The sequence below is a fragment of the Agelaius tricolor genome, unplaced genomic scaffold (assembly GCF_023055355.1).
Source record: "Agelaius tricolor isolate 1412-34295 unplaced genomic scaffold, bAgeTri1.0.p SCAF_1, whole genome shotgun sequence".
Classification (NCBI taxonomy): Eukaryota; Metazoa; Chordata; class Aves; order Passeriformes; family Icteridae; genus Agelaius; species Agelaius tricolor.
This window is the reverse complement of record NW_027269261.1, coordinates 30345996-30922711: the sequence shown is the minus strand read 5'-3', so window position 1 is coordinate 30922711 and position 576716 is coordinate 30345996. Positions and strand designations below refer to the sequence as shown.

Below are 576716 nucleotides of genomic sequence, written 5' to 3'. Positions count from 1 at the left end.
GGCCTCATTTCTAATTTATAATGTGCTTTGGGATTAAAGGTGTCCTATGAATGTAAGATAATTATTAGTAACAGTATCTCTGCAAGTCCCAAAACAGTCAGCTAGGAACAGATACAGGGTGTTCTGCATGTTTGTCAAACCAGACAGTACCACTACAGGGGAGTATTTCTTGTCTTTTATTAGAATGAAGCAGAAAAACAGTATGAACAAATATAATTAAAAATACCTTCTGGATTACATGTACCCTGATTGCTCTTGCAAGCCAGATATCAAATTTTGCACTATTTTCTAGGGGTTGATTTTCACTCTAAAGTTTTCATCTGATTTTACAGTCAGCATTACTTCAAGCTTATTACATTTGTAACACAATACAAAATACAACACCATTAATTTAATTTTATTTACGTTCCAGAGTTATTCAGCTGGAATAAATTGAACACAATTTGATTGAAATTGTCCTGCAGGACTGACTTTAGGCACATTTAGCAAGAGTGCTTTATAAATAATGACAGCATTTAGTACACAAAAGACACCCTCTTGAACTGGAGGATTTGCAGGAGTTGTTATCCAATGAGGGAAAAGCAACAATGCCAAGCATTGGGCTAAGCTGAACACTTCTTCTTTGGAGCCCACTTATAATTGCATGTGCCTTCAGAAGAGACTTTGGCTGGAGAGCATGATGACCACACACATAGAGCTCCTACAGAAAGCAGTTCCTAACTTGAGTGTTTCACTGGAACAAAAGCATCAGCGCTCTGTTAAACTCTTCAAGTGATGGAAAAGGAATGAGGAAGGATCAATATTTTGTAGTGGCCCTCAGAAGTCCCAGTCGGTGATGGGTAAGCTGTTGTGAAGACACTTTGCAGAACCAAACAGACCATCCCTACCTTCCAGGTGTATGGAAAGGGCAGCAGGTGCATCTGGGCACACAGGGCAGAGGGTTGTTTGTTTGGGTCCTGTTTGTCAGTGTAAAAGAGAGTGGCCACATGGTTGGCAAGCTTTTCATAGGCAACACAGTACAGCAGTGTTTTCAACAGAGATTTGGAAAGATAATGAGGGTATTTTGCTGCTCTTTACCAAGATTCTTCTCAATAGCAGGAAGGAAAAAAGTCCAGAAGTTGTTTCTATAAAAATGTTAACAAGTGAGAAATAGAGACTGACAAAATGATGAGAAGAAGATGACATTGTCATAGCAAAGGAGAGCTCTTTGGCAGGGTGGGAAGGGGCTTGACAGGAAAGACAAATAGCTTGTGTTTGATGGAGTAAAGAAGAGGAATGTAGTAGAAAGGAGCAAAGAATGTGTAAAATCCTCAAACTGATGGATTAGGAGGATGATCTTTATAGCAGTATTTTGCAGGGATGTGCACAGACTGAAAATACACTTGGCAAGACCAAAGAGAAGGATGTTCCAGTAATCAAAATGCAAGACATTTGGATTTTAGCCAGGTTAGATAACGCCATCTGATGCTTTTTAATAGGAAGACTAGACTATTAGCAGCAACTTTCTTATCTTGCCTGGAAGTGAAAGGAAGAACTTTGAATTAGTTTTTCCTTCTGATTATCCCTGGGTTTTGTTCCAAATTCTGACAGCCTGCAGCATCCATGAGACACTCCCATTCACATCTGTGGGAGGACATAGAATCATAGAATTGTTCAGATTGGAAAATACCTTCAAGATCATCCATCAAGTCCAACCATTAACCCAACACTGTGAAGTCCAACAGTAAAGCATGTCCTTAAGTGCCACATCTACACATCTTTCAAATAAGTATAGGGATGATGACTCCATCACTTCCTTGGGCAGCCTGTTCCAATGCTTGACAACCCACTCATGAAGGTTGAGGGATCTTTGGTGTCTTGCCACCTCTCTAACTGAGCTTGTGTAAGTCCTGAATGAGAGTTGGAAGATATTACTGTTAGGACAGGTAAGTAAGATTTGTTGGTGCTGATTTGGTGGTGGCTAATGGGTGGGCACTCAAGGTCAATCCTCTTCTGGAACTAGCAGAAGAAAAAGGGAATTTTGTTTCAGACCACTGAGATATTTGTGATCCTTCAGTGAGATATTTGATTATGAAGGAACAGAATTGCTATGCTATACCAAACAAATGGACCATATAGTTTAATAATCCTGCTGTGACAGGGCCTGTAGAAACAATTCAGATTAAGTACAAGGAACCTAGCAGAAGACAAGTAGGGAATAACTTGCCAAAGGGGAAGTTTCTTTTTCATTCTTATCAGTTAGCAACTTGCTTAGGCCCCGAAGCAAGAGGGCTTCCATAACAAAAGAAAATATGTATTGTATTTAATAAGAACATCCCCAATTACATTATCCATATAAATGTCTAATCCTTTTATTTAAATCCTACTAATCTCTTAGGCTTAATGTTATCTTATGGGAATGAGCTAATTAGGTATTGTATAAAATGTATTTCCTTTTAACAGTTTTATATTTGCTGCCTTTTATTTCCATTGAATGTTCCCTTGTCCTTGTATTCTGGGAGCATGAATACTATTTCTCCCTATTTCTCCTTCTTTCTACTACCCACATTTTTCACATCTCTCTCTGATGTACAACTTCCAGTGTTCCCAGATGTTCCCCAGTCAAATACCACATTCAGATCACTTTGCAATTTCTGCCTCTTGTATCTGAGAGCCTTATTCATCTTTGCCAAACAGAAACCAGAGCAGGGAAAAAGGATTGTGCAATTGACCCAACCAAAGGCATTATCACGATTCCAGGCTGGTTTGGTCAATACTCTGAGCAGACTGGCATTATCTGCAAATTTGAGCACCCCATTATGCCTTGAGCAGAAAAATCCCCTGCACTCTCACAGTTCCTTTCCTGAGGCATTACAGTTCCTGGAAAACCCTGCAAGTGCCTGGGTGCTCTCCACCACCGCTTCCAGAGGCACTGTCCTATGCCTGCTCATGCAGGATGCCTCTGCCATTGCTCCTAACAGTTAAATAGTAGCCATGGCAGGGATTAAGGAGGTGTCTTGCTGCCAATTTTCACCAACTTTAAAATTGAATGCCTATTCCTATGCTTTGTTTCCAGTTCTTTTGCCCAGGTGTTTGATGCTTCTTCCTCTCACCTTCTATCAACCTTGCATTTTTAACAGTAACTTTGTGTGGGAGGGTTGATACATGTTTTTAAATGACCAAATAATATCTGACAATTTGTTCACATCCTGTACAACCCTGCAGTGGTACTGAAGTCATGATAGTAAAGCTTAGTTCTTACTAGATGCATGGAGCAAAATATAGAAATTGTGAGCGATTTCTGTATTCTGGATTCAGTACAATATTTCTTCTGGCACTCACCCAAGGTTCTCCACATTGATTTTTTTTTTTTCTCAGAGCTTATACAGGAAGCCAAAAAACCTTTACATTGAACCCAGAAGTAAACTGATCACAAGCCAAAGATAAGTCCTCTCTCTGCAGCTATCTGAACCATTATAGCAGCATTTATTGAGTGCCTTTATTTTTCTGGTTTTAATCTGCACAGTGCTGACAGCTCCAGAAAGATCTTTCTTAATGGACTTCAATAGTGATGCAGAGCTAAACTTATATATAGCACCTGCCACACCAAGGCATCCCAGTAGACTTCCCAAATAATAGAGTTTAAAGCTTCTGCTTTCATAAGCCAAAGGCAAGGCTCAAGAGAACAAAATTAGGTTTAGCTTTTAAAATATTGACAAACTTGACATTATTAATTTCAAGAAGTGAATTCATCACTGCTGGAATCGATTGCAAGGGAGAAACCAGGGAAGGATCAGCAGAGACAGGTCACAGCCATACACCTGCATGGGAACCCAGGTATGAAAACCTTAGTTCAATGTGCAGCAATTGCATGTTTACAGCTGTTTAACCCACTGCAATTAAAATCAGTCCAGAAAAGCAACAAGAAGTCTGAAGTCAGACTTGCTGTATGTCATTTTGAGCTTTCGTGCAGTACCATCTATACTATTAGTCTCAAAGCATTCTACAACTTTTGAGAGGTTACATCTCCCTGAGACCAAAAGCATTAAAGGCATTGCAAACCAAGACACATAAAGATCAAGTGATCTGTGGCAATTAATTCATAGTAGTACAAATAGCAGAAACTCAGGAACTCAGATTCTTGGATTCCCCATCTATCACTTAGTCAACAAAGCTCCCTGAAACTCCGAAAGACCAATGTGTTCCATGAATTTCTCTTTCACTTTGGTCCTAATCCTAAGAATGGATGTATACGTGTTATTAAGGCTAAGATATCATTAATAACTGAAGCTTTTAACTGGTATAAAGCAGGTGTCATTTCCTTTCATCAGTAGGATTTCAAGCTTTGAAAGACAAGAAAGCAGAAGAAGAACCAGATCTTGTGTTTTCTGAGCAGACCAGTCTTTCAGGAATAAATTAAACATGTCAGAAACAATTGGCAGACCACCTGAAGATAGAATACAAGGAGATTACGAAATGTTTAGAACATTTATAAACACATTTAAACAGATCCTAGTAAAAGATTTTACCTCATTTCAACAGAATAGAAACCTATTTCCTAGCTGTCTGCATGAGCCGATGGAAACTGCTTCTGAATGGTGACTACAAAGTTCAAAACAGGTCACACTTTCCAGCAGGAAACAGGGCACATGCTTACTCAGTGTTACAACTAATATATACTTATTTTTGGTTCCATATCTTTCAAAGTTAAATGCGTCTTCAATTATTTACAGCTATTTTCTTATTCTCAAGTTACTTATCACATGTCTAATAAATCTATGAGCACCAATCAGTGCATCAAGCTACAAGCTCCCATTTGAAACTCCTGAAATATTTTTTTTATAATGGCAATAAATGTTGTTGATTCAGACAGCATAAGTAACTGCATCTTACTGATATTATGCAGAACTGAGCTTGGAATAAGGCATTTTTATTTCTCTGCTGTAAGATTGTCCTCCATGATTTTCAAACCATTCTCAGAATTTTGCTGGCAGGCAAAAGGTGACATGTAAAATCAGCTACTGGAAGGAAATGGTATGACTGGGCAAAAAGTATGCACAAAAAAAAGGCAACAAGAGCTCTTCTCTGAAAGAGAAAGTTTATAACCAAACTCAATGGAAAAAATAGTCTGGGGATTCAAACTATTCTTATCATCCCAAATGGGAGCTCCATCCTTCCCCAAGGTCATTCTCACTTTCTGCTTCCTATGAAGTCCATTTACAATCTTCTCCTTAATGTTTATTGAAGGTGTGAAGAGGGAAATATCTCTGACTGAGCTATGTCTAGCTAGGAACCAATTTGCACCTTTCACCTTATCCACAAATTTGCAGCATCACTTCTTTACACATATGGGCAGAGCATTTGCCTGTGAAAACCAAAATGCTAACTTGGTGCCCTTAGACTGTCCTACTTTTTTTTTTGCTGTCAGGACAATACAGCTGGGTAAGCCAGATAACAAATATCAAAGGCCCAGTTCTGTCACTTTATGAAAATATGGGAGTACTGTCAGTACTATCCAATGAAGAAGGTACATCTTTGGATTAAACAGATCCAAAATATGAAATATTAGTGGATTTGGATGAGAAAGTGATGAAGAGATATGTCATCCCAAATGCCTAAGCCTCACAAAGATACAGCATAAAACACGAGGCACAGTCAAGCTCCCCTTGGTTCATGCATCAGCCTGCATGAGCTGGGAAAGAGGCAGTATAAGAAAAGAAAGTGTATGCTACCTTTCATATCCAAAGCTGGGGCAAATAGTCATTAAGAAGCTGTTGATGCTGGTACTGATAAAAGAGGAGACCAATCCAGGCTGGGTCATGGAACAAAGGATCAGACAGCAAAGAGGACAAAGAATACTCAGTAGTATTATATAGGGGTGACAATGTCTAATAGAGTGGCACTTCCTGAGCGCCCCCCAGGCAGAGAGTTTGGTGGGGGACTGAGAAGCAGCTTTAGCAGCTTGCAGGAAGGAGAATGAATGATCACAGCTTTTTGCTAGGTTTTGTCCAGGGTTGGCATGGCATGGGACAGCAAGAGAGGGGGAAGTTTAATAAATGGGTACTTTAGCCTGGGGCTTTTAGTGGTTTTGTACGTGTAGAGGATTTGATATGTTTCATTCAGGAGCCCAGTAATTCTGGGCACTGTCACAACATAACCTACATAGGCAGTTCTGCCTTGATAAAGTTACCAGTCAGGAGCAGGGAGCCAGAAGAGATCAATATATAATGTGGGAGTCATCGGCAAACCACCTGCTTAGCCAACGTCTAGCAGCCTGTCGCCTGAAATAGAATACAGGAGACTAACATGGGTGCAAGAGATTCTGCAGTAAATAATTATGGATTAAGCTACAGCTAACTACTGGTAGTTTGTCTCTCATCCATTTTTGTACTGCCTTACCTGTGGCTGCTGTCCTCATGCATTTTACTTCAACCTCCAGAAAAAGAGAAAGCTAGACATAGACCTTTTGCAGGGGTATAAATTAGAGCCTAGGTTTCAGTGTAAGCTGAACCCAAACTCGACACAGTTGAAACCTAGACAGCAGAGTTTAATTTTAGTAATCCTTCAATGCCATCACATCTCCTAAGCCTGTATTTTCCAGACTCTATTGCCCCTCCTTTTCCTCCAGCTTACTAGAAGCCACCTGCTTGTTTCTAGCAAAGCTGAAACCCAAAATATCACCCATTGCTTCACTGCTCAGAACTCTTCAACAGCCTGAAAAGACACTACCTGAATGGACTACTTGCTGGGCTGTGTGCTCAGTCCTGGGTGCTCACTTGTGAGAGAAGTGGGTAAGCACACTGGCACCTGCATGGGTGTCATGACACAGATGAAAACAGACATGGGAAGATGGCAAAGAAAAGGCTTGTGAAGATGTATGTCCTGCTTTGGGGCAGGTTAAACAGAATTATACCACCTCACTATCTGCTTTACAAGGCAATGTACCACCACAGCAAGAGCTGCCATTAAGCTGTCCCAGAGCAAGGTGACTGACAAGGCACATCGACAAGTGTTGATACAGGATCAAAGCAGAGAGAGCAGAGTCCTTGTGAGAGCCCTTGGCAACAGGGGGACGAAGAAAACAAGAATAGACCTTGGGACAGATTGTGTGATTAAGTGGAGCTGGAGATAATTGTGTTTTAAAGATCTCCTGGGGAATGGGCTCACAATAAATGCAGCAGCAGAGCTGGATCTGTAGCTGTGTATAAAGCAACTGATGCATTTTTCAGCATAAGACAGGAAATGGAGAACCATGGTCTACATGAGTTTATTTCTGTTGAGCAGGTCAGTGTGCTGTTAACCAGATGTGCTGATACCAGTGATGCAACATTGTCCCACCCAGGCCATTACAGGTCCCGGGGCCATACTGAATGAAAACATTGACAGCAATACTAGTCTCCAAAGGTTATTGTTCACAGTCTGCTATTTGGAAATAATGCAGAAAGCTGGAGAAGAAATAATTTTTAACCATCTTCTGGTTCCTGGTTTCAACACTACCTAGATGTTCACCCTCTTTATTTCTTATTCCTGACTGGGTGCCTCCTTTTTTTTTTTTTTTTTTTTTTTTTAACCAGAGGACAGACTTGTGACAAGCTCTGATATTCACAAGCAGGATGAATGTCCAACAGCTGCCAGCTAGCTCTCCCTATTCATTTATGTGATGATTAGTCAACAGGTGCTGAAATCTGTTGCCCATGCATGTGTACAAACTAGCAAAGCTTTGAACTCCTTACTGGAGACGTCTCGTGATCTTCTCATAGATGTTATGCAGATGCACTCTGTTCCAGTAAAGATGAGCTGCTTCCAATGGGCTTTGCTAGCAGCATGGCCATGCCTTCAGTGCACCAGTTGTGTGCACTAGCAGCAGCTCAAAATACAAAAAAACACTGGCTCCCAGGTACTTAGATTTCAGCATTTAACTTCTGGGACCAGAGCAATGCAGTCTGCTTTTCTTTAAAAAGAGATACCCAGCTTTCAGTTTCAGCAGTACAGCCTCCCTTGCCTGGTTGCTGGAGCCCTTTTACCCAGTGCAGCGAAGGGCCAGGTGAACCACCTCGAGTGTGAGAGCAGCTATTGCACCCTCTGCAGTAAATCAGCATTGCCAGAAAGTGCAGGAGTAGAAGTGAGAGAGTCACAGTTTGTGGCCTTCTGGAAGCAGGTGATGGGCCCATCCCAGAAATGCAGAGAGGCACATCTGAGAGTGAGTAGTGGCTATCAACACCTACTCCCAGTCATGCTCCTGAAGGACTTGTGACACCTTCTGATCCCAGAAGTGAATGAACTTACTTGGTAATCAAAGTCGGTAACAACAGTACTTCACTAATAAGCACATGCAGCTCACACCTCAGAGCTGTTGTCTATAAATTGCCTTCAAAAGGTAGTAGAAATTCCTGAATAGGGTTTTTCAAGATTTTCTTTGATCAGGACAGCAGAAAGCTTTCTTCCTTAGTGAAATGATTAGGCCTGCACTGACACAGTCTTAATCCAGCCTTGACTATGGATAACAGAATTGGAAAACAAAGCAGTTTGTCCCAGATCCCATTTTGAGGTGTTGAACTGTCACATTTTTTCAGCAATAGAAGTCATTACAGACAATGCCACTCTGACACTTTTCCCTTGGTCTTCTTAAACCTCTCATGTTAACCACTGCTGGGGGGGTTAATAAAGAAATTAATAAACTCAGCAGGTAACACAAGTGACAGTCCCAGCAACACAGACAAGCTTCAGGAGCTAATTGTGACAAGTAAGGGCTGGAGGATCCCTGCTCAGAAGTCTCTCTGTGTTTGTATTGCTTGCTAAGACCTCACTTCTTTCCTATCCTCCTGTTACTCCTTTCTCCATTGCTATGGTTTCTCCCTGTGGTATTTCACTGAACTGCTTTCAGATTGTTAAACGTTGACCTGCCACATGTTCTACCTCTTCCCATCAGCAGCCTTATAGATGTACCCTGTAAGCTGTTCTTCTGTTGAAAAGTTGTCTGTAAAATGCAATAATCTTCCTGAAATCGATATGCAAACCCCAACAGGGATTTATTCTTTCTCTCCTGCATGCATGGTTTAGACATACAGGATCACCCAGTGTTTCATTCCTGTGCTAGCACTTGGCTCCACACCTGACTGTAGGCATTTGCACTGGTCTTCTAGCCAGACTCTTACTCCACTCACACCCTCAATTTATCCTACAAATCCACCCATTTGGAGCCCATACAGGCCAGACTCACTGCTGAAGTCGAAGATGCATTTCAGTTGCTGGAATGGTAAGCTGACCTTCAGAAAGTGAAGAAGCTGCAGTGAGCCCGTTTCCATCTCCTCTCCCCACTCTGAGACCTCTACCTCCCTCACCCATACACAAACACTGACAGCCACTTTCCCTCCCACCTGCTCTTAAGAAATCCTCCCTCTCACAGCAGCTGTGTGATTCTGGGGCCACCAATGTACTTGGTGTGTTACAGACTATGAAACCTGGGATGGAGAGTCCCAAAGACTTTGGGACAAGGCTTGCTGTGCCTGCTGCTCTGGGTAGGAAAAGGATGGCTGCTCCTTGCACTATGGGGAGATAGCATCTCCCTGCCTACACCCAGCAGTGCCCCCACACCATGCAGACCATTCCTCTTTCTGCACTGCTGGTACCATCAACGGAGTTGTGCAGGAGCAAAGTAAGGATCAGCAGCTGAAGTTTCCCAGCTGCTCCCACTGGAGCTTGTGGTCATGAAGTTCAGGTGCTGCAGCCTGTCTCTCATCCAGTCTGCTCTCCACTTTCTGTCCCAACTACAATGTTGTTGTGCAAACCAATTTCTTTCTCTTGCAGGTGGGCCAAGGTTTGTCACCATGGCTGGTATCTTGTCAGAAGCATCTCCCTAACTACTGCTTCCAGATTCTGAGTTCTAACTCCCCCAGTTCCCTGGAAACCATCCTCTCATGTCTTGCTGCTTGGATTTCTTATCTGTTGCTTTGCTGTCTAGGTTCTCCTCAAATTTCTCGACTGACTGAAACAAAATGTAGCATCCTGGCTTTAGCAGTAGCCTGCTAGAGTGAAATGCTTTGCAGTTTGACAGAGGGGGTACAGAAATCCCCTGCTGAGTTTCTAAGGAAAATTCAAAGCCTCAGCATTCTCCTTACCTTCAATGAGCACCATTGCCTCACTCTCTGGCAAATACTCCACTTCCTGCAAACTGGAGTAGCAGTTCTGCCCTTTGGGTGAAGACTCCTTCAGATCTCAGTGTTTTCAGCCCAGGGAGAGGACAGTAGAGCACACTGCCCCAGGTATGTTACTGCAAGATGCAGGACAGGATTCTCCAGCAGCCCCTCGCCAATTCACCTCCTCCTCAGTACCTGTTTAAGACCCATGGCTGCTGTTCTGGCCTGGGGAGCACTAAGCTGGTCAGTGCCACCACCTCCTCCAGCCTTTCCTGCTTGTATTTTGCCATCACCTTGATGTGACAGGCAGAGTGTGAAACACTTGGGGCTCTCTGGAGGTGTGACTCCCCATCTGGAGTCAGAAGGTCACACACATTTAAGAGGATGGGCAGAAGGTTTGAGGACTACCACAAGCACTGGTCAGCCCAGCAGAGGCTGCTGTATGGTGTGATAGCTGTGGTTGGCTGCACAGTGTTCCTCCAAGTCCAGAAGTCTGCCCAGTCATTTCCAGCCCACAGCTGGAGAAATACATCTCAGAGGAACAGCAAGGGAACTGAGCACAAATGTGGTAGCTCAGTTACATTGCATAAAGGAAAGCTGTCAGTGTGCACACAGCAGGGGAAACTGTGCCATGGGTACAACTGTTAACACTTTAAACTTGTTTTATAACAGCATCAGACAAATTTGAAACAGCTGCTCTGTATGCTCTTCATTTCCAGTTGCAATGTATTTTTTTTCTTGCTGTAAAAGAAATTGGTGCTGCTGCTGTTTACTAAATTACCCGAGTGGCACTTATGACTTCTAACTTCTGATCTTGCTGTGATCACATGGATACCATCAACAGCAGGATCAGGGTTTGCTCTGCTAACATTGGTGCCACAGCCCTGAAAAAGCTAAATGCTGGATACATTATGGAGGGGAGCAGGCAGGGGCAGCAAGGAGAACTGTCAGCTCTCATTTCACATTCTCTAAGACCTTTTGTCATTGAACTACCAAACACTTTCTTATGACGCCAAGCAATTAAGCCTCCCTGACACTGGAGTGTTTATGAGGGAATTACTGCCCATCTCAGCTGCGCTCAAAAACACCAGGTCAGAAGTCAGAAAATTAATAAACCTGTTGAGGTGCCAAGAAATATGTTCAGTTGCTGCATCCCTAGGGCTGACATCTTCAGAGCAGTGGAAGAAAGAGCAGAATAGTTATATTCAAATAGATTACCAGGGGCAGGCACCTTCCAATCTAATGAAGGTGAACTTTTTCATATTTATACAAGATGAGTTTTTTATAATGCTTCTGTATCTGTGTTGCAGTAGGACCCAGAAGACACAGGTGCAGATAAGATCCCTTTACTCAAGGCATTATGAAAATCCTGAAGACAGGTAAAGAAAACAGAAGAAATATATAAATATTATAATATTCTACCTTTCCATTTAACCATATTCTTTCAGCCTAAGCTGCTTTTTCAAATGGAAGGACATGTATAGTGCTTTATTCATTTTTATCCCTGCAATTTATAAATCAAGCAGCTGCAGCAATGACTTGAGATACTGCTGTTAAGCAAACCTGGACACTGTGGCAGAGGAAGTAGGTCCTGGGAGGTGCTTATTGGAGCACCCAAGGCATGAGTTCTGCAAGAGAGACTGCATCGGTTGCTATACTGGGAGTTGAGCAATGTGAATGCTATTACTAGATCTGCAGGTGCCTTCTTGTGTGACCCGAGGCAGCTTGTTTCACTTTCCAAAGCTGCTTTCCTCCCGGTAAAATTGCTGTCACAATGCTTACCTTTTTTTTTTTTTTTTCTTTTAAGAAGTACTGGAGATCATTTGCTAAAAAGAACATTCAAAGGCTAAGATTGGTCTTTGCTGAGTCTGCCATGCAGTACCAGGAAATGCCTAGCACAAATTCAGCATCATTACAGATTCATAAGTCTCCTGGTTTCTAATAATAATAATGAAAGTCTCACTTATATAGAACATAGAACCATTGCATCATTTAGGTTGGAAAAGACCTTTAAGATCATTGTGTTCAACTGTCAACCCAGCACTGCTGCTAAGCCATGTCCCAAAGTACCACATCTACACATCTTTTAGCATCTGCAGGTTTATTTTTGTGTGAGTGATTTCAGTATTAGTTGCTGTCACCATACTGTGTGAGGTCACTACTCAATTTTGTTTTCTAGGCATCCTCACTCCTTCTACTAAATCATGTCTAAGATTCTGATTTTTTATTTGAAATACATTATCTGGCATTTTTAGACTAGCCTAGAATGTTTGTTTAATTGCACTCCAATTTTTCCATCTGTGCTTTTTTTCCAAGTGCCCTTGATTACATAAGGGGCAGGAAGGGGAAGAAATACATGTCTGAAAAAATAGAAGTATTATTAATTGCCTCTGGGTTAGTCATAATAATGCAAATTGCAACTGGTTAAGAATTTTCTCTTTAACCTTGGACCTTCCATCCAGCCATTAACTGCAAAGAAATAGCACTCTCTTACTCACAGTAATAGCAACAGCAGCAGTTTTTAATTTCTAAAACCACCATCCACTAAAGACTCCTTTACCAGAGTGCCCATGAGATTATTGTTTCCAGTTGAGAAAACGAAACTGAGGCACAGAAACTTAAAATAACCAGAAGAATGTCAAAGTCCCAACTCCAAATTCTGTATTGTAACTATTTAAACTTGTCCTTTAGTTTTCAAGCTTATGTTTTATGTTTTAAAAAGACACAGCTACAAAACCTCCTAATCTGCATGACTCATAAATTGATAATTCATGGCTGATATTTTGATGATTTTTTTTTTTGCTTTGTCAACACAAGCAATGTTGAGTGCCAAGATGAGCTCAGCTTGCTTTCTTTAATCTGGAGACTTCCTTGGAACAGCAAAGAAAACTGAGTTGGATTCATTGAGGCCAAGCCAGAGGCTAAGGTGTGGGCACCTCTCTGTTCAGACAGCTTGCACTGACACCTACCTTAAACTAAATGAGTAAGCAAAGGCTGAGGCATTCAGCTGGATCACAACCTGCCAGGCCAGGTGCATACAAAACCCAAGGTATGCGTTTCAAATGCAGAAAATGAGGTGAGCTATGCAGCAAAGAGCAGGCACTTGCAAGCCTGGCAGCCTCAGTCCCCATTCAGGCAGCCTTTGGCACGGATCAGTCACTTTTTCCAAGGTCAGATCTATGTTGCTGACTTGCTGCAGGTTAATGCCTTCATGGTCTGCAGTCCGTGCCCTGGGCTCTTGTGAATCATCATAATTGTTCACTTTTATTGTTTGCTATGGCTAGAGCTCAGACATGTCCTCTCCACTGCCCTTTCCCACATGCTCATTTTATTTCGCAGCCTCAGTACAGGTTTTAACAAGAATGATCTTCCAAAAGAAAAGACTTCACTAAGAATATCTGCCTACTGAAGAGGAATTAAAAAGTGGTGATTATTTCAATCAGTTCAAGAGTCTCTCAAACAGACTGGCATCACGAGTCACTTTTATCATTTCATGGTAATTTAGATCTCAAGATGAGAAGGAAGATGTACAATACTTGTGACATTCTCCACCTGCTCCACTTTATGGTTGTGCACATGTATTTCAGTCAGGCAATCATGTTTATACTAAAATAAACCACCCCAAAATGTTCTGATTCTCTACAGGTACAACCTTTTCTAGCATAGTGAGAAAAAAAAAAAGGGAGCTCTTGAGAAACAATGGTATTTAATTGATGCTTCTAAATTTGGTGGAGTTGTGCCTCCTGATTCTATTACCTCATCTAATCCTACAATGGGGTCCTGCTGAGAATGAGCTAGAAATGAACCTCAGTGAGAGGTTAAAATCAGACTTTACCATGAGAACACTTTCTGCATATGTCCTAGGTATTTATCTCCTTAGAGAAATGTTTCTATTTTTTACTAAATTCTGTGTGTCCTGCTAGCAAATACCTTCTATTTTTGGTGACAATTTTAAGTAAGAATGTATGATTATAATCTCTCCCCAAATGGCCAGACAGTAAACATGAGATTTTTCAAGTATTTCAGCATCTGCAGCCTGTATTTTGGCTGCTTTTCTCTGTATTCTCTGAATTGTCTGCAAAAATATGCCTGGAGAATAGCTGCAGGGCCACTCATTAGAAAGGATTAGCCCCTTCCCCATGTCTTTCATGCATTCAGATACACAGAACTAAAATTGCATGAGCTGTTTCTCTTGTTACGTACTTAAACTGTTGCTCACTATTCCAGGCACCACTCTTCTCCGAATTACCTTCCCATCACTCAGGAGGTTTTTCCCCCACCTAATGCATGTTTATAATGCATATTTGCTTCCAAAGGCTGAAACATGCTTTGCTGCATCTGGATCATTTGATAACTTTCTGCATCTGAGTATTCCCAGCCCTGGAACCAACTAATATGCTACCTATCCCTCTATGTATCCCCTAAGTGCTGTTCATCCATTTGTCTGTGGATGCTTGTACATTATTGAGAAAGTATCCAGGGCCTGGACTCTGGATCAAAAAAAGCCAGAGAAAATGTCAGCACTGAAACTCCTCAGGGGCCAGAGGCCTGTCTTAGGAAGAGATCTGTTGGAGGTTGGATCTGAATGGAGGTTGCAATGCCCTGTTCATGACAGCATTAATTTTAGATCAGCTGAACCAGTTTTCTCCTTGCCAGCCTCTAAAGAAGCGTCGCTCAGCTGTACTTCCCCTTGCTGCCACATTTCAACACAAAAACACTTTCTGGTGGTTGTAAATGGATGGATGTGATTAGCAGACACATGACACAAATCAAAACATTAAAAGGTTTAGAAAAGCAGGTACAGATTAACATACTGAATTTTCAGGAGACAATGCTGAACTGATACATTGGTAATTTTCTGTTGTCTAGGCAAAGTGGGAAATATCACAAATATACAAAAACAGTGTTGCAAAGGTCATAGTTTAAAATAAAAAAGGCTAAATACATTATTAAAACATGACATGAAATCAAAGCACATGCTCCCCTCTTCTGGATCCCATAGTATTTAGCTGCACTGTAATCCTGAAGCCTATCATGTGTGTGTCCCTGAGATTATTCTTCCTTAGGGCATTAGTAGCAGCTAGTCAGTTGTTTGTGTATCTTCACTGGCAGCTTGCTTAGTAAGTGTTTGCTTTGTGTAACAGCACTGTCCCTACATTCATGCTTGTGTTTAACTTTGGAGTGAAGTACCACACCCTTGCAGGGTTTTTTAAAATCTGAACTGCTTGAAAAACTGGAATTTTGACATAATCCCAGCATCATTTTACAAAATTATAGAATGGCCTGGGTTGGAAGGGACTTAAAGAGAGATCATCTAATTCCAACCTCCCTGCCACAGGCAGGGACACATTCCACTAGACCAAGCTGCTCAGACCCCCATCCAAGCTGTTCTCAAACACTCTCAGGGATGGAGCAAGCACAGTTTCTCTAGGCAACCTGTTCCAGTGCCACACCACTCTCACAGTTAAATATTCTTTTCCTACTATCTAATCTAAATCTACTGTCAGTTTAAAGCCATTCCCCCTTGTCCTTGTCCCTACATGCCCATGTAAACAGACTCCATCTTTCTTCTAGGCTCTCTCCAGGTGATGAAAGCCAAGGTTTATTTGAGGTGACACAGAAGTACTGAGCAGAGAGACTGCTTCTGCACAAGATTCATAATAGTTGAAAGCTAACTCAGTATGAGCTTACCTTAATAGCAATTACAGACATAAAGCCTATTAGATCATCTTTAAGAAGCCACTCCTTATCTGAGGGGAGTTTACAGCTTCTGGTAGTAGTGCAGGTAACCAGCACAAAAGAGACCATTTCAGTTTCCAGCTGACTTACTGGCTTAAAGGGCTGAGTTAACAAGGCCAAGGCTACTTTTTTTCACGTACTCCCTTCTCTTGGTACCCTCAGCAGCTCAGCTTTGTCCTCAGAGAGCTTTGCCCAGGGACAGCTTTGCCTGGTGCTGGTCAGTGCACAGGGTGGTTTGCAGCCACAGACACTTCAAAGAGGGCAGAGAGTTGCATCAGCTGGAGTCAGACTAGAATGGTTTGAAAAAATCACCACCATTAGTAAACTGTCATGAACCAGCTTTTTCACAAGAAGTCTTGTTTACATGATTTCAATTAAGTTTTTTTATTAAAAAGTTTTAAGCATGTGTGTATATGTACTTCGTTATTGCTTTTTTTCTGTCATTAATTAATTTGATAGAAGATGCTTTAGGAAGCTTAATACCAAAGCCATAATATCTTTGTCAGAATTAATTGCTGTTCACAAAAATTCACATACTCTGAACTTTGTTAAGAATGTTTATTATTTTCAAAGTTTAATAACCTTGGTTTTAAGTGCAAAGCAAAAATCAAAGTATAAGACAGGCAACAGCAGCCAGGAATAGATCAGATTTCCCCCTCCATTAATGCCACACCAGTATTTTTCCACACATTTCCCACTCAGATCTGAAATTTCTGGCAGGGAGGGGTGGGGGTGGTCAGCACCATTTCCATTTCACAGACAAAACCAAGGTACAGAGAGTGCAAGGCTGTATCTTGCTCAATACTATTGGCTAAACCAGTACCAGAAGTACAATCCCCATTACTCAGCCCTCAAGTCCAGGTGCTGGAAATTCCCCTCTCCTTTCCTGTCCGTCAAAGGAGCCGCCAGTAATGACCGTGCCAGCCGTGCTCTTCCCTCCCTGCATCCCTTACCTCTTGCAGGTCCCAGAGCACGGAGCGGGCCGGCGCGGCCTGCCTTGTCCCGGCTGTAGCCAGCCCACAGCTCCGTCTCCTCATGGTGCTCACCACAGGCCAGGAGAACCCTGAGTACGTCAAACACCTACACGGCTTTAGTTCGGACTGAGGCAACCGAGGACGAACAGCTACAGGATAAGAAGGCAAACAGAAGGGCAAGCGTCGCCCTCGGGGCCCTCCAGACCTCTCACCAAGCGGAGGCCCAAGGGAACAAGTCCCTGTCCTCACCCCGCATCGCACCGCACCGGAGCCCCCCAGAGCCGCCCAGCCTCCAGGGAGAGCTCCTGAGCGCGCACAGCCGGCCCGGCCCCGGCACACTGCGCTGGCAGCGACCAGGACAAGTGAAAGATATTGAACAGCGTCCCTCGGCGAAGCAGGTCCCAGCACAGCGGGAACGGCAGCCCGCGACGGGCCCGGCCCGGCCCGGCCCCCCGGGACCCGCTCCCTCCGACAGACTTCCGCGTCAGGGGCCCGTCTGCGCATGTGCGAGCGGCACCAGCACCCCGCCACCCGTTCCTGGCTGTACCACTGTGTGCCCAACGTATGGGTAGAGGCAAAAGAGGGCAGCGGCTCTAGGCGGTTCTGCGGGCCTCAGTCCCGCCTGGGACTCGTGATTGAGAATCCTGTTCTCTTCTCGAGCCTATGGGTGCCCTCCAGACTCGCTCCTCACGCAGTTCCCGCACACGATCCGCCCCACCTTCCCCCGGGGATGTGCTGTGGTACATGCCGCTCCCAGCTGATTCGGTGGCTTGACTAAACCATCGCGCTCAGGACGGGGGGAGCCACGGTGCCTGAGGGGGGCACGCATTGTTGCGCGAGGGGCCGAGCGGCGCTCCGGGGAGGGCGGGCGCGCGCCGCTGTGGCACCGGGGCGGTCACCGGCACCGGTGGGCGGGTGGCGCCGTCGCACGGAGCTCCGCGTCCCCGTGCCGCCGCGTCTCCGCTCCCCTGCCCGCCCCATCGGCAGGGTGCGGCCGGGCCCCCCCGCGCCCTCCCCCTCCGCCGCCTCCCCAGTGGTGCCGCCCGGCTCCAGCTGACCGGCCTGGAATCCCGGCCGGGAGCCGCGCGCCCCCCGCCCGCCGCCGCCCCGCGCCCCGGTCCCACCATGGGAGACGCCGGCAGCGAGCGCAGCAAGGCGCCCAGCCTGCCCCCGCGCTGCCCCTGCGGCTTCTGGGGGTGAGCCGGGCCCGGGGCTGGGCTGGGGCGGGGAGGGACGGAGGGGGGCGGGCGGCCAGGCGAAGGGCGAGGCGGCGGGGGGCCTCGGCCGGGCGGGGGGTGGAACGGGCCAGGTCGTAACCCCCGGCACCGGCGGTCGCGGGGCCCGAGCCCGCAGCTCGCCGCGGGGAGGGGGCGGCCCCGGGCCCCTGCCGGGCGGGCCGCGGGGGTTCCCCCCCTTCGGAAAAGGGATGTCTCCGTGCCTGTGGGTGCCAGGTCCCGGGGGGCCCGGACCGCGGTGTCGAAAAGGCAGCGGGTGCCCCGGGGGGAGGCGGCCGCGCTGCCCCCGGGCGCAGAGGGGGAGGGGGTGCCGGAGCCGCCCGCGGCCCCCCCGCCGCCCGGACACCGCGGCCTTCCCGGCAGCCCGGCGGGGGAGGCCTGACCGCTTCCCAGGCACGCAGGTTTCCTGGAGAGGCCGCCCCTCCTCTGGGGCTGCGGGCTGCGCTCCGGGGCCTGCCTTCAGCTCCTCAAAGGCGCAGCTGAGTAATGCGGGCCCCTGGGTGCCCTGACGGGTGTCCCTGACGCATCCCTGCCCTGTGCCCGGCAACCGGGAGCTGTCGCTGCGATTCACGCAGGGCAGCATAACTAATGAGGGAAAAAGGGTAAGGACAAAAACATACTTCGTTCTCCACCTTATGAAAGCGAAGGGGTTCATAATAGATAAGGCCCGTGTTAGCTGGTTGCTGATACCCTTTTAGGAAGAAGGAAGTAGGGGTCATTCCTGTTTGCCAAAGGTGAAAAAAAAAAGTAAATCTGTTCCTTACTAAACTACCACCTCTAGGGTCGTGTCTGTTGAAGATATTTCCATTACTGATTTTTTAAAAAAAAATCACTTGTACCATGGGAGATGGTATTCTAGCAGATACACATCGTCGTAAAATGTCTTTAGTGTCTATCACAGCAACATTAGTCCCTAACGTTCTTATTTATGGAAAATTCATAGGGTATGTGACTAAATAGACTTTTGAGGGCCCACCTGAGATTTACACTTGTCTGTGATTGTACCTTCTTGGGATTTATGTCATGCAATTTAAGGTACTCTGGGGAAGTGGAGGCTGAGAGAAAAAAGATGCAATAAGAGTGATTTAGTGATGTCACTGCAGGTTTGGTTGGTTCATTGAAGTGGCAGGATTTTAAACAAAATCCCATTTTTTAGTATTGACAGAAGCCTGAATTGCAACAAATGCCATGGCCCTGTTGGGAGTGATCTTACAAGACAGATTATAAAGACATAGTAAATAATTTTGTTTATGTTTGTTTTGCTAAGCTCCCATATTTGGGTCTGATTTTTTTTGTAAAGTAGTGGAGAACAAGTTTTTGCTATCTCTAATGCAGTGCACTGACTTCTGTAACGTGATACTTATGGGAGAATTGTAGAAAGTTGAAAGTGAACTTTTTCTTTGGGCTCGACTTCTTGGCTAGTTCAGCATGTTTTGATAATGAGAAGAAATCTGGTGCTTTGTGTTCAAGGATCTGCTTAATGGTTACAGGAGGCTCTCAAGAAAACTCATTGCCTTTAAAGCTGATTTTTTTTAAACATGCTTCCCTTGCACAAGCAGATATCAGCTGGTATTTTTTTCGCCCTCCCATTTTTGTTTTCCTTCAGAGTGCCATCCATGTACTGGATGTTTTGTATGATAATTTTGTATGATAATTTTGAAAGACAGCAGTGTGGAACAAACCCTTCACTTTTTCCTCTAATACAGTGAATGAATTAGCCTGTTTTTCAGTCTCTTTAAGTGTCTGCCAGGTGCATTTCAATACACAGTGACAAAATAAGTATCTATTTTTCCACTTTAAAAAATGGTCCTGTCAGTTTCCAGAGTTGATTGCTGTCCTTTTCAGTCCTGAAAAAGCTTAAGTCACTACATGACCTTATTTACCCAGGCCTTGCTAGTGCTAGAACGGATTGTGTGGTAAATCAGTGCAGATGTGCCTTTCTAGTGAAGTTGCATTGTCAGGAGTTCTTAAGGGGTTACAGTTTTATGCCAGCTTTCTGAAGAAAGTAAGTAGTGATAGCAGAAAGATTTAGATTTGTGTAAAGTTGAAATTCTGCTGCTCTAGATTTCAGGTAGGGTTCCTAGAGCAACCCTTGCTCTACCTAGGGTTATGACATGTTTTAAGACAGCATCTTACCGGTGACTTTCATATCATCTCAATGTCTGTCAAGTCATGTTTTGGAACAACAGGGCCAGTACATTTAAAGCTATGAAAAGTTATGAAACTTGTAATTTGATGTAGTAGTTTCCATCGAATTTGTAAATAAGGTAGTGTAGAGGTATTGCTTTATGTTTTTGGGTCAGTACTGTGGTTGAGAGCCCTTTCACAGTTCTTCTTGAGTCAGCCCAAGCCAGGTAAGCAGCAGAACAATTTTGTGTCTGGGGGTCAAACAATAAGGTCTATATTTTACCAAGTATAAAAGATGATGCCTTTTTTTTTTGAAATTGATTTTATATAATGCCTATAGGACTCTTTGTAATAAGATGCATGTATTCTGCAGTAAGCCACAAAGACAGAAACTATTAAGGAAAAGACTGAAAGCATTATTAAAATTAAAGTAAGCTATGGGTTACTGTGCTAAAGCTTGCCCATTGGTTGAACAGGGATAGAAGCAGCTCCAGAGACACGTGTTGATAGTGATGGCATGCAAAGAGATTACAGGAGCAGACTAAAATGTGCTATTGCATTGAAGTTGGAGGGGTTCTTCTTTTAGAAGACTTGGGTTTATATTAGAAATTCAGATCCTCTAGGTTTCAAGAATCTCTAGAGACTGGAAAACTACTAAACTCTTGATGTTTCAAGATCTGAGAGACTGAAAAATGAACAGCTGAAAGAAGATACTTTTGAGTGAGGCTGTTAAGAACTTCTGAAACATCTGCTTAAGGTCAACAACTAATGTTTGCTTGCCTTTTGTTGAAGATCATGGAATCCATCCTTAAATCTGCAGACTCGCCCTTCTTTTTAGACTCTCCAGTCAGTAATTTCTGCTCGAGTAAAGTTTAAATGGAGCACTGAGATGATCTTGATATTTTACAGAGTCATTTCACTTACCCATATAATCTCAGTTGAAAAAACCTCATCTGTATTCATGTTATTTATGAAAAATTCATACAACTTAGTGTTTGGAAATATTTTGCTCCCTTTTCTCCCTATTTTTATATCTTCAGCTTCAGTCATTAGGAACTATCTCACTATTTATTGGAATAGTCTTAGTATACAAATATTGGAAAGGGTTCAGTATGCAAGTTATCTTAGATTTCTTAATCTAAAATATGCTGTATTTAACTTCTGGTTCTTATGACCTGGAAAAATGCTTTCTTACTTTCCTGGTTAACAGACTACAGAATTACAGAATTGTGTAATGTTTATGTTTTCTTAGACTACTGGATTTCAGAAGCCTTTCCCTTACGATGTATATGAGCTCAAGGTTGAAGATTTCATAAATACATGAAAATATTACTGGATGTATTATATTCCAGTTAAGCATTTTTGCTTATTAGAGATGAGGCTGATTCTTTAATGACCTACATGCTGGCAATTTCTCTTTGACTTCTAAAGATCTCCATGAAGGTTTCTGTAGTGAGTGAAACCATCAGAGGGCTGGGGATACTACTGTTAAATGGTTATATGCATAGAAGGGACTTGTAAGCTGGTGGTAGCCTATACTGTGAAAAGAGTATGTCACTAGAGTACATTTGTACTGTACTGACTGCTGCTTATCATTTTTATTGTCCAGACTGATACCATACCACTGCATTTAGTGCCTTAGAACCAGAAAAGAGGGAAATATGTTAATAGACATAAAACAAATGAATTCCATTCTTGAAATGGTGGCAGCCAGCAGGAAGTTGATTGAAAACACAGTATGATTAGTTTCATTTCATCTTAGTTCTGGCAACTATAAGGTTCTGTAGTCAGCTAAAACTGATAGCAATATTATTTGAGAACATGCCAGCAGGGCTTTTGCAGGATGTTGCCATTTGGTCTGCCTTTTTCTGACACTGCATGCATCGTATGTGTGATGAGACACTGTGCCCCAAGCATTCTGTGCAGGCCCAATTCAGAGTTTATTTCTGAGTCTGGATTTTCCAGTCACTTATGGATCATCAGATCCTTGTCATGCCAATCTGGCTCTTTCCTCAATTTTGTTTGCTAAAATTAAACATTTGATCAAACGGTGAATCATTTAACTTAAGCATGATAAGTTTGTGAGTGTATATCACCAAAGCTTGCTTTTAGATTCTAAACAAACAATGGTTATATATAATGTGCCATTTAGAAGCCTCTTTTCTGACTAGTCTTTTCTTTACTTTTTTTGGTGATTACCGCTATTCAATCCATAGGAACTCTAAGTGTTCCTTTTTAATAAACACTGTCTCATCTCACAGGCAGTGTAGGTCATTGTGAATGCATAATGCCTCCCTAGACCTAATTTTGCTTTAATTGTTGTTGCAACTTCATGTAGATGTTCCTAAATGAAGCTTGAGTACACTGTTGAAATATGTATCTTTCCCTCTGAGAATCTGTTTTCACTGGGCTTGGATCATGCAGTTCCTTAGCCAGGCTTTCCCTGGCTGGCACTTTGGATCAGATGCTGGAGTAAGCAGTGAATTTGTCACTTTATGTGAGACAGTGTACTCTATTTTGCTCTTAGGTTAAGGCTAAAAATACCTTAATATTCTAATTTTTTAATATTATGCATGAACTTATATAATACTCTGTTAAATTATTGGATAAAAGAACTTGAAGCAGTTTATATTTAAATCCAGCACTAACTGCTGTAATAATATATCTATTGGTCTGTTGCAGAAATAGAAGTGACAGATTATTTAACTGAGAAACAAAGACTGATGAGAAATTGATTTATTTACAACTTTCTTACAAAGTGCTACAGTGTATGATAAGGGATGTTGGAGAGGCACTGAAATTATTTGCTTAGATCCTGATTTTAGACGATACTGAGAATTATGAGATAGAGAAGCTTCTGTCTGAGGAGGGAGTGGTGGTGAGGAATTGAGCTTTGTCATGTTCCCTGTTTGAATAAAAATATGCAGGGTAAAGAATGATAAATTGTGATTTCCCTCAGTCATAATGCAACTAGAAGGACATATCAAATAAAGTCAAAAGTATAAATTTTATCCATTTTTTGTACAGTGAGCTCTTGCTTCTTGCAACTGAAGTTGCAAGGTATCACATTTTTGCTGTTTTCCATTTGCTGTAGAAACATACCTTGTGAAATGGGGCTTATTTGCACTTGAAGTAAAAGCAGATGAACTGGATTTAATACTTTAACTGTAATAAGCTCTTTTCTAGGAATGTGAAAACAATGCTTTCTTTTGCAGTACTTAATAGAATAGACAAAACAGAAAGGAGATTTTGTTACTTAATGAAAACCAGCTGTTCTGGATCAGACCAAGGATACATCCAGCCCTATTTCTGATTTGGGTGATAAGTGATGAAGAGGGAATAAGCATAAGGACAGAGCAAGCATTCAGTGATGCTTATCTTGGTATATCTCCTTTGCTTCTGGCAGTCTGACATAAGGTTGTCCTCTGTTTTATAGATTTACAGCTTAGTAGGTCTTACCTATTTTTCAATAAATTTGCATAATGAATTGGTGAGGCCATATGTACTCTTGACCCTTACAAAATCCTGCAGGAAGCCATTCCATAATTTAACCATTCTCTCTGTGGGAAAAAAAGTAATTGATTCTGTTTCTTTTAAACTTGCTGTGTGATAATTCTAAGGAGTGAATAAATTCAAACAGCTGGTGTATGAGGGCGTTTTATTTAAGAAGATCCAAAAATAGGCCTGCTTGATTAAAAATGTCTGTTAACATAGTGCAGCCAGAATTTGAGGAAAAAGCCCTCTTGCCTAAACCATGAATTTATTCAAAATCTGTGTATAAAATGTTTTGTAAATATTTTCTGATTTTAAATGGGTGCTGTGTTAATTATAGACAGGCATATCCAGCACCTTTTAATCTAATTGTAACTTCCTCATCAGTCAGAACGAAATTCACTATCGTAGGTGCTATTCTTACAAGTGGAACAAACAAGGAAGAAGTAGATTGTCCTCCTTTTTGAACTTGGAGGAGTTAAAAGTTACTGTGTCTAGGTCACCTTCCCAGTTTCTGTCTTGCTGTGTGACAGAACCTTATCGTGTCTTCTGTAAACTGTGATTAGTCAAAGCTATTACTGTTTGGGCAGTGCTGGCAATTATTCCACAGTGTGTGCTAGGAAATATCTGTCTTAATGCTAATTATTAAAATGTTCAAATGTTGTATGGTACCATAGATGTGGGTTGTGTAAGGCTTCATTTTGCTGGAGATGCTTTCTGTTATCAATGGTTTCTGATGATAAGCCCAGTCAGTCAGAGGGTTATAATATAGGTATCAGTTTTGGGGAAATACTGCTGCTGATTTTAATTTCATAAATTTCAAACAATTTACCACTTCTGTTGAAATTTGATGTTAATATTGTTGCTGCATGTTGGACAGCTGTTGAAGTCTCACACTGGTGGAAGCCTCACGACTCAGTATTTCTTTTAAAGTGTTGAAATCGGTGATGCAAAACATTAACTAGAGAGAATGATCCTTGATTGATGTATTTATTGGAGATGTCTGGTTTTGACTTGAATGTTTTCACTAACATGCTATGCCATTCCTGGATTTTAATTTCTTTTTAAATTTGAAGCTAGTGAATATAAATAGGCACAGGCTTTCTTTACAGCCAGTGGGTAAAAATTATGAACGTGATATACTTTCTCAGTCAATTACTGCTTATATTCTTTGAAGTTAAAAATTTTGTTCATGTGTCTCCTCAAATATGCAACCCTGACTGATGTAATTATTATTGTACTTCAAAAGTTAAGACAAATGTCTTGTGAGTGTTGGATAGTATTTGATCTTGATTATGTTGAAACCCTTATTTGGGTTAAGATAAACTTCATACTCACTTTAGGCTAGTAAATTCCATTTATATTTTCTCCCACTTTTTATCTCCTTTTTAAACTGAAGTGTCAGAAATATTTCCTGTCTATTTTGACCAGGCAGGGCTCACTAGGATGGAGTCCCTTCTTTGCTTTTGGAAGAAGAATTGAAAATCAAGCAGTAGCTGTAGCATGAATCAACTTCTTTCGATGACAGATCTGTGAAGAAACTTAGGTCAGAGTAACTGCAGATATTAAAATGGCATCTCCTCAGGACACTAAGAGGGCCACATAAAATATTGTTGAGGATACCATATGCATTGAATAATAAATGGTTCTGACAAATGAAACATTTATGTAAATGACCACAATGGTTTCAGGCTATGGAGATGACATTAATGTACAGAAGTAGTGGGTTGGCATTTTTAGGTTCTGCAAAAATGCCCAATCATTACCTTCTAATTTAAGATTTTGATGTAAAGCTATTTTTGTAATAGAGAGTTGGGTCTTTTGTTTGAAATGGTGGAAAGTTTATATACTTAAAGAGTGTGGGGTCAGATTTCTATATTTTTTTGACACTTTTTTGAAATCTTAAATGTCAAACAATGTATTGTAATGCATAGCTCCATTAACTCCAAGTTATTCCTTACCTGTACTCAGGAAAATAGAGTATTTGAAGAGTTGCAGTATTCCAGGAGGAGAAGGAAGATGTTCACAGTTGTGTGTTCAGTTTCTGTGTATAGCATTTGACTAGTAGCACTGTGCTAAGTGCAGTACCTGCCTGTACAGAGAAATTGTATTAGAAAATTGTTGATGGATTTTTACACTTAGTGTGTCATCTGGCATCTTCCCTGCAGCAGAGAATGCTGCTCCATGCTCTGTATGAAAGACTTTTACGTATCCTGTTTGATTCCATCTGTTTAATCTGGCCACCATTTGCATGCTCTGAACTTGAACAATATAAGTCAATGCAAGGAAGATAAATTTCTGTTTGTAAATATTGCAGTATTTTTATTAGTGTGTTAAGGAAGTTTATTTCTAATATTACTTTAATCAGTGTTATGTCCTTTAATAAATGTACTTTGGCTAGTGTTGGACTTCCAATAATTGTGTGGTGTAAATTAGAGACTAACTGAAAGTAACGAAAAATTTTGAATGGAGATAAAAACCGGTTTTTCTAAAATAATTTTAATAAGCAGTCAGACAAACAGAGAAAAAGAGTTTGGTTGATGATTACTGTCTTAGTTTTTGGCTCTTTAGATTATATAGTGTCTAATGTTGGATGAGTTGTTTATTTGAAGGCCTGTCTTAGTAATGTATATATTTAACTTCTGCTTGGTTGAATGTGCTATTTAAGTTGAAAGTCCTGTTTAAATACTAAGCATCTGTGGAAGGGGGAGGAGAAAGGAGCACAATACTGGATTTGAAGCAGTGTTTAAAAGAACGAAAAGCAGGCTGGTTTCACGATAACCACCTAGTTGTGCCCTTGGAAAAGCAGAATCCAAAGTCATGTCCTCATTGACTTAATTGCTAAAACACAACCATCCTTCACAATATGACTGTTACTGACATCAGCTCTGTCGCCATAACTGCAGCATTTTTATCTCTAATTATTATATTCAGAGGTGTCTCAGAGGAAGCTGCATATATAAAGTATGCAAAATGCTGTCATTTAGCGAGAGTCCCTCAGTATTGGAAATTGTATTGTCCTCTAGCTATTGATTAGGTGCTATTTTGGTCCAAGATAATGTCAATATTAAGGAGCCTGGCTTTTTGATAAATCAATTAAGTGTGTCTGAAATTTTTCTTTAACAATTATCCACTATTACCTAGTGAAATGCATTTTTTTACCTGAAGCAAGAAGAGTTCTTGGTTGGGTATCGCTGACATCAGTTTGCAGGACGAGGCGTTAGTAATGCTTGTTCATTGCTCAATGCCCTACTGTTACCTTTTCCTTAGTGATCTCCTTCGGTGAGCTAATGGACACTGATGGTTTCCAAAATTGTCTGGGTGTTAACAAATGCTTGCTTATTCGTGAAGATAGGTTTCAAATGTTCCCCTGAATTGTTAACATGTTTATCAATTTAAAATCTATTAATCTCTATTTTTGAATAAACTTTTGACTGTTTACTTCCATGAAGGAATTAAAGCAATTATCATATAGTGGGTTTCCATAATGAAGATTCTCTCCAATTTTAATTAGCAAGCGTGTTAGTATAATTACTCCATTTTAATAGGAAAAAAGCATCGTAATTTAAATTTTTAAAACGCTCAGAATTTTACAAAATTTAAAATACATTTTAAATTCTTTGAAGAAGATGAAAGATTTTTTTTTTTAATTTTTGTACATAGATGTGTGGGTGAATGATCATTTTTGCTACAACTTAAAAAGAGCTTTTAGGATTAGTCCATATATACTCAGTATCTTCCCTAGGTGATGACTCATTTTTGAACTTTAGAAAGAAAGCAATTAACAATAATATTTACACACTTCAAATATATTTTTCTTGGCATTGAGACTTTGTGATTAGTATGTCTTGACAAAATAACTGAAATTAAACTTGCCTTGGAAATAATAATTAAGATGAAGCAGGTTGATTTCTTTTATTTAGGAAAGTGGACTAACTCTGCTGCTTGTTAAATCCTGATGTTGTCAAATACATGGAGTAAGTCCTAGCATATTTATTTTGGAGTATAATTCCTTTCCAGAATCTAACATCAAGTTAGATGTTAGAATGCCTCTGCATATAGTGTTGAATATCACTATATATTTTTCTCTTATTTTGACTGTAGTTTATTAGCAGTTGTTTTATTTAGGATACTGGATGTGTTCCTGTTTAACATTCTCTGGGGTACTGCTTTAGACATTGTGCTTTAATGCTGATTTTTTTTGAGATATCTGTTTATTACAAGACTTTAGAGACTGTAAACCTATAAAGATATGGGTAGTAGGATGTTCCTTTTTTAATAAAAGTCCCATTCTTACATTTAAGTTTGGAAAGGATTTATTACCATTTCTGCTGCTGATACACTGGGTGACAGTCAGTCCATGCTTTTCTCTGCATGGACTCTCTCTGTTTTCATTTGTGAATCATATATCCCTCTTCATTCAATTCCACAGTGCTTTACGAGCCTTGAATGAGAGATTTTGGAGTAAGGCATATTTAGGAGCAAGGAGTATTTTCATTTAGAAACAGGTGTTTGTTTTAAATCAGAACTTGCTGTGGGACAATATTGACCTATTGACATGTTGTTTCCCAGGTGGTTCATCTAGAAGGAAGTGTTTGTGGTGGGTGGAGGAAATCTCTTTCAATCAGGAGAGTTGCTATGCAATTAGAGGAGCAAGAACTGCCTGCATTACACATCTGTGAGTCTCAGGTGGTTTTGCAGCACTCTCTTGATGAAGATAGGACCCCATTATTATCCATTATTCTGTGATGCAGTCTCTCCTTTGACTATTAAAGTTCTTGTGTGACTAATTCAGGAAAGACCAGAAATCTTTCTGGTGAATAATTAACACTTCCTGTTCTGCTCAAGCGACTTGCAAAGAGAGATTCAAAAGGTAAAAACAAAACCACAGTGATGTGTATTACAGTGATGTATATTATTATATAGCAAATTGATGCATTATATTATACTGAAAATGCCATCACTCAGTGGTATAACAAGAACTCCAGCATTACAATTTAAAATTCAGTTGCCTGAGCTGAAGTGCAGCTGAAATTCAGATTACAGAAAGTACTGGTTGGTGTTGAAACTGCTGTAATTGGAATTGGAAAGTAAACAGAACTAGACCAGTGCTTTGAGAAACTTAAGTCTGCAGCTTTCAGAGATTGTTATAATTTTTTTTTTTGGTTGCTTTCTGTGTTTCCCCTCCCCCCTCCTTTTAGATCAAGTTTTCATCACACTCCTCGATGCCATTGAGACAGTGATTTAGCTGCTTTCTTATTAGCATTCTTTTTGACCTTATTTCAGTTTGCTGATTTAGAGTGGCTTCCTGACTTCTGCTAGCAAGGTGTTTTTTGCAAACTTGTATAAAGAAGAGACTTAAAAAAATATTATTTTTGAGGACTATTATTATTTTTTTTAAATTATTATTTTTAAAGACTGTTTAAGGCCACTAGACAACCAGTGAGTATTTAAATCAGTTTATGGTCCAAATAGATTTATACTTCTTTTAAAGTTACCTAGTAAATTCTGACACAAATAGAGGCTTCAAGGACTTGTGTTCTTTGGGTGTCCATGAAGGCAGTTACAGAAGAGTGTATGGGAAATGGTGAGCATGAGCCTCATTTAGGGATTATTAGCTGGTTAATCAGTGGTGCTTAACTTTCTTTGGCTTAGTTTTCCTGTCCCTCATCATTCTGCAGGACAAATTCTGAAGGTAAGTGTTACATTTTTAGTAGCACAGCAGACTACTTAATTTGGAAAAAGTAGACCAGCTTTTGGAGGCACAGGCATTTGTTCAGTGTATGGGAAAGTTAATGTGCTTTTTCTAAGTATATACCTTGATATTACCTCTGTCCTCAAAATCAGTCTTGCCCATACCCTTAGGTCATCATGGTTGCAGCAGTGACATGAAAGGCAAGTGTGTTCTATCTGCCAGGACAGGTGGCCTGATTTAATGTTTCCGTATTTTTTCAGCTGTTTTTGTGTGTATGTTGTTCAGAAAACCCCTGTTTCTGGCATGATACGTAGCAAATACTAAATGTGGTATTCTCCTTACCACAGAAGATTAAACTGTTCAATTTGTACCATCTAGAAAAAAACTAGAGATGTGTTGAAATTGCTTTGAGTCTAGTTGAATTAGGCAAGTGTAAACGTTTTCTTTGTGTGGTTATAGGTAGTATTTTTCTTCCCAAAACAGAGCAAAATCATCTACATGAATTGACTGAAGAAAATTGATGTTTAACTGAAAATCCAAAATTGTTATCTGCCAGTCCCCAGTTTGCACAGGATTAGATGTTGGGTAAAAGTTTTGGGAAGTAAGAGGACAAGAAAACAATGCACGTGAAATTAGTAATTTACATATTTGCTGTTCATTAGTTTAATAGCTAATAGTGAAGACACTTTTTTTTTTAGTTCTGTTACATGTCACTAAATTTCCTAGACTTCTGTCATGCATTAGTGTAAATGGAGAGTGACAAAAGATTCTGTGGGGCTTCTTTCATAAGGGGCTTTCCATGTGGGAAAGATACAGCTGAAGAAGGTGCACAGTTTTATGATTATAAGCCTAAAGTCAGACAGAATCATGGAAATACCAGATTTTCTTTTTTATTTTACTTGAAGACTAGAGATGATTGAAGAGTTATGGGCTGATAGTGCTGCTTGCTTAAATTTTAAAGCTTATTTTAACTCCTGCTTGTGTTTAGGATTCAGCATTAATTTGACATAGTTATTGAAGCAGTAGAGTTGCAGTTTGCAGCTGCAGCCTGGCCCAGTGGTTGGGTGGTTAAAACTTGCTTGTTCTTCTTGTGTACTGAGAAGGTTACACATAGCTTGGATGAGAGTTCAGGATGAGGTAAGGTTTCGGGGCTCATTTGTGTTACTTGCTGTTAATGATCACTCTGCTTGCTTACTGTGCCTTTGCCTGAGATTGCCTTCAGAGATGCATAAAAAGCTGCTCTAACGAAAGAGCCTTTGCTGTTTGCATGCATGACAATAAAATATTTGACTTGGCCCTGATTTCCCACTGTCGGAATTGGATGAAATGAATGTAGTGATTGTGATTTATTCCCTCAGTCTCCATTATTAGAGGAAAATAAGTTGAGGCTTGTTCCCACAATTTCTCCACGTTATTCTAAAATAGGAAAATGATGTGACTAATAGTAGTTTCTCTGAGTGCTGTGATGCCCTTGTTTTTGTTCATGTAAATAATTCTAGGCTGTCTACTTCGAACACTTAGAAAATAGTAGAAGCTACCATGTGAAAATGACAGCTATGAAGATTACAGTTTACATTAGTGTGGATCACTGAAGATGGAAAAGCCAAAATATCACCCTGTGTGAAGGTTTCCTTCTCCTGTCATGGGATGAAGGATGTAGGATGAAGGATTTTTTTTTCTACTAGATGTTTAAAACCCTTGAACTTTAAAGCAAAATGTGCATTCTGAATTCTTTTTACCCTGGTAATTGAAATGCAGTTGTCTGAGACCTGGGAAGTGTGCTGTGTGAAATAGGAGACAGGCACAATGCATTACATAGGGGGTCTCATCCCATCTTCACATCTGACTGACTCCCTTTTTAGAAAGTGCTGTTCCCTGACCTGTCAGCCACTGAAGGACACGTGCAGCAGCTCATTTCCTCCACTTTCCATCAGAGATGACCAGTGCAAACATAGTGGAGAAGAGTGAGCTGCCCCTAGAGCTGGTCCACACTGCTTTCTGTAGTAGCTGTGGTCTTGCTTAAGGGGCTTTCACCTGATCAGCAGTGGAATAAGAGCTCCTGACTCAGCTTCCAAGGCACCATGTGAGAAAGACTGTCTGCAAACATCTACATTCAAGAATAAATTTAGGCTGGCAAAACTTTAAAGGAGATAGGAAGGGGGAGGGTAAAGCATGTTCATATTTTGGTCATTCCTTTAGTTCCCTTATTGCCTTTTCTTCTAAGTTCTCCAAGTACAAAAGAAAAACCTAGGTATTTTTATTTTTGTCAACGAAAGAATATAATAGGTTTGGGTGACCTTGTTATGTCTGCCCTCCAGTCATTAAATTTTAGTTTTGCTGCACTTGCATAAAGGCTTTAGTTATAAATTTATAAGGAAAATGTCAAGTGGCTAGTCACAAAGTGCAGTCTATCTTATTATGTAGACACTGCAAACTTCTCCACATACGACTTAAAACTCTTTAGGAAAAAACCTCACTGCTTATGTGCAATTGAATTATTACAGCAAGAAACACATTACAGAATGGTAAGCACCAATGCTTTTTACAATTTTGTTTTAAGTCTTGATGGAGTCAGTAGGACATAGGAGGATAAGGTTTAAGATGTTTGAGAGATTCTGATTATTTACTTAAAAGAGGCTGCTGATGGGTTTTATGTAGTTTTGATGTACTTCTCTTCAATTAATAGTATGAATTAACAGAACTTGCATGTTTAAAATGCTAAAGTGGGCTGATGTAGATTGGTCTGTTTAAATTTGGGAGTTTAGTTTTGTGGATCACTGATTAGCTGAACAGATTTGGTTATGTCAAAGTTGTTTCCAAACAAGACCTACTGCTGTTGATAGCACATTTGGTGATTGACCTAAACACTTAACTAACCCCCCTGTCGTTTAGCATGCCTAGTGTTTACTTAGTTGCATTTCTCATTAGTTAGATGCTGAGAGGAAATGAGATTAGCAGGTTTTGTTTATGTTTTGCTAGATTCTTGAATAACACTTTCATATATTGCTGCATTACTTAGATGATAAGTAGGAAATGCTGGGTTTTTCAAAAAAGAACAGCTTCTGCTTGTTTCTTTGAGCTTCATGTGATTTGTTACAATTTGCAAGTAATAGCCATGTACGTTCTGCTTTTCAGAGCTGCCACAGAGAGACCGAAATGTAAGATAAATAATTTTTTCATTAATACTTCCACTCTACTAAACTTAAACTTGGAACACCAATCACATGAAAATATTTATTTCTACTATAGAGACACAAAAAGTTCCCTAAACTGGAAAAAACAATCTGTCAAGTAGACATTATGCAGAATTATCAACTCTTAATAAATCAGTGTGTTTTGCACTAGAGTAGTTTAAAATCCTAAAATGGAATTGGTTTTCCAAGCACGTAAAAGAAGTGTGATACAACAAAGACCAGGAAATACCTGGGTCTAGTAGAGATAGAAATGAGTTCAGCTACAAAAGTATAAAGCTGGGAAAAATGCAGAGGAGATTGAAAATCAAAATATTTGTTATCCTATTGCAAACATATGGAGATTTATGAATGGAAGGTTTGTTTGAAGAATGGTGAATGATCTCCGCTGGATATATAATTTGCTACTTACAGGAGCAGAATTTGTATGGTGACTTGCTACTTAGAGTAGCAAAATTTGCATAGGTAAGAGCAGAAGGCAGGGTTGCTTGCACACTGTACAACCTGTGAGGAATCATTTGAGCTCAATTTTAGAGGAAGCACAGAATAATTTTTGTTGCAGGGGATGGATATTATCAAACTCCATCTTCGGGAGACAAACAGTAAGAAAGAGCTCAAGCTTTGTTTTCCCTCCCTTATGTCATTAAGAGGAGTGAGGATGAAGCTGAAAGGCATAAGGTTGAAAGAGATTTTTGAGAAAAAAGCCAGAAGTTCTCACTACACCTTGGAGCATGAAAATGGAAAAATATTACTTTACATTGATAGAAATCATGAATCAATGGGTATTTTCATTCTAGAGAGTATTACAGTCTTGTCTTCTATGTTTCTATTGCTGAGGTTGTTTTTGTACACTTTGAAATATTGAAAAGCTTAAGACTGATAGAAACACAACTGAATTCTGATATAGAATCATAGAGTCTGTTGTATTTCTTTTTCCTTGTGCAACTTGAATTTTTCGAGTGATTTCCTGGGAGGGACTTTTATCTAGTTAGAGATGCCCTGAAAATAACGTGATTGGTTTAAAACCAAAAAAACTTACTATCTTTCATGAGTAACAAAGCAAACATAGTTCTTGTAACTGAGTGTCCTTCACTGAAAATCTAAATGTAAGAAATTATTTCAAAGCATTTAAATGACTTGTGTATTAAACCCCCTTGACACTTGGGAGCCTTTGAAAATGTAACATTACGGTCCATACTTGCGTAATGTGATCAAACAGTGATTGTAGGTTTGTAGGACTGAATCCAGAGCCAGAACTGTGGTGAATATCTTAGTGGGGTGATTTACTTCAGTGGCAGAGTCAGCGCTGGATAGGCTTATGTATGATTTGACCTAAGTGCTTTTAAAATGTTGTTGTGTCGTCCATTTCTTTTAGAAAACATGGATATGTTTAATATTGAACCAGCTTTAAACAACTCTGAAAAGAGTTAGATGTAGGAATAAATGATGCAGTTTTACATTTTAATCTTTTCCCTAGTTGGCAATAAAAACTGTTGTATATGCAATCTGTAGTTCACATTCAGTCTTGTGTTAAAAGTTCAGAACATTTTAAAGGAATGCCATGAAATAACTAACTATGGTTCTGTCCATGGTTTGCACATCTGAAAATAAGTAATAAATACATAGTGACATTAATATTTCTTAATATCCATATGAAATGTTTTTCTATGACTGTGGACAGGAGTGCAGTTGTTTTTATTGTAGTTTCATGATACTTATTTAATAATTTCCTAAGGCAGGCTTTGGTTTTTTTACTTCTTACTAGTTACTCTTTTATGTGTTTAATTACTGGCAGAGATCATTTTGTGTGTGTACTAAAATATAAATGTTTTCCCCCTTGGTAAGATGCATCATGCCACAGTAACCTGCTATTGTTTCTGATTGTAAACTGTTTTGGAAGAAATACTTCATCAGCATTATGTTCACATTCTATTATGACTATTTTTTGACAGACCCCATAGCAGTATACCAAATTTTTGCATCATTTGACTTATTTTCAGTTTTGAGCTAGAAATGCCTTCAAGTATTTGTTGTGCTTCAAAAAGATACAGTAATTTTTCTTTTGTGGATTTTTGCATGAGTATGTTTACAGCCTGCAAAATAATCTACAAGTTTGAGGGAAGAATTTGGAAATTCTAAATGTAGCGGGTCCATTCTGTTGCATTTTAACTCTTATGTGAGTTTCTCTGCAGCCTCTTTGTGTGATATGTTTGAGTATCTCATGGAATCTGGCAGCACTGGTAGCATTAGGATTTTTCCTGATCAGAGTGATCAAATAAATTGTTTGAAGTAGGGGACAAGACAGGATTACTGAACACATTGACTGGTGTGAGGGGAATAATTTAGATGATGGTAACAGAAAAAAAAAGGTGTTTAAAATATGCTTAAGTTTGAGTATCCTGAATCAGCAGGTTTTCAATTTCCCATACTTCCTTGTTAAATTCAGAGGAGAAGTGGCAGGGCAAAGGGGCAGGGACAATAGCTGTCATTAGTATATGTTTGACATTTGATCCTGTGAGTTTGAAAGGTCTTTGGAATATTTTTGTGTTTGCCATAATCAATGCACCCAAAAAAGCCCCTCTAGTGTCAGTGAGATGTGGATAAGAAACTGGGTAAGAAATAGTCCGTGAGTCCAGACAAGCTGTAAGCTCTGACATTGCAGGGTGTGATGTTTGATTCAGTACAGTTTCAAAAGCCTCAGTAACTTGGAAGATGAGTCAGTAGTGCAAAAACCCACATTACTCCATCCACATAAATTCTGCTTTTAATTACATGTGGTATCAACAGAATGTAAAGCTTTCATACAAAACAGTTTTTATGGAGAAGGCTAATGTTTTTGGAGGTGTTTTGCCTTCCCCTAAGCAGCCTTTGAATTATTTGAGACACTTCTATAAAATCATACTTTCTTTTCTTATTATGCTATAAATGCCAGAAGTACAGCTGCAGTCACTGACCTTCAGCTGTATAATAGTAAGATAAAAATTTTCAAAACCTTTGGGCCTGATGTATAAGTGCATTGCTTTGTACATCAGTGTACATCAGGGAACTTCGCTGAAGAATGAAGACCAGAGTATTCAGCTGAGTATTCCAATTCAGAGGATTTTTTTTTTTTTTTAAACCATAGATGTAATGCTTCTATTCCAGCTGAAAGTGATGATTCAAAATAAGACACCTTTAGGGAGCACAAAGCAGAACATGGAGAGACAGATATGACAGTCTGTCCCATTGGCAGCTCAGAGGTAAGAAGCAGGTAGTTCAAAAACTTTCTTCTTTTTCCTTTGGACCATTTTGTCACTATTATTGAGGAGGCTTCTGGACACTGTGCTCTGGGATGAAATGTTCACACTGTATTACAGGAACAAACCTTGCCCACACTGTGTGACCAGTTTTAGTATAGGTGTTACAAAGGAAAAATGAAACCTGCAGTGTAGTTATGGTTTTCTTGCACTGTAGCAAAAATACAAAACTGAATATAACTTTTATTTCTCTGAAACTGCTTACAGTGATGGTTGCTGTAGCTGATGGGTAAACTATGACAGGTGATGCAGTCAAATGCAAGCTATAATTCTATTTACATCTTGAAGATTTAGGAAAGTATTGGTTGCTGGTTCACAAATAGTAAGAAAATAAGCTTTCATAGCAAAAATAGCATAAGATAGCTGGGGAAATAAGAGGATTTTTGGATTTTTGAGCTTTTTTGGGTGGCTTTTTGTTGGGTTTTTTCCCCTAGAGTAAGTATTGTAACAGGGAAGAACATATTTCATAATTTTAAGGCATTTTATTTCATGTGCGAAGGTTTAATGTGTGTTTAGAAAGTTGTCTAGAGAAAATGACTTTTAAGCAATATATCTTTATATTACTTTGTACTCTTACATTACAAAGGCCATGAGCTGACTGCTTGAATATATGATTTCTAGTCAATTTCAGGTTTCCAGAGAACACATTTCACAAGCCACAAACTGACAACGTTAACAGTATACTAAGACAAATATACATATATACATATAAATATATATTTTATTTGTCTATCTATCTAGAGATGTATATTTCTATCTTGGTTGGAGCATGGTGGTAATAATGCCAGGATTATGAGTTCAATCCCTGTAGGGGCCAGTCACTTTAGGAGTTGGACTTGTGGTTCCCTTCCAACTCAGACTATTCTGTGACATACGTATATATATTTCTCTCTACATAATCTCATTGAAGCCATGGACCTTAGTGTTTTCTTACTAAATTGAACATTTAATCTGTCGTAGCTGACTTCAGCAAAGAAGCTGTGTTACATTTTTTAAACTTTTAAGATACAGGGAAACAAAATTCTTTATGTGATGCATAGAAAAGCAAAAGCTTTATCTATGATTACAGTTACATATTTTACAATATTTGTTTTACAATTTTACAATAATTAGAGTTCTCAGATGACCTGCAAATGAAATTTGGAGGAGAATAAAATTCTGGAATCTGAAGCCCCAGCCATTTGAAAATACTAAGCCACTTACTGTTTTAAAAAGGGATTACTGAAAGTGTCTCACTTGCTTTTATTCTGTTGTTGTTTTAACATTTATAGAGACACTTAAAGACTGAAATTTTTCAGTAGATCTGGTGGGCCTACTTCTTTGCTTCTGCTGAAGTTAGTAAAGTCTCAAGAGCAGAAGTGGGAGTTCCTGCAAACCATTACTGAGGGAGCAGGAAGAGTAAAAAGTATGATTTTATTCACTTCGGCATTTCTCAAGCATTTTGTGAATGATTCACATTCTATTTAAATATAGTAAGTATTCATATTTGTTTTTATAGAATCTTTGCTTGGGAATAACACCTTCCAATGTGTTCATTCTCTCACCTTCTGATTTGCTAGTTTTATTGTGCCAAAAAGAAAAGCAGAAAAAAGTAGACCAGGATTCTTGTAATACAGTGTAAAAAGGAGGCAAACAGATACATGCTTCTGTAATTGCTCATATTTTATTTTCTATACTGGCTAAGTTTTCTGGGTTGTTTTACTTACATGATACTGAATCTTGTAATATGCTAAGTTGTAATATTGATCCAGTTTCATTTAATACAGTATTCAGCATTTCCCCTTCTAATAACACAAAAAACTACCACATCAATAAATGTATTTGATTACTGAATGCTAATTTTGGTGAATGGTATTTCTTCCCTAGAGATTTATTTGCAGACATGGGCATTTGCAGTCAAAATTATCATCTGGTAGTGCCCACTGCAGATGGCATTCACTGGAACCTTGCAATGCAAGTGTAAGCAGGTTATGTATCTAACTTGGGTTTTGTAGAGCTGAGGGAAGGACTTCAGAACTTGCTCTAAGTCCTGTTGTGACTCACCCATTGGTACTGGAGTGTGGTAGCCTGCTTCTGTAATGCATTTCCTTTATACATTAAATTCTTTTCAGTGTTTCTAGTAGTTCAGCTGATTCTGTGTTTACACCAGCAGAACCCCATGTGTGCTGATAGTTTGAGTTGTAAAATGTTTCACAGATGTTAGAGTACCTAGAGAATTATAAATGTTCAGTGCAAACTAGCAGAGACCCAGAGTACAGATTTTGTTAATGCAGCAGATAGGCATTATGTTAACTCCTACCTCTGTGGGTACTTTTCTGTGATGCCACATCATTTTAAGGGTGCTGGGTACAATCCATGGATTTTAGACCAATTGTATTTGGTAAGTATACTGAGTCATTAACATTTTTTTATTGAACAAACTGTAAATTTAATTTTCTGACCTTGGTTAAGTGTGAAGGCTAAGGGGAAGTGAGCACAATCTAATAAAAGATGAGCAGTCTCTCCCCAACTTCCTTTGCTGCTTTTTTATTGCCATATCTGATATTTTTTTGATATCTGAAATTTTTTTTAAAGTTCTCGAGACTTTAAAAATAACTGAACTCTTGCCAAGAACTAAACTGAGATTTGGAGTCTGGTCCATTTTCTCTTAGTAGGTCAATTAGATACACTGGAACAATTTGCCCATTCTTCATAGGATGTGCTCAAAAGAGCCAGGTAGAATATTTACTGATAGGTCACCTCCTGTATTAGTGAACACTGTGGGACCCAGCTGGTCTCTCTTAGAAATGCTTTTGATTTAACACATGCCGAGCTCGTAAACGTCTCTCAGGAAAATAAGTGATTTTAGGAATTATATGTGCGAGATACTTTTGAAGTTGGCTGTAGTTGCATACATATCATAACACCTGCATTATTTCTTTTGCACCCAATTCACCATAATACCTTTAAGAAAATAAAGATCAAACTTCTGATTAGAGAGTATGTTTGTTGTAGATCTGACTGTCTTCTCAGGTAGTAATTGATTAAATAACAGAGTTTGATGTTCATGCCATTGGTTCCGATTTAACAAATGCCCAGGTATGATGGGGGGTAGCTGGAAGTTAGCCCATGCGAAAGTGATTAGAATATGCTTGTAGTAGATTGTTGGATGGTGAGCAGTGCTGATTGACAGCACAAGGAATAATTTGTTCTGTGTCAGGGATAACAGCAGCTGCATTTACAGTGGTGAGTGTTAGTTAAAATTTCAAACAGTGAGTCCTTTAAGCCTGAGATGACAGACTGTATGGAGAAAGATTCTTAAAATGTATCTGTGAATCTGTTCTTTTCACCGATCCTTTCTCTACTTCAGTGGGTACAGATGCTCATAGTGGAATATAAGGGATTGATTTTCAGGCATGCTGCAGTTGAACATGCACAGAGAACAGTTTTTGGTCACAGTCAGAAACAAAGCAATTTAGGATTCTGACAAGATCCCCAGCACTTGGATATTTTAATTAACAGTGTTTTGCTGGGATAGCTATGTTAACTACCAAATCTGAGTATGTGGAAAAAAAATGCTGTTGCTTCCTTTTAGAATTTTGAGAAATGTAATTTTATGTAATATTTTGAAAAGGTATAGAAAGTTGAAAGATGCAAAAATAAGAAACTCAGAATAGTTTAGCATAAAAATGGCAGTGTTCCATTATGACATTGTGACACTTGTCTGATAGATTCAGTTCAGCACTGATTCTGTCTGGGTTGTTTTTTGTGTATTGTGCTCATTCTGTTTCAGTTCTTATGGAAGATACTACATGCTGTTGACTCCCTGATCAATGCCATGATAGTAGTAGTGACCATACTACCGCAAAACAGAATAGAAAGGTGTTGATTTAAAAGAAGAAACGCATCTCTATAATTATTAACATTTACATATTAAGACTCAAAATACTTTTATTTAATTGTTTCCTTTTGTTGCATTATTTACAGAGAAAGTTAAACATGGAAAGGTTTATGCTGTAAGCTTTCCAATAACAGAGAGTTGTTCTTTTTTTGGGTGTTTGTTTGAAGAGTTTCAGTTTTTGTCTGTAAGAAATGAATAAACATAGACTAGTGGTATGTCAGTTTTATTCAGTGAGTCAGGTGCATGTTAACTTGAATTAACATGTGATAAAAGAAAATAGCAAAGACTGGAAAACTGTCTACTAAAAGAGTGCATAGAATACGCTTAATCTGTGTTTTGAAAAAGCTTTACTACAGTAACTTAATAAACTTAATTTTTCTATAGTAGAATCAAATTGTATGGCTACAATTACAGAAAGACCAGCAGCCAGACCTATAACCTAACTGTAGCTAATGAGAAGATTTAATAATATTTTAGTATTTCATATTATATCAGTGATAGGCAGGTTTAAAATCTGCATTTAATGAATAACCTTTTTTCTCTTTCTAGAATTGTAGTGGGGTATTTAAGATGCTTTTTTTTTCTGAAAAAACGTGGAGTACTATTCCTATTGTAATTGCTCTTGGTGATCATGCATTTGCATTCGGAATGCTGGAAAATGCAGCACATAGACATTGTGGTGCATTACATTATTTTAAAGTTGTTTCCTATTTTTCAACCACAAATTCTGGACATTTTGGCTTGTGTCATATGCTCAGGATGTTTATTACAATCTATTTTTTAATGTGTAGTTCTTTAGCCCAGTTAAATTTATTTTCAGCATTTTTCTATTCAAAGTAAAATTGAGAAGAATTTTCAGATAACATAGCTGGATAAAGTAGAGTTAAAGGCAGTTGTTCCTCCTGGGCACATGAATCATAGGATTTGAGCAAAAGAGCACATTTACTTGCAGTTCAGTTACTGAACTCTACAACATTGTTAACGCAGTAACTTTCCAAAATCCCTTACTTGAAAAAAAGAATGGCATTGAGCAGCATTCCCTGGGTCAAGGTCAGGTCTTGGAAATTGTGTTGAGGATGCAGGGAGGAGATGAGATTTTCAGATTTTTAAAATATCTTTCATATTTAATATTTTAATCACAGCTTCAGAAAACCTCAAAACCAACCAAACAAAAAAACCAAAATAATGTTCCCCTTCCCCCTAAAAAAAACTACTCAAGTCTCTCAAGCACTTCCATTTCATTTTGGATTTCTTAATTGTGCAGATTTCCTACACCCCCCACTTTTGGAAATGTTTTTGAATGGACAGATTTGGAATATTTCATAGAGCAAACCCCTTCAGCAAGTGAAGGATCTGGAGGCTGAAGACACTTTCCATGGCCAGTATCCACTGTGTCTTAGAAGCTCCTGAGAAAGCAACTTTGTACTGAACACTGCTGAAAAGAGGGTGCTGCTTTATATGAGCTGTCAATGGACCTCTGGGTTCCAGCCTATCAAATGTCTTGCTTTGTGTAAGTCTTTGTTATTATCAGCCAAATTCTTGTTTATAGTGTTTTGGGGTTTTTTTGAGGGTTTGTTTGCTTTTTGAAGTGGTGTTACCAAACATGTTTATGTTGGCTTGTTCCTTAACTCTTTGTTGTCCTATATTTTACCTGTTTTATTTAGTCTTTTTCAGATGCTTTAGAAGTTGAATGTTTAACACAGAAACATTGTGAAAGAATTATTTATAAGCAGTTTTATGCTGGTTAGAAATGCTGTATTGGTTGGAATGATGCTGAACTGTTAGAAAACCTCAAAGTACTTATGAGAGGATATCTCTTCTCAAGGTTAAACATTCCAAAGTGTCATTCTGAGCCAAGACTTTGTGTAATGTGTTGGTGAAAACATTAATTCATAAGATTTCTGCAGTATACAAGAGAGTTACACTCTGTTTCTTTACTCTGGGATGGTTCTTTTGAGGGTGGGAGCCTCTCATACCTGACAGACAGAAAATCAGGGACAGACGTCCACCTGAGAGCTATTTGGAAGTTGGCCAAAATTCTGGGATGACCAAGATGAACATGTAAACCTGCTTTTGCTAAGAGTAAGATAGTCTTGAGTGGTTCATTCCAATTTTAAAAGTGACTTTTAATGTGGTTTTTTTTCCTACTTTCTTTGTCTTATTTTTCTGCTATTGTAACAGCAGGGTGGAATTGTTATCTGACAGTGTAGGTAGATCTGCTTCTAGGAATGTTTTGTTTAGTTAACTGGCAGATTGCTCCTAATGTAGGCATTAGGATCTTAATACAATTCAGATTCCTGAGAAGGAGCTGAAGTACTCTTGTTTTCTAAAATAGGATCATCAGACATAGCTGCATTTTCACACCTGAGAGCTGAAAATGTCTGTGTGTAGTCAGTCAGGTGTAGAGGCAGCAGTGACCAGAGTAAGAGTCCTATTGCTTCTTGACTGTACAATTGGGTATAAGGCAGGCTAGGATCAAAGAAAGTGAATTTCCCATGGTGAACATCCAGGTAAACTTTTGGGGACTACTGAAACCTGTTTTAAATGGGGAGGAGGAAAAATGTCTGCTAACTTGCTAACTTCCATACTGGAACCTTCTTTCAGATGTGTTTATGAATAATGTAGTAAGATAGGATTGCAGGCATGTTGTCCAAATTCTTCAGCTGCTTTTTGAGAAGTGCCACAATTCTATAATGGTGTGCAGTTCCAGAAGGATTCAGTAACCAAGGAGTACAGAGAACCATAAAAGGGAGTTTGTCTCTCATTAACAAAATATCTCTCATTGCTGCTTTTTGGTGTTGTCTAGGCAGGTGAGAGATCCTGCTGGACAGCCTTGTCCAAATAGATCACAGCTCTTTACCCATCTCAGAATAGTAATGCTTTCTTGCTTTGTCCAAGGAATACTCTGTCCTCTTGGTTTTGGCTGCTTTATTTCTGAACCTAGCTTCCTGTGTTTTTAACTCATAGAAATGAATAGTCAAAATAATGGTTGGGATTCTAACTCATCCTGTCAGATCTTTTGCATATAGTGCACCTTCATGTGCCTTCTCTCTCCATGTTTAGGATGGTCAACACTTGCAACTTCTTTTTGCTTGATTAATGTTTGACTTGTTAGACACGAAATGTAGAGCTCTGCAACAAAGTACTTTGTTTTATAATTTTGGTGTTCTGCTAGCTTTTGAGAGAATACACATGGCACAATATTTATACCAGAATTTATTGGCGTGATTTGTTAATACTAAAGCAACCACAGCATTTTAAAACCAGTTTACATACCTTGTCCTTTTAAATGTTACTTGACATAAAGCCTGCAGTCTTGGAAATACTTTGCAAAGTTATTCCCCTTTCCCCCCACACCAAGAATTCAAACTTTCTAACCATTCTAAGCCATCATAATGGCAGGCATTCCTAAGTGTACTTGTGCCATAGAAAAAGAACTTTGATTAAAAAAATGTAATGCTTTGCTATCCATTTGTGTACAGAAGAGACACGCTGGGCTTAAAATCAGTGAGAATCAAACATTTTCCTACTTTCTATGCTATATCTGGCAGTTCAGGTCAGGAAGTATTTTAGGAGGGTTTCCTGGCAAAGTTTGATATGTATTTACCCATACCTTTAAGTCCAGGGACAAAACAGTTTCTTTCTTGAGGTTTCTTCCAACTGCTTTTTTTTTCCTAAGAATGTTTTACTATTTAGTGTCTATTTACTGCTCCTGTGGTAAAAGGAATAACAGAAATGGAATAGATTTTTGAGTGGTGCTTATCAGCAGAGCATTTATTGTAGTGTCTGATCTGAAGGAAAAGATAGAGTTAATATCTCATATTGTAAATCTCAGGAGGATGATTGTGTTGTCATAGGGCAATGTTAGTTATTACCTGCAATATACAGCAAAATAATATCCTTGAGGAATTGGTGGAAGGTGTGTAGCTCACAACTTTCAAGTTTTATTCCTACTTCATTAAAGGCTTCAACTCTTAGAATTCTAAATGCTTAATTGTCCTTTAAATAGTAGGCTACACATCTTGAAAAAGATTTTTGAAGAGTTATCAGAGCAATGTTTGGTATATGATTTTGCTGCTGAGATTGTTTTTTTAAAAGCATAGAGTTGTGTATTCATGGGAATATGAACCATTTAGCTTTGACTGGAGGGCAACAACGTTGTAAGCTCAGCTAGAAACCCAGATGAATCAGATTGAAGTTCTTACAATCTGTCTTGGCTTGTTTAAATGTACTGGATTCTTTTGCAGTTTATTTTAAGAATTGTTGGAGAAGGCTTTAGTGAAAACTCTTATCAGTGTTTCTGTGTGTTTTGTAAGGTACTGCACTATTTTCCACATTCTCCCATCTTACCACTTGTGTGTTTGTGCTCTTTTCTGGACTAATTTCCAGCTGAGCACTTCAGTGTCTTTATGTATTTAAAGCATAAAAAGTCTTTCAGTCATGGAGTTTAAAAAGGATGCTTTAGTGTAACCATTGGAAAAAATAATAAACTAGGATCCAGCTACTTCATTGGGATATCAGCACACCAACATATCTTTTGAGTGTGGAAAGCTGCCAGAAGGACATTCCACTAGTACACTGTAAAGTTCATAAAGTTTGCCCTCCATTTCAGTTCAAATTGAGGTAAGAACATGTGGCTCACTGACTGAAGCATCATTTTCAGCAGCTTAATAAAAATCTTCAGATAAGCAACATCCAAATTGTTTGTAGTGAAAATAAGTCCAACACCAGAATACTGATGTTTTTAAAGCACAACCCCCTGTAGTAGCTGTAATCATAAAAAATGTTACTGATAACACTTTTCTAATTGAAGTTCTTAACCCTGAGCATATAGGTATAGAACAGATGATGAAGTAGATTTTGAGTGCGTTGATGGGATATTTAATTTCAGATCTTAGTTCACTTAAAAATCTGTTTCTGAATGCATGTGACTTTCTCATTGCTGAGTTCTCTGTACCTCTGTACCACCTGTGTTTGCCACGCTCCACTTCTGCTCTTTAATTTGAAAGGAATTTGGCATGCATCATTTATGAAGAATGGTTGAATTATCTCAGTTTAAAAATATTAATAATTGTTTAAGCTGCCCCAAAAAACTTGCCCATATTCCCTTAACAAGCTTATAAATTACAAAGGACTTATAAATATCAAATATAAAACATATATGAAATCAGTGAGGTGACTTCTGATTTACAAAAGTAAAATGGCTTTTTTCAGAAGGTAATGTACAGGATATATAGAACTTTCAAAGAACAATGGAGGATCTTATTAACACAGCCTAATTAACCTCCCTCCTGTACAAGGTGAAGCATTAGATGCTCTGAATGAATGATGAAAAGTGTCAGGGAAATACAGAATTGGATCGATTTTCTTTTAATAATAAATAATCCTTCTAATTTATTTGGATGAAAGTAAATGTGTCTGCTCTGGTTTTGCTTTTGCCCTGTGCCAGGATTCAGCTCACAGTGAATTCTTAGTAGAGGTCTAAGGCTTTGAAAATTGCTTTCTAATGGAAATGGTGACAGATCATTAACTACAGTAGTATAAATGCATTGATTTAACATGAGTATAGTCGTCCTAAGTTGCAAAATGCATGATACAGTATGTGCTGAGCATAGAGGGAGTATCTTTGTAGTTTTAACTAATTAATTACATGATTCATACTGTGTTAATCTTTCTCAAACATAGGGCCCCTGACAATGTTGGACAGGTATCATTCAGGGGCTGATACACATTTGTGGTGTAGTGGCGCTGTGATCCCGCTGTAATTGCTGTGCTGGAAGGGGACCAAGAAGCATTTAACATGCTGCATTTAATCACCAGTGCAATTACAGGGACACTGAAGTAGATATGTTTTCCTGCTACCAAGTCATAGCAACTTCTGAATTGTAACAAACCACTACTAGATGTGCTGGAAGGCTTTTTTCCAATAAAAATGCAGAACCTGGGATTTTATAGTCATACTTAATTAGCATCTGTGGTTTTTAATGTCTTTAAAACTAAATGTCTAATGCACATATGCTGCATGAAAGCATTTTTTTTCCAAAATCCTTATTCTTCCATCATCAAAAGACACATGAACAAAAATTAGTTTAAAGAATTATAATTATTCTAGTGTTGTTTTTCAAGCATTGACAATACATACCTGTATGTAGTAGTAGGATTTTTACTCTGAGGCAGCTGCACAATTCTTGTCATTGGTGAACATCTGCACTAATAATACTAGTTCACCATTACCTTAAAAAGTCTAGGTGGTGTGCTAATACAGGTGAAACTGAGCATTTTGTACTGCCCTTTGGCGCTTGTGTAGAGTAAAGCTAGTATTAGATTTAATGTTTCTGGTCTCCTTTTGTTTTTGTCCTAAAGATGGGATGGGGAAGTTATGAAGCACCTGACCATCTGCTGGAAAATGGAGGATTCTGTTACCAAACCTTTGCTTCATTATTTATTAGGTGTGCCTGTCTAAGTTTCTTGGCAGAAGTTTGTTTTTGGAGACTGAGTATCTTGAGATCAGTCAAGTTTTGGTATACTTCTTTTTAACTCTCTTTGACTGCACAAAATTTCCACATGTGACTTGTTCTTGAATCTTCAGAGTGAGATTGTCTTTTGATTATGTTTATTCTGATTGAGCTGCTGTGCATCAAACAGTTGTTTCTTTGAGATTTAGGGCTAGAATTCACTTGCATTCTCTGAATGTGGTTTTGTATTGGTAGTCATTTATTGGAAGAGGAGGGAGAAGGAAAACCAAACTTCCAGTGAAGACAGAGTAGAATATGCATTGATTTGGATGGTACCTTGCAGTGATATACTGTAAAATGGCAGGAAATAAAAGGAACAATTGATAGGATAGAGCATAAAATTGAGTTTATAGGATCAAGTGCTCTTCTTGGAGCAGATAAAGCCACTTCACACCTTTATAAGAATGTAAGGGAAGTACCATATGAAAATGGAATCAGGCAAGCGATCTCTTTAGTTTTCTCAATTAGTTATATATCAATGGTAGTACACAATATGAGCACATATAGGATTTGAAGTATGTGATTTTTGCTATTTAACACCCATTGCTGGCTCTCAGTTTGCATTATGCACCTTTAAGTGGAGATGCAGATGTGCATCTCTCTGAGGTTGAGACCTTACAGTGGTCTGTGTGCATGTCTGTCTGAATGCTCAAATAGTTCCCTTTGCTGTGGCAAGTTGTAGGCACAACAGCACAAGTAAGGGATGATGGTTTCGAGAGTCTCAAATACACATTTTATTTTTACCCTTACATGCAATTTATTTCCTGCTTAAAGTATAAACATGGTAGAACTTCCAGGATTTCCCATTTCTGTAAATTTCTTCTCTTTCAAAGTGTGTCATTGCTACTGCTTTCATGGCCACGTTGTTAAGGGAGTGGGTTTCTTCCTTTGGCAGCAGAGGCAATTTTAATACCCTCACTGTTTTCAGACCAAACCCTGCAGAACTGTTGCATGCAATCATTCTGTAGCCTCTGGGCTTGAAGTATCCTCACTTAGTCTGCCACTTGACCTTCTGAGCTTGCTTCACCTTGCGGTTTCCAATCTACATAATGATTTTGTGTTACACTTTTGTTAAATGATTTCTTTTTGACAAATGGAAGTACCTCCAAAGAGGGTTTAACTATATATTCTGCCTCAGCGATAATGCCACTCTATTTGACTTGATTTATCTATAAATATGAATGTCTTTCTGAATGCCAGCTTAAATTATGTACAAGTAGAGATTATAAATTATCTGTATAAAAATGACTTTCTAGGGATATTGTACATATAAAATGTATACTCTGAGCAATGCTGGATGAGGTGCTATTCAGCATGGAGCTGACTTTTCATGAGGGAAATCTAGGAATTACTATAATATGTGCAGTTAAAAACTGTGGTGATATCTGATTCAGAAGCACATCCCAAGCCAGCTGTGTCAGAAGGGTGTAGAAGTGCTGGGTGTCAGCCTAAAGACTTGCAGTCTAAACCACACAATTCTCATTGCCAGGGCTAGCTTAGAATTCTAGCTTTGCTGTGCCTTATACACCACTACAGTCATGATATTGTTATGTGTTCCTAGAAACAGGAATTGTATTGCCTTCCCTAAAAGTCATCCATGATCCTCTTTTTCCTATGAAGTGGAAACAGAAGGCTGTGTCGTGATTAAGACTTTGATATTCCAGAACCTTTAGTGTTTCAAATAAAATTGTCCCTAGAAATAACAGATATTGCAGATGTATGGTATATTTGAGAAGGTTGTTGGGAACAAAGAAATTTTACATTTTTGTGTTCCTCCCTGGCACTGTGAGCTTCTGGTGAATTCTGTAGTCACTGAGAAATAATTAAACCAGTGATGTGGTTAACATGTGCTCTATGAGAGAACAGCAATATGCTGGTTTGCTCAGTTTTAAGTCTGGTGAGTGAACCCTTGCCTGCTGAATAGAAGAGATCCTAGCAGTGGGAGGAGGGATTTGTAGTATAGCAAAAGGCTGTCAAACATTTTACTTGGCATACACTGACCTACAAAATTTGATGTACATAAACTGTGTAATGCATTTTCTTTATAAAACTTTTGCTCTAAATAAATATTGCATTTTCATAAAGAAGCTGATTGTTGATCAATGCTGTTACTCTGTCTTTGCTTTTTTCTTAGTTCTAGTGTAGTGCTGCTATGTGTACCTGCTGTCACATAAGTGGCTATGTAAAAGAAACTAATAAAAAAACCACTCAAGGTTTGGGTTCTCATCCTAGTAGCAGCCTCAGACTGCCTTGGATGCCTTGAAAAGGTGTATACAAGGATCTAAGGGAAAGTGATCCTTGAAACTGTAACAGTGTTATTTGGCTTACAAGGTCACTTGCCCAATAGTGCTGTCCTTACAGAACATTTCATGGAGTTTTGTGTGTTAGATGTACGTGGCAGCCTTTTTGACTCTTTTTCACAGAGCTCTGTGTTGTGTTTGTGTCTGTGTTTTCCATTGTTTGTGTGCTGATAAGTAAATATTATATGAGGCTTTGGATTGATATTTAACAGCTGAGATGGTTGATTATACCACTGAAAACATTTGTCATTGCCCATTCCAATGTCATCAGTATGAACCAGCTGAACTCTGCCTTTCTTTTTCTTTGCTGCCCCTGGGGTTTAATGGCTTTGCAGAGAAGGTCCTGCCTGGCATATTGAGCTGCTCCAGAAGGTCTAACCCATAAGCAGTGAGTACTGAACTGCAGCACACTGATGCTGGAGGTGTTGACTCACCATGCTGCTTTTAATTGCAGTTCTCTTGAAGGTAGATAATCTGTGTAGACTGCCAACACATTGAATCTTTGGGTATCTACCAATCTGAAGATATATTTCTATGGCTACAAATGCTGTTTTGCTTTTCTTTTCTTGGGAATTAACTTTTCTCCTGTGCACATACTGTTTGCATTTAAAACTAGCTTTCATGTGTCTATGGCTCTTGCTATAGCTGGCAAATGGTTGTCTCAAATCTCCAGTGATATGTGTTCTTATAGAATTTTTGAGCCTGATGTAAACCAGCTTTCAGATGTGCATGAATTGAAAAGCATCTGTAATGTTTGGTGTGACTGATATCAAGATATGATTGACCAGGTCTGGGTTTACTTTGTTACTAGAAAGTAATTTAAAATAACCATCTGCAAATTCAGGCAGGGAGAATCTATAATTCTGATATGTGTTCATTTATGATACAATTGCTTTGAAAAAGTTGTCAAATTTTTTTGTCTCTAGGTAACAAGCAGTTTTTTATGATTGATGTGTTGTTATGACTCAGATCTCTCAAAATTCCTTTCCTGTTTGGTTGGAGGTAGAAAACAACTGTTCTGGGTAGTCTCGGTTGTTTCTTTGTATGTATTTTTCTAGAGAGAAATGTGCAACTAATTTGGCTAAATTGTATGTTCCAGCTGGAGGCTGCTCTGAGGAGGAAAAAAGGTCTTATGGGCATGGACAGTTTTGGTGCAACCTCGCCTGTTAATAGGTGCTTTCAGACTTGCCCAGCATGGCGTTAATGCCTGTAGATAATGGCAGAGTTGATTCAGGAATGCTGAACAAATCAAGTATTGGGCAGTGTGCACAGAAACCAGTTCATTCTTACCTAAAGATAATCCAACACAGAGAACTTCAGAGAATATTCTCCAGGTCACTGTGTAAAGGAGATGGGATGTTAGAAGAGAACTTTTTGTAAACTGGGAGTAACATAGTGTATTGCTTTGGGTATTTTCATTGGAGCCTTAGAGAGGTCTTATAACCTTAAATTTTAATTTTTTTTTTTGGTAAGGCTACTGACTTTCTGAGGTTTGAACACCTGTGGCATAATTGCATATGCACTTTGTAGACATCTGGGAGGCTTAAGATATTGCTGCTGTTCTCCTGCAGTTTTTCTCTCAGCTGAAGGTTGCTGCCCTCAGAGCTGAGCCACCCTTGTGGATCATATGAACTATCCTAGTCCATGTCGGTGCAAAGTCAGCCAGGTTATTTTAAATTGCTGCTGAATACAGCTGAGGGTAGTAATGAAAAGCTTGATGTAATAACTAGTTAAACCATTCCATCTAGACTTCCAAGAGCACATCTGTCTGTGTCCTTATAAGTACAATACTTTAATCTTTCCATTGCTGTATTGTATTCAGGATTTGTCAGGACTGCAGAGCTGTTGCCAAGGGGAGTCTGCTATTCAAATGGAATGTATTGGTGCTTCCTATCTATCATTATTGTCACATTGCAATACAAAGATTTGAATGATGAATGTGTAACATATATATTGAATGGTAAAGTAAGTTTATTTTAATATATGAGATAAATGTATAGAAGACATATTTTGGAAACTCTTGGAAAGAGGTTACCATACAAAGTCTTTTTCTATATTCTTGTTTCTAGTTCAGCCACTTCTAGCCACTTACCTTTGATTCCTAGCCATTTAAGTTCTTACCTTCTCTGTACCCTTGCTTCATTGCCCCCAAAACTTCCCTGTATTGATTAGAAATATAATGAATTTTTTAGCTCTATTTTTTTTATTTTTTGCCCCAGGTCCAGCAAGACTATGAATCTCTGTTCCAAATGCTTTGCTGGTAAGTGCAGTAAAAGGTTTTGTGTTTCTCTTAGATTATTGAAACCACATTGTTGGCATCTCCCTTAGGATTTGTGCATGGGTTTCTTTTCCTTCAGTGTGTATATGTAATCAGATTTTCCTCCCTTTAGTGCTTCCTTTATTTGCTAATCAAGAACCTCTTGTGTAAATGTACCCATCAAAATTAATTCTTGAAGTTCAGGGAATTTAGGTACATCCTTGTACTACAGAGCCCCATTGCCAGCACAACTCCTGTATGGATGATGTGGTTTCCACAGCACATAAGTCTGAATTGTAATTTGGAATTTTGTAGGATTTATTTTGTAATAACTTCTGATATATAGAATGGATTAAAAAATTAAAATAAAAAGTTGGTATAGAACACCTCATTTCATTTCCTCTAACTTGCAGCCCTTGAACATTAAATCATCAGTAAGTCATTGGTAGGCTGTTCTAATTACTTCATATTATTTTCCTATTGTAAGGTCATTGCTATTGTGTAAAATCTTAGGAATTGTTTTTGACCTTTTCCTGTTAGCAGCTTCTAACTTTGCTCTTCTGAATTAATTTTTTTGTATTACTTAGTATTGTAAGCTTACTTTTAATTGTAATTAAGGTCCTGTCATAGCTCATGGTTTTTAACTGCCTTGGGGCAACAGATAAAATTTTAAAAGATCTGGAATTTGTTTTTTTTAACTTTAAACACCTGAGAAATAAAGATTGCTAAAAGGTTGTTTAGCAAAATGTATTTCTCTGGCTGTTTTCCAAAGGCATGGATCTCTGGAAATGGTATATTGAAGAAAGTATAAGTCATTTCTTGTACTCTTTCCCTACTGTCCACATTCACAAACAAGTCTTTGATTTGACTCAGTAGGACTGTTATATTCATACTAGCACTGTAAGTAGCTTGTGTTTGTGTACTCAGCAGTGCAGGTGTTCTGATTCTGTGACATCAAAACAGCCCATCCCTCATTTGCTGAGTTTAGCAGAGTACCCAACACTTCACAGCCAGCAGACCAGGCATTAGACAGAGCATCTTTTCTTTTGGTTTTTACTGGTTTGGATTTTTTTTGTTTGTTTGTAATTTTGTTTCTTTTTAAAGAAAAGAAAAGTTCCTGGCTTCTATTCTGCAATTTTTCCAAAATGCCATTAGCTCTGATAAAGTTAATTTTTCTCTGCTGTAAAATTTTAAGATGAGACCTTATGTGATTGGCGGGGTGGAGGTGGGAGAGCTTATGTTTTTAATTTTTCAAGATGTTCCTTAGAGCCTGTTTATTTTAATGACATAAGTCTTTGTAAGTGTTTTAGTAACCTTAAGAGCTGCTAGTGGTTGGAATAAAGGTATTGTAGAAAGTGCTGTGGAAAAAGACAAGTTTATCTTATTTAGATCTTAACTATGGTTCCTTCAACAAGTAGTATTAAAACTACTCCAACTCTGTTGGAGTCATAACTCAAAACCTCTCAGTGTCATCATTCCAACATAAAAGCAGTTTTCTATTTTTTATTTTTTTCCCCTGATGTTACTGAAATAGCTTTAGCATATTTTTCTATACTGGGTTTCTAGCTACATACTGATATAGAAAGATATGTACTCCTGTTTCTGTAAATTGAACCACCACAGGTAGCAAGATTTTAGGCAAGTAAGGTGTTGAAAGATGTTTTTCACTGTTTCAGGCACTCCAGAGAAGGGGTGTGAAAACTAGTTCCTCTTTTTTCTCTTTTAAAATGGCAGGTTATTTATTCAAATGTGTTGAAGCAGAGGGAAAATTTCAAAAGACTATTTCTCTTGACCATCATTTCCTTTTTCTTTTATTTCAGAAAAAAGAAATCCACACAATGAAAAAGGTTAGTAACTCTTTAAATTACTTTTTTTGATCATTTTTTTCTAGATGGAAGAATCCAGTCTTCCTTTTAAAAAAAAATAATTTGAGACACACACTGCAGGAAAGACCCTTACATTTGTGTAAGCATTCCTTTCTTACATATATTAGGGGAGAAGGGCAACAAGTCCTGAAGGGATGAAATGTTCTGTTTACAGTACAGTATGATTTATTCACAGAACCTCCCTATCTTAGCAGGTTTTTCAGACTTTCTGAACTATCAACAAGTTTGTAAATATATGATCATGAAGCCTTCTTTTCTGCATTTCCTGGCTTCCCCATAGTTCTGGTTCTGCCAGGACAGGGTTACTTTGTGCAGGTTACATGAGGTTATTCTGTACCATCTCACCTCATAGCCAGGGCTGGGGAAACGGGACACTCCTCCAGGGAGAAGGGGTTGTCTTCATCAAGAAAGTCTGGCAGAGGGAGTGGTTGGGTAATGCCAGTTCTGAGCATTTTGCATGTGAACCACTTTCCTCTCTCTGGTACATTTTTGTTACTAATATTGTCACTGTTAATGTTCCTTTTCTTATCTCATTGCTGTTTCCAGTAAATTGTTGTTATCTCAGCCTGGGATCTTTACCTTTGTGCCCCCACTTCTCCTCTCCAGCCTGCCACTAGGGGAAGGGAAGAGAGGGAGCAGCTTATGGTTTGGAGTTTCAGTGGGACACTAAATTTGGGAATTCCATTCCTAAACAATGACACCCATCCCTTGGGGGAAAAATGATCAAGTTTGACATAAATCAGATTAATTAGCCCAGAATTGGAGCAGAGGGTAATGTCAATTTGCCTTATTGTTTTACCAAGTGCTTCTGTTTTCTAAATTTATTATCAAAATAAATTCACTGAGTTTTCACCCACGTTTGTGCAAGATGAAACAAACTGCAAAAGCAACCAGATAATATGGCAGGGAGATTAACATTCCTTATTTTGGCTATCTTTTGTACTTTTTTTGTACATTAAACATGGGAACAGTGCTCACGAGATATTACTGAGATAAGTTGTTGGCAAGAAATGATAAGTGCATGGCAAGAGTGAGCTGCATACTGCACAGATACATGCAGCCCTTTGTCTGTAACTGCCCAGTGTGTTCATGTAGATCCAGAAAGTTCACTAAGCTCTTCTGTACAACCACAAAATTGCTGTTCTTTTGCTACAGACTAGTTCTTAGCTTGCAGATAAGGGTTGATAAATATTGCAGAAGAGCTTGAAGTTAGCTACCCTCTTCAGCTGTCTTTGCTTCCTCTTCACACCATCTACTTGTTCCAATAAGGAATACCTGACTTTACTTAAACCCTGGAGAAGCAACAGACTCTAAAATGTTCAAGAGCTTCTCTGAAATAATTTCAAGTTAATTGTACTTCTGCAAAGTACTTCACAACATTCTGTCTCCAATTCAGTGCTGACCATGTGTTATCAATGTCTCAGAGTCTCCAGATACAGAACAAATGTAACCCTACATATTGAAGTGCTTCAAATAAATATGCTCTTTAGATGGTGAAGACATAGTTGCTTCAGACTTCCCATGCATCTAGAATACAAATGCAGTAAAGTGGTGTGGGTTTGGGAGGCTTTTTGATGTTTATTCTTTTGGTCAGAATATAGGCTGGTAAGTAAAATTGTAAATTATGGCCAGAGTATCTCCCTTAATGACACCACATCTTTCAAGAATGCTGCAACATTTTTTTTTCAATACACTAAACTGTGAATTTTGAGTGATTAAACACAGTACAGTGATAAGTTAAAATTTTCAAAAGTACTCTTTATTAACTTATCTTTGCTCCCATTAGGTTTATGGAAGTTCTAGTATCAACTTCAGGTAGGGACATTGTTTGAGTACCTTTTGAAATGCCACTAGATAAAGTAGAATCTTTCAGGCAGGAATTCTGCATTCATCGAAACAGTACCTGGTACCTCAAGAATTCAATTTTAATTGGAACCTCTGGGAACAGTCACAGAATGAACTATTACAGAGTAAGAACAAAAATTTAAATAGAGAAAATGATAAGACTACACTTTCTACTTACATCACCCCCCAAAAATGCAGTCTGTCTTTAATCCATTTGATTGTGAGCCTGGAAGGCTTAATTTGTGCTATGTTCTATCAGCAATGGAAAGAGAGGTACAGGAAATGGATTTCAGCTTTTTCAGTAGTGTGTGAAGCTAAAGGTAAGTGCAGCACTGGATGGTTTGGTGGAGAGATGCAATTGCAAAACTGGAAGAACTTAAAATATGGTTAGAGTTTTCATGGATTTGTGAATCAAAATCATAGGCATTCTATCTGAACATGTAATTGGAACTTCTAGAGGTGGGTATCTATCCCTTAATCCAGCTGTGCAATATTTATTTTCATGTTGTGCAAAGTACTAGATCAGCATTACTGAAACTGAAAAGATAACTCAGCCAAATAACCCAAGAATTGTCTGAGTTTTAGAGGCTTCCACTCATAGTTTGGTCTTATTTTTAGGTTGAAGTAAAACATCTTTTTTTAATTAATGGATTCTCGATGAGTAAAAAATTAGAAATTTTTAATCTTCATTATAGTAGCAGAAAGTCAGGATTGCTAGAACCACATTTGTATTTTCAATACATATGCTTAACTCTGTGCTAGGCTGTTATGAAATTTTGATAGTATTTTTTATGTTCCTGCATTGAAAAGATCTAATAAGGAGTGAAAAAGAAACATAGTACATATTAATGTCTATTTATCATCGGAATCTAGAAGTGTCAGATTATTCACCTATTGCCTGAACTCAGGTATCTGACTGTAGAGTTACTTAATATTTTTGCATATCTTAACCTTCCTCCTTTGTTGAGCAGATCTTTATTTTGTCATGCTTAAATCACACGCAGTTTTTGGAGCTTACAAAATTGGCAGGTTTTTGTGTCTCAGACTTATTGAATAGTACAATTTCCTTTTCTCTCAGTTTTTGTAAATCTTGGGAGCTCTTTACAACTTGTCTGTTATTGCTGCCACGTCTGGCAGTAATGACTGCTATTGTAAGCATGAGCTGACAAAAATCAGCGCTCCTGCCTAAATAGATTTTGCTGTTAATTAACTGCTGGTTTGATTCTTAGTCAAGCTTTCAGCTTGCTTACTGGAAATCTTTTCAGCAGGTGCATCTTGCATGTTGCTAGTTCAATTTATGCTTTTTTTGCTGTACCCTATTGTATGGTAATTACTAAATTATGCTTGATTAGGCATTGTGTTCATAAAGTTTTCAGTCCTAAATGAATGATACAAATCTGTTATGTTTGTATTTTTCATACACTTGTAATTTCTGATGTGTATCTACAAGTTTTAGTACTTTGTTAGAAAAGCAGCAAGAAGTGTTTCCAGAAATTCGAAAACATGACTAAGAACTAGTTTTCTTTACCACTACACAAGACATTTCTTTTTTCAATATGGTATTCCCTTTGTTGGCCCCTAATAGAAGCCAGTGCCTCAATCTGTTGCTTCCATTAGGTTAGAATTTGCTGCTGTATTCACATCTTTGTGCTTTGAAGTACATGGACTGCTTGCTACAAAAAATGGCCCTCACTGACTAGAGTTTGAAAGTAGTCAAGTTTCATCTTTAACTTCTATTACACAGTCAAGCTTGCAGCTAAATATTTCTTTGGAAAATTGTATAGCTGTTACAGTGGCAGCAAAAATGCTTCATATTTCTAGAGCACCTTCTAGTAAAGAATGTAACATTTCAGATATAACCATAGATATTGTTTGGCATACACTCAATTTCTTTTACTCTTTTACTCTGTACCCAAAGAATTTCTAAATGGGTAAACCTGGTAGGAAAAAGATGTCTTAGCATAATTAGTAAGCTTGAAATGTGAGATATGTGCTAAGCTTGAAAAAGAGAGTCACCATGAAATGGAATTAAGAAAAAATTGGATAAACTGCTTCAGTTATTTATACGCTTGATTTGTACTGCTGACCCCAATCATTTCTTTTACTCTGTTAGTATGCATTATTCTTTGACTTTAAAAAAAATTAAAAATCGAGTAGTAGCTCTGTTTGGATTGTTAAAGCAGGGCAATATTTTGTGGAAAGATTGGGATAGGATTTTTAGTTGACTCCTTTTAACCCTAACCTGTCTTAAAGGTTTAGAGGGGAAATACAAATCAGGAGAAAATGAATTTATTTAAATACAGTTGTATGATCTAAGCTTAGGACTAATCATTTTACATTTGTCAAAAGTAAACATCAACCAAATCATCTAGCATATTTATACAGTGCCTTCCTAGGTCTCAGTATATACAGGAGAATTGGAAATTTGGGACAGACGGATACCTGAAGCTTTCTAGCCTTGCTGGGGTAAAATACAGATCACATGTTGAGTGAAGTTAGTAAAACATGACTTGAGGTGTCCATATCTACATTGTCATGGCATGGAAGCTGCAGAGTACAGTGCTCCTGTGTTGCTTTGTGTCAATACTGATAGGATTTGGCTGTGCATTGTATAAAAAGGTGTGGAAGATGCTGAGTAGAAGGCACAACCCTCACCTTCCTGGGACCTGGCTGTGTGAAGGCGTTGTGTACACAGCAGTGCAATGAAGGGTGTCAACAGGGCCAATGGCTCAGCTGCTGGTTTGGTGTGCTCAATTATTTTGTCCCTTTTCATCCTCCTTTAAGTTCCCCTGGATGGAATAGTGGGAAGGGGCAAGCACTGATGGGGGACAGACCCGTGAAGTTTCTGTGCAATTGTTAGTGGAAGAAAGAATTTCTTTCACAGCTGCCACTCAAATGTTGTGTATTGAGGTAGAACAGGTTCTTCTTTTTCTCTTCTTTATGGCTTCTTTAAGTTAGTGGAGCATTATCCTGTCACATAAGGGTCTTTTCACCAACACAGTCTAGTAAAATTGAATGCCTTTTAATTAATAACTATTATCATTTTACAGTCAATCAATCCTATCAGCAAACTACCCTGTAGGACAATAGTGGCTGTTGGATTGCATCTTGCAAAATTCAATCTAGTAGACTGGGGCTTATTTGTTAAAAATATAAATTACGCTCACACAAAAATATGATCTTTTCTCAGTACTGGCTGCTTGAATAGACTACGAAAGTGTCTTAATTTAACTTTTGCTCTGTCTTAACAAGACATCACTGACGTTTTCCATGTATTTTCTTTTTCTTATCTCAGGGGATTGCCAGTCCCATTGTACAGATTGATCTGCAAGCAAAGAAAAGTGCTCAAGCCCTTTTTTTCCTCAGACTTACATTATTTTTAATTTTTCATAGCTTTGTTTTCTAGTATGTTTTTTTTTCTTTATGGTAAAGCCAGTTTCTTTCTCTTTTCTTAATATCTTGTTCCCCTTCTAACTCATAACCTTTCCAAATGACTCATTGAAGCACCGGCTGTAATTTAGTCTCTTGTGTATAGGTTCTGTGTTGATGTAAAAAAAATGTTTAGAAATACGACTTAATTGCCATGATGTTTGCACTTTGCAAGCATGAAAGTGGAGTTACCTATTGAGGATGTGCAACCCACAGGTTTAATTTATTTAACTTTTTTATGACTCTGTTTCCCTATAAATGTGTGCATAAGATAGAAGAGGAAATGTTATTCTTTTTTTTCTAATTTAGCAATTTGCTTGATTTATGGAAAAGCCTGTGTTCTGTTTTGTGTATTTGCTCATTTGGAACCCTTCTATAGTTTATAGAGACACTAGTGATTTGTTCCTTAGCCTCCCTGTGGAGTTTGTTTCATATTACAATCTAATTCCATGTCCGTGTCGTGCACTCCTGAGCTGTTAATTTGTACATTTCGATGCAGTTTGTTTCATCGTGTTTTTGTAATCCAAACTGAATCTAACGAGCTATGTGCTTTGGGGACCCTGCCTTGCCTTGCCAATTAGAACAAGTGGTTACTGAGAGAGAGCATGTTTTAAATAAAACATGGCACCTCTGCGTGGGACCAGCAGCCTTTGGGGAATAAAAAGAGAGGATATTTAACTCTTTCTGCCTGGGAAGAGAGGGCAATATCAGAGTACGCCTTCTAGAATCATTCAACTAATTCCTTTAAAAAGTATGATGCAGGTTCATGGTTTGCCTTTTAAATAAAATGTAGTTTGCCATTGGAGATGTTAGGCACTACTGCCTGAGGAGTATTTAGAAATTCATAAGGATATCTGTCGAGCTGACTGCATGTTTTCTAGGATTCTGATTGTTAATGTCACGTCAAAATTGTACAGGATTAGCAGCTACCTTTTTCTTTTCCCTTGCACTGCCACACAAGAGGCTGAGAGAAAGCAGGAGGAATGCCAGATGGTGAAAGAGCTGTTTTCAGAAGGTATTTTACAAGGGAAGGAGTCTAGAAACAGTATTTATTCTTTTAGAGTGCTAAGGTTATGTGCTAGGTGGCCAAGAGGAAGTTATGTTTTGAGGCAGCTGGGAAGATGTGTGTTTAGGATCAATATTTGTGATCATCAAAGAAATTTTCCAGCTTCTACTGATGTTGAAATTAACTAAACCTCCTGGTGAATTCAAGCAAGACACAACAGTGATTTAGGAAATTAACTCTACTTTGCAATTCTTTCTTGGATTCCACCCCCAGCATTTCCTTTCCTCTGTCATTACTATTAACTTGTACATCTACACGCTTGAGCATCTCCAAATGGAAGTAGTTACTGTCCAACAGCAGCTCTTAGCTAAGGACAGTGGGAAAGAATTTAGGTGAACAGTCATGGCAGCTAACTCAGGCAACATTTCAACAGTCCTTGCATACATAAGCAGGGCAAGACCAAGAAGGAGCTCCCTTGTGAAGACCTTTTTAATTGAGCAGCTAGTTGTAAGGGAAGTACAGCTGTTTGCTAAGGTGATTTAAGCTGTTAGGGAAAGCAGGTGTGTGGGACAAATGTGATTGGATAATAGAACGAAATGTAACTGATGACTTTTCAGTTCTTTAGCCATTTCATATGAAAGAAATGTGATCTAGCAGCTAGACAGCTAGCTAGAATCCTGACTTGATTTCCTTTTCATAGTCAATGAGGATTTCTTTGTGATACTAGACAAGTTGGGTTTTTTTTGTCTTGCACTTCTTTTCCTCATCAGTTACTGAGAGATGATACTATTTTTCTAGTGATTTTGGGACAACCTGATTTTGGACTTGCCTTTCATGCTCTTGAGAAATGTATGTAGATAGGAACCTTTTGTTCCTTTATTTTGTCTTAGCCTTCAGAAGTCTTAGACAAAATTGTGGAATTTCAGTTCTTTTCTGTATGTGTCTTTTCTGCAGTTGAATTTCTGTTCTTCATCTTCTTGACACTTTTACCTTCAGTCCAGTTTGTTTCTCTCTTAATTTAAAGGAAATCATACTGCACTGGTACAATCAATGCATACCATTTCTTTTAATACTTTTAATGATTTTTCTTATGGAGCCTGCAAACATGCCAGTTGTTGTTTATTCATACCAGTCTTCTTATATGTATTGCAAAACGTTCTCACAAAGTTAGTCACCAGAGGGCAAACTGCTCATGCAGATTTAGTCAATACAACTGTAATTTCCTGCCTTTTTAAAAAAAGCCCAACAGTCTCTGAGTGAGTTTCCATGCAGTATTAATTAAATGAGAAGTTTAATGACTGTTGTCTTCAGAGATAAAGAAGTTAAAATTTTACACTGAATGAGATGGAATTTTAAAAAAAGTAAAATATAAACTTTTGAACTAATTTGCAAGCATTGGGGGAAATATACCCCTTTAGATAATGCTTTTCCTTGTTACCACATTAAATATCCCTAAATATCACTAAATAAGTGACTAAATATCACTTAACTATTAGTCAGGGAGAAAAAAGTAGCTTAAAACAGTTTTCAGCAGGAATATCTTTATCCTTAATTTTAAGTAGATGACTCTCTATTATGGGGGCAGGTGTGTGTGTGTGTGTAATCCTATGCTGAAGATACAGATAAGGCCTTTCTTGAAAAGTCACCTGAAATAACTGCATCTCTGGTAGTTCAGCCTGTAAAATGTTGTTCCTTTCCTTTGCAGAAAGCATAGGCTGTTGACTGAATCTGATACTGAAGATTTAGGAAATGACTAGACAAGTTATAGTGCTGTAATAATTAAGCCAATCTGTGTGTATGCATTGTAACTGTCTTTTAATTATGATAAAAGCATCAGAGTACAGGAAAGCACAAGATTGCTGGCCTAATCTCCTGGTTTAAATCACAAATAATTAAATATCATCTAGGTAAGCTCTGTTTGCTGAAAATTTCCCCCTTAAACAGCTACTCTGCCTTGATGTGAGGATGCCTGGGGCTCTGAATGCACCATGGTCAGTAGTATTTCTAATGAATAGGCCCCCTTACTATTAGGTAATATTAAGGTATGCCTTCTTAATTGCAACGTTGTAGGGATGACATTTGCACATTGAGCTGAATAGAGAATAATTCTTTTCTTTAGAGAATTTCTTTAAAGAACTCATTAGCCCCCTAGTGCTTCAAGAAAACAAGTAATTTACCATCTTGACATTTGTGTGAGTCAGAGGTGGTGATATTCTTGTTCACTGTACATAGATAAGAATCTAAAGGACGAATGCTAAACATCCAAAGATATTGGGTATCAACTTTGAGAAGGCTTCTAACTGCAGTCCTTTCTTTATCTCCCTCCCCCAGGATATAAAATTTTTGATGCTTTAAGTGTTAAAAATACACATCTCCATAACTCTATGGAACTGCAAAGGTATTTAATGCTTCTCTTGGTGAACCTAAGAATAACTTTGAACATCCTGAAAATAAATACAGTAAATACATTATAAAAGTCTTCTAAATTCTGTAGCAGAGAAAGTAGGTAGAATTTAATTATCTTTGATTTTTCTTTGGAATGGTGCTTGGGGTTAAAACAAAGTCGAGAGCAGAAAGGAGCTTAGCTTTGCTTTGCTTGCTGTAAAATTCCAATTGCACATTTTGAATGTCTTTCATTCTACCCAGCAAGGAAGTTAAGGGTCCTCTAAAAGAGAGGCTCTGTGACTTGCATGCATTATGAAAGTAATTTAAAATTAAATAAAGAGGTCAGATCACAAGTGTAAAAAAATTGATTAGATCAGGCACTTCTTTATTTCAGACTGCTTGACTTTTCAAACTCAGTGTAGGATTTTGCTATCCTGTGATGTCACCCCTAATCTTCTGGTGTAAATAAATGCAGTCATGTGAAACTATTAACTATTACTGGGCCAAAGAATTTGGAAACCATGAATCAGGAGTGTTGATTCTGATCTGTTGGGTTGCAGTCAGGCTGGACACAAATGCTCTGCCATGGTTGATCAGAAGTGCTGAAGCTGAAAAAGCAACCTGATTGGGGTCTTCTGTAGAGTCCATCTTCTGAGATTGCTCTTTTCTTGCTTCAACAAAAGCACCTCTAGTAATAGTCCTCAGACAATAATGCAAGATTTTTTTTTTCTTTCCTATGCATTAAGGCTTCTGATCAGACAAATGTTGAAGGAGGCTCTGGTTTGTATATTTTTAACTACTAGTGTTACCCACATCCTAGCTGTTCATTACTTGAACAAGTGAGCAGATGAATTTCATGATGTGCAAGGTTAATGATCCAGTGCATAAGGAAGAACCTTGGAGCTTTGTAAACATTTATTTTGTATTTATGTGCATTTATCTACATTAATAGTTTAGCAACATTGGTAGCATTTTTATTGGGTTTTAGCTTCTAATAACTGGAGCTTTTATATTTTGGGACTGGGGCATTTCTGTCCAGGTCTGTGGAAAAGGTTCCATATAAGTGGAAAGCAAATTATGAGCAGACAGTAGATGTCTTGGGAGGTTAGCAAGCATTAGAAATGACCAAAAGTACACTTCTACATTTCAAATGATGGCTCAAAGTTGATCCAGTAGTCACTGGAAGTTGTTTGTGGTGAGCTCAATCAGCAATAAAAGACTAATTTCTTTTTTGGTAATTCTGTAAGTTACAGGCTTGACTCTTTTAACAAAAGACGCCGGAGTTTTGTCTTCTGTCTCCTGTTTTGCTTCAGAATAGGAAAAAAACCCTAAAACTTTAAACACTTTAGAGCGTGTTTGTGGAGGTAAATACCAGTCTGGCTCATTTCCAGGCTGAGAAGGAAATACACTGTGCTATTTACCTTTGTGTTCTCGCAATGTTTAGTATGGCATCACTGGTCTTCATGGACAAGCTTTCATTCTCCTCTGTTGACATGCCTCGCCCTGCAATATGTGAAGAAATAGAAGGCTGATCCCAGTGTAGGTGAATGCAGTCTTTCACCATGACATTTTCTGTGCCTCAGCAAAGTCAGTGCTTAGCTTCAAGTACACTTTGAGTAGCAATTTGAAAGCTAGAGTTTGACAATGCTGGCTTCTTTTTTTTCCTAGAGACTCAGTAATATCTAGAGAAAATTTTGATAGGCATAAATAATCCCAAAAATACAAATGCATATAATGAGTGCTGACATCTACTCAACTGACACAGAAAAGTTAATGTTTAGAAATTGTTAAAACATTTTTCTTCATTCTGCACTGCTCCTGTTAGTGTCCATAATTATTATTTGAAAAGAGTTAAAATTATTGTATAACTGGAAACTTTTAACTGTAAAGTTTTAATGTAAGATAGACATAGCAGTGACTTGTTTTGATAATCAGCACATGAAAATCATAGTTGATATGTGGCTGCAGCTAGTGTTCCTGTACAAATATTTTCTTTTTTTTCTAAATGAGCTCTTAAATCTGTGCACAACTGAATTGTAAAAAAGAGTATGTCTGAGTCCAAATTCAAGAGGGCTGGTAATGTTCTCCAAATCAATGTATCTGTTAGCTGTGGGTAGCAGTAGGTCTCCAGAGCATTTCAGTCCTTTTTTTTTCTTTCCTTTTTTTTCCCCTTTTTTTTTTCTTTTTTTTCTTCTTCTTTGACAGGGTCCTGGTATGCTCTAGCTGAGGAAGAATATATAGGAATATTCATCTAATAGATTTAGAAATGCAGAGTGCTGAAAGCTTTCATAACAGAACCAGTTTTTCTTGATAGTAACTAAATGAGCTTTTCTTTATGTAAAGGTCAGATTTCATGTATTTGTTCCCACTTGAGGTTTTTTTTTGACAAAAAGAAAGCTATTTTGCACTTGATTTATAAGATATTTATTGTGAGTTAGTACTGCATAAACATCTGATATTCTGAGCAGCGCTGTGTACTGCTGACCATGCCTTGGTGAAAGGAATTTTAAGATGCTTATTGTGGTCTTTTCTGCAGGTACTGCAACAAAGTAGAGAATGTCCATTTACAGGAGAGCAGGAGTAATTATTTTAACTTGAAACTGTTTTCTCTGTCATACAGCAAGCTGCAGTAACTCCCTGCAGACAGAATGGTCACTTGTGACTCCATCCACACACCTGGGCCTGAGAAATTAATTGTGCCCTAACTTACAAGGAGGGGAAACTCATGGCTTATTCACTTCAGACTTCTGAAGATGATATTGTCAGTAGGACTTGAGAGTGTATGTTCATTTAGGACACTTCAGAAAATAATTCAAGAAGTAAATCTTGTATTCTCTTGTGGCAGCTTGTTCTTTAGTTAGATTTAGCAAGGTGTTCAAATAAGAGTCTAGCTACTTTCTATTAAAAAAGCTAGGCAGGTAATTGTGTTGATGTGAAGACACATAATTTATAAAAATTCAAGTTGAAGACGATTTCTGTGAAATTTTTACTAACATTTTGTTATCATAAAAGCAGTCATTTTTACGAACAGTAGCAGTGCCTCTAAATAAATACAAAGCATTTGAGGTAACTTCTTATTCAACTAAGTAATCAATTTTAAGTTCTGTATTTGTGAACCTTCTATGAAATTCCAGTTTGCTGTATTCCTAAACCATGAATAGATAAATGAACTAGAAAACAGTAAGTGTCCAACAAACAGGACAAATACTAAGCTTATTTATTTTGTTAGTGTGTGTAGGTAGCCCTTAGTTTTTTTAGTTAACAAAAAGAAGTTCTAAATTTCATTATTAAATATTAACAGTGACTAAGAATCAGTCTTTAAACATGTTCACCAAATAATAAAATATTTTAGTTAAAAAGCATCCTCATGAACCAGGATTAGAATAACATTTTTAAGTTTAAAATCTGAAAACTCTTTCTAGAGCTGCCAGGTTTAACCTGTTTATTCCATTTCGCTTTTCTTAGTGAAACTCAAAGGAATTCAGGCCCTGAAATTTGAGGAAAATCTTTTTACTGTGCGATTGTATTCTTGAGCAGGTGGAGAAGTCCCATGTTCCGTTGTGTGTTCTCCATCAGGTTTGAGGCTGAGAGGCTGTAGAACCTGTGTTAGCAGCTAACTGCAAGGGTTGAGTTGTTTTCTACCCAGCCTTCCTTTTTGCTTAGCCAAAAGGAGCTTTGGGTTCTAGACTCTCAGTGGAAACCCTTTAGCTTAGTATATGTCTGGGCCGGTTCCCTGTTCTCTGAAAGACTCAGGGTTGAGTGGGTGGAGAATTTAAAGTGACATGGCATTTACTGTGTCCAAAACTGACTTTTATTTTTCTCCCCTCCCTTGTGTTAGAAAACTCTTCTTTCATTTTATGTTGTACCTTATGTTGCATTCAGCAAGGTACCATACTCTAGTAAGGACATGAGCACCTTTACAAAAACACTTATCAGTAACTGGGTTATTGAAGAGAAAGTTTCCTGAGTTTTGAGTGTGCTTACAGGATCCATTTGGTTGGATGAAACGAGTAGCAAATTATTCTTGTTGCTTTTCTGTGCTGTTCTGGCTCTCTAGGTGCGCAGCTTTCTTCACCAGAACATGCCTATAGTAGTATTTAGTATCACTTATTAAATAGAATATGGAGTTGCATTTCATGGTTAACTGCAACTCATTTTCTGCCCTTTGCTCAAGGGAAAGCAAGTAGGAGGCTTCCTGCCTCTTTTCCCAGTTTTACTGCTGATCAGGGAAACAGAGACTATAAAAGTTAGTTTCTCTTTCCACTATGTAAGTTTGTTCAGCAAGGTATTAACAATTTTTTGGTTGTGCCCTGGCCTATTAGCAGGAATATACAGTGGTACAAGAATGAATTTGTTGAAAATTTTATGCATCCATGACCTATTGAAGAATGGTATCCTTCTGCCGTGTTATTAAGTAATTTTTCTTCTCCTCTTAAATTAATGTTGACGTTCTGTTACTGGATTTGTTCTTGTCTTCAGATTGGAACATAATGGAAAAAAATTGCATTGCTGGTACAGTAAAATTAATTGTTTAAATACTTTCCTTGAAGTAGAATTCAACTAGAAAGATTATAATGTAAAATCAATGTATGATTTAGTTTTGCTTTCATGTATGAAAAAGTGCTTGTGGAGCATTCAAAGCAGCAGGGGAATGCAGAAGAGAAGGATGAGTGAAAATCAGAGTGACAAAAGGGCAAATTCCTGAGGAAGAGGAGATACTCTTGTCCATCTGTGTCAGTATTCCAAGGAAAAGCAACTCTTCAGAGTTCTGCCTTGAGCGAGCATGATAATGCCTTTTCAATAACTGCCTTGTGACACTGGTGATGCAAATTTTGTGCAATGTATGGAGACATGGGAAAGCTGTTTGATATTAAATGTCAATCCTGGTGGTTGGGTTTGGTTTTGTTTGCTTTGAACAGAGCCTTTTTACAAAACTGGGTGCAGGTTTGGAGCTGGCATTTTGCAAATGCTTTCACTATAGATTTTTGCTCTGATTCAGCTCAGGTCAGCCTTAACTAGAAGTTATTGATAAGGGATTTCTGTTTGCCTATGGAAGATAAACAGGCTTTATAATTCTGTTTCTATTGAGTACTTTGTAAAAATTTCAGAATACTCAAGATGAAGCATTTGCTTTTAACTTTAGCAAAGAGATAGATCCATATAGATGGAGCTGGAGTGCTCAGCATAACCAGTTAGAGGTTTGTGATTTGGAAAGAAATTATTTGTTTTGCTTATAAGATAATTTAATCATCCTCCTTGAAGGTTTACAGCCCTGAGATGAAGCTTAGGTATAAATGTAGGTGAGTTGGTATTTGACAAGGGATGGAGCCACAGACTTCTGCTAAGGGGGGATGGTGTGTACAAGAAAACTGCTCAACAGTTTTACAGCAACAGAAAAGGTGAATGGAAAATAATTCATCAATTACCAGCCCTAGACAGAAGCACTCAGTTTTTTGATAGTTTTTAAGTTGGGCTTGTCAGAATGTTCTGTATTCCTTAGGCAAGTGGGGATTTACTCTTACTGTTTTGTATTTGTTGTGGTTTCTTTGTCCTAGTGGGATGGCCAGCACACAGCAGCTGAGGAAAAAGAAAATAATCTTCAGTTTGTTCTATGGGATAATTGTGGTTTTCCAAGATTTTTTCTAGTGTCCTGTCATCTGCTTGCTCTCTTGTAGAGTAACAGGAGAACCATATAAGGTGTATTCTTTTAATGCATTTGGTTAAAGTAAATATCTTCAAATTATATTCAACTGGCTGAGTTATAAAATGAAATTTGGGTTCCATTGGTTTTAATAGTGTTGTGCCTGAGCCTTTTATAACTGGTGCAAACTACTGGTTTTAACCGGGAATTAAAAGTGGAGTCATGCACTGGATGGAGTGATAGGTTGAGATGGGAAAGTTAGGATTAGAGTTAGTTCCTTTATCTGGCTGATACTGCTCAAATTTAGATCACAAAAGCAGTAGTTGGAAACTTTCCTACTGAAAATCCAAGTTGTGTGCTCATATGGTGGGACTGACTCTTGCTATTATGACACTTATGAAGAGAGCTTCTACAGAAGCCATAACCTAGTGTAGTAAAGACATTTTGATTGCCTAGTCCATCTGCAGATGATATGGGATTTCTCATACTCTTTTTTGGCATCTGGTGTGAGCTACAGAAATTGTTTTGAGGATTAAAGGCAAATAAATTCAAGGAATTGCTTCATGTTTTCAAAGAACAAAGGGAAAACTCTCATTTCACTGATGTCTACCAAATGAGATACCAAAAGGAGCTGAAATACATATACTTAAAACCTGGCAATTGCACTGCAAATACAAAAAAAAAAAAATCATGTTGTCAAACACTCTGTTTTTGCTCTTGAGCTAGATTTGCTCCTAGAGGATTTTGAAGAGGTTTTTAAATAATAACATAATGTTTATCAATGTATTAGCTTACCAGTAAAGCACAAAACATAAGTGTGAGTTTTCTAGGGTTAAAATAAGTTATAGGTAATGCTGACTGTAATTTTTTATATTTTTCCTTTTAATTATTCTCCTTCCTTCTGAGAAGTGAGACCTTCACAGAATGTCAGGTGTAGCTTGGTCCCCAATAGGCATGAACAATCTGAGGCATGTACCTTACCTTGGACTTGTCGTCTTTCAAGCATTCTTGTAATGCTGTCAGTCTAACTTAGCTTTTTCTAACTTGGCCTCATAGGCTACTTCTAACGCTCCTGCCTTACACAGGAGAAAATGGGGAATCTGTTTGAATAGAAAAGCCTTCATCTAATGAGGAACTGAGCTTGGGATGTCTGTGTTCCAGATGGCAGTAGTTTGTGCTGCCATGTCTGCAGGTGTCTGCTGGAAACAGTTCCCTTATACTAGACGGTTCTTTGTAATGCCCCTGCCCTCTACCTTTTTTGTTTCCTGGTTTAGTTCAGAAGATGACACATCTGTCAGTGTGGAAATACCTTACAGAGTACAGTACAAAGTGGTTGAAGGAAAGCACCTGTATCTCTGATAGCTTTCTGAGAAGCAGTTTTAATCCCTCAGATACAATACATTGCCTGTCTTGTATGATCAGTGGAAAGTGTTCCTTTCAAATCAGGTGTTCTCTGGTAACCTTTTTAAATTCTTGAAATCGAACCCACAGTGTTCAAGAATTGTAAAGCCAATATTATGAAGATTCTCTGAGAGGCAGATGTGCATTAGCATGTTGAGCAGTGTGCTCCTACTGTTTTTCACGGAGAGAAAATAAGTGAAACCTTAAAAATTTTTATACTTTGTTAATCTCGTAAGTCATTTCCCGTCACCTTTTCCCATGTAGATATAAATGGTAAATGTGAACTGCATTTTTGAAGGATTTTTCTGCATCTGTGCTGTCTGGTGTTTAAATTGATTGGGCCTTTTCTTTAACTCTTATAATGAGATTTCAAAACTGTTTTCATTTCTGACTGAAGGTTTCAGATATGTTCACACTTGAAATGTACTGGGCTATGCATAGAGTAAGTGGGTTTTTTTCTGTGTGTATGCTTATTACTTTTCCAAAGAAACTGAAAATTAATCTTAACTCTAACCTGGCAATAGTGTGTCTGTGTGTGATATGGGACTGCTCCATGATTAAAAATTTAGGGTAAGGTTAATTTACTAGGTACTGACAGACAAATTGTGGAAGGTATAGGAGCTAACTGGAAGAGAGTCTGTAGAGAAACTGTGCTCCCTTTTGAAAGTTGTTAAAATTTAATTTTAATTTTAGTTCAGTAGCTTTTATCTGTCTCCCCTGGATATTCTGGGAGAATTGCATCTGTAACTTGTCTTCTGCCAGTAGCCAGTGAAGTGAATATTCAGAGCTCTATCCACAGGGCTAAAGAGATGAGAGAATTGTGTAAAATAAAAATAAAAGTTTGCGAATTTATATTGAATCTTAGGATTCAATTTAAACATAATTGTTAGCATTCAAAAACACATAATCACATAAGCGATTATATGCGGTGCTTTTTATTTAAGAGCTCTGGGAATCGGGGTAGTTTCCACCCAAATCTGATTCCGACCATACATTCGAGGTGAACGTGTTTTATACTCTATCGTTATATAACTTTCATGTTAATTATCAAACTTATATTGTTCTATTGTATACACAGATTTCAGCTAAACATAGCCCCCTTTAAATTTCCAACATAGTTTCTCACGATTCTTCTTATGGTTATATAATAATTATATTTAATTACTAAACAATCACCACATCTAACAATTATGTCTTTTATCATACTGCTTACACAGGTGCAGTGATCTGAGAAAACACAAACCATAATATTTTCAAAGACTATTTTTAACATTTTCCAGGGCTCCACTATCATAATGACAAAAATTTGCATTGCTGTTTATATTCAATGGGCCGGTATTTCACACCATGCCTGTCAAATTTCTCAAAAGCATTAAAGTGTGGTACTGTATTTACTTATGTAGGGTTCGCATATAGGTTGGAAAATCACACTACTCTCTTGGAGCACAGCAAAGCTATTCAGTAATTAGTAAATTTAAAAACAATTGAGTCTCCATAATTTGGTGGTACCATGTGATACCACTGGTGATGAAAAGTTATTATGAAGCCTGAAAAAAATTCTTTACTCCCTTGTGCTTTAGTCACAATAATGAATCTTCTAGGTCATCTTATTAAAACTGAAAAAAAAGTGGATGCTAATTTCAGTTTCGTTTTACCATGGTAGTAGTGTCTATGGAATTTCATTGTGTGGATTTTCCACTCTTTAGGCAGCAGGCATTGTAATTTCTGTATGCTTCAGTCAAAGCTGTGTCCTGTATAAATAAAAGCGAGGCGCAGAGTAAACTTTCTTAACATTGAAAGGTGGAGAGGGGACTGGTGCTTCATCCAGCTCAGGCTAAGGAGTCACCCTGCTTACACACTGCTCCTTTATTGGCATAGTTCAATGAACATTAATCTTCTCTGAGATTGTGATCCTGAGCAAGTAGCTTGGCAACAGGAAGTACATAGCTGAATAGATTGTATGGAAAAAGGTGAAGGTTGCTTTTTGAAAGGATGAGTTTTGGTTCCTCTTCTCAATGTGGAGTTCATGTGGGCTTTTAAGGGGAGTTCCTTGCATGGTGCAGGAGAGTGAGACATGTTTTGATGACAAATGTATGTCTGGTTTGAAATACTGCCTTACAGATAACTGCCTCTTTATACCTGAATGTAGAATTTTCTCTCTTCCTTTTTAACTTCTGGTGTCATAGAGGGGAAGAATTTATGAAAAAATGTCAGTGCAGGTTAAAGCAGGGTGGACAGAACTCACTGAAGTTTCTGTATGGATAGAAGCTTTTTACTCACAAGGTAAAACCTGGAATTTTGTGAGCAAAAGTGTTCATTTAATGCTCCTGAAGTATGTAAGCATGTGCACATCAGGGTATTTTTCTTTTTCTTGATCAGATGGCCCCCATGTATAGTATATTTTTGATTTGTTGAGACTAAGTTGCTTTAAAAAGAACGGTTCCTGTATTTTCTTTCTGAACAGAAGCTCCTCTAGTAAGTGTTCAGATTTTCTTGCATTCATCAAAGCAAGGTAAGGAACTACCAGAGAGCAGAAAGTGCAGAACTCAGACTAGGTGACAGTGGGGGAAGGGTTTTCTGCCTGAGGCTGTAAAAGGCATGCTTGTCCTGTAAAACCATGTAGAATGTAGTACCTTCTGGAAATATTGATGGTGGGAAACCATTGAAACTGTTGCTTGTTTTTTTTTCTCAGGGCAAAATATATTGGTTTTTAACTCTGAGAGCAGATTCTTTCCAAAGACTTTTCATTTGTCATAATTTGATGGAATAGATTTTTTTTCTGGTTTCCAAGTTATGTTATATGGTTGTGGCTGTCTTAGGAGAGAGAGGAAGAGTGTGTGCATGTGTGCACAGCCATCCATTTATATTGGTTTCCCTTCTAGTTATGTAAGTTTCTCAGATGCTGACGCCCTCCTGTTTTGGCTGTTTCCATAGAAGTAAGTGACCCCTATCCCAATCTCAGTAGAAGGAGGATGTATTCCTCATTTCAAGTTTTATTCATTGATTGAAGACACGCTCCTTTCTAGGAGTAACTACTGGAGCATTTTGTTCTTGTTACCTGTCATTGTAGGTAATGAGAATGTTTAATCAGTATTTTACTGACTAAACATCTACATTTTCATCTGCTTTCTAACAACACATATGAAACACTTGACAGAGCAACAAAATGTTGCACCTCTTACTGGAGTTCTGGATGAGTCCTTGCAAGAGGACATTCTCTACTTTATGCATATTCTGTGCATAATTTATTTTCTTTCCGTGGTGAAAGGCTCAATAAACATGTAAGGACATCATGCATCTGTTTAAAAACAGAGGGGAGATGTCTTCACCATGGCCTGAAGTATGCCCTCTACTACCTCAACAGTTCTAAGTAGAAAATTTCTCCATTGCTAATAGTGAGATAAGAATTGATCAGCTGCATTGCTTGACAGTGAATGAATGGAAGATTGAGAGGTGAAAACAGAAAAGGGAAGGTGGCAGCACCATAATACTGGAGACATTACTAAAATAATATTAGTTCTGTTGATATACTGTCCTGTGTAAGGGCCATAGTGGAATCTATTGACTCTTGCAGAGATTCCATTAACCACATTTTTCTCAATTTAGGAGGCTTCTTAGTAGAAATTTAGTTTGTTAATGTGACACGGACCTTTTCCTTTGCCTCTATTGCATTGGTGTAGAAAAATTAATTTGTGTCAGATGCTTTATTCTGAGTTTTAGTTTGAGTTCCTAGAAATAGGTCTCTCTTTCCATAGTTTTAGGCAAATCAAACTAGAAATTTCCTCACTGAGTTCTGTTTGGTGCTGTTTCTAGCATGCAGTTATTTTACTGTGTGTGAATTTACATCTGAGCTGCCAACAGGTTTTCTCTTTTGGAAGGTGCAATTCAGATGTGGATGTAATGTACATTACAAAAGTGTTTAGTTAAACAGTAAAGGGAAGAAAAAATCAATTCCCATTGGTATAAGAACATCACCATACAGTATGAAGTTGGACTTTCATTCTCTCTAAGAAAATCTCCTATCTGAAGACATAAAAAGGCATTGTTTAAAGCAGGTTTTCCACTGATAACAAAAGTATAAGTAAAACTGTACATTTTACTATTTGGTTTTGAGCAGCAGATTACAATACATCTTGCACTACTTTGATAGCTTTCAAACTAATTTCACAGTATTTAAATATTTTCATATACATGGTTTCCATGTGGATTTTGCATTCTGCTGTGAATTTCTCATTTAAATTATCTTTATTTTTTTTTCTTCATTTCATATATGTTACTTGTCTTTGTTGTGTTGATCACACAATAAAAAAAATTTAGCAGATAATAATTGCTTTAAGAAGAATTACCAGAACTGTTTGGTTATAAAATTCTGTTTCAAAAGTAAAATTTTGCAACAAATCTCAAAGCAAGATGGTAGCTCTGGAGAATAATAATGGAGCTATGCCTTACATTTATTAAACTAAACAAAATTAATTAATGGTTAATACTGATTATATCTATGCAATATTGTCTATGTGAGAAGAAAACAAATGTTTTATAAATACATTTCCTTTAATTTATCAGTTGCCATACCCTAGTTTTGAGTGTAGAATATGGGCTAGAATACATTTTGTCCCAGAGTGTAAATGTGCACAAATCTTTGCATTGGAGAAAGGCTTCAAAGGCTACTTGGACAGTACACTTACACTCCATATACTTCTATTGCTTGTCATTATTACAAATAAAAAATGAGAGTTAGTTTACAGTGTAATGGATGTGAAAGAAAAATCTCCATAAAATTAGTTTTAAAAGGAGAATGTTTTTAAACAAAATGGGAACATCTTGAAATTCATGAGAGAAATTAAATAATATTGCATGGTGTCTTTAAGAAAAATCCAGAGATATTCTCTGTTAATACTAAAGTCATCTTTGTTGTGGAATGTTGTAAGGATTGCAAAAACTTATGCCCAGTGTGTTTAAAGTGTGTCTATTTGTATTTAAATATTACAGAAGACTGCTTCCAAGCTGTTGGCAGCCCTTCATGGTAAATGTTATACTCAGCAAGTTCTCAGGCATTCTCTCAATTCTCCATGGCATTATGTGATCTTCTAGTGGGATTGTGTTCTAGTCTAGCTGCTTGTCTGCCCTAAATACACAATGTCCTTGAATGCTGCTTGTATTGGCTCAATTGTGACATTTCCAATGAATTTACCTTCTTAGTGTGGGTTATTGTTTCATATATAGTTCTCCTTATTGTAATACCTGAAATTATTAAGTAAGCAATCTGATTAGCATCTGCTATGGATGGTTTGTTTTTTCCACAAGGTAAGTCCTGTAGGGTTGTTGCTAAATACACTCCTTTATTCTGTGTTCTATATTTGTTAGTGAAAGCTACATCACCAGAGTATACCTTGCCCTTAGAGAAGATGCTGATAATATTTGCAGTTAGTTTCTGTAGGAATCCATCACAGAGACTTGAATTGACTGTGGGGAAATCTGTGCTATGCAGGTGAGCTTTACCCTTGCTTTAGGCAATTTGTGGTGTGTTCTGCATGGTTCTCTTCAGATGCTTTCTAGTACCGTGTTGGCAGGTAACACTTATCACAAAGATTAGATCTGACATCTCACCCGAATTTCCTCTCTGAGAAGCCAGGATAAAGGTTTGGATGGGTTCCATGTGCTACTGGCAGTATGGTGATGACGGCTATATTCAGCTCTAGCTGTAGTTCCCTGAGGGTTTGGGCTATCAGCATAGCTGTAGAGCATCCTGAGTGTGATGAAGTTGAATGTAGTTCAGGCCAGATCATCACCATCAGCTGGGCTGCAACTTCCCTTACAGCAGCCATTTCTTGGAAATCATATTTACCTGTAGATTGTGGGTATTTATAGGTTGTTGTCACCTGTGATTTTCACAATGATTTGATGTTCCATATGCTGTCCAAATCTTTTGTTTGTTCCTGTTCTCAAACAGTAGCATAGGAATACAGTCTTAGTGTAGTGCAGGTAACTCTATCTGCAATTTATGAGACCTGCTTTATGTTGTGAGGGATTCTTGTCATTAGTCAGACTGCTGCATATTTCACAGAATCACAGACTGCTTGAGGTCAGAAGGGACCTTTTGGAGGTCATCTCATCCAAACCCCCTTCTTAGGCAGGGCCACCTACAGCTGATTGCTTAGGGCCGTGTTCAGATGGTTTTGAATAGATCCAAGCATGGGGGCTGCAACCTGCCTGGGCAACCTGTGCCAGTGCTCAGTCACTGTCATAGTGAAAAGTGTTCTCAGGATCACAGAATATATGGATTTGGAAGAGACCTACAAGGATCATTGAGTCCAAGGGTCATCCTCCTGGCCCTGCACAATCACCTGTGCCCAAGAGCATTGTCCAAACACTTCTTTGAACTCTGTCACGCTGCTGCTGTGACCGCTTCCCTGGGGAGCCTGTTCCAGTTCCCAAGCACCCTCTGAACCTCTTCCTAATATCCAACTTAACACTCCCCTGACACAACCTCAGGCTGCTCCCTTGGCTCCTGTGTTTCTTCATATTTGGATGGAGGCTCACATGTTTCAGTTTGCCCATTGCCCATGTTTGAAGGAATGTGATTGTCAGGGAAGGAGCAGGATGAGCAAGTAGTCTAAGTACATACTCTTGCCATTCCAAAGTAAACATTTGTGAAGAAGGAAAGAAAATATAATTAGGTTTTTAATAGTTCAGATTGCTTCAAGGAATATCCATTGTTTCCCTGGGCTGTTGTGTGTAGAAGTCATTACATGGAAAGAATATTGTTTCAAAGTTCTGTTTGCTTTGACACGGTCCTATGTCTAAATGCATAATGGTATTACTAGTTAAATATATCTTTGAATTTCCATTCTGTGCTACATAGGAGTATTCCATTTCGCTTAACTTTTGTGTCTTGGAGCTCAATCAAGCACAAGTGTACTTCCTGAAAATCATGAAATGTTTGTTGTTTCTTTACAGTCCAGGTGTTAAAGGTCACATGACAGGAAGCAACTGGAGAATTTTTGCTTCATGCCTCCCAAAATTTGAAGCAGGAGTAGATTTATTTGAGGTTTTAATGATACCAAACCTCTATTCATCCTCTATGCTGTTTACAAGGATTGTAATGCATTAAATAATTAGGTTAGCTGTAATGATGGATTTCAGAAATCATCCTAATTTGCATACAGTTATTGTGCTACACAAAGTAAAGTCTTTGTAGCTTGTCATATGGTAAACAGTTACCTTGGGTAAAATCAATATTTGGCCAAGTTCTGACTCTCTTAGTTTTTCCAGGCAGAGAATTAAAAGCAGTGTCTCAGTGTTATGGCTTGTAATTTCCAGAGCTATTGAAGCAATTTTATAATTATAGGTAAAAGTTGTTATATAATTTGCATACAATGGGCGCAGAGACACCAGTCATGTGAAAGTGTACTTATGTCTATTTGTCTCCCTCAAGGGCTGACCAGGATTCTCAATCCTGGGTTTTTATGACTGTGTAATAGAACTTTAATCTGTCAATGTGCTTTTGTGGGTTTTTTTTGTTTGGTTTCATTTGGTGTTTTCTTTTTGTTTTTTGTTTGTTTGGTTGGTTTTTTGTTGGTGTTTTCTTGTTTGGTTTTTTTGGATTCTTTTGGGTTTTTTGGTTTGGTTTTTTTTTGTTTTGGGGGCTTTTTTGTGTTTTTTTTGGGGGGGGGTTATTGTTTTTTGGTGGTTCTTGGGGTTTTGTTGTTTGTTTGTTTTGTTTTTCCCTAGCATCCAATAACTTCATGGTGTTTCTCATAAAGGAACAGTAAGGTAGATGGCTGACACTCTCTGAGTCACTTACAAAAGATGTACCTCTAAAATGTGACGCTAGAAGAACAGCTAAAATAATTTTAGGTTTGTATTTGAGTGACTTTGAGCAAGAATATATCATGCCCTAGAGAAAGGTCAGGTTAATCCTTAGCATTATGGATACAAAGTACTTTATACCATGTTTCCAGTAGAAAAGAGTTTAATGAACGTTCAGGTAGTATTTAATAACTGAGAATGTAAGTTAAATTGGCCAGCTGTTACACATCTTTGCATTTGCTGCAGTGGCATGTGGGATGCAGGAGAAATTTCACACTCATTTTGTTTCAGATTGTTCTAATTGTTTCTTTTTCATGCAAAGCGTGAAAAGGCTCTCACAATTAAGAGAACGCTCTCTTTAAATTAAATGTAAACCCAGAGGTTTAATCAAACTAAGTCCCAAAATACATTCACTTGTCTTCATGGTGGTGCCTTGAAGGGTTAGTATATTACTTCATAACTGAGTTGAAATAGGACTTCATTGCAAATGATGCCTGAGGTGCCTATGGAGTTGCCTTTGTCTCATTCCTTGACTGATTTGCATTTGTTAGAAGATTGCAGATTGTTACAAGATTTGTCCTGGGTTGCCTGTCTTGGGGTAGTTGAATAAAAAGCTGCACAGTTCTTAAGAATCCTGGTGATCTGCCTTTACATGTGTTTTCTGGAGGTGTTTGAGGTCACAGGCTAACTAGAGATTGTCAGGAAGAAATTACCAGCATATGGTATTCAGAAGAATTTTGTCCATATACAAGATATGGGGATGAAGGTGTTAATTTGAGAGGCTCTAAATAATTATGAAGTGGTACCATCCCTTGGCAACTCTTATGTTCTTCGATAGACAGCAGAAAGGCTGCACCATATGCTAATGGAATAAATAGCACTTCCTCATTATGAGGAGCTGTAGCATCTTGGTGTCAGCTAAATTGAAAAATGTCCAGAATGAAGTCATGCACCATAAATGAGAGCCCCCATGAGAAGATGATTGCTAACTGTTATACAAAAACACTTTCTAAAATCAAAGTTGCTTCAGGGATCGGTGTGTTAGTTGAAAAGTGCCCTCAAGCTGGCATATATTGAAGGAAAAAAATCAATGTTTTAGCTACAAAATCTCTTCAGAAGTGTTATAATGAAAACAGTGTTCACTTCTTCCCTGTACCTAGAATTAAGTGAAAACCTATCCATATGGGGAGGGGGGGGGAAGGGGATTGTGTGTGTGTATATATGTGTATGTGTATAGATACATATATAGAGTGAGAGAGATGCTATGAGCAGAGTTTATCTTATCCCATATTGAACCTGAGCTATTAATCATGCAAATGCATGCAAGTGAACTATATAAGAGACTGATATATATAAAATCTAGCCTTGGCATAAATTTGAATTTAATTTTTAGTAGTTTTTGTTTTAATGGTCTGTACAGTTTTACATGCTTTGTAATTGTGAAAATTATGTCATTATAATGAACTAAGCATTTATTTTCTGTTTTTCTGTATCAAGTAATTAACACTGGGTAAAATAGCAGTAAAAACACAGCCAGTATTCTTGGTAAAGTATTAAGTAATCCTTGGAAACTGTTTTAAACTAGTGATTTTGGTCAGATAATTGGCTGTATGAGATAGTAAACTAATCCTAAATTAATGAAATGTTGCCTCTATTTGTTCAGAAGCACTGAAGTTGCTACATGGAAAAGTGTGTTACTGGTTTTGGGTGAAAAAAATAACATCTTCCATTTAAGGATGTTAATTACTCCATGTGTTTGCCTAAACATATTTCTATTGCTGTAGTCTCTTCCCTGACCTCCACAACAATATCCACATGATCCACAAGTGACTTGATACATGGCATTAGGAATACTAAATTCTGGCCACTGTGCATTACATGTGGGAATGTACTCCAAGCAGTGCAGGGTAGCTGTGCCACTTGGCAATCACTGATCGTAGGTGGTGTGAAGTGTTACCCTTGTCTGATTCTAAAGGAGAGCTGACAGGGCCTTGGCCCTTTTCCAGGTGAGCTGATGATTGTATTAGGCATTAAAAAAATATCTCCTTCCTGAAGGAGGAATAGGAAGTGCTTCTGTGGCTTCAAAGTATGTGCAAGTTCTGCAATTGGGGAAGATGATACTGCATTTCTTAAGCTGGATCCTGATGGTGTAATTATTAAGTTATCTATTTTATCTTCTCACTGGACAGAATTTTAGTGCAAAAATATATTGGATTTATTTGGCTTAAAATATTTAAAGAATAAAACTACTTATCAAGAACCTCAGGTAATGTCTGCCAGTCCTTTATTTTGAATTTTCTTTTTGTAGAAAATGATAGGAACAAATTCTCAGGTATGTCTTCATTTTTTTATTCCCTAATAGAAGACATTTAAGTGCTTCAAGTCTGCTTTTTAGGTGTTTCTGTAACAATGAAGCATTGCTTATACTGCTTGTCAACTCATTAAGGTAAATTGCTATTGATTGTTTCTCACTTGTTATTCAGTTTCCTTTACTGTACATTACTGTCATAGTAGTAGAAATGAGTGGGGAAGCAGCTGCACAGCTGCACCGTGTGCCTTCCAACACAATGAACAAACATCGTTCTCATTTAATGTCTTTTTTGTCATACAATGGGGAAAGTATTTACTTATGTCCAGTGTGCTTATGTCCACAGAAGCAGTGTCCTATATAATCACTCTTGCACACACTAGTATATATTAGTTATTGATGATATTTCAGTTTGTCTCTGTGGCATGGTATCTCTTCCAAAACACAGCCATGTATTGGCTGAGGACAGGACGTGTCTCCCAGCTCACCAAAGGTAGTGGAGATAACAGGTGAAACAACTTAACACTGCTATCAGTAATAATAGGTGCAACAATTTAACATTTTTAAATCTCTCTTTTACTTCTGTTGGTTTTGTAGCAGCCTGCCAAAGCAAGTTTCTGTGCTTTGAGACCTGTGTTGTGGGCTTGTAAGTTCTTTATTCCATGTAGGAAATGACAGCTTCCTCATCTGTCCCCAGGCTTCCTATTACTAATGTGATAAATACTTGGATGATAAACAAGAGTTTGTACTGCTTTGCTTACTTGAATTTTTAATTTTGCATGATGCTGGTTCCCAGTAAATTTCACCAACCATGAAGAATAACAACTTCTAAAATTTCTGTCACTGTTAAAGAGAACTTTTATACCAAAGTTTTTTCCCAGGAGACAGAATTCCTAACTTGAGTGGCATCCAACACTGGACCTAGTGCTAGTATGGTAATGAATATGCATATGTTCAAGAGATTATTCTGTTTTCACTACTGAGTGCTAATTCTCTTGCTTTCCATGTGTCTCCCATAGCTTGGACAGTACAGGAGATTCTTGAGAGCAGGAATGAGTTTACAGTTAAGGAACTGAAATACTCATCTTGAGTTCTGCTGTAAACTTCACAGTGTTGCATCTCTAAATTTACATCTGTTAATGGTTTAAAAATAATTTCTGTTGACTGTTTCTGTTCGTCTTTGCATTGATAGTTGGGACACATATTTTAGATCTTTACATTCTGACTTCTATTAGCTACCATAGGAACATATGTTGGTCTCAGATAAGTAAAATAGTTGAAGAACTGAAGTACTGCGCCATACCCAATGAGAACATGCTTGGGTATCCCAGGCTGACAATTAAATGGGGATATATGTGATTTAAAACTCCTCTAGACATAGAAAAAATAATAGGGAAGTCACTCTCACTGTTCTGGATAAAAGAAGAGTAAAAAGCAAGTGTTTGCTACAGTGCACCTGAACCCAAGAAATGTTTTATCTAGATTCAGAATAGTTAAGTAATTGTGACTTTATTTTCTCAACAGTGACACTTCCTAAATCAATCAAAACAACAGGGTACTTCTCAGAAATAAAACCCAAGCTGCAAGTCTTGTACACAAAATAGTTCTGAAGTTCCACTCACACAAATTTGTGTATATTAGTTTTCAATATGTAAAATAAATACAGGGCTAATAGTGAAGACTACTATTATGGGTTCTGTGGACAAGCAGGTAGGAGTAATGGAAAAATAAGCTGTTTTTCCTGCTGGGCTTTTATTTAGTTAGGCTGTCTTTTTGTTATAGAGCACCTTCAGCTGGTGTTTGAAGTTGTTTATTAGTGTACCCAGCCAGCCATGTATTCAGTGCTTTAAAAATACAGTCTGAGAGCTTGATCTGATTAGACCCCCTATATCAATGTTCCTGCTTTTGAAAACACTTTACTGCCTCTTTTCACTTTATGCCTACAGGGATTCAAGATAAATTCTAAAATGTATATTTCTTAAAGCTTTTTCTACTGTCTCCTGACAATGCAGAAGCAATAGGAGAAATGCAAAATTCCACACCTTTGTAAGAATTGCCTAACCTGAAAGCAAGAGCAGAAAATCACATAACCTCTCAAAAGCTGTGGAGCTCACTGCAGAAATGTCTCCTGATGTTCTTGGGGTTGAACAGATGACAGGATACAGGTTTCTCAGCAGACAGTGAAGTGACACTATTTATTCAATTTTTTTATATCAAAGATCAAACTGTTCTCTAGAGACATAATGTCATGTTGCAGGTTACTACTTTTTCTGTAAATCCCTTTTAGAAGACTTGTACTGTCTATTGATTTAATAGCTGCTTTTATCTAGTATCTTTTGTACTCTAAAGTGACTTTTTTCAGATTTTGTTTTGGACATCATCTTAAAGGTCATATAGAATTAGACACATGGTGGTATAGATTGCTTTATTACACTTTAGGTATTTCTTTCCCCATTCTTGCCTGTCAAACAGTAACCATGCCTCAAAGTGCTTCAGTTACTGAAGATTTCTCAGCTGTGTTTTTATTTTATTAAGTTTGTCTATATTTGGACCGGTGTTACACCGCTCTCAGTGGCTGGTTCCTGCCTCAGTGTTTGGAAGTTTCATCTGAAGCTGTAGGTGATCAAGCTTTCTATGTTTAGATGATTGAAGTCAAGTTAGCTCAAATGTAATTCACTATTGATGTTTTATGATGTTTGTACTATCAATATGGACTGGTTTAGGTAAAGTGAGTTAGAAAGCCTCATTTGATATTTCCCTCTGTGGGTGTGGTGATTTTGGCCACACAGCAGACTAGGGCCAAGATATCCCATCAAAATGCAAACACCTGGATGAGTTCTGTATTTCAGTGTATTTCATCACCTCACAAATAATTTTGTGACCACAAGGAAGGGAGCAATTATACGTGGGTTAACATAGATAGGTACAAGAAATTAATAAACTCATTTCAAACTAAGGATATGTTCTTTAAACTGTCTAACAATCAATTTAGGAATAAATAGAGATGTCTTTATTTTTGTTATCTGCATCTTAGAATAAAGGAATCAGTACTAATGTCATGTGCTTACATATTTTTGACAGGGCAAAGCCTAGAGGTGCCTCCCAACCAGAGGAATACAGTAGTGAAAGCTGAAAGATAAGAATAAATTTATGAATTCCCTTCATTATTGCCAAGAGAAGTTCAGAATATCATGGAAATGACACTTGAGTTGCATTGTATTTAAAATCTTCTCTGGAGTGGGAGGTATCCAGGACTTTTACTAAGAAAAGTAGCAAAAAAATTATCTAGAACACAAAATGCACAACTGTCTAGTAACTGATAGCAGAGGGAGACTTACTTTTGACCCTTCTTGGCAACTGATTTGCTTCAAGCAGGAGGATTTAATTTATAATTTATTTATTCTTTCAGATAAAATCATTGTGTATGTTCCCTCTTCTAAATCTAAAACGTTGGCTCCCATGATACGTCTAGTAAATACATGTCTGGCTACAAAGAAAATAATTCTGTTCTTCAGCTAAAAAAAATGGAAGGGAAAGTTGTGGAAGATGTGTGGTTGCATTTAGTATGTTTGCTATAAATACTTGACTCTGTCAAACAGACAGTAGTACTTGCTTATAGTTTAGAGAGTTACTGCTAAAGGAAAATATATTGAAAATCTTAGTTGAGATTGTCATACCAAAAGATAAAAGGTGTTTTAAAGTTTTGCTGTTAGAAAGTTGATGGAGCTGCATGGAGGGGAGAGAGAAAGGTCTAGGATGCTGACATACTATCTCCAAGTGTGGAACCATTTATTGATACTAAAATATATATGCCTCTCTAGGTAGAGGGTATAATTTAAGAAATTTTTCACAAAGCTGCTGAAGCAAAGGTAACTATGTTAGTTGATTTTGCAGCCAGTTTTCAGATACTGAAAACACAACTGCTCTGAAAATTTATCACTTCTTACAGATATATGAAACTGAAGTCAGAGTTTAAAGTACATTTCTTCTGCGATTGATACAGTTTCAAGGACTCCCTGTTGTTTGTTTCCTTCTCACCCACCTCCAGTTCTTTTGTGTAACCTGGGCTGAGAAGTAAGTGATGTTGACCAGAATAAAAAAAAAAATTGACAACAAAAATGTGCAGCTCTTTAGGATGAGAGGAGATGCTGTATTTTTTCTGCATTCAGGGTTCTGGTGTGGTTCATCGCACTGGGGTAGGACAGTTGCCTGAGGAACACGCAGGGAAAGCTGCTTAAACTGGCACAGTTGTTGGAAGAAATGCTTTCTGAACCTTGGCATGTTTATCGCTTCGAGACGAAATTTTTTTATGATGTGGTCATCTTGTTTTGGATACTATTTGGATGGAAAGTACTTTGGTTATTTTTGCATTGGACAGAATTTCAGACTTCTGGCTCATGCAGATAATACGGTGGGATAGGTTTAGGATTTTTTTTTTCCTCTTTGAGGAATAAAATCATCCTCAACTAGAGACTGGATTAACTGTATTAAAAAAATTACTTTTAAAAAATGAATGAAATTCTACTTTTGCTAAGGAAAAAACTTTTTTTGTTATTGTAGTGTTACATACGTGTCTTTTTTTTTTTTTTAATTTTACATAAGAAGGGAGGATGGCAAGGCTTACCATTAGCTGCATAATTCTAAAACCTAAGGGAATGCTGTCTAATTATCCTGCTGTAATATTTGGGAATTTGTAGACTTTGTTCTAGCTTTTGTTGTACAGATGGCTCAAAGAGAAGGTTTGGAGGAAGAGAGTAGTGGGCTTACAGGTCACTTCAGGTTTGTGTTGGGAAACATCACGTCCCAGAAAAGAGAGCCTGATATTTTCCTAATTTTTTGCTATTGCAAGGGTTTAATGCACTTGAAATTTCTTATTGCTCTGCAATAAGAACTGCCACCGGAAGTTACTTAAAAATACTAGTGAAGGGGATGGTTGCCCTTTATACTAGATCATAAAATAGTTTTGTGTGATTGTCTAGTCACCACAAAGACAGAATCCCACAGAAATGCTACCGAAGACTGATTTTGTGATTTCATTATGTTATTTGAAGTTCTGTGTAATATTGCAGATACATTTCTCTGCAGTCTTGCCTTTGCATGTTTTCTTTTGTTTACAGCTCACCTTGTATGGTAGAACAGCAGCCCTGACTTGTTTGGGCAGCTGGTTACTACTGCAGTATGGATAGGTAAAGAATTGGGGTTTTTTTCTTATTTAACCATGTAGAAAGGTTTTGCAGTATGGATAGGTAAAGAATTGGGGTTTTTTCTTTTGTGTTTTGAGATTTTTATAATCATTGTTTGTAGGTTTCTCTATTTCCCAATGCCAGTACTTGGTATAATTCAATATACTGATTTGCTTTTCTGTCAGTAACTGCAAAAGGTCTGACAGTGGCTGAGGTTTGCTTTTTGAAATGGTCACAATGAGAGAGAGAGGCTATGATTTCTATTACAGCCACGTTCTGAAGTGTCTGAAGAAAACATGATATAGTGGCAGTGTTATTAACACGAAAATCTCCTTTTAACTCAAGCAGTTCTGTGACGTGCTCTGTCCAGGGGACTTAAAGATTGTACAAAAGCATTTGCTTTGTAAAGCAGAGGCAGTGGTTTCTGCACTGAAGCGACAAAGCTAAATAAAATGACTTGTGAAATTAAAGACTGCCATCTCCTTGAAGAAATGCACCTTGTTTTCCTTCTTCCAACCTTTACACAGCCTCATATTGTCCAGATTGCTTTGGGTCTCTTTGTTAAATGTGCTTTGCATCTCTCAGTTAATTTTGTGCCAGTATCACTTTAGGCTGATGGCTGTGGGTGTTTGTGTATTCATTAAGCACACTGCCAGGACATGTCCACCACTTGCCACCTCTCCCATTAAATGGCTGTCAGCAGGTTTACAGAGCTGCTTTCTTGCTTTGCATTAATTTCTGCAACTCAGTAGATGCACTGAAAAGCACCTATAAACAGCACAGTTTGTCTTGAAATTTCTAAAGGTAAATAGAAATGCCATGAGCAGTTAAGTCGTATTTCATATATAGTCATATCAATATGATTAGTAGGAAAGAAGTGTCACTTCTTTTTAAATTTTCTTTTTTCAACTAACCTTTCTCCTTGAGCTCTGACCTCCAAAAGGAAAATACTGCAAATCTAAACAAGTGTATGGCAGCAGATTCTTGCATGTTACTGTCTTGTTGAAGTTGTATATAATCCCATGCTGAGATTTACAATTGGTTCCAAAATGAAAATCTGTTAGGATTAGATCAAACATTATCCTACCTGAGATAAGCAGTGTGGGGAATTTTAGTGATTTGTCCATGAAAGTTGGTATATAGATGGGTTATTAGTATAAGGCTTCAAGGAATGTACTAAAATGCAGGTGTGCTAGCTTAATTTGATGGGCTGCAGCTAGTTTGCTGCATATTAATGTGGTGTATTTTTTTAGACTAGGAAATTCTGATTCTGGTTCTTAAGACCAAGAATCTTTTTTTGGGTGAAAATCCCTTTGTACTAATTGAAGCAGTAAAAAGCAATAGTAAATAATGAGAGGAGCAGTAATTTTGTACATCCAAGCTCTTATTAAAATATTACTTTGGAAATCTACTGCTGAATGTGAGTGGGAGGCCAGTGCTAGATAAAGGGAAACTAGAGTGTATTGACTGGAGGTGTGAAGTTTAATCTTAGGCTTATCTTGGAGAAATTTATGTGAGACTTTACTATACTTAGCCCTATGCTCAAAGACTTCAGACTTTAATTCATTTTAATTTGACATTCTGGAGCATCCTTTGTAGATGAATTTTGAGAACAAATTATTGTGTTGTTGAAAGCTAATTTGACATGACCAGTATATAGAAAAAGCTGGAAGAAATTAGTGAGTTGTGCAACATCACCCAGAACACAAGTGTTGGAGAGCTGAATAGCTCCCAAGTGCTTTGACACAAATAAGTATCCTCTATGCTGGGTGGCCTACTCTTCTAAAAATTACCAAAAGTTCTATTCATTCAGCTCTCAGTGTCTTCTTACACTGTGCCGGACTGTGAATTTTTCACCCAGTGATGTTCTCTTCAAAATCTTTTTGTTTTATACACTTGGCTGAATATTTTGAGTTGGTCTTTTTGAGGGCTGTTCAGTGCTGCTTTTCAGGCAGCCAGTGGTTGATCCTACTTATCTCTCTTACCAAACCTGCTGGCGGTAAGTTGCCCACTTCCACTGGTCACAGTGTGTTGGTGAAGTAAACATTTGTTAACAATGATCAGGATCTTCACTACCTTCTCTCACAGAAATTTGTGTTCTCTGTTTTATCCCTATGCAGTATTTCTTTTTACCCAACATCTCTTCTCTGTACAAACAGAGTTAGATAAACCTATTCCTGATACAGGAATAAAATTAACTTTATCACCAGATATGTTCTATTCCAAGTAGTTTCTAGGCCACTTGAAGGTAGTACTATAAAGTAAGGTCAACATCTGACTTAAATACTTTGAGTTCCTTTCTACTCTTTAGTAATCATTGTGTTGTTGCTAATAAAATGTTGATGGTTATGAAAATGTGAAAAACAAACCAACATCCAAAACAAAATTAAAAAAACCCTTCTAGAAATGCTTATGTTCAACTTTTGTGCTTCAAATTTTCTTGCAAACGATGAACTTCTTTGTGGTTTTTTACTGCCCTTCAAAATCTTTGGAGTGCCTACTTCTCCATCTTGCCCAGCATTAGTTAAAATCAAATCAGCTCTAAGGCACATCTTTTTAATATTTTATGCAGGATTCTTTACTGTGTGTCACTGTATGTTTTGATCATTCCCTGACAGTGCTGAAGAAGTATGATATTTTCATGCTGACAGTTCCCTTGTTCTTTTGCCAGGGGTAAGATCCTGTGCTGGCTATGTAAGTGTTTTTTTTGTTAGAAAGGTTTTGGGGAAGGGATGGGACTGGGCAGGTAGATATGTGTATAAGTATGTTACGTGTTAGGATGAATATATATAAAAAACATACTTTGCATATGTAGACAAATGAATTGAGCAGTGTGTGGCTCATTGTCCTGAGGGAGCTCATTGCAGGTTTTGGTGAACAGTTTGCCTCCTCCATTTTACCTATCTGACTTTTATAGTTAAAAAAATATTCTTTTACTCCAGAGATCTGTCAGCCACTATGTCAGTGCCATCTCCAGCAGGACACCTTTAAAACTGGCCTTTTTGAATATGATTCCAACAGTTTTGATAGCCATATCAAAAATAAAGATCTGTTCAATCCCATAACACTCTCTGCCACTGAGATGGGAAAAATTCCTTTAGCCAGGAGAAAATAACAGCAGTAACTATTGTTTCCCATCAATGGAGTCCATTGGAGGTGAAAGCAGAGCTCCTTTAAGAGCAATCAGATTGTCCATTAGGAACCAAAAAATCACAATTTCAGAAGTGACTTTTAGCATCTTTACAGGGAAGATGGTAGAAGTGTGAGGGCTATTAGGCCTGCAGTCATTTTAGGGTCTTGCATTTTTTATTTGCTTATAATGTGGTGATACATAGATATATATATACAGGTCTGTGCATCCACTAATTATCTACAAAACTAAGTCTATAAAGTGATGTTAAAAAATAAGGACATGAAAACAGGAAAATAAAAGGATCTGAAGATGTAGGATAAATTTGGAATTTCCCACAAATTACTTCACTATCCTAAACAAAACTAATTAATTTTTCTATGATGCCTGGTTTGTCAAATGTGTATTTAGGAGGAATCAATAGCATTTAAATATCTGAGATGAAAATTCAGGTCAGAGTATTGTGTAAACAAAAATAGTGGTTCTTGCAATAAATAATAAATCATCTCAACAAGCAGGAAAAAAGATAGTTTTAATATTTTCCTATATTCCAGACTTTTACCCCTGACCCTGTAAACTGAGCCCTGATATGTATTTGGGACTATGTGGTGGTTACATTATAAGTTCAGAATTTCACTGGGGTTTTAAGGACATTTTGAACTATGGAAGATTTGAGCAAGAGAAATTTAGGCTTCAACACTTCACATAGAAATAGCAAACCATAAAATCACATGTATGTTAATCAAAGATCTTTGAGGCTCTAGCACTGGGAAGCAAACTACTTTACAAGTACAAGGATTTGTTCCATATTGGAAAGGAACTAATTCAGGTTAAGCCTTTCTTTGCTTAGATACTTGTAACTGAAATCTGAGGCATGTTTAACTAATGTCTGACACAGATCCATTTGTTTACTGCTTATATCTTGAAAATTGATGGTCAAATCTTAAAGTATTAACATCAAATGTCAGACACGTTCAGTAACGTGTTTGCACGAAGAATTTTATCAGTAGAATCAAAATCTTGTGTGTTTTCCAAACTGCTTTCCTTCCCCTTTCCTTCTTTTTAATCAGAAAATAACTCAGCAAGTGCTGTGAGCATGTTATGACTGTGTTAAATGTAAATGTCAAAAGATGTTCTGAAGAGTTACATTGCTCTCAAATTCCAGAAATCTACAGGTGAATTGTGTAAGTCACAAAACAGTGAATGGCAACTGGAAAGTTACTTCATTCTTTTGAGTCTGGTGCAATTAAGAGAACAGGAATAAAATGCACTTTGGAGGCTTTGTTTTTCCTCAACATCATCAAGTTTATTGCAGAGTTCTTTCCCACACAATCTCCTAAAACATACTTTCTGTATATAAAACACTTTGAAAGTATATATTTTTAAAATCCCTTTTAACCAAATACATAAAATATTAATGAACATACAAAGAATTAAAATCCTGGTGGAATTCTGTAGCTAAAGCAATTTATGTAATAATAGGTGAAGTCACAGAAAATCAATATGAAGTTGTGAAGAATAAATTTTTTCACAGCTGTCTGCCTTTGTAATATTTATATGAAAGACTGTTGTTAGCAGAGACCGTGCAACCAATAATAGATACTGAAGGGGAAGGTTTCTTAATCACTAAAAAGATGTCATGAAGTCAGCAAAAATAATTAAAGTAGTAGAGATTTTTGAAGCCTAATGCAAGTTGCCTCTCTTGCACTTCTTCTTTGCTCTTCTTTTCACTTCTGAGAAAATTCAAGTTTTGCATTTGAGTATAGATTTGTATTTTAAAAAGGGCAGAGTAGCATGTCTTGTAATTCTAGCTCATGTATTTACTAAGAATGTGATTTGACAGTATACTGTGTATCAGAGTCTCTGATAATAACTGCCTGTCATGGTACATGATTAAAATAACTTGATGTTTTTTGGTTTTCAGAATTTTTTTTGTCATTTTCTTTGTCTTGTCTTTTTTCAACATGTTGATTAGAAGAAGCAATGTTATGCTGGCTAGAGAACACAGTAATTGCTACCTTCTTGCTCAGTAAAGTCCTAATTAGTGTGAATGAGCATGAAAAATAGATACTAAAATACAGTAGATAAAGGTAATACTGTGCCACAAGAGAAAAGCTTTCTTCATTGTGACCAAATTCTGGCATATTTAAAGTATTAAGAGGATTAAATGGGTGAATTAAATAGCTGTGCTCTCACACACCATTTGCATTTGAAAAGAGGGACTATGTGGTAGAGTTTAGAGGAGGAAATGGGTCCCAGCCTGCTGTCTCTGCAGGGACAACAGAAATGATAATGGACCTACTGGGTTTCCTCACAAAAGTTTTTCTTACTGAATCATTTTTAGGAGAGCAGCAGAAATGCATAAATACCATTAGATTTAAGACAGATTTACCTTAGATGTATTTTGTTTGTAGATGTGCTTTTGTTACATATTTTTGTTACTAAATTACTTTTTAAAATAGTTTAGTGAGTGCTTGGTGTTTATACATATATATATAAAAATATATATTTTTTTTCCTCTAATAATTTTGAATCTTGATTAACCTAGGACTATTGAGTGCTTTCTTAAAGATGAAAATTATTTTTAAAAAAAGCAGTATGTAAATTGCATGCTGTTATTGCAATATCTCTTTTTGATTTTTATTTTCTGATAAAATTACTGTCAGGTTCATGATACCAACGAGCATCTTTTCTCTTATGGTGTAGCTAATCACTCTGTTTATTCTCTTTTCTCTCATTATATTTACTTGCTGAATAGAATATCAAATAAATATATTTTGGTTGCACTTACAGTTTAGTTGGATAAAATATGTGAAGTTGTTGCCATCTTGGCTGCTTTTTTATTTGCATCTACAGATTTCTAATCACTTCATAATTCAATTATTCATTAGTCTGGTGTGTTTTTAAACAAGCCATATAAGTTGTTGTTATATACTCTGAACATTTGCAAGAAATAGCAACTCTTCCTAATTGGATACATATATATTCTAGTGTTCTTTACTTTTCTGATGCAAATTCTAGTTCTTTAGCTCAGATAGTATTTCCAGAAATACATTGTTGGCAGCTGAATACAGACTAGATGTTGAGTTTTGCCTAAACAAATCATGTAACCTCTTGCTTAAAACTTTCAGAAATTCATAGTTGTGGACTTTCTACATCTGACTCCTTCTGAAAAACTGAGCAAGTTCCCAAGGAACTTCTAGGCATCAATGATAGATCCATGACATAACACAGTATAGAGAGTTCATCTCCTCTTCTTGTGAAAAATGTAAAACTTTGCAAGCAAGACAAAAGTCTGCAGAGTAGTTTTAGCTTGGCACTTCTGGATCACTTTCATTTGAACTTCAATTAGACAGCAATTTTGTATTAACGTAGAGAGGCTGTGCTATCAACCTCTATTTTTAAAAGCAGATGTCTTTGAAGATATTTTAGTACTAATCAGGCATCCAGGTGGAAAGCTTTCTGTTCTTCACCACATGAGATTTGATGAAAGCCTTTCATTCTGCTGTCATTGAACAGGTAAAGAGAATAGACACTCTCCTTTCTCAGCATCAGAATAGCAGGCTGAGATTTGTTTCCCTAAAGAAACTGAGAACGAGTAGAGAATAGCAGAAGAATAGCTCTGTACCTTTACTGAACTTTCAGTAAAAAGTAAAAATCAGTAAAAAAAAAAACTTCTTAAATGTGATAATTCTTGCATGCTTGCTTTGATGAGATTCAGCTGCATTGGGACTGCTTTGCATTTGCCTGGTGTTAATGTGTTTGCTTTCTCAGCAGGCAGGTTAAGAATAAAGTTGCTCTAATTTGCTTCTAGCCATGGGCTTTTTTTCCACTTGTGCTTGATAACAGAAGTAAGAGAATGACCTAAAGAAAAAGAAAGTAGAATTATGCTTACGTGAGAAGACAATGCAAATACAACCTACAGTAGTCTTAACTTTCCTTTTGTATAATGTCTTTAAGATATCATTTGACTGGGGATATTATCAAAAAGGAGGGGAAAGAAAATGCATGAATTGTCCATCAGTGTAACATCTGATACTGCTCCCTAAAACTAAGTGTTGAAAGGAAGACGTGTATCACTGCGATAAAAATACCTTCTACTTTTTCTTTCTGAAAGAAACCTAGAATGCAGCTAATGCAGAAAATCACAAGCACAAGTCTTGGATTTAGAGGCTGCTGGCAATGTCATTTCTGGGCATGTACAATTATTACTCCTCAGTGACCAATGTCTGCCTCAGTCTTTAGCATGAATTAAACAAAAAGCTTGAGAATCCAGCATTTTACAGACAAGCCTAGTCCTAGCTGTCTTTGTGACTGTAATGCTTTTTAAAAAGTCACTACTTTTCTGCCACCTAATTTTGATATGAAAACTAGTCTGGAAATACTTCAGGTGAGTGCCATGTCTTCAACATGAAGGGCTGCTGCAGATTTTCAGGCTGATGCAGTTTTTCTCCTGGCATTGCAAATCAATACAACTGTGTAGTTTTCTTGTAAAGCAAGTTTGATGGGAAATACTGACTGTGTAAATCATCTTTAAATTGACCAGGGAGCATAAGATTCACATTTCTAAAACTACTTTTTTGAGGGAGTGTGGAGAAGGAAAGAGATTTCAGGTTTGATAAAGCAAGAATAAGAGAAAGTAGCTCAAGAATCAGACAGTGGTAATTTTTCCATACATTATAATGAGCTACCTCAGGGTTCTCTGGAAAAGGAGAGCAAAAGTCAGGAACTGAAAAGCTCTACATGTCAGCTGTGGCATTACTTCATTTAAAGTTATGCTAGTCACTTTGCTGTTAGCAAAATAACAAACTACTTGAGTATTGTGTAATGTTTATAAAGATGTTACAAGTGCTGTTTCTTTTCAGAAGGGCTGGCTGATCTCCTTTTCAAAAATATTTTTTAAAAACAGGTTTGTTTGTCTAGAAGGATTAAAATAATTAAGCAAGATAAAAACAACAAGCCTTAAAAGTCACAAGCACAATGGCTGTTTTCCGAATTTTTGTATTAATTGATTTGTGACATTGAGTTCTTCACACAGTATACAGTGAGGAAATATATTATTTCTTTTCTGTCGTTCTTTCCTCAGCTCCATTTTTTGCTGCAACATTGCTTGCTCTCTTCAAACTGTTTCCTGTGCACAAGTGAGCAATTCCTAAATAATTCATTAATTTGAATAAAATAATGTTTGTACAGGGCAAGCCAAAGCTATGACTAATCAGCACCCTCTCACCAGTTGTGACCAAGGTGCCAGACTAAGCAAATAGGGCAAGCTGTTCTCAAACTTTCTAAAAATACTCAACAAAGAAACCCTTCCTAAATTTGAAATGAATGTTGGTTTCCCGAGTTTGTCATGCATCTCCAGCATGAAATTGGGCTAGTAGCTTAATTTTCCTTATGCATAGCTATTTGCTATCGCTAAAGACAGTTGGATACCCTTAAAAAATGGTTATAAAAATATAACTAACAGTACTGAAAGTGTATTTGATAATGCTGAAAAGATCACTCAACAGTAAACACTAATTTAACCTTCAGTCATATAACATGTGTGACATTTTCCACTCTAAATGGTGTGCAGTTCAATGTAAAGCAGCTTGAAATAATCCAGTTGAACATACTAGAGAAGCTTGGATTTCATCTGCCACCTCTGCCACCATGGTCCCTTCTGGGCTACTAATTTATTTGTCTCTGTTTTAAAAAAAATCTTTTAAATGTGCAAATTTGAATCTGCTAATTAAAGTAGCATCACAACCAGAACTTTGTTGGTAATTTAATAGAGCAGAATTCAACTTGGGACGGACCAGGCAAAGCAGAAGCAGCACAGCTGTTACTGTAAATGTCTGCAAAACATAAAAATGAGTGTTCTTGCTTAAATTAAATATGAGGTCTTGAAATCTTGTAATTGAAAGTTCAGCTTCTGTAATCATACTGTTTATCTCAGATGTAGGCTGACACATTCTAGTATAGCCTGGGGAGCTTAGAAATGAAGGAAGCAGGAAGCCAGACCAGTGTTGCAGTCAAGATTGAGTTATGTTCTGAACTGGAGACTGGAGGAGATTATAGATTGAAGTCCCAGAGTGCATTGTAGAGGTCACAAATTAATTAGCAAGGGAGTATGTTGATGGAATTGAATATATGGGTTTCATATCAGAGGTTTTGTAGTGCTAATATGTTCTTAGTCATTGCTGAATTTGGCAGGAGGAAGATGGGGCATAACCAGCAACTCTCTTGAGTCTGTGAAATCGAGTGCAGGAGATTTGCAGATGAATTGCCTTTATGAAACAAGATTTAAGATTCAGAATTTGAGTTCCTATGGAATATATCAGTATAGTTAGCATGCAGGTCTACAAATAAATTTCTTGATTAAAAGTCTTGGAGAAAACATGCATTAGCTTAGAATTTAGTTCTAGGAAAAGAAAAATGCAAATATTGGGCTGTGGATTGATTTAATTACCTGAAATCCCTTCATTTTACTTCTGCTTTCAGTTGAGCTGCCATTTTTATTTGCTGTGAATGTTAATGTACTAATGTTTACAGAAACCTTAGACAACTAATAGAAAAGCAGATGTTTCCTGGTGTTGTCTTCCAGAATATCTAGTGCAGCCTATTTTTTATTTGAATAAATATATAAAACATCTTCTTGTGTGTTTAACCTGTGTTTCTAGAGATAACCCAAGCCCATACTATGAATAAAATTAATGGTTCAATTGCTCCTGTTCCATGTAGAAAAAAAAATCTCATTTTTACCTGTGCTAAATATATATTTTTGTTGAAGTTTATTTTATATTTAGGCATTAAAATGTATCTGGTTTTTTATATATGTCACTATGGTCCTAGTATATGATTATGACAATAAAATCTATACTTCAGAACTGAAATTTCTGAAGTTGTTTGCCTCCAATATTTTAATGCACAGACAATTAGGCAGGATTGAAATGTTACCTTACAGCATTTTAGATGAGGACAAACACTGGAACGTCAGTCACAGAGCATTACAAGTTAGATTTGCTGTCACTGTTTCCAAGCCAAATCTATTGAATGGGTAAATGCTTTGCTCCCCTTTTTTGTGTAGATACATTTCTGTTTCTCCAGCAAGATTAGATTTAACATTGGAGATTGTCCTCATAATAGTTGTCATCTAGTGTTCATATATTGAAGAACTTGCAGACTTTAATTAGAAATAGTCAATGCAGTGGATGACAGATTTCTACTCCTGAAGACTGGTATTTGGTGTACCCTGTATTTGAAGTGATACAGGAAATCCTTGTTTTCTGTTTTTCATCTGCATTTCTATTTGCTGGTTCTGTTTGAGTGTTGCATGTATTCCCTGTTCAGTTCTGTTGGAAACATACAACCTTTGTCTTTTTTTTTTTTTTTTTCCCCCAGACAGGGAGTTTGTTTTTATTACTTAGGCAGAACAGGGGAAATTGTAAAGCAAGATGGCAGGGTTGTGAGATTAATTTTGTTTTTCCATGCATAGTTGAGTTGCTCACTGTAGTCAGTAGAAGTGGGTATTTCAAGAGAGCCATTTAGGCACTGTATATTGTAGTCGGTTTTTTGCTAGTGTTGGCACTCTGAATGTTTTTTGTTTTTCCAGAGGTCTCTGCCTTAGTCGTCTCAAACTTCTATCAAAATTAAAATCTTGCAGTTAGACGTTGTTGGTACCACTCCTTTGTCTCTTAGAAAACTACATTACTAGTTGTTCCCACAGATTTTTACAGCAGAATTTACCAAAGATGAAATGACATAAGTCTTACTTCTGCAACTATATCTCTTTTTCTCCTATTTAATTTAAAATTTATCATTCAAGTTTGATAATGTGCTGCACAGCAAAGTGGTGCAACTTTGGGGTTTTTTTCCCCTTTTTCTTCTTTTTTATCCCCCTCCCTTCTCACTGAAGAAAGTAGATGTAGTTTGTGTTTTGGAAAAAAAAATCTGTAATGGTCCCCAGTCATATGGAAGATGAGCGTTTCTGCTTTGTTTTATGTGTCAGAAAGAGGATCAAGGGCATTGTTTTTGTTGATTGTTTGAGATGAAAAGGATGGATTTAGTTACCAAGTTGCTTCTGTTAAATAATCAAATTTGCCATAGCAGTGCTTATTCTAAAATTGATATACATAAAAAGAGACTCTTCAAAAGTGTTTTTACAGAAATAAGGAAGCTTTTTTTTTTCTGCTGAAGATGATTAGAATAGCAATCAATGCAGGGAAGGAAGGTTTTGGAAAATGCAGCCTAATAGAACACCTCCCTCTGGTGGTAGATATTACAGTTCAGTCTGCTTGGTCACACCGAGACTGGAACCTTCATGGCGGGAATGCCACTGCTACTGAAGAGCTAGGAGAACTTCTTAACAAGATAATGGAATTGCATATATAGTCTCCTCCCCCCTGGGTATGATGGGGGAGGTTTAGGCTGCTTGACCCTCTTCACTCTGAATTTGTCAGGTAATCCATACTTTCTTCTCCTCCCATCTTGCTGCTAGGATTTGTTGCATTTTGCCATCTTTGCTGGGCTGTAGGAATAGGCTCTGTGGATGTTGGTGCTTTAAGCAGGTAATGAGAACAGTATGCACGAAACAGCTTATAGCTTCTAGCAATCATTTGGCTTGTTCTGAAAATTTAATTAATCTCTTAGTTCATGCATATTTAGCTGCTTGGTTTGAATTTCATGTGCCAGTATTCAGTTAGTTTCCAAAGTAATATCTATAATTACTTGTACTTGAAACACAATTAGCCACCTTAACTGGAGGAGAAAGGTTGCTGTTAACAGTTTATCTTGTAGGGTATTAATGCCAAGAAACATATTACTTCAAAGATTATTTTTTTTTGTCAGCTGAACAGGGATGGGTTCAATCCATCAATCAGGCATGTGAGCTCCCAAAAAGGCTGTAGAATTGTTATTTCTAGCTCTGTTTAGGCATAAGAAGAATGCTTTAAAATGCTTCTTGAAGGCATATTATAGTTCCTTGCTTTTCATGCCCATTACGCTTCAGAAAGTATAGCAAACAAGCAGAATGTGTGAGGATAACATTTTTGATCCTTGTTTTCCTTTCTGTTTAGTAAGCATTTTATGGTGATTTTTCCTGTTGTTATTTCACAGCATAGTGAAACCTGCTCCTATTCCCCCCATCCAGGCTGAACATTCAAAACGCTTTTAGCTTTGTTTTGTATGTCATTAATAGAAGAACCTGGGAAACCTTGTAAATCTTCTCCAAGGCTCCAGTTCAAAAGCAAAAAATCTGGGACATTTTCATGAGTAGGAGTCCTAATTCCATGACTGTGACACTGGTAAACTCAGAGAAACAAAACTTTAGACATGGAGGACTGGCTACAGAAGCCCATTTTTATGTGCAGGATCCCAGTGTTACCAGCATTTAATTAATGCATTGTTCAAGGTCAGCACATCACTGCTCTGATTTGCTTTAGTGCTATTTAGACTCCCCTTTAAGGGATTTCACACCTATTGAGCCATCTTGCAACCCTTTGCAAGCCAGAGCTCTGGAAACACCACTGGGGAAAGGTTATTTTTCTATATCTGCATTAACTTGGAAGTGATAGCACAGGAAGTCAGATCACATCAGATGACAAATCACGGGTATGAGAAGCAAAAGGATTGTTTTCTTCTTACACCTCTTTTATTGCACTTTGTCTTAATATGGAGATACAGACGTAGACAAGAGTGGGTGTTTTAGGCAATTTCAGCAATGATTCTCCAGCACTGACAAGCAGAAGGATCATTTCATCATCATAAGAGATGCTTTAAGTTCTCATGTCTTTGTTACTTAAAAATAAGGTGAATTGAGCAGAAGTGTATTTATCTGTGTTTTCCACCGAAGGGACAGGAATGCAACATTCTGAGGAGAGCAGTTTTTCTATTCCTTTTCCTTTCTGACACTTCTCTGGTTTTTTTTGCATTAAAAGAAGCATCAATATCAAAATAGTTAGCATTTGTAAGGAACTTAAAAATCCATGAACTTCAGATACTAACTCGATGTATTACTTATTTGTAATAAATTTTGTACCAATTTCAAATGTTGAGATGTGTTCCAGCTTTTTTCTTTGGGACCAATTTGCTAATAATGAAAATGATTGTTGTCTTTGACTTATATTCAACACTTCTAATGCCTTCTTCTAAAAGACAATTTTAATAAGAGATAAAGAAACTTTTATTAATTCAAAACTTCATCATGTTTTGTTGCTCACAGAGGGGCCCAAGCAATGTTTATTTTATGTAGGCATTCGATTTCTGTGTCTGATACTTTTGTTCCTAAAGGACTGGAAAATAAATATTTGTATTTTAACTTCACTGAGAATAAGCATGGTATGCTTAAGTACGGGCTTGGTTTCTGAGCCATGGTGTTCCATAGTCAAAATTTAATGTAGCATGGTGGTTTGTGGCAACCACAACTAAGGAGACTTCTCAGTGTTTGAGCTTTGGGATTTGTAAACCTAAGCCAGCTTTTCTTTTCTTTGTCCTTGAGCTCTTGCCTTTTTTTTGTTGGATGGTTGGTTGTTTTTTGGTTTGGTTTTTTGTTGTTGTTGCTGGCAGGTTGAATGCTACTCTCCAGCATTTCTATTATAGAATGTGGTGGAGGGGCTGGTAAGTGGGAGACTACAGCCACTCCCTTAAACTTCTGGACTCCTTGCATAGTTAATAAGCTCTGGAACTTGGAGCTAAGGCAGCAAGGCGTCAGATGAGATTTCAGTGGGTGTTCTCACTTGTATGATTAAAACATTACTTGAGTTTTCTTCATGTTATTGTAGATTATTGAAGTTACAGCTTGCTCATATTAACTCATATAAACCATTGCAAAGTTGCTGCCCCAACAACTGAGGACTATCAGACTGGGAGTTTCCTCTCCACATTTTCCTGTAGCTAGTTTGTATGAAAGGCAGATGTGTATTACAAGAAGAAGCATCAGGTTGCAGTAAGATTGAGAAGAGTAGGAAGATTATCCCTTATACTTCATTATTGATTGCTTTGGTGGTAAAACCTAAATAGTAAGAAAATACTAAATCTTCCTTACAGACACACATTTCAAAGTGTTTGGTTGGCTCTGGGAAAATGAGGCCAGGAAATGGGAGTGCCTGCTCTCCCTTTTCTTCCAGAACAGCCTCTGAGCTGTTCAAAGGAAAAGAATCTGATAAATAAGTGGTTCTGGGAGATGTTTTGAGAGTATTGGTAGTTACTAAGGTGCCCTAACTGAAGATAAGGGCGAGGGAACTGATGAGTGGTTTACTGCTAAGCAAGGTTTAATCTGCTGCATAGGCCTTTGGTCCCTTGTGAAAATCCTGTCAATTTATGACATAGTCGAACATTTGGGAATGCTTGAACCATAAATGTGACTATTATTGACAGAAAATGAGGCAAATGTACACGTTAATTGGAATCACATAAATTGGACTGGAGGAATTAATTAAAAAATAATAGACGTGTCTTGAAATTGGAAGGTTCTCTCTAGATATTGGAAAGGGCATGGTAAAGGTGACTTGAAAGTTAGCTGCAGTATAAGAAAAGCTAATTGAAACATTTCTTTTATTAAAATAATAGTTCTTATGTGTCCAGAATAAATATGAGTTGTAATTAAATTCTGTCAGTTAACAATCCCATTTTCAAGATCTCTCATTTATTATAAACGCACCTTGAAAAGTTCACTTCATTAGTTTGTTTCATAGGACTCACTGCTTTTGCAAAGTGCTTGCTTTATGGGTTCATGGGTCAGTTTCCTCCACCAGAACAAATGTTTCTCCCCCTTTAGGTGCGTAAGTTTTGATGTCTCATTACTCTGAATTTAGTTCAAACTTGTGCTTTTACTAGTCTGTTTGGTTTCATGAAGGGACAGCAATAGTGAAAGAATTCTAGTGATAAACATACCAAAATATAGGGGAATAACAGGTGCAGTTTTTATGGGTGTTGCTCTTAGTCTTTTATGCTTGCTTTTTTGAGCATTTTCTAGAATGCCTCATCTGTTGTAAAATACCCATGTCACACGGTTTCCAAGTTGTCTTTGAGAGCAAATTCTATGGATCACAGCTGCTTAGATGTTTTCCCCAGGTACTTTTTAAAAATTTTCCCATGTTTAATTCTGTTGTATCTCTGCTGTATTACCCTCAGATCATGTTAAATGTTTGTTCTTTTTAAGTGCCAGATGGGTCTTCAAATGGCTGCAGGATTTTACTTTTCCTGGCTGTTAAGTAGTGGAGCTCCTTGTCTTGTTTCTTGGAGTTGGTAAAATTGTTGAGATTGCCATCTTTAGCAGAGGAGCATTGTAAGAGTCCTTGGCAAGCTGCCCACTCAGTTGGTGTCTTACTAGTCCACTCTAGTATATGCTTTTCCTAATGAATACCCGCTCCGTGTATCATTGAAAAATAAAATACTTCTTGCAGTCATGATGGAGTGGTTTCTTTGTCTTCCTCAGTTAAATTTCATGCTTTACCCTTGCACTGGTCTATTACCAATATCCTTTGATACAGATTCAAGAATCTGTAGAATGTCAATTAGTTGGGTATTAAATTGTCTTCATGCCCTAGTTTACCAGATGCAGGTGCTGTATAAGCTAAGCCCCTCACTGGTTTTAGGTTTTGCAATGTAACAGTACCTTCAAGTAGAGCTTTTTCATTGTATGTTCTCTATAATAAATTTAAGTATGAATGCTAACTGTGGATCTTAGGGATTCTCTAACAGGAAATTTAAAGTGGATTGTTAAAATAGGAGTTTACTCTTCATGGCTTCAGCAGTTTGGATCCTGTAAAAGTCAATAATATTTATTCTTTTTATGTTGGTGAGTTTTTTCAAGTAATGATATTTTAGTTGGAATAATGTAAGCCTGCTACTTTACGTAAGAATGGGAAATGTGACACCAGGCCACAGAAGTTTTCAGTGACCTTGTTCTTGTACTGAAATAGCTACAGTAAGCAAATTGTCATTATCAGGCAGAGCAAGGAGTATTTGTTCTGTGGAGTAGCCATTCTCAGGGGATACTTTGTTGATGATAATGAAATTCCTATTTCATCAATTTAGGATTTCACAACTGCTTTGAAAATGATGGGATCATATGCTGTAAAAATGACAATTTTTTTCATGTCTGTTGTGCAGTGTGTTATAAGCCTGGTTAATACAGTTACTGCAGATTCTTTTGTACAAAACTGCATTTTCCTTCCTTAAAAACATGTCTGCATATATAATAATGACCTGGATCTTAAGTTGAAGGTCATCTCTAACAATGTTATGCTTGTTGTCTCAATAGTCTTTGCTTATTAGCTATTCATGAATTTTCTTGCTAAATAATAGGCAAAATCTGGTAGTCAAATCTAGAGGTTCCTGTGTAACTTTGGGGAAGAATCATTTTATTGAGCCAAGGGAAATAAGGTTTATTCTGGAGTGTCGTCTTTAAGAAATTAGTGTCTTTTTGGAGAAAAAACCAGGTCAAAACACATCATCAGCAGACTTCCTCCCACCCATCAAAAACCCAACCAACCAAAAAAAACCCCAAAAAACTCTACAACAAAACCCCCACCAAGCTAAATCCCCAAAATATTGATATATTGCATAAGATTTACAAATAAGGCAGTGATATATGCCTTGGTCCTTATGCCTGAGTGATAAATACGTGTAATTGCAGTTGTGTTGTCTCAGTGTTTTCCACCCTTGCAGATGCATCTTTTTTATTTTGCTTTTGTAGTACTTCTCTGTTTATTTGAAAAGACAATGAAGTGCTTATGAAGAACTCCGTATATGCAATATGCAAAGCTCAGCGTTATTTGAAATGTATTAATAATGTGTTGAAATTTTTAAAAGTATAGCAATCATAGAGGATAACTTAGCATAAAGAACTCATTTCAGTTTTTTTTCGTGAAGAAGAAAAGCTGAAAAAAAGAGAAAATGTTGTATTTATGAATAAAACCCCTAAGAGGCTGAGTAGCTTTCCTGTATCATACATGCTCATAACTCTTAATAAGGTTGTTTTACAGAAAATCACCTTTCTAGTATTTTTACTGTTTAATTCTTTTAGTAGAATTTTTCTTTTAATTCACTTAGAATTAAAAGAATTCTTTCTTTTAATTCACTTTGTACTGTGAAAACTATGAGAGCTACTGATAGTTCATATAAGAAAATACTGCAATTGTAATTTTGTACTTTGCAGTCTAATATATTTTATTTATATATTTATAAATATAATTTACTATAATTAATACATACCTTTGTTACCTTTTTATGACTTTGTTTGTCACCTCTTAATGCAAATGCTTGTGCATATTCTATGGTGCATTCCCATAATAGCCAGATATCTGTGTTTATTCTCCAAGTGGGCTGTTGCATCTTTCTGTCTGCATGTTATTTAAAAAGAAAAAAGCTATAACTTCTCTTTCCAAGTGGAGTTTTATTGCCAGACCATTACTGGAGCTCTAGATTACATTCAGTATATACTGAAAGTGAAGGTTTTATCCATCTCACCTTATTTTATTATGCAAAAAGTAGTTATGTATGAATGACACTTGAAATGCCTTCAGTAAGCTGTGAACCAGAGGAGTTAGTGAAGAGTTCTCAACAGGTAAATAAAATCTTTGGGCCTTTCAGTACTATTCCCTGGCCATATGTGAACAGTTTCTCTGTTCTCAGTTCTGTGAACAGACACATGAAGAAAAGAAAAAGAAGGCCATAACTTAAAGATTTCACAGTAGCAGTTTCAATGTCATAACATTTGTTACTTCCCACAGAGTACTCTCAGAAAGCAGTTCCTTTTAATTTTGGAACTGTTTTCTGAGAAGAATACTGCAAATCTGTTGTGTACATTGGGATACTAATGGACTGGAAACATTTGATGTTATACCAACACATTAATTTATGCTCTGTAAAAGAACAAGTTGCTCTGGGAATAAAAAACGTGCAGATTGTGCATTTAATGCAGGGTAAGACGCTAACACTCTCCAAATAACCTTTTTGCTAGCTCACATTGCTAAGTTATGGGAACTGTAGGATTGAAGAATAAGGAAGTGTAATATTTCTTATTGGTTAAAATAATTACTTTAAAGACTCTGATTTTCTTCCCTTAGCAAGCTGTTTACTCTGACACCTCTTCCATCACATATTTGAATGAACTTACTCTTTTTAATAAAACATCTGTTTTAGGTCAGAGAACAAAAGGAGATTTTTGGAGATAGCATGATGTCTTATGCCATAGCAGGAGTGCAAATGAAGAAACAGTCTGGCTTAGTGTTAAGTCATTTCATGTAGTACTTTAAAATGCCTGTCTTTTTCAGAAGAAATGCTTTGTGATATGCTGATAATGTTCTCACTTACCATTTGCCTTAAGTTTTAACTGAATGTAATCACAGAAGTTATCAGAAGCCGTGAAGGGTGATTTCCTGCTTAGTCACAGAGCCCTTAGTTAAGCAAAAGTCCAGAACTCAAGATTTTCTTCAGTAGTTTGTTGGATATTGATGGCTAAAGAAGGCTACATAGTGAAATTGGGACTGTCTGATTTCCTGTGTCACAGAATCAAGTATTTTAGGGGTGGAAGGGGTTGGATGTCCTAAATGTTTGTTCTTGAGGCAGTGGGTGAAATGAAACATGCTGGGAAGATGAGCTCTTGCAGGTTGCTCACCATAGCCTGGTAACAGTACCTGGACAACTGAGCTTGAAAATTTTAGGGCTGTGCAGAAAGTGTGATTTTGTGTGGCAACTCCTGTTTTATGGGCTAGAATCAGAAGCTGTAAAGGCAATGGCTTTCATTCTTAATGGTAGCTTATTAATAAAAATGGGCAAGAGATTGTCCTGCAAAAGAAGGTCTTACCTGAAGTCTGGAAACAAATGCATCTTCTTGCCTTCCTTTAGTCTAAGCTATTAGAATTCATTGTATATATAGAATATGAAGTGATTGAATCATGTCTGTCCATTCACATAGTTGTTGCTTTGTTTGCAAAGAAATACTAAGCAACAAAACAAAAATAACACTCTTAGTATTAATATCCAGTGCACGAGAGCTCTGAGATATTCTGTTCTTTCTCAACTATTTGAGATACTGGGTGCATAACCCTTGAACTCCACAAAGCAAAAGGATTTTGGAGCTTGAAGCAGCTGACAGCTGCTTATTCTTAGCAGCTTTTCTACCAAGCAGTAATAGTTTATTGACAGTATTTCATGCAGTATTCATTGATAGATCTTTCCCTCTACTATTTCTTCATGTTTGCAGGAAACAGCAAATTTTTGTGTGTTATTTTGATGTTGACTCCACCACATAGTTAACAACAGAATACTTTGCAGTTTAACAAAAAAAAACCCACCACAGCCACCCAAAAAAGCCCCAAAAACCAAACCCACCAAAGCCGAAGGCAGTGGAGAAAGGGAGACAATGTTGAGAGGAAAAAGAAAACATCTTTTCTAACAAATGGAGAAGGCTTGTGTTAAAAACTGCAAAGATGCATTTTGTTAACTAGGAATGGGCAGTGCAGGTTTCATGGACTTTCGGTCACCCTTGTGCATTTTGGCACAGATTTTGCTAGTATAGTGAAAGTCTCAGGAAAAATTTTTAAAAAATTAAAGTGTTTATCATGCCTTTCCAATTAAATAGGAACTTCTGCAGATGGTGATTAATGTCTTGCCAACTCTTATTCTGATTTTTCCTTGTTGAGATTATTAGGTGAGGTCATTGTTCTGTCAACAAAATTGCATTCTGATTTTAATCAGAATAAAGCTTACCTTTCAAAACTTGCCAGGGTCTTGCCTGTATCATGTGTGTATTTTTGTTTTATTTGTTAAGCAGTTAAGGCTTAACTGGATTTATTCAGGCTCAGCTCTCCTGGAAATACTGCCAACTTTTATGGTGCTTGCAGGAAGAGCAAGGTGATCTGCAAGTTATTTGAGTTAATGAGAGTCCTGGTTTACAGAAGCCAAATGCCCCCCAATACATGGATGAAATTCAAAGGCAAGCTGCAGTTACAGTTCTTGTATTTGGGGTACTTGGGGTCATCAGTCTTAAGGCTTTTCTCAAGTACTGTTGTCTGTAATGAGGAAGGGGCTAAAACAGGGGCAGGAGGTGTTCTTGTGTTCCACTCAACTGAGCAGGCTAAAATTTTTTTGAAAGTTAATTGATTTGCAGTCTGAGTAAAAGTTAGTTCTGAACAGGAGGTCATGGGTTAAGGGAGGCAAAGAGCATTTCACTGCCATGGTGGATTTTGCTGCTGCAGCAGCTCTGAACTGTTAAAATTGCCACAGCTGATTGTGGCTGGTGCAGAAAAGTGTCTGAAGCCTTCTTGATTGCACAAACACACAAATAAAATCCAGAAGCCCAATTTGGGTTAGACTTTGTTGATACCCAGTGAGGCCCGAATAGAACATCTTCCTGAGCCCTGTAACTCATCCCTGACAAAAAGCTTCCCACTGGTTTTTCAGAGCTGTATTGTGGAGGTGGATGATTTCCTGTCTGCCACCTTCTCCCTCCTTCTCTTCATCCTCCCCCTCCTCCTCCCTGGCTTTGAGCTTGCTCCTCTCCTATCTAGATTTCTGGCTGACTCTTCCCCAGCAGAAGTTAAGGTATAATTTCTGGCAAATTACTTAAATCCTAAATCAGCATTCAGGGGCTGTTTGACTGTAGTGCTTCCCATTCCCAGTGAGTCATGTTGGCAACCTATGTTTCTAACACATCATCATCTGCAAATATTTATAGACTGCTCTGTTTTCTTCTCTGTCATGACATAGTAATGAGCAACCAAATATTGATTTATCTATGTATTTATGTATTGAATAAATTCTACCCTTGTATGTAATTTAGAAAAAATGTACTTAGATACCCAGCGGTGGTGCACTTCAGCTGTCTTTTTTCAAGGAAGACATGAGAGAACTAGATGCTAAGCAAACCAAAATTCACTTGGTTGGCAGGTGTGCTTCCCAGAGGCAGAGTGTACCAGACTGAAATCCAGTTATGTAGCTAGTAGACTAATGCTATAATCAATCATATATCAGGACTGCAGATGTGGGAAGAAGCTTTCAGTGGGGAGTTTGCACTTGAAAATATTTCCCCTCAAACCTGAATCTGGTTTGGGGGCAAGGTAAGCTGGAGGGTGGGTGGCATTTGTCAAACACATGGGATTTGGACTATGGGGACAGTTTGGAGACAAGTGTGACTTGGCATTTGCTGATTAAAAAAAGAAAACTTTGAAAGCCAAATTGTTTGTACACATCTTCTATGTATTTTGGTGATTTACCTTCCATTCCTAACTCTCTGCTCTTAGATCAGTAGGCAGCTTTTAGTGCCAGTGTTGGAGTAAGTGAAGGAAGGAGGAAACACCCCAAACTTTCACCCACTTCCTCCCACACATTCCACCCCAAACACCCATCAAACCAATGATGCAGAGGCAATCCCTCACCAGCTCTCCATGCTAACCTGGCACTGTCTATACTGGCTTTGCCAAAACTGTTTCTGATGGGATTTTGTACAATAGCAGTGAAAAGAGTAACATTCCCATGCTGTATTACATGCCTTGGTTCTTCCCTCACTGGATGTCTGCTCCCTTTATATTTCTGTACATGCTTTGTGTAAACCCTTTTTAAAATGATACTGCGTGCTGTGGTAAGCTTTGAATGCTCTTGGATGGCTGGGGAAACAAGACCTTTGTGTAATTCTGAAAATGTTTTTTCTCTTACAAATAACTTTTAAGTTATTTTAAATCTGAAGTAAAAATTTGAAGGCCGCGGTTTGTGTTTATCAAAGTGGTGGTACCTCTGGCAGTGTTTTGAGCTCATTTTTATTATTTTATTTTGCATAAAATTTGATGATTAGACTGAGCAAGTGTGGTGACATATGAAATCTTGGTTTTGCTAGATTTCCAGAAGAAACAGCCAGACGATGACTCTACTCCCAGCACAAGCAACAGCCAGTCAGATTTGTTCTCTGGGGAAACGAACAGTGACAACAGCAATACCTCTCTAACCACGCAGGCCACTAACTCCAACCAGCAACTTTTGACAGAACTGAATGTAACTTCACCCAGCAAAGAGGAATGTAAGTGCACGAGTCCTAGGTGAAAGCAAAGGAGGCATAAACTTTTTGCTTTGTTCTCAGGTTTATGTTTCACTGACTTCCTGTGGAAGTTATTGCCCTGGCTTTTGGAGTGAGGGGGAAGGTTAGAAGCTATTCACAAAATAGACATTGATGGCTTTAACTGAAGAACAAATAGGAGTTTTTAAATAACTTCACATTTGATATATTGTATTTCATATGTATGTAAGCCATTTGATGCATGGGAAAGAATTTAATTGTGGAAACTCCTCACATTAGTGGTAAATTTGTATGTATATTCTAGCATCAACACCAGTATCTTATGAAATTTGACTTTTAAATATGTTGGGTTTTAATTACTGTAGTTGCACAGAACATTGACTGTAATGTGTGTTTGTCTAGATTGCTACTTGCATATAAATATAACTTGTTTTGTGTGGTAATTTATCTATTCTTTCATGACCTATCTTTTGTCTTTATTGAACTGTTAGGCAAAAATTCTCCCTGAAGGTAAGTTAGAATGCTTAGCAAACACAGTGAGATAAAATTGACTTTCAAATTACTCTAAACCTCTGAATAAAGTTCATCTTGCATCTAATATATTGAGTTGTAAAATCTGCATTCTACAACCTAAGCTCCAGTGTGTAATTTGTAGCTTCATTTTTCTCCAGTAGTAGATTTATTTTAGAAGGTGCTCTATGGAGAGAAACCCCCTTGAGCTGAGATTATGTTAGGTTGTGGCTAGTGAACTCATCTACACATTGCAAGAATATGCTTTTTTTCAGTAGGAAATTTGCAAGAGCTACTCTGGTTCTTGAACATTTAGGCAACTGCTGGAAATAGCAATGTTGACAAAGCACTAGTACTAACACATCTTGCTTTCTGTTGTGTTAACTATTTGCTTAGGATGGTTCTGCTGAGTTGCCCAAGTATTTATTCTGTGTACAGGTATGAATAGTTTTTAATTATGCAGGTTGGCTGTGGACAAAGTATTGGACTAATTAAAGTAAAATTTTTAAACTGTGATGATGTTGTCCCTCTTGTATTGTGAGAAATACAAGTGCTCAAATGTGGGTGTTCTGTGACAAGTTCTTGTCATAAGACTAAACTTGCCGTGTAACTCTTGTCTCTGCTTTGTGTACACAGTTGCTGCTGACCACCCTTCCATCTCTTCCTTCTGTTCAGTGCTTCTTCAGGGGAAACCTGTACCCTGCTGTAAAAACAAGGCCTTAAAACAAGCTTCCTGGGGAATTCAGGAGAGCACATTATGCTCCAGCAACACATTTGGGCCTTCACAGTGCAGGGGACTTGGAGCACCTAGCTAGCTTATTAGCCAGTGTCACAGGGTGCTTCTGTTGTGCTTACTGGGTCAGCTTTCCAGAAAATTTGTTCAGGTAGAAATGAAATTCCATTACAACGAAGTGTTTCTGTTGTGCCTGAGAAAGATTTGGTAAGTGGGAAGGTGATTGCAGGAATGGGAAAGAAATTAAATAGTGTCCTTCGTTGTGAATTGCTGTGAGCTTGTGAGCATACATTGAATGTGATGGATATTAGGCAGCACAGCCTGCAGAGCATTTGAAAATATTGCCTATTAAAAAAACTCTCTTTATGACTTCCTGCTGGGATGTTTTTAAGTGAAATACAGTGGAGAGATTTATTTACAGCTCTGCCTTCTCTCACATCCCCACTACCTCTTTAATGAAGCTTAATATCATTTATCAGAAATAATTATGTACAGATGGAGATTTTCTGATGGATAATGACCTCATTGTGCAAGGTTCTTTCCTTTAATGAAGAATGCCCAGACTTAAATGTCTTGTGGATTTTAGTTTGAGGTTATCTTTTTCTGTGCAATATTTATTTATTTTGCAGCATATTCTGTAAAGTATGCACTGCTCTTAGTATGGCTGTGTTCTTCAAAGACTGATACTTCTGACTGTGTGTGATGGCATACAGCTGTGTTCTGCTCTGAATAGAACTGTGGTAATTCACCAGAAATCATTGTATGGAATCACTGTGGTAATCCTTATCCAAGTGTGGGAAGATTGATCTAATCAGGAAGGATCCTCATATTTCATTCCACTCACCTCTCTTTCCTTTCAAGATTTTGAGGAGAGTCTTGCATCAAGGCATTTGCCACAGTACTTGAGTCCACAGGGTAAACAGAGGGGACAAAATTGCAGCAAGTCATTTAGGCAATTAAAGTCATTTATGTTACAACAACTGAAGAAAACCATAGAAATCACGTGTTCATACTCTGTATCAGAAAATGTGAAAGGGTTTTTGTACTTATTTTTAAATAGTTATTTCATTTTTATCACAGAATGAATTATATAAGAGAAAATTTCCTTGAACTATATTTTGCAGGAGTTCAGTTTGACAGTGTGCAAGTATTTGTGTGGTTTTTTGTTACTGTTTTGATTTTATGTGAGAGCTGCATTTGCATTCCTGAGTGTCTTACATATGCAACCAGGTTGTAGTGACTTTCCATCTCCCACCAGCCTTAGTTCTGAAGAGTTACCTACCACAATGGCTGCTGTGCCTTCTAATATCTCTCCCCCTTACAGGTGAAAGGTAGTTCTCAGTATTATATTTACAGTCAACAAAAATGAGATGAAAATTTATACCCAGTAGTTCTCAATATTATAACAGTCAACAAAAATGTGTTAAAAAATTATACACAGAGACAGTGACACAACTTCAGTAATTTTTTTGCCTTCCTTCACATGTGTTTGATCTTTTATGATATATTACTAATCATTGATTTTTAAAAAAAATTCTGTTGAAATTGGTGAGGGAGGAATTCTATGGAATTCTTTTTTCCCCCCTTCAGATATACTTCTTGAGTTTCCTGTTTCTTTCCAAAACTTTCAGGTCTCCAGTTGCAGTAAATTTTCTGAAATAAACTTGCAGACAAAGAGTAATATTGATATTGGTATAGCTCTAGTTAGTCTAGAGCTGCATGGATTTTACTGATCCATTTCTTAACAGGTAGTTAAATCAGTCTAACTTTTGTTCTATTGCTGCGTTATGTGCAGATAAGTTTAATCTGTTCACATTTTTCCTTCCATGTCCTCCTTTCATTTAGGAGCTCCTAATGGTAGTTATTTTAGCATCAGTCACTATATCAGCCAGTTCCTCTGTCAAAAATTCCCTTTTCATATTGGATGGGCAAGGGTTTTGATTATTTTTAGCAGACAGGAAAAAATGGATTTGACAATGGCCCTCACTTCTCTGTCCTTACCTTCAGCCACCAATATTCTTAAAAAAAAAAAGGCAGCTTATTAAGCAAGGTTCTAAGTATTTTGGTAGAGAAAAGGTCACACTGCACATGGAATAATTTTGCTTAGTTTCAGGCCTTCAGTGCTTTCTTTGGGGCTGTCACATCATTTTTCTGTCACTGTATGAGCAGAGCTAAAGCTGGTTCTGTGCAGGTTTGAAATTAACTGTGTTGTTATGTGACAGGAGAAATGTCAATGTGAAGAACACTGACTGTGGCAGCTTGATCAGATTTGGTATTTCAGTAGGTTTTAGCTTCAGCTGACAGGATTTTATTTTAATTATGTGCTTAACTTTTCTTGGCCTTCTTGAATAGCAAGAACCACAATTGAAAAAGGACAAAAGGAATATCTGCTGTTTCTAAAAGAGTTAAATGCTTTTCATTCCTGTGTTGAAGAATTTATAAGAAGATAAACAAAGATCATTATTGCTGTGAATGTCAGAAAATACACTGGAGATTTCAGCCCAGAAAGATGGTGATGATCACTGGCCACACCTTACCTCTCTGTGGGCTGAATTTTAGATGCCCAAATACAAAGGTATTTCATGACTGGATGTCTCTAAATTTTGGCTAGTTTATGTATACCCTTCAGAACTTGAGCCATTGCACATCAAAATGAAAACACCTTTGTCTTGAACATTTAAATTTGCAAGATAAGGTTAGCAAAATGCTTGATGACATCTTTATTTTATTAAGCATTTGTGTGCTGTGGAAGCACTGAAATACCCCCAATGATGGAGTAATATTAGTGAAGTTAATGTGCATTAAGTGTACTAGTCCTAGACAAAGATGCAGTAGGTGTCTATAAGAGATACCTGGCAGAAAGGTGAGAGATTGTTTTTCCTACTGCACCTATTGGATGTTTATACTCTGAATTTCATTGCTTGCTGAAGCAATACATGACTGTGTAAAAAGCCACATAGGCTATAGCACTCAAAAAGTAATGGTATTTTTTCTCTTTGGAATAAAATAAAAATATATGTCATTTTTTTCAACATAACTTTGTGAAAAATGGATAAACAAGTGCATTTTTTCTTTGCTTCTTTCTTGCTGAATGGCCTTTTCTCTGACACTATGCAAAAGGTTTCTACCAATTTATAACAACTTCACGGTTTTTGTATTTTGCCTGGGTTTGTGAGTAGAGTTCTAGATGACAGCTTTTCTTTATATGCTCTGAAAATACTTCATATTTTGAGTTATTATCATGACATCCTTAACTTCAATTTGTGCTTTTTAAGGAGAGTGATTTTTAAAATGAGAGTTGCTCTTGGATGTTATTCATTGTATACTTTTTTAAATGACCTGACTGAGAATTTAGCTGCTTACTGCAGTAGGAGTCAGTTTTGTTCTTCCTGTCTTCATTTTTTTTGAGTTTTTTCAGGTTTTTTTTCTGGGGAGTGGGGGCTGTGTTTTTGTTTTGTTTTGGGTTTGGGTTTTGTTTTTTTTCCTAATTCAGTCAGTGGGGAGCTTTGTTCTCTGGCTTATCTCTGACTGAAGGTTACATGCATACCCACTTCTGTAGCTAGTAAATGTATAAACAGACCAAGCTAGCTGCCTGTTTTTGTCTTGCTTGTCACACATGGTTATAGAAAGTAATTTGCTTTGTTGCTGACCTGATTTATTCTCAATAATACCAATTTTTATGTTTTTCTCTGATTCAAAAGAATGCAGTAACTGGTAAAATTGTGCTGGGCTACAGTGAAGCTTTTGTGACCCACATGACCCAGTATTAAATTAAACCTATACCCAAACATAACTGAGAAACCTGCAACTGGGTGATGGTGAATAATTCTAATTTTCTTTATCAACTCACAAGACTGTCATGTTGTGTCTTGTATCAAAGCAAGAGTGGACACATCTCAAATACATGATATGCACCTGTCTGGTTTTTGATGTTATAGGCATCTTTGGGTTTCTATGCCACGGAACAAGAACTAGCTATTTTCTCAGGTTTTTGCTTTTATTAAATTAGATAATAGTAAAAGTTGTTTTGCATTGTCTGGGATTTTTTTATTTTTAGCCTTGTTTTCATTAGAACCTATTTACAAATAGTCTTTTTGTACTGTTTTTAATGTTAAAATTAACTCACTCAGTTTTTAAATTTGATTATCATTAAATCTGATTTTTTTTTAAATATTTGTCACAAAATACATATATTTCAATAGCAATGCAAGCACTTTTCTTATGGGAATTTGTAAGAATGCTATCAAATGTAAAACCATATTGAGTTGTGGGCTATTTCTTTTGAGAAGTGCCACCAGTATTAGGTGCCAGTACAGGACATAAAGGCAGTTAGAAATTTGAATAAGTGTCATCATCATCTTTTCCTTGGTGAAGATATTTCTGTAAGTTTCCATCTATTCCATGCAGTCTCAGTTTCAAATAAAGAACATATCTCTGTTTTCTGACAAGCAAAGGTCTGGCACAAAGATTTATTAAATGAGCACATCTCTCCACGTCTGTGGCATGATAATTTTGAAACATAATGAAGACCAGGGATGTTATACCACTGTTAATTGTTCCTTCTGATTTATAGTCACTTCACATGCAGAGTAGACTGTGTATCCTAGGGTCCCATTTATTAGCGTGAAAGGACCCCATGGAACACAAAACAGAAACACAGTCACATTGGAAAAATGTGGGTTAGAGCTGCACAGCTATTGAGGTTAAATAAAATTGTTTATAAAAATATTATTTAACTGCTGGTTTCAAAAGCACTTTTTACAGTTGAACTTACACCTACAAAATTGGAGAATATAGCATCTGTTACTGAGGAAAAACAGGTTACCCAGTGAGACAATAGTAAGGGAGAAGGTGGAATCCAAATCCTGTCTCCCTTTACTTCATTATAGTTGTTAAATTTACCATCAATTCAGCAACAAAGCAGTACAGGTTTCATTTCCTTGTTCAAAAGCTTCATGCAGAAAAACATCCACAAAAGTACCTAAAGGCTGATTTGTAAAATTAGATTTTAAAAAGACAACATTTTTATGTGATATAATCCTCTTATCTGTGTAGTAATGACATCACTTAGATCATGCATCTTGCCCATTCTGCAGCAAATAAGCAGTTCTTAAGTGTTATAAAGTTCTTCTGCCTTTTTTCCTTAAAGATAGCATAGCTTGTCAGTGCAGACTGAACTTATATATTTATGTTTCCTTTTGTTTATGTATTGGTGTTCGTAATCAATGTGTAGATTAATTAGATTATATCTCTCCCAGTTCAGGAAATGTACAACCAGGTTACTGGTTTGGACAGGTTTCCCAAGGTGGGTTCTTTCCTGTATTGCAAATAGGCATGAAATTGTTCCTGTCCTGGCTAGAACACTGCTGTCCAAGGAAGTTCTGCTCTTACTCATTACCTTCTGCCAGCCTGTTGTATTCAAGGGGTCAGTGTACTGTATCTGGGGAGGAGCCATCAAAGTACCAAAAGTTCAAAGAGGGGTTCCTCTGTCCTTACATTACCATGATCAAATGTTACTGAGATTCAGTATTTTTCATGTTTGTTCATTGTCTGGCTTGCAGGTTTTGTGGCATCTGAAATTGTTTCAATGTATTACTGTAATTTAGACTTTTTACTCATGTGTTAACTTAGTTTTGTTCCATTCTGCATCTGTTTCTCTGCACAATGTGCTTCTGAGTGCTGTTCAAACCCACGTGATGCGTGTCCTCTGGGCTCAAACCTAGTGCTTCTCCAAACAGCTAGAAGAGGGGGTTGAACACCCTGGTGTTGAACCTTTTTCCTGCATAGGAGGCTCTGACTGAGTGGAGTCACTTCACTCTACAGAGTTCAGGAAAGGGAAACAGCAAGTTGCCCTGACTCAGAGATATCCTCAGGACAAATACTGCTTGGCTGCAGTTAATATAGTTCAGGAAGGGAGATGGACAATGCAGAAGGGCATTCTAAAAGACAATTTACACATCAGAATTTAGAATTTAGTCTAGAATAGTAAATAATAGCAATATTAATGTATCCATAGAAATATAAGCAATATATAAAATTGTACTATTTTGGATGATTAGAGAAATTAGGTTTGAATATGTTTTTCTAATCAATATATTTTGAGTACAGCTAACAGTAAGTTACGGAAACCTGTGTATATCAGAAGCCAAAAACATAGTAACTACATTAACAAGACCTATTGTATTAATAATATATGATATGGTTTGAGTTACCTTGTTTTGTCCTTTGTTAATTCTGTGTTTGAATTTGCAAACTTGAGGATTCTCAAAATTCTCACAATTCTTCTAATTTCTTGAGTAGCTTTTAGTATTTTTTGCATTTATAATAATCTTCTCTTGGGATTACATTATCCCTGGGCAGTGACTGCTTTTGTTTGAAAGAGGAGTTGCAAATGTCAGAAACCATACACTGGAAAAAATAGGAGCAGAAGCTGTTGTGTTATCTGTTAATTGGATATAGAGTTGAAAGATATTTCTTTCCTTCCATTTTAATGTCTTGTTTGTGCTGAACAAAAAGAGCTCTACAGCCTTGTGGGTTATGTTAGAAGCTAGACATGTGTGCCCTTTCACTGTGCACTGAAGTGTTTTATATAGCACAGTTAAATAACCTTGAAAAATTTACTTTTTTGGCAATGAAAATGCAGATATATCCTGAATCATACAAAGTTACAAGTCTACCTTTGTGAATAGTCAAGATAGACTGGTGTTCTATTGTTATGACTTCCCTTTTCTTTTTCACACACAGAATTTTTGTCAAAGCTGTGAGAAATATACTGTCCTGATCCAAACAATACGAAGATGCTGGAATTAACAGTTATGTATACCAAAAGATTCCATGTAGTGACTTCCACATAGAGCTGCACAGCCAAGCCCACAGCACTGAATTATGCATGGCATTTTTAATGGTGGAACAAAAGGAGGAGCAGAAGGAAAAGCGGCAAAGTGCGTGATGCCTTCACTGGTTATTAGGCACCAGTGTACATGCATGCAAATCCCAGGATACTCTTTATTGAAACTCTGGTGCTGTGCTATACAAATCAAAGCTGTATGGAAGCCATACCTAATGAGGGAAGAATAAATAACAGGAGAACTCTGACAAAGGGAAGTGCAGAATGCATACCAACTTATTGTACTTTAGAGAGTGAGAAATAAAGTTCTTACATTTGGCTGGATACTGAAAGTATCAGCTATTGTAAATATTTACTTTGCAATAATTGAAAGGATTAGTCTTATTTGTTAGTCCACAGTGATGATGCCTCTCACTGTCTATTCAGTGAAACTGGGAGAATATAACTAAAATTATTTACAGAAGAGCTGCTGCATTTTAAGAGGCAGCTGCATCTAAAGTCAGTTCATTGAAATTCCGTGCCCTGATGAATTTATTGCTTACACACATTTTATATTAAAACCAAATACTTGGTGTCTGAAAGTAAAGACTGACTTAACAGACCTGCTCTGTAGATTTTTGAATATGCAGAAGGTTTCACTAGAAAACTTGGTAAGGATTCTGTTTCAGTATTGATTTTCTTCCCAAATGCACCAACCCCTACACTAAACATCTTTTGAGCCTTTTGCAACCGTAGTACTAACATAGATCAAGAAAACTTTTTCTAGGCTAGAATATAAAAAAATTGAAAATATTATAGTGTAAAAAATTATTTCTGTTTACTTGACCATTTCTGGTTGTTGCTTGCCAGTGCTGTCAGGCTTTAAGCCAACACCAGTTTGGTGATACCAGGATGCTCCATCCATCCATCCATCCATCCAGGATGCTTTATTTTTGCCTAGGAAAGGACCCGCCCCAGGACTCCCAGTCCTCCTCACTGCAAAAGCAAGCTTGTCTCTTCTCATATGCAGACTTGACCCTGCATAGAGTCCCCACCACTCCCCTCCCCTTCCCTGTGCAGTTCAGCCATTTGTCACCAGCTCCCTCCTTGCCAGCCTGGAGAATCCAACAGTGCCTTGCATCACTGTCTGTAGCATCTGCCAGCTACTTATGCTGTTGCCTGTCACAAGCAGCAATTTCTTATGTCAGGTTCAATAGTTTCCCATATCCTGAAGGTTCCCTTAACCTCTGACCAGGCCCTGATGAGTGCCCTCAGTGCTGGCCTGCAGGCCAAGAATTGGCTTCTTGGCCATTGTAACCACCCGTTGAAAGATTGTCCATCACACAGTTGTGAAATGCTGTGTGTTGCTGGAGAAACTTGTTGGGAGAACAATAAACTCTTCAGGTTTATTGATCCTTCTCTAGAAAATTGAGTGTAAAACTCTGTTCCCAGGTGGAGTTCATTGAAATTAAATGCGACAAAGAAAGTTACTCACGTTTTTCCCCCTCAACTGCAGATTTTTTTTTTTTAAGAGTTACAATGCTATGAGTATTTATTTCAAGGTAGACAAAATTCCTGAGACCTGAAACTTAGTGAAAAAGAGAAATAAAGGAAAGCTTCAAGGGGGAGCATCCCAGAGAGAAGCAAAAAGAGCCACTTTACTAACAAGCCAGGCTTGAAAATACTTGAAAAGGTAAAAGCATTTCCACAGTCACACTGCTACTTTCCAGATATGCAAAGACTGAGGGGTGGGAAAAAAAGGGAAAAAGTATTTTTAGTATTTTTCAGTGCATGAAGACTTAATGTTAAAGGTTATCCTGTTATACTAAGCTCTGTTGTATTGCCAGCAAGTATTACTATATTACCAGCAGTTTAGTGCAAACTTGATTATTGGTATTTTGATAGCCAAACTCTAGTAGATCTAACTCAATTTCAGGCTCTCTACCATCTTCCCATTTATAATATTCAATTTTCAAAGCTATGATGTGTATTACCATTGGCAATGCTACTGTCAATTTGTCTTGGCTTCTCTGCATGGAGTTTATTTTTATTTATTTATTTTTCCTGCAAGTCACTGTGTACACTCAATTGGTTTCTATTTTAACAAGATCTCTGGAGAACTCCTCAACGATGATGCATGTTAAGAAAAAAGGCAGAAAGCAATTTACTACCAAGCAGATACCAGATGAGTGGGCAAGAGTCCAGAGCTGAAAAACCTTAAACATGGAAAAGAGCTTGTTAGCATATGCTTGTGCCACACTTAGAACACATAATGAGGGCAAGATCAGAGGCAAAGTTGTTATCTCACTGGAGTCAGTAACAATATTTGATATCAGAGAAGTGATCAGTTTGTCCCTTGTGTTACTTGTGGGTCACTTAAATACATTTCTAGCATTGCAATTATGGTGCATATTTTCCTAAAAATGCCTCTTGAAATATTTATAAAGTATATTTTAAAAGTGTAACTTTGTCCCAACTTTTCATCTATTTTTTTACCACAAGACATTCACATTCAGCTGGGAAAGAAGCTGAGACTAGAAAGAAGTACTGAGACTACTTCCATATGTGCTCTCCAAAGACAAGTGCTCCTCTGTGTTTTTTGTATTCTTAAGTATAATCTTGATGTGGTTGTAAATGTTAAATATAGGTGGTGTTTTGAGACATACAATCTTCTCTGTTTCCAGGTGGGCCATGCACAGGTACAGCTCATGCCTCGTTAACCACACCAACCAAAAGATCTTGTGACTCAGGTATGTGTTTTGTGGGATCAAGAAATCAGGTTTTGCATTATATTTAGCAGTTATAGTTTAATAGTAAAGGGTAATAACCTTACCTGGCAAATGCCAAATGAAAATAAATATTGTTACTTTGCTGACAGAAATGTAAATATAAAAGGATTAGTATGGCAGATAGTTCATCTGAGAATCTTGTTAAACATAATTCTGTAAATACACTCTGTTTTCAATTAATCTTTGTAAAAACAAGACATACAGGAGTAATCAGTTTAAGTCTAATGATTGTGACAGTGTTCTGGAAATCCTGCCCTTGAAATGCAAAGTATTGAGTAGAAAATTGTTTTGAGTATATTGACTTTCCCTGATTGAAGATGCAGTATAGACAGCTGATCTTTGCTTTGAGACTAAATTTTACCTGCTTTGGGTCCTTTTTGATGCCTTTATTTCTATATGCAGGATGTAGATGGATAATGTCTCACAGAGCTGGTATTAGGAGTGACATGTTAGGTCATTGCCAGGCTGAAGTCACTGCTTCTGAATCAGATCTGTCCTGAAGAACCACATCTGCACTCATTCAGTCAGGCAGCCAAGTTACCTGCACTGGCTCAGGTCTTCTGCAGGCTTTGGTTTTGTGTGGATTAAGGAGAACACACGATTCTTTCCACCAGGGCCACTCTTGGAAGCCATAATCTCCTGGGGAGTGGTGGTGTGTAGGTAGTGGTAATGTTCTTGCAGTCTGTGTTTCCAGAATAATTTTTGCCTATATTTGCATTTATGTGCAGAAAGGAAGGGTATTCCAGTTTGAGTAAAGGCCCTTGCTCTTTAAGGAGTTCAGGGGAAATTTCTTCTGAAGTCATTCTTTCAAAAAGTCTTCCAAGTTACTGTTTGAGCTGAGCTGTAGTTATTCCATAGGTGTTGTTAGCTTGCAGCAGGTGTGTGGTGATACAAGTTGGCTTGTTCTGCAGTGAAGGAAGGTTACAGAGAAACTGCTTTGGCTTGCTCTTGCTGCAGAGGCAGACTTCTCAAGTAGCACATGATAATCTGTGACAGTGTTTTCTGCCAAAGAACTGAGTTTGGAACTGGATGATAGTTCTTCAAAACAGGGAGATTGGATTTTCTTTTCTGTGTAGCCATGGATGTGTATCTAAACAAGATGGAATGTTTGCCACTATATCCCTTGAAAACTAATCTGCTTTGCTCACAGTATTTCTAAATTGTATTTTCTTTATATGTTAGCTGTTGTAATGTTTAGCTGGTTTTCATGGCAGAGTAATTTAAAAGCTTGCTGTGGTGCTACAGATACAGTAAACTGAGAGTACTGTTGGAAATTTTTTGTGTGTGTGTGTCTTAGCAAAAAGAAATGTAAGTTCATTATTTGGAGTGTGAAATGGCACCAGGAAAAGCTCCTTGGAGTGAAACGAGATGAAACCACAAGACATACTGAGAAATGCCTTTGCTAACTTTGCTCAATAGTTCTTTTATTTTGAGTTTGTGCTCTTGTTTGGTCTGTACATGCTTTTATGTTTTTCATTTAGTATGTTTTGCAAGAAAAGGAGGAGATGGCCTTAATTTGATACCACAACTTTAATCTTCAGTCAGCTAAATCTACTGATTTTGAATTACCTCAATTTCCCCTGAGGTTCTGACATTATTTGCTCAGTAATCTACTTACTATCTTTATAGTCCCTTACATGAATAAACCTGGTACCAGGAGTTAGTTTACTTCTCCAGATCTTGAATTTTCAGCAAACTTTCATCTTTAAAATAAATTACCATGTTGTCATGGGAACTGACAAGAAAACATTGGCTACAAAATATTACCCAGAAGTGCTGTGACATCTTCAGGCATGAGCAGTGTACTGTGTAGGTGAACATTTGTCAGGGTTTAACCACAAGGCCAAAACACAGCCCTATTATCTATTGTGAAGAAAATTAATTCTATCCCAGCCAAAACCAGCATATTCTTTCACACTGGAATCACATCAGATTCCCAGGAAGCTACTTAAATGATGCAAGTAGTATTTGTCAACACTACACATTGTTTATAAGCCTATTTTCTGTAAATATCCTATGTTTCTTATGCTTGGAAGAGCTTTGAGGAAAAAATGTTGCACTGGATTTTATCTGTGTAGTTCTGTTCACCCTTCAGCATAGTTTTTCCCCAAAGTTCCTTAGATCAGCATTTGAGACAGAAAATTAGAAATTTGACCTACTTATTTTATATGTAAGTTTCCATCAGAATATTAAGGAAGGAGACAAACCTTTCATATTTTATCAGCATGAGTGTAACAATCGAAGAAAGATCAAAATAATAAATCTGCCAAGGTAAAGTTCTTGTAGAGAAAAAAGAGATTTTACCTAATGTACTTGTCAACCTGCATGGTGTAAGAGCTGTTCTGATAAAAAATAGTATTATGGCACCAAATAGTGGGGTTTTTCCTCCTGTTTGCCAGAATCATCACTGTGGTAAAAGTATTTCTATTCCAGTGTACCCACAGGACAGGAATTATAATGAAAAAAATGAATAAAGCCTTGCAATCATTAGTTTGGATGATGCCTCAAAGGCTTCTGCGTGCTGGCAGTCTGAAGATTTTGTGGGAAGAAAGATGGGCCCAGTGTATAGCTTCTTATGCATTTTGATTTGTTTCCTAATGGTTGGGTAATGTGATGATTGATGGCAGGTACTGGGAGGCTTCCTCTAGTACAGGGCATTCACATCCCATTTGTGTCAGGTGCCCATGTTGGGAAAGTGCAGTAGCAAGTAGCATATTACTCTTCTTTTTCTGCTGTACAACTTTAATGATGATTTACTACACAACTCTAAACAGCCAGATTTTATAACATTTTTATGCAACTTAAAGAAACCTGGAAAAAATTGATGGAACTGTGTGAGTATGCTCACTTAATTTTTAATTGTGCAGTAGAGAAGGTGGTAGAAATAGGCAGATAAAATGTGGTAATGATACAATCAATTCATACATTACATTCATAAAGTTGGTGAGGTTTTAAGTACTTTATTTCTCAGTAGCAGTTCATCAGAGATGTGCATCTGTAATATTTTGTATAGTTATATGTGTAGGTAGTGTTTTCTGGTTTAAAATTTGAGTCTAGAAGATGGAAATAATTATTTCACTGCTTGAGTAAAGTGGTTAAACAGGGCTGTGGTTCTTTTTGAAGTTTTGAATTTATTGATGTTCTTGTACTAAGATATGTGCTTACTTGTAACATTGCCAGGAATCCAAATACATTGAGGTTGAACCTCCACAATTAAGAGGACAGCCTTTGTGGAGTTGTAGGAAGGTCATGTTATGAAAATAGAAGTAGAGAGATTTTGAGCCTGAGCTAAAACCATGAAATCATTACATTGATATGATCATTTTTTTAATCAATCCTTATGTGTTGAGTAAGGACAAAAGGACCTCATACATCACTAATTAGATTTTCTTTTTTAATTGCTCCAAAGTGTTAAGCTCCTGAGCAAAAAAATACACAAAAGATTACTGAAGAGGGCTTTATAGCACTAAACCAACTTTGAGGTCTGTTTTTCATTGGTGTTTCAAGGGACTCTTAAGGTGTTCTTTAGTGTTTGACTTCTGGAGGGCATTGTGTTGAAATCCAGCCTTCTTGGGGCTCTCTCACCAACAGGAAAGTGATGATAGAACAGCCTTTGAGCAGCATAGTAAATCACCCAGCCCTAGCAATAATAGTGCCCATTAGGGACGCTCTTCCCCCTCCCTCTGCTCAGTTTCCAGCTGCACTAATAGAGCAGCACATCAAGCAAGGCTGTAAATAAAAGTTACAACCTAATAGGTGGGTGCTGAAGTGGAACAGACAGGAGCTGAGGCATGGAGGCCTTATTGCTGCTCATCAGCAATTACAAACAGGATGAAGTGCCTGGGACTGGCACTGATGTGGCAGGAGCTGATGGAGGCTGGGGGATGACACCAAACTGTGATCAGATGATGGATGGTGATGGCATTTTACTGCCTCAGCTTATTGCCTACTTCTGTGACATGCTGGATTGCCTGTTCCATGCTCCCGTGTCTATCTGGATGGACAGATTGGTTTCCTCTCCTCCTGGTTACCTAAGAGCCTTCTCAAAGTGTTATGATTATTGTAGATTAAAATCCTCCTAGGGTAAGGATCATAATAGTCATAGCAGTAAACAAAATTAAGGACTTGCTCTAATTTTATGATTTATTTCCACTGTTGCCTTTCTCAGCTTTACAAGCCCTCCTTGTTCATTAAAAATAGTGGATATGGTTCACCTGAACTTTCTTTTACACTGAAGGTATCCCATGATTTTAGACTAATTGAGTTAGTTGGAGAATCTAAAGAGATGGGTTTGGGGTCAATACATCAAAAAGTTTGTTAAAAGTCAGCTATAGCTGTGATGATCCTTGCCTCTGAGTTAAAAAACTTCAGCTGTTCCTGGGAAGGTTTGTAAGGGCTTGTAAGCACACAATAATGGGTAATTTTTTTTTTTTTTGTAAAAAGTCTTTCTTGATTTTTATCTATCACAGTCTAGCACATTTCTGTGCTAGACATCTAAATCATTGCTTTACTAAACTGCACTGAAAAAAATGCCTTGAATTTTAGTCTGTATTTGCTTTGAACTAAACAGAAGTTTTGCAAGCATCTTCATAGTTCTTACATTAATCACTCATGCTGTTTACTTTTGAAGAGAATTTTCTTCCAAGTCGTGGAAAAAACACAGCATTCAGAAATGAAAAGGCGTGCAGCAGCATGACAGCATATGAAAACAGTGACTTCTGTCCCTGTCTATTCGGCACAGGCAAGATAAAATAAATAGATTATTTTTCTATCATCTTATGGTATTAGGATAGGAATACTTTTGCTGCTGTGTTAAAGTACACTAAACTAAGATGAATGGGAACTTTTCACAGTATTACTTTGACATTAACTTTCACATTTAGTGGCTCCTAGGTGTACCTTTTCTTTGCATTGATCATCAAGTGAGGAAGCTAGATAGCTGAGGGGGCCAAAGGGATTAAAAATGTATCATGGCTGTGAAAGCCCTCTTTCACATGCTGTATAGATAAATTACAAATACTTAACAGACATGCCAGTAATTTTTATTTAGGATTAACTCCTTTTACTTACCAGTCTGTTGTAGTCATTCTTGAAAGGACTGTTGGCCTCAAGAAATAAAATTAATGTTGTGGAATAAGATAAATAGATGAGCATGATAACATATGCTTATTAATGTTTCCTATTTTATAACATTATAGTCCCAAAAACCACACTAACTGAGATCAATTCTCTTAAGACTATATAAGGCAGTTGAACATGATCTCCAAGAAAGAAAACTCCTGGGTTTAAGAACAGTTTAATAATGAAAAAAAAATAATAAATCGTAAAAAAAGGAAAATAGCAAAAAGGAGAGAGAAATAACCAACTTTTTCCATCCAGTTCCTGAGCAGCAGCCCCTGGACAGCTTTCCCCTGGTTTATATGCTGATCATGACACCATAAGTTATGGAACATCCCTTTGGACAGTGGGGGTCAGATGTCCTGGCTGTGTCCCCTCTCAGCTCATTTTGCCCGCCAGCCCTTCTTACTGTTGGGGTGAGGTGAGAGGCTGAAAAGCCCTTTACTCTGTGTAAACACTGCTTAGCAACATCTAAAACATCAGTGTTTATTCTCATCCCAAATCCAAAGCACAGCACTGTACCAGCTACTAGGAAGAAAATTCCAGTGGAAACCAGGACACTATGTTATGCAGATATTTGGTATATGCTGGTGTGGATTTGGTATATGCTGGTGTGAGTGGCAGAAACGTGCAATAATTCAGGTAGATTTTGGTTATTCAGAGGTTCATAGGTTATAAGAATCAATCATTTTTTTCCCTTGTGGAGAGGAAAAAAACCCCAACCCAGTAAAACAGAAGTAAAACACAATAATCAGAATCTCTCTGTGGCTGGGGAAGAAGGGCCTCCTGGCCTGTGTGACCTCCCAGCAGGTGCTGACACACACACACCTCTGAGTACCTCATAGTACTCCCAGCTCTCTGAGGTCATTTCAAGTTCAGCATCCTAACAAAAAATGTCCTCCAAGTGCTTAAACTGTTGTACCCACTATCTTTATTTATCCTCTCAAATCACCCAAAGTAGTCTTCTTTTATCCTTTGTGCAGTTCAGATAAGCCCTTCAAACTTTTTTATTCTTCACTAAATAACCCCTTTAAGACTTTCTGGGTTTGTATAAGTCCATTTCTCAGCTTTCACATGGCTTTATCTCTTTTTGCTGCTTTTGTTTCAATTTTTTCATCTGTTTTCATTTCCAAATTCTGAATCCCATCAAAAAGAACAACTTGGAGGAAAATGTACTTGGGTCAGTAGGACAGGGTGATCTCTTGAGAGGAGTTCGCATTGAATTGTCAGCCAATAAGGAAATTATTTTGAATGTCAAACTAGAGGTAGCAGATGATAGGAATAAACACTGTCTGGATTAACTGTCTTAGGAACAGTATAGCTGGCTGATTAAGGGAAGAGAGATTTTTTCCCCTCTGGTTGGCACTGGAACAGGTACCCACAGAGGCTGTGAAGTCTTAGTCTTTGAAAATTTTTGAAAATGTACCAGGCCCTGAGCAACCTGATCCAATTTCTTTGATGTTTTACTCTGCACTGCACAGGAGGCTGGACTGCATGACCTCCAGAAATCCCTTCCAACCTAATTTTTTCAGTGACACTAATGGAAAACAAATACGATGTGAGTCTTTAGAGATACTTAGTCTAACCTCAGTAGCATTTGTAGCACTTAATGAGAACTGAGGTCTGGAAGTACAGGCAAGCATTTAGTGCCTCAAGCACTTCAAGCTCTGTGGAGAAGAGCAAGGAGAGAGAGTCTTGGAAAGGTGGGAGGGTTGGGATGGTCAATGCAAAGCAAAGATCTGGGAGAGCAGTCCAGGCAGCAGTGTTCTCTTGGGCCATGAGCTGATGAATGACCTGTGCTTTTGTAAATGAGACTCTCCTGTCCTGAAAAAACATGTGCTGCTGCCCTCAACATTTTCTCACTACATTTTCTCTATGGGCTGATGTTTTTCAGTCTGGTTGGTGAAATTCTTGCCAAATACAAAACTATGCAATTAAAAGGTCATTGTCTTTTAAAATTCAGATATTGCCACCTCTTTTTACCAAAGTCTTAGGGAATTATGACAAAGAATTTTGTCTTGAGTTTGTTGAAACTGAACAGCAAATATTATGTCCTTTATGTATATTTTGGTTAAAATGAAACAGCTTTACCTTGATTATTTTTTAGTGGTTTCATGCCATGTTTAGTTTTCAGAACTCTAAAGATCTGTACGGTCAATTGAGTGATCTCTGAGAGTAGGTGTATACTATGAAAGAATATACATCTGTTGCCCTTACTTAACATTGCTCTCCCTACAGCTCTGAACTCCTTGTTTTATAACCAGAGACTGCTGGAAAAATTGCATCTCATAACTTTAAACAAAGCACATCCCCTTCAATTTCAAGGGTAAAGAAATCAGGGTTGTATGTCTTGCATTTCTCACCTACACTCTACTGGAAGAGGATTTGGGGAGCCTAGGGTTTGCTTTAATTTTGACAATATGGAGAATGTCACAAAGAATAGTTGAGATCATTAACTTTAAAGGCCTGGCTCCTGTCAGGTTGAAGAATTGAATTGATTTTACCTCAGCAGTCAGCATCTTGATCTGATCTGTTCAGATCAGACAGCTTCCTTGCAGGTATGCTTTAGCAAATGATACACATAATTTTAAATTTATAATTATAAACTTATAATTTATAATTTTAAAACTGTTACTTTACTGCACTGGGGATTTTTAAAATTAGGCATTAAATAACTGGCCTGAAATAGATTTGAAACAAATAGCCACTTACATTTACTTTTTAATTCAGGTTTGTTTTTTTCTTACTACTTTAAAACACATGTAACTCGCAGGGAACAAATCCATGATCAGATTCCTGCTGTACTTTTTGATGTGAGTGCCCCAAAGGTTTTATCTGACTCTTCCTGAAGTTCTCTATTCTGACTAATTATTTCAGTGAGCATCAGACAACTTCTAAGAACAAGTTTTCAGTGTTTTCATTTAGATCACAGTTTTCATAAGGACTTCAAAAATAAATGAAGGTAATTTAAAAGCCTTTTGGAAGTATTCTTTAGTCTGTTGAACACACACGGGGAAAGTGTAACTTCCTAGAAAGTGAGGAAGTTGTTTGTGTGAGAATTCCATGAACATACAAATGATGTCTTTTTTCTGTTTCTGTTCCAAATTATTTCCATAACATGAACTTTGAGGAATAACTAATAACTAATGAGAGCAAATTTTGGAGCAAAAGAGGATTGAAAAGGAGCTGGATATAAGATACAAGACAGTGCATGTACTGTTGCATCCTCCAAGTTTCACTGATGTGTTCTTCCTCTCCCTGGTCTTTGGTTCAGGTTTGTGTAGAAGCTGTCCAAACAGTAAGAACTACCTGGTAAACCAGCCTGACTTCTGACTTCTGGTGTACTGTAGACACCAACCAGGTGTACAGGAATTGTGTCCTCTGCCAGCGTTGGTTGTTCCCCCCGGCCCCAAAGTAACACAGTCAAAATATAAACTATATAATATAAATCGTTAAGCTTTATTTAAAGTAATGGAATTAAAACCAAGTTTGAAGATGGATTAGCTGTACATTTCAAAATGTACTTTCTCACAAATGTATTCAGGATTTTTTTTATCAAAATATAAGGACTCTTAGGGTTTTTTCCTTGACATTAATCAGGTACAATCCTTGGAGCTATAGTCTCTCATTGCAAGATTTCTGTTACTAATGACATCACTGAAGTTCTGCACTTAAAAGAAAAATTAGTTTTTTGAAAGATAAATATTGGTAAGTATTTTTTTCACTGCTAGCAGGCAAGAGTTCTTTACAATTCCTCTTCTGAATATCTCTCTTAGCCGTGGAAAACCCTCATTATACCAATGGGGGAAGGGTCTACTAAGGCAAACTCTGTGTATGAATGAAAAATAACAGAGCAAATATTTTCTATATCGAACTTGTTTTAGGCTATTAGTTTGAAGAATTACCTTCCTGAATACTGTATACCATCTGATTGATGAGGACATAGCTGGAGTATACCACTAGGATTTGGAAGCAGAGCAGCACCGCTTATTTATGCACACTGCAGCTGAGTAGCAAATATGAAATATTTATAACATTATCTATTCTTGCTAATCATATTTTAGAGAATTTCACAAAGCAAAAGAAGGTTCTCATTAAAGTCAGCAAAAGCAAAACTATGATATTGCTGAATGCTTTCAAGTTTCCTATTTTATCAGGACCAGTGTGAGCTTATTTGTGTGTATTTCTACATACATATTCAGATATGTAAATGTGCATATTTGAATACTACTAAGTAGTCTTCAGGTGCTGAGGAATGGCCAGGATGTTCATGATCTGTCTTCATAGGTTCTTCATAATGTGTATTAGTGTTATGCCTTTTTTCTTTCTACTTGTGTCTTGTTCTTCCATTTAGCTATTTGTAGTGTGCATTATCCTTTCACTTAATAATCCTGTTCTGATTATTCAGGCCACTTAGGATGTCATTTGTTCTCTGACTTCAAGTGTCACCAGAATCAGCCTTTGTCCCTCTCCCAGCCCTAGCCCTGTACTATTAAAGTACATTGTTTAATAATGAGAAAAGTTCAAATTGACACCATAAAATATTTTTTGTAATTTTTTTTGAGTTTAGTGTCGTGGCCCTTTTTCTCTTCTGGCCTTTTCAAGGTTCATTATTTATAATAGTCTGAATATATGAAGATGACATGCTGCTTGTGAGCCATTAAAAAAACCCCCACCAAAAACCTAAACCAGCTTCCCTTAGCATCCTTAGAATAGTATCAAGTTTCTACCCTGCATCAATTGCCCCCAGTAGTCAAGGCAATGAGAATTCTGCCTCATGCCTGTACACACCAGCAGTCACTGAGTGTGTATGATGTTGCTGTCAGCAGCTGTTCTTAAACACGTTCTTCAGGTGTTTACCCTTGGAGCATGAGATGAACAGCAGGCCTGGAATGTCCAACCTGTTCTCTCTTCACAAACTCATCTGTTGTGGCTCTGGAGGTTTTCAGGCTTCTCCCATGGGTGTAATTCAGGAAAGGAACCCCACTCATGTAGTTTTCTAAACAAACAAAATCCTTATGTCAGCCAGCAGCAGTAGAGGTGGCCATTGCCTCAGGAAGTGTTAACTAATTGAAATGCCTGAAGTTAATCCATCAAAGGAACTGTACGGTACAGGTGCCTGAATACATTTAGATATGTGCTTGTTTGAATCAATCTGGTATATAAATACAAATGTTTGAGAAAATAAATTAACATTTCGTTTAACTAAAGACATGCTGACATCAGAGAGTAAGGGGGAACTAATGCAAAAACTTAAATGTAAAGCAGATGTACTATGGGAGCCTAAATGCAAGATGAAAACTAATTAGCTTTTCACGAAATTTAACAATTATGAGTTTTATTGACAGGAAAGGATAATACCATTTTCACACTTTTTCTAATTATACCTTAGCTAAAATGCATGCAGATGCCTATGTAGTTCACTATTTCTCATACATTTTCAGCATTCATTAGATTAGTCTCTTCTGTTTCATTAGAGATGGTAGTTAGAACCCTCATTAAGTTACACTTCCTCTTTCCAGGTGACAATACTGGCAATATGGGTTTAAAGGAGAACAAAAACTGAATGGTGGGAAGGAATTAGTATAAAATTTTTAATTTTATTTTCCTGTTCATGAATCTTAGAAGTAAGAAAGGCTGAAGGTAGGAGAGAGCTCAGGAGACTCTGCTCTGCTTAGAGCAGAGTCACCTAGAGCAGGCTGGGGCCTGTGTCCACTCAGGTTTTGAGTACCTTCATAGATGGAACCCCACAAACCCACCTGGGCAGCTTATGCCAGTGTCAGCTCTCCCCTACAGTAAGAAAGCCTTTTCTTATGTGCAAGTGGAATCTTACCCTAACTGTATGTATGGTTACACCCCCACACTTGTCTGTTTTCCTGAAATCATATAATTAATACCCATTCCCTCACATACATGGATACATGTATATGTATATCCTCTTTTCTAGCAACACATGTCATGTGTGCCAGCTCTCATTTTGGAAAAATGAAGCCATGCTGTTGTTGAACATGAAAATACCACTTACTATACTACCCAAAGCAGTATACATGCTAAGTTCCTTTTTTGTTTTTTGAGGGTTTGTTTGTTTGATTGTTTGTTTTTGGGGTTTTTCTTAAATTAATCCAATGCTTCAAGTCTGTTATGGAATCCTTTTTCTTAGCTCTATTGCAAAGTGGGAAGGAGAATTTTTCTGTCAAGAGTTTGAAGCACATCAGTAATGTTTCAGATTTGTAACATTTTGCAGCAGTTCTCCCACTAATGTGTCTCAAACAGCTAGGCTGAAAGTTGTGAGGGGTTTTTATTGGTTGTTTTTACTCATTAGAGCTGGAAACAACTACTGTTGCATGGTTTTGGTGATGGATGAGAAATAATAACTTATGTAATACAACTTATGGGTGTTATTTATAGTCTCCAGTGTGATTTCATGGAGAGCCTCCTGAGGCAAAGAAGCAACTGATGGGATGTGAGTTCTGTAGAGACTGTTCCCATGTGGTCTCTCTATTCCACATTGTTTAGGGACATTGAGTTTTAGTGCTGTTGCTTTTAAACTCTATGGAGGGGAAAAAAATAAATCGGTGAAATAATGATGCTAAGGGCCCTGCAATGATACTAGAAAAGAGATTGTGTGGTTAAATATTACCAAAGGGCTTATGTAAGATATTTTTGAGACATCTGTAGTGTTTTAAAAAAAACTGAGGTGAATTCACAAAAGAAATACATTTCTTATGATTGGTAGTGCTTCCAAAGAGGTGCACAGCCTTGAGATGCAGTCACAATTGTGTGAGAAGAAAAGATAAGATGTTCATTTCAATGAAATATCAGAGTTTCAGAATAACATTTTCCACAGCACTGTGCAGCAACAGGGAGGGACTGAGGCGGTCACAGTTGTCAGACTTGGTTTATGAGGTGTTAGTCTTGATTTTCTGTTTCTTTATTAATAGTCAACAAACAAAAGGGTTTTGGAACCACTGTGTTAATTTTAGATTCATTTGAACTAGAGAGATTATTTTAAGTTATGATTCTGGTAAATATGATAGGGAAGATTTGTATGGAGGCAGTTTTTTCTAGATGAAATTTTTAATGCATAATCAACATGCCAGCCAGTTAAGTAATCCCTCATCTAAGAACAGAATAATCAATTTTAAAAAAGAAAGAAAAAAAAACCAACTAGAAATTGGCAACAAGCTATTGCTTAAATTTTAGTTAATCCATGTTACATTGTTGTTGTCTGTGACTATGCAAGTTTCTTCATGGGCAGAGATTTTAACAGTTTAAGCTGCTTCTAAAATAGTTTCAGGGGAGATGGCAGTAATGTTTGAGGTTTCATTAAAGACTGCTTGTTCTGGTGTTTGCACAGACAGTTGAGATCATAAATGCCAGTCTGTGTGATGGGTTCTTTATGATTAGAAAAAAACCTGATTGAGTGCCTCAAAAGCTGTCATGAAACCAGAGATTAAACAGATTCATCTTGAACAAAGCAGCAGCAGAGGAGAGATCCTCTTTTTCTTATGATTTTCCCATCTCTTCCATTCTTCCTCCTTCCCTGTTAAGTTTTGTTAGCCCATGTCTCTGTTGGGTCTAGAGCATCCCACTCTCCCCCCAAATGCCATGGAGGAGCCATCATGATTGGAACTGATGCCATCTGCATGCAGCCTGCAAACTCCTCCAAGGCTGGAGAGTAAGGGAGTGAAAATCAGCTCAGGCACCATTTTTTTGGAAAAAATTTGAGGGGAGAATATGAGTAATGAAGATGAGAACAGGGACAGTCAGGGATAAGTCTCTGTTCATGACATAAGAGTTTTAAGAACACTGCTCTGCTTATTGATTCCAGACAAGCCTCCAGTTTCAGCCTTGCCTAACTGAACTTCTTTGTTCTCTCATTTCAAATGGGAGTTTGATTCACAATTAGAAGGATCTCCACCATCAGATATCAGAAGAATCCTTGCTTCTTAACTCAGAATTAAATTTGCAGTGGGGATGTGTCAATGGCAGTTACTCTGCTGAGTAGTTTCTTCCTGAAATTTTGGGGATTTCTAATCCTTATTGTTCATTTTTACAGAGAAGTTTTATGATTTTTACATCTGTGGGTAGAAGAAGAGCATTTTTGTTTTTCTCTCGGACTGGGTATTTGTTGGTTTAGGTGCAATAATAAAATGTAAGTTGAGCATGGAAAATGTTTCTTACAAGCAAAGAAAGAAGTAACTGTTGTTGAATTAACCAACTTTCTGAGAAAAGCCACTGTCAGTCACTGGCTGAGAGAATCCTCTTCTCTGTAGGCTTTGTTGGTTGTTTAAAGGTTCATGCTGGGCATTTATTCTTGATTCTGGTTGCAGAACTTCAGCCTGTATTCCTAGGGGTTTTTTTCAGTTGCACTCCAGGTAGTAAAGCTATGTAGGGCAATTTGATTTTGCTATCAGATCTTTGAACTTTAAGGTTGCAAGATTCCAGGTGCTGGAAGATGTATCTCGTGTCCTGTACTGCATGTGTCAGTATCATGAAAAGCAACGTGATCTGGAAGAAATCCACACCGGACTGACTCTAAGAGGTCTAATTTCTGCTCTGTGCTTTCTCCTTGCTTGCTGTACTTGCCCATGGGAAATGGAAGTGTGTGAGCTGTGGGTCTGGTTTGTGATGAGTGTTAGCTTGGACTCCTGTGTTCAAGGTCCTGGGCAATCAGTGATCAGAGAGATGGTGCTGTCTCTGAGAGCCAGGTTGAGTATGCCTCAGCGCTAAGTGGTTTAGCTTATGGCAGAGAGATACACATTGTAAAAAATGAGATATCTATAATTTCTATGATAATGAACAACTCATGTTAATATTCAGTTAGTCATTACCAATTAACTGAAAGTGTATGATTAAGTATTTTCATTTGTAGGACTACTAGCCTGACTTGAGGTAGCTGTTTTTCTCATTAAGGCGTATGGTTTCATTAACTTATTAGACACTGCCTGACTCACGCCATGAATTGGACTTCAGGATCAGCAGACCACTATGGTTTCCATCAGTGTAATTCAGAATACCAAATTTGCTTCTGAGAACTACCAGAATGGCTTATATTTTCAGAGGCAAAGATGTGGGGAGGTGCAGCTGTTCCATACTGGCAGTGTATCTGAGTAGTGAATAAACTGCAAATGATGTGCATCTTCCATTTGGGGCAGCAGGGTGGGCTGGGGCAGGTTTTACTGCATGCTGAGTCAGCCAGCTCACAGGACAGAATCTGCCTGTTGGAGGGGGTGTCCTTATACACCCCAGCCTGGTGTTCTAGGCACTCTGAAAACAAGTGTCCATGGGACATGAGTTGGGATCTCTGTTCAGGGAGTCTGGCAGTCTGTTCAGAGGATCTTTCCCTTGAACTGTTATCTCCAGAGATTTAAGACAGGACTAGTTGTTCCATAGCTGTATTAATGCATTATGCACTATGTTCTTTTCCTTGCCAAGGCTCCTGCACAGCCAGGCATGCAGAGGTGGAGTACATTATGTACTGAATGTTAGTTTAGGCCTAATATATGTATTTTGTAAGGTGTAAATTGTAATCTGTGACACTGATCAAAAAGGTGGCTGTCTTGAGGCACACATCAGATAAAATCATTGCAGCTTAATAAAAACTTATCACCTATATGCAGTGCAGAAAGGAGTTCACTCTTCTATGAAATGTGAGATACAGAAGCTTTATACTTGTTGGAAAGCCAGGCACATTTTCAGCGTATCTTAAGAGCAGTGTGACAGAAACAAACAACATAGGCCCCAGTGAGGCAAGGTGTTTATTTGTAATGGCTGTGAACAGTGGGGTGCAACAGGAAAAACACTGTGCCACAAGGGCTGAAACACAGGTAAGAAATGTGAATTAGTCTGTATTGCATGTGAGGAGCCAGGAGAAGTTAACAGAGCCTCCCCAAAGGGAGAAGCTACCATGTATTCCAAGTCTGACTCCTTTAGGTGTTTACTCAAGGAAAGTCATGATGTTGATCAGCAGTGGCTCAGGTAAGATAGCTGACACAACAGGGTAATGGACAGTGTTGTATCCATGGCAGTTACCTTCTCCTGCCTAATCCAGGACAGCACAAAGCAGACATAAGCAATGGAATCTTAGAATAATGGTACAGACATATTCAATGGGTTACCATCCTGGCAAAAAGATAGATTTAGCCTGTTATTTGTTGGATTAATGTTGGTTGTAAAGGGATTTAACTCAGCTAATGGGCTTTTTCTTCCTTGCTCACCATCATGCAGTAGAATACTGACTGATTGCAGTAATGTCTTTCAGCAGCTCCTTGCAGCACTGCAACCAACAATTTAATTTTTAGTACAGTTGGGATTAGATTTATTTGCAGTTTGTATTACAAAGAAATACAGCACTGATTCTACTGTGCACAGATCTGGGAAGGGAAAATATCTTTTCTGACCTGACTTGGTTCGCAGAGCAGCAGATCCACTGAAATGTCATGTCTCTGACATGCCACAAAAACAAGGCTTGGGCATCTCACTGTTCAGTCAATAATGTGCATTCCATGTGTTACTCTAGAACCCTTGTCAGTACACTCTCCATTGTAAAAAATAAGAAAGGCTGAAAAAAAAAAAGGCACTACACTATCTGAAGTAAGGCTGTTATAAACTTTAACTCTTAAAGGCTTTCCACACACCATTTTCTTACAAGCTGAAATTTATGAAGGTATTAATGCAAATAGTATTCTGACTAATACTTTAGAAATGGCTGGGCATTTGGAATTTATAGGATGTATGTACAGATCATGCTTATTTTGTTTGGGCTTGTATTGTTGGTGTATACTAATTTGCATTTAAATTGTTATCCATGTGAAAAGAGAGGGAAGCATGGTATGGTGCTTTCATGTACTGCCTTCAGACATAAGAGATACAATTTACATGCTGTGCTTGAAAAATCCCCCTCCTGTCCAGGGAGGAAATAGGTCAAACCTGTGCTCGGTTGTTTTCAATCACTTCAGTCAGTTTGTGTGGGGACACCGAAGGCGGTGCAGGAGAAAATAAACGAGATAACAGATGAAGCCTGCAATTGTTTAGGATGGTGTATGCTCTACATGTATCTCCATATGACCCAGCCAAGGTTGGAAGGAAGCTAATCAGTTCACTTTATACTCAGTATTGATAGCAGGAGGTGTTCTTACAGGGAACAAAGATAATTTGTCCTTTACTTGATGCTCATTTTGGTTATTAAGAAAACATGCATATGCAATAGAATGGGAGGTATCACACTGCTTGCTGTGATACCTCTGAAAGCAATATACCAGCTGAAAGCAATATACCTTCAGTCTGTCTAAAGGGATGCCTCAGCAAGGAAATTCTAATATTTCTCCTAAAATATTTATTGTGAATACAACAGATTCACAGTCGGAGAGTGAGGCTTCTCCTGTGAAACGGCCACGGCTACTGGATGACAGTAATGACAGGCCTGAAGAAACCAGTCGATCCAAACAGAAGAGTAGACGTCGATGCTTCCAGTGCCAAACAAAACTGGAACTAGTACAGCAGGAGCTGGGATCGTGTCGCTGTGGTGAGTACAGCTCGGCAGTAGCACCCGGCTTTCGAACGCAGCCGTGCTCAGGTCTGGGTCACACGTGGAAATACAGAGAACACTTGTGTTTTTCACCTTGCAAAGAAGCTTTAAACAGAAGCTATAGCTTCCATTGGTAGCAAAAAGTTAGAATTAGTTCCTCAAATTTCCCCTTTAAAACTTTGGCCTTGATGTGATGCCTTGTCTCAAGAGATGCCAGATATTAATGAATTCAGCTTCAGAAGTTCCCTGTAAGGCAGGCAGGGCATCATACCCACTTGACAGGAGAAGAAGCACAAAGCACATCAATAAATATGCAAAGAAGGTTTCTATAGGGTGTAAAGGAACACAGGTCAGTAGCTGGTTCTGGATGTTATAATTACATAAATATTGAAAACTTAAATCAAAAAACCCCTCTAACAGAAAATATTTCCATTCTCACACTTAGTTTGTGTGGGGAAGACTTACTGTTCACCATACACTTAAAATCATCCAACTTGGCTTTTCCAAAGTTGATGACAGTGTTCAGGCAGTTGAATTGAAGACAATAATCCCATGCAGGCAGCTAATTTGGGGTTTCACATTAAATGCAAATAATCTTTCTGAAACAATAATGTTTCAGAACATTATTCAGAACATGTTAATGTGACTGGATTCCAAAGGAGATGCTCTCTCCTTCATGGAACAATTGTGTTCTTAACTGGTTTAAATGTGCTTGTTAGACCCAGTGATAATGGCATGTGGTAGTTTTACCTGCTAATTATTTTTTCCTATAATCATGTATTGAGGGTTACATTGAACTCTCTGACAGTGGTTTTATTGATACATTTGGAGAAGTTTGTTTCAGTTACTCCATTGTGTCTCAGGCAGGGGATAATTTCCAAGGGATCTGCACAAATGATAGGTGCAATTCATGTTGCACCTGTCAAATATAACATCTTGTGTTGAAACCATTATCTGGAGAGAAGGCATGTCCTTCTGAGCAGCAGTGTGGAGAGGAAGGGTGGGCTAAGGTAGTAACAAAGACAGTTAATCCTATACTGAATACCAAATGCCAAGTGAGGAGAAGTGATAGAAAGCTGCAAAGATTTTGGATTATGCTTTCTTCTCTTCTTCAGCATCTGTCTGTCCTCAGGCTCTAGAGATTACTATTGTGTTGGGCTCTTTTGGACATGAGATAAGGCTTTGTTTTGATATTGGAGCACTGGCACAGAACTTACATGATATGTGAAGCCACCAAACATGAAATCAGTAGCTATAATGTTGAAATTCCTGTTATAGAAATCATGTGTCAGGATACTTTGAAGTGTCTGGTAACATTTTTTTTATCAAACTGAAGAAATTCAGGGCTATCAATGACACATTTTGGTATGGCTCTTTCTGCTCAGCATGGTAGAGGCAGGAATTTCTGTTCTTGGTCTGCTGTTGTCAAGTATATAACAACTGAGCCAGCTCACAGGCACCTGATTGAAATTGAAGAATGGTCCCAAATAGTGGGAGAGTTTGAATTTTGGGGTGGATTGGAAAAATGATTGCTTAACCATTATGTAACATCATTAATCTTTCCTACATTCTGCAATATTGGAGCTATGTAAGAGCAATTAAGTTGAAAGCAACTTTTAAAAAGCCCTTTCATTGATCAGTAATGTTTTTAAAATTACATAAGACCTGCCTTTTTTTCTGTAAACTGGATTACAGATACATTTAGCTGGTTCCTCTCAAGTTTTCATGAAGTGGTTCCATAATTCAATACTGTTGTAATATAAATGTTGTAGGAATTATTCTTTAATTTTCTTCTACTGGATATATATAGCTTTATGGAAATACTTCTGTTAAAGTTCATAAAATGTGTTAATAAAACATGAATGTGAAAAAAATTCTGAATTCCTCAGCAATAAGCGAGGAGATGAAAATTTGCATTCCTGTATTACATCCTACACAGTTTATAGTTTGGATTATAAACATTTCTATTCTGTACTTTTAATGAGAAAATAGAAGGCAGGAGTCTGTTTCCATGTGTCCAAGAGGCTGAAAAAACTGGAAATCTTTGGTTTCTGTGCAGTTACAGTGTTTCATTAATACTGTGTGCAGTAAGGGTGTGTTATCTTTGCTCTGATGTGATGTCAGTGTGGGCATACCCTGTGCCACTTACCTTTAATAGTCAGATTAATAAGAAGCAAGCCAAATGCTACCACTGAGCCACCCTGGGCACCTCAGCTTCACATCACCCAAACTGCTTTACCAATGATCAGCAGCATGTGTCTCTGGTCAGTTTTAAAGATGCTGCCTGAGAAACCATTCTTGCTAGCTTGCCCTGCTGTCTGTAAAATTAGGTTGCTTTAGGTCATGAATGACAAGCCCATTCAAAAACCCTGGGAGGACATGATGGAAATGCAGTAGAACAAATCTGTCAAATTGTGCTTTGTTTAAAATGTTTCCTAAATCCACATGACTGGGTTATACTTTTCTGTCCTAATGTGAAGCACAGGTAATGAATGATGTGTGGTCAGGTGGAGGTGATGAGATAGAATCAACTGGCATAAAATAAGCACATACACTCTTCAAAAGTAATGGTCAGCATAGAACATTGTTTGAACTGAGTTTTGAACCACTGCTATTAAATTCTTGCCATCTTAATCCTGAACTAAAGAAACGAGAAAAAATGGGGGGAACTCCTCCCAGTTTTAAACATTAAGAGAAAATCTGCTATCAGGATCGATAAAAAGGCAGACACCATCTTCAGAATGATGAGTGTGTGCGTTTGCTTGGATGTAAGGAAAAAGGATTTAAAGCAGAAAAATGTTGATCCAAAGCTGTGTCTGAAACAGTCTTGTTAAAATCCAAATTCACTCCACAGACCAACAATTTAATTGTTTCCTGTTGTGTATCTTCTTGCCCTAATGTTAAAAGTACTGGAAATCATCTTATTTTTTGATGATTTGTCCTGGTGAATCCTCCAGTGAGATTTTTAGTGAGACATAGTGGAAAGGAAAATTTATGCATACTGAACAGTGTTTTAATGTAGATGTATCAGCAAATACTGATCCATTTAACTGGGACTTGTCCAACAAGGCGCAGCCTTTTTGGGAAGGAGACAGAGAGAGTGACTGGTGCTTTACATCAGCTCAGAGATCTTTGGGAGGCTGCTGTATTGGCTCTCCTGTCTCCTGTAAGCCCTGTCCAGAGGGAGGTGATGCTGCTGAGCTTGTTCCCTTGACACTACATGGAATTTTAGACAGATTTGACAGTGCTGCAGGGCTTTGCTGTGAAGAACAACAATTCACTACTGAGAAGGGAGTTCCAGCAATTCAAACACAACATTTTTCAGATGTAGAGAGATTTGTTTGTTTTCATACACACATACTCTCAAGATATTTTTTCATTCTTCTTCCACTGTGTTCAAGTTACTAACTGCTGACAAGAAATTCACATCTCATAAATAATGCTTAAGAGCCATTGCTGTATAAATTGAATGTGTTATGAATTGTGATGGGTCTTTTTGTAGCATTCTACGCCCGGAGCAGGAAGAACAGAGGATGTCATTTTCATTAATTTCTAATGAGGCGCCAATTAAAGCTAAGGAAGGAACTCAGAAGGGAAGAGTCACAGAGCTCCCCTGAATCCTGTGCCCCGGGGCTGTCAAACGACTGTGCTGCCAAACCTCCTCTGAAAGTTCCAGTAAATTACAAACTCATCCAGAGCACACACAAGACAAATTCGGCTTCCCTTTGATCTTCAAAAGAGCAATTTGTAAGACGAGTTCTGAGCCTTTTCACACAGCAAACTGGGAGAAGTGATAGGAATTGTTAATTGCTGATGCACTTTGCAAGCTCCGGTGAGAAAGAGAAATTTTTAAATGAATTCTCATTTTGAGCTTCTGATGGCATAACCTTTGTATCAACACCACTAAAACAAAATCAGCTTCTTGTGCACTGTTTGTAGGTAACAGTAAGAGTAGGCAAGTCCTGCAGATAGCAGCGTTCTCTAGTTTGGCCCTTCCAATAGTTCAGTGTCTTACAATGGGTAATGATTGTATTGAAATAATTTTTATTTAATATTAAATTTAGGAGTCAGTTTTATCATCAAAGAATTGCAGGAATCATACTCTTCCAGTTACACTGTTACAGCATTTTTGCAAGCACTCTGAAATCAACTGCCTGTGATCCTTGATCTGAAAAAGAAGTTGTTGCCTCAGTGGTGTCATAACTGGATGGTTACCAGAGAGTTGGTTCAAAAGTAGGGACACTGAATGTGTGAGTGGAAGTAGCTATAAAACACTGAGTTTTGGAAATGTATTGTAAAAAATACAGGTTGATTAGTTGCAAATAACACTATAAATTTCTAGGCCTGCCCTTAATTGCTTGACTAGATGTATATTGCTACTAAATAAAGTTACATACAGTTTTAAAAGACACTGAGCTGTAAACTTTTACTCTATAGAAACTATTTGCACAGAAAGCAAAATTTAATTTTATGAAAGAGGCTTACAGTTTTACAGTAAAAAGCAGTTCTGGTAGCACTAGGTCTGTGGTACCAAGCCAACACACAGAACTCTTCAGTGATCTTGTTTTTGGAATTGCATGCGAAATATGATCCATTCTAGTCAGCAGTTAGAGAAAAATTAGTGTAGGGTGCCAGCTCTGCAGCAGCTTTTGTGTAGAACACTTTGGTGTTTGTTGGCCACATCCTTATGGGTGTGTCTGTACCTCAGACTCCACCTGGCTCTTGGCGATCAGAGGGGTGCCTGAGATAATGGGCCCTGCAAAGCAAGCCAGGCTGCAGCTTCCAGCAGCAGTGCCATTTGTTTGTGTGCTTCTCAGATAGGAATTGTAATGTTTTTCCTGTTCTTGGGCCAGAGGGGGTACTTAGGAGGACGGGAAGACGTTGAAACCTTCCAGCTTGATCACACTTGAAAAATAATTGCTCAGTCATGTTGCAAACATGATCAAACGCTTGCTAGCCATATTTCTTGCCTGTGTGGACAAGAAAGCTTTTCTTGGAATTTTACTGGCCTAGGTTATGTTGTAAGAAGCTACAATTTCCTGGAATGCATCTGGCCTAACAGCTGTGCACTCGCTGCTGCTCTTGGGGGAGGCTGCTGTGAGCACTAACCTCAGGCAGAGGTGAAGGCAGAATGTGGTGGTTTGCAATTTTAATTTGTGAGATGTTGGCAAGTACTGATGTTTGTCTGCTTTTTGATTGGAAGGGATGCAGTTCACAAGTGGCCTCTACAGCAATAAGACTGAGCCAGGAAACAAGAGTCAAGCTTTGCAACTCAGCCAGAGAGCCACCTCAGGGTGCTGAGCACCTGGAATTGAGGGTGGAGCACATGACCCACGACAGCCTGCTCCTTTAGAAGGGCATAAATTTCCTTCCTAGTTACTGTGCTTATTTTTCACATCCCTGTTTTTCATTTAGTTCTGTATAAATCTATAACAATCTCTTGAAATTCTTTTCTTGGTGTTACTGTTGGTTTGTTTTGTTTGGTCTAAGCACAGAGATAAGAGGGAGAGAAAAACAGACTCCTATCAAGCACTAGCAGAAACAAAATACATCCACACAGCAGAGACTGTACTTACAGATAAAATGGCAGCAAGTCTCACTGTCATTGAGTAATCAAAAAAGTGGAAGAAAAGCAGCTGCAGATTCTTAACTTGGATAACAGAACTGCTGGTCCATAAATACAGGAGATGAAGCACTTGTTTGGATTGTGCCAAAATAAATTTGGAGTGATTTGATTTACTCAGTTAATTTAGAAATAATCTTCAGAAAAACAGGAAAAAAGAAACAAATTTGAATAGATAAGCTGCTCCATCTTTATACAAAGTTGTCAAACATGTATTGAAACTAATGTTTCTTTTAAAACTTGGTCATATATTAAATCATAGTTCCATTTCCATGGAACCTTTTTCTGTGGAAGAGAATTTGTAATGGTGCTGGTAAATTCACTTTCTAGATGGATAAGGTTTATCTGGTACAAGCCAAAATGGCTTCAGGGCATGATTCTGTCTTGGTATAACAGATGTACTTCCATTGATTGAGACGAAATATGCACAGTGCTTCTGGAGAGTATGAGTCAGCCAGTTCAGTAAGAAGTATTAAAATAAATCTTATTAGTGACTGGTTACTACAGCCCTGGCAAGTCTTGTTGTCAGCTTGTAAGATGTGCCATATTCAGCTGTCCTGTGTTGGCTGTTCTCCTAAGGGAGTTGCTCCCAGAATAGTTCTTTTGCTTCAGCCATTTCAGGAACGTCCAGCATCTTACCTTATATTGCTGCAAGTATTAAAAAAATACCCAACAAAACACAAAGTCTATTGTAGTGTGAACTTGAACTTAGAGGGGGGAGGGGGGTTTGTTTTGTTGTATTTTATGAAGATGTTATTCCAAGACTCCAGTTTAATGGATGGGGAATAGGAGCTGTTAACTAATGTTGGTTTTTCTAGTATGTATTCTGAAGGTACTGGAAATGAAGAAGTAGTTGATTAATTGGTGCATCCTAGACTCCAAGTGTAGGACCCAGAAAAATGCTTTAGTGTCTAGGTTTCAGAAAAGCTGTCTGCAGCTTTAAAAGTGTTAATGGAGTTCATGCTCCTTATAATTAGGAATCATGAAATATTGTTTGAAGAGGCTCCAGTATAATTCTCCGGCTTGTTCAATTAACATGGGTTTCTTACAGGATGTGCTGATTTTGATTTCTTCCATTGTGCTACCAAAAGTTTGGCAGTGTTGATTTAGTAATATGTACTGAGCCTGTTCCTTACCTTCCTGTGGTCCCAATCAGTCCATGTAATTGAAATGGGCTGCTCATCTCTTAAGTCCCCAAGTCGTCCTTAAGTAAAACAAGTTAGGCTGTTCCTTCTAAAAACAAAAAGTGGTTTTATTTTGACATTACTGATGTAGTAAGTTCATCAGTATATAACCTTCTGGGGTTTTCAAATGGGAACTGCAGTGCTGGGTGAAAAATCAGCATTTTGTAAGTGTGCCACATTAAATCTCTTCCCTACATACCTGTATTGTAGTTACAGAAGAGTGAAGTGTGTCCATAAAGGGAAGGATGATACAATTTTTTAATTGTCATTTATGCACAAGAGACACATGGCCTAGTGAACTTGAACATAAAAAGCTATCTGAGACTATCTCATATCTTTTCCAGGTACCTTTAGGGAAGTATTTGCTCAGTCTCTGAGTCATTTTTTTCTTAGGAAAAAAGGACAGATAAGTCCCCCTTAAAAATGATTCAGACATGTCCATATGTTAAAAACAGCTGTACACAGAAGTACTGATTCTACTAGTATTTGATATTTGAAGTAGACACAGAAGGCCCAAAAATATGCCATAATAATCTGATTAATCCTGAAGGAACATTACCACCTAGTTAAGGTAAGGCTTAGGTAGTGATGAATGTAAATTTTGTTGATGAAAGTCTAAGATATTCACAGGAAGAAGTGGGGAAAGAACATAGCCACAACTGCTGTACCAGAACTGGGAGGAGAAAAAGGATAATTGAAAGGAATTGTCTAAATTTGCTTGAAAAGTCAGAATTCTTTCCAGGAGCTAGAGTATTTTTCCCCTTAAATAAAATCTTATCTTAAAAGAAAATACCACCTGTCCTAAATTATGTAATTCAGTTACAAGAAAGTGTTAAAGGTAGGTACTGAGACTTGAGATTACTTGATGTGGATGTTCTAAGGATATTGATGTCCTAAGGAAATGGCATTGAGATCAGTGTGAATCAGTTTTCACAAAAGTAAAAAGAATAGTATTACTCTGCGTCAGGACCTTTTAGTATTAAGTCTTACTGGCCTTGGAGGAAAGTTTCAAGAGCTGAGAAACTGCATCAATGGATATTATAATCACATATGAGTATTTAGTAAGTTTTTAAAGGTAATATATTTATTTACTGTATCTTTCTTTGTATGTATTGAAATGCAAATGCCTTCAGAGGTGTTCAGAGCTGTTAAACATTCCCGAGTTGATGAAAGTGTTGCAAGTTACAGGCACAAGTCATGTATGGGGATCCTGCCATATTCTGAACAAGCAGGAGCCAGGAATGTTTTGTAAGTCTACACCAAAAGAAAAAAAAAAAAGGGAATAGTGGTAGTGTACATTGCTCTAAGCATTTGTTTTCCTTTGTGGTGTAAATTGGACTTCTGAATGGAGCTCTATTTTCCTGTGATTAGAAGAATTACTCTTGACATAGATTGCAAGAGGCTACAGTAACAGAAGACTTTCATGGAGCAGAAGGTCTAATCTAAGAGACCCTGAACAGAAGGTGTAAATGAGGAATGAAGACATAAAGCACATTTTATTTAGGTTTAAAAGAAGTAGAGCTGCATCTTTCTTGTTTGGCCAGCCAGCCTAGCTGATCTCAGACTGTAGATCACTATGGTGCAACCTCTACTGAAACCCAGGGCATAAGTAATACAACTCAGGAAATTGACTGAAAGTCAAACCTTCAGTTGTATTCAGCATGTGATGAAGTCAAAAGACATGCAGGATCCAGGAGACCTGTGAAAATTAATGCCACACATACTGGATGTTAGTACAGACCCTTTCATTATTCATTCCAGTTCTTTATTAGTAGCCTTATCTTTCCTGCATTTTCATTGGGCTAAACAAAATTACACACATACATTATTGAATCACTAGGTATTGCTTGCTATTTTAATTAACTTTCTGGGTACACTTCAGCTTTTAATTAAATCCTCAGCTTCTGGGAGAAGTGTATAAGCTCAGGTGGGTTTGGTGTAGAGAATTCTAGAAGTACTAAAGCTCACACAGCTCTTTTTAAAGTGTTAAATATTGCACAAGTCCCAGCTCTGACCTTAGGAGAGCTCTGTCATCCACCTGCCATTTCTCAGGACACTTAATTAAGGTTTCACACCACTCAAATCTAGAGAGTCTATTGCTCAAATCTAAATATGTTGAGTAGGAAACAAATGCCTCTTGATTAGCTGGTATAACCCATGGAAGATCTAATTTTATAGCGGTGCTAACATTTGTGATAGTGTCACCTATTAGTACAAGTTACCTCTACTTCATTAGCTGTCTTGGACACTAGGAGGCCTTCTTGACATAATTCTGCTTTTTTACTGTGCATCCTGTTCTTTGGATTGATTTTCCCACATAACCTTGTGAAACTAGGAATGATTTGGGAGGTGCAGTATTATTTCAGTGTGTTCTTGGTCATGCAAATGTGGCAATGAATATTCCTTTTACAAGTGTAGCAGTGATACTAATTCCTCTTGAATATGCCATTGCAAAGTCACACAATTGTTTAAATAAGGAAACTCTTCACCTACCTGAAGTCTAAACTTTTAATTTTGAACCTTACTTTTCCCCTCCTTCAAATAAGTTGATCATTGATGTTTATTATCTGATACCTCACTTGATGCTGTAAGTTGTTTGGAGCAAAATGGTTTCTCCAAAAATTCTCTTGTTAAATTAAAGTTTAGCTGGTTTTGGTTATTTGGGGTTTTTTTCCCTGCCTTTGTGTTTAAACAATTGCACAAGTCTTTGGTGAAAAATGTTTCTTCCAGTTATATCAACAGATTACATGACAAATTAAAATGCTAATTTCTGGGAAGTTGCATCTTTATCACAGATGAACTGGGACCAGAGCCCAGTTCTGCAGAGATTACACAAGAGCAGTGACCCAACAGTTGTGGTGGTTGGAGAGCGAGCTTGTGGTGTCACAGCTGCTGCTTGTGCCTGACTGCTGTGGGTGAAAGCTGAGACCAAAAGCCAGGGACAGTGTATAAGGTCAGAAGGGGAGCCTATAGATGCCATTGTCACCACTGGGTAAGTCAGTGACCTCTGAGGTATGAAGCACTTTAGAAGTGAGTATTGATTGCATGGAGTATCTGTGGGAGTATTCCTGGACCTGAATTGTTCTGATAGTCTGTCCCCAGTAGGTAACAGCCTTAACGTACAAATCTATTGTGGGTGTAGAAGTTGTGATGTGGAAGTGTTTATTCTCCAATGCATGAGTTCTGTACAACAAGAAAAATATCTGGTCCAGTTCAAATTATTTAACCACCATCTTCTTCTGGTGCATGATGGAACTGGGACACAGCAAACATTTGTTAATGGCAACTTACTGTTACAAAGTAAATGTGCTGTATTTATGACTCTGATTAGGGATTATTTGAAATTCAGAAATAATTTCCTGAAAACCTCAGCTCTGTTCCTAAACATTTTCCCTAGTTCTCTGGGATTAGTGTTCACTACAGTAGAAGTTAAGAATCGAGTCTAGAAGAGTGCCATATCCTAATTTTTTTCCACTCCAAATACAATGACTTCAAAGAAACAGGAGGAAACTTTGAGTTGTTCTTCTTAGTTCCAAAGACAAGGAATAGAGTAGTGCCTTGTGTAGAATCTCCTCAAGAATTGTTGATCAAAAAAATTCCCCTAAAAAGCAGCATATGCTTTGTCCTGAAGTGATATGAATTCTCTGTTCAAAATTTGTCACGTTCAATGTAGGAAAAAATAATTTGACATCTTTCTGTGCAAGTAGTCAGATGAATAGGAAAGTGTATTTGAAATTAGCACAAATTGGGATAAAACATATTTTGTTTGCAGGGTCTCCACAGTGCCAAACTGCATCTCTTGTGTGCTCCCTAAAGCAGCTTCCCAGGCTTATGATCTTAAAGGAAATAGACAGAAAACAACTTTGAAACACAGGTTATACATGACCAAACTTGGAAATCCAGAGTCTTTTCCTTGCAATTGGAAGAATTATTGCAGAATCTTTAACCATACCTGTCCAGTGGCTGCTACAGTATTAAGATTATGTCCTCTCTCTTTCGTATGCAAGTTCTTCCATTCACTTCTTGGGCAGTCCTTTCCACAAATGCTTTTTCTGTCTCTAATGCAGATACATACACATTGCTTTACCCTCTTCATGGCAGAGAGCAAAACAGAGGAAGAACAGAAAAAAAATTCTTACTCCTTTCTTTTCTCCTAAGTATAAAACCAGTAGTAGAAATACAAAATGAATCTGTAGAATCTCATGAACACTCTTACATAGCACCAGAGATATCACAGAGCTGTATGCTTCCAGCATGAAACCTGAGATTATCACTGACTGAGAGCAGGAGGGAAGTCCCAGGGTGCCCATCCAGTCCCAGGGACAGATTGCCCGAGTAAAAGAAACATTCTAAGATGTTTTACACCACCTCTTTCCTTTTCCTCTCTTTGATTCAGCTATTGATCATTTTGGTAGCTGTGAGTAGGTATCAATGATCTGTATGAAGAAGAAAGTACTGTAAATTAAGTTGCAGTGATCACAGCAAATGGTTAGAAAAATAAGTTAATAGGAAAAGTACACTTCATCCTACTGTATGTTTTGTGAACCTTTTACAGCTGTGTGCTGTTTGTGAAGATTCATGGAACTGAAGTGCTTTGAGTGGGCAATGCTTAAGACAATGTGCATTGACGTTTAGAGACTTCTAACTTTGAGCACCTAGAGGTTAACACTCTCCATCCACTCAATTTGGAGTGGAAATGATAGAAAGGACTACCTCAGTTTTGTGGAGTTTTAATAAGTACATCTATCTGGTTAAAAAGCTTCATCATACTGTGGTGTGCTCCTCTTTCCCCTTGGAAATGAATTACAAGATTCCCATCCAAGTTATTCTGAGGTACTTATCACTTTGTCAAAGTCCCTGTCAACTTGCAAAGGTGGGAAAGAGAAACAGAAGAGTTTAGTTCACTTATTTCCAAAACCTCGCTGTTTAGCTTGGTGGGATTTGGTTCGGTTATACAGAAAACATCAGTAAACCTGAAATTTCCTTGAGTTGTGTAATGAAAGCTGACAACGCTAGTGCAGAGCATTCCCACAAAACAGAGAGGTGAGATGATTAGAGTAGATGCATGAATGGAGCTGTCTAAAAGAGAATAATACCAGATACCAGCAGACTGGAATACATTTCTATTGCCTAGGCAGTGTGTCCGAGCTGCCCTGGAAGCTTTGCCTGGCTGGACTACAGTGCACATTCCCGTCTTTCCATTACCACGTGTTCTTGCTAAACAGTCTCCAGAACACAGGGGAGTAAGCTGGGTCATACTGCACTCCTCAGGTGCTGAAGCCTTTAGGATCTTGCTTTGGGTCTTGGTAGCTATTTGTTCTGCTCTTCCGGTCATTTCTTACCTGTTTCATGTCTTTAAAAAAAAAAACAGAAAAAAATTCCTTCCCACACTTACTTATAAATAGTTTTATTGTTAGTATAATTTGCAACACATTAAGTCATCTTGCCAGTTGAAAGGGCTACGGGGGAGATGCATAAATGTTGTTTTGGGGGTGAATGGTGTGCAGTTGCTCTGAATAGTGCAGCAGCATGAGCTGATCTTCTCGGCTGGCTCATCTGCCTGGTTTGGTTTTGCTGCATGATAGCCTGCAGATATGTTCATTGCTTAAAGAGATGTTAAAATCTGTTATTGAACAGAAATCTGCTAGTAGACTCATGCAATACCTTGTTAGATAATATCTTTGGTGTATCTTACTTTGGTGTAAGTTTTCTTCTAACCTTACACAGTATACTTCTAACCTTTGGTAGAGAATTTTTGCAGTATCTTCAACTCTTAAGTCACAAGGGATTTTTAAATTCTGTTTGAACATCTGTTGATTAAAATTTCAATTTGCAAGAGAAGTAAAATATTTTGTGAAGAATGTGAAGTCAGAGCACACAGTACAATCCTGCACAGGCTTATGTCTGTGTCATTACTAGGACTGCTTTTGAATAGGCTTTGTATAGGGCTCTATACAAACATAGGTTGTTTATTGAATGAAATTTGGAAATGGTACAAGTTCTGACAGTTCTGAACTTCTGCCTGTTGACTTGGGAATGAAATTAATAAATACTGATCCTAGTGGATAGGTAAGATGATTTTTAAGTATCAGAAGCTCAGGGTTCTACGGTAATGTTGACTTCACTTTCTTTTATTACCAGTGGGAGTTTCTTTGAATGTGTCAAAAGGGGTCACTGTAGCATAGAAGGCTAAACCTTCAGAGTGTTTGGTGCCTGCAATGAAAGGATAAATGGCTAGAGTGAACAATTAAGGTGATTGATGGTACTTGGTAATGAAGGGCTTTGCCTTTCCATGTCAGCAGTGATACTTGAACAGCTCGGCCTTCAGAAACTCAAAAATGTACCAGGGCTCTTGAGTGTAGCAAAGAAGAAAGGGCAGTTGTTTTTCATTACCCACACACAGCATGCTGTAGGTCTGTGATAACTCTCTGGTCTGGAATATGGAAGCCTATTCTGTTTTCTGTTCTCTCCAATATCCCTTTCCCATCAGGTTCCTCAGGAATGATGAAAGCAGCTTCACAGTTGCTGGTGTGCAGTCTTGGGCTTCCTTTGAGTGTCTCCTCTGTAAGGCAGGGATGGTGCTCTGCTTTATGGCTTTAGCCATTTTTGCTCTGGTGATGAAATGGAAGTGAATTTTTTTATGATGTATTGTGTAGAAGTTTCTGTGGTGCTCAGAGGAGCAAAAATGTTTTGAGGCACTACATAATGTTTTTCCAAGATGTTTGCATTAGAGACCTGAGGAGTGGGTGATTCATAGTTTACTTCTAACATCAGAAAACAATTGCAGAACTGTGAGATGTATTATTACATTTACTAGATTGAAATCTTCTGCACTGGGAGTGGAAGTCTGGCATGTTTGATGACTTGGGCAAATGAACTTCAGTTAGCAGATGTATTCCCTTTTGCAATGCTCTTTACACTAGAAGAAAAGTTATTTGTTTTGGCTTTTAGTTATAGTGCGCTAAAAGAAGCATTTCTGCAGTAAATTCCTTTAAGAGATGCAACCTGTATTTGATACCATCCCATAATGAACTTAACAGCATATACACTGCAGGAGTTCATTCATCTAACCTGCTTTGTAACCGTAGAAGCAGAGTTCTCAGGAGAAAAGGTTTCACCTCTAAATATGCATTGGCATTAAGGATCAAAATACAGATGCATCTGTTGGCCTTCTGCCCCAGCACACACAAGTCAGTAATGGAACTGCCGTAAAATCTGATGGCCTTGATGCAGCTCAGGCACTTGTGCACGTGCAGAGCACAGAGTGTCCATTCTGATTTTCAAACCACTGAAGAAACAAGGAGTGAATACACCAGTAATAACCTAATTGAATATACCCATTCTGAACTAATGAAAAAATGTTCAGAACTAGTGTCACTCAATTAGTTGCTGAATCACAGTGTTTAAAGGCCTTTATATTTTAAATAAAACCTACAAAAAACTGAATTCCAATCTTTAAAGTGACTTCAGCATTTGTAGCAATGAGACTAAAGATCTGAATTCTCTTTTTGGAAATGGAGCTTCCAGGAGATCTGCATTGCTAATTCAACCAGAATAAGACCCATTCCATGAATCAGCCAATATATGCAGAACTATTTTCGTAACATTCAAAATGAGCTTGGGTATTCTTTCATTAGATACTATCTGTTCTAATTAGCAGTACATATTTAAATACATATATATGTATATATTAATAACAGGTTTAGATCACTTAGTTGCTGAAATTAGACATACTATTCCCATACTCTTGGAAAAATGAAAATCACTTGCCATTCTTTTGTGGACAGTTACTGAAACTTTGTTCAAGAATGCATAAAAAAATTCTTGATGAGCAGAAAAAAATAAATAATGTGTCATGTGGAATAAATATAGTGTACAGTACAGCTTTTCCCGTGTGAAAACAGGTGCTCTATAAAGAAATAAAAGGTGTTCAAAAATGAAATGAAGATTAGGCAAATCAGAGGATAGATTGTATTAGGGGTGGCAGGGTAGAAAGGAACATCATGAAGCTGTGCTGGTCTGCATGAGGCTTTGTAGAAGGGGAAGAAATGGGCCAATTGAAAGGTCATGTTCAAAAGTGATAAATCATGTGGCATATGAACTTCCTTGCTACATTTACAGAATTGTCAAAGGGTCTTGGTGAAGCAGTGCAGAAAATGGTATAAATTTTCAAGACTTCTTTTCAGTAACATTCGATGGCATTTCTACACATAGCTTGTTAAACATTTGGAAAGGATCTGTAAAACTGCCAGGATTTAAAACAAGTTTTTATTTAGAGGGGGCTGATACACCTCCTGCCCGATCCAAATCTTTGTGGTGTCTTGCATCTCCTTCTTAGATATTCATTGCAAGAGGAGATGATGAACTTGATTTTTGAGGTCATCCAGGTAGGTATTTATGATTCTTATACCTGCAGTGGACTTTGGTTTAGCAATTTGATATCTTATTTCAAGAAATAAGGAAAGCCTTCAGACTCTGCTTTCTGTGAGAGAGAACTGAGTGAAAAGCCTGTTCAGTATTGGCACTATAGTCCAGGGATATTTTCATTTTAACAATCAGACCTTGAATTTTTGGCACCTCAGGAAAGATACTTATCACATTTGTGTGTGGTATGACCCAGACTGAGACTGAAGGGGAGGCAATGATCACAAGATGTGAGATACATATCAATTCAATCTGCATGTTTCTATACATATTTCTGAATTGTACATACCAATACAGAAAACTTGTCCTTTTGGCTTTGTTCCTAGAACTGGGTTTCAAAGCCAGACACAGATAATAGCTCTGTCTTTTCATAGCCTGGTGCTACTGAAACAAAGAGCAAAGATAAATCAATTTTTCTTCAGTTTTTAAAAATAATTCCATGTATGACACTTTTCCTCTCTCAGTTTTCTTAACAATCACTCTAATATAAAGGTAGCAAGTTCTTCTCTCCTGCAATTGATATTTTATAGGCCAGGAACTTAAATTACTTCACACACAGATTCACATATGTATGTGTATGTGTGTATATATGTACAAAACACTCTCCCAATCATTCACTCACTCATTTTTATCCTTTTCCTTCTCTCAAATATTATAATTTTGTGGGTTGAATATCTTTTGAGCATTTAAGGTGCAGCAGTAATGTAAAGCTTTCAAGTAAGAGGCAGAGTGTTACTCTGCACCATCAGGCAGGAAAAATATCCTAGCACAGGTGGTATTACATGAACCATACTTGGTTTCCTATACAGTGGACTGGTGGGCCCTGTATCTGTGTGACTTCTACCCCCTATAGCATCCACTGCTATTTAACATTCATTATGGAGATGGGAAATTTGAGGCAGTTTCTTTACTGTTACAAAGTGTTAGGGACAAAGAAGGAAAAAGCTGATTTCCTTTGTAGACAAAAAGTGGTGTCTATGGCACATGCCCTCCTCACCTGCAGGGAAAAGTCTTGGCATGTTTTTAAGTCACGTGCTCCCTGGAAAGCTGAGTAACATCAAAGAGCTTTAGACAAAGAGACAATAACCTCAACTTCTCAGCTACAGAGCAAAGTGATGTGGCATGCCACATCCCTGTGACAAATGCCTGTTCTCCCCTGTGGTTAGTGACAGAATGGTTCACAGGGAGAAGCTTCTGAAGACCGGGATAGCGAAGGAGCAGTGAACTCTCCTGCCGTCACTGCCAACAATGGCAGTGAGGAGGAAGAAAGGTGCATAAATTTACAGTTCTGACTTGAAAATCTGCTTGGGAGCTCACCCTAGAGTACCATAGGTGTGAGTTTCAGAAAAGACAACAAAGTCCACTCAAAAGTAGGAAAGATTTCAGCAAAGGTGATTAAAACCCAAAAGCATTACCTTAGTTATTATGTGGACATACGTAGCCTAGATGATTTTGGAGGTTTCCTGTATAGGATGAGAGGATGGCAAAAAATCACCACAAATCTTGTATGACTTGAGCTGTGGTACTGTGTTGATAAATTCTCAGCAAAAGGCAGTAAATTATCAAATATTTGTCACCCTGTAAGAAAATAAGTAAAAGCTTTAAATGGTGTGAATTTTTGAGAACTGAGTAATCCCCAGTAGAGGGGGGTTACTCACTTGTGGTTCAGGTGAGATGCCAGCCCTGTAAGCAGTCCCTAACCGTGTCTCCTGTCTCCCTCTGGCAGGTTATGTGTTCTGCATGTTGCACCGCCTGCCCGAACAGCACGACTGCACGTTCGACCACATGGGCCGCGGGCGCGAGGAGGCCATCATGAAAATGGTGAAACTGGATCGGAAAGTAGGGAGATCTTGCCAACGCATTGGCGAAGGATGTTCCTGAGTGCAAGACTGCAACCAAATGCTGTTCTCTTAGTTCACTAATGTTAGCCTTATTTAGGACAAAGTCAGCCAGACACCTTGTACTAGGCAAGTTTCAGACTACAGCCAATCAGTTTCCTTCCTTTAGCCAACCGTCCTGGTACTGTAGTTTAGGGATTGATGGTGGTTGAAATCTATCTCTGGCTGGTTACTAAGGTGCCTGCTAGCCACCGTATAAAAATAAAACATGAAGAAATATTATTTTTGAGTATGGCTAGTGGATTTAAACAAAGCAAGAAAAATCCAAAGGCTTCTGTTATTGCTGGAGTCACTCTAAAAGCCTTATGCTGGAAACATTCCAGCTGCAGAGTTAAAACAAATAGTTGTATAGAAGCTGGTGTAAAAGTTTGCTATGCACATGGCTTTCGGACAAACTGTTTAATGTGCAGCCTTTCACCTCTTCACTGCTACTGAATCCTGAGGAGGTGAAATACTACTCGGAGCAGCAACTGCAGCTGCTTAAGCCCAGAAGACCTGACTGGTCACTCGTGCCTTCATCGCATGTGGCTTTTGAGTTAGGCAGTGTCACCAGCATCAGGGATTCTGTTGGGGTAGGAACACCTTTCCGGTTCTTCCCAGGAAGCCAAAAAGAAAGGGGGACAGAGATTCTTATGAAAAATTTTTATATGTATCATACTATAAAGAACCTATCAGGGTTTGGTTTTTTTTCCTTCTTTTTTTTCTTTCTTCTCTGTTAAATTATGATCTCTCTTTAAAGCCAACTCCATCCTGGAGCAGTAAATGGTGCATAACTTTTTACATGGCATCCACAGAGATTCTATGCGTTGTGTGAACAGATTCCACATACCTTGAGCAGTGCAGCCATTCCCACTGGCTGAAACCTGATTGGCTCTTGTTTGCCTTTTGCTAAGTGCAGGTATCTGATAATTGATCAAATAAGGCTAATTCACAGCACAGTAGCCATGGCTGGATTCTACAGACTGACTTTCTGTAGCTAGACTTACATATTGGGGAAAAAAGGACATTTTGTAGCAAATGGAATTCAGTAACAGTATTGGGGAACAACCTGTAAAACAAACGCCCTTTGTCAGAGTGAGTTCGTGTTCCTCACGTTCAGAGTGTCAATGAGATAATCAAAGGGGCTCCACCAGCCCTCCTTCTATGCAGCTGAACGCGCCCAGGAAAAAAAAACCCTGCCCACAAAGTGAGTATAGCAAGTGGATGTGAATGCATGACCTGGATCTGGTCAGAGCCTTGGTTCTGTGTTACGGTGTGTCACGCTGAGCTGAGCCGAGCCGCACCAGCTTTGCCACTTCGGAAGCATAAAAGAAAACACCATAACCGGGCTGTCTGCTGCTGCACACAGGGCTTCTGCAGGTAAAAGTGATTGGTGCCCTTGTCGCCCTGCTTAATCCTGAAAGTTTAACTTCACAGTCAATTAGTAAGTTATTAACAATGGGTACATTCGTAAGAAAACCTGAGGGAGGGATCGACTTTGTCTCATCTTCAAATACTGGGCAGATGTGAAACATTGGGGTGAGGTAACCTGTCACTTGGAAAACCCCAGCTTGTATGAGGCATCCTCCATTCTACTTGTTACAGGTAATTAACTCCTTATAGGCCAAATTATACTGTTACTTTGGTAGCCAGTTAGGAACATTTAACAATTAGACAACTAATAAAAAAAAGAATACATATATATATACACACATATATATATGTCTTTCCACACACACACTCAGCATCTGACTGTATTAGCATTAACCATGAAGCAAATCAGAAGTGTCCCATCATTATAAATGCAAGCTGTCTGGAAGGCAAGCTGTTTTTTTTTCCTTGTTCTTATTCAAGAATATGAACCAGCAGCAAAAGCTTCTGTAACGGGCTGCATTTTCAGGAAGTGGTCCTGGTGAGAGGGACTGTCCAAGGATATTATTTACATTTGCCATGAGGAGTTTAAGAAAAACATGGATTTTGGCAGCTGCTGTGATACGCACTTTCTTTTCCTACAAAATCCTATCCTAGCATTTGATGGGCATTCTGATTGATACACAAGACTTTTCTGCATTAATACTGAAGATGCTATTTTGTTCCTCCTTAATATTCTCTTTAATCTCGTTACAAGTGCACAGACGGTTTCAAGGTGGCTCTTGAGAGGACACTACTTAAAGTTCATGTGAATTATGGACAATGTTCACTTTAAACAAAAAGTTGGGGAGGGGGTTGTTCCTTTGCAGTATCTGTTCTGTGAAGTTTGTTAAACGTAAAGAAAGCTTAAGTTCTTGTATCTTAAAAGAAGATCTTATTTAACCCTTTTGTGTTCTAGATTTACTTACACATGTAGCCTAGAGCTCAGTTTTAGTTTAACATTGTGAAAATATTAAAAGAATCTTGTAACTTTATTCTTTTTCCTCATGCTAAAAAAAATTAAACCAATCAGATTAAAGTTTGAAGTCCTTTCTGCCTATTCCAACAGGTTTTGCTATTTTGCACCATTTCTACTGTAAATTCATGTAAGAAATACGAATGGGGAAAGACTAAGGTTAGGTCAGTAACTTCAAGCTGAATTTACAATTGGTGAAGGGTGGACAGGATTTTCTGCAGGTTTGGAAGGGAAGGATAGTATTTCTACTGGGTTTGAATTGAGGGATTTGTTTTGTAAGCAAATCTACTGTAGCCAGTTTGGTCCATTTAACTTTGAGGTTAGATACAGTAATCAAAGGAATAAGTTGTGTTTAGTCTTCAAGTCAAATGCATACTGTACACTGTAGCACTGGCACTAAAATGTCTTAAATGTTCTTTCATGCACTTTGACAGCTTCACCTAGAGTAGCTGTATTCCAGATCAGAATGAGCTATATTCATAATGGATAAACAGAGGAATAACTATTGTTTCTTAAACATTTAGATGCTAAAAACACAAGGCTGATGAAAAACCTCATAATTTACTGTATTAGAGGGAGAGAGAGTGTGTAATTAATCATTTTTAAAAAATTTGAAAATCGTTTGGAATTGAAATTGTGCCTGATTCATGGGTCACATTCACCCATTTTTTTCCTCAAATTCCTATGGTACTTTAAGTGATAAAACTGCATGATTCTTGAACAAGATGGCTGTGTTCTAGTAAAGGTAAGTTACATAAAACAGCTCTGCCTTTTCATCCAGTTTCAAACCTGTGTCCAGGTGTAAGCCAGGGCTTCTAGGAAAAATAAGACTTGCCTGGGAATGTTGCTGTGTACCTGTTCTGTTTCAAGCAGCTCCGTGTCTTGACTGAGCAGCAGCACATCTGTAACCTGAGGTACCTGAGAACATGAACTGCTCTTCAGTAGTGCACAGGAAACACCCTGGAAAGAGTCCTGGTGTAATTCCAGCAATCCAGAAGTTATATTAGCTGCTTTTATTAACTCAATGGCAGGTGATAAATACATTCTAAACTTAAATTTTTTATGACTTTTCTTTTGGACAAATTGCAATCCCCTGGCCTAGTGAATACAGTGTCCTCTTTATATTTGGCTTTGTACTCACTATGGTGTTTGGTTCATTGTGTAATCAGCAGTTCCTTCTGTGATTATGCTATATCTTAGATATAAATCTCTAGGGGATAAAAGGACTTTTTTTTTTTAATCTTACAATGATTATTTCAGTACAAAGACTCAGCGGGAGGAAAACTGATATTAACTGTGTCATAAAAATACAGATTTTATAATAGACTCCAAGAAGTATACCAGTGTAATATCTGACAGCACCTGTCCTCACAGTCAATGTGTAGACAGTTAAGTGCCCTGACAAATTGTAGCATTCTCTTTGTTGTATTGTAGTTTCTGATACTGTCCATCACCAGAGGAACAGTCAAAAGAAGGTCTAAGCAAAGTAATCCCTTAATGTAACAATGAGCTTATAGCCAGTTCACACTAGAAATAAATTCATATTCTCCTGGAAACTTTTATGCCTAGAAATCCAATGGAAACATTTAAGACTGCACTTTTTAAAATTAACTGCATTTATTGGTACCAGATGTTTATCTCATTACTCAAATACATTATTAGAATTCTGCATAAAAACAAAAATAATATATCTGGTTCAACACAAAGGCTGTGGTGGCAGGAGCTGCTGTGTAAGGATGTAGTTTTAGGACAACCAGTTCATAAGGTTATGGTTAGTTAAGGCTGTGTCTGTACATACTTTACTACAAAAGAATCACAGTGAAAAAAGAGTGCATAAGATTAAACTGCTCAAAACTATTTGCAGTGCACATTTTACATGGTGAACGGGTGCAATAATGGGTTTTATTCCTCACTATCAGCAGCTGTTTTGGGAGAACAAATGTCACTGCTGCTGGAAAGAGCCACTCTTAAATAATGTTCCTGATATACATCAGTGAGAGGGGCTCTTCTTCATCTTCATTAATTTTTCCTTTTTGTTGAAGCAGTCAGCATGTGCAGCTCGGCATTTGAAAGTAGTTCCACTTGAATGTTCCTCTTTTTGGCTTTTCAGTATTCCCCACTGAAAAAAACCCCATCAACTTCATTGTTCTTACAAGTCCCTGCATGTTAGTTCAAGCACATTAAAATACAGGTGTTGCTCTACAGAAATGATGACCTCCTTGTATTTTACTGCAGTGGCAGCCTCTTTCTTCAGTTAACTAAAACATAATGCAAACACAATTCATCTGTTCTGGATTTTGGACTGTGAGGTTTTTGAACTTCAATTCTGTGATTCTGTTCACAAACATCTTCCCATAAACTCTGCATGCTTCATCTTCCACTCTGAAGAGTAAGGACAAAAGAAGGCCTGAAAACAGGAGGCAGAGGATGGCAAAGTGACAGATGCTTAGTGATCACATCCACCTTGCTCTTCAAGTCAGATTGGATCACAGAATAGCAAAGAAACAGGTAATTACTTGCCAAACAGCACCACCTTTTTTCACTTGGTACTACAGAAAACCATTTTGCTTTATGTTTGTGACTATACCTGTGCAGAGTTTGTCTGAGTCAATTCTGCAACAGACATTATATGCAAAGAAATGAAACAGCACCGTCATAATAGGAAAACATTTTGATGGATTATTTAGTAATAACTACATATTTTGCTACTGGACCTTCCTGTTTTGCAATATGCTGCTATTTTCTTTGGAAGAAAAACAAGCAGAACTTTATAAGACTAACTGTAAATTATTTCAAATTCAGTACATGCATCTGAAGCATTAGGAAAAGATTACTGAAATTATATATAGTTTTTAAAGATGATGATGATGACGACTGCATCCTCTAACAAAAGGGTTTTGTTCTTCACATAGTAGCAAATGTTGATGCCAATGGTTTAACCATAAGCAGAATGTTCCTTTCTGCTAGGTTTGTGCAAAGCCAGTAACATGCAGTAGGATGCTCGGAGTTAATAACTTGTAGCACGGTGCAGTTACTGTGTAAGTGATGAGAATAAAATTATAGAGACCTACTCCTGTCTGTGGCTCTCCCTTCACATGAAAGGACAGGTAACACCCACTGTTTCCTTGTTGCTTACTCCCCTTTATTCTTTTCTGAGTCACAGAAGACACTTTCCTTCCCTCTACCAACATGCTCAAGGAGGATGGAAAACCAAATTCTAACTAAAGGTTATTTAGAAAAAAAAAAAAGTTTATATGTCTGAAGGCAAAGTATTGAAGTCATGTGGATATCAGAGATGCAACTCCACACGGAGCTCTCCTTAGGGTTCTTGGAAGGAACACTTGGAAGTTTTGGGGTGTTGTTATCTTTGTAGGATGTTTAGGATCTCTTTGAATCAAAAAGCTAATCCTAATAGAATCCTAAAAAATAAAGAAAAGCACAGCATTGTATCGTCCTTTGAAAAGGGTCTGCATGATCAGCACTGCTACTTTAAGCCAGCTCAATGAAAGGTTTGTTGTTGACTCCTGAAATACCCAGTCCCATCTCTCTGCTTTTCAAAGGAGCACATAAATGCAAGACTCTTAGAGGAGGGAGGGAAGAGTGTGAGCTAAAGCTAAGCTAAATTAATTCTTCATTCTAGCAATAATTTGTCTTTTCTCCCCCCACCTCCTCCTTCTGCAGTGTTTATACTACATTTGCTTTAGATTCCTGGAAGTTTCAGCTACACCAGTTTCTGAAGAAGTCTTTTAACATGCTGCATTTAGCAGCAGCATGAGGAAGGTGATGAGCTCCAGTAGGTTAAAATGAAAGTTAAATCACTGTTGGCCAGCACAACTCTTGTCCACACTAGAGCGTGAAAAGGATGGTTGCCTAGAAATGTTTCAGCTCATCCTCCTGTATGAGCTTTGCATCAATCCTTCTCATTTGGGTAGTCTGTCATGTGCACAGCAGCCAGAGGTGTGACCTTTGTCCTGTCTGCAAGCAGACTTTGCCCTGCGTTACACACACCCGCCCCGACATCTCTATCGATAGAAACACTCACCAGACAAGCAGCAGTTAGTTAGAAATTCTACAGCTATACACCTATTTTCAGGTCACTCTGTATACCCCTTGTTTTCTCCTTCTGACTGTTCGGTCTTAGGTCTTGTCAAAAATAATAGTTCCACCCGTATTTCCTGTGCATGGACCTATATACACTGGATCTTCTGGGACATCAAATGGCTGCAGGAGAATGATGCTGCTGGAATAAGCCAGCCTTCACTTCCTGCACACCCACATGTGTATTACCAGTCCTTGTCTGGCTTGTGTTCTGGGGAAAAGTAGCTTGTCCCCATATCTCAATTTGCCTGTTTAATAGTAACTGTAGTTAAATTATTGTCACCTACTATAGACTTCGTTCTGGAACCACCATCATGTTCATTTACAATTCCGCTACAAACACTCCCCTCGAGCAGGTGGGAGGTTTGAGTGACTGCCAGCAGTTCTGATCTTTCTCCATAGTGTGTGTCCCCCTGTCCTGGGGCGTAGAGCTCTGAGGGATGACAGGAGTGTGCACCTGTGCAGGATCAGCAAGGTGATTCTGATTGTATTCCAGCTGCCACCTTAGCAGAGATACTTCACCCCTGAGGCAGCAACTCCTGCTAAGTTACTGGGAGCAGATAAATATGTGCTATTTGAAACTTACTATCCAATAAATATCTATTTATCAGCCTGTTTCAGCACCCCTGCCAGCCTTTGTTTCTTGATTTGCTATGATTTCCATAAGCTTTTCTCTGTTATCCCTTTTGCAAATTCCCCCTCATCGACTATGATGCCCACTCTTACATCAAATTGTCATGTTCAGAGACAGAGTCTGTGTGAAGACAACAGGAGAGCTGATCCATATCTAAAGGTGCTGGGGCTTGTACTGTCATCTGCAATGAAAACATAATTTTCAAATGTTAAATGATTGCTGCTCTTTAGTATATGAAATTCCTAGAGCTGTTTTAATACACTGTAGCAAATAACTTTAAGGCTGAGTTCTACTTGCAGTTCAACCCCCTTCTTCCTTACTCTTAACTCTGGACTTTCTCCATGTGAGGAACCTTGGGCTAGCTTGATACTGCAGCCACTGGAGATATGCAGGCAGTGTTTCATAGCACCTCTGCAAGTACCAAATACCCATCCAGACCAAGAATAAAAAATTGTCTGTTTTTCTTTAGTTCTTTCTTCTTCTTGTTAACCCAGTATTGTTATTCTGTGGATAAAACATAAAGCTATCAAGCACTCATTTGCCAAGTAATGCTAGACATTTATCAATCACAGTGATTGCTTTCAGATTTTTAGCATGTGGTTGATACTGTGAGTTTGTTTGGTTTCTTTACACCAAGCTTCATGAAGACAAGTGTTAACTACTGAAACAGGCAGATCTGACTGACGTAGAAATGACACATCAGGCAGACCCGAGTCAAGACTTCTTAACATGAATCAGAAGGAGTTCCTTGCCTTTGCTGTTCTCCATGTGGAGAATAAAGGTAAAGCCAACTCTGCTGCCTCAGCTGACAGCCTGTGTCGGTGGTCCCCTGGCTCAGCAGCTGGAGGGGTGCTCTGTGCTGTGTCCCAGGCCCTGAAAGATCTCAGGAGTCACAGAAGAATCATCCACGAGTCCCTGAAGGCAGTCAAGCTGTACACTGTACCTCCTCTTTCTAAACGTGTGTGTTCTGCAGAACAATAAAATTGTTTATGAAGAGATGTGATGCATTAAGACAATGCTGACCTGCAGTTGAATTGTGCATTCCAGGGTGGCTTTCTCTTAGCAGCTTTTGGCTGGTAGCAGTAAGGTGGGTAAGGAACTTCAACAAGCCTGTGGAATTTAAATCACTCCACAGGAACTGAAACAAACGTTAGGCTTTATGTAGTCTGCATACATCCAGCAAGGCAGAAAGATTAATGCTTTTATTTCACACCAACCCTGATTCAGTCACTTAACACCAACACAGATCAGTTTCCCTCAGCCAACATTCAGCATCTTTCTAGAGTAAAGGCAAGGAGGATCAATCATTTTGAGAGCAGTTTGCAGATAAAACGCATCAGAGTTAAATATCTACTATAAGGATTACACAGTTTAGTGTAAAGTATGCCAAAATAGAATTCTAATACTGCAATGCATTTCAAACACAACACTACATTTCTGATTTCTCAGAAAGCTCCATGTTAGCTGAGATTGGGGAATTAACAGCAGAAAAAAGCAAAAGGCAATAGGCTTCCCTCACTATATAATTCTTCACAGTAAGACAGTCTGACCCTTGCTGTTCTTACTGTTTATGGATTTCTTGGTGTAATTTTCTGTTTGAGAGAGCTTAACAGTGAACTACAGTTTGTGGATACTGTGTAATTCCATTGCTAGATAACTGCTGCTCCAAGTGTGTGAGAAGAAGGAAAGCATTAAGTCTTAGAATGTCTAGTTTTTATCCTAGGCTAAGGGCTTGATCCCCTTAATATTGGAAAAACAGGCAAATTTAAAGTAGCAAATTTTCTCAAGGGGCCTGTGTAAACTGTGTGCACAGATTCCATCAGCATGTTAATTGAGAGCTGCCAGGTAAACAATGTTCAGTTTAAAAAAAGCCTTAGTGATACAGTGATTCACTCACTCCAGCCAGGGGCACATTCTTCATGGCATGCTTCTGTTCCATATGAATTATCCGTGACTACTGGGGCCCTGCCCGTGCCAGCACAGCCACACAAACAGTACAAGCTTTGCACGGCAGCTCTCACAGTCCACAAAGGCAGCTGAACTTCAAAGGTTTGCAACAGATAACGGGTTTACACAATGCTGCTCCAACCATCCTTTGTTTTACTTCTCTGCTGGCACGTAGGGCTTATGGAGAAGTGTAACAAATGTCTTTGTTTTGTGAGGTGCCAAGCCAACTAAGACTTAAACACTGCACATAACTGTCCCCAAAATAAAAAGGATCTTTCCTTCTCGAAAAAGGTCACATTCCTTTAGTTGTGATGGGCCTACAACACTCACAGGGGAGTCTCACACAGGCATTATTTCTTCAGAGATGACAAACTATGCAACCTTCACCTGCACACAGTTCAGCAACTAGTTCATGTAATTTGGCCAGGAGAGAGAAGTTATACTGTACCCCAAAGTATCCCAAATTTATCTGAATCTGGTAGCCAGCTCTGATACTGAGTTACAGTCCACAGCAACCCGCATAAAAGAATCAAGCTCCATTTCTGTGCTTGCCCACACTGACCATGCCAAACCAATAAAAGAAATGCCATCTCTGGTGTGACAGTCAAACAAGTCCCTTGTCACTCCAAAGTCAAAGGCAGCATCAAGGAGTTCAGATTGGCCAGGCCAGGCTGAGACCTGTGCACCAGCCTCTCCACAGAGAAGAGGGTACAACCCCCTGCTAGTGTGGAGGGAAGTCACTGTGACATTCCTGCAGTGGCTTTGGTAGGCAGGACAGAAGGACAGCCATGGGTAAGATACTGTCAGTACAGCGACTGTGCAGTGCTGCCAAGGCACCTCCTGTGTGAGCTCCATGCTCTGCCCCCACATCACTTGGCCATGACTTCCCTGTACTCTGCAGAGCTTCTCCTGCAGCAGTAGAAAGGGCTTAAGAGCTCCTCTGCAATAACATCCACTCTCATTGTCTCATTCTCTCCTCAGAGAGTGGCAGATCAACACTGGCAAATGCTTGACCAAAAGCCCTCAAAGAGGAAGAAAAAAGGACTAGAACTCCCTGTGCTGCTTTGGACTGCTGAAGGCCATTTTGAAATCTTCCCTTTCCCCATTCTCCAAATCTTGTTTCAGGTCCTGAAAACCTGTCAAGCAAAGGTCAGTGAAGGGACACACATGCTCCACACAAGCCTACTTCCAATATCCCACCAGCTCCTGCCCAAAGTTGCAGCGGCGGCTTTGATGGTACTGGAAAGTTTGGTGGGGGTGACATGGGATGCAAAACTTGGGTAGAATGTCCTCCTGACACAACAGAGGAAGTTGCTATGCTGTTTTTGAAAACTGGCATGAACCAGCCTCTGTTTAGTGAGGTGACTGTGCCCATTTTATCATTTTGGACACAGAGCTTCCTGCAGAAGGCAAGTTTCAGTCAGTGACCTGATGTCTGGGTACAAGACTGTTCCTCAGGAACAGGAACAGTAAATCTGCCACAGTTTCATTCTCTGCTCAAGCTGAGCCCTGCATCAGTGATTCCACAATGTCAAGGTGTGACATAAAATATCTGGCTCCATGCTGACCTAATGCTTTGACTCAGTATTTCATTTTCACAAGAAATGAAAAACAAATAGACATGGAAGATTACTGAAAGGACAGGTCACTAGCCAGGGTGACCAGGCTCTACATTACACTGACTTCTTACAAGCCATTCAGGTTTCCTAAGGTTAGCTGGAGTACCATTCTCCTCTTTCCCACACTAACACGGTGTTTGATTTCTCTTTCAATGTTGTAAACGTGTCGGATCCTCCCAGAGGTATTTGCCCTTTGGGAAAGGGATCAAAGTGTGCAATCCAATTTGTAAAGCACAGAAATACTTGCAAAAAAGTGCTGCATACAGGCTATTAAGAGGCTGTCTGTCAGTATTCATTTCAGAATAACCTGTGTGTAGCAGAAAGTAAAATAAGTGTGTGACCCTAAATATAAATAAAGTCAGTATGTGGCTCCTGAAAAAGAACATGAACATTGTTGACCCAGAACCTGAAGGGTAGGGTTTAAATGACTTTCCTTTCATTTGTTTTAGCAGCCTTGAAAGTAGAAATTCTCCCCATCTCACATGGCTACCTCTCCAACAGTTCAGGTCTTTGGTAGCACTCCAATTTCACATCTGTGTTTATTAGTAAGTGGACAAAATGTATTGAGCTGCCACATTTCACAGCTGAGAATTAAGAGACCAGATAACTACAAAAACTTCTGCTATGTGGCTAGAATAAAACTAGATCCTAGATAAATCAGAAGTTCCTGATTTTTACCCTTACCATTAAGATTCCTCCCAATTCCTTTATTTAAAGAAAACTTCTCTGGGAATGCTGCAGCATCACAGAAATTACAAAAGACTTCTGTAAATTTCTAGGCTAATAGAACTTTAAAAATCCCAAACAAATATCAATGCCATGAAAATGTATTTGCTGCCATCTCTTTAGGCAGCAAAGACTAAATGACACGATGTCACCTTTCATAAAGAGTTTTAGTTAGGTACTGCTAATAGCTGTTCAGTGGACTGAAATCAAATGCACAACATCATGCAGCCCGTGTTACAACACCAGAGTATATGGAATTCTGCTCAAGTGCTGTGGGAGACAAAGCGAGCAAAAGAAGAAACAGCAACAAGGGGATCTCATGCCAGGAGAGAGGCAGCCACCCTGAGGGCACAGCAAACAGCTGGGTAGCTGTGGTGGCACTGACCACCCCTCCACTCCACACAGATGCAAAAGCAGTTCTGAACTTCACTGGGGCATTGCTCAGCCTGCAGTGCTTGCCTTGCAAAGGCATTGCTCAAGCTGGCTTGCAAACCTGGCCAGCAGAGTTAGGCTGTACTTGTCCACATCAAGTCTGGTTGAATTCTTGCCACCAATTTAATCTGTGGGTCTTGGGCACATCCAGTGCTGAGATCTCCTGACTGCAGATTTAATATCCATACAGTGTTCAGCACCTGAATATCAACGCACTACTGCCACAATGCCACAAAGACAGCAGCAACACTGACCAGACTTCAGCAAAGCCTTGGGTTGTTTCTTATATTTGGCAAAATTGCCATTTATCAGGTAAACAATGCCCAGCTTTTCCCTGTTGAGCTTCACAATCCTCCTCTGGCCCCAGCAGAGCCAGTGCTTTGGAATAAAGACCCTTTCCTGCTGAAAACTGGGCTAAGTCTCTTCTGCTCTAAGATCACCAGGCCACACTGATTGCCAGCTGCTGAGCTCTGTTGTTATCTTTGCTTTTAAAGCACTCTAGACAACCACAATGCTGCACAAAACATACTCATTTATTTAGCTAAATTACATTAGCCCTGCCTATTACACTGATGCGGCCAAACTGACATTTTTATTGATCCAGGTAGCCTGTTCTATGTACCTTCTTCATTATTTTCCATTTGTCCAATTAAAGGAAAAGGAGAGAAGAAAAATAGGCTGTGACAGAACCCTGAAACAGCTTGAGTATTCATGTGGAACAACTCCCCACCTTTTCTCTCAGATAAGCACATCAAAGTACACCAAGAAGCTCTCAATCTCTAAAGCAGATGATGTTCTAGTTTATTAGGCTCTAAAATAAGCCCTTTCTTCAAATAGATAAAAAACCGAGATTTGCTTGGTAAGGCAGTCAATAAAAGAGTTTCAAAGCACATTCTCCCTTTCACATCACCCTGTTCTTATGGAAAAAGAGAGGGACTCTGTCTCTCTGTTAGGGTTTCCCTACCCACATTGCTGATCTATTCTGCTGAAGATTTTCTACCTGAGAAGAATCCAAGAAGCCATCCCCAAGAGAAAGTACAAATACTTCCAACAGTATTTCACCCTTATGTAGCAGGTGCAAGACACACAGGGAGCTCTTCCTCACTGCTACTCCCCTACAACACACCTCATGAGAAACAAAGGGAACAAATTAAGCAGAGGCACCCTTTGCATCTGGTACCACCCTCATCTGCTAAACATGTCAAAAAACTAAGAACTGTGTACAAGAACTAGGACAACTCAGCTGATGTGCCCAACCTGCATTACTATACACCCTAGATAATGAATTTCCTGCAGCCAAGAATAACTAAAAATTTTGAATAAACAGGAAAGCTGGGGAAAATGAGCTTCCTAAATTTAATTCAGAATATGAAACCTGGATTTTTGTGGTTAGATTTTGTGGGCAACTTAAAAAGACGCCATGAAGAGCTATGAAGACAATATTCTTCCTTTTACAAAGAAAAATCCAGACAGAAAGCAGCTGCCAATAAGGTAGCATTTGTTTTAGTCACATAAATAATATCTTCCATAACCTCCATGTCTTGATGTCAACAAATGACAGTAATAGAGAAACTGAGATAACAGCAGATCTGGATGAGCACAGAGGTAACTCCAGGTCTCCAGTGATGGGTGGGTGAGCACTGTTTGACAGATGGCCTGAAAACCTGTGCAGTGCTCAGCTCATTCTGAATGGCTGCTCTTTACTGTGGAATGGAAAGGGCACGTGTTGACAACGCTGTGCGGGAATCAGAGGGACGTGGTTTGCATAACAGCTCTATTCTTATGTTTGTTTGTTTTTAAATGAGGCGTGGGAACCTGTAATCCAAAAGTTTTTAAAATGCTCTCCCTTTTTACAGTTTCCTTTCTCAGCTGTCAACATGTTTTATATCTACATGCTTTGAGAATTTCCATAGCTGTTACACACAATAGCTTCTGCAGCAATTGTGGGGTTGTTCAGTGGTTACAGACATATTCAATTAGTTAGCATGGAGAAATCTTTGGTCCTAATTTGTTCCATTTCTGTCTTCTCCAATACCTTTCCACTGAGATCAGAATTCCAGAAGTCGAGTCAAACTGTGCAAGTCAGTCAATGTCAGATGCTGAACCAAAGTGCTTTTTTGAATAGCAAAAATAAATTTTTCTTCTTTCATTAATTACAGCAATGCAGCACCCCTTTATCTTTCTTTCCTCACCATCCAAAGAAGACAGCTGAGATGCATATGTTGGCTAGGCTCTCTTGTCTCATTTGGAATCATTTAATGGGTTTGTAAAACAGGCACCCAGCAGGCAAAAAAAATTAGCCAGAAGGTTTTCCATTCAAACATAAGTTTGGCTACAATGGTTAATCTTCGGCCCCCACCCTCTGTCTCTCAAGTAATTCTGTCGATTAGGATGCAGGTGAAAAATCAGTGCAATTAGTACCTATTTCTCAGTGGTAGCTGAGCTGACCTACCTTGTACATGCCATTTTTTCTCCTTGATGCAAGAGCATAGCTGCATCTTAACTTCAGCAGCATAAAGGGAAGATCAAGTCAATTAGTGGCAAAAGGAAAAAAGAGCAGTTCCTCTTATATGTAAGAAAGGGAGAGCAAGTACTGCACAGATTAGGTGGCTCATTACATTCTTTTTCATCTTAGATTTTAAAAGGCAGCAAAAATGGTAATATATCATCAGAAGTATTTGCTAGGAGTTTCTGCAGTCAAGCCAAAGTCTAAATGCAACAAAGAAGAATTAGAAATCCCACGCAAAGCCTTGGTGCCAAACGGTTCCTGATCAGAGCAGTGAATTGCTTCACGTGGCATTTAGAATGCCACAAGCATCAGAGATCTGCCCTTTGGAGATGATACAAGGCATCAGAACATCTCATTATTCTTTACACTAGAAAAATCCAAACATTCACTCTGCTACTGAAATTTTACTGCTAGATGTAACCTCAATTGCAAAGAACCCCAATCACAAACAATTTGTTCTTTCAAAAAATAAAACCTCTAATATGAAAAATACTCTTCTCCTGCTGAGGTGCCTACACACAGGTAAACAAAGCCCAATCCTTTTCACACAGGAAAATCATGAAATGTGTGGATTAAAGAGAGACTCATCACTATCCCTCTGAGCACGCTGGTAACACTGCACCTTTCTTTGGCATGAAAAAACCCAATCATTTTCAAATGAGATTGCTGTCTCCATCCTGAATGGAGCTGCAAGTGATTGAGTTACTGTGGTGTACAGTGGATCAGAGCTTGCCCATTGAGCAGCAGCAGCCAAGGCCATGGTGTGCCCTTAGCCCATTGCAAATGCAAAGTAAAACCACTTCCACATGGCCTAGCTTAACATCTTCTACTAAGGAACCATCTATCACCAGCACTTCAGTAATTCTTCACATGCATTTTCCTCCTCTTGCAAACACAGGCCTTCACACACAGTACCTCAAACATTTGTTATCATAGGAATGGAGATTTAGGGAGGCAGCACTGAAGCTGTTTACATGGAAATTTGAACAGGCCATGCAGAATAAGACTCCCCCTGCCTTGGGAAGTTTTTAAGTGCAGCATAAACCAGATGCAATTTTCTTGTAGTGCATGAATGATGGCACTTCCAGAAGGACAACATCCCCTGTTATCACAGCAAAGTGCTCTCTGCCCCTGAAGAGAGAGGAATGCCAGCTCCTCCATCAAAGAACTACATTCCTTGCAGCACAAGCTTTTCCCTCTGCATTCTCCCACCTCAGAACTGACCAGATTTGAACCTGCATTATCTCACAAAATTTAACAGAATCACAGCCTGTGGCAGACAGCCAGCATGCCAATCAAAATGCTACTCTGATCTATGCAGTCAGTGTCTTTTTCCCAGCTTGACTGATTGCCTTTGAGCTGGAGCTTCAACTCCAGTGACATCTTCAAAGAGACCAGCTGCAAGATATCACACTGCCCATGTCAACAGTCTGGCACTAAAATGGCTGTGAAATCCCACTGCATCAGAATGGGACATGGATATTGTAGCCCCACAAGGAGATGTGTACTAGAATGGGAAAACAAGACACACAAAAGGAATACCACATTTGCTGATGTTAAATGGCAGTCACCCAAAGTATTGTCCCTCTTTTCCTTCACCTGTGCAAGTCCCAAACGGATCAAATAACTTTCTGGAAGGTCACTAGTCAGGAAGAGAAGGATTCAACAGCCAGTATTTCATTCAAAGCCAGCCTGACTTGAAACATTCAAGGCACAGCCTCATGTTTATATCATGGTCCATTATCCTTGGGTTAGAAGACATCTCTCTAGACCACAAGTCCTTGGGATTCTAGATTAAAGTTGGGGATAACATGGCAGAATGCAAGGAGTACAGGCTTCCCAAGAGGAGTTTCTCAAGCATACACATTTTACACAACAGAGGCAGAGACTCAGTGCCCAGGATTCAGGAACCCCAACCCTCCGACACAGCAGCCACCCCAGCCCACTGACGATGCAGAGGAACAGTACAAACACCCGTAAAAATATTTCAGCAGGTTCATGTTGTGCCCACCTCACTGGCTGCAGGCACTGAGGCAGATCTCAGCAGCAAGGTTTGCTGGCAGGAATGGTGTGGATGGCAAAGGGGCCCAGGCTAATAAACCTGGGCTGATAAACCTGTCCCTGGCATTGTGGAAGCGTGAGCTGCAGTAGTGGCATGAAGGAAGCCTGTGGGAGTCCCAGGTGACGTGGAGATGGGAGAAGCAGTGTGTGCCTAAGAAGCACCTGGGATCCCACAGTCTGGTTGGCAGAAGCAGTGTGAGGGCTCTGAGGGTTCTCTTGGTCTGTTGTTGCCCCAGGTGCTTATATTCTACTGACAGTTGTCATTTCAATGTTACAGCTTTCTTCACATCTGTACTCTTACATCAGGGATGACCTGGACCTGTCTGCACTGCTGAAGGAGACAGACAGTAGAGACAATTACTCAAAAGAAGCAGAATGCTGTCTATATTTGGACAGTGAAGCAAATTCTGCTTCAGCTTTCCCATGAACAGCCAGGTGATCAGAAAACAAATGAGAAAAACAGAGGTAGGGTCACAGGGTGAAACTAAACAGGAGAGGTCCAGTCCAACAGCAGCTGCACACAGCAATCACAAACACTCTCCCTCTCCCAGGTGTTTTTTGTACTCAAAAGCTGGGAGCAGTCAGAGTTGTGATCTCTGCCCTTGGTAAGAACCGGGCATGATCATCTCAGTGGGAGAACACATCTCAGGGTAAAATTAGCAACTCTTCTGTAGATGCTCATCAGACTCTGCATCTTGAGAGACACAAGATGGAAAGTATAAAACCCCTGTTAGATCTGCAATTTTGCTGCAGTAGAGGAGCTGTAAATTGAGAGACATTCAGCATATTTTTATCAGCTTAGCAATAAAGAAATCATGCCATAGATGGTTTAGTAGCACTTCACCCCCACTTAGAGCACCCCCTACATGGGCAGCTGAGCTAAGCACTGTCCCTGCAGCCCAGATGTTAAATGGCACTGGGCTAGGAGGAAATCCCAGAAGGAAGTTCTTCCTTCCCCCAAAACACTAGTGAAAGCCCTGCTTGATAGACTACACAAAGAATGCAAGGGTAATCCTGAGTGGCACAGAAGCACTGCACAGCCTCAACATGCCAGACACTACTTCCTAAAACTGCTTCTGTGGATGTAAAATCAACAGAAGAGCTCACTCCACACCTGCTGTGGTTTAATTGGTTTGGCCGCAGGTGACCAGGCTGGTACAATACAATATTCTACATATGTTGGTACATATATTCTATACATGTTGGGCTTTCCTGTTGCTGCTGCAAACTCCTCATTAAGCATGTCTGGAAGCAGAAATAGAAAGTTGAGTTTATCACAAGGTGTTGGGACCTTGTGATAGTGAGGTCTATCCACGTTCCATTTGTCACCTCTGTTAGAGCAAGGGGCTGGCCACTATTTTCCTCTTTCTCTCAGCCTACTGGCTCTGTTTACATTACTGCCTCACATAATGCAACTCCTTCACAGTTCAGTTACCTCCACTCTGCAGATTTTTGTCCTAATGTTGAGGCAAACTTAATTGCTCATCAAGTCAAGTGTGCCTCAGGCTCTTTCTGTGCTGCCCTTTAAACACAAAAGTAGTCACACAGTAAAATCTACAGTGTCACTGAGAAAATTCTTCAGGTCTCATCTTCAGTCCACAAGATATATGACAATGGTTGGATGGATCATGCTGTTCCAACATTAGTCACTCCCCAAGCTGCAATTTTTATTCCCCCCTTCTACTGTTATCCTGCATTACTCTGGCCCCTATCCCTCTATTTTTTAACAATTGTTCAAAGGTTTTTGGGACAGGGCTTAACTTTTCATTACATACAGAGTACAGCGCTGAGTCTGATTGGGGCCCTTAGATGCAATGATACAAAATAATAATAATAGCTGCAGAGCAGTGGTAATATTCTGCAGTTGTAATGGGCATGCTGGAAAGATTACTTGATGTTTATAAAGCTTTTTCAGACTCTTAGATGAAAGTCAAGCTAGTGATGCACAGGATTTATTATTCTATTCAGCACTTCAGTATCCAAGGCTAGCATCTATTCTAGTTGAAAAAGATCTTTACTGTATTGTAAAATGGAAACAAAATGAAATATATACAGTGCATGGTGCTTTATATATAAGGCACAGGCAGCACAGGAACAGAATTTCATTATTGAAATGGATGTAGCTGAAACTGTTACACACAGTAGGTAAAAGACCAGATTCAATGACCTCTTATTCCATTTAATCAAAATTGTTAGTATATGGTTTTCCAAAGGCCAAAGAAAATTTCTGGGTTTTTTTCCCTTTTCTTTATTACATATTTCATCACTTTGTAATAAACCTTTGTAGTTGCTTATGATGTGAATCTCAAGCAGACTTGACCAGCAAAGAAATGAAAATAAAGCACACGTAGGCTTAGCAAACAAAGCCAGGGTTCTCCTGTAATACCCTGTGCATTTAACCAGCAGTTCACAATCATCGGAGGCGGCTGCACTCCCTCTCCCCCCTCACAAGTTTCTGCTCATTTCACAGCATCCCCCACTGCTCCATTTGGATGTGAGCTCCCCCCCATCCCGTTCTGCGCTCGCTGAGCACAGGGGGAAGGCGATGCTGTTTTAATGGCGCTGGTTATGTTGTACGTGGTCTTGCTGTTTCTAGGAATAGACATGCTCAGACATCAATTAACATCTAATTGCGGGAATTAATCTTGTTCCTCTGCCTCAGACACCACAGAGATCAAACCAAGCCCATTTGCAGCTCTACTTTTAATTTACTGGAATTATAGTTTTTTCCATCCAGTGAAAAATAATTAAGTGACACATTGTCCAGAGAATACACAGTTCAGGGATCGGGGTGTTCAGGAAGAAATGAACCAAGCCAGAAAAGATCATAACTATTTGTGCCAAAGCATCTTTGTTACTGAAAGTCTTTCCTCTGTTCACACCTTCTCACCAGTACTTCTCTTCACACCTTCCTGCTTGAGTGATCCTAGGAGAGACAGTGAGAATTATGACAGTGCTTTGGGAAGGAGCTGGATTTACCACCCTAGCAGATAATCCCTACTTTCTCAGGGTCAGCCTGTGCATAAGGGCAAAACAAGAGTGGAAAGATAAAACAAGGAAGTGGAGGGAAATATTTTAAAAACAACATCCACCAGTGCCAACCAACCAAAAAATCAAGCAAAATGTTTTTGCAGCTTTGCCTCAAAGCAGCCACCCATCTTCCTTATTATTTCTTGAAGACAGACACTGCAGGCCACGGACAAAGCTTTGTACTGTATTTTGCAATTTTTTGTACCAAATGGAGCAAAGCAGCTTTCAGCAGACAGCTCCCAGTCTTAAGATCCTGCCCCAGCTTCCTGTACACATCAGCAGGGATGGCTCGAGCGTGGCCAGTGAAGTTAGGGTGGGAACAAATTGGATTATTTAGCAAGAACAGAATCCTACACAATAAGAGTGAACCTGCAACTATCAGAAAGCTGAGCTGTGAAGGGCTCTGTGACCCAACTCAGACATGAGACTGCACTCTGGGACTGGGTCACAGCACCTTCTCTGCCAAACCTAAAGCAGCTGAAGCAGGCATTATGTCCAGGTACAATGCAGACTGCTGAGCCATATTTATGGAAAGTTCTTTGATGGTTCCTTTGGTTTTCAGAAAGAGCTGAAGCACTCTTCCTCATTCCTAGGTTAAATTGGCAATGTCCTAGGTTAAGTTACAAGGTCAATTGGCATGACAAGTAGCATCACTCATTTTTACTGCCTGTGTCAGTCCAATTATTCTCTTAGCTTGTCAGCATGAGAGACCTGAGCTGATCTCACCTAAGGCCATTACCCCTTTGCTTCCTTTTTCTGTCATTTGTCAAATTCAGCATGCCCAGTAATAAATAACATCGAATCCCTCCTCTTACTTCCTCTTGCTTGAGGAGAATGTGGAACACTCCCACTTCATACCAGCTCAAACTCCACCCAGAAATGCAGTTCAAGAAAAAGCTGCATTGGTGAAGTTTTCTGGCACCTTTACTGTGGACTGTCTCTCCCTGTGTGAGGAGCCCATTTTGAGGTCATGAACATCAGTCAGCTCCACACCCAGAGACATTTCAGAATTTCCTCCCCCCCCCCCCCCACCCACCAAAAAGGGTGTGGAGGAGTACCACCACCATTCCATTCGCACTCACAGATTTTCCAAAATCCCACATTCTTATTTTCAAAAAGAAGAATGATTCCCAGAGCTTTGGCAACCAGACCCATCATTCCCACACTGCGTTGTAGTCATAAACATGACAAATGTTGGTGGAACACCAACATGCCACATCACACCTGACTGGAGAAACTTCTGGCTCCTTTAGAAGAGGGAGATGCTCAAAAACAAGACTCAGTTTGGTGATACTTTCTAGGAAAAGGTCAAATTTGCACATGCTTATGTGTGAGTGAAGGGCAGAGGCAGGCTGTGAGTAGCAATCTGTGCTAAGAAGTAAGACAAAAAAACCAAAATGCATTTATTCAATGCACATCATTAGGCACTTAATTTACATTCCTACCAAGCAGCAATAAACATCCTTCTGCTGCTTCCCATTTCCCCTCCCCCCAGTATTTCTATTAGGAGCTCAGCTGGAGGCAAGGAAGGAATGGGAGAGGAGGGAAATAGAGAACCTAATTCTATCTATCTAGTTCTCAAAATACTGATACATTATTCTGCCAATACACATTACCTTGACTCATGACCTTTGTGCCCCCAGCAGTCCTTACTGCTGACAGCAGAGCTTCCAACTACCAACACCACATCTCAACAACAATTTGACTCACTTCTTCCATTACCTCTCTTCTTCCACTACCTCATTTCTGGAGTTTGCCCCTCTTCCTCCCAGTTGCATCCCCCCAAGCCACCAATAATCCACACCACTGCAATCCAGTAACTTTGTGCAGCAAGAAAAAGTAACACAATCAGTGAGAGAGCTGAAAGAATCCATTCCCTACTGTCTCATCCTACCCTACAGTAAATGTACTTTCTCAGGAGATGGACATTGCAATGAAGCAAGAACATAAAGAAAAACAAACCCTTCCCAGCATAAAGGTCTTCTGTCCAGGTGAAACCCCCACAAAACACATAAAGTAAGGACCATTCTATTTGGATGGTATTTACCTGACTTGCAACCCACACAGAATTTTTTTGGTGTGAAAAAGCTCTGGCTATCAAGTGCTAAATATATCCTAGGGCACAGAACATGAAGAAAGTAACTTTAATGTAAACCCTAAGCACAAACCCGCATTTTTAAAAGTGAGCCATGCCCAAACAAAAAGATTTTCACATTCAGAGATTTTCTTTCTTTTGCTCTTCAAAGGCACAGCACCTGATCCCAAAGCCACCAGGCTACTCCTTCAGAATAATGGATACACACTCAAACTCAAGAGTAACAAACAGGTACAGTTAGAGTGGTGCAAACACAAGAAAAGAAATCAAGTAGCTAAACACAAAACTGGTTTGGGGAACACGGCCCAGGCATGGATGTACTGCTGAAGCATCAGCACTTTAGATGGTATTTGTTGAGAGCAGCCAAGGATTTATTGAGTAGGAGAAAAGGGTGTTTAGATGAAAGACTGTAGTATCCCATTTCTGACTTAAGCTGCAAAGCAAATAAAAGTGTAACTTGCATTCCTACCTCAGTTTTCCATTTATATAATCAGGACACTAATATTCAGACACCTTTAAAAAATATTTTACTATCTTTGTTTGACAGTTGCAAAATTAATTAAGTTTATTCATGCTAGTCACTTCCATCATACTCATTAGCTCTACTTGAAGACATCACAGCTTTATTAGAGACACCAAAACTGCTTCATAAATTTCAATTACCTAGTACAAATCATTATTACTATTATTTTATTAACTCTTGTGTAATTGCCTGTTGTGCATACAATTACAAAGTTAATATATGCAAATCCAACTTTAGAAGTTCTTTCTGTAACTTTTATCTCCATATCTGGCACATGTGTATGCTTACATAGTTTTTCCATTAGTTTTAAAATCTCCATCCTGAAATTTTCACTGTGCTCACACACTGGCATGATTTAGACATTAAAACATGATTTTTTAAATGACCTTACTATTTCCAAAGCAGCCATTTGTATCATTGAAAAAAACCAAAAATCATCTTACCATTCAGATGCATGCAGGAATATCCATATTGCAGGAAACCTCAAAAAAGAGGAGCAGATCATTATTCCTTTGATTCTTTTTTAAGAGGAAAACAAAGCCACCTAGTTGGGCTCCAGGCATAAGGTATCAAGATCCCAAATTACTAACCCACAGCTTTCACTCAGTTGTTGCCTATTAATGGCAATGGTCTGCTTTTACAGAGCACCTGAAGACTTAAAATATGCACCTGAGAGAAGGCAGGATTGAGTTTTGAGCATTACTCCAGGGAACAATATTAACTGGAAAAATAACTACATGTTCTCAGAACTCTGGGCGCTCAGGCAACTGAAGTACTTCATGTGGGTGCCAAATTTTATTTTCTCATGTATTATTTTCTGGATGATGACACAGATAACAAGTACTGTGCCTCTCTCCCTGTAAACTGCAGGCTTAGAGTATTTCTGGGAGTAGAGAGAGATGTGACTTTGAAAGTTGTGAAGTTGCAAAGAGAACAGTCTCTCAGTTGCTGCACAGTTTCTCTGACAAGGTGCTGTATACTAAGATGATACCTTCATCTCATCTCCTACAATGAAGATGCATTAAGGAAAAAATAAAAGCTCTCTTCTCTTTGTAGGCATCTCTGCTCAGTAAAGAACTCCAGACAATATCCCAAATGTTTCCTAATTAAACACTTGAACTCTAAAAAGAAACATGATGGATGATGAACCCTTCCACTCACAATTTCCTACTGGTTAGATCTATCTTGTGGAGCACTGTTGTGCAGACACTGTTCTGGAAGTCATTTCAAAGCATCTTTAAAATACTGTTCTGGAAGTCATGTTGATATACCCAGCTTTTCCTACAGCCCATTCAAGAAGCACAATTGGGATTTGATACAGGTTTCAGACTCAGCCCCAAGGAGAAGGGATTTAAAAAGAAACCATTTTGCCATTTAAAGTGCTGTGCTTCATTGTGCTGAATTGTTTTTGGTATCTAGCTCCTAGAAAGTGGCATAACGAAGCTGTACTTACCTGCTTTCCTTGAACTAAACAAGCATCTGAAGGTAAACACAGCAAGTTGTTCTTAAAAGGAAAAGGGGAAAAACTGAATTGATGGGAAGCCGAAAGCACCTTTCATTGTAATATTACAATGAAATAAGAGATTTCAGGTAAGACTATAGTGGTTTTACCAGGCAGGGACGTTCCTCTACAGACCCCAGACCTCGTGGTTGCACGCCACAAAGGAGCGACTGACTCCCCGGGAGCCGCGACACACGGCGGGCCCCAAGAACTGCATGGGAAATCATGGAACCACGACTGGAAAAGGCAGGAAAACAACAGGCAGAAAGCGAACGAGTAACAGGACACCTCTTGTAAATAACCGTAACAACGATGGAATTACTGTCAAATCAAATTATACCAATTACAGATCGTAGGGTGCAGCTATAGAGCAGCCTGGTTGATCCGGGTGGCTCCAGGCGGAGCGGGCGGCGGGCACCTCCGGCACTCCGAGCAGCCCTTTCCCTCAGCGGGAGGCACGGCAGCAGCACTGACACATTTCACGCCCCTGGGGCTTGAGCCCTGCTCTGCCAGCAGGCCCCGGCAGGAGGAGGGAAAGCCGAGCCGCCCGTGCTGCCCAGAGAGAGAACACCGGGCCCGAGGGCCCCGGCGCCGCCTCCGCGGCTCGGCGGTCTGCGGCTCCCTCTGCCGGGGCCGCACAGCGCTGCCATGGCGGCCCTGGGCTGGGCAGGGGCAGCCCCGGCACAGCTTCCCCTGTCCCCAGCACAGCTCTCCCTGTCCCCGGCACAGCTCCCCCCTGTCCCCGGCACAGCTCTCCCTGTCCCCAGCACAGCTCTCCCTGTCCCCGGCACAGCTCCCCCCTGTCCCCGGCACAGCTCCCCCCTGTCCCCGGCACAGCTCCCCCTGTCCCCAGCGCCCCGGCTGGCTGAGGGGGTGCCCGGAGGTGCCGGGCCCGGCCAAGGGCAGGGGGAAAACGCTCGGGGTGCGGCCGCTGGAAGAGGAGCGGGCCTGGAGGAGGAGGCGAGAGAAGCGGGGGGCGATGTTGGAAGTGCAGCGGGGGCGGCTCGGAGCCCGGGTGTGGAGCCCAGGCAGGAGCGCGGCACTCCTGGCGACTCCGCCGTGAGGGGCGGGCGGTGCCTCCCACCGGAATCCCGCCCGTGTCCCTGAGGAGGCCCGGAGCGAGGAGTGCAGCCCTGTGCCTTGAATTCACCGGCTATCTGGTCTGATAAACCACCTTTCCTGTAACAAGCCTTCTCTTTTCCAACTTGAATGGTCTCTTTCAATAAAATAAGTTGTTTTTATCGTTTATTCTGTCTGTACAAAGCACACCAGATTTGTTGCTAGAGATAAAGCTATAGCAAAGGACAGTGTTTAACAAAGATATCAAAGGGTTTTTCACAAAGCAATGCCCAATACACACTTCACATTACTGATACTAAGGAAAGAAATTGATGGCCATTGTAGATTATCCATCTCTACAGAGAAGAGAACTTTCCCCAGAAGTTATTAATGCAAAATTACACCTGTCACCCAAAATGCCCAAATCGGTTATTTGAGCTGTATTTTGCTAAGGATCCTAAAACTGTATTTTGCTAAGGATCCTAAAAGTAGTAAAACCTTAAGTACATTACTGCATTAAGCTCACAATGTCAACCTTAATATGTCACTATTGCCTTTCTGGCCGGTGGATATCAAAAAGCATTAAGTAGTTTGTAGGTTGCTTTCCCTTTAATCTTTCCTTGCCCAGCAGTTAGGCAGCATTTCCTTGGGATACTCTGCAAGAAATTATGTAAAAGAAACAAAATAAATATTGCCTCAACTTCTATTACAGTGTGAAGCTCATATTGTAGCTCAGGTAAATCTTCATTTGAGGTCTTGTCTTCACAAACTGTTCCTTAACTCACCTGCTTTTATTTTTTAATAAAATTGTCTTTAAAATGTATGTGGAACATTGGAGGGGAAAAGGTATAAAAGGACAGAAAGTGCACTGTCAGCCAAATAAGCCCCTAAATGCAATAAATAAATAATGAGTGGAAGCAGAAGGCCCTGAAACATGGGGCCATAAAGATGTGGGAATGCCCAGGAGAGCAGTATTGTAAAAGAACAAACACTACAGCTTTGCTTCCAGACAACCACCCAGCACAGGGGAGGTGGAAGAGAAAGCTGCCACTGATGAGGGCAGATGCAGTGAGACTCCAAGTGCAGGCACAGGCACTTCCAGGGCTAGAAAAATTAATGCCTCACACAGGACTCAGATGCTAATTGCAGGTCACAAGGGAAAGGAGAATCAGTTCCTACTTGCAATGATGAGCTCTCTGCTAGAAAGAAGATCAGGGAGTCTGCCATTTCAGGTCATTAAAAATCTGTGATCTTGCTCTGGAATGACTAAGCCAATTCAGGGAAATAAATCAGGAATTGTCCTCTCTTCTTTCTTTCCCTTCCTTCAAGATGAGGACAATACTCACCTTTCCATAATGCCATATGTCTAACATTTCTGGGAAATCTGATGCTGTCATTAAACTGTTAAATCCAAGTTGATGCCATTATTCTCGAGTTTCATTGATTTGTTATATAGCAAGGAAAATTATTAACTGCCCAGATCACTGTGTGCCCTTGGCTTCACAGTTTTCCATTTAAATAGATGGAGACTCAGGGAGATATTTTCAAATAGAGGAGCTGTAAATTTAACCACTGTTTGATTTTCAGAGGTGCTGATATTTCTTAACTATCAGTGAAACAAATTGGAGGGGCATTTGCTCAGCCCTGCTGAAAATTAGGGTGGTTTTATTCAGGAATTGCATCAATTTGAAAATAAAAGTCAAACACAAACCTCATCTGTGCACTCAGGTTGAAGATTTTGGCTGTGATTTTTAGCAAGCATCAGTCCAGGCCCAGTGCAAGATCCATGTAGCACATGGGGGAAAAAAATCCTCATTTCATTCTTTGCAAATGTTAAGAACAGCGTTTTTGACTCAGCTTTTCTTTCTCAGTAGCACACATTGTTCTGGAGATTACTGGGCCTGCTCTGTTCTGTTCATACTTAGATGCTCATGAATGGAATTGTCCCCTTTGGGGAGAGGGATGGGAGAGAGAGGCCTGAGGATTGATAGCTGAAATACTGATACTGGCTGTGGAAAGCCCATAAGAGGAATAAACCTATAAAAAGATTATTATTTTTTTTTTACCATGAAGATGCAAAAGAGCCCATGGCACATTAATTTTTCATATGGAAAAGATAGAAACAGGTTGCAAGTTTAAATAATTTACTTAGAAGAGTTAACACACTCTCTTTTATCTCTAACTCATTCATTTTTCAAATACAGATATTTCTGAAGAACAGACTACTGCTGGCTCCTGAACAAGTTTATAGTGGGTGTGGTTTTACTGGCTCAGTGGAAACTCCAGGTGCCAAGCCAGCCCCTAAAGCCAACTCACCCCACCACAGCAGGAGCAAGTGAACAGCAGGGTGAGGAAGAAGAAAGGTCCCATTTGTCAAGACTTCTGTAGTAAATGCACAAGTGAAACTCAATAAAATTTCCCTTTAAAGCAGCTAAATCTTTACTGTGATAACGTTATGAATCTAGTCTCGAAGCATCTCAAATTGATACTATTCCTGGACTCCCATCTGTAAGGATTTCTGGGAACACTTTCACACTGTAGTTATTAGGGGAAGAGCAAGCTTTGCTGTGCTTTAGTCATCCTGCTTCTTGCTGGGATTAATCTGTGTATGAGGAAGAGGGACATCTCCCAGACCTTTTCTGGCTACATAGTGCAGTATTGTTTAATTTGATAATTGTAATTAATACTATGCAGAGGGTTATGAATGAACTGTGTTAGATAGAGAATGAGAACAGAAAATGTTTTAAATGCACCAAAAACATTCAAAATACTTTGTACCAGCAGAAAAATTGGAGTGTCTATTGACAAACAGTCACATCTTTGGGAAATCTCCATCTGATTATCAATGTTGGAAGCCTTTCTTTTCCAAGAATTCACTCTAATTAGAGATCAGATCAGTAAACAAAACAAAAGCTGCTTTCAACATCTTTTTCCACAAGAAAGATCATTATATGCATAACAATTAGGTGTATTTTTTTTAAGGCACTACTATCATGCTAGGAAAACAGCTTTAGAAATGCCACCACCTTGAGCCTCCTACCATGTTGGAAACAGCATTAATGAGGAAGCTGGCAGGGAAAGTGTCTTAATCTCTGCTGAGCAGTATTGGGGTGTAGCCACTCACACAGGTCTTTCTACCATGCAAGATCTACTAATAAGAATTTAGATTAATCTCTCATCTCTCAGTACAGAAAAGCCTTTTTAAAAGACAAGTGTAGAAAAAATAATTCTTTTCAAGACTCCACATTACAAAACCACCTGACAGATGGCAGCTGACAGTGAATGTGGCTGTTTTGATGTAACTTACACATCTGAGGAGCAAAGAGTATTCTGCATTTAGAATTAATGGTTAAATCACGCTCATATTATTGGCTAATGATTACTTTGTGAGTGATGAATATATTAGTTGTGAGCTATTTTCAAACAGCTATATGACCTCATGGAACAAGCCCATATCAATCTGATTTTAGATTGCAAACATTACAGTGCCAAACAGTGATAGCTATCAGTACAGTCCCTCTGTTAAAATTTCTTTACACAAAATACTCACTGAGTAGCTCTGGGTGAGAAACTGTTCAGAAACAAAATTCAGACTCGGTGGGTAAATAATTTGTTGCAGATAGCTCAGGTAGACCAGCAGTGGCAGGCTGCTCTGTCACTGTTCTCTGTACCCACAAAAAAACCCCAAACATTTGTAAGGGTGCGTGCTGCAGATCAGCATAAAGGACAAGCAGAACATCAAGCTTTTTTTTAATGGAAAAACTATACGTGATGCTTTTGTCAGCTGCTTCCAGTAGACAACATGAAGTTGTGGGCAGGAAAGAGGAAGCTCTAATAGAACAAAGCTTTTCTAAAGGGCAAGTCAAGCAAGCGCTCTATAAAATTTCCAAAGAACAAGCACACTTTTTGCAGTCAAATCCGCTGTCCAACTGGATCTGTTTACCACCTGCCTTATCTCAGAGGCACAGCTGAAATAATAACAGGGATTTTGATGCTGGTGAATTGCTTAAATGTGGCTCATTAAAACACAGAGCAGCTTGTGAAGGTGAAGTATTTTCTACTGAGACTGAGTAGTGTCAGTATCAGGGACTGACATATAAGAATGCCCTCCTTGCTGGTGGCCTAAGGTGGCCAACAATGAGGGCTGTCTGCTCAAGGAATTTGGCACATGATTTGGTTTCACTCTGAGAAAGGGGCTTGAGTGGGATATGGGAAAAAGGACAATACGTATAAATCAGAGAAGCTGCAGATGGACAACCTAGTCTACATTTATATCAGTGTCACGTTAGATATCAGCCAAGATTTATTCTTCCAGAGCTTTTATAAGGAGCTGAAGGTTCCAGGCAGGCTGGGGAGAGAATTGCTATGGGAATGGGTACAACATGATGCTTTTCCTATTAAAGAAACATGATTAGCCTATTGCTTACTGTACCTCTTAACCTTGGTGATTTGAAACCTGCTTCATGCTGACCATGGCTGGCTACGATCCCAGTGCACAGAACCTTGCTGTGAAGGCACTTGGCTAACCAGGAGGGATGATTAGTGACTCCCCTCATCACCATCACACAGACTAGGAAAATAACATTTATCTGACCTCCCCAGAAAATCTGAAACCTCTAAAAAGCCTTGGCAGCAAGATGAAGTAGATACTGATTGGTAGGAATCTTGCAACTACTATCTCTGGTCCAATCCTGCCAGCCTTCAGAACATACTTGACTTTTGCACCCTTCAAGGAATAGTCACACTTTTCTATAAATTCCTGAGTCATCTTTTTGTTGCCATGAAGATAACAAAGGAAATGGGTATTCTCTGAAGCCAGGGACTTTTAACCAGAACTTTTCTATTAACATTCATTCTGAATCCTTATTCACAAACATGAAATGTTGGGCTCATATTGGTTGTTGCTTCACGTTAGAGTAGAACAATTGATTCTTCATGGAAAGGTAATGCTGGCACAGAGGTATCAATCAAAATTCTAGTCTCTAATTCTCAGCAGTGTTAGCACGTGGGAACCAGAATGTGTCAAAAGAATCAATGTGCCTTTACTCTTCATTTTATAGCAATAAAGAAGAATTTCTAAATCTGTATCTGACTTCTTGTTCTCTCTTTTTTCTCCCCAAAACAGGGTGACACAATGCACCAACTTACACAAACCCAGTATTTAAGACAGCAAAAAGCTGATTATAATACTGTGATCTGTCAGCTCTCCAGAGATCTTATCACAGTTCATAATTGCTAATTCAGGCTCAGAAACCCCGGTGAGATAGGCTGGAGCCAGTATTTTCATTTTCAAATATGAGTAAACAGAGACAGAGTGAGAGGTCATGGCTCATGGAGTATTGCTTCGGGAAGACATCTTAGAAACGTGGCACTGCTGCCTGAAAGCAGACTGGTTAATGAAGGCTCGTGCCTTCTCACAGAACTCCAGAACAGTGTGCCTACTGAGCTTAAGGGTCTTGGTCACACGTGGGCAGTTCTACCACCACATAAGTCAGAGGAAGGTATAAAATTTCTTTGGCATAAATTCACATCATTCCCAGGGCATACATTAGTCACTTCTATTAAAAACACTGTCTCCCTCTTGCTTAATTGCACTAAAACCTTGGTGTCCTTTCTTCAGGATATCAAAGGAATAAAAAAAGCAATAAGTAATTCTGGGGGCAGGGATGCTGGTGTTTGGGTGTCCTTTACCCATTAGAGAATCAGGATAATCTATTAATGCTGTCACAGTGAAAAAACAGCTCTCCTTCAAATGCTTTAGAATCACAAAGAGAGCTGTTTTTAGTGGTTGGTTACATATTCCTTTTAATGGAATTTTCCTTTTTTGCTTGTTAGCCAAGAAGGGGAATGTTTCAGATTACTGCTATCCCCTGCAGTTTTCCATGTTCTCCCAGGGAGGTGACTATATCCAGGAGGCAAATGAAACCTGCTTTGGTTCTTTCTAAATATTTGAGTACCCGGGATTCCCTTCGAGGGGTTTTTCATTTAGCTGCCTCTCCTGCATATACATTTCAGCAGATTTAAGAAGCTCATCCTACTTTCCCCCTGAGAATACTCAGATAGTCAAGTATCTGATTTATCATGACAGTGTAGAAGACAAGCACTTTTCCATGTTCAGTTCAAGACACCTTTGCAGTCTTTCTTCTCCTGCACCTCCACACTCATCCTAGCCTTGCAGAGCTGTAATTTGGGAAAACTAATACCATGGACACGACTATGCAGTCACCTCTCTGTTTTCTGGGATTGGATTATTCAGATTGTGTTTATCTCTGGTATGGCTGCAGGGGGAGTTGGCTCTGATACAATTCCTGGTATTGCTTAGGTGGAGAACAATGACACACCACTGTGTGAGGTGTGGAAATCACAGAGCTGATCTGTGTTGCTTGGAGCCCCCACTGTAAACCTTAGATTCAAAGTCCCTCAGTGCCTGTGCCAGACTGGCAGGATCAGGTGGGCTGTCAGGAATAGTGTACAGGAACAACTTGCAGAGCAGTGAGACTGAGTACAGCTGTGCAGAGCAGCCCTGTGCAAGCAGGATCTGAGTTAGTGCTGTGCAGAACCACTGCCTGTGCACTGCAGCTCCAGGTTCCAGGGCTTGTTTGTTCAAGGCACGGTGCAGCTGCAGACCCAGAGTCAGCCTAGCACTGTGCCTAGGATATTAGTGAAGCCTCTCTGGAAGACTGGGAATGCTAGTGTGACAGAAGAGCCAGCCTAGCTCTGATACAGCCAGCTACCAGGCTCAACTGAATGCAGCCCTGCACTGGACACACACATTGTGTTCATTTTATTGTGCTCTCAGCTGCACCCAGTAGTGCATGTACAGGCTTCTCATCTCACAGGCTTGTCCATTACCTTTGATATGGGAGATTCTGCTATAGCATCTCTCTCCCATCTCTTATCCAACAGTATTTATGTACACGGGAAGAACAAACGTGGAAGAGATTTGCAAATTGCCAAACACTGCAACTGTCACAGCTCAGTATCCACGTTTCCATTCTTAGTTGAATACATTTTGCAAGAGATTCTAAAGATGCCCAGGCACAACTTGATCAAGCGCAGCTTCATTCTTGGTTCATTTGTTGCCTCTGATGTTTTACTTATTTACACACAGATAAGATCAACAGATTCAACCTAGAGCAGCACCTGTCTTACATTTCCAAGAGGCCAGGGAATACCCAGGCAGCCTGCCAAGGCTGAGTATGGTACTGGAGAGGCCACCTGACACAGAGGAAAATTGACTGGTTTCTCTAGCAGGGGTGCTAAATTAATTAACTGTAGTTTGTAATAAATCTGGTATGCTTTGGACATTTAATGATCAAGAAAAACAACACTTTGGAGGGAAATAAGAGTAAATAATTGTTAGGACTAGCTGATTATGACTACCATTTCTCTACTTCTAGCTCTATTCCCAAGTCCCTGGCTGTCATTTTTGCACCACTGGTGTGTGAGATTTCCTTCAAGCTGATTTAACAGAAAGTATATTTGCACATTTCATTTCACTTCAGTTTTTCCAAAACTAAGCTTCTTTCAGGTTTTTGGCTTCCTGTACCTGATTTTTGTCACAGCTTCTAATTTTTCTCTTTGTTTTGGCTGAGATACAAAAATTGAGATTCTGAGTAACTTTGCTTATTGAGGTTCCATTTTTTGAAAGAACTAGGAAGTAATTCAGTTTTCTTAATGGAAAATTCTATTGGCTGTTTTTCCTTTTTAATACCTCTTCCACCTTTTTTTTAAGGATCAGTACTGCCCTTTTTATTTGTTCTAGTTCTCCACATCTTTTCCCTCCTACTTTTTCTTACTTTCTGCTTCTCTAACCTTTCATTTTCCCTTTCTTTCCAGCTTCTCTCTACTGTGGAGCACAAATGCCTGTTCCCTGCAGTCCTGCAGTGTTTTTCTCTTGCCATGCTTTGTTTGAAAAGCTTTCCACCTTTAAAATGGCTTCTACCTTTAGAGTAGTCTTAGTGTTAGCCTTAATATCTGAACATGGCATGGGGTTTTGAGTGTTTCAATTTGACTGTTCTCTTCCCTGTCTCCTCTTTCTGTGTGTCATTCTCCAGTGCTGTCCTAAATTCCTGGACAAGCTGTGAGGATGCATGTTTATTCAGAAGTTTCACTTCAGAGGTGAAGTAAGTGTCATGGTTTGCTGAGACTTATAGGAAGTTTTGAGGTGGTTATTAGCTGATTAATAATCACAGGAGAATGAATAAAGTCCACAGACAAATGGCTGCCCTGCCAGTAGCATCCGGCAGGCTGAGAAACCCAGTGGAATGTAGAGAAATGTACTAAGATTCACCAAAAAGGGCATTTCAGGAGGGGTGTTTAAAACAAAAACTATGTTTTGGAAAATAAAATTTACATCAGAAAAATGAAAGCCTGTAACTTTCCATTTGCAGTCAAATTACAGTCATGCAAGATCCTCTACATGCCTGCAGGGGCCTGTTTGGTAGTCAGAAATGCAAGTTTATTTTTTGTTTTGTTCTTGAACTTATTAAAATGAGGCCCAGATTTACCATTTTTGAGCTTGTATCCTGCAGAGAATTTAGACTTTCCTATAGCCATGGATCATAAATCCCTGACCTGACATGATAGTGAGTGATTCTTGTTTGCTCCTTCCCTGCTACAATCATTAGAGAAGTGCTTTCTCTTGATCAGAGCCTACAAAATGGATTCCTACAGTTCTCAGGCCAGCCAGCCAGTTAGTTAGCCTGTTCTCTTTCTGTCATCAAAAGAACTGTGTAGAATGATTAAAAACAGGCCATGAACATGGAGAACAGTGCAATTATTTCAAATCCATATTTTAATCATGCCAGCAGGTTCCTCCCGCTCTGCTTCATATGCTGAGCCTCCTCGTTTCCTTTAATCATTAATTAGAGCACTTTTCAAGCAAAAAGATTCTCAAAAACTCCAAGGCCCCTCTGAATTTAGTGATGGTCAGCCCTGTCAGCCTTTCAGCAGTTTATTGGTTATGTTTTATCAACTCCATTCACAGTAAAATAGTTTATCACTGCATTGATCCTTGCTAGTTATATTATGGGATAGCCACTTTCCTGACACATACTAGGGCCAAAGGGACACTTGCACCAAAGACATGTCATAAAGGGATTGCACAAAAGAGCAATAGCAAGAACCAGAAAGGAGGAGACAAAAATGTGCAGAGCTTAGGATTTATTAATTTAGGATACACTCTCTCATGTGTTGCTTTCTCCTCCCTCTCTCATCAGTTTTTTCCCTTAACATAGATGTTCCTTCCTGCCCACCTAAATTGTAAGTCTGATGTCCCAGACTGGATTTAATTGTGCTATTTTGTAGAAACACATCAGGCTGAGCATCAGTATAAATTCAGTGACTTCTGTGTTTTGCTTTTTTTGCATAGTGAAGCCTTTAATCTTGTTTGGTTATCTAAATTCTGCTAAAGGGAAATTTAGACAAAACAGTAATTGAAACACAGATGTACCTTGGTGAAATATGAAAGACAGCTGTTACAATCTCTTTTGCTTCAAGGTATGAATGAAAAAAAATCCCAACATTCTAAGGTAAATTTGTTATGTGGCAGGATACTTGTAGCAAATTTTGAGGAAAGGCCTCCTGGGATGGAATATACTAGCTACTTTCTCTAAATATAAAACTACAATGAAAACAAAACCTGTCTTCTACAGAGACACCACTATTCTATGGTTTCTATTTTTATATAACAGACATTTGGCAGAGTTCCTTTAAATCCATAATCCACTCTCTGGGTACAAAAAAAACCAACTAATTTTTGTTTAGAATCATAGAACCATTTAGGTTGGAAGGGACCTCTAAGATCATTGAGTCTAACCATTAACCCAGCACTGCTGGGTTCCCCACTAACCCACGTCCCTGAGTGCCCCCACCCACACATCTTCCAAATACCTCCAGGGAGGGTGACTCCACCACTTCCCTGAGCAGCCTCTTCCCATACTTGACAACCCTTTTGCTGAAGGAATTTTCCATAATGTGTAATCTGAACCTCCCCTGGAGCAGCTTAATACCTTTTCCTCTCTTTCTATCACTTGTTACTTGGGAAAAGAGACCGACTCCCACCTCAATTTCTTTTCTCACTTTCACCTCACATCTCTCTATTTTTTTGTGACCTTACCTATTATTTAGTGTTTGAAATTAGATTTCAAGTTCCTTGAGACAGGAATCCCATATTATGCAACATAGAGATCTTTAGAACACACTGAGCTGACTTTAGAAACACCTTAAAAAGAAGAAAACATAACACAGCAGTGATTCTGAATTTCATGGGCCTCCATTATTGCACATCTCCACCAGTTTTTACTTCTCAAACAAAGGGTTTTGTGTTAGATTTGGAATTAAAGATTTCATGTGGGCAAACTGGGAGCAAAGGCTATACTCATAATGTTTTTACATTTTAGTTTCACAGACCTCCTGTCACTCACCTGAATAAAGACAAATCTCCCCACCCAGCTAACCAATAAGGCCACCACAGACATCACTAACGTCATTAGCTCAGGAAGGTTTTTATCCTTTTATCCATTTATTTATAAATGTTTCTTGCTTTTTTATAGATCCCTTTGTCTTGTGAAAATACCAGCTCTTTGGAGAAGAGGTTGCCTTCAAGCAATTTCTCAGACACCTAACTTTGCTATTGCTGGGACACTGATACCTTCTTCTGCTTTTGCATGGGGCCTTTACATTCTAAGCTTTTTTCTGAACTTCTGCATTATAGAAACTCATACTGATTCAGTCACAGAGTTTAATGTTACAATCTTAACTTACCATGCCCATCTTAAGTGTGGGTGGTGCTCATGGCTGGAGAACCTGAGTGCCCAGGCAGACAACTCAACAGTTTTACTGGTGAGTAATAGAGTAAATCAGATAATCATGCAGTTTTGAGATCAGCAGTGTCTCTCAAATGTGCACTGGCTGTGCCACTCTGTTTTTTGTTCTTACCAGAGTTCATTTTCCAGGTGACATGGGACAGGCAAGAAGCAGAAAGAATTTCTGAAAAATCATTGCACTCTTGGTCTTTGGGCAATGATGACAACAGCACAAATTGACCTTATATATCACTGACGATCACTCCCCATAAATACAAGCAATTCAGGAAGCTGATGTTGCAGCTTCTTTGGTAAAACTCTGTGATTCAGTAGCTGCTTTGGTAAAACTCCACTATTCAGTGTGTAACACACAGCACTTACGGTGTAACTTCACTACAGAACTCCTCCAGGATTTATGGCAGTTCAAACCATGTAAGAACATTGCCAGACACTGTGACTTGGATAACCTAACTGTGGATAAATATAAGTCATTGTATATACTTGGTTTAGCTATTTTATTGGAGCTTTGATATCTATTTGCCAGTTAGTTGAGAGACTTGGGGAGCTGGATCAAAGAAAGCTCTTGTGTGTGTCTGTGTGCATCTGCATTTTTTTGTACATACACATGCATAGATTCATACATACATAACCTTACCAGTATAAAAAAGTGGTTGAAGAGTCTTTCAGTCTGTCTAGACTTCCACGGTGGAAGTACTTGTACAATCAATATCTATGACCAGTTCATTCATCTCAGAAAAATACCCTGGAGTTTTGGGTTTTTTTAATTGCTCTATTCCTATTTTCATACTACTGTATACTTGATGCTTTAGAGGTGTGAAGTACTAGGAAATATACTATATACTATAATATACTATACTAATATACTATACTAGTATTGGAAATACCTATAACTACTACATATGCCACAGACCTTAGACTATATCCTCCCTGATTTACAGCCTTTCAGTACACACCATCTGTCTGATTTTGACTAACAAGGGGAGGGAGAAAGGAAGAAGAGTGGACTTGGGGGTTGAAGGACAGAATATTATAACTGTTCACATATTTTCTGTTTTGAAAACAAAGGCAGTTAGGTTAATAAAATTCTCACACTAATGTTGTTTGTTACCATTAATTAATCTTGATGATATGCATGCACTGTACCTCTCAAAATCACAGTGACATCTTTCACAGTGCTGCTTTCCAGCATCTGATACCATTGTAATAAGACTTTATATGAAAATCCTTTATAACTATGGCTAAGGATATAAAAATCTAACAGATGTCTGAATGACAAACATGTAATTGAATAAATCAAATTATGCAGTGCACTGATGTGTCTACTGGGAACTGGAAAAAGCAGCATCTACTTTGGTCTGGATTTATTTTTCCACCGTGGTTCCAGCTGGAAACCATTGCATAGGAGCAGCATGTTGCTTGTATCCTGAAGAGTCTCATTGAGTCTGCATTTCTTTGGACTCTGTTTCAGGATTTTTTAGGATGGTTTTCTGACTTCACTGACTCATGCTGCCCTCTACAAGGTGACCCTTAAGCAGGCTGATGCACTTGTTCTCTCCCAGAATCACTACTTACTCCCACGGACACGCCCCCAGGATGATGATGTGAAAAATCATGGTCTTCAGGGTAAGGTGAAACAGCAGGAAAAGTGCTTTATGATGAACAACAGGGGTTTGGGTTTTTTATTGTCATTTTATTAAAAACCACTGAGCACCTAGATAGATTTGACTTGCCAGTATCAACAAGATACACTTATATTTTGATACTGAATGGGTGGAACTATGATGCAGTCCTACATTACTGTAAGAGCTCAGCAAAGATCCTTGAGCATGTTGCATGTTTTGAATTTGCTGTAATGGAAGAAAATATTTCTGGTCACTTCAGGAGGAGGGGATATTGCTTTACTGTGATTCCCCAAGCTTTGCCATGAAAATCAAGTCATAGCTGTTGGCAGTAGGAAGTCAAAGCTGACCAAACACTCTGATATATGATGCCTTCTGATTGCTCTTCAGTGTTTCTACAGCTTTCAGTATTCAGATATTCAACTTTAAAAGCCTTTCCCAGTTTAACATAGAGTCCCTGATGCATCCCTAACTAGGGAGGATGATTAGATGAGCCAGGCACACGGTGCTGTTCCACTAAGGATAGTCTCTGTGGCAAATCTTCGAAAAGCAAAAGATAAACTCCCACTGGAATACACAAAGAAGCACTAACCATATGGGGATTGTGATGTTGAATATATCAGAGAAATCAAGAAAAAATATATCTCAGAATAAGTCACCATATGGCAGGCATCAGCAAGGCTTAGATATTCTCCTCAGCTTGGGCTGTTTCTTGCACAGGTCACAGATAAAACCCAATAATACCAGGAGAAAAAAAAATGAAAGATCAAAGTCTGCACATGAGTTAAAAGCATCTCAATATGTGGGCACAGTACGTAATCCATGGAGCAAAATAAGCAGTGTAACATATTGCCAGCTGACACTTCCAGCACCTGATTGCACACAGGGGTACAGCCATCTCAGTCCCTCTGCCTGCAGCCTGGTCTCCGACTACCACTATGAGGACCATGAAGAGAAAAGGAAATCTGACCTCACACTGCAGGACAAACAGTCATCACATGAGGAGATAACTGGAATTTCTCTTTACCTGAATCTTATACCATGCTGATTACCACAGTTTCTGAAAATGCACTCAAAACAAAAATTAAACTTCTTTTTTGTCTCCCCCCTACCCTCAGGAGGTTTTCTCAGGAATTGCTTCCTGACTGTTTTCTGTCCAGGACCACTCAAATTATGTATGTTTTAGAGAATGTTTCCCTTCAGTTGAAACATCAGACATCAGTCCTTGCCAACAGCAATGGAACAGATTTGACAGAGCAAGAGATGTGTGACAGCATCTATGCTAGCAATAGTTTCCCTCCCTTTCTGGAGGCAGCTCATATATTCACAAACTGGTCAAATTTGTTTTGTAATGCACTGGTCTATCGCTTTGGGAAAGTGAGTTAGCAATTTCCAAGGTAATTCCCCAATTTTCCTGCCAAGAGCTCTGACAGACTCCCCAGGGAAAGAATCATTAAGCAAACATCTGTCTGCTTCCTATCTGTCAACATCACAACAGCTTCAGAAGTGGGGACTGACATGAAGGACCTGCCAGTTTTACCAGAGCCCACATTCTGAGGCTGCTGAGATTAGCAGAAACTCTGTCTCTACAGTGATAAAGACCCAGAGAGATGCTTAACTGCACAAAGTAGTGAATTGCTATTTTCCTAAATGTATTTTGATTGCCTTGATACAAGATATGTCAATTTTTACAATAAAAATCTCCCTTGAGAACCTGCTGCAGAATTAGCATTGTCACCTGTCTTGTGATGATACAGTGTACTGTCAGCTTGTCAAAATGATTAAGTGAACAAGAAAACCAAATTTTTAGCACTTTCTTGATAAATTAAGAGCAGAAGGGGTTCTTTCTGTTTGTCAGCATCTGCTATGTTTTAGTAGTTTGGCTCTGATGGTGGAGGGAAAAGGAAAAACAATGGCGAGAAAGACAAGTAAGGAAACCCATTAATCTTGAGAAAAACAAGACTCTGATCTGCCCATCAACCTAAAGATTAAAATTACTCAAAAAAAAAGAAAAAAAGCAATATTATTTTCACTTAAGAGGAAAATGTTAAAACAACTTGCTACTTCACGTTCTCAGAAGAACAATCTAACAATCAAACACCTAAATATTCACTAGAATATTTTCAGGGGAACAGAATACCTTAGTTATCTTCCTTGCCACAAAATGGGCCAGCCAACACTTCCAAACTACACCTGAAATAACACTTTTGCACAGTACCTAGCAGAGAATATTTTCATCAGTTAGATGACTACCAAAACTCTGATCTTATATCACCAGGGAGGTGCTGAAAGTGGTATTAGTGGCAGAGACTGTACCGTAGTTACCTTGACACAAACTTTCAATCAAGTTGAAAACATTTAATATTTTGGATGTAGATATTACAGATGCATCTTAATGGAATAAAATTTGATACAGGACTGCTTCAGGCAACCATGAGCATTCTCTGTGGTGTCTTAGCAGAAGGCACATAAATCTATGTCTTGCCCAACAGCGTGGTTGATTTGGCCTGCCCACTACTGCAATCAGTGAAGACAATTAGAGATCATCTTCAATATGCCTAATATAGGTATCTGCCAACTTCAAAGTTCAGGCTACATTCTCAGTATTTCACAGCCTTGAAAAGTAAATTATTTAAATTGTCATCTCTTGACCTTAGAAACTATTACAGGTAGACACACCAGCCTTACCTGTTGGTCAATTGCCTGCTGTGGCACTGAATATTCATATTTCATCAGCTCCTATCTCTGTCAGAGAGGAAAAAATCCTTGCAATGTTTACAAGAGCATCTCCTTGACTATGGGTCATATGATAGCCTAAAGTGAAGTGCCAGGCCCTTTCATGAGCTGCTTCATATACATAAATCTGACTAAAGGATCATTTTCTAAAGATGAATAATAAGCTGGCTTCCTGTTTTCTTATCCCACTGAGAGAATATCTGAAATGTGTCATGGTTAAGCTTAGAAATCATAGCATTTAAATTTTTGGGACAGTAATTTCCCTGAACAGCTAACACTGGGAGCAGTTCAGAGTTAATACTTGGAAAACAAGAAATAAAATGCCCTTGGAGTATCAGTAAACTTGTGGCTTGTGTTTCTGAGCCTGCCAGTTTTAACAATGACATGAAGGGAAAACAACATCCTCTTTGAGCAGATGTTTTATTCACCCTGGTCATGTACAAGAACCCCCACGTGTTGGGCCATCACCCAAACAGCTGTGTGCCAGTGTGAGAGACAGTGGAAGTTCTTAAACACACTATCAGTCAAGCCTGAATCTGGCAAATGCTAGAAGATTTCAGGATTTCTTGCTGTAAGTCATGGGGCCTAGTCTAGTTTGAAACAAAAAGAAAGGTCAGTTTAATGGGGAATTCTGATCTCATAAAATATGCAGGATAACACATGTATGCTTATATTACTGCTCCTCATTCTAGAAAAGTAGGAAGAACACTGGACTTACTGTCTGTTCTAATCTGGAGCTAACACTAAATCACAATTGTGCCACAACTTTCCCCAGTTAGTTTTCAAGGCTTTTAAAGTACTAATCCTGTATTCAGTGTTCTCTGCCCAAATAGTCCCCCCCAGGTCGGCAGCTGGGAGTGATGCTTTTGGCAAGGGAGCTACTGGCATTTCCCACCATTTAAATAAATATTTGTACCAAGCCTGTATGAAAACGTGGACAAATAAAATATCTGTATTATAGTAATATAGCAATTATATGCTTTATTCCCCTTTCTGTAGAACTTGGGAGCTGGGGAACAGAACTGTCCCGGGCAGAAAGCCCTTCAGACTGGAGCTACAGAAGGGTGAAAGCTGCTGGGAGCAGGACACCAAAGCAGGACCATTAAACACATGGGAGAAGAGTTAACTGTACACATCAACTGGAAAGCTGTTCACTGGGAATATATGAATCTCCCTACTGTTATTTCCTGTGCTTGTGCAGAAAACCACATTTCTTCTAACAGCCTCAATTGCAAAGCTGTGCTTTTTTATTCCCCTACTAAGGTTTAACCAGGACAGTACTATGACAGCATCAAAAGCACGGGCAATTGCTTTCCTTGTTCCAGTCACTTCCAAAGGTAGCCATTCCCATCTGGTATTACCATTAATAACCAGATAAATCAAAATGTAACTATAATGTAAGCTTATATATTGGTAGCAAACTTCTACTAACATTATATAGCTTAGAACATGGCTAAAGGATCATTGTGACATATGTTCCATTTATATTAATAAACTCCCATTTATCTGTTTATTAATAGTGAAACTTTAGCTTAGAAAAACATCTATAAAATAAAGCATCACCTCCATTATGTGATACTGAAGTCTGAGCAGTGTAAGTAGCAATAAAACCATACTATGTCAGCACCTTGACAAAAATATCTTTTCACCCAGCAGCTGATAACAAAATGTGATAATGTCACATCTGAATTAAAACAACAAGGATATTTATGCAGACGTTTAGCAGAGAGCATTCAGCATAAAGAACACACCTGACAGAAACAGATCTATTTCTACCACATTCTCCTTTCCTAAAATACACATTGTAAGTGTTCATTTCATTAGACTGCTGGAAAGCAAGAACTTTTCAGATCCTTATACCGGCATCAGTTGAACACATTGCAATGATGGATTGATAGTAATTTGCCTTGTAAACAGAATGCACTTATAGACCTGCACCAGGCAGCCTCAGCTGTGCCTTAAGCAAATTTCTAATACTCTTACCATGCCCTTCATTGATATGTACAAGTACATTTGTCAGTGCATGATCTCTTTGTACGTGCGACTAATGAAGCCATTAAATCAAGCTGCAAAATGGCTATTTATCAAAAAGTAAATACCTCTGAACAGAGCTCAGACTTCGTATCATGCATCTCCAAGGCAAGGGCAATTAGGAGTAATTGTTGCTAGAATCACTTTCACATGGTTTTTAAGCAGCAATCCTGGAACCTGTGACAAAGCTTACTACCTAAGTATACAACAGCCCATATTTTCAAAGCTCACAAATTCTCTGTATCGCATTTGGGATCTCTCATTAGCAAAGCGTGTGCATGAGCACAGCTGATTTGCTGGTGGCCATTTGCATACATCAGGTGTGTAGAAATATGTGTGAGCATGCATCACCTACAAGGCAAAGAGGTTTTTGTATTAAATAAGCACAGCTGTATCTCAGTCACTGCTCTTGCCCACACATGAGCTCCAGGCAGTAGATGCAACTATTTGAAAGTACCCGAGGCACGAGGGAGTAGCCAAGGGTAGATCAGGGAGGATGGACTGAAAAGCAGTAACACCTCTGTGAGGATTTTAGCCTGGAGAACAGGAGGTCCAGGGGAGACCTTGTCACTCCTGACAAGGAGTTGGGTGGGGATCAGCCTCTTCTCCCTGGGACCCAGTGCCAGGATGAGACACAGCCTCAGGCTGTGGCAGGGGAGGTTCAGGTTGGACCTCAGGGGGAATTTCTCCACAGAACAGTTGATTCAACATTGGAAGGGACAGCCCAGAGAGGTGGTGGAGTCACCATCCCTGAAGATGTTTGAGAAATGACTGGAAATGGCATTTAATGCCATTATCTATTAAAGAAGGTGATGTTCAGTCAAAGATTATGGACTCAATGATATCAGAGGTCTTTTCCCATCTGAGTCTGGTTCTCAGGATGACCAAAGCCCTTGGCTATTCTATAGCTGTGCCTCCCTGGCTGGGGCAGGTTCCTCCCTTACATACAGCACATGCAGGTGGCCAGCAGCAGCTCGTGTCTTCTAAAAACCACACCACAAGTGTGAGTGCAGGACTATGAATGAAACTGGGGACTGACAAGAAAGTCTCAGGTAGAAGCACACATATGACCTGGCAGATGTGAAAATATAAAAGCTATTGCACAGTGCACAGAAGGGTGACTCATCTTCATTACCTCCCCAATAGACACATAATGGGAACACTCTGGATGGCTTTGTAGAAGAGATAATTAACTAACAAATACATTTAGTGCCTTGAAGAAGTGAATGAACACAAGGATACCAGTGATCTAGTGGGTATATTTAGGTTTCCAAAAAGATACTCAGTTGTCATAGGGTGTAGAATGTCCCCTCACAAAAAATAATGTTCAGACGATAGAAAACCAAATATACCTTTTATATTATAAAAACACTTCCTTCTTGCCAACTTGATTTTATTCCAGAGATGGTGATATTTCTGTGCTAAGAATACCACTATCTCCCTTACACACATGCTGTGAACAGTCACATCTGAAAAACATGGAGGTGTTTGATCAAACAGAGCTGCAGATGCACACATTGAGAACAACTATCCCATGCCCTCTGTGCAGGCCAGAAGGGTTCCTGTGCAATCATACAGCTTTTTGCTGAGGGAGAGGGGAAGATTTGTGACTATTTCAGTTTCTCCCTAAGTCATGCAGTCTTCAAGGAAACATACCTAGCAATTTAACCATCAACCTTCAAGTTAATGTTTACCACCTTCAAAAGCAGACAACAAGGAACACTCTTTCATAAACAGGACTAAAGGGGGCACTGCACAGACCGGGCACTTCCCAATGACTCAGCTGCAACAAGAAGTACTTCTGTGATGTGTCTACTCTTATTAAGAGGGATATGCTTTTATCTCTATACCTCAGTTCTTGCTTTTGAGGTAAAACCCGCACTCTTCCAGCTGCAGAAGGTCAGCATATTATTGGATGAGAAAAAGGGAAAGAGAATGGCAAAGCATGGAAATTCAGAGACTCAAATAAAATTTTATACGATTATTTCTTTTTTGCCTTGAGCTACAAGGCAACCATTGCCTACTTTCCAGAATGTTTAATTTAATTAACACAGCCTACAAGGATATTTAAGCAGAAGTTAATAGATTATAAAATACAAAATAGCAACAAAACCGTCCTGTTTATGTGCATTTTGCTTTGTATTGTAAAGATAAAATGATGGTGATTTGATTGGTATCTGGTCTTACTGAAATGATGTGTCATGGTGCTTTAAGCTTCAATTGCCACTGCTCAAGCAAGCAAGCCCATTGCTTAGAATTAGAAACAACTTTGAAATAAATCCTCAGGCTATAGCAGAGACAGTGCTGACTGCACTCCACTACTGCTTGGAAAGGCAGCTCTGTATTTCCACTTCAGTCTGCACCCTCTTCATGAGCCCTCCCTGCTGATGATTTTACCTAAGCACAAAGATAAACTGGACCCTTACGAGAGCAAGGAGAAAGAATATTTCTTCTTAGCTTTGTTCTCATCCTACTTGTTTTTCTCTTCCCAAAGCTTTTTAAAATGTGTTTTTTCTTCTAGTTTAATATATCCAGCACTCACTACAGACTGCATTATCTTGAACACAATCAAAATTTTGCTGAGGGCTGCAATGCAAATTTCCCAAAGGCCTCAAGAGGCCTCTGATTTGTCAAGACAGTCAAGTCATTGACTCTCTTTTTAACTTGGACACATGGCATGGGAATGCAGATGGCTCCAGCATGAGCTTGTTCTCATTGACTGGGTTATACTGCTTTCTGGCTTGCTTTCAGCCTGTACCTCATTATGCACACATCATTTCAAAAGTAAGGCTTCCTCACCCCACTATTTCCACACGTGTCACAATTTAGCAACTGAGCTGAGTGGCAGCTTATGCTTCAGAATCTACACATCTGCTTCTTAAAATGAACAGGAGGATCTGACACTTAAAAAAATCTCATTTTTATTCTCAGAATCTAATAGTAACTGTCAAATGTATTTACTATTGTATGACTAATCAAACACAAAAGAAATTAGATTTAATTGCATGATGGCATTGTATGGTTTGCTGTGGTACCTCAGTTTGATCTCACAACTTAGTACTATCTTTTTTTGAGTTTGACCTCTCCACTTTCTAGGTACTTTTATGAAGAAAATAGCATGACATACAAATGTTTAGAAGATTACATGGTGGAGGAATGTAGCATAGCTACAGAGAGAGACTGGAGAACAGTCACTGCTTTAGGGCATGAGGTTCTGAAAGATGGGCAAGGCTCACAAAAATTCTGTTTGATATGTGAGGCTGATAAGCCAGGAAGATAAAGGTCTAATATTCATTAATCAAACATTCAATGCTCCCACCTTACATGGTAGTCTGATGGGTTTATCAGCTAAAAACCTCTGAAAAATTAAGCCTTTTTTGGTTTTTAGGAAACAGAATCCCAAGTCTCACAATATTAGTCCACTTTTTTTGTGAAATAAAGTGAAATACTGATTCATACACTTCATCCAGAGAGTGTAGCAGCACATAATGGTAGCAACACCCAGCACTTGTTGGTCCAAACATTTGCAGTAGCTTAGGGGATGCCCGGTGGCCTGGAATCACAGTGAAAATCGCCCCCATTTTTTATGTTGATATTAGGACTGTGTCGTTATGAGTTAATATATCAATGATGGGGTTATTAACTTCCTTGATCTGATGAGAAATCAATACAGTTCTGCCCAAAGTCTTCTATTCACATATGCAATATGTGAGCAGCATCAGACAGGCTCTAACATTAAGTTAACAAAACTACAGACAAGCAGTGAAGCACAAAAGATCACTTTATTTTCCAAATCACACCTCTCTCATTCTTGAAAAGGTGTATTTCTAATTGTTACTATTTTAAATATACTCTATATTTTCCTGTGAAGTTAAATACTTTGAAGAAGAATCCCCAAAGAAATAAATACAAAGCACAACAGTTTCACTTTATTATTTGCTTTGAGCATTGTCTGGTCCTGCACCCACTCTGGCACTCTGCTGCTCTTTGAAACTGTAAAATCCACAGCCAGCCTTCCTCGTGTGCCACAGCCCTCTGCTTATCAGCTGTTAATACAAACTGTTAATACAAGGCCAGAGCATGCACAGAATAGCTTACAGCAGTTTAATAATTCTAAAACTTTTGTTACAAATACACACATTGCTACTAAGAAAATAATTGGGATGCTTCTTTTTCTGGATGCTCATAGAAAATTCCATGTTACAAAATGCTTGTTTGATGATACGCATGTCTGCTGGTGAAAAGGAAATCAGTACTAACGAGGTTTGCTGGGTTGTATAATGGATAACTTACAAAACCAGACAATTCCCAAAGTTATCAACTGGATCACTGCAGCACAATCTGCAACCACCATTTAACCTGAAACCTAATTAGCCCAAAGGGTCGGTAATGCATATCTGCAACAGTATAAAATGACAATAAAATGACACCGAGGTCATCAGAACACACCATGTGGGGTTTATTCTCATATGATGAGCACAGTCCAATGCAATAGCACGGATCCTGCAGCCAGGGATGGAGGCCTGATGATGCAGTTTTATGATGCTTGTCACGATGACGGAGAGGTGGAAGTTGTCCAGTGCAGGCAGCATCATGTCCCTTCAAAGAGAAAGTTGGAGCACTTCTCATACCAGAAGTTGTGCTCCTGAAAAGCTTTTCTTGAAAGAGGTATCAGCAAGAGCCTGAACAGGTGTGGCTGTGAATTCATCCCAATTACATGTCTCACTTGGGACCATGCTCCTGAAGACGCCATCAGGGTCTGGCAGGCCGGTTTTGCTACATACACATGCACTTAAAGAACATTCCAACATTATGATAGAGGCTAAAAACTGTAGCTGAAACTCGTACCTGTTCACAACAAAGTCTGAGGTAGTTTAGAACCACTCTATGAGAAAGAAGGAAAGGGATTTGATGCACAACAATTTCAAGATACAATTATAATTGCTACAGAGAAGGAGAAGGTAACATAGTGTAAAATGGATTTAAATTACTGTCTGTCAAGAAAGAGGAGCCACTAACAGAGAATGAGTGAAAAAGTTCACTAAAAGCTAAACTTCTATTTAGCCTGGCTCTGAACATTAACATTCACTTAAAAAAGAAAGCCAAAGACAACAGTGACACTGAGCAAAGCAAAAAGGAAAGAACATCTTACGAGAGAATGGACAAGGTTAACAGACAAAATTGTTAAGTAATGCTGAACTTCACAAAACAAGTCCATGTGCTCAGTATGGTGTTTTATACGGACAGGTGAAATACCCTCACACAGGGACACTGAAAAGTTATGAATTCTTTCAAGGTTCACTCGTGATGATGCAGTTAACTTAGAAAAGAGCACTTACGTACAATTAATGCCTTGGACAATGCACTACTAGCAAATTGAGTGCATAGCTGGTGTACCATGGTGAGAAAGAAATACTTCAAATTTATATTTAAACTGAAGTTATGTAAGCCAGCATAAAACCTGACCTATTTCCTAAGTCAACAGTAAACTTCTTACTTATTTTCCTCTTAAAGGTAACAGACTGTAAACAGATCACGGAAGTACAAGGCCCACAATAGTATTTCACACATCCATAGAGAGCCAAATTCAAACGCTGCTCACTAGCACTTGACAGCCTAGTGGTGGTTGCCTTTTAGAGTCTGATGTGAATGAAAGGGGATGATTATATTTTATTCAGCATAGGATAAAGAGGTAAAAGTAATTTTTAAAATTTCCTTAATACATCACAATATGGAGGAAAATTACAGGGAACACTCCAGCAGCAGTGATATGATGCTATGTAGGGAGGAAAAGAAAAGGAGTAACAAGCAGGTTGGGGAAAGCATGTAGGAGAAAGTAACAGCTGGAAAGACTGGGGACAAATAGAACTAGCTCAGACCACAGGAATTTTATCTTCATGTTGGTCTTGCCATAACTACTAAAGCCTCACTTCCTGTGTTCTCTTTTAGCACTCATATTCAGATGAGTGATAGATTCCTTAACAAAATTCCATTTTTAACCAAAAGTAAGGCCATATAGAAACACATCTCTGCAAATAGTCACTCAACTTGCTTAACACATACGTTTCCATTGCTACATATGCACAGATGCAGCCATGTAATTCCATAACATTCCATACCAGTCTTTCTTTCCCCCAAACGCCTCTTTTTGCAACTCCAGCTCTTGCTTTAAGAGATATTTCTAATCTAATCATCCAAGCCTCATGAGCTTTGTATTGCTGCATAAAAACATTCATGTAAGTATTTACCTCTCAAAATGAGTGACACAATTTCTGAAACAGATCCAGATCCTGCAACACCAACACCCTTGTTATTAAAAATGGCAAAAACAAACTCAGAGAATAACCCAAACAGGATCCTGGCCTGTGGAAGCAGAAGAAACCTGCCCCTGTTCTCCAGCAATGTACCTGCCATGATTGTTTCAAAATCCATTTCTCAGCATGACAAATCTCTATGAGAAATTCCTGAAAAGAATCTTACCATCTTTTAGCAACTAAAGATAACTCAAAAATCCAACAGACAGCTATAGAAGATGCCCAAAAGCCAATTCTGTGGCCTGACCACGTTTCAAAAGCACAAGCTGAAAGTTTTGAGTAAAGACAAAAATTTCTTAACATCTGTGGTTAAACACACTGGATTCCAGGTATCGACCACTAATCTTGCCACTTAGAAACTACAGCTCAGGAGTACAGAGACAACAGATATGTGATGTAGACCACAAATTACATGAATGAAGGGAAGGCTGAACTGGGATTGCTCAGCCTGGAAAAGAGAAGGCTTTGGGATGACCTGACTGTGTCTGTGCAATACTTAAAGGGAGCCTACAAGAGAGATGGAGATGGATGTTTTACATGGACATGTACAGGCAGGACAAGGGGGAATGGCTTCAAACTGACAGAAAGCAGGTTTAGATTAGGTATTAGGAAGAAATTCTTTACTGTGAGGGTGGTGAGACACTGGAACAGGTTGGCAGAGAAGTGGTGGGTAACCATCCCTGGAAGTGTCCAAGACCAGCTTGGATGGGTCTCTGAGCAACCTGGTCTAGTGAAATGTGCCCCTGTCATGGAAGGGAGGTGGGAACTCGATGATCTTTGAGGTCCCTTCCAACCCAATTATTCTGTGATTCCCTGATTCCTCTCCAGAAAGATACTGTGATAACTACTGTTCACTTGGACTACCGGGCACATAGTTTAGACAGCCTCATCTGAGTGGTGATACTGTCCAACTCACTTGGTATTTCAGGACTTGGCTGGTACTTTTTGGGCACATAGAATCTGGTTAAAGGCCATATTAGATTACTTTTGTAAATTCCTCAGACTGCTTAATATAATTGACTGAAGTTGTTGATGTGGATCTGCAGATTTTCAGGAGTCAGAGGATTAATTCTGAAAATGACGAGAAACATGTTTTAACTGAGCAGCTGCACAAAGAGAAGTGCCAAGATGATAAGCACAAAAAGAATGCATAAAAGTTTATTTTATCAATAGTGTAGCTTTCCTCCTCTGTGATAGCCCAGGGCCTAAAGAAGTAAGAGGCACTGGAGAGGCATGTTTACACCTGTGCAGGGTGATGCCACCACTGATTCAAATATTTAGTAATCTGAACTTCAATTCCATTACATTCATGTAAGGAATCTCAATTTCTTCAGAACACTGTTGTATTATTGTATTAGGCTGCAAGGAACAGTACAAGAAGTACTTCTCTAATGACTGGCTGTGTGAGAATTCATCATGTCATGGGTGTATGGAGTTCATTCTTCACTTTCCACCAACTGGACATGCCCTAGTAATTAAACACATACAGTAGGATAAAATGGGTATGTGGTTGCACAGGTTAGTTAGAACGTGGGTATATGACAGATACCTGTAGTCTCCTCATACTATGCTGCAGTTTTTAATTTGGGCTTTCTTTATTCAAAGAAAGTTGCAGAGCAATTTTAAAATTTTTCATGTAAGCATTCAAACACAGATCCAGATTCCACCATGGAATGTGAGTGAGACTTTGTCATTACCCAGCAAAAGCTTTGCAACAAAAGCTTGGCAAGGGCCAAAAAGACTGCAGGGTTTTTTTCAGCAGGTAAGAGAAGTCCTAAGAAGGTTCACTCTGTAAATACTGCAAAACACAGCAAAGTAGCTAGGAGGAATATCTGTGTTCTTTGGACTGCACTCATCTTTGAGATGAGCATTTAACTTGCTTTTATATATACCTCACTACAGCGAAATTGCCAATATTTAACTGGACAAAAACTTTGGACTGGTTCATTTTTAGCCATTTACATTTTTAAAGCAACCAGCATCCTGCCATACCACCACAGCAGCATTTCACACCTGCCTGCATAGGTTTTTTTTCCCATTTTGGAGCTTTAGAACATATTCTAAATGCAAGCTAAATAATTAGCTATGACCTCAATTTAATGTACACACACACATATATATATATGTATGTATGAGTATTTAAGCAGTCCTAACACTTGACCCAGGACCTTTACTTCTCTATCCTGAACAAAGCTTTGTGGAGCTTCCACATATATATATGAGTTAACTAGCACAACTGACAACAACAATCAGTTCAGAGAGAACTAACGATTCTAACCTAAATAGAACCATTAACTGAGAGATGGGGATGGAAACCAGGCCTCAAGCATCCTCTGAGATCTACAATTATTTTTGAAGCATGGTTTAGTCCTCTGGCAACTGATATGATGACGCACAAGCCTAAACGTTTACTCTTGGATACATCAACTCTTAACTGGTTCTATCATTTGCTCTACCACTCTAGTCACAACAACAAAATTACAAATGCAGTTGCTTGTTTATTTGGTAGTAGACTAACACCTGTCAAAATATAAGCCAATTAATATCTTCATAGAGAAATACAATCTATAGCTTGTGAAATCAAAGTTCTAACTCCTTATTAAGCATCTCTGAGTGGGCGTCACTTTATAACCAGAACTACGATGACACAACAATCAGACAAGAACGGCAATAACTTTGTAATCTAATTTTTGTACTGAAAATTTAATTAGACTGAAACAATTACAAACTTTTTTTGCTTTCTTTTATGGAAACTAGCTCTCATCAAGTCAGGTACTGAACTGAAAATTCTCTAATGTTGTCATTAGTAAAGATGAAGATGCATTAAACTGAATTTTTCAGCAATGCTGAGAAGCACTGAGCTCTTACATGAGTTGTCATAATGAATAACTTATTTTCATGGAGAAAAGAAGAAAGAAATGGAACTCTGAAGGAAGAAAACTGCAATGAAGAAGAGTTCTTACTCTAACAAAATTAGCAATTTCTTCTCTGTATTGTCTTTTACATTAGACTTGCATTAACTTCTCTCATTGTAATTCCATTTAACAGCCATTTGAACTTTTTTTAAAGCTGATTGGAAATGGCTTGAAAAGCATCTTGAAAAATTGTAACCTGCACAATGTTTGCTCACTTCAAAAATTAATTTCCTCAGATAATAATTTTACCCTACATTCTGTGAATAAAAACCCTTTTATTTTCATTTGGAAAAAGTTAACTAAATAAAAAGATTTTAGAAAGGCCTTTGCTGAGCTCCATGTGAGTTAAGTCTAAGCCTGAATTCAACCTACAGAAGTAAAATTGAGAAAAGAAGGCTTGGGGAATTTAAAGATGCTGAAGTACCAAATAGAATCAATGGCTCAATATTGTCAGTATAGTTATTTCCATTATGCAGAACTCTTAACAACAGGTCTATTTTATAGATTCTGATAAAAAGCAATGAGTACCTGGTCTGTTCTGCTCTAACCTTGTTCTAAATAGAATAAGACTGATTATACAGTTCTGAATAATTACAGCATTTCATCACTTTGATAAACCCTGATACTATGCCATAACAGCACAAGTTAGTTTTCCTAAAAGAAAAAGCAAAGATAGAAAAGGAAAAAAAAACTTTAGAGGAATATACAGGAAGTACATGTGAACTTGAGAGTCAATAAACACACACAGTAATTAGAAAGAATGAGAACATTCACACAAAACCACAAATCAGTTCTGTGTTGTATCCTCCTTTGTCACTACTAATACATTGCTAACACAATTTTTAAGACAAGAGACCTCTTCTAGGCAATGCAGGTAATTAGGGGTGTTTGTTGGGGGGCAGCACTGGAAGACCCAGTGGAGTTCAGCTCTCTGTAAACATTTATATCTTTAAATAAAGAAGGTAAAGGCTGAAAGTGGGAAGGGCTTGTGGCAGGGCTTGCCTTAAAAGCCTACGGCTCATCTTGATGCCAGGTTCTCAGAGCAACTCTAAATAAAATAGACTCTGAGAAAGGCCAATTGTGACTGAGAAGAAGTCTACAACTAAAAATTGCTATTCACCTGCATGAAGGGATAATGCAAAGTTAGTTCTTCTTTTTATTGATTTATAGGGGTGGGAAACTGATGGGTCTGTAGGACCTCAAGAGTTTTTGCTTTGGGGATTTCAGATATGTTCATCCAGATTCTTGGCAGAGAGTGAATGTCATGGGAAATAAAGAGACATTTCTTTTCCACAATGAGTTACAGGACAAGATCAAACAGATGTTCCATAGGTTATAGCCTACAAGACTTATTTGTAACATAAAAAGTAACTGTGCACATCAAAGATTATAAATGGAAAAATTCCATTCTTTCTCTGAGAGCCTAGGCTCAGAACAGATGGCACAACCTTTTTTTAGCTTTTTTAACATTCTCTAGAAATGTTGGCTACTAAATAATAACAGCTAGGAAGTTATGCCCTTTGCTTACCCACAGTCTGAGAAAAGCAGACCGGTTTGATGGAACTGCAAAGAAATACCACCACTGCCATGCAAGGACTTATCTACCAAAAGCAAGATATGCTCCAGGCATCTCAGTAGTTCCAGCATGGATTGCAACTGAAAAACTTTTCTGCTCTTAAAGGGAAAAAAATTCCAATATTTTGGACCTGTACATGAATATGAGAGTGGTTCCCTCAGTAGCTGGTCTCAATTGTTCCATGCTCAAAAGGCTGTTAAGCCATAAGATAATCAGCCCTGCAGACTGGGAGGTGGCTGGCACACGCGGTGTCCTGCCTCAGAACTCTGCACTGTCCAAGGCAGCTGTGGCACATGAATTAGAAGCTTCATACAGCACAGTGGGCATTCATCTTCACCAGCAGACATTCACAAGTAAGAACACAGCAGTGGGAAGGGAGGGAACTGTATGCAAATGTCTGAACTAAATTGTAATTTGGCAATGAAAAATACTATAATATTATTGATAAAGCCTAATCAATTTTATTTGAAAGAAAAGGGATGCTTTTCTTATTTGAAATATCCTCTGATTCATTGCTACCACTGATTATATTTCTTAGGTTTAGCACAACTAGTATCCAACAGGGAAATTATTTCAAATTAAGCAGTGTGATAAATTAAGATACAATTTGCTATGTTGATATAACTCATTTTATCACTATGGTTATGTAATAGAAAGCCATATTTATCCTGCACTAGCTTTGTTTTCTTCAGGCAAGGTTATTTATCACCACAGGAAATTCCAAGTTCATAAAACTGGTTAGCTGACATTTCCAATATAATATACTTTGCGAGGAGGAGCAAGCATCCTAATCAATTTTGCCAATTACATCAGCGTTTGTCTTAATACAAAATCTCTTTATCCCATATGGAAAGACTGGCATGGAGCTCTTCCTAAAAGTCATGCAGATCTGGAGAGTAAGAGATTACATCATCATCAGTGTGAAAACAGAATAAGCAAAGTAGCAGGCAATGTAATCCAGACAGATATGGATGGATAACGAATTCTGTGACTGTAAAGTAAGAACCAGATCTTTTACAATATAGTGCAAAAACATCACATTTTATGAAGATCATGAGAAATGTTAATGCATACACAGCCTTTGAATTTTTAGCTCCAGACTGTAAAACAACTCTTCTTGGAAAAATGTAAATTATCTGCAAATTTGTCTTTTGGTATTTGAACAACTGCTTGTCAGTGACCAGATGGAGTTCCACTTTTCTAAACCAAACATTTTTGATGTTCTGTTGCAAGTTGTCTTAGGCAGGCAGAATTTAAATAATCATCTTCAGGAGTGAAAAAATACAATTTTCTTCAAGATGGATGTTTGATTTAGAAACTTCCTTTTGAATGTAGGAAAAGACAATTTTGTACTTAGAAAAGTCAACTAAGGTCAAGATTAATATAGATACATTAATTAGTTTGTTGATATCATGAATGCTTTTCTTATCATCCCACTGATGAATGAGAGAATTTGCATCTCAGCAGGTAAACATGTCTGATACTTCCTTAATCTACTGTACAGCATTTGCTATAGTCAAAAATAAGAAACTAAGTGGAATACAGAATCAAAATTATTTAGAAAACAGATTACTAGTTACAAAAGAATATGGATGAAGAATCACTTCAAAAATAAAATATATTCTGGACTGATGTGTTCCATAAACTTTTTTTTTGCTAATAAAAGCCTCTAGGGAACAAATACTTATTTCATATGCTTTCCATTCTGCTTGAGTAATTTTAGATTTCCACTGTAGCTCTGCCTTTTATTCCCTTCTGTTTTCCTTGCCTTGGTTAGATTAGAGAGGTAGGGTGTTAATGGGGTACTTGATGAAGATTGAAGACCTATTTTCTCCCCCCTTGGGACCAGCCTGATTTGAACATATCCAGGAGAGTGCAACAGTCTCTTCATGTCCTTGGGAGAAAGCCTTTTCCATTTCAATACTTCCAGCTTTCAGACATGGTCCCCTTCATTCACAAAGAAAGAAAAGGTGCCAGCACAAGAAGGTTCTGAATAATTTCATAGAATGTCAGTGGGGCTGCAAAAGCTCCCTTTCAACCTCCTTTACGGTTGGTGAGCATGAGGATGCGAGATGGATCCAGGAGGGGAATGCAGGGAAGCAGGTGCTTGCAGCTCCAACAGGGCAAGAAACAAACTACTGTCCACCAGTCCCCACCTCTGCTGTTGCTACTTCCTTACTACTCTCGTCCTTGTGGGTACTGTTTTGTGCTGGGCACTCAAAATGCACACAGTGAAACACCTGGAGAGAACAAAAAAATGAAGATAAAGCAAAACAATTTAATGCTGGCAAAAGCATGATCAAAGTAAGATGAAATCTACATGGAAGTCTACGTGGAAGTCTGCAGGCCAGTGACAAAGTCAAAACAGAATGTTTCACCATGAGGTCAAAAACATTTACTCATGGGCAATAAACATTAGGCAGGGACAACACTGGAGCAAGAGAAGGCCTTCAAATTATAGCAACCTTTATATATAGCACTAAAAATCAGATAGGGATATTTGTAAACAATTTTTTTCTTTGCCAACTACCAGAAATACCTACTACATGCTATTGGATAATAAAAACAACTATTTTAGTACTCTTAAACACATTTTATGATCTAATAACTTCCTCAAGAGGCTGAATGTTCATGCACACTAGAAATGAAATTTAAATCATTACCAACATGATTCTATTTCAAGATTGCCCTCTGCTGTAATAACAATGGCAGCTCTACAGACATGTCCTGGAGTATGTAGAAAGGCATTCAGAGTGTCCAAGGTGGCTGCTGCTTCATGAGATGAAATATTCCTTTTGAAATAGTGATCATTTTCTGATGATTCAAATACCTGGGACCAGTGTACAGGTGACTGTATCTTAGAGTAAGAGGACCATGTGCTTAAGCATTTTTCCAATTTATTTTCTACTTTACTTACTTCTACTTGTTCTTGAAGAGCCTGGGAGGAGAAGGGGGAGGAACTCTTTAAAATTGTTATAAAACCTCTTTCCATATGATTTTGCATTGCTATGAATTGCACATCTTTGTCACATACTAAACTTAAGTATTTTTACACTGCTTTATATTTGCTATTTTCCCATGCATTATAGTTTAAAAGCTAAATGATTATTAAATCATGAATTTCAAACTTATTTTCTTAATTTTGTATACTTTTATGACATCTTCTATTATTCTTGCCTTTAAAACTCTTCTCACAAACAAAGGTAATCTCTTATAATCTTAACTGCCCTTTCCCAGACCCTTTCAAATTAATATGGGCAAAATCAAATATCATAAACAAGACATGGATATACTACATATTCATACAAGACTACAGAATACTGTATTTTTTATCTTTTCTCCAACATAACCTAAAATCCTATTATTCTTTTTGAACCATCCCTGCTCAAGTGAACATTGAGCAGACATCTGCACTGACATGTCTGCAGTAGCCCCAGGTCTTTTCTGAGGATGTAGCTAGCTAATTTGAATTCTGACAGCACACATAAAATTAAATTAAAAAATCTTCAGTCACTGCCTGTTTTTTTTTTAATCCCCATTATATTTTCTTGTGCCCCTCAGTGTAAGTTTTTTATGCAGATACATTGCAATACATGCATATATTTCTATATATACACTCATGCTCACATAAAGATGTATTGCTATGTCTTTATATATACATATATATGAAGAGATTACAAATCTGCACAGGCACCCACACATAGACACGTGCACAAAATGGTTTTCCTCTGCATTTCTTCTGTTTTTTTCCTAAAGCTGAACTAATTCCTATACTGGCATGCATTCTCTGCATCTGTTACAGTTCTTGAGAAGCCAATTTTTGTATTTATCTACACTTCTAGAGAAGTCCCTTTTGTACTCATCCCACTCCTGTGTTTTTCAAGTAACAGCTATTGTAATTTTTCCAGCTGCACTTTTCAGGATAAGGCCTTGAAGAAAAGAACATTCTCTCATCCGTGTAGCTCTGTAAGATGCTGCTTTCCTTGAAAGGAAGCACAGAATCTGATGGAGGTCTCTAAGCCAGAAGATTCTGTATTTCTACTGTATCCCACAATAATAGTATTTCTCATTTAAAACCTCACTTTACATAGTTACACAGCTTTTTTAAACATAGTGTGGATAGCCCTGAAATTTAGCTAATACTAATCTAGAAGGTCAGAAGTACACAATTCTTAAATTGTGACTTTCATTTTTACTGATTCTTTCATATCAAATTGTTAATGGTGAAAACATGTGGCATATTGACAAGCCTGTGAATTTGGAACATTATTCTCAGTTACCCTGCCACCTCAGCATATAAAGAATTACACTGTGTGGGAAAAGCCTAAGCCTGAGAAGCACAGTTGAGCTCAGCTGCTTCATCCGGCATCAGAATTAAGCATTTCAGAACAGTATCACTAAAACAAACAATCTTGCATGTGCTTCTCTCAAAAGAAAAAATGACAGCTCAGGATCATCCTGTGACCCACATCATGTTCTACTTCTCATGGATATTTTAAAAGAGGTCAGACACCCAAAGCAGGAAGGCCAAGTACAAATACACTGGTGCAGTAATTTGTAAGATAAAGCTCTCACATCAGCAGCTAGGTGTCCTTTCCAGGTCAGTGATACTGGAGAGGAATAACAAGAGAAAACTTACATAAAGTATCAGGTGACCTAGCTGACAAATAATGACAAGGAAAAATAATTCTTTTCTCTACGAAAGTAGGAAGTGTGTAAGCTCAAGAAAACAGAAAGTTACACTTCTATCATGCTCTAATGTACCAAAAGCTATTCAAACTCCAGATCAAAAAATTTGTGAACATGTCTTTCAAAACTTGGAAAACTCTGTGAGAAAAAGACGAGTTTAAAAGATTAAAGAATTCACAAAATGGATAAATTTTATGGGATTTCTTTTGAATTCCAAAAATCAACTCTTCCCTTTGGGATGTACAGACTGTGTTCCAAAGTTCAAAGGTATTTGTTGGTAAAACAAGTAAGGAATATTTTGTACCTATTACAGTAACATTCCTTGATAAGAATATGCTGCTGAATATGCTGTGTATTTTTTTAAAATGAAAATGGTTTGACATACTGTACAAGCAGCTGTGGGCAAGTAATTCTGGACATTGCTTGCATTCTTACTGAAGAGACTACTGAGACTATAGAACAAACCAAGACTTTGGTTACACTGCCTATTTAACTTTTAAATATGGAAAATATCTTGCTGCTTTCTTTGGAAAATTAAAATCTATGACAAAATGTTACAGACCCTCTGTTTAATACATATATATATAAAAGTCATTTAGTAATATGTACACAGTAACAATGTTCCTCCTCTATAGGTGTTAGAAGAAATAATTTAAAAAATAAAAACCAAATTAGTGCTGGATACAGATTTTACAGACAAAAGAGGGAAAGACAAAGGAGAACAGCATGTGTTTATAATTCAACTGAGACACTACATGAATAGCTGTAACCTCTATCTATACTCATCTTCCCTACAGTTATGCAGTGCTCTATATAAATAATTATACAGGATATTAAATTCCTTGGAAATAGTAACCAATTTGAAATTAGACTTATGGCTAAAAGGCCATTGCTCTTCAGGGCTTAAAGCTACCTTCAAGAACTCAAAGTTGAAAGTAATGTTTCATGCATTGCTAAGTTTATGCAATGCACCTTGTTTTTTTTTAACAAAGAGTTGGGAATTTACAAACACTGGCATGAGAGGAAACAAGACTGTCAATATGGATCAGTAATGGAAGAAGCCTTCTTCACACATGTACTGCCCCACAGGCAGCTTCTGACACTAATTCTAAGGACTCATCGAGGCTGAACTGTACGTGGTGGGAGACACTGCTCAGAAACACAAAATAAAAATTTGTATTCCCACTTCTGTTGGTTGGTCAGCTACTTTCCAGCTGTTGGCTGAGATGTTGATATCTGGTGCTGCTTTTGTTTGCAGGAGTTGCACTACAACTGGGAATAGACACTGCCATTGGACAATGCTCCCATTGCTTAGGAACCAGCAGGCCCAAATGCTAAATACAATCAGAAAACCTCACCTCTGGAGCTGACAAATTCTAATTAACCCAAATGTAGTAGTGCTACCTCAAGCTCAGTGTAAAGCATCAAAGTATCATGTTTGGTGGTGAGTTACATGTGTGGGACACAGACACACAAACAGGTCTAGACACACAAACAGTGGCCTTTGGTGCCTCTTATGATGTTGTCATATGTAAGTCCTCACAAAGACACGCATCTACTCTTAAATTCATATACTGTAAATTGTTTCACTGAAGTCAAGAGTAAAATCTAGACTTCATCTGAAACAATACACAATGACTACAAAAGAGAGAAGCACAAGTAAACAAAGATGGGATGATATTGCACTTTCTTTTTATACAGAAAAATATTTTTTTCTGAATAAAATGAAAAATCTTCTGAATTGGCCACTATTAGTCAATCAATTTACCAGGCATGAAAATTAATTTTAAGGGACTGTTATGCAAATAAGATTTTCTTATGAATAATGAGATTTTTCTTATGTTTTGTTAATTAAAAAGATAATATACAGGTGATAAAACCCAAGTACATCAGAGACCATATGCCTTTCTCTAGTGCACTAAATTGGTATTTTAATTGTTCATCAAAATAAGGATTAATTTAAAACCAAACCCAATAGGAGTGTTTGATGGCAGTGAGGAAAGGTCAAAATGAGGAACAGGTAATAACACTGTTCAAGCATTTTGCTAGAGTGCCAGAGCAAAAAGATGAAGTATGTACATTTGAGAAGGCCTTATCAATTTCACTGCAAGATATGAAAAACTGTGTTGTAGTATATTCTTGAAGGATATAGGATTTTTTAGAAGTTCCTTACCTCATTAGCTGTGTTGCGAGTTCCAACTATTCTGATAAAAGATGCAGGCTGTTTATCAAAAGTGATTGTTTGCCAGGATCTACGAAGAAAATTCAGAAAGACATACAAATATTGAATATAGTCACAAAAGCCTCCAATAAAACATACAGAATGCATTCAAGTGACAGTATGTACTATTATCACTTAACAGGGCAAATGGAGAAACATTTTTCATTGCCTGAATTTCTAGCACTACTTCCTCATTTTTAAGTGTCTTGACTCTGCTTATGCAATTTCATACATACCTTATACCACTATAATTTGTATGCAGGGACAACAATCATACCAAAGTTGAAAGTTAAGAAAATATTCAAAGAAAAAAGCTGAAAATCTTTGACTAATATTGACTGTATTAGATTAAAAAAAAAAAAGTCAGATAAATAAAAGTGCATCCTCCTATTAACTTCTCACAAGGAATCACCAGACTTTGGTTACAGAAAATTACAAATCTAGGAGAAAAAAAACACCAAACCATCTAAAACCTCAAACTTTTCACACTCTAAGGTGAGCAGTAGAGCAAGAGGAGCCAAGCTTTTTTTTGTGTGGACCAAGGTCCTTCCAGGAAGTTAGAAATGCCACAAAGCACCATGTGCAGTTCAGGTTGTGAGCATTTCCCCATCCTGACACAGCGGCAGGGAGGAGAACAGACCACTATTCCAGAGCTGTGTATAATTTTCAGGCAAGACTGAGAACACTAGAGGTACATTGGGACCACTGTAATCTTCGTTTCTCACTCATATCTGATCTGAGTGAGGTGCAACACCTCAAGCAGCCTAATACACAGCAGGAAAAGGACACCATACCTTTGTGCTCACAGTACAACAGAACAAATAAAAAGAATACCAGGAACTAGAGGTTTCAGTTGGGTACCAGTTTTCCACTAGTTTAGTACTTGAACACATTAAAATTTCAATTATTTTATATTCATAAAACATGAAAAAAAATCCAGAATTTAACTTCTCAGCCAAACTAGACTCTATCACAGAAGGCCTCAGAAATAAAATGAAATTAGGTCTAACTTGATTAATTTACTATGGAAAAAAGCTGGATAGTTTTCCAGAATGGGTTCTGAATATATTCAGAAGTGTTCGTGTAAGAAAAAGGGGACCAAAGTAAAACTGGAATAGAACACCACTCACTGCCAGCAGACAACCCCAAAGCCTGGCAGTATGAACAGCTTCACTGCTGACTACTTGTCTGACATTTGATTTTTCTCTTGTTGGGAAAACTCCTTTTGTCACAAACATAGCATTTCTCAGCTTAATTTAGTTGGCTATTACTTTTATCACTGCTGTCCAGTTATATTTGCTTAAAGAAGATTACAAATCCAATCAAGCACGAATTTCAAATAGTTTACTGGTCTTACTGCATGAGGTAATGGGTGTAATTAGAGTCATTCATGATAACAGACAGGTGTGGTTTCTGGCAGGCCTCAGAGGTAGGCAGTTATCTACCTAATGGTATGGTTTATTTATATGCCTTATGTGGCTATACCTCTGTTTTAAAGCTCAGGTTATTTCTTCATGCTCTAAATAAAATATAAAATGGGAATAGACTATTTTGTTGATTGTTTCAAGACTTGAAAGATTGTTATGATTTATTCTTCTTGATATCCCTTCTAACCTTACTCTAGTACGGTCAGTCAATCTCCATGGGCAAACAGAACTTGTTATCTTGAACTACAATGTCCCAAAGATGAGAGGCTGGGACAAAGAGATGATCACAGCACTGCTTCTCATAACAAAGCACTGCCTCAGTATGCATTATGCATATGCTTTGACATTTACACACAAAAACTTGATTCAAGGAGAACAAAGATGTAAAAACCAGTTTGCTTTCTAGTGATTTGGAAAGTATTTTAAAGCTGTACTAAATAAAAGAGTTTAAAATCCTAAAGGAGCTATTAAGAAGAGCCTGTGCCTCCCTAGACACTAATGTAGAGTTTGTGTTCTGTGATAAGAAAATATGTTAATTAGAGACCACAAACTAGAATAGAAGTGGGTCTGTATTTATTTCTACTATTTCTGAGCACTGGTCAGATACACACTGCAAGAGCTCAGTGCAGAATTTCCAAGCATGGCAATAAATGCCATTGTCTGTGCCATGATGTGATACCAGGGAGGCTGATGATCTATTTGGGAATACATCTGAAGAGCACAGACAGTAAGAGAGGTGGAGAAAAAGATCTCTGAAGATTGTTTTGATGGCATACTTCCAGATCAACTCCTCCAGGAAGTTTCTATGCTTGTTCACTTCCCGCTGCATTGCAAGTCCTTACTTTCTGCTACAATGGCAGTATTAGGATTTGATTATAATTACTCCTTTAATAATATTAAAATATAATGGAAAAAAATAAAAACATTTATTGAGGGTGTTTTAGATAGCATTTTCAGCAAATTAAGTCCTAAGAATATTTACTATTTTGGTATGTGTCCATTTTACTCCTTTCTCATTGGAAAAATAAAGTCAAAATTACATACAATTTGTAAGCAAGTTATTAAAATGCAATAATATTGCCACTAGAGAATTAATACTTAATTGCATAATGAGAAAATTAGAGGTCTCATTTTATTTTCTTAGCAAAAAGGATAAAAGCCAAATAGAAAACAAGCCAAGTGGATTGGGAAGAATAATTTTTTAAATAAGCAAGGCAAACCTTCACTAGAAAGATGCATGGATTTGACTGCAACAGTACATTTGAGATTGTCTATATATGCAAGGCAATACCTCTACAGTATACACATTATTATGCAGCAAAGAGAATTTATGCATGTAACTATACCCCTATGAGAAAAGGGATTTCTTACAGAACATTATCCAGGCATATCTGACCTCTTTTTTGCATTTTTTGCTGATATAACAAATTCACTTAGAATTCTATTAATGTATAGAGCCATAACAATTTCTCAGTGGTGTTCCTCAATTAAAGACATCACAGGTAATCCTCAAGATTTTTTTAACCTTCCTTTTTTACTACTAGTTATCTCTGCTGGTACTATTTTAATAATTTCAGTTTCTCTGTAGAAATTCTATTCTGCAAATAGATTTTTTGTAGCCATGTCATTTATTTAGTCCTGCCATGCCTATGTGCTTACTTTACATTTTCCTCGCACAAGTTTGTCTTTCTATTCTCAAAATCACTTTTGATGGTCTCCACAAAAATTTCCTCCAAACTTTATACATTGCTTTCACATTGATTCACACATAAGTCACTCTGTAACAGGAACAGCAGCATTAAAGCAGATGAAAAGCACTTAATTTTTAGCCTGGGATTAGACAGTCCTGTGTAATGGATGGCATTTCTTCACCTTTACTCCCCATATGCCAAACAAACAAATTTTTCAAATGGCAGCAATACTTTTACTGTCTTTACCTGGGACACAGTCATAAAGAATCTATCAGAATTTACTTCTCTCATAAAATGACACTGCTGTCTTTTGGACTTTTTGTGTCTCTGTACAGCTTATTAGTGACCCTATAACAAATATAGTTTTCAGGGTTTAGCTTTATTAAATATTCAGGCAGTGTTGATATTCTTTATGCTTTGGCACCTGTCTTGCTGGTTGATTTGTTTTAGATTTGCTGGCTCAGTCTGCAGCAGTTCTGGTCATCACTTTCACAACAGAAATAATCACTGCGTCAAGCTGAGGTTTCCATCTCGCAGAGAAGACCCAGAACTAGCAGCCTACTCAGATTTATACCAGGACCCTCAAGCTGAAATGCAGCACTACAAGTTGTTTGGCTAGCAGCTCCATTTTAAAAAAGAAATTAGCCTTGTTACAGTCCTACAGCGTTTAACACTCTACATCTCACCTCAGCCACACGACTTCTAACTCTTTTTCTGCCTGACTCTCCTAAGGAGATGCAGTAATTGATGATTAGCATTCCAAAGCCATGCTTGCATCCTGTGAGCCTGTCATATTTAATTACATTTTAACTATATTCGTCTTCTATAATAGCCTGAACGTAATTTAGATAATTATCTTTTGCTCTCTTATTCTCTGACTCTGCCTGTCTCACTTAGAGCTCCTTGCAATGAAAATCACTTTCTCTGCTTAAACATATAAACAGACTCTTGGGCTAAGAATTTTCACCTCTCCAACAGCAACAGCTGAAAACATGATGGCTTTGTGCATCTCACAATCTCTTCACCACACTCTATTCAGAGAAAGGAAAAAGATAACTAGAAATCACCCCACTTTTATATTTCTTCTTGTCTTTTTCCTTATTAGGCTTTTGCAAGAAAAAAGCAAGAAATTCCAGGTAAACCAAATTAATACCTTGCTATTCATTAAACTATCTGTAGCTCCAAAATAGCAATTCACCTCTTAAAGAACATAATGGATTTTTTCAGCATTTTGAATATTTTCCTAGTTATTTCTAAGAAAAGCTGCTATATTTCTAAAGATTTATTACACATAATAGGACATAAATAGGGATTCTTCCCCATTATGTCCTTCTCTTCCAGAAAAAACAAATAAGAAAGAAGAGGAAGCTTATATTTTATTGAGGTTTTCTAATGAGCCAGTGGCACTACACAATACTACCACACTGTGGGCTTACCAGAGCAGCACTGATCAGAGCTGAAACCCAGTTCAGGCCAAAGGTATCAGACAAAAGAGAAAGCTGCTACATGTAACTAACATTCAACAAGCTGTAATAACCATATCATATTCCTATCAAGGCTTGCTTTAGGCTAAGCATGTACATTTTCAATGTGCACATCATGTCTCCTCACTTTCCAAGATGACATACAACTTCCATATTTCTGTTCCTCACTCCAAGAAAAAAAAAAAAAAAGCAAAGCAGACATTGAAGCAAATTTAACCTCCATTTTACTTTCTAATATTTGTCTACATATGCCTTATTCTACAGTAAGTGATTAAACACTTCTTAGCTTATTTGGATGTTGACTTTTTCAACTGTAACTATGTATTTTTTAAGGGAATTTGTAAAAGCAGGTAACAGGACAATGAAAGAAGAGTTGTGTCCTTTTTCTATATATTAGTCTGATGACTGATACAAAGAAGGCAGATTGTAACCAGCATGTGATGCTGCCAAATAAAATTGTGTGCACAGATAAGCAAGTTTACTGGAGGAGTGCCACAGTATGGTCTGCACAGTATGTTACACCCCCTGCTTTGTTAATGAATACCATACTAACCTTTCTTATGGAGTACCTATAAAATAAACACAGAAGCACACACCATAAATGCTATAAAATTAATTGTTATACAGATACTCTTTGTTATAAAAAGGTCTACAGTTACCTTATAAATTGCCTATAAACCCCTTGTTTTCCACCATAACAGCACTAAACAATGAAGGGAATACTCCTTTCTCCTGTTACAGCTGTACTTTAACATAGGAACTCAGAAAGATAGACCCTTAAAGAAGTCAGACTGAGTAGCTGGCTCAACCAGCTCCTTGCCATCCAACCTCCCGAGCTACTGAGGGGGGAAGACAAAGCATGAGAAAGAAAATATTGTTAGGAATCAAAGGTCATCAATGTTTTGGTTTATGAATTGAAGCCAACTAAGATAAATTCTACTACTGGTCTACCTCAACTAAAACTGAGTTTCCATCTCATGCTGTGACCATGACCCATGTTTCTCAACAGGTGGCCTATGAAACATGGGGCTCCTAAGGAAGCAAGGAAGGTCCAAGCTTTCATCTTGGAAGTAACAATCTTTCATCTGTTCCTCTCAGAGATGGAGGCAAAATTGACCTAATTATGCATCTTGGCAAAAAAACCCAAAAAACACCAAACAGCCAAAAAAGGACTTTAAGTACTAACAGAGGTAATAAAAATAGTTTGTATAAATAATACAAGAGTCTAGAATAAATGTGAGAGTAATAATAAATACTGAAAGTCACCTCTTGCAGTATAGCTTTATATACTGACAAGTAAAAACATGCATGAACATCTTTTGGGAAACTTTCCCTCAAAAGGTTTTATTGTAAATATACTTCCCATAAGGACTGGATAATTCTGAAAGCATCTGAACTAAATGAGTACCTACTTGTAGGATAATTTCTATGATTTGGTCCCTTGCACCAACCCAAACAAAATATCTGTCCTCTGTAAGAATGCTTTACTCAACTGCTACAAATGTTGCATTGCATAGGATTTGTTGTAGAAACCAAATGTGGGCTTGACAAAACAGACCTACTAGAAAAAAGCTCTGACATATAATAGATTTCATGAAGTCCATACTGGCTTTCTGACATCTGTATAAAACTTCTCACTTGAAAGACTCCATACAGTAACACCTGCTTTCAAAGTCTCAGTGCTGACAGTTTCATTTTTTTAGAAAACTTATTACAAGAAGAAAATGCTAAAAATATAATCAAATTGAACAATTGGAAAACTGAATGTAATAATTATCTTTCTATCTAAACAAAGCAATCAATTTTCAAATATTTCCACATACCAAAGTAGGCAACTGCTGGCATTTCTGTACTGCATAAGCCCATATAATTTAGCTTGCTTACACCTTTTTTCAGTTTCAAAAAGTCATCTTTCTTTATTCCCCAAAATATAGCTTATATTTTAAAATCTTACATAAAATTAAATTATTAGCAATTTGCTGGAAACTGTCAGAATGCCACAAGCCAAATTTCTATGTTGTAGTAAGAATTGTGCATGTAGTACCTACACACACATCCTTGGGGATTGGCAGTGGCAGATGAAGCTGACAGCAAAGGCTGTGAACTGGAGTAACTTGAGAGTTCATCTTCATTCTGTGTACATCAGAGCATACATGCACATGACAAGTCTGCATAATCCCAGAGGCTGAATTGGGTTTTTTGTGCTTACTTGTTACCAATAGTTATTGCTCCTGATGTTCACACAGGAGCAATCCCACCTGATGTGGTAGCAAAGATATGAAAATCCATCCAATGCAATAGCAAACCCAATAATACAATTAATGGGATGCTTTCAACTTTGAAGACTTCTTGTCCCCATAAATCTACAAGAGATTGTAGGCTACTTTTATTATCTAACTTTTCATACCAATGGAAAAGTTGATTAAAAACAAATATATAAGCAATTCTTTTAGAGATATGAGGCAGAATATGAGGTTCCTATTAATCAGTTTCTTTGTAGTACGTACACTAACGCTATTTATCGCACTTGTCTCTTACATTCCCCTGGGTGTAATTTCACGGCCCACTCGTAAAAACTTCACATTTACAGCAACCGCTCTTCTATTACAGTCGATAACATCTAATTGACATGTCAAACCTCCAAGGAATGCAGTAAATTGAACCACAGCCTCTAAGAAGAATAAAACAGTGAAAAAAGTAAATCAGCATGTGCCTCCTCCCAACAGCAATACAAGCATAGTGAGGTTTGGTAATGGAAGGGAGGAAAACTGTTACCCTTTCTACTACCACACTGAATTATCTATTAACCTCAGTGTCAGAAAGGAAAGCCTTGTGACCTCAGACTGAAACTCACCCACTAAAAACCCTGAACCTGAATCCAGGACTGCAGTAATTTTAGACATGAGAGTGAAGTGAGCTAAGACAGACAAAAGTAACACATACCACTTTTTTTCTGTTCCTTTTTGAACATAAGAAATGAAAACCCCTTAGAATATAGGGTGTGGTAAACTAAATTTTAGTATTTAGTTGGGAACTCTCTGCCTTCAAAATTTACAGAGAATGAACTGAGTAAAATCTCACGAATAGTATTTTTAAAAGAAAGGAAACATGACTCAGGATGAAAGAGCACAAAAAGTCAGGCAAAACTTGTTTGCGTAGCAACTGAAGTATCAGGAAAAATGTAGAATGATTTAATAAATAGGTACATGATATATATGAAATCCATTAAGAAATTAGTTTACAGGTATAGAAGAAAAATAATGAAATGAAATTAGGTAATATGATGATATTCTGTACTGTCAATGAGAAATAAAAAATTCTTACTGTGGGAATTCAGTGTAATAGAAAAACAAAGAGCAAAATGGAAGCATCATCTCTTTAAGTATGTGAAACAAATTGACAAAACATTATTCTAAAAAAATAGACCACATGGCACACAGCGCAGAAGACCTCAAAAGATGAACCTAAAGATACAGTAATTCTTTGACTTTGTGTATCATGGTTATAATCTGTCTTGGTAAAAACATTACTGTGAATAAATCAATGGCTTAATACTGCATGAATCTCAATGCAAAACATTTGTAACCCTAAAGATCATACCTGTTCAGGCTAGCATAAACAAATGGGTACTTTTCAGAGTTTTGATGAAATTAGATCCTGAATATCAACAACCAAATTAGGGCAAACCTCTTGATTTGACATGTTAACTGACTGGCCTCCTGTCAGTACCAGGAGATGTCAACAGCTGCTGTATTGTTTAATTATTTTACCTGTAAGAAAGGCCTACAGAAAAAAATAAACCCTTACATTCTAGTTTATTTGGGTATCTCTTATTCATTAATTTATTTTCTTAAGCAACAATGAATTTCAAAGTAAACAAACATAGCCACAAAACAACAGTTCAGGTATGAGGCATTCCTTTCTCATCCCAGGCAGATAAATGGGCCAGTTTCACAGGAGACATGTATAATTTGGATAACTTTTTTGTAGTAATACTTACTCATACAAGTGCTGAGAGGGTGCATGCATGCCTACATGCATGTGGATTTATGCATGCATACACAGACATCTTCAGGAGAGAGAATTTAAGACTGTGTACTGCCACAAGAGAATAATAATAATTCTTGAAAGTAAATGACCATTTTGATTTTTTAGTTTGAATAGAGGACTATACTACAAATATTTTACACATATTGAATTGCCTTTTCTTCTTAAAAGTATTTTTTCTAGATGGCAATAGCAATACGTATATCTATTCTGAATTTACCAATTTTTGCTGGTCTCCAAAGAGACATTCATGTCTTTGCTGGCATGGGGGAAAAACTCAATACTTAAAAGAAACACGTAGTGATATTGTGGCTATTATTTGGTATTGCTTATTTTCTCTGAGGCAGAACTGAGCTAACATCCAAATTGATGTCAGATTTACTGCGGTGTTTTCACAACTCTCCTCACAGCAATGTGCGTGAAGAGGAGCCAAGACCATGGCAGTCACAAGGCAAAACTTTAATGAATATGGTACATGCAGAGCTGTAGTGAACAAGAACATGGAAAAACATTTAAGGCAGAATAGGACACTGCAGTGTGCAGCTCCTTGTTACTCTCTTGAAGGCTTGTTCAAAAGCTCCATGTATATTTGTGGCTGAAAAGCAAACACAAGGAACTGAAGGTAGAAGCAGAAAAATAGAAAAGACAAATGAACAATTTGAAAACCTTGTGATCCTGAACTGCTGTTAAGAAATGTAACTTTAAAGAAGCCAGATGCTTCTTCAATCAAGCTAGAATAATCTAAAATAAAACTAGCAAATGAAATGTTAGATGTAGAAATTCTACACTGCTGAGAGGCTCCTAATGCTCTGAAATGGAAACTCTGGTTTCTCTCTGTGAAATCTTAATTCTTTGTGCTTAATAAGACAGCACTGTGAAGCTGGAGTCTTTCTTCTTTCCCCTTATTGGAATAATTCGAAAATGTGAGCATATAAACACAGGGAAAAAATATGTACTTCAATGCCTCTCTCATGCAGGGCTTAAAAGCTCAATAATTACACAAAATGACCCTTTATATCTGTCTGACTTGTTCCAGTAGGCATTATTACCAGGATAATGAACAGACTAATGAGAACTCTTAGTTTATTTTTGTGAAGTGAGACTTGAAATTGAGCTTCACAGTGTAGCAATTTCCCAGACATCTTGCTTGAATATATTTCATTTTGTATTGTATGAATGTGGCCACAGTGAATTCGGCAACCCTGGAGCAGGCATCTGGATTTCAGAGAGCTGCTGTGAAACTTCTTCATGTGAAATAAATAGGATGAATCACAGTTGAAATATACTCCATTGGACAGAAGAAGAGGTACAAGAAGAGTTTTGCTGTGAAATTAACTTCATGTCAAATACGACAAAGTATGGTCAAAAAATCTGCTTGACATCAGAGGTACAAGAACAGGTCCTTTTATCCTGTTCTACCTGGCCACTTGGGAGCTCAGGCATAAGACAGAATTAAGGACTACACAGAAATCAGGAAAAATGTTTTCTCATTCTAGGTATGACAGGACAATAGATGCATGCAAAACTGATGGGAAACAACAGAAGAAATGTGATGCAGGCATACAGGCAGTGGGAAAGAGAGCTGAGAAAATTTCCAGCCATTTTATTATGCAAGAAAACACTTCTGTGGAAGTAGTTAAGGAAAATAATGATGAATGAAAACTGAGGCAAGGGAATTCTAGAAATGGGATCATACAGTGAAGTGCAGGAACTAGAGGAGGACAGGAATAAAAAACTGCTGTGTTTGTGGTTAAATATAAAACACTACAAATGTAAGTACATAATGTGCCCTGTGCAGGAAAGATATTCATACACTTCAAATATTATCTCCACAGCAGAAGTAATAATCACATCATGATAGATATTAACCTGGTTTTACAAAAGTATACCCAGGAAAACAATCCCAACTTGAGTTTGCTACTATTATTGCTAAGAACATAGCAGTATGTTCTTAGAAATCCTCAGACAACATGGAAAACACTTTTCTGTACATCAGGAAAGTGGTTTAGGACTGTTAAGTGCATGATCTAGATCTCTCTAGGTGTTCTTTACCTGTGAATTATCATCAAATAAAATACAGTAGTGAATGAAAACTTGAAACGCACATAATATGTCATGAGGAAGAAATATGAAACAGTAGACAAGAGCAAAAATCTCAAAGTTGAAAATTATTCTGAAAAAAAAATCAGAAGACAGTTAGTAAATTTTGATAATAAATTTTGCATCCACACTCCAAAGGTTGTTTCATGTGAAACTATTGATTAGATTTATACATTAACTACAGAAAAAAATTTGAGGGGAACTGAACTGGGAATTGAAATAGCTATTATACAATAAAAGCTCAATAAGCAATGGAAACGTAAAATTAAGTTTGTAAGCTTTTACACTTTTGTAACAGCAGAACATTCTGAGTAACAAAGAACTAAAAATATATGTATAATGCAGTATGTTACAAACCTGGAAATCAAGTAATGCCTGCCATGAGAAAACCTCAACCAGCCATACAGACAGTTGATACAAACTGCTTTAGAACTGTCCATCTAAAACCAATATTCATTGTCTCTCAAATTCCATCACAGCAATAGACAGAACATACTATGCCTGCTGCCAAGGGATTAGATCCATTTCATAATAACTACAAAGCAGAGAACTTTGAAGACTGATACTGAGTTGATGAGCACCGTGATAGCCTGCTTAGTATTTGTCTTTGCAGGGTTTATTTTATCAGAAGTGCCATTAACTCTGAGGTCTGGTTCTCCTACTGGCCTTTGGTATATTTTGTTTTTCATTTGACTTTCAGACTCTGTCAGCAAATTCTCCTAACAAGTGCAAGTCTCTGTTGTTCAACACTAACAGGCTCAAGTTCACTTATCATAAATGTTTTTAAAAATAGAAGGGAACATGACTGTTTTTCATTACTGTCATACTGTGTAGAGAAAAACAGCTTATTGTGGAAAAGAAAAAAAAATAGCCTCCATAGAGCATGTGAAAATTGTCAATTACACAACCAGTATGCATAAATTGGCTTTCACTTAGGGAAGGTACACAAGCTTCCTCTGTGAAGATAACAGACATCCAGTTTTTTCTTCAGCCTTTTAAAACTGGGAGAAGAAAAGGTTAGGAGTAGCCTGTCACTTCCCGCCTTTGAGCACTGAATTATTAATTTACACAAAACACTACATTAAAAATGCCATTAAAACAACCTAAAGCAGCACACTGAGAGTTTAAAGGGGAAGTTCATGCTTCAGTAGTCTGCCAAAACTAATACATGCTCTTTAAACATAATTTAATTTTTTTCTCACAGTTTTTTCTTCCACTTCCCGATTATCAAAGGTGTCTGTCGAGGTCTGTGTTCAGCAGACAGTTCATCCTCCCCTTTGTGCCAGCAATTGAGCAAAAATTATTTGGAGACCTCACAGAACACTTGCAAGAGAGCAGGCTAATGACTTCCACAGAAGTCTAACTCCACTGCAAGAACAGGTAGCCATAAAGCCAGGCAGCAAACAGTGAAGGCAAAAAGTGTTATTCACAAAAAGAACTCTTACCCACACATCTTTGAAGACAGGAAAATGAATAGGAAATATTACTAGTAATGCAAATGTTCTCATTGAATTATTCTGTCTTTTCAAATGTGGGCCCCTGTGAAATTCTCCCACGTTTTCACTACATCCACTTTGATTCTAGATTGGAAAGCAAGTGAGTTATTTTTCTTTAGTCTACAGCAATATATAAAAACACAGAACTAATGCCAGAAAGGCTAACCTCAGGATTTCAAGACCTTATCAATCACTTATATTGCACTCCATCTCCAGTATATATATTGCAGTCAAGTGGGCAACCACAATCCCATGGAAGGACATACCTACTTATTTTCCTTAAACAAAGACACAAGTCTAAGTGAAGACAATTTTTATACCAACAGAGGATTAGTTAATTTCAGGCTGGGATGTCAAATAGTCATAAAAAAAAATAGGATTTGGCTGAGATAAAAAACTAGCTGCAAAATTGGACCAAAAATTAGCAAAAGATTTGTTTTGTTTCACCCAAGTGAGAGAGGAGCACAACATTCAAAACCATACAGGGAACAAAGAGATGAGGGTACTGTTGTTTCTATCCCTGTATGCTCTAGTCTGGTTAATAAAAATTGCCAAATGTAGGCATTACAACTGTCTGCCTAAACCTGATGTTGAGTCAAACCCAAGCACAGTGCTTCAGTCTGATCATTCCTTTTCCTTGGGGAGCCTGTAAACCAGCAACAGAAGGCATTCAGAGGCAGACTAAAACTATCAATGTAATGCTAAGAGGAAGGACAGACAGATAAAAAAGAAATCCTTTGCATCCAGCAGGAGTATCTTCACTGTTACACTATGATAGTAAACCAGAAAACTGTACCACCTCCACTTTACCAGCATCTGTTAATTTTGGTTAAGATCCAAATCTATCTTTTCTATTTGTTGTCACTGTTAAAATTGTCTGAAGTGAAAACAAGTTGTTTGTTTTCATGGCAACTATCCCCAGGTTTTCAATTTGAGCTTTTTTTTTTTTAATTACAGAAACTAACCCAAAAAATAGTTCTTCACCAGTCATAGGCAGTGACTGGTACAATTTTTCCCTTTTCATTAAGAAATCTCTACCACCACATTGAAAGTTTACTCAACAATTTTAGGTGAGGGCCTTCATTCAGCACATGAGCCACTGAATGATGATGTCTCTTCTATTCTATATTCCACTATTTTTAAACACTAGGAGTATGGCTTTTTTAGATCATACTGTGTTTCAGTATTTTTCAGAAAAAAAAATTAGTGTGCCAGTACTGTATGTAATTACACACTGTATGAAATGACAATGCTCTTTTCTTTACAGACCAGTCCTAACATTTGTGGCATGTGGCAGTTATATACCATTTTATGTATTTAACATATTTATTAGAGAAAAAATATTGATACTATGGATATTACTGCATATATTTATATGATACATATACTTGGTTATCAATCTGCTGTTACAATTCAAGTAATTTTTTGAGCTGAAGTAACTTCAGTATTTCTGCAAATCATACCTGAAAATAAAATGAAACATATTTACTTTTCTTTGACTGAAAAAACCCAAGTCTATATTTCTGATCATAAAGGCAAGACATATAAATTGAATGTAAAAAATGCTATCAGATGCAAAGAAATCACCTGAAATTTGATGGCCAGTGAATTCTGGTAGCTTCATGACCAGGTTTTTTTATTTGTTTAAAGCAGATACAGACAATGCTAGGACACTCCGTGTCTGCAGACTTCAAGAATAAAGACTGGCATAATGCCAGCTGACTGCACATCTGTCAGAGCAAGAAGTTAGGCAAAATGCAATTCTTTAATCCACATGAAAATTGTTCATGCAGCCACAGCTTTGAGAATTTCCAGAGTATCTATGTTGTGAATCAAGATATTGAAGTATACCCAAAGAAGGTAGCTATCTTTACTTTAGGGATGTATCTTTATTTGCTCAAGGCTAAGGCTTGGAAAATAACAAAAAAAGCAAAAAAGCTTGGTTTGAACATGTGAAAAGATATTTGAACTGGGCAGTCTATCAGCAATTTCACCTACACTGTGCATACTTAAGCAAGTGCTCCTTTGGACTGTTAAAAGGCTTTCAATATCAAAATGTAAAAGGAAAAAGTGCACAAAGATTCCTGATATCTCTTTCTCTCCCTTTTGTGGTTTCAGCCTTTTAGTGCTCCCACTGCTGGAGGCAGACAAAAAGATGAGTTTTATCTATTATGCTGAGATGCCTTTGAGAACGAGTGAAGATTTAATCGTTCTCCAGACCTGCAGGCAGAACCCAGGTTTTCTGCTCATCAGTACCACCCCCCCCCTTTACAGGCATTGAAAGGACGTGTCAAGTTCTCCTTCACCAACACATCCAGAGTGCATTGTAAAGCATTTGAGTCACACTGTTTGTTAAGAGATGAAATATAAACTTTAGAAAAACGTGTGTCAGCAGCGCTGCTACAAAGGACTGAATAACTCTCTTGCTTTATGTGACAAACTGAGAATGCAGAATGTCTCTGAATTTGTAAAATCAATTTTGTTTTGGTTGGCACAAGTAGAAGATGGGTGGGGCTGGCCCCATATAAGCTGATGACTTGAATTTTGTCCGAAGAAAGAAAGCACATCTCATGGAAAACTGACTCAGGGAAAATGAAAGATGTGTAAGATTTTTATAATTCTGAGCTTCCCAGGGGTTTAATCAGGAAATCACATCCCATCAACATTCACTGAGTGCTGAGCATACCTGGCTTCTGGATACGTCATATATGAATTTGCAGACTGTCTTTTCAGTCTTATGACCAGTATCTAGATCTTTGCTAGGAATTTGAATCATCATCACATGGTTTAAGAAAGCTCTCAGCACCAAATTACTCATCCATACTTGAGGAATGGATTTTATCAGCAGAAACTGCAGTAAAGCCAATGGAGAGTATACAGTTGGAAAGTATTTTTCCTGATTTAAATATTCAAATGTAAATGGAAGTTTTTCTCTCTTCTTGATCTCTGCTTAAGGAGCACTATCCTTCTCTGGAAGGGTGCTTTTCAAAAGCAGAGTGTTCAGTGCATAAGTCAAGTACTCTACTTTTGAACAGAGGATCAAGCTTTGGCAACCGTGTGGTCTATCATGATTTGGTACCTACCCTCACTCTCCTCAGATGTGATACAATACATTCATTCATGAGTTTTGGTAAGGGAGAAAGACGTTTGAGTAGCAAAATCCTTTATCAAGTTTGCTCTCTTCCCTCTCCTACCACATTTCTCAAGGGGGGGTGGTTTGACATCCAGGGTCACCATAAACATGTGACCTCCAGAAAAACAAAGTTTAACTTGTAGTGATCACAAAACCAAGGGTATAGTAGGCAGGCTTTTTATGAATGAAGAATCCAACTGATTGTCTGAAGATCCAGAACTAATCTTAAGAAATTGATTCTGAAAGTGTTGCATTAATCCACAGGTTATGCAATGATCATTCTTTTCACAGTAACATACATAAGTAGTGAACAAAAAAACCCACCAGAAATCCCAGCTTCCAGTTCTTAATTTATGCAAATGAGTGTAAAAAACTAAACTCACTTGCAGGAAATTTTTGTGCGATCCACCACCATGGTCCACTGTTGCTGATTTGTTGAAACCTCAATGTAGTAGCTGTAGCTCCGATCATCACAATCCCAAAGTAGCAGCCTACATAAGAAGAAGTTTTTGAGATGTAAGTTAAACATCAAACCAACTTTTAAATTTTTCCAGCCCTTTATTTTCTCCACTTAATCCTTTCTAAATGTAACTGTTTCTTATGGAATGTACCTAGCAGAAAACCAAACACTCAACAAAGTCTTTACTGTTTTTGCCATCTCAAACTACGGTGTCTCCATTCTTATTATCCTGAGGCCAGCAACAGACTCACAAGCTTGTAATAACCAACTTATGAACATTAATCTATTCAATTCATCCAATTACTTTTAACTTATTTGCCACATGGAATTGCCTTCTTAATAAATGATGCAAAGATCTGTTTCAAAAAGACAGTTTAGGAGAGGACAGAAAAAATAATTAGGTGATTAAAAGGATTATGCTGCCTTCTTAATTGTATTTTATTTTGATTTTGGAAAATATATCAGAAATATATTTTTTAAAAAGTAAGGAAATGGGAATTCCCAGTCTTGGTTCATCAGAAGAAGAAGGAAAAAAAGGCAATAAATTGTTAAACAAATTGCTAAAAAGGCAGAAGAAAAAGAAAAACAATAATTCTAACAAACATGCACTCCCTTCAGGAAGGGCACTAAGTGATATTGAATAGCCTTTGATTTCCATACTTGTCTTACAGAGAAGAAGACCTAAAGCATCAGGGATGGCATTTAGCTCAAGTATTATCAAAAACCGTATCTGGGAAATGTATCTTCTTTACTTTTCTTTATATGGGCAATATCTCCCTGTTATAAGGGATAGCTGTCCCAGAACTGGACACAGTACTCGAGGTAAGCCTCCCAACGCCAAGTACAGAGAGAAACATCCTAGTCCAGGCCTTTCTTTTCAGCTTTTGAAATCCCAGTGTTAAAAGTGGAATTAGGTCTAGTGGCCAAGCAGATTTAAAACAAGTTCTCCAGATGCTGAATGTAACTCAATATTATCAGAAATAATATGCTGTCAAAAGTAGCTTTAAGAAGCTAAATGAAAACACTGTCAACAAAAGTCTTTTAGACTTTTGACACGTGAATACTGTCTATTTGCAAATTAAAAAATTCAGAGTTGACTTAGTAAAAAATGAAGAGTTGTCTGTGGCATCATAACAGTCTTAAAAAAACATCCCACACCCCAAAAAACAACCACTCAACTTCAACACCTCTCCTTCATCTGATTATCCCCATTCTGCTTTTCTGTAGCTGAAAGGTCTTCAAAGACACTGAATGAAGAGCATTTTCTTAAAAAAAGAAGTTTACTGATTACAGTCCTCTTTTTGGTAACTGCTACTAATCAACAGGTCCTAAATTGATTTAACATTAATATTTAAACCAAGTCTTCTAAATTAAAAAAAGAGGAAAAATAAAACCATTAATAAATTTGTTTTCCTTCAAAAAGTCTATCAAAATGTAGCTAATTATGCTTTTCGATAGAATCCTTTTTATCATGGTGACTCATTGCTGTTTCCTTGATCCATGTTTTCAAAGCTATGATCAAGAGTTTGAATATCAGAAGCACACTGGCGACTGTAATTTCAACAATACCATAATTAAAACACAGCTGGCTTGGCTTTAAAGCAAAAGTCTAACAGGACACATTTGTTCCTTTCAAAAATATATAATTGATCTCTTCCAAATCAACCGAATCTCATTAAATAGGTTTAAAAATCATATGGTTTAGAATTATTATAAATCAAATAATGAGTGAATTAACGTCAGCAGCATCTTTCCCAAAGTGACTTTGCATGAATGCTAAATGTAGATTTCTGTTTCTTTGATACTTCTGAAGGAAAATAAGAAGTTATTTCTTCTCTAGTAGCTTTTTAGGAGAAAATCAGGATGTAGACTGACAGTAGAACTTAGGTGGAATTTACTCTGCTTGAAATTTCAGGTGACAACTAAAATATTCACCAGTGCACACTGAGCACAAAGGCCACTTTTTATGCCAGGCACAATAATCTTTGTGACACATTACAGGCAAATTACCATGCTGAACTTTTTTAGCAAAGCGGTGTTTTGCTAAGATGAATATTAAATGACCAGAAAGAGAATATTCCACTTAAAAAGTCAGAACTATACCCATTGGAAATGCATCTGTTTATGGCAAAATCCCCCATGTTCTTAGGACTTTCCATATTGAAATAAAAAGTTAAATTAGCTCATTAGTGTATCTCACCCTCAGGACTGAGAAAGAAAAATTGAGTGAAGATTTATCCAGCTTACACCCTGCAACACTGTGAGATTTAAACATATTTCTGTTTTGGGTATCTGGAGCCTAAGCCTGTGAATCATTTAATATGACATTGCTGTTTACATCACTTGTCCACAATGCCTTACTTTATAAGATAAAAGCTTTTCAAATATAAATGAAACTTCACATTGCAGGCATAGGAAAATGATTATATTGGCTACCTGTTACAGGAAAAAAAAAAGCTGCAGTATTTTTAAACAGTTATGTCCCTAAATGTCATGTGTTGCCCTGTGATTGAATGTTCTGCATTTCTATAAACATTTTCTGCTGTCTGTGCTTACTTTTTATTTTTAAATTTCTGTAAAAAAGATTGTCACTGTTTAGTTCAGACTGCTATATAACTACATATACTCAAGGTGCTAGCAGAAAACCAAACAATATTAGTCATGCACCTGACAGGATGACACCTGCTTCCTGAGTACTGTAAGCCACTACAGAGAACATACAGATAAATATTTGACAGTACTGTGTTCATAAACCACTTGCATACTTGTAGAAACCTAAACGACAGAAATTAAAACATGAAGTAGCGACACATCTTGAAAGAGAAAAAGAAAGAAAACTCTTCCACATGGAAGGAGGTTTTATATACAATTGTTGCTGCATTTTTGCCTCTGGTTGTCTATAAACCCCTTCAATTTTCTGCAGATATTTATGTTTCAGTAGTTATCCTGCAAGAAACCTTCTTTCTTCCTACAAAAATCCTATAAAGGAGACAAAATTTCTGCCTATTTTCTAAGTGTTCCTATGATCATTCATTCTGAGTCATGATTTTACTCTCAAGTCAGGCAAGCGCAGAAAATGAGCAGCAAAGAAAGAAAAGCTTCATAAGTGGAAATGGTATGGAAAATCAGAAAGCATAAGATGATGATGTATATCATGATGGTATAAGCAAACAGAAAATACATTCAAGTTCACTGATGCTGTTTGTTAATTTATGGATTACTCTGAATACAAAAAGCTATCAATTTCATATGACCATTAAAGTCTTCAGAAAGATTAAAGTTGGATACATAGTTCTCGTACTTTTCTAAAGACATACTTTTTGTCTTCCTATTTATTCTAATATGAAAATCACTATGACATAGAATTCCATCTCTACCACATACACTCTAAGAATTATTTTTTTTTAACTGATAAGAAAAATCAGCCAAAGACTGTAGCATAATAGTACTATATTTCTATTCCAGATAAATGCAGGGAGAATTCGAGAGAAAGTCATTGTGATACGGCAGCTGCTGCAATATTCACTTTAGCCATTTAAAAATTAAATTATGTTTACTATGTTACACACATCAGTTGCTTTCTTTCTGCTCCTAATTAAATACTATAGCATTCTGCCACTGATATGGGCCTTTTCAGGGACTAAAAGTAGAAAGATATTTTGTGTCCAGACAGGCAACTATGTGGAAAAAATACCTAAATTAACAATTACTCTGTTAACTGTTCTGAGAACTAATTAAAAAAACCCTCATAAATATTTCTAAAAATTTCATAATCTAAAAGACCATATTTAGTAACAACTGTTTAAAAAACCCCATAGGATCATAGAATAGTTTGGATTGAAAGGGAGGGATTGAAATCTCCATGTTTTCCATGTCTTCTCCACTAGAAAATAGTATTGACCTATGAACAGATGTCATTAGTTGCCTGCATGCCTTCTCAGCAGTGAAGGTTACAAACCTATGGAGCTGGAGTAACAGGAACTGAGCCAGCAAAACAATGGAAAGAGATCATTGTTCTGTACCTGACACTTTTTAGATCATGCCTGGGATACTGAATCCCTTTTTGGATCCAAATAGAACATTGATACATCTCAGCAATTCCAGCAGAGGACCATCTAAATGTTCATGATATTGAAGCACACACCCTGTGCGACAGACTGGGGAAGCTGGCTTGTTCAGCCTAAGGAGGCTTGGGGCTGGGAGGAACCTAGCAGCACTTGCCAGTGTCTGAGAACAGCTTATCACAGGCTACCCAGAGAAGTTGTGGAATTTTCTGCCTTGGAAATTTTAAGACCTGTGTACATAAAGCCTTGATTTGGATGGTCTTTTTTCATAACTGACCCTCCTTTGAGAAACAACCTGATGCTAGATTCCTTCTTCCTCAAGTCCCTTTCAACCTGAAGGGTGCTAAGATTCTTAGACATTGGAATGACTTTGGCAGAAAGCATGCATACAATATATATTCTTGAAACATTCAACTCTCTGCATTTCTAAGGCATATCTGAACACCAATAGTTCTTCTGGTCTTTTTTCCATACTCAGAATTTAGTTGCCATGGTAACATATGTCTTAGAGGCTCTCTCCAGTGATATTCCCATTTCTATAGACTAAAAGCAGCTACTACCTTTTTTCAAAGGTTTATATAATACTTACCCCCTCTGAAATAAATATATTCAATGGCACACTTGTGTTTCTGAACTAAAAAGATACATACTTTAATTCCTAATTATTCACTTAAAATCCAAACCCATGGGTATAATGACTCAGTTTCTGAGGGCAGCAGAATTAATTCATTCTGTAGTCATGGTGTACTGCCAGCCTAAAGCAAATGCTCCTGGAATTTTTTTCTATTTGGTGGGAGCATGAGATCAAGGGAGTTTTCAAACAAGCAAACAGCAGGAAAACAGGCAGTGACTACAGTTCCATCAGTTGTGGCAGACATTCTGTTAACAAAAAAAATTTCTTGCTTCCATAAAGATTAAATACTAAGACTTTTTGCTGTTGTCTATGTTTATATATGATTTGATTTCTGTACAAAACATAGATTTCCTGATGCTGAATAAAGAGACCACGGTCATCATCTTTAGCACTGCATAATATAGAACATGTTCCAGACCCTTGCCAAGGCTGTAGATGCCACAGAGTGAAACTTCACCTCCCCACTCCAAGGGGCAGCTTCCCTTGGCTTCCTATGACCTGCAATAGACATGGCTGCAACTCAAAACCCTTGTTCTTCTAGGCAGTACACAAAAAAAAGGAAAAATGACATGCTGCTAGCATTTCTGTCTCTAGGCAATGCAGGTAGTCTCCTCTGTGAGAAGATACCCCAGACTCTGATCTTTATTACTGTTATTTTTGTAAAGCAAGCTATTAATCTTGGTTGTACTATACATGCAGGGAAACTGAGAAAGAAAGATGAGATTCTGAACCTCTAGCTGTACAATTCAATACCACATAAATCATTAAATGCCTATTAATTTTGAATTATGTAATGTTTGGGTTATTTTTTTAATTTGCTCTACACACTTGCTGATTACACAGTTATCATTTCTTGGCAACCAAAAGTTTAATTCACCTAACACACCATTTAATAAAGAGACTTATTAAAAATCTTCTGCACAAGAATAAACAATAGCATAGCATTTATTATAGGAATTCAGTTTTTTTCACTAACTGGAAAAAGATGGTACAATGCATCAATTGAAGGATATATAATTGAAGGATAACAATTGAAGCATATCAGAAAACAGTACGATAGAAAGACAGAGAAACTATCCATTCCAGTTAGCATATTCTTCTCTTCATCTTTTATATGGCCAAAGCCTTGCTGCTAAAAACTGCTACTTAAGTTTAAAATGCCATGAAAATGATAGCATTACATTTTCATGTACCTATTTAAAGAAATCTGAGTACTGCTTGTTTTTCTACTTGAAATGCAAAATTTAATAGAATATTAACAACACCAAACTCAAATGAGTGTGGAAAGTTGCCAACCACACTTACTCAACTTGTTTCCCACAGTGAGAACAATGCTGGACTTGCATTATGCATAACATCTACAGCTTGCATATGCACAAAACACTACTTTTGTTGGGTTAGGGATTTGCCTGGATAGCTGATGTCAAATTCTTTGGAGTTTTACAACCATCATAACAATGCCATGGGCCAAAACCAAACCACACAGAATAGAAATTGGCAGCTATAAAAGAGCTTTCAAATCTCACTTGGCAGCTCTTAATAGGGGGAAGGCACTGAGCTCCTAGAAATACATATCTACATACATGGTCTCTGTTTGCAAGCCAATACTCACCTGGGATTTCAGCCTTTGATCACTGGTACTCTGAACTTCAGAAATCTTTATTTCTCTGTCACAGAGCATACAAATTAAGTCCCTGACTGCACAGTCTAAATTTACAAAGACCATTATCCCATTAAGACAAGGTTTTCTATGCCTGATTTTATGAAACAAACATCCCAAACATTAATAGTCAGAGAATATGAGGTTGGCAAGAATATTTTTCTTTTCACCTGTGAAAAATCCGGCTCTCCTATTTCCTAGGTCTCTACATCAGCCAAAATTTTCATCTTGATATGTATACACACATTTACAGTAGAAACAGCCCAATGAACTTCAATCCAAATCTAAACACATTCATAAATCCAGCCTTGTAAATCAATATTCAGGTTGCTATACCTTTATTACACCCTCCATCTTTAAGTAAAAACTAGCAGTAATTGTATAGCAGAAAGGAAGCGGGGCTGACTTGACATGATGATTTTCTTCAAAGAAATTGTTTTCAGAATTAAGTGGATAACAGTAACTGCACCTACTTAACCATAAGTGAGACTGCAATTAAATTCTATTATAAAATAAGTATATAACTTTAATCTTATAATTTGACTGTTACTACTATTATGCCTCTGAAAAGTATTATTTTCTGCAATTGCACTCTGTATCTTGACATATAATTCACACATTTAATTTTTAACATGCCTGTTATACTGAAGTAAGAAGCCAAGTGACAACTACTAAACTAGCCCCCTAATTAATGTCATTTCCAAATGTCATACATTCTAAAGAAAATAACTGCTCAGCAAAAATTTCACCGTGGCCCCTAATTTAGAGAAAAATAAATCCTCCTACCGTATTGATCCAATCATGTAGGGCTGTGCCAGCTGCACCACAATGGCTCCACTCCCAAGCTGGTGGCACGTGTATCCAGAATCCCAATCGTAGTTCTTTGTGTCTCCATTCAACAAGGCATTGCGACTGCGGCTTACACCCTCAATCACACTGGCACAGTCTGCAATTGTTGCCACATTTTCAGTGGGAACTGTAAATTAAAAACACAAAGATGACAGACAGACATTCAGAAAACAGTTCAGATGCCAGTGGTCTTTAGTGCTGGAGAAGAACTGGTAAAAAAAAAAAAAAAAAAAAATACAATCAACAGAAGGAAATTTAACTCACATAAAATAACTATGAACAAGTGGTACAGATACTTTTTATACCACTGATTCCAGAATAGCTTGGTAAATTAACAGATGGATTTCAGTATTGGTGATATGAAAGCACTCTTTTAACACAATTGGGAAAAAAATATCTTGTCCAGCAAAACTTCAGAAATTTTGAAATAATTTCTTCCTATTTTCATGACGAATCCTCCCTCTACTATAACATTAAAAAATGACTAGAATATAGCTATGAGAAATTTCAGAGATAACTGTATGAGTTTTCAGCATGCAAAAAAAGAGATAATTTTCCATGAAAAGCTAGAATTCTGTGATTTCACTGTGCTATTGGTGTCAGAAGCATAATCTTAAGAAAGCCACTAACCAACCAAAACACCTTAAAGAACATATGGGAAGAAGCTGTAAGATCATTGCAAAGCAGTAATCCAAGGCAGTGGAAAAACAACCAGTTTTGGAAAAGCTACTGCATTACCAAATATACTATCATCTCTGTCTGCTCATAAAAAATTACTAAAATCACCACTTCACTATTCTAGAAATCTCCTGATTCCCCAATTACTGAAAAGAGGCACTCAACAATTCCTAGATTCTTATGGGAGAGCAGGTGTTAGACATTAGAAGTACTTCACTGGGAACAATCTCAATAAAGCAAAGCCTAACACTGCGAACTAAGAGTACTGGCATTGAATTAAAATTTGTCTAGACTTCCTTTTCTTCCTCTCCTCCCTGGGAGCAAAGGAACTTATTTGTGTATTCATTTTATATAAACGTTAAAGCATCTTTTACATAGAGCTGGTTTGTTTTTTTTTAATAGGAAGAGGAAGCTATTCCAATCTTGGCAAAAAAGAAAATGAGTAGAAGAGTCAAAATCAATGCTTATATTGAGGCTCCATGGCACATTCCAGACACACTCTGAGCTAAGTGATTAATTGAATGTAGTGCAGCTCAGTTCGTGCAATATTTGGCCTGTGTGCCCTCTGAGCATCATCCCGCTCCTCACATTTAGATTTCTGCACTAATCCATGATCTTCCTAAGAAGATGTTACCCTGATTAAGCAAACTCCTTAAAAACTTTACAGAAATTGTCTTGGTGTGGTTTTAACATAATTCTGTGGTCTTCCCTACAACAGCTAATTAGAAAGTGACTCCGACTAATTGAAGTGCGCAGAAAGTGTGATCCTGTTCCTTTTCCCCAGGGGGTCTGCCACTCCCTATTTTGAATGTTTATTATCTTTTATATACGCATGATAAATTTATTAAAAGTACCATCTGATGGGGACTCTTCTGTATTTTCAAGTCTTTTGGTTGTCTTTCTTCTTCCCATTAGAATATCCGCTTCCATTTAGGTCACTTATTTACAAACAGAAACTGTCAAAACCAACAGTCTTGTTTCTATTTTCGTTTCCTTTTTCTTTTTTAAATCTACCAGCTATCCAGCTCTTACATGTTGTCAGAGAAAAGAGAAGATTACAAATACAATTTTTTTTTCCTACTGTTCATACAACAGTTTTGGGCTGAAAAGTCTGATTTGCTTTTATGGAACAGGAAAGACCATGTGTTAGCAAAGCAAACACATTCTGTAAGCAAATAAAAGGAGAAGATGATTGAGGTTACAGGACAGCAGCATCAAACAGTTATTAAAACTTTCTTTCTTGTCTCTTTGTCTTATGCTGCAAGAGATCTTCCAAGATAAAAATGTACCAGAAGTGTGTTGTAGCCTCAGTCATTTATCACTCCTTAAGCTTGTTTCTCTTTGTCTTTTTAGCATACCTAATTTTTCACAAGAATTTTTTTTTCCCCTGAAGCACTCTGAAAAAAAAGTAATTGCTGCTGCTGCAAAGTAGCTTCCATATCTGAGTGTAGACTACTTCCTTTTATCTCTCATTCTGGACAGGTCAGCTTTTGCTTTCTGTCCTTCCACTGTGACTTCATTACAATGTGTGTGGGTGGGAATATGAAAGAAAATCCTCAAATAACTTTTTGCAACACAGAAAGGAACAGAACAAAGTGGGTATTTGTACTGGTTTACAAAACCAGCCATTAGTAAACCTTAAAGAAATTATGAAAATAAACATACATGGAGACAGCAGATCTATTACATAGTCTTATTTTATAGGAAAGCATCAATTTAAAGCATTATGGACTGTTGAATATATTTATACTGCACTCTAGGCAATAGTCAAAAGTTCTTTGCTTATGTGTCATCATTGCAACAAAACTGTTCATTTTAGGGAATTCTCTTAAGACACAAAACTATCATTGTGAAGAAAACTATAAACAAGCAATTACACTAGAAGCAGCATAATTTTATTTTAGTTAGTATGAAGGAGTGATTTTCCTCTCATGATTATATCTGTTAAAAGCTTATCTTCCAATAGTTCAATTTTTAACTATAAAATTGCATTCCTTCTCTAATTGAAAACTACTAAACTGACAAAAGTTTCCTTCCTGGCTGGTAGGAAAATAGAAAGCTGAGACTAAAGAAAAAGAGAATTAAGTATGCAAGGATTATTTCAGAGTTTGATCATATTGTATTAAAGAATTAAAGGGGTAAAAGGCATTTTGCTCTCATTATTTTCCACATGCCAAAAGATTTGTTAAATCTAATCTTTATTCAATATATGAATTTGCCCTTGTTTATTTGCTACATGGTAGAAAAAATAAGAAATCTACAGACTTTTCAGTTAATTAAAAGTACAGCCACATGTCCTGTCTTTCATTCAACATACTCTTTCTTATTTTCTTGAGTTGAAACTTGCTGATGAAATTATTATATTTAATTTGAATCTTCAATTAAATTATTCAAAGAAATCAAGAGCTAAAAAAATATCAACTTCAAACAAATATCAACAGTATCTTCACCTGTTTCAGTGAAAAGCCTTCTGCAAGCCATATTTAGCTGGAAAAGAAAACCCCACTAATATGTGTTTTTGTCCAACTGTCAGAAATTATATTAGAAAAACTTCAGAGAAGGCTGATTTTTCACTTGATACTTGCTACAGTTTGTGATTCCTAATCCAATAAATTAGAACAAAACCATTCAAGTCACTAGAATTGGCCATACTTTTCATTGTCAACTAATTGGCTGCTACAGGGCTCTTTCATTAAACATTGTGTCTGCAGAGGGCTGTCAGAAATATCAGTTGTTTTAGGAAGTGTGCATCCCTCCTTGTGGCACTGGAAACAGACAGAAAAGGATTAAAAAAAAAAAAGAACTGGAACCACATGAACAGATCTCTCTCAAAACCAACCTTGTGGCTATCCTTTCTTGCAGAAAGGGGAAAAAAATCCTGCAGTACTTAGATTGTCTTCAATTTTTCATAATTTCCTAAAGCTATGTCTGCAGCAGAGCTGAATTATACTGCTGGGTAAGCCTGCATTGTTTCGGAAAATGTGACCCTTTTCAAAAAGGAATAAACAAAATATGATAGCTTTGTGTGGAGTCAACAATAAACTAGACAAAACCCAGCATCTTTCACTGCTTCCTTGGGGAGAGACAAAGTCATCTTTTACGAAGCTGAACCACACACTAGGAAACTGATATGACTGGTTTCTCCCTGTTACACATTGAGTTTTGTTTGTTCTTTTTCTTTTTCTAAATAACTGCCAGAGTAAAAGACAAGTGAATATTTATTTGTATCATTTTATCCCTTTTTAAACAAGTTCTCCTAAGGCATTGAACAGCACACAAATGAAGGTTCATGATGATTCCTAAGAACTGAACAGCATTCCTCAGAGGGTGACCAAAGGACATTCCAATGTTTTTACATCCATCTTCTGCTCTTCACTCATTATTCACTGTTCTCTCTTTCATGTGCATTGTACACATTACAAGACAGCCTGATAGACTGAGATAGACCACAGACCAACACTGCTTCATGGAAAAACCATCCACACTGCACTCCCAATGCCCTTCACCAGGCTCAAAATCAGAAAGACGGTTGGTCGAGCCCACATAATCCTTGACTGCCCCTTAGCACTGAGTATTGATTAAAGGACACTGAGATTATGATTTTTTTTCCATTTGAGGCAGAAAAGAGGAATTTTTTTCCTCTACTAAGGCATGGAAAAAACTCCAAGAAACCTAAAGAGGCCTTGCACAGAAGCAGCTCTTTAACTCTTGTAACTTTTTGCCACTGGGCAGATTAGAACATTTTACAATACACTGCATGACACCAGGTACTGCTTCCAAAGCAGTATATCTCTTACTTGAGAAAATAATCTTTTCTTTTGAATTCTAGATTATATAGTAATGGCTTAAGACCATTCACAACTTCATAAGCAGAAGTTCATTATAAGCAAGCACTATGATTGTCAGATTAAAGAATATTTGCATCCTTTTTAAACAAAAGAGTTATGTTAATATCATGAATTTAATATGGAAAACTGCTAACTTACACACTTAGAAATAATACTATGCCAAAAAGAAAAATACATCTCAACCTTAACATCTGCATTAGGGAAATAATTTCATATGATTACATTCCTTTCTGTCACCTCATTTCACAAGACAACAAACTGTAAACCAACACTTAAACACTGGGTAGTGCTATGAAGAGCATTTTCTGCTACTTTTGCTTCAAAAGTGCTACTCAGCTACCATTGTGTTGTGTTAGTACCACATCCAGTATTGTATAAAGTAACTGTATAAATCACCTTCCATATTGACTTTTAATTGTAATATGTAAAATTAGTAATTTTTCAGTAAAACCTTGTAAACAAAAACACAACAACATAAAATTGTTGTTATAATGAAGCAACACTTCATTTTTATTATTTGTTTACCAGCCTTCTAATCTTCACTGTATGGTGATGGCCATCACATAGATATTATGCACCAGTAGTAATATATCTGATAAATTACACTCTTCACATACACAGCTCTCTGATCAAGTTGAGTATCTTTCACAAAAATTAAATAAATAATTTCTCAAGTCTCTATAACATCTCTAACCAAATACCTCAGAGGCCTCATTTCTTTGGAATGAGTTTTCAAATGACAAATCTTCACATCTTATCTTTAGTGTTGTTTTGGTAGAAGTAGGGGGTCACTAAGTCTTTTTGAAAGGACCTTATGGCCTTCTAGGGCTGACCAATACTTCATTTTTTAAATAAAACAGAGTACAGAAACAGCAGCTGTGTTTTTTCTAGGCTAATTTAATAAATACCACATTTAATAACATATGGGATAAGCAATGAACTCAATGAACTGCTTTTCAAGGGTTTAAGATGAAAGTTTCTCTACTCAGTCAAGCTTAAAAGCAATCTGCTCTGATTACTGCACTTTCTTATATTTCGTTGATTTTTCCTAACTGCTTTCAATTAATTTTATCCTATCTGGTCATTTCAGAAGCAGAAACAAATATTACAAATCCTCAACACAGTAATAAAATCAATCTGTGCCAACCCACTGGCACTCAAACTGAGTTTTTACACAGGTAGACCTCGGACTTGCAGTCTGCTTGATTGCAGAAGCGATACAATATAGCACCTTATGGTAATCACCACACTGAAAAAAAGCATTGAAGAGATATAATATCTCTTTGTTGGATCAAAGTTGCTGAGAATGTTTTTAAATAGGCAATACTGATGGCCAAAAATTCTGATGGACAGTCAGAGGTGTCCATGCTCCATTTCACAACTGGACTGGCCTCAACTAGTCCCCAGATCTTTCAATTTTCTATCTTTCTCACCAGAAACTCTGCAGGGTCATGTATACAACTGCTGGTGCCTCACTGACAGTTGGAAGACTATCCACACCCCACTTTCAATTAACTGCTCCTCAAATTCTTACTTTTAACTTTCTACCAATTGAATTGACTAATATCCCTTAAATATAAAAACCTGTGTAAACCTACAGGCCCCTCTCTTTCCTTCCTGTTGATCACTTGAAATGACTTACACATATAACATCTTGACTGACCCACACTGAAGAACAGCAAAGCTGCCCTTGATTAACAATCACCATTACCACCAGAAACCCTCAGTATTATGCTGCCAAATGCTATTCACCTGTAAGATTCTACAAAACCATTCTCTCAAACAGAGAATTTTTAATAAATCCATATAAAGTCTCCATCCCTTAGATTACCTTTGGAACTTAAGAAATGATAAAAGATATCAGTTTGTCTCACCAGAATGATCACTCAACCAGTAAAAATAATTGAGTCTATGAAAGATGAGTCACTTTCAGTATAAGTTCACTTACACAAACATGCATGGATTTACTGCCTCGCCTACTTATGATCAAACAATCTTTGTGTTAACACTCAAAATTATTTAAGTCCAAAATTGAGTGTTTACTAAATAAGTTTGATCATCTGAAATCAAATACATACAAATATTTGTACACACTAACTGATTTTGTATGAAGTTTTTAAAAACTCATGGCTGGCAGTGCTAACTATGAAATTCAGCTCAATGGTTTTATCAAATCTGAGATACTTTGTTTCTCTGCTAAATAGCTTACTGAAGGGAGATACTTTCTTTTAACACGGTTCTTCCTTACTGCTTATTCTATTTTGAAGTCAATAGCAATTGCATTGCTGCTTGCACGCTGCCTAAAACAAAGGGAAGGCTTTTGATTTGCCCTTGTATAATGCATGGGGAACAGGCTGGAGAAATTGGATCTTGGTTTTTCACAGCTAAATTTATAGCTTTCTGAGAGAAAAATTTGAAGTGAATATGTCTTACTAAAAAATGTTCCTTCTCCTCCTATTTTGAAAACTGTTTTCCCTTCCATCTGTCATGGGTACATATTTAAAATTTAAATATATGTTTAAAACCAGCATGAACTCTGAGAATTTTGCTGAAATTCTTGATTTTATGCCATAAGTAATAAATTGTGGGAAATCTGCCCTAGACAACTACTCAACACTCTCTCTCCAATGAACTTCAGGATCTGACTTTTGTGAGTTTATATGGAAGAAAGCACAGAAACCACCCCATTTTAACGATTTAAAAAAATCAATATTAAATCTTTCTGTGACACATTTGATCATTCAGTACCATTGATCTTTAGGGGATTTTACCTTAAGTAACATAAAGGTACTTAAATCAGTGCTGTATAAGCTGCCCAGAGCTAAGAGTGCTCCATCAGCATGATGTTCTGAGAATAACAGCAGCATAGCTGATATAATGTTCTGCCATGGCTAAGCATGTCTATGACTCTTTGGGGGGAAATAAACACATGAGAGTTTACTTTCAGCAGTTGTAACCAGGCTGTATAAGAGGCCCTAAATGTCCAAATCCATCATCACTACAATAAATAGCTGTGCTTAGTCCATTCTTGTATAAGAACTCAGGCTAACCTACTGGGAGGCATGAGCAACCATACTGTGACAGGCAAAGAAAAATCACATTGCCAGCACTGACTGACTCAGCTACAAGTGGCTTTGTCAGCAGCGGTTGATTTGAATTTCAGCATTCCCGCAGCATCATTAATTAATCCAGAGTACAGGAATTTCATGGAAGTTGTAAGGATTAGCCAATTAATTCTATGCTTACAATACTGTTTAACTCAATTTAGAGATTTCTGGATGGAAACAGAAGTAGAGTGCAGTAATGGCCAGCTTTAAAAGTGTTTACACCAGTTCATAAGAAAGGAAAATGGTTTTATCTCTTACCTATCAGACCTTTCTCAAGGGTAAAGGATTTGTTCGTGAACATGCATTCAAATGCCACAATATGGAAAACTTTGTTCACTGTGTTGTGGGTCCCAACAATTCGAATATACCTATAGGGAAACAAAAAATGGTAAACAGCACAAGTTAAACATGACCAACTTCTGTGCACTTAAATATAATTGATTCAGTTAGACTATAACATGCAGACCCATAAGAACTGAGTAATTGCTTAAAAAAAAGAAAAAGGAGTAAAAAAGAATATCAATTTCATAGCAGGTTTGCATCTAGTCCAGCATTTCATGCTGGCTCCAGTGCAATTTAAGAAGAAAAAAAATTCTTTAAAGAGACGTGGAATCTGTTAAAAATGTTTCTGGATTAATTTGCCAAGAAAAGCAAAATTAGGGACCTTCTGTTTCTGAAATGGTCTGTTAGTGCAAATACATGTTCATGGAGGTTTTAAATACTAATACTAATAATAACAGTAATAATAATAACAACAAGAACAACAGTAAAAATCATCCTTTTATGAACAAATTTTCAGCACTGTGAAAAATGTCATACAGCCAGGATGAACGCAAAAAAGGAGTCAGGCTTTTCTTCCAATGCCAAAAATCAATTCCATTTTATTAAGACTGTTTCTAATTCTAACACTGGATGTACAGGATATCAATCTCTGTTGGTGTATCTTTTATTAATAATGAAAAAAACCTCATTCAAATATTATGAAACAAAGCTATTCTGGGTTTCATGCCTGGTGGTATAACTCACATTTCCACACCTCAATTGCAAATCAAATAGAGCTGCTCTCAAACATTGTGACCTATTCACCTGCTGCATTACCCTGGAGGTTTCACCTTCCATAAACAACCACTAACCTTGATTCAGTCTGATCCTGCATTTTCTGTAGAGATCCAACAGTTCTTACTGTAAATTTTGAAAAATCTCAAAAGGACTATAGTACACCTCTCAACAAATGCTGAGCAAGCAACCAGAAAACTACCTAAACCAAATATCAATTACTTCACAAGATGGGTTAGCCACACTTACAGAAAGCTTTGTATGAATTTAACTCATTTCAATTATCAACTATCAGAATGTATGAATCTTAGTCTGTCTTTCATTTACATGGTATAATTATATTGGCCATTCACCAACAGCATCATTGTGGCTTGTGTTCTTCATCAGATCAAGTTGAGAAGATACACAGTATATTTTCTAAGATTTTCTTTTAAAAAATAAAACAACCATCATAGCTATTTACTGTTTCCAAATTTCATTTAAAAATTATTTAAATAATCATAATTGGGAACAAAGAATTCTATGCTATTGCCTAATTAATATTAACGCACAGATCAATCAATTATCACAGTAGCAAATGTCCTGAAAGTCATTCTACATAGAAAAACCAAAGTTGCAAAAGTGGAGAAAATATTTATTATTCACGAAGAAGATGAACCTGTGTTTTAAGAGTAAAGCAGAACTTAGCCCTTATGCTGTAGCTGTGCCAAGTGCCTGTGAAGAGTATTGCAGGATTCTTGGTTGACAGGCAGGGAAACAGGAGGTGTTTCCCCAGACCTGCCCATGTGAACCAGCTGACGTTTTCTTATGAACTCACGACTGTTGTGTTGTGTTGGTATGTTCTGTTCCCCCCATGTTTTGTAATGGTTCTTCCCTGGTTCTCCCTCCCCTCCCTGTACTTGTCCGTTACTCTGGTTCCTCCCCAGTTTCTCTGGAGATTTTCTTTGGAGATGGAGGTATCTTTTTCTAAACCCCTCCCCAGTGCCCTGCCAGTCACTCTCTGCCACCACCTTTTTCTCTGGAAACTTCTGTCTAGGGCACGGAATGATTGGTTCAGGGGCCGGGGCCCCTCCTCCAAGTTGTTATCATTGGTATTTCCCTTATGTCAATTTCCTGTACCCCACTCCCCTCTGCACTCCTATTCACCCGAAGACAGGCTCCTCCCCTGTAACCCTCTCCCTTTATAAGTTGCTGTAATCCCTCCCATGTTCTCTTCTCCTGGCTTCCCTGGGAGCTTGAGTAAACCTGGACTTGCCCCAACTGGAGAGCGCTCTCTTATTTCCTGCCAGTTGTAGCCAGAGGCGGCTCGTCCTCCTGCAAGGAAGCATCACTGCTATAAGGCAGGGTGCTCTCCTTAGGCACAGTCCCAAAGACCAAGAGTGGGACAGTGCCCCCCGAGCTGCAAGTGGTGCTGGCCAGCTTGCCGGGACGCTCGAGAAGGCCGACCCTTCTTCTCTCTCGCCATGCTGCTTCACACGACCACAGTTCAAACCCTAAACACACAGGGAATGTCCAAAATTTGACAGTGGTAACTGATCTTGTTCCCTCCAGCCTCAGAAGCACAGAATTCAATTAAACACAGGAATAATTCTGGAATATTTTCAAGTGCACATGGAGCCTGGCTTGCCATAGACACTCCCTTGACTCTCCCAGGCAAGGAAGATATTGATTGAGTCGTGCTGTTTGGACAAAACGCACAGTCAAACCACCAGAGTGTTACTAATGGAGATGTACTTTGACACCCTTCAGTTACGCTTCCCTGCATTAAAGAGCTTAGAGAATAAACAAAGTAACAAGATTAATAGGAACACAAGAAACTGCTTCATAATTAGCTTTAAAAGCTAATTTACTTAGATTTTTTGTGTTATAAAATTGTATCATTAGATCAAACTTCTTGATTGTTTGTTCAGAGCAACTGGAAGTTGTTCAAATTCCTGTCAGCAACAAAGCAGGTTCACGTGACACAAAGTTATCTATGAATCTTTGTGTGATTGCAGAGTAAAAGAATCACAGTCCAATGCCTAGACTAGCTCCCCTGTTTATGGATGTTAGACTCAACTGATGAGACTGGAAGACAGAAAAAAACCCCTGAATCATTCTTTAAAGAAAAAAACCTTGATCAATTTGTGGGGTTTAAACGGACTTCCCTAGCAGGTAAACAGGAATGCAACATGAAAATTTTCCCCCTTACTTTTATTTTCTGGCCCTTTTTGAGAATAATGGATACTGATAATATATAAGTGCTCTAGAGTTTCATTCATATGTCAAAGACTTCTCTAGCCACATAGAGTCAAGCTACACATGACCTTAAAATCCTTACAACAGGAATATCAGAAAAATCTGGTTGGTGTTTTTTTTTCCCCCCACTACCAAGAAAATTGTTTTGACTATAGGGAAACAGCATGTTCGACTGGATCTTGGTAGCATTTTAAAGGACTGAAATTTGACCTGGGCTGATTAATTAGGCACCTACATGGCAACATCTCTCATTATCCCCCATTCTTCCAAGAGCAATTATTCTCCTTCATATGAAATTACAATATTTGTACTCTGATGTGACTACATATCTGAACAACTAAATTATGTTTTACTTCTGCTCTTTACATCTGTAAAGCTGACACATATAATTCAGATCACAGCAGCTGCAGATCACACCACTGATTCTGCTGTGGATACCCAAAGGACCACAAACACCAAAGCTCAGCTGCCTACATCATCACAACAGTGCTTAGGAAATATGTGTCAAAGCATGAAAATATGCATACTCTAGGAGTCATTTTAATCCTTCATTATAATAACAGCAGTAAGATACAGACAAACTAAAATATATTAAGCACAAACTCCAATCCCTTGAGACTATTGAGACAGAAGACTAAATAAGGGAAGGGAATGGAAATTAACAGGTATTTTGCACTGATATCCACTCTTCAGTTACTATCAAAGCAACCTAGAATAGCAACAGCAAACTCAATGAACTAAATCTAATCAGTACAAAATGCACTCATGAAATTGGCATTTCATTTTCCTTTATGGAGCATTTGGTATGAGACACCAGTGCCAAAATTAACTACAGACTTTATACCTCTTCTAACTGCTTAGAACCACTGACATTCACATTCCAATCACTGCCACTAAGACGCATGAGGCACAGCCCAACACACAAGGGCATTAAAAGACATTGTGTTTGTTTTTCAGTGGAAAAGGAAACAGTGTTATTCAACACCGCTTAAACTCCATTTATTGACAGCTCCCTAAAACGAATAATCCTTCAGACTCACACAGCTGAATCAACAAACCTGTGGCAAGAAGATAGAAAAAACAAGGAAGAAAAATCTATTGCCAGCATTAAATCATGTGGGAGAACAGTGGACACAAATAAATACATAATATAAATAATTAAGCCAGAACAAACATGAAAACATATCTGTCTTTTGACAGAAGACAAGTTTTCCTGCCCTTAGACAGGCAAGTCTAATAAAGTCTATTTTTATACCAGAGGAAATCCCTGCTGCAAATATTGAAAACAACTGTGACAAATTAAATAAAACACTTACACAAGACAAAATCATTGAACTCCAGTAGAAAAAGTACATCTAACACCTACAGAACCTGGACAGTAACAAACATTTTCACCTTGGAAATACAACTGACGTGAAGCAGTTTGAAAACACAGGATATTTCCCTTTGTAATGTGCCAGAATGTGTATGCAGGTATTTTATGCTGGGGCATTCAAGTGACTAAAAATATTGGTATACAACACTTAAACAGGACATGTAATTGTTTGTGTACCACATGTAAGCAACATGTCAACCAATCAACCAGTGCTTCTCAAAGGATATAACCAAATAACACTGATGTGCTTTGGAACATAAGACTTGCACAATGTGGTAATAGGTTGTGTACTCCATACATAATAATCTGTAAGAACAATAAGTTTACAAATGCTTTGTTCTTTTCTAATGATTTCCCATTTTTATTTCTTTAAAACAAAAAACCCCCAGTTTTGGGTAAACCGGCTTTAACCTCCATCTTCACACTATATGCATCTCTAGTTCCAATGAAGTTCTCAATCTGAACCTGGTTCACCTGGTTTTATTTTGGGTCAGACCTCAACCCAAAACAGCTCAGTTTCCTAGAACCCATCTGGATATGAGCAGAAATCTGCAATCACACCTGTTCTCATAATGGACTTCCACTATAAGAATACAAAATAAAATATGAGAAGATATGAAGATTTGGACGGCATGAAATCTATATTTAAACCATACTCCTGATTTGACTTTGCAGCCAAGCACAACTTAAATATCACCTTGACTTATTTTTATGCCATCTCTACTCAATACATAAAAAGGGACTCTATTAAGTTTAACTGTATAGAAAAAAAATAGTTTTTAAATAGAGAAGAAAGCATTGTTCTTCAGAAAGTCTAGTTCTAAAACAAACTGGACAGGGGGATTCAGAGAACAGACACGAGCTGGCTCTGCACACCTTCCAGGCGGATGTGACACGAAGCCACATTCTTTCCAAAGTGAGCCTCATCTTCAGTAGAACTAATTTTCTTTGAATCACACTACATCCTCATGAGGTTTTATGACTTAGGATCAATTGAGCTTCATTATATAGATACATTGAAGCTTTCACATTTTTAAACATATCAAACAAAAGATAAGAAAATACAGGAAAGTGCTGTTCAGTGAAATCTGAGAATGTTTGCCATTTTCCCCAGCTTCTCTTGCTCCACCAGTCTGTGAATTTATCATGCAATACTTCTTTCTTGCTCCAGTGACACTTCAGTAAATGCTGTCTAGATCTCGACTAGAATCAGACTATAAAAATATGAGAAAGAAATACCTGAAAAGTATTAGAAAAAAGAGAGGAGGATGGAAGGACAGAAGAAAGGAAAAGAATTTAATTGATTTCAATCCGCATCAAGGTAGCTCAACAAAGAAATAACAATACTTTTGACCTGTGCTTAAAAAAGAAAAGAAATTTGAAATTCATCCTATAAAAATGTAATGAAGATACATACAAAAATTTGTATTTAGCTCTGGCATCACAAAAATCTGACAGACAGTGGTAAAGAAGGGTGGATTTAAAAAAAAAAGTCTGAAAATTATTTTAAAAAAGGAGGCAATTATTGAAGAATCCTTTTAATATAAGTGTTGTTTGGATGAATCATTACTAATCAGAAACACAGTAACTCCTGGTATTTGAGCTCACAGGCATAAGAGAATAAGAGAAGACCTCAAAAGGGGGTCACAAATACACATGAAGAATTAAATGTTTAAGGTAAAAAAAGCCCTAACAAACTGACCAACAAACAAATAAACTAAATGCTCGACGACTAAATAAACCACCACTCCTATCCAAACAGTATAACATTTTACCTACAGAAAAATACATCCAAGGATATATGCAAGAAACCTTAGCATCCATTATGTTAAAATTATACTAGAAAACTACTAAACAATACTCAAATGAAAACAGCTAAATATTGGTAACATTAAAATGACTGATTATATATTTTTCATCAATATTTTTATGATTTGAAAACTTGTACCTGCAGATACAACTTCTTATACTTGCAGGTGGTTAGAAAATTGATGCAAAGTATTGCTGGCTCAATTTCAAATCTGCTACTCAGTTTTGGAGTGCTGAAATATGGGGTAATTCATTAAGCAAAGTATGTCTCATACATTTTAAACATTTTGTGTAGCATGTAGTGTTACTACTCAAGTGTGGGCTGGATCTGGGGAAAGAATGCCTTTGTTAACTGAACAAGATTTGGTTCTTTAACTAAAGATATGATCATACAATTATTAAACCCCTGTACTACCAGTGATTTATGGATTTACAAACACCAGCGAACAGTAAGTGTACCACAAGAAATATCAACTTCAATTGTTCAACATTAGGAGCAATGTTTTTAGGAACAAAACCACTAAAAATAAAAAATTACAAGTAATGTCCCATCCAAAGCAGTGGAATGTCAGTTCTGAGTGCTTTGGTGCTCCTTTCTAACATAAAGTGTGCAATACCTGCTCCTGATAACACACAGCTTAGCCAAACTTTTAAACTATGATCATTCTTTAGATGGATTTTAGAAATTATTATTGAAGACTAAAATTCACATGAAATATATATCAAATACTATGAAAGAGTGTTTGTGAAACAAATGTCTGATGTGAGACAGAACAGTGAAAGCATCAACCAATTATTTCTAAATTCACCAAGTTCTGTCTTTTAAGAAAAAAAACTCAGATGATATCCACTAGCAGTATCATCTGCTATACATATATACCATTGCTACCTCAGTTAATCAGTGTCTCTAAATTTCCTTGCTTATACTTTCCAGCATATTGAAGACCCAACTCTTAGCTACTGCAGGCCTGAACTGAGCTGTAAAATAAAGGACAAAAGAAATATTATTTATGGGCCTATTAATCAAACACAGACACTGCAGCAGATTCAATCTCGTAAGCTTCATAGGTCTAGTTCTTTTAAAATCAAATTGTGTTTTACTGAAAATAATTGATGACATGGTGAAAGAAGATCATAAATTTGGATTACAAGTAGGTGGTCTGTATTAACCTGTACAAACACTCCTACACAGCTCATCAGCAATGAGATGGCAAAAGGGAAGGGTAGTGACTTCCAATATATGTACACAAATAATAAAATCTCCAGAAACTCAAGTTCATGTGAGAATAGCTGAATTATGGTTAAAGACAGAGCATTTAAGACAGACAACTACTATATTGATGTCTTGTTCTCACTGCTTCACTTTTTTTTGTTATTTGTTTTAATTATAGAGTTACAGCCACATGTATCACACAACATTTGCCACATTTCTCTTGCTGATTATTAAGCAGTAAGAACTGTTTAATTCAGAACAGCACTCTGCAGTATTGCACCAATTAAACTGATTACAATGGATATTTATTCACTGAAACATTATCATCAGCCTGGAGTGGCACACTGAGTGCCACAGCCCCAAGAAAATGTTATTATTTTGTTAAAATATAGTTCTTGTTCTCCTATAAAACAAAAGTAACTTGTTTGACATGTTTATGAAATACACCACTTGTGAGCAGATCTGCAGAAAACAGAAATACATTGACTGAGCTACTGAATTCAGATCTCTTCAATTGGTTCCTTAACCAAAGAACAATAACCACTCAAGAAGTTCTCCTCTTGTGGTTAAGCATCTAAAAATATTAAACTGTTTTAAATCTAATTTCATAAATCTTAAAATCATTTTGGGTGCAATGGAAGAAGAGAAGAAATGGCAACCAGAAAAAAAAAAAAAAGTAAGGCTTTTCTTCCAAACTTTATTTCTTTCAGTGTGTAATAAAAAGTGAAGTTCTCACCTGCCCAAAATTCCCCAACACTGACTAAGCTGCACATAGGTTACTTCTAGGTGATACTAATCCAGTGGGAGATTGCAACCATTGATACACTGACTACCACCTCAGAAGGAACTCCAGACTCAAATGGAAGGAAGAACACTACTTACAGAATAATTAACATGGGAAGTGAGGAATATAACTAACAAATAGGGGTTTGGGTACTAATTAATGCAAAAGTTATGTAATTGCTAACCAATGAATGCTGATGCATTTGTTTGTTGAAATGTATAAATAGTGTAAAGTTTTGATGGTCAGGGAGCCAGTATTTTATGCATTACCACCCAGATCCCTACCTGGAGCAAACTAGAATAAAAAATAGAAATTACCCTCCTCAGTGTGTGAATTGATGCTGCACAGGTAACGAGCCTGTGTTTAAGACAACAATAATGCATATTTGTATCAGTAGCAACAAAAAATCTGCTTTGGTCTTTCTTAGTAATGCCTTCCAAAAACTTAATAACAGATTCTACAGAGCTTTGGAAAGACATGAGAAAGTCAGTACTTGCCTGTGCACAAAAATTTCAAACAGTTGCCAGATGACTACTTCTGTAGTGAAGTAAGCTTTATGGCCATGGAAAAAAACAGAGTAATAACTTCCTTCACTATGAACAAAGAATCTCTTATCTGAGAATGAAACAGAGCTTTATCTGGATGCCTACTTGAAGACAGAATGCATTAAGCCATCATCCATTTGGCTATCTATATATTAAAAACTGCCAAAGTGCAGTTTAATCAACTGTTTCAAAAAGTAACAAACTCCCTGAGCATAAGAACTGCACTGAAAATGCTGGAAGTTGCAAATCAATAGGCTTAGAGCCAACTTATGACAAAATAAAGCATTCTTAAATAATTTAATGATCTACCTAGGATCCTCTAATGTAACAAACTTATTTCTTTTTCATAAACCTCTGCCTATTTCAATTCAGATGACATGCAGTACTTCTTTTCTGAGCTTAAAGCTGTTTCTGAAATATTTTCATTACTCAAAAAGGTACTGTATTAGACCCCAAATCAGATAAATCTTGATATCTTTTTCCTCTACTGTTAAATTTTGAACTATGTTCAAAACCACTCAAATGCAGCTCAAAAATTCATATATACATATAGATATATATACGTAAAGAAAATGTGAAGGAGGTTTTTTAAGTGCTCTGATCCATCTAAATGCTTACCACAATATCCTTGACACCACCTTATAAACCTGTGTCACGCTTCTGATTTCACCTCAATAGCAGCTGGAAGAAGAATTCTGCTTATACAGCACATCTCTAGCACTGACAAGAGTTTCCAACATTTGGTTTGATGGGAACTTGTTTCTTTGACTTCTACTTTTGACTGTTTCTGAATTCAGTCAGCTAGCACTTAGAATGTGACTCGTCAATGAAGAAATAAACCACTGTACCTGAACTAAAAAGTCAGGAAAAACAAGTATAGGAAAAGACAAAAAAAGAAAAATAAGTAAAAGGTATTTCCTTATACTGCACAGCAGGTAAGGTCGTGAGAATGAAATCAGTGATTTAGGATATTAGCTCTAACAATTGTACAGTCCATCAGAAACCTGCAGTTACACATTTGTGTTGGAAACAGCTAAGCTGCTCTATTCATGTGCTTCTTTCACCACAGCTACTCTCAGGATATTTGATAGCTCTCCATTGTTATTACTTTGTATGTGGCCTTTCCAAAGTGGCTGCGAGCATACACAACGCTCTCTTATTTGAAATCCAATTAAATCATTACAACATTACACTGGAAAAACGGCCACTGAAAGGCATTAGGTTGTATTGTATCTTCCTCAAGCAAGTTTTTTCCCTTAAATAACACTATTCTTGCCTCAGAAGTGACAGAAGAGCTCTGTGGAAGAGTGTCTTTTAAATGAATCTACCACACAGTTATATGGATCTCAGTTCTATGGACATAAACTTCATTAGCACATCAATTCAATTTTCCTGAATGTCTTGCATTACCTTTTAAAACATCTACTTTACTTTATTAAGCTGATAATTTGAACTCAATACTGCATTATTTTGATATATAACTAAAAGATGAGTTAATGCATTTTATTCTTATATATGAATGCAGTGAAAACATGTTTCAGGAGGCAGCTCTTTGTCATACTTCACTGCTTTATTCCTAGTTGTAACTGATGTCAGTTAGGTGGCTATTATGAGTCTAATAGTACCTTTTCCTCAATAATAATATTATTATTCTCAGTCTAATGACATAAATATCCATTTAGAAATGGAGGCAATCAATATTATTTATTGCTATTTTCCATTAACTAGAAATTTACAGAGAATACAAGGCTGTGACTTCTTTCTGTCCTTCATGGAGTAGAACCTTTGAACTTCAGAACTAAGGCTCCCCCATCTGACCTTCCTCACCTGGCCTCTCTGACCTTCTTTACCTATGCTGAAAGTCAATTTTTCTCACTTAATTTTCCTATCTTTTACTCTCCACCTCTCTGTTCACACATTCTTTCCTTCACCTTGACACCCCATCTCCCTACTATGTCATGTATCCTAAAATAGACAGTGTATTTGATATAGTCAAAATGAATCTTGATATACTTAGAATACAGTCTCCAGATTTTAGTGGAAATCAATAATTAACCTTTGTACTTTTCATCATAAAATGACATTTAAATACCCTACTGACCATATATTTAGCAAGTGGCTGTAGTATTGATCTATATATATATATATATCTTTTGATGTATACCCTAACCATTTTTACATAACTCAAGAGAGTTTTCTTGATGTCCTACAGTGTCTAATTGACTCAACTGCATCAATACTAAACTAAACTCAAACTATCTGATAATTTTCTTTATATTACATTATAGTATCAGCTCATAGAAATCTGGTCATTGTTTCTAATGAAAATAGAAAAACTTAAATATACACAGTTGACTCTAAATACTTCAATTTTCAGATTCAAAACATCAGTTCAGGGAAAAGAGGCCAGTAACACCAAAATGCTAGCAAAAGAGTGGTTTATAGGCTGATTTCAGGGAAAGGAGTCCAGGCCCACAGATATGGTGACCAAAGCATAAGGGAACAAAGTAATGGTAATTTTTATGCTACAGTACCATTGGCTTTACACCTTACATTATGGATTAAAACACATAGAAGTCTAAAAAATAACCCTTAGAATCTCAGTAGCTGAAACCTGTACCCCTACCACTCGCCTATTATTATCCATGGTAGCCAGATTAAAGTTAAAACATGGAAGTTTAACTCATATTAGGATCATGCTTTCATTTTGCTATACACATACACCACAGAAACGGTATTTCTGTGTTATCAAACTGCATTTGAAGCTCTCTCATACTCAGGGATTCTACTGTATTTCCTAATTTTCCACAAATAAGTAAGTAAACCAGAAATACAGTGACTGGACACAAACAAATTTCAGCTCTAATAATTTTCTGTAGCCAGAATACTACAATTATTTGCTCAATGTCTTATTCCATTCTATATATAAATATCAATACCATGAACTATTTTGTGAAAACATTACAACTAGATCCTATATAAAGGTGTATGACTATACATGACAAGCAATTTGAGCAACCAGCATCTAACAAAATGAGGTGTAATGCTAAAAGAAGAACAACTAATCTACGAGACTTGACATCTACCTGTGTTTCAGAGAGATATTTAAACAAAAAGAAAAAACAAAACAATAACAAAACCCCCCAACACAATCAACAAAATTAGGGAAAGAACAGAAATAGTAGGAAGAGTGACCAAAAAAAAAAGGAGAAAATGCAGTGAAAATTAATAAACAGGCAGGTCCACATTATTCTATAGCTATCTCATTTCAAAACATTTTAAAAGGAACTTATTTCAAGTATTATTTAACCTCATAGTGAAAAGTAACCAAATATTTCCCCATACAATGTGACATCTCATTTTACTGTGACATCTCTTAACATACTTGGCTTCAGACTTCAAAACATTCACCATGTTTTGTGAAAGACAAAAATAAACAAAAAAATGGTTTGGAAAAACAGCATCATTTTGCAAATATCTTGCTAGGTATGCATTGTCAATATTAAATAGTAAAAATTCAAAGCTCATTTTTCTTATCAATAATTCACTATTACTGCAGAATGTCAGTATTCTAAAAAGTAAAGCCTGTATATATGCTTTTAGTTCTGCACCTACAGCTTTGGTTTTCCACCTCTGTTTCAAAGCAATAATATTGCACATATATAAGCTAAAAAGGACATCTAGGATGAATAAATAAAATTCAGAAGTCTGCTTTAGTGCACTGCAAATGAACAGCAGTATAGGTGCACCTTACTACGACTGGTATGAACCATGTCTGCTTTGCACTGGTGAAGTCTATGAATCTGCCTACTCTACACCAAAAAAAATTGAGCCTTGAAATCACTCACATTCTCATAAATACTAAAGCTAAAGGCCTGAGACACACTTAAATTAGAACTCAAAGTTAAACCTTCATGACTTTTGAAATATTAAACCATCATCAAAAATACATTTTTAGAGGTATTACTTATATTTTATGCTGTGATGTCCCTTTCCAGAAAGGGATATTTCAGACCTGTATTTAACAAAAGGTCTGGACTAGAGACCAGACTTCATACAAATAAAAAGCTGAAGACGTGGTGAACCTTTTGGCCTGGAAAAATCACTCTTGTTTTGGCACAAAACCAAAGTACAGACTATTCATTTTTGAGCGAGTTCACACATGGCTAACATATCCCTTGCCTTTTAAAAGGGATATATTACTTAAAATATTCTCCTACCAATTTTCATCTGTATTTATAAACATTATTGTTAGTGTTCCATACAATTACAGCTAAGCTCTGCACCAGCTCAGGATAAGCTAAGACCAATTTTCCTCACTATCAAGGGATGAATAATCTTTGACTCTTCTTTTTTTAAACCATCTGTTCCAGATCTGTTGAACATTAGTATCCTCCAGGGTACCCAGAACTCACTTCATTGGTAACTGATACAGGCTTATATCCAGTGTTCTTACTCTATTCAAAATTCAGTATGAAAATTAACATTAAACCTGTCCCATGCCTTATGAGCATAAAATTAGCAAAAAAATGCCAAAACAATCTCAAAACTTTTCTTCATCAGATATCCTAAAAAAGGATACATTCAGGACAGAAGTCATTAGCACTAGCCATCATCAGCACACTCCCCACACTGAGGGCAGAAATGTACCAATCTAACAATGACCTCTGAAGTGCCCACATTTGATATTTTGCTTTCAAGTAGAACATTTGCTCTGTGGTCAACATATTCAAACATAAAGAAAAAGAGTTTCTACATTTGTATCTGAAAACTAACTGGTGGAGACTACTGCAGGGGGAACAATTGTTTCCAAAAAGTAGTACATCAGAAAGTATCCTCATAATTTCCACTCCTCCTACCCATTACAGGAGACATGATCATTTTAACTTTATATTTGTTTATATATTTGTTATATTTGTTTAGATACAGATATATGTACATATATATAAATGTGCCTAAAAATAAGTCAGCACAAAGCCACAGTTAACAAATAGAATGGACATGACCTAGAAGGACCTGAAGCTCAGAAGCTTCAGATTTCAAATTAAGAAGTTGATTTAACATAATATTCCATTACAAAGATCCGATAAAAATGCTTTAAAAGCTTGAAATAATAGGATTGCACACCTCATCTGCTCAAGGGCAAACACGAACCAAAGGATGCCTACGTGGTGACAGTTAAAATGACAACATGCAGTTGATGATTAAAGGAACTTTATATATATTCATGATCTCTGATGTTTCTGAAGTTGAAAGAGGTGAAGGTCACCCTTTCTCTGCCCTGAAACATAGGTCAATCAAGTAAAATTGAAATTATCAGATGGAAAGATAAACCATATTTTGATATTATTGCTTTAATATTATACTTCAATGCTTCAATATTATACTTCAATTAACAAGATTTTAGGTTTGCCTGAATGGTTTTGGCTGGTTTATTTTACTTTTTTAACAGAAATGTTAAAAATGTTATTCTCAACTCAGAATGGATGAACCTTATAAAACAATGCTTTAGCCTCTTCCAAACAGGAAAGAAGAGCAGAAGGTAGATCCTGACTTTTTTTTTAACATCAATAATATTGCCAGTTAATATACACAGCCAATGATTCTGTAAATTACAATATGGAGCAGGAAACTAGCATTTTATGTAAGTGAATTCCAACTGGCCAAATATATTTCTTTTGATAAGGCAAAAACTCTCAGAGAAAACAAATAATTTCCTTTTAAGGGCATCCATACCCTGAGAGGAAACAAAAGATTTAAATTAATATTAAAATCTTAAAACATATGAAAAATTTTCTAAAATTAACACTTGATGAGAAGTAAAATCATTTACTAAGGCTTTGAGCTTTATTTTTACCCACCTCAGTTTGAACGAATTCTTTTATGAGCATACACAGCCTATGAGTTCAATAGTGCAGAATACAATGTAGAACAATGGGGGAAATTTTCAACTATCAGTAAGAAATTTTGAAGCAAACTGCTTCCTCCAAATACATACACTACATTGTGCAGAAATTCCCAGTCACAGAAACAGGATTCAAAGGACAAATGACAATGATGTTGGCATCCCCAATCTCACAGAAAAGAGAACACAATAATGATTTAATTCTTTTTAACTATATTGGGTTGGGGTTTTTTGCCAACCTTAAAATATCAATGTAGCTCTTATTCAATTCAACGTTTCAAGTCCTTCCTTATTTTTTCCTTTAATCCTTGCTCTGCTAAATTTAATTGCCTTGGCAATGCCAGAACATTGCCTGATCCTAACAGGTCAGCATTGATTGTTCTAAACCAATTGGTTCCTTCATTACAGAGAAAATGAGGTAAAGAGAAAAGGCAGGGGTGCCCTCGCACAGTCAGCTGGACTTCAGCCCTTGCCCTTCTTCTCCCTCATTAACTAGCAACCAATCGATCAGGAACTTGCCCAGAACCCACAAAAACTTTTCATCACTTCTGACATGCAATGGTTTTAACAGGTCACTCAAGGAAAGAATATTTGAGGTATGTATCTTTAGAGCCTTTAAAGCTCATACAGTTTTTAAGCTTTCATCCATGAGAAAGGAAAATCAAATTGCTACACTCCTATATAGTTCCAGTCTAAATCTTGAATCCAAAATAAAATCTGTTAGCTATTTGCCCAAGACAAGAATTTGTCCTAATTTTGGTGGTGTACCTAATTTTAAGTGTTCTTTAGTGTGAAGAACTTTGGAGAGAAAGATCACAGCCGGGAGAAAAAGTAAAGATGGCCCCAATCCCTGCTTCAAGTTCATTTTCTTCTATACTTGCATCGTCTTTAGTTGAACAATTTAAAAATGCCACTGAATGGTAATTCTAAAGCTTAATACATCATTTTTACTTCCACCTTTTAAAATATTTGAACACTGCTTGTATTTCCAACCATTTCACATAACTTCTTCTTAATAGTCCCTTTACTGTCAAGCTCCATACTTAATTTGCCCATACAATTGCTAAAGACCTCTTTTACCTTGCTTGTCAAAGTTACTAACTGTTCAGATAACTTTTTAAGAAGAATCATCCTTAAGAGTAATCTGTACTGATTAGCTCTTATTCTAGTCAGTTATTCATGTTTGTTTCTTTTCTTTCTCTGATTGTAAACTCTATGCAATATGCCTTGTCCTTGTGCTTTGTTCATTAACACAGATTCGTAGTTTTACATTACTATGTTTGAAATATTGCTATCAAGTTGATTTCAGGAGAAAAAAAATCAAAGAGATCCTATAATGAACATATAAGCAGGGAATAAGATGTTTGAAAAAGAACAGCCAATATGCCAACAGAACACCTCACAAAGAGAACAAGAAATGAAGAAAGGGAAGAGGCAGTAGACAACAGATTGTGTGAAGAAATAAAGAGGAGTGGCACAATTTTGATTAGGAAAAAGAAAATTACAATGAAAGATAATGCATTACTTCTTCTAAGAGAACTGGAAAAGAGAAACATCAAACCAGTATGTCACTTTATGGCACACTGAATGGAAAAAAAATTAAGAGGGCTGCAGAAACATAGGTGTAATCCTTTTATTTGCAAATCAGTGTAGAAAGCACTTATCTCCCACTTATGTCTCCTGTCTAACAAATGAAAAGGTTAAGGTTATTATTTTGAACAAATCCACAGAAACTAATTGACTGAATCCACAGAACATAATAAAGAAAAAATCAGGTGTTTTACCTGTGTTCTTTGTAATAGAAACATGACATGTGACCAGTCATATTAGAAACTAATTTCAGCTGGGAAAAAGTTTTAGCCATTATATCACATTCATCCCAGACTACTATAACCATTCTTAACTATACAGTAAAATAGAATTTCCAAGCACAAATAAATTAACTCATTCTTTTGCTAAATATTTCATCTGCTATGATGGCATACAGAATCAGCTTACTTTGTGCTGCTGGTTTTCACCTCCTTTTTCACCCTCCCTCCCTTTTGAAACCTTTGAAGCAGCTGTACTGTGTATCACTTAAAGGCCATTATTTCTGAAAAGATATTGCTATGCAGAAACAGGCTCCTGTGAAGCAAAACCATTTACCAATAGAGCACACTACGTACAGGGCTATTCACATGACCTAAGTTAGCTGTTTGGATTCTACCTGAGCTCTGCATGATGATTTGAGTTCCCCAAGTCTGGCTGGGTTATTCTTTGTCATCGAATCAGACACAATTGCGCATTTATGAGTAGGCAATTAACACTGACAGAAACTGGATCATGAGCCTTGCTGTGACTATTCAGCAACACATAGTCATTCATATGTCAGAAGAGAAGCATAAGCATGTTCAGCAACAATTTTAAACAATGTATGATTGCCCAGTAAGTCAAAAATTATCTTCCAATGGTAAAATACATTCCAGCATATTTGTTACAATTCTACATATGACTGCAGAAAAAACTGCATTTAAAAAATCACCTAAATCAAAGCACCTAAATCAAAGGTTCCCAAATTCTTTGGTCAGTGGCCATTCTCCAAGTTTTCTACGGGTTTTAAACCTTTTGAGAGGTTTTTCTACCCCCCTTCAAACCTCTGTTCTCTAAACCAGTCAGTCACAAGTTTGTCCATCTTTTCTTGTAGGCCGGACTATGCCGGATCTTAGTTTTCCCTTCTGGACTGCTCACACACTTTTTGAAGTGGACTTTTCTTTTACTAATGATAAAATGATAATCCCCTCAAGGATCCAGAATTAGCAGTTCAGATATGACTGAACTGACTGAATGACACCAATTCATATTACAAGTTATACTCCTATCTATATAGTAAAATACTTTTTTTTCACTAGCAGGAGATACTGCAGTTCTATATCCGGTTTGGCATTGCAGAACTTTCTGGGGCTTACCCTCATTCTCTAAATCATATTTCCCTGCACAGGGAGAGATTTTTGCCCTTGTTTTTAGGAAACTGCACTCTATTTACTTTAGACTATCTCCCCTTTTCAAGGTCCTTATTAACTCTCATTTTGTCCTATTGCATAACTGCATCTTCTCTCACAGTTTCATGCTATCTGCGAATTTAAGAAAAACACATTCCTAATATACAGAGTTGTGTGGACTGTGTGGAAAACCCCATAAAAATCCCACCTCACATTATCATTCCATTTTCCATTTCTATTTAACTATGATTACAACAGGTGCTAGTCAAATTTTATCTTCACTTTACAATATTTTCCCGTAGACCATGTTCCTCTTGCTTGGATATGGAAATACCCTTTTACTGTCAAAAGCTTTACTTATGACAAAATATAACATGTACTGATTTATTTCTTATCCATGCCCAGTTTTTCTGCCTCAGAAGGAAACTAAATTGACTATCTGTTTTTGACAAATCCAGTTTAGCTGACAGTAATTCCTTTATCTTTGAGTGCCTACAAACAATTTGGTTCAATTACTTGCTCCAATATTTTTCTGGAAGCTGAAATTGTGCTGTGTGACACAGTTCCTCAGCTCCCTCTTTTTGTTTCTTTTAAGGATGGGAAAGGAATAAGTTTGGTACTCATTACATATTTTCCATTAATTTATAAAATCAATAAGTCTTCCAAGCTAATAAGCTACAACTACTAGTTCAAAAGCTGTTTTCTGGGGAGTGAAAAGAAAGTTCTGTGTTTCTGTAAAGAAATAAAAGGGAATTCAAATATAAATTTCAGGTACCAGCAGAACAAGTTTCTTCCTGGTTCTAAAATTACTAATTCTTAATTGCATTACTTTCAAGAAATTGGAAGATTACGTACTGTAAATTTTCAAGGACAACAGATATTTAGAGTTTATCTTATTGTTTTTATTTCCTGGTTTTATTAAGAATAGAACAAGTACTGCCTCTTCTCTAACATCACTATTGCTCTGTACAGCCTTGTAGTGAAATAAATAAGGAATTTTGGAATTAACTTTCCATATCATGAAATCATCTATAGTATAAAATAAAAAAAACTTTTAAATAGAAGAGAAAAATTACATCTTACTAAATAATATTCTCTAAGGAGCACAAATCAAGAACATATAGAGAAAGAAGTAAATATGATGAGTAATTTGGAAACAGTTTAAATTAAATAAAATATTCAGTGTTAGTGTTAAGACAGAATGTAATCCATACTGCCAAGACCATTATTCACTAATTTAATCAGATGCAATAGTATTCCTAACAATACACCTGTGAGGGCTTCTCAGAGACCTCCACTGGAAGGCAGAAGAGGAGAAAAGGCCTTAAGTGGAACTGCCATATTCTGCTGCAAGCCTTTACAGAAAAAAAAATATTGACACCTTAATTCTCCTTTTCCCTCCTGCAATGGATGAATGGAAGGAAGGATGGAAGGAAGGGAGGGAATACAGCTATTCCCAACAGCATACTGACTTCTTGAGAAGATCACACTCAAGAGGAAAACCTCTGCAGGTGAATGCTTATATTACTAGAAATGCACAGAAACTACTGTTCAACACACATCATGATAGGACACTTATGGCTCTGAAAAACAAGTTCACCTTTTTTTTTTTTTTAATTTACTGACTGAAATCACTATAAGTGTGACAGCTGATCTGCTGGTATCTGCTAAGTATTCATAAGAATCATCTGTTGTTTTCTACCTAAACCTAAGTGCTATAGAAAACTGTATTTCAAAGTCTGTCTAATCGTATTATACATGGAGGTTAAAATAACATAAATAATAAAATTAAAAGAACTATTTAAAAAATAATTTATTTTTCTAAATGTAAATTGGTTGCTGGAAGGCATAACAAACCCAAAGAACACAGCTCTGTCTTGTTCTTCTGTATGCAAAAAGTAATAGTGTTGAGGTAAAATGATGTGGGGTTTTTATTTATTTGAAATAACTGTTTTATAATATGGCTAAATGGGAATCAAGGAGGAAGTACCTATTGCATTTGTCTGTTCCACGCAAATACCTGCAAGTTAATTTTACCATTGTTTTAAATTTGGAGACTCAAGGTAAGGGAGCAGAGAAAATCACCTGTGTCAGTAACGTCTTATGTGCTTTGCAACAAAACCCTGAGAGCTGCATTCCCACTTTACAGAAGCAGTTGCCCATTTACAATGTTTTTTACACTTCAGTAACATCAGCCTATGGTGTTAGTGACATATCAGCATGCTTCACATTGGTATCCTTGTAATTTTAAATGCAGTAATCACTGGGAAAAAGAACAAAACTCAGAAACCTGTGAGACAAATTCTTACCTTAGTACCCCCAAAAATTTATACTCTGATTAGAGATACACTTAAAATCCCTCTGGAGCAGCTGAAGTAACATAGGTTTGTTTAATATGTAAGTATAAAGCAAAAAAATGCTACGTTTGCTCCTTTAGACCTATTTTCTGACAAGAATAGCCTCAGAAATAGCAAGTGGCAAGATAAAATCCAGTAACACACAAAGTCAAAATCAGAAAAAAAGTTGAGTACTTTAGTAAGCTTAATTTTCAAACCTATTATAGTATCCTTTGATGACTGTAATCAGGTAACAGAAGAACAAACACTATTCCACAAGAGAGATTAATTACCAGCTCTTCCTATTTAAAGCTCAGTCATTTTACATTCAAATTTTCTCCATGTGATATACAAATCTTAAAACAAACCACAAAACCATAACATGACTGTAAAATATTATTTCAGAAATTGTCAGTCTTAGCACTGCAATGCTGGAATTGTGACCCGAAGAAACTTCAGTGTGGGAAGAGCAGAACTTCCAAGCAGATTTAACTTAAATCCACAATGACTGTTCAAACCACTTCCAGGCTAAGTCCTGCAGGGCTGCTGAAGCATTTCCCACCCAAGCTTATTATACTGGAACAAGCACACCACCAGTACTCAGATTATAAACAAAAAAGGAAAGAGACTTCACAGCAGGGGTGGACAATGCTCATCATCCTGATCATCAGGAGTGGAAAAGCAGAGGGCAGAGGCTTCCAGGAAGGTTTGCAGAAAAGAAGATGAGTCTGCACTGGGGCTGATAACCCACTCTGCACCGCTCTTAAATACACATCTTGGAGATGTCTCTGCTGAACTTTGCAGCAAAGAGAGTTAAAATCCAGGCACTAATTACTGGTTACTAACAACTAGCTAATACTACTACTGCCCCTCCCATTTTCCCAGCTGTAATTTTTAGCTAAGGTAAAGGTACATTTAAACTCCCAAAGCAAAAACTGATGTCTCCCTCTTTCTCTGTACTTGTATACTTTATTTCACTGTAAGAAATAAAGTCTGCGGATTGGTAAATGTAATATCTTTCCTTTGATAAAAGGCTCTTCAAACTGTGAAGCTGCAGTAACAGTTTTCTAACTTCAAGGATTCAAGTTCATTCATTTCAGATGGACTGTTAATAAAGTTTGGTAGTAGAATTTCAAAGACTGAAAATAGCTGTGTCCCACTGAGGAATTTATGCGATCTATTTCTTATGACATTATGAAGAAGAACACTGCAATGAAAGTCAATACGCTGTTCCATACTTATTTCCAGCCTAGGATCATACTTTCTTTTATAGGAAATCTCTTCACTGTTCATTCAACTAGAACAGTTACATGCTTACCTTACTCTGGTAATAGTTCATTCCATATTTTTAATACAAACTTTTTTTTCTGCCAGTAGTTTGCTGTTTCCCTGTGAAATAACAATAAGCTCTTGCATTTCATCACAGTTTATCAGTTGAACATCCATCCAGTAGAGTTAAAATATAAAAGACAGCCTAGGCTAAAGTGAAACTTTGAGACATTTAGTGCAGTCTGGACATTACAACAGGATCCTGATCATCACAGATCCAGTGACCCTGACACTTTTGTTGACCTTAGTGAAGAAAAAAACCCTACCAAAATAGAGCTAACATTACAAAAATTATAAGAATAAAAACCACTGTGAAAAGTAATTTATTTGCTGTTTTTTCTATTTTGTTGATATTTTTGTTTAACAGATGAACAAGAGATGGCAATCAAACAAACACTTTGAATTTTCAGAAAAGCATCCTTCATCTCAGTCAGCACTAGCTCCTTTTCAATTAATAGCTCAATCAAAACATGCAAATTACACCAAGCAAAGTATATTTGGAAATGAAAAATATTGAATGACAAATTAACACTTGAGAGCCATTTCCTAGAAGTTGCTTGACAAAAAGACGCTTCAAGAACACTATATCTGTAGCTTTGATACTTTGCAATTTCGAGTAACATCAACAAATTTTGCTTTTGAAAAGATATTGTAAGCCTACAAAATGAGAATTAGTTACGTTTATTTTACCACTCTATTGAGTGCATTTCTATGACTTTGCTGCTGCTCCTGTCACCTACCACCTTTAAAGGGTGGTAGGAAATACATCAGCAGCAGATTCAGTATTACTTTGCAGTTATAATACTGCCCTTCTGTTTGTAACACAAACTCTGGTTCTGAAACGTTAAGAAACCACAGAACAATTAATCAGTTCAACTTTTGCTTATCTCAAAGATTAATCTATTCAGCCCATTACAATTCTATCTTACTGATAATATAGTTGAAAGAATAAAATCAGAGCACAAAGACAACTCAGTCTGCAGCTTTCAGTCAGAGTACTTCTTCTCCAGAGCCATAGTTTCTAAATAGGGTAATTATTTTTCTAAGACAGTAGGAAAGAAGCAGGTGGGCGGACAATTTTTTTCCAGTCAAACCTGTCTGTCTGTATTAAGACACTTGATACATTTAATATACTTTCAGACCAAACAAACACAGTTTTCAAGCTCATTCAATGGCGCATTATCATTCCAATTTTCAATATGTTTATTTTATCTCCCAGAGATAAGGCCCCAGAGCAATCATCTGAAATACATGACTTTCCTTATCACACCATCCTCAGCTGGGGGTCAGTTGTGGGGCTGACATAAAAGACGATGCTGTAACAGCCTCAGACACTATTGACTTAGCAGGAATGGCAATGCCTCAAATATATTGGCCTCTCAGAGAAAGAAGGCTAAAAAGCAGGATGCAAGGAACACATCAGCACTACTACACGACTCAGAGAAGGAAAAGAGCTACAAAGCTTGTACATGAAATGTGAATGCCTAACTTGGCAAACATATTTAAATCAGCTTTCTTTTAAGCTAAAATGGATACCTTCTGCATGAGACAGATACAAAATCTATTTTCAATTACATTCTCTGTCCACCACATTGTTTCTGAATCAGGAATATCACATGGAAAGAATATTTTTCATTCAATACAGTTGATTCGCAAAGTATGTCAATTAAAAGTCCAAAAGAAAACCCCTTAAAACCTATCTTCAGGAAAAAAGGCAAAACTTGATTAAAGAGGTTTATTTTCCTTTCTCTGAATTGGATATTCCAGCAGATGCAACAATGGTCTGCAATATACAAAACAAATCCCAAATTCACCACATCTCATGCTACTTCATACATATTAACATTTCTGCTCTTTTAATGTCAGCTATACAATAAACCTAACTCCTATTATTCAAAATGCACTTTTTTCTTTTAAAGTATAGCATTATTCTCACTGTTAACAAAAATTTCAGATGAAAAATATTTCTTTGAAATGCTACAGCAGAATTTTTACCAAGAACTGAGGAATTGCAAAGAATTAAGGAAAAGTAAAAAATCTTCTGGAGCGAATGGAGTATTCTTTGTAGGATTTTAGCCTAGCCAGCATAGTAATATCCAGGAACAAACCTTTTGCATGTCTATGTCAGTATATGGAAAAAAGTAAGACCAAACCCAAATGATACCTTTGACCACTGTCCATACCAGGGGAAAACTGCAGAACCAATGTAACTGTACCACCAAAATATTTTAGGGAATTGTATAATATACTCATCCCTGGAGGTGTTCAAGGCCAGGTTGGATGGAGCTCCAAGCAACCTGGTCTAGTGGAAGATGTCCCTGTCATGGCAGAGGGTTGGAATAAGGTGATCTTTTGAGGTACCTTGGAACCCAAACCACTCTATGATCCTACCCAGAGCAGGAAAACAACACTTCCCTTACAAAGGCTCGATGGTGGGATATTTATATTGCAGAGTCTTAAGGACCAAAACAAGCCACCACAACCTATGCATATGATTAAGCAAAAGCAACCGAAGGCTATTCCATTTCTACATGACAATCATCATGGTGATTTAAGATCCTTACCTAATATATACCTCTCTCTCATACTTCCAATGATTCAACTCTGCAGTTGCCCTGGGATATTCCCACGTGTGTGCATCCTGAGCAGGAGTTTTTTTACATCCCCTATATTATACTATACTACATCCCACAAAGTATATTGTGCTACAGCACATAAAATCTGTGCCAGGAAAAGCAAATGCTACTTACAAGATACTCACTACAGTAGACAGGTAATGTCAAATTGCTACCAGGAAAAAAAATAAAGGAAAAAAAGTGTAGGAATTTGGCTAGGTTCCTGAAAACTGCTGTTTTCTTTCCCTGTTACATTTAAGAGCAATAACTACCTGTCATTTAAAATTCTGTTAATTTTCCAGTGGACCTCTCTTCTCTCTTTCACAAAATTGTTGGCAATAGTGGAACCTTCTGTTTACAATATACTTCTCATGTTTGTCTGTCATTCATGTTGACAGTATAATGAAGACTGCAAGTATTAGCAATGTTATGCCACTTCATTTGCAGTTTCTTCTCGCTCAACAGATGCACAGTGGTTCTTCCAATATGCAATGTTTTAAGAAAGTTAGTTTAAGCCATTACAAATTATCAGCAAATATCTTTCTTGTACAAGCTGTGTATAGGCTTGGTCTACAACTGTGAAAAACTAACTTCTGCTATCCCTAGTACCTCCTCAGTCTGCAAATAAAGGTGAACAGAAGTGTTAAATCTCTGCATTGCACATAAAAGTCCTGCAAGCCCTGCATCCTTACATGAAGGACTCCCGTGCATCTGATGCTTACACACCTTAGTGTATCCAACTAAAACTTTTCCCTATGTTCCATGATCCAGTGGAATGTACACACCAATTCTCTACTTCTGCCCCACTGAGTTACCATTCACCTTCATCCATGCAGCCTGAAGTCCTTCTAATATGCCACTTGGTAAGATACATTATCCATATGCTTCAACCATGTGCTTCTATGCTAAGATGGCTAATGTAGTACTCTCAAGGGCAGAGCTCTGAGTTCACAGAATCACAAAATCAATTAGGCTGGAAAAGACCTCTGAAATCCTCAAACCCAAGCTATGACCAAACACCAACTTGTCAACTACCCCATGGCACTAAGTGCCATGTCCAGTTGTTTCTCGAAAAACTCCTGGGATGGTGACTCTGGGCAGTGTGTTCCAATGCTGGACAACCCTTGCCATGAATAAATTCATCTTGATGTCCAACCTGAACCTCCCCTGGCACCACTTGAGGCTTGGTCCTCTTGTCCTGTCACTGGTTGCCTGGCCTCACTTTGAATATTGTGTGCAGTTTTGGTCAGTTCAATTTAGAAAGATATTACAGAGTGTCCAAAGAAGGGTTGTGAAGATGGTGAAGGGCCTTGAGGGGAAGCCATATGAGGAGTGGCTGAGGTCTTGGTCTGTTCAGCCTGGAGAAGAGGAGAATGAGGGGAGACCCCATTGCAGTTACACCTTCCTTGTGATGGGAAGAGGAGGGGCAGGCACTGATCTCTTCTCTGTGGTACCCAGTGACAGGACCTGTGGAAAGGGTCTAAAACTGTGTTATGGTGGATATTAGATAAAGGTTCGTCATCCAGCGAGTGGTTGGGCACTGGAACAGGCTCCCCAGGGAAATGGTCACAGCACAGCCTGACAGAGTTCAAGAAGCTTGGACAATGCTCTCAGGCACACAGTGTCACTCTGGGGATGTGCAGGGCCAGGAGTTGGACTTGATGATCCTTGTCCAACTCAGCTTATTATGTGATTCTGTAGGGATCCCCCCGAGCCTCTTTTCTCCAGGCTACAAAACTCTAGCTCCCTCAGTTGCTCCTCATAGGACTCACCCTGGTGCTCCTCTCTGGACAAGCTGCAGCACCTCAATGTCCTTCTTGCAGTGAAGGGCTCAAAACTAAATACAGGATGCAAGATGTGGCCTCAGTGAGGCCAAGTACGGGGGGACAACCACTGCTGGCCACACTGCTGCTGATACAGGCCAGGATTGGCCTTCTTGGCCACCTGGGCCCATGCTGGCTCATGTTTAGCTGGCTGTGAACCAGCACAAGTTGGTCCCATCTTTTCCACCTACATTTATTGATGTTTATTCCTCTTAGAAGCAGTATGAGACTGTGTGTGTCTACACTTATCAAACCTGGGCTCTTAAATGCCTAAGTTAGATGGAAGGAATGTTCTATATCATCACCTAGAGGATAGGGGCTTAGCTGTTGTTCTAACATGCGTAGAAATTTTCACAGAAAACTCCAAGATAGAAATATGAGAGACTCAAAATCCAGAAAAACTTCAGTAGCATAACCAAAGCTAAGCTAATACCAGCATAAAACTGAACCAGTATGATTCAACCTTCCTTATAACCTGAAAGCATTTATAGTTCTTCTGAAAAGCTTATACTCAACAAGACCACCTATAACAGTGGGACACAATTCGAAATTCACAGTGAAAAGACATTAAAGTCACATTTAGACAAATAAAAATAAGTTAAACTTATATTTATAAATTAGTAGATTTCATAAAATCCATGATAATATTTTAAAAATTCTATATTAATAGAATATATAAATTAATAGAAGTTGGATTTAGAAGTGCCTTGTGGGGCACAAAGGCAATTGTACATCACTTGTATGGTTTAGAAACTTGCATGGCATCTACATAAAATAAAATACCTAAAAAAAGAATTAAAAAAGTTTAAAAAAACTAACAAAATCTTATCGTTTTAAATGAATGAATTCTAGAGCATTTAATTTCCTCTTAGTAACTAATTTCCTTTACATCTACTATTTGTTTCATTTATCAATATATTACATAAAGCTTTGGAAAGTCAAAATATTAGACATACTCCTGTGCACAAAATTTGGCGAATATCACACTCTCTACTATGCTTTAACATCAAAATATTTTTAAAATTGAATCCATTTAAAAACCATATTAGATTCTAATGTATTTGATGCTACAAAGAGCAGGATTTTTCCCTAGCTAGAAGGGATAATTTGGTGCTTGCAGTGTGATTCTGAACCTGCTAGGTTAACTAAGTTTATCCCAAGAAGAGAGCAATACATTTGTCCAAATGTGATGTATACTCCCTGGATCCTCAGAGGAAAATAAAATACAAGTCAGCAAATAATGCATGTGCACAGCTGGAGCTGAGAAAAAAACACGAACAAGAGTCAAGGACATAACTGGGGAAAGTTGCATGATTCAGTGCTGCACTGCTGAATAGGGCACAGTCCCTTTGCAGGCTGCAGTTCTGATGGGATGCCCAAAAACCCAGGTAGAACAGGCTTTTCTCAAGCACCCATCAAGGAGGGCCCCCCAATATCTGAAGCTTGTGGCTTCACTTAACATTCATAATTGTGAACATGAAAAGTTCACAAGTAAGGTTATATACAACACCTTGATTTTGGCCTTTCCAAACATCCAATTACTGGATTTGCAATTTTGCAAAGAAAATTCACACAGAAAATTCAACAATAACTTCTGACCTTTAAAGTCAATATGTCTATCATATGGTGTAACACTTTTGTCCATTTAGATGACCAGACCAAATGCATTTCTCATGCAGACTTGTCAACTAAAGTCAAGCAAGAGCAATTAAGAACAACAGATACTCATTCTCTACCCCATCAGCAGTACAAGTGAACGGGACATTCAACAAGTTTCACAGTATTTGCTGCCAATAGGGGAAAACCAACATTCAATGCATCTGAAGGTGATACTAATTATAAACAGAATATAAACAGAAATAAACACAATTAGCACTCCTGGTTTTAATTTTTCTTCTTAACTTATTTATGCTCATACACACTTCAGATTTGGAAAGGTGATTTTTCTTAATTTCACTTTTAGATTTCCTTTGTGTTGAAAATTATCTTGTATTTCAAATGAATACACATGCTTCTGAGGGCATCAATCATCGAGATAACCAATTAAGAATAAGACACATTATATCTATTGCTGACTATAAACTGCTAAATAAAGGTAGAAAAATACCACCACCCTGAAACAAAAATGTGAACTTCATGTTTAACATACTGGTATTTTAGGCCACTATATCTGCTCTACTCTGTTATTAGGTCTATAAATTACTAAGAATCAAAATGAAACAATAGTAAGTGGTAAGACCAATTGTACAGTTGGAAGGTAAAATATTTTAAGATAAGTAAAAATGAAGTACAGTATAATTTGTTCACACCACCAAGCAATACAAGTTATAATAATGGCTAGAAACCTTAATAAAATACCCTTTCAAAAAATATTGATTAGAATAGTCAAAAATCTAAGTGCTGTTCACACATCGGTGCATATCCTGACCTCTAAGTCGTGATAGAAAAAAACTCCTTTCTACCCGTAGAGTATTGCATGCCCAAACATTGCGTTTTATTTTCGTGTTACCTCCTGATACATAATTTCCAACCTCCCACTCAGAGACAGGAGATGGCCTGGCTACACAGGTTGTTCTGCAAAGGCAAGAACAAGACCCCATGAAAGTCAAGGATCTCATTCTTCACAGTTTCATTAGAAGAGCAAAAGAAAAGGAGGCCACAAGGAATCACTGCAGCAAACTGACTATAGTTTACAGATACAGTTTAACAGCATCCCAATTGGACAGGTTTGCTCCTTAAACAAAAATTTTAGTGAAAATACATTCCCAAATATGTTTGGCACCTGTTATACATTAAAATATGTCATCCTGGAAAAAAAAAGTAGATCCTTTAGTGCCGTAATGCTTTGATATGAAAAAGTAGTCAAGTAGCTATTATTTAAGGCATTAGTCACAACAATAAAACCTATGAGGGAAGGGAGTCAAAGAAAGAAAAGTATCTTTCAGATTGAACCAAGTAACACAGAGTAAGCAGAACTTCTCTTGTTAATAATAACTCAGGTCACAAGAACCTGAAATATTTTCTCTTTATGAAGTTGCACATTGACAGCCATTTCACATTTAATTAAAAAAGAAAAAAAAATCCAGAGAAATAAAAGCTTCAACAACTAATAGTCATTTCATGTTGCTTTACCAACAAAAGAAAAAAATGAATTTAGTATAGTTCCTTGAAAAGGAAATTTCAGCTGTGGCTACTCTGCTTTCCAGATACTTCTGTAATATACTTAGTGCTGAAAAAGTAAAAGCTGTCATTTTTTCCAAGTCTCATGGTTTTCACCTGTTAAATTTAAGAGCAAAGAGCTCTCTATCTCTTGTCCTGGGGAATGAAATTCAAAGACAGAATTAATATAGGAGTCTAATCATCTGCCAAACTGTCAAGTGATAAGACTGCCGTATTATGATGATCAAGCTGACAACTTCTCTACCATCTGAAAGAAAAGGTCTCATTCCATTTCCAATTTCATTATTCCAAGCCTCACACTTTTTAAATTTCTGGCCAAGGAGTTCCACCTCGCCTTCTGATAAACACCCTCTGGTGTTTATCAGACAGAGGTTCTTCACTTAACTTACTGGGAGGTAGGAAACTACCCTGTCATGGGTCAGTGAATTGAAACTGGTCATGCAGAGGTCAGACATGCACCAGAGCAAGCACAATGGAGCAAGGCAACTATGCTCACCCAAGAATGAGGAAAAAACATCTTCCATCCTTTTCAACTTTCCTGCAATCTTGCTACAGGTTGTACTTGCACATACAGCTAACCCATCTTATGAACCAATTAGTCCCCTAAATTGCTTCAAAGAAGTAGAAAACAAATATTTCCTCACTGTTAATAAGAGTTTTCTAACAGTGAGCATGTCAAGACATTAAGTGAGGGGACAGGATTCACACCACCAGCTCTGAGCACTTCTCACAGCCTTGCTCTGAAGCAGGGGGTGACCAGAAGTCGTGTGGTGAAGTTGGTGTATGTCAGTACCTGAATGATAAGTGATGTACTTGAAATCTCATCAGGCACCTAAAGGAAAGCATGGAACTGCACCCAAAACACTCAACTCCCACGTCAGTACTTCAGGCAGAATAACCTGGTATCTTCCTAATAAATATGAGGGGAAGGGTCATCAACTGATGAACAGATCTGACAGATGCAATTACAGGGCTATCAGAAACAGGGCAGCTATGCTTCCAAAACCACCTTACTCAGACCACCAGGTCATACCAAGCTGCAGAGCAACTGACCTACATGGAACATCACAAGCCTGGTACATGTTTTCCAGTATTTAAGCTACCCAAGCTACTTATACAAATTCCTATAAAGTCTAACCCACATAACCCTAACTAAGGAAATTGAATACAATTATTTAAAACTTTGTAAAATCCAAGTATCACAATCCTATGCACAAGGATTGTTTTGCAGACATATTTATTCTGCTTTTTCCTTTTTTTAAAAAAGTATGCATTTCCTTCTAAAATTGCTACAACGTGAGTCTGTGACAAATTGCAACAGAAATGGATCTGAAGCAATGAAACACAAAACATTAAAATACATGGCTAAAGAGATGTTTAACTAAGAAAATTATCCTTTGCCAAAATCTAGCAGCAACACTCTTTAGTTTTTTCCACAAGACACAATTTTATTATTCATACAATGCCATATCAGGTCTGATTAAAATATAAAATCTCTTTAGGAAATGTTAAGACTATATTACACCACAATTTACAGCTTATTTGTCAAACTGTGACAACACTGTATTTCTTATCAAACAACCTCTATTTCTATGTATGAAAATTCACCCTAAACTAACTTCACAGTTGTCAGAGATGACTGTAAAATTAAAGCCCACGGTTCAGTACAAAATGTATTCAATATACAAGCATAATGGCTGTATTGAGCTTTGTATCATCTACCTGCTCCTTTTGGGAAGACATATGGCAACATTCACTCTTACTTCCATTGCTCACTCTGTCTTAAGCTTTCTTAAATATTGTTTCTGGATGTGACAGGAAAAACAGAGGCCTGTTAAAGTGCTCTGAGCACCTGGAAAATTAGATCAGGTGGCTGTACCATCACTGCTATTCCTCAACGAGATTAAAGGTTATTAGTGAAGACTCTAAAGGGAGCTTCTGTAAAGGAGAATTTGAAAGAATCCTGATTGCCATAACTTAGAGAGTAATTAAACCAAAATAATAGACCTTATGCAAAGGTTTTGACCAACATTTTAATGAGGTTGGAGAGCACTTTTTTTCAACTGCTATAGCTATGGACTCCTGATAACAAAATACTGTACTATTGAGTACTCACACAATGCAGCTATTGAATTTCCAAACAAGAAAAGCAGCCAAGACTCTTACAGCTTTCTAGCAGCTAATTTCAGTAAATTCAAACCTTTTAAAACTGCACAATAAAGTACTTTTGTACACCTTTATTAGCTGAATCTGTATCAAAGAGCAAAAAAATTCCTGATGAGATCTCTGGGTTTGAATGCTGAGGTTTTAACTTCAGCAGTAGGAGACAGGAATTAAAGTACTCCCACTGTCAGTTAAGTCCACATTTTAGTTCCCTGTTTGGCAATTACACTGACGTTATTATTTCAGCAACCACAATATTAACTTCTGCTCAATTTATAGAATCATACAGATTAAAGAAGGTATAATTATGACTTCAAAATCGAGATTTTTTAGAAACATCTACATAGAATCAGCACTTGCTTCAAATCTGATCTGTAAGTCTACTAGAACAAAAACACAGGAAGAACTATAAAGAACTATTCAACTGAGCAGAAGGAAGAAAAGAATAGATAAATGGAGAAAATTCTACTTCTAAAAATTAAAATCTTCAAAACTACATTTATTTTCAAACTTTCTTTCCACATAAGAGCTGGATGGCAAAATATGAATCAGAAAGACTTTTGGCTTGTTTTTTTTTGTTTTTGTTTTGGGGTTTGGGGATTTTTTTGTGGTTTTTTTTTTTTTTACATATACAGTTAAATTAATGCTAAAAACAACAGCAGCAGCATTTTGTTTTGATTCAGTCAAATAAGGAATTACATGACTTTGAGTAAATTATAACCTTAAAAGTTTAAATAACTTGCAATGAAACCATTACTGTCACTCAAACAATTTTCTACAGTTAAAGCCTGCATGTTAAGTGTAAATTAATTTTCCATTCGAAGAATATCAATAATTTATCTGCTCAGTGTGAAGAAGGAAAGACGCAATTGGAGATTTTTTCCTGCAAAGATTTTAGTTATTGCATAGCACACTCTAGTGGCAAGAAGTGTTCAAATCAACTGGAACAATTCTGATTGAAGAATTTATGTCATAACACGATTTTGCATTACTTAATGCCTACCTATGTTTCTTTGGAGTTTGGGAAAAGTGCTTGATTTTGTGTTGGTTTTAGTTTTAAGTTTTAGTTTTTGTTTTAGTTTTGTGGGGTTTTGGGGTTTTTTTAAACTAAAATCTCTCACATGCAACTTTTCTCATGGTAGTGCTTCAAATACAATCTTTGTGAAGATCATCAATGCTAAATCTAATAACATTTCATCTTTCCCTAAATCATGCCTTTTAATTTATATCTAGGCAGGATATTCCATGAAAAACAAAACAAAGCATTTGCATAACTCTCCATTGATGTTCTCTGTCTTCAAGCAGAGCCCGTAAGGACACATCATTCTGAACTGCTGGAAAGCAGCTTCTACAGTCTGCATGTATACTTCTTTCTAAAGTGTATTTCCAAGAGGCCTATTATTCAGTAGGTTACAAATGAAGATTTGGATACCCACACATGTAGCCAAATTGTATTTTGTGCATTATAAATTGTAGCTAACACATATAATGACAAATATCACCTACCTCCATTAATCTGCACCAAAAAAAGACATAATAGGTAATATTTTCTGTTATATTTTTAAAGTAAGTTATTTTATTTTTAGATTATTATTATCTTTGCATATGTCATCCCAAATTCACTCATCCATTGCCTGGGAACAAAGACACAAGGCTGGTTTCTGCAAGAAGTGCAGAGGAATTTACTGGTCTTTCAATAAGCTCACTCCCTACTTCTCCTAAAAGCAAATGTTCACTGGGATCCTTGTGCTAGACAGCGCAGATTTCCTTTTGTACTTGTGAACTAAGAAAAAAAACCCTTTACATTACTTTTCAAATGCAGATCAACTTATTTCCATGTTCATTAAAAATAAATCTGAAACTCAGCTGTGAAATGGAAAAGCTGTACCTTATTATTTAACCACTCAGGACATGCTGGTTCCTAAACTCCCATTTTATACCTTTCGGTGAAATGGCATTCTTTCTGGCAGATTAATAAAATACTAACTTAATTCTAGCAATAGAACAAGCACAAGTAAGACTGGTTAATTCCTTATTATGACAAAATTGTAAATATTCTGTTAATAACTGTCTATAACAATTTTTAAACATTAAAAGTGAAGTTCAGTTGTATTAAAAGTCATTGTTAAAGATACAAATATTATGAGCATCTGACTTAAAATATACTTTGTCATAAAAGAAATTTAAAATAACAATAAAACCCTGAAGACAGGTTTGTGTTGTTTTTTTTAACAAAATGTAAGAATTAGAATTATAGTCAGAGGCTAGGAGCCATGGCAATTTACTACATTTGTTCATTTCTTGTTATTTAAATGGCTCATTTTTAAGCATTAAGTATCACATGCAAAATTAGGCTTTCTAGACAAGACTTTTACACAATAAAGAGAGTTTAAAACATTTTAATTACTGAAGTACATTTCAGCCCAAACCTCCAAAGAGACAACTAGGGATACATTGGTTGGTGTGACACATCCCTAGACAAGCTCCCCAGGCAGGAGCAAACAGTGTATTCCAACTGCTGACAGCGAGCTGAGCAGGCTCTGATCAAAGTAAACTCAAGGACCAGGGATTCAAAAGGCTCCGGCAGGCAAAAAGAACTTATGTACCTAAATATTGAACTGGCTTCAAGAAAGATAAAAGCATTTTGGCTTGCTAAGGAACCACCTAGTGCTGGAGGAATACACAGCCCACTGGAAAGCCCTCACATGGATCAGTTTCTTTGTATGCCCAAAATTTACACATACAAGCTCTGAAGCATTATTGACTTCTGATACCTCTTACCAGCTGAGGTATGACCCAGAGACTAGATAAAAAATGCCTAATAAACCAGAATTTTTCTTAACTTCTACTTATTATTATTATTATAATTATTTCAAGGTCTTTACATTATCCAGAACTAAGCTGCTCCTGTTGAGAATACAAGGTCTCTGAATACTCTTTGGAACACTTTCCTTGATTTTATTACCAGGGTCTGCTGGGTTTTTCTAAATCTATTTAGTGAAGGTAAAGGTGGATATTTGTTGTTCTGAAAAGCTACCCTGGCAATAAACAGGTCTTCCTGGTACATTAGCATCACAGTTTCACAACTTCTGGAAAACACCACAGATACAAAACCAGCCTTTGCCCATACCAATCTCTACCTGGTGTTCAAAATGATCCTGCTGAGCACAGCAGGATCTCTGTTTAAAGTCATAGCTCAGAAAAGCTTTGGAAGTACAGCTTACTGCTTTAAAGGTTGTATCAAAAACATATTGATGGCTTAAAAACTGCAGAATTCTTGGAACCTAATAAAAAAACTTAATTCCACAATAGGATAAAGCACTGATTGTTGTCATCATGCAAGTTTAAAACATGAACTGCATTCCTGTAAAGAACTTTTCCCACTATCAAGTATCTGCCAGAACAGTTTGCACCATTTAGTTTTCATTTTGAACATAGTAAAGACTAAATGCTGGAGGATCCTACCTAAAATAAATAAAAAAAAAAGCAAGAGGGCTTTTTAAGACCATATAAATCCATGTTATTCCTTTTTTCAAACTTTACAGAAAAATATTCCTATTTTAGGGTGTCAAACACTTATTCTAGATTAAAAGACTTTCTGAAGCATTTTTGGTCTTTGACTTAATTTTAAGGAGTACATGACCATGGAGACTGTGGTTGTTTCCAGAACTCATAATTTAGGAAAGGAAATTTATCAGGACTTTATTCTGAATTTCTTACTTTATTTTATTTAACTAACAAATTCTAGTTCTTATATGCATAGCTGTCTTGATAGAAAGAAGACTTTTAAGAAATCTTTTATTATAAAAAATCTTGTATTATTGTTTTAAAATATTATTACATGTGGTATCTAGCTAGCTAGATTTTTAATACTCCCAGTCTGATCTAATTTTAATGTAACATTTTGAATTTTAAATGTTGCGTTCCCCACATAAACTGAGTATTACACCAGCATACAATGTGCAATTAAAACAACTATTCATTACATTTATAAAGGAACAGAATTTAATCTTCCTGAAAGTAGTCTTAGTATTCTGCTTAAATAGGTTTTTATGTCTTCAAGAATATACACATAAATGTGTGTGTGCATGTGTGTATAGGTGCTTTATACAGCCATTGAAAACACTACCAAATACTGTGAAAACACTAAAGCCAAAATCAATTCAATGTTTGCTACACATTATTTTATAATGATACAACACCTGAGAAAAATAGTATAAGAACCACTGCTTATATAAGAAAATCAGTTTTCTTGAACTCCTAATTTATTTTATATCAGTAAGAATACTTTAAATTAAAATTCAGTACCCTACATGGGCTTAAATACATAAAACACAAAATTTCGTTTCCTAGTCAAAGGAAGATCTGACTGTGCACATTTCATGTTAAACCTTGAAATTACTGTAAGGACAGAATAAGTAGTTTCTCACAGGCACGCTGACTTTTGCTATGAAAATACACTGAATTTATATGACAGTTCTTATATGCATTCTGCTCCAAAACAATGTCTTGAACTACTGTGCAGACTAAAAAGCCCAGTCTCTTCTTTCCAGAGGTAGTCTTAAAGAATTTTCATAGGAATATGAATTTGAAAAGTTAGCACAGTGCCTTAAAACTGTGACTAAATGTAGTGTTTTGTTGACATCTTTCCTTACCATCAAACAAATGGACATTCTGCATATGAACTGTCACAACAAAAAGTTGAGGTTTTTTACATTCTTTTCTCAGAGCTGAACTGCTTCTGCATTGCAAAGTTTAGTATAGCACTAGAGCCTAAAGAACAGCATTTTTTAATCTCTTATCACCATTTTTAATAACCGACAAGCAATATAAAACATAAGAGTTTTCATCATCTGGTCCTTGTATTCCTTTCCATATGAGAATGCAAATGGCCTCAGCTCAGCAGACAACAGAAAAGTGTCCAACAGCAGAGACAGAAACCCCTTTTTGGGCTCCTAATGAGGTCTCCAGAGCCCAAGGCAAACCAATAACAAATTGTACTTTCCACACATTGGGATGTGGGGGCTGTGAGGGAGGAGAGGAAGAAAACCCTGGAGCTTGTCATCTGAAATTAATTGAACTTAGCCATGCCAGGAAAACACTGGTAATAAACCCTCCCCAACTAAATAAAGCTTTTACACTAGGAAAAAAATAAAAATTTATGGCAGTAATTTCATCTTGGGTTTTTCAAGAAGAGCTTGCTGTTTTTCTTTCACTCGATAAAAAAAATCCCAAAGGAGCAATGGAGGCAGCAATAAGGCAGACTTCTAAAAAGATACCACTTAATTTCTCACTCCTCCCTTGCACTGTTGCTCCTCTTCCTCTTGTATTTAACTGAATATTAACTCTACCACTGAAATATGCTACCTCAAGGTTTCTCATTCTGTAGAGGTAGGAAGTCTTATGCTTCAGCATCCCCCTGAGAGGGTATTCCATCTCTGCAGGTTCATCATTCATTCCATCATCCTAAAAGCAGTCCAGAGCTGCTAGACAACTTGGTATTAACAAAATGCCATAAAAGATCAAAACACAAAAGACTTTAAAATAATAAATCTCATCTTGAGCCAGAGGATAAACATTCTATGTGAGTAACTGACATTGCACTTCTTGTTCCCTACATGCCACAGAAACAAAGTGATCTTGGATTTGGCAATTGCTGAATACATATTTTTCTTCCCTCTCTTACACATCTTGCATTCTATTAAAAATCCAGCAACTAATGTTCATAGAATCTACTTTATATACAGTATCCAAATCCTTTAAGCATGAAAAATAAAAGTTTGCAATTTTAGTTTGTTCTGTAAACAAAAACAGATAAACCAATATAATTTAGTTTTATTTTCCGCATTTTCAAAAGGATGATACAACTAAAGGAATTTTTTAGATAACCTGTATTAAAAAAAAAAAGCAATGCACTCTACAAAACCTAAAGCAATTATCAGCGACATACCTTATTACTTCACTCGGTATCATAACAGAAACCAAAATTTCTGTACAGCTCACACATATATCTATTGTGTCATAGATCAGCTTACACTGAGATGCTTTTCATTCATCAGAGAAATGCCAAGCAAAGTTCTCCAAATTAATTATTTAATGAGTTGAACCTTGTGCAAAGAGGTTCCACACTCTGTAAAAGTCTGCTCAAGCAAACCAGAACTATGCCCTCACTAGACTGATAGCCCCATTTTAGGCCTGCTACCTCCAAGCTTTTCCCCTATTCTACACAGCAGTCATTCTGCACAAAAGCACAAGAAAACCTCTCCCAGAATCCAGTCTCGAGATTATTCTGGCTACACTAACTGTTTTTGAGGTCATCTGAAAATGGAAGCAGTATAGTGCCCACACTGCTAATGCAGTAGGCCTGTCCCTGGCACAATTCCAGCCCAGCCCAACTGGCAGTCCCTTCTCAAGCACTACTTCAGTGAGGATCCACATGGGCCAGAAGCTATTCCACCCAAGGGCAATGAGGACACTCAATACATTCTGAAAGCTGAATGGAGTTTTATAGGATGAACACGGCCAAAATGTAGAAGGACTCTACATGACTAAAGAATAGGCATTGGGACTATTTAGTCCATTAATTTTTAGATACAGCTATAGGCTATTTGAAGCAGTTTCAAAGGTTTAAAACAATAGTTATTAGGAGCAAATATACTTTCTAGGCCAAATGATAAATTCCCTAAGTTTGTTCAGCATTCTCCAGGCTTGTCTTTCATGGCCATACTTCTGTGGTTTCCACATGACACTTGCTCCTAATCGTACCTTCCGCATTTAGCTTACTTTGCCCTTTGCCTCATATCCTCAGTTTAAAAGGTTTTCTTTACTTTAAAAGCTTATCCTCCTATTCTTGTCTTCTGCCCAGGTTCTTCTGAGACTCCCAAGCTACAGAGTTCTTAAGAGTTTATGTAATCTCCCTATCAGGCTTATACTGTATGTTTAAAGCTGGAGAATGCCAGCTGCCTTCAAACAGGATGAAATTGTTTTTTTTTATTTTAAGAGCTACAAAATCTGGATCAAGAAAAAAACCAGTGCAGCATTTTTTCCCTTTAAACACAGTGGTTATCAGGCTGATTTTCTGATGGAAACTCCTGAGAATCAAACAGTGACATTGGCAGTTACTTTATTATCCTGTATTTCTGTTTTAATCCAATTATATTATCCAAATACACACAAAGAAACTTTACAAATAATCTTTACTGCCTGCCATATATAAACCATTTAATTTACTGAAACAGTTCCACATCTCATCTAGCACAACTATCCCATCATTTTCAAATCAACAAAATATTCCTTCTAATTCTGTTGAAACCATTTGATCCATTTTACCTTAAATTAACACACTACTTACAAGCTGTTGTATTATGGTTGTCCATAGCATTCACCTAGCTGTCCAAATTTTTTGAAGGATCCTCCCAGTTCAGGACAGAAAGATGCTGCCAGAATAAAACCAGCTGATTCCAGTGAGGAATTAAGGCCTTTCCCACATCAAGTATGAAACTTTTACTCCTTATTCTTCCCTCCCTTCTTCCTGCTGTACGACCCAGGTCTCAGTTTTAATGAGAGAAATTAATGATGAGCTCCTGTTGTCTTTACCACATCTGTCTACAGGTAAGAATATGTTTAAGGAATGAAGCCATGCCGGGTAAACTAAAAACAAAGAAAAGGCACAAATGTGAGATAGCTTTAAAGCTATCTGGCACTACCGCAGCAGAGAATTTAGAGCATCAAAAACACAGAAGAAAAAAGATTGATATAAAAAAAATATAGAAACCCTACCAGAAACAGCAGAAAAAAGGAAAAGAGCAGCTCAGTAAAACAAAGGCTCAGCCTGCTCCAGGTACTGATCAGATCAGCATTTTTCCACTTTACTGATGACTGGCCTGCAGAGAGTCACTAGGGCACTGTGCTATGGGTGGAGAGCATGTTTAATCCAAGAGTGTGTTTTCCTATTTAATTACCGTGCATTACGAACAAGAACTATTCTTCACTCACAGACTAGATACCATCCTGCTCTCAAGCATCCACAGCCAGTGGAAGGTACCTAATGATGCAAAAAATCTGATGACTTTTTTTATCTCCTACCACTGTAGAGTGAGGAAATAAAGCAAAGGAAGTTTCAAGCTTGATTCTTGGATCTCCTGTCTACATCTAATTTAGCTAATTGTTTTTCTTTCTGCAAGAGGCTGGCAGAGTTTCCCACACACTCTGGAGTCCCACCTTCCAGTTTAAGCATATGAGGTTAAAGCAGAGCACCAGATGTTTTTCTCTTCAAGAGGAAAGTGAGAGTCAGCATCAAAAATCCCTGCCTCAGTGCTAACCTTGAGCTCAGGGCAGAGGCAGACCAGCAGGAACCATTCCAACAAGGCCTTCTGAAGGAAGACGAAGCAGTGATAGCACAGCATATGGCAGCTGTGTGCTAGTCACTAGGCCAAGAAACCAGCTGTCTTAACACCTGCTTCTTTCAACCAGAATAAACCACTTACAATTTAGCCCTTGCCTGGAAAAGAATTTAAAGGATTAAATAAGGAATTAACAGGTTTTTAAACTACAAGGATCTCCAAAGCAATAGAGGAAGAATGTTAGCATCAAGACATTGTTAATGTGCAAGTGAACTGCTGCATTTAACTTGCTCAACAGAGAGTGGTGTAAAGAGGAAAGCAGAGTAAAAAAGAAATGCATCTTCTAGCATCCCAGATAACAAGCACTTGTTCCATTTGTTCTTTTGGAAATTGTGAGAAACTGTATTCTAGAAAACAGGCCACAAAAATTATTACAGTGAGCCTGGAATAAAGTATTCTTCATTAAAGATCTAATGTTACAGTAACTATGAATAACACTTCCTCTAACACTGAGGCGCGGCCATAATTCAACAAAGAAGAAAAATTTTAACTTTATTTTTAAGACCACATATTCCCTGTACTTCCAAGCCTTGTGAAAAGCACAGGTGTATTTCAGAATATCTGGATAAGAATTCTCCATTTTTATTCTTCATATAGGTGTCTGCTACTTTATTTTATACTCATTTTATCTTCCAGATCTAATAAATCTGAAGTGGAATGTTGAAAATATTTGCCTATAATTATTATGGAATAAGTTCACTCTAAAGCACCACATATGAACACCTAAAATATCCTGCACAAGAAAATAAACCACAAAAAAATGTAACCCCATGAGTAATGCTAATTTCTATATATATATATATCTTCTCTTTCAAGTTGTGCAACATTAAGATCAGACACATTAGTCTATTCCATCCTAGTGGAACTTTTGCTCACTCAATTTAAGAGTATTTTAGCCACATTTCATGAAACTACTGTATTAACTGGGCTAGAGCTTATAGATAACTAAGAACCAACATATGAGCACATGATTTTCCTGACCCACAAATCAAGATTAACTACAAGGTCAACATAAAAATTCTCCTTAAAAGACTAGGTGGGTAGGAAAGCTCCATAGTACTGTGAAGACATTTCTTCTATCCAATGTCTGAAGCAACAATGATGGATTCTGAAAGCCAGAAGTCAGAAGGAGAAGGAGCAAACTGTGAAAGGAAGCAAACCAAAAGATGTTCAGAGGAACCCAGAAACAACTCTTCTCTCCTTTAAAAAGACCACTAGAAATAGGAAAAAACTGCAGAGATCGCTAAAAAGCTCAGTCCCTTTCTATCAGCATGATCCTATGCACCTCGTACAAAAGCACTCTCCATACATTGTTTGTGACTCCACTGGTCACCTCTGTTTTCTTTAAAGTACTTCAACTACTTCAACTAATTTCCATGGTAACTGCACACAGTTTCTAATTTTAATAGCTAAACCAATTCTTACCTGAATGAAATAATACATATTTTAGCTCCTTATTTGAATGAATTATGTTCATAATTCACTAGAAGCTAAGATGAACAAAGATATTCAAGTGCAGTTATGCCTGAAAAAGAAAAGAAGGTAATTTTCCAGTTTTACCGCTGCTTTCAGAATTCTGCCTGAAGGATTACACTCGGCAGTTACTCAGATGCAAAATATTAATTCTATTCCATAGATTTTGAACATGAACTATTAAATCTGTTAGATCAATAGCCATTCCTCCCACATGCACTTAAGAAATTAATAACGACTATAACATTTTCATACTGAAACATTTCCATTTTAGGTAAAGACTTAGAGAACAAATATATTCAACTTTTAACACTGCATCACAGCAGTTATATACAATGTAAGCCATAAAGCTACATAATGAAGATTAGATTATGAATTTCACCAAAACGGCAATTTTAAATAATGTACCACTGAGCTTACCTTAAAATAAAATGGGATAATAGATGTTCTTCAGTGCCTAGATATATCTTTCCCCCGGCAATGTTTTTGTCAAATGTAGCCAGTAAGTCAGTTTCATAGTTTGTTTTTGAACAGCTCTAACACTGGTTATTCACAGTACAATATGAGAAAAAGTATCACGTCATTTCAAACAGAGTAGATAGAGAAGATCTATCTGGAAATCAGTTAATTAAAAAAAAATATTATAAATTGAGTCCTCCAAAAACAAGAAGTTGCTCAAGAACAGTTCTAGAACAGTGGTTTAAACAGGCAGTCCAGCAAAGTGGGCGAGTTACCATCCCTGAACTTAGAAGACACGTGTGGATGTGGCAATTGTGTGGTGGACTTGGCAGTGCTGGATTAATGGTTGGACTCCATCTAAGAGGTCTTTTTCAACCTAAATGACTCTGTGATTCTACTTCCTCTTACATGCCACACCGTCAATAAAAAATTTATCACAGAATCATCCCAAAAACACACATTTTTAACTGAGGTCCTGTATTTGCCAAAGTTAATACAGGAAATGGGCCAATCTGAGCAGACAGTTTACATTCCATGCACTACTTTACACAATTTTCCTTAGCCTGTGATCTGGAGGATTCTTCAGCAATAACTTTTGAAAGTAATCTCTACTAAATGAGCTTAGAGGACAGAATAAAATGTTCAGTCAACTCCCCAGTTGCTAAATGCCTTTTAAAATTAATTTTAGACACAAACTAATATTGTATCTAATATACATCTTTTGAGAATTCCAACTTAGAAACTGTTCCTTAGTTCAAGAACCCCAAAAATTTTGTTAAAATTTTGCAGAAAAAAGTATTCTAAATATGCTGCTGACCTCAAGCATTATTATATTTACTTCCAGAGACCTATGGGGGAAACCACTTAGGTGCCAGATGTGATGGTGCCAACATATGCCCACATGCCAGAGGATGGTAAAGAGCCTTGAGTTATCCTCGTAGAAATCAGGTGATGCATAGATGGTGCAGGCACAGCATAGGTAACTAAGAAGTTTCCATAATACAAAGAGTAAAGAAAGATTAGGGAGTCTGAAAAAATAAATCTTCCAGCAGCGAACAGTAGCTTCTGTTAAAAAGATGAATTGCACGCTCTTCTGTGTAAATTACCTGTGAGTACAGTGAACCCCTTTTACTTTACTATAATTCAATACTCGTGAACATGTCTGACAACTGCTGATGATATGAGGAACATTCTCTTACTACTAATCCGCATTATGTCAATCCACACCAAGAGAATAAAAGACATTTATAGTCTCTAGTTTCACCCAAGAGTAAACTATTTCAATTTCATTCATTTTCACTCCAAAGAAATAATATAGATTTGCTATATTGAAACAATTTGTTTCCCTTTCATTTACACACTTACCTATGAAGGCAAGATGAAATATGACACAGGAAGTAATCTCTCTTTACAGCTGTTACATGTGCTTTATAATTTACTGCAAGCTGGAATCATCAGCAATAATGTCTTCTAGCCCTTCACCCTATTTTGATCTATTGAAGTTTTAAAATCAGTTTTCATCTTAATATACATTAAATCATTCCTTTAAAAAAGATGGGATGAAATAATATCTGAATGGGAAGAGTGTCTATGCATATATATAGTGTTTCACACAGATTTAGTTTTCCTAGCTGTTAAGTCAAAATCAAGAATTCTCTTGTAAAAAAAAGATAAATAAACCCCAATAAAACATTAGCATCATTAGCAAAACTGAAAAAAATAATTAAATTGTCTAGCTACCAATATACAATAAAAATAATAATAGCAATTCCAAAAAGCCAAGCTCAATAGAAATTAGAAGAAAGTTTAACAGATAAAAAACTTAGTACTATGCACTGAGGGAATACAACTGCTATACAAAATCAGCCTAAGGCACAGTTAAGATTGATTGTATGCTTCAATACTACATACTCATAATTTACTCTTAAATTTTTCACAAGTCCAAATATGTGACACTTAAACCCATAATTTCTAGTCTAAAAAGCTTGTTACAGAAACAGTAAGGCATTACTCTTTTCAGCTATTGCTTTCTTAACTGAAGTTATTTTTAAACTCTATTATCCAAATTTTGGTGGTATAAAAAGAGCAGAGGTGCCTGATCAGTTAATGGGAAAATGAATACGTAATTTTAGATCATATAGAAAATGAGTATAAAATACTCCAATACAAATCTTATACATCCAAACAATCAAATAACTTTAAGGTAAACTGCAAAACAAATGAAAAAGTTCCCCTTTCAAATCTTCACAGGAGAACATCAAAGAAAAAAATTATTTTAACTTCAGAATGTCTCACTAATTTTTAAGACTAGAGTTCTAGTCATGAACTTAAAAAAAACAAAATTGGATTTTTATCCTCTCCCCCCAAAAGAGACTTTAAAAAATTCCCTGGATAAAGGAAATTTTTTAGAGGAAAAATTTTGGAGAAAATAAACAAACAAACCCCAAAAAAGAAACCAAACCAACTAAGCAACCAAGCAGAAAAATCCATCTCCCTCCATTTGATTTTAGCTTCTAAAGTATATAAGGGTATTAATCTTTGCAAACAGTACATCAAATTCAAAGAAATACTACCAAATCTTACTTTTAAAAATTGAACCGAACGGGAATTCTCATGTGGCTCATGCAGTTACTTGTAACTGTGTGAAAGCCAAAAATGTTTTCATTTGCTAAGTACTGTCAAATATCAAGAACAGAAGTAGTGAAATCTTTAATCTTGTTTTTAAGTAGCCTGGGAGCTAATAAGCCTAAGTTCTTGTTAGTGCAGCCTCCAAGTCTGCAGATGAGGAAAGAAACTCTGGGTAGTCAGATAGCAGGGTGGGGTCACTGAAATACTGCACATCATTGTGAAGGTTGCTAAGAACAAAGCAGTGCTGTTCTGTCACTCTGTTACAGTTTGCTGCACCCAAACCTCAAATGTGCACATACAGTTCTGGTGTCCACACCTCAAGGAGTACATACCAGAGTCACAGATGGTACAGCCAACACCACCAAAAATCATAAAAGCAGCTGAATAGATGGAACCAGAGAGCAATGGTTGAAGAGTCTACACTTGACATTCACAAAGGCTTAGTAAGACTCAAACAAGTGAATGCAAATTTTCATTCACCAGATCCCACAATACTGGAATTAGAAAGAACAAAGTAGCAAAAGGATTGTCTAAATAGATAAAACGACTCTTTTTATCAAGTGGTTAATGAGCTTTTGGAAAGTGCTGCCACTACAACCTGCAAGCAGTTGACAGCACCCCAGTCAAGAGAGGGATCTTAGATAAATGAATGGCCAAGCTATCTCTGAATAGGTATGAGCAGGATCAGAAGAGTACGAGGATGAACACACGGGAGTCTGTGCTCACAGCCTCTCCCTGACCAGCACCTCCTGCTCTCCGGGTCAGAGACTGGACACACAGCAAGGTGCCCACTGACCCGGCTCAACAGGGCACCTACACTGTTAATGTAATGAAAATGCAGCTTGATTAGTCACCTTTGCAATTTGCCATTAATAGAGACAGGGTAATTTAATTGAACAGAACAGAGATTTAGAGATCAATACTTAATACACCTTCCATCACAGCTGTTATTCTCCAATACAAACGAGAAAGACAATGGTATGAAGAAAAGTAATGGAATTACTACTTTATTGATCACTAAAGATGTTACTTGCAGTACCTAAAATTTCCAAGATCTTTATTACACCTGCAGTGAAGTATAGAAAAATTTGTCCTAGTCTTACAAATGAAAAACAAGCTTGAAAGTATAAAGCTGTTAAAGTCACTTTGTGGTGAAAATCAAAACCCAAATGCAGAATCTGGTGTTTTAGAAAAACTATTTTTTCTTTCTTTTAGAAGACATTACAAATAATAACTGCTTCCAGTACAGTAGCAGCCTAAAAATCATAAATCCCATGTGGTTTTCCTATCATTAACCCTACCATAAAAAAACCTCTCTTAAAATATTTTTCACTTGCAGAGTTTTTCCCAAACATTGTATTTTTTTCTGAGTAATATACCTCTTCCATTGTTTTCTTTCCTTGTCTCACTTCTGACAGTTGAAGAGACTTATACACAGGTTCATGTCTTACTATCTACAGATTTGATTCTCTATAGCACATAATTTGTTCAGTTTGATTTTTCATTTTCAACTGTTTGTATCCTATCTTCTTTCATATTAAAGAGTGAATATTCCTTTTAAAAACTATTTAAAGCTGCACCAAATGGAACCATCAGCCCCATCCTCCCAAATGAAACTGAGATGAGAAAGAGCAAATACAGGTGAAGCCCAAGAATTTTAACTTCCAGACAAGTTGCATGAACTTCTTTTGCAAAGAAAAAGGACGCTGAAGAATAGTTTACTTTAGGGCTTTTCTACTCATACTCTTACCTTTCTGCTGCACAGAAGATAACTTGAGGTTTGTGAACAAAGAATCAAGTTTAATCACAGACAAATCTGCTTTACTGTAAAACTTTTATCATCCAAATTATTCCACAGCTAAGATTGGCCTAATGTTGGCTGACAGGTGACTTTATAAATTTAGACACTGAGAAGTAAATCCACAGAAGTGCTTTACTTGGTTCATGCAAGCAATCTGAATACTCATAATGTGCAGTTTTAAGTGTGGTACAGCGTTTCAGATACACATGGGCAAACTGTGCCCGTTATCTGCTAAGAAATGGGAAACAGAGAAAAGCTTTACACAGCGGCATCAAACAACTTCAACAGACAGCCATCACGGATCAAAGAAGTGAAATAAACCAGAATTCTTACAAATTTGCCAAAACATGATTTCCTCCTGGAAAAGCCTGTCTTTGTAAACATGTATGGCAAGTTTTCACAGTTAATTCCATCTCTTGGAGTGCAACAGAAAACACAGAAGAGAGTTTAAAGAAAATAAGTGCTCAAAATGCCTTTTAAACACACTTGTCTTCTGCAACATTACTTTTAAAATACAGCTTGCTGTAGAATTATCATCAACAATTTGAAAATTCAGCATTTAGGTGTATCTTGACGCATCACTGTCAAGCTGAATAATTACTGATAATTTTCACCTACATCAGATCTCATTTATGAGGTGAAACATTGAAAACAGAACTCAAGACAATTTAGAGTTTAAGAAACTCAAAATGAATACCTCAAAATTCAGACTAAAGAAATTCTAACCATACTACAAAAAACCTAGTTATTATTATGTCAAGCATGAGAAATATGTAATCTAGGTCTCTTAAAAAGTTAATTGTTTCTTCCAAACCATAAAGCAAAAAAAAATAATACATTACACTTTTTTTTATAATTCATGTCCAACAAACTGGATTGGCAGGCTCTCCCTATTTCTCAAGTATTGACCCTCTACAGACACTTTTTCAGACAAATACTCATTTTCAGCTGATAAGTTGTCTGGCAGGTTGTCATCAACAGCTTAAATACACACTAGCTTTTTTACTTTTCCTCAAAGCTGAGTTGGGCTCTTTAGGTTAAGATAATTGAAATTGCTATGACAGACAGGAGAAGGAATCTGAGAATAAAAAAGCTGCTTTGATAAAGTTCTTCCTGAAAAATACTATTGATTATTCCTGTAGAGAAACGAGCTTTTGTATCACTAGGAGCACATTTGGAGATGAATTTAGAAATGTAAGCTTAAGATCAAAAGTATACATAACCTGAAATGAAGAAAAAGATCTTTTAAATCAATAAACACTCCAACCCAGATGAGGCAATAGCTTTCTTGATCCCGTGTAGATGATCTACATTGTTTGAAAAATCTCAGACTATCACCTTTTCTTAGGAACAGAAAAAAACATCAGAATGAAAACCCACTGGAAGAGAAAAAAGGATGCTTAAACACTGATAGACAGAAAAACAAGCAGCAGCTATTCACTAAAATGGAGACTACAGGAAACCATTTCCTCCTATTTCACAGTTAAAAGGCAAAGTATTGGAAACATGCCAATAAAGACTCCTAAATATGATCACATCTTACAAGAAAGAACAATGAGCTCTACTCCCCAGCCCCAAAACAAAAAAGAAAACTGCCTGCAATGAAAATTGATTTTTGAAAATAATGTCAGTGAAAAGCCTCAAAGGCTTGGAGTAACATTTCAAAATTGCTTTTACTATTTATTACCATGCTTCTGTAATGCAAATCAAGATAATTTTTACTTGTTTCTGGAAGTTACATTATTGCTGTATCACTTACAGTATTAGATTCAGGAAAAGATTTTAAAATTTCAGTATCCAGAAATAAAGAAAAGCTAATTTGAATTATGCAGCAAGGTTGGGATTTCTTCCTTGGTTGGGATTTGTAAACTCAAACACCAGCATATCTGCACAGTTACAAATAAAATATCTACACAAGAGTCAACGCTTCCCAAAGAACAGTAGAAATAAAATAACTAATCAACATGTTGCCTGTGCAACTATTTGTAGTTCTCAGTACTACAGTAACTAAGGTAAAGATGGTTTCAGTTATGCAAGTTTAATCACTCCATTTGCAGGAAGTCCTTTTATAAGGATACTAAGGACTTACTGATGAAAAAATTTTCACATACTTTTCAGACTGACAGAAGGCCTTACCAAGCTCTTACAGCAACTCTTAGTCTATGTTTTCTAGTTAGCTCAGTGATGCAGTAGGGCTTCATTTTAAGTTAAAACAATGTTCAAAATATTATTTTGGACGTCTCCGTGCTTCTTCTGAACACCACCATTCCCTACTGGGAAACAACACATAAAAAACACTCCCAGCACTAAATTAAATCTGCAGACACTGCTTTCCCCTCAGTTCATTTCAAGTATGTTGGACTATACTTCAACTGCATCTTCCTCAAGAGTTGACTCCTCACTTGTTTCAACATCTTCTTAAATCAAACTGTACCTGGAATGTCTTTTGGTAAGTTACTGTACACTAAGATTTCACCAAGCTCAGGAAAACTGCAAAATGGCTATCCATAACAGATAACAATTATCCATTGTCAGAGACCTACTGGTAAGGCTGAGAGTGAGACACTGCTGCTTAATCAGTAGCAAATTTCAATGACTCTCCAAAAGACAAAGAAAAATAAAATTACTGCAGCAGCACTAGTAGAAATTATCACAGTTACGTGAGGCTGCCTGATTAAGGCCAGAATCAAAGAAAAATGTTTTGTCTAGCCTACATCTGAAAATCACATCTCCTCGCATATCATTACATACGAAACAATTGTGCACAACTACTAACGTGTCTGAGTTTAGAACCACATTAGTACTGAAAAATTTACTCTTCTTGTATTTTTTCCATGTTCAGAAGACACAGTCTACAATATAATTTGTCTTAACTCAGGCAGAGGATTACAAATAGTGTAATCATTAGTAGCAAATCTGTTGAAGCACTAAACGAAAAATCCACCCAGTATCATCAATGCTTAATAAAAGGAAAGGCAAGTAATTTTTTCTGCACTAATAAATACATATAAAATACAAATACACCTTCTAAAGTAAAAATAATTCTAATGCCACACTTTCTATAGCAGCCAGGTGCTTTAAGGGAAACATGAAGCCCTTATATCACTATTAATTCAACACAGTAATACTAGCAAACCTCAAGATTTTTCAGTTTAAAAAACAGGAAAAACAGATGTAAAAAACAGGAAAAACAATATGATTAAATGATTTCCCACGTTTACAGCATGCTTTTACAGGCATCTACCAGTTCTCTTAATAGAAACATACTTTAGGACCAATTGTTCATACTATTTCCTTTTGATAAATCACACTATTATCACCACAAAAAGAGCTAAGGCAGTAATAGCAAATACAGACAAAAATTGATCTCTTTACTATTTCAATATATTTTTTGATTGTTGGTATTACTGACAAAATAGCATTGATTTCAGACTATAAATTGGTCTGGTCAGGGAAATACTTCCCCAATCAAAACACAGAATCATCCAATGTCAAACTAAAGATGGAAAAGGAATTGAAAGTTTCCTTCTGATTTTATGTACTAACTCTGTACTTGCTCCCTCTATAGCATAAAGAGCAAACCAGAATGATTTTGTAAATCTGGGAAGTTTAATACACAAAAAAAGCACACAGTAGGAAAAACACTTTCATCAAAGAAGTGTAAACAGAAAGAAATTAAGTCTTTTAAACTTATATTGTAGTGACACCTTGTGGCTACATCTGCCTTATTATGAAACCTCAAAATTTTTCATTTTCTTGTAATTCTTTTAATGCAGTTCTTCAAATACTGTGGTCAAGGATGAAGTAAAAAGATGAAGTTACAAAACAAAAATGAAAGGATGAAAAAAGTGGGAAGGGTAAGACAGAAAACAGCATTACCTGCTCAAAGACCTTTAGCATTTTTAACATTCACTGCTACAAGAGGAATATGGAATAACTATGAACCTGACACTTGTTCCTAACTTCCACAGGAACATTTTCTGTGTCCTGTCTTCCCTCTAAAGAGTTTTCAGCTTTACATGAAAGTTGATATGAAAGCGTAAACAAAGAAAACAGGACCAAAAGAAATTTTAAAAAATTGCACTACTGTATTGAAAAAAAAAAAAGGGGGAGGAACAACCCTGTAATCCCACTCTCTTATTTGCTTTTTCTGCATAGTATATGATTGTTCAATTTTCAAAGGTGGTAGAATAATGTATTCTAGAAGGATTTAAAGCAAAAATTGAAAGTCTAAAACAATCACATCAATAAAACCCCCATATGTTTTACTCAGTATTTTCTTCTACTAAAACCCCTCTAAATACAGCAACACCCTGTTACTTGCTATACTGAGCTTTGACACTGAACAAGTAATCTTTGTACAAATTAGCTTGTTTATCTAAATCAGGAATTGCATCCTACAAATAATACAAATGATCTGATGTGTGTGAGAAAGCACAATCTTCTCATCTTTTTATTTTAGAATTTCAGTCTTCGGTTATTGCTCTTGCACTTTTTTTCACTTATTAATCTGACAGAGGTTATGGCTGCAAAAGTTACTCTGAACACATTAAGACAGCATGTAAGCAACATGAAGAAGCCAAGAGTGTAAATAGTCTTATCACATTACTTGACTTTGCCTAATGAGTTTGGATGGTTTGATATGCACGTTGCCAAATACAAATCATCTTTCATGGGAAGCACAACAATGCCCCTAACTCCAACACTACTGTAAATATTTCATAACGCTCCATATATCAAAAAAATCAAATCATGATAGAGACTATGGCACACATGACAAATGATTCATTAATAAGGAGGCTGAATTGGTTTTAATTCACTGTTGTATAAATTATTTATTTAACGACTAATGGCTAGAAGGTTGCATTTTTCATCCAGCTTGTGTGAAAAAGGCATTGATTGTAGAATTGAATATGGATAATTTGTTTAAAAAGGGAATATGGATAGATTTGCTTAAGAGGAAAGTCACAAGTTTTCAAAAAAACAAATACCCCAACCTGTACACATGCAAATAAAAGACACACTCCATCAATTTTTATGCCCACAGAAATGTTTGAGTAGCTTCTTAAAACTTAGATGAACAAATCAGTTCAGATGTTGACAGCTCTCACCTTTTACAACTAATATTTATGTGAAAGGTAACTCAAAAAGGCAACTAACCCTGCCTAATGTTGCAGGGCTCATATCCTGTTTATAATCTATGAAGAATTGCTCTAGTGTATCAGTCAACTGTACATGTTCTACTCCCTCACTTTGGCAAAAGGCATGCAAATAAAAAAAACCCAGCCAATAATTCTACTTTTCAATTCTTTGTTGCACTTCAAAATGACATCTTAAACAGTGACCTCATAAAGCACTTTGAGCTAAAATAATTTTTTAAAATAAAAAAAAACCAAACTACCACCTAGTTGAAGACCTTCCTGGTAAGGCATTCAGTCTATGACTATCTACTAAAAATTCATTCAAAACTTCTAAAAAATTGCAGCATCGTTCCCTAAGTGGTTGCTTCCAAAAATATTACCTGCATTAGTAAGACAAAAAGAGTAAAATGCCAAAACTAATGGCAAGAAGACAGAACATAACGCTTCCATTCCTCTGTACTGTTATCCGTTAACAGGAAAATTTTGGCACTGGGACTTGAGACACTAAAACAAGTTTACTTAAACAGAACTACTTTAAATACATTATCACAAAACACTGAAATTGGAGACAAAAGAAAAGTTTAGTAGTCCTTGCTTACTTCATTCTGAACAGATTATTGATGAAAAGCCAGACAAGTAAGTCTCTAACACTATCTATGTGTACACAGCCTCCCCTGCTCAAAGCCTCTCTCCTGGAGGGAATTTGATCAAAATTCCCAATCAAAGGAGATTCAACCTTCAAGTAATACCTAACTATTTATATTAATATAATTAAATAAAAAGTTCTTAATGTTGAACTCCTCAATGGAGGCTTCAATTCTCTGGTGTAAATAAAGATTACAGAAAAATCTTATCTAAACTATATTTAATTATTATGGTGACTCAGCTGAGAATTTGTATTTTGCCTTAAGGTTACTGCTCCTTAACAATAAGTGCTCATAACCTTAGGCTGCTACATGGCTTTATCTTTAGCTCTTCCACTCTTCAAATAAGCTGCATCTCCAAGAAATTTCCAACCATTTTGTGGGTATGATAATGAGGAACAGAGATTTATAGAAAAGAACAGGATTTCTTTGGGAAAAAGAAAGCACTTCTCTCCATGGAGATTCCAAGAGTTGCCGTGCCAATTAAAAAAGTTTATGTCTACAGTATAATTATTACAATGCAGGTCATTTCCTCTCAGGGTCTATGACCCAAACCTACTGATGACAGCATCTTTGGTATCTACAGGTTGTATCCTCCCTATCAAGTAGCTCAATTCTGTTTTTGAATAAGACTGCTTCAATGTGACTATCAGCTTCTTGCAGAATTCTCAACACCTATAGTTAAAAAAAACATTTACGGTTTAAAAAACATCACTTTAACAACACTTAAACCCATTTATTCATTTTCACACAAGGGCAGAATCTCAGAATACGCTGAAGGGACCCATAAGGATCACCAAAGTCCCTGTCATGGACAGCACCATCCCCAGGAGTGACACCTTGTGCCCAAGAGTATTGTCCAAACACTTCTTGAACTCTGTCAAGCTGGTGCTGTGACCACTTCCCTGGGAAGCCTGTTCCACTGCCCAACCACGCTCTGGGTGAGGAACATTTATCTAATATCCAACCAAACCCTCCCCTGACACAACTCCAAGTCATTCCCTTGGGTCCTGTCGCTGGGCATCACAGAGAAGAGATCAGTGCCTGCCCCTCCTCTTCCCCTCACAAGGAAGGTGTAGCTGCAGTGGGATCTCCTCTCATTTTCCTCTTCTCCAGGCTGAACAGACCAAGTGCCCTCAGCTGCTCCTCATATGGCTTCTCCTTAAGGCCCTTCACCTTCTTCTCTGCCCTCCTTAGGACCCTCTCTAATGGTTTAATACCCTTCCTATATTCTGGCACCCAAAACGGCACATTGGAGGCACCCCTCAAAGCTCCTCAGTCCTAACTTTCCCCTTTTACAACTATTTCAAACAGTGCATCAGTAGAAAATACATAGTACATAAAAATACATTTTCAAGTTCTATAGTAGGTATCTAAGTGCATTATAAACATTTAGACAGTCAAGGAATCATGTTTACTACTGAGTGAAAAAAACCCAGCATCAGCTGCAAAAAAGGTAGGTATGACTCAAAAAAAAAAAAAAAGGAGAAGGAGATAGGTAGATATGGAAAAACCATAGTTTTCAAACTGGATACCTGCATTGTATCAACTACATTAATATTAGAAAAGGATAATATAAACTATTATAAAACTATATAAGCTAAGATACACTTTTTTTTTTAGCATAGCTGATAAAAGCTGAGCTATAACACATTTTCAGAAATACATAATGAAGTAGCAAAATCCAGCAAGTTATTCTGTTGCCTACATTCTTTAGTGTCAGACACTGTATATTATACTGATGAACTAACCTGCAGACACGGGCAGGAAAATACAGGTTCTGCCAGGACCGACAGAGGTATTTAGAGTGATCGATAACCCGAATCCAGTCCAACTCATCCATGGACACCTCGATATAGTAGGAATAAGACCTATGGATTGTCAAAAAACACTGGTTAGAATACAAGTCGACAAATTTTAGGTATTAAATTTTACACCAACTTCTGGATTTTCAGTTGTACTGAAAAGAAAACTGTTCTTACCCAGATTCCTATTTTCAAACTAGCTTTGAAAAGGAAGTCTCACAGTTAAGATGTATTCTCAGAATGACTTAAAACATCCACACACTCACAATCTACAGTCATTAGATGAGACTACTATGCCTAAAACAATGAAATGGAGACTTTTGACTCTGTCATAAAAATTATCATTTGTATTCCTTCCTCATAGAATAAAAGTAAATCATCACCAGTGATACAGTGGTACTTCGATTGCCAAATCAATAAAGAAAAATGAAAAACAATTACTAGATCAAAAATGCAAATTCAAACTCCTCACTTGAAAAAAACAGATTTATTTTATGACCATTTAAACTTTATGACGATTTCACAACTGAAGTTGTTCTTCGTTTCTGACCCTTTCAGTACTTTATGATCCATCACTGAGCCTGTCATTACTTCCTTACACACTCCAAAATTACCTCATGAAAAATAAAAAAGCCACTGACAGAATCTGTCTTCCTCTTGCTTATCAGTTATGTTTACCTTATAGTTTGCTGTTAAAAGAAAGCAAACCCAAACTAGAACGTAAAAGTTACAGCTAATTCACTATTGTATCCGTTACTCTAATGCTTAGAATAAAGTAGATATTTCACTTGTAGGACTGCAAGTCACTGAATATATGTTTCAGAATATTTTCCTTCTCCTAAGGAACCAGTCTGCAACATTCACAGGCCTTTCAACAGCACCGTGTCAGCACTTAACATCCTTTCACTTTGATTTCTACAGAGGAGTTGCTCTTATAGAGTTCTACACAAGCATTTTTTATTGAACATTAATGTCTTTGTTGGTATTTTTAATTTTCCTGATGACTTAAAAGAGTATGTACTTAAAGCTATATTGTTTAAAAATCCTTAAAATGTTAGGTAGCTGTTAATACCTTGGAAAGGTAAGGCTGAGTCTTTCAATGTCAATTGCACAACCAGCTTTCACATTCACACCAATCAGATGTGTAATACTCAAAACCCACATAAATACAATGTGTTTTTAGCAACATTACTATTAGTAACACATGTGTACTTGACCAAACTAGGCCCCAAAGTTTTAGAGTTTGAGCAGTTTGTATACAGAAGTTACTGACTTCTGACAGTTCTCTCTGCCTTGAGAACTTAGAGACTCTCATCATTGCTAACATATATTTCTAACTAATACACAACGCTACTTTTTAGTTTCTGAAGATACCCAACAAAGAAATATTACCTCAAAAATAGAGCTCCATTATCATACACAATGGTATGCCTTTAATTCTTTTAAGTCTGGATAGCATCTTATTTGCAGAGGCAGTTTGGATAGCCTCCCCCTAGCACTTATACAGCTAAGATTCAGCTGTTAACACCTCTGAACGAGAGGTGTAAAACACCTGTTAGCTTCCATTTGGTTCTGTTAAGAATATCCAATAGATCAGAACTTCACACAGATTGTTAAAATTAAAGGAGTAGCTTAAAAAATTGTTCAACAAGAAGCAATCATGTTGTACAGGTCTGTTCATATCTGTACAGGTGTTAAAACACCTCTTTCTCATATATCTCATTATTCATGTATCCCAGGAGAAAGACACAGTTTAGTGGCCAGCAATTGTTAGACAAAGATGGTAGAAAGGAAAGTATCTCTACAAAAAACAAGAACAATCTCAGAGTAAGAGAGATATGGACATGTCTGGGCAATCCCAGATCCTTAATATCTTGGCTGGCAAATTTCTGCACACCTCTCTGGCCAAACTCTTCCCAAGTTCAACTCCCCCACTGTAAATTGTTTTCCTAATATTTATTATTAATTTATCTTGCTTGTGTCTAGTGCTCTTTGCACTCTCAGCACACAGCTGCAAGAGAACTCTGTCCCTGTATTCTCTACATTCTTCCACTGAATAGGTGAGGAGAGCAACAAATTCTCCCTTCTAAGCCTGCTCATCTTAAAACAGCAAGTTCTCACGTGCTCAAGCCTTCATCTTGACGTCCTGCTGAACTCACTCCAGGAAGTCAGTATCTTATACGGAAGAGCCCACAAATAAACAAAGTACTCCAAATGCCTCCATTTCCATTTATCTTAGACAGTTGAGTTACTGGAGGGAAAAAAGCTTGACAATTCATAGAACAGAGAATCACAGAATATTCTGAATTAGAAGGGAACCCCTAGGATGATAAAGTCCAACTCCTGGCCTTGCACAAGACAGACAGTGCTAATTCCAGTACTATCCCTGCTGGGAAGCAAAAGAAAGCCCAACAGTAAACTTTCCACAGAAATCAGGATGATTGAAAAAGAAAACCTAAAAATTAGCAAGACACAAAAACTAGATTTTAAACCATTGAGCTCTCAGCATTTCATGAAGACAAAAATCTCTAGAGATCCACCTTGTCAGATATTCTGTCAGCAATAATAGTTTGTTGTACAAACTTCAGATGCAGCACACAGGACACCAAGTAACAGATAACTTTGTAAGAAGTTGTCCCAAGGAGAACATATTTTCCCTTGAGTTTCACCAGCTGCAAATTTATGCCCTGCAGATGAGGGGTATTTTACCAGTTACAGGAGTTCTCTAAAAATTGCTAAAGAACTCATTACTAATATATGTCTAATACTGTTTCAGATTTTATAAAGTTGGTTGAAAATCGGTTCATAAATTTGGTTGATCTCCTAGCACAACTAGTGTAATATTACATGAAGCAGCTCCTTATACCTTCAAAGATCCACTTTTTTGATCTTTACAAAAGAAATAGAAGTGAAACAAATTTCAGTTGACCTGAAGTAGTAGAACTTCCGTGAAACAGTTAAATAGCTAAAATTAATTTGGTTTTGAATTATTAGTAACTAACTAATATTTAAAAATTTATTTAAATTTACAAAATACCTTATCCTAACTAAAACTTTTATACACCCTGTTCTAGAATAATATGGCTTAGCTAAAAAAGCAAAATGAAAATGTTCTGCAACGCTAAACTGTTTTTGTTTTAAATAAAATAAAATAAAACCCTTATCAGAAAAGTAATAACGTATATAATAAATATATTATTATATTGTTTTATTGGTTTTTAATAGCTTATGAATACCTGCTGAGCTGTCTACTAAACTGTAAGATCTTTGTCATAGCAAGTTACAAAATTAATATATTAAATTTCTCAGAGAAAAAGAACCCTGCAATTTTTCTACTTCAGCAGCCTCTCAATTGCTCAAATGAGCTTAATTTGAATTTTCATACATTCCATAATAACCTGAAGTAGCTCAGTAACAACTGGCTACAGCATCTATGACAATTCATATTTCAGCAGTCTAACCATGAATTGGCTTCTAATAACTACTGTAGTCAGTTGGTAATTCACATTCTAAATTAAAATTTACTACCTCTGAATTACAGAATCATAGAATCATTTAGGCTGGAAAAGACCTCCAAGATCAAGTCCAATCTTATTGTCAAAGTGTGCCATTTCTTAACTGTTTTGATATATTGAGAAAAATTGGAACAAAAGAAATCTTTTAATGTTTGAAATGCAAATATGTAAAAACATTTAAATACTTTAAGGTAGTTTAACATCTCTAACTATGATCTGGTATGTAAGTAACCAAAATTACATTTAAAAATCAGGTTGTTTCCAAATAAACCTTGTAACTGTCAGCTCCAACACCACCATGCTATTCCCATAAAATATTTAAATTATAGTTTGCACTGCTACATTATGTCCAGGACAAAATGCATTACTTTTCCTTTTTATGTCACCTTGGCACCTACCGACTGTCTCTGTCCCACAGGAGAATTCGTATGTGGTTGATTATCGAGGGCTGGCCCAGTTTAATCTCAATGCCGGAGCGGCAGTCGTCATTGATTGGGTGTCGAGAGAATCCATGGTCCAGGTCATAGTTCTGAGTGTCTCCGTCCAGAAGAGCAGACTTCAGCTCCCCTTTTACAACTTGTGCTCCATACTTCATTGTTGCAATATTCTCCCCTGGTACTAAGAAGAAAAGGGAATAATTTCTTAAATTTTACACTCTAATACTGCAAATTAGATGTTCTGAATATCAACTCTATTAGGTCAGACCAAAGATTTACTGCTAGTATCCTTTCTTGGCCACAAACACATGCTCTAGTGGAAAAAAAAGGAAAAGAAAATAAGATAAAAAAGAGGCATTAAAATATTTAGCTTCTTCACTTTTATTTGGTATCTCCTACATGCTTTATGGTAATAAAGCTGTGATAATTTACTATTATGTAGCAGCTATATTCTCAGTCCCCTTCATGATTTTACAGAATTCTGTTGCACCTGTCAACTGCTGTTTGCTTTTAGTTTGGGTTTTACTGGTGGGTTTTTTTTTCCCCTAAATGGAAGAAACTTAAATGTACAAGATGTGTATCAAATGTTCAAGATCCATCCTGAATTTGCAGAGTGGTGCAAAGCAGTAAAGCCACACATATGCTCCTCTGACAGATATACAAGCTTCCAGTACCCTGCAAAGCTAAATGAACTCAAGTGAAATGGGAAACTTTTGGCTACTTGGGCTCTGAACTCATCTGGAAAAGCAAGCTTTTTTATGCCACCATTTCACAGTAATAAGCCTGTGTCCTAGGAACAGCTTCCTTCAAGCTAACTGGGAATAATGATCCCTAACTTCAACTACAGAACAAAACTCTGTAAACTAGTCTCTTCAACAGACATTTTTAACAGCCTTTGTTTGAGGAGAGATCCTACAAAATCTGATCTGAAAACTAAATGATGAAAAGCTATCCCAAACTTTTCAAGCAGGTTGACAACAGAAGTATGAATTTTAACGGGCTGATAAAAATTTGATATCTAAAGAACAGAATTTGAAGTGCTAGTCAACAATTCCACAAACAGAAAAAGCTTCAAGATCCTGAATGAGTACTAAAACAACAAAGAAATTCCACTCTCCAAAAAGCTGTGATTAGAGAATTTTATTGTGGAGATAAATATCCAGGAAAAGAAGCCAGAGAAGACCATTTGACTTATTCAAATGTATCTACTGCATTGTCAACAGAATGTCTCACATAACAAGACTTTTACAATACCCTAATATTAAACTCATACGTTTAAATATTAATAACTATAACTTCTAAGGGAGAACAAAGAATATGCAATTCTAAGACAGCAGTAATTTTCATGGCTCATCATGCATGATGGAGGCTACAGTGCAGACTCTTAAAGAACATTGAACTTTTTTCCTTTGCTGTGGGTCAAATTCATACATTAAATGGCTAACAATATCTTTTTAAAGCTTGAGTGTTAGACACTCCTGTTGAAGTAACAGAGAACACAGAAAAAGTCAAACACAAGTCTTCTTACACTTTTTAGGCTTCCATTAAAAAGACTTCAGAGACTTGTTTGAAGTATTTAGACATGCACGTTAAGAGCAAGAGAAAAATCTTAAGTAGTGGAGAAATTATGAAAATATTTATGAAGTAGAAAACAAGTCACAGAAAAACCATTTAAATATCATATCTTTCACAGCCAATTAATTTTTATTTTCAATGATTTTGTAAAACCTTTTCTACTAAATTACTTCCTCTAGGAAAATGGTATTACACTAATTTGTGAGCAACATCTGAGATACAAAGCAAGAGAATAATTGACTAATATTGAGAAATAAAAATGGCAGGAACAGTTACATAACAAGATGTTTCATATTGCAAACCTTTTTAACACAGTAAATAGATGAACAGTAATAGATGAAAACTCAAAGCAAAAATTAAGCATATCCTCCAGACAACCACAGTCACTAAATGAGAGAGAAACAAACAAAAAACCTGATGCTTACTTAACATGCCCCTGTAGTTGAGGTCCATGTCCCGACTCTCAGAACGAATCTTAATGGCATCTAGGATGGCATCAGGTGACAACAATCCAGAAGGTCTTACAACATTCAGTAGTTCTGTCAGACTCATTAGTGGCAAACGTACTGCTTGCATGATTTCAGCATGGTTTTCCTTGGGGTTATGTTTACACCAGTTCATCAAAGCTTGGAAAATGTCCTTTTCAGGAGCTGCAAATGAGTCTCTCAGTACAATACTTAGAAGAGCAGCCTAGAAAAGAGAAATAATAACAAAAAATATACCCCCTTAATAAACAGAAATAAGGTTGAATTTTATTTTTTTTTAATCAAGGGAAATTCAAATAAGGCAAAAATTAATGGCTATTTTACCTTATAGCTATTAAAAAATAATCTCCAAAGGGGTGACTCCCAGAAATTGTAGATTCTTTTAGTTATGTAAGAATTACAGAATCCATGACCAAAATAATAGGCAATATAACAAAATCACTAGAAAAAATTGAAATGTAGAGAACTAATCAAATCAATATAATACCATTCAGTAGTGCAAATTTACTTTGGAATATTATAAAAGATTTGAGGACTTAGCAGTATAGCTCAAAGTATTCCTTTAAACTTAGGTTGCTATAAGACCACTGATGAGAGAAAAAAGTATTGCTTGAAATCACTTTTTTAACCATTTCTAACTACTTGGGATTTCTGTCCTGTCAATCTTTCTCTCTCTTTGGGTACCAACTAAGAATCATCAGGTAAAAACTCCAGTGGCTTTTATTCATGTAGAAAACCCACTGACTGCAAAATGAGAACACAAATAATCAAATAGCTTTTTGATTTTCACTTAGCTAGCAGAATCATCAGGAGCTTGCCTAGAAAATGGAAAGATCTCTCCTATATACCAGCACTGGCTGTGTCAAAGATCTCAAAGTGTACACTTCCTGATGAATGATACTTGCTCATTTCTTTTTTGATAATAAAGATAATCTCAGAACTCAGCTTAAACAAAGCATATGAGAAAGTACAGAGAGAAAAAAAGTATCTTTTTTCCTTACACAATGAGTAATTTACAGCAGGGTCATATACTCATTCAAGGAATGGACCCTTCACAGCTCTTCCCCTAAGACAAAAACACTTTAAAAAGCCCTAGCTAAAGCATCATTCATTCAAGGTGCTCTGCTGCTTCATGTGAACACTACTTGAAAACACTCTTGCTACTAAGTCCAGCCCAAAGACCCCTCCAGAGTAAATGCAAAATTTCAACTTTGTAGAACAGCCTGACTCAGTCCCAAATATTTATGCATCTAACAAAAAAACAACACACACAAAACCCAAACCACCATACCACACCACCATATTCTGCAAGTTCAGAGCATGATGACAATCAGCCATATAAATCACAGTAATCTCCAGAATGCTTTAGTTCACCCTGCAGAAAAGTTCACCCATCACTGATGAAGCCTGTATCAAGGTATTAATAGAACAAAGTATGTCCTGTCATATTCAATTCTATATCTGACTTCCACTCTGCAGTACTCAGACGCCAAATTATATTATACCAGGAACAGATGAAATAAGATAAATTAAAATTAGATTGCCTGCTGCCATCTTTTAGAACACTCCATTAGATATAGTATATTAAACTATATTGATTGGTCAATACCTGAAAAATTCAGAACAGATTGCCAAAATTTTCAGTTCGGCTTATCTTGAGCATTTCCAACCATCACAGTTCCACAAGCATAAAATAACTATGAGCTTACACAAGTTTTTAATTGGTGCCCTCATTAGTATTTCATCACAAAACTGTATTATCATTGAAATCAGCAGTCTTGGGGAAAAGAAGTACAAACTAAAGATATACCTTAGAAAGTGACAGGAAGCCTTCACTGGAGAGCACCTCTTGGGCATTTCTATCCATGAACATACAGCACATAAAAGTTAATTTGGGAAGAGAATAAAGACTGGCAACATCAAAAGTCATACAGACATTCTGAATATTAAGTATTGTGCAAAGATACTCAGATGTGGAATCCTCCAGTTCTGGGAATCCATATTTATGTGCTAGGCTTAAGAAGTCAAGAAGAACCTCTTCTTTCTCATCTCGTAGCGTAGCACGACCAGTGTAAATGTATTTCAACAGCATGGTAAATGCTTCTGCAGTGGTGTCCTGAAGAGGAATTTCTGCTTCAGGCTGAGATTCTCTCATTCCTCCATACAATAATGCTCTATAAGGAAGAGAGTAGAGTTTAGTTAGTAGTTTATCCCTCTGGCAAAATTCACTGGGATATTAAATGTATTTCTATTGAAAAATTTCCAGCTCTTAAGAAAAAGTTGGATTAGTATTATTCCCAGTTTTAAAATATATATTCTAGTCTGTGTCAGCCAAACCTCTTCTCAATTCCAATTCATCAAAATCAAGCTTCCTATCTGACTATATTCAATAGAAACACACCATTTATACTCTGAGAAATCAAAACAACTTTGCAGTAGTACTTTCCTGCTCTCAAGTTCTCTTTCTCTTGAATTTGTGAAACTACCTTCAAAATCCAATTTAATGAAGGTCAAAAGAATAACACTGTGACATGGTATTTATCTTTTTCTATTTGAACACAATGATTTGATGCGCTGGGAAGCATTCACACAGAAAAGGTCACACTCAATGGACAGATGATTACACCCTGAAAAGTTCACAGGGAAATAATGTTTATCTCATCTGCACAAAAACTTCCTGTGAACCTGACAAAAAGCCTTACTCACCTGAAATAATGGCATCTAGCAGCCAGGATGACTCTGTGTGCCGGAAAACGCTTCTTTTCCACAATAAAGGTAACGTCACTGTATTCCTCCCCATTCATTAGGGCACCAATGTGCTCTGACAGAATGTGGACGTGGTCAATCTCCCCCACAGCCGTGTACGGACGAAGCGGGTGGCTGTTACTCATCTTGGAGGGATGGTGATACTGATAACCTAAAGCACAAAGAAAGCAAGCAGTATTATACAGGGCAATAATATTATGAATAGCAAGCATAAATGCAAAAAAAACCAAAACAAAAAATGTGACTAATCTAAGTAATTATATAATTACAAGAAAAATTAAACTGAGGTTTTCTGTGAAAGTTCATTTTCAACCAGACTCAACACAGCTGGCACCAACAATTCTAGCTAAGTATTTCAGAGAATTATCACCTTGTTATTCAGTCAACCTATTTACTTAAAAGAAAAAGTTACCAACAAAGGGAATTAAAAATTCAACTATTTTACATCATGTTACCATTAGAATGCAACTTTTATCTGAATTAAAATGCACACACACAAAGTAAAATAAGCAAGGTAACCAATTAAGCTTAGTCTTAACTCTCCTCTCTGTACTAGAATCAGTTAAAAATAAAAACTGTTTTTGTAGATTTCTATTCAGCTTTTCAGAATTGGGAGAAAAAAAACAATCAGGAAAACTTTTAATTAAGAACCAAGTCTGTCAGAGAGAAAAAGCTTTACAATGTCCAGTTCAATTTTCTTATTCTTTACATTCAGTTTCCTTGATGACTTTTTGTTCCTGCACACATATACAGACACACACATATATATATGTATGTAAACATAACGATCAGTCATAAAATTAGGAGATTGCCCACTAATGTGTAATATAGATAAATGCATTAGTCATATCTTCTGCAGAATTCTTTTGTTTCTTCTTCATTCACAACAGGTTTTAAGCTTTTTATAGTTTTGGTTTTTTTTGGCAACACAGACTTTCTGTAGTCTCAATGGCAAGAGCATCCAAAAGCAAATTTAGGTCTTATATTGGCTTCTACTGTGACACTTTGGTTTACTTTTCTTTAAAAAGAGGTTGGTTGTTTCAGATAATGACCATCCATACCTTCAGAGGTATCTTCCCTGCTCCAGTTACTAGACACTTTTCAAAACAGGCAGATATGCAGTGCTGAAGAAATGTACCACATGAACCAAGAAAATGATGAGGCCATACCTTACACACACCTAACACACGAATCCTTCAAGTCAAATATTCATGACAGAAATACACTTTTACATTCTACTGTAAAAATACTATGAGCAAATATGTAAAAAATCAGATGCACTTGGGGTTAATTATTATCTGCACTTGAACACATGGAAATGCTTTATCCAAAATCAAGATACTGTGGAAACACAATCCCAAAGAATCTCAAATGAAACTAAACAAAAAGTGATAGAAATAGAAAATAAAATTTAAGAAAAAAATACAGCATACTAAATCAATCATAGATCACAACACAAATGGGAACAAACTCTCAGGTTTCCCCTGGCTGTCTCTGGGACTTGAATTAGAAGCTGTGTGCCTGTGAAGCCACTACAGCACAGAACCAGCAACACTGGCCAAGATACTGGAGGCAGCCTAACCATAGGAACACAGAACACTGTAGTCATTCTTCTATCCTGACATGAAAGCAAATTAATTTTCAGGTTTTCATCATAACAGACTATTTCTTCCACTTGCATTGGTTAACTTACAATTAGTTAAGACAATTTAGATTTATTCTACATACACTTCCAGTAAGATTTACTTTCTAACAAGCAAAATTAAGCTGATTACATCAGCCCAGCAACATCTATTTGTACCAGCAATACCACTTACCACAACATAATTGTTTGAGACTTTATAGACAACAGTAAAATTGAAATGTCCTCAAAATACAAAACTTTTTATTACACTGAGGGAGTATGCAAAATGATGTTATTTGTTACTCAGCTGCAATCTCAGGTCTGCGTACTCCTTGAAGACTTCCATACCACACCCATAATTGCTGTTGTTGATCTTCATTTGCAATAGTCAGGCAAACGAACTATGTGTGAATTACACATCATCAAGGAATTCTGTATAATCTCTCTTCTACTAGTTTAAACATTTGTTGATTCAGGAAACTGATTTATGATACTTCATCCATGTACAAATATTGGCACATTTTAATTTTACAATCTATTTTTATTTCAACTTTTTTACTACATTCTACTTCTTTGTTTCCTGAATTCACTCTTGTCTTTAAAAAGAACAAGTACTGTCTGAATGAAACTGAGAGTAAAAGTAGTGAAGACAAGGGAGTGCCACCAGCTGCACCTTAACTTTGCTTTCAGTAGCTGTGCATGTTGTCATGTGCCAGTAGGGCAAAAAGCTCAAGGGAAATTGTTTCTATTTAAGGTTAAATAAACAAATAAAATCAAAAGCACACTTCCCTCTCAAGAGTACATAAACCTCTGTCTAAACAAGTATCAGTGAATATAAGAGGGCAAAGTCTGAAGTGGGAAGAGTTGCTAGTGACCAAGGATGCCCAGTCCTTATGAACATCAAGACGCTGAACAGCAAGCAATGAAAGTAGAAATTTAGATATCGGCCTGTGTGTAAGCAGCAAGGCAAATTTCTTCTGATGGGTAATGCTCTCCAAATTGCTGGTTCCATGTACTATTCCAACCATCAGTTTCAAACACAAACCTGCTGAGCACAGGAAATACAGGACTCAAATGATGGCTACAAGCTGAGGAGGCCTTTCATATATTTGAATGACCCAAAGTGTTGGGCACTGCCACCTTTACAAAACCATGTTCATACCTCTTCTGTGTGCTATGGGTACCACCAGTATATTGAAGAATCACTCCAACTCATCTATTGTCTACTAGTACAGATTTCCAAAGAAGTTTTGTCTGTATTGTGGATTTTTCATATAAAGCAGACCAGTGAGACAGTCCTGCCTCCAAAATATAGAACCAAATAATACATGACTTCACTTCCTAGGCTGGATTAATTAATGGTACAAATTCAGGCAACTCGTTAAGTGATCTGTACATTTCTTGTTTGAGGAAGTAAAACTTAATAACCTCTTTAGCTGCTCCAAATTGCACTGAGCTCACAACTTCCCTGTATAGCTAAACATGTCTTTTTGTAGTTGTTATTCGAAAGTAATATTTATGACTAAAAAAAAAGATGGATGCTGCTAAGAACTTGCACAGAACTCTTCCTGAAGCTTCCTCTGGCTCTTCTGTCATCAAACAACATCACCTTTTCAGAGAATACAGATGCTTACTCTTCCTGGAAGTCAAAGAACATGCCATTTGTAAGCCTGCTGCCAGCACCATAACCTATTTCCAGGAGGTATTCAGAGCTAATTAACTGCTTCAGGAGTCAGCTGCTGCAGCTTTGGTCATGACACAGAAATCAACAAACAAAACAGTCTTCTCAGTGATTTTGAGGCACCATTAGAACTGCAATAATCTGAAAAAGCATTTGTTAAGTCCTAAGGCCTACAAACCACTTCTATGACCTCACTGAAAGACACCCTATTTGGTGGCCATCTTCAACAATGAGCATGTGAAAAATGCAGCCTAGTATTAATGACATAAGGCAGCATGCAATACTACATAATGTGTGCTGTGCCTGGAGAAACAACCACCCCCTCCATGCTTGCAGTCTCCTGTATTTCTACTCAGTAGGTAATCTGTAACATGTTATGGGATACAAAAACATCATCTAGGAAATTCAGCAAACACAACAATGACATCCTTTCTAAACAACTCTCAGTTGCAATGAAAGATCAGCATTCAGTCTCTTCCCTCCCTCATTTAGGCTAACATTGAGGAATCCTCTGAAAAGCAGTGCTGCTTCAATGAAACATGCAAGTGTTGTTTTTCTACCAGGTATAGAAAATTGACTATAAGAAATTAATCATGAATTATTTGAAGAAAAATTTTATATAACATGAGTAAAGAACGCTTACATAACTGATAGCTCTATCAAACTTTAGAAATAAATGCAAGTAAACAGACTTGCTAGAATTAAGTTTTTCATGAAATAAGTCCAATTTATAAACACTGAGCAAATAATTTCATACTCTTAAAACAACTAATTCCTACAGCCTCTAGTTTGTACCTAGAAAGCTAATACTTTTATCAGAATTACACAAGGAGAATTTTCTTAAATGTAATTCTTTTACGCTGCTCTTTTATCTAAAAATTGGTTCTCAGTTGATTAAATGGCACTTGAGTAGTATTTCAATTTTTTGTAATTCGTTACTTCATAATTACTTCAAATATTGTAAATTAATTCCAGTAAAATATTACTTAAGTTTCAATTTCTATTACCACAGACTCACAGAACATGATAGATGTAACAGTAACACTACTGTACAAACATACCACAGGTTCAAATCACATGTTTTTTCTATTTTCAATGGATACACGTATGTCTTTTCATAAATATATAATCTCAGGAAACAGAAATTTTCAGTAAATACTTCAACATTCAGAGTGTAAATACTTTGGTTCTGTCAGAACCCTAGCTCCTTTGTACTTCTAAGTAACAATGGTTGGTTCAATCAAAGTTGAACCTGAGTGAAAATTGTAACAGAAAAAAACCAACAAAACCACCAAACAAGTTTTGATACTTTGTAGCCAAAACCACAAAAAACATAATTAACCCATACTACTTTATAAAAACAGAATTTGAAAGCTCAAATAAGCGCAATTCACAGAACTTTCAAGTCTCATCTCCAACCCTTCTGTTGTGAAAGAATTAAAAGGAAAGCAGATGGTAACACTAATGGAAACTAACCACACCATCCAATCACAGCATTCTAAACAGCAATTTAGTACCAAAAAATGTTTTGACTCAAAGCATATGGGAAGTTATGCCCTGCTCATCTGCAAACACATTCCTGTCACTTAAGTGCTGTAGCGCTAATATTTTACATTCCGCTCAGATGCTTTCCAGTCACAGAAGAGAAGGAATAAGTTTAGCAAAGTACAAAGAACAATATACTTAGTTCAGATTGTTAATTAACACATATATAAAATTAACCTGGTTAAAATGGCATACACCAAACCATTAGAATCTCAAGAAAACACACGGGGTCCACTCACCAGTGAAGCTGTCTGAAGACCTACAGTGCGCGTAGCCTGTAGGCAGACTCCCCGCTTCTGGGAAATTAGGGTTCTTCGCCATTCTGAACAACAGGCAGATTGAACAGCAAGCTCATAGAAATGTTATTCAGCAACATCCAGCTGCACAGCAACAACTGGACCATTTCCTGAAACAATGCATGAAATACACACCATCAGAAACCATGAGCACAAAGCCTTATGACAAAAGTGAGAGAGATGCGTATTTCTCAATTCAACTTCTTGCAGAAAGAAATTCTTTAAAAAGCCTTCAATTTCATGGGAAAACTTCTAAAAACAGAATGCAGGAATAGTATTGCTATTCTGAGTCATCATAATTTAATTTTGACTGTTAATATTTTTAACCATCACAGAAGACAGTGATGGTTAAAACCACACTGCCATATTCATTATAAGCCAAAAAATTCCATCCTGACATTTCTGCTACATCTCAGCATTAATGTCCCTGAAAACACCATCTTCCCAGACAGGTGTCCTAATTAAACCAGGTCTGTACAAACTGTATCACACATGCTTTATTACAGACAATTCTCCAAGTGTTCTTGCCTAACTAAAGTTTTAGGGGTTCTGTTTGGGTTTTGGTGGTTGTTTTTTTTACAAAACTTAAGGCAGTTGCTGACCTTTCTATTGCACGAGCCTTTTTTTAAACAGGAAACCAAAACAAAACTGTAAGGTCAGGAAATGGAAATGGAGAAATCTGGAGGCTTGACTTGCTTAAATACATAACCAACATAACGAGTCTCTCTCAACAATTACAAATTACTGTTAATCTTCCCATCAAGCCTTCCAGGAGGAAAAATAAACTGTATTTAATTTGCCAAATGGATGATATCTTGATCTATGAATTCTCTCATATGGGTCACTCTAATTTTCTTTATGGGATATGTTTAAGAGAACAAAGGAGGAGAAGGCAGAAAAAAATATTTTTAGGTAGTCTCATGAACTAGGAAGTAATCACACCTTAATCCTGCAAATCAAATCCAAGCTTTTTGCAAAGAAAGACTCCTGGTTTTTGAGGATCAAAATGTAATATGTAAGTATCTTTCCTATAAGTAATGCATGTTATCAAGTTGGCCTGTGTTATCAAAATACATTGAAAAGCCATTCATGAAAATTCTCAGGGTCTTTTCTTGTTAAATTTGAGTAAATATCTCAACGGAACAGTTCTTGCAGCTGATTTAGAATTGTAACAGAAGACACACCAAAAACACTTGCTCTGTGAGCAGGCTCAAATTAAATCCTGAAACACATAAAAGCTTAAATTATTCCAGCACAGGACTTTAAGGAAGTCTGTGTGCTGTTTAAAAACATGAGCAAAAGACATTGCTCGGCAAGCGAGATCACTGGCAGATCGCTAGCAAGTTAACATCAAGTTGGTTTTTTTTTAAATCTGATAATATGTCTTCTAAGTTAAGAGTAATTCCAATGAATCACAGTAGTGAGTAACTTGCAGAGTGGTTGAACTACTACGACACCAAAGCACCAGGTAAAACATTGAGTACCGCGACAGCGTCAAAATACCGAACTTATACTTTTTAAGAAATAAAATTCGAATTAGACTGCAACAGCAGGGCCTTGAGGAGCCAGCCAGGGGCAGGACGAGGGGGCGCCAGGTGAGGCGGGCGCGGAGCGGAGCCGGCGATGCGCTCAAGGTCGCGCCCCGGGCAGCCCGGGCCGCCACCGACCCGCAGCTCGGAAGGCACCAAGGGAAGCGACCCCGGCCCGCTCGGCCGCCCCCTCCCTCGCCTCCACAACAAGGCACTTCATGTGAAACCGCTTCCCCGCCAAACGCGCCCGCCGCCTTCCCCGGACGGCGGCGCTCCCCCGGCCCGGCCCGCCCTGCCCGCGCCCGGCGGGAGCCGCCGACGGCAGCACCTCAGGACCCCGGGCAGCCTCGGAGCCCCGCTCGGCCTGGGGGTCGCGGCCGCCACGCCCTCCCGCCCGCGGGACTCACCGGCCCCGCCGCCGCCGAGGCCTCCTCCCCCCGCCCCGCCGCCGCTCATACGTCACCCCGCGGCGCGCTGACGCCACCGGGCAGCAGCGGCCTGCGTGTGACGCAAGTGGGTCCCGGCGCGCCGCGGGAGCGCCGCCGCGTTTCCTGCTCCGCCCCTGGAGCGCGGCGGGCGGGCTGGACACAGCGGCGCGGCCGGACACCGGGGAGTGCGGAACAGCGAGTGGTGTTTAACCTTCCCCGCCACCGGCCCGCTGCTCCTTGGCTGCGTTCAAAAGCCCTGTTTCCTTGGTAGCGGCGTGCGTAGCTCCTGCCCTCCGATGCGTGTCCTGCTTTCCTGCGTTAGGAGAGCTTCTCCCAGCGGGAATGGGGAATGTGGGCCTGTCGCTATGTAACCGTGAGAGTGACTTCGGTTGCACTGCATGAAGCTAAATTTAAGCCCTCCGAGAGGCAAAGCACTACACGCTATTTAATGCCATGCTTTATTTAGAAGAAAAGAAGCCTTCCTTGGAAGAACCAAAAATAGCGGCCTGTAATCAGTGAGAACATGAAACAATTTCGGAAATTTTCTACATCTAAAATATTTTAAAAACGTTGCAGGTTAAAAGACTTACCATTAAGTGTTTTTCTTTAGTAATTTATTCATGGATTTCCTATTTGCATACTGGTTTAAATTAGTTCTCAGTATGACAAGCAGCAGTACTGTTTTTCTCAAAAAAACCCAAACCCACACCTTGCCCACTTCATGATACTTCTGTAACTAGTTTGTAGATGCCAGTGGATTTTTACTAGCTTCCTCTTTACTACCTCAAATCTATCATGTCTACACTTTGTCAAGCTTAAAAAAACCAAGGGTCACTACAAGATCAGCCAACATGCTTAGAGTAAATTTTGATTACTAAGCAGAGAAGTATAGTAATCTTAGCATAGCCTGCTCCTTCTTAGGTAGTGATCCACTGGACTACAGGATAGGAAAGATGTGTGCTAATGTCTTTCCAAGCAATTCCATAGGCAGGGTATAGGTGTTAATGTCTTTGAAATAGTTCCTAATGTCTCTACCAACTTCAAGCCATAGGTTTGTTAGAGCCCAGAAATTTGACTCCTGAAAGAGACAAATGGGCCCACGCACAAGCCTGAGATTCTCAACTTTGGGGGAAAATGTTTAAGGAGGAAATATGTGGTAGGCAGTTCAGGAAGGCTGTACCTTCCTAGTACCTCAGCCAATGGGAAAAGGAAGAGGGCAACATGTGGCTGGGAGTTTATAATGGGTGTGCCCCAGTGAACTCTCTCCCCTTATTTGAATAAATTTGCAGGACTCCTCTGTCTCCTTTGTGGACACTGGCTTTCCACAGTGTGGCTTTTCTGCTCACATGGGGGCTTTCCAGGGTCCTTCCACCATTTGGGACCAACATATGACAGGAGAAGCTGGGGTCAAGCCTCACCCAGTTTTTAGGTGACCAACTCCCTTTGGCACTGGCAATTGATTGGGTTCCCAAGACTGTCCAGGAGACAGAGAGATGGACCAGTGACGTCTGTGAAGAGTCCACAGGAAAGGACCACTGGAAATTTCACTGCTGAGTACAATGATTCAAAACAGAATCCTCAAAGCAAAACAGCGAGCCTTTCAGTCATCTAGAATCCAGCAATAAGCAAAGCAACACATCATCATGCTTTTAAATGTTTCATAGTTTTCACCAATGCTTTATTGAGAAGTGAACTGCAATGCCTTTACACTATTCATTAGCCTTTGGTTACACTACACATTAGTTGGTAGCCACATAACTGAAGAAGTTAGGTGCTATTCAAACCAGAGTAAGACAAGGCAGAGGGTTTTATAGTTTGTGTAACACATGGAAATGCTACATGTTTTCCTGCTGCTCACAGGTATGTACCATCACTTGTTTTGGGAGGGCAGATCAAATGTCCAGTAGTAGGAAACTGTTGTTTTAGATACTCTTTTTCATTAATTTCCTAAGGCAGAATATACAGAGCATTTAAGTCAAATATAGCCCCAGGCTTCTACTGAAATAAAAATTATGAGCAAGTTCTTCCTAGTGTTGAAAGAGACAAGGGTTACTGTGAGTTAGCAACTATGAGACCTCTTCTCTTGGCTGTCAATCAGCAGTCAGAAGCTGAGCAGAAAGACGGAATTCTTTCTGCTCTACAGATTTATTCCCTCTGTAAAATTTCTTTTTGCAAGACTGCTTAAGGCTGCTCCTTAAAAGAATTTTGCTTGGAATAATGTAAGTACGATTATGACTTTTATAAGCACGCTACTACTCCAGTCAAAATTAGCCTGACATTTTATTTTCTAGTATACAAGATAGGATATGAAGTCTTCAGGATCTTTTGACTTCATAAAAAAATATACTGAAGTTTCTTTTTGCTGCCTCATTGATACTCATCAGTAGTAACACAGTTGTTGTCATTGCTAGTTTAATCAGTGTGAAATGCAGTGAGCTTCTGGTCACATATCTTTTGACAATGTTTATTGAAATATTAACATAATCAATGTTCAAAAGGACAATCTGTTTAAGTGCTCTTCCAGAAAGTGATTGAGTATTCCTAACTGGAAACAATTTGCAGTGACATCACAGGACAAGAGAAAAGGAATCCAAGTGAGGTCCCAGGGGATAGTTTTGGAGGAGACTCTGAACATGACTGATTCCTCTCTATTAAGCAAATATCACAAACACTGTTACAGATTTTCTCCAGCAGTCTGAAAGTGGGTCTCTGTTACACAATATACTTCACTAGCACTAAGTGAGAGTCACCATGTGGTTAGGATTCAAAATTTCAATCCAGTAGCCATCAGGATCCTGAACAAATGCAAGTCCTTTCATTTTACCTATTAGGGGAAAAAAAAAAAGATAAAATTAAGACTACATGACTGGTTCTAAATGTCAACTATGACTACTTTGAATAACATTTTTTTCCCTTTTGCATGAGAAGTAGTTCAAATTTAGATGGATAATTCTAAAAACATCCAGATTAGCTTTTAATCAGCATTAGATCTTTGTATGCCAAACTGTCAATCCTACTCTCAATAGAGCTATAGTTAAAAGTCACTTTGGAATTCCATCTTTTGTTGATTGCCCTGTAAGTGTTCATCGTTGAAATTCAGAAAAATATTTTTGTGCTCTGGGGATGTTTTGATATATTTTCTTGAGCTGGCTTTGCAGATATAAAATCCTGTGTTCCTCTGCCCTGTTCATCTCCCATCATTCCCGACTCCACACTGAAATTTTACCATAAAATTTTTACCTCTGATGTGGTTTACAGTACGCTTCTGCATCACTTCATAAAGCAAAGAAATGCAGGACAGGATTGTTATAAATTTTACTGCTGGAAAACATATTCTTCCTTAAAACAGGATCCCCAAAAGTTGTTTTCAACAGTAGATCAGGATAGCACAGTTTAACATGTTATATTTAAAGTGTTAACCATACACTTGTAGTTATAGTTGCTCCATTAAGTTATTTACTGTAACAGACCCAGCCTAGCTCTTAATATATTCTAGTCACAAAAACAACTGAGAAAATAGATGTTTGATCAGTAAGGCAGGAAAGTAAACCCCATGCTTGATCTCCCAGCCTGCTCTGCAAACAATGTAAAGCCCAAAACTTCCTCCTCCTCCTTGGCATTTGCTGCATCAATTTTGTTTCTGAATTTTAAAGATGAGTTTTGTTCTGCTCCCACGCCTTGTCTGCTTCAGGAGTTCTTCTGATTCTCTCCATAGTCTAAGCTTGTACTTCTATGTACTTTCATTCCTACCACTGCACAGCTCTAAGTCAGCAACTGTCATTTCAAGCCTCTCACTGTTTAACAAACAGACAAATTAAAAAAGGCTCAGAAACTCTAAAATGCTAGAAATACCAACATCTATTCTTAATTTAAGAAATCAAGTTAAGTTTTCAGCTATATTTCTTATTTTGCTTCAGCTGAGAACACAGTGAATAAGATGAAAATCACTTAAATCTCTTTTCAATTACTAGTATTACATGTCTGGTTTTGAATGCATCAGTTCTAAAAATCTCATGAGGTCTTTTTATGAAAGAGAATCCAGCTGAAAAATGCAAGACTTCTCACCACTTCTGAATTTTGCAGTATTTTCACATACACATTCTGTGCTTATATACTCTCTAGACATTTGTACTATACATTATGCAAGTCAATTATGATACAAACTAATGGGGCTATTCCTACCAAAGCTCAAAAAAACCAGTTAAAAATATAATAACTAGTAGGTTGTATAGTAGGTGTTAGGTGGATTTACATGAAAATAGCCAGAAAAGTCAAGAATGACTCAGTTTAAATGAGTAGGAATTATTGTTTTCTGACTTATTTTCCTAAGCAGATTGTTATTCCTTGTTATTTCCAAGCAGATGTGCCATGTAAATTTGATCCATGTTACAGTAAATTCTGTAACAACTCTAGGCAGCAGTACAGATGACATGTAAACTATGACATCAATAGAGAATGTGAATTTTACTGAAGGTCAGGCTGCATACAAAAGGCATGTAGCAGACTGATGTATTCTTGTTACTGGAATGGATCTATTGCCAGTTTTGCCCACTCTATAAGGCGGTGCGGGAGTAACTGGTTCTAGAAACCTCTAAGCAGTGGCAACTCCTAGCAACACATTACCCAGCTTTCCAGGAAGATCTCATAGACAGAATCTATTAAAACCAAAAAAAAATTTACTTGCATTTCTGATCAAGACTTACCATCATCTGGTTTTTTCACAAATTTCACTCCTAGTTCTTCAAACCTCTTACAAGCTTTATAGACATCAGGAACAGCAATTCCAATGTGTCCTGTGCAAGAAGGTAAAAAGAGTGAAGTGCATTATAAATATTGCTGAGTGTTCTGTGGAAGTTAGTTTAGTATTTCATGCTGTAGTTCACATAAACTATGACTATATTTAAGAACAAACTCCAGGAAGAGCGTTTTGGGTATTAACATTATTCTTCTTCAAATAGTTGTCTTTTGATAATGCCTTTTAAATACAAATGTTAGAGTTGAAGTATCTTGTGTTGTTTAGACAAGAACTTTTATTTAGAATAGGAAAAAACAAGATTTTCAATCAAACTGTTATATCAGCATGTTCCTCCTTGAAGCAGAGCTCCATAACAGAATTTTGTTGTATTTGCTCTGTTTGACAGCACATGGAGTTTATCATTAATGCTGTTTTTGCAGAGACTGACACTCGTGCTATGCAAGGACTGAGCCTACAAATCACTTCAGGAGCTTTAAATGTCAAGTGGCTGGACCAAGTGTGAAAACTTATTTCACAGCAGTGACCTTTCAAGCACTCAGAGTATCAAATCAAGCCACACAAATAATATCCTCAGTGCTATAGATGAACAGAATTGTCCTCCTACCTTAAAATCATTAACTAGTGGATTATACAGCAGAAATCCAAGATTAAATCAGTTTAAGCACCATGATAATCTAATATACAACCACAACTGATGTTCTTCACTCAGTAGTTACAATTAGCATGTGTTTGCTTGTCAGAGGATTAGATTCTTGATAAAGAGTGAAACTATGGCTCATTACTCTGAAACACATTGCTTCATTTATTTTCATTATCCTTCACAGTATACATGTTGAAAGAAGAGAGATAAAGGATGAAAGGCAAGTTTTCTGCTTTCCAAGAGTTAGTACATTTTATTTCAAATGTTAAAAACTATAAACACAAGACTAAAGACCTACCAAATCCTCGGGGATCTGAGTTGCCATTGTGGTAAGACTGACTGTCATCATTTTCAGTGCCCCAGTTGCTGTAAGAAGTAATTATTACATATTGAAGAAAAGCATTAAAATTAACTAATCCTAAATGTTCAGTTTCCTTGGGGAGGGTAAATTGTTTCTCCTAAAAACCAGAGAATTTCAGCTGTTGGCTGCATTCATTAAACTACAAAGATCTTCCCTAGTCATGGGCTCCAGGGATGGTCTTGGGACTAATCCAGCATGTTCACATTCCTTCACTATTATTTAGGCTCTACATTTAAATGCGTCAGGAATACTCCTGTCTCATTCAGCTTAGGGAGGTTTTGCTGCACAAATCAGTTGAGCTACCCATCACTGGGGAACAGCAAGTGAGGGTAACAGGTCATGCAGTTAAGACAGCATTTGGGAGATTGTGTCTGCACAATTATAATGATTAGTAGCATTAACCGAATTGTCCTGTTTACAGGAAGCACATGTTTTGACTTAATACCTCTTCAGATTAGATTCCAAAAGCAATAGTTACCCATTATTAGGATGCTTTGGGGATCCAAAGAAAGGTCCCTAAATTACTTACACACATGGCATGCATATAAAATATATCAAGTACTGTTTCATATTAGTGTTCACCTAGCAGTTTGAAAGAGCTCTGAAAGAGGAAGATTAACCTTTCCAAGTATCCAATCTTGGATATATTGTAAGCTTGTATGACAGTGAAGATGTATCCACAGTAACAATTAAATTTTTTATTCAGTCTAATGGGATTTACACTTATCCAATACTGTTTAATCACTGTTAGCAAAGTGTCATCTCTCCTTATGTAAATACTTACTGTGTCAGTTCAAGTGTAGCTTTTCTAGAGAAGGTCCAAGGTGTTCTCTCAGCTTTATCTTTCGGGATATCGTTTTTATCTTCATACCCCAGGAAATAGAGTGAGAACTTCATAGTAGGAAAGTCAAATTTTTGAAGCAGTCTAAAGGGCAACAATTATTTTGAAATAGTAACTTAAAAAGGTAGTCAGTCAGCTTGCAAATAAACCAAGATGCTTCTCCTATAGAAAAGTTATTTCCATGAATTTTTGTTCTTCTATAATCCACACCTTAAAACAGCTACATTTTAAACTATCAAATAAAAATACCCCAGAACACATTACAAACCTACAAAATTTAAAAGAATCAGATGTTTAAAAACCAAACTATCAGTAACTGAATAGAAAATCAGCACAAAGGCTTGGATCTTCAGATTGTCACGCTGTTACTTGACTGTGTTTTCACAGGAAAACCTTTAACCATTTTAAAATTTCACCAAGGAATAAAAAGATCTACTTTGAATCTTACTCATTCAAGAGAGCTCACTGGTACCAGACAAAGTTTAAGAACACAGCAAACATACCTTTGGATGAAATACATTTACAGTTTCAATAGCTAGCTATAATGATAAAATCCCTTTCAGATGTGACAATTTAATCAATTAAAAATACATGAAGCATACATTTTTATGTAGGACATTTAACTGGAACAAGTAGGCATGCAAAATTAATCTCATTTCTTTTTTACAAGGTATTTAATTTTTATTTTCACGCATTTTCACTACAGTGGAAGTAATTTATTTTACTTTAGTCTGGACTCATTTCAAAATGTTTAAAAACATAAATAAATGCTAAGAATGCACAAAAAGCCCCAGCATAAATGTGTTAAGCTACTGCATGGCATCTGCCTTCCAAAAGCCCTCTCCAAAAGACTGAGCCTGGACTTTGTCTTCACCCTTTATTGACTTATTCTCATGTGATTGGAGGCAGTCATAAGCCTCCTCGTTATAAGCACAGTCATAAAAGTTACCAGTTAGCTGCAGGCTCAGTGAAGGGGAAGTAAGCAAGCTGTTCCCTGATAATTAATGACCTATTTAAGAAAAAAAGAAATTTCTAGTCAAGGCCAATATTAGTTCATTTGCAGCTTAGGCATCTACAGCTTACTGCCAGACCATCCAACTAAGCATCAGCTGATGGGACAGCATTGTTTATGTAGTTAGACCAATTAATATAATTACATCCCAAAAAAATAGTTATTTTCAGAAGAACAAAAAAAAAGTTCCTGATAAATCACGGCATTCAGATTCTACTCACGTCATTCCAAGTATCCTTGTATAAAAATCCAATGATTTCTTCGGATCCTTTACTCTTAACATTGTCTGCTGAAATATAAAATCCTGTGGGGAAAAAAGGTTTATACTTTATACATCAACCAGAATTGAATTATGGGTATTAACAAAGATGCCAGTTAGTACTCTAAAAACCAGGACTCTAAAACCAGGAGGCTCAGAAGTAACAAAGATAATTACTTCAAGTGTAAAGTAAACCTTTTGTCCTGATTCTATATATACAAAGTTGTGTTAAATAAATATATCTTTGTAACATAATGTTTAAAACAAATAAACAATCCCATGAGTGGTATCATTCAATATGTATTATCAGATGCATCGAAACAGAGTATCCTTATATTTATTATCCTTTTAGGGACTGTAGCATACATAAACAACTTCACACACAAGTGCAACAGCCACATGAATATTCAATATTGAGCCTCCTAGACTCCTGAGCTCATTATTTTTATTATTTCATGGCACAGGTATTGAACTTCTGTCAAGCTTGATTATATCTTAGCAGCAAAACCGGCCTAGCACCCTGTAAGGATATTTTCTTGAAGCCCCAAGGTAACGATATACCAAGAGGCTTGTGAACGACCAAGTGGATACAAAGTGACTGGTATAATAATTGACAGAGGTAACGGGGGAAAAAAATAAATTAATAATTCAACTACAATGTTCTCCTAATAAAAAGTAAAGGGGTTTGTGGCGTTTTCACGGATTTTTGTGTTGCCGCCCGGGCAGGGACTGGCCGAAGCGCCGCGCAGCGCTCGCTCAGAGCCAGGACAGCCGCGGGCCCGGCCGAGCGCGCCCCGCGGGCTTCAGCGGCTCACAGGGACCGGCCCGGCCGCCCCTCGCCACGACCCCGAACCACGCCGGGCTGCCTGACAGACAGCCCGCCAGGGCAGCTCCGGACCCGGCCACCCTTCGCTGCCCCGCCGGGACCCGGCCCGGCCCCATGCCGGCTCCCATGCCCCGCACGTCCGCCCGCTGAGGCGCCGCGAGGGGACCGGGAAGGAGCGGGCACCACGGCCCCGGGGCGCCCGTCACCGCCACCCACCCCACCTTGGTGCTGGCATCTGGCTCCGAGCAGGCAGCGTAGGCTGCCTCGTCCGTGAGCCCACTGGGTTCCGCGGGGGCCGCCATGTCGGGAGAGGAGGGCGGAGGGGAGGAGGAGGAAGGGGAGGAGGAGGAGACGGGAAGGCGGCGCTGCGCCCCGCTGCGCCCCACGCCACCGGCGGTCCGGCCGCTCTCTCGCAAGGGTGCCCGAGGAGTGCTGCGAAGGTGTGGGATCAGGTCGAGGTCTGCCAGTTCATCCCTAACTCATAGCGAGTCCCTCAAGCTCTGAATCAAGCTTTTAAATTTTTGTTTTTCTCTTAGTCATTAGTTTTATCTGCACAGCTATGATTAAGCAACTACATTGTGAACGTCGTCTGCTTGGTTAATCTTCTGTTTTAAGGAAAAGGGAAAGCAATCCTACATGATGAATGGGCTGTCTGGACTAGAGCCACCAAGGGTGAAGTCAGCAAAACTGAGCAGTAAGTGGCAAAAAGATAATCCCAGCAATGGGCAATTGCAACTCTGACTCATTGACCACCCACTCAAAACAGACCCCAGACTCAAATGGAAGGAAGAATTGCACCTGTGGACACAACTAGCAGAGACACAACTAGTAAAGAGACACAACTAGCAAATACGAGGTTGAGTACTAATTAATAGCAAGGTTATGTAATTTGTAACTAATGAATTCTGATGCCTTTGCTTGTTGAAATTTATAAATACTGTGAAGTTTTGATTATTGGGGAGCCAGCATTTTGTGTGTTACCACCCAGCTCTCTATTTGGAGCAAACTAGAATAAAAAGTAGAAATATCTTGCCTCAGTGTGTGAATTGATGCTGCACAGGTAACAAGCCTGCATTCAAGACAACATAAGGACCAAAGGGAAGGAGCTTCCCTGACTGTGGCATTACTTAGCTGAAACGTGGCATGAAAGTGAGGATCCCCTACGATGACCCGATGATGCATCCCTTCAGTTGCCACCGGGAGGCCGAGGGTACCACGCCAGTGCCAGAGCAGACACAGCTGATAACCCAGCTCCACTGGAATGGTGCTGCTTTCATAAATCCTGGCAGTAACAGGCTGTTTGGGAATCCTGGCCTTGCCTTATTATCATACTCATGACAGCTTTGGTTTAGTGTTGACAGAGATTGATTTCTGCTTTTGCATCCAGGTGCTGGGAAAAGATTTCAAGTAGCATTTGTCACAGAATCGCAGAATTGGGCAGATTGGAAGGGACCAGAGTGGATCTGTTTCAATTGCCCTGCTCACGCAGTGTTATCTCAGAGTACATGGATTGTGTCCAGATGGTTTTTGAATATCTCCAGGGAGGAGAATATCTCCACAACCTCTCTGGGCAATTTTTTCCAGGGCTCAGTCACTCTCACATTAAGAACTTCCTGTGCATCACTTTCTGCCTTTTATCCCTTATCCTAATGCTTGGCACTCCAGACAAGAGCCTGGAAACATCCTCTTGGCACTCCCCTCCCACCCCTTTTATATATTTATAAACATTACTGAGGCCCTCTTTCAGATGTCTCTTCACCCTCTGGAGTTACACATTGTCCTTTAGTATAAAAATATCATTTCAGACCAAAGAGTGAAGGATAATATTTCTCTCAAAAACGCAGAATGAAAACCAGGATTGAATACCCTATGTGGAGAAAAAAAATTTAAAACTCCACACGTTTTATAATCGAGAGCAAAGCGCTTCCGCAGCGCGGAGCTCAGTCTGCGTTACTCAAGTGACTTCCATAGGCGCATTTACCCTCACCAGCCGCGCGGGCAAGCGGTTCCCAGGTACACGAGGTCTTTACGTTGGAATGGCGGTTCGGATGCTGGGGCTCGGATTTTGGCCGGCCGTGCGCGGGGCCGCAGCGGGCGGGCACCGGCAGCGCCCCCTGAGCCCCGCGGCTGCCGGGAGGCGTTGGAGCCGCCGTCCCGTAGCGGTTACGGGCTCCCGGTACCGGCCCGGCCCCTCCGCAGAACCGGGAGGAGTCTGCCCGCGGCGGGCGCTGGCCCGCCCGCTCTGCCCGCTGAGGGGAGCGCCGGTGAGCGCCCTGCTGCCCGCCCTGTGAGGAGACACAGCTCCAGGTCGGTGGGGATCTTCGCCCGCATCTCTCTGCCAAAGCTGAAGTGCAGGCTAAGGCAGCTCAGCTTTTCAGAAGAGAGCCGAAAGGCTGTATTCTCAATACTCGGGAATCCTCCACTTCTGCTTCTGCTTCCCTCTCATTCTCCTTCAGCCCTAAGATGATGCATGCTGGAAGCCAGACCTACTTTCCTTGAATGAACAGTTCCTGTAGAGAAGGTTTGGGGCATCCTGGAGGGAAGGAAAGGAGGTTTTGACATGAAAGCGTGTTTGTTATTCCAGCCAGGAGAAGGAGGCAGATGGAGCTCACACAAGTTTTTGAAAAGTGTGAGAATCTCACCTGAGATTCTTGAGTATAGATTTTGGAGATAGATCTTCAGGTATCTTGAGTATAGATTTTGGAGAGCCAGGGATGATGCCAGGATAGAATGCAGCCTTTGTGGGTTTTTGAAAGAAAGCTGTGAGAACCCCAGCTCTGTCATCTTGGGCTTCAGGGGAAAGTATCAGCTAAAAGTGAACCAAAGGCAGGGAAATTAGCATCCAACCTATTCCACTTGAGTGGAATAATCAAGGAGGTAAGCATCACTGCTAACCTTGTAGATGACCAGGCCAGTCATAGAAACATGAAGAAAAATAAATAAATATGATCATTTACTTTTTTGTGTGTGTGTGTGTGTGTCTTTCCTTAATTTGTTTTTTTGGTGGTACATTTACTTCAAGAAAGAGATGAACGCTTTCTGTAGCAGGTGGTTGCATGCCTAAAACCATGGAACATCAGCCAATTTGTCACTTATTATATGGGCAAGAATAAGGAGCTAGTAATGTACTACCAGGTGTTGCTTTTCAACCAGATGTTGCTTTTCATGTCAGCCTCACCTTTGATTTTTTACTTCCCACATCAGGTAATAATGTCTAAGAGAGTATATAACACTGTTACAGCAGTAAGAGGCTTCCCTTAGGTCTCATATTAACTACTAAGAAATTCTTGATATTTATCTTGATCCTTATTGTAATAGTACACTGAGCAGAATAGCAACTTCTGTGTATGCAAGTCTTTTCTAAGTTGCTGAATTTGGGTATATATTTTAGAAACTAAAATTTAAATAAGTCATTTGTGTTTGAACCCATTTCTATTTCTCAGTAATTAGATATGCACTGAAATTATTTATATTGTAAAATATATTTGTTTTATAGAGAGGCATTCACTCCACAAAACGCATGTGTATGAAAAATTGTTTTTAAAAAATGTCTCAATCTTCGTCTTGACATTTGTAACCTATCATAAAAATGTACTTAATGTCTGGCATTTTAAAAACTGGAAGAGGATTCTTTGAGACTATTAAATTTATATACCTGGAAAGTCAGTTTTGAGATGCTCCTGTCTTCTGCAAAAGGTAGACTTGAAACGTTTGGATTGTTAAAAACATAATCTTCTCTTTTCAAATTTCAGATTTTAGAATGGCGGGAGTACAAAAAAATACTAAAAAAGGTTCAGCCACTGCAGAAGATTTACCCAGACCTTCTCTGACAGCTCATCGATTAGCAAGCCTTTCCTCTTCGTCTCGTTCTTTTGGAAGTCGAAGTCAAAGTTTTTCTAAGATTTACCGCCCTAGTGGAGTTCCGAGCGTGCAAAGTCACAAAGCAAAAAAGGTTATAAGTTTCTGGTTCTTTCCTCAGATTATTAAATTCAGTTTATATTAAAAATTAGTTTGAATATTTTGTTTATTGATTTTATTTTTGTTTAGACTCAGTTGTTTTACTAAATTATTTCTGGCAGAAAGTATTTTTTTCCATGTTTGTAATATTTTAAAATTTTAAAGTAATGGAGGTTAGAGGCAGGAGATATTACCTGAATAATTTACATAGAAGCTGTACTCACCTTAGTTCCTGCAAATAATTACCCACCCTAGATACTTCATTTTAAATGGATGTTTTAACCTTTCTGTATTAATTTAATAAATTGAAATTTTGATCGTGAACAAGGAAGCCAGTTAATGTCACGTAAAAATCTTAAAATCTAACTGTCATATTCTTAATGTTTGTTTTTCCCTGACAAATCCTCAGATTTGACTTCACATCTTATAATAATACTTAATAATTTGTTCTTCTGTTAGCCTCTGAAAATTTAGGTATTTCTAAAATTAGGGCATTTTGTAGCTGTAAATACAAGACAGTAGATTTCAGCATTAGTTGCAAGTTAAGTTGCAGGTCATTGTTGTGATTACTTTGTATATTTTTAGCTTGAAAGTCTTGCTTAATGTTTTAGATTCAATATGAAAAAGCAAGAGAAGATCGAAGAGCAAGAGTTAATGCTTCATATAAATACATATTTGAAGTTCTCAGTGCCAGGGTAGGCTTAGACTTAGCAACTGTGGAGGAAATGATATTGGATGTCCCTTCGGTGAGTCTGTTTTGTATTCCTGTTGATTTAAATTATTAGTAAAAATATGTAGCAGATTACCCCTTTTATAGAAAGTGTTATCCATCATTTTTATTGTTTCTGCCAGAAAATGTGATTACTAAGGCACACAATCAATCTAAAAGGACACCTGACTAAATCTTTCAGCTGAGTTTCCCAGCAGATTTGCAAATATCTCCAATTTTTGATTGTGGCTTTTTCATCTTTCTTACCTCAAGGAAAATATAAATGCCGCTGTTATTTTGATCAAAGAGTTTATTTTCACATCTAGTAGTTCCAAACAGTTTCATCCATCTGAGACGGACTTTATTATGTTCTAATTATGATAATTTTGTTTGTTAGGCAAGTTCTCAATGAAATTTCTAAGATAGTGCAAAAGTGTGTAACTTATGGGAGCATTTTGAAAATTAGCATGTTGTTAGTAGTAAGAAGGAAGATTAATCCTGCACCATTTAAATACTATGGAAATGTTTGAAAGACCCACTAAGAAATTTCACTTTTGAGCACTTTATTTATGTTTGTATGTTTAAAAGATTAAGTGGGTTTGCAGAGTGTGTAGATCTCAAATCTATGGAACTTCTGAAAGCTTTCACTATTTTTGTGTATTTAGTGTTGTCTTTCATGATGTTTCAAAATGATTAAACAAACAGCAGGAAACAGTAAACCTTTACTTTAAAGAGATTATCAAAACTCAGTATGGCTGTTGAGAAAAGATACGACTCAACTTCTCTGATTACGTTTTTGTTATTTGACTGTTGTTGCACCTCATTGAAGTTATTTTTGTCTGTTAAGAGAGATTTGACTTAGCATTTAACACTCAGCCACGTAATATCTCTCCTTTGATAAAACAAATCAAATAATATCATCTCCTTTGATAAAACAAATCAATTCTTAGAAGTTCAGTTTTACAGTTACAAGCCAAATTTAGCCTTACTCCAACTTTGTTTGGGTTTTGTTTGTTTATTGATATTTTTATATCATAAAATGTACTTAGCCTCATTTGTTTGGTTTTTTGTGCTTACACAACATAGAGGTGTGCTAAGTATTGTCCCTTTTTTACATTTGCTAAAATGATATATAGTTTTAAATCATTCTGATTTAATGTGAAACTGCTGTTCTACACCAAGTTTGACTAGTCCCAACACGTGAGAAATTGAGAAATTTTGGCTTCTTTAGGGTTTTTTTTTGTATTTGGTTTGAGTTTTTCTGTTTGTTTATTTTTGTTTGGGTATGGTTGGGTTGTTTTTTTTTTTTTTGGCTGTCACCAGGACCATCTGAAAAATTATAGTGGTTGAATATTTTCCTGCTCCCAGTTTTAGTTTATTTATAAACAATTCAGGCTGCTGGGGCTGTGTCAACATTGTCCCTCACCAAATTATCATTTAATAAATTCCCATAAACATATGTCTTTGATATCCATGAGTTGTTTTTCCCTTTAAAGTGTTAGCCTGCATATATATTCACACAGTGGGTGTGAGAACCACATGGACTTGAAACAGCAGATTGATTCTTTGCAGAATCAGCAGCTGTGGGAAGAGCTCACATCTTACCTTCTGTGTAGAGTCATACAAGCCCCAAAGTTACTGTTTGTCCTGCTCTTCCTCACAAGCTGGAGTGCTTCTTGTAGTAGTGAACTTTTTCCTGCTTTTTGTCACTAAGCATTGAGCACTTTAACAACTTTTTCTTTCACTATTTTGGGGGTGGGTCTTTTTAATGTATTTTTCTCTGTTTTAACCTTGTTATTCACTAATGCTGTTTACAAAAGTGAAATGCACTTGTAGAGCTGGCTTGCTTTTGCTTCTTTTATTTTCATGCAATGTTGTCTTCTCACTAGAGTGGCTTTAAGTTCTGTCAACCTGGGTGTCACATATTTTCCCATCATTGCTCTGATTCAGATTTAATATTTGTTTATTTAGGGGAAAAAAAACCATGCTTGTAAGAAATATACCACAACTAGAAGTGTATCCTTTGTCCCTGAACAGGTGATGCATCTCCACACATGCTTGCTAAACTTCTGACCTTTTTTTTTGATGAGTAGGAAGCCACTACTATGGCTGAGTCCTTCAGTTGGACGCTTCCTATCTTCTCACAATATTTGGGGATAAACAGTGCAAACAAAACTTTAAACAGTAGCATGGTCAAATTAGTTTTGCACCTCTTAAAGGCACATAAAAATATTTTGAGTAACAAGTATTCACTCTTTGTTTTAACAGTTTGATGCCTTTGATTCCTTTTTTGCCAAGGGAGGAAAAAAATCATTGAAAATTTTTTATCAAGAAGGAGATCCACGAGGAATAGGTAAATGTTTAGCAATAATAATGCAGGCACATGTAACAGTGCATTCTATTGTTCATTTGATTTGAAGTTTCTCAGAATAAAATCGGCTTTTACTTGTTCAGAATTTTGCAAGATTTGCTCTGAGGACTAAAAATTCATATTTTAAATGCTTGCTTCAAGTCAAATTGTTTAGGAAAAAAAATATCAATTTTAGCCATTCCTGGAAGAAAGACTATAAAGTGTTATCCTGAAGTACTGAATTGGTTTTGACATGAGTTTTGCCTGCAGTTCATTAGAAAGCACTTTCATAAAACCTGTCTCAGATTTTTCATTTATTATAAATATTTGAAATTTTTCGCATTTCACATGCGTGGTAGAGAATTAGAATGTAATGTCCGAAATCCCTAATGATCACGAATTACTGCAAATATTGTTCTGTTACTTATCTATATTGAGCTATCAAATTGCATAGGAATATATCCACAGAGGACCTGAGGCCATCTCGAAATCACTCTTTTCTCACTTAGACCTGGCATCTTTTTTGGTAGGATAAATGGAAATACAGTACCTTAGTCACCAACAAATTGTTTCAGAACTATGGGCCTGAGCAAATTCCCTTTTCAGTGCATTACAATGCACCCAAATAGGTTTGTAAGATACACGTTATACGTTTGGTGTAGTTTTCTAATAGTGTGATTAATTACAGTTAGAAATTATACTGGTTTTTGTTCTCTGACAAAAGAAGAAAATAAATTATTTATAGGTTCAATTTTATTTCCTTATATTGATTTTAAGCATTTTATAATACCCTCATTTTAAAAAAGAGTCATATCTATGAAATTCCTTTTCAGAGTGTGGTCGGGTAATTCCAGATGTTGAAAAAGGAAGTAAAATTTTTCAATTTTATTTGGAGAGGACACCAGACAAAATCCTAGGACTATGCTTTTATTTCGTTCGCTATAAGAATGACACATCCATAAATGACAAAACTATACATGAGGTACTCTCTCATTTTGTTTAAAAACTAAAAGCTTTAAAAGCAGCTATTTTTTGTTTCATTTTTTTTTTTTTCACAGTTGTCACATAAATAAAGTTACTGGTAACTTTTTTGCTCTCCATTTTGGGTAAACAACAAATAGCTGAATCACTTCAGCAAATACTTGTGAATTTAGTGTCTTACAGGATTCTTGTTAAAGAAATATGTATTAATTTCCCTTAATTTCTCTTTCCTTGGTAGTGGTCAAAGCTGCTAAGTATATTTTAATTGTGATCAAAATTCCTAAGCTACAAAGAAACACTGAGAAGACTTTATTGCAAATACCAGGAGACAAAAAGTTTACCTGTACCTTTTTATTTGTTTTGATTAATAAAATACAAAATAAACATTTATCCTGTATAAATTATGTGGCATGAGATTTTCTGCTTTACAAGACAAATTCTTATATAAGTGTGGGCTTCATTATTGTTCATAGCTACATGTCTTAGTATTTGGGCAGTGCTTAAGGGACTGTAGATTGATAACAAATAGTTTCACATATGTATCTTGTAATTAGTATTATTTCAAATTCTTCAGACAGAAAATCCATTATCAGTTTATATTCTTTATATTTCATATTAAAATATTCCATTCCTTTTGAGACCCAGGAAGGTGAAGGAGAAAAAACATTATCATAAGTAAGATACAAGTTTTGTCTTTATCACTTTTTCATCAAATACCTTCCCAAATAATTCCAAATGCTGAAGGGATAAGGAAAGAAAATTTATATTCTAGGAAGTTTGTTACATGATGTATGTTAATACTTGCTCATTTTAAGGACATTTTAAATACTGGAATATTAGAAATAGTCACACCATGTAAAGTTTTGTTTTGGAGAGTAGGTAAAAATTTAACTTGATTCAAGATAATATATATTTAATCAGATAATTGCTTCTTATATAATTTCAGATAAGGACATTCAGAGAGTTTTTTGCTACTTGCAATTCATTAATTAGTACCTAATTGTGGGTGAGGGATTTTTCTACCATTTCAAAATTTCCAAACTCTATGTGATTGATAGATAAATAACTGATGTAACATAAGCATAACTAGACAGCTTTTTAAAACTGTACTAAATAATTATTGACTTCCCTTTTTTATTGAAAGTACTATCTTATAGGCACAATGTAGGTGTGTAATATAATGATTTTCTCTCCTTAAATTAAAGTTTTATTTGGCATATTGGAGTGCTTTTATAAAAATACATAGAACTTATAATACTGTTTTTAGTGTAAGTTACTGCTTTGATAACAATAATATTTTTACGCTGCAGGAAATTTCCTTTGGTGTTTTGGATGCCACTGATGGACTCCTCCCTGGTATTAAAGATTTACTAGAAAAGGTTTTTCTCCCTGCTATCCTCGAAACAAGTAATTGGGGTGATTTAGGTCAGTCCAAAGAGGATACAAAAGACAAGCAGAAATTTGTGGAAACAATTAAGAAATACATTTCATTTTTAGGAGGTAAGCATTGCATTTAGGAAACAAACTAGAGGAATTCTGCTTAAGGATTTCTATTTAAAGGTAGTAGTGCATAGATAAGGAACTTCTCACATTCTGCAAGGAAAAGTAAAATTATCCATTACTTGCATAATATATACATGGGTGGATTATTTTCTTAAGCAAATAGTGAAACATTGCTTTTAAGGAATACCATTGCATTTAAAATCAGATATTTCTGCTTTATGTGAGTGCAGTAAATTGCTATTATATCAAAACAACACTGGCTGCAGATGTATATTTTCAAATTTAAATTGCTTTGACTGGTGGAAATTTATTTTAAAGTCTTAATTGGTTTGATATTTTAATTGCCTTTTTCTCAGGTGCTGCAGCATGCATTGAAGGAACAGTTGAGTTGAAAAAAATAGATCACATTAATTTTTCTGAACTCCAGAGCTTTGATAAAATAACTGCAGCTGCTGACAGTCATGACACAGTTAACCAGCTAGAGGAAGTACTTATGATATGGTATAAACAAATTGAACATGTAAGTTGCTTTTTTAACACATCAATTCAGCATGAATATGGATGAATATTTACAAATTATATGTGAGACTTGCCTGAAGTTTGCCAAAGGCTTCAGCTGCATCTCCACCCAAATGAAGAGAAGGGCTCTGCTTCTGTGCACAAGGGAAGTTAAGTAGATAGTCCTTATGCCTAGGAATTTACAGTCTAGTGAGAATAAGAGTTTCTGAGCACTTAAATCACAAATAGTAAGAAGAGAACAGAGAGTTGCAGGACTAATAACACTGATGAGGACCATGTATGCATATAGAGCATACCTAACTGTACGTTACCTGTTAAATTTCTGCTGTCACTTGTGCTGGGAAGTACTGCTCTTAGAAAGATTTTTGAGCAGGCCCAGCAGGGTGTATTTTATCCAGTGTAAGTTTTGCATTGTAAGGTCTCAGTTATCAAAGTCTGAGACTTCCATGAAAAAGAGAGAATCCTTTGTCAAAATATGAATCTGTGTAGGCAGGGACATACTCTACTTATAAGGCATACTATAGTTAGTGTGTTTAGTTTATAAGAATAGAAATGTTAGAGAGATGAAAAAAGAGCTGACTGCACATTTATTAGCATACAAATGGAAAAATTTATGACTTATATCTAATACTTTTATTAAACTAGTTCTTGAAGTTCTGGACAAGTGAAATTACATTTGGTGCATTTCAATCCACAGATTCTGGTTAAAGGCTTATCTATATACTCTGATATTCACCCAGGGTATGACAGCAATTTATATTAATTGCCTTATTTTCAGTTTAAAAATATGATTGAGTGCAATTCAGACTTAGAAATCTTTTCCAAATGGGAACCATTTTCATGTGTCAGTAACTGCAAGCTTGTTCTTTTCTAAGTGAGTTTCCTCAAGAGCGTTTCCTCTCTATAATGACATGTCTATTTCCTATAGTAAGCATTTGATTTTTTTTTTCAATTGGATTGCAGGTTCTGACTGAGAGCAAACAGCTAAGGAGAGAAGCTAAGGATTCAGGTCCACTGATGGAACTGGAGAACTGGAAATACATGTCTGCTAAATTGAACTTTATTATTGAACAGATCAAAGGACAAAACTGTAAAGCTGTTATCAGTGTTCTGAAAGTTGCACACTCTAAAATACTAAAGGTAATAATTTTTTTCTTTTTTATGCTAGTTTTTTTAATAAAGGTTATTGTTTGTTTGTTTGTTTGTTTTTATTTCATCTAAGAGAGATTTGCCAAGGAGAATTAGAAGAAGAAAATTTAGATGTGTTGCTGGTGTGCTGAATGTATCAAGATAAAGAACAAGACATTTCAGGAATGCAGCGAAAAATGAACATAAAATGCATTATATGTGTAATAAATACAATAAGTTAACTTTTATTGCCTGTTTTGGCAACGCCTCTTAAAAATTCATTTACCAAAGTTTACTTCTGGCAAGTGAGTGCAAGTTAAAGAAACAGTTCACTATGTATGAAGTTTTTCACAGTACTCTTTTCCCACTAGTCATGGCAAGAATTAGATGGCAAAATCACAGATGCAGCAAATGAATCAAAGGATAATGTGAGATACCTAAGCACACTTGAAAAAGTTTGTCAGCCCCTTTATAGCACTGATGTTGTAAGTATGCCTTTCGCCATTCTTTATGCATAGTTTAGGTATTTACATAGAAATCCCAGAGCAGAATAAAGTTTTCCTTCCTTATATTTACTGAAAAGCAATTTTTTCTAATTTACTACTAGTAATTTAGTAATTTTTACTATTTTTTTTCTAAAAGCGTGTCAGGCTAAATGTTGAAGCATTATTATATATTTCATCAAATATAGTGTTTTGAAATATGTATTTAGTAAATATGAAATATGTATTTAGTAAATAAGCATAAATATGATTTTCTAATGAGTTAGTCCTGCTGCTGGTATTATTTTTTAAAGCAATTAAACCAGCTACATATTTTATAATATGAAAATCTCCAAATATGTCTTCCCCTGAAAATGCCATATGTGTCTATGATCACATAACTGTAACCAAAGTACTAAAATTTCAGTTATATAGAAAAAAATGAAACCTGATAAGGTCCTAAATAGGCAAAACTTTTTTTTAATATGGAATACAATATTATCTGCTTCTATTTGCAGAAGTACCTGCCAGTCAGAATTTAGACAATTGGTTGTCCGGGTACACCATTCAGTTGTAGTTCAAGATATTAGTTATTTGGTAAAATAACTATGAATTATTATAATAGGTGTATTGCAGAACAGAATGAAAGGAGTAAATACCTTAGAAAAATAGTGCTCATTCTCATTTGGTTTTGAGTCCTTCATGTTTTGGTCCTATATGCCTCCAGCTCTCTGTCAGGAAGTGCTGCATTTCTTTTGAATCTCTGGCAGCTTAGGACCCTACTACAAAGTTGTAACAGAGGGCAAGCAAAAGGGCTTTGATATGACATAGAGCTCATATTACATGGAATAGTGTAAGAGGCAAGTATGATAAGGAGTGTCACTAAGCTGTTTATCTTCAGCTCTTAAAGGTATCACTAGAGGGTGCCAGGTACCAGGCCCTAATGATGAACTACTTCATAGGTGTTATGAAGATAAAATTATTTGTATTGCAAACAAAGACAGACATTAGTGGGTGCAAACCTGTTGAAAAGTTCATAATTCTACCAATACAGGATAGTTAATTAGAGTTCTTTGTTTAATCTGGAACAGTTTGGATACATGTGATTTTCTGTTTAATCATGTTCCTGAGATCAAGTTAATTTAGGTAGATTTAACATAGGATTTTCTATGATGTTCGGATTAAAAGCAGTGATTTCCAAGCTTAATATATCGTGTTTTAAACAGATCTTCATTCTGTGCAGAGTTGCATTTAGTATCTGGTATGGACAACTCTTTTATATATTAGTAAATAAGGAATGGAATAAGGAATACATGTTGATTTATGATGATATTTGGTGCATGCAGTATCACACAGTGAACATTTGTGCTGAAGTAGGTTAATATATGAAAATTCAGACTGAGCATTTAACTTGAGGCTTTGAATCAGAGAAATTTCTATACAGTCCAGTATTCAGGGTTTTATTTTCTGTCAAGGATTGGAAAAGAAAACCTATAGACTCAGAATCTCCTGATTCCATTTCACAGGTGGTGTTGGTGATGAACACTATGGACACAGATGGGTTTTTTTATACTATATAGCATTTATTTCACACTCTTGCTAAATTCAAATGCCTTCTATTCACACTATGAGTTTGAGTTTGCAACTCAAATTTAATTACAGGACCTTGGCTTCTCCATTGAGGGGTGACAGCCAAAATTACTTTTTTGATGTTCTGAATTGCAATTTTGACAAGTTCCTGATAATGTTAATGAATTATAATGTTTTGTCTTTTGTTTTGTTTAGTTTTTTTTTTTCCCCACCAAAATACTTGGGAAGTGTTTGAGCTACTGAGTATTTGTAATACCACAGTATGATTTTAACAATGTGACCATTGATTTCACAAAATATGTGAAAAATTTAGGTGTTTGATATGCTTGAAAGAATTAGGCATTTGTTAATGAAACTGACATTGTGACAATTATTTAATGAGTTTTCTGAAGTGTCTGAATGAAACATTTTATGTAAAGATTGTTATCACAATAAAAGTACATTAGCACCCTTACTTGAAGGAAAGCAAAAGCATCCATCACAGAAAATTGCTAGCAGAAAAATGCTTCCTATTGCACCAAAAAATGCAACCTTTACACTTTGAATCAGTGTTCAATTTTGTTCATCAAAATAGGATATTAAAATTATTTTATCTTGTAACATCTTTAATCTGATTTCTTAGCCAATGACCAAACTTAGCCATAGAATGGAAATATAGTTGCTAAGAATAGAAAGTAATTTTTTTCTTGAAACTTTGCTTTGAGGTATTAATGACACAGGGAATACCATACTTGATAAAGGCTGTACAAATGATTCACCGTGTTTCAAAATATTACAATACTTCTGAGAGAATTACATCATTACTTATAAAGGTAAGTATATTAAACAAAATAGTAATTACAAAAATTGTGTGACTTTTCAGAAGAAAAAAAATTGTTTAAATCAGTAGAGCATTAAAAATGTAAAGAGTTTTAAAATGGTAGTAAATAGTGGGGTTCTGTAAGGGAAAGGAAAAGAACTCTGTTGATCACGAGAGGATTAAACTTGGATTGCAGATTTCTCTTTTGAAAAGAGCTTTGTTTATTCTTGGTTCATCAGTGTTAATTTTTTTTATTCTTAATTAATCTTCTGATCTGAATTAATCTGATCAGTTGTTTCCCAAGTCACAGAATCTGCAAAGGCTCTTTTTCTCTCAGCCTGGATGACCTAATGGCAGATGGCCATCAATCTGACAAGGCTGTTCCTCCAAAAAGTGAGAAAGATAAAAGGTTCCTGTTTTCTGAAGCAAGTCATACTTGAAAAGTTAATTGAATTTCAGATCATAAACTTTCCCTCCTTAAAGAGAAAATTGAGACTGGCTGTGCATTTATACCAGTGTCTTTTGCAGAATCCAGATATCCACTGCATGCAAAGATGGTTTGTACAATGATTTTCTAGCAAAGAAATCCTTCCTAACTAAGCCACATACCTGCAGTAAGCATTCAGGGGAAATTCACAGTAGACTCTCATTACTCAGACACACATTTTTTGTTTCTTTACACCACAGAGTTGAGCATAAAATTTTGTTACATTTCAATTTGAACTAGGATATTAAGAAGTATATGCTCTTTTGAATCTGTATCTATTCATTGCTGTGGCTGTTTTCTATATATCACATTAGGTATATATTACCTATCATAAAATGGGTCTTTGTACGTTTGTATATTGACTCTTGCTACTGTCTATTATTTAATGGTTTAAGGGAGTAAGTATTTCATTACAGAGGCTAATAGCAAACTGGTTACATGAAGCTATGCTTGAAATAGCAAGGAAAAATCTGTATTTTAATCCAGTAGTTTAAGGTCCCTATTTACTGTTTGTTTCCACTTAATGATCATCAGCAGTGACACTGGAGGTCCTACCTCCAACTTCATCAGTAATTTTCTTAAAGTTTGAAGCTGCCTTTGGTATGGCAGTTTCCAGTCTTTTTTCAATTAGGAATACTTAAGGCCTGCTTTACAGTAGCCTCATGTCAGTGTTGCCTTTTTCCCAACCCAGAAATGAAACTTGAGATAATTTTAGTAAGGAGGTAATATAAAAGAGGATCTTTAATGAAGGCCTTCAGAGGCAGTTATGGAAAAATGTCCGTGAAAGCCTACCCCTACAAGGATGAGTACACATTTATAGGTTTTAGGAAATTAGCATAATTGATAAAAATCACCAATTAGGAGTACAAGTGGTGCAATTTTCCTCCAGGTCAAGCCCCTTCTCTGGAGTCCCCCCTTCAGCACTAGTTGTGCTTTGTCCATGAGAATGCATTTTGAAGAGTTATTCTTGGCTTTGGCTCCCAGGTAGAACCAAGAGAGCACTGGGGCCTTGTACCTCTCAGGGCTTGAAGCTCTGGAATTTGTTTTGTCTTTCTGCTTAGGGAAAGGCCATGGAAAAGTACTGGGAAAACTAGCTACTAACAAATATATGTGCAAAGAATACAGAGAACATATAAAAGAAAAAAGACAAAACCCAAACAACACCATCAGGAGAATTGTTTTGAATTGTTCATATTATTTAATAGACAAAAAAATTGTCTACCTGTAGCTGTTCTCTGTGGTATGTCTTCTGTATCTGCACATACTCCTCTCTCTCCTTCTGTCATGACTAAATTTGGATTTTTGTGGTTGAGAAGTAGAAGAATGGTTGAGAAGTAGAAGAATGTTTTTCCTTTTTATAGCCACAGGAAATCAAGGTAAAGCCATACTACTAGGATAAAAAATTCTCTAAGAGCAGTCGTTAAATAAGTGCTGCAAGTGTAAAGACAACAATGTAAGTGAAGAATAGCTGGAACTCACTAAGTTCTTTTTGTTCTTGAATTTTGATTGATGACATTCTGTGTTTATGTATTGCTGCAATTATAGGACTTACAAATATGTCCTGGGACTTACATATACTTCTGGGAGTGTTCTCAGAGTTTTTATAGGGTGTTTGTTGTATATATTGCATATATTTTTTAGCCACTTTCCACAAGTGAAATTTATTCCAAATTTGATTGATAGTACTGACATATGTATATGAGAATTTTATTAGATTTTGTGAAACAGGAAAATTTACTGTTAAGCTTAAAATTACTGTTAAACTTTTTTCATTTGTCTGTCCTAGGTTACAAACCAAATGGTCACAACATGTAAAGCATACATTACAGATGCTGGCTTGAATCGACTCTGGGATCAGGAGACACCAGTAGTCACTGCAAAAATCAATGTTTGTATTTTGGCATTATATTATTTACATGTCAAACCTATTGATTATCTGTTGATATTGTAAGGAAGTCCATATCAATTTGTATCAAGTGCTTCATACCTCTTGGATTTTTTTATTTCATGATGTTTTGAAAGTTCTCCCAAGTTTTCCCATTTACAGCAATGCCCATGGACTCATAGCTTCATCTTTATCAGTGTGGTCTGTCACCGACCTTGGAATTGGCATCTTTGCTTTATGTGTAACCAAGGAATTAATATTTCACATTTTTCCATCTTGAGGAAGAGGGGCTATGGAGGAGGGTATAGCTCTGATATGGTACCATCTTCCTCTACCCTGGAAAATCTGGTGTTTGAATAGACCCTGAGTTTGTTACAGTAGTTCCTTTCCATACAAGATTTCCTTGGCATACCATGAAAAGTCAGTGTTAAGATAGTCTTCCTCTTCTTCATCTGATGGTGACCTATTAAGAACAAATTAAGTAAATGCAATATGCTATGGCGAAATATGTGCAGCTGTGGGAATACTGGTTGCCAAGTTTACTTCATTTCCACCTTCTCCTTTTCTGGACCTCAGTTACTGAGTTCCACTCTTCCCCAAAAGGCATAGAATACAGAGGAAGAATCACTTCCCTAGTCCTGCTGACCACACTATTGCTCATAGAGGCCAGGATGCCACTGGCCTTCTTGGCCGTGTGAGCACACTGCTGGCTCACGTTCAGTCTGCCATCAACCTGTACCCCCAGGTCCCTTTCTGCCTGGCTACTGTCCAGCCACTCTGTCCCCAGCCTTATTGTGGCCAAATGCAGGACACAGCACTTGGTCTTGTTAAACACCAAATTGCTGGATTCAGCCCATTTATCCAGCCTGTCCAGATCCCTCTGCAGAGCCTTCCTACTCTCCAGCAGATCTACATGGACACCCACATTTGCAAAATGGCTGATGGTGGACTCAGTCCCCTTATCCAGATCATCAGTGAAGATATTAAACAAGACTCGGCCCAACACTGATCCCTGGGGACACCAGGGTGGCTGCCAGCTGGATGCAACACCATTCACCACCACTCTTTGGTTCACTGTGCTCTACTACTGCATGTTTGTTCATATGTTGCGAACATTTTCTTCAGATACTGAAAGAAAACCACTGTGTTTAAGTTGTTGTTGCCTCTTGACTGAAACCAGATTAAGTGATAACTAATGGCTTTGGAATGTCAATAGGTTTGAGTACTCTAGTCCCTCACTCATAAGCATAGCATAATGAATACAGTTTTTTTTCCTTCCCCTTTTAGGACTGCATATATCTGTTGAGAGAATATCAGAAATGCTTCCATGAAGCTAGGCAAGAGACTTCTAAAAATCTAGGAGAAAAGGCATTGGAAGTATCAGAAGTGTACATTTTTGGAAAATCTGAAGCTTTTTGTAGGAGATTAGAAAAAGTGAGTATATTGGGTGCTGTTGTTTTTTGCAAAGAAGAAGAGTCTCTCCAAAGAACAGTTTACAAAGTGGATGCTTGCCAACATACATTCTCTTAATCATCCTTTAAAGGAGTCCGTAACTCTCTATTGAGAGAATTTAGGCACTTCCACAGAGTAAGTCATCCCAATGATTGATGCTATTACCTCACAATTGCCTTCTCAACTTGCCAATTTATCTCTTTTAGTGTGGGGAGAAATAACCTGATCTAGATTCAGATCATTATTTTAAGAGGTTTAAAATTATGTGAGAAGTAACACACTTTTGTTTTTTTTTTTAATTACTTTAAAAACTCATGTTTACTGCCAAGCAGAATTCTTCAGATGATTCTGCTGCTTGGTGTCATCTTAACATTTAGCTTGGTTATGCAGTGAAGGGGTTTTAAACTAACATTCTTGAGTGGAAAAGGTAATAGGTGCTTCTTGGTACAGATTAAGGTCAGACAACGGATAAGATGATAATCATCACAAGGTAGGACTTCTGTGAGTCTTTAATGTACTTTTTTATCACTCAATATACATACTAATCTGTAGGGTTGTGTTTTTTTATTCTTTGATATATCTTTTTGTCATAAGTATGCCATATTTTAACCCCTTTTCCATATTATCCTATTGGATCTAGCAGTAAAACATAAAAAAACCCCTCTTTATCCTTAAGAAAAACAATTATTATTTTACTTTGTGTTGAGTTGTGGTGACAACTGATGTTGAAAACTGAATTAACCATGCTTCAAGTATTGAAGATACTTGACTCAGAAACAACACATTTGTGCATGCAGTAGCTAGAAGAGTGGCTGTTGAATATTTTATTTTGCTCAGGTTTTAATTTATAGAGGAAATAACAAAGAATTCATTATGAGTATGAATATAACATCTTTATTTCAGATCATGGAAATGATAGCCATAGAACAGAATTTTAATGCACTGACTCAGTGTGCAATTGAAGGTATAGATCTTATGGCAGTAAAATTCAAAAATATCTACCACATTTTTCAAAAGAAACCATATGACACCCTTGATCCACATGTAACAGAATTTGATGTGGATTTTGTGAAATTCATGACAGAAGTTGAACGTTTAGAGGTGAGTAATATTTTTACTTATTATAACTTATGTGGGAAAGAATTTATGAAACTGATTGTCAATGGGATGTTGGATTGTGAGCAGGTTACATTGTTCTTCTAAACAGCATGGAGTTTGTTTGTCTGGAGGGAGATTTTTTCCATTCCTTCTCCTTCTTTCAAAGGAAGGTGTAAAATATATCAGACAGTGCTTAAGGATGATTTTTATTCTGTGGCTAAAATGACAAAAATTGTGATATGATCTGAGAGAATGATCTATGTGAAAGTCATTTATTAGCCTGAAGAAATGTGGTCAAATTTTAGGCAGAATAAATTTGCAACTAATTTGTTTATTTCATAGAATTGTATGACATTTTAGAGATTGTTTGACTGAAACTGGCTATTTAATAATTATATTAAGCATGGCCTTATGAAGGCTGCTGTTTTCTGCTCTAAGTGTGCTTTAAGTAACAATTTCAAATGATACTATGTTAAGAAAGTATTATCAAAATACTATTTTCTGACCTGAAAACCCACACTGAATTATGTATTCTTTAGACACAGCTACAGAATTTTATGCGCACCTGTTTTCGGAAAATTTTGTCTTCACAGAATTCACTTCAGTTACTTCAAAGGTATTGGCAACTATGTTTCAAAATATTTTTAAGTACCTTGAAATTACTGATTACCACAATTGAAAAAGCCCAGCAAATTTTAAAACAAAGAGCCTAATTGAGAATTTTTCATTTAATTTTCATCATTTTCACTGATATTCTGAACTACATAACCATGATAAAATATATGTTTTATCTTTCTTATGGGAATCAATATATTCTTTTTCTTAATTTCATTAGAATATTATTATGCACAAGAAGATACTAAAGGAAAAGCCTAAAACATACTAAGCAACAACTACCAAAGTACCCACCCGAGCAGAAATTTTCAACTTGTTTAAACCTCCTCAAAGAAAAAAGTTTTCCAGGATCAAAATAATTTCCTAGATTTTTGCTCATTTCATTTTATGTAATGTTCATATACCCCAAAATAAATTAAAACAGTTATTATTTTAGAAATGTCATTTTGGGTCATTTTTGTCAATTTTTAATACAGGTTTCAAAGTCTGAATATGCCATGCCTTCAAGAAGAAACAGCACATACAATTAGTTGTATTCTTCAACATTATGTAGCAGAACTCGAAGCTACTAAAAAGGTATTTAATTTCTTTCCAGTAAGTTGTAAACATCATGTTAAAATAGGAGCAAACATATTAATATGATTGTTTTTCATTTTTTCTGCCTCTTTCACTAATTTACTCCCAATTCATCCTACTTCTGTTTTCCTGTTACAGAAAACAGGCCTAAGTGAGTGGGCAGCACAATATGGACAACTGCTCTTGTAGGCAAATTTTTCATCACAATTTTACTTTATAAACCAAAATATTTTCTGTTATTCCTTCATAAATTAAATTTAAAGAAGCGTGTTCTTTGCTGGCTGTGTACATTTCTTGCTTGTACCTTTTGGATTTTTTTATTAAATGAGGTTTTTGCAGTTAATTTGCATGTATAAGTAGTTATTATCAGTTGCTGTGGCAGCATAAAATACATGTAAAATATAGGTGAATGCCATTTATCATCATTATGAAGTAATTTTTCATGATTTTTGTAGTGCACCCTGACTGAAGTATAATGAGAATTAAGTTTTGGCAACTGCTCATATCACTTGACTGTAAACTATTACTTTGTCCATAAAATAAACATCTGCAACAGACCTAGATGTCTAAACTCCCTTTCTACTAAAGAAAGAAAGAAAGAAAGAATTACTCTAGAGTGAGTTAATCTGATCAATTTTATATAATGTCCTGAAGATTTAAATAATTCCCTCCAAATAACCATTTTTCTTCAATGAATATAAAGGGAATCTGGAAAGCCAGATTGTTGAAAAAGGTTTTTTGAGATGTTTACATTTCGTAAAATCAATGATAGAAGTTTGCACTTCACTAATGATAGAAGGAGCCAATATCTATAAACTCTGCAGTTATTAGAAAATTTTTCCTCCACACAGTGACTTAGAACTGTAGCCTAGCAAGGCTGTGCTGAACCACTCTTTACAAAACCACTCTTTCCTTTCCCTACCTATACACTGTGTAAAACAATCCCTGAACCCCTAATTACTGGCTTAACTAAATGAACAGATTTTTAGCAGCACTGCTTGCTTAAAAATCATGTAGCCACCCTTAGTTGTATTTTCCCAGACAAAATAATGATAGGTACAATTACTGAGAGGGTTTCATCCAGGTAAGTTCCTCTCAAGGTCATTGTGAAGCTGCTTGGATTTCTTTGGCTGGGGCCACCAGAGACAAGGTAGGGCTAAGATGTTCTAGTTAGTGAATAGTTGTGTCATCACAGCCTGAGTTCACGTGCCTAAAGTTGGGTGGCTCCAAATACTCCTTTTTTCTGCCAAAGAACATGTCTTGATTCTGCTGACTAGTTTTAACTATTTATTTGATATTACTAAATTGCCTTTTATCTTTGTCAAGCAAGTTATTTCTAATAAAATGTTGCTCTTACTGCAATGCTGGTTCTAAAGTGATTGAATACTTTGTCATTGCAAATTTCATACAGTATAAATTTAGGCCTTGTTTTGTTTTAATGCAGCCATTCGCTGACCAGGGGACATTCTTTTTTCATCTTGGGCACAGATAAAAGCATGGGCTGTGTATCCAGGACTATCTACATGCATTTTAGTTAGGAGTTAGTAGAAAAGTGCATATCATAGAATGCTAAATTATTGTGATTTGGAAGGGACCCACAAGAATCATTAAGTTCAAATCCTGAAATATTATCTAATAGTCAGATATGTGTGTCTGAAGAACAGTGTTGATGTTTCCATTCAGGAAAAAACTCCCAGTTAACTCTCTAGCTTGGGCATCTCCCAAGGCTAGTTCCAAGCAAAGGAAGAACAAGACTTCTCCTAACACCACTTCCTTAAACAGCTTGTTTTCACAGCAGATGGCTTCGAAGTCAGGTGTCAGACTTGATCCTGAGTACTGGCTGCTCTGCCCCAGGGTTCACAGTGCCTTTTGGTGCACTCAGGTCTCTGTCATAAGTGAGCACAGCTCAGAAACAGCGTGAGATAATGGAGACAGGAGAGGTACCAGCGTCGATGTGTGTGCATCTTTGAAGGGTAGCAAGTCAGGGAAGAAATACATTTTTCTCTCCATGAGTTGTTGTGTGACACCATGCAAATTTAATCTCTTTGGGAGGAGGAAGAAATTGTGCTACCAGAGAAAAAAGTTTAGCATTTCAATAGATTTTTTAAAATACATCTGTTTAATGATATTGTTCTTGCTATAGCTTTACCAAACCCAGAAAGACGACCCTCCTCTTGCTCGAAACATGCCACCTGTTGCAGGGAAGATACTGTGGGTGAGACAGCTATTCAGAAGGGTAAATGAACCAATCAGCTATTTCCATGTAAGTGGATGTGCTTAAAAATTAGGTGTTTTGTGTAACTGTGAACTGTCTTCTGTAGGGTAATCATAAAATTTCTGGTTATGATTGCATCACTTGTTATATGCTAAGGAACCTTTTTCTTTGTATGTTTATACTGCTCTGCAGTAAGCCTTGTAGATCCAAGATGTAGTGTTGGAATAAAACAGACTAGACTATTTCAGTTGAAAATAACTTGGAAGAATTCTTGAAATGTTTGAGTGATTTTCCTACAAAGCATCTAGGGTCTTATGCCAAGTTAACTTCTATGTGAGAGAGGTTTTCACTTTCCTGTTTCCCTCAGATGTGAATAGTGATAATCTAAATCTGTTCCAAGGAAAACAGACATAAATACTGATTAATCCTCCCAAACTGATTAAAAACTTTTACAATAAATTTTCACTTATTCAATTTTGAGTAGAACTGAGTATCCATTTCACTGTGAATTGCAGGTATCTATGACAGTATATTAAGTAATTGCTCTTACTGATGTTAAATATTTAGTATTTATTCCTTACAAGTTCTTACTGACTTTATTGCCCTGTAAATTTGAATCATTAATATTTGATACAGTTTTTAAGACCTCTGTCAGTATAATTCATAGTATTAATTGACACTATGTATAGACAATACTTAAATTGAGAAAAACCCAAGTGGTATCGGTGGTTTTGGAAATAGTTTTAATTTGAATGTGCTGTTTTTTAACAGAAACATTCAGATATCTTGGCAAGTCCAGAAGGTAAAGCAGTTGTTCAATCATACAACAAACTTGCATATGTATTGGTGGAGTTTGAGGTAGTCTATCATAATGCATGGATGAAGGAAATGTCACAATTACAATATAGTAAGTAATTAAATATGTACTTGTTCTTTAAATTGTTGTTGAATAGTAAGTTAACATAAATCAAATCAGATTTTTTTTAAAGCTTCATTTACCCTTAACATGTGCAAGTTAATCATGATCCAGTTATCAGACTCAGTAATACAATCTCAGTGCTTTACTGACCTTGATGCTGGGTTTTGATGCACAGGATCGCAGATTTGGTACACTGTTTAACTGTACAGATGACTGTAAACATTAGTGACACAAATTTTGGTATTTAAATTCTCTATGTGTACTATTTAATAATTCTTTCTGGGTTTTTCTTTTTCCAGTATAATAACTCATAAGGTTGTATTGCCCCAGTCCCTCTAAGGAGGGGGGGGCAATAATAAAAAAAAAAAAAAAAAAAAATTATTAAACACCTAGAAATGTTTGATAGTCAAGCATTGTGTTTCCTCGTACTTAGAGAACTAATTTAATGATTTTTTAACTTGGGCTGAGAAAAATTATGACACAAATAAGACTGGATCTGAGGCTTGTTTAGATTATGAAGAGAAAGGCAGAAAGTTAATATGATGGAAGTGGATTGTGTATTTTCTTTAACTGAAAACAATATGAAGCTATTTCACAAGTAACTCTACATACTTAATCACTATATTTCAACATTAGAAATATGGATTTCATAATAATTTATATAATTTAAACAATTGTTTGCTTTTGAAACTGATACTAGAATGTCTTTACAGTCCTACAATCCACGATATTTGTGCGTCATCCTACAACTGAGAAGTTCCTGGTTAATTTTGATCCCCAGATTCTAGAGATTGTGCGAGAGACAAAATGTATGATAAAGTTGGGTCTGGAAGTACCAGAGCAAGCATTCAAACTTGCAATAATAGAAGATAAATTGAAGTCAAACAAGTTGAAGTTAGAGGTAAACTTGAAAAGTATCGTGATTGCTGTTCAAAAAATTAAAAAGATAGTGTGTTTAAACATGTAATTTTTTATCTATAGCTAATAATTAAAGCTGGGTAAGAGGAAGTTTAAGGTAAATTTGCAGAATGCACAGGTGGACGTAGAAAATCTCATTTGAAAACCCCCTGTTAAGTCCTGTGTGGGCTGGTAGACACTTAAATATAAGAATATATACTTCATATACCCAATGGCACACTAAGTATACTTTGGTCATGAATAATTTAAGCTATACAAATAGTTTTCACAGTGAGAAAAACAGTAAAATGCAGGGTTTTAGAGTTTTTGACAAGAAACATTGGAGTTAGTCTGGTTTGGAATTGTGAAGAATTTTGAAGAATTTTGCAGGTTACCTGCAAGAGAAGTTACATTTGTTATGCCTATTGTAGTCTCCACTATGGTGTTGTTTCAAGAGCCTGTATCTTGGGGAGCCTGTGTCTTGTGCATCATACAAGACTTCTCTGTGTGTGTGCGTATGGCATAAGAGAAGACGATATTTGAAAACTGACTTAAGCATCTAAAGGACATGATACTCGATATTAAGAGGATATTGCAAAGATTAAGATGTCTTCAGTTCTAGAGAAAGTTCATTCTTTTTCTGGCTTTGTGCCTTAAGAAAGTGTTACAAAAAGGTGGCTTTCATTTCTCCTTCTACAGCATAATACAAATTCATTACATCCCAGAAATGATGTTCATAGGTATATAATGTCTGTGCAAAATTCTACATTTGTTTTCAAATACAGAATTGTGCAGTTTTCAATATCTTTTTTCAGATGATTTGATTGTATGACAAATTGTTTTCTTGAGTAAAGAAATGCTTTAAATATTCTGTTTGATGCTATCCTTTCTAACAATCAACAGGGTGTTATTGAAGCTTATGAAGATTTGTGTAAAGGAACACGAAATGTGTTTGTAAATCTGCTGACACCAAAAATGCAAAGGGTTAGTATTGCTGCATGCACTTCAGTATACCTCATAAGATCTTAAAATACCTTAATAATAATTTATAATTCTGAAATATTTAGATGGATCTGTATGTTGTGATCTTAATGGATTTTTCTGAGACCTTTAAGACAAAAAATTTGGTTTTTTGATCCTTCATACAGTTCTCAAATAATGTGCTTTACGGTCAAATAATCTTAGTGCCTATGAGATAGAAGACCAGTAGAACAAAAAATATGGTCTTTGAGGTCTATCTATCTCCACAAATCTCTGGCTTTAACATGGAAATTTGCTCAGAAGGAATTATTAACTTTTTTAATTGAGTCTCTTCAGTGGTGTAGAATGCTACACTATGATGTTTTATGCTACACTAAAAGTACAGTTTTATTGGAGATGCAGGATGTCTATCCCACAAGCAATTTTGTTTTGTCAGACATTTACGAGTGTACGTATGTGAATGTTTGAAGTAACCCTCCCCATTTTGTTTGTAAGCAGTCACATGGAAAGGTTGCAGAGTTTCTGTAAGTTTGTATAACTACAAAGTTGGACAGAAGTTTGAGAAACTAAAAACCTGAGGCTCTAGTGTGCACTACCCTCCCCTTCCTTTCTATTGCATAAATTTCTTTGACCTTTTTTAGTGGAAACTTGTAACCTCCCTTGCACACCACTCTGTTTTATAAGCAATGTTAGTAAATATAATAATAGAACTTGTTTTATTGTTTTCTCTCGTGGTTTTGGTTTTTTTTTTTAATCTATTAAATTATATCTTTATGCTTAGATGGAAGCTGTGTTGAGGCAAGGACTTACCATGTTGACTTGGTCATCTGTCACACTGGAAACTTTCTTTAAAGAAGCTGATCAAATTCTGCATATATATAGACAGCTTTTGAGAAGGGTAAACATTTGCTCACTATATAAATAAAACCAATACCTTACAGAAATTATTTCTAGGACGCTATATTTCATATTCAAACATAATCTGTACTTATTTTTGTACCATACCTACAAATTTTATTGCTTTTTAAATTAGGTTGCTTTTCTTGGAGTAGGGATACACTCAATGATTCTCTCCTATTATTGCCATCATATATTTGACTTTTCCTTCTGTCCTTAAAATAGAATCTATTTCCACTTCTTGTCTTCAGATTCTGTGGCTTTCACTCTGATTTTCAGAGTCAATGCCTGTCTTTGAGTGCTTGTCCATGACTGCAGCTGCATAAAAGATACTTCCATGTAAAAACTGTTGAGTGGAGAACTTTGGAGCATTAATTCTGTCCATAGCAGGCATGTTGTGAAACTCTTTGTGCAGCCCATAAAATAATGAATGAGATTATGCTCTTTTCTCACAGTTCTCGGCATGCTGCTCTGTGCTCTTTTACTCTCTTGGTATTCATCACATAATTTCTGAATTTATTTGATTCCATATTTAATATCTACATGAGTAATCTGGATGATGGGATCAAGTCTACCCTGACAAAGTTTGCTGATGACACCAAGCTAAATGGGAAAGTAGAAAGACAGGAAGACCTGAATAGGCACGAAAAGTGGACTAGTAAGAACCTTACAAAGTCCAACAAGGACAAATGTAAGGTCTTGCACCTAGGCAAACATCATCCAGGAGTGCAACACAGGCTGAGATCTACCTGACCTGGGCATCCTTGTGGATAACACGTTCAGTGTGAGTGAGCAGTGTGCTGCTCCAGCAAAGAAAGTCAGCAGGATGTTGGGTTGCATTAATAAGCAGTGATAACAAATCACCATCCTCCTCCACTTGGTGCTGGTGAGGCCAAACCTGCAGATGTATTCAGTTTTGGTCCCTGCTATACAGAAGACATTTGGAGAGGATTCAGAGAAGGGCCATAACAATGATCAAAGGACTGGGAAGCCTGACAAATGACGGAAAGTTGAGAGAAATGGTTTTTTTCAATCTTGAGTAAAGAAGGCTTAGAGGAGACCTTTCCATCATGGTGTAATATTTGACGATTGGCTGCAAAGAAGATGGAGACTCCCTTTTTACAATAATTTATGTGGAAAAGATGGGGGGTAATGGGTATAAGTTACTTGTGGAGAATTATCAATATGACAGAAGAGGAAAAATTTTTTTAGAGTGAGAACAGTCAGCCACTGAAATAATCTCCCACTGAAAGTGGTGCATTCCCCAGTGCCAGACAATTTTGAGACTCAGCTGGACAGGGTGCTGGACTGTCTTGTCTAAACTGTGCTTTTGCCAAGAAAAGTTGGACCACATGATCCTTGAAGACTTCTTTCAATTTGGTATACTATGATTCTATGATTTATCATGCTTGAGGACCAGTATTGTCTTGCTTTTTTCTCAAGACTTTAGCTTGACAGTCAGATTGCTCTTCTGGCTTGATGATTAAACTGTGTGACTATTATCTTTTCTATGAATATTGTAAATTGTGTTTCCTTTGTGGTAGATTGTTAGTCACTAGTCAGTGTATCTAGTTCTTTTTATGTATGTTAGAAAATCATAATTATGAGTAATGCCCCGTTTGCCACTGAAACCCAAAGCTGGATAAAGATTGTCAGAAATGAACAGTTTTGTAAGCCTGAGTATATCTAAAATAACCATGTTTTTATGTAAATTTAGGTTTTTACTTCTCCCTCCCATTTCAATTAAAAAAAGTTAACCTTGGTTAGACTGTTGATTTCTGTGAATGGGGTATTATTGTCAAACAGGAAAAAAAGTGATGTGCAATGGAAGCATGAGGTATATTGTGAAAAACAAGATGGAATAACACAAACCCAGACTACTTCAGATAATAGACTAAAAGATGGACAGAAGTCACTTTTACTTGGGATTCTTCCATGGCGAAAAACAATTCAGTGTAGTTAACTGTATACTAATAATGCTGCAATTGAGGATCAAAACCCGAGCAAAAACAGTGTTGACTAAAAGAAGGGGAAGGACTGAAGATTAACCCATAAGCAATTTACAGTAGGCCCCTCCCACTTGCCTTGCTGCTAAACTTGTGGTCAGTAAGATCATGAACAAATATCCAATTATATTGGTGTAGCTTGTTCTATTACTCTGTTTTATTTAATCTAGAAGCAGTGTACCTTGCATGACAGGAATGATCCAGAGTCTGACTTTTTGTTACTGCCTGTCTGCCTAAAACTGCAGTTAAACCAGCCAGGATTCTTTGGAAGTCTAGTAATTGTAAATAACCCTTAAGTTACCATAACTCTTGTTATTATTCACTTGGAGAATTTTCTACTCTGTAACATTCTTGCATTTATTTTTCTGCAATACATTTTTTACCTGTTAGAGCACTCTAAAATGGAATACATTATTCTTTAAAGATAAAGGTATGGTATTAATGTGGTTTTCTCTTTTTAGGTAAATGTTATAACTGACGTGCGGATTGGTACAATATTAAAAGAAATATCAAGAACTTCTTTAGTTAGCTTACCAGTGGATGGTGCTATCAAAATTGAGGATCTGTTGACTGACAATGAGGTGTGTGCCACTTTATATCTTTCAACTTGAATTTTAGGGCATGTTAGAAAAAAATGCCTTAGTAAATGAAAATAAAACTATAAAATTCTCTACGTGGAAATACAGAACTTTATTTGTAATTAAATTATTTTGGTTAAAATCATTTATATGAAGATATATTGGTTCTTTGGTATTTGAGATACTTAAGCTGTAGTATGTCATAGATAATCTTATTTAAGTGCTTTTTATTTAGATGAGATTTCTTGTGTATGAAGGACCTCAGAGATATATAGCCCTTCTTCCCCCCTAGTTTTTCCAAATTGTTGTTTTTATGGAGAAGGCAAAAATACTTTCCAACAAGTATATTTGAAAATCTGAAAGTTTTCTTAGTACAAAATAGGCTAAAAATGTATTAATTTTCAAATCAGTACAAGTAAATAAAATTCTTAAGGACAGTTGAAACAGTGTTTGGGTAATTTCAGATTCAGAGTGTGACTTCTCTTCAATATTCAGGATTTTTTTAAGCACCTAAAAGTACCATTGCATTTTAAAAACTGGGCTTTTTTAGGCATTAAAAGTATAGTGATAATATAGAAGAAGTTTTTATAAATGTACAAGTATATTTTAATAAGTATATATGTTTCATTGAAATGGTTTTGGTCTGATTAATACAATATTCAGGGAAATGTTTTGAATCCCCATCAAGAGAAACAGAAATAAGATAATCAGTGTTAACTATGACAATGCATTGATATTTTTATTTAACAGGAATATACTAAAGAATGTTCTGAGTTATTTAACGTCAAAAGCATGCGCATTGAAGATGCTGTTCAAGATCTAATAGAGATATTTGAAAAGCATTATGAATTTCCATCTCTTAGGCCCTCAGAATTACAAGGTAGTTAATATTGCTTATTTAAATAAAAAGTTCTGTGGACTTTAGCTAGTTTTTATCAAAACTGATATGTTTTAGCTAATTTGCTAAACGAATTTTCGTCCCACTAAAATTTCATCTGTGTTACAGCTCTGCCTTCTTTAACCATTGTTAAACTAAACCACTAACTCATGAAGTACAGAGATAACTCAGTTGTGGGGTTTCTAGAGTTAAAAGCTATCCTTCTGTTTAGATTAGCAAAGTATTTGCTCTAGAGGAAGAACATTTGAGTTCCATTTCTATCAGTCACTCATCATAACTCTCCCATGTCACATCTTGCCACCTGTAAATGAAATCCAGTGTTCCTCTCTTCTCAGCTCTGTCAGCTATTTGGTACTGTCCCTCTGTTTTTTAACTTTCCTGCAGCAGTACAATTGTGTGCTTTTTGGCTGGTCATTTTAAATTAGTATAGTCAAAGGATGGCACTTGAATGACTGGTTCCCACTTCTTTGGGGTGCCTTACAAAGATTTTTGAAGATCCCGTTACAAGAGAAATAGTTTATATTTGGAGGAAAATAAATGTTTTCAGGAAAATTTTATTTTGAGGCTTAATCAGTAATGGAGCTCTTTTCTTTCATGGGATTTTTTCCTTCTGTGTTCAGGTTTCTCCAGCTGTAGAGGCATAGGCAGGGTCAATACTACAGGTGATTCAATAGGATGCAAGCAGAAAAAGAGGACACAAAAATACTTCTCTGTCCTGTGTTAAATTTTTTATGATTATTTTGATTTTTTGGTCATTTTCACGGATATATTAATGTCTGCCTATCCATCTTTAGCAACAGATTGGTAGTGCACTGTGCTTGCTAAGCTAAGGCTTATAGGCTGGTCTCTAAACCACATTCCTGGTGTGAAAAAGTGTCATGAAATAAAACCAATTTTTGGTGATCCAGGTATTACTAAACAAAAGTCAATATTTGTTTTGCCTCTAATGAGGGGAAAGCATGCTTTAAAGCAGAATATTTATATAATAACAACTTTCTTTTTTCTTAATTTACAGGAAAAGACAAACGTATAGCATTTGAAGGTAAAGTAAAGGAGAAAGAAAAAACTCCTGCGGAAGGATCTCAAAGTGAAGATAGCAAGAGCGGTGATAAAGAAGAAGAGTTTAAAAAGGTGTTTTGTGAAAACAAGGAAATTATTTTTAGGCCAATTGGATTATAAACATATCTTGAGTTTTGGTAGCTCCATATCTATGTTACAGAAAGACATCACATGGAGAGTATCAAATGTAATGTACAAATGATGAAATAGCTTACCTAAAAAGTACATTTGAGATGGATTTTAGTTTTCACAAGTATATCACCTTTATTAAACAAATTCTTGACACAAGTGGTAAGTGTAAAAATTGGAGACAATAATGTGCCTAAGCCATAACACGGACTTTCCTTCTTGGGTAGACAGGATTTTTCATCATTTCTATCATTCTCTTCCAACTTCATCAGCAAAGATTGTCTTTGTACTTTTCCCATGAAGAATGCAGTTTCTTCAAGTTCAGCAGAGAAGGAATGTAGAAGTAAAGAACAAGGACTCTCAAGCTTGGAAGTACAAATACAATAATGCTACAATGTTGCAATTTTTAAAAATGGTGATAATTTCATGTTGCTGTATTTTCATATTCTTGATCCAGTTGCATTTTATTGTATTTGTCTCTTATTCAAAAATGGGTACATGTGCACCAATATTCTTGAATAATATTGGTTTCGTTTTGTGGCTTGGTTTTCTATTTGTTCTTTTTTAATATGGAGAGCTTTTCTGAAGGAGCGTATTTCAAACAGATTTCAGTATTCTGTATCTGAATAAGACAAGTTGTTTCTTCACATACTGTATTCTCTTTTCCATGCAGCTTTTACTTATTTACTTACTTACAACCCCCCAGCTTCTCACTTTGTGCCTTTCGTGTAGCTAACAGCTTAAATTCCTTCTGACAAAATCTATTAGGTTTGACTTACGACGTTTTTGCAATAATTTTCAGGTTCCTATGTGAACATGATGCTAAATAATGTATGGTTTATTTATTACAGAACTGTAAAGACTTACTTGCCTATTTCAGTCGCCGGCTGCTAGTCAGTCTCCAGAAATCAACCCGACTGTCTTTGGATCGTATTAAAAGAAGAATGAGTGTTCCAATGTAAGTTGCAAATGAAGGATTCCCTCAGTAGTATGCACTCTTCATGAATTCTTCATGATAATGGCAAGATCCATACAAAATCACTCTCCTATATTCAGGATGATTTCTGTAGATTCTCCTCTGTTCGAACAGGCATAGAGTTCAGAGACAGAATTGTTTCAGTATAATATATTGTACTTTGAAAAGCCTACTTAGAATTATTTTAAGAGAATTTAGTTCAAGCAAGTGAAGATTATGATGTTTTGTCATTAATGTTTGTTAAAGTCTGAATTGCTTTTTTTTCCTAAGGACATGTTTCATAAAATATGTATTGAAATCCTTATCAAAGACAATGGGAATTATTTGGTTGTTTCCTTCATATTTGTCTACTGTATCATATTGTTGAATTCTCCCTTATTTGGTTAATATATCATACCACAGCATTTAAAATTTTACTTTGGTCTATGTTTTTAGGTTTTAATTTCAGTTTTGAGTAGGTTAACATCATGTTTTTATAATTTTGCATTAGCTTGTCATCTTTGAAACTTTTTTTCCATTCTGTTGAATACTTACCTAAAATGTAATGGGACAACTTTTGCTCTTGATAGGTTCTTGCAGTTAATGATCAATGAGATCTTCTTACGCCCTATTCAAACCACTGGCAGAGTTCCATCATTCTGAACCTGAGAGTTTAAAATCCAGAATCAGAAAATACTCTGGAGAAAAAATTCTGAAAGCAATGGCTGGATCCAAGTTAGCCTTTGTCAGAATGGTGGAGCTCTAGCTATTTTCTTTATCCTTTAAACGATAAACTTCTGTAAGTTTTGGAAATAGTACATAATTTCATTTGAAAATTCTCCATGAAGCTTTGGTCAGAAAATGTAGCTCAAAATTACATTTCTCAGATAAACTGAGGAGGTTTTGTGGTAAAGTGTTTATGATATGTGTCAAAATCATTTTACAGCAAATCTGAGAACATCACTCCTTTTCTAAAAGCAGAAGTACACCTTGAGATTCCAAATCTGGTAAGTTTTATTTTATATTGGTATGGTAAGATACATTGTCTTAGAGTTATCTCTGCATTTGCCCAAGTGCAGGTGTGGGCAGACTTTCACTGAACCAGCATCTTCTTCAAAAGAGAGCAGTTGCTCATATCTTTCAGTGGGCTAAGAGCACTGATGAAATGTGCTTGCAGTCCCAATGCTCTGGCTTCTGTCTCAGTAGTGCTTGCAGAACCTTGCTTTTTAACCTTCTGTGGTATAGCAATTACATTGCAATCCATTCATCTATGTTCTTTGCAGAATGATTGCAGTTCTCCTCATGTGTAGTAGTTGCATTACTACTATTACATGGAATAGGTTCTACATCTTGCTTTATTCTTATTCTTATTCTTATTCTTATTCTTATTCTTATTCTTATTCTTATTCTTATGTAATCTAAATCTTTTTGTTGAATTTCAATAATGAACATTATCTTTGCTCAGTTCGGCTTTAGTAACCTAAATGGGAAGTTAGATGACCAGACTGAGGAACACTGAACAAAAATAGAAGATTCAAAACCAGCAAAAGGTGTTGTAGATTTCTATGTACAGGGAAAAAAAGGCAGCTCAATTGCAAAGAAGTAAAGCATAAGTTTGTTTTCCTTTTGTAGAAAGGAAACTATGTGTCAGCAATATGTATTTTTTATTTTATGAGAGAAGGTTACAAAATTTCTCAAATATCTTAGAAAGATTGATGGGTTTATATTGAAATTACAGTGCAAAAAAGTTCTGCTCTTAGGTGATATTCCTTTGACATTGAACTGGTGTTCCTATCATCATTCTGTTATACATTCACACTGTGTGTGTGTACACATGATATGTAATTTCTGTCAAAGTCTAGAAGGCTTACCTTGTTGATATTTGTAGAAACATAAAGCACCAAGCTCTACCCACTGCAAAGGAAGTACATCTCTCTTTCCAGTCCTCAAATGCTTGGCTGATCCAGGGCAGTAATCAAGTAATTCTGGGAAAAATACTACTTTGCTAATGCTAAACTCTAATGAGAGTTTGCAAGAGCCTTGCTTTTATGTATGTGGCTGATCATACATAAGGCCTGAGAAGGGTGGGAAGTGGTGGTTGCACGTTAGCATGCAATTTCTAATGCTTTGTTATTCTAGAGTGTAAAAAACAAGGTTTGTAATGTATTCCCATACATTATATAAAAGTCATTATAAAAATGATGCTTTAAATGTTGCAGGAGTTTTTTTAATAGCTGTAAAAAAAAGCCAGTAAATCTATCTGCTTATATACTTGGTTGACTTTTCACCCACAGTATGAGTGCATAATTAGATGGCAGGTCATCACAGTATGTTTTATCTCTTGAGAAGCAATTCTGAGCCAGACAACCTGCTGAAGTTGTATTTTCCAGCTTCTCTTCTGGGGTAAACTCTGCAATTCACTATGGGTGGAGTAAAACTGAGGTCTCAAAAATGACAATTAGTTGCATTTATTTCAACAATTTTTCAACTGTTTCAAATAGGTAATAGTTCCCAGTTTAGATGATATACAGCATGCCATCAATCGCATGATTCATTTAACACTGGAAGTAAATCGAGGAGTTGCTCAGTGGGGACAGAGGCATTTGCAAAAATCTATTTTAAAAACAGAAGCAGGCATGCAGCAAGCAGCATCTGCAGGCTTTGGATCACAAGGAAAAAAAGGCAAAAAAGGGGAAAGTAAGTTGTTTGTTTAGGTTTTGTTTTACTTTTAATTTTACTTTTTGGTTTAATAACTATGCCATATATAAATATTTGTAAATAAGTTCACTTTTCGTCAGAGAAGCCTACTGTGAATTATTTTACGTTAATTTTGGGGGGTTTATTTTGATTTAGTTACCTGTATTTTTCAGAAATAGCTTTTCAGTCTTGCATAAGTATTACAATTCCAAAAAACAGTAAGCAAAAAACTTTGAAAAATTCCTAGGTTCTGAATATTTTAGTTAACTTAAGGCAAAGTAAGCTGTTGATCAATCTTTTTACATCCTTATTGTGGAATGTAGCCATAATGATATAGCTGAAACCATAAGCCATGATTTTATACTAAATCTCATTGAAATATTGAGATACCGCAAGAGACAGATTTCAGGAAATATTTTAATTGTTGGATGTATTCCTAGATTGGATTAAAAACACTTCAAATGTTCTTTGATGGAATGAAAAATATTTGACTGGAGACAGATCTACGTTCATTTTAGTAAAATACTTTATTTCTTAGTATTATTTCCAAGTGTCTCTCCATACATTTTGCAAGCCACCATAAAAACCTAAATATGTTTTTACGTATTTACATTTTACATGTCGGTTTTTCTTAGCTGTTTGACCCAGTGATATGCAATCCAGTTATATCTTTGTTATCATTCCTTCAAAAATCTGTAACATCTTGGAAAGTTTTTCTTTCTGATAGTCCAGAGCTGTTACTTTATTCTTCTACTGATGTGTCTTGTATGATTCTCACCTCTTTTAATGGGCTTCAAGCAGGGTGGCAGGAGCCAATCTCTATCAGATACTCAGCGTCTTTTCCTCTGCTGTGTCAAAATACAGCATCAGCAAATGACCATTTTCATCACCTTTAACTAGACACCAGCAACACCTGGGGGCATATGTTAATATTGTAGCAATGAGATTATGGAGTAAACTCGTAAGGATGGATGAATCTGAGACTGTTTCCAGTAAGCAGACCCCAGAAAAGGCCTTCAGAGTAAAAGAGAACTTGGAGCTGCTTCAAATTCCCCTCATTAAACAATATATACTGTGGGAAGGGTGGATTTTTCTTTTTTGTTCACTGAAATCTGCTTCAAAATGCTCAGGGATTGTTATGAAAGAAGGAGCTCATCAGATCTGAAGAATATCAGTTTCTATATTGACCATTATTTTCTCAGCAATTAATCAAAGAGTTCAAGAAGTTTACACAGCTTTAAGCAGTATATACATTAAAACTTTAATTTCAAAAATTTAAAAATATTATTAAATAATGTGGAATATTTATGAGGCCTTTGATGTTCTGCTTACAATTACATTAAAATGAAATTGAATGAAATTTCATTTCATTAATTCATTCATTTCATTCATTAATTCATTGAGAAAATGAAATTTGTGAATGAAAAAGACTATTTTCTTTCCATTTGAAAACCTTCATTTTAGAGTGAATTTGCTCTAGCTGTATAGTGCCTGGCATGAGCTAGCAGCTGGTACTTCACATTAAGCAGTGTGACAGATCTTTGAAGAAGGATACTCAGCCTTTCTGAAGAGCATCATTGCTCAATTTGGTATGCATAGGTTTAGAAGAGAATGCTAATCAGACTGTCAGCAATTAATTGATTTCTATATAACTTTATTTTACAGAAGGAGGTGATGATCTTGTCAGAAAGTTAAAAAATTTTTACTCGGGTGTTGCAGAAAATGAAGCTATTACTAAAATAATTGTGATTCTCTCTTCTGCTGGGAATTCTCTAAAAGAAGGAGTTAGTGAAGTTCTGCAAGAGTTTGATAAATATAAGGTGTTGTGGACAGAAGATAAAGATACCATATTTCAGGTCAGTTTAATGATTATCATTTACAGGACTATTCTTCATTAATCCTATCTTTTGAAATCAGAAAACATTGTGAAAAATCAAGGAAAAAAAAGATGTAGAAAACACATTTACAGCTGAAATTCTTTTATCTTTCTATAGGAATGGTACTGTATTTGCTAATACTGATTCTGTGCCATTCTAGATACTGAAAACCTGGTAATTGCTTTATTTTGTTTGTGTAACTCTGGATTTTTGGCCACAAAAAACCAACCCAGTTTGATATGATGCATGTCTCTATGCAAACACAGGTAGCACAGGGTATTAACAAGAGGAGTTAGAGATATGCACATACCTGCAAGGCTACTGATATCACAGGGAAATGGTGGGATGGCACCTATGAGTACAGTGTTGGAATGGAGGGACACAGGCTCTTTAGGAAGGCTAGGCAGGGAAGACCAGGTCAGGATTAAAAGGAGGGCAGGGACAGGTGACATTATAGTGGGGATCTGCTACAGGCTGCCTGACCAGGAGGTCCAAGCAGATGAGACTTCCTGTAGACAGACAGGAGCAGCCTCACACTCACAAACCCTGATCCTCATGGGGGACTTCAACCACTCTGATATCTGCTGGAGGAACAGCACAGCAGGCCATAAGCAATCCAGGAGGCTCCTGAAATGTGTTGATGATACTTCTTTGACCAAGTCACGGAAGAGCCAGTGAGAAGAGGTGCCATACTCTACCTTGTTCTCACCAACAAGGAGGAGCTGGGGGTGGGGAAGGTGAAGCTCAAGGGGCAGTTTTATGCTGCAGTGACCATGAAATGGTAGAATTCAACAGGAGTTTATGTGGGTTAAAACCCCACCAATTCATAAACAGGGCTGAAAATTTCCTGTTAGTCTAATTAAAGTTTTAAGTCTAAAGTAATTAATGTTACTAGCTTGATCTAGTTACTACTGAGGAATAGGCTACTGCCTTCAATAATAAGGCATCTAAGTTTTATATACACGTTTAATTTCTACATTCTTCCTTTTCCACTATGCTAACCCTTCCACTGCCTATCTGGGTACTCTTGAACAGAGGAGTAGAAGTGGGATGATAAATGCTTTCAGCATTTATTACTTGCCCATTCAGTGTAAGCATAATCAATACAGGTCTTAAGTAACATTGCTGAATTTCAGCTTTTCAGAATCACAAAATGTTTCTAACTTTGAGTTCTGCTCAGGGAACTACTTAGAAAATGTGTTTCATTGTGATTGTTTCTCACATAATTTGGCTTTTGAGGTAGTCTTTCTGTAAGTGTGGGCATGTATTTGACCTCTGTTTCATCCCCTGTTTTCACAAAACAAGTAGGTCCTTAATATGTCTTGGTTATCTGTTTCTCTGTTGAATTTGGTTAGAATTTCCCAACAAGGTTGAGTGTTAGTGACAGAGAAATTTATAAACATTCATTTTACAATGCTAGCAAGGCTACAGAAGGCTAAAACCAAGTATAATAATGGTATACATTTTCAGCAATTGCTGAATCACAGTTACGACATGTTTTACCAAAATTATGGAAAAGGACATTTGGTGATTGACATTTTAAACTGCACACAGGAATTTTTTGCTACTGGGCCCACCCTGTCTGAAATTAAAGAAGAAATAGTTCACTACGATACGTTTGAGCAAGAGATGAAAAATTTTAAACCCATTATGCTTCTTGGTCCAATTGAGTTGCACACAGGTATGACATTTTCTTATCTTAGTATGTACAGTAAGATAATGAGTAAAATAGTCACACAGTCACAGAAGATGCATGGTTGAGAGGGACCCACAAGGATCATCAAAGTCCAACTTCTGACCCTGCACACGACCATCCCCAAGAATGACACCATGTGCCTGAGAGCACTGTCCAAATGCTTCTTGAACTCTGTCAGGCTGGTGCTGTGTCCACTTCCCTGAGGTGCCAGTTCCAGCCCAACCACCCTCTGGGTGAAGAACCTTTTTCTAATATTCAACCTAACCCTCCCCTGACACAACTTCAGGCCATTCTGTGTCCTGTCACTGGTTACTACAAAGAAGAGATCAGTGCCTGCCCCTCCTCTTCCCCTCACAAGGAAGATGTAACTTCAATGGGGCCTCCTCTCAATCTCCTCTTCTCCAGGCTGAACAGACCAAGTGCCCTCAGCTGCTCTTCATATGGCTTCCCCTCAAGGCCCTTCATCATTTTCATTGACCTCCTCTGGATGCTCTCTAATAGTTTAGTGTCTTTCTTATTTTGTGGTGACCAAAACTGCGCACAGGCCTCAAGGTGAGGCTGCCCCAGTGCAGAACAGAGCATGCTCTGGCCACTGCATCACAGGGACCCAAGTCCTCTAGGTTACAGAACAAAGATATTAAATGTTTTTTATGATCTGGGACAGCAGGTAGTTTCTTGGACTCAGTTTAGGTTTGGGAACTGATTTATTGTGATTTATACATTTAAACTTCTGGAAGGGTGTGGTAATTTTCTTGAAATATGCCTGGGCTTCACAAATCATCTCTTTAATGTTAATAGACACATTATTAAAGGAGCATCTATATCTGCTGCAAAATTTGTGGTTTTTTGAGCAGAAGTGTTTTATGCTGTTAGTATATTTTGCTTTCTTTTACCAGAGTACAAAATGCTGCCTAATAAAATCCTATTTTTTTCTGAAAATAAATTTGAATTCTTGACTCTTCTGTCTCTTCAGTGTTGGTTTGCGATTATATATTAAGTGCATATAACATGATGTGTCACCTTACAGTTTTAGCTGTGAACTATTCCAAGTCCCAATTTTGAAATCCCAGGATGTCATTTCCTCAAAGGGTATAAAGCATTTAAATATCACTGATCTTAATACATTTGGTTAATGTATATCAAAGCTATTCTCTGAAAATCCACATTAATATGTAGACATTTTGTTCTTTATTCATCTTCTCCATGTGCTCCACTAGGTAAGCTTACCAATAGGTTTTACAGATAGCATAATATACAATAAAACAACAGAAATATATTTAGTTATAGAATAGAACTTGTTTTGAAAAAGTTCTATTGAAAAGTTCTTTGAAAAGTTTCAAAACAAATAGAATTTGTTTTGAAACTTTTAAAATGCTGTAATTAAATTGCTTGTCTGCTGTTTTCTAACTGCTGTTAAAGAACCATATGTGATGATGTGGGCTTTTTAAAGAAAAAAATTAGGATATGAATTGAGTAATTTTTTTTGTTATTACTGTTTTTTAAAACCAGAACCACTGAAGAAAGCTTTAACAATTGAAGCCAATTCCTGGAAGATGGTCCTCTGTCGTTATTTAAATGAGGAATATAAAGCGAAATTGTTAGACATAATGTCGTTCATAAATGATTACCTAAACAAATTGGCTCGACCTCTGGTTGACTTAGATGATGTCAGATTAGCAATGGAAGCTTTATCTGCCATTCAAGAGAAGAGATCAGATATAGACATCTCTATGGGACCTATTGAAGTAAGATAACTTCTAATTTGTTATATTGGAAAAATGTTATTGTTATTATTAATAATAATAATATATATAATAAGTGTCACAGGATAAGATAAACTTTGAATACTGTCTTGAAGGAACTAGGCTGAAGATGGGAAACAAAATATTATTTTTGTTTTTTTATATTATAAATGATGAATATGTATTCATATGATTATATATATTATGAATCAGATAATTTGATAGATTCTGTATTGATACAAAACAGAAAAAAAATTATTTCTCAAATTCTGATATAGAAACAATCTAGGAGACAACATGCAGAAAAAAGATGATGAGAACACAAGATGAGGGAGCACTATGCTCCCTTTTACTTTTCATTAGCCTTAATCCTCTTACTTTTTCTGTATGTGTAAACAAATATCTTGATCATCTAACTCCTTGAAATATAGCCAGAGAATATTAATGAAACCACACATCATGGTATGCTGTCAAAAACTGGCAACATTCTTTTAGTTTTTTCTATTGAAAGAAGCTAAAACAAGCTCATTATAAATAGTTGGTATTTACTATCGCTGTCTGAAACAGTCAGCTAATAGAACAAATTAACTAATTAAATGATGTAGAGCTAAACTGTGGAAATACAGTTGCCTTCTTAAGTGTGTATCAAGTATGTTAGAAAGTCAGCCTTACATCAAATAGAAGAACCTGAACAATAATGTAGACATTTAAAGTAATATTCACATCTACTAAATGTTATTAATCTGTCTTCAGGATATGATAATCATACCCATAGCTGTTAAATAAAGCAAGCAAGAGGAACTGAGTTCAGCACTGTCTACTTGTTATGTTTTACATAAGTAGGAAATAATGCAAACTTTGTAAATAAATAAAAGGTATTAACAAAGATGAAGTATTAACATTTTGTTTATTATTATTATTACCATTATCATCATCATCATCATCATCATCATTGTGCTTCTGCCACTTTAAGATGAATAACTAAGATAATGAACTTTCCCAAACTATTTATAATTCTCATATCTCGTGAGCATTTATTTCCTTCCTAGATTAATATAATGAGTTCTGTCAATGTCGGTAGGGTTAGTCATGTTAACAAGTCACCTTTACATCCTTTTTCTTGAGGAGATGGAATAACCCTAGACACCAGTGCAATCTGGGTAAAAATCAGCTTTTCAGTAAAAGAACTAAGTTCTTTTTTGAAAATACACCAAAGTGAACATAAACTAGAAAAGTGCCCTTGCAACAAAGGGGTTTAAGGGTCTCCTGGGCCTTTTACAAGCTGTGTCGCCAGCAGTTGAGGGGTATGATTCCCTCTGCTCTGGGATATGAGATTTAGCTGGAGTGCTGTGTCCAGTGCTGGGCTTCCCATTACAAAACAGACATGGACATACTGGAGTGAGTCTGGCAAATGAAAAGTAAAATCTGAAAATGAACTTATTTTTAAATAATGCGATTTGTGTAGGAGGAGGATCATAAAGCAGAAGGTAAGCAAATAAATTGAAGATGAGAACAAACAATAAGAAAGGTTCATTCCATTACAGATATGTATCCATATATTTGACAGTTCAGCAACCTTAGCAAAAAAGGTTTTATAGATGATATGGCAAAATATTTATAGATGTGTAACTTAATGTGCACAGTTATTCAGAGTTAGGGAAAATTCATCAAAATCTGCATTCAGGTGGACTGTAGATATATGAAATAAAATACCATTGACATGATAAAATTTTATATTTTCTGATACTAAATCTATGGTGTTTGTATGTTTTCCTAGTCTTTCATCCACGACATCTTTGAAGAAATAGTTTTTGCTGTTGTTCCCTAGTTCTTCATTCCTCATCCGTATTAGAAAAAAAAAAACCCACCAAAACAGTTGTGCCTAAAATATAAGAACAGATTTTCTTTGAAATGTTTTTTACAAATTTGATCTATGTTTCCTCAAATAAACTTATAATATATTCCTAAGTTAGGTTTGTTCTTTTTTTTTCATCTAGGAAGCCTATGCCATTTTACATGCATTTAATGTGGAAATTACAAAAGAGGAATCAGATGGTGTTGATACAATGAGATATGCTTTTAATAAATTAAAAACCCAAGCTGTAAGTACATAAAATTATGTTATTTTCCATTTGTGGAAAACATGTGAATTTCTTCAGGTCATAAATGAGAGTGTGAGACTAATTGTCCATCCTCTCTGACTTCTCACTCTTGACATCAGTTGTGCAGTAGTGTCTTAATCTACTGTTAGTAGGTTCATATTCCAATTGCATTTCTATGGATAACTTTGATATTTAAGCATTATTGTAGCTTTTAGATATATGTATAAAACCTGCAAGAAAATGCTGTGTCTGCTCTTCTTCATTTCCAGTTTTGTGCCATTTTTGTCTGATCAGGGAGTTTATTACCCTTAAGTTACATTTTTCTAAGAAGTGCGTACTCTGCTGGTGCCCTTACCCTTAAGTGGTGGTTGTACTTTCACCTTTGTGATTTAGAACAGTCTTATATACCTCAAAAATTCTGTGTTTATTGAGTATTTAATGTAATGAAGGTGTTTAGATGGAAATATGTAGGTATTTTTTTGAATTTGTTAAGTTATATCCTCTTCCACAAATTAATCACTCAGGAAAGGACTCAAGAGTACATTTTACATTTTTGTGTAGCTCTTGGTTATTTCTCTCAAAATTTTGATCAAAGAAAAAGAAATTTGTTAAAGAGAAGGCTGAGCCCTGTATGAGAAAGATGACTCTGTTAGCTTGGGGTTTGAGGTTTTTTTTGGAGGGAGGAAAGAAAGATAATAGGATCTTGTTCCACCACCCCCTTGTAATGAAATACATTCCCTTAAAGTCCAATGCAAGATTTTGTTATGATTTTTGGTTGAGGCGGTTTGGTTTATCCCTCACCTTTCCTCTCAAAAATTGAATATAGCACCATAAAGGGGAAAAAAGGTGTTTAGCTTCAAATAATCAACTTTTGTTCAAAAATTTGAGATGTTTTATTCATAATTTTGATTTATATCTAACTCAAATATCTGTTACTGTTTCTTACAGAAATAACTTTCATTTTAATCTTTTCCATGTCAGATTGTAGTGCAAGATGAGTTGGTTGAAGTTCAGCCCAAGTTTAAGAAAGAGTTGCTAGAAGCAGTTGCAGTTTTTCAGGAGGATGTAGCACAGTTTGAAACAGCTTATGAAAAGGTAAATGAATTTAGTATTATTTTGGTTTGCAGGATTTGGGTGCCAGAATTTTATTCTGCTCAGCTACTGATGTTGGATGCCATGGTTGCTAAGCAGTCATCACTGTAGGTCAAACTTTTCAGTATGAAGAAATACACACAACTCTATAAAGAAAGAAAAGAAGCACTGGTGATGCAACTTGTAATGAAATTGTGATTATAAATTACAAATTAATTAAGAAACTGTAGTTCATGTTGTGGCATCTTTGCACACACATCAGCATTAAAAAGGACCACTGTCCTGGTTTTGTTATTTTCAGCAAAATAAGGAAGTATGAAAAGTTAGAGTCTAATCTTATTAATTTCAATTAAGGTAAGGGATTTTCAATTCCATAGAAGTTACGTCTTCTTAGATTTACCACTGTAAGTATTGAATTACCAAGCTACATTTGATTGGAGTTTGGCTAATAAAAAAATGTATTTTGTACTGGTCTGTAAATATAGAGTGGCCTTCAGTCAGTTTGAGAATTAGTATTCCATTTTTGTTAATTGCTTATTTGATAGGAAGGGCCTATGGTTCCAAACATTCCACCTCAGGAAGCCAGTAAGAGGCAGCAGATCTTTCAGGTAAGAAAGTAAACTGTTGAATTTGCAGCTAATTAATTAAATCTGTTCTTGTTTATCATAACAAGTTTACCAAATTACAATTCGGATGTTCCTTATAATATTTTGTTATCTATAGTTCCTCTCACACTGATAGTGGAGCCCTGGAAAATGTTAAAGATAGAACTCTGAAAATGTTAGGCTTTGTGTTTTCTCAGATCACTGCACCTGCGTAAGCAGTATGATAAATGATATAATTGTTAGATGTGAGATTGTTTAGTAATTAAATATAATTATTACATAATCATAAGAAGAATCATGAGAAACTATGTTGGCAATTTAAGGGGGCTATGTTTAGCTGAAATCTATGTATACAATAGAACAATATAAGTTCAATAATTAACCTGAAAGTTAAATAACGATAGAGTATAAAAACATGATCATCTTGAATGTATGGTTGGAGTCAGATTTGAGTTGAATACTCCTGACACCCAGAGCTCTTAATAAAAGCACCTGCATATAATCGCTTATGTGATTATGTGTTTCTGAACGCTAAAAACACAATGTTTTCCTTAATGTGGAAGGATCGATTGATTGATCTGTAACCTTTCTTCACTCTTCATATTTTGTGAGGAGAAATTATCAATTTGGAGTAATAAAAGCAGAAAAATAGGCAAGAGTCAATTGTGACACCTTGATAATGGCCGAAAATAAGCCAGGTTACAAAGCAGTCATGAGCCAATTTTGTAATCTTTAAAGATCACATTTTTCATTAGATAGTTGTCTTTCAACTTGTTATTTATTTGTTATGAACCTTAATTCATAGGTCCAGGAGCAGTATTTTCTCTCATTTTAATCCTTCTTCTTTTTTCTGCAAGTTATAGTGACTTAAATAGTACTTTTGTCAATCTAAAATATTGTATAGATTGTAAAAAGTAAATTCTTAGTTTGTAAAAAGAACTGAGTGACTAAGAGAAGGTGCTTAACACTTCTAATGCATCTAATATGTACTGAAAATTGAGCGATTCTGGTTAAATTTGCTGTGTTTCTTATTTTGCTAAGGGAATGCTCTGTACTTTTGGAAACTAGTTGTGAAAATCATTCTTCTTTCCATTTTTCTATGGTGATCATATTCTTTTGGACAGCAGTTAGACTTTGAAAGTAATTGTGTTATTTTGCACTCTGGTGTTTTTCTTCAAGCTATATACATGTTTAGATCAAAAATATTTTCAGATATTTTACATATACTTTGAATAGACTTAATAAAAGTTTGAAACAGTTTAATGATTTTATTTTAGACAATTTTAAGTTAAAACTAAAACACTTGTATTTTCATTTGGTCTGTATGAAACACAACCAGGCTAACTTTGATGAGCTGTGGAGAAAGTTTATCACATACTCGTCTGGTGAACGGTTGTTTGGATTGCCTGTCACAGAGTATGACATGTTACATAGAGTCAGGTAACTGTGGAAATATCATTGCCTTAAGTATGGTAGAAAGTCTTAGGCTTACACCAAAGGCAGAAATATTACAATATGCAAGTTTTCCATTGCCTTTAAATAAATAAATAAATAAATAAATAAATAAATAAAATCTAGAAAGTTCTAATGAATTTGGTAATTCTTATTTGTTAATGTTGAATTTGTTATTTTTGAAAAAATTATTTATTTATTATTGCAATAGAATGATACCAGATGATTTTACTCTGTAGAAATACTATATAAAGCAGCAATATGCCCTGTTCTAGACATAAATATAAATTAAAAAAATATATATTAAGATACGGTAGAAAGTGAAGAAGAAATGTAAGGAAAGATCATTCTATCATGACATAAGAAGAATTTAACTACAGCTTTTTTGAAAGTCTGAATTTTTTGAGCAGCTGTACAAATGATGATCAGATTCTAAAGTTATTGTTCCAGCCATTTCAATAGTTTAATGATGATTCACCCAAAGGAGGATCTCACTCTTTCTGCCTGGTTTTAGATCAGAGTTTTAGTTCAGATTCAGAGAGTGTACCTAAGTTTTTTTCCACCTGCCATGCTCTGCTTTGCACTGCAGAGCCAGCTCAGGGCATATAACCTAGGTTTCTTTTGTACTAATGGGGGTTTTGAGAACTAGGCAAAAACAAAACTTCCTCCAAATATGTTTAGTGTGGATGTTAGGTCCTTAGCACAAACCATCTGCCCTATTTTATGGATATTTTTTCATGAAGTATTCTTTTCTACATTAAAAAAAAATACTCTAATTGTCTGCCCCTATTTTTTGTATTATTATTTCCTATATCATGTATTTAAATACTGTGAGGTATCCAGAAAGCTGATTGGAATTATTGGCATAATTGCTTCTTTTTTTCCAGGAAGGAGTTAGGCTTGCTTCAGAAATTGTATGGATTATATGATACTGTAATAAGCACTATTGATGGTTACTATGACATACTTTGGACAGAGATAGATATTGAAAAAATCACTAATGAACTTACGGATTATCAAGCCAGGTATGTTTAATGTATTAATAGTAATAGATGTTAAGGGCATTAAGATTTAGGTGAGTTCAGCAAAGCCATTTATATATTTATCAAAACCTCCATGAATAAGGTTTGTTGTAAACAATAATATTATTCAAGAAGGAATGAGTTAACACCCTACTTGTAGTTAAGAAGCCTTTTACCTGTAGCTTTGATAAGTGAAGGGCATAAGATCAAAGTGTCAGTCTCATTAGCTAAACCAGCTGAAAGATTAGGAGGACTGAAACTTTGTTTGTAAAAGCTAAGTTCTTCAACAGGGATGATTAGCCCATTGATTTTAAGTTTTGCATCCAATAATAATAGGCACACAATTCTTTCACCCTCAGAGAAAGCCAGGCAGGTGTTAAACATCCAGTTTGACATTAAGCAGGGAGTTAACCAACATGAACATACTGACAACCACCCAGCACTGGCATAGCTATAAGCCACACACATGCTGTTGTATTGCTCCTGATTACTGGGAATATGAAATCATATCAGTGGGAGGTAGAGAAGTAAGTGATAAAGGATGCAAAGCCAAGGATTTATTGTTTTTTCTAATAAGGATATACTTTACCACTTGCAGTAGGGTATTCCTGTGGTAGGTCACCTTCTCAGTTCTTGGTATGTTGGCTCTTTAAAAGTCTGGTCGAAGAGGTGGATCTTTATTTAACTGTTCTCAGGGTTTTTTCCACACTAGAAATACATGGTTTTCATTAGTGAATGGTTTCAGAACCACTAACCAAAAGTGCAGGAGACAGTCATGTTTATTTCATTTTCATGTCTGTCTCCAAATTGGTATGTTAGTAAGTGCCATGTCTATTAAATTGAAGTAAATATTATATTTGTACAATGATTTAATATGTGAAATTCAACTAATTTAACCAATATTTTTCTTTGTTTTTTCTTTTCCAATAAACAGTTTCTGATAATAAATAGCAAGAGATAACTATGTTTTAACAGAAACTATAGTATTTTTATTTCCTTTATTTGCAGGGAAAATATCAATGTTTGAGACTATAAAATACTATGATTTTTAAGTAGGGCATTTGTATTAGTTTTTCCTAAACAGGTAGGCTAGTTGACATAGGAAATGTTGACCTTAATACAATCCACTTCATATCTCCTTGTTTAAACTCTTGTTTAAACAATTGTAATTTTGACCAAAGGGAAATTTACTACAGTATCACTTTAATGGAACTGCAGGTGCCGTAGACTACCTAAAGGCCTCCACCACTGGCAAGCATTTTCTGATCTCAAGAAAAGAATTGAGGATTTTATTGAGTGTTGTTCTTTGCTGGAAATGATGTCTGACAAAGCAATGAAGCAAAGACACTGGGATCGTATTTCTGAAACAACAGGGCATCCATTTGATGTAGAATCTGAGACCTTTTGCCTTCGAAACATCATGGAAGCACCAATTCTTCAAAATAAAGAAGATATTGAGGTAGGTACATATGTTTTTCCCCTCCTTGTTCCTTTTCTATTGTAAGCAAAAATAATGTGATTGGTTATAGAATGGTTACTCTCTTTAAAAATAATTACTTCATTAAAGTCCTTGACTTTCAATCAGATCACATTGGTTTAAAACAGTCTTTAAAACAGTGTTTTATTTAGAAGCTCTTATCTATGTGGGAAAATGTAGAGGTAGCAGCTGGAATCTTTAGACCCTTATTTGTAGATAATCTTTTCACATTCCTCCTGCCATTATTTTTTATGATTTTCTTAGCTCTTTTTAAGCAGGAAAAAATCCTCAAACAAGACTTTAAATGGTCATAGTCACCTAATTTTTTTACCTCTGTTGTTGCTTTATAGTTCTATAGGTAAGTCAGAAATTTTAGATGAGGACTTCATGCTTAAGAATATTTAATATTAAAACTTTTTCTAGATTATTAAGAAATAATCTTTTGATTATTCTGGATTCTTTTGAACCACACAGCTTCAAAAAAAAAACACCCCCTATAACTTGTGAAAACTCAGTGGAGTTTCCATTTTTCATATGGTAAATACATATGCAAAAACATATTATATCTATACTTGATTTATATGGAAGCATTCCAAGGTGACTAGCTTAATTTTTAATTAAGCTCTGATTTGAATAGAATGTTGGACTTGACCTTTCCAACTTAAACTTTTTTTAGATTCTGTGATTCTATAAACTGAAAAGTGATAAGAGTCAGAGTTCATCTGGTGATGACTCCAATCATTGCCCCTCCTCACTCAGCCTTGTAAAAATTATGATCCAAAAATCTTTTTTAAACAGAAATAACAAAATGTGAAGCCACAGAAAATACATATCCATCCATTTCCAAAAGTGATTTTTTCAGGTGTCCATACAAGTAATTTGAGTGAGTAACATTAGTAGTGTGATATCTGCATTTTTTAATATTCTATGTGTGGTGGTATAGTATTAGGAAATTCATTTCACAAGACTGGAGTGTCTAAAAAGGGGTTCTTTCCTTGCAGGATATATGCATATCTGCTATGAAGGAAAAGGATATAGAAGCCAAACTGTTGCAAGTAGCTGAAACCTGGGGAGCCCAGAATCTGAGCTTTGCACAGTTCAAAGGAAGAGGAGAGTTACTGCTAAAGGGGATTGAATCAGCAGAAATTATGATATTGATGGAGGACAGTTTAATGGTTCTGGATTCTCTACTGTCCAATAGGTACTTGGCATTGTTCATGTATGGCATTCTCAGAAATACACTGTGATAGTAACAATACTATTAATGAGCTCAATTAGGAGCAAATTTTAATTAAATGTTTTTTTTTTAATAAAACAAACTATTAAAAGGCCTAATGAAAAACCTCCTTATGAGAAAGACTTCAATGCATATTCAATTATGACAACTTTCATCTCAATATACTTGAATGTAATCAAGCTGCTAAAATCTTTCCAAAATGTTGTTCTTGTTCTAAGTGAAACAAGAGTTAGTTCTTTCTGGGTTTGGGTTTTTTTCACCATTTTATTTTATATAGCTTTTATATTTAGTATTTATTTTATAATAGCTTTATTTAAAATTAAATAGTTTATGCTCCTCTCCACTTTTAGATACAATACAGCATTTAAAAAGCAAATTCAGAGCTGGGTTTCTAAACTAAGCAACTCTTCACACATAATTGAAGAATGGCTGATTGTGCAGAACCTCTGGATTTATCTTGAAGCTGTTTTTGTAGCAGGAGATATTGCAAAAGAGTTACCCCAGGTAAACTTTACAATGCTTGCCTAATATTGTTTACTGAAAGCTTTCTTTGCAATAATTTTCAACAGATTATGCTTTGGTTTTTCTATATATAGGAAGCAAAGCGTTTTCAGAATATTGACAAATCATGGGTAAAAATAATGCAACGAGCTCATGAAAATGCAAATGTAGTTGCCTGCTGTGTTGGAGATGATACTATGGAGCAACTTCTCCCTTATTTACATGAACAGTTGGAAGTATGTCAGAAATCACTTACAGGGTATGATTTGTTTGATTTTTACTGCTTTACTATATTGTAAATAATTTGTATGAAGCATTAAGTGTATTTCAGTCTTACTTACACCCCTATATAGAAAAAATTACAACCTGAAATGGTTTAATAAAAATCTTGTTCAATTTTAAAGATATTTAGAGAAGAAAAGACTGCTGTTTCCAAGATTCTTTTTTATTTCTGATCCTGCACTTGTTGAAATTCTTGGACAAGCAAGTGATTCTCATACAATCCAGGTATGACCTTAATGATTTTTTTTCTACTTATAAAAAGAATTAATATGCAGAGAAGCATTTAATAAAATGGGATGCAAACATTTTCTTTTTATAAAGTTTGCTTGGTTTCTTTTTCTCAACTATAAAAAATGTGAAATGGATACCTGTAATTCAAAACAATCTTCAGAATTCAGAACACTAGAACATAGTTTGATCAAGTGATTTGCTGGTGGTTTCTTTCCCAGCTGAACAAATAAAAGGGCCCTGTGAGGCTTCCCTGCTTTGCATATTGCAAAATTCTTCCAGCTAGTCTGGATTGTTACTGAGGGTCGATTGAGATAAGCCAGTGTATCTCTGCTAGATCATCTCTGCAAACTGTAAAAATACAGTAGACAGAGATAAAATTCTACACAACCATTTCTGTAATTGTTACCCATGGAGGGCCAGAAATTCATTTGTAAGTTCAGATGAATTTTGCAGGATAACCTTATTTGAGGGGGGTTTTCTGTTTGCTAATGCTAAATATTTACATTGAATAATTCCCGAATTATCCTTACAGCCACATCTGACTTCCATATCTGACAACATAAATGAAGTAGAGTTTCACCCAAAGGATTACGATCGCATACTGGCAGTCATATCAAGAGAAGGAGAAAAAATTTCAGTAATTATCTGATTTTTTTTTCTAGAAACATTAATAGATAAATAATTTTATTATTGAACATATAAGATGCATTAAGATGAATTATGGTTAATTACAAATAAATATTTCAAGATTTTTGTTAACAAGACTAGAATATGTCCTCATGAAATAAATTGCTTGGATACGAAGTAAAATCTGTAGATATCATGAATAGGAATTTAGTAACTATGTAGTAACTCATATTCTTGAACAGGATGTTGGTAAATATGTTCAATTTTATACATTTGCTTTCATTAATTTTTCAGCTGGACACTCCAGTGCTTGCAAAAGGACCAGTAGAAATCTGGTTGAAGGCTTTATTGCAAATGCAGCAGAAGTCATTGCATGGCATAATTAGGGCAGCATTTTACCAAATTAGTGACCCAGGATATCAGTTGTTGCATTTTCTTAATCAATTCCCAGCACAGGTAAGAATACCAGATGTGTACATGTGTCTGCAGTCTGGGGTGTATCTGGGGGCATGTGGAAGGCAAAGAGCACGTGGGATTGCCTGTATGAGGAAGTTTTCATAGAGGACACAAGGGGAAGGATCTGGTCAGTAGAAGGTAATCCTAAATCACTTTGATTTTGATACTCAGTATATAGCATCATATTTTTCTTGCCATCTGCTTTAAATTTAGTTTTTTCAGTTCTCTTGGTGAATATAAAGTAGAGCTTACATTTTCTGTAATGGATTTTTAATCCCTTTCAGCTGCAAATAAAATTGCATGTGCAGATTGATTTCTCTCATAATTTAAGATTGTAGGAGCTATGGTTATTTTTCTCATAATTTTTAAGATTTACCTCATAGTTCATATAATTGTCACTATGATAACGCAGTGGTAGTACAAGGCTATGTTGAAAGATTCTAGAAACTCCTCCATCTTACTGATAACTAATAAATTTTAGCTAAAATTATTGAACTGTTTCCTATTCTGTATTAATTCTGAATCTCTAATTTGCTGTGTGGTACAGTGCTGGGTAATTTTTAATAAAAATCCTGCAGATATTAAAACTAGCTATTTTCAAAAAAATGAATACATTTAAATATTTAATAGAATTATCCTAAAACTCTATTTATTATGTAATTGGGTATTGTCTCATCAGTGTTTATTTGAAAATTTTTCCTACCTTAAACAAATAAGGACTGTTTTGTTTCATGTCAGACATTTTGATGTGGCTTTACTACTGTCTGCAAAGATCTTTTCTCACACCTTGCTAAGTTCTTATGTTCAAAAAATTGTTTGTATTGGAAGGGTTTGGCCAAGGAATTTTTACAAAGAAGAGCTGTGCTACAGAAGAGAGGAGTTGGGCAAAATACTGACAAATTAAATGTTTTCTTCAAACTGTCTTTTTCCTGGCTCAGAAACTGCTGTTATAGATAGCATGAAATAGTCACATCCTAATATAATGTTATTTATTTTTTGTTTTCCTTTGACTAATTGGTCATTCTAAAATTAATCTTTTTTAGTCTCTACCTATGATAGCTCACCATTTAAAATCATGAGGCTATCTTCTAATACACAAACTTGTAACCATGAAATCACTACAGTTATAGGGAGCCAGAAAAGTAGAAAGAGATGTTTAGTAAAACTTCTAGGGCTTGGTGCTTTGTGAATATAAAAATGTGTGTAATAAAAGAATACAGAGATTGTCTGTCATTTTTTGTTGTAGGTGTTGTAAATCAAAACCAATCTGAAATAGTAATTTATGTACAACATCCTATAACTCTTTAGATTTATTTAGAAGCAAAATAGCTTGTAGTTTAATGTGCTCTAGGCTTAACTCTGGGCATGACAGAATGTTAGAAGGCAAGCCATCCCATGTTCAGTGAAAATTCACAGCAATTTAATGTTCTTTAATTAGTTACAAATTGGCAATGGAAAATTGTCAGAAGGTCTTCTCCCCCCAGAGCCAGTTTGGGTACGTATTCCTGGAGTCCTCTAAAGGATTAGAAGGGAAACTGACTGTAGTCCTTAGTTTGAGAGTATCTCACTATGTGACAAATTTTTGTAAAATTTTTAAATCTTTCTCAGCAGGTTGTGCAGCAGAGCCCGTTAATTCAGCCAAGGTGTCCTGGTGGGATAGAGTCATGTTGGATGTAGTGATATTTTGGAACTGTCCACACATAATTTATTGTTCCTATTATAACTAAGCCTTCCGTCACACAGCTAGAGTTCAACAAATGATTAGTTTGTATATTTTTCATGTATTACTTTTTTAGGTTGGATTACTGGGAATTCAAATATTGTGGACACGTGATGGAGAAGAAGCTCTACGCAATGCTAAGGATGACAGAAAAATCATGGACGTAACCAATGCTAGATTTCTGGATATTCTGAATACCTTGATTGGCCAGACCACACTGGATCTTTCCAAGTTTGAGAGAGTGAAATTTGAAACACTTATTACCATTCACGTGCATCAGCGTGATATTTTTGATGACTTGGTATAGATTTTGATTTCTGACAACTAAATGCATTTTCTATCATAATGCTCTTTCTTATATGTGGTAGCTACAGTTACATGTGTATGCATGTGTAAGAGATGTCCATAATCTCATCACAGTAAAAATAATATAATTTTGCTTAAAATAGAATAAAATTAGTTCTGTCAGCTAAATATTTTTGCCAAATGTTTACACTTTTCCTAGAACATTTAAATTTTCCATGTCTTCCTATAGAGTTTTTTTTTGGTAGACAAAACAAAGTATTTCCTTTCTTTGAAAAGAAGTTTTACTACTCTTAATTGCATAATTTAAAAAGTTGAGACTGCTGAGGGTGCTGTAACTGTAACATAATTTCCTCATGACTTTACAGAATCTCAGTTGGCACACGGCTGCACCTTCCTAAGGAGACTACATAGAACTCAAACAAAAAAAAGACCTACTAAAATAGTTGCAATCCTACACTTGAACTTTTGAGACTGTGCTAAATTGTTACTGTTCCTTCATTATTTGGGGAAAGGCATCCTTCAGTACTGTCCCTCACATATTTCCAGAGGCTGTTTAGATTATACAGCATTTGCTTCTCTGCCTCATCACATCCTTGCCTCATCACACCCTTTGTTGCAATGTGTTTGGAGGATTTAGCAGTGTGCTATTTGCATTTCTCCCTTGGAAAGTGACTGCCCTACTAAAGCAGGTTCAGATTTATTTGATAACACAGATGTTGGGATGATTTGGTTAAGTGGTCAGGAGGTTTTTTAATATCAGTTTAGCATACATCTGAACATGTTATATCATGTTTATTGTATATAAGTTTACTTACACAGGAACTTTAATCTGAGTAATCACTCGTTATTCACATAAAAATAAGCATTTTATCACAGTTGGTAAAGTCAGTAAGTATGGGTGCTCGGTTATAACACATATTTTTACTTTCTTTTAAGGTAAAAATGAACATCAAATCACCAACTGATTTTGAGTGGTTAAAGCAGTCAAGATTCTACTATAAAGAGGATTATGATCAAGTCATCGTAGCAATCACAGATGTTGATTTTGTTTACCAAAATGAATTTCTGGGTTGCACTGATCGTCTGGTTATAACACCTCTTACAGACAGGTTAGAAAAGCAACTATAGATAAGGAATACTTTTAATATCTATAGTGTTTATTTAATATTTATCTCTAAAGAGATACAATCTGAGTTAAGTCCTGTGTGGGCTGAAAGCATTCTCATACATTTGCTTAATATACTCTTTTAGAAAAAGTAGAGTCTCACTACTGTGTACACTTACTAATTCCTTTATCACTGCCTTTATCACAGTTTAAAAAGAACATTTAATAACAGAAATTCATTGTTTTAAGGTTATATAGTAGCATATAGTTTAGCAGAATACTGAAGAGAAGGTTAGGTCAAATACTTCAAATTTTGTAATAAGAGATTCTGTAAAGATTCTCTGGCATCTTTGAAAATCTAAGAAAAAGCTGTGTGCACTCACCTTCCTTCTTCTGTAGCCAAGTAAGTAAATGGTCATTTTGTTTCAAATGTGGCTTCACAAAGAACTGTATTTCCTTTTTCCTTTTGGGAATATCTTTGCTTCCTTCCTTGTCCAAATTATTTCTCCTTTTGATCCTTTCTTGAGATATCACTTTAAACCACATGAGAAAATAGAAGACCAAGAGATACTTCACTTGCAAAAAGATCCCCTCAAGAAATAAAAACAACTTCCAACTTACAATAATTTACTTTGATATCTGTGTGGTATATGTGCTTGTATGACTTTTTTAATACCTTTATTTCTCCAGAAGAGGTAGAGCTGCTATCGTGACAATATAGAAAGTTCAGTAGGTTTCTGCAGTAAACTTTATTGCCCTCAGCAACTGAGTATTTTTTATGTAAAATTGTTAAACTCTACCCCAAAATTGATTGAAGTAGAATGGCAGAGAGAAACCCTTCCTGACACTTCAGAGCTCCTTATTGTATAGAAAGCAAGAAAGTTCCTGAAGTGCAAGTTGGGCGTAATAAATTACAGTGATTCAAACTAAAATGAGGAACCAGTTAGTTATAAAACTCTATTCAATATGGATTAATACCAGAAATACTTCATTTAGAATTTGTCCAAACTATGTTGATTTGATAGTGAAGATACCGCATTGTTTAATTCCTTTAGCATTACTCATTCACATCTAAGTAAAAATGTAATCTAGACTTCTTAAAACTTTAAAAAAAAAGGGGTAAAGCTTAGGGTTCTTTTCTATTTCTTCTACAAATAGAATTGTAACTATATCTTACACATAGCGTGGGAAGGGGCCACGCATATGTCCTTATTCTTTCACACTTGAGGATTTAGTCAAAGGTAGCATAATTAAATGTATATGGGTTAGTATGCTGCAAAATATGATGGCATAGCAGAATGCAACAGCAGAATGTGCACTTTATAGCTGCCAGAAAAGTTAATGAGAAATATCTTTATGGGATGTACATTGATTTTTTTAGCTTGTTAACACCAGGGTTTGTTTCTTTTCTTATTTGTTTGATTTGTTGGGTTCTTTTATTTTATAAGTAGTGTTTAAATGTTGTATTTTGTGCCTTTTACCTTTCTGAACTTCTTGCATGGAAATCCATAGGATTGCTTTATAAAGAAGTAGCATTTCAACATAGGGGCTGTGAAATCTATTGCATAACTTGATCTTTATTTTATATATATATGCATTTATATCTTGAATATAATTTAATAGATTAACATCAATTTATATTTTTAGGTGCTATATAACTTTAGCGCAAGCTTTGGGAATGAACATGGGAGGAGCTCCAGCAGGACCAGCTGGAACTGGTAAAACAGAAACAACGAAAGACATGGGAAAGGCTCTGGGAAAATACGTAGTAGTCTTTAACTGCTCTGATCAAATGGACTTCAGAGGTTTGGGCAGGATTTTTAAAGGTAAGATTTCTTCCTGTAGGATAGAAGAGACTTCCACAGGTCATTAGCAGGTGCAGGTAGAGCAGGGTGCTCACTCAGTACCTTTTTTGTGTTGGGTTTTGGCTGTCTCCAGGGATGGATGCTCTGCAACACCTCTGCTTAAGTGCTTTGATCATTGTCATCACATTTTTTTGTACTTCCTCTGGCTTGGAATCTTCCACGTTGAAACACGTGTCCATTGTCTTCTCTTCTTCCTCTGCACCTCTGAAACAAGCCTGACTCCAACTTCTCAGTGCCTCCTATTATCTAGCTGTCAACAGCAATAGGCTTTCTCTTCAGGCCCAACAAATACTGTTCTCAGCCTCTCCCACTGTGTCCTGTCCTCCCTCCAGCCACTGACACGATCACAGCAACCCCTGGGTGTGCTCATGCGAATATATCCCTGTCTCTCCCCTACTGGGAAACCCCAAAGTGAGCATGACACTCCAGCTGCTACCTCTCAAGTGCTGAGCAGAGGTGAACACTGATATGCCTCGCCCTGCAGGCCAGGCTCTTGCCCAGTATGCAGCTGGCTTCCCTTGCTACAAGGGCATAGACCTGATTCATGCTTAATTGGTTGTGAAATGGACCAGCAGCTCGTTTTCTGCAGAACTGCTTTGCAATGCAGTCAGCACAGAGCTTGTACTGCTGCACGGGGTCATTCTGGTCTAAGGGACTTAACTTCATGGGATTTCTGTCAGCTCATTTTTCAGAGTAATGGTATTGTATGTATTGGGAAGCAAGAGGCATAAAAGTGGCTAAAGCTGTGGGTTTATAAACATATTGCCCATTTGAAAGTCATTAAAATTTTAGAAAATCTTTGAGTGACAAAATCCATGACAGAATGTCTTTAAAGTGATTTAGTCTTAGCTGTGCAACACAAATAAACCCTGAATGACTGGCATAAATTATTCACAATTAATTAACAAGCTTTTAGCATGCATGAAAGAAAAACATGGCTTGCTGGTACTTTAATATCATATGGGAAAAAATGCTGTTAGAAACTTTCTTGTAAAACATTGTGAAAGGAAAAACAATTCTCTTAGGTGCTACTACATACATGTTACTTTTCCAAACAGAAATTAGGCAACTGTGAAAATAATCCTGTACAAAAAGTACTCTTCTTATTAATATAGTACTTCTAGATTTCTCTTTTAATTTCTTTTTCTTTCTCTGGGTTTCTCTCTTTCTTTCATAGACATATCCACACTTTGAATGTTGTTAATGTGTTGTACTATTATGAGAAATTTATTTAGTGGGGACTTAAAATGGTAAAATCAAAACAGTGACTTTTTTGGTGACATTTAGGACTAATGTTTTGTAGCTCTAAGTCAATTATTTTTAATATTTTAGGCTAACAGTAGAGCTTTTTGCAAATAATTGAATGGTACTCAACAATAAAAGCCTACATTCACAGAATGATATATAAAAAATATTTACCAAATACCCAAAATTATCAAAATATTTTTTCAGACTATGGCTCACTTTTAAGCATTGTGTATAAATCTACTAATATTAATTCAGACAGATATGGAAACAGGTGGATTGGAGGAAGATGGGTCTTGACCACAGGGCAATAAGTAAAACTAGTGTGATTTAATTACTTGCAGGAAAAGTCATTTAGTTCAGATATTCAAATATGCATGAAGGACAAGAGATAATATTTTTTTCTTTCTCTGTTTTAGGTCTTGCACAGTCTGGATCTTGGGGATGTTTTGATGAATTCAATCGAATTGAGTTACCTGTCTTGTCTGTAGCAGCACAACAAATCTATATTATTTTAACAGCAAGAAAAGAAAAAAAAAAGCAGTTCATTTTTTCTGATGGGGACTGTGTGGATTTAAATCCAGAGTTTGGAATTTTCCTAACTATGGTGAGTGTAGTAATAATTTCAAGGAAGTGGCAAATTATACTACATAGAGGTTAAGTGATACAGTGAAAAGAACTGGTCTTATTCATAAAATAATGTTACAATAGAATTAGATTAAAGTGCACAATACATAAATAATACTATTATTCATGAATAGCCTGCCTTCATTTTGACTTTAATATTTTCATTTTGACTTTAACATTATGGGAAGTGTTCCTAATTATGTCCCTTCATTGCTGTATTGCTACTCACTGTGCAGACTAGAAGTTTGACCAAACTTGCAGAATTTTCTCTGCTCACTGAGAGGACTGAAGCACTAATACACTTTACTATTGTATCTTTAATAATGCTAATAATAATGCATTAATAATTCCTGAATGTTTTAATAATATTAATGTATTAGTAGTTTAATAGTATTAATATTTTAACAGTATTAATGAGAAAGATACTGTAGGGAGCAGGGAGAAAAAGAACATTCACTTAAAGAAGGAGATATAAGAAATATGTTTTTCAGGGACACAGGTCTTGACTAAAGGGTACCTACATGGATATATAAAAATTCTTCAATCTCCCGTAATATTAACTTTCAGAGTATGCTGTCTTGTTGCCATAGGATTCTTGAGACTTCATAGCACTATTTCCTGTAATCTCATGGGCAGGAAATTTTAAAGTGTATGTTTCCTAATGCCAAGGCAGATGGCAATCCAAGATTACTTTATGGGAGATTAAAATTACGGTAATTGATAGGCAAGACTTCTAACTCTGAACTGCTCTAAGTATTTATACATGCATTTATTTTTATTGAACAATAAAAAGGAGGCTATTTTGCAAATAATAATGATGCATTATGTTTTCTTATTTAGAATCCTGGATATGCTGGACGTCAAGAACTACCAGAAAATCTCAAAGTACAGTTTAGAAGTGTTGCAATGATGGTTCCAGATAGACAGGTATAATTCTCGACTGAACTGAAAGGGAAAAATGTGTTTTAATTTCCTGACCTGTCTCCAGGAGAACCTAATGGAATTTCTACAAATATTTGTATTTCAGATAATTATAAGGGTTAAACTTGCAAGTTATGGATTCATTGATAATGTGGTCTTGGCTAAGAAATTCTTTGTTCTTTATAAACTTTGTGAGGAGCAGCTCACTAAGCAGGTAATGTTATGTATTCTTTTTTCCTTGTATTTACATCATAAAACCTCCTACTTTTTGGGTTATGCAAATTGTTTCTGAAACATCACTTTCATGCCTTTTACAAAATATTGAAGTACTTTAAATGTAATTTTAAAAAATACCTCTTTAAAATTTCTGAATAAATTACTACATTAATTCATTGATATGTAGTTGTATATGCACCTTTTTTGTTAAAAATGATGCTTTTTAGTTAATTGCAAGTGCATGAAGTTCTCTGCCTAAACATGTCAGCCAGACAGAAAATATCCCAGTCATGTAATTTTTCTGTAAGAATTATCTAGGGCTAGGCTAAGTAGTTGGAAATTAGAAACTGGAAACCACAGTCTAGTTTGATTGAAGTTGTTCATGTCCCTATAGCATTGCCTTGATCTGAAATCTGTGCTTTAAGATGCCTTAGTTGAAAAGACATGACTCAGAATGGAACTATTAGTTTTTTAGAATCCTGTTATTCAGAGCTATAATTTTTTTTATATGGCATGATATATGGTTTCATCAATTAAATTTAAATTAGGAAAGAAAAAGCTTATAGCATACACACATCTTCCTGAAAACAACTTCATTATCCTTCATTTATTTGAACAGAATAATTCCTAAACCGCAGCAACAATTCCTATTTTAGCTACCTTTTCCAGGCAGGACAACTGCACTTTATAAGTAAATATGCAAGTAAAGCTTGATATATTAATGAAATAAAGCTAGAGAATTTGTTACTGATACATAAGCCTTCTTCCACTCTCTAGGTCCATTATGACTTTGGTCTGAGGAATATCCTTTCAGTACTGAGGACTCTTGGAGCTCAAAAGAGAGCCAGGCCAAATGAAGGTGAATTGAGTATTGTCATGAGAGGGTTAAGAGATATGAATCTTTCTAAGCTGGTAAGAATCTACTTTAATATTTTTATTACTTTAATCTACTTTAATAAGCACCATGTAGAGGAAAGCCTAATAGATGTTTCATGGGTTTTGTATGAGATCAGAAAAAAATCTCAAACGTTCTTCACTTTAAAAAATGAAGCATGATAACCTTCATGTTATCATTAAACAGCATAGAGAATTTATTAGACTTGTAGAGAGCGTTCATTATGCAAAGGTTCAAATAGATTAATATTAAGGCTTACCTCTGCATGTGACTTTCAGTGTCCTGGCTTGTGCACAAACTGACCACTGTACCATAGGTAAATTGAATAATGAGTATCCACTAAATCAGACTTCTAAAGATTTCTTTCCAGATAGGATGTTCTTTCCAATATATGCTGCAAGTGGTTTACAAATCAATTTTATAAATTGACTCCAGCATCTACTCAGTGGGAAATTTCCTTCAATTCTGAATTTCTCTTCTGCATGGCTTGTGGATGACATTTTCAAAATGCTGCTTTTTGTAGCAAGCTCTCCTGTTAGCTGTCTGTAAACATCTAGATGCTTTTTTAGCATCTGTATCTAGATGCTTTTTTACTGCTTTTTCTTTTAAAACAGAGAGTAATTTTGCTTTGGAAATGTTCTTTGAATAACCATCCTTGAAACATTTAATGACATTTTTTGTTTCAGATAGATGAAGATGAGCCTTTGTTTCTGAGTCTTATCAATGATCTCTTCCCGGGGTTGCAGTTGGACAGCAGTACCTATGATGAGCTTCAGGCTGCAGTAGCTCATCAGGTTGAAGAGGCAGGATTGGTTAACCACCCACCATGGAACCTTAAGCTTGTTCAGGTAAAACTTTTTTTTCTAAAGCATTCTTCACAATCAGGAGTCAGAACAATGTGTTTGTGGCTAGACCACTGTCTTACCCAAGAGCCTGCACATGGCATATGGGAAAAACTGAAGGTTGTGTGTGCACCATGCTGAGGAAGACCAGTTCCAAGGGACTTGCACTGTGGTGCCTGTAGATCTTCATCCTGGACTGATACAAGCTTTTATTCAGCTTGCAGAGGAAGAAACAGTGTATGTTTCATCTTACAAGATTTTGGCACCCTGGAGGATTACCACTGTTTTGTGCCATTCAGTTCATTCATACTTGTATAGGCAGACTGACACTTCCACTTCCACAGTTCTGGAGGAAGTGCAGTCCCTCTGTTTCATATACATAGGTATTTCAGACTGTAGTAATTACTCATACTTCTGTAGTATTTATGTTTTACTACTATTAATTTTTTCTTTTAAATAATACAGAAAACCCTTTTTCAAATCTTGTAAAACTGTTTTCAGCTGCTTAAAAAATTTTCGGTAAGATTTAGTTCTGTGAACCATTTATAGTGTACTTGCTTAGTGCTAAAAAGATTAGGAACTGAAGATATGTACTCTTCCACAAAACATTAAAATTCAGCAAATGCATGCTAAATTAAATCCTGAGCATATAACTTGTATGTCTTAATCACTACTAAGTGCAAGCAAATATCTTTCTAAAGCATATATTTGTTTTTATTTTGATTTTTAAATTGAAATATTTTATTTTGATGCTGTTAATAGTTGTATGAAACTAATCTAGTACGTCATGGGTTGATGATGCTTGGACCTAGTGGGTCTGGAAAAACGACAGTCATAACTATATTAATGAGAGCACTCACAGAATGCGGCCATCCTCACAAGGAAATGCGCATGAACCCCAAAGCTATTACTGCTCCTCAAATGTTTGGAAAACTAGATGCTGCAACTAATGACTGGACAGATGGAATCTTTTCTACTCTGTGGAGGAAAACACTGAAAACCAAAAAGGGTATGTAAATACTTCTCATTTGATATCATTACAATGTATCTTGAATGATATATTGAAAAAAGTATATTGAATTCACGCATGTTCCTCTTGAGGAAAACCGTAGAGAACATAGGAGATGAGATGAGATGACACCTCTTAAGAAGGGAGGTATAAAGATTTAATATTTCAGTATATCTACATTTAAAAAAAAAGATCATTTTCTTGCCACTTCACTTCTACAATGTAGATGTGTTAGCTGGAAGCTGATAAATCATAAATTATATTAACTTGTTCTAATGGCACTATCTTTATAATAATGTTATTGTCATGGTTTACATGCATTGATTGCCCGTATTTATATTCCAGTATTTTAGGATTGGCATACTGAAATTCCTTTTTACAGTGTTTCATTTGTATCTGAAAAAATATATATATTAAAGAAAGGGAATTCTTCTAGGGAACCTTCCTAAAAAGATGTTAATTTTAGAAGACAGTTGAATTTCTTACATTGGAAATGCATATGTTTTCTCTGTTAGAAAATTTATATATTCCAAATAAAGCTGGAATTCTAAAATTTAATTGCTAAAACATAGGTACTTACATCTATGTTTATATTTCGAAGTATAAGAAAAACAACCCGATTTTAAGAACAGAGGAGTGTTCATAGTTTTCATTAACTTGAGAGGGATCTGTGAACATTCAATGTCTCTTGTTTAGTTGCTCAAAGAACCCTTACTTTAGCAACAAAACACTAAATTCCCTGACATCCCTGTGCTGCTGGAGTAGGGTTGGGGCAGGAGGAGGATGGTGGAAGAGTTAGATTAGGTTGTAAAGAAAGAGGTTGCATCTGTAGAAAGAAGATGGAGTGGTGTAAAAGTGTTCCAGGTGTTTGTCTTTGCTTCTCATCATCCAAATTTATGTTAATTTGCAACAAAATAATGTTTTCCAAGTTGAGTCTGTTTTGCCCATGACAGCTGTCAAGTGATCTTCCGGTCTTTATCTGAACCCACAAACATTTTCTCTGTATTCTCTCCCTATGTCCTGTTGAGAGAGGGTAGAGAAAGAGACTAGCACAGTTTCTATCTGGTAGCTAGCCAAGGTAACAAATATTCAACACTATAAAGGTATAATTGCACCCTCATTTGCTACCAATCTTTTCAAAAATGTTTCCTTAACTAAGTATGCAATTTATTCAGTAAGGAGCATCCATATTACAATAAATTAAATTACAATAAATAAAATAAAAATTTGGATGACATTTAAGTTCCAAACCATCTTTTGTACACTTATTTTCTTGATTTTTCAGAGATGTGATACGAACGATCTCTCTTTTGATTTTTCCAGGTGAAAATGTGTTTCTGGTTTTAGATGGTCCTGTAGATGCAATCTGGATTGAGAATTTAAATTCAGTTTTGGATGATAACAAGACCCTCACTCTTGCAAATGGAGATCGAATTCCTATGTCTCCTTCCTGTAAACTGCTATTTGAGGTCCACAACATCGAGAATGCCTCTCCAGCAACAGTTTCTCGAATGGGTATGGTCTTCATCAGTTCTTCTGTCCTCAGCTGGCGACCAATATTGCAGGTAACACAACTATTGCTGGCAGCTCCTTATTATACCTTGCTATACCTTTTATACAGAACATTATTGTGCATGTTTTTTTCAGGCATGGCTGAAAAAACGTACTGCTCAGGAAGCTGAACTTTTGCAAAGTTTGTATGACAGAATCTTTGAACCAGCCTATACATATATGAAACTGAACCTTAACCCCAAAATGGAGCTTCTGGAATGTAACTACATTATGCAGGTAAAAGAGATACTGTATGAGTCTGTGTGAATTGACTGACAATAGTGAAAGTGCAGGAATAGCAAGGAGAACATTTGATAGGCATAAAATTTAATCTAAAAATATTGCTGCCTGAAAAAGAAAAGCTCAAAATCAATATTTGTTTCTTGGGCAAATATTGAAGAAGAAGTGTGAAGATGTGCAGAAGAACACATTTTTCTTCTCTCTACTACTTCATACCTAGGCTACTCTTCTAATGACTGGAATTTGCAGGCTTCAGTAAATTTCCAGAAGCATATATTTAATAAGGTAGTGAATTCATTTTGTTTCTTTTAATACCAAAACATTATCATAAGGGTCGCTGTATCTCTACTGGCAGTGTCAGCAGAAAGAGAAGAATAATTCTATTTATCTTTTTATCTTCAGATGTAATAGGTGTTATTCTGTCCCTCAGGTCTTTCAAGATCAATGTAGTCATTTTTGCCTCTTCTTTCCTATCAGTTGGAATTCTACCTTGAATGGAGTCCAAACTATATCAGTGATTTATTAATAATATAAACATGTGTTTGACAGATTTTGCAAGACTGTCAGTCCTGTACTGCACATCTCCAGCCGATTTGTTTATGAGTCTGTTGTCATCTGCAGTTTCTAAGTTTCCAGACTTTCCATTTGTCCATGAATCTCCCTTTTATTTTGACACACTCATAAAAAATTCAGTGGTGCCCTTGAAGAAGAGTCTAGACAAGATAATGTTTTGGATAGCCCTCCAGTTTAATGTCAAATTACCAAATTTGCACCCAGTATCATTTTTCTGTTCATTAGAGAGTTAGTTTCAGATTTTCTAGTTTGTGAAGTATTTTACTGCAAACTAATAGCCACAGTAAATGCTGAGAGCTTAACTGTGCAGTATTAAATGACAGTAGAGTATCTTTAGAATTGAAGTCCCCAAGCAGAAACAAGTGAACTTTATGTTGTGCAATGCACAACATTTTTGAGAGAGGTGTAATTTTTCTTCTACATTTCTTATCTGTGAAACCTCTGACTGAACTGAGCTTGTCTTCATGGAAGATTTTTCCTGTGATCAAAAGTTTCTGTTATTTTTGATTAGCACTTGTTAGGAAGTGTCAGCAAGTCAGTGCTCTATTCATGCTGCTTGATCAGGGAAATATTTCCCTGATTTAAGCTGTATTGAATGTTTCTTTGTGTGAATGAAAATCTCTAGAAAGTTTCTGTCACATCTGTGACAAAGCAAATAACTCTTAGCAGGCCTCCATGCTTGTGTTATCTAAGAGCCAGTGTCACCAGAGATTTTTACCCTACTTAAAATCCCAGCTTTGCCATAAATGGTCTCTGTGCAGAAGAGAGACCTTATCAGCCTCCTCCTCTTTAGCAACTGCAGGATTCAGGACATGCTGCTTCTGTTTAGTTCATGCATTTTCAAAAATTACAACCAAATCAAAGCAGTTGCATCTGGCAGACTTGTATTTGAGTTTCAAAGCTCAGTTTTGGATGTTTATCCAAACATGCTCATGTACCTGATTATGTTCCATTTTTTAGCACTCACAATTTAAGTTTCCTATTCATGTACAACAGCTTTATAATGGCTTCATACAAATGTGGTCTCACCTTTGCTTTCCTTCTTGTAATTTCCACTGACTTTCTAACTCTTTATGCATCCTCTGGCCTACCTCATTAGGAAGACAAATATCATTTACCTTAGGAGATTCAACACCAGTCTTCTGTTTATAGAGTTATCCTGCCTTATGTGCCTATTGGAAAAGTCAGTAAACTTGTAGCTAAAGGAGACTTGATTGATATAGTCTGCATGAAGGATCAAAGGTGCTTGACATAATTCTTCACCAGGCATTTACGTGGATGCTAAATAGTCATAGCAGAAGATAGGAGTTTCATTTCTAGATAAACAATGTATAGGAAGATAGTAAATGTATGACTGGATTATCAGTTCTTAGGAAGGATAGAGGCTATCACTGATCCTGAAGCATCTTTGCAGGGATCAGTGCTGTTCAAAATGTTCATAAAGAGTTTGGAAAAGTTTTAGGTGAAGAAATTTATTGATGATACTAGATTATTCAGGGTATTAAGGACAAAACAACTAACCATGAAGAACTGTAGACAGACTTTATGAGACTGAATAAATAGGTAATAAAATGGCAAATGAAATTCAGTGAAGATAAGCATGAAGGAGTTCACACAGGAAGAAAACAAACTGTTCAATGCCATGAATAGCCGGCCTATGGGACATCTTGCCAAATGTTGTAATAGACAATAAAAGTTTATGTAGGCTCAAGACCAGTCTTGCTATTTTCAGGGTGGAAAAAACCACATGGGATTATAAAAACAGAAAAAGTGTGTATTGTTTAGAAAGCCACAAGCTGAAGAGGGTACCAACAGAAAGTACTACCCCAGGACCACCACAAGCCAAGAGAGATTTTTTTCTTTTGACTCCTCCACTTTTGGCCACTGTTGCAAATGAGATTCTGGGCAAGCATTAGAGGCATGTGTTACTTTATTACTTCCCACTCCAGTTATGAGATGCAAGACAGCCTAAAGAATACTAATTCCAAGAGCTGACTGAAAAATCTGTCTCACTGGTAAAAAAGCGTATTTTGGAACAATATGCTGCACACTGTCTTGTATAGAAGTGGAGTACAAATGGGGTTGCCTAAGACAGTCAACATCCAAATTCATAAGCAACATCTCAGAATTGTAGATAACAAGTTACTATTTTTCTAGAATCTGGACTCTAGTTCCTTATAAACAAAGTGAAGCAATCACATAACAGAATAATTTAATATTTTTTAAATTAAAAAATAGAAGTTAATGTGATAGATACATAAATTGTACCATAATTGAGATAAATACATCAGACAGATGCTGAAAATTCTTTCATGTTTTAAAATGGAAAGAAATGGCTAAGCTTCACCTATTCTTGGAGTTCTGAATATTGTAAAGTCCCTTAAGCTGCTTTGTTACCCTAGTTCATAAATGATGTTTGTTTTGTAGGCATAATTTAGAAGGATAACTAATAATCAAATTACCTAATTAACTTTGAAAATTTTATTCAGTTTTATGTAGCTATCTTTAATAAATTTTATTTGGTTTGTTGTTCTGAATTTTATGCTTGGTGGATTTTGTAATCTGTGTTGATTTAAATTTTGAATATATATAAATAATGCATGTGCATACTTATATGGGTAAATAGAAAGTGATTATGTAATATTTTCTAAATGCATATTTTAAAATATTTTCAGTCTATTAATCTTCTGGAGGGCTTGATTCCATTGAAGGAAGAACGTGGCGTATCAACTATACAACTTCTGCATAAATTGTTCAACTTTGCAATAATGTGGAGCTTAGGTGCCCTTCTGGAGCTGGACAGTCGAGATAAACTTGAAGCCTTCATTAGAGCTCATGATAGTAAATTAGACTTACCCAAAATCCCCCGTGGCAGCAATCAAACGATGTATGAGTTTTATGTAACTGATCGTGGTAAGAAAAAGAACCAATATTCTTTTTTAAACTGTCATTTTAAAACTCTGCTACTGCTTTAGTCCTCATTATACAGTCCTATGAGTTGAGGATTTTTGACAGTGTAGTACCAGCACATATGTGGATGTGAGAAGTCAGAGACAAGGCATAGAGTGCTCACTGATAATATTTTATTATTTCTTTTTAATTTCCTTCTTACAAATTACTTTTCTATCAATTTAGCCAGCCTGCAATTTGTAGATAATTCATGCTTAGGCTGGTTTAGTCTAGCTCAATACTATTTTATGTTTAATTTTCTTATAGGTGGTAGTTCTTGTTAAAGGAATAAAATCTGATTTTAATTTTGCTTAGTAATTCACGTCTAATAACCAGGCATGAATCTGAAAGGTTATAGAATTATAAGAATAGTGAGATATTTTGATTCTTGATATTTGGAATAGTGTACTATTTTCTAGAACAGTTTTTAAAATTTAACTAGCACAAAAAACCATGGTCACAAAAAACTTACTGTCATGACAGAGTACGTTCTCTTGTGAAGAAATTGATTTCTCTCATATCCAGATTTTTTTTTTGCCAGCAATATTGATTTAGAGTACACATGTGAAATCCATATTGCCATGTTCTGTAATTTTTCATTAGCAGTGTGAGAATTTGTTTCTAGGTAAACATTCTTTAGGGTTTTTATTTAGATAAGTATATATAAACTCAATAAATATGTCTACATTTAGTAGGATTGTAGACTGATTACAGGTCATGACTAAAAGAATGCCCTTTCTTAGGTGCCTTTTAGACAGATTTGAGAAAATGTATCCCTTTTTACACTTTTTAGTATTCTACCCATAATATTATGAAATTCCCCCCCCCCCCTTTTTTTTTTTTTTGTCATTTCAGGTGCCTGGGAGCACTGGAGTAATAAAGTTCAGGAATTTGTTTATCCAACAGATCATGTCCCGGACTATGCATCTATTCTGGTTCCAAATGTTGATAATACCAGAACCCAGTTTTTGATAAACACAATTGCAAAACAAAAGAAAGTAAGTACAGGATTACATATTTTAGTATATACCTACCATATGAATTAAGTAGAAAACTACTTTAAAAATAACTGGATGTTACAATTGTTCTTAATTTTCTAGTCATTGTCTCTAGTCATTGCTTCTGAGGTGCATCATTATATTGTTTTATTTTTATTTTCTTAGCATGGATCCTCTGTATTTTTTTTTTTGCAAGAACAAAACTTTAGAATATAAAGGAAGGAATTTACAGGAAGCCTTCTTAGGGTCATCCACTAAAGGAGACTGTTGCAGCAGATGTGTCAGAAACTGGAAGAAGTTTGGCAACTGGAAGAAAATCCTCTAGCACATTCTTGTTTCTTCCTTTCTCTTTTAATTCTTCAAGGAAATTTCTTGGAGAATCTGTGTGGGATGAAAAACACATATGGTGTCAGTGCATCTGGAGACAAGAAAAACCTATCAAAAAATGTAGCACTTAAAAATAGACACAGAAACTATTCTTTTCTCAAAAATAGGTCTGTTATGCATATATAAATATAAGTTTTGATATTACTTATGTGGTTTAATTATCTGTTACAGGCTGTTTTGCTCATAGGAGAACAGGGGACTGCGAAGACAGTTATGATTAAGGGATATATGAAGAGATATGACCCAGAAGAGCATTTGTCAAAAAGTCTAAACTTTTCTTCTGCCACAGAACCATTTATGTTTCAGGTAAAAATATAGATTTTAAGCAATCTTGCATACCATTTCCTTGCTAAGTGTGTAAAGGGTACTTAATTCTGATGAGAAGTGATTTAGAAATAAATTCTAAAGGATCTGTATTGTCTAAGTCACTTCAACATTTCAGAAAATTCTATAAAAAATAATTTTTGCAGATCAGAGTAAAATATAGCCTCACATAGAGATACATATATTATATACATATTATATACATAAATTACATACATTATCTACATACATTATATACATATTATATACATAAATATAAACTCACATAGAGATACATATATTCATGATTGCTGTGAGATTTTTCATTAGGAATTCTAAGAATGAATTTTTTTTGCTAAAGACCTCTGATTTTCTTCTTAGATTTTTGGTTATCCTTTCGGTTTTTTATGATTCTTTAGTACAAAGTATTAATTTTAATTTTAGTTAAATAAAGAACTGATATCAACCTTTAGATAATTTTTTTCCCTCAGCTCAAGGGTAACTACAGCATCAGAAATTCAATTTTAAAGACCTCTAGCAGGACAACTTTGTAGAAATTTCTCTTACTCTATGTAACTGGTAAAAATCTCTATAAACAGAAAAAAAAATGCTGTACAGGTTTTTTCAAGTGATTGAAAGGATGTTTTATAACACTGTGGTATGACTTGATACTACTAATTTGCCAGGATATGATTCTGTAAGTTAAATTAGCTTCATTACCAATTCAATGTAATGAATTCATAGTGATGAGCCTCTGGTAGGAAAAAGAATTCATTTTGAAACATTTATTGATTGAAAAATCTGTTCATGGAATAGGTCTTACAAACTCCATTGCAAAATTAGGCATATTTTTTAAGAACCTAATATAAATTTTATTAAGAAAATGGTGAAAAATAGTGAACCATACACCTGTTTTTAAAAGAAATTCCAGACTCACAGAATGGCTGCTGAGTTTTTCCCAGTTTTTTCCATTCTTATGTGTAAGATCTCTGGTCATGGTTTGTATCAAAATGAGACAGAATAAGGCAGCCACCCTTTCATGCATGCAAGGCTTGTTGAACAGTCAGTGTCTGTCCCAGTGTCCTTTATGAAGCATATTATGGGTACATTCTTGGAAACAAATCCCAGGCTTGCTCGTCTCTGGTACAGAGAATGTGTGAGAGGACCTTGGTGTGTGTTGTCTCTGCTGCAGTCCTGCAGAAGAGGGGCTCCCTTAGCAGTGAGTCAGCTCAAGACATGATTCACTCTGCTGGTTTCCAATGGAGAGATGTAGCAGAAAAGCAGGTGAAATTCTTCTAAACACTTGAAAGAGTTACACTAATTTTTTTTTTTTTAATTTTGAGTCACCATTCGGAGGCTATTTGAAAGGTTGTGTGATTTTGGATGCATTAGACATGCTACAAAGTTCTTGATTTCTTATGTAATCACTTACCAGTTTCTCTTTTACACCTTAATCACATATTCTCTGTATGCCTGTATCTTAAAATACTCATCAATATCCTGTTGTAAAAATGGGGCAAAAACACTGGACAAAAGATGTGTGTATTTTCTGTTTCAAAAATACTTTTAATACTTTTATCTTTATGACAGCACATGCTACATTACTCATATAGGGTGACATTTGTGCTTTTATGGAGAAAACATTACTTGTCTAAGGAAAACATCTGGTACCATCTTGTAAGGTGTTTTTTTATGTCATTGTTTATGTATCTTTAGAAATACTGCAGAGCTGTAGAACTTTGAAGAAACACTTCGGCTATATATCATTCTTACTTGTCTATTGCATCCTCTTTCTTGCCACCAAAATATTAAAAATTTTACATTATATCCCTCACAAGACACTTGGAAAATCATAATTAAAGGAATCTAAGTGGCCTCTGTGCCCTGCAGTTGTATTGCAAATATTAAACAAGTTATATTAGTTATTAGAATGATAATGCTGATAATGAAATGATAATTTCTAAGTTTGGAAACTTTTTAAAAAGCTCTGATAGCCAAAGGTGGATTGCAGGACTGGAGTTGGTTTCCTTAGGAACTGGTTTCCTTAATAGTAAAATTAAAGATGAAACTGCTAGCAAAATGACAGAATCATTGGCTGAGTGCTGTTGCAGGTTTTTCAACGATTTCTTTTAAATATTATTGCTTTAGATATAAAAAGAGAACTTTCTTTATCTTTTTAGAGGACAATAGAGAGTTATGTGGACAAACGTGTTGGAAGCACTTATGGACCTCCTGGGGGCAGAAAGATGACTATTTTTATTGATGATATCAATATGCCATTTATCAATGAATGGGGAGATCAGGTAGACCTTTTAAATATTTACTACTTATTCTCAAATTTTTGTGGTTTTTTATGTGGATTTCTTATACATACATATATATAGTGGACTTCCTAAATTTTTTAATTAACTGTCAATTATTGGAAGTGCTTTATAATTTTGGTACACTGATGCACACAAAAAAAAAAAGAAAGAAAATTATATTTATTGATGAAATATGTAATATAATGATGCTATATTTTACATAATATCCACTTCCTTATTTTTTTAAGACTAAACAAAAATCAGCACTGTACTAAAGTAGCATATTATCAATTTCAAGATTGACATTAATCTGAGAGGACTAATAAATAAAGCTGCGCCAAGAGAAAGGCCAATACCTTGGAGAGAGAAATAAAGGATATGAAAAATTCAAGGCCTCCACTAAGTCTTGCATTATGGCCCCAAGACATGGCTGAAATATTTTTGATGGAATAATGGTTTGTGATTGGTGACATGCTGCATATCATACTGGTTTTGGTGGGGTGTGTGAGCACATACATAAGGCCTGCTGAATATCATTGGAGAACTTGCTGTGGGCAAACTCTGGAGCTGTAGAGTGGAATGAAGAGTGAATAACCTTTCCAAAAGAAACATTAAAAAATAACTTATTTTGCTTTGAAGGAGGCCCAAGAGTGAGCGGAAAAGCATAGCTGCAACATTTGTAGCTGAATTTCCAGCAACAAATTAAGGAACAAATTTTTTTCTACTCCAGTTAATGTCATTAATTTTGTTTAGTTCAAAAGAATACAAACACAATTTCTTGATATTATATGCCAGTACAGCTGTGAAAAATTTTTCTGCCTCTTAAAATCACATAAACCAAGATTTTCCATATGTCTAAGGAAGGTAGTTTAATCTGTTTTTCGATTAAGGTAACAATATCTCACTATGGATTGGGAGAATTACAAAAAGAAGTTAAATTATCATGGTGTATTTTCTTCTTTTCTTGCATAAATTTCTAATCTGTACAACTCACATAAATTTCCAGATAACAAATGAAATTGTCCGTCAGATGATGGAAATGAGAGGAATGTACAGCTTGGATAAACCTGGAGACTTCCTTACAATTGTGGATGTACAAATAATAGCAGCAATGATACATCCTGGAGGAGGCCGTAACGATATTCCCCAGCGTTTAAAAAGACAATTTTCTGTATTCAATTGTACATTGCCATCCAATGCATCCATTGACAAAATTTTTGGTACTTTTTTTTTGTTTTAGTACAGTTTATTTCCCTTTGTAATGGATTTAAAATTTATAAAAGTATGCTTTCTTTCTCACTTTCATCATGCAAATTCAGAGTTCTTCCAGGAAAACAGCTGAATCTGTGGTACAGCAAAAATAGTGCTGTGGAAGAGAAATTAATTCCTTAAAATGCTTGTCTTTCTAGTTTTGGACAAACAAATATTAAGAAAGTAATGACATTTCCTGGAAGACTATAAGCCCTGCTATTTCTGTGTAGGTTAACATTCCAACTCTGAACTGTCTGGAATGTACTCTGTTGCTAAATTTCTCAATTCTGGAAACTCTGTCAATACAGGATATGGCAGAAACCCAGCACTTACTGCTCAATTTTTCTATACCAATTCAGAAAAGCCATAGACAACAGAGAAAAATAATTTCACCTGTAATTTTAAATTATGTTTTACCAAGTACTATTTTAAATAAGCACCTATTTGTCTTGTCCATGACCTACCTTATTATATCCTACAAGCTGAGATTAATTGTTTATTGTGTCTTGTATTTTTCAGGTATAATTGCCAATGGATACTTTCATCCCTGTAGAGAATTCAACCCTGAAGTATGTGGTATGGTGGAAAAATTGGTCTCAACAGGAAGAATATTGTGGCAGCGGACAAAGGTATAAATACAAGGAAAGTTTTATCTCTGAATAGAGTTGTTGTTGTTGAGGTGGTTACGACATAAAGTAGAGATTACAAGCAGTTTTAGTTGGCAATACTTTATTATTGAACATAGCTGACTTTTATACGCTTTCTAATTGTTTATGCTTCTTCTATCTTTACTATTAGTTCCAATAAGTCAACATAATACTATTAGTGAGAAGTTATAGTAACTTCAACTAACTTTCTAAAAATGCTTCGTCTAGCTACAAAGTTCTCTTATCTTTCTTCTCTCAATCTCCTTAGTTACAACCTTAGAGAAAGCTCCTTGTCAACTTCTTCTTACTTCTCAACTTCTTCTCGCTCCTTTAACTAACAAGCCTGCTGTTAACCCCTTCCACATAGAGTGACTATTAGTTTAGTTTAGGCAACTATTCCCTAAGATCATATCTATAAGAAAAACACAAACAAAAAACCAGACCACAAGAAAAGAAAATAAGAGATTAAAAAAACCCCCAGAGAATGGGCTACAATGTTTTCCAGATGAAATCTGGAAAATATCAGATTTCACTATAGAAGACAGAATAGAAATACCAGTCCATTCATTCCTATGAGTTAATTCATGTTACCCAAAACTTTGATCTCCATAGCTAAGGGGCAGGGAGTGAAATTCTTTACAAATTATAATTTTTAATTTATAAACCCAGAGCAACAGGTGAAAAAATTACATGTTGTATGTCTTGGTGTTCTACATTTAGTGATAGATTCTGCTGTTAAGGAATTAGATACTCTTGGTGACTTCTTATAAACAGTTTTCCCACACTATTATGTGTGAATAGTAGTGTATTTTGTTATTTGCATGTTTTATATGTGTTATTAATGATAAAGTTATAATTTTTATTGATTCTTTCTTGGTGTTAACTGATTTTGAATATTAACAATCTTTCTCTTTAGGCAAAGATGTTACCTACACCATCTAAATTCCACTATATCTTCAACCTTCGAGACCTTTCTAGAATTTGGCAAGGAATGTTAACTATAAAGGCAGAAGAATGCACAACCAGCAGTGTTATCCTAAAACTTTTTAAACATGAATGTACCAGGGTAATTGCTGACAGGTATAATAATTATGGCATTTTATATTTTGTAGGTTTAGCCATTTACTTCATTTATGCTCATACATCTGTAAAACTGCTAAATGTTGTAAATCTTATTAGGCCAATATGAAAACTTTTATCTTATTTTACATACAGTCTGCATTGGTGTGTTATTCCAACAAATATCATGGTATATACTGATATATTAACCCAGTATCTGAATGGAAAACATCAAAATATCTAGGTATTATATCTTTTAACCTACTTTTTTTCCCCCTTTAGCTGCACTCAGCTGATTGCACTGTAGAAAAGAGAACTTTATGGTGTCCTAAATTTATACACATAGGTTAATTTAAAATTGCTTTGCTCTCCTCACAGAAAAAAAACAGGATTGCATGCTTATGACTAAAAATTGGCCCATTTCCTACAAATCTCTTTCAAAATATTCATAAAACAGATATAACTATGACCTGTATGTCTTGGAGACCACTATTATTTTTCTGTTCATTGTGCTTCAATTTCTTGTGAAATTCTAGATGTAGCACTAAAGCTGCTGCTAAAAGCCTGACATATACCCTCTACTACTGTGAGTAGTTATAATTATTTCTCTGTGATCAGAGAAGTCCGTCCACTACAAAATATTAGCAGTGCTGATATTTCTGTCTGATATTTCTCACTCTCTTAACTATCAAATATTATACAAACATACATATTTGACAAAATTTATGTCTGTAAATTTTTATGTGCAACAGAGTGCTGTTGAAATGAGACAGGGAAAATATTTAATTTTATTTTAAGCTAGGATCCACCCTACTAAGGCAGAAGTATCATACAGAATTATACAGTGTACTATTTTCTGCTTTAAATTAGGGAGCAGTATCACTGGTATTTATTGATATGTTAATACATGTTTTTAATTTGTTGTGGTAAATTTAAAAATGCATAGAAGACATGTATTTTTACAGATATATTAGAAAGAGGGAGACAGAGAGCATAGTCATGCATTCCCTGTTTCCATTATGCTTTTAAATTTCCTAGTGATTAATATTTTAATGTCATTACAAAAGACCTCTAGCAATAGTGATGTAATGCATACCTAGGCTATCTCTACAACAGTTCTTCAATTTAGCTTGTCTTATTTGAAAACTCACAGCACTGGGCTTCTTCAAATTTTTTCTACTTTCAGTATCACTGAAAAGAAAAAGAAGTAAATATATGGAAACTATTTTTTATGTACTTTGACATTGACAGTTGGAATTAGTTTTTTCTGTGGATGAGGTGGATCTTGTCTCTTGCATTTGCCAGTCACTCCTAAGTAGTATTTTTTGTTGCTTCACCAGTAATCATAAGCAGAGTAGCCAAAGGTCTGATCTGTATTAAAATCAGATTGAATCTTTTAAGGGAAGCAGATAAAGCTGTTTACACAATGAAATGTAGTCACTAGTATATGTTTCTGGACTTTAATTAGTCCCCTCTACCCCAATGTGTATTCCTCTGCTAATTATGGGTTTTTGTGTAAGACGTGTTGAGAATGGAGTCAGGATGTAGTGGCATATACTACCTTCCTTTCAGTATTCCTTGTCCAATTGCAGTTCCATAGGCAGTGTTGTGATACCAGAAATGATGCTGTTCTACTGTAGGTTGAAAGATGAAAGATTCACTTAGCCGTGGTTATTTGGGAAAGCATTCATCCTTTTTCTGCCTTTTTTATCTGAAAAATTACATAGTCTGTTGTTGTCTCATTCTTGGTCAAACTTGGAAAATCAAATTATCTTTTTTAATATTTCATGTCACTGACTATAACACTTTATAGTATGGAAGCACTTAATTTTTGTGAATGTTGCCTAATCCTTTTCTGTGTATGTAATCACAGAATTTCACTGTGAATTGAAAAATCCTTTTTTTGAAAAATTGTAATTTCACTGTGTAGTGAAAAATCCTTTTTCACTACATACACTGTGTAGTATGTATTGTCTAATACATATTTTTCTTTAAAATGTTACAAGTTTTGGGGTTTTTTTGTTGTTGTTTTAGGGTTTTTTCTTAGTACTTAGATACCTGTTTTCTCTCTATATAACTAGAAATATTATTTTTAATTTGTACTAATTTATGGTTTTCAGGTTTAATACACCCGAAGACACAGCTTGGTTTGAACAAACTATTGATAAAACAATTGAGGAATATGTGGAGGCAGATTTAAGTCAAGTTCTCAAAAGTGAACCGTATTTTGTAGATTTTTTACGAGATGAGCCTGAACCAACTGGTGAAGAACCAGAAGATGTTGAGCTTCAAGCACCAAAAGTTTATGAGGAGGTATTTCATTTTACAAATCAAATACTAGGCACCAAAGTTTTCCTTTAATTTTTAAGTGTTATATTGCTGAACTCATACAATACAGTTTTGTTAAATAGCTATGAATTTTTTTGTGAAAATATATCCAGATTTTTCTAGTTAGCATGCAACAAATCATTTTAGTGATGTTAGATTTAATAACGACATACAAATGTGATCTATCTTTTCCTGTTCTTGTTGCTTCTTTTTTTCTTCCACCATTAGCAAAAAATTTCTGTGTAAACACAACTGCAATAATTATGGTGAATTAGCAAGATAATATCATTACACATGGCCAAAACATAAAACTGAAGTTTGTGTAGAAATATCAAGGGAGTTTTAAAATTCTGAAGTGCTCTACAAGTGTTGCTACAGATTTTTTTCTTTTTCTTTTTTGTCCCCAGATTCCAAGCTATGAATTCCTTTGTAACAAATTGCGGCAATATCAGTCCCAATACAATGAAAATATTCGAGGGTCCTTTCTTGATCTGGTGTTTTTCAAGGATGCAATGACACATCTTATTAAGGTTTGGTATTGCTACTTTTTTATTTAACTGTTGTAACAGTGTTTACTTGGACAAGCTAGTCTTAGAGTGCACATTGTGAAAAGCTATTCTTATCCCCAAACTACTTTGCCATCTTTGCATGGTCGTTTTTGAGAACTAGGAAAGAGCTACAGTCATTTTACCTGTTTGCATGTTTTATAATAAATTCCTTATTTAAATATCTGTTTAAACTTATATATATTCAGACAGATGAAAATTTTCCTCAATAGGAAATGTGAGACCATAAATAAAGACAATTATACTGTCTATATAAAATTATTTTTAACCATTTAGAATTCAGAGAACACTTCAAATGTATCTGTGCCTGACAGGGGACAAAAACAACCTGAGGTAGAATCTGACTGGATGAAAGGAAACATAAACTGGGGCTGCAATAGAATCAGTGTGTAGGGTAGAGATTAGGGTAGTGTGTAGGTCTCAACTAACAATCATTTGTTGTCCTAATCAGAAAGGAATGTATAAGAAAAGAATTCATCTGAAATCAAAATCTGATTCATGGGGGTTAAATAAAGGCAAAGTATAAGATAAGTGTCTCAGCTTTAAGAGTTATCTCAGGAATTGCTTTGACTGGATTGCTGAAAGACACAAAGAAGTTGCAGTGAAACAAAAACAGAAGAAGGGGTTTTGTTTGTCTCTAGTTCACCTCAAATGAAGTAAATGTTTGTTTGCTTTGCATTTAAACAGGAGTAAATAAATTTCTTTTAAAATATGGTTCACATGATGCAAAGTGCATTTCAGAAGACCTTGAATCCTTGATATGCAATCAGTGACAGCAGGGCTCCTTTCTACCTAAGGTGACAATAAATCTAGTCACCTACATAATTTCATATTTAGACTTTAATATATATATCTGGAAAGCCTCATAAGGAAGTGTGCAGTAAGCTAAAATATTATAAAAGATAAAAATGAATATATTTCAAAGACTTGATGTAGATGCCAATCTTTTGAATTTTGTGCATAATTTACATATGAACAAAAATATAATGTAGCATCTTAATAGTGCACTAATATATCATAAACCCAAAGAATATTTGTCAAAAAGCAATAGAATAGAAAATTTGTAATTCAACTTTTGTCTCTGGAGACTTGGTAAAAAAACTATCACAAAAGAAATGTTGAAAGTTGATAGACTAGAAAGTAACATTAAAGCGTAGTTTATTCGTGTTAAGTCTTTCAGACTACTAAAATTAGGAAATTAGTATCTTTGTTCTAGCTTTTTATTGATATTTTTAAACGCATTCAGGATGATGTCTTCAAAATAAACTGGAGCTCAAAATGTCCCCTTTCATGTGTTTATGATGATAACAATCCCATATTCTTATATGCAGTTTCTTCATTAGCCACACAAAATTCCTAAAGAATTTACAAGCGTTCTTTTGAGGAAAAATTTTCTGCAAGTATCCTTTTAATAATTTTTACATTGTATTATAGCAAATTAGGCATAAAGCATAATAGATTTTTTAATTTTCCTAACTAATGTTCAACTTTATTACTGATATTTTTCTTTATTATCTCCTCTATAGATTTCCCGAATTATTAGGACAGCCTATGGAAATGCTTTACTTGTTGGAGTCGGTGGATCCGGAAAACAAAGTCTTTCAAAGTTAGCCTCCTTCATTGCTGGCTATAAAATATTTCAGATAACTTTAACCAGGTAAGAAATTCAAGAAATATATAAATCAGGTTTATGGTATTGCTTTGTCTTTACTTGGCTACAGATTTTTCTATTTTTTTTCTTTCTTCTTTAATATCAATTTTGACACCATTGAAAAAATATTGAAAACAATACACTCTTATCTGGTCTGTATACAACACTGGATTTATTTTGACTTGAAAGAGGTAGACTGTGTATTAGCTATTCCTGCACCAAAATATCTGTGTTTACAAAGTATGTTTGCAATGTCATTTATAAAATACTATAATCCAAAAAGAGCAGTATTCTGCATTGTTTTGAACTAACAGATAATGTTCCTTATCTCTCTTAGATCCTATAATGTAACCAATCTGGCTGAAGATTTAAAAGTATTATATAGGACAGCTGGACAGGAAGGACAAGGTATCACCTTCATTTTCACTGATAATGAGATAAAAGAGGAATCATTTTTGGAATATGTAAATAATCTGCTGTCTTCAGGAGAGGTAAGGATCTCAGCCTGACAGCCAATGTGCTCTAGAGACAGGGTACTGTAGAATTTGTTCTCACTCCTTTATTTGTCTTGGTAATACATTGTAGAGTAATAATAATGAAAATATTTCAACTTTTTAAGTAAGGAGTGCTCTGGATATGTAGTTTCTTTATTTCAGTGTAAGCCAGGAGAATATAAAAGGGCTGTGGTTAGTATTTCAGTAGCCTTTTATTAAATGATGATTCGGTTGCCATTCAAATTCTATACTCTTCTGGAGTTGGACTTCTTAGATTTCAATGGAGTTTCATAAGTCTAAACTTGTGGTTTTTAGTCTAAACTGTGTATATGCAGAGAGAGAGAGATACAGATATTAACAGGCAAATATTTATAAATTCTGTAATAATGACATCCATGCAATTAATTACCAATTTCTTACTTTGTAAAAAGATTTCTAATTTATTTGCTCGGGATGAATTGGATGAAATCACCCAATCCTTAGTACCTGTGATGAAAAAAGAGCTGCCTCGGCATCCTCCTACCTTTGACAATCTTTATGAGTACTTCTTAAGTCGAGCAAAGAAGAACTTGCATGTTGTCCTCTGCTTTTCTCCAGTAAGTTTTTTCTATAAATCTGTTTTCCTTTCTTCCATTAGCAAAGTTGCCTATGTGGTATAAGATAATTATTCAAGTTTTATTTTTTAAAGGAAGTTCAAGATGCATAAAAAGATTGCTGAAGTCTTGTTGTAATTGCTGAGATAATAAAAGTAATAGTACAGCTGTGAAACCTTAACAGCAAAATACTTAAAAACAAAATAATTTCTTACAAGTTAAAGTATTTTTTTCCTCTCACATATTCTTTCCTAATACACATCAGTGAATGTATTTTTGTGAAATTATGGCTTTTAACTGGAAAACAGTATTTTATTGGCAATTAAAATACATTATTTGATGCTTCAAAATATTAAAACAAAATATATTTGTAATGAACTTCTTTCTTCAAATTTCATGAATGTTGAATGTTAGAAATTTTGCAAAACTCTATTTGAGAAGAAAAAAATTCAAAGTGTTCTTAGCAGAAATTGATCAAGAAGAAAATAGACTATTTAGTTGTTTTTACTAATTAAACACTTTCATTGACCTTTGCTTAAGAATCATATTGCTAACAAACTGCAATTCTCTCTTCAGGTTGGTGAGAAGTTCCGTGCACGTTCTTTGAAATTTCCTGGTCTGATATCAGGGTGCACCATGGATTGGTTCAGTCGATGGCCCAGGGAAGCTCTTATAGCTGTGTCCAACTATTTTCTGTCAGAATTTAATATGGTTTGCCCTCCACCAGTTAAAACAGAAGTAGTACAAACCATGGGTCTCTTCCATGATATAGTATCAGAAAGCTGTGAGAATTATTTCCAAAGGTAATATTTTCTATTAATGCAATAATTAATCTCAAAAATGTTGCTACTGAAAGTGTTTTTTGAACTCGTGTTCTATGTATCAATAAAGGTATTTTAAGGGTAATAAAAAATAAATCTGCTATGCTATTATATCCTCAGGCCATGAAAAAGAATTGCTATTACCTTGCAAATTCTTCATCTTCATTCCCACTATTCAACAGTCTTTAATATTGTCTCTGTGGATAAAAAAAATGTAACTAAAAGTATAAGGGTTTGCATCATGAAGAAATCTGATTTTGAATGAATAAAGACTTGAGTTATATAATTTTCTCTTTTTGTGGAAGTGATCAAATAGCTGTATATATCAAAAATACACATGAAGTTGATGTTGCCAATACGCTTTTGTTTAGGTATCGAAGACGAGCTTACGTAACACCTAAATCTTATCTCTCTTTCATCAATGGCTACAAAGAGGTTTACACTGAGAAGTTAAATAGTATTAATGAGCAGGCTGAGCGTATGCAAACTGGTAAGCAAATACATTCCATGTGTCATCTCAAATGATCTATGTTTTTAACATTGGACTTCTTTTTCAGTGATCACTTATAGGGAATCGCAGTCCAGAAGTATATGAGGACCTTTACCAGACACTCCCCCAGTCACAACCTCATAATGAGTCTCTTGTAAAAATACCTCAAAGAAGCTACCAGTCTAACCACTCAGCTCAGCATTGTATTGAACTTTAATATTTGTGTATCAGAATTTTTAATAGAAAGCAGAGCCTGAAAATGGGCAGAGGTAGCATCTGATTTACTGGCGTAGAGAGAGGTAATTGTAAACAGTTATAAACTTGTTTCTGGACTTGTCTATAGAAATTCTCACTATGCAATCTGTTTGCTTCATATGTGATTTATTTTGTATTTTTGCTGTAGAATAAGTAGTTGTTAATTGGGGTCATTTTATAGCTGTGGTTCTGAAATACAGAAAAGTATGGTTGAAATATTCTTCAGACAGATTTTGGATATCTGTTTGAAATGGCCTAATTTTTGGCATTAGTATTTATAGGTTTCAGAACACCAGTTTTCTAGTGTTTTCAGTTTTCTCCAGTTTGCATCTAGACATGCTTTTGTAAATCTATAAAGTCAACTGAGCACCTTAGGAAACCTGGCCTTTATCAGAAAAGATACTGCATACCAATTCAATGGAATAAAGAATTCTACATGATAAGATTTTTCATACAAAGGTAAAGAATGTGGCACTTAACCAATGATTAACTGGTACCCTTTATAGAAGAAAAGTCTTGAATAAAAATGTGTAGCTATTTTATTCATAAATTCTTTACTGAATTAGAGTGAACTGTAGAGGAGTTAGTGATCCTCAATATTTTCAAATTGTGTAAGTTTCACTCTATGGATCTGTTGCCAGTTCTTGAAAGCTGAATTTATCCTCAGTCTACTTTGAGATGGGGATAAAGTCTGAGAACCTTGAAGATTCAAAAGGCTGGGGTTGGTTTAGTTTTTTTTGGTATTCTTTCTACGGTTTTTTTAATTTACAAAGTAATTCAGAAGTAGTAACATAGGCAGCTTAAGCACTATCAATAAAATTTCATATGTAGATTTTCATAGCCTCTGACATGTTATTACAAGTTCCTTACATGTTCTGCTGAAAAAAATGATTGTTTACCAGTGAACATGTGAATCTATGTTCACATAGATATGTTCTACTGCAGCATCTTCATATCTTTGATGCATAGAAAACCATGTCTAATGAATGCCAGTTAGAAAATATTCTAATTATTTTCACTTGCATAGTTGCTGTAATATTTCTTGCTAGAAGTATGCAGGGGACCTCAATAAGCTATAAAGGTTTCTCATTTATAATTGAATTCTTCAATTCTCTTTGATCTGCATATTCCTATTTTCTTTCCATCTTTCCTTCTTCACACTCTAGGCTTGTAGCAGGAAAAGGAAAAGTAAAGCATCAAAGGGTATCATTTTCCCTTTTGTGGCTTCTGGGTTGAAGGTGCTGGATTGGTGGTGTAACTAGATGATATTGAGGGTTTCTTCCCACCTAGGTGATTCTGTGGTTCTGTAGAATGGCAGCAACCTAATCAAGAGGCAGCTGTGTCAGAACAAGGGCTATGCTGGGAGAGAACTCTTTTCTGTTTGAAATGGGGTACCAGAAAATTGGAGAGCCATCACAGAGAAATATCACACATCCAGTGTGTAGCTGCAAGGCTGTGCTGACTCAAATCCTTAGGGAGAGAAGGCAATAAAGGGATTTACTTCCAGAAAGTTTGTAGGATTTAAAGATTAAGTGATGAGGAAGAAATAGGCTGGAGAGGCTTCAGCATGCAACGAGGAACTCAGGAATGGCCAGAATTTCTGTACTTAAGTCTATGAGCAAGAGAGAAGAGAAAAAAAGAACCCATGAGTGCATGGGAAAGACTGAATACATAACTATACAGGGAGCAAGCACATCTCTTTCTGGATGCTCTCAGGCACATGGTGGGATTCTTGGAGTGTCCTGTGCAGGCCGAGAGTTGAACTAGATCATCCTGATAGATTCCTTCCACCTCAGCATATTCTGTGATTCCGTGGTTCTATAAAAGGAGTGGTTTCTGTAGCACACAGAAAAGCTAGGATGGGACTGGCCCTCAGCACATAGGTGCTTTTTCACCCTCTCTGTCACCAGGGACAAGAGAGGGTAAACTCAATATGCAGGAGCTGGAGATCATAATTTTGCTGTGATCTTTAGGTCCACTTTTGACTCCACTTCATCCCAATTTTTTCTAGAAGGGACTCTATTAGAAGTCAATCATGGATCCTTAAGTAATTTCTTCATGTAATGACACAATGAAGCATTGTTCAGAAATTCTTATTGTCTCATGACTTTATGATGCAACATATACTTTAGACATAGTTCCTTTTTTGTCGTTTTTGTTGTTTTCTTTTGAAGAATTAATCGTATTTATCATAATTTTCTGCCTTGCAAAATTACTTATATCTATGAAAAGTGAACAGTAGGCACAATCATGATAGTATGTCTGCTTACACCCACTTTCTCTCCTTTACATAAAATTGAATGAGAACACAAGATACAACCTATGCGAGATCATGCCTAGATTGTGTAATCTAACTAGGAAAAAAGAAGTTGCTATATTTCTGAATTTTATCCTTTACTTAATAGGTCTGTCCAAGCTGATGGAGGCCAGTGAATCTGTTGCTCAGCTCTCTAAGGACTTGGCTATTAAGGAGAAGGAGCTGGCTGTGACATCTGCTAAGGCAGATAAAGTAAGTGAGTGTTAAATAATGCAAGAATATACAGCGGGTAAAATACTATTGCAGAATTTTATCGTAATTTGCAAGAATTTTCCTCATCTAAAATGAGGTTTTACTCTCTCTATAGCATTGATTTATATATATATAGCTTCTGAAAGTGAGGTGCTTTTAAACTGCAGCAGAGGTTGAGTGCTTTTCTTGTGCTTCTCCCATTTCTTCTCCCATTTCTTACCCACTCAGATAAGCATCAGATTTCATTTTTTCCTTTTTTTTTTTGTCCTAGTTGACATAATTAAATTTAAGATTTATGTGCACTTACTAGCAGAGAAAAAGTTAACATGATATTGGGACTTTTCTACTTCAAAATTCCTTAGAAAAATGTTCATTGCAGTCCAGTTTCAGATTTTGTCTTTTACATTACCAAGGTACCTATGTGTTCATGAGAGTGGTGGTCTGGTAGAAATCTGGTTTCCAAAATGACTCTCTGGGAAGGCATGGTAGGGAATGGATCAGTATAGGCATTCTGTTTTCTGAAAGATACCGTAATGCTCTGATGGTGCATATTTAATATGCACTGGAGAGTGAATTTTGGTGATGACTTAGGGACTGCTTGCATGCTTTGAGTCCTTTAATCTCATAAGAGAGAAATATATGACAGAAAGGAATGAAATTGAACTTCTCACATTTAATTTTTATTCAATAGTTATATGATACCATATGTAGTTAGCTGTAGTTGGGGTTAGATTTATATACTTAATAGCTGTTATGTACCTATTTTATCATGTATCTGGTAATCATTTGTTCCACCATTTTGATTTATAGATTTTATGTGTTTATGACCAATTCCAGGTACTAGAAGAAGTCAAAGAAAGTGCTGAAGCTGCAACTAAAATAAAACTTGAAGTCCAGGAGGTGAAAGATAAAGCACAAAGAATTGTAGATGCAATTGATATAGAAAAGCAGGAAGCAGAGAAAAAACTGGAGGCAGCTAAACCAGCACTAGAAGAAGCAGAAGAAGCTCTGAAAGTGAATAAGTTTCATTTTCATTAGTACAGTATTATTTGCATCACCTGTGAGAGGCCAGAGCCACCAACACAGCGCTGTCTCTTGGTATTAACTGCTGTCACCAGCTCCTTGCTGTTGCTGGCCATGTCTCTCAAGAATACTTAAGGCACACGTATTTTAGTTCAAACACATAGGAACTGTTTTATAGTATTTCTTCCCTTCCATTTGAATACTTGATCACTATGAAGGTGGAGATCTTTCCAAAAGCTACTGATGCCTTTAGAATATCTGTTATTCTGAATTCAAGGGAATACTTCTTGTGCTAACAGAATGTTTTTAATTCAAACTTAAGTAGTTACACCTGTCTTTTAAGACAAATAAAAATCTATATCTTCCTTGACCAAAAACCACAATGCTTTTGATTTTAAGACTAAAACAGGAAAAAAAGGGGATTCAGGGCAATCAGAAGCAGGGTTCAGAAATCTGGAGGCATTACTGTGCTACATAATTTCATTATTCTGTTCTGAACAGTAAAAACCTCTGAAATCAATCATGGCCTTCCATTCCAGTTATAAGAATTTATGTGAAAGAAGTTATTGAATAGAAAAGGCAAAAAAGGGAGCATTGATTGCTCTTACACTGATATTTAGATAATGAGATAAATGAAACTTCCAAAAATAGTCACAAAATTACTAAAGTTTCACCAAACTATGAAACTTATTAATTAGGCCAGGTTTCTCACTTTTTTGGTGTGTCCTTAATACAAATGCACCTCAGAGAAAAGTATTACAAATGAACATGAAAATTAAGATATTGAATGGGAAAGTAGAATGATGGTATTGATGCAGGATTCTATTGCACCTTTCTTCAAACAGACCATCAGACCAGAGGATATCGCTACTGTTAGAAAACTTGCAAAGCCTCCACACCTCATTATGAGGATCATGGACTGCTGTCTGCTACTATTTCAAAAGAGAGTGGATCAAGTTACCATGGATCCAGAAAAGCCTTGCTGCAAGCCATCATGGGGAGAATCATTAAAAGTAAGTTTAGTTTTCAAACAGTGTTTCTTAAACATCAGAAATAGCAATTAGCTTATCAGAGAACATTTGATGCTGTTTACCCAAAACATGACAGAATTTTTTTGAAAGGCAACCATATTGTTTTAAGATAAACTGTATCTATACACTATGTCTAACTGGTAGAAATAGTAGGTGAATTGCTTAGAGACTTTTGCAGCAGAAGCTTTAGAGTTTCTTTGTCCCTTCCTGGCACATGGCCTGATGGTAACAGTAGCAAATAGTGCTCTTGCATTTTATTTAGACTCTTACAGTTAAAAAATTCATCAAAAGCTTTTGTTTTCCACCTATATAATAAAGTGAGACAAGCAGTTATTCCATGAATTGCCTTTAGCATGCAAAATGTTTGTTAGAAAAAAATTAAACCAAATTATTTCACTTTTCAGAATTTAGATAATACATCACAACTGCCAAAGCATTTTTTTTTTGCATTTAGTTAAGTTACAAATATATTTCTGAGTCTTTCTTTGGGTCAATTTTTTTTAATTAAATGATGCTTCTTAAATGCTTCTGAAATGCAACACAGGAATATAGGAGATGGAAAGTACATCAGTAACTTTTGAATCTAATTACTGGAGTGTAATTGGTTAAAACTTCAAAATAACAGCAGGTGTGTGAGAGGAGTTACAACTGAATAGCACACTTATAATATTAGCAATATGAATTACCTCTTTTTACAGAAGAATTTTAGGAATGCTTTTTAACAGCTTTAACACCTATGTACAAGACTTTGAATGTCAAATGTGTAAATAACTCGTGTGTTGTTTTTTAAAGCTTATGAGTGGCCCGTTCTTGAACAACCTAAGGAACTTTGCTAGGGATACAATCAATGATGAGACAGTAGAATTAGTCCAGCCTTACTTTGAAATGGAAGACTATACACTGGAAAATGGTAAAAAGGTGTGTGGCAACGTGGCAGGACTCCTCTCTTGGACAAAAGCCATGGTGGTATTTTATGGTGTTAACAGAGAAGTCCTGCCTCTTAAGGTAATACATCCTCTCTTCCTTTGTGTTTGCTTACCAGTGGCTAAAGAGGGTAGGAGCAGAAACAAAACTATTTTCTCCTTGATTCTAGAGAGAAAACAGAACAAAAAATTAGCCTAGACTAAATTTATGTGATCTGGTTTACTTTGTATAGGGAACGGTGTTTTCAGTCTTTTCTTATTATGTTATAATTACTTTATAATTGTTTTTAAAATGTTGTACCAGGATCTTCATTCCTTCTCCAGAAGGTCCTGCAAACAGAGGTTTGCAGCTATTTTAGCATTTTTGTTTTCTCCTGGTAACTTAGAAGCAGTGGAGCACTGACATCTTGCCTATTGGCTTTCTAAAGAGGTTCAGAGTTCACGTTAAAGGAGCTATGTTGCAATAGTAGGGAGCAAAATAAGGAAAACATTTTTAAGAGTAAATTTTTATTTTAGTGTGTGTGAGTGTTCTTTTTCAATTTTACAAAGCTCAGTCAGTGATTTTTTTCTTCTAAACTATTTTATCCTTAAATATAGCATAATAAAAAAAATAGTAAAAGCGGTGAGCACATGGCAATCCCAAATTTTTTTCACATTTTGTCACTGGTAGAAGTGTTATTTACAGAAGCAACAGTAATACAGATTAATATTTTTAAAAATAATTTCATTTCTTGTGTTCACCATAAATATAATTTTAGGAACAATAGGAAGAGTCACTGTTTTAGGACCATTTCGTAGCATGTAAAAGCAATATTGTTAGCTGATAAAGGACCAATCTCCTGTTGTGATTGCTGGTCACTACAAAATTCACTAGTAGAAGAGGAAACTACATATAGTCAAGCAAGAATACTGAGTGACTGTTCTTCTAATCTAACCAATGTGTACAGATCAGGAACCTTACTTCCTTAACCATCTTCTTGAAATGTAATTTTTTTTAAAGGAATAAAATTAACAATATATAGTAGAACTTTAGGTGTTGTATTGTTATTGAGCAAAAAAAAATCTTATCTTTGGTATATATGTGATATAGTTTTCAGCTTAAATGTTTTTTATGTTTATATAAAAGTTATTTTGATGTATTGTTGTCTTGTGATTACCAGCTAAGTAGGCTTAAATAGTTCATTGAATTATATTAAAATCATATGTATGATTGAACTTCTAATTTTTTTTCTCCTTTGCAGGCTAACCTGGCAAAACAAGAAGGTCGCCTGAAAGTAGCTAATGCAGAAAAAGATAAAGCTCAGGCAGAATTAGATGAAAAGCAAGCTGAACTGGATAAAGTGCAGGCAAAGTTTGATGCAGCAATGAAGGAGAAAATGGTGAGATAAAAGTATTTTAGTCTTACCAAAAATGCTTGTACAATTTTGTTATGTAATTAGAATTTGCTGCCAACACACATTTACCTGCCACCTTGAATAACATGGCTGAGATTCAGGTGTAATAGTAAGAGATTTAAGCCTAATCTTCTTCCTGTGAATAGGAACAATACAATAGTTATAATAAATATAAGAGGATGAAAAGTATATAAAATAACTCCACCATTTTGCATTTGATGATTAAGTAGGACATTTTTTTAATTTTAGGACTTAGAGGATGATGCAGAAACATGTAAAAGAAAGATGCAAGCAGCCTCTGCACTTATAGATGGACTGAGTGGAGAGAAAATTAGGTGGACTCAGCAAAGCAAAGAATTTAAATCTCAAATTAAAAGGTATCAAATCCATTACAGAAAAACAAAAAAGAAAATGCTTGTAAAAACTGAAGTGTTGGTAAACAATTTAATAGCTTTAATTGTGGTACTTAATTTTCTTCCTGGAAATCTTAATATAGCAATGCAATCAAATGAACTACCCTGAAATTTGAATTTTCCTCCCATAAGTAAGAATACATGGGTGCTGAGTACTAGTATTTCAGTTAAGAACAATACCTCTGATTTTGGCATTAGCTTCCAAAAAAATTATTACCAGGGCTGTTATGTGCCTGTATTACAGCTGCTTCTGCAGTCCCCCTAATACTGCACATCCTTCTGATGTCACTGGGGAAGTGAAAGCTTCAGATAAGCTCAGCTTCTGTTGAAGCTTATGTTACTACAAATTTGCTATGGGGAAATTGGGCATTTCTGGTGGGAGTTTCAATAGAACTAGGTTTGTATCCTTGATAAATACTGTATTTCAGACATGTTTTTAAGAAATAAACAATTTTCTTAACTCATTTAGGAAAAAAATAATAGTAGTCATTAGGGCTTTATTGTTTTGTAGGGGTGGAGATGATGTTTTCATAAAATACTATTGTTAAGTTTTGCCTCAAAAATGCTCTGGAAAAAACTTTTTTTTAAATCTTTTTATATTTCAAAAGTTGGTTGTCTAAGTAATTAGAAATTGAATTTGTGCATGTGCACCACCTTTTAATGGTGATTTTTCTTCCTTTTCTAGACTTGTGGGAGATATATTGCTCTGCACAGGCTTTCTTTCATACTGTGGACCTTTTAATCAAGACTTCAGAAACCTTTTGCTTAAAGACTTATGGGAAACAGAGTTGGTAGAGCATAAAATCCCCTTTTCTGATGATTTGAACCTGATTTCTATGTTGGTAGATCAACCAACAGTAAGTTCTTGGTGCTTGGAGGGTTTAATTTGAATTTCTGTCAGCATATTCTACAACTGTTAGCCAGCATTATGCCTGCTTAGAGAAGAACTATAATCCCCAGTATTCCAAATATTGCTGTGCTGAGTAGTTCTGTGGTTTCCAAATGCTCCTGGCAATTTCCACTAAATCTTGGTGTAGTAATAGTAACAAAACTCAAGAGAAAGAAGTGATGCACAATAGAATTTCTTACCCCCTGCTGACCAATACCCAGTCAATCCCTAAACCATGATCAAGCCTCTTCTGAGTAACTCCCCCAATTTATATAGTGGAGATTCTATGGTATGGAATATCCCTTGGGCCAGTTCAGGTCAGCTGTCCTGGCCAGGATCCCTCCCAGCTTTTTGTGCACCTGCTCGCTGGCAGAGCACAGGACACTGAAAAATCCTTGACTTGGGGTAAGCACTACTGAGCAACAGCCAAAACATCAGGGTGCCAACATTATTCTCCCACTAAAGCAGAAGAACACAGCACTGTACCATCTACTAAGAGAAAATTGACCTTTATTTCAGCCAAAACCAGGACATTTCTAAAACAGGGGGTTTGGTTGTAATTTAAAATAGAATACATAAAGTCCTTTTATTCAGTGTAAATGTATTAGAAATGGGCAAAGAGTGGGAAATGCCAGAATCTTCAAGTTTCCTTTAGTAAACATTAATTCCCAAAAGCTCTCTTAGACTAGTTTTTGCTTAATTGATCCCAATGCTTAATTTGTCTGTCAAGCTGTCTTTTAACATTCTTACACTTTAAAATATACTTTTTGTGATTCTATACAGTTTAAAAAATCCATAAGAATAAAATTCTGGAAATATTTTTATACTTGCATTAATACTTCTTCAGCAGGTTCAGATATGCATTCCCTTTGACGTCCCTGTTACTTCTTAGAAAAATTTTAATTGAAGAAAAATTCCCCTGATAATTGATTTCAAACTACTCTTTTTCCTTCATCTCTCTCTCTCTTTTTTTTTTTTTTTAATTTTTTTCTTTAGATTAGTGAGTGGAATCTTCAAGGATTGCCTGGAGATCACCTCTCAATTCAGAATGGTATTATTGTCACTAAGGCATCAAGATACCCACTTTTAGTAGACCCACAAACTCAAGGAAAAGCGTGGGTTATAAATAAAGAACAGGATAATGAATTACAGGTAAACAGTGTCTTAAAGGAAGGGTGTGTGCTCTATTACACTCCTTCACACATTATTGCTTTAGAAGGAGATTGCATTTGAGTCAATGTGATCTGTGATAAGTTTAACATGTATGCAGACTGACAATTATGCATCAGCAGGGAACTTGAGAACAGCTGTAAATCCCACTCAAGGGCATGGAAAAGACTATCCAACTTGTATGAGTTCTAGCAAAAAAGTATAAAAGTATTTTGTTCAAGATGGGTAGGTATGGTCCCAACACAAAAGAGGACAAAGAGGTGATAATTAAAAAGCAAAAGAGTATCATATGAAATTATTAAATGAGAGCAAATTGGGCAACTGTTAGTAACATTACAGATAAAGGCAGGATAAGTTACAGCTCTGAAAATGTAGGCGAAGTGCCTCAAGTGTTGCAGCCCATAATTTAGGACCTGAGAAGGTATTCATAATGAGGTGGTCACTACAAAAGGAAATTGAGGAAATCCAGCTGAAGCCATACCCATGAAAAATTTGCCTATCCTAACATTACTGCAATCTTCATAGCTCTTTTGCAGGTTAAGCCAATATGCTAAAATGCCTGCTAATGAAATATAATACAAAGATGTTCATGTGTCACTATTTGCAACACAAATTATTTTTTCCCAAATGATGTGACATGGCAAAAGGAAACTGCATTTTAAAACCCTTAGCCTGAATGCTGAGAAAACTCATATGTCCTGAATATCAATAAATTTTGGAGGTTTTAGAATTAGTTAATTACATAGCTTACTATTTTATGCATGCTTTTTAATAATTTCATATAGTATGAATCCCACTTCATGAAATATCAATCTGAATTCATAATATTGTAGTAGTGTTTCATTTTTTAGACTGAGTTCAGATTTCCAGAAGGAATTTCTCAGCACTTCAAAGCTAAAATTAGAAAATCTAGTCCTTCTAGGACATAGAACAGAAAATTAAAGGCTGGGTGTCTCTGATTTCTAAAATAGAGATAACATCTTTAATATGCCATAAGCTGTACCAGTTTGATTTAGTACATTATTACTCTCATAATGAAGTCCTGAGGATTCAGTTACAGCCAACCTTTTCAGCCACCATTTTATGGTAATTTTCACTGTACACACAGAAGTATTTCTGCATAAATTGCTGCATGGTCAACATTTATAGCACCTGCTTTAAAATGCAACTAACAAAAACAATGAAAAAATTTTCCATGGTTAGGTCTGTGGCTTTCATGTAAGACTGTGAAGAAATGCTTTGTCCTTACAACAAATTTATAATTTTCTTTTTGAGGTAACAACTCTGAATGACAAGTATTTCCGGCAACACCTTGAAGACAGTCTTTCACTGGGACGATCACTCCTCATTGAAGATATAGAAGAAGAATTGGACCCAGTCCTTGATAATATATTAGAAAAAAATTTCATAAAATCTGGATCTGCTTTTAAGGTTAGTAATCAAAAAAAAGAAATGGAAAAAGTAGCTAGCCTTGTGACAAATGTTATTTTATCATTGTTATAAACACCTAGGTAAACTTTGTATTCAGTAGAGATGTAAAGAATCAAACTGAACTAATAAAATGTAACAGACAGAGCCTCAGCTGTGTAGTAAGTTGGCAAGTCTAAACTATGAGTTTAACTAGCAGGGTTAGTACTGAAGTTTCCAAACTGGAACCAATTATACTTATCTGACTGAATGCTTAAAGTTCTTTCTACTGATTTTCAAGCAGTGCAAATATGCTTAAGGAAGTGGTTTGGTCCTACTCCTTTATAAGCCAGGTATTTGAAGACATCTTGGAGACTCATATGTTGGAGCCTCATTTTCCTCCCACTGTCCCATGGCAGATGATCTTTAAGGTCCCTTCCAACACCAACAATTCTGTGATTCATACTACAATATCCAGTGATCAGATTTCCTTGTGCACATGCAGCTTTTGAGTTAGACTGCTGTTTCAGAATATCTTAATTCTATAAAAAATTATTTTGAATACTCTGAATGAACTTTTACTTCATTTGGAAATATTCTTTGAAACCTGCTTAGTCTTAATAAAGATAAAATTTATGTCCAGTAATTCCTGTTCCATTGATGGATCACATAATTCCTTTTACCTTGGACATAAGAGAATGATGACTTCTACAAAGGTCAGCAGTTTCTACTACCTCTTCATTTGAGGTGTGCTTAGAAACCAAATGGTTCTGAAACTGTTAATCATAATCCACAGTGGAAGTGATCCCTATATTTAACTGGAGTGAAATGCTACTTTTATAACATACTGTAACTTATACATTTGATCATTGACTTTTATTTTCATGACAAATTTAAATTGTGAAATAAATTTCCTCTTTTTGGCACTTCAAATAGTGTAATTTTTTTCTGCTCAATGTTACTGAGTTTAATAAAGCTAATTTTCCTCTGTTAAATACTATTTTAACTTAATCCACAGGTGAAAGTTGGTGATAAGGAAGTTGATGTTATGAATACATTTAGACTATTCATTACTACAAAGCTACCTAATCCTTCTTTCACACCTGAAATTAATGCAAAAACATCAATTATTGATTTTACTGTTACAATGAAAGGACTTGAGAATCAGTTACTGAGAAGAGTAATACTCACTGAAAAACAGGTAAGTCAACAGTACAAATAAATCATAGTGATATTTAATTTTTTTTCCATTTAATTTGTTTTGGTATGTAGAAAAAAAGAAATTTTCAAATGGAAAAAAAAGATATTAGCTATTTTGTAAAATTATATTCAGATTCAGAATAGACATTTCCAAATATCAAAAATGCATTGGGAGGCTCTTAATATATATATGACTGTCAGTACAACACAAACAATTTATTACCTGGATTTGACATTGATAAGATAAATCACAAGATACTGAATAAACACTGCTTAAACAAACATTTGTTATTAAAAACATGTTTTAGATACCAAGAAAAGTAAAATGGACATTTAATGACTGGATCCAACTCTTCACCTCTATCTTCAATCACAATTCATTCACTTGAAAAATCGGAAACTGAATTTTAAGTATCTCTCATAAAAGTTGCACCCCATAAAATGTAATGCCATTTTCTTCTTTTTCCAATAACAGGAACTAGAGGCAGAACGAATTAAACTCATGGAAGATGTAACTTCTAATAAGAGGAAGATGAAGGAACTGGAAGACAATCTTCTTTACAAACTAAGTGCAACCAAAGGTTATGTATCAAAATATTAATCAGATTAGGCAGATAAAACTAATTCACACTAGGTCTTTCCCTTACAGATTTTGGTTTATCCATCTAAGATTTAGTAAGAGAATGTACAATGGCAGGAGTATGAGGACTGTGAGGGATTTGGTGCTATAACATGCCACTATGTGCAACTCAGGACACCTGAGCTTAACACCTAAACAGGTTTTTTGAAATACATCTATATTTTTGAGAGCTTTCTGCCCCTCAGATGAGATCAGGTATCTGAACATGGGCAAATCTTTAATCCTTTAATGGAAATATAAATTGGAATGGCCTGGCTTAAAATTGCTTTGAAACTCTTCTGCAGTACATTATGAGCCTGAACATGACCACTTGCTATCTCTGGTGGAAAAAGAATCTGGTAACAGAAAATCTGTGAGTAACTGCTGGAGATTCATGCATATTGTTGAATGACCATTTCCCTTAGGACCATAAGTCTTTTTTACTTTGAGAGTGACAATGAATAGACTTCAAAATAATTTAAATCATTTGTTGACTATGTAGGTTGTGTGGATAAGATAGGATCTTCTCTAGTATGTGTTGCAAAGCTGTTGGTATAAATACATTTAACATATTTTGAATGAATTTTTTTCAAATATATTGGATGTAAAAATAATCTTTAGTATTACATATCCTATCAGGTCTCTATTTTCAAAGCTTTCTGTAATTCAGTAAATAATTTCATTTTTTGAAATCAATTCCTATAATTTGGCCTTTTGTTTTATATATATACATATGAAGTGAAAATATTGTTACAATAATATCCTAAACACCTAGTATTTTACTTTTCAGGTTCACTAGTGGATGATGAATCTTTAATTGGTGTCCTGCAAACAACTAAGCAAACAGCTGCTGAAATAGCTGTCAAGTTGTCTGTGGCAGCAGAAACTGAAGTGAAGATTAACACTGCTCAGGAGGAATATCGACCTGTTGCTACACGTGGAAGCATTCTTTATTTCCTTCTTACAGCAATGAGCATGGTCAATAATATGTATCAAACTTCACTGGCTCAGTTCTTAAAGCTGTTTGATCAATCTTTAGCCAGGTAGGAAGACACAGATTTTTCCTACTATTCAGATGTTTGCCTTTCCAATGTATTTGCTCTTATTCATGTGGTTTCTTTGTGCTTTGTTTTCATGATTTAGGTCTAAGAAGTCTCCTGTGCCTCAGAAAAGAATCTCAAATATTATTGAATATCTTACTTTTGAAATTCACTCATATTCTGTTAGAGGCCTGTATGAAAACCACAAATTCCTCTTTACTCTCCTCCTGGCTTTAAAAATTGATATTGAGAGAGGACATGTGGAAAACAGAGAGTTCCAAACTCTCATTAGAGGTAAGTTTTAAAAATTGTTTTATGTGTAGAACTAATTCAACTTTTTTTAACTTTTATGCCATTTCAAAATCTTATTTCTTTGTCTACGTGGTTTCTATCAACATTTCTGTGGGAACTGGGCTTGTTCAGCTTGGCAAAGGGAAGCCTTAGAGGGCACCCAATAGTAGCCTTCCAACACCTGTGAGAAGGCCATTAATAATGCTAAGTTATCCTTTGGTATAAAATAAATGCTAAGTACACAAGAGTACAGTTAGCATCCTGGAGAAAATTACTTAGGTCAAAATATATAAATTAAAAAGAAATGTCAGTTATATCTTGACCCCTGGAATATCATGTATTTCATCAGAAAGTACATTTCATCCTGTGTTTTCATCCACAGGAGGTGCAGCTTTGGATCTACAGACTTGCCCACCCAAACCAAGCCGCTGGATTCTTGACATGATATGGCTAAATCTAGTGGAGTTGAACAAACTTCCACAATTTGAAGAAATTTTGAACCAGGTGATATCTTCTAATTGTCTTTTTAATGTTAATAACCAGTTTTGTCATCACAATTGTGTTTCCACAAAAATACAGAATAACAGAATAGAGACAATTAGGAAGCATGAATGGTGGTGCGTTTATTTATGTTCTTTAGGGTATTTGGTATTATAATAATTGAAGCAGAAAAAGGAGAGAAGGAACAGGAGTAAAGGAAACAGGAAGTCAATAAAAGAGAGATAGGATAAAAAGGTAGAGGTATAAAAAAGTCTCATAAAATTAATCTGAGTATTAGGTTTTAAGTTACAATTTTGTCTGTCTTGATTTTGGTGTATTTTTAAAAGTTTGCTGCTTGTTTTTAAATACTCATTTCTGTTCCAAGGGTAACATTTAGATATGATGAGCTGGCTACAAATGCCATGTTTTACATAGGCATGCATGAACTTACATGCACATAAGCTTGTGATGTTCAATTTGTTAAATTTATTTTTCTTTTTTTAGTGCAGTTGAACCATTCCCTAAGCATTTCTTGTATCTAAGTGCTCCTTGTTAATCAGGCTGATAGCCAGGACAGTAAGTTCTCCTTGCTGTTACAGCATTGGCCAAGTCCATTGTGATGGCCCTGGGGGTTAGCAGAAATTTTAGCTCAATGGTTACCTGCAAGTGGTCCTGGCTGTTTCTAAAACCTGTATCAAGGCAAGAGTTGGATACATACTAGTGCAATTCTTCCAGTTTTTGGTTTCTTGAGGTATCAAAATAGAATATTAAATTAGGAGAAAGTTGGAGAAGCTTTAGTTAGGTTGTTCACTCTGGGTTGTTAGGGCACCAGAATCCTATTTCTATAAAAGTCCTTTCACCAGGACTTTTCTAGAATGTGTGTAAACAAAATTTTAGACTCTGAAATACTTAGGTGACTATGTTACCACAAAAGCTCTTCTTTTTAAATTAATTTTTTAGCACTGTCTTACTTTTGCCAAGTAGTTGCAAAGTTAAAAAGTGGCAATTAAAATTATTTCAGTCATAGATAGAAATGGAATATGGAAGGGTGCCAACTAGGATATCAATTAAAAACCCAAATATTGTGAAAACATCTTTTTAATACTTATTTTTATCCATTAGAAGTGCTGTTCTATTTGATTAATCATATAAAATACAATTGTATCATTATTCATTTAGATAAAAAAGAAAATTATTTAAAGTGACCAAAAAAGGACTGAGAATGGTATGCCTGGTCCTCAAGAGGTCTCCTGTGCTTTTCTTTTTCTCATGCTAGTTTCAATTTGTTTTTCTCCTCTAAAAAAAAATAAGTCCCAGGGGCCAAATTTAAGACAGACATCTTTTGTTTTAAACCTTTAGCAGTGCATTCCTCGTTCTTTTTCCAGTGGTCTGAGAGCATTGCAGTAGCTGACCCTCCTCAGTCCCTGCATTGAAGGCTCAGTTGCATTTTCACTATGTTCTTCCCACTGGTATTCCTTGTCCTATTAGGTCAGGGGTCTAAGGAGGTGCCTTATATTGTGATGATATTTGTGGTCAGGTTTATTCTTTCTCAAGCCAAAAGCTTACTAGAATCTGCTACTTTTAATTTTTGGTTCATTGGCTGGATAAACTGCACTGGGACAAATTTTTCTGGTCCTCTTCATATTTTGTGACCAAAAGGAATAAATTAATCAATCACAGGGTGTTCCTCTTGTAGTATAGAATCCTCCTGCTAATTACTGATTTTTTTAAAGTAGATGCATGTGTTTGGGAGGGGAATGCATAGATAACTGACTGGCTTGAGAGTCTGCATCTTAACACTGAATGCAGCAATTGAATTAATATTATTTGTAGTATTTTAATAGAAATTCTCGTGGCATATGTCTTAAATGCTATAGGCAATGTTACTTGTAATATGTCCTAATATAATAATGGCCTCTCATTAAAAGCTACATTTGCAAGGGGATTTTACTGCAACTGAAATATATTTATTTGTGTGTTAATGTAACAAATTTAGATAGCTCACAGTGATAAGGCATGGAAACACTGGTTTGATAAAGATGCCCCTGAGGAAGAAATTATCCCTAATGGATACAGTGATTCACTTGACACCTTTCGCAAGCTTTTACTCATCAGGTGAGCATCTTTAGAAATTTTGGGAAATTACACAGTTGCAACACATCTCAACCTATCAGTATGCTCTTATCATAATAGTGTAATTTCAGTTATCTCTGTGTGACAATAAATAGCAATTCACTCACATGAAATATGTTTTTATTCAATTACTTCAGAGCTATTTTCTGCCATCTAAAGGTATTTATAGAAAATATTTTTTATAACTTTGCTTTTGTGTCAGGAGAAATGCAAACTGGATTGCATGATGCAGCCTTCTTTGAGAAGCCCATGAAAAAGTAGAATATTCCAGATAGTTTTCAATTTTTTAAAATTAAATTTCTTTTGAAATTAACTATTTTAAATACCTTTAAACAAGTATTAAAATATAAAATAAAAAAGAGAGATGGTGAAAATCCAAAATAAGTATTCAAAATCCCATGTGAAAGGTGTGCTATAAATTATATTTTTTTTGCACCATGTAAGACCTCTGAGATCTTGGGATAAAATGGATTTCCCCAAAGAAGCATTCAGCTGCCTTATACATGAGATCATATCTTATTCCATTCATTTTATACTTCCCAAGTGCTGTAACAAATAAATCAGATATACTAATGAAATACTCCAACAATATTATTTACTAGACTGTGATTTGTCTTTGGAGCAGATTCAGCCTGTGCCATAAAAAGGCTGGAATCTGATGAAAATACCACATTGTTTAATGCTCTACACCCTAAGAGGGGAGGGGACCATCCAAGTCCACAGCATTTAAATAATCTTCAAAACTTGAAGATTGTCAAAGTAATATATTTTATCCAAGAGTAGTTGTTTGGTTTTCCATGGGAAAAACACTCATCACCAGCAGAAATACAATCCAGTGCAAAAGAATTGAATTTGTACCCTAAAAGGCTAAACGACCAAATGAATCATCTGCAGAGTTTTACTAAAGGGCAAAGAAAATCTTAACATTTTCCTCTTTGTGTTCTCAAACACAAAAGTTCTGTTTAAAATGGAGAATGTCCCAAACTAATGAAGGTGCCTAGAAGAGAAAATTCCAATACAAATAGTTAAGGCAAAATTGTAAGCAACTGGAAAGTATCATAAATAGAGGGAAGACCATCAGCTCTGCCTGTTATAATGTCTGTAAAGACAAACCTAGAAACATATATATATATGAATGTGAATGTATGTATACATATATATCATTATTTTTAAAAATCCCCCTAATTGATAAAAATAAAATTTCTAATTTGAGTCTCATCTTGGAGGAAGAGGCAGTGAATTTATATCTTTGTATGTATTTTATTTTCTAGGTCTTGGTGTCCAGACCGAACACTTTCCCAAGCGAGGAAATATATTGCAAGTTCCTTGCATGAGAAATATACAGAGCCAGTTATTTTGAATTTAAGAAAAACTTGGGAAGAAAGTGACATGCGAACACCTCTCATCTGTTTCTTGTCTATGGGATCAGACCCAACTGATCAGATTAATTCCTTGTCTCGGAAGCTTCATCTGGGTATGAAAGTAATTATTCATTGTCATATGTTAAGGCACAGATGGGCAGTGTAAGTAATTTCAGAGATGATTTTTCCTGAGAAGTATTTCTTGAATTCTCTTGCACTACTGTTTGTTCCTAAAATATCATCTTAGAGATAAAATAATGTTTTAAATAGAAGACAGTATGCTAAGAACCATTCTGTGTGAGGTTGGACAGTAATTCAAGTCTTTTTTTCATAAATTGTTATCATCCTTCCTGGTGATGATAACTTTTTAAATCCCTGTCTTGTAAAGCAATTAATTCTTCTTTTAAAGTCCTGTTATGGTGACAATAATATTTTCTTGTTTTAACTCTTAACTACAGGTAACTGAAAAATCAGTAATCTGCTTAAAATATTACTTTGTAACAAAAAATAGCTACAAGGTCTACATTTGTATATTCTGGACTTTAGTTCTACATTATAAGGAAGTTTTGAAAAAGTGCGAATACAAACTGAGTTGAGAGTAGATCCCGTATATTCTTGACATTAGTCACATTAGTGTGTTCATAAATTCAGTTTTACATCTTTGCATTGTGTTTATGTACACCTTGAGAAAAACCTCTGTTCATATTTCAAATGCTCTGGTGTTGTTAAAATTTGTCACAAATTCACATTCACAGTCAACATTAGTCACAGTCTTTAACTTCTGTAAGTATATTGTCTATGAGTATTTCAATGTTGTTATACAAAATGTCAATGTTTAGAAAATGTATACAATGTATACAGTGTCAATGTTTAGAAAATGCTATACATTAATAGCATAATATGATGGTGAAGGGCTTTCATATTCTTTCATATTTATATATTTTTGCATTAAATTTATTTAATTGTGCTGTATTTATATCACTGGTTGTTGGACTGAATTGAAATTCTTACTTTTTCTCAATAATGTAAGTTCATTAATCTTATATTGTCAAATATGTTATAGAATGTAGGACCATCTCAATGGGCCAAGGACAAGAGGTTCATGCACGCAAACTCGTAGAGATGTCAATGGAACAGGTGGGGAAAAAACACTGCAACATAAGTTGATTGTTTTGGTATTCTTTTACACCCCTTTAGCATCCAGTCTATAATATTTTGCATTTTCATCTTACTATCAAGCATATCTCAGGGTGGCCATGTATTTTTGAATGCCTGAGTTTAAAAACATTTCTCTGTGGCATATATATGTGACAGTGGAGTCCAAGGCAATGCCTCTGGCAGCAGTGCTGCTGAGCAGCTTCCCAAAAGCAGCACATCCCTTACTTATCACTACACTCTTAACAAAGGGTAAAAGGACACTGGGGCCTGGTCCTGTCCAGATCCCACCTCTTTATTGGAATTTTTTTTCATTTTTTCCCCTCCCATATAAGAGATACCTGGATGTTGCATAGCTTCTACTGAATGAAATGGTGAGTGCACATGTAGCTTAAAGTTGTAGATACAGGAGGATGTGCTTGCTTCTAATACTGTTTCACATTTTTCTTACAACACTGCTAGTGACAGGACCACGTACTCACCAGAATTTGGTGTCTCTTCTTTGTTTCTTTAATTGTCGATCTTTTGGTTTTGAGTCCCAAGCATGTCTAAGAACTTCTAAACAATATATAAGAATTTTTCTTTAGATGTTGTAGTGTAATTTGTTATGGCAGATCATATTCCCCAACAGTAAAACCATGAAAAACCTAAGTAGCAGCTACAAAGTGATAGTAATTGAAACTTCAAATACAATATAAAAGTTTTAGTGCAAAGGTGGTACCTTCTGGTCAGCTGGACACTTCAAGGAGCTGTGGACAGTCTTTCAAATGAAGACATACAGCCATAGTTGCCTGCAAGCTCAAAATATGGGGTATCAGTTATATACCTGTACTTTGGAGGGGTAGAATATCTCCAGTAATAGAGAGCAGAACATGAGTATTGGCATATAAATGTACACCAATTTGGAAAAAGAGAAAAAAGAAATATCTTTATAGCAAATGAAAATTTATATTATAAGTGCACACAGACATCTGGTATTTCTTTTTTTGTATGTCTAGAATGGTCACTGTAAACTCCCAATTCATAGCAATGGTGAAAACTGGAGCATCCCTTCCTTTCTTTTGCCCTTAAATTGAAGCACAAGGACACTAAAAACAGCACTCCAGTAGAGCTCCACTACATGCCTTGGTGCTGAAGGGAGGAAAATATGTACATCAGATTTGAAACTACTAAACAGAATTAGTGAATATGAGAACAAATACCTATTTGTTTTTTTTGTACCTCTGGCCAAGGATACATAATATGATTAAAACTGCTGTGCTGTGTTACAGGAAGATAATTTTCAAAAACTGTGTTTGATTCATTTGGAAATGTATGAAATTGATTAAAGATCTCCCTCAGAAAAGTTGATCCCCATAAAAGAATGAAAAAAAACCACCTTCATTTAATCTTCTTTTTTTAATATCTATCAATTCACCACAAATATGTCAATTATATTTTTTCACCAACAGTTACTGATGTTTTTTAAATGAGCTAAAACAAAATTGCAAAAATGAAATTACAAGCTGTAATGAAATCCACTGTCTATCACTGTTTAGAACTGATTAAATAATGTCCCATTTTAATATCAGGCTTCTAATTCATCAGGCTTCTAAAGTGATGCTAAAAATGCTGATTGGATTTAAATTCATAAACAAAAGTTTAGAGAGACAATAATCCAACTAGAGCTTTCATGCAATTTGAGAGATGAATAAGATCAAAATAAGTGGAGGTTGAATTTCATGCAAATGCCTTTATTGCATATAAACTTTAATTGGAGTTAAAAACTTTTAGAGTCTTAGAGTAATGTCTTGAGGTAGAGACCTTACCACCTCTTTGCAGTTATTTAGATTATGTTATTAACAAATCGGTTTTTAAAAATACGTATTCCATTAATTTCAGCTGTTACTTTTCCACTCACATTCTTTTGGATCTGAGAACAGGATTGCTTATCACTGATGTTTTGCTGGGAGAGTACAGGAACCTCTTTTTGCCACTAGATAGCACTGATTCTTTACTTACAATATTGAGCTGGTTATGTTATTTCATTGAGAAAAAGAGAATGTGGAAATAACTTTTGCACTAACTTATCCTATTTGCTTTATCTGTGCCAGTATCCTATAATATCAAAAGAGAATATATATTTAGGAACAGAACAGAATTTTAAAAAAATTACATGGAAAACCAAATTTTATTCTTATATAGACAGCTGGCTTTAGCATTATGAATAACTTGTTCTTAATATTATATGGTAATAGTTGATATCCTTGTTTAGGGAGGCTGGGTGTTACTTCAGAATTGTCACCTTGGACTGGAGTTCATGGAAGAACTACTGGAGACACTTCTTACTGCTGAGATCCAGAATGACACATTTCGAGTTTGGATAACTACTGAACAACATCTTAAATTCCCAATTACACTGCTACAGGTTTGTTCAAATATTTAATTCAGGTATTTAATGAAAATTATTCAAATTAATTATGAAAATGGCTGTAAAAAAATGGAGGAGAAAAACCCAAGGAAAAAATGGACTTTTGTTACAATGTAAATATCACTTCAAAAAGGAAGGTTACTTACCAGTAACTGGAAGTTCTTGATGATGCATTATGTATGTGTGAGTCCACACTGTACACAGTCCATTCTGTACACAGAAGCACTTCAGTCTAAACTATCTGGCTTTACTTCTGTCCCTTTTTGCCTGACCAGGTGCCTTGTAGACAGATTAATGCCCACAAACGTTCTTCCAGAGAAAGATTCCAGATTCCCCTAAAATAAAGAACTGAAGTGTAAATGGGACAGAACACACATGGATAACACATCTTAGAGAACATCATCTACCTGATCCCTTTGGATGAACTATAAATGGCTGCTCTGTAGATCTCAAGGACATGCTTTTTATCACAACCAGGAGAATTGTCTAAACTCTTACAAAGTACGCTTAAGTCACTGATGATGGTTCCCAACACTCTCATTGGGTCTTAATGCTACTTAATATCAACTGTAATAGCTGTATGTTGACATTCCTATGTTCCCTTTCCTCTAAAAAACAGTGGAAGTCTCCTTAGTCATTCTCATTCTCTCTGAATAAAAAGAGATGCCTCACCTGATATCCAGCATGTAAAGGGGGGAAGGACTCCTGTCTTGAAAGAGTGTAGAGACAACCTTCAGTAAGAATTGTCCATCCCCATGGTCTGTGTATGGAAAGCTAGCTGTATGCACTCCTGTGTTCTCTCAAAAGAACAAGAAATCATCCTGCATCTCCAAGGGATTTATGAATAGTGAGGTGTATGGACACACAGTTTGCTAAAAGTGAGAAAAGAACTCAGAAGGTTGCTAGATGAATCTTCACTGTGTTTATCTCAAATATTTCACATGTGATTTCCCACTATATATTGTCATGTTACCTGTTAAAATGTTAACATATTCAGGAATTCCAGAACAAGAATAATTGACAAACCAAAGCCCCTTCTCAGATGAAAAGAGAACAATTTGCTTTGCTCTTTTCAATATAGAATTTTCATCAATACCTGAACAGGATATCCTTTGAAATGTGGAAACATTGATTTTTCAAGTGTTCCAATCCAGTCCAACAGTAACAGCAACACAGCTCGGTGTGTCCATGGGCTGCCTGGCCTGTCCTTCCTGTGCAAGCTGCCATGTTACCCAAGCTAGACAGACAAGTATTTACAGTTGGAGGAAAAAAAAAAAACCCTTTATTTTTATTTGAGTACCTACAGCATTTTTAATTGTCTTGAGCAACAGAGATTCTGGTAGGGCCAGTCTGTGTCTGAACTAATAAATTGTTCCATGAGCATTATCCAGCACTGGAATGCAATAGCCCATAGGGGTAAGTAGTTACAATATTCTCTGATGTGAAAACCTGTGCTTACTAGCACTTTTCCAAATAATTTGCAGGTATGGTTTGAAAATGAAAATGGTGTAGCCATTCTTCCCATTTGGTAGTTTTGCATGAAACTAAGGGGCTGAATTCTAAGGGGCTGTGGCAATTTACTACCACAAATATGGATTCAATGTCTACTGACCATAGTATCAGGAATATTCTCTGATGAATCTAATTTGCTGCTGTAGACAGACACAGAGCCAGAGTAGCCACTGTGAACACAAAGATCTGATCTGATGGGTGAGATTTCATTGTATTTACTGTGAAATTCTGGGAACAGAAATATTACACTGTTCTTGTCATTATAAAGGATGCTTCTCTTGCATGATTCAGTCATTGAATCAGGGATATAAAAGCCTTCTGAAAAGCACAGTGACTGCTTTTATGAAATTGATGATAAATTTTAGGTCCATGGCCAAGTGTCAGTGATGGTTTTAACCAAGAGAAATTAAAGGTCTATGTTCAAAATCCTTTGTGGCCTAATCTAGTATGACTGCAGAAGAGAAGGGTTTGGGAAGACCTGTTTGCAGCCTTGCAGTACTTGGAGGGGCCCATGGGAAAGATGAGGACAGACATTTTAGTATGGTGTGTTGCAACAGGTCAAGGGATTCTGGTTTTAAACTGAAGAAGGTTTTATTTAGATTAGATATAAATTTTTTACAATGAGGGTGGTGAGGCACTGAGACAGTGGTACCAGAAAGGTGGTACCCAGAAAGGTACTCCATCCCTGGAAATATTCAAGGTCAAGTTGAACAGGACTCTGAGCAACCTGATCTGTTTGAAGATGTCACTGATCTTCAGGGGGGTTGGACTGGATGGCCTTTAAAAGGTCCTTTCCAACTTAAACTATTCTATGATTCTGTGTACTCCTTTTATGCAGTTTAAGTACATATCAACTTCATTTCTACAAGGCTTCAGTTATTTACATTTTATTTATAACTAGTAGTTGTGACATTTTCATATGTTGCTATTTTTGTTTCAGTAAACAAATCCAATTCCTTTAAATTTTTCTTGTGACAGATTGCTATAAAGTTCACAAATGAACCTCCACAAGGTATACGTGCTGGACTGAAAAGAACATTTTCTGGAATTAGTCAGGATCTGTTAAACATTAGCAACCTGCCTATGTGGAAACCTTTGCTTTACACTGTAGCTTTCCTGCATTCTACTGTTCAGGTATTTCTTAAAAGGTTTGCAAATAGTGGTGTAATATATGGAGTCACTCTAATAGAGGTTCCTGAAAAAACACATTCTGATATTTATTGTAGCATCATGCTGCAGGATTAAAGGTTTAACGGCCGTAATCTGTATTTCAAGGTTCATTATTATCTCTTTCTTTTTTTTTTAATAGCTTTTAAACAATTCTCATATAATGGGCATTTAGAATTTTTTTTTCCTCATCTAACTTCAGCTGATGGAAAGTTAGTCATTGGGTATATGGGAAAAATTTCTCTCTGTAGTCAATATAAATAGATAAGCATGCTGAAACAGAAAGCCAGCTTATCTGTCACAGCTGTAAGAGTGAATATTTTTCTAGAGATATATCACTTTCTCCATTGATTTTAAAGGCAATCCAGATGCCTAATTTAGGGTAGCTATTTTCTAGATGGCTAAAATTAAATAAAATTCTTATAACATGTGTGCCAATGTGTTTTCTACATTAATTCCAGTGTGAGAGCAGAGATATCTATACATTGTACTTTAAAGAGAAATGAGTTTTGAGATCACAATAAAGACTAATATTCTGAGCTCTCTGAATGTATCACCTTTTCAACAAGGATCTCAAAATAGTTACAAACACTGTTTAAGCCTTAGGTTCTACTGAGCATCTTGCATTTTTTGGTGTAGGCAGCTGATGAGAGAAGGACAATTTTTTGATGTTCACTGTTACAGCATTCTTCATTATTTTCCTTCTTCTACCATTTTTAAACAGTGAAAAAGTTGTTCTGTTTACTGCTTTGGGATTATACTGTTCTTGTGGAACTAGAAGATCTATGCTTATTCAACCCATCAGTATTTTTAAAAACTATTATAGCTATTCATCTATTAAGAAATTTTATGAATTGCCAACCAACAAGCACTATATACATTGTCCTGCCTTTAAAGTGACCAGTTCTTAATATCCTTTGGTAACAAGATCATGATGATAAATATAGCTTAAGATGTAATTCAAAAAACTTTGCAGGAAATCATTACACTTTTCTGCATGGTATTATTGGTTAATGCTGTCTCATCTGCTTATAAGCAGATGATGGTTCCCAACACTCTCATTGAAAAATAAAAGGTGGGGTTTTTTTCATTCTAGTTCTTTTTAAATATTGTAGCTAGGGTGCCTAAATGTTACTTCAGGTGTCAAAGACTGTCAGTGATTAGTGACCTGGTAATATAAAATCTGATAAATATGTTATTACTTAGATAATTTTAAAATGTAATTTATTAATTTGATAAATGTCAGCACTATTCATAAATTTAGTTCTTAACTTCTTGGATTAATTTGTCCTACATTCTGAAAAAAAAATCACTGAGAAAATTAACTGAGGTGGCTTTAATATACTTGTGAAAAATCTAAGTCCTAGATGTTGAAAGTGTTTGGGCTACAGAATATTTATTCTTTACTTTCATAGTTGACTATTTTTCTGTTAATACAACTGTTATCACTTTATTTCCAAGTAGGCATGCAATAATATATTTCAATAATGTAATGGTGGCAACCTTAACATAAAGTTATGAATTTTGAAAACATGTACATTAAAAAAAACATATTGAAAAAATAAGACAGAAGTGGCAATATAAAACTCTTTGGAAAACTGAGCATAAATATAGGAGCTTGAAAATTTTAAATATCATTAGTTGATAGTATATGTAAAAAGAAGAGAAAAACTGTACCATGCTAAATTAATTAATTATTTAATATAAAAATCTCATTTTCCACACAGAAGTATGGCATTGTAAACCTGTAACTTTCAAATTGATTATTAAAGTTATTAATAAATTATTTTGTTGCTTTTTCTATAAATATTTATCCCTCATGGTATAACTTAACTGTATTATTGATATGTTTGAAGCATACAGCTATTTCTTAGGCTACATTTCTTCTCCAGTTCAATTCTTTACTCCACTGGTATTGTTATTGAAATTTATTAAGGAAAGAAAATTATAAGTTGTTTCATAAATCTATTTGGTTTTAATTTTATTCCTAAGGAGCGACGCAAGTTTGGACCTTTGGGTTGGAATATTCCCTATGAATTTAACTCAGCAGACTTCACAGCCAGCATTCAGTTTATAATAAATCACCTAAAAAAAATTGACATCAAGAAGGTGAATGCTAAAATCTTTATATAGTACATTTTAATGCTTTGAATGGCAGCAGAAATTGTTTTTTCCTCATGTTTATCATAATTTACTCATTGCTATTCATTTAGTGCCACTTCTAATGATCAAAGGTTGAGATTCTCTGCAAGAAAATCAAGCTGAAATATTTTATGTGCTGTCATGCATGTAAAAATAAGTATTTGTTAAGAACATTAAAATTTGTTTTTCTTTTTCACTGTATCCAAAATTAACAAGTCTGTATGTTATCTGTTTTGGAAAGGGAGTTAAAATATTTACCACATTTGATAGAGCAAATCAAACCTCTCTACAGCTACCATTTGATCTTCTACTGCTTAGCAGGGAATAGCCCTTCCTTATGAAGCATCACACAGCCAAGAGAGAAAAATAAGAAACTGGGGTGGTGTGGGGAGGGTGGAATGGGGAGTAAGAAGAGAGGCAATAGCAGCTGTGAGTGATTTCAGGTCAAAGAAGTAATAATGAATATATATATTTATATATATCATATATATATATAAAATATATTATGAGATTTTACTTCTAGAGCTCAAGGCATATGAGGAGTGGCTGAGGGACCCAGAGTGTGTAGCCTGGAGAAAAGGAGGCTCAGGGGAGACCTTGTCACTCTCTACACCTCCCTGAAAGGCAGGTGTAGCCAGGTGTAGGCAGGTGTATGCCTCTTCTCCCAGGCAACCAGTGCCAGGACAAGAGGACATAGCCTCAAGCTGTGCCAGGAAAGGTTTAGGTTGAACATCAAGAAGATTTTCTTAGTAGGGTTGTCAAGCATTGGAATGGACAGCCCAGGAAGGCTGGGGAGTAACTGTGTCTGTAGGTGTTGAAGAAACAACTGGACTTGGCTCTCAGTGCCATGGTCAAAATTGGTGTTTGGTCAAAGATTGGATGCAATGATCTTAAAGGTCTTTTCCAACGTAAATGATCCTGTGATTCTATATTTATAGTAGCAGGATCAAGCCCAACCCTTCTATAAAATTACAGAGTTGAGCTCAGTAAATACATTAGAAGTAATGTATTGTTATATAATTTTTCAATTTACATTTCAGAATATTATGAGCTTCAGATTGTATTTAAATTAAAATGTTCTTCTTGCATATAATAACTATAGTCTTTCATGTACTTTACTTGCATCCAGGGGATATCGTGGAACACAGTGCGCTACATGATTGGAGAAGTACAGTATGGAGGCCGAGTCACAGATGACTATGATAAACGTCTTCTTAATTGCTTTGCAAGGGTAGGAGAGCTTGGAAATACAGTTATTTGTCATGGTTATTGGCAGCTGTAATACAGAAATCAGAAGGTTTTCTTTCTGCTGAATATGCATTTCACCAATTTTCAAAGTAAAACAAATTTTTCTAAACATCATTTTTTGGCAGTGAGGATCTTTCCTTTGGTTCCTCTTTGGTGAGGAGCAGAAGCTTAAAAAGACTTAGCTGGAAGTCAAACCTAGTAGACATATTCTTAATGACTTACAGTTGTAACAAAGTAAAATTAGATGCAGTAGCTGAAACAAGAACCCTAATCCTCCAAGAGTAAAAGTGAGGTTAAAAAGCCCTCTAAGTAGCAAAATAATTGCTGTCTTTCTTTTTTCCCCATGGATTTTCCACAGGTATGGTTTAATGAAAGTATGTTTGACAGCGCTTTCTGCTTTTACACTGGCTATAAAATTCCAGTATGCAAAACTCTGGAACAGTACTTTGAATACATCCAGTTACTTCCTGCCATGGACACCCCAGAGGTGTTTGGTCTCCATCCCAACGCTGATATTACGTAAGTAGGTCTCAACATATTGAAAATGGAGAATGTTTCTTTTAGTATTTGGAAACAAATTCCTATCAAGTGTTAAGTAAAGTCTATTTTGCATTGGAAACCTAGGATTCATGTGGATTTCACTGTTGAAGTGGAACACTTCCTGTCATGTACATTATTATAAATGCAGTATCTTCAGCTATGTTTTACACATCCTTTTAAAGCAGTTGGAACTCTTATTACTTACTCCTCACGATTTTACTTTTTTTAATTGAAAACATTATGAAACTTTAATATGAACACATGATCAGTTGATCTATACAGTTCAACTAGAGAAAGTTTCTAGTATTGGCTTCTGTTTCAAGCAGTTTATTTTTCTGTGCACAATTGTTAAATGATTCTCTGGATTGTCATTTGGTTTATAAGCATGCCTTTGGATGCAACTACAAACTTATGTTGCAGTCGGTCTGGCCATTTCCATTATTTAAAAGAGGCTTTTCAACTGCACCAAGTACTAGCTCCACTTAAAATTTTATCTTTGACTGAATTCACTCTTTCATTCCAAATAATCTGTGTAACAGCTTAACCTTTATTTCTTTCTAATATTATATGCCCTGAGAAAGGATATGAACATCATAATATTTTTTCACTGACGTTCTTAATAATTTTTCCATGAAATATTGCATTTTTATATGCAGTATGTCCACATTCCACCTTCATTGTTTCTTCACGTAGCTATTTTTCTACTTTTAAATATTCAAATGCAGAGCTGCTATGAAAACCTAACATCATCTAATATTTTTGGATGAAGCAATAATTTCCCACAATTTTTCAGTGTCAAAGTTGAGAGGCTGATGCCATGTCAAGAGGCCTGTATTCTAGGTGTGCTGTGAGAAGAGTACACAGTTTTATTGTCAACTCCTACTAGCACATAGCGCTCTTAATATATGCTGGTGAAGAAAAGAATCTGAGAGTAGATTCTGTTTCAAGTCATTCCCTGATACTTGCAAGACCTCCCTTCAGAAATGATTAAAGAAGAAAGACGAGCCAGGATTTAACAGAGAGCTAAACAAAGTCTTGAAGAGAGACATGCTGTAGATCCAAAATTAGGCTTGTAGGAGAGCTAATTTATAGGAGGAAACTTGAGACTAATACTGTTGGAGGAGCTTTAGTGAGTAGGAACAGCTCTCTGGTTTCTCTTCTGTGCTCGGTTTTCCTTCCACTTGCTACCTCCACATATTCCTGTTACTTTGGCCCCTTTTTTCCTCCTGTAGATTTTGCCTTGTAGGTATTTCTTTAGAGTTTGGGGAAAATGTTTAACGGCTTAAGGCTTTTTTCCATGTCTTATCATGGTCTGTTATAAGCAACAATTGCTGTGTCTGAATTTCGTCTTTGACGCACAGACCAAATGGATTAGCATCCCATACAATATAAAATTCTATTCAAATTCTTCTTATAAAATCTTATCCAGTCATCTCAGAGTATGCAGAGTATGCAGAAGGCTAACTGCTAGAATTGAAACCCTGACAGACCCAACAGCTCTACATGTTACTATTACTGAGGACAAGAAAAATCTTATCTCTCACTAATTTACCGAGGCAGTTTTACATTTCAGCCAAAAGCTCAATCTGTTGGTTACAATTGTAAGGCTTCAATGAATTTCAATGCTTTCATTTAGGATTAACACCTGAAATCATTGAGAATGATTTTAACTTGCTGTATGAATCATAAGCTCTGCAAAGCCACATAGTTAACAGGTACCTGAGCAGGAAAGGAATATTCTGACAGTCTTCTGCCAAAACCCTTTCCCAACTGGTTCCCTTCTAAATCTTTAAATGTAGCTGAATTTTTGTTAAGCTGATGAATGTAAGGTTTTGAACACCGTGCTGCAATAGATATTGCTGTCTTCTATAAAAAGCTGAGGCAATGGTTCTGTCACATGCATTTTTTCTTAGTTTTCACTTACAGTGAAAATCCCTGATGCCACGTATTCCAGCTATCAAATAATGATATTATGTTACATCCAAATTCTTGAGAAAATACTCTTAATAATGTTTTTTGGAGCTCAGAATCCACAGAAAATTAATTTTCTTTTTTCATCTTATGACACAATTTGCTTTACAATACTGTTTTGGGGGAAAAAATATATAAATACATATTGAGTGCTTTATCTTACATACTTTAAGCAACACTCACACTATAAATGAGATTCATTTAATGTTGCTGTATCTTCCTTTCTGTTTACTCTAGACTTGCTTAACAGTAATAGAGAAAAATAGATCCTTGTAAAGTGCAATTTCTCTCATCACAAAGCAGACATCTAAAATACATGAGCTGAATAGGGCAATCGAGACAAAAAGCTGATATGGAGACATCTACACATAAACATCTACATGTGATGAGGGTCAACCCATCACGTGCAACTGATTCCATGCTCAGGAACATGGCACTTCCTCTACAGACTTCTGCCATCTTTTTATTGTTATTGTTTGCATCTATACTTCATTTTATTTGCAATCTAAAGTAAAGTGAGATTTTCCAAAGCCCAGAAAAATTTTTTTGCAGAGTGGTTTTTATGTTGAATATGTCCCAGTGGTATGTAAATGAAATTCCTTCTTGGTATTTTAACCTCACTTCCGCAGTGGAAAATTACTTTTAATTATGTAAAGACCAAGATACATATTTTTGTCTTTTCTATTTTTATTTACAAAAAAGTCTTGTTCAAAGAGTAATTATTATTTATGCAAGATTCATGTAAGTTCTCCTCTTCAGAAGGTTCCTAGCTTGTGTCATTTAAGAAAGGAATATCACCAATCAATATCACCTTTGATTCCATTCCTTTGCTGCTATTTCTCAAAAGCCATTCTCTCCTTTTCCCCAAAGTTTGCATACTGCCTTCTTTTTAAAATAGTTTCTATTTTTTTTTTTTTTTTTTTTTAGATTTAGAAAGACCGTTTTTTAAATTCTGTAATTTATTATAATTTAATTGATGTAATGATCAGGGAACCCATACCTTCTAGATAAAATAGTCTGATGGCAGAATTGGAAGAATGGTGCTTACAGTATGAAGAGGAAGGTTCACATATCTCTAATCACTACTTGTTAAATCAACAAGACAAAAAGGAAAGGTTACAACCACCAGTATGTCATCCAAATTACCAATAAAGCCATGAGTCCAAGAGAATTTTTATCTTTTCTGCTCATACGTGGTCTTGAATAAATCTTTCATTCTTTTAATGGGGCCATAAATTGAAAAAAAGCTTGAGAGTTTTGAGTCTAAAGTCAAGGGTTATGAAAATCCTTGAAAGCCCCCGCCATTCCTATTTTTAGAAGCAGAAATTATATCCTCAGAGAAGCAAAATCCCAGTAGTATTTCTTCCATTTTTCTGATTTATAGTCTTTATAATTGCATTCACACCTTTTTTTTCTTTTGCTGAAATACTGTAGTATCTAGCTTCTCTGGTATTGTGACACTGTATCCAAAGCATCTTTAGGTGCTTTAGTTCACACATTGTATCCTTGGTTTCTTGTCTTATATAATTATGTATGACAAAGTAATAGAAGGAGATGGGTATCATAGGAAAGTTGAAAAGTAATGTTGACATGCAAATCTATGCTTTGAATCAGTGTAAATGTATGTCCTACATCACTCATTGATGTCTGTTCCTCATGTAGCTGATTCCATAAGGTAAAAGTAGGCATTGCTGACACTTCAGTACTTCAGGCTTTCTTTCTTATTTCCTCTCATAGCTCTATGCCACTGGATAGCACTCCAACAAAAATACTCCTATAATTATTCTGTTGAAGGACTCATGTGGTCTACCATCTTTCATTATCCAATGCCACATAAATTTAATTCACATTTTTGTATTGACTCAGAACATTAATTTGCATTAGCACTGCCCATGCTTCACTATGGAATAGAAGTTTTTTACCTGAAGTGCTGTACATCTAGCAGCCCTTGTCATTAATCCTGAAACATCTGAAAGCAGAATGGATTTACTAATTATCAAAGGGGCAGCTTTCAGAGTTAGACCTCCACCTTTTCCTGTTTCTGCATTACACTTTTAAGAAGTAATTAAATGAGGCAAATATTCTTCCTTGTTACAAAACTTTTATTGCTTCTTCTCAACAAATAGCTCTTTAGAAGACATTAATCAGGAATATGCCATTTCCTTCCCTTTCCTCAGAATCCCTGGTATCGTAGGTTTTTCTGCCACGTCACAATCTCAGCTTGCAGATCTCCTTCTTATCCCTGAATTAGGCACACAGCAAGTGTATAACAGGGAAGAGGGAAGTTCATATTCTTTAAAACTTTGGTAAACCAAACCTTCATGATCAGTGTATTATGCAGTGTATTATGGTTGGTGCAGGATGCAAAGGAAACCAATTTTGTGCGAGTTTTGATTTGACTTCATGGCACACTGTTTTTTGTCTGTTCTACAAAGTTATCATTAACTATTAAATATTCTGTGTAATTTATAGCATGTTCCTCACCCTCTCAGATACCAGAGAAATACATCAGCTGATGTTCTGGATACTATTACCAACATTCAGCCTAAAGAAAGTGGTGGAGGATCTGGAGAAACTCGTGAATCAGTTGTTTATCGTTTGGCTGAAGACATGCTAGAGAAACTTCCTCCAGATTACATACCTCATGAGGCAAGCTAACCTTAGTCTTGTCCTACTGTTCTCTCTGTTGAGTTTTCCCATTACACCTTCCAAAAAAGAAACACCGAATTGTACAAAATATCATATAAATAGTAGCAGATTCAAGTAAGGAACCAACACCCTTATTGCTACCAGCATGAATTGGTATGAAGTTTTTTTATCTAAAATCAAGACATCTAACAATTGGCTATGGAGATATGTTGGGGAGACTACACTTGGATTTGCAAAGTTACTTGGGAAAACAGAAAAAAGTCAGTCTTGACATTTTGTGATAGCAGTCTCCTGGGCCTTCTGGGTGAAGTCCTGTTCTAGCAAAATCTTGTGTAATTGGGTATATCAGACAAAAAGTAAAAACTGCAGCAGTTTTAAGGAGATAAATGTTAGTTGAATAATACACAAATCTAATATTTACTTTTCTGAACACATGGGTAGTTAAAATGTTGCAAACTACAATGGCATTTAAACGATTTAGACTTAACTAAATTCCTTCTGTGCTTTTATAATTTAGGTAAAGGCTCGTTTAGTTAAAATGGGAGTACTAAACTCCATGAATATTTTTCTTCGTCAAGAAATTGACCGCATGCAGAGGGTGATCACAGTTGTCCGCACCAGTCTGAATGATCTGAAATTAGCCATAGATGGAACTATTGTTATGAGTGAGGCAAGTAAAGTGCTTCTACTACATATGGAATATTGTGCTTTAAAATATTGATTTATTTACTTTGAATATAATTTAATTCTTTCAGAATTTAAGAGATGCACTTGATAACATGTATGATGCTCGAATCCCTCAAGTATGGAGAAGAGTATCTTGGGAGTCTTCCACACTTGGCTTCTGGTTTACTGAACTTTTGGAGAGAAATGCTCAATTATCTAATTGGATATTTCAAGGAAGACCAAAGGTGTTTTGGATAACTGGATTCTTTAATCCGCAAGGTAAGGCTACTGAAAAGACTTGAGTAGTAATGTATTGAATAGTATTATTTCAATGGTTATGCTGCCAGCGTGTGTCACAGGAGCCAAGATGAAAAATGGATTCAATGTGCACTTACAGCCCAGAAAGCCAACCTTAGCCTAGGCTGCACTGAATGGAGCATGGCCAGCAGGGCAAGGGAGGTGGTTCTGCCCCTCTGCTCTGCTCTGCTCTCGTGAGAGCCCACCTGGAGTTCTGCATCCAGCTCTGGGGCCCTCACAGAAAGGATGTGAACCTGCTGGAGCGACTGAATCAAAGGACCATGAAGACAATCAGAGGGCTGGAGCACCTCTCTTATGAAGGCAGGAAGAGAGAGTTGGGGCCATTCAGCCAGGGGGGAAAAGGCTCTAGGGGTGACCTTTATAGCACCTTCCAGTACCTAGAGGGGGCTACAGGAGAGCTGGAGAGGGACTTTTCACAGCTACATTTAGTGATAGGACAAGGGAGGACAGATTTAAACTGAAAATGGGTAGGTTTAGAACTGATACTGTAAATAATTTTTTACTGTGAGGGGTTAAGGCATTGGAACAGATTGACAAAAGAAGTGTGGGTGCCCCATTCCTGGCAGTGTCTAAGACCAGGTTGGATTGGACTTGGTCTAGTGGAATTTTTTTTTTTTTTTTTGTGTGACCCTGACCATGGCAGATGAGTTGAAACTTGATGATTTTTTAAGGTCCCTTTCAACCCAAACATTCTATGTGATCCTATGGTTCTCTGATCTTTTAGTCTGACCCAAAGCCACAGTTTTTATATTACAAGAAGGAAAACATATGGTTAATAAATAAAACACTTAATCTTGCTGACATATTGTAGCATGATATTATACAACTTCTAAAGAAAATATACTTAATAATAATGATTTAGCTTTTCAGGAAAATACTATTTTTCTCTGGTTTGAAGCTGTTTAACTCATTCTAAACTGTAAGTTGCGAGTATGGAAGAGCTTTAATCTAGAGCAAGATGTTACAGTAGCAACAAAATGACTTTTTACAGTACAGTAAGAGCAATCACTCACTGGAACAGCCTCATCAGAGACATGGTAGAGTCCCTGCTTCTGGAGGTTTTCAAGATGTAATTGGATGGTGCTAGATAACCTCATCTAGTCTTCCCTTTCCCATGAAAGGTTGGACCAGGTGAACTTCCCATGTCTCTTCCAACGTGGGCTATGAACGTGCAATAGAATCACAATTTATAGCAATTCTTTGTCTTTCACAAAGAATCATCAGAATGTATGCCTCCATTTCACAGGTTATTTAATGAACAGTTTCTTCAAATCCATCAAAGATATGCTGTGAAGTACAAGTAAACATTATCTATCATTATCTGTTATAGCTTGATATTTTTACCATTTAGAGGAAAGAGGAGGTAAAACAAAATTTAACCATCTCCATGAGTAAAAAAAACCCATTACCTTATAAGGTGTGTGTTCCTAAGAGAATCTCCTTCAGCCTATACAACTACACATACAAAATTCTCATGAGAAACTTGTGTGTGACAGCTTTGAGGGTTTTTTTTGTGTTTTTGTTTTAATTAGAACTAACCTCTGAAATTCTTGAATGTTATATGAGTTATCTTTGCTTTGTGATGCTTCTGTTCTTACTGGCCTTCCTACTGCCAGAACTGTAAAAACTACTAATACCAAAGTCTGTTTTAGAGTCACTTTCAGAAACAACTGAGGTGCCTGGAGTGCATCCAATTTATTATTGAAAGATGGTATTGGGATGCCAGTCAAAACACCATTTGTATACTAAGTGGCACAGCTAATAAGCATACTGATCTCTGATGATTCAAAAGCAGCACTCACAGTGGCGTAAAAGAAGATAATAGACCACATTCTTTTGACAAATTAAAACATTTAGCCTAACGGGCAACCAACCTGAGATACAGATGGTCTTAAGCTTTATTATTGCTTCAGCCTCTGTGTTAAAACCCAAAAGTAGTTCTTCAGCTAGAGAGAGGTTTGCTAAGTGCAAAATGTGTGCTGTGGGTAGGGATGAGGTGAGTATATTTGTAAGATCAGACTATATTTGTAATACTGGTCACCAGGAAATCACTATTAAGAATGCAGGTATGTTAACTCTATGTTAACTTCTCTTTCTTCATCTTGATCTCTATGACTCTTAATTCCAAGCAGTTCATCTCATAGCTTAAAATACCAGATATTGAGTTTTTGATGACTTCATTGTTATCTTCTGACACACACAGAAACAACCAGGTATTTGGTACTGATGTTTCTGTTTTTGTAGCTTTTTCCTTTATAACACATTCAAACCTCTTTGCTGCTCAGTCATCTGTGCCTAAACTATTCAACCCTTTGCATCTCAAAACTTTCCTATTTCAAATTTCTGTAAAGTCTGTCAAAACAATGCTCAAAAATTCACCTAACTTGCTGCTCAGTTATGTCATCCTCTACCTTAATTTCTATCTGACACCCTGTTTTCCCCTAACAAAACATACGTTTTTCATTCCTCATAGGCACTGCATTGACTAGATTCCCCACACTCACATAGTGGTTTTATTATCATATTCAGACACATATTTTCTGCTTTCCATCAATGAAATTTGTTCTACTTCTTTCATTTAAAACACCCCCTCCTTTTAGCTAAGTTGCCTTTACATAAACATCAGCTCACACAATGGATAACTTGTTTGCCTTGAAATTCTTTCTTGAAAGACACCTTTATCGTGGATCCTGTAGTTAATTCCCTTATGATAATTTGTTAGTCAGTGTCCTGACCAAATATTTCTTAATAGAAATTTAGAAGAAAAAAGTACATGCCATTTAAAAATATTTTTCTTGGTGTAATGCACAGTATGCCACTTTTGTCACTTGTTCCTATTTTGGTCCCAAAGCAAAGTTTGCTATCATTAGTCAGGATGCTCCTTTTTCAATACAACTCTGATTATCTGTCTGTAAGTTCAGTGCAGAACCATGCCAATAACTGAGCAAGATTTTATTTTATAATGTGAGATAAATACTAAATGTCTGGCTTAATTTCTCAAGGATTCCTGACAGCAATGAAACAAGAAGCAACTCGAGCACATAAAGACTGGGCTTTAGATAAAGTTGCAGTACATAATGACGTGCTAAAGCTGACCAAAGAAGAAATCATATCACCTCCTTCTGTATGTATGACATGCAAAGATGTTTCAGTATTAATTTTGGTATTTAGTTTATATTATGCATCATTGAGTCATTTTGGATTGATAGAGGAAAAAGTTACAACTTTCTTCACCTTAATGTTTTTGCTCAGCATAGAAGCCAAACACTAAGTATGAAGATATTAATTAGGTGAGAAAAAAAATTAGTTAAATGACCTGTTTTCATTGTACCACCTGTTAATTTTTGGAATTTATAGTAAACTTTACATGAAACTTTGTAGTATATGGACTTTATTAAACAACTTTTGTTGACCTCAATTTCAGTAGCATTATCTTCTGAAAAAGGATTATATTATAGTTTAAAATGAAATTGTTTGAAGAGATTCAATGTCAAATATTTTTTACTATAAAATTTTTTAATGGTTTAAAAAAATTATTATGCTTTATATGTTGTGATGTATCTGCTTACTCTTCACACAGGAAGGAGTTTATATCTACGGGCTCTTCTTGGAAGGTGCAGGCTGGGACAAACGAAGAAGCATACTTGTTGAGTCTTCACCAAAGATTCTTTTTGTCCAGCTGCCTGTGCTCCATATGTTTGCTGTTGATTCAACCAAACCTAGGGATCCCAGGCTCTATGTTTGTCCTCTTTACAAGAAGCCCAAGAGAACAGATTTGAACTTTATTACAGAGGTATTTTTAAAGACAGCAAAGTCTCCAGACCACTGGATTCTGAGAGGAGTGGCTCTTCTCTGTGACATCAAGTAAGCTGCTTTTCCTACTATGGCAGAAGAGTATGTGGCACCAGTAGCAAATTAAATGTGTAATTCTTCTACTGGTCTTTATTTGGCAGCTACTTGTCATTATACTAGAAATTGCATTTCAGTCTTGGCTTACTGATGTTTTTTCTCTGCTGTCAGCAAATGCAGTTTGACTTGGCTGTTTGTTGATAGTTTTGAAGTAAATCTTTCCAAATAAGTTCATTACTTGTAGTCTTTGAAGTATCCATTATATTACTTTAAATGGATATTTGCTTTAAGAATATCAAATAAAATGTTATTAAAACTTACAAAAATAAAAACTTTGCTTTTTTTATTCTTTCACATGTAGAACTTTTAACTGGTGTTTCAGTGACGTATGATGACAACAAAATTTAAAATCTCCTAGATACAAACTTAAATTCCTAGATTCTGCATGATACACACCTTATTTTCTGTGAGTCTGCAGGAAACTATATGACAAAAAATATATTTGATCCATGTTTTTTGCTTGGGCTTTCCCAGATCTCACTTGTTCTAGTTAAACTATCTAGATTAAGCAAAACTACACCAGGAATGTTTGTGTCTGGAATATCTGACAGAGGCCAATATGTTTTTTATCCAGTTTAGCTGTGTGGGAACAGAAGTAGAACAGTTCCAACTACTAAATATGGATTTTTTTTTTAATTAGAGAACCAGATTATTTACAAATATAATTATTTTGTCTGCATTTCCTTGTAGCTCTTAACTGTGGGTTGCAATCCATGAAATGACCCTCACAGCATTATTCTGTGATGATACTCAGGAATATCCTAACCATGAGTTTTCCAGATACAATTAGTATTAAACTAATTCTATTTATGTACTACTAAACAAGATATGCAGTCTACACTATCTCTTTAATAATCTCCAAAAAGCTTCTTCCTTCAGATACCTGTATTTGACAACACAGTTTTTCACTTACACCCCATGACTGGACTTTCTTCCTTTTGCCATTCAAGAGTGTTCAAATGCATCTGCTGTGGCAAAGTGCAGCTACTACTTGACAAAGTCCTGGGCATCTGTTGAGATGATAGAAGGCCCTTCCTCCTGTTGGAGTCCTATGGCTTTCTATTGGAGATCACCATCCCAGAATATCCTCTTGCAGAAAGTCCATGGCATACAGGAAATAACAATACACAGACACAACATCATGAGCAGAGTAACAAAAAAGTGAGATTTAAGTAAAACATTTAATTAATTAAAATTAAGTAAAACATTTCTTCTCTCTCCTCTATAGATTTACTTAGATTCAAATACAAGAAACCTGCTGGTGTTGAGTAACTTTTGTGGCTTTTATGTATTTTTAGAAGTCGTGCCACAGACCTACATCTCCAAAAAGGAAGAAAAAAACCTGACTTTCCAATTGCAAAAGATTTTTCCCCAAGTAATTGCAATACTGATATGAGAACTTGTGGTGGGTTGACCATCAGCTAAGTACCCAGTGGCTTGCCCCACCCTGCCCAAACAGAATGGGGCAAAGAATTGCAAGATCAGGGGCTGAAAAGAAGGGGGCCAAAATGAAGACAGATTAATAAGTGAAGCAAAGCTGCACACACAAGAAAATTGAATTAATGAATTTATTTTCTGCTTCACACTGGTAGGCAGATGTTTAGCTGTTTTCTGGGAAGAGCCTTAGCACACAAAATGGTTACTTGGTAAGACAGATTCAATGAGAACAAATGTCCCTTATCCTCATTCTTTCCTGAAGTCTTTGGTGCTGAACATGACATCATGTTTATGCAATATCCCTTTGGACAGTTTGGGTCAGTTGCCCTGGCTTTTTCCCCTCCCATGTTCCTGCACATGTCCAGTATACTCACTGCAGGGGCAGAGGGGAAAACAGTTTATATCCAAAAACCAGCACAAGAACTACATCATTCCTCATTCCTAGATGTTTTTTTTCCCGGTCTAGACTTTTAGCTTAATTACAATGGAGAAACAGTGTGTAACCTTGAATGCCTCCACAAGTAGATGTGCACTGACACATTTACAAGTGAAAGCCTATATGGGAAATAGCAGGGAAAGTACAAATTAATGTGCTGAGTTACATAACTTACACTGAAGATGATTTTATTCTCCATCCAGTATAATAGCAAAAATAGAGATGAATAGTATATTGTTATCTCAGCTGTATCATTGCATCAGATTCTTGAGATCATCTCTTTCTTGTTTATCAGGAGTCCAAACCCCATTTCCCATCTTCTCTGAGCCTGTCTAGGGGTTTGTTCCTTCTCTTTCCTCAATACCATGCATTAGCTTACTACTTTCAGGTTACATTGAATGTTAATTTTCATAGAGCTTTTCAGTTAATTTATGGAAATAATCTATGTTTTGTGACAGCAACAATCTACTATGTATTCAGAAGACTTTTTTTGGTCTCTGTATGCTTCAAGAATATTTATGAAGTATTTTCATGTCCTGGTCATATGTGGGATAGTATTCTTATACTTAATTTGTTTACAGCCAGCTCTTCAAACATCTGAAGAGGTGCAGTTAATTACTTGAACCACAAGTCATTCCTCCCAGCTGTCATGATCTATAGGAATTCAAGATCTCAATTCAAGAATTTTCACTCCCAGGAATCCTCTATACCTCCAGAATATTGTAAGAAGCATTCAAATTCCTAAATTAACACAGTTTGATGTGTTTTTTTAAAGTAACTAAACAAAGTTACTCTCTGAATGTTTTAATGCTGATTTGCTATTGAAGTTACTGCTGTTTAAGTTGTGAGACACTGTTGTGGTGCCTAAACTGACAAAGAAAGGAAAACCATGTCAGTAAAACACAAATATTTAACAGATGATCAAGAGAATAAAAGTACTTGAAATATGACATTTAATTAGTCTCTATGAGAGGAGACCTAACTCATAAAGGTCTGTGTTTGAGAATGTAAAGAAGAACATGTCCAGAATTGGCTTAGAGAGTGCATTCACTGTGTGTATTTTTCTTTCCTCCCTTGGTGTCACCCAAGAGAATTTTCCTGCCCTTTTACTCTGATTTTCAGAGGTAATCCAAGCCAGTAAGATGAGGGTAGGCACTTCTATTCTTTCCTGCTGCTTTAGAATGGACACCCTAATTGGGAGCCATTGATCTGCTGGTACCTCAAGATACTCACTTTTCACAGAATTTTTTCTTCTTAGATAATGATTCATGAGAAACCTGGAGCTTGGCTGTGTGATGAGATTTTATGTGACAGTGGCTAAGAATTAACAAAAACTATGGAAAAGAGCTTGTGAATGGCAGGAAAGGGAGGATTTGTTTTCTGTCCAGGTTTCTAAATCTCACAAAGCCACTGACTGGAATGAGCTTGTTTCAAGAAGGTAACATTTCAGCTAAGTTTTAACTTGAAAGATTTGTTGATTCCACAGAATCATTTTCTTCATCTACACCCTCTGTTTCTGCCTCTAGATTTGGATCAGCTGTAATCAGAATTTGGTCAGAATAGTCATAGTTTATGCCACAACCCACTGTTTTCTTATTCAGTAACCTCATTCACTGACCATATGTATTCTTAATATTTAAACTAATGCATTGTTTTTGAAAGTCTTGAAGAACATCTGACAGCAGTATATAAGTGTGTTTCTGTTGACACAAATACTGAAAATCAAATGTATGGAATGTGCAGGGTGTTTTTTTTAAGTCTATTGATGTTTTTGTAGGGTTTGGTGCCTGTATCTGCATCACACAAGCAGGATATTCCTGAGGTGAGTCTAATTTAATAAAAGCCAAAACCCCATGTCTTTTCCAGTGATTAGCACTGCCTTCAGAGCACCAAGAGCCATGCATACATTAACTTTTAGAAATTCAGGAAAACTGTTTGTTAGCTTAGCAATGGTCCATGATAAAGGTCAAATCCAGAGAAAGACTTTGCAACTAGAAATATGTAGGCACACAGTTTGTGGTAATTGGGAGTGGGCCTGCAGCTGAGCCTCATCCCCAATGGGCACAGCTGTGAGAAACAGGTGAGCAGCATGGGAGGTAATGAGCCATGGAGTGCCCAAGGGCACTGACCAACCACCAAAGGGAACAGAGGGCACACAGGTGCAATGCATGAACATGAGGGGTATAAAAGGCTGGGCTAATGAACAAGAAGGGCAGATGCAGCCTTCTGAAGTGGTGTGATGTTACTCTGCATGGTTGAAGCTTTTTAAAATTGTATGGTGATACCCTGTGTATTGTGGCTGTCTCAACTGCAATGCATGCTGTGGCAAATACCTTGTGGTTTTTATATAGCAGATATTAGCAAGGGTAAGTAAGGCACTGCTAACAGGTCTGACTCACTTCTATGCCTCTCTAGTTCCATTACAATTTCTAATTTATTTGATATAACTCTATGCTGATAAAATCACTGGGGACATCAGAATAGTCTCTGACTTACTGCATTGACTATTTAATAAAGGAATGACTCAACCAAGGTTTTAGTTAGTTAGATGACTAGTAATTAAGAAATATCCAGGAATACAAGATGTAGCTTATCCAATTTCCACTATCTTCACATTCCCAGGTGTCAAAAAGGATTAGTGATTGCATTCCACCAGTTAAAAAGTTAATTTTTAGGACTTTAATTATTACCTTGCTGTTTGATCTAAAAATTTGCCTCAGATTTTTGTATCCTTTATAATGAAGCAAGATACTCTTCACACTATTCCTGTGAGATTTAGTCTTTATCAAAATTATTTTATCATTTTTCCTGAATACTGAGATCTCATCCAAAATTCATCCTTAATATCAGTGCCAACATTTACCTTAATTAACATACAGTTATCGGTATTTTCCACCTAACTCTCATTCGGCTCCAGGGAAATGTGATTCCACCTTCTGAATATTAGGAAAACACTACCTTTTATTAGTTCCAGGACAAAATGACACACTTAAAGAATTTCCTCTTGGACTCCTTGCCTTTTCCCTCACCCCTGTCCCAACTCCTGGACTTTCCTTGTGGATCTACAACTTCAAATGTCTTACAATATCAACAGGCTGACTCCTTCAATTCACCTTATGCTTCATTTTCCCAAGTAATTGTGGCAGGATGCCTTAACAGGTAAACTGCAGCTTCCTGCATATGTTCACTACTCAGTAGTTCCTCCTACTGAAGTTTATATGTTTATGCTTGATATTCAGGTTAGTTGAGTGGCTGTTCAAGAGGTTAGCTGATTAAAATCCCAAATATTAATTTCTCAAAGTCTGGTGGCTAATCACCAAAGTGGGATTTCTGTGAACAGCCACTTGGAGACAGAATGACCATTTTTACAGACACAGTAATTCAGAGAACTGGATTCAACAGGTAACTGCCCTTTGTCCCAGCACCTTCAGGTGACCTGTGAGCAGGCTGCTGGATAGCAATGGAAATGAAGGATGGTTAGGGTCACCTTCTCTTTTTAGGGGAATGTTTATAATGTGATAAGCAACAGCCTCAAAGACATTATGATGAGCATTTTGTGATCTCCTTCTCACTGAGCACAAAAAGTCGAAATAGTGAAACGTAAATTGGCATGTAAATGGAAATGAAAGCTATTAAACCAGTATAATTACAATCTAGAGAATTTAATCCAAAGAATACCCTTCTCTCTCTCTCTCTAGTCACAGCCATGGTAACACATGGGAAATCTAAGAAACAAGTTCCCAATTTCATTCATTCATGCAGAGACTATTTTGATAAGAAATGCCAGGCCATAAAGTTTTATTTCTCAAGAGACCCATCCTGTCCCTCTTCAAAAGACATTTGTATAATAAAATATATTAGATACTGCAGACAAGCAACTAAATGCTTGTCTTAGCATTTTACTGAGGGGACACAGGTCCTGCCCATGAGGCATCAAGCAGCAGAGTAGACAGAAGTTCTCTCCATCTTTTTGGGAAAGATCAGTATTAGATCATTGCACAATATGTGTAAGGTAGTCTTCCTCTTCTATACTGAGGTTTCCCTTGGTGGGAAAACATTGAATAGAGGCATTTCCAAATAATTTCCTCACAGAAAAAAAAGCTACTACAACAAAAGAGCAAGATGGGAGAGTAATATTTCAGTCAATTTTACTTAATAAAAATAAGAAGACTTATCATTTCTTCCTTTGTTCTGTGGGTCATAGCTTCTTATTTTCTTGTAAAAAATGAGGAGAGAAATGGAATTCTTTGCTGATAATTTCTTACCATTATTAGTTCATCCTAGCAGCCTTCTGTAGTCCAAAACACTATTCTTAACAAAGTTTTTTGAACAAGGTTTTTAATATGGAAATTTTAAATAAGAGTCAGGGATTTTGCTAAGAAATTCAAACTGTAATAAAAATTATTTTCTATTATATTACAAGACTGCAACTAGCTTTGACATTTCTAATTCTATAGTTCTAAGATTTTTAAATATAGGAATAACTGGATCATATTCACAAATTGACACAGTCATATGAATTCTTCAACAACATTTTAAGGAAACTATTTAAATCAATTTCTCCTTTATAAGACAGAGAACTGTATTGTATTGAAATTAAATACCCATCTAAATAATTCCCTCCATACAATCATTACACAGAATAAATTCCACAAGGCAGCTAGACTCCAAAAGTAGATACAACTATTTCAGTTCATTATGTAGTTTACAAAACTTAAGTTAAAAAATATATATATTTGCACTCATTTCTTTGTTGTCATCAAGAAACTTATAGCCCAAAGTGCAGAAGCCATACTGTCTGACAGCTGAAAATGGAGTTGTCTGTTACTCACAACCATAGCCTTATGTCTGGAAAAACAAGTGAGCAACAGATTATGTTCATTCATTCTGAGCTTGCATCTAGAATTATGGAAAGCTGGTTGATTTCAACCCCTGCATTCCAGCCCTGCAGAGCTGCCATGAGACATTTCATGAACTGAGCACATTCTCCTGCATGTGGGCAGGTAACTTAAGTAACAGAACAATTAATACTTAAAAGCAATAAATTAAAATTACTGAGACTTAATGCAAAATGTTTATGATGGTCAGCAACCAGAAGAAATTCTCCTGCTTCCTAATGCTCTTGAAAAACTTTTAGAACTTTTTTACAGTGATCTGTCACATAAGTATTTTGAGTAGTCATGTTCTGATTCAAAAGAAGATAATTTTGAGTTTTACTATGAAGTATAAATTAACCCAGAATTCAGGTTTCAAGGTGCAATTAATGTTATTTAGTGTCTCCAAAGATACTGAGGTATTTATAGCTCCAAGACTAAATGTGCTTTCTAAACAACAATGTGCTGTAATTGCAGTTGTGGCATATATGTTCGTAACTCTCATTTACATAATCCAGCTCAGAGATACCTTTTTTCTTTTCCCAGGAGGTCCACAGAAGGATTCCACTTAGATAAACTTTTATTTTGGTTAAGGTATTGATATGAGTTACAGCTCCACAAACATCATTCAAATTCAATGATTCAATGCTGAAATTCTTCTTCTTCCGTTCCTAAGCACATATTTCAAATTTTTAAGTGATTTATTTGACTTACTTCATAGGTGCTTGTTCTCAGCTCAGACACTTTAACTTTTATTGAGCTTGGAAAGATCTTTACTGAAAGCTCCTCTTAGCTTTGTAAAGAAAAATTGAGCCAAAGCACATTCACTGTTGCAGCACACTACAGGTATAAAACACAACAGCAAATGGCTCTTGCTTTTCATAGGCAAGTAGGCTGTACACTTGTACAGCCACTGTACAGGGCAGCCACTCCCTCCAGTTTTCATTTAAATCCTAAGTCTCAGAAAACACTTACTTCTGCAGATGCCAGCAACTTCAAATACACGTGTACAAGGTAGAAAGGAATAAAATTCCACTAAGAGTTCAGATCTATTTGCGCTGAGATCCAAGAGTATATCTCTATCCCAAACAATGTTATTATGAAAGATGGTGTTTATAAAAGCTAGTAGTTACTGGTAATGGAGAAGCACAAAGTGCATAACTTGCAGTTAAAGCGGATAATATTCCTTAGGATACTGCCCATGGCAGCTTAGGAAAATGTCTGCTACTCAGCACATGTCACAGCAGAAACACACAATTTCTCTGTGACACAGACTTTTCCTTTCAGAAAGTTTCAGAGACAAAGCATTCAGTCTTGTGGGACAGGGGTGTTACTTTCTGCAATATACAAGTCCAGTGGTGATAAATTTCAGATAGCAGAGAGCCCAAACCCTTGATAAGGCTTTGTGTATTGCCTGCAGTTACATTTATGCCATCTCCAGAGAAAGGGATTATCAGGGGAGATTATTGAAAGAGACACTGGACTTTTTCAAAATGCAGTTTTGCCCTCAAAACATAGTCAGCTGCATTAAGAATACTTTAATGGTCATAGAAGGACGATAATCCCTGTGTTGCAGTGTAACTGCAAGGCAGCTCCTGCTTAATGCATGAGAGGTCTGGTCCAGATGGAAGGTAAGGGAACAAGAGAGCTGTTACCAAGTCCTGCATATTAAATAGCATCTGAAGTCCTTCAGCTACAGGAAAAGAAGTGCTTACCTCAACAAACGAAATTCTGAAGTTGAACAAAGCTTCATCAACTCATTGCATTGTATTTTTCAAACTGAAAGGATCCCAGCTCCTTTCAAACTTGGATAGTGTCATTTTAATGATTCACTTACTTTCAAACTGTTCTTTGCTTGTATAATCACTGACACAAGACCAAGTTAAAATTTAATATTATTAAAAATATGAATAAATGTAACAAAAATCCAACAGACCCATATTTGAGATACAACTTTCAACAGTATTTCCCCACAAAAATATTTGAATTTATTGAATAAATACTTTTCCATCTCTAGGAAAATGACCTGTCTTTTCATACAGTCATTTCAGTCAACAGGATTTGTTTAGTCGTGTGATAATAGCTTCTTAATGGCTAAAGTGAAAATGCACCTGTTCAGAGTTTACTCTGATCTACTTTGCTTTTTCCTCTATTCATATAGATAACACTAGTGTATGTGTTTTGTTAAGAGTATAGAAATTTGGCAAGAAAATAAACTCCCTTGTGTTCTAGCAGGTCCTCAGAGATCAGAGGGTTTGATTTCTGATTATAACCAACTTGGCCCTAAGTCTGGTCATGTTCAGAAGGAACTTCCATGAGCACAGGTTCACAAATACTGAAGTTTCAACCCTGTAGGTCTCGTTGTGGTGAATAGGAACTTGTGCAATCACAGATCCACGAATATTGTGGTTTAGTGAAGGAATAGAAATCCAGATTCAGAATTGAGGTTGATAAATTCACTTGATGCAATGGAGATATTAATAGTAGCAATAATAATAATTGTGTGCAGAAGCTTACCAATAAAGGCTTACGAGGAGGGAGAAGAGAGGAGAAGAGAGTAGCCCATCAGTGATCTCCAAGGTCCTTGTGGGTCTTTTTCCTAACCAGGTGACATTTCTACCCTGCTTGTACACAGCCCAGTCATAAGATTGGCATAAGATTGTACCCCTTCTCCTTCTGTATATCATGATCTAAGGGGGGAATTGAGTAACGTAGTCATGTATGCAGCAGCATGTACTTCACTGAGCTTATTAGCAAATGCAGGGTTTGCCTGTTAATATTTAATGTCCCTTAGTTAAGGCAAGAGTGGGGGTTTTGGCCATGGTGTCTTTCAGAGTTCTTGTTATATAACTCCTCTCTATTCTATGCATTCTTTGGAGCCTAAACAGAACCATCCAATCTCCACAGCACCTCTTCCTTCAGCCAACTCATCCTTTCTTGGTACGAGCCATGCACAGCTCCATCCACAAGGATAATGTAGAGGGTACACAGTGTACCCCAGGCTGTGATAGTTTAAGCGTTAGTCTGCCTGGCTGCTTGGTCATCATGCCCTGGTATGATGTCACCATGCCTGAAGAGCTACATGGGATTATTTCTGGATAGGAGAGTTCATCTCCAAAGCAAAATTCCTGCTTCCAACAGGATATACATCACCGTCGTAGCCCTTTTCAATGGAGGCACGAGTCTACTAAGGCATGGCAAAAGCAGCTGGCCCTCTGCTGCACACAGGTGCTGGGAATCATCTCAGGAGCAGAAGTCTTAACTGGAAAACTTAATAAGCCTGGTGCAGAAACAATAGAGAGCAGTGAAGGTTGGCATGTGAAATAGGTGCTTCATGTTTAGGCTGATGGTGCTATCCAGGTGGAAGAGGTTACTTTTTATTTAAAGGTTTCTGTTGCCTCGCTTTAAGGTAGTGATTTTTAATTTTTTTTAATCTTTATTTTATTTCATTTTAGAAAAGTTGAAGGAAATATATTTTCTGCCTTCAGTCAACCAAACCACCATGGCAGATACTTTCTGTCTGGAGTTAGCTGTTGAGATGTAAGCACTGTCCTGGCAAATCACACTCTGAAGAATTTCATTATTTCATGATCTCACAACATCAATGCTCTAACTAGTTACATTTCCAAAGCATCAGACTGATGTTGTGTTGTATTTGAAATTAATACACATCATTAATATTTAAGCTATTAACTTGTTTATATTCTAGCGGCATCTAACTGACCAATGTGAAATATTTTCCCCACTTCCTGGTTCAATTTTCAGCTTTCCTTCTAGCTCTGATGGCTTTCTTCCAGATTCTGCCTTAGAATGTCACCAAATATAGGAGCTTTAGTGCCGGTTTAGTTCTAGCAGTCAGAGCAAAGTGAATAAATAAGAACAGTAATGTGAATCTAGCACAAAACAGATTCAGAGCCTTCTTTTGCCACGAAAATAAGTACTATAAATCTTCAAGATTTACACATCATACTTCTGCCAGGACTGACCTGTGCCCCGTCTTCAACTTACAAACCAAGCTCTGATCTGATCTGCGTGCAGCTCTGCAAATTCAGGTTATAAATGGATAATTGCATTCACTATTATTAAACCTAATAAAACTTGGACGTCACGAACAGCATGAAGGTCACCAAAATGCTCAAGCCTGAAGAGACTCAGAGTAAAATAAAATATGAAGTTGAAAAGGTGGGGGACGGGATCGCAGAGGCGCTGCCTCCACTTTTTTTCTTTCCCCTCCCCGACACAACCCTCGGCGCTGCCGCCTCCCAACACCGGCCCGTCCACCCGCGGCAGCTCCGCATCTCCGTCGGGCGGGGCCGGGCCGGGCCGGGCTGTACCTGGGCCGGCCCCTCCCCGCCTCCGCCGCCGCTACAAAAGCGGCCTCGGGAGCACCCAGCGCGGCCGCCGCCGCTCCCTGTGCCCAGCGCGGAGCCTCCGCGGCCAGCGGGAGCCGGAGCCTCGCCGGGCCCCGCGCATGGGGGCCGCCCCCGGCCATGCCCTCCTCGCCGCTCGGCTTCGCTCTCCTGCTGCTGGCTGCCGCGGGAAGGTCGCTCCCGGTGAGGCGGGTGAGTGCCGGCCCCTGCCCCGCGGCGCTGCCCCGGCCCGGCAGGGCGCCCTCAGGGATCCCGCGGGGGCTGCGGTGCCGCCGTGCCCGCGGCTCCGGGAACGCCTCGAAGAGAAGTCAGAAGTTTCAAACCCGTCACTTTTCGGGCGCCCCCGCCGACACTTGCAGCACAAGCGGCACCGGCGGGGCTGGAGCGCGGGGAATTCTCCGTGCGTGGGTCCCGCGCAGGAGCCGCACAAGCGGCACCGCCGGGGGCTCGGCGGGCGGGCGGGGGCTTGGGGCGAACGGAGCGGAGGAAGGAAGCGGAGACGCTGCTGCGAGGGTATTGCCCTGGAGGTAATGCTCCCCCCGGCATAAACCCACAGGAAATAACACGCGTGTCTGCAATGGCAAACAAACGTAGTGCCGTGGGAAAATCAGAGCGGGGTCCTGGCGGCGGATGGCAGGGTCGGCTGTGACACAGCGTTGAGGGTGGGAAAGCAAAATATAATCCGTGTGAAAAGCAAGAGCAGGCAATGGGGAAAAGGGAAAGGGCCAGGGAAGGCATGATGGACGGAGAAGGTTGGCTGTGGTTTGGTGAACTGGGGACAGCGAGGCAAGAGAGACTGATGGGGAGGGATGGAGGTTACAGCGTTGGGGTGGCAGCAGGAGGCTCTTGCTATAGGGAGAGCAAGGATGGCCTCAAAGCTGGCCTTGTAGGCTGCAGAGGTCAAGGAAAGGACAGTGTATCTGATGGTGGACCAAATACACTGTTCAGTTTCTTAACAGCTGCTAAAAAGCTTTTGGGGTTACAGATTTCTACAATACAGCAGTAAGAGGATCTGTTTAATACCAAACTGAGCATAAGCTTCTAGGTTTGTCTAACACATTGGCTTTTCTTGGAGGGTTTGTTTTACTTGCTATCTACTTCAGGCCCTTAAAGGTGCAACAGGCACAATTTGCCGTAGGAAAAATTCGAATTCATTGTTAAGATGATCAAACTCTGAAACAGGGGCCCTGAGAGACTGGGGAGCTTCCATCTGTGGAGGTATTTGGTATTTGACAGGCTAAATCCCTGAGCTACTTGAGCTTCAACCACAGAGCAAACTAATAGTGGAGCTGCCAGCATTAGAGAATCAAAGTGAAGTATATTTCTGGGCTAAGGGGCCTTCTTTACCTGGATGAAGAATGGGGAGCAGGTGAGAAGAAAGAGGCTTCCATGGCCTCAACACTATAACTTCAGTCTTGCAGTAAAACAAGTACTTTTATAGCCTTTTCTGACACTAGAGGGTCTTATCTGACAACTTCTCTAGAGCAGTGATTGTGCCTGTTGTGTGCTGAAAAACTGAATGAAGTACTCTACTCGGTCATAAGTGTACACAAGTATGAGACTTTGGCTATCTGAATTATTTTCTCAGGTTCAGTTTAGAGTAGTGTTAAAGGTGGTATTTAAAGGAAACTGAAAATAGCACTGCACAGTCAATAGCAGGTAGTGAAAAGTGTGAGAGGAAGGCAGAATGATGTGATACAGAGTTGAGGGAAGAAGAATTTTATTGATGCTCTGACTAATGTTTTACTTAGACTTTCTCTCCCTTCACCCCCTCAAACAAGTGAGGAAGGGAAGAAGCGAAAGCTGAGAATGTACGTAGAAGGAAGAAGAATTTTAGCCTGGAGTTTTTATCTGAGGTGGTGCTGCTTACATGCCATCATCTTAAATGCAGGGTGACGGGTAATTCCTAGGTCTGGATCGTCCCTACAGCACTGAGGGTAGTAAAATGACCAAGAGCTGGTAGCACATGGCTGCACTGCAGAATCTCATTACTGATGACAAGCTTGTGTCCTTTCGCTGTTTGGCCTTGAGCAGTGATGCCCTGCTGCTGAGAGAGCTGACCGGCAGCTGGTCACTGGTTCACTGCCATCCAGCCTCTCTCTTGGATTTGGATTTCAGATCCTGCTTTTCTGTGTAGTACTTTTGCTCAAAGGTTTGATAAGATAATCTCAAAGAAGTAGTTTAAATGTCAGTGAAGAACAGGAAAGAGCTGTGCCATAGCTGTCATTTGGGAGGTCTTGTTCTTCAAACTACTTCTGCTTTTGTTTTTGAGGATAAATAGAAATAATAGAGGGGGTCTGGGTAGAAGTAGAAACAGATTAATTCAGTAGAAATGCTATAGATATTTTGCTCTCCTCACCTCTTGTTTCTGAAGTGCTCTGGTATGGGAAAAGCACATAGGTAAATATCAACATATAAAGCAATAGGTAAATATCGACATTGAGTGTGGGTGTGTGTATGTTACTGGTGCTCTCAGTTACTATTTTGTTACTGAGTCTTATTTAGATACAGCAGCCAGCTATTCTCCTGATCAGCAACAGGATTGTGTGATGTTGCAGGTGTTAGGGGCACGTATAGTTAGTTATTGCTCATTGCTCGCCCTTCTGAAGCCTGCTGTGGCTGCTTTCTAGTTCTGCATGCATGCAGCATCTGCTTCTTTACCATGGGTATGTAGGATTGGATATTTGTCTCCAGGAGGGCTACTTTTGAATCCTGATAAGCTTTGAGGAAAAGATGTGAGGGGGGAGGTTTTAAATGCCTTGTTAGTGTGCTGTACTCTGCCCTTGAGGGCATGGAGGTCCCCAAAGTGTTTGCATGCCCCAGCCCAGGCTTGCAGGACCATGCTTCTTTTGAATTCTTGTCTTCTGTTACATACCCTAAAGCTGAGAAAACTGAGCTGTGGTTCCTGACTACCACTGTCCTGTAGATCTGTGTTCTTTAGAAGTCATTAGGGTGGGAAAATGACTGTAGATAGGACTTGTCTGAGAAACAGAAAGAGAAGTGAACCTATAAACTAATGACTCCTTGCAGAAGTGAGGATGGTGAGTTGGACTGCATCTTGGTTAGCTGGATAATCAAGGGGTTATTTTTACACCAACTGGGTAAAAATCCCTCCATTAGTAGGTTGGCTGGAGGTTCCGAGTTGCTTGTTTTCTCCATTTTCTGCTCCCAAAAGCTTCACAGAACTGTTTTTTGGTCCTTTTTTGTTGCCCGCACTCTGAAAATCAAAATATGCTACACCAGTGTCAGCAGCACATACTGGCAGAGGTATAGAAACCAGTGGAGGAAAGGGTGGACAAGGTCTGACACTGGGCCATCTTGCTGTAGTTATTATTCAAGGATACTTGGCTAGCCTCTAGGTAATGGGCTGCTTTCCCAGGAATATGGCCAGGTTCTTAAAAACTTAGTATTTGTAGGCTGTTTAAGTTCATTACTATATTATTATATTACAAACCTAAATTAGATGGTTGTATTATATAATTCAATGCAAATTAAATTGCTATTCCAAGTTGCTAAAATCTTTATGTATTTTTAAAATAATGTGGGGGTTTTCTTGTTTGTTTTGTATAGAAAACTAATTTTTTGGAAACTTTATGAAATTACAGTGTGTGTGCTATAAAGCCAGATGGCCTAACCTAGTAAATTTCATGATACAAATTAATAAGATACTTGTTACAATATCCCAAACATAACTATATTGGGGGGGCTAGTGGGGATGACACATGGCATTTTAGGCTTAAGGAGCCTAGGACAAGGGCATGTAGTGAAAGGACGAGGGGGAATGGCTTCAGGCTGAAAGAGACTAGTCTTAGGTTAGATGGTAGGAAGACATTCTTTACTGTGAGGGTATTGAGGCACTGGAAGAGGCCCAGAGAAGCTGTGGATGCCCCATCCCTGTCAGTGCTCAAGGCCAAGCTGGATGGAGCTTTGCACAGGCTGGTCTAGTAGAAGACATGGCAGAGGGGTTGGAACTAGGTGGTCTTTAAAATCTCTTGCAACCCAGGCCATTCCATGGTTCTGTGATCTCCAAGAGCCAGAGGAAAGGACTGTATTTCACACAACAAAGCAATGACTTGGCCCTTGGCATTGTTTTAAAGCTCTGATGTCTGTTCCAGGAAAGTTTAAGTTAGTGAAATGGCTCTTTAATCCTTCCCCCTATTTCTGTAGCTGTGACCACACCACCATCACTTCCCCACCCCCCAACCTAGGAGACAATCTGAGAGTTTGCACAAAAGTATTTGAGGAAAAGCGTAGACAGATAGGGCTGGGCATGGAAGGACAGATGTTACGGCTGCACAAGCACACGTAGCTCTCCTTTATGAGAAGAACTTGTATTCTCAAAGTGAGATGGAAGTGATGGAGCTTTGAAAAACTAAACCTCCTGCACTCTGAAAGCTGTGGCTCTATAGCTGAGGTAAAGTTCAGTGAAACTGGGCCTGATATACAGAACATAAACAGTTGTCTGCCTTCTGTCAGATTCTTAAAGGTATTGTATCATATCCTGTTTCTGTGAGCCTGTGTAAATAGGGCTTTAATTTGCCGCATTGATTGATTGCCAGTTACTTGAGAGGACACACCAGGAGCTGTTATCTCTGAAATCACAGGGCCTTCACTAGTTTTTCACTTGGAAATAGTCCCTTTCAAAACTGATTGTTTCCTTCTGCAGTGCTGTAGGGAAATGAAAGCTGTTACCATCTTCTTTCATGAGCAGCTTTTGTGTTTCTGTGATAAACCAGTGTATGTACTGCCACCAAGGCTGCCTGCTCAAGTTTCCTTGTGCAGTACGTCAGTTCTATTAGTTTGTGTCTTAACAAAAGTGAGTGTACACAATAGCAGGTATGTCTCAGTTTTGAAAAAAATATTGTCAGCAAAGTAGATTAAGAGACCTTTTATTTAAGCTCTACAATGTTGTTTTCTTGTGAGCCCAAATTAAAACATCAGGCAGGAAGTCATTTCATTAAATAAAACTTCCTAACCTAGCTACTGAAAAAAGACTGAGTTACTACTTACATCCAGTGCTTCCCATTAGAAGAGGGATAGGGTAAGCAGTATCTAGGGATCTCTTGCTTGCCAAATAGAAGGTAACCTCTTCAAATGTCATCATTTCAAATGCAGCAGATTTGAACTTGTGAAGGGTGAAAACAGTTTGGTCGTGGTGGCTGAATACTGTTCTTTGATGCCTCATTTTGTTCAATGTTGGAAACTGTTATTTGTGAATTTCAACATGCTGGATTATGATTGCTGCATTCCAGTGATCCCTTGCCTTGGTGTGAATACGGGGGAGCTTTGGAAATATGTGCAGATCTTCACAGGCATGAGGACAAGAAACTCCCAAAAAAGTTGCAGCAGCATCATGATTTGTGGTTTGTGAGCATAAACATGAAAAGCCCACTGCTTACACTGCTGAAGGAATGTAGATGAGTCTACTCTTACTGATAGGGATGCAGACCCATCCAAAAGGAAACTCCCTGCACTCGACTGGAACTTCAGTAAGCCTTAAAGAGTGTGTTCCAGGGATATAGTGTGGCACATCTTTGTGGAGGAGAACCTGATTAGATTTCTACCAGCTGTCCTCCCCTTGATCTGTATGGTTTTGTCTTGCCAAAGAGATGAACAACTGCCACTGCCTCTGATGTACATGAATGAATTGATACAGGTTGCTGAAGTGGGGCCATGATAACATGAAGAGCTCTTTCCCAAATGTTTACATGAAACCTTGTGAGCAGCCCCTGCCCCAAGGTCAAATACAGCTTCTTAATAGTCTCATGAATACTGCAGTTATTGTATAGAGAAAACAGGGGTTTAATTTAATTGAATAAACAATCAAAAATATGGTAACTGTGTAGAGGAAATTGTAGTTTAGACATGTGAAAAAGAATATTTCATTCAGCTGGTCATTTTACTGACTACGTTTTATTGCTATTTCACCATAACTGATTGCTAATAGATTGCTGTATTAGTGTAGTCTGGTATTGACTGCTATTTTTCTTGCAATTGATTGCATTTCATTGTTAGTTTGCCTTCTCCCCATCTTTTTCCACAGTTGTTCTATGCTGGCTTTTAGAATTACCATATTTTTGTTTTGTGCTTGTCTGGTCACTGGGCTCATCTGCATTCACCTGTTCTGTTCTTGCCTTGTCCCACTTGTGCACGTCCTGCTCTTCTCCCAGTGCCTTCTCTGTAATTTCAGGGTAGTTTTTGAAACTTGCATTCTGTTATTGATAGGTACTGTTTTACCCATGTGCTCTCTGCTGTGCTGTACAACAAGTTCAGGAAAAGGAACCTGCTTTCTTGTTGTGCCTTGAAAGCAGCTAACCTTTGTAGAAGAACCATTTTGCATGTGTGAAACTGAACCCTTTGAGCACAACTTAGAAGCTTGTGGCTCTTGTGGTGTCCCACCTTTTTCCACTACCTTCTGGATTTTTAGAGAACAAGTGAGCATGAGTTAGCTTGTCATCTAAATGTTGTTGTAATTGGGGCATATCTGCTCACATCATACTGTTGTTCAGGCTCATTTTTCCCTGTCCCTTCTGTAAAACTGCACTGCATCTCTCCTTCTCCCCCACCTCCCCAGCTGCCCCTTCTCCTCATGAAGCAGTTTCTTTGTTAGATTTAATGAGTTTAGGGCAAACAGGAAGGGGGATGTGGTGTGTGTATATGGACACATCCGCATAGGACAATCTCTGAAGTCTTGCTCCTTTTAAGACTTTCATTTCTGACTATGATGTGTTGGTAACTCCTCTGACATCTGCAGTTCTGATGCTGCTCAGTACATCAGTCTGGAAGCTGAATCACTCTGAAAGGCCTGGTATCAGGTAAACCAAAACACTTATGTGAGCAGCTTGAGGGAGAGCAGTGCTGTCCTATAAATCCTTCTCTAAATGGGAAGAACAATGGTGACCACTGAGACTTTTGCATTGAGTGTGTCTCTGGTGCAGGACAGAAGTGTACAGAACTGTCCTTTTACACCACAGCATGGGGCTTTGGCAGCATGAGCAGGCTGAGACTTGCTGTTATGTGTGGACAAGCCAAAAGCTGATGAGAAGTTCAGCTGCCAGAAGAGCTGCCCTGGCTCTGCTTAGGGTGGCTATTTCTCTAATGCTTTGAAAGGCAGTCCAGCTACCTGTGAGCACCATGTATGTGCTGAAGCAAGCTGAGGAATGGATGTCAAGCTTTACCTTGATGTCTGCCAAGCACTCAAGAGATGTACAAAAGTCATTCCAATTAAGTGGGTGGATTGCACCTCTTAAAACCAGGCTATTTCATGATATGTAGTAGTAATCTTCCTTTTCCTCTGAGTTCTGCTAACAGTAAACTTTTGTATATTATAGGAAACAACTGTATTCTTTCTTTTGCCAATACTCCTACTCCCATTCTGCTCTGTAGGTATCAGCGCTGCTCATGTTGTGGCCATATTCATCCTTTATGTATTATTTCATTGTGAAAACTGATTTTTTTTTTTTTGCTTAAAGCATATTCCAGTTGTTGAATTGCAGCTCAACTTCTTTACAACTGAGTTTCAGAGAGTTTATTTCTTATGTAACCAGACTGAGTCAAATTTTGCATATGCTCATCTCTTTTAGTAATTCAGTCTTTCCTGACATCTGAAAGAAGCCCTTATAAAATGAGTGCACTTGGACTTTATGACAATATAGGCTGGGACTGGGGGACATAAAGGGCAGATGACAAGTAGGTGACTTCTCAACTGCAGCAACGAGGCCACAGTTCTCTAAGAACCTTACAGAGCAAATAAATCAGAGGATTACTTCATTACCTCTGAGGGGTGTCAAAATCTGTTGCCACCTTCAACAAAACACAAACAAATCAAAGTGAACTTGAAAATCACTCTAAAACAGAACTGAACTTTTAAGGGATTCTAGAACATCTCTTTTTTAATTTGAAGTTTGCTGTGACTCTATAAGGCATTAGGAGGATAGTAGGTGTGGAGGTGTGGTGTGTCCCTGCAATTGCAAAGATCTTATCACCAAGTCTTTAATGTTTTTCAAGATGACATAGTCAGCTTTTTATGGGGAGCAGAAAGGACCAAGGGTTTGTGCTCAGTTAGATGAGGAGACTGTTTTTTAACTCACTTGTTATGTTTGAGGTCATGTATGCACAAAGCGTACAGGAAAATATTTGATGTTCATGTTAGGAGGAGCCCTGGTGGATGTGGCTTAATATTTTGTTCTGTGCTGCAGTTCATCTCTAAAGCCCCAATGCTGGGGAAGGTATGGAGACATTAGAATAACTTTCTCTTGACTTCTGCCTAGTATGCTCCTGTGATATTTGTCTCTTTCCTGGCTTTTCATTGAGCAGATAATAAATCCTAGGCACAGTGTGCCATGTGTATTGTTAGCAACCCAGCAGGTGTTTTTGCTCTCTGCTGTAAAGCAGACTGTCTCTGAACTATTGCAGGTAAAGCAGTGGTAGAAGACTTACTCCCTTTGGGTGTTTGCTGCTTCTGCAGGTGCCTGGTAGAAATTCTGAAGCACAGGCTTAATGTAACTACTAAGCTGTGGTGTGAAAAAGTAGTTCTTATTGCCTTTCAAATCTTCTGGGAGAGACTGATATGCCTGGTATCTGCAGTCCTCTTTCACAGGATTCATTTCCTGACATGCACAGGCTCCTGGAAATGCAGTAGCCTCTTCATAGATCTTCTTCAGGATGGAAATTGATGACTTTGTTTCTCCTCTGACATGTCTGGAGTGTACAAAAGCTACTGAAGAGTTGCTGTAAGTCGTTCTGATATGTGGAAAAGGTTGGGTGTACAGAAGTATTGAGAAGTATCAGGTGTCTTACTTTGTCCAGTTGGAGGGGGAAAACCAGGGAACTCAAAAAAGCTTGCTTTATAGATTGCAGAATGTTCTATTCAACAACTACTTCATGAAATTATTCATTTACTCAACCCAATGTCATCTTTGTGTTGTTCAGGCTCAGAGTAGCACCTCGAGAGCTGGAATAGGGTGGTACAATACCTGTCATGTTTGCAAAGTCCAGGTTGGCTGTGACTTCTCTACAGACTGATCATTGTGCTGAAGAGGTCTGTACATAGAAATTCACTTTTTGTGCCTTTCAGAGAGAGTGAGACCATAACTGTCAGTGCGTGAATTTTTCACTCTGCTTCAATATGTGAAATTGAATGGCAAGCATGAAGTGTGAGGGAAGCACCAATATCTAGGAGGGTAACAGCTTGTCTCCTATGCCCCAAAAATCATCAGTGCTATTGCTGTTGTGAAGGGAGCCAGACCCTGTAAAGCACTTACACTTCTTCCTAAGTCACCTCTAAGAGGACATTGGTAGAGCTGTGGATGGGTTGCAAATAAGATATACAGCTATGTATCACTGGATCAGTGATAAACACTTGAGTCAGTCTCCATCTTCCTCCTTCAGTCCTATTCCTCCCAAATAAAATTGTTCTACTGTACAAAGTGTGTTATGCAGAATGAATTAAGCTTTTAGGTTTTATCCCTTGGGATGGGAAAATTAAAGGTGTAGCATTTAGTCTAAATTATTTTAAATAGCACTTGGTCTTTGCTTTTTTCAGATGCTGTGATGCTCTCTAATATACTGCCCTTTCCATTACCATTTCTTAATGAAGACAAATTCATCAAGTACCATTTGAGATGCATCACACTAAGAATAACAAAAAGATCCTATTTCTTTTAAACTCAGTGGCACTGCAGGCAGAGTACACTCTGGAGAAAATAAAAAACGAGAAGACAGGATGCTATTATGTGCTGTTTACAGTGACACTGTTATAAATTGCACAGCAAATAAATTAAGATGTGTTTACTGTGAACTTCTTTCAAAAAGCCCTAAATCCTTAATATGTATGACCTCTCTAAATGAAATGCAGAGCATCACAGATGGCATGGATGGCTTTCAGATAGAAAGATAGTCAGAAACATCCTGTTCAAACAGTATTTCAGAAAGTGAAATTCCAACGCATTTATTGTTGTGATAGATCTTCTTTGAGCCTAGATGTTGGCAATCCTGTTTATTAGTTGAATTGAGTAAAAGTTGACACAGGAAAGTTGAGAAACCTGCATTCAGTTGCACTCAGCTTTGCTCCCTATGGACTTCCAAGGGGCAGCAATTTTATCTTTTAATTAACTACATTTAGAGGAGAACCTTGTACTAGAAAAAAGCTGTAGAATAATAATTCTATAGCTATTCAGTATGCTCTGTATTTGTTCATTGCTCTTTGGGGATTAAGACACCTGGTGGTAATGAATGGGGCTATTAAAGCTTTGTAAAATAAAACTGATTTTATTACTAATAAGATGTAATGATAAAGGAATGTTAGCTTAATAGTTTGAACTCTTAACTTAATGGCCTTGCAATAGTAGAGATGGTTTTAAATTGCAGGAAACAAAGCTGGAGTTGGAAACTGCATTTCTTGATTTCTTACTTGTTTTGCTACCTAAATGACATTGGAACTACAGAACGGCTGAGGTTGGAAGGAGGTTCAACCTTCTTGCTCAAGCAGGGCCACTTAGTTATTTATTTGTGTAAGGTAATGTCAGTGCCAATGGGTCATTGAGCTGTCAGAGCTCTGTATGTCCTGATCTGTTTTCCTACTTGTTGCTTATGCTAAATGTTTGGTGGGTCATCCTATAATAGTTGAATGAAGTTCTTGTCTTGTTCCTTGCTCCTGCCTTCTTTTGCACTCTGCTACCATTCATCCATCTTAATTAGCTATAAACTGAATTTACTGTGGTACTTCACCAATCTGGGCTCCTTTTTGAGGTGAAAGCTCTAATAAGTCTCTGTCCAGTAGACTTAAAATCACCTAGTTTGGACTCAAATAGACCTTTACAAGATCACATCAACAATTAGACATTGGGTAAGGAGATAGGCAAATGAGTACATAGATTAATCTCTTCCCCTACATATTAATTCTAAAGGAAGCTCTTATATTAGTAGAGTGTTAATTTTCTGTAAAAGAAGCCTTGTGTTAGTGCAGCTTTGACATCTGCTTGGTTTTTGCAAAAGAGTGTCACAGGCTTTCCAAATGTGAACAGCAGTCCATATTTGGACCGTTACTGTGATCTTCCAGGATGCTCTTCCTCTTCCTAGAAGGATGATAGAGAGGGGTTTTGGAGTGGGTTTTTTGTTTGTTTTTTCTTGAGGGCTGTGTGTGGTGTATTGTAAGGAAACTGTTTGAAACCCAGTCAGAATAAAATGTTTTTCAACAGAAAATTAATTCCTGTGTCAGGATGGGTGGGAAGTATCTGCTTCCAGCTGCAGGAAGTAATTGGGGTTCCCTTTGGGGATAGGACTCAAACTTCTTTACATTAGGAGAGGAGAATTTGGGCAGCAAGCTGTCCATCTTGTTGCTGTAGTAGTCATGGTTAGTCAGAGCAATCAAGGGAGAGGTGTCATCCAAGGCAGTGGTTATTGGTGACAAGGAATCTGCCTCACTGTAACTTGGGGCTCACTCATAAGTTTTCTTTTTGGCTGATAGAGTGTTTGTGCTTTCAAATAAAGGCTTTCTTCCAGAACTAGAGAATGGAATAGTCAGGTGAGAAAAGAAGCAGAGGTGTCTCAAGATTTGTGTTAAGTGTGTTTGTAGTCCCTCATCCACAAGATGGTCGAACATCTTGTGGCTGATGATGAGAAATGTCCAAATTTGGGCCTTAGGAAAGTGTTTCCTTTTTTCTTTGACTATTTTGTATGGAAAGATTTATAGTTTCAGACTTTTATTATCTTGCTCTTTTCATTTTAGGGAGATTGAATCAGGTGAGTAACATTCCTGTGGTTTTACATATTAATTATTGAGTAGGGAAATGGATTACAGTGTTGCCTTACATTTTGCATAGGAAGTAGGAGCTGTTGTCACTCTTGCTATTAGAAATGTGTGTGTGTGTGGAGATAATCCATTTGGTAAGATGACCCCTTCCAAATGCCTGTTATGGGGAAGGAGTAGTGTTTTCTTCTGTCTGCACTTAATTCACCAAGTCTATGTGTTTGAATACGAATATGGTGGGTGCCTTGGAAGGATCTGTAATAGCGACAGAAAGCAGTGGAGGACAAATTGCTTTTTATATTGAGTCGAGGCTGAAGGACTGTGTTTGTCTGAAAATGTTCTCAGTTCCTGTATAATTGATTACTGGTGGAGAAGGGGTTACAGCTGCACAGGAGAGATCTTCATCAATGAGACTATTTGTAGTATTAAACACTACACTCTTCAGAGCCAGACACTTAATAACAAACCAAGCTGTCAGTTGGTGTACACATGCTACTGAGGGAGCTTGAAGGCTGTAATATTGGGAGAAAAAAGCTAATGTAAACATCATTTATAGTTCATGAGGTTAACTTTCTACTTGCTTGAGCTTTAAATGATTAGTTTCTTTCATGTCTATATTTTGTATTGCCTGTGGTGTGTGGAGTTCTGAGGTTCGGCAGCTTAGTTCACAACTTTGCTTTAAGCTTTGCTGTGTTGTGTCTTTTCCTCTGTTGTCTTTGAAAATACTCTATAGTTTGTTTTTTTTTAACAGAAGGACTTACAGTTCTGTTTAATCGTGACTTTGACATTATGGCTGAGCTGTTTAGCATAATGCTTAACTAAAGCCTTAAAGAAAATCCACATTTTTGAGTAATTCATTAATATGCCTGTACTGTATGGGGAAGGAGAGAGAGCTTTGTACTGACAGATAAGGAGAAACTAAGTTTCCAGTTAGTGTGCTGGAAAGAACTTGGATAAAAATACTGAATTCCAAATATTTTATCCTCAAACTACATCTGATATGGTGATCTTTATGTTGATGGTACTTTATGGCCCCTGGAGGTTTTTGGTTTGTTTTTAATTTATAGCTCTTCTTATTCATCCCTCTTTCTTCTTTTTGGTCATGCTGGAAATATTTGGAGCAAAACCAAATTGTGGAAAAAACAGATTTATTATATTGTCCAAAGTATCTGTATCCTGCTCAATGGACAGCTGGGATCAGCACAGAAGAAAAGTGTTATGTGAAAGACAGCATGGGCAGCAACTATGTCACTGGGAAATGAGAAGATAATTTCATAGCAAATTTTGTAGCAAGCTTGGAGCACTGTCAAGTATGGGATGACAGGCAGCCGACATGGAAATATTCACCTTTCACTCCCATTGAGATCTAAATGCTTCATGCTTATTTTGCAATGTTTATCTTTTATTTAGTTTTATGATCCAAATTGGAAAATAAACTATTTGAACAGTTGGGAATGGAGAGTGTCAGCCTACTTTGGTCTTGACTAAATCATTTTAGCTGCCTTTTCCCTCTCATCTGTCTTTTCCTCCACCCTGGCGCCTTCTTAAGTTTTTGGCCATTTCTGGTCCAAGGAATCTGACAAGAGAAATGTTCTGTGGGTTAGTGTCCTTTCCATTAAAAGTTCTGGTAGAAACAAAGCAGACAAGCTGGCCTGGTCTGCTGTGTGTTTGTCTGCTTGCCCAAGCTGCTCATCTAGTGGGCCCCTCTAGGGAGCATGTCCCAGCTCTGGCCAGTGTTGTCTTCCCGTCCTCCATGTAGTGAGTTACTGCCTTTTTTGGCTGTGTTGTTTCCTCCCTTGAATTCCATGAAATGGATACTTCTGAACAACTTGAGATGGAGACTTTTGCAAAGTTCCTGCCATTCCCCCCCCCCCCCCCCCCCCAACTATATATTTTTTGATTAGCCTGCAGAGATTCTGGGATCACCTAGAGACTCACTGTATTGTAGTGATGAGCATTTGTTTCTTTTGTTTTTGAAAAGCCAATAAAAATGCACTTTTCTCTATTTTTCCCCTCCTTTTTTAAACACACTATATATCTGAATGATCTATCATTTTGGAGACAGGAATTGTAAAGGATTTAACCTCACTGTTGCTCATGTCAATAACTGGAGACTGTTGTATGAAGGATGTTGCAGGAGGTTTTCATGTACAAGTACTTACTGCATCTGAATAAATTCTGGTTGCCAAAAAGAAGGAGGATGCATATTAGTGACTTGAACAGAAGCTGTTCCTGCAGGTTGTTAGAACACAAGGTTTTCTATGTTTCTGCCATTTCCAGCCTGTTTTTGGAGCTGTCATTTCCTTTCTTTTCCACTTAGTACTTTTAATTCTACCTGGGTAATAAGTGTTTTTACTTATATAGTGATGTTTGAGCAGAAGTTTCTCATACAGAGGCTTATTTACCTGTTTTAAATCTAAGTGTTTCTGCTGTCATAATCTACAATGCTAAAGCAAAAAAGATGCTTCAGGTGAAAAAGGGATTGTTGCCTGCAGCACAGCAGTGTGCTACTTTGGTAGTTGCAAGGAACAGATGTATTTTTTGGGGCAGGGTGTTCAGGCATGAAAGCTTTTACCAATCTCTAAAAGCAGATGTGATCTACAGCCCTGATACTGCAGCACTCCCATCTACAGATTTTGACTTGTATACCCAATTAATTCCTTCAAACTGGATAAGTAGAAAAAAGAATGTAAGGTACCATCTGCAGCTGCAAAGCTGAAAGAGTAAAAATAGCGTGAAAGGAAAACATTATCATATAAAAAGCACAAGTATTTTTAACTTTGAAGAGATAGTGATGCTGATAGTGTCCCAAATTCTTCCAGCTCTGCAGATGTCTTCTCAGAACTTAAACTGTTCTGGTAAGAAATTGAAGTGGTGGCTAAAATAACTCCAGCAGTTGTGTGTAAGGAAAAGTTAAGGAAGCTGATGGCAACAAGTACAAACCAACAGTTTCAAAAATGCTAATGAAGATAAAACTGTCTAACAAGTCTGCATAATCTGAGGCGAAAGGACAAACTGCCTCCTTTATCAGAAACCAACTTAGTGGCAGTGGGGTGGAGGATCCTGGACTTTGCTTTGCTGAGCTCCACAACAGTGTGGTGGTACGTAATTGTAGTCATCTATGAAAAACTCAATTTCTATTTGCTTTCACTAGTATCTCTTAACTGCTTAATCTGATATGCATTCACCTGTTTTGTGAAAAGACTGAGAAGTTATTGAACCTCATAAATATTAACCAACCTGTTATCTTGGGAAAATTGAGTCAGAAACAATTTTTATTACTTCAGGTCCATCTTATTAATTAAAACCTTTGTGACATACTTCATGTTTTACAAGGTAGTTACTTTTAAGCAAAGTCATTTGTATGGTTAATTTAACTCAGACCAGAAATAAACGAAGATTTCGATACTGCAGGTGATAAACCACAGTAGTAGCTAGCCTAAGAGTGCAGTGAATTCTTGGTCGCTTGGAGTCTTCAAGTCAAGATTAGATCTGTTTCTGAAGGGTATTTCTGGTCAAGCTGGCATGTGTGAGATGGATGCAGCAGTTGGTGGGAGGCTCTAGAAGGTGCTATGTGGGAAATTGATGAGTTTATCACATGAGTCCTTTGGCCTCAAGGTCACTGTGGTTTTCAAAAGGTGAAAAATCACGAGCTGTATGGTAGGGAGTGTAGATGAAGAACATTTAGAGGCTATTTCTCCAATTGTTGAAGTCCTCAAGTCTTTCCTTCTTTTGAATAGCACATTTGACTCCTAGCTTAACATTTTGGTACTGGTAATTCATTTTATGTGCTGTATAGGATTTTACTTACTACTCACTTCTAAGTTGGTGGATAACTAAGATTGTTCTTATGTCTCACTGGGAGCTGTGCTGCATTTGTTTCTGCTTCACAGCAACACTTAGCCCATCAAATATTTTTCCTGTTTAATTTTACCTCTGAGAGTAAGGCTGTTTGGCTTGCAGTGCTGACGGTATGAGTGAATCATAAAGCCCAAGGAGACAAGGGGAGTGAGGTGTGGGGGAGAAAACACCACCCTCTTTTTGGCAAAAGAGAAACCACTGCTTTCAACAGCAGTGCTGGTTTATGCTGCTTTAAATGCTGATAGTTATGCCATAAGATGACCCAGTACTTCAAAAGTACATTTTAAGGGTGAACTGAGATGAAAACATAAGTCTTGCAGAGCTGGTTCTCTCAGAGGGAAAACTTTTCCTCTGAAAATTCATGTCAAGCCAAGCCTCTCCTATTTGAATTTCTAAGCTTTTTCTCTAGGATCTTCTCTGTGAATATATTCTGTTCCTACAAGTGCTGTTTGATTTAAGGTTAGTGTCAGAGGGGGAAACGTGTAGCTGTGAAACTACTAACATGGAATGAGTTTAATTCCTTTAAGTGACCTATCCATTTTCAGCTTTATTACTGCATGGTCACTGCTTCCCTCAGTGCTGTTAAAATTGGAGCTGGATGGAGGGGAAGCTTTGTGCACAACTTCACCTTCCTCAAAATGAGTAATTTGGAGACTTGACTGGAGGGGTGGCTGTCTCTTCTGTGTTTCCATTTGTCCAGCTTACTTGAAGCTCCCTGCATGTTTTTCTTTGCTTGCCTTACCAAGCTGCTTCTTCCTTGTGATTTATCCTGTCTCTTGCCTTCTAAAAACTAGTGTTCTTACTGCTTTAACAGCAATCTTCCTCTGCTGCTCACTTTCCCCTTTATTTTGAAGGTGTCCCCAAGGAAAAGTGGCAAGAAATGGAAGTCCTGTCAGCTTTAACATCAACACAATTGCAGTTCACTTCTGTAGCTTAAACCACAATCCTCTTTAGCTGCGTACACCTTGGGGAGTGTAAGGGAAGGAGAGAAGGAGTGAGGTGGAGGCAGGCTGATATCTGTGGAGAGTTGACTGTCTTTCAGGCTGGTTGCTGCCCACAGCAGACCTGCTGGACTGAATTCTGTGCTGTCTGGCTGAGCCCCAGGGCTGGTGAGCATTGTGCACGAAGAGGATACACTGATTTCCCATGGATTGAGAAAACGTTCTAATGAGACCCCAATTAATGAAAATCAAAGTGTGCCAGAAGTGGCCTGAAGATGGGGTAGGGATGAACTTTTGAAAAAACAGAAGTTAGATCTTGCCTCTGAATTCCTCTCTTCTGCAGCTGTCTGGGGAGAGAATCATTGTAGCTTGTGGGATTGTCTTGCAGAGGTAATGCATGGATCCTTTGCTACTGATTCAGCTGTAGCCAGAGATCCTGGCACTGACTGCACAAGAGGGACTGCATATTAGTATTTGAGTATTTGGTATGCATGGTTAATTCAGCAGATTGGAGGTATCTGATCTGAATAACCTGAGCTGACTCCTGTAGCAATAGGGTGGTTCAAAAGTTGCTTTGCAGTCCTAGAGTAAGGAAAGTCTGTGATTCAACTTGACCTGTCTGTACTTCTGTAGTCAGCTCCCTGGCTTAGAGGGATTGCAGGAAAGAGAAGTAAATCTCTTCTGGATGAATTTGGCAAGTACTTTTACTTTTTTAGGATTTGGAAAGCAAACAGATGACGTCTGGAGAATGAGCTTTGCTGGCGGAATGTCTCCTGTATGCTCTGCTCTCAAATGTGTCCTAACTGTGGATGAAAGCGCTGGCCATTTGTAAAGGTGCTGCATATAACTGCCTTGGCAGGGACAAGCCATACAGCAGATAATTTGGACAGTGAACCTTCAGCCACTGTGACAATGAGCTGCTGAGGGAGTTAATTTGCATTTGTTAAAACCAAAATAAACTGCTGCCCTCAACTAGGACTGGTAAAAGCAATACAGATTTGATTGCATTCTACTCTGGCAATCTCTAAACGATAGTAGATGCAGAACCCATGAAATTGTAAACTGAAGTTTTTGGGTTTGTGTGTGGTGTTGTTTTTTAAATAGCTTTGTGGTGATTGTTTTTCTATTGAGTAATTTTTTTAACTGGAGAACTCTGTTTATAAATAAAAAAGTGTAGATGGGAATGCTTTCAGTGAGAAGAAGGGTTGTGAAGATTAGTGTGTCTGATTTATTTGGTTGGGGTTTTTTTCTTGTTGTTGAACTGATTGCAGTGATGAGATGACAAATTGGTGGCCAGGCTTAGAGTGTTACAGGATTTGTGATCTTGGAAAAACTAGCTACACTTTGCACCAAAGCTCTTTGAGAAGGGTGACTGTTAAATAGTCACTTGAAAAGCTGGGGGAGCTTAACTCTGTTGGGATATTTTGGTATGGAAAGTGGAAAGATTTAGAGTTTTTCCATTCTGGTGAAAATACAGATTATTTACAATGAAGTGATGTTTGTATGTTTTTCTGTAGTAACTCTTTTTAGCTTGGAAACTCAAATGTTGCAATTCCATGGCTCTGTGGAACTGCCAGCTCAGTCTGTCTCTGCTCAGCCAGCACTGGGACTGTCCAGTTGCTGGCTGGTACAGAGAAACCAATCAGTTATAAGCATAAAATAAATATCCTTTTAAATGCACTTGGTTCAGTATGTCCAACTAAAGAACCAGCTTAACTAATTGCATTGTAAACCTCAGCAAGAGGAGTCAGAAGTCCAGCTTTGACAGATGTTCTTTACTTATTTTTTTCTTGAGCAGCTGAGAGATGAGTCAGTTGCCCAAATGTAGGCATCTAGAGCTGCTCAAAATTTTTACAGTATTCAAGACCCTGTGTGGGACTACTTGATATGATGTTGGATATAGGGGAATCCTGTACCTCTCTGTAGGTGTGGCAGGAGACAACATGAGGGATACATCAATGTTAAAGGGAACCTGTGGTCAGGCATCTGAATTCCATCCAAAACCTCTTCAGCTTTTTCCAGCTGTATATATCCCTCATTTTTTCTCTATTCCATTTGATAGTACATGATTGTGATGTCCTTCAGGGATGTGTATTGGGACCAGTAATTTAAATATCTTTATTACTGGATGTAGTGGGATTGAGTGCACCCTTGGCAGGTTTGCAGGTGGTACTAAGCTGAGTGGAACTGTTGATGCACTGGAGGGAAGGGGGGCCATCCAGAGGGACCTTGACAGGCTTGAGAACTGGGCCCATGTTCAACAAGGCCAGGTGTTTCTTGATCAGATCCATCTGATCAAGAAAATCGCCAGTATCCATACAGGCTTGGTAAAAATGGATTAAGAGCAGCCTTGCAGATAAGGACTTGAAGGTGCTGGTGGATAGGAGGCTGGACATGAGCTTGCAGTGTGCACTCAGAGCCCAGAAACCCAATTGTATCCTGGGCTGCTTCCAAAGCAGCATGGCCAGCAGGGTGAGGGAAGGGGTTTTCTCCCTGCTGTTCTTGTGAGATCCCACCTGGAGTGCTGCATCTAGCTCTTCCCCCAGAAAATGAAAGAAATGGACCTGTTAGACTGGAAGGGGGCTGTGGAAGGGATCTGAGGCTTCTGCAAGGAAAGGCTGAGAGCACTCAGATAGTTCAGCCCAGAGGAGAGAAGGTTCTGAGGAGACCTTATGCTGGACTTTCAGTACTTAAATAGGGCTTATAAGAAAGGTGGAGAAAGACTTTTTACCAGGGCTTGTGGTGTCATAGGACAAGGTTTTAAACCAAAGCAGGGTAGAATGATTGTAGATAGAAAGAAGAAATTACTTTGTATGAGAGTTAGTATGGTGAACCACTGGAACAGGTTGCTCAAAGAAGTTGTGGGTGTCCCATCCCTGGAAGTGTTCAAGGCCAAGTTAGATTGAGCTCTGAGCAACCTGATCTATGTGAAAGATGTCCCTGACCACAGCAGGGATATTAAAACTAGATGATCTTTAAATGTCTTTCAATCCAAATCATTCTATGATTCTGTGTTACTAATGAATGAAATGCTGAGTTGCTCTTCCAGTAGCCTAGGCTGAATTTTGTTTCTAAATCTGTGAGAGTATATATGAAGTTCTACTCTCATTTTCAGCTTTATAGCTTCTGCTCCTCCTGTAGTGGTCTTCAACTCTGCCTTTGTTCATTCCTTGGTGTTTGTAGAGCTATAATCTTGTGTATCTTTCTAAAAATACCTGCTAAACTATTATGTTTTGCTTGCCCTGTTGTATGACTGCATCAATAAAAGTCCTCTGCTAAAGAGCACTTCTAGATTTGCGATGCACAGTAAAATTTCCTTGTATAATAATGTAATTCTTATGAGTGCTGTACACCGTCTCCCACTGAAATTGTTGGATTGCTTGCTTCTCTCCAAGAGTTTGTGAGTTATAGTTGCTTTTGAATTTTGCATTTTTCTTCTGTCCCTCTGCATAGTTTCTCAGTAATTTTCTTCTGGCATTTTTGAGTGGCTCATGTAATACATCCTTGACAGGAGCACTTACCAGGACAGATGAAAGACATTGTAATGAAAATAACATTTTCTGGTAACAGCTGCTGTCAATCTGAATGTGTACCTCCCTCAACAGTGAGCATATGGATTCATGGGTCCTACAGTCACCCAAGACAAAAATCTTTCCAGCTTTGGGAAGTTCTTCATGGAACAAAAGAGCTCTTCAGGTAACTGTTCTTGTCCCAGGTCTGTCCATCACTGAAGACACAGACAATAGAAACTTGAACCCTATAAACACAGGTTGGCACCACATTTTCAGACTGTCCTACTTGACCTACGGGAGTTTGATTTTATTTCTCTAGAAGGTGATGCTAAATTTTGTAGCATGCTGAAATATTAGGCTTTACTTTATTCCCTTTATTTTGAAACTGTATCCTGTGCAACTTGATTTAGGTCTTTAAAAGTTTGCTTTGACATCTATGTCTCTGAATGCCAAATACTTTCTCTTGATCCAGAAAATTACAGGGCCAAGAGATATTTTTCTCATTGAGATGCACCTTGTCAAAACAAAATTTTCAGGGTTGGGAAAACTGGTTATTTTCAAAGCACAAATGAAAGATCCCAGGATGGACCCTGGAGTGTTTGGTCCTGGAATGGAAACCCTTGTGGTTAGAGCTGAGCTCTCCTGCCTGCTCAGACAGTTCATGTATTTGGAATGATTGGTGGAACAACTGGGAGCTCCCTGTGCAGAAGTACCAAGAAATAGGAGTTTGCCTCAAACCAGTTTTGGTTTTGTTCTTTAAAATGGCTTATCTGTGATTCTGTGCAGAAGCATTCTGCATTTCTAGACCTTTAGGAGATGCCTGTGCTTATTCTTTTTTCCTTAATTTAGTAAGAACAGATCTTAAGAATGGAGGGGGTGGGAGATGGGGATGGGATGGTGGTGATAAGTGCCCTTATAGATGCTATTATGGGCTGCTGTAGGATTGAGCTCAGGCAAACCTTCCTTCCTTCCTTAGCTGGTCAGGTGTATAAAAGAGAAAAGAAAAAGGCAGGAAGGCCAGGATGGGGGACTGTGTGGTGCAGTGGTCTTTTTCAGCTGAGAGAGAGAGAAATGCTGAGATTCAGCCACTGGTTTAAAACAAGCAAAAAGAGCAACAGCAACAAACACCACCAAAAGAGAAAGGAATCTGGCTAAGCAGATCTGAAGAGGCAAACAGAGGAATGTCTTTTCTGTGTGTTGATCGTATGTGTTTAATGAGTGCTTCCTCTAACAGCTGTGAGTTCAAAAGCTTGATGTCATGGAACTAGAAGTCAGTGACAGAACAGAAGGCTTTCCATGCATGGACAGAGGGTGAAACACTGTTCTCAAGATTTGCGTTTATCAAAGTCCTGAGACTTTTTGTTTTTCTTCAAGGACTTAAAAGTACTAAGCTGTTGCAGCCTAAGGGCAAGAACAGCTGGCAGGTGTCACCAGGGAGTTTCTCCCTGGATTCAGTAGCTCCTTTTGAGGGAACTCATTTTTTTGCTTTTCAGTAGCAAGGAGGATGCTGAAAGATTTCTTTTTCTGACGGTCCTGAGCTTCTTAAATAATTGGTTCATTAGTAACTAAGGAACAGAAGCATTTACAGGAAAAGCTCCTAGAAGCTGGCTTCCCTCTGAAAGATAAGTTGTTTTGATCCTGTTTGTTTTTTCTGAGGGGTGAGGAATTTGTACAGAGTGATCCAGCCACTGATGAAATATTTTGTAACATATGAGTTGGGAAGCATAATTAATATTATATCATCTGATCAGTCAAGCAGCCCTACAGAAGGGACTGAGAGTAATGACTTTATCTCAGAGGGTCACTTAGTGTTGCATAATGTCAAATGACTACATTAAGCTTGATACTGGGCAACGTGATGTGGGAAGAGAATGTGATAAATACAGAAATCTAGGGAATGTCAGTCCTGAAGTATGATCTAATTTATCATCTCTTTGAAAGGGTACCTTTAATGATACTTCTTTTGAATTATCTTTAGTAGAGACATCATTTTTTGATGTACCTTTTCCTCCTTTGGCATAGCTTCAGTTCTTAAAGGAGAGTAACTAGACTGTGAGATGTTGCACATAATGGATTTAGTTTAACTTATTATGCAGAAGTTGAAATAAGTAGTTACAAAATTGAGTTGAATATCATCTCTTTGGGAGAGTGAGGGTTGAGCAATAAAGCCTTCTCCCACACTAACACACTTCCAGAATGTCTTTGAGTCCTCAAGAAGCATTGTACTTGAAGGTCTGATCCTCAACAGGATTGTTTTATCATGGGGTGAACAGTGAGTCAAAGGACTCTGTTAATACTAAGTTCAGTACGGTACATTTCAGTAAAGTTTTTGATCCTATCTCTCACAAATCCTTCTGGATGAAATGTCCAGCACACAAGTGGATAAACACATCATATAATGGGTGAGCAACTGGTTCATGGGTCAGGCACAAAGGGTTACAGGGAATGGGCTGGCATCCAACTGGGGACCTGGCACCAGTGGGTTCTGCAGGGTTCTATCTTAGGCTCTTCAACAACTTCAAAAACAACTTAGACTCAGGACTGGCAGGGATACTAAGCAAGTTTGCAGACAGTACAAAACTGGGAGGAGCTGTTGACTCACTTGAAGTCAGAGAGGCCCTGCAGAGAGACCTTGACAAACCAGAGGACTGGGCAATCACCAACCATGTGTAGTTCAACAAGGGAAAGTGCCAGGTTCTGCACCTGGAATGGGGAAACCCTGGATGTAGGGACAGACTGGGGAATGAGATGCTGGAAAGCAGTGGCACAGGAACCTGGGGCTCCTGGTTGATAGCAAGCTGAAGAGGAGTCAGCAGTGCCCTGGCAGCCAGGAGGGCCAAGCATGTCCTGGGAGCATCAGGCACAGCATCATCAGCCGGGCAAGGGAGGGGAGTGTCCCACTCTGCTCTGGTGTATTGATACAAACCTATGGCTTATGTTACCTAAGGGATGATTTGTTAACAGGTATATTATACCAGAAAAAATGTTACAAGTCAGAACAAGCATAAGGCTTGTAATGTGTAGTCTTCACCTATCTTGGACTTTGCTGCTGTGCTGATCCTGAGCAGAATAGCCTTGAAATAATGTCTTCCTTTGGGCTTTTCGAAAAAGGGCTGTGAAGTTTAAAAGTAACTCACCAGTGCCGTTCTGAGCTAAAAGGCAGTAAATATAATCTGAATCCTCTTCTTATGAGGTAGATATCCCAGCATTACTATCCAAGGGAAGAATCTCAAGGCTGTACCAAATTGTTGTTCAATGCCAGGTTCCTTATTGTGTGCTTTTGAAGATTAAGATTAGCAATTTGGAGGTTCCAGTGGTTGTAATGTTACATGTGAGCCTTTAGCAGCATGGTAAAGTCTTGCTTGTTACCCAGAAATATTAAAAACATGAAAAAGTTGTAGCATAAGTGGTCCTATTTAAAAACAGACAAAGACAAAAGAAATATAAATGTAAGGAGGAGTTTCTCATTCTATTGCATGCGAGACCTTATATGTGGTAAAGGTGGGAGAAGAGAGAAAATAATCCCAGGAGTCACCAGTTGCCTCTGAAGCTCTGAGAACTCTCCTTTCCACTTTAATTCCAGTTCATGGTACATTTTGTCTGGAGGCTTTTTACCGTCTGTGCTCAGATTTCACTGTATTAGAATATTGCTTTTGTGGCATTCATCACCTTGGATCTATGCAGATGCTGCTTTTTGTTTCAGCAGGAATAGTTTCAAAGATGTTGAAAAGTGATTAAAATGGGTACTTGAACAGTAGGACCTGTGAAGACAGATGATGGCTATAGAAAGGGGCTTTCCTATGATAAGGATTTGTAAAGAATTCTGACTTCAGACTGTTAAATGTGCTAATTTGGCATGTGCTCACTAGAGATTAATTGCACTAATTGTATACATACACTGAGGGGCTCCCAGTCTCTGTCCTCTTGACTGCCCTTATTTTTCTCCCTTTGTTTCATGCTCCTTAGGCTGTACCATCACTCACCTCCTTAATGTCTTTCATCCATTCATGCCTTTTAGCTTCTCCACCTTAACCAGTCAGCTGTGTTTCCATCTTCTCCTCTGCTACCCTTCTGTGATATATTTTCACCACAGCAAAACTACTGCTGTTTTTCCACCCATGGTTAAATATAACAGGAGAAAATAACCCCGAGTAAACCCCCAACTACATGTTTTCAGCAATGAAAACAGTTCTAAGTTTAACAAAGCTATGCATTTTCCATTTGCTCCAAATTTTAGGTACTGACCCACGAACCTTGGCCTTGTATACTTTCATTTAGTGCTTTGTTGCAGAAGGCTTTAAATAACTTCTCAAGAAAATACAGTATCTTATATTTCCATAGCTATGCACATGGCAAATCTGTGGCACTTGTGATTCTTCTTGTGGGCCATAAGCTCAGAGAAATAGAAAGTAGCATTGTATTAAAATCAAGTTGAAGTCAATTTGTCTGATAACAAACCACAGTATTTAGCTGAATCACAGTGAACTGTTGCACAGAGAGAACAAATTATGTAGTCTTAGAATTTATATTTGATTGTCTTATTGCAACAAACTATAGATAATATAAAACTGTCTACCAAATAAGCGATCTCCACAGAAAATCATGTCTAAATATTTCACTTTTATAGTTCTCTAGTCTCCTTCTTAGAGCTGTGTTCTCACATTATGAAAGACCAGTATAAGTAGAATGCTTTTGCTTTTTCATTAAATTATGGAATAGAGGCTTGGTTTTAAGCTGTAGTTAAAGCTAGTTGTTCCTGCATTCATGAAGGCAGTAGATGAAAGCTTGATTTTGAAAAATTCCTTTAAAGCTCCCTGACTCCAAAAGAACTACATTTCTTAGTGGAAGCAGTTTTTAGGATTTTTGTCAGGATATTTTAAAAGTAGAGTCTTGTTTCTAAATGAACATATGCATCTGTATCTTGTAATGATTTTAAAAGCTAAGTTTGGATTAACTTGATGTAGTCATCAACATGCTTGATCAATAGCTACTTTTTGGGAAGATGTGTGATGTTTAGTAACTTCCTAAATTATACTGAATTTTAATTTAATTATTCATTCTGAAAATGTTCCTTTTAATTCCTTTATTAGAGTGTTAACCTGGTGATGAGAGGATAGTGAAACAGTCTTGTGTAATTTCAATTAACCAGCCTTGTACAATGAAGACCTTTAAATGATTCTCTGGTTCTAAAAGATTTATAACCTAAAAGTCACTTTGTGAAGATGCCTGAGAGAAACTTAAATATGAAAACTGATTGTCTCCCTCTATTCAGGTCATCTGTTGTTACTCAGCCTACATGGATATGTAAATGGTGGTTTGGTTACTGATTATCTGTTTCCCTGCACACACCTGTAGATCTAATTTAGGTGATGTTTTCTTTCCCCTTCAGGTATGTTGAGCATAGATCACTATGCTACAGGTTTGTTTTTCCATTCAGTAGAATCCATTTGTTTTACAATAGACAGACTTTGCAGCATTTATTGGCATAGATAAGGTGATTTAAATCAGGCAAACAGGGTCAGAGTTTCCAAGATCCACAGGCTTGTGCTTGTTTTGACTTCTGGGGGAGCTGACTAAATTCTTCTAAAATTATGGCCACAAGGCCCTAGCTACAAGTTATAGGTACTTACTCTTGAAACACAATACAGGCATTTACTAAATGCTGTATTTTTCATTATATGTGCAAGACCATATTTGTAATTGAATGTGCTGGGTTAATCCAGGCAGAAGCATTATGCATATGGCGCTTGTTTTGTTTCTTTTCCAATGGGTTTTTAATTGGAAGGATTTAAAAGATGACTTGAGAGGTCTTTGCTGTTCTTTCATACCAAGATGATTGCCCTGGTGTCTAAATTTTAGTCATATTGGTTGTAGTGGACAGAATTCAGCCTGACTTTCCTGAAATGCAGTTGAGTTTTAAAATTGCTTCTTCATTTTAAAATTCTTCTTCCCATACTCGGTTTTATTCTAACCATCTGGAAAAGGTTTAAAAGCACAAGTGGAAAATAAAATTTAGCAATTGAAGCTGGGAGGGTAAAACTGCAAGGATTATTTACCCTCATGCTTCACTAAATAAACTGATTGGCATCTGGGATTAAATGAACTTCCTTCCACTCAGCAGCATTAGTGTGTTGTAGCATTAGGTTCATGCTTTTGATTGTATGTCTGAGACATCCATGGGGCTTTCTCTGGAAAAAGAAGGATGAGTTACTTGCATTGTTAATCACTTAGAGCCTCTTAATCCGGATATTTGAACTTGGTTTATACAAACACAAAGAGGAGGGAGAAGGAGTAATGTCTCTACTCAAATGCAGTGAGTAAAGCTGGATCTCTGTGAGCCAGGTAGGACATCTGCTAGGGCTGAGTGAGCAGCCAGCTCTGAGTTAGCTGCTCACTCTAATAACAGCTGATTTCCTTTGTCCTCAGACCAAGTTTGTACATATTTTTCCCCCGCCCTCTCGCTACCTGGGGTAGCTGATGGTGGAACCTGCAGCCTGTCAAAATCTGCAAAAAGGAGGCTCCACATCTTCCTGCATTTGCAGGATGCAGGGAAAAGCTGTTCATCAAAGAGGGAAAAAAAAGTCTGGTAAAGCTTTCATCCACATTTTGGAAGAATGCTTGAGGAACGTCTGCTGAATACAGTGAATTACCTTGTTTTCATTTATGGGAAGGCAGAAATACTGCTGTTGGAAAAAAAACCCTCTACTAATAAAGGGCTTACTGCTGTCCCTGTCTTTTCATGAGATAAATCACACAACTGGGGCATGTTCAAGAGAGCAGGGCTATCTCAATGTGGGTTTCACTGAGGACATGGTATAGTTTGTAGAGTTTTTATTTCCTTGTGGTGCAAATAGAAGGGGATTTTTTTTTTTTGGTTGAAATTAGGCAAATACATAGCATCATCTTCTGCCCTTTGTAATAAGTAGTGCTGTTCTGGCTTTTTGTAGTCATTTTCATACTCACTCATTTTGCATGAAGAACCCTATAGTTTAAATCCCTGCAATGTCTGAGACTTGTGATTTCTCTTTCAGAGTTCAGATGGGTCCCTCTCTGAAGTTGTGCAGAAATGGAAGGAGTATCAGCTCCAGTGCCAGAAAAACTTGTATGAGACACCCCCCATTGTGGCAGGTAAGCTAATTTGGTAGGGATAGGATGTATTAATTTTTAAAATGCACGATAACAGTAGCAAGGGACCGATTATGAACTTGAAAATACTTCTTTCTGGTTCATTGCTTCTTTATCCCATTTGCTCCTGCCTGCTCTCTGTGGGGCTCTTCCCTCTGCTGGGGGAAGCATTTTATGGAGCAATTTCATTGTAAAGATGTTTGTCCTTAGGTCCAGAGTGTTATGAAGTGGCAAGTGGTAGCTCTACCATATCAAGAAGCCAGTAATATAATAGACCTGAAACTTCTTTAGGTGTCAAGGTGTTAGGAAATCTGGGACCATGCTGTTCACATTGAACTAGGAGTTTGTGGGTTGTAAAGTTGGTATAAGCTATTCTGAGCCTTGTAAAATGCTGAAATGGCTTTGGAAAAAGCAGCAAGTGACTTAAGGAGACTGTAGCTTGTCTTAGTGTTTGAGCTGCTGTAATATGCTGAGAGCATCTGTGATGTGCCAGCATTGTGGTGTTTAGAGGACAAGTGGTGACGTGTCAATAATGCTCACAGTTGGACACCATGCAGCCTCTCCTCTGCTTCAGTGCTTTTGTGACACACTGGAGATGTGTCTGAAGGTGCACCTGTGAGGAATTATTTCTAAACTGTTAATATTCCTTGTCTCAACTACATTATTATGTCAGAGTGAGAGCAGTAGCTGATGACAATGGCAGGGACACATTCATCTCCCTCTGCTGCATTATTCTGTTGAGCAGTTGAGTGCAGCCCTCTAAGAATGACAGTTTAATGAATCTGAAGTAGAAGTATTCTCATGTTGATTAAGCTGTAATGCAAAGTTATGGTTGTGTGTGGGTATTTCATTGGTGGACCTATATATTAGGGTAGACTTTCCAACTGCATGAATTTGAACCATTCTGAGGAATTATTATCTTTAGTGTTCATAACAAAAATGATTTTAAATTAAACTGTGACAAGTAAGGGTGTGAAAAAAGATAGATAAATTAACACTAATCCATTACTTCCTTGTCTGTTGAGTCAGTGTAAGATGCTAATCTGTTCCTTAGTTTCTCCCTGAAACAATGGTTTCCTGTGTGAAGGTAAACTCACTCTTTTGGACAAATAAATGTTGTATAATTCCACATCAGAGCTTAAATGCACATATCTGTATTTCCCATTATATTCTGCTCTTCAATCTTTTCCTTCTTGCTGTATTAGTACAAGGCAGTGGCAGTGAGCCTCCCTTCTCTCCCTCTGCAGAAGGCAAGTTCTGCAACAGAACATTTGATGATTATGCCTGCTGGCCAGATGGACTGCCTGGCACCTATGTGAATGTCAGCTGCCCCTGGTATCTTCCCTGGGCTAATGCAGGTAAGAGCCTTTCCTTATAGGCACAGCTTTAAACCAATCCTATTTTCCTTGCCCAGTCTTAGCAAGGACAAGATTGGCTTAAGTGTCTGTGAGTGCAGTCAGTTCTCTGTAACATGAAAGTAGGGACTGATATTAGTATGATACATTCTTGATCTCTGTTTAGCAGGAGAAGATGAAAATGAGAGAACAGACTTCTTAAAGGTTGTGTTTAGTTTGGATATTTTTTGGTCTCATCTGGTTTTGCTGCTTGGATAGTGGTGACTGTTAGTAACTTAGCCTTCAGCAAGCACGCAGAGCTGTCAAACAATGATAATGGCTTAGTTGGAAAACTGAGATAAAAGTAACAAAGGTGACTGGTACATCATCCTGTAGAAAATAGAGATGGAAAAGTCTAAAGTGAAAGTGTTTTGTGCTGCTTCCTGAGATAAACTTATTTCTCAGAACTCTTTGCAACCACTGAAAATGCCTTCATCTCACAGACTTCTTCTATGAAGGACTGAATGGCACCTTTAGATTTTACAGCCTTATGTACATGTACACTTGAAGGCAAGGTGTATTAGATCATTTAGTCTAGCATTCTGTCTTTCAAACCAGTGACTTGTACAGCCTGTACTTTGTGAAGACCTTTCTATGCTTTGAAGTCTAAATGAAACAGTTTATTAGCCAGCTCCGGTGGTGTGGAGAATTGGCTTTGGCCTCTGTTAAAGGACAGAGGATATTAGTTAATGAGGATATATAGTTCTGATTGATGGGTGCAAAGTATATGGTGTAAATATGGAGGACATGTTGTGTTGGTATGGAGGGATATCAGGAATGATGAAGAGAAGGGATGGCATAGTCAGAGATTACTTAAAAATATTGTGTAATGTGGGACCTGGGCATAATACAAATAGCATGAAATAAGGGCTGGAGATGATCTTGGGTCTGGCTGGGTTGGAGATGATTTTCTTCACAATAGCCCTTGCTCAGCGTCAAAGCACTCACTTCAAGCCTTGCCCGAGGCCAGCGAGCCTGGGGGTCTGCTTGAGGTTGGGAGGTGACATAATTGGGACAGCTGATCTGATCTGACTAAAGGGATATTCCTGCTCTATGATGTGGTTGGCAGTAAAGCTCAGGGAAAGGGGAAAAAAGAGGGAGAAGTGATTAGAGGCATTCATGATGGTGTCTTCCCACATAATGGTTATCCATGCTGAGGCCCTGCTTTCCAAGAAGTGACTGAATGTCTGCCTGCAAATGGGAGGCAATAAATAAATGCCTTATTTTGATTTACTTGCATGTGCAGCTTTTGCTTTACTTATTAAACTGTCATTATCTTGAAGGGTTGGTGGTGTGTGTGTAAATTCCCACACTTAAATCAAAATGTCACCACAGCACTGACAAAGGTTAAAAATTTATGCATACAACACTACTACACCCCCGGGCACTTCACTCAAACCACAAAGGATTCCCTGTAGTTGTTCCCCTCTGTGGTAACATCCAGTCCCAGTTTTTCCCATTACTTCTCCTGGTTACTTATTTATCTTGACCAGCTAGATATTGCATCTTAGTTTTTCTCCCCCATCCTGAGGAGGGAAAGCAGCCAAGGATGTGTTTGGCAGCCCACCAGTCAGTTTACCTCGTCCACAAGGAAGCCCAGAGGCTGTGGAAGAAGTCTCTGCCCTGGTGCCTGCAGCATCTCCTCACCTCCATCTTCTCTGAGCTTAGTGCTCTACACAGCACTTCTTTCTCACAGTTCTTTCCTCACTCCTCACTGCCAGGCAGTGTTTGGTTCTTTCTTGCATATGGTTGTTTCCCTGAGGTGCCATGGCCTAGCTGATAAGGTGGTGTTAGTTCATAGGTTGGACTCAGTGATCTCAAAGGTCTTTTCCAACCTCGTTGCTTCTGTGATCTTGGCTGAGGGGCTCAGCTGGGCCCTGCAATGGATCTATGGAACCAGTTGTGTCCAGCATGGGACAACTTCAGCCTCTCCTTGCAGAGACCACCCTTGGTTACATCTCCAGCCTTGCCTGCTTTCCTAAGTGACTTCAGAAGTTAAAATGCTGTTTGCTAATCCTCCTCAGGTTATTAAAGATGTTATGCTTTTGGAATGGATAAGCAAGCTTTTTCAAGTGTGTGAAATTAATATTTACCTCATAATTAACATAAAATCGCTGGATAGGGCAGAATTTTTTCCAATAATGCTTTTTTGTCTGGATACTTAAAACCCTTTGCAGGCTTTAACTTCTTTCCTCTAGACCTGTTTATTTTCAGTCTTTAAGACCCTGGACTTTCAACTGCTCTTGAAACCACTGCTGGAAATGCAATACTGCAGATTAATAAATTACTTGAATGTGCAATATCTTTCATACTTTTGGAAGTAAGTTTTTTTTAAAATTAATTATCCTGAAAACGGTGTTTGTTTCAGTGAGAAGAGCAGCATTTTGTAAACTCCTTGCTTGGGAGAATTGCAAAACACTTCAGAAAATCATTAAACCCTTGGATTTGTTCCTTTGTTGAGCAAATTGTGCATATACCTCAACCTCTGTTTTATCAGCAAGGAATAAAAATGGAACAAGGAGGCCTTTCAATGTCCAATATAAAACAAGAAGTTCGTATCTCTGCCAGGTATGCAATTTAGGAGCCTGAATTACCATCACCTGACAGGATTCCATGACATCTTGTGGAGTCATGTACAAATTGAATGCTAATGAGCTGCTGTGATGAAGAGGTAATGTCTTAGTAATAGAAGATCTAGAGCAATATAAAATTGAACAACCTCTGATTTAGAGTGGTCACTAAAGGATGTTTATTACTTGTTCTTGCTTAGCCCCCTACTTGGAACTTGAAGTAGGTTCTAGCAGTGCAGGACTTCCATCTCATCTCCTGGAAATGGAGAGGAGGAAAAGGTGAGATGTTGTTTGGGAAGTACCTTCAAAACACATTCAGGGAAGGTCATCAAGTATGAAGTGCTTCAGCCAAGTACACTCAAATATTTAAGACTGCTGCTCCCTTGACTAGGAGTCAGGTTTTCAAGTTTCTAGAAGGCTTGCCTGGGGTATACCCCCAGAAATCCCCTGGGAATTGAACTGAGTCACTTGAAACCAAATGTTGCTTCTCATGGGGTACTGAAATGAGGAAGCATTGAATCTGAGTCTCTTCATGAGTTAACCACTTCAGTATAAAAATGTAGAAGAGCTGGAAGCAGGGAAAGGTGATCCAGGAAGCATACACTGGTCATTAAAGGATAGCATTGGGACAGCCATAGCCCACCCAGAATCTTGTCAAGTGAAATGAAGAGCAACAAAAAGGGCATCTAAACAGATACGAGAAAAAAATATGGATCCACTGCTGAGTGCAAGAGGAGAATTGTTGGCAAAGGATTGGGAAATGACTGAAGTATTTACTGGCAAAGGATTGGGAAATGACTGAAGTATTCACTGCCTTCATCATGGCCTTTACTGGTAAAACTCACTCTCAGCAATCTGAGGCCACTGTGATCAGTGATAAAGTTGGAAGCAATGAAGACTTACTCTAACTGGATGAGGATCAGAATATGGAACACGTTCATGTGGTATACCCAAGTCCACAGCAGTTGGTAGGATGTACTGACAAGTGGTGAATGAGCTGTTTAATACTGATGTGAGGTTACTTTTGGGTATCTTTGAAAGGTCATGGCAATTGAAGGAGATTCCTGCAATTGTCAGCACTACCTTCAAGAAGTGCAAGGAGTCAAATCTGGGGAATTAGAGGTCAGTCCCAGGCAAGTAACAGAACAAATAATCCTGGGAATGGTTTCCTAGCACTTAGAGGAGAAGGTGATTTGGAGTAGTCAACATGGTTTTATGAAGGTGAAATCATGCATGATGAACCTGATAAGAGGACTAGCCTGGTGGCTAAGGGAAGAGCAATGGAGGTGTTTATCTTGACTTTAGTAAGACTTTTTTATCTTGACTTTAGTGGGACTGTGGCTCCCATAACATCCTCCTTGACAAACTGATGAAGTGTGAATTAGACAAAAGGCTGAAAAAATGGACTGACAGGAATCCTGTGAGGTTCTGCCCCGGGGAGGAGTAGTTGGGTGTATCAGTGCTGACTGGGTGGAAAACAACTTTGCAGAAAAGGCCTTGGAGGTACTGGTGGACACCAAGCTCAGCATGAGCAGCAGTGTGCCCTTGAGGCAAAGGACACCAGCGGCTTCCTGGGTTGTATTAGGAAAGCATTAGTGGCAGTTCAAAAGGATGATCCTCTCCCTCTACTCTGGAGGGTGACACATCTTGAGTGCTTTGTCCAGTTCTGGGCTCCCCAGTATGAGAGAGAGAGACATGGAATTACTTCAGCAGGTCCAGCAAATGACTGTGAAGTTTATTGAGGAATGGGAGTGCCTCTCCTACGAGGTGAGACTGAGAAAGCTGGTGTTTTTCAGCCTGGAGAAGAGAAGCCTCAGGGAAAATCTTATCAATGTGAATGCTCACATATTGAAATACAGAAAATTTCCTTTAAATGTAATTATTTTATGGTGAGGTTTGTCAAATACTTAGGACAGGTGACCCAGAGAGGTTGTGGAGTCTCTGTCCTTGAAGATGTTGTAGCCTGACTAGACATGAACCTGAGCAACTTGCTCGAGTTCCTTGCTGTATTAGGAAATATCCAGAGTCTCAATCCAGTGTTGACTGCTTTGTGATTCTCTGCTTCTGTTATTTTTTTTTAATAAGATAAGTTTTGGTAACCAATTATTGTCAGATGTTACAAATTTCTCTTGTTAGCCAGAACACAAGATAGGGAGAAGAATTTGCATGGTAAATGTTCAGAAAGCTGGAGCATTCCTTGGGGAATTCCAGGTTTTGCAAACTATGCTTTAATAGCTTTTGCTATTTGTGTGCCACTCTTATCCTAGTGGCTGTCAGTCTTGAGCCTGCCCTTCTGCAAATCTCAGCAGCAGATGTGGCCCAGCAGGTTGCCTAGCAGAGTGGCAGGCTGAAAATGGTATGAGGAACTTTTTATGTGCTCAGCAGGTATGTGAGTAGTCCAGCTGCACATGATGGCAGCTCTTGTCCCTACGTGATACCACAGAGCTGCTCCCTGAGGTGTGACATTCTGCTTGTTCCTGTAATGTGGCAGCTTCTGAATCCCTGTCTGCATTGTGGGCATGTTTCAGCAGAAGTGCTTTCTCCAGTTCTTTGGACTGAGCATTTATCTCAAGAGCAACTGCAGGGAGATGGGAATCTGTTCATTGAGGAACTTGAGAGTTAATCTGGTGTCCAGTGCTGTGTACCTGTTCAGACTTGTATGCATACAGAGACTCAAGACCAGACTTTTGCCAGACAAATCCATGCAGGATGGGCTTACAGGTCTTTTCTGCTAAGGAATATGTGCATTTGCAAGATTTTTCCTTACAAGATCACTTCCCTTGGGATTGCAACATTTGTCTTCAACCCTTTTTGAAAATGCTGCTTGCACAGGCAGCCTATAAAGTACAGCAGAGACAATCAATACTGTCCCACTCCTGTCAGATCTCTTTGGAAAAGCTGAGGCTGAGCCTTCTTTTTGTTATGTTACCTAGCAGGTGTGTCAGCATCTGTGAAAAAGTCACTATTGATTGGCATGCTGTCTGCAAGGATGGACTCTGAGGGCTGGGAATATGTTAATGATGATTGAATAGAAGAAAAATCACAACATTAGACCAAGATTTTATGGTTGAAACCATGTATGCCTGTACTGCTACAGACTTTTTTTGTGACAGACACCTGCCTTTTTACAGGAAGTTTATTATTATAGGTTGCACTGAAATAGTGGGTATTCATTTGTAGGTGCACTTTTTGAGATGTGTTCTGAATGCTGGGTTATTTTCTCTTTCTTCAGTGGCACTGCTGTCATTTTTTCACCTGTAGTTATGCAGCAAACTAGATTGGAAATTTCACCCAACTGAGATGTGGGGATTTCTCCTCATTCCTTTGAGTTTTGGTTTTATTTTTTCTTCTCTCATGTAGATCAGTTTCCTGATAAGTGTGATTGCAGCTATATTAGCATTCATCTACTTCAAGTATATTGGTCATTATATTATTTTCTTAAAATAAAATTGTGAAATAAGAATATTGTGGTTATCTGGGTAATCAGTATTCCACTAAAGCCAAAGTAGCTGAGGTTTAGAGTAGCCTCTCCTTCAGGTTAAATCATTGTCACTGGAATGAGAAATAGCTGGCTGATGTGTCTCACAGCACAGGGGTTGGTTTCCTAGCAAGTGAAGAGCCCAGACACTGCTGGGCTGCAACTACATGGCAGAAGTTCATAAAGTCATCCATGTCCCTTGAGAGCCGTATAAAGTAGCTTTGTGCATGTAGTGAGGGAGCTCTTTCTTGCTTCTTGACAGGAAGAAGCAGGATCATTGAGGCAAATGTAATATGGAAGGGAATCTAATTTTGGTCAAACAAAGTATTCTGTTCAGGGCTCTCTAGGGAAATTGTTAAATTTTCTCTTTGGGAAGATTTCTTGGTTTTCAAGTGTTATTTTTAAATGCTTTCAAAATATGAAATGTATAGGTTATCAAAACAAGCACATGCTTAACTTTGGCATGACTTGCTTCCCTCTCCCCCCCAAAAAAAACCCAAAGCAAAGCTTTGTTTTTGGTCTGCTTATACATTTTTGAAAGAGCAAACTACAGAAGTTTCTCAAATCTGTGAAAGCTATTTCACTCTAGCTCTGTTTGGCTTTTATTTGTTCTTATGCAACTCCCACTGAGGGCAGGTCTTTGTGAGGAGATGCTGAAGTAGCAGGAGGGAGGTTATTGTTAAATGAATTTGTTCTGCAAAGTTACCAGTGCAGATCTCGGCCCGCGGCCAGAGCTTGTTGAAGGCAAATTTTCTATACTTGTGGCTGACAGAGTTGAAGCTTTTGCCTCCTGTATGTGAAGCTCACTCAGGTTAGGATAACATTGAAGTTGCACCAGGTAAACTTTGCACACCTTGCTATCCACATTGCGGTTGGAGAGATTATGACAGGCTCTGGGGCTGTAGCTGTCTCAAAGCCAATCAGTGCAGAAGCTCTGAGGGGAGCAGTAGGGGCTCCCTTAAGGGACAATGGGCACCTTGCCTCACTGTCACTGGCTCTGTGCTTTTTCTTGTTACCTTTGCATAATTGAAGGCCAGCTGCCAGTAACACCATGTGGATTTGGAAACTGTCGAGCTGCACAATTCATCTTCCAATTATGCCTCCTCTGGGGTTCTGATATTTTATTGTTTAATAGCACTAAATCCTTTTTAATTAAAAAACCTTCCAGAGGTACTAGTTTCAGGCAAGAGTTATGTGAACAGTAGCCACCCAAAGTTGCTCCTATATGCACTGGACTGTACCAAGGCTGGCTGCAGACTTGCATCAACACAGATGTGGCTGTTGCTCAGATCTCCACTCAAAATCTGTAATCTTTGAATGCTTTTGTTCCAGCTTAGAAACTGTCTCTAGTTTTGAGGGGTCTGATACCTGAATTAGATTGATGCCAGTCTGTGTCTGTGTTGCTATCTTGCTATGGCACAGTAGTGAATTTTGAAGCAGCCCCGAATTGTGCTGCTTGCTGAGACTGATTTAGTTTGAGCAGCTTTGGTGTCTGTTTCTTTGGAGGAAACTAAGCCAGATGCTGTGCCCCAGGAGTGCACTGGACTCTTGTCAGTCCTGGAGGGAGGCATAAGACCTAACAATTTGGCTGTACTGCTATGTAGTCTTCCATTACAGCCATGCACGGGCCTTTGGAGGACTTCTGCACTACCAAGATCTCATTAAATGGTAAGGTTTCTTGTGCCAGGTAAAGGGCCAGGTGGCTTGTATGCCTTAATTGATGTTGTCCATGAGGCCTCAGTGCTTTGTAGTTCCCTGTGCTGTCTAAATCTACCTTTCTCCTATTTTGAAATGGTTTTCCTTGTTTACCTAACAACTTCTGTTGTCATTCACCTTTGCTTGAATCACTTGTCTCCTATAATTCACTTTATTTTCTGTATTACCCTCTCTTTACTACGTTATGTGTTGCAGTGGTGACACCTGCTCCTTTGTTCTCCCAGATCATCAGGTAAAGTACAGCCTGGGGACCCTTGGAAACAACACTGGTTTCCAGCCTGTGACGTGAGAGACCTGAAAGTCTCTCTGGTGGCAGACTAACCCAGCACTAATACCAGATGACCTCTGATGGTAACCTTGTGGCTGCCTCTGGCTGCTGGAGATGGAGTCATTGTGATTAAATCATGGAGATAACTGGCACCACAGCTGTACTTCACACAATAATTTCACCCAGTCACAGAGATTGTATGAGGTGAGCTTCACATGGGGGTGTGGAAGTGCAGAGATCAGACTGGGTTGCTGCTCCAGAGTACCATCAGTTGCAAGGATACATTGAGGTCAGATCTTTCTCATTTTTCCCTGCTGTAATCTGCATTTGAGACCCTCTTTCAGCACTCCCCATTTTCTCTCTGGTGGCAGAACTACTTTTCCTGATGTGTCTTTAGGTAGGGGCGCTCTGCATGAGGCTTTGGGTGGAAGTGGGGTGTTACTTTGGAACTCTGAAGTGCCAGAGGTTTGCAGTTTAACCATGAGGATTTTGTGATTGTTTAAAGCAATTTCCCTAGGGTTATGAGATAGATGCTAACCTTATTCTGGTGTGGCAGAGATCAAGGAGATTGTCTGCACAGTCCCCACCCAGCATTAGTGTCTAAGTTAGTCCTGGCTGTTGCTTAAATCAGGAATTATTATCTTCCTTCTTGTGTGGTGCCTTTCTTTTCCCAAGAGTGTAATTGAACTTGCATGATTACACAATTGTAATGGTATCAGGAACAGCAATATTCAAGATTCCATTCCCTGCTACATAAGCAGGAAAACTAAAAGTGGTGAAATGAATTCATCTGATCCCAAACTAAATCTATCTGTGAATGGGAGAAGAAGGGCTGAGAAAGGGAACAGAACCTTGTTGTGTTTGTCAAGGTGTTGCCACAAGTGTTTTGTGTCTGTGGCATGCTGTATCCTGACACAGGTGAGAATCACACATAGACTTCTGCCTCAGCAGGATTTTGTGTCATTACTCCTGGGGTGCCTGGACCATTGGAAAAACTTCTGCAGCTTATCTTTTCTTAAATGTGATTTAGTACCCTTCTCAGCCCCTTGCTATCAAACATGGTCATTCAGGGCTGGTGTTCAAGCATCTGCACTCCCGAGGCATCTGCTGCGCTGCAGGATTAAATTCAATGTCCTGGTCCTCTTCCCTTTCCCCGAGTTCCATTTGCACGCTGTTCTAACTCAGAGGGGGAGGGAGTTTGGGGACAGAATGCTATAGTGCCAGAAAGAGGGAAAAACATAAAAAAAAGATGTTTGATTTTGTTTGTGAAACCTCCTATGGATAGCAGAGCTATGGCGGTGAAGCTCTGGTGTTGCCTGTGCAAAGCAAACCAAAGAAACTGTGCTGCTTTCCAGAGGGCTCTGTGGAAAACCTTACAGCTGAGGAAGCAGGCAGTTGTGTGAGAGTTTTCCTTCAGACAGTTTTTGAAGTTATGTGCATGGCAGGAACATTTGGTTCAAGGGACCAAGTTAAACCTTGTCTGGTTTCATCTCTCTTTTTGTTTAATCATCCAGCTTTGCAGTTTGAGATGGTCTTTTAAAACCGAGACAGCAGATGTCTTCATGGGTGTGTAGTTTAAGTACCTGCTTGTCTTTTTGCATGCAAAAAAATAAATTTCACTTCAAATATTGGATACTCTGAAGATGATTAGATATTCATTAAATTTCTTCCCTTCCTTGCTTTAATAAAACCAAGCTTCCAGAAAGTTCTCCATAATGCTGAAAAAGGTGCGACCTTTTTTCAGTGAAAAATGTTTCTTTGCATTTGCTAACCCGTAAGCAATTCAAAATTTATATTTCCTTGCACCAGAAGCTGTCTCAAGCTAATTGGAGATTTCAGTTTGCTTAAAGTAATAATAAAAAAAACCTTAGTCTTCCAGGTTCACCTCTGCCTCTGTTTGTCAGTCTCCATCTGGTAGTATACCAGAGAACTCTCAAACATATGTTGCTCATCTCAAGGGTAGATTTAGGGGCTGTTGGCAGAAATAATTTTTAAAATCATTAACAGATAGATGTTATTAACATGCATTTATTTTGGGCCACGTGGCAATGTCATTCTCTGTTTTGTCAATTTTGCTTAAGTAAAAGAAACAGCTTTTTAAAGAAACTGCTGCTTAACTTCAGATTGAGTTACATATAATAGAGCAGTGACATATGACCTTCTAGCTGGGCTGAGATGTGACTTTCTGTACATGTAGGATTCCCCTCCTGCGGCAACCAAAATACATCAAATGTGTTATAGAACAGGAAGTCTTTAACACATAGCACATAGCCACATGTTGAAATGCACATACATGAGATGGAAAGATGATGTTTGTGTGTCAGGTATAGATCTGGTCACCTGAGACCTGCTAGAAAGAATTACAGTTTTTTGCACTGCTGGAGGAGCCTGCTGTAGGATATCAGCTTTCTGTGTCTCTGGGAGTTGGAGCAGTTGGCAGGACTGTATGTTTTCCAGAAATTTTTTAGTTATAACTGTATCATGTTTTTGTTTAAAGTAATTCCTTGAAATGCACTGTCAAGGATGTCAAGGCACACCTCAGAAAACACATAGCTGAGCTTAATTTTGTGAGTGCTTGAGACATTGCCTACAGCTGATCAGGCTGTGAATAGTGCCTTTCAGTGAGAAGTGAACACCATTAGACCCAGCTGCAAGGAAGAGCTGGACTGCCTCTGTGCCTTGCCCATGCTAGTCTAGCAGGTAGCTAAATATGTTTGATATGTTTGATATCTTAGACTTCATCTGTGCTCTCATTACATACTTGCATAACTGAAGTTTTTATCTACTTACTTTTGTGTTTTCTGTGCCAGTGCACTCTTAAACAGAGGGACCTCAAACCTTTCTTCAGGTTACTTACGCCTAAGAACTTGCAGTTTTTAATTGCTGTGGATGAGTAAAGTGAACTAATTAAGGGTCTGAATATGCAATAGTGTTTGTGTGTGCTACATAATTAAATGCCTTGCTGAAAACAGATTGTTGATTTTCAGCTTACTTAAATGTTGCTAATTAGTAAAATACTGATTGGTTTGGGTTTTTTATTCCCCTCAAGTCCCAGAAGATGTGCTAAGATATGAATACTTGATTTTAAAACTGCATAGGTGGAGAGGAACTTGCCCATATGGCTCACTTCTTCCTCCCTTTTCAGGAATTCCTGGCACTTCACCTTGGGTGGTGGGAAAGACTCCTCTCACATCCAGCCTACATGTATCCTCTCACATAACAGATGTGCTTCTGATGTGGTAGTGATCTTAAAGGTTATTTCTTTTCCCAATATCCTCAGTTAAATTTTGGTGAAGATACAGCTCAATCTATGTATATATGTGTGTATATATATATATATGCTTTATGTAAAGGAAGCTGAGTCTTTGCTTCTTTAAGTTAGTAGCTCTGTGGTTGAAATTTTTCTAGTATTTTCATTTGACAGGGTAGTCTTGCAAAAAAAATGTGGACTGACTTAAAAGGTGTCTGAATGCAAGTCTAATTATAGAACATCCTCCTCTTTCATGCCATTTTGCATATGCAGCTTTAACTTGAGAATACACTAATCTTTACAAGGATTACACTTCTTAATCATGCACACAGTTTTCTTTGTTTAGCAGTATTATTCTTTTCTACTTGCATATTTTATTGGTCACTTTCTCCTTGAGAGTTTTCTGTCATAGGCTAGATTTTCCCTGAGACCCAGGTTCCTGCCATGAATTTTGAAAGTATAATCCTCCTCAAACATGCTCCAAATGTTAACTGTTAGGATTCCCATACATCACTTTAATTTTTCTTTGTATAAGAATAAAGCTTTTCTGGGCAATGTTTATGAGACAACTTGTGTATGTGACTTGTTTGATGACAAAAATAATGCTGGTTGATGCCTGATCAGAGTCATGATATTCTGCTTCTAATTTACTTTTTGACAATTGGAATGAGCAGAAATGAATTAGGTAAGAAAAGGATCAAGTGCTTAATGGCATATTTCCTCTGAAGGCAAAAAACTGACTTACACACGCAAAAACTGCCTGGTAATGGTGCTGGAACTTAATGAAGCAGGGCACCAACAATTCCTTTAAACAGAATGAAAGCGGGGTAAAATGCGGAAAACATTGTGTTGGTGTGACTGGTGAATGACAGTGGGCCCAAGTTTTTTTTAAATGTCAGGCATGATTGGCAGTGAATATTCAAAGGAAGGGATTGCTCCTTGGCATTAAAAGAAAAGTTTAAGTCAAAGGGATTTTATGTCCATCCAAATACCTCTCAAGCAATGAAAATTGAATGGAAATTAAATTGGAATCGAGAACTTGGGGAAAGTTACCCATATAAGAGTGTAAGAGATCTTGATTTTTAGATCAGGGGTAGGTCCCAGCTTTGGGTTGAAGGCTAAGAATCTTTGCGATTGGTGTAAAGATTGCCTTTGTAAAGGAAAGGTAAATCCAGATATACCTGCAGCTTTAGTGGCCTCCAGATGCTATGGACAGAAAAGATGGTGGTTTCCATAATAAAATTGCTTGGTCCTTGCTTTTTTTTTTCCATTATTTGTAAGAGCTTGTATTTACTGTCTTACAGATTTGTAGTGCTTGGCATGATGAGATTCAATGAATTAGAACTCTATTTTAAGGCAGATGTTTTCCAAGAACATTTTGTCAAAATCTTCTTCTGTATTTCAGCATGTGGATGAGAAAGAGGAGTGTGGCTCCTGTGATACTGGTGATATGTCTCCTGCTGCTTGTGGGGGTGAATTCCTTATGTGTGTTTGCAGCTACAGTCTCCAGAGGCAGTGTCAGTGTGGAGTAGTGTTCCTTTCTCTTGAAATGTGTGACTGTTGAGGTCAGACGTGCTTTTGGTGCATGGGCTGAGCAGGGCTTCTTGTGGCCTTGCTGGCTGCAGTAGGTCCAGATCTGAGAGCAGATGTTCCTTGTTGATTTTGCCCCTCTTCACTGCTTGGCTGGAGCGGGAGGAGCTTGGAGTATGATGAAGAAGGCTGAGGAATAGACCAGTGAGAAAGGAGATGTGAGAGGCTGGAGTTAGGTTGCAGTTTTAATTATGGTGGCTTTGGAAAAAGACAGTGGAGGAGCAGGGTAGGAGACGGTGGCTTTGGAAAATGGCAAATGGTAGGAGCTGAGAGAGAAGTAGAATAGTGTGGGGGGAAAGAGGGCAGGAGGGTGAAGGTAGAGCAGCAGCATAGAACTAAATATTGCAGCCGCAAGAAGGGTTGAAGGAATGAACCTGAAGAGGAGAACCAAGGAAAGGAGTGCACTTGGGGGAGAGAAGAATGGTGTGTCTTCAGTCTTTAAAATGGATGAGATGCTCGACTTTATTTGTTCTGCGTTGAAGTATCCACATTCTTTATATTGTGTAGATAGTAGCTAATTCTTGTGGAATTATAGTTAGCCCTAAAAAAAGTTTGATAGTTTGAGATAAACTTTATGTTCTATCTTCTGAAAGCTTCCTATTGTTTAGGATTTTTTGGATGATCTTTTTACCTGTCTTGTGAGAGATGATAAATTTAGGATTATTTAATCAGTGGTTCTTTATACCATTGTTTTTGTGGATAACCAAAAACCACAACAATTTCCATCTTGCCAAGGACTGGCAGTTTGCTTGCAGCATCTGGCATTTGTTTTAGCCTTCATGTTTTTGTTTTGTGCAGAAGCTGCATCAACTAACCAGTGTTTATTTGCATGTATAGATCCCTCTCCCTCCTGGCTGTGCATATTTACCATACTAGTTACCTGTTGTATTTTCTCAAAGTTGTTTCTAGCTCAGCAAGTATTATGCTAATGATTTGTCTAGTTTTTTCCTTTCTTTTTAGCTTGTTTTGAGGGTTGTTTTGCTTATTTTTATAAGGCCTTGGAATATGGGTGTAATAAAATAGATCCCTTTCTCTGTCCTGGAGACAACCTTAGTTGTGTGGTTTGCAGCCTTTTAAGAGAACTTTTCACTGCAGAATATTTTTTTTTGCATAATTTTAATATCTTCTGATAGGATGGCTTCTGTTAATTACATTAACTGATCCAATAACCTAAAACCACAAAATCTCTTAACAGCATTTTTACAAGTTTGTTTTGCATTAAATTTCTAATCACATTTGTTATTGCAATCCACTTTTATTTATTCTGAACAAAACTTCTAATGGTATTTTTTGGTATCTTACCAAATGTTGACAAAGCTGTGCCATTATCATAAATACTTGTTTTTCATAAGCTGCCTTCTTTTATTGCATTAATTCACATATCTTTTATAGTTCATAAACATTCTTTATTAAACCTGATGCCCACATGCATGCGTGCACTTTTATGATTTTATTTAAAGTTTATTTCAAAAAGTTATGTTAGGTGTCAGTGTTGTCTAGCATAGTTAATCTCAGCCTCTTCTTAATACAAGTTTCTCAAATTAAATGCTTGGAGGGTATAGCACCTTTTAGGGTAATGCTCTGTTAAAAACAATATTCTTTTCCAGAAAGCTATTTTAATTCTTGAGATACTCACTCATACCCAGTGATGTATACATTTCTGACTTAAGGAATACTTTGTGATTTGGTATGGTCTTCTTTGCTTCCATAACCTTTATTGGCCACCATTATGCAAGTAGTTTTTAATTATGAAGATATGTTCTGTGATTGTTTTCTTTTTCACAGATCTTAGGCCTTCAGTATGAAGAATGAATTTGCATGTGAAATGTAGTAAAGGGGGGGGGTCTTCTCTGCAGGATCATTGCCTCATTAACTTAGAAAGTTGTGTTGAGTGAGGCAAGATATTGCAGAGCTGACAAGGATGATATCTGCACTAAGAGAACTGAATAAGCCCATGCAGAACAAATTTTGTGGCTGCATAATTTTCTTTTTGTATAAATGTGACTTTATTATGTTACCAAAATATGATCTTCATTTTTTGATCATCTCTTTATGCATATGAGCTAATAGCCTTCAGTGTTCCTCGGGGAGCTGAATTGTTGGTGGTCTTTGAATGGACCACAAAAATAAGAAAATGCAATATTTGGTATAGACTTGATTCAGTCTGCTTAAATATGGTTTGCATCTCACAGTAAGAATGAGTAATTTCACCTTAAATTATCTCCCTCTGTTCTGTGTCCTGAATAAAACCGTGGATTCTGTTGGGGAAAAAAAAGGCATGACTTTGTATGTAGAAACAATGTTATTGGGTGGCACTAGAACTCATCTAAGTATCTTTAGCTTAACACTTCCTAATTCTTGAATCTTTAGTGCTGTTGTGTTAATGTAATTTCAAAAGGAATGTTTTTAAATAAGAATTTATATGCAGGCAGTATTCCTTGTGTGATGCCAAACATCATCTCCATCTGCAGTGTCTGTGACTTTGTGCTTTGATAGCACAGCAGAGGATTCTGGCACTGAGAATTTCCAGGACATGCAGGGGTGTCTGTGCAGCCTGCAGTGTGGCCTATGCTGAGTTGGATCTTCCCTTGCACCGTGTAAAGGTTCTGTTAGGTCTGCAAGAGGTCATGTCAGGTGGTCACTTCACGTTCTTGCTGCAGGAAGAGAGTAATTTTCAGATGGCTTGGGTGAGAGGTGGCGAAACAGACTCAAACATCCCTATTGTGAATGTTCCTAGCTTGAAAGATCCAAGAATCCCTCCAGCCTTTTCCAATTGAAAAAAAAGGCCAAAACACTGCAAGGAAGAAGAGTAACAAGAGGAAAAAGAGAAGTAAATGCATTCACACTCCTACCAAGAGACAGATGTGAGCTTTCACCCACCTAACAGCCACCCCATGGTGCAAGGGAACATGCAAGTAAGCAAGCACAGGCTTGGTTTGTTTTTGGTTTTTTTGCCAAAAAAAGGAGTTGAGATGACTAATCCATTATGAGGGAAGAGGAATGGTGAGAAAGAATACTAAATAAAGTACCTGTAGTTAAACTGCTTGTTGAGGTAATATAATTTCAGATGATTTGGCGGTAAGCTGAGCACAAAGGAGCACTTTGATAAATGTGATTCTTGGACACAGTGGTGCAGGCTGGGGCTCTTCCCGCTCCCTGGAGGCTTCAGGATCAGGCTGTTCCTTTATGTCATGTTTTTAGCTGCATGCTCCTAGGCATGAGTCCTGGGATTAGGATGTCTTTGCAGAAAGCAGCACGGGGGTTGGGGCTGACTGACACTTAGCAGCAGCATTTACAGCCAAGAGTGATTCCTTCCAGGAGAGCATTGCCCAAGTCACGGCAAGTGATAGCTGAACAGAGCTGCTGATGGGGAAGCAGCCTCCTCAATTCTGGTAAGTTGTTGTCCCCATCAAAGGGAAGTTTGCTCATTTCAGGAACAAGCCAGTCTGTGTAGTGATGCTCTCATACTGCAGAGTCCCTGCTTTATAAAGAAAATTGTTACCTTTTCCAAAACAATTTCCCTGCTGGAAGTAGAGAATGGATGTTAACAGAGGACAAGTCTATAATACTTGACACAGAGCAGACAGACAAAACTGCAGTCTCTTGTTCTTCTCATTCTCCCATCTCTCTGCCTGAATAGAATTGATTGGCTAGGACATGCTGTAATTTATTTTTACAATGAATAATGTTCCAGTTTATCCTGAGGGACAGTTGGGTGAGTAATGTCACACTGACCTTGACACCGTGATGTTGTAAAATGCAGATGAGGTTGGCTGTTTCAAATAGAGAAGATACTCGATTTGTTTTTATTTCTAGTAAAAGTGGGGCTAGTTAGGAAAAGTTTGTGAGCTTTTTGCCCATGCTCTCTGTATGTAAAAGTATCCAGCTCCTTCTGGGATTTGATTTGATTTACAGGTTCAGTAGATAGATGTTATTAGTTTCAATGCTAGCTCTCTACCTTTTGTAAGCTTAGAGAGACTGAGTTTTTGGCATCAGTCCATGTTTTAACACGTAATTCTAATGAGGTGTGATTGACACTGTTCAAATAAACTCGTGCCATTAGGCTGCTGTTCCAAAGGTTTTGCAATTTTTTGTACTTAACTTAAAAAGTAAATAAAATCAGATTCCCTGTGCACTTTATTTGCAGAGGATGACAGCCAATTCTAGAATACAGTGGAATGATTTGCAACATTGACTGTATGGTAAGAGAAAACATAACAGGACAGGAAAAAGGTATTTATTGCAAGATAGCATGGAGGCAAGAACCACCTTGAACCTTTTAAAAAAATATTGTTTGTCATTCTGGTCTGTTAGAACTGCTGCTGGTCTTTTCATACCTGGTGTTTTGACTGCATTCAAGGTAGGAGAGCCTGAGTCACTGCAGAATTCAGGCATGGGCAAATGTGAATTGCCTCTGAGTAAGCCACCTGCGAGCAAGAAGGTGGAATTGCTCAGCAGCTGTGGGGGAAGATGTGTGGGTGCCTTCTTTCTGTCACAGCCTACAGGCCACCTCCCAGCATGTCACTGTTAGTTTGTCTCAGTGTCTATTAATAACTGATTTTCTTTTCAGCAAGGGCATCACATGAAATTTGCAGGAAATGAGGTTCCTAGGAAGCTTTGGAGCAGGCCCTCAGCAAGGACAGAATGTGTACATATACTATCCCTGTATCTGTTTTAGAAGGTTGAAGATCTCTGCCATCTTAAGCCATGACCACCTGTGCAGAGAGAGTCATGAAAAGTACATGTGAAAAAATTGTTTTAAAACATTTTTAGGTAGTTTTATTGCAAGCCACATGCTTTCCTCTGAGCAGAAAGAATAGTAAGACACTTGCAATTCTCAAGTCAAAACATTGATGATTAAAAGCTTGTGGATTCCTCAAATTTTGTTGGGCCTGCAACAAAGATGGGAATTTTGTATATGAGAAGATTTAAAGTCTCCAGGGTTTTATCGGTTATTTCACCAGAGCAGAGTTGCTGGTGTTTTATTCTGTTCCTTGTGTCACTGAGACAAGATTGGGGAAGAGCATTCAGCTCAGGTGAATCCCTTCTGAGCTGTTGGACATTAACAGCCTTTTTGTGTTTGGACAGTAGCAGGTGGCTGCCTGTGACTGAGCCTGTTGCCCCAGGAGGAGTGGATGGAGGCTGTTTGCCTTCTGCTTCTGGGAAATGGAGAAAGTAGGAATGGCTGTGGGCCGATGCAATTTGGGAGGGTTCTGTTTCAGAGGCACACCTTTCCATGGGCATGCTGTGTGAAGTCTGGGCTCTGGGCAGTCTCCTCTGGGCAGCTTCTCCGACCGATCGCAGGCACTCCAAGGTGGCCGCACCCTGGGCTGGGTTTGCCTGGAGACCCTGCATGGTGCTGGTGCTGGATGGGCCAAGCTGCAAGGCATGCAGGGCCTCATGTGTGTGGTGTTTATTAATTTCTGAGCCCTTCTCAGCCCCACAGAGTGGTGCTGTGTGGGTAATGGGGAGTCTGACATATTACTGAAAGCATTCAATTTCCACAGCAGTGAGACTTGTTTGCACATTTCTGAGAGTAACTGGCTGCCTGCAGTGCATCAGCCCCGTGTTATTTTCATGTCCTGCATTCTGCACTCTCCCAGCTCTTTCATGAGCATTGTCCCATCTATCAACTAGCATCTCAATGGTGCCTCGAAGTGGAAATTTTTATAACATTATAAATTCTCTTTAAAACATTAAAGCAAACATTAAAACATTCTTTTTTTGTAATATTTTGCTATCTCATGAGCATTTTGGTTAATAAATTATTCTGTAGACCAGGTGTTTAGGCTCTCACTTTGTGATGTGCAGTCTCATCTATTTGGAATTTGTTTAATTTATTCTTTTATATTTTAAGGCTCTTCCTGGGTACAGATAGCCCAGCTGGTCTTCAGTTGCCTCTGAGTCCTGCACTGGTCACCCCTGTTTTGGCAGTCAGTGAGTCTATGACAACCTGACACAGCTGGCATGTCACTACCTAGAAGTCTGTGAGAGCCATTCACTTTGAGTATTTGTGACCCCTAGGTGTGGCAGGAATGTTTCTGTCCAGTGTAATAGCATTACATTATTTTTTCTTCATATCTAAATGAATTGCCTTGTCTTTCTGTCTGATAGCAAATTGCATGTTTCATTTACAGTAAACCTTTCAATTTGCTAATATTTGCCAGCCTTCAGGATATACCAGATTTTCCTCTTCATTATTTAAAAAGTGTTATCAATAAAAAGAAAATTAAAGTGTGTCATGATGATTGGGAGGGAAAATAAATATATTGAAGCTAAGTATTCATTCCAATTAGACCTTGCCACTAAGAAATACTGGCAGAGGTGGGGAATTCACAAAGAATTTTAGAAAATGTGAAATAATATTGGGGTTTGGGGTTTTTTTTTTTTTTTTGCTTGTTTTTTTAATTAATTCTTTAGCAGGGTGGGGTTTTTTTCCCCTTGTGTTATTTTTTTTTTTCCAGGAATATGGTCAAATTTCTTGTTTTCTGGGATTCTTCCTCATAATAACTTTGTCTTGTAAAGCTTGGTTGTAGCTCATCTAATGACAGTCAGAAAAAATTTCCTAGTCCTATGATCCTCTGGCCTTAAACCTCCTGGATTTTATTGGCTCCAAATATACAATATTTACTGATTCCTAGGGCTGCTTTTGCACAGGTGTTTTGAATGGCTTCCTTCAAGGCTTCCTTCCTTGCTGACCACTAATCCTAAGGGGGTTGGGTGAGAGGGAGAATGATGTGTGAGATCCTTAATATATTCATAGAATCATGGAATGGTTGGGTTGGGAGGGACCTGAAAGATCATCTAGTTCCAACCACCATGCCCTGGACTGGGATGTCTTCCACTAGGCCAGGTTGCTCAAAGTCCCATCCAGACTGGTCTTGAACTCTTCCAGGGATGTGGCATCCTCAGCCTCTCAGCATAACCTGTTGCAGGGACTCACCACCTTTACAGTAAAGAATGTCTTTCTAATATTTAATCTAAATTTACTCTGTAGCTTTCTTGTAGCCCCCTTCAGGAAGTGGAAGGCTGCTGTAGGGTTTCCCTAGAGCCTTTTCTTCTCCAGGCTGAAGCAAAAAAGCCATTGAGTACCTCACAGCCCTCTGCATGTCCTTTGCAGCCAGGTTTCCCCTGTCCTTTCTGAGAGGACCCATGTTTTCTCTAGTCTGTCTTTTATTCCTGGTGCTCCTAAATGAGCATTTTTATTACCCTTGAGCAACATCACAGCAATGTGCTGACCTAAAGAAGTGGTTGGCACTGGCAGTACATAACGAAAGCAGTTGCAGTTAGTGGCTGTGAATGTGTTGTGTTGCAGATGCTGTTGCTGAATCTCTCCTGGTTTCACAAGAACAGATACCCTTAATAGTAAGAAAAAACCTCCACAAGCATAGCCTAATTTTCATATCATCTTCATATTACCTTTTACTGGTATGTTCAGTATAGCAATTACAAACCCAAATAGACTGTGCCTACCACAAACATTATCAGCTACCATTTAGTATGCTCATTAAAAATGGCTTATTAATATATTAATGTCTATATTTTTTAAAACATTTATTACATATAGTACCTGCTAGTTGTCTGCTGCTGACAATTATCAAACAGATTACCAGTTGTCAGCTAACATGCAAACAACCTACTGGGTTGCTAGAATTCCAAATAGGTTTTAAAATTTTCCCATTGAACAGAAATGCCAAATTCTAATGATTCTAGTTTGCAGTAGTAAGGGAGCTGACAACAGGATAAGGTTGCAGCAGGAAAGGCTGGGTTTGAGCAAAAGCTGTAATTGGAATTATTACATCAAATGTAGAACTGAATCCTCCTAACTCATCTTCTTACCCCCAAGATATTGTAAGTGCATTATTCCAAATGTTGTCTGTGTAGAGGCTAACCCTGGCTGAGGGATTGACCCAGCATTCCTTTTTGAGGAGTAGTTTCATTATACAGAATAGGTTGGTTTACTGGGTCAAAAATGTGATTAGTGAGAAACTTTATTTGCAAAGCAGCTCATACAAGGACACTTCCAGTTGCTTGTGTGTACAGCTGTCTAAGTTGTTAGATTTCCCCAGTTCTCCAGAAACTAGAGAGGGAGTTTCTTTTCATACAGTGTGACTGAGTGCCGCTTTCCCTTTGCACTTTTTCTTTTGGTGCTTCCATGTGGCATAATTTTATTAGGAGCCATTGCAATTTACTTGCTTTTACAAGCTCAAGCAGCTTACTGCTTGAGAAAGGTGTTTAATTTATTGCTAATTTTGTTATTCAGAGAGGTAGGCAGAGGGAATAGAAAGAGTACATAGTTTAGGAAAAGATTTATGGCTACATTTTGTAGCACAGATGTTTGTATAAGCATTTACATTTTGGGAAGCTTGTGTTAGTATACCTGTTCTGAGTTTTCTCTGGATCTGCATGCTTTCAGAAAAGAAAAAGCACATTCAGTCTTTTTGCACCTTCTTTTCTATGTAGAATCTGTAGCTGAAGCTTAAGATTCCTAGAATTTGTATGTTTCAGAATCTAATATTTTAGTGAGCTGGAATTTATGCACGTTGTAAAATCCACACAAAGATGGCAGCAATTATTTAGTCTCTAGTTACTGTGGAATGGTCAGCAACTGTCCTGGAACACATCCTGGTGCCACCTGATACCTTGGCAGGGGCCCTGAGGACAAGCAGCAGAGTGCTGGGGGCAGGCAGGGTGTGGGTGCAGCACATCCCCTGCCATGCTGCAGCTTCCCCCTCCAGCCAGGAGAGCAGTGGGTGGGCAGGGAGGGCTGCATGGAGATGCTCTGTGAGCCGTGCCCCTCGGTCGAGTGGGCGCTCTCCCCACTGACCCTGTGGCTGGCTTTGCTCCTGGCAGTGCTGCATGGGCAGGTGTACCGCTTCTGCACCTCGGAGGGGACCTGGCTGCTCAAGGAGAATTCAACCCTGCCCTGGAGGAACCTGTCTGAGTGTGAGCCCTCTGACCAGGTAAGAGTTTTTCCCTTTTACCCCCCCTCTTGCTGCTGTTGTTCAGGACAAAGCAGAAGAGAGGAAAAAAATGGTTGTTGATGCCCACTGGTTTTTCTCCTGTCAGAGTAATCTTGACTGACTCACCTCAGTGAGCCTAATGCTGAGGGACATCAGGTCTCTCCCCTTTAACAAAGGGAACATGAAGGGTAGATGAGAGCACTTTTAAATGTGCGTGAGAGCCAAGAGAAGTGACTCAGGTCATCCCAGCTGTGGTGCAAGTTGAGCGAGGAGCTCAACTGCAGGAGTGACCTACTGTTATTCCTTTGCCTTTTTTCCATTGTCACGTCATTATAATAGTGACCATTTGTTCTGTCTGTCTTGTTAGCAGCTATTAAGGTGATTAAGATGAACTGAACTGAAGGATATTTGCTTTTTCACCTTTGGGCATGGGGCAATACCTGCCTTTTTTTTGGTTTAAGGTTTTTTTGTCTTTATACCTTCATTTTCTGTGGGCGATGGAATTAGGCTTGTCAGTGTTATTTTCTTGCCCTCATGCTTTTTACTCTGCAGGGAGCTGAGATGCCTGGCACTAAATGAAGGAGAGCACAGGGATTTTCAGAGGATTTTTGACAGCCATTGGCGTCAGCCAGTGCACTGTGTGCGTTCCCATGACACGTGATACCACTACTACTGTGAACCTCCCAGGGCGATGCTTTTCCTCACAGAAATTGAGTGCACTCTCTCTAGCCTGGAGTACTGGGAGCCAGTGCATTGCCTAGTCAAAACAGTTTGAGTTTGTGGAAGTCCCAAGAGCTGCAGGATCTGTACCCTCTGTGGTTTCCATTGCTCAGTGCCTCATTCTTCAGAACGAATAAATGCCTACAGACTAGGAGGGGATTGGAAAAGAGAGAGTTTCTCTTCTCCAAATATGTGAATTTTAACCTTTTCCTTTGACTTGCAGCCTTACTCCTTGTCCCTTTTGTGTTCTGTGCTGTACCAGCAGAACACATTTGTCTTAATGCTATGTATAAGCCTGGTTGTTTCACTTCTCCTTGTTGGTCATTATGATTTCTTCCAGAGCTGTGTTGGGACATGCCAATGAGTGAGATACCTAATGGTAACACTTGTTCATTTGGCACCTGCCTCCAATTTTTCATGAACTGATCTGGATTCTGAAACCCTTTGTAGGTGGTGTCACTCCCTGAAATGTGAACAGCCATGTTTGGTTTTCCAGCTAATGTATATAGAGCCCATAGTAACTTTGGTTTATGCATCTGGCATGTGGGAACAAGAAGTTGTTTTTATGAGTTTGTCATGTGTTATATTACAAATGTAACTAAAAGTTCCAAAGTGTTAGTGAATCTTTATAAATTTAGGTGTATGATATCATTTTCATCTATGTGCGTGTTTTAAATTGTTAGGTTTCAGTTGTTTGCTTAAGCTTTGATACTGAAGAGATTTTCCTTTAAAAGACATCCTTAATGCTTTAAAGCATTAAGCTAGCAAATCTAAGGTACAGCCAGCCTTAAATCCTCCTGGCTGTGCAAAATGCATCTGAATAACTGTATCTAATTTATGAAGTACAAGGAATGTATTCCTTTGTATAGCACAGGTCTCAGGAGTCAATTGCAGAGTTAGCAGCTTGAAGAAGGGAAATAAAATCCCTGACTCTATTTAGACAAAGATAAGTGCTTAGAGATGAACTAGAACTGTGAATATGAATGTGCCTTGGAGGGTGAGCAATAAGACTGTGTTAAAATTCAGAGCTGCCTGTACCTTTTCAAGTAATTCTCTTCTCTATAAGGATTTTGGCTGGAGTTTTCAAGAAAGGGTCTCAATAATCATGTTTTCATTGAATCTGAGGAGAGCTGCCACTGCTCTGGTGTGCAGCAGGTTGCTCCCTCTCAAACAGTGTGGTAACACCCAGGTCATGAGATGCTGTTGGGCTCTGGTTTGTTACCAGGAGGTTGCGTAGTTGAGGCAGAACACAGATTATTTGGGGGCAGAAAAGGGTTTAGCTATGTGAATGCAAGGCATGCTTTGCCTCCAAGTCATCAAATAGGACCTGCCTTGTTGCACTTCGAAGTGTAGATGAGGACCCTCCTCATTACCACAGAAAGGAGACTTGCTTGAAGTGCTCAAGTCTGAAAAGGTGAGATCTTCCATTTTTACTGCAGGTCTGAGTTGTGTCTGTGCTTCCTGCCATCAGTTTTAAGACTTGCTTGTGTGGTAATTTATGTCTCTCCAACTTTATTATGAAATAATGTCACATTATCTATTTTTCTAGCCAGGGTGCAAAACCCAACAATTTGAGCGAATACCTAGGAGCAGCTGAGGAATTAAGATTAAATTTTTATTTCTTTAGAGCATATGGAAATTGGAAGACTGATATGACATGTGCATTTAAACTTGAAAGTAGGAGAATGATTTCTGTTTATCATTAAGAAAGCTAGAAAGTAGCTGGGAGAAAAGAACTGAAGGCCATGAGTTCTCTCTTTTCCCCCTCCACTTTTTTGTTTTTCTTTTCTTCTTTATATACTCTCAGGATGCACCAGAAGAACAGCTCCTGAATTTGTCCATCATATACACCATTGGATATGCTCTTTCCTTCTCTGCCCTTGTAATAGCAACTGCCATTCTTCTTGGATTCAGGTAACTGGCGAAGCTTTGAAGAGAGTGGACTAAAGGTTTTATGTTTTTCTATATGACAGTATCAGACTTTGACAGAAACATTTGATTTTTTTTTTCCTTCCTTCCATCACCTCATTATTTCTCTATCTTTTGTTACTTCTGTGTTCCTTCCTAAAATAATTCCTTCTCAAAATGCAAGTAAAATTGCCAAATTTTTTGCAGTTACCCATATGAACATGTAGAACAGGTACTTTCTATCAATTGCAATATTCTGTTAGGTAAGTTTCTATTTGAATGAAATTTCCATGGGAAGAGGTGGTAAAAGAGAGAGATGCAAGCATTCCTTCAGGGTCTCACCTTGCAGATGAGGCACAAGTCTGAGATGGGCAAGGATATTTAGGAGAAAAATTTTCATCTTGCTTTGCTTGGAGTTACCCAGAGCACAAATCTCAGTCTGGCCTATATCCCAGTCTTCACATGCAAGATGTGCAGAAATGGATTTTTGACAAAATTTATAATTTTGGAGAACTTTCAGAAATTCTTATTTCTTTCACAATATGGAAGAGAGTCTAATTGGAAACTTGAAAAGTTTTTGAAATAAATTGCTGACAGCTGGCCACAGTGGTATACTGAGTTCATCCAGATTTGCACCTACAAATTCAACAGAGCATATAAAAATTTGCCCATGCCAAAGATACACTCTATGTGTTTGGTTAGAAAATGAATAAAAGCCAAAAACTCCCACCAGACCAAACCACAACTTTGGATTCTAATAGGGATCTTTTTTCTTTTTTTTTTTCCTCTGTAAATGCAAGAGATGTTTTGATTCCAGCCAGACTTTCCTTCAGTTTGGGGGTGCTGAGCACAGGCGACTGATACAGAGATGAGATCCTGTTCTGTTGTGGGAAGGAAGTCCCTCTGCCATGAAGCTGATCCCTACAGCCAGGTCCCATCCCTCTTATGTCCTGATGAGGCTGCCTCCTAAAAAAGTATAATGTTCATGTCCTACTACTCCTATTTGAAGTCAAGTCAGGAACCTTCAGTGATCCTCTGATCCTTAAGAAACCTCCTTCCCTGACTGAAGAATTACCATTGCCAGTTATTGGTCATTTCCTTTGGTGCCTGCACTACACTTCTAGCAAGGCAGTCCCTTTCCTTTCTTCCCTTATGTATTTAAAAAGGTCAGTCATATCTTTTAACTTCTAATTTCCAAAACTAAAGTGATGCAAGCCTTCTCACATTGAACCATGCTTTTTTAGCACTATATTATCCCTTCTCCTTTCAGTGGAGAAGCATAGGTGGGCAATAACCAGGAAGTTTTAAGATGACTGCAGAAATCCAGAGACATGCTCACCCTCTGTGAGTGCCATGTGATAATTATGATTTGTATGTGTTGTACCTGTGCAACTTTGGGACCTTTCTGAAGAAGCACCAGATGGTCTTGAAGTCTCCAAATGTCTCCCAGGATAACTGTTTTCTCCTCATTTCACCTATCAGTGACACTCCTTGAGTAATCTTAGCAGCCCAAATGTAAAGGTCACAGAGCACAACCACGTACTTTTTGAAGGAAGGGAGAAAGGATGTTTTCTGGCAGGCAACAAAGAGCAAGTTTGTCACCAAGGACTGGTAGGAGAGAGGGAATTTTGATGTCCTGACTCTTGTGGGGTGATGCTTTAGCGTTTTTTCCTTCAACTATGAAGGAGGGACTGGAGAACTGTACAGAAGTGTGTGCTTCTCATTTTGAAAGTGAGATTCTAGGGACATCAGAGATACCAAGAGTCTTGTTAAAACTGTGCAATCAATCCATTTTGTGTTCTCCTGTCTAAGCTGTTTACCAGGAGACAACTTGGTCCTGGATCTCATGAAATATGAGACCTACCCTATGCAAATTGCAGTTTCTGGGTTCTGACTGGAGTCTCTGCCTGTTTCCCCAGAGCTGCTCAGCCTCAACAAATGGGGATCAAAATCTATTTCAATGACATGCAAATACTGATGGGCCTCTTAGAGTTCTTAGACTACAAAATAACCTTTATATTTGTCTTTAAAAGTGATACAGCAGAGGAAACAATATCTCTCTAGAGTCCTATTTTGGATCCTCTGAAAAAATGGAAGGAAAGTCTGTAATTTCAGTGGTGGAAGCTGAATTAGGCCCATAACTTCATGACTGAAACAATTTGAATAACTTTTTGCCTGTAGCAAAAATACTCAGTAACTACTTGCAACCTATTTTCTTCAATTGCCTAATTTACATAACTTTTTCAATCAGATTGAAATGTGTAGCTGTTCTGAAGGGTAGCAACAAATGAATTTTGAGTTTAAGGAACATAAATATTAATAATAGGCAAGTTTTGAAATAAATTGTGACTTAAAAGTGATACAAAAATTCTACCTGACCTATGACAAACAAGTTGTTCTTCAGTGCAAACCTCAAACTTTCAGACCAAGTCAGTTTTTCTACCAAAATTTATAGAGCTGTAAAAACCAGACAAATGAAGTATAAGTTCACTGGAAATTTTGCTGGAATAATTGCTGATTACCATATGTTACATCTGTCTTTTAGCATCTTAAAAATCATACCCAGTGTAACTTCCTTTTGGTAAAGTGTGTACCCTTGCACAGCTGGGAGAAAAATGTGAATAAGGCTGGTAAAATATTGGCAGTACTCTGCAATTGGATGCCATTTACATGACTGCAGTTTCTTTGCTATCCCTTAACATGCCTTTTTTTTTTTTGACAAGTAGCAATTTTATTGTCTTTGCAGCAGGCTGCTGAAAGTCAAGAGGATTTTTCCTTTGTTTTTTTGTTTTCAATTCTGAATGCAGAGATGAAAAATCTGTTCCTTTTACTTCTACAGAAAGTATTTACAATTCTCCCAGAAGGCAATTTGAATATAGATTTTTTTTTTTCTTGTTGTCAAAGGGTGATTTGCAGGTGGATGTTTTTTCATGGTGGGTTTGAGCTGCACTGCACACCAGTCCTGAGCTTTGCCAAGGTAAACTTGTGCAGTGACATTGGGGTCAATTCAAAGCAATTAGCTTCAGCATTATGTGGAACTTGACTTTTTCAGTCCTTTCAGATAAGGCTTCTGAAAATGACTTTATTTTCACACTTTTTAAGCTTTTGAAATATTTTTCTTTCCTTAACACACCTATTATTTTCCTTTCCCCAGACATTGGCTCTAAGGGCTAAAGTTTTGAATTGTGTGTTTTCCTTGATAGTATTTTCTTCCCAAAGACAGTTTGAAATCCCTACAGCCATTCTCAAGTTATGGGGTTTCCTCTGGTGCCTCCTGATTTCTTATAGGGCTCGTTGTTCCTTTTCTCAGTCCTGTGTCTGATGTTGCATCTTTTTTGTGGGTAGTGGATCGTGACTAGATTTTTCTTTTTACAGGCATCTGCATTGCACGAGGAATTACATTCACCTGAACCTCTTCACCTCTTTTATCCTCCGGGCTATATCTGTTTTCATTAAAGACTCAGTGATGAAGTGGATGTACAGCACAGCCACACAAGAGTACCAGTGGGAAGGACTTATAGCCTTCCAGGTAAGGGCAGACACTGTGGTCATTCCTAGGATATTGGAGTCGTCACTGTGGTGTGTCTGCAGGACAGCAGGTAGTGTAATTGTTTAGTTGATGGCATTACATGTTTCTCTACCTGGGGGAAGTTTGCCCCCACAAGACAGAGGAACAAGAAGCAGATTTTTTTGCGTACATATATATGAATGCATGCACCAATGCCCTTATCTTCTTTCTATGCTGCAGTTTCATTTCTTTCTAACAGTGACAAGAGGGCATTTATTCTCCTAAGCCAGCACTCTTTGTGATAGAAATGTCCATCTGGTCAGTTGGTTTTCCACCAGCTAAGTTGGTTGTTCCTGGTCATCTCTATATAGTCTCTTGATGACAGGAAAAAAAGGAAGCATCTGATTAAAATGCAAATTTGAAAACATTTAGAAAAGCTTTGGAGGAATAGGCTAATTAAATACTTCTAACTGATGAGAGAGGATAGACAACTCTTTTGTAAATAATGATGAAAGTGTGCCCTTCCCCATTGGGATTTGGAATGCAAAATGTACTTGACACCTCAAAGAAAAGTAGTTTTATTATCTGTATAGCTCTTGTGACTCTAAAACATGGGTACAGCATTTGCTGCTGCAGTACAGGGTTGGAGTGGTAAGGGGAAACTCTCCTGATGCATCCTTAGTGCCCATCCTTTTCTGACACTGCCTAAGGCAGAAGTGCTAAAACAACTTAGTGAATCTCATGTGATGGTTGATTTTTTTCTCATCTGCAATTTATCAGTTACCAGAAAATAATATCGTGTCTTAAATGGTTTGGAAAAGTTCATATTGGATTGTCAGTCATTTTTGCTTTCCAAAAAGCCTTGACTTTATGATTTTACACACAGTTTACTCAAGAGTGGTTTCATCAAGTCTGATGGATGTATTAATTAGGTAATCATACTTATCTAAAGCCTTACTGATCATCTCTGTATTTTACCAGCTATAGGAGAATTTGCACTTAAATGGGGCGCACTGGGCAACATGGCTTTTCTATGAAAATATCCTTTGGCAAATAGTCAACCTTATGCCATCCACTCTTTTCTTTTTAACAGAGAAATTCTCAACTGCAAAATATAGTATCCAGGAAAGCGAAAGATTAACTGACTGTGGTTGATAGAGTACCTTTCACTTGTTCTTTTCATCTTTATTCAGGCTTTTCAAAATAAAATCAACTGTTTATTGAGGGAAAAATACAGAACAGGAGGAGTTTTTAAGGAGTTTTTTTAAGGAGTTGTGTTGTTGAAAGCCTCTGTCTGCTGTACATAGAACCTATTCCTGGCTTCTGTCCATTCAGCAATAAAACATGTGATTAGTTTAGCAAGCTCCCTTTTTGAGGAGCAAGAGTAGTAAAGAGAACCATTTTTTTGAGTTAGTATCCTTTTATTCTCAGTCCCTGTTGGGTTACTTTGGGCTGTGCTTTTTTCCGTCGCAGGAATCACTCAGCTGCCGTTTGGTCTTTGTGATGATGCAGTATTGCGTGGCTGCAAACTACTACTGGCTGCTGGTGGAAGGCATGTACCTGTACACACTGCTGGTGCTCTCTGTCTTCTCTGAGCAGAGGATTTTCCGCCTCTATCTCTGCATTGGCTGGGGTGAGTCGGTTTTTCCATTTGTCCTCCTGTGGCTGCACTGGCAGAGGGGATTACAGGAGAACTTGTGTGTCTGTCCTAGTGCTGCCCAGTTCAAGTCCTGCATTCTGCATTTTCTTTTTGTTCCTGATCCCTTACCTTGTTTGGGCTGGAGGGTGTGGTCACAGCTCCTGGATGCTCATGGCACAGAGGCTGTGGGACACTGCAGAAACTCACCAAATCAGTGCTAAAATACTTTTCCTTCAGGACATTACCTTCCCAGGACAGATCGTCTGAGGGTGGTTCCTGCTGGATGTGGACTTTTCTGGACTGCCCTGCTTCGTCTCCTGAAAGTTTTTCATTGGATTTCAAGACATGTGAACTGCTTGTGGTGTAAACTAGCAAATATGCTGTGCATCTGGGCGAGGACAACAGTAGAGAAATGGTGACAGCATGGGAGGGGAGTGATGCAAAGGGGCAGGGAGGTGTCAGCTTGGCTAAGTGGGCAGAGCAGGTCAGATGGGGATTGTCTGCGAAAAAAGGGTCAGAGGTGCATGTGCCATGTGCCTGTGTGTGCACACATGGAAATCAAGGGTTGTGATGTCTTGAAATCAGCTGGTTGAGTAAGGGTCACCTTCTGTAGAAAGGATAAAGCTTTGATTCTTTCACCATATAGTTCACCTGAAAATACATTACAGTTTGGGATTAATCCCGTTTTTAGAGTGATCTTGCATGTACTTTTACTGCATTCTCTCCCTCCTTCTTCTCTACCCTCCCCTCTTGGTGGAATCAGGCCACTTTTGGAAAGATGAAAATAAATATAAATAAATACAAATAAATACTACAAGTGCTTTCACAGATGCTAGTTTGAACATTTAAATTGCTTTGACTTTTCTCCTCTCTCTATGGATTTCAATTGTGAATATTTTAGCAAATTAGTTCTCTGGAAAAATGCATATTAATGGCGTATTGTGAATTACCCAATTCTACAAAAACTTGATATATAATGAGAAAAGGTTTTCTTTTATATTGATAGGAATAAATTAATGCAAATAATAGCAGTTTCCTGCAGGAGGGTTTTATTTAAAGTTCTCTGTCTTCTATATTCTTTCATGTCAGGAATGCAGCAAAAGCAGCACCTTTTTGTTTAACATTTGAACTATATGTTTTAATTTGACCCTCAATTTAATTTTAAAAAAGAGGGAGGGGGAGCACTGACTGAGGTCATGAAAGGAAATGGAAAAGAAATTAGAACAAAATTATATCTAGTCAAATCCTAAGGGGATTGTGTTTACTTACTGTAAGAAAGGGTTAGGCTGGTTTTGGTCTGAATCACTTCTATTTAGAGCTTGTCTCCTGCAAAGGCAGAAGGTAGAAACAGACGATGTTAATTTGGTTTAGTTCTTTTTTTACAAAGGTGGTTTTGCTATTGTATGTTGAATTTCTAGATGAGTTTGTGGAAATGAGCAGCAATGCAAGGACTTGGCACTAGATACATGGGCTTTATCCAAGCTTTCTGGAAAAGCTCTATGTGTGCCATTCAGTCATTATCTGTACAATTTCTTGCTCTTCCACATGTGTCTGCATGTGCAAACCTTGCCAATGATTCTCCACCTTCAAATGCAGAAACATCTGCTATTTCAGTGCTCCCAGATTAGTTATGCCAGATAACAGTTTCATCTCTAAACAGTTGAAAGATACCAAAACTTTTCCTGATCTTTCTGCTTCTTCATTGGTGATTCCATTTTTTGGGTGCTCAAGTCCCTCACCAGGTGACTTTCTGCTGTATGCAACACTCAGAAGATTTTTATTTAATTTGATTTTTGAGCTGCCTGATAGCCTCAGTGTAATGCTGAGGCTTCAGAGAGAGAGACAGTAGGTTCCTGTTTGGACTGTCGTCCTGCTCTTTGAAATAGTCAATCAGCTGTAAAAATAAAGCTGGAACAAAAAATTAAATTTTTATTTGATTGCCAGCGCAAATTTGATTCTCTGACCCTTTGTTCCATTAATGAATTGTCCTCTTACAGGATATCTTTTTAACTTTTTCATTTCTCATTGTTTGATTAATATTTATGTATGAAAATTTCATGTTTGTATTGCTCAAAAACATAGTCACTTCACAATTGTAACTTGTAAGAAATAATAGCACTGACCACTTCTTTTCTATTTTCAAATGAAAACTCTGCTTCAGACAAGGATGTAAAATAGATTTTGTGTCCAGACTGATCTTGGTAAGAAATGCATTTCAGGAATTCCTCTTAATCCTCTTCACTCTCTGTTTTCTAAATTAAAATTTTTCATGTTTTTCCTTTTTTTGGAAGAAAAAAAAAATTAATCTTCTCACATCATCAGTGCTTTTACTCTTTTTACTTGTAGTCATATTTGTTTATAATTTCTTTCAGTTCCTCATGGCATCATTCTTGAATTCCTTCACCAATCATTTGATCAAGTCAGAGCATCTTGGATGCTTTCTGAGAGAGGGAAGAATGGACTTTTTCTGACAGCAGTAGTGTCCTTCTGGTTTATGTGTCTGGTTTTCTCAGAGGTTGGACTTATCACATGTGGGATGTCAGGTTACAGCTAAAATACTGAAAACAGCCCTAAAATGCTGTATTCAGAATATGACCTTCTTTAAAGGTTTCAGCAGGATAGCAGTGCTCTGGTCCTTTAGAGACAAATCTGCTTCAGGAAGAATCTCTAATCAGCATGTGAAGATGAGGGGAGCCTCCTTGCTCCTCATATGTCTTTCCTGAAATTGCCTCCAGGTAAAGTGAGGTATGATACAAAGCTACAAATACAGTGTAAGAAGGGAAACTTGCTTGCATGTGGAGGTAAGGGAAGGACGATGGCATGGAATAGCACCACCTGGTGACACCTCTCTTGGGAATGTTCTGGGTTCCAGAACAAACCTGAGCTTTTCTGTTCTGTTACCAAAATATGTCAGACCCGTTAAATGAAGAGACTGATTTTTGCATGCTGCTATCAGGACATGGTAACTTCCAATAGAAGCTGCAGGAGTTTCTTGCCCCTCTCATTAGGGATAGTGGAGCATTCTGAAAATGCCAACCTGTACAGGTTTTCTCAACATTTTTTTCTCTTACCTACCCCATCCTTTTGCCATTCTGAAAAATGACTGTTTTTTCCAATTTTTTTTTTTGTTTTTCTTACTATGCAGGCACCTGGCCAGGTGTAGAATGTATAAGCCAGAGTGAAACTAAGTAGGTTGTGCTGCTTATTTATGCAGTGGAATGTTAAGATGATGATTTGGCAGTTGCATTACTTTCTCATCATCCATAATATATATTATTATTGCAGCCTATAATTCAGATGCCCAGTCATTTGAAGTTGAACTTTATTAGCTGAGCTGTCAGGAGGCTTATTTTCTAGTACACTTGACAGATTTCATAATTGCCATGTAGTGTTCAAAGATTTTGGGTCAGCTATGAACATGCAAGAATTAAGGTCACAGTTTATCATGATCAGGCTGTTGCAGTTTCTGGCATCTTCAGCAGTGATTCAGTACAGAAGAAAAAGTAGACATTGCCATTTCCAGAATTCAGAGACTTTTCTCTGGTCAGTTATTTCAGAAGAGATCCATCTCAAAGCTTTCTGTATGACAAAAAGCAAAACCAGAAAGATTTCAGACAACACCTTAAATAAATGCCTACTTTAAATAAGTGCAATTTTTTTCTTGGGTATCTGATATACTTTGAATAGCAGCAGGAGAAAGAAGTGTGAGACTGAAACTCAAATGCATCAAGTGTTGTGTTGGAAGCCCAGGAGTGGAATACACCACTGATGCTGCTAATGAAGTGTAGTAATCTGTGGTGTTTATTCAGTGAGTTGTATTCAGTTTACTTCTACTGCCTGCTCAAACCAGACAGAGTTCTCTTGACTGTAACCAGAATAATATATGGGTTTTTGCCAGTTAATGTAGGCTAACTAAATATCAAAACTGTTAATTAGTCTTCGGAGAGTCTCAGCGATCCTTGCAAATGGCAGCTACTGCAAAGATGCTTCAGATTTGCTCTTTTGCTGTGATGGAATGACCTCTACAGGGAATGTTCTTGGGGCAGTCTCCTCTTTAGATCTTCACTAGAGCTTTGGAAAACTGCATGTGTTCCCATCTGCTGAGGCTGTGTCCCAGACAGTTTCCAGAGCAGTCGATTTCTCAGGACAAGGCTTTGTGAATTTGGCAAATGTCAGTTAGTATCCATGCAGTAAGGTTTGAACATTAGTGCAAATTCATGTGTGCACTGTTAAGTCTTGGTGTCTCAGACTAAAATGTGCACTGCCAGCATGGAAAATAGTGTGACTGATGGTGCTGTCAAGACACCAGTGGTGTGCATCACAAGTGGGAGTGGGCAGAGAATGTTGAAAAAGTTGCTTTATACTTGCTGCCTATTAATTTGTATAATATTTGCATAGCTGATGCAATTCTGTTGTATCAGCCTCACTCTAGCTAGGCTCTTTTGAAATATAGTATTAATAATAGGTTCTCAATTTAAATGTCAAGTGATTTGATTAAACATGGAGAGATTTCTGATGTGTCCAGAAGACTGAAATATCCATAAATCATTATTGTTATCACTTGATCTATCAAATGATATATCCACTGACATACAGCCTTTGTGCTGTCAGTGTTTGTGTCTTATCCTGAAAGTTTCATATTAAGATGTCTTAATGCTCAGCAAAGTCAAGAAAGAAATAATTCAAACTATAATTCATTTCTGTGAATCAAAGTCTCATTCGATTTTGAAGTGATGTGCGGTGAGCCTGTTCTTAATCTCTCTATATGACTATAAAGGCAGCATACAGTTTTTGGTAACTTTGCTCCCAAAATACTGTGTATTCTCAATATCAAGTAAATCCATGGAACATGATAGCTATTTGCCCAAATAATCTCTACTCAGTTCATTTTCTTTGCTATTATTCTAATTATTGGTATTTTTCCATGCTGCTCTTTGTTCTCCCTCTTTCTTTTTTTTTTTAATAACTGATTAAGGAGAATATTATTATTTTGTGTCTGTAGTGTTTTGCTGTTCTGATAGCAGAGAAATTCTACAGTACAACAAAAGTGAAGGTTTTTTACTGAAAATACCCAATGAAGTTACTGCTTGAGGTATTCAGACTGTGGGGGGTGACCAATTTCCCTATGACTTCTGCTGCCACCAACTGTGGATTTGCCCTGTCCAGAACTTTCTGCTGCAGCCTGACTTTACTGGTTCTTAAGAATAAAGTAACAAAGTATGCTAAATGTTGCTCTTTCTATACAATGCACATGCAGCATCAGACACTGTCCAAGGAGGAATGAGACCATCTTGATCTGTCCTTAAGCAGAAATTTCTCATCCTGCCTTTTGAGTCACAACCTGCTTTCCTTCCTTGTGTGCACTTTTATCATTCTCTGTACTGAGTATTGGTTGGTAGGTGCACTTTAAAATTATTTTTAATGACCTAGGCTCTTCATAAATGAAAGAAGTTAATTAGAGAGCCTTTGATGCTGTAAAGCAGGTAATGAGTGCCAGCCTACCTGGCTTGTGCCCGCCCTTTCCAGCCCAGATGTGCTGTCAGGTGAGGGCAGGGCCAAGCCTCTCCTCACTGCCAGCTTCCTCTGCTGTCTTTGCTGCAGCCACTCGAGTCCACACCAGTTCCACAGCCAGAACTGGCACTTCTCTGTGGGGCAGGACACTTTCTGGGGGTGCCCACCCTCCCTATGCCATGGGGGGCATGCGGGGCTGGGTGTGCTCCAGCCTCGACACCAGTACACAGCCTGAACTTGGTCCTGCTTGAATACAGACCCACAAGCAGAAATTCAGACACAAAGGTTTTGGTCAGAACTTCTCAAGCATGAGTACAGAGCACCCTTCTCAAGCATGAGTCCAGAGGCTAGTAGAGCTTCCAAAAATTTAATTCCCTTGGCCTGTCTGTGAAAATATCCACAGAAGAAGTGGTGAATGCCTGTTATGGAGCATTTATGATGTTCATTTTTCTTGCCTGTTGAGAGCTAGGTGGGAGCCCACTGTTCATGGCAATCTGTATTGGATAGGAGCTGCAACCCTGACACCAGTTAATTATGTTGCTCATCATTATGGGGGGAGGCAGAGGGAGTTGTCCTTCTCTCACTTTTTTCCCAATGTCAATGTCAGCCTTGTCTCCTCTCTTTTCAGGTGTGCCAATGCTGTTTGTTATCCTCTGGGGAACTGTCAAGTACCTTTATGAAGATGAGGGGTTGGTTTAGTTCTGATTTTTATAGCTATCTCATTTGTGCTGTATGTGTGCACCAGCAGGTCACTGTTTGCTTTCTGTTCAGCGTGGTTTGCTTTGGCAATGTGCTGAAAACTCACGTAATTGCTTCTGTTTTGTCTGAAGGTCTTGCATAACATTTCAGAAAGGAGAATATGTTTTTTTCTGATCAGAATTTTCTGCGTGTCTGAATAAATCTTTTCTTTTTCAGGTCAAAGAAAGGTATGTTTTGTTTCTCTGTACTTACAGTATCAACAATAGCAGTCATCCTCCCTAACCAAGACCACTCCTGATACTGTGCCTTTGGCAGTAGCCTTTACAGTTGTTTCAGAAGAAGACAGCAGCCTCCCACAGGATTCTGCCTGCAATTTGTAGTGATTAGCCTATGCCTAGCAGCAGAGAAGTGATTGCCTTTTCTTGTTTAAGCTCCCATTATTTAGGTTTTCCTAAAATAAAGGCACATTCTCTGTCAGCTTACGTTAGTCTTGCTGAAGTCAACTATGTCACGCACAAGACTGCTGTAAAACACAAAATACTTGTGCATTTTTACCATGATGGCTGTTCTGGAAAAAATTACCTTTGTACATGCTTTATAAATAGCTATTTTACAAATAGCACTGTAGCTTGTTGAATTTTTTTGTTTGTTTGTTGGGTTTTTTTTTTTTAAGTGAGGAAAGTGGCTTCTTTTTAGAGATAGTGGCTGCCTAGAAATATTTGGGTAGTTTTCTTTGTGAAAAGAAATAAATTTATGCGCTTTCATTTTTATTCTAATTTTTTTTTATTTAATGGGTTTTCCTCTTACTTAGTTTCCACACTACTCAGCCAACACTTTTGTAGAGGATCTTTTTCTTTTTTTTTTAAATTCCCAGACACAATTATTATTGGAGAGTTGCTGCAATGTGAAGATTCAGTTTAGTCAGAGCCACCCCCAAACTGTTTTCTGGTGTTTCTGATTATTAAGAACCAGCTTTTTTTTGTGTGTATTCCTCATAGTACTGCACCAGATCAGTCAAATCTTCCTTTTCTGGCTTAAGCAATGCTAGGATTTTTTGACTTTCCTTTTCAGTGTTGACATGATGATATTCTGTAGCAAGATTGTGGCTGCACTGATGTACTGCACGTTTTGTTGAAATTATCAGAATAGGTGTAGAGACCATGCAGCCTCTGGACAGGCGAGGTTCCATGGGCATATCTTCCCATTGATGTAGAAAATGTATTCAAAGTGCCCATGCTGAGCCTCCCACATTATGTGGTGCTCAAAGCTGATTTATATTTTCTATTAGGGAAAACTGTCACTCACTGCCTTCAGCAGACCTTAAAAGGGGCAATTTTCCACATTATTGAATTTTCTAAATCTTGTCTAAATATTTGTAAAATACAGCAATAAATAACTACGTGCAGCAGCTGCTCTGAAAGGCAAGATTTCTGTGCCTTAGGCAGGCATTTGCTGGATTAGCCAGGGATATCTTTCATGCTATTTGCCATAGCTCTGTCACCATGCAGCGGGCTGTAAATTTCATTTTGATTTAACTACTTCCCTGGCTATGAAGAATAACAGGAAATAAATGTGGTCAGGGCTAGGAATCTGAGGCAGTCCTGTGAATGTAGCCATTTGAGTAAAGGACTGAAGCCTTCAAGACTTGGTTGGTTGCACACTGCCTTCTTCTTTCCTTACGTGTGAAAGTATAAACTCCTTTAGAACACAATTAGTGTTTTAAAAAGTTAACAATTCAAAAATATTTTGTCTAAATTATAAATACAATTAAAGGCAAGCTGTTGTTCTTAGTTATTAGACTGTGCCTAAAAAGCTGATACTTACACATTTTTGCTTCTCTCTGCAATTAAGTATGGGAGCAAAACAGTCAGCCTTCAATCTCTTTTTTTTCCATTCACCTGTAGCAATTCAAGGTAAAAATTCAGTGTTTTCACTTCTAGAAAGAGAATACTGGATTGGTAAGCAAAGGCAGAAACATCCCCCTAGCATTTTTTTCATTGGACAAATTCTCCATTCACGGGTCTGAGGCTATTAGTTGCCAAGCATCTTCTGAGAGGTGCTGAGCAAACTGTTGGGATAGATCCCGAGCACAATAGATATTGGTGTATTTATCAGTGTGGCAATCACACAAAGCACAGATGGGCCAGAAGTCATGTAGAGATCTACCAGTTTTATTTTGTGGATGCTTCAATAGCCATGACACCTTAATTGACCTGTAAAGGTTTTTTTATTGCACATATTTGTATAAATTTAAAGGTTGCTAAAATTGATGTGTGCCACAGGAAGCAAATTAACACAGAAATGTAGCAGAGTTAATGTAAAGAATTTTCTCAGCCTCTGTTATTATAAAGATTTTTTTTTAATTACCTCGGCATCTACTGCAGCTAGTGAGAAAATTGGAACTCAACTTCCAGCTATGCCTATTATCCCATCAGTCTTGAAGTGTTCAAATAAAATTAATTTCAAAGGCTCCATGAAGCTGGCTCCCACTCATGTGTACCAATTAAGAAGTTCTGTAACTGAGATTCTGGCTCAGGTATACTGACTGCACACAGTCTGCACACCTTTTTTGTCCAATACCTAAAATGCAATTGAATTGGAGGCTGTAGAGCTGCTGGTAGCAATAAAATGCATTTTGTAAGCATTAAATTGAAATTGAAGGACAAACAATATCCTGGGCCCTTCTTGGACTTGCAGTCCCTGCAAGGGAATGTGGACTTGCCACAGCCAAGCTGCTGGGATTTCCTCTCTAGTAAGTGAGCACATGACGGTGTGTGCTTGTAGCATGGATCCCTCCCAGGTCTGCATGGTTTGCTCTTTGCTCTTAGACTGTCCCACTACAAGGCTGGGGAGGGTTTCAGCTCCACCAGCATCACCCAAGCTGAACGTTCATAGGTCTGTTAAGAAGCCTTAGGGAAAATTGTGTATATGTATGTCTTGGCAGAACAGATTTGGAGCTGAAGAGAAACTTTTTTTGGGAAGAAACCTATGTTTTATGTAGTGCTGTTTCCTGATTTGTTTCCCAGCCTATATAGCTCAGTAAACTGCTGTATTTACTGGTGTTTGTTGCTTCTGAGTAATGCTAAGCAAGAGGCTAACAAAGTAATTTCACAGAAGTATTAAGAATGCTGTCACTGCAGCAGCAAGCCAAGTGACACGTGAGCACTGCCCTAACACCTGGGCGATCCTACACAGACATGGCCCATCAAGCAGTGGTGGTGGCTGGCTGAGGCCAGAGGAAAGGAACTAGATGTACAAACCCTCAGTTTAAGGTTCACTTCAGACCAGTGATCCCAAACTGTGGCTGCCATGACTTTTCTTGTCATTTTTCTCCCGTATTGCTCAAGGAGACAGGAATTTTGAAAGCTTAAATGAGACTCACACAGTAAATGAAGTATTATATTGCTGCAGCAGGCTACTTATTTGGCAGAGGGCTCAGGTCAGCAAAAGTTACTGTTGCTCCCGTTTTTGATTTCACTTGTTTATAATTCTTAAAACTCCCAGTGGGCCTGAAATCTTGTGCATATGCACCAAAGGAGCTGGAGTTTGCAGCTGCAATTGCTTTCCCATGGTTGAAATGAGTAACTCCTTTTTGAAAATAAGGACAGATAAAATAGATGACTGATCTCAATATTGTTATGACAATAATGATGGTAAGTAATGAGATAAAAACTAACAAGCAAATAAATAAGATGATCTGGCATTGGAGACTGAAGAATAATAAAAACTAGTGCAGGATGAGGAAGCTAAGAATGACAGCAGAAAGATCAGACTCGAACAGATTCCCCCCACTCCTTCTTTCAGCCAAATGACAAATTTGACCTTGGTTTTAATGGAGTAAATCTTCACAATTAATGGATGATAATTCATAGCAAATTGTGGAAGAGAGCTAGCCATTAGTGGGCAAGAAAGGCCAGTGAGTAGTATCCAGCTGGATTATGATAGCTGCAATAGTACAGAGCATTCAGTGTTTCTCAGAAGCAGCTGCATCTGTTTCCATGTCAGCATGATGTGCTTTCCTGGTATCTAGTCCTTAATATTGTTTTCCATCTGCATTGCTGGAACAGAATGAAAGGAAAGAGATTTTTGTAATATACTGAAAGTTTTCCTTAATCTCCTTTTTTTTTGTCCTCCTACTAGTTGCTGGACCAGAAACTATAACATGAATTACTGGCTGATCATCAGACTGCCCATTCTCATTGCCATTGGGGTGAGTCTGAGACGTGTGCTGTGAGATGGCACATTTCCCTGAGAACAGCACAATATGGAACAAGGATGCACATGTGGCCATTGTGCATCTCCAAAGGCTAATAACCTTTGAGGCTGTTGACATTTTCATTCAGAAATGTGATTTTATGAAGCCAAGTTGGTTTCTGTCACTGAAATTCCAGACTAGCATTTTGTTTCTTTAATTTGGCCACAAGCTGTCATGTTGTAGTGGCAGGACATGATAACAGAACAGCATGCTGCAGCAGTCCCTTTAACTCCCCTGTGAGCAGGAGGTGTGGAAGGCAGTTCAGGGAGACTAAAGATACTATGTCAAACACTGGGCTACAAAAGAGCTGCAAAATGTGTGGCATTGTGCAGAAATGTTCTGCAGGCACAATACTGTGTCTGGCTCAGAACTCCAGACAAGGCAAATGGGCCACACCTTTACTGTGTCTCTCCTCAGAGAGTAACTGGGGCCCTCTGCTTTGTATAATGAAGTACCTGTGTTTTCAAGGGTGGCTTGTGCATTCACATTTAGACCACAATTCCTTGGCAAGGAGTTGAGTTCTGTGGCAAATTCTGCAGCTGCTTCACAGCAGGATGCACAGAGAGCTACACATGCATACACAAACCAGCCTTTTGGAATACTTATGTGCATGGGTTTATTGATGGTAATATAAATTCTTCTTCCATTTCTCCAGGTGAATTTCCTCATCTTCATCAGAGTTATATGCATCATCATCTCCAAACTGCAGGCTAATTTGATGTGCAAAACTGACATAAAATGCAGGTATGTCTTAAGGTGCTCTGATGCTTTTCGTGCTCATCAGAATAGAAGCAGACAAGGACATATGTGAAAGGAGTGGGTTGACCAAGGTGGTGAAAGACCCTTGAGTAATGCACAGGTATGGTGTCATGCATTGGTGTAACTGCTTGGACAGTCAGTCCACAGAAAAGTCTCAGGGAAACTAGGGCAGGTATTTCACCTGTGCTATAAACAGAAGGCTCGATGACTGTCACTCTACAGTCTTCCATTAGACTAAAGGAATATTAAGTAAGCAGTTATTTTTAAAATACCTGCAGCACATGCAAGTACTGAATGTTAGAGTCCTTGAAATCACCCAGAGGAAGGCAGCAAAGCTGGTGTAAGGGCTGGAAGGAATGTCCTGTGAGGAGTGGCTGAGAACTTCTGACTTGCCTGGTTTGGAGGAAAGGGCTCTGAGGGATGACCTTGTTCTCTTCTACAGCCTTCTGAGGAGTTGAAGTAGAGAGGGAGGTGCTGAGCTCTTCTCCAGGGTACCATAGAACGTGGGAATGGTTCACAGCTGCACCGAGGGAGGTTCAGATTGGACATCAGGAAACATTTCTTTACTGAGAGGATGCTCAAACCCTGGAACAGGCTTCCTAGAGAGGTGGTCAATGCCCCAAACCTGTCAGTGCTTAAGAGGCATTTGGACAGTGCCCTTAAGAACTTGCTTTAAGTTCTGAACAGGTGTTTGCCATAGGTTCCTCCCAGGTGAAATATCCTATCTTATTCTAATTTGAACATAGAAATATGAGTTGATAGAAATAAAAGCTCTCACTTCAAGTAAGATAAGACGGGATCATTTTAAGTTTTGCTCCTTGTTCTTCTTGCCACTTGTTATTGGGAAAACTTTCAATCTTGAATGCATGAGATATTTCAAGAGAAATGTCAAGGCTATCACAGATAAATTCAATTTTTGGTGTGTAGTCAGTCTATCCCTGTCTGTATTCTCCCTGTTACTTAATCCCCTTGCTAAGATTCATGGTTGCATCCTTCATTTGTCCATCTTGACATTTGTATTGCAGTCTTGAAAACAATATAAGAATAAAAAGTTAGCTTTTGAAGTGTGGAGCTACATGCTGTGGTATCTGGACTGCTGCTGTCACTGAACTATTTTACATTGGGTATTTCAATGCTGCAGTCTTCTAAACAAGACACAGCATATATTTTGGTGATTTCTTATCAGTGTAGAGTTGACGTGTGTGTTACCCACCTTCTCTACCTCACATGAAATTTTGGAAATCTTAATGTGTCTTTAGAGTTCAAATCAAAGATGAGGACTTGTTTGAGCTGGAGGCTTTGATTCCAAGCCCACTTGTATAGGAAATGGAGTATTTTCAGAGGGTCACAGTGAAAGGACAAGGGCAAATGTCACAAGTTATAGAAAGAGAAATTCCCCTTGCATGTCAGGTGAAAATAAATTCACAGTCAGAGTGGTCTGATGCTGAAAAAGAGGTCCAGAGGGGCTTTGGAGGACCTTGGAGATACTCAAAACTTGGCTGGACACAGCCTTGAGTAACCTGCTGTGAACTGGAGTTGGGCTAGAGACTTCCAGAGGTGCCTTCCAACCTGAATGGTGACATAATTCAGAATAGCAGCCAATAGCCCTCAGGCACACAAGAGCTACAAAGGTCTGACAGCCCTCTTGATTGAGTGATTTTGTATGTACAGGCTTGTCTCAAGACAGGTTGTTGTGAGATGTTGGTGAGTTTTGTGGCCCAGGAAACTCCCACATGATCCCCGGGCATCTTTCACTATCCTTTTGGGTGGCTGACATGTATGTCCATTAAAAGAGAGTTAAGGATCATTCTTGTGAATTTTTTCCTGTGGTTGTGTATCTTGAAGTCTCTCACAAGTGAAGAATCATTTCTTTCAGATTGGTTTGTCTTTCATCCTTTGCTAGCTCTGTCTTTGACCTTGCCATCACTCATTTTAAGACAGTTTGATTGCTTTGACAAAGTGTTCTGCAGTTACAGATAGTTACAATGTTTAGAAGATTTAACACACCCACAGAGGTGGGAAGGAATACCAAAGTACTCCTCCCTTTGCCAAGATATTTTTTAAAAATTCCAGTTATTGATAGATTATGTCTTTCATGTCATCAAGAAGGTAGGTTTTGGTTGTCTTGCCCAATTAGAGGTGGAGAAAAGAATACAGAGGAAAGATATCACAGTACAAGAAAGCACATGGAAGATTTTCCAGGTGAAATACAGCCAGTAGCTGGATACAGAGCTTTTCTGTCAGCAATAAATGGTCTGCAGTGAGGTGGTAGGGGAGGTTAAAACTTGTAGGAACTTACTAAGGTTATTTTGAGGAGGTTTATATCCTACAGCCTCTTGAAGAGGACCCTGCGTCACAAAGTGGTGCAGTGACTTAGGAAAGTTGAAACCATGTCAGAAACAGAATGCAGTAAGGGTGACTCCCAGGGATCATTTGAACCAACAATGGTCTACTCAGTGGCACTGATGGATCTTTAATTTCTTTGTGATCTTAGGTTGGCCAAGTCTACGCTGACTCTGATCCCACTGCTGGGGACCCATGAGGTCATCTTTGCCTTTATTACTGACGAGCATGCCAGAGGGATGCTGCGCTTCGTGAAGCTTTTTACTGAGCTCTCCTTTGCTTCCTTCCAGGTAGCACTCACAGTGTGCCCATGGGCATAAGATCTTTTTTAACAGCTATTTGAGGACCTGCTTTCTCTTTCATTCATTGCATGCTTATGTTCCTTATAATTCTCAGTTTAGCACTGGATGTTACAGGATTATGACAGTGGAAGGGAAAGTGTAAGGACTAATTTTTAAGAGCCAATTTTAGTACAGTAAGCTGGTATTCCTGTCCACATATTAATATTAATTTCCTATGGTTCACCTCAGGGCAATAACAAAATTGTCTGTGATTTCCTGTAATTGTACAGTGGTGTTGCTGAAAGCACATTTTGTGCTTTCTCCAGTGTTTCTGATGCTCCTTGGAAAATCTGTGCTGGGAGAGGTAGCTGTCTCCAGCTGTAACTGCATGTGAGGAGGGCATAGGCTTATTGTGATTTTTATTTAACTGTTCCCTTAGGTAAAGCCATTTCAAATGAGTATCCTTGTGTAAGGAAATCATTATTTTGTTTCCTTGCACACTCACTCATTCCCTGTTTATCAAGCACAGAGCTATATTTAAGGCCACTGTGAATTACTTACTTATGAAGTGTTTAAGACTTGAAACCTTTGCTTTGTAAGGAAGAAGGGGAAAGAAATCACTAGACAAAAATAACAGATTGAAGGAAACAACAACTCCTTTTTCCTAAGATCATGTGCTTTGAGACATAGTTTGGTCAAACCTCTGCTCTCCCATCAGAATTGACAGGGACCAAGAATTCTCCACCTTTCAGTCTTATCAGAAACATGTCAGTGTGGAACCTCTAGCCCTTTGCAACTGAGTTTGGCAAAGTAAGGAAACTGCTCTGCTCACTATTCTGGTTTTTGTTGATTTCAGGGGCTGATGGTTGCAATTCTTTACTGTTTCATCAATAATGAGGTAAGAGAGATACTATTTTGTTCCAATTTGCCTTATCAGCATACAGTATAGGAAAAGGAAATTGAAAATGGTCTTGAACTGCTAAATTGTCCTTGTTCAGGACTTTTTTTTTTTTTTTACATAACCTTCCCTGCACAGCTCTGTGGGATAACTCATCAGACAAATGTGTTTGGAAGGAATTCAGGCAGTATAATTTACAGTCAGTATTCGTAGACGTGGAATCTCACAAACAGTCTTTCTTACAGTTGTGTAGTTTGCACTGGTGGATTCTTTAATTAAGAATTACAGCTGCTCTTCTTAATCTGTCTTATTTTATTTGCTGTGTTTTGCTTTTACTTGCTTTTTATTTGATTTTTTTTATTCTATGAACTCAGCTCAGCTTGCTGGTGAAGTTGGAGAATCCTCGTGGCTATTACTGTACAGTTTGGTTTCATTTGGTTTCCCTCTGGCCCAGCTGTTTGAATGCATCCTCACTCTCTCATTAAAACTTAACCTCACAGAGTGGTACACTCACAGACCCAGAAGAAGTGAACCCTTAGCTTTGAGTTAATTGATTGCAAGTACCATCTTCTGTGGGTTCTGTTGAATCCCAGCCCTCTAGTGGGAAAGGGTATTGTTCTGTTTCAGTATTACAGGAATCTCTCGTGTTACCTTCTAAGTGATTATTATTCATTCACTTGGCAGCCAGGTTTGTAAGGGAAGTAAACACTACTCATTTAGTCACTACATTACTAAATTAAATGCACATCAATATGTTTTACACTCACAATAAATCTACTTTTAACTATGACATGGATATTCAAGATCACTTATTGAGAGACAGGCCTCATCAGGGAATTGGAATCAGTAGAAGAATGTGCTATTTCTATCATTGGGGCCAGGCTGGAGTCAACAGGAAAGCAACAGGCATCCTGAATTAAGCCTTTCAGGAGTCTGCTCAGTTTTGTAGGTTGTAAGGTAGGTAAGATTTTATTGAAGTGAATCTATTAATTGTACTGCTTACCAAAATCAGAGGTGAGTAGCAGCAGGCTTTGCTATTGGGAATGAATGTCATTTGCTGTGTATCATAAATTAGAATATTTGTTTCAAATTCCTTGTATGGCTTTACAGGTGTGCTTCATTCCTGAGATGCAGCACTGTCTGCTGGTGGATCATGTATTTCTTTTGATTCACCTTGGTGTTTGCTCACAAATCCCTTGTGCAGCTGCAGCCAGGCCTCTCATGTGTAATGCTCAATAACTTCCTTCACATGAAATAACAGCAAAGTTACATCATAATCCAAACTTTATTACAAGCTCTCAAACAGAGAGCTTGTTTCATTTGAGGGAGCTTACTGTGTAATAGCTTACCTATGCTTCTAAGAAATGCTCCAAATCTCTTGTTACTATAATTCTTTTGCCTTTGTAATGTAGTTCATAAAGCCTAAACACAATGAGTTCAGCTTCACTGACAATCTAGGATGAATTATTTTGCCTGTTCCAACTCTTGTTCAAAGAGTGGGAGTAGGATTTTGTGAAGCCTGGTCATCAGTGTCCATAAAAAAAAAAATCTTTACAAAGAGTTTGGTTAAGTAAAGTCTGTTCTAGACTAGATGAGAATTCTTTTCCTCAGCTAAATGAGAAACTGTTTTCTGACACACTGTGTGTGTCCAAAGGCTATCCTTGTTTGCAATGTGGCCTACATTTTATTTTTGTCTGTGACTCATTGACTCCTTTTTCTTTAACCATACAGAATGAAAGTTCCTTGCAAGTCTTGATGCACAGATCAATAGTAGAAATGAAGATAGAAGTTATATTAATATCCTTTTCTAATATTTACTTCTTAAAAAAAAATAGAATTTGCTCATATTTCAGTCTTACTTTGCCTGAAAGATTCTGGATTTTCTCTGAACTTCCTCTGAAGCCAACAGTTTCACAGTCTCATGAGATTGCCTGTTACCACCAATGTTCTTTGCAAAATGAGCTAGGCTTAATATGACCAGTTTTTCTGCTGTTAGTGCTGCTTTCTATAAGAAATACTTTAAACTACAGAGGTGTTGCCTTTTTCCACCACTTGGTTGAAGATGGTTCAGATTTCATTCTCTGTAGCCTTGGTTCTCCTTTTTGCCTTCTGGTCACAATGGAAGTAGAATTCAGTCTCTTTTACTTGAAAGAATCTGTCCTGGTGCCAGGACTTCTGAGTTCTTTAAATACTGGCCAATCCTCCCTTTTGCTTTTAATTTCTTTTCATTCTCTATACAGACTATTAATTAAATTCTTCCATCAGCTTAGTTCCGTCCCGTTTTAGATCTGCTTTCCTTTCACTATCACTTGCTGAGATATTTTTTGCCAAAATTTAGGCATTTTTTATAATCAGATTCCAGATTCATTGCTACACTGTCAACTTCCTTCCCCATTAGCTGCATAAAGCTCAATCAAGAGCTCTCTGTGAGAGATCTTCTCCAGCCTTAACCTCCATGACCATCTTTTTCAAGTTGTCCCCCCTCTTTCCATTTTCTTCTAAAATACCCTACATAAAAATTTTTCTTCCCCTGTCTCATGTGTCATGGTTTAACCTCCAGCAACTACGCACTGTGCAGCCACTTGCTCATTGCACGTTGGTGGGATGGGGAAGAGAATTGAAGGACTAAAAGTGCGAAAACTCTTGGGTCGAGATAAAGACAATTTAATAGGTAAAGCAAAGCAAAATGTGGAGTTCATTTACCACTTCCCACTGGCAAGCGGGTGTCCTCCCAAATTCTTGCACACCTGCAGCCTGCCTGCTGTCAGGGTGGGATGAGAAGCTGAAAAGGCCTTGGCACTGTGCAAGTCCTGCTCAGCAAAAACAAAAGCATCTCTATAATTGCCAACACTGTTTCCAGCACAAATACAAAACAGAGCCCCATACTAGCTGCTGTGAAGAAAATTAACTCTGCCCCAGCCAATGTCAGCACATCATGGGGGCTTTGTTCTTGGTATCATTTTCCTGTATAGCTTATTTCTGGGGAATCTTATCAACACAGGAAAGTTAGTAGGATAAGCATTTTGCTGAAAGATCTGTAGATCTACTTCTGTGCTCAGGAACTGCCTCTGCAAAATTAGTCTTAATTAATTCCCTTGCTTATACATTCAAAGCTATTTAGGCAAAGACTCAATTCCACACAGGCAGCAGACCTGCTCCCTACCCTCTTCCTAACCCCTGGAGAGAAAACTCCTGATAACTGATATTATGCCAGTCATATCTGTTCCTAAGAAAGACCCATTCCTACAGTCTTTTGTTCAGGTCTTCCATTCATTTTATCTCAGTTTTGCAGGCTGTTTGTATCATAGCTCAATACTGTCATGTCCAGCTGGAGTAAAGACTCATTTCCTTCCTTTGACTGACCTAAAGGTACCTATTTCTATTGCTCATTTACTTACTCAGCCAGTCACTACAGTCATGCTTTCATTCAGGATTTGCCAGTAAATGCCTACAACAGCTTTTTCCCAGTGCTGCCTTATGCTTCCATGCCCACAAAAGATGCCAAGTACTGGAACAGTAATATGGTCAATTATTTTCCTGCAGATACTGTGGTTCCTGCATTTCTGCCTTCGTCTGACCATTCTCCCTCATTGTTCTATGCCAAGCTATCCCAGACACGCTGTCTTTCTTTGGGTCTTTGTGCACCTTTTGACACAACAAACCCCCCTTACCATGGTAGAATACAAGCATCTGTCTCAGCATCTTTCCTTCTGACCCATTTGGTTGTGACAGTGGAGGTTAGATTCTGGATTCTGACAGATTGTCAGAAACACAGGGATGCAGCTGGTTCCACCAGGGCATTCAGTACAAGGGCTGTAGGCCAGAGCTGACAAGTCCTGATAGAGCCACCCACCAGGGGAAGACAATTAATTTTGTAAGGTTTTGCTCCTTTTTTAGGACTGCCTCTCAAATTCAGTCTTTCGCAAGCAAAGAAAGCGGACATACAGCAGCTGGTTCCCTAGGAGGTTTCCCTCAGTAATATGAAGGTTTCACCAGCCTGGGCATGATGACAAACCTGTGCTGAAACTGCCATCAACCTACTTAGTCTCTTGGTACTCAGTATGAGACCCTAAAGTAAAAGAAAAAGCATCTTTCCAGAGAAGGCTCCCTTAAGTGACCCACCTACAGTGAACTTATTTCCAGACTGAAGTACACACCATAATGAACTTATTACTGTGGTTGCACTCCTGCCTTTATCTAGAGTAACAAGTGTGAAATTTTATGTCCTCTGCCTTATGTGTTAAAAGCTAATGGAGGTTCTTACTTCAGCCAAGTGGCAAGAACTTTGCCTGTGGAACAGGAAGATCTAATTCTGTTCTTGGTTAGGAGTTACACAATCCTGGATAAACTTCCAAACCTGTGCAGAGGTTACACAGTTCGACCCAGAACCTGGGACTAGATGAGCATACTTCGTAGCTTCAAGAAAAGCTAGTGTCTGGAATGAGAAACTGTAATTTCCATTTAAAAGGGGAACAAGTTCAGTCTCTAACTTGCTTAATTGTTGTTTTCAATTCTGAATAGGCATACGGTTTTTGTATGAAATAAAAAGAACCCACATAAATATTCAAAGAACAAAAATAATCCAGGACATAATAATGTTTAAATCAAACCAGAAGTTAGAACTCTTAAGAATACCTGTGGTGCAATATTGAGCAGAAAGTCAGTCTTTTCAGCTGTTTTGTGGCTGATAAGCAAAGTCAGTTTAATTGTTAGTACTGGTAGGGCATAGAGTCCAATCAGTAATTGCAAGTGAATACATTTAGAGCAAAATAATGAAGGTAAGATTTTCTGGTGCATAGAAGAGCTTTTTCTCTACAAGTAAAAATGAATGTCATCATTATTTTAAATGTGGAATGGCCTATAATGGATTAATGAGATAATTGGATAATTGGAAGCAATAATATTGCAGGTTTAAAGCACTTCCAGTTTTTCTCAGTAGTGTGGTATCCTTGCTGTTTTCTGATGGAGTCATTTAAAGAGCTGATTAGTTCTACATTCATTCCTTTTGTTTCCTTCTTTGTTTCTGTTAGGTTCAGATGGAGTTTCGGAAAAGCTGGGAGCGCTGGAGGTTGGAACACTTGTATGTCCAGAGAGACAGCAGTATGAAGCCTCTGAAGTGTCCAGCCAACAGCATCAGCAGTGGGGGCACAGTAGGCAGCAGTGTCTATGCTGCCACTTGTCAGGCCACATTCAGCTGAGATTTCTGCAGGTGAATCAGATGGAGAACAATGAACTGTACAATCTACCTGAAAACCGCTAAATACCCAAGCAAGTGGCTTAAGTTTGCCATCTCCAGCAAGAAACTTAAGCATGTGCTGCTCATCGCCTTCAGGCTGTTGGACAAAGATTTCTAGGGAAAGCAATCTGCTAATGTAATGAACACATCAGAGGAAAAATTGGTCATGTCTAAAGTAAGTTAAAAGAGTTTTTTTCTATTTGCACACAAGGCCTCCGGGGGTCCAAAACTTAAGCGTTGCATTGATCCAGTCTGAAACCACAGGGTCAATGGCTTATTACTGTTGAGTGGGTGAACTGAGTGATCGACTGATTAAATTACAAGGATATAGAATATGATTATTGCCAGAAAATACATTTAGACTTTTCTGGGGATAGGGTAAGGTGCCATCACCATTTTTAGAAAAAAATTTAGTGGGACACAACTTGTGTTTCAGGGAAGAATCAGTTTTGTAGCAGGGGTTTCCCAAAGTTAAAGTTGAAAATATGCTAATCTGTTTTCTGGGTAGGTGAAGAACAGCGTCCTGAAGGTCTGTCAATATACAGCAGGTAATGTAGTGAACACTTTTGAATGCTATCTTCAAGTTTTGCTTCAAAAAGTATAAAAACCCAAACAAAACAAAAATGCAGCATCTGTGAGGTACCTCCTCTGCTTCGAATAGGTGCACATTATTTCTGTTGACACGGATGGAAATGTGCCCCGCGTGCACAGCCCTTCCATTGCCAGTGCTAGGCTGCCCACCTGGTGGGCACACAGGTGTTCACGGGGATGGGGTGGTGGATTGTGTTTCAAGAGAACCTTTCCTTGTCTGAGCTTTGCACCGCTCCCTGTGGGTGCAAGCACACAGAAGGAAGTCAGCTTGCGGCCACTGCTGGTCTCAGCAGACCTCTCCTCATTGCAAAGATTCGGTAGTTGGCAGTGTGTGCTCACTTTTGTTTCCCCTCCGGCCTTGGTCCTTCTCTCCTGTGACACAAGGCACCTTCGCGCGGAGGGGGAGGCGGCCCTGGCGCAGGGCGCGGGTTCAGAACCAAGGACAGCTCCCGCCCCCTTCCCGGGGTGGGCTGCCATCCTCCAGCGCCTGCCAGCTTCCCATCAGCGGCGTTCCAAAAAAAAAAAACAAAAAAACAAACAAAACCAACAGCTCCAAACAAAAAATCCTGAACTCCGTGAGCTTTTTTTCTGTCTGTTTAAAACAACAAGGGCTCATGCAGTGACTGCATCTGCACTGTGTAGTGCGTTTGCTCCCTGACCTTGACAAGAGTTGCTGGGGACAAGCAGAAGTACCTCTACAAGCCCGATGTGATAGGTTGCATCACTTAAAAAGCTTTGCACATCTTTACTCTTACTTGGGCTCCCTTTACAACAAAGAGGCGAAGTGCCAAAGACAAGCTCTGAGAATCTCCCTGCTCACAGATTTTTTTGTAATAAATAAGTAACTTCCATGGCAAAGCAGTTACAACGACTCAGCAGAAATAACCCTCCCTATTCTCAAGTCTCTTTGCACTTGCATTCACAGTCCCTATTGCCAAGAAAATGGACTGGATATTCTGGGATGTAACTCAGCATCTTTCCTGCCTGAAGCTAGATTGCTTTGCATGGGATTATTTAATCATTGTATTAGAATCCTAATTGCCAACAGCATGGATTAGTTCTGCAATCATAAGGTTAGAATTGAATTAAAGAGGATGTGTTACCACCTTCTGCTCTAATGCTAGTAATTGAGCTCCAGGGAGAAAGACATGTTTGCAGAAATCCACCACAGTTCTCAGGCTGGCTTATGTGTCTCCAGCATGCTGGCTTCTCTGCAGGCTGCTTCCAGGCCTTCCCTCTCTTAACGTCGGTTGCAAAGCTGACTTTGGAATGAAGCACTTCGGGTTCTTCTGTATATTTAATAACTAGCTTCTGTGCTGTGTGACCATCAGTACAATACTTGTCTACTACATGCAGGTGTTAACTGCTGTCCTGCAAGTTAATGAATTAGTTTCCTGTAGGTACAGAGTATGCTTGATGTTTCTATCTAATGTCTATCCTGAAGTGCTAAGAATAGGGAAAAAGTACTAAAGATTGTCACTGGCAGGTGGAAGGGCAGCATGGTGACAGATGCACTTTACAGCTGTGGCTTAATGCACACTGGTGGGAATAATTTCACTCAATATTCAGGAGTGAATGCCGGTCCTACTTAGTTGCGTGCAAACCTGGGAAAAAAAGTTTCTGCTGCTTGCACAGCTGTTGGCAAGATGATAGTTTTGCTGTGACAACAGGAAGTTACAGAAGTGTTCTAACCCACTGAAGTCCTGGACAAACAAGGGTGTGTAATAAATTAAAGAGGACAGACATAGGAATAGAGAGCACTTCCATGTGTGGTAACAAACCTGTACTTAGCTGCTGTCACAAGCAAGATTCAACAGCTTGATGTGCTTTTGAGTTAGTAAGCTGTTCTTGTCCCTCCTACTCATTTGTGAACTGAGGGCTTTGGGCCCACAGGAATAACTCCAGTTAACTTGGTGACTTCTGCTTTGTTAGAATACAAGAGAAAAGTAAGGTAACAAAGTGAGGTCTTAGCCAAGCAGAAGGCTGCAGAGGAAATTTCCCCCTCCCCTCTAATTAAGCTCTCATTAGTTCAAACCTTTTTAAATCCCCTCTCAAAACAACTCAGTGGAAGTAATTAACACCAAGCAGAATTACAGTATTTACAGTATATTTGTGTATTTAAAGACTGAGCAAGGCCTCAGTGCCAATTTCTTCATCATATTTTATCTACTTCAGTAAGACCTTTCACAAGCCTTTGTTATTCATGCCATCTCCATTTCACAATGTGTAATGTACATTTATTTGAGTAGCATGAAATAAGCAAACCAACACGAAGCACTGGAAGAGATGAACTGTGTCAGTTTTTATTTCTTGTGCCTTTTGGCTTCATGCTCACTTATTGTGGTAACTTGTTTCATGAAGCATTAAATACAAGAGTCTATAAATCCACCTGGACATAATGCAGCTAGAGTGCATAGCAAGTGAAAACTTTATTTCCAGCATTGCTGCTATGAATTTTTATAATTTCATTGATCTTACCTTATATTTAATATTTATTTGCATGTATTTCCTTGTTTTAAAAAATACCCACAGAACTGAACTGTACAAGATGTCAGATTATCAACTCCCCATAAACACTATGCTGATGTTTATTTTTATTGTTGTGAATAAAGTTTCAACTCACAAAATTCCATTGCTTACAGGTGTTTTGAGTATCATCTAACTAGTTTTTACCCTGTTACTAGAATACTTTTTAAGAATGGAAAGATTCTGTGGTTCTTTCAGGGAAACAGTGCTTTATATGTGCAACTGTGTGTCCACTACCTAGAGGTGTTTGACCCTGCTGAGCATATGTTAATCAAATAGAAAATGCTGCATGTTATAGAGTCAAAAGGAATCAGTAAGAATAATGAAAACTCTCAGGGGGCGTTACTGGAGGATGACAGAATATGTGCAAATGACAAATTTTTTTGCCTTCAAATAGCAGGACTTGGAATTTATACAACAGCCCAAGATAAAAACTGTGAGAGTGCTCTGGAGAGCTACTGAGAGATGCTTATCAGTGTTAACATATTACATGTGCTTTATTACTCTCTTACTAGTCCAGCTAAATTCAAAGCACCACTTTCTTTTGTTTCTACAACCAGTGATGAAACTTGTTAAGTGTTTTCAACACAATGTGTTTAACTGTTAAATTAGAAAAGACATAGTGGACCAGGATGTGAAAGACCAATTGGTGACTTCTTAACTCTGATCTCAGAGATACAAGTTCTAGCAGCTGCTCTTCAAAATGATGACTTAATGAATCATAAAATTGTTATGGTTGGTAAAGACCTTAAAGATCAAGTCCAACTGTCTATGTAGGTGCACCACCATAGAACATGTTTTAGAACACTAAAACATGTTCTCAAATGCCACACCCATGTTTTTTTCCCATGCTTTAAGCAGAGGTGACTACCACTTTGCTGAGCAGGTCTGGCTCAATGCAATGACCTACATATTAAAAACAGAAGTGGATCATACAAATACACCTGCCAAGAATAAGTATTTTTCAGCTTACAGTTATGAAAACTGTAATATGAAGCAAAAAGGGAATTATAATCTGATGTTTGTGTTAGATGAAAGACACCACTGCAAACCAAAGCAGCAGCCTATTTTAGGTATATGGCTATTGCTGCTCGTCGTTTCTTCACCGTGAGGTTTCCAGCCGGTGCAGGGGAGAGCAGCAGCAAGCCCTTCTAGGCAGGTGTCGTCAAACGCCAGCCTTCGTGTCTGTCACCTGTGGCAAAGCTCTCGGGAGCTGAAGCCCTGCAGGTGACACGCTGGCAGCCGCAGCTGTGACAAGGCCGTGCCTCTCGGGGCCCCGAAACAGCTGCCCGGCCCCAGGAAACGAAACCAGAGCGCAGGCTTTGCTACGGCTTTATTCGGGACCGGCCGGCGCCGCGGGACACGGGGCCAGCAGTACGGCTCAGGTGCTTTTCTGCATAGGAACAAACCCCGTTTCATTCCCCCGAGCCCCGGCCCTTCCTCGGCGCGGCGGCGGCGGCGGGGCCGGCGCGGCGCGGCGGCAATCCCGGCCCAGCCCAGCGCAGTCCCCGCCGGGCCCGGCGCTAGCTGCCGGCGGCGGGCCGGTAGTGCAGCTCCCGCTCCAGCTGCTCGGCCGTCAGCGTCCCGGCGATGGCGGCGCAGCCGGGGTTGAAGACGGAGTAGGCGCTGAGCTCGCCGGGCCGCCGCTCGGCGGGGCCGCGGGTGCCGGCGTACATCCAGTAGAGCAGGGAGAGGACGAAATAGGGCAGCCCGAGCTCCAGCTCGGCGAACAGTGCCAGCAGCACGGCCCACAGCAGCACCTTCAGCAGCAGCGGGCGCGCCCACAGCGGAGCGGCCGCCGCGCCGGGCCGGACCTGCGGAGGCGGCGGGGAGAGCGGCGTCAGGCACCGGCCGGCCGCCGCACCCCCCGCCCCGCCCTCCTCGGCGCTCACCTGAGCGCCGCCGCTCGGGCCCTCCGCGGCTGCCCGTGGTCCCTCGGCGGCCTCCGGAGCCGCCTCCTTTCCCGGCGGCTCGACTGGACGCGGAGCGGCGGCGGCGCTGCGGCGGGCGGCACGGAACTCGGCGAGGCGCCGCTCCACGGTGGCCGCCATGGCCGAGCCGCGCCTGCGCCAGGCCCGTGACGGCCCGGGAGAGGCGGGGCCGCGGAACGGGGCGCTGCGAAAGGGGCTGGGGTCGGTGCCACCGTGGGGAGCCGCAGGCAGCCGGTCAGCCCCTCCTCGCCGTTCGGGATGGGCAGCAGAGCCGGCGGGTCTCTCTGGAGAAAAGCTGTAATTCACCAGAGACCCCTCGTGTTTTGTTTTCACACAATTATTATTTTGGAAGAAGCGTCTGAATTAGAGTCCACCCTTGACCGAACACCAAATCAAATAGATGATGGCATTAAATGCCACGTCCAGCCATTTCTTGAACACCTCTAGAGATGGTGACTTCACCACCTCCCTGGGCAGGCCATTCCAGCATCTAATCAGACCCTTTGTGAAGAAATTCCTCCTCCCACCCAACCTAAACCTCCTCTGGCGCAGCCTGAGGCTGTGCCCTCCTGCCCTGTCGCTGGTTGCCTGGGAGAAGAAGCTGATGCTTACCTGGCTACAGCCTCCCACAAGCCAGCTCTTCTCTGGGTTGAACAACCTCAGTGACTAATGTTGGCACCAAAAAGAAGAGGGGATGGAGAGAATAAAGCATGGAGTGACCAAAGCCTAGGAAGGAGGAACGAGGTGCTCACAGCTGACCAGTGTCGTTTGCGTTGGGTTTTCGAGCAGAGGTTTTAGCAGGGCACTGAGCAGCTGGGGCAGGGCAGCGAGGAGGAGGAGGAGAGCACCACACTGGGCTTTGCCCCTCACCATGTGGTGCCTGGAGCCAGGGCCCACCCTGTGCCCCTCTCTGATGGCCCTGGAGACAAGCTTGTGGTGGGCTCCCTCCAACATAGGCCCAGGGGCCTTGCCAGCATCCATCCTGCAGTCTCTCTAAGTCAAATAATAACATTGGGAAAACCAGCTCTATCACATCATGTTCCAGCTATCGGCACTGCCAAGAAATAAAAATTTATTTACAGAATCTGTCTCTTAGCCTCAGGAGTAAAATATCTATCACTCTCCAGCAGTAATAGTCAGCAATGAGCCATCATTTCATCCTGCAGTGCTGTTTCCAGTTACTTATAGCCTTCTCAGAAGTGACCTTTGGGGCTGAATGTCTCATGCATGTGTCAGCTCAGAAGTGAATATGAGAAGTCTAATAAAAATCAATTTGGGTGTTCTTAAGTTATCTTAATGTGGAAAAAATTGTGTTTTTCCCAGCTAAATAATTTTTCAAATGCCTATTTTATGCTTGGTTACAAAATGACTTTCTTTTAACCTTCCGACTTTGCAGAGAGTGCCGCAATGAATAAAATTTTTCTCTTTATTTGTGGAAATTTGATTTTGAAATAACAGTCAAAAATGTTTTAAGATACTCTGCACAGGACATTATTTTTTTTTATTTTTATTTATTTTATTTTATTTTACTCCCCCATTTTTTTTCCTTCCTCTTCTTCATGGAAAGAGCTCCTTGTTCTATAGACCTCATTAGTCAAAGTAATAGTTTTATGTGAATAATATATAAAATATCAACTTTGCAAGTTGCATCCAGTGATTCCTATGTTGTTAGATTTTACTCAAGATTTACTGGGTTTAGTATGTATTTGCTATTATGCATCCAAGTAGGAATTTTATGGCTATTTTATAGGGCTGCCTATACTGCCATGTGTTGTTAGGAAACATAGAAGAGTGCCAAGAATTATGCCTTTGAAGCTCAAGAGCACTCCAGTAACTTAATCTCTAAATGAGCATTACACTGTGGATAAATACCTAAACAAATTTGTATCCATAAAGTCTTGAATTACTTCAATATATCCTGTTTGAAACAAACAGCTTAATTGTACAGACATTTCATTTTGTTTGTTTAACAAACCATATGAACAATTTGTTCCCTACTCTAGTGCCTACAGAAGATCTTGGCAGTTCACCAAGCTTAATCTTTGGATCCTCAGCCTGTGGTTAGGAGGGCAGAGGGGACATGGACAGGCTGAAGAACACTTCTGTGGGACTTGAATCACTTCATGCCTTCCCCTATTTATGAGAAAAACAGATCGAATATAGTGGGTTTGTAGGTGTGAGACTACGAGTCGAGTATTTCTTCGCTTGTGCCACAGAACAACGATGAATGATGAATCAAAAATGTTGGGTGCTGTTGATAGATCTCTAAAGCTGCATTCTTTATGAAGTTCTGGAACTGCCCATCAACTTCTAGGAGGCAGCATTAGGATCACTTTAAAAACTTAATTTTTTTTAAACTTCTTTCATACTAAATCATAATATAAAGCAGTTCACATGCGTATTTCACTCTGCCAAGAAGAGAACCTTTTTTCTTTATAAATTTCCACTTCAGTGATTTTGAAACCTTTTCTTCTATCCCAGAAATCAACTTTTTGTTATATTTTAATATTTATGACAGAGAAGAATCATTGTATTCTGTTCTCAGCCAAGTATCATAAGCTTAAGGAGCTATGGTTCCAAGCCATTAGGCACTTTGTCTATGGCACTCTATCAGCAAGTGAACTGAAGGAGGTGAAAAAATTGACAGAACAAGAAAGCTGGCAAAGCCATGCCCAAAATGCCGTTGATTTTATACTTTTGAGGTGGTGACTGCAGAGTTTTTGCTAATTAATTTTCAAATATGTTCACTCTTTCATGCCCCTTAAGAAAGGAAGAGAAGTGAAAACTAGTTAGATTAGGTATTTTTACATGACAGACAGCATTAGAACGGTTTGTGGGAAAATACCAAGCCAGCTGAGTTAACCAAAGCATTGATAGCAACATTTATGTCCTGTGGCACCCTTTGCATGTGCCACATCAGTCTTGGTGTCAGCCACCTCCTTGCTCAATAGTACAGGCTTGGGGCCTTGCCCAGTTGTGTGCAGTGTTGTTGCTTGCTTCCTACAGCTGCAGATACTTGTTTGTGTATGCCAGCTTCTTCAGGTATCAACAGTAATCAAGTCACATTAATTCTCTTGATGGATTAATCTAATTCATTGTCAGGAGCTCTCTCCTTTGTGAGGTAAGTGTTCATACTCACACTGACTTGCTAAGTGCCATAAATGCAGACAGAAGGGCAACCCATTATTAATATAATGACCTAGCTTAATTAGTTCAATGGAGCTGAGGGAGCATTAGATCTAGTCTTGTTGAGGTCGTGCAGAACATGTATAAAATAGATTGAAGTGCACAGATTCATATTTCTCTAATTCCATAGACAGCTTTCTGCATATCCATTTACTAATCAGTTCTAAAGTACAGAGAAGAAGTGCTTCCTTTGTAAAAAATGATCATTAATTTTCTTGCCTAAAATAGCAGCATCGGGTACTTTGCCATTAGACATAAAGAATTTTTTCTGTCTTTTTATTGAACTCCTTTAGCTTCTCAATTGCAAATTTTCATGTCTGTGTGGTTTTGAAACGTGTGCATTTGTATATTCAGCAGTGCATGCTAAAGAGTTCTCCGACACTAGCACTTATGTTCCTGCTTTATATGCTGAAGTGCTCTATATTCAAACATATTTAAAATTGGACAAAGCAGAGTTATTAATATTTCTGTCACAACTCTGAAATGTTCCTCATCATTTCACAAGAAACTTCAATTTGAGGGAAAACAGAGAAAAAAAATCCCTCACTAGTTCAATGTCAGCAGTGAATGTCAGATATTTAATGAAATCATTGTAACAGAAAACAGACATGAGCTATTTTACTGCTTTTGGAAGATAACACCCAATCAGCACTCTTGGTAGGATTGCTTTGCCATGTTCAGAACTTTGATCTGATTCCAAAGTCAAAGTTTGGAAACTGTTTTAAAACTTCAAAAATTCAGAACACTGTCTTTTGATTTTTATCATATAGCTAGGGTGGGCAAAAAAGGCATTTGCCACTTGATATTCCTCATGACTTAAATGAAAAGAAACCTGTTTTGTCTCTCCTGTCTGCCAACATAATGCTGGGTTTAATCAGTCTCCTCTTCTCAAACCTTTAAAAAGAAAAAAATTGTAACTTAGTTATCAAAGTGCTTTTGTGAAGTTTGAAATACAGCTCTTTGGGCTTGGTATGAATATTTTTTATACTGGTTTTGTATAACACTTAAACATAACAGCACTTAAATGTACCTAGATGCTGTAATAGCATTTCCCCAGACAGGAAATATGAAGTGAAAAGAATGTCAGACAAGATCTTAAAACTAACTGTAGATCTGAATTCTGGTTCCACATCTATTTCCTTTAATCCACTGCAGTTTAAAATATAGAAAATTCTAGACGCTAGATGGTGAATAAAGAGTGAGAAGACAGAAATGGGCTACATTACCTCATTACACACACACACACACACACTCAGTCATCAGAAGCCTTTCATTGAGTGCACTGTAAACTTTAATGCTCACATTGGCTGTCAGTTTTACACACCCACATCTACCAAAAAACCACAAGAGGTAGAAGAACACTGCCTGGTTTCAGTTTTAGAGGAGCAGAATGACCAGAAAGGTGTTGCAGCAACCGTTGCTCATGCCTTCAAGCCTCTGCCCTGTATAGGACAAATCATCATGCAGAAGAGCTGCTCTGTCATTGCAGTTGTCAGTGTGCATTCCAGCCAGCTGGTTGGAACCTCAGGCTCTTGCTGATAAATATAATTTCCCTATAAATGTTTCAAGTAGGGTTGAGACTTCAACTGTGCCCCTGCAATAGGTATACAGGGCTTTTGTAAGGGCTTGGAGCTATTTCTGAATTACCACAAATTATTCAGCAGACTACAAGATGAAGGAGGGAGATATCATGGCATTCCTCTTCCTCCTGGGCTCTAAATCAAAGAAATGAACTTATCTAGAATAAAATGGTTGATTATATATATCTCCATATAATCTAGAGAACAGAAGTCCAAACTATTACTTCTGGCAAGCTGTTAGATTGTATAGAAATATTATCAGTTCGCTCTTTTTGGCAATTTCTCCTCTTCATTATGTCTCAACACCTACACTGGATTTTGGAATATTTATGATGTTATTTAGGAGTGATAGGTGACAAGCTTTAGGGATAAGGCCTTCCCTAATGCTTTCAACAACAGGAATAAACTGGACAGTCCACCAGGAGAATGAGCTATTCAGCATGACTGGGAAAAATGCTTTTCCAGTATTGATATTTGAACATATGATATACCAAGTGCTTCTTTCCAAACTGATACAGAATAGTAAAAAAACCTGATTGTCATTCGTAACAGAGGTTTTGAGCTCCAAGCTCCCTTCAGCAATACACAAAGGTTGTGCTGGGGCTCACCCCTGAAAATTTGTGGATAACACACATAAATAAAAAGTGGGTACACTGCTAATGATCTTAATCCCTAAATTCATCTTCTGGTAATGGAAAGAATTTTTATGGGTTTGAGAATCCTGAGAGACAGGCAGGAGCAGTAAGCTTTATATCACACTCATGTTATAAGACTGGGGCATCACCAGAATCTCCTGTGAAAAACCTGGTGTTCATGGAGGAGGTGCACCTGTGGTGATGCATCACACAGTGTGGGCATCACCTCAAGTACAAAGTTCTCCAAGCACCCATTCATTTTCTAATGGAAGTGGTCATTATTTTTTAATGCTCTGTGCTAAATCCAGAGTTATCAGATATCTCAGCCATGTACCAGAACAATTTAGCACCCCTAGGGATGAGTGGTTTGAGAATCCCTAATGACTTTCATAGAAAATAGGACATGAGGATGCTCTGCTCAGTTAGTATGACAGCACTTCTGTAACACACAGAAGCACCCACAAACAAAGAGTGTCTAATCCCTAGAGCAAAGATTTTGTGTGTGCCTGTCTTGGATTGTAATCTTGCAATCTAAATTCTGTCCCAGTCCCTCACCCCTGTTTAGGTGGCTGCACCTGCTCTATTTATATCACATCTAATAGCTGTAATGTTGAATTGGGTCAGACTCCAGACTGCAACTGATCTGTGTCTAATTAAATTTCAGCTCTGCTTTAGGTGATTATGTGCTATTTTGGATCTTATCCCCAAATGATGACTTTTAATTTATTAAGAAAATACCAACAAATTTATCTTCACAACTGTAAAGAAAACACAGGAATTCAAATGGATAACAACAGTGTAAAAAGTGCAATAGTAGTTCAGATCTCCATGCCAGTAGTTCAGAGTTCCATGCTTTTTAAGTTAAATTTAATAGGCTGTAATTCACAAAAAGAGTATTTTTCAGGCCAGTATTTTTTCTAATAAATGGAATAAAGATCTGGAAGAAAAGCCTATGTAAAACAAAATGCAAAGAGAAGAAAGATGTAAGAAAGTCTTGAATCCACAAAGGACTTGCAGAAATACAGCCTTTGCTAACTGCTGAAAGCTATTAAATGGTAACTTGGCCTTTTGGAACAGATTAATAAATCTTTGATTTAAACACACTGCCAGCCCTGACTTGCAAAAAAATCACAAGTTCAATACTCCAAAATCCAATACATATTGCCTTCCTCTGACATCCTCAAAAAGTGGAAAATCCCTAGTCTTCCACTAGTTACCACTTTGTCTTGAACTTACTTTCCTGGCTTGGGTCTGGCTGTGAGACCTGAAAAAACATGTCAAGCACCACGTCAAGCAGAGTGTCAGGAACAGCCTCCTCTCCTTAGAGACCAAGATACAATATCAGGAGTGTGAAGCCCAGTGGGTGGGACTGGAGCAAAAGAGAACTCATGTGAGAATAGCAGAGATGAGGCTGGAGACAATCTGGTGTGTCCGAAAGAAACAGACACTGAACCAGATCCTCAGTTTTCCTGACATGATGTGACCCTGTAGGGTTAAAACCTGACCCCACTGAAGTCAGTGAGGACTTTGCCAGGATTATATTGGGGTTGGTATTACATTCGTGATGGATCAAACTGAGCTCATACCTTGCTATCTGCTTGATGAGACCTGTGGGCCTCATATAAAAGATCTTCATGTTATTTCTGACACAGCAACGAAAACTTTGCCACTTTTTTTTTTTTTTAAACCATGACAAACCTAGCCAATTTATTCCATTTATTATGCTGCAAGCATGCCTCATAAATCTTGTACTTTATGCCTTCTAAAATAATATAAATTGCATGAGGAGGACAATTAATACTTAAGCAGGATAAGATTCTTATATATTAGATTGTAAAGACAACTGGAATGGGGCTGTCTCTGAATTTATGGCAAGTAAAGCTTACAACTGGGTCTGGCTGTTCCAGCACAGTAAGAAATGTGGAGTGTTCATCCTGCCTCTGGTAGGTTTAGAAACCTTAAACTGTGTTTCAGCATTTTTGTGCTGACCCTGAGGGACACTCAGCATTGCAGCAAGTTCAGCATCAAACCTCCTGCCTGTTCTCTCTGCAGTCAAACTTGACCAGAGTTTCAGTATTTGTATTGACTGTGGCCTCAAAGGCCATGATTTGAGCAACCAAGCTATGAAAGGAAAGGGAAAAAACCAAGAAAAGCATGCTTTGTATGTAGTGGCTAAGTAGAAATTTCAGATGGCAGAAAAGACTGAGGAGCATTTCTAGATCATTTATTTATCTCGGGGGGCAGGAAAGGATGCAGTACATTCTTTTGTCAGCTCTTCCAAAGGATGACTAAGTGGCTTTCATAGGCAGGATATTGCAAACATTTAACAATACTATCCTATAATTTCTGTTTTAGCAGTCCAGTAATGACAACAATATGCAGCAGACAAGGCATGAATTTGTGAGAGAGAAATATTTAATGATTAAAAGGTCTAAAATTTATGTTTCTAAATTAAATATAAGCAGACAGCAGCAAAAAATTTCCACAGTTTTCTACAATCAAAGTACTTGCAGGACAGCCTTCACATTTTAAAGTTGAATTCTGGCCTTAAATCTGTACCAGCGTATATTTTCTTCCTCTATTCATGGTCTTTAATTACCTTCTAGAAAAATTCCACTGAATTTCAAAATTTACTAGGTTGTTTGTTTTTGTTTTTTTTTTTTTTTTTTTTTTTTTTTAAGATTCTTTAGAGTAGCAACTCGGAGGGGCAAGAAAGCTGCAGGTTCACTCGACAGCATGAACCGAAGCAGAAATGACAGCACCCTCTGCTGTCATTTTAGATTATTACCTTAAAGATTTTTCTCTTTTAATCTCGTTGGTTTTATCTTTCCTGGGAAAAAGCTGACAGCATCTTTGGTTCATAATTTTTATTTCATTTTAGGAGGACTGTGACTGCCTTGTGCTTTATTTCTATTTTTTTGCTTTGCAAATGTTATATTCTGCAATTCAGACTAATTTGTCCTTTAGGATCTAAAAGGAACTGAAATTTTAAATCTATGACTTCTGCTTATGTGAGATAAGATTCACCTTTCAAAATACACCCTGTCTTTCAATAAACATGGTTTTTATAACATCTACACAGAATTTCAATATATGTCTTCTAAAACCCACTCTCTGACTGATGAGCCAAAGAGCCCAACAGGTTTAATCTCCACTTCATACAGCTGGCACCGGGGAGCTGCACAATTAGGATTACATCTCCCTTTTCCCTGCTGCAGACACGGGTGGTTCTCACAATGAGCTCCCAAGGATGTAGCCATGGATTGACTACAGAGACCTGAAGGGATTTATTTCTATGATTAGGGACTGAAGTAAAATTTGAATTCTATGAAATGAATATATACTCCCTCTCTCTCTAATTCCCACTTCCCTTCTGTGATGGACATATGGTTTTGGTTCTGAGTTAAACAAATTCTAAAATAAATGTAAAATCTCAGGAACTTTATTTATTTACTTATGGAAGTTGACTTATTTGCTATAGACCTGATCTGATAGCTGTTTTTAATTCCTTCACGTGTGTGAGGAGAGTGAAATGTATTGTATTTATAATATTGTGATTTACACAAAAGCATGTGTGTTTCCAGCCTATGGAATACTGAAAATGGAGCTCTGGATCAATTCCAAGAAAATCCTTTACTTTAAAACTTCATGTGAGGTATTAAAACAAAAAGGGATTAAGTCTTCCTTTAGATGTAAGGTCTGTTTCATTAAATGGACTTCAGAATTCGTTTTCTGATTTTCCAGCTACTGCTTTTTCTTTACAGAGGAAATTTAGTAAGTATTCTGTCCTCTTTCTTTCCTTCTTCTTTTTTTTTTTTAATGCTCAGTATCAATATTTTAAATTGAAGTGCTAGGAAAGATTCTTCTGTATTAATTAAAAGAAACTGTTCTGCTGGCTGTGGTTTTAAAACATTGGGTATTAGCATTCATTCATGTTCTTGAGTAAAAGTGATTTTCAGGAGAGAAATGCAATGTAAATATGGATTTTGTACATGATTTCATGTACATCCTAGCATTTGCTAGGATTTTGTTGGGGAGAACAAAGAGATAATTATCCCAGCATTTCTTTTGCTTCATGTAATTTTGCAGATATTTTAGCATGCAGTAAACCAACAAAACCAATGGGGATTCAGCAGGACAGAACTGATCGGGTTCTCAGTAGGCATCAGCTGGTACATGAAAATCACTAGTGCTGCATATGCATACATTAGCAAGTACGTGGCCCAGGATTCCTCATGGAAGGTGCAGGCTCAATGCTGTCTCATATGGTTGGCTCAGTTCAGTGTCTATTTCTAGGAAAAAATTCCCAGGAGATTGAACAGAATGGCCTCTGCACTAAAGTTGTATTTACTGTGCATCACTACCTGTAGGATTTACAGCCAAATGAACCCATGCCCTGTCTCCAGACATATCACAATTTGGGTCTGTTTTTAGTTGTCATCTCAGCCTCACTTGACAAGTGAGTTGGTTCCTTTTCCTGTTGTCCTGTGTTTTCTCGTTTTCTTGTTTCTTGGCTGATTGAAGAAAAATGAAATCCACATTCCCTGGCCACAGCCTTGGTCCTCCCGTGCCCTCCTCAGCATTTAGCAGGGCCATAAGTCTTCCGAGGCCACCTACATCTGACAGTGCTTGGGTGCTTCATTATAACTTCATCGTAACATTAGGTGCTCCATTGTAACTTCATTGTAACTGTGGCTCTTCATGCAGGGCCCTGGAGCTCGAAATCGGGGGAATGTCTGTCTGTCCGTACGCAGCTCTCCGCGTTCTTTGCCTCTTGGTGCCATCCCGCTCTGTACGAGTCCGTGTTCTCGCAGCTCTCCGTGCCCACTAGGTGGTAGCAAAAAGGCGCTGTCGGGAGCGGCGGGGTTCGCAGGGCTCCTCCATCCTTCTCCCGGGAATCTGCAGGGCACAGCCGGAGTCAGAGCTGCTGCTGCTGCTGCTGGGCAGGTGGGGAAAACCCTGAAGACCTTCGGTTGTATAAGGAGTAAATCCTTCTCGAATTCTAGAAGGTTTACACCTTTGTCGAAAGTTGCTTTGTAGTTGCTTTGTCGAAACCACAAAATGGGTAGTAGGAGTTCTTGGGGATTTTCTCCTCGAAAGCACTTCCAAAACCTGCAAAGGAATGTTCCCGTGCGTTGCTGTTCCCCACCCTTGTTGTCAAATATGTGGAGGTTTCCATGTTCAGCTCATTCCCTCAGGATATGCTACATATAGCAAAGGCAGCTTTATCTCTAGGGAAAGTGCTAGAGGTCAAAGAGGGCAGCAAGGTAAAGGCCGTTCGTGTCCTGCTGGTAACATTATTCCTTTATTTAAAAATACCTACATTTAATAAATTAACCAAGCTGTCTGTTGGGATGAAAATTCAGGTAGAAGCTTGAAGACACAAACATGGGTCTCCTTCTGGTCCACATCTGTAACATAAGTAGCACTAAAACTTAGTAAAAAAGTATGAAACTTCTGATTTCATAGTTTTCCTTTTCTATATGGGGACAAACTCAGTATTTTTTGAATGGAAGAAGAGATTTTTTTTGGTGAAGGAAAAAAAAAAGAAAAAATAAATGGCTTAAAATAATTGGAGCATTTACATGTGGAAGGAAAGAAAATAAACAAAGAAAAATCTCTCATTCAAATTGTAGCTCTGCTTGATTCAAGGAAAGCCTTGATTTCAAAGGGCATCTTTACCAGAGACTGGGGTCTCTACATTAGTTCATGGGACACGGTGATGCAGTCTGTGCCTACCCAGCCTCTGCCTCTTTGCAGGTCTCTCTCAGCATGTTAATCAAAATTACCACACTACAGGAAACATCTTCTGCTGAAACATTGTTGCAATATATTTGGCTAACAAAAAAAAAAGCATCTTTTATTTGGAAAATTGCTCCAGGAACTCCTGACCATCTTTGTTCAATGGAGCAGGAGGGCCATGATTTCAGAGTAAAACCAGCAAGCTCAGCAAACAGTCTGACCTCTTGTGCACATACAACTTCCCAGCTGCTGGAGCCTAATAAAAAGAGTGGCAGAATGACTGTGGAGTCATTTGGTACCAGCCAAGTACCACTGGGAAAGATGCAGTTTGTTTCTCTTCTCCAGCTCCTCAGTGTTTAAGCTGCAACAGTTCAGATTTCTTTGGAGAAATCCTCACCAGAGTGCAATTTAGTTGAGTTCTTATTGCATTGAGTTCTTATTGTTCTGTATGAGAAAAGCTGAGCAAGGAAAGGAAAATAAACAAACAAACAGAACAAAGCCGGTAACTATTAAAAGTGAAATGGTTCAAGAGCAAACATTCAGAAAATGTTCCCTATCAGACAGGATTATTTTTATTAACTTTTCATTCCTGCATTCCTGCAGGTTTGATTCAGAGGTAAAGTAATCAATATTTTGCATATTTTCATCATGTTAACAACATACCAGAGGAAACAATTTCACAGGGATAAACTGTTCAGCAATTTCTGTGGTATATTAACAACAAGGAAGCCTTTCTTGAATGTCAGACCTTTACTTCTGCTCTTGTTTTTGTTGGTTTTTTTTTTTTTAAGCAATATTGAAAACAAAACAAAAGAAAACAAAAGCCCTGGTTTATTTGACCATTACTTAACTTCATATCCTTTTCACAAGACAAGTTTGCCCTGGAACCCAATCCCTGTAGCAGTTCCATTTCCTCATATAAATTGTTATTTGTCACAGTTCCTGCATTTAAGTTATAACCCTGTCTTGCTCCATTTTTAGATTTCACTGTAAAAAGAATGATTTAAATCAAGGTGAATACATTTCTGTTACTGTGGTGGACTTCACAAAGGCTTTTCCTGATGTCAGATCTTCTCTAGGCTCTTGACAAATACCATTGCTTTTGTAGATGATTTTTCCCACTAACAGGATATGTAGCCTTTCACCTCTAAGATGCTGTTTTGAATCCTGCCCTTCTCAATTGCCAAACAAGTGTCAAAGAGCAGCAATTTAGATTGCAAGACTTGAAGAATCTTGATGTCATTTCCAGGGAAAAGATGTTCAGAAAGCACAGAAGTCCCTTTCTTCTGAGACTGGCCTTGCTCATGAAGAGTTAATAATCAGAAACTAAAGTTAGACTAGCTCAGTTATGAAATAAAGTGGACATTCTCAGTAAGTCATGCAATTAAGTATCTTACAGATTTAGCAGACTTCAGGGTCAGAGAGAGGGTATCCAGTGAGCAGAAGCTCGTGCTGTACATGCCATGGTAATGGAAGCTTTAATGCCTTTGCTTTACCTGCACCATAAAGAAGGGTCTGGTGACAGCAGCATCCCCAGCACACCTAATGTCTGTTTGGTGCCTACCAGTGCTTTTCCCAAAACAGGGCTTGTGTACAAGCAGAAAAAATACAGGTTTCCTTTTTGCATGCTTGAACCATACCCATCCCATGGTTAAACAGAGTATTCTTTTATCATGTTCTTCACAGATGATGGTCCAGGAGAGGCAGTAGTAATGAACCCTCTTGCCCTGTGCAATTTCATTAACCTTTCTCATTTTGTGCTTATGAGCTTTGCAACCTCAAATGTCACCTTATTTTCTACCATAAGATGCATAAGTTAGTCATGCACAGTTTTATTTATGAATATAATATCACCTTGTTTATTTGAGCCCCAGAGATTTTGGGTAAACACAGAGCCTGAACAAATGGGGATACTGGGGCTGAGCATAAAGCTCAGCATTTTCTGAGCACTCTGTGCTGCCTTAGTAAGAGCAGGTAATCTTCCTAAACATAGGAGAGACCATAAGGAGAGCAAGCAGAAACAGAACTCAAATCTAAAGATTTTAGACACACACACACACACACACAAAAAAAAAAAAAAATTAAAATTTCTTAAATTCACTTATATTAAAAAGATACAAAACCAAAACTCCAGAACTCATGCACACTATGCATAGAGACAGGGAAGAAAGAGCTGCCCTGACCCATACTGTGCTGGGACAATAAAGATATTGCAGTTGGCTCTTGCCAGTCCTCCTCTTGTTGCTTCCCATCTTTGCCTTTTTGGGAGAGTAAAGGAGGATTCCAGCTGCCCTGGCACTGCCCTGGTCAGCCATTATACTTTTCTGTCAGCTGCTCTGAGTAGACACAGTGTTCAGGAATTTTCCATTTTTTTGGGCTACAAAACAGTCCTTTTGATTCTGGCAGGTCTCTTCCTTTTCTTCCTGGTGCATGCTGAGGTGAAGAAACTGCACTGTTTCCCAGCACTATCTAGGGCATCCATGACAACTTCCCCTTGGCTAAAGCAGTCTCTGACAGATCTTTTGTCCCTGACATAATTATAAATGTCCTACTTTGACTTCACAATCTTCAACCCTTTTTTTCTCACACCTTTTGTTGCCCTTCTGATGTTTCTGGTTTTGTTGACTTTTTTCCCAGTATTTTGCTATTTCTTTGGCTCTGGGATGTTGTGTTGATCCTATTGATTTATATTTTTACTGTGTCTTTATTTATTCCACACCCCAACCTTGAGATAGCTCATCATTTTTTGCTCATCAGGTACTTCTTGGTTACAAATTTGTTGAAGTCCCTCATAGTTACTGATCATTCCTAGTCCAAGCCTATGCAATTCTTTTCTATACTCAGTGAAGTCCATAGCCCTCCCTCAAAAGGTGATTGAAAGTCGTGTTTGTGCATAACAGGACAGAATTTGGCAGCAAAAGCTTCAGTTTTTTCATGTGTTACTTTGAAAAAAACCCCTTAAAATAGAAATATGAAAAGAAGTGAAGGTTTTTCCCAATCCACATTTCTCACTAGAGCAGAGATATTTATTACCTTAGTGATGCAGGTTTTCTTGTTACTACTATCCCAAAAGATCCAGATAGGTGTTTCTCAGGAGCTTAGGAATATTATGTCATTAAGTGTTTTTTTAGGGCTCCCAGGACCCCTACTTTGAGCATTCACCTACCTGCAAACCTCTCCCACCTTCCCTCAGATCACCATATCTGATGTGCCTTTTTAGTTCTACCTGCTCTGCTTTGGTGATACTCCCATCTGCCACATTCCTTCCCTGTAGCTGGGTGGTCAGCCAAAGTCTTCTCTATTCTTGGCTGTCCTTGCAGGATAAAAGGAAAGAATCAGAGCTCCTCCTTTATCCAGGATTTCAAAAGTCGAGTCTGCACTTACCAGATGTCAACAAGAAAAAAGTGTTGTCAAAAGAAAATAGCCATATAGTAGAGGAATAGTATGTAGCCACATAGTATGGATAGCCACATTTGTCCATCAAAGTCTCTGCAGTCCAGATATCTGTCTCTAATTCATCATAGGAGAAGAGTGAAGAAGGGAATTTGCCTAGAAGAAGAAATAGGGCAGAAAAATTTAGCCAGGTCTGCATTCCCCTCTGCAAATCCCTGGAAAGGTAGAAGGGGGTCAGAGCAGTGTATCTCCCATCTCCCTCAAGTCTGCCTTACACTTCTGTTCTCCAAGGCATCTGGAAAAACACAGACCAACTGTCCTGTGTGCCTCACATTTGAGTTCCATCTCTGAACAGAAGGAAATGGGGCCCTGGACCCCAAAACCATTGGAAACAGAATCAGGCAAGCCATTGGGGACCTAACTGAGCCAAAAGGGGAAATTTCTGGTTTGGATTTTGAAAAGTTTGCAACACAGGCCATAAAAATTTCCCCAGAGGTAAGTATGAACAACTGCACTGCAGTAGCCTAGTGCTTGTTGTAGGACATTGTAATGGCAACTGGAGAATTCCTGTATGTATATTGTTGCAAAATGGTACTGAGCAATATTTATGAGTATGCTTTTGAACATATTTTCACCCTGGAATTGACTAATCATGTGCAGATTTACCAAAAATTTATCAGAATGTCAGGCAGTGCCAAGGAGCAAAGCAGCCAGACCATTGCACGAACTGCAGTGAAGCTGTTAGCAAGGACACCTGGCACAGGAAAAAAAGATTTAAAAACCCAGTTTCTCTTCTGCTTGAGTAAAATTTCTTGACAATATAAAATTATTTTCTTAGAGAACAAAGGGGCCTTTTCAAGGAAGAAGGGTCATTTCTACTGATAATAGGCTTCCAAATTTTGAATAAGAAAAAACCCAGCCAAATATATTATAAATTATATATTACATATTTACATATATAAAATATATTTTGTATATTTAAATATGTAAAGATATTTAAAATATATTGTAAAGAGCACTACACTATCAAACCTAAATGTTTCCAGCAAACTGGACATATTTGAACACTCCAGATTCTTTTCCACAGATGTCACTTGCACATACATTACCCTCCTCATTATTGTACATGAGATTTTTCAATTCTTCTGCTGGAACTACTGAAATATTCATTTTAAAACAACAAACGACATTTCCTCACATGCCAAGGAAAACGAGAATTTTAACATCTTAAAGCCTTCCCTAGAGATGGCAGGATTCCCTTGGTTTGTGTGTTACTCCACAGAACTGCATGTTATGCCAGGGGGAGGGAGGGGCGTCTGCTCTGGTTTTTTCCACTAACTTCACTCTGAGGAGCTCTTTTTCTCCAGATTCCTGACTTTGCTCATCATTCATTTTTGAATCCATCAAGTAGGACAGTTTTGTACAGGGTGGGGAAAAAAGTAATTCCATTTGCCCAGACTCCTGTGGCAAGCAGCAGATTTGGAAGGAGGAAGCATGACAGGTTAAGGCTGGTTGGGTGTCCTTGAATTTTGGTCCCTCTTCAGAAAACCCATTGCTTCCTGAGAGTCAAAAGTTTCTGATCCTCATCTGCTCACCTCTCCATTTAGTGCCTGGTTTCCCTCTGCCACCAAGATCTGTGTGTGGGCTGCCTCTCATGCTCAGCCAGCTGCCCTCTGCAATCAGGGCACTGCTCCTCTGCCTGACCGTGACTCAGAAACAGCTGGGGGCCTTCCACCCTCGGTGCTTGGCTCCTCTTGCCCCAGGTTCATCTCCTATCACACAGTGCCACACTGGGCTGCCAACTATTCCACTTAGGTAACACTTGGCATTTCCAGCCCCAGGGCCTCAGCACTGACGCAATTTCCAAAATTATTTTTCAAAAAGCCACAAATATTTTGAATTCCTAGCAACTGAAAAACCCCAAAAGCAAGAAAGCAGCATTCTTCTGCCAGGAAGGGAAGGGGAAAGGCTGCAGTGGGGAGCAGAATGGTGGATTGAACACTGCTTCATCCCTCCTCTTCTTTTAAAACTTCCTGGTAATTCAAGGTAATGGGAAAGGGAAGAAAGAAAGAGACAAAAACTGAGGTGGGGGAAATAAATTTTGAAATCCTTTCTCCAGGAGTAGAAGTGGAAAAGATCACATAAAGCAATGCTTGCCTCTTTCTCTCTCTCTTCTCAAGCTTCCCACCTCCTTAAAAGCCATGTATCAATACAGGTGAGAGACAGATGCTATTACTTTTTCCACTTCTTCCTTCATTAAAAATAAACAGAGGCATAGTTAATGGTTAATGCTGCTGAGTTCATGGAACAAACAGTTCTCTTTTCCCATCTCGCCTGTAGTTCAATTATGAACTTAGGCTGCCTTCAGGCTACAAAGGGCAAGAAAGCAGGAAATACATATATCCAGAAATGCAGCCAGTGTTTGATGTCTCTGAGCTGAAATTAAATAAAATTGAAGTGGCAAATAAAAGCAATATGCAAACCATGGAGCTTGGAGTCAAATGGAGAAAAAGCAAAAAAAAAACCAGGTCTGAGATAACTGAGCAACATGAAGGACTTCCAAATTCAGCAGTAGTGCTAGAAAGCTGTTTCTGCAAAGCTTGTTAGTAAATGATCTTCGAAGCAGATGAAAAAATAAATGAACAAACTTTGGCTTATATGAGTGTGCCTGCCCTCTGGGTTTGCCAGCACTGAACGAGCAAGGTAGGAGGAGAAAAACCAAGACCCCAGGGTCTGGAGCCAGAACAGTGACTGAGAAACTCAAAACCCCTGTAGGGATAGAGAGGAGCCAGAGAATGGGATTCATCCTCACACTCCTCCAAAACAAATGGGAAACTTCAGAATTGCCTTGGAGTATATGGTGCTCTGAAGATGGAAGGTCAGTAGTATCTGTTAGGGAGGTGAAAGCAGAGGTGAAGTATCATGTTGGATAAGGATGCTCATACAAATCTGACACTCAGCAGTGCCATAAACAGGCACTGGGCAATGTCACAGACAAAGGCAGCAGGCTTCAACTCCTGATGCTGCAGGAAGGAGAAAGGAGTTTCTGCCTGGCTTATTCCATGGTGAAAGAGGACAGTGCATACAGAAGCCTGCCAGAAAGGGAAGAAGGGTTTGGAGCTCTAGGACAAACCAAAACTAGCCCCCCAAATATTTCCTTTAAGTGTGATCCACATTTTTCTGCAGCTCAAAGTGAATCAGAGCTCCTAATCTCAGCATTGCAGTGAAACACATGAGATCAAGGAATCCATCCAAAGTTCACTAAGCATCAGAGAAATGAACCTTGCTTGCCTTTGGATAAAATGAAATACAGGTGCTGTATTAAAGAGATTAATAACTATACACAAACTGGCTGACTTCACTCAACATACAAGGTAACTACTATCTGAAGAAACCATGAAACATGATGAATGGCATAGGTATGCTCAAAATTGTTGTGAATGCAAAATTAATAATTATAAGTACCTGAAAACACATGCAAATCCAGCTTTTCTAAAGTCAGGTAGGCAGGTAGTCACGCCAATTTCTAGGAGAAACTCCAGGGAATGTCTACAAGTACACTGCATATTGAAAGAATAGTGCACCTCAACATCAGGCACATCAAGAGATGTGCAGGATGGAGATTCTGAAGAAACAGCACCTGCATACTGCAGACTCTGAAAATATCTAGCTAAGGCAGAGTAAAAAGGTACTGCAATTTTAGCCACTGTGTAGATCCCAGAGTGCTGTCTTCCCAATTGGTGCCTTTCCCTGCATCATCTACTGAAATCTTGTCAATCAGCACATGAGTTTTCTGAAACAATTGAGGGCTGAGTGAGCACTATAGGAAGGAAATCATTTTTAAAGGGGGAAAAACCCCAGGCAAAAAACCACCCCAAAAACCTAAAAGAAATGAAAATTCCAAATAGCTGCTTTACAGTTTTATGTCTTTAAAATATAAAGATAACTTAATTTCGATATTGGCATCCAGATTACAGCTAGTAAAATTTACATATGTATCCCAAAACCTGATTATCTTGATGCAAAAGGAGCCCTTAAGAAACAACAAAAATAAGGAGCAGCTCTGGCAGAGCACCTCATCAACGTTGATATGTTGATATACACTTAAACGTAAGACTGAAGAAGAGAAAGAAAAAAGCCTTCAGTGATGTTGGAAGATTATCCCTTGTTATTAGAATAACCATGGACTTTCAAACCCAGAGTGGGTTATTCAAGCCCAAATGCACATTTAAGTTTTAGAAAAGAAGAACCCCCCCAGATACTATTGTGAAACAAGACAGAGAGAATACATACTCCTTTCTTTGGTTTTGGTGTCACTTGCACAGGTGATCAAATTATGAGTGGAATGAATTTAGTTTTGAAAAAAAGAAAAGCATAACAGGGTATTAACATATTGTCCAAGGACAGCATGTCATTAACCTAATGATACACTTGTTATCTTACTAATTGAAATGTCCTATTCAACAAAAATCAATACTTACAGTCTTTTCCTTAGCTGAGTAGTGCGATTGTCACAAAAGCTGTTGTGATTTACATACATTTTTACTATTTTTTTCTTTGCTAGAATACCAAATCTCTTCTCAGTGAGAGATCTGACCACTAGTTGGCATTGTTACTTCACTCAAACAAATAGCCTTTAAACGAGGTGTTGAGCTACAAACCCCGACGTCTACATATTTGAGCTCTAAGTTTCATTTTGCAACATCTGGACATGGTGATGAGGTAAAAGGGAAGGAACAAGTAATATGTGATTGGGAAATTATTTCCCCTTCCCCACCCTGTGTATCTCGTTCAGCAAAATTTTAGTTCTACCTTAAATTCTGAATGAGTGAAGCAATATAAAGTGTATCTGTGGAGGGAAAAATCCCCAAACCAAACCACAGCCATAGTCATGCACACTGAACTGGTACAGTCCAGGCTGTGAGTGTAGACCCAGTAGTATCCCTGGGTCAGGAAGCCTAAATAACAGAAACACTACTGTTGAAAGCAAACATGAAATAAAAGATCTTTATACCCCATGAGCTGCTCTTTCTGCTACACCACAGCTTTTAGTGGTGCCTTGTGCTCTGAGCTGCTGCTAACAAAGCAAGTGCCAGCTTTTTCTGCATGGTGATTCTGTCAGTCATGGAATAAAACAAGGGTGTTTTTCTCATCTTTCCAGAAAAAGTGGGGTGATACCTTTGTGAGTTAGAGTGCAAAGAGGCCTTTAGGGCAGAATCTGCCTGTGCTGCTCAGCCCCTGGTCCATTCATTCTCTTTATCACACACAGGCTGGGATGTGGGATTCCTCCTGGCTGTGCTACCCATAGCTCTGGTAGCTCTGCTGTGTGAGACTGGGGAGCCCCTCCAAGGCTCAGCAGCACAAGCTGGTTCTGGAGGTCCCTGCAGACAGGGAAGTGGGAGAGAGAACAGGTTGTCTCTCTGTCCCATCAGTGGGAGAAGGAGAGTGTATTTGCACCTTTTGGAGTCTAACTTCTAGGATTGATATTGAAACAGTTAATGGTTTGCTTTAGCTGCAAATCAAACTTCCTTTCCATTAAACTTAACATTTCTGTGACATAGAAGCAAGAATTTTAAAAATATCCACTTCTCAAAGGAAAATGAGCACAACCTGAAAGAGCTGCTTTAGAACAATAAGAAAGATGTAATCTCTGTAATACTGCAAATCCTGGCTCATACACAAACCCACAGACTGATGCTGCTTGCACATTAACTACAGTGAGTCACAGTAATGTTCTCAAATTAAATCCTCATCTACACTACTGACACACTTTAGGGCCTTAGGTATGTCTCATCAACACTCTTGAGCTCTAAAATACACATAACACTTACCCAGCATTACAGAGATTAATTCATTAGTGACTGCAAAGTGCTAGGTAAATGTTTACAACAATTAACCAGCAGGATGCTTTCATCACTAAAACAGAAAGAAATATAAAATGCAAGCAGCACCAGTGTGAATGGTGGAAAAACTTTCCTTCCATTCTAATAAATGTTTAAAGCCAAGATAACAAAGAGCAGTCAATCAACCAGGCAGTGGTTTTGAGTAACCTAAGTAACTTGACATCAAGTTTTTCAGAAAGCACAGTAGGCTGATATATAAGAAAATTTAAACAGATTTTGCAACTGCTTTGCCTAAAGGACCCTAAAATCTCATGATAGAAAGCAGCTGATTCCACAATATCCAAGATATCCTTTGCTGATCTAGATTTAATTAAATTAAGCCACTCACAAAATTATGCTATGCCACAAGGCAATCCATGAAGGATCACAGAAGCTATAGCAAGCCATCACCAAATTTTCCACTACTGAATATCTTAGCAGCTGTTTTCTTTTGAAGGAGCTGTACATTAGAAATTCTCAATGGGTTGGAGTGAGCAGATGTAATGCTGCTTCAGACACCCATGTTTGTAGTCTAATCTCCCTCCTCTCAGGGAGAAGCAACTGAAGAATGTGTGATGGCTTCTAGTCTGTAACACAGACTGGAGTCTGATGTCCAATTGTACTCCTTATCAAAATCTATATAAATGCCTTCCACTTTATTTAGCATTAAAAGCTTCTATCCTTTGAAGATAAACAGGTTAACAAGCTTTAAAATCATTATTGAAGTAAGGCTTGAGGAATATCTTTCTGAGCAGCATAAACATTGGCTCAGCTAACATCTCATGCCATCAATGAAGAAAGATCACTAGCAGACCCAGGCCAAGATGCTGTGGGAAATGAGTGGAAGGCAATAACAGCTGGAAATATTTGGCACATACAATAAAGTTTTGAAACCCTTTGGATACTGGGTTTCCAAGCTCTTTTTTCCTTTCTTTTTTTTTTTTTTTTTTAACCACAAAGTATTTCATTAGCACTTGTGTGAGAAAGAAAGTCAGAAACACCCAGGTGTGGTATGAATGACATGGTTACTTGCCATGAAATGATACAAACATCCCTCTCCTTCCTCCCTCTCCCCCTCCAATTATCTATTTGCAGAATGCATGTAACAGCACATCTTCAGAGCTAATGTTCTAGGAGCTGGGTATGAATACATACCTGCCTATATGCATTACAATTGAAAATCCAGTCTTCTTAGGCTACTTTGCTAATTAAATGGGTTTTATACAGTTGTGCTGTAGGTCTGACCAGCAGTTTTGGCCACATTTGACAGATGGGTTGGGGCTTGAAATTCCTACTGAGCAAGATTTGCATGGTGATAGAAGACAGCAGGAAATTTCCCTGTGAAGGCAAAGGCTGTGACAGGGACTCAGGAGCTCCTTGCTGAGTTGGGTCTTGGAGGACACAGTGCTCAGAACTGGGCATCCCACCCAATGCCTTTTGTCCATGCCCAAGTTTGCAGGAAGATGACAGTGTATGCTGGGCAAATAAAGGCAAGAAACAGCAAAAGGGGAGGAAAAAACTACTGGTAGAGGCCTCAGAAAAGATGCAAGTGTTAAATCTGGAGAGGTTTTTAAAATTTATTTTATTTATTTATTTTTACAAGCAGAAAGTTGGGATGTAGGGTTCAAGATGTGAGTGAACTAGAACTCTTTCTTCAGTTCAGAAGAAATTTTTTTTTTCTACAGCAATAGTTATCAAGTGTTTAGACATCTCACTCAATCAGATGGAACCTGTTTATCCACTGATCCACTGGTCAATTGGATGTGGGATGAGAAAGTACACAATAGTCATGTACTGTGGCACAGGAGTCCCAGTTGCTGCATGGACCTGGCTGTGCTCACTCCACAAATGTAAACAGAAAAGATTATTTCTGTCCTAAAAAAAGCCAAACCAAAAACAACAACAAAAAAAATCCAAAACACCCCCCCCACCATAAATATATTTCCCGTCTGCCCTAAAATAGTGAAACCCAAAGTAAACATAAACCAACCACCCTCTTTAATGGTGATTATAGCCTTGCTAGATTCTGTGCACAATAACAATGGTTTGAATTTGTTAAAGGTCACAAGGAAAAGTACAGCAACAAGACCTTGTAGCTGGCAGCATGTTTTTATTTCTCAGCTTAAAGCACACACAGTAGCTGGCTACACAGTGAGTGCTTTCAAACAGCAATCTACAGGAAAAAAAAGGAATTAGCTATGCACTGTTGAGCAAGGTAAACTGATAGATAAACGTATGACTGCTACCCTCTGAAATTTCATTGCTATTTTACCTGTGCCAAAGCCATCAGGGAAAAAAGTAAATAGCACTTCTAGACAACCTAAGCAGGAGGATCTCTCCTGCTGTCATGTCTCTTGCATACAGAGCTCTGCCATAACACAGCGGCCAAGGAATATTCAAGGAATCCAGAAAGTGCGCGTGTCTCCCATGACATTTTTTATGCACCAGAAAAGGAATAACAGGGAGAAAACAAACTTGGATTCAATCAGTACAGCATGACAAGTACTCAGTTGTACTCCAGGCCTTTTCTTGAGTAAACAGCAATGTGTCTGTGAAATGTTCAAAACAAAAAAATAAATAGCCTTTAAAGACACAAAGTGTCTGTATAAACAGAGGATGGGGGAACACTGCTCCAGTGCTAACACCTTTTGATAGACAAAGAAATCAGCAACTCTCTCCCTGGCAGGAGTGGAGAACTGGGATACAGATCCTGCAGCAAGGCTTCCTGCAGTCCCAGGAGATCACACAACAGATGCCCAGGTGCCCACTTTCCACACAATATCCACCCAATATTGATAACCAAATAAGGAGCTAAGAAACAGCTGTAGACAAAACAGCCTTAGACAGAAGGCAGCAAAAGAGAGACCGAAGGCACTGCTGCTGTCCTAGATCCCTTCAATAACAAGGAAAACTTTTTAACAAAGTTTGTTACATAGTTTAGGGGGACAAATCTCTGCTGATCCCTACAAGAAAGGGGCAGAAGTCTTAGCACAGGATTACCAAAAAATAAATACAGTGCAAGCACTGATCTGGTTTCCTTTTGAACATAGCAGTTACACATGGATTCTTATCATCAGGAATTCTCCAAATTAGTTACACAATCCCTTCCACTGGGCTTATCATGCTCAATCTCCCAACAATTTAAACTCCTCTTTCCTTCCAGTCCTGTTTAGAGCTTCGCTCTATGAGTGCTCAGGAACCTTCCAGTTTCTGGCCTAAATTAACGAGATAATAAACACTCAATCTGGAATTAATATTAGCCTTTTACATAATTTTTTTTTTTTACACCCTGGTATATAACCCTTCAATCCATTTACAATTCTTGTCCTATCCCCTTATAAGCATTTGCCAACCAGGCTATAGAAATCAAGATACTTTTATCTCTTAGTAAAGAATAACGGGGAAATGTTTAATCCATCCCATTCTTCTAAACAATCTACTAATCCTTGTTGCCACCTGTCTAAATTCAAATTAGGCTTTGTTAAAGCTAGGTGATCTCAGCTGTAAAATACTTTATCATGGTCACTTACAATGGCTTGGGTATCTCTACAAAACCACGTTGCTTAGCATGGCCAAAAAGTACATTATGCTTTTTACTTCTGCTTCACACTGGTTGCTCATAGACACCCACAAATTTGATTAACCATCATATTCTAGGTTTTTGGGGGTTTTTTTGGTTTTTTTTTTTTGTTTGTTTTTTTTTTTTTTTTTCTTCTATGCTTTTATTTGTTTCAAAGACCCAGCAGCAAGTACGAGGAAGACAGTTCACTTCAGAGATGGCTGCTGTGCTGCTTCTGCCCTGCCACAGGGTTTGTGGAATACATGTTGTATTCTGGGCCACTTTCTTAAATCAGTGGCAGGATTAGCACACAAGGCATACGGATTATTTTGCAAGATTTAGGTATTGCAGAAATATAGTTCTCCTCTGCAATAAGGAATTAACTTTCTCAATATTCCTACATCAACAGATACTTGTGGTTACATATAAACTGAGAAGGAAAAAATCATATAGTTTTTAATGCAGAATAGCCAACAGGGTGTAACTTTTCATACAGGTAAATGAGCCCCCACCTGGAGTTCTGAGTCCAGCTCCAGAGCTCTCGGCATGGCAGAGATGTGCTGGACTGAGTCCAGAGGGGGGCCACAAAGATGTTCAGAGCAATGGAGCACCTGAAAAGCAGGTGACCATAGACCATAACACCAAGTGTCACAGGAATTTACAGAAATGTGAAAGCAAAACTCTAGGAACATTTTCCAAAAAAGATGTTTTCAAGTGCCAAATGCAGCACAAGTGAATGAGCAAGAAAGAGCAAAGCACTCGTATTGCAAATTGGCCTCCCAGCTGCACTGCCCTTTTGTGGCTGCTGAATGCCACCAGAAAGAATCTATGAATCTATCATTTCATAGCCATGATCAACACTATGGATGTAAGAACAAGACCAATTGCACCATTTGTTTTTTAAGTTTCATATAAATGAGATTGAAATTACATGTTTCCTGTAAACATTTTAATTAGTTAAATAGCTTCAAACACATGCACATGCTCACAGCAGTCTCAGGGAAAAGTACAAGTTTACAAACTTTATATCAACTACTGATTTCCTCTCTTTCTGACATTTGCATTTATTTACAGAATACATAAGCAAAGTGCTACTGAGCATTCAAGGAAGCACTTCCTTTGCTCATGATGCCAAGTCTCCTTCCAGCCAGTAGCTGAGCCCTGAGAGCTCCCTCTTGGCTTCATGCTTCAAGTAAATCTGTGTGATGTTTCTGCAAACTTTCCTTGGCTGCTGCTCTCCCAGACCCACATTTGCATGGAAGACCATCATGATCTTTGGGTTTTGTTTGGCTGCTCGTAAATCCTGCCTACACAGCTCACAACATCATTGAGATTTCTGTAAGACTTGCACTTTAAACAACGAAGATTATTATTTTATCTGTGCCAGAAGAGAAACAAATAACTTTCGTACACTTGTTGTGAAAGTTTCAGCAAACTCTTCTACCACTGCTTTTTGCACAGGCTGCGCATTCCCTGCCCCAGACACTGAGCATTTCTGATGCTCTTGAAGAAAAGGCAAGGACCATCCCTTTTGCACCTTTGCTCAGTGCTATATCAATTTCTGCACAGGAGTCAAAGGAACAGTTGTGGTCTTGGGCCTGAATCTAGACCCGAGACAAGCTCTGCGTTCCTTTTGAAAAGGGAACATCTTTAGAAAAGGGCCATGCACCAGGCACCAGAAATACTGAGAGCAATGGAATTAGGCAAAGCTGAATTAATCCTCTCCCAGGCCTCCCACCCCCTCGCTAAAAACCTTGGGAAAGCTCAAATCCAAGCTTGATCTTTAGGTACAATATGTGTCAAGGCCACAAAGTGCAAGCTTGCAACTAAAGGTGCTTTGAGTACACAACAGATTTCCCAGATGGGAATTTCCTCTATTATTATTTTTAATTTTCCATTTCCTAACATTCAAATACCAAAGAATACGTCCAAGCATACTCAGCTTTGAAGAAAGCATTTAGGCAAGGACTAAACTAGGAAAGAACACTTGGCCTTCTAGAACACAGCCATTACATTAACTCCTCTGAGAGCTGGTCTTTTGAATCCAAACATAGTTTGTTTTTTTAAAGTCACTAGTGATTACCAGGGGAAGAAAATAATTGTTGGGAAAAGCTTGGTTAATTTAGTGACCAATATAACATTTAATTCCATCCCAAGCTTTCTGTGGAATAATACACTGTGAGATGATGGCATGCTGTACTCAGAGAGTCAGCCTCAGAAAAAAACCAGTCACCCAGAAGTTCAGATCAAATGAAAAGCATAGTTATTCTTTGGAATAGAATGATTGATGGACACACAGCATTAGGTTTGAACTCCAGCAATATAAAAAGACTAACTTTTATGTATAAACAATTTCTATGTAAAATTTTAAATAAGAAATATCTCTTCAGAATGTTCTGAGGGCTTCAGGACCAAAAGAAACCAACCCAGTTTTTTTAGAGAGAAACTTTTAAAAATTAGATCTATTTAAGAAACCCTAAAATATGCAGCTAAAACCCTAGACTATCACAGCATCTTGTATTCTTACTTTCATTACCACTAAACACCACAAAAGATAAAATGCAAAAAGATAAAATCTTTCTTAAGACCCTTCCAGACCAAGCTGTATGCATCAGCTGTGGACTCAGAGATCTTCTTCGTTTTAGCCAAGGTTGCTCCAGCTGAAAGCTTTTTACAGTCTGCAGTTAGATGAGAAAGGTATAGCAAAGGGCAATGGCCAATATAAGGAGAGCCTAAATGTAATTTGAGGTTTTGATGGTCCAAGCTGGTATTTTCTGAAAGAACAAACACATCAGCATCACCCACTTCAGCTATAATCCTTCCTCACTCAAGATGAGGTATAAGTAATGAGACTGAGTGTAAACCTTGGCAGTACTGCCAAGTACCAGGAGAAGAGGCCAGGCTCTTCCAAACCCATAAATACCGAAAGAAGCCCCACAACCTTTGACAAACACAAAAATGTTACATGGAAATAAAAACTCAGCTGTTTGTCTGAACAAATCACCACACTAAAATGTGCTTACGAGCAGAAAACTTGATCTGCAGTCAGGAGATGTTATAATATTTTCAGTAACTGGACACTTCTGCAATTCCAATGCTACTTTTAATTGGATTTACTGACTGTATTTTACAAAATGGTCATGGAGAGCCAAAAGGGGCTCTCATCCACCCTGCAGGCCTCTGCCAGCATAACAGCGATTGCTGCCTCATTAGGAATTACAAAACACCATGATTGGAAGAAGCCCTTTCACTCTACATGAAAGCCAGGAAGGAAAACACAGGTGAATTTACCCTGAAATAGTATTAGGGAGGAAAAAGCATTTCCTTCTCTTTTCAAAGTGTTACTAGTTGTTGTGTTTTTCTTATAGTACATTTTGTTTTAAATAGCAGAAAATGTTATTCCCAGGGTGAAGAGAAACTGGAATACTGAAAAATTCTCTGATCTTGGCCCATCAGTGAAAGTAGTTTGAAATGTCTGCTTCTACTAAATGTTTTGTTTGGGTAACTTCCACTAGGGATTAATCTTTATTTCCATTAGAATGTCCTTTGAACAGGATTTTATAAAAGCTTAAATGAAATGAGAAAACACTTGGGTCAGAACTTGTTCATAGCAGTGTTTCTTCAGGACTTGATTTGCCTGGGATTGAATGAACTGCATTCTATCAGCTGACAATCAGTAAATAAAATTCTGGGCAATTATGTTTTTTTCAATTCAGCAACCCTTTCACAGCAACTCCAGCAAAAAGGAGCTTTGTAAGCAAGAATGTGAAGCCATTCACTGAGAGACATTCACTTTCTCAGAAAAGGACACATTTGCTTGCTGATACAGGCTTGCATACAGGGTACCTCAGAATACAGGCAGCTGAATATAAATGTAGCAGATTTTTCAGTTTATGGGCCAAGTTTTGTTCACATTTAGACAGGCCTGTATCTGGGTCATATCTATTGTTTCACTGAATTTAAATACAAAATTAAACCTCAAACTGGATCAACAAAAGCATTGTCTGGATCTCACAGCAGAGAATCTTTAAGAACACAGCAGAGAATCAAAAGGCATTTAAAAGTGTTGGAAAAGAAAATCCTCCTCCTTTAGGAATTCATTTTATGGATTAATAAATTAAAAAAAACCCAAAAATAAAACTGACAGTACGCAAGTATGAGAGAGCTTCACCTCTTATCCCACATACTTTAAATCATAATCCAATCTCTATCTTCTAGGGATTGGTATAAATCCTGCAGTATGAAGTGTATTACCTCTCCAAACTTTTGTTCATATTATTTATGATGTCTCTTCTGGTATCACTTTTTCTTTCCACAATGAGCTGTGGTCACAGCAGGCCTTAAAAAAACCCTTATACAGAACATTTTCCTGCAGGATGCTCCAGCTGGTTTTCAGCATATGAATGTGACAGAGAACCAAAGCTGTAATCCCTAAAAGAGGGAATAGTGTCAGGAGAAATACATTGCCAGAGTACAATGTGCTTTCTGACAGCAGTGAAAATTTTAATCATGACAGCACCAGAGCACATGACTCCATGGTTAGCCCTGGAAATTTGTTCTACAATAAAAACGTCTCTGTATTTCTTCTTACATTTTTAGCAGGGAAAAAAAAAGCTACTCCCCTGATTTGCAGTAAATTACAGCTCCAGGCAAAAACTTCAACAGAAGAGAAACATTTCTGACCATCCCCTTTTATCTATACACAAGATACAATCAGTTTCTGTTGCAGAAACTCTCCAGCACATTCAGTTATAATTTCATCCAAGGTCAACTAACATCCCTCACCCCTCCTCACCCCAAACCTGGTCTTGCTCTGGAACATGCTGGTGATTTTCCACTCTCTGTGCTGCACAGTCTCTGATGTTTGGCAGGTGTCTTGGCTACATGGATCAGGATTTTCTAACCAGACAATCCATTTCTCCATGATGCACCATGCTTAAAACTCTGCCCTCCTCAGAGGAAGTCATGTCTGAAAAAAAACCCTACCTGTTTGTTTCATTTGTTTCAAGGAAGCCAGTTATTAATAAGTTATGAAAATAGCACCCTTTCCCCCACTAGTATTTTTTTCATATTCAGCTGAATTCTTCTCAAAAATCACTGCCTTTGATTGCATGTAGGGAGCAAAAGAAAAATGTTTTATAGAACATGGTGAAATAAGTGAGGGGCAATTGTTGTTAGGCAGAGGCTCTCACCATGCAGCCTTGTCCTCCCCATCCTTGCCTTTCTCTTCCCCCATCAGCCTTTAGCATACTCTAGAAATGCAACTTGCTCTTAAGAAAGCAAACCAAACCCACTCCATTTCAGGTCTTTCTCCCATCCAATCCTTACATCACAATCTCTTTCCAGCCCCACTTTCCTCTCTCCTTCAGCACAGCTTTTCTGCTGGACCATGGAATGTTACTATCAGCTGCATGACCATAGGCACAGGTGGAAGAAACAAACTCAAAACAGGCCTAACTACTGTCCTCATAGCAAAGATTTGTGGGCATACAGATGACCTTGGGTATCATTGCCATCTACCTGTACTGTTTACATTAATTCCAAACACCTGCAAAGCAACAGCCAGTAGCTCCTGAGGGAGCACCAGTGCCACTGACTGAACCCTGTGCAGAGACACATCTGCCCAGGTTTCCTAGGAATCTCTCCACCTTCCAAAAAGAAACATGTGACATGGACATTGCAACACGTCCTCTGGACAAGGGCAAGAGCTGCACATAAAGATAATTTCAACCTCAAATCCACTCCATTTCCTGCTTTACTTCATTTATCTATATTGGGCGCAACCAGATTCAAAGGGAGACTTGTTGCTGCAACCCCTATGCAGGGAAAGTGTTTGCCAAAAGCAGAACTCAGAAGTTCTGTTGGAATCTGTCTGGCAAGATTTTCTCCTCATCCTTGCAGAGGCTTTGTATCCTCCAATACATTTTTCCCTCTGATGTCCCCAAATCTGCTTCGACTACTGCTAAACTTCAGTGTTTTGTTTGAACACCCAGATATGTCTTCTCTAACCATCTGATAAAGCCCAGAGGAGCTAATGAGGAAGATACCTGACCAGCATCCTCATGTTTTCTCAGATTTGACTGAGTGGCTCACGGAACCAGGATATGTACACAGTTAAGATAATTTTAACTGTTCTGACTTCAGAGCCACAATCTTAAGACAGAGTTCATTTGTTTATTAAACAGCGTAATGATGTCCTGGGAAACTTTTTAAGTTGCTTATATCCTATGAAGTGACATCACTAAAATGAAACAGCGGGTCACAGTGTCACAGCTGGAAACCTTGAATCCATCATAACAAGACCTTCAAGTTTCCAATTCAAAAGCTCTGGAGAACTCAAGTATTTTTCCCCCTAAGGGTATTAGCTGAGGACTCTGCTTTCCATGGTTCATTGTGATTTGGTACTGAGCTATTGATAGGGCATCTCTGGAAACTCTGACTGTGAGAGCACTGTGTTGGAAAAGCACAGAGCCAGAAGCTGAGGTACAGTGCTTCCAGCCCTGAAGGCAGGCTTACATTGCTGTGAGGTGCCTACGAGCTTCAGAACTGTATGAAATACATGTAGCAGCCCAAGTTGGATGAGAGATACATCCAGGCCTAAGTAAGGGAATAGATGCAGGCATTACTTGTGCATGCACAGCAGAATAAGAGAAGACAATCTATGTGAAAAAGATGTCCATCAAGGCAGAGGACACAGCCATACACACAAATGCATGGAAGAGGTCCCTTTTGAAGGAATATCCTATGTTCAGCTTTTTCCTGTTTGACCAATGGAATTCAATGTTCTTACATCTCTATGATGTTACAGACAACAGGAGTGGTAGAAGAATAATGCTGAAGTAATTTGGATAGACCTAAGGACTCAAATTTCAAGCCTTCAAATTTATCTGCCAATAATCTTGAACCACAATGCAGACAATTTCTGCAAATGCTGCTGTGTGAAGTCATCTGCAGGGAAGGAAGTTTCTACTGTCTAGCAAGTATTGTTTAAATAGTCTTGTACCTACTTAGGCTGCTGGTGGGGACCATATTTCTATTAGTAGATTTACTACAAAACTAGCATCTAGCTCATGTGGAAACCCAACTCCAGCAGGATTTTTGTGACCACTCCTTGAAGGTGCAAATTTCCACATTTTTGCACCAAACACAGAATGGTTCCGTTTTTTTCTCCCAAGCCCTTTTAGTGACTACATTTCATTTCTAAAATTAATATTTTCTTGAAATTCACTAAGATGCATTTGTAGAGGGGAAAAAATTAAGTTACTAACTTTAATAATCAATCAAACAAAACCATTTAGGAAAATCTTCCAAAGATAAACAGAATTTCCTGTATGGCTTAGAGGCCCAGCTAGGATTAATCAGCCCAATAAGAAAGATTATTAAGCCTTTTTAAATTACAAGAAAGGCCTGAGAAATTTCAACATGATCTGGCAGAAGAAAATTTAAGTAATGATCATTCTTGCCCTCCCATATAAAACACAAAGGATTATTTCTTAAAGATAAAACCCATGAGAATAACTAATTTAGTGTCAATTTTAGTTGCCTGGAGAACAAGACAACCTAACATAACCTTATACAATCTCAAGTAAGTCTGATAGAGTCAGCTATTCATTAGCTGTAGCCACTTGCTATTTTTTTAGCACTACAGGTCATGTCCCAGTTAAAAAAAAAAAAGGGATATGGTGGAAATTGAAGGGGTCCTTCAAAGAAGGAAAAGAAGCATGAAACAGTGAGAATTCTTGAACAGAAGGGAAGAATAAAGTCAGATCATTACAGCACTAGCAACTGAGGCAGAAATAGTGATTTCTCCTCTCATCTGTCTGTATCTGAAATACCAGCACTCAGACTCGCTATGGACCAGCAGAAAATTTTGCCAATGGAAAACTCCAGAAAGAAAACCAGGTAAACACTCAATTTCTTACTACATAAGGGTAAAATTAATGGAGAAATATGAATATAAGTACTGCGTTGGAAAAAAAAAAAAAAAAATTCTGAAAGAAATGTTTTTAAAGAAATGCACAGCTTTCTGCACCTCTAAAAGCTATTGAGAGAATGCAAAATAAAATCTCTTCCCAGCATTTCATGCTCTTTCACATAACACATTTAAAGAGAAACAAATAAGTTGTATGGGACAGTGATGAGCCTCTGAACAATCCCTCTTTTCATCAGGATCCAAACTGGGTTTCAAAAGCTGCTTGAGACATGCCTAGCTATTTCTGTTCCACAGCAATACAGTCATGGAAAGTTTTCCATGTACCACAGCAAGGCCACAGAGCAAACAGTTTATCACTGGAGTGTCTGAGCTTGCACGATAAAAAACAAACAGGGAGTAATATATGACAAAACCTTGAAAGTGGAATTTTGGACTCTAATTACCTGGTCAGAAGCTCTTTTGAATGGGCTGTATGAGATAATAAATTTCTTGTTAGAGAACAAGTCTACTTTGTCTGGACTCTAATCTTGGATTTGTAGCAGATTGTTATCAGTGCTTTCCCCCTGGAATTCAGTTTCTCTGTGCAGATTTAAAAGAATAAGTCTTTTTCTCTTCCTTCAAGGCAATAGCATGTAATATAGCTGCTCCTACTTTTTGCCCATATTTGGGGTGAACAGCAATTGGCTTAATTTTCACTTATGCTTTGGTTTCCTTTGGCTTTCCAGCAAGAAGAGTCTGCAGAACTCCTACAGAGGGCCTCCCACAAAGTATTTTTTCTTCTCTTGTTCTTCTCTGCAGATTTTAGTGGGGAGCCATTAGATGCATGCCCTGTATCTTTGGGAGCTGGTGGAAGGGAGCTCAGGGTAGTTCAGAGGCAGAAGATGATGGGGTTTCCTGGTGGGTCTTGAACAGCTGTGTTCAAGAGAAAATGGGCAAATTCAGGTCCAGTGGTTCTTGCTGAGCCAAACCTCACAGCTGAGGACCTGCAGAGCCTACAGCTCTACAGCCCTCTGGCACCCCTTGGCTGGTCAGATGCCAGAGCACCGACGTGGGGACACCAACATTACTAAAGAGATGTGGCTTGGCTGCTCCAATGATAAAGTGATTTAAAAACATGGGGGGAAATGAGGATCAGAACACACTTTGTATTTTTATACAAATCCAGAAGAAATCACAGAAAGCAAGGATGACTTGCCCACCTTAGGGTGGGGCGAGTCAAGACAACTATAGAGTTTGACAGGACATTTGAAAGTCATCTTGTCCAGCCTCCCTGCAGTGACCAGGGACATCTTCAAGGCCTAACCTTGGATGTTTCCAGGGATGGGGCATCCACCACCTCTCTGGGCAACCTGTGCCAGTGTTTTACCACTCTCACTGTAAAAAACTTCTTTAAAAATACTTAATTTAACTTCTATTAAATAACAATGGCCTTTGTCTTTATGTGTTCCATTAAAGTCTACCTACATCTTCCCCTTGTTTTGTTATCTAAACCAATCTCACTGAAATACTAAGGGAGGGTGCCCTTGACCCTTCTGTGATCATGTTATCACAAATGTAAGACTTCTCCAAAAGAGCAGATGTGCCAAACCAGCCCAAGGATGCTGAGCTGAATGGAAAGTACACACTGAGCAAATATTTGCTACTGCTGATGGAGAGGGAGCTGAGAGGTGGCATTTCCATGACATTTTGTTCTTGTAAAGCCAAGAACTGCTCTGTAACCTTTGAATGTGCCTTGAAATTGTTAATGTCACACCAGAAATAAATTGAGAGATTTGGAAAAGATGAAATTATTTATTCTCAATCCACAGTATCACACATAAATAACTCCTATTAGGAAACACCATTAATAAATAAGTCCTCATGATGACTGGGAGAAATAACTGATCATATCAAAAGAATTTACAGCTTAAGAGCAGAGTGACATAGCAACTCCATGCAAGGTTATCTTGCTCTGTCCTGTTGTAATAGGCACATGTGCTTAGCTGAAAGTTTATTTTAAAAACTCTACTCATATTCCAAAAGTCAGCTAAGAATAGTAGTCTACAAATATGAGGTGTTTCCATACCATCCATTAGCCAGAGCTCCAGGAATAGCACTGTATAAGAATCAGGGAATTAAAACATTTTTACCACTTCTACTCTGCATTGGGTCATTTCTCATTAAATGTGAGGTCTCATGAAAGTTACTAATACAGATGTGGCCTGGAGTAGAGTTTGCTTGGACTTGAATAGAAAGAAAGCAGGAACAAAAAATGCCATACTCAAGAAGGAAACAGTGAAAAGACTCAAAATACAGCTGAAAAGTTCAGGACAAGAGACGGAAATAATTTCAGCTGCTGATTTTTCTGGCAGAACAGAAGTCCAATTTTCTCTTTTAAAAATGCATGCATACCCTTCTGAAGCAGCTGCCTTCATCCTCCTTTTTGCTACTTTGCAACCCTACTGGGATGCATTTGGTATGTATACACACCACTTTTATCAAGCTTCACAAAGTACCTCAATTCCATCTAGTTATTTTCTTTTGGAAAAGTGCAAGAGCACTACCTATCCTGAGTTTTGTCTAATATATTGTCTGATCTAGTTTGAGAATGTTCCAAGTGATTTAAAACAATAACAAGAGTTGTCATGAGGAGAAATCAGTGCATTTAGTAAACAGTCTTGTTTTTTCTGTTAGGGAAGGAGAGGTACTATGGAGGAGGGGGATAAAGACAAAAAAAAAACCCAATTAGGAACAACAGCAAGAACAAGCAACATCAAAGACTCCCTGAAAAGCAGAGAAATCCCAGAGGACCATAAAAATAAAATTTAAAAATTAATTCACCACTGACCCAAAGATATTTCACCTGTAGCCTATGGGATCTCCAGGTTGCTTAAAATATGTTTAGGTTTGTGATATATGCAGAATTGTTACCGCACAGAAAAGGAAGTCAGGCTTCTTGGAGTGACTTTGTACAGCTGTCTCACTCCACACTCCTGTGCCTTCATATCTCTGCAGAGACACATAATTTATCACAGTGGGCAAAGCAATGCTAAAATTGCTGTTAAGGAAAGGCGAGTCCTACATGGTAATTTCCCTGAATCAAAGTCCCTTACAAAATGGGGAATTACATAAAATTGCTTTCATTTTGCAGAATGGGGGAATGACAAGACAGCCACAAGAGAAACATTTTAGATCACAGCTTAATTGCAGATGCTGCATAATTCTCACAGCATCCTAGCCCACCTGCATCAGGTGAACATCAGAGTTTTTTGGAAGAGCTTGTAGCAGTCCATGCACCTCTCACTAGACCATCACAGAATTCCAATAAAAGTAAAAACAAATGAACAAATAACCTGTCATTTGATAAATACATTGAAGTAATTCTTCTGTATTAACCCAACCTCATACCACAGAACATCCATTTTTCTTCAACATCTTCCAAACAAGTCTTTACATTCATCCAAGCTCATGCATACAATATTTAGTCATTTCCAATAACATTAGTTTTAAATGTGACCATTAACTTCTGGAGAGTTCTTTAAAATGCAGACTAGAAAATCCCTACTTCTGTCATTTTGTGGTTGCTATGTTTAAAAAATCTTCCCTCTGGGAATTTGTTGTGGTCAGAAAGCTTCATCACAAATGCACTGTACTACATTTGCTGGAAAAACAAGAAATTAATGCCTTCTCCATTTCCTTTTCAAGAACCATGGTTTATGATGGTCTAATTAATGTCTCTTAGCTTGAGAATTCAAGAATTTAAAAAGTAATTTGAACATGCTTTATTACCACAACTTAAGGCTGTGGTCATTGGTGCAGAGGGCTATGTGCTCATTGCACATGAACCGAGGTGGGTTCATGTCTGTGTCATGTACCAGCTTCTTTTTCTTCCTTACAATGGTCCCATAAGATGCAGATATTTAGAATTTTAAAATTGCATGAAAAGACCAGAGACTGCACTACTCTCACCATACGATCCTGGAGGTCTAAGTAAAACAAAGGCCACTTGAGCTGTACCATGAATAAAAGACAGTTGTTCAAAACTAATGCTGAGACAGCTTTGATATTTTTGAAGGATGATCTGTAGAATAATTTAGAGTGGTAAAAAAACCATAAGAATTGCATAGGCAAAGCTCAAAAAATATGAAGGAGATAATTCAGTGTTTAAAAGTGGGAAACCTAAAACTCCCAACATTTAATGCAACTCTACAGTCTGGTAGCAGAATTTCTGAAGGGCTGGATGAAGCCTATCACTTTTGTAGTCTCCCAAGAATCAGAAGTATTTGGCAGATGCTTGAAACAGGAGAGAAATAAGTTTTATTTAGGGCTCAAACATTATTTACAAAAAGTCAGCTCATAGTAGTCAACCATGAAAACCTTGTACTATCACATCTATAAATGTATATTTTAAGACACAGCTTTAGAGTTTTACAGTTGCCTGAACCATCTACATTCCTGTCTTTCATATATATATATATGTTTTTGTCTGTGTGTGTATATATGTATATATGTACAGGTGTGTGGTTAGGTATATGTGTATTTATAAAAAATTGTTTGCCTTTAAAATTTGTTTCCCATAAGTCAAAACACCCTCCTCATTGCACTAAATTGTTTGGTTTAAACACTGATCTTTAGGGCACTGATAAAGAGTATTTTTGTGGGTTTGGGAAAGCTGAAAATATTTTCACTTTAGAAATCCCATAGTGCAGAAAAGCAATGTTCCAGCAATCAAAAACATGGCATGTTCTCCCAGCATGATTCACTGTAGCTAAGCCCCCAAAGAAGCAGCGCTAGTGGATGATTGCCAGTGGTAGTAAGTTCTAGAAAGAGGAAAAACAACCTGTGAAATGTAAACAGGTGCTGTTTAAAACAAGCTGTGCATAGGTACCACTCACAGACAGGCAGCCAGCGTTACATCTTAGTCCAGATGCAGTTTAGGTTTCATCCTGGTGAACAGGAGCTTTCCCTTTAGATATTCCCAGTCTAAAAACCAAAAACCAAATCAGGGCCTGATATAAAAAGTTGTCTGTCCTTGGCTAAGTAAAATCTCTTTTTGGGGACCCCATCCTGAGAGCACCCTGCCCTGCTTACTGCCCCTGTGGAGGGGATGTTCTTCCAGCTGGGATGATGTTTGCCGCCTTTGCCAGTCGCTGGAAAGGGAGGGAATTTTGACAGCAGTTTTGCAGACCATATCAGGGTTGGCTAGTCAAATGCTTAGCATTTGAATGAATCCCAGCTCCTACCTCCTTCTGGCCCAGTCTCAGGGCAGCTCAGTGCAGCCTCAGCAATAGCATTTGATATACAGCAGAGCAGGAGCACAGCACCTGAAGCTTCTTACTGTAAACCATATACCAAGAAACACACTACAGACATTCAGTAGCCATATAAGGAACAAGCCTGGCACTGATCTGCCATTCTCAGTTGTCTCCCTCACCTCACACTGCTGCAGCACAGCTTCTGCCTGTGCAGACTCCCACTGACTTTTGGCTTGCACAGCCTTGTGTCTGAAAGCAGGAATAGATGAACTCAGTAACTCAATGACCAATTCTACAGTCAATGACAACAAAAACAACAGCAAGCCCCCACCCATGTGCTTTGTTCTCACCTCTGATACATTTTTGCCACACATCCCCAAAGTCAGAGGGTTCATGGCAAGGGTTATTTTCTAACTGCTCCCCGGTTCTCACCAGGGCATGCTTCCTACATCCCCACATCTCCCCATTGCAGCAGAATGGCTCCAGATTGAGACCAGCTCAGCTGAAGATGTCTTTATGCAACTCCTCCCATTCCAGCCTGTCCAAACCAGTCCTGAGGAGCTCGTTCCTCTGCTCAGCTTTTATATGAGACCAGAGGTAGCTTTGCAAAATAGCCTCAACTAGGATGAATCCTACCTAGCCTGCACAGCATCTGCAGGAAAGCATGGGTCATAGATATGACTGGTACTTCCAAGGAAATATTGCTCCTTTTCCTTCCTGAAGGTCCAGACAGGGACAGAGGGACTGTCCTGGCAAGGGGCAGCAGAAGTCCCTGTCATGTTTACAGGGTCTCTTACAAGCAAGTAGGTGCACAATGAGCAGGAGTCAAGGTACAAATCACAACTGAGCCCATGAAGGTTTCAAGCTTCAGGTACCAGATATCCAGCCTTAGGCCAGGCAGTAAAAGACCCTCTGAGCTCTACCATCTCATGATCAATCACTCCTGGAAATGACCAACCCAGCAATGCCAGCATATCTCTAAGAGGCAGCCCAGGAGAGGTTAATGCTGCTCTGAGAGGAAAAGAGCAGGACTCCTATCTTCATCCATTCAGGGTATTTGTGTTGGCACAGACATTGTGTAACTGCCAGGGAAAAGGAGATTGTCCTTCTCAGGAACACTTCACAGTAAGGAGAGCCTCTGTTCTATTCTCAGGGTGAGTGTTACTGAGAAGGACACAAATGAATGAAACCTGGCCATGAACTAAAGAATATAAAAGAATGTTTTTGCCTATTTCAGAGGAAAGGCATATTTGCAGCTTTACTTGCATTTTTAAACAAGCAGACAAAGGATTTTTATCTCCTTATTAGAGACAGACAGGGAAGAATTTGTTTATTTTAACTGCAAAATTTTATAGATGGTCTGAAGTTGGGGGAAGCATTTGAACCAGCTGAAGCTTGAGCTACTTTAGGGCTGGGAAAATACTTTATCTTCCATGTTTGATTTGGATGGCTTTACAAAAGGACAGAAAGGTCCAATTTTGCTTGTTAGTGTCACAGCAGCAGGAAACAATCCTACTTCCCTGAGCTGTCATTCCCATTAACCAGTCTCCACACTCATGTATTTATAAACCTAGTTGCCCATTTTCTCTCCAGAGTCAGATTTTGTCAAGCTATGGTTTGTGTGCCTCAAAAGATGCTAGTTCTGCTTCCAGATTGCCTTCCCTGGCCATATGCATGTTCTGTTCTGGCTCTAGCAGAGTCACAAGGTGCATGTGAGCTAACCTACTTCTTATCTGTTGAGGTGTCTGCTTCTGAGATCTGATATCCTTCAGATGTTTGTGTTAATCAACTATTGCCAGAATTATAGCTGAGAGGTTGTGTTATTTCTTCCTTCCATCATGTTTGCATACTTTTCTTTCAAGTCTCCTTGTCTTCTCAAACTTGACAGCCTTACACACAGAGTGTAACATCATTAATAAAGTAAATCATCAAGTGAAAGCAAACCTCACCCATATTATTCAATTGCAGCAGAGAGCAAAGCAGCACATCTTTTCTTAAGTGTGGTCAATACCTGATAATGCTGGATATTTTAAGTAGTCAAGAGATGGGCACCATATCTTCCTTTGAATTTAACATCAAATACTAAAAACCAAAAGCTGCTCATCTGTACATAGGTGAAGGGATGTTTTTTTAAATTTCCATTCATGTTTTCTTCTTTGGCTCCTCTTGTTTTCTGAACCCTACAATCCAAAAAACCACTGTAGGGTTGGTGAGATAAATATGATTGGGGCATGTATTTAAAATAACTCAGATGTTGCTACCAGTTTATTAAATCAGCTGAAATTAAAGGTGGCTGCCAGGTATCAGTCTTCTATTTTGTTTTGTGTGTTAGTTGTGGCAGAGATATTTCATAAGCCACGTGAACTTGAGACTATATAGCTTTACCAGGTAAAAAGAAACCTGAGGGGGAAAAGCTCCTTACAGCTTTTTGTTGCAGATTCCTTTGTGCATTTGTGCTTCCTTCTAAAAGGTCAAAATCATGGCAATGAAAAAAGGAGAAGTCATTGTTGCCCTGATTTTTTAAGTTTTTCTAAGCCTTCTGATGTTTACATTCTTGTAATGAACTTTCTCACACACTTTATGTAAATAACGTATTGTTTTGCATTTTTTATGGAGGAGGAGAAATTTGATTGACTGTTGGCTTGTCCAGTGTCATTGGAGAGGTGGCACTGTCACCTCCAATCCACTATCACTTTTGGAAATCTATAAATGTTGGAGTCAGAAATTAAAAATTCTCTTTTTACCCTTGAGAGAGCTGCGTGTCCATGTCGTGTTATTTCATGTCCTATAGTGACAAGGCATCTCTTGACAAAGCCTTCACCCTCTCACCTCCAGTTCCCATCTCTTTCAAAGTAGCTAATTCTGAGCTTACATAGGGATATTTTAAGAAGCATTAAAGTGCTGGGAAGGGCCTCCTTTGAAGGAATGTGGGGATAGCTGTGCATGGATTTGATGAAAATTAAAGAACACATGCAATTCTTAGAGCTACCAGAAAAGTTTGGGCCAGAGGATGTGGCTCTGAACTCACATAAGGGAATACAAAGGCAACAAAAATGTTTAGGATGCCAGTATACCAACCAATACATATTTTAGGTCTTTTATTCTTTTCATTATCTCTTCTTTTGACAGCACTTCTGGTCCCTGTTGCTCAGATATCAGCCTGTGTGCGGTGAGGATGTTTAAGCTCTCTCCAAAGATGATGTTTATGGCTTTCAGACCAGCCACTTCATCTGCCCAGCCCACACAACTGACCAAAGAGATTGCAACATATCCTAAAACCTTACCCCAAATCCCACACCCACTTATCCAGGAAAAAACTGACACTTACTGGTTTTTAAAGTAGTGCTCCTCCTCTGTCCACACCATAAGGTAAAATTTATGATGCAATCTATATTTGAGTGTAATTAATTCATAAAGCCTCTTCACAACAACTTTTACAAAAATGCAGGGTTGATCAGACCCTAGGTGGGTTTGCTTGGACACAGAAGGCAAATGCAGAGGCAGCACAGTGCTATTGCTACTGTAGAGTTTCCTCGGGAGATAGAAGTAGGAAGCACTGGAAGTTCCAATGCTATTGGAAGTTTTGTAGAGTTGATAATACGGAAAGTATTCACGCACTTTTTCTCCTCTTATCACCACATCTTTAAGGTTTTGTGGGAATGGATTTCTTCCTATCATGATTATTATTAAATAATTGGTAATATTTTCCCCAGCTCACTTATAGATCATAGAATACCCTGAGTTGGAAGGGACCCACAAGGATCATTGAAGTCCAACTCCTGGCCCTGCAAAGGACAGACCCACGAGTCACACCGTGTGCCTGAGAGCATTGTCCAAATGCTTCTGGAACTCTGTCAGATGTGACCACTTCCCTGTGGATCCTCTTCCAGTGCCCAAACATCCTTTTTTTGTCTGGTCTTGTTTTGAAAATTCAGCTCTTTTTCTAGCTCAGAACAATCAAATACACACCATACTTTAGTAACTGTTACCCTTGCCATGATATACAAAGGAATTGGTCCCAAGGAATAGAACAAGTTTTCCCCCTACTTCTCCCACCTCTTACTCTCACTGTACCCACACATTTCCAAAACACATAGTTTTGGAACTTTTTAAAATAATTGTTTACTATGGCTGGATGGTGCCATTTCTAAAACTGTAAAATGTCCTGACATATGACCAGCATTCCTAATGCTGCTGCTGCACTGGGGAAAAAAAGATTCCTCACAAACCACCTACACACACAAAAATTCCTGATGGAGAAGCACTGAGTTGGAGAAGGATAAAGGTCAGACCCACAGCACATAAGTGCTCAGAAAACCATTTGTGGTTTTGTGGTGTAAAAGTAACATGACTTTTTTATCAAACAATGGTACTCTGATGCTGTCATAGCTTTAGAGATTATTCCACTTCTTGACTCATAGCTCACAACTGGCCGGAAAAACAACTTCTAAAGGAATAAGCAAGTTCAATGATAACTTCCTTAGTAGTGGATGAAAACTACTTGAGCAATCTGAGACACACTGTGTCCCAACCACAAGACTGTCACCAAATGTTATTTCTTGTCACCCTGTGACTCACTTAAGAGGCAGCTATTAAAACCATGAAGCTCTCATTGCTCTTTTTCCCCATGAAGCTTGGACCCAAGTGTCGAGAACTTGGATGACATAGGAGCTAATGATGAGTGGTTTATAGCATCAGACTACTTAAGAAGTATAAACTAATGCTAACTTCCTCTGTTTAAAGTCTTTACGATAAAAGTTTTAATTTGAGTCTCACTAAAACTAGAGTTGCTCCATAAGTAGAAGAGACTGAGCACACCAGCCCCACTTCAAGCTTGCTGTATGTGGAACAAGCAATATTAGTGTCCAGTTTCCAAAATATGCTGCATTTCATACCTTGTTCTTCTGCAGTGCAAAGAGGAACAGGTCGGGGATTTTGTTGTTTGGTTGTTTTTTTTTTTCTGAAGTCAAGCTGACAGTATTTTAACAGAGGAGAAAGCCCCTGCTGAAATGTGAGGATGTACACAATCTCAAGAAATAATATTCAGGCAATTGAATTCTTGAGGGTGGACAGACTGCTAGATGCTGAGCCAACTCATCCTGACAGACACTGCTCTCACCAAAAGCAGGTATATGAAGAAGCAACTTGCATCACTCTGAGAGGACTTGTTCTTGGAGGTAACAAAATCAGATAAAACTCTTTTCAAAAAAAACCAGCTGTAAATGCTGTCTACGATGAGAACAGGGCAGGAAACTCACTGGACTGGGGGCCGTACTTGCTCTTTTTCAAGTCTGGTAAATTGCACAGAAATGTGCATGAGAAGAGCAGGTAAACACCAAACGAATAAAATGTTCTTTGTGTCTGGTCCAGACAAGAGCTGAGGCCAAAGTCAACAAGAAGAGGTAGCTTTAGTCATAAAACCCCTCAGTCGTCTTGATGGCCTGGGTTTTTTTCCTCCTTCCTTAGGAATGTCGTAATTATGTGCAACAAAGAAAGATTTAATACAGTTTGCTTAAATATTAACTACCTATGATTTGAGGATAAACCACAGACTTAGCATAAATATTCTGCTGTTATATGCCAGTGAATGACACATATCCCCTCTTCTGAAAGGGCATCATACTTACCCCTTCTGAGCAGTATGCAGAGAGTCATGATTACTTGGTTGATGGGAAGAATTGCTTTCCACAGATATCAAGGAGGAAATCAGAAAATTATGGTTGCATGATAGGCTAAATTATAATATAATGGACAAAATCAGTGAGAAAGAAAACACAATATCTGGAACAAGAGCATTTAAGTCTCTGTGGGGAAAAAATGGTTTCAGAAACCTCCATAAAAAGATGTATCTCACATAAACCTCTTTGGGAAAGAAAATCTAATAGATTTAAAATCTTTACTGAAAGTCAGGAGGAGACATTTGAAACAATATCTGTGCTACACAATTATCTCTGTGATTTTCAAACGCTGTAGAAGTTTATTCATTCCTGTTCTTGCCAAACATGAAAGTGTATAATTGAAATAGTCTGGGTTTTTTTATATGACCTGATTTAGAATTGCTTGAGTGCTCATTTAGAGTACCAGTTCAGAGTCCTTTACCCTCCATTCAAATCCAGCTCTGGTGTGTCAGAGGCTGTAATGAACACATAGAATTTGCTCAGCCAAGGACTGACTGGATTAGCTGCTACCCACCCACACCTCATCATTTTGCTCTCTGACTCTGGGTATAGAGGCAAGACCTGAGCATGGGCAGCATCTTCATTACCAACACACTGATGAGCCTCTTACAACCCTTCCAGAGTTACCATTATTTACACAAGAATGACTGGGTGAGGGAGTCCACAGGGAGCCAAGGGAACAGGTATCACAATACAATTCTGTTCATCACTCCTTGGGCTGCATCTTTTGTGGAGCTTGAAGCTGCCTGAACGTGGAGTAAAGCAGCTTAAAATCTATCACATTATGGTGGCTAATCATAACTATAGAAATGCCATTAATGAGTGCTATTTAACTGCTGCATTCATAATGTAACCACATTATTGCATGCTTGGATTTTCACTTATGTCCTTGCTGTTTCAATACTGTGACTCAGTGGAGAATAATTCTTAGCTTATTTTCCAACTTCTTTGTGGTCTCTTCCATTGATGCATGCACTACAAGACAGGAAAAAGACAGCAGAAAACAGTTCAGATCCTGCCACTGTATGTAGACCTGAAAGCCAAATCTTCAGGCATTGCTGCATCCAGCATTGCTCACTGATGGGAAGCATTGTGCTAAGTGTTTGGCCCTGGTCTTGCACATTGGAGCTGTGCTAGCAGCTATCAGGACTGAAGTGACCTAAACATTCCTCTCCCAGCCTTTGTACTGGTGCTGTAGTGTTTCCAGATGTAAGAGCAATATGAATGCAGGATATGGTGCACTCCTTGCACAGGATTTGACTCAGGCTCCCTTATCCAAACAGCACTCCAAGCAAGTATGACTTCTCCTGAGTAATTAGCCCCTCTCCTAGACCGTGGTGCTCATCAGCTGGCATGGCTCCTTGCTCTGTTCTCACCAACTTTATGCAAGTGCTTGCAGTATTCAGAAGGCTGGGCTGGGAGCATGAGGGGCAGAGCACACACAGCTTGGCACAGACATGAGCTTTACCATCTATAGAAGACCTTTGGATGCTCCAGAGGCTGAGAACAGCAGATGTAAAACATTCCTGGATCTCCGATTTTTAATTAAAGATTTAATCCTGTCATTTGACATTTTCTATTCCAAGATTTCTCCAGTGGTGAGCTTCTTCAATTGGCTTGACAGACCTGGTAATCCCACATCTTCAGATCAGCTGTCAGCTGGATCACTGTCTCCTCCACAAACACATGTACTTTGAGATGATGATGCATGTGTGCATGAGATGTACATTCCTGGGAGTCATTGTTGACTGGGAAACAGACCTCAGCTCCTCAGAATTTTGAGAAGAGCTGCCTGTTCTTTTAGGTGTGATTTGAAGTAACTTAAAAAACCAGGTAACTAAGGACAGAATGACCACTCCTACCTCCTGTCAGATTTCATCAGCCCTCTCATAGTGCTAGACAGGTACTTCACCTTCAGTAAATTTAACTCTTTTATCACACCCTCCCAATCTTTCAGGTTTTGAAGTCACTCAGACACAGTGCAATTTTGGGGAATGAAAAAGAATTTACTGCAACAATATTATCTGTGGGGCTTAAATCCTACTTGGTTTTAGATTATTA

At 37.6% G+C, this 576716-nt stretch overlaps 6 protein-coding genes across 8 annotated transcripts; 3 read left to right on the top strand and 3 right to left on the bottom strand.

The window, feature by feature from the left end:
- The first annotated feature begins 17771 nt into the window (after positions 1-17771).
- Positions 17772-152896, top strand: ZFAND3 (zinc finger AN1-type containing 3). Of its 2 annotated transcripts, none has more exons than XM_071428388.1 (7): positions 17772-18024; positions 50779-50819; positions 52637-52663; positions 105657-105836; positions 116587-116652; positions 133166-133336; positions 150297-152896. In XM_071428388.1, the coding sequence occupies exons 1-7, from the start codon at positions 17954-17956 to the stop codon at positions 150449-150451; spliced, it is 711 nt and encodes a 236-aa protein (XP_071284489.1). In that variant the 5' UTR covers positions 17772-17953; the 3' UTR covers positions 150452-152896. The 2 variants fall into 2 exon arrangements, with proteins under 2 accessions (XP_071284489.1, XP_071284483.1); XM_071428382.1 differs by lacking the exon at positions 17772-18024 and adding an exon at positions 48929-48947.
- A 43149-nt stretch (positions 152897-196045) lies between these two features.
- Positions 196046-310474, bottom strand: BTBD9 (BTB domain containing 9). Of its 2 annotated transcripts, XM_071428354.1 has the most exons (13): positions 310238-310474; positions 308245-308411; positions 303096-303306; positions 302200-302563; positions 300330-300594; positions 298291-298510; positions 294324-294443; positions 240934-241043; positions 232980-233169; positions 225759-225866; positions 209950-210028; positions 206005-206025; positions 196046-205327 (listed from the first exon to the last, which is right to left on the bottom strand). In XM_071428354.1, exons 2-13 carry the CDS (start codon positions 308324-308326, stop codon positions 205223-205225), a joined length of 1875 nt encoding a protein of 624 aa, XP_071284455.1. In that variant the 5' UTR covers positions 308327-308411; positions 310238-310474; the 3' UTR covers positions 196046-205222. The 2 variants fall into 2 exon arrangements, with proteins under 2 accessions (XP_071284455.1, XP_071284465.1); XM_071428364.1 differs by lacking the exon at positions 206005-206025 and having other exon boundaries at positions 310238-310470.
- Positions 310475-311902: 1428 nt separating this feature from the next.
- GLO1 (glyoxalase I) lies at positions 311903-319337 on the bottom strand. The gene is made up of 6 exons (XM_071428373.1): positions 319175-319337; positions 318090-318172; positions 316800-316940; positions 315953-316020; positions 314962-315051; positions 311903-313082 (listed from the first exon to the last, which is right to left on the bottom strand). Exons 1-6 carry the CDS (start codon positions 319253-319255, stop codon positions 312994-312996), a joined length of 552 nt encoding a protein of 183 aa, XP_071284474.1. The 5' UTR covers positions 319256-319337; the 3' UTR covers positions 311903-312993.
- A 3376-nt stretch (positions 319338-322713) lies between these two features.
- On the top strand, positions 322714-437464 carry DNAH8 (dynein axonemal heavy chain 8). Its single transcript, XM_071428341.1, has 92 exons — positions 322714-322905; positions 323522-323656; positions 325888-325972; positions 326803-326951; positions 328261-328450; positions 328810-328973; positions 329936-330112; positions 330472-330585; positions 332877-332984; positions 335245-335346; positions 336631-336777; positions 337699-337896; positions 338433-338509; positions 338985-339084; positions 341228-341347; positions 342071-342206; positions 342932-343119; positions 344019-344099; positions 344878-344994; positions 347461-347580; positions 348328-348457; positions 349497-349606; positions 350515-350621; positions 351565-351625; positions 353120-353315; positions 354981-355171; positions 356747-356873; positions 358398-358633; positions 360628-360732; positions 361714-361827; positions 362370-362432; positions 363769-363869; positions 364769-364906; positions 366122-366362; positions 367382-367581; positions 367968-368121; positions 368214-368377; positions 368523-368625; positions 369164-369268; positions 369553-369714; positions 371511-371735; positions 372677-372849; positions 374493-374671; positions 376375-376562; positions 377423-377509; positions 377610-377717; positions 378497-378631; positions 379301-379462; positions 380219-380465; positions 381789-382030; positions 382113-382253; positions 385505-385742; positions 386634-386776; positions 387335-387469; positions 389647-389769; positions 390776-390989; positions 391540-391649; positions 392584-392747; positions 394847-395039; positions 395462-395584; positions 397147-397277; positions 397609-397762; positions 398197-398361; positions 398935-399161; positions 399551-399669; positions 402330-402433; positions 403271-403447; positions 404302-404469; positions 405280-405492; positions 406652-406789; positions 407054-407181; positions 407903-408074; positions 409103-409258; positions 410552-410707; positions 411702-411884; positions 412359-412464; positions 413293-413545; positions 413646-413836; positions 414216-414337; positions 416310-416428; positions 417718-417920; positions 418871-418944; positions 421217-421369; positions 423863-424018; positions 426044-426160; positions 427323-427424; positions 427800-427960; positions 432445-432601; positions 433119-433271; positions 433357-433546; positions 436588-436709; positions 437166-437464. Exons 1-92 carry the CDS (start codon positions 322714-322716, stop codon positions 437451-437453), a joined length of 13896 nt encoding a protein of 4631 aa, XP_071284442.1. The 3' UTR covers positions 437454-437464.
- Positions 437465-448467: 11003 nt separating this feature from the next.
- Positions 448468-530003, top strand: GLP1R (glucagon like peptide 1 receptor). Its single transcript, XM_071428316.1, has 13 exons — positions 448468-448803; positions 475706-475802; positions 477047-477157; positions 498919-499028; positions 501556-501662; positions 505032-505185; positions 506638-506797; positions 512943-513003; positions 517154-517223; positions 517924-518012; positions 520522-520660; positions 521508-521549; positions 526580-530003. The coding sequence occupies exons 1-13, from the start codon at positions 448732-448734 to the stop codon at positions 526745-526747; spliced, it is 1380 nt and encodes a 459-aa protein (XP_071284417.1). The 5' UTR covers positions 448468-448731; the 3' UTR covers positions 526748-530003.
- Positions 530004-531218: 1215 nt separating this feature from the next.
- SAYSD1 (SAYSVFN motif domain containing 1) lies at positions 531219-532010 on the bottom strand. The gene is made up of 2 exons (XM_071428327.1): positions 531795-532010; positions 531219-531716 (listed from the first exon to the last, which is right to left on the bottom strand). Exons 1-2 carry the CDS (start codon positions 531951-531953, stop codon positions 531426-531428), a joined length of 450 nt encoding a protein of 149 aa, XP_071284428.1. The 5' UTR covers positions 531954-532010; the 3' UTR covers positions 531219-531425.
- Between the last annotated feature and the right edge of the window lie 44706 nt (positions 532011-576716).

Bases quoted from the DNA above. Each gene is read 5' to 3' on its own strand.
- ZFAND3 (XM_071428388.1), top strand. From the start codon at position 17,954: ATGGGAGACGCCGGCAGCGAGCGCAGCAAGGCGCCCAGCCTGCCCCCG. The intron at 105,837-116,586 runs GTAAGTGCACGA...CTCTGTTTCCAG, and splicing joins TTCACCCAGCAAAGAGGAAT to GTGGGCCATGCACAGGTACA. The intron at 116,653-133,165 runs GTATGTGTTTTG...TGAATACAACAG, and splicing joins CAAAAGATCTTGTGACTCAG to ATTCACAGTCGGAGAGTGAG.
- BTBD9 (XM_071428354.1), bottom strand. From the start codon at position 308,326: ATGGCGAAGAACCCTAATTTCCCAGAAGCGGGGAGTCTGCCTACAGGC. The intron at 303,307-308,244 runs GTGAGTGGACCC...TTTGTGCTTTAG, and splicing joins GTCTTCAGACAGCTTCACTG to GTTATCAGTATCACCATCCC. The intron at 298,511-300,329 runs GTAAGCATCAGG...TTTTCTTCTTAG, and splicing joins CAACTACAGGGGCATGTTAA to TACCAGGGGAGAATATTGCA.
- GLO1 (XM_071428373.1), bottom strand. From the start codon at position 319,255: ATGGCGGCCCCCGCGGAACCCAGTGGGCTCACGGACGAGGCAGCCTAC. The intron at 315,052-315,952 runs GTAGGTCTTTAG...CTTCTTGCACAG, and splicing joins CTCAGATCCCCGAGGATTTG to GACACATTGGAATTGCTGTT. The intron at 313,083-314,961 runs GTAAGTCTTGAT...TTCCCCTAATAG, and splicing joins TGTGAAAAAACCAGATGATG to GTAAAATGAAAGGACTTGCA.
- DNAH8 (XM_071428341.1), top strand. From the start codon at position 322,714: ATGGCGGGAGTACAAAAAAATACTAAAAAAGGTTCAGCCACTGCAGAA. The intron at 325,973-326,802 runs GTAAATGTTTAG...ATTCCTTTTCAG, and splicing joins AGGAGATCCACGAGGAATAG to AGTGTGGTCGGGTAATTCCA. The intron at 328,451-328,809 runs GTAAGCATTGCA...CCTTTTTCTCAG, and splicing joins ATACATTTCATTTTTAGGAG to GTGCTGCAGCATGCATTGAA.
- GLP1R (XM_071428316.1), top strand. From the start codon at position 448,732: ATGCCCTCCTCGCCGCTCGGCTTCGCTCTCCTGCTGCTGGCTGCCGCG. The intron at 518,013-520,521 runs GTATGTCTTAAG...TTGTGATCTTAG, and splicing joins AAAACTGACATAAAATGCAG to GTTGGCCAAGTCTACGCTGA. The intron at 521,550-526,579 runs GTAAGAGAGATA...TGTTTCTGTTAG, and splicing joins ACTGTTTCATCAATAATGAG to GTTCAGATGGAGTTTCGGAA.
- SAYSD1 (XM_071428327.1), bottom strand. From the start codon at position 531,953: ATGGCGGCCACCGTGGAGCGGCGCCTCGCCGAGTTCCGTGCCGCCCGC. The intron at 531,717-531,794 runs GTGAGCGCCGAG...CCGCCTCCGCAG, and splicing joins GCCCGAGCGGCGGCGCTCAG to GTCCGGCCCGGCGCGGCGGC.